Source organism: Microcebus murinus, chromosome 24, assembly GCF_040939455.1.
Source record: "Microcebus murinus isolate Inina chromosome 24, M.murinus_Inina_mat1.0, whole genome shotgun sequence".
Lineage (NCBI taxonomy): Eukaryota > Metazoa > Chordata > Mammalia > Primates > Cheirogaleidae > Microcebus > Microcebus murinus.
This window is the reverse complement of record NC_134127.1, coordinates 3,240,368-3,748,382: the sequence shown is the minus strand read 5'-3', so window position 1 is coordinate 3,748,382 and position 508,015 is coordinate 3,240,368. Positions and strand designations below refer to the sequence as shown.

The window sequence follows — 508,015 nt, the reverse complement described above, 5'->3', positions numbered from 1 at the left end:
GGCTTGTATGTTAGTGAACTTTGTTGCCCTCACTCAAAATGGGCAAAAAATTTTGCCATTTAGTCCTTTTCAAGCTCTTGAAATTCAATTCCTCCCAGATTTGGGTGGTATTTCTATCATTTTCTAAGTTTACAGACATTTAAGGACCCATCAAAACCTTTTTTCTGTAGTCATTCTTTCATTTACTGAATACTGGTGCATCTGCAGAGTGCCTTGCAGAGTTTAACATGAAATGGGAAAAGTTTCTGAGGGATACTTAGGTGAAGAGAAATTGTGTTCACATTTGATTGAAACCACATTTACATGTAAATGGCATACTGATTTAAAACTGTTCTTTCCCAGAAGAAAGCTGTTCTCTGTCTACCTTTCTTAGCCCGGTTGTGAGTTGCAGGTTATTTTATCTAAGTTAGTTACATGCCTGATGATGGGGACACAGTGGTGCATATGATCTATGAGATAAATCTAACCCCAAGACAGGACAAGGTGACATGGAATTGTTAAGTTATGTGGTGCAGAGTAAGTGCTAAACAAGTCTAGGAGAAGGGAAAACAGCAAGGATGTACAGACCGGGAAAGGCCACACCCATATTGGACAATAACACACTCTGGGCTCAGCCAAGGTTCAGATCCCAGCTTCTCAGTTATGTCACCTGCCGGGGCTACCAGATCCTGGGATAACAGTTCCTACTTCATGTGGCGGTTGTGGTGACAACAGCATTAATGTTTGCATAGTTCCTGGCTCTTGGGTCATTAAATACATGATGATGATCACCTAAACCTCAGGTTTAAGAAATTTTCAAATGGTGACTCACCCTGAGAACCAAATGACTTTGTTAGTTTCGTTAGGCATCTCAAAATAACAAAAGCTTTGAAAGTTTTAAGAGTTAGCTAACTTTGTTCTTCTATCTGAGAATGGCAGGAAGTGGAGGAATGGAGAATTAGCTGAACACAAGAGACCTTGAAGTTGGGTGACTGAGCTTTTAGATGGGGAGTGGGCGTCCTGTTTGTGTGTTACAGACCATACCAAGACCCCCCAGACCTATACCAGACACAGAATACCGGGTGTTTCAATGATCTCTATTGTTTCTTTGCCAAAATGTAAAAACAAACCCCGAAGTTTGGTTCCCGTGGGAATATATATTCAAGAACATGCTGAAGATATACCTCAGTTAACAGAAATCCATTTTTTAGCCAATATAAAGGAAAGGGTAATGACATATGAGTACCCCATGTGCCAGATTCCTTTACAAATATGGCACATTGGGCATGTTGGTGAAAAAAAAAATATTTTTAACTGATTTGGGAAAATGAGGCTAAAAGACTTCAGCTAGCTAAGGCGGTGGAGCTGGTATTTGATCCCAGGTTTCTTTGATTTCACCTCAAATGCCATTCTGCAACATGTGGCATACTTTGGAATATTTTATTCAACAATGCAAAGGAGAACTTTTTATTCACTAAGTGAATTTCCTTGCTATTTCTTCATCTCAAGTGAGAATATTTCAGTGGATATCAGAGAAGCCTTTGCATGATCATGTCACCAAAGGTCGATAGTGTGAGAATATGAACCTAGTCAGATGCATAATTAGTTGCAATATTGGAAGGGCATTGTTAAGGGAAAACAAAACTCCAATTCTCCTTCCTTTGGGGCACCCTTGTTTCGTGAGAAGAGCTTTGGCATGAAAGGCTCAGACAAACTAGCTTCCAGTCCTAGGTTTGGCCACTGCAGTGGGCAGTCTCCTAGTGCTCTCATTTGGGCCGAGAGTGGTAGAAGATCCCTTCATGTGATTTTGTGATTTTTACAAGTTTCTCTAAAATGCTACCTATGAGACAAAAGGTCCCCCAGCTTCCCTTTAAAAATCATTGAAATACCTGCTTGACATGTGTTGACAGTAGTGGCCTTGCCACAAGTCGGCGAGTCCACAAAACTTTTCCCATGTCCGCTTTAGCTACAGCCGTCAGAGGTGAAGTAGCAGCCACGTCTCACAAGGGAAAAGGTCTGGGCTCGAACCCCAACCCGGCAGCCAAGTCCACGCTCCCATCGTCTCTGGTGGGCTGCGCCTCCCTAGGCTTCAGTGTCGTCTGCAAGATGGAAGAGTTGGGTTATAGTCTCTAAACCCGCCTCCAAGGCCGAGAGTGTCATTACAGCCCCTGCTCCTAACATTCCTACGTTTCAAGCAGGCTCGTTCTGAACATCCCCCCCATAATATGCCCAGAGACTCAGAAGTTCAGGTGCACGCCTTGGGAAAGTGGCCACCCTGTATTTTCTGCACTTCTGAGAATAAATTGACAAAAAAGTGCTCAGTTCTTAACATGTGCAAACTCATAATCATAAATATTCAACGGTAAGACATCGTATAGACTCAGAAAGACATTTTTCTTCCAGGCATCAAAAGTGACAACACGGCCAGGCGCGGTGGCTCATGCCTGTGATCCTAGCACTCTGGGAGGCCGAGGCGGGCGGATTGCTCGAGGTCAGGAGTTCGAAACCAGCCTGAGCAAGAGTGAGACCCCCGTCTCTACTATAAATAGAAATAAATTAATTGGCCAACTAATATATATAGAAAAAATTAGCCGGGCATGGTGGCGCATGCCTGTAGTCCCAGCTACTGGGGAGGCTGAGGCAGGAGGATCGCTTGAGCCCGGGAGATTGAAGTTGCTGTGAGCTAGGCTGATGCCACGGCACTCACTCTAGCCTGGGCAACAAAGCGAGACTCTATCTCAAAAAAAAAAAAAAAAGAAAAAGCGATGACACAATTAGCTAATTTGGTGCATTCAGGCATAATCACAATATTTTACTAAAATATTAAGAGTCTAAGACAGCCTCTCTTGGTGATGTGCAATAATGAATGTGCCTTTTGTTTCACAGAAAGACTGACACTGTAATTTGTCTCTTTTGTTGTCCTGAATTTTCCAGACACATTTTTTTTCTTTCTCCATTTCCGTTGATTATAACATAAATTTTCAGCAAAAAGAAGTCTAAAATAAGATTTTATGTCCTCCGTCAGCTTCCAGTGCAAATGTGTGTGCATGGCCACTAGAGGTCTCCACTCCCAAAGCTTATAGTCTTTAGGACCCTGTTCTTCTAACTGCGGGTCAAAACCTATTTTAGAGGATTTGAATTAGAAGGAAAAAAACCCAAAAGAGTGAGTGCTTGTTGTACAAGCAAATAATGACAGTCTCTGTGCTGTTTCAGGAAACGCATGTATAGATGTGTACTGGGCCGCACCTTGCAAATGTCTTGGGTTGGAGCCTGAAAAGTTAAAACGTTTTTTGAACAGCTACCAACTTTAGGCCGTGGAGGAGAGAGGATCGTTGGATCAGTCAAGGATTTTATGGGAGTAAAAAGTAAGTAATGATTGCAACATCCATTTTTTAAAAGTAAGCTACAGAGCGAGAACACTTAGTAACTCACAACCACAGTTTATGGTAGCATGAAGAAGAAATCAGAACTTTACAACAGGAACATAAAGCTGCATTCAGAAAACAGCACGTAAAAATTCTTTTGTGATCCTCAGCTGAGAAGGAAAGAAGAAAAGTGGAAGTTAGAAGGGGAGTATATAAAGAATAAAATCCTGTGGACCTAAAAGTGCTCTAAAAAATAAAGTCTATTAAAAAAAAAAAAAAGAATAAAAAGCAAATCTCCTCCTCCTTCCTTCTAACATATTCAACATACCACACTCTTCCTCCTCCAGGCACCAGAGGGCGAACGACTGAGAGTCCCAGTTCTGCTTTGCTAAAACTGCTTTGCCACAAACTAACCTGCCTCACGGCTAAAAAAATTGGAACCTCTTCTGTTAGAAGCAAGAATTCTCCTTGACTACAAGTTCTTAGACTTAATTCTCTTTGCACATTTCAGTTCTAAATTGCAAATGTTCCTATCTGTTGCAAACCAGATCTTTTATTTTTAGGTCTTAACTAGATTTGGGTGACGTTTTTATCCATCAATATCACTCTGCCGTGGAGTAAACCACGAGCAATTAATACTTGCATGTGGAATGAGTAAGTGACTTAGTCACTGGTTCCACATGTGTTCAGAAGTGTGATCAAAATTCAAGGCTGAATCCCAGGGCTTGAGTTAAAGAAATAAGCTTAAGGAGGCACCATGATCACTCACCACAGTGTCACATAGGCATAAATCAAGGGCAGTCAGAGGCCTGCTAAAATAATTGGTCGATTGGGACATTGGTGGAAATAACCACTAGCTTGTGTAAACATTTTAAAATTATTTTGGAATAATTTTAGATTTGCAGAAAAGTTGCAAAGATTCTCTAAACTTTTCTTTTGTGGTTAGCTTTCACCTTCCACCCTTTTTTCTTTTCTTTTTTTAAAAAATGTATAGGTTATATTTGTACATATTTATGGGGTACATGTGAGGCTTTGTTACATGCCTAGAATGTATAATGATTGAGTCAGGGTATTTGGAGTAACCATCGCCTCAAGTATTTATCATTGCCATGTGCTGGGAACATTTCAAGTGCTCTCTTCCAGCTACTTTGAAATGTGCATACATTATTGTTAACTGTATTCCCCCCACACTGCTGTCAAGCCTTAGACTCATTCCTTCTGGCTCACTGTATTTTTGTACCCATTAACCAACCTCTTCACCTGCCCCACCCTGCCCTTCCAGCCCCTGGAAACCACCATTCTACTCTTCACCTCCCTGAGAGCCACTGTTTTTAGCTCCCACATATGAGTGAGAACCTGTGAAATTTGTCTTTACGTGCCTGGTTTACTTCACTTACCATAGTGACCTCCAGTTCCACCCATGTTGCTGAAAATGACAGGATTTCATTTTTTTTAAATGGCCAAATAGTCCATTCAGCATACAATGGTATGAATGCATGGTGCGTATGGACCACATTTTCACTATCCATGCATGCCCTGACGGACGCTTGGGTTGACTCCATATCTCGGTTGCTGTGAACAGCGGGGGCGAGCAGGTATCCCTTTGATATGTTGATTTCTTTTCCTCTGGACACACACCCTCTAGGGGAATTGCTTGATCATATATGGGAGTCCCATTCTTAATTTGTTTGAGAAATCTCCATGCTGTTTTCCTTAGCGGCTGTACTAATCTACATTCCCCCCAAGAGTGTGTAAGCGTTCCCTTTCTCCACATCCTTTCCTCTCCCTCGTCCTGGGCGTGTGGAGTTCCCAGAGCGTTTGACTCTTTCTTGGGCCTGTGCCACGCGCTGAGCTGCGGGCAGGCGCGGGTGGGAGGAAGGATCTCTGTCCAGGTCTTCCCCCAGGTCCCTCTCTGCACCAGCGAAACTGTCCTCGCGTGGTTCCCGGCACCAACGCACAAGGACGGACAAAGAACTCACACCTCATTTCGCAGCGAGCATGACCGAGGTTACAGGAAAGTGGTGGCATCCTGAGCACTCTCTTTTCCAATAAGATATATTTAATAATATTTTATTTTATTTTTTTGAGACAGAGTCTCACTTTGTTGCCCAGGCTAGAGTGAGTGTCGTGGCGTCAGCCTCGCTCACAGCAACCTCAAACTCCTGGGCTCAAGTCATCCTCCTGCCTCAGCCTCCCGAGTAGCTGGGACTACAGGCATGCGCCACCATGCCCGGCTAATTTTTTCTATATATTTTTAGTTGGCCAATTAATTAATTAATTAATTTCTATTTTTAGTAGAGACGGTGTCTCGCTCTTGCCTCAGGCTGGTTTCGAACTCCTGACTTTGAGTGATCCGCCCACCTCGGCCTCCCAGAGTGCTGGGATTGCAGGCGTGAGCCACCGCACCCGGCCCTATTTAATAATATTTTAAAAAGCTATGAAAGGACGATCAACATGTGGTGATTTGCCTTAGATGAAAGAAAGGCTCCTTCCCTTCTCCTCACTGTCTCTTCTGTGCAAAGAGCCTGAGCCAAGGTGACAAGAGAAGAGAGCCAGGTTTGAGACCTGGCTGTCACTTCAATGCCATGGATGTCTTTCCTTACCTAAATAAACACCTATAAATTACCAGAAGTTTGGATTAGCCCTATGACTCCATGTTCTTTTTTTTTTTTTTTTTTTTTGAGACAGAGTCTCACTTTGTTGCCCAGGCTAGAGTGAGTATCGTGGCATCAGCCTAGCTCACAGCAACCTCAATCTCCTGGGCTCAAGTGATCCTCCTGCCTCAGCCTCCCGAGTAGCTGGTACTACAGGCATGCACCACCATGCCCGGCTAATTTTTTCTATATATATTAGTTGGCCAATTCATTTCTTTCTATTCATAGTACAGACGGGCTCTCGCTCTTGCTCAGGCTGGTTTCAAACTCCTGACCTCGAGCAATCCACCCGCCTCGGCCTCCCAGAGTGCTAGGATGTCAGGCGTGAGCCACCGCACCCGGCCCATGTTCTTTTTAAAACTACATGTGTATTACAAAAAAAAAAAAAAACTACATGTGTATGTAGATATTCTGACACTTTAAATTTGTCTTTAGAACCAGAGCTCTTTTCCGATTTTTTCTCAGGTTTCCTTCTTATCCCAGATATATTCTCCTGACACAGCTGTTCTAATTTATTTGGTCGTAGTCCCTGCACTGAGAAAGGCTACTTTTTATGGAATTCCTGTTGGGAAGTCCACCATACGATTTAACAGGTGCCTGAAGTCCCAAATGAAATCAGATCATAGGCACAAAAAAAGAAATGGAATTATGAACCCACAAGCAAAAATATAGCTGTACTTTTGCGTGTATAACTTTAGTACTCAGTGTTCACGGACACAGGAGGGTTCAGCTGGCTGGAAGCGAAAGCTTTTGTTCTGTTTGGGAGCTGATATGACTGTGGGGGAGGGAGGTGTGTAGAGCAGGAGGCAAAGTAGGCAGCATCTGTACATTCCAGTTGGGTCCATTTCAATTCTGTAGGTGGATCAAATTCTGGGCCTGTTTGTGCTTTTGGACGTTGATCTGCCATTTTTCTCATTCTGGAAAATTCCTAATTCTGCTCTATAAAATTGACCAATGCCAATATAATATGGCCCGACATTTTCCTGGCTTGCCTAGAAGAGGCATCTTGTAATGTGATTCTGATTACATTTTCTGATCGGTAGATATTATCTAGATTTATTTATAATTCCATTTTGTTCTTAAAAAGGATTTAAGACAGTTTGCAAGCAAGGCATAAGACCATCAGTGCCGCTGGGCACGGTGGCTCATCACGCCTGTAATCCTAGAACTCTGGGAGGCCAAGGCGGGAGGATTGCTTGAGGTCAGGAGTTCGAAACCAGCCTGAGCAAGAGTGAGACCCCGTCTCTACTATAAATAGAAAGAAATTAATTGGCCAACTAAAAATATACATACAAAAAAATAGCTGGGCATGGTGGCTCATGCCTGTAGTCCCAGCTACTCGGGAGGCTGAGGCAGGAGGATCGCTTGAGCCCAGGAGTTTGAGGTTGCTGTGAGCTAGGCTGATGCCACGGCACTCACTCTAGCCTGGGCAACAAAGTGAGACTGTCTCAAAAAAAAAAAAAAAAAGACCATCAGTGTCACTTAAGGTTGCCAGTTAAGAGTGATAATGAAGTTGAATGTTACTGCCACCCCACCCACATGACAGGCTTGGCCAAGACAGCCATCATCTTGTCATCGCTGCCAGTGGAATCTTTCTGAAATGACTTAGCAAGTCACATTCCTAAAATGTCTCTGTTTTGACTTTATCCATTTGTTACTGAATGCCACAAACATTATTTGAATACCCGTTACTGTGAGAAGGGCTAGATTTATGGTTATATGAGTTCGATCAAAGTCTTGCCTTTGATATACCCACTATCTAATTCAGAGCTCACCAAACTGTGATCTGGGGCCAAATCTGGGCCTGTTTTTATATGGCCCTCCTGCTGAGAATGGCTTTTTTTTTTTTTTCATTTTTAAATGGTTGGAGAGGAAAATCAAAAGAAGAATAATAGTTCATGTCATGTGACAACTGTATTAAATTCGGATTTCAGTGTCTATTGATAAAGTTTGATTGTAACACAGCCAAACTCATTTGTTTACACAAGTCTACAGCTGCTTTCACACGATAGCAGAGCGAGGCCATACGGCCTGTCAGGTCTATAGTATATACTATCTGGTCCTTTAAATTTTTCTTTTTGCTTGTCGCTGTTCTAATTCATTCAATATTCAGCTAATTTCTTGATTGTCTGCTATGTTCTTTGTGCGTGGGTTCTCGGTGCTTGGTTCTAAGTTTCTCAGCACTGGAGTTACAAAGTTCTTTTCTTAATGGACCTTAGACTGTAGGGGGAGAGGGTGTTCAAGGAGGAAGAGAGACATTAACACGACATTAACAAACACACCATGGTGTATGGAGTGCTATACCATAGATAATACCGATGCTCCGGTATTATCCGACACTATGGTATTATCCATAGTGGCATTATCCAATACCGACACTATGGTCTTATCCATAGATAGTACCGACATAGATAATCACCAACACTCCAGCACTTTCTATGTGCCAAGCACTACTCTAAGGATTTTTTTATATGCATTAACCCACTCAATCCTCACAAGGCCCTGATGAAGTGTCATAGGAATTTATAGAAGAGGGTAGAACCATGACATTCATACAGATATACAAAATAAACACATGCCAAAGATTTTTATTAGACTCCCTAATTAATCAGGGAACCCAAAAATGTTATAACTGGTTCAAAGAAGTCAAAAAACCTAGACATCTATAGAGAACAGGGAATTCTGAAATAAATGTGTGAGCAAGTGAAAAATGGGTCTATTCTCAAGGCAATTGTCAATTGCATTCTATCTGACACAGTTGATTTGCATTTCTGTGGACAAGTCATTTTCATTAGTATCACTTTTCCGCAATGGACAGAGTTGAGTAACAGCTGAAAGACAACTAACAGGATAAGTCAACAAATCTGAGCACCCACCATTCCTTGCCTATTTCAAAGTCTTTCACAATTGACAGAAGTCAGTACTAAGGCGTATCCACAAATACATTTCTTTTAGATGGACGATGTCCTTGATGACATCACGACCACACCTGGTTTTATCGCCTTCCCCTTCATCGCACTTTGCAGATAGTGCATTTTTTATAGGTTGAAGGTTTGCTACAGCCCTGCCTCCTGGCCTATCAGTGCCATTTGTTCAGCAACATAAGCTTGCACTGCGTCTCAACCACCAAAATTTCAAACATTTTTGCTATGGTGTTACAGCTCTCCTCGAGTCTTCTGATCTTCTGCCCTGCCTTCCTTGGTCTCCTCCTGCTTTTATACCCTTGGTAGGGCTCAAAAAGCGTCCAATCAACTACAAGCTTTAACATCCAATCAACAACAAGCTTTAACATCCAATCAGCAACAAGCTTTAACATCCAATCAGCAACAGTGGGATTCAAAAATTACCCAATCAGGATCATCTGAGCAGCCCGGCCAGATGACTGCAGGCGGCTGAGCACTGACAGGGGCCAGGAAGCAGGGGCAGCAGGCGGGGGTGTAGGGGTGTGTGGGGGTGTGTGTGGGGGGTGGGGGGTGTTTGAGCACTTGGGGTCCCCCGGTGGTTCGTGGGGCCCCGGCCCCAGCAGCGTGCCCTCCAACCGGGCCCACAGGGATGCGGCATGGCAGGGAGGTGGCAAGCAGCCGTGTCTTGGCGCCTGACATTTTCCGCATCAATGGTTGCATCTGTTATGGCGATCTGTGATCAGTGATCTCCGATGCTCCTGTTGTAATTGTTTTGGGGCCCATGAAGCACACCTGCAAGACAGCAAGCAATCAATAAATGCTGCCTGTGTTCGGACTGCTCAGGGACTGGCCATTTCCCCATCTCTGTCCCTTCTCCTCGGGTCTCCCTAAACCCAGAGAATCAGGGTATTGAAAGTGGCAGCCCTACAATGACCCTTGAGCGCTCAAGGGAAAGAGGAAGTTTGCAACAGCTCTCGCGTGAAAGCCAAAGCTAGAAATGACAAGCTTAGGGAGGAAGCATGTCGAAAGTCCAGACAGGCCGAAGTCTGGGCCTCTTGCGCCAAACAGCCAAGTTGACCCGGGGGAAAAAAAAAGTCTTTGAAGGCAATTAAAGTGTTCCTGGAACACAGGAATAATCAGAAAGCAAAACAGCCTATTGCTGGTGGAGAAAAGTTGAGTGGTGTGGATTGAAGATCAGACCAGCCACAACATTCCCTTAAACCGAAGCCTAATCCAGAGCAAGGCCCCGACTCTCTTCCATGCCATGTCAGCTAACAGACGTGAGGAAGCTGCAAAAGAAAAAGTTTGAAGTCCGCAGAGGCAGGTTCATGAGGTTTAAGGAAAGAAGCCGCCTCTGCAACATAAAAGCATAGGGAGTAACATCTATCGGGTGTTGGGAGGGTGGGAGGGGGGAGGAGAGGACGGGTGTATACAACCACAACGAGTGAGATGTGCAACGTTTGGGGGATGGACACGCTTGAAGCTCTTACTCGAGGGGGGAGGGGGGCATGTGCAATATAAGTAACCTTCACACTCGTACCCCCATAGTATGCTAAAAAAAAAGCATAGGGAGAAGAAACAAGTTATGCAGAAGAAGATGTAGCTAAGATCGTAGATCAAGGGGGCTACACTCAACAGTGGACTTTTAGTGTATTAAAGATGAAGCAGCCTTTTATTGGAAGAAGATGTCATCTAGGACTTTGACAGCTAGAGAGGACATGCCAATGCCTGGCTTCAAAGCTTCAGAGAACAAGCTGACTCCTCCTGTTAGGGGCTAATGCAGCTGGTGATTTAATTAATGTTCATTAACCATTTCAGAATTCCTAGGGCCCTCAAGAATGAAGCTAACTCTACTCTGTGCTCTAGCAATGGAACAGCAAAGCCAGGACGGCAGCACATCTGTTTATAACATGGTTTACTGAATGTTTTAAGCTCACTGTTCAGACCCACTGCTCGGATAAAAAGATTCTTTTTAAAATATTGCTGCTCATTGATAATGCACCTGGTCACCCAAGAGCTCTGGTGGAGATGTACAAAGAGATGAATGTTGTTTTATTTTCATGCCTGCTAACACAACATCCATTCTGCAGCCCACAGATCAAGGAGCAATTTCATCTTTCAAGTCTTACTATTTAAGAAATACATTTCCTAAGGCTGTAGCTGTCATAGATAGTGATTCCTCTCATGGATCTGGGCTAAGTCAATTGAAAACCTTCTGGAAAAGGACTCACCATTCTCGATGCCATTAAGAACAGTAGTAATTCATGGGAGGAGGTCAAAATATCAACGTTAAGGGGAGTTTGGAAGAAGTTGTTTCTAGCCCTCAAGGTTGACTTTGAGGGGTTCAAGACTTCAGTGGAGGAAGTAACTGCAGATGCAGAAATAGCAAGAGAACTAGAATTAGAAGTGGAGCCTAAAGATCTTACTGAATTTCTACATAATAAAACTTATAGATAAGGAAACTAGAGCAAGTTAAATTGCCCAAGGACCTGATGTAGCATAGATTGGCAGAGTCAGCATTAGAATTCAGACAGGCTGGCTCCTGGTGTCTGTGCTCTGTGCATGTCATGAATGATCTTCACCTGCACTGCATACTCCCTTGGCAGAATACCTGAGCTATACACAGTCCTCATAGGCCACCCCCTGCTCTTCCATTTAAAAAGCATTGAGGGCCGGGCATGGGGGCACGCACCTGTAGTTCCAGCTACTTGGGAGACTGAGGCAGGAGGATCATTTGAGCCCAGGAGTCTGAAGTTGCAGTTAGCTGTGATGATGCCACTGCACTTTAGTCCAGATGACAGAATGAGACCTTGTCTCAAAAAAAAAAAAAAAAAGAAAGCATCGAATGAGATGACATTATGTGTGGCTTATTTATCACCTAGGAATCTCCTGGACTCTTAAAGATACAGGTAAGATTTACTTGATTCTCCATCCTATGCTTTGGAAAAGTTCAGTGCCCTCCCTGGATTACTAAATCTAGGGAGACTTACCTTCTTTTGGTGAGCTTTGGATTTGGCTTCTTTCCTCCAGTGAGTTTTTGTTCTTCACTTTGAATCTAATGGCCATTTCTGTATCTCCATACTTGCATGGACTCAAGTGTGGACATTAGCATCTTTTTAAAAACTCTTCACCAAAATAATCATAACAATACAGAAATCCCGTGGATATACAACTACTGCAGAACAAGTGAACATCACAGAAATGCAACAACTTAAATGTGAATATTAGACATACCCAGTAATAATATCTGGACTCATTAAGTGCTTATGATAGGCTTGGCACTAGTCAAATATTTATATTTGCAGTAAATCATTCCATAGGAAATATATGGGGCCCAAATGTTTCAATCCCCAAAAATGCAGAATTGCATTATTATGAGGTTAAAGAAAAGACTGCAGTGAGTTTGCACAGCTGGCTGGCCTGGCGTTCCAGAGAGCCAGCTCTGCTATGCGACTCCATCCTAGGGTTTGGCAGCACCCACCTTGTGGAGATTGACCACTCTGGCTTCCGTACTGATAGGATCAAGGTCTGGTCCTGTGGTTATCTGGACTTCTGCATGATCGCAGCGATTTCGGGCATCTCCTAGTGAGGTAGCACCAGGGAGATGGGCTGGGAGAGCACTTGGGGCTGGAAAACTGCCCTGTCTTCTGAAGTGGTTCACCCTCTCCTCCGCATCCTCTCCTCCCCCAGAGAAAATAAGAACCTTAACCTTAGTCCAGAACAACGAGGTGAATGTGCTTAATGCTACTGAACTGTACACTTAAAAATGGTTGAAATGGTAAATTTTATGTTATGCATATTTTACCACAATTAAAACAAGAAAAACACACCTTAGCCTCCCATGGTTGAGAATGAAATTTAGGTAAAGGATGGGAACTGATTACCAATTCTCTTATATCCAAATTTACTTTTTGCAAAGTACATTACGGTGGGTTTTGTAGATGTGAACTTAGGTGACCTAACTCTGGGGTTCCCATTTTCAGTCACATTGCCTAGACCCCTCCACCATTCCACCTGGAGGTTTTACCTATTTCAAACAACAACAAACAAACGAAAACCACATTTCTTCCTCTTTCTTATGCAGAGCGATTCGACCTTTCCTCTATTTGATCTTTTTCAGGCTGTGTTTTCCAATTCTGTCTTTTAGTATCTAAATGCCCCTTTGAGGTATTTTCCTAAACAAAAAATAATTCCCTCCTTCAGAGAAATTCCTGCAGAGAACTTCAAAAAAAAAAATTTTTTTTTGATACTGAAAGGTAACCTTGAGTCCACTCTAATTTATATTTTCCAAACAATGGCTTTCAAACTTTGGTACCCCAAGTATTAATTGGTAATAAATGATGTGCAACTATACCCCTCCCCCCGCAGTGATCGAGAAGCACTGTTCTAATTTTCTAATTTTGCATACTTGTTAGATTACAGATTGACCTCAAGGGTCAGGAGTACTGTTTCTGTACCTGTTTCCTCACAACCAGAGCACAGGGCAAAGGCTTGTTGCCCATAACAGACTAAAAAGAAACGGGCTCCTGAACCTCCTTTCTGGGGCGTGGTGCTGCAGGACTGCTGGGGGCCGGGCGCCGAGGGTTCCCCCGCTGTCCTCTCCAGCACTGGTCTGTAGCCTCTGCCAGGACATGTCGGCCATGTTGTGATTTGATGGGGCACAAGACCCATGTGGACAGAAAACTCCAAACCCTGAAATATCTGAAAGAAGTTTATTCTGAGCCAAATTGGAGGACCATGACCCAGAGCCACGCCCAAGAAGCCTTGAGCAAGTGGACTCTGTGTGGCTGGGTCACAGTTTGGTTTTATACATTTCAGGGAGACAGGGGTTACAGGTAAAGTCATCAATCAATACGTGAGAGGCATACATTGGTCTGGTCCGAAAAGGTGGGCCATCTCAAAGGGGGGGGGGGCTTACAGGTTATAGGTGGGTTTAAAGATTCTTTAGCTTGTGATTGGTTAAAGACATGAAGCTTTGTCTGAAGGCTTGGAATGTTTCAACATAAGGAGCTTATCAGAGATAAGCCACTGGACATAGATTTGTTGTGTAAGTTGAGGACCTGCAGGTGTGTCTTGCATACCCTTAGGCCTGTTAATGGGTTACAAAGGATGTCCCCAAGAAGGGAAGGGGCCATGATAAGGGGTGTCTGACCTCCTTTTTTCCTGGCAGGCAATTTAGTTCCAGGATATTCCTTTGGCCACAAGGGGGTCCATTTAGTCAGCCGGTAGGGAGGTGAGCCTTAAAATTTTATTTTAGTGCACACCCAGAAAGAGCCATGAGTCAACCCCACAGCTAAATACCTAAAATGGAATGCCTTGTTTCCTAAATTTCCAAAGTTCTCTGGTCAACCTTCTTGCCTCTTTTGTTTTCTTTGCAAAAGTTGAGATCCTGAAGGGCCACAGCTGCTGTGTGACCTCAAGTGACCATCTCAGTTAATTCCTCAAATTAGTGCCTCTGTTTTCAATGGTGCAGAAGGATCCAAGCTCAGAACACCAAGGCAGTGATAAGACTATTACTTAGGTAGTTTTTCCACTCAACCATTTTACCTTTCCTATTTTTTTTTTTTTTTGAGACAGTCTCACCCTGTCACCCTGAGTAGAGTACAGTGGTGTCATCATAGCTCACAGCAACCTCAAACTCCTGGGCTCAAGGGATCCTCTTGCCTTAGCCTCCTGAGTAGCTGGGACTACAGGCATGCGCCACAATGCCTGGCTAATTTTTTTATTTTTAGTAGAGACGGAGTCTCACTCTTGCTCGGGCAGCCCGGTCTTAAACTCCTGAGCTCAAGCAATCCTCCTGCGTCGGCCTCCCAGAGTGCTAGGATTACAGGCGCCTGGCTCCCATTTTACCTTTCTTAATACATGGAAGAAAAAGAAAGGCTATCTCTAAGGCTGTCTCTAAGTTATCTTGGTGAATGTGTTGTAGCCAATGTGAACAGCAACTCTGGAGTTGTGCTGTGACCAGCCCGTGTGGCTGTTGGCGGTAGCTCTGACAAAGGGGCATGTTTTAAAACTGAGAGATGGGCCGGGCGCGGTGGCTCAAGCCTGTCATCCTAGCACTCTGGGAGGCCGAGGCGGGCGGATTGTTCGAGGTCAGGAGCTTGAAACCAGCCTGACCAAGAGCAAGACGCCGTCTCTACTATAAATAGAAAGAAATTAATTGGCCAACTAAAATATATAGAAAATATTAGCCGGGCATGGGGGTGCATGCCTGTAGTCCCAGCTACTTGGGAGGCTGAGGCAGGAGGATCGCTTGAGCCCAGGAGTTGGAGGTTCCTGTGAACAAGGCTGACCCCACGGCACTCACTCTAGCCTGGGCAACAAAGCAAGACTCCGTCTCAAAAAAACCTACAAAAAAACAAAAATAAACAAATAATAAAACTGAGAGATGAAGAGTTTGTGCAAGGAAAACCAAACCAAATGAGACAAAGCTTTCGATAGCAACGATAGGAGCAAAGGCATGAGGCGAGATGACTCCCGTGGGCCTCTGCAAAGAGCAAGGAAGCTCTCGGCTGGAGAAGAGAGCTCAATTTGCCTGCTTTTCTATTTGCGACTACCAGGCTCCTTGAAGTCATATACTGAGAATGTCTCTGTCCCCTTGTCTTAGCCTTGGTGTGAGTCCTTTGCCCTGCCCCCACCCTGCCTGTCTAGGGGGTTCTGACCTCCCTGCTGATGGCCCTGGGGGTCAAAGACAGGGTCCCCACCTACCCGGCTTCACTCTCCATAGTAGGCCTAGTGTTGGCTGCAGCCCAGGGCAGGCAACCTTGACAAGTGGACATTTCAGAAAGTTGGGGAAATATCGTAACGAACAGGAGAATCAGTTTGAATATGAGTGGTTGAGAAATGGGGAAGTCGGTGGGCGAGGGAGCATCCGTCAAGCTGGGGGGTGGGGGGGGGTTCGCCGGGGGAACAGGGTAGGAATCAGTTTGTCTGAACCCTTGACACAAGTTTCCTTAAAATGTGAAAATAATTTTTTTGCGGAGGAATGTTTACGCAGAAACTAATCTAAAGAAAAAAACAACTTACACACCGGAATCTAAATGTCACTTGATTCCCAGAGGGAATGAGCTCAGAAGTCAAAAGGAGAGGGATCCTCTCCAACTATTAACTGTAGTTTTAAAGGCCCTTTTGGGTTCAAATTGGTTCCAGGAAGAAAACAAGCCCTCATCCCAGGGGAGGCATCTCTGCAGATGCTAATAGCGGCTCACTGCTCGGAAGGGGGGTGGCGGCGGTGCAGAGGGCAGGGGAGGTCAACCAGAAATACTCTGTCAATGGTGGTTTCAGCCCATACATCCCGCCGGATTTTGAGATCAAACATTTGGAACTTGAGAGGCTCCCTGTGGGCTTGCTTTTGTGTGCCCACCTTCCTGGCCACTGGAGTCTGCAGAGAGGGGCGTCATGGGGAGAACTTAGAAAGCCGGTCCCAGTTTTCTAAGGCGCAAACTCGGGGATGGAAAACAGCTATTGGAGTTGGTTGGAAAGAGTCTTAGAGAAAGCCTGCGGGTAAGAACTGTGCTGCGCAGCCGGGCCACGCAGGAAGTTGAAAATGCAAGCCCCGCTGCTGCAAGCGGCTAGCTGGTGACTGCAGGAGAAAGGGGAACCCGGTTTCTCGATTCCTAGCCAGTTCTTTTATGATACACGGGATCCTACGGTGTATAAGTCAGCCTTATGTGGATAAAAATAGCTTCAACAATGACGGTGACTTCCACAGAGAGTGCAGAGTGAGAAGCCTCCTCTCCCCAGGCATCAGGCAGCAGCTAGACCTCTGAGCACCTGGTCCCGGCCTGAGGCCATCGCATCAACAACGGGGAAGGAGAGACAGACTCAGCCGCCCAGCCTGGAGGGAAGAGGGAACTCAGGCGGGAGACTCACTCGGAGCTGGCAGGTGGGCAGCTCTTAAAGGCCCTGTAACTTCAGGAGACTCTCACTTCCCTTCTGTGCGAAACCTCCGACTTCCTCCCTCGCCCCGCTCCCCCCACCCCCAGCCAGCCCAGTGCCTAGAGTTCTGGGCAGCAAAGGCCAGGGGAGTTAATTTTATTGCAGGTGACTTAAAGGAGACACTGGTCATTCCACTGACCCCCTCTCCGTCCCCTCCCCTCCTCTTGTCGGGGCAGCGCACACACGCCTTCCCAATGTTCCCCCTGTTGTTTTGTATCAAAAAAGTCTCCAAAGGAGTTACCAATCGGGTGTGTGGTCAGCTACCACTGAGTCTTCAGCAGTTTCCATTTATTCAGCAAACCTCTGCCAGACTCCTGCAATCCAGGCAGCTGCAGACTATTAGGGATTCAGAAAGCCCCGTCCTGGGCCGTCTGCCTGCAGCCTGGTGGGAGGGGGCTGGAGCTTAGACCACCGAGGCCACAACTCTGTGGATAAAAGCTGCACAGCCCAGAGGCAGGGAGAAGGAGAGAGGTGAGCTTCTCTCCTTGAAGTCTGGTAGGGTAGCCCTGTGGGCAGGGCGCAGGTGAGAGGGGACAGGGCACCCTACATCCGGGTGGGCGCACGTGCACGTGCAGAGGAGCAAAGTAGCAGGAGGGGTAGCAGAGCCAGGCAGGCATCAAATCCTAAAGGAAACAATGAGCTGTGGAAGGATTTATTTTTTTTATTTTTTATTTTTTTGAGATAAAGTGCCCAGGCTGGAGTGCCATGGTGTCATCACAGATCACTGTAGCCTCAAACTCCTGGGCTCAAGTGATCCTCCTGCCTCAGCCTCCTGAGTATCTGGGACTACAGGAGCGCATCACCATGCCTGGCTCATTTTTGTATTTTTAGTAGACATGGGGTCTCGCTCTTGTTCAGGCTGGTCTCGAACTGCTGGCCTCAAGCAATCCTCCCGCCTCGGCCTTCCAGAGTGCTAGGATCACAGGCGTGAGCCACCGCGCCCGGCCCTATTTTTGTTTTTTGTTTTTTTAAGAGAGGAAAGCTTCAAGCCTATTCGAAGTCACCCCCACACATGTGACAGACACGGAGCTGTTATAATGATCATTTAATACGAATTTTAAAAATTTTTATTGAATAAATTAATACAAATGTAAAAAAAATTTTTAAGCCTACTGTGTGCACTACACTCAGTGGGGGGAGGGAGGAGAGATGTGAAAAAGGCACAAGGTCGCTGCCTATAGTGGGATTCTGCCATGATCATCCTCATCACCACTATTGTCTTCAAAAAACATCCTTTAATACTCGTGACAGTCACTTACAAGAACCCACGGGGCTTACTGAAGACTAATTTTGCACCCAGCTCTGTCCTGAGGCTCCTGCCCACAGTGATTTACTGTCTAGTTGAGTCAGAGCTAGAGGACAAGAAGCAGTCACAGTCACCCAAGGCAGCACGTAACCGCGGCCACCTCGCCAGGGCCGAATAGGCCTGGGTGGGGTATCCGAGGGTCCTCCAGCTTTGTTCCAGTGGCCTCGTCCAAAGCCCCGGACTTAGCCTTTCTCTTTCTTTAATCCAGGTAGTGGCGATCGCATGCTGCTAGATTCACAGAGCGGTGGCCCTTGCGTCTCCCTACTCTCTTAATCTGGCAGCAATTTCCCAGCCTGTTTTTCAGAGACCCCCCCGAAAAGATTTTTCAGGCCTGCCAGACGCCCACCAGAATGAGGCCAGGATTTCCCAGGAATTGGAGTCACATCCCCCTGGCCCCCGGCTGCCAAGTGTCTCCAGGCAGGAGCCTCTGGCTGCACCTCTCGGGCTGCCGGGGAAGTCCTGGAGCCCGTGGGCTTCCCTGCGTGGTGGGAAGAGAAGTCCTCTGGTCCCGTCTCCAAGAACTCTGACCCTTAGCTCTGGACCCCATCCACCCTCTGTCTCCCGAAGGGGGTGTGTATGGGCGACCGCTGCAGTAACAGGCGACTCTAGGAAGAAAAGGGAAAGGCCTCATCTATAAATAAATGTACCCTTCCTGATGATGCACCGGCCTCTCTCGCTCCCACCCCGGTCACCCTTGTGACTTGTCACAGCAGAGCAGCCCCAAGCCAAGGGATTAGTGCAATCACAAGGTCAACAATAGATACTCCGTCCATAAATACTCCTGGAGGGCTGTAGACACGGACCAGGAGCCAAGAAGGGGGTAGGGCAGGGAGGGAGGCAGAGAGAGAGAGCTGGAAGCCTGCTGGCCAGGCTCGCTGGGAACATCTACAGTTGTTCGTTTGTTTGCTTTAAAAAAAGCTCAACTTCCCTTCAGAGCGTGCAAATCTGTGAAGGGAGGGGACAGGGGCGATCCCCACAGAAGCACTCTTGTTTCCACGGTGGTTAGCCTCATCCTCAGAGCACAGATCTGTCCCCGAATTATTTGTTAAAAGAAACCCAAGAGCTGGTACCACCAGAAATTTCAGGATCTCGGTTATTATAGTCAGAATATTCTATTTATCATATTTTGCATCTCAGATAAACAGGAAGAGAGAGCAGGGCCCCTGCATTGACAAAGCGGGGAAATAGCTTAGCATCTAATTCTTTTAGGTACGGGGACCAGCAAAGCGAAGGGATGGTTTGTTGGGGGGCTCCGCTGTACGGGCTCGGAGGAGCCCGGAGGGTCGTGAGGTCCTCAGCGTCTTTTCGGGCAGGCAGATGGGTGCTGCAGGCAGATGCAAGCAGCAGGGAAATGTGATCGGGAGCTGCAATCTCCGTGTGGGAGCGCGCTGCCTACCAGCGCCGTGTCTAAATAAAGAAGGCCACGGCGAGCTGGTGGCAGTGCCACAGAGCCGACACTCTGCACCCTCACCAGACAGAGGGGAGGACGGGGGGTGGATCAGCGTTACTGTCTCCAGCGGAGACAACTTCCAGAGCAGCTTGGATGAATCATCTGGAACATGCACACTCGAGATTTTTAAATATGGATGATGGGGGCGGGAGAGGCCAACTAACAAAAGCCGACTGTCGGGAACATAATTTTTTGGCCCTGCGGCGTGTCTAATTCTGTCTTCAATTATTGATTCTTTGATCCCTTTTCAGTGAAACTTTAACTGACTTACCTAAAGATGGACCTGCACTAAGCTTGTGTTAGAAGGAGGTAAAAACTGAAGTTATTTAGGGCGCGGTGGCTAATGCAGGCAACTAGTCAAGAGCCGGATTAGCTAATTGGGCGCCCCTGGCAAGCGTTGTTAATATCGGGTGTTGTTAACCACCTTTGTTTCACTTTCTAAAACCAAGGTCTCAAGGTTCCTAACTCTGGGGTGGACTTGTGTTTCCCAGCGGTTATCAGAGCAAAGATTTGGGGCGCTGCCCACCCCTTCCCGTCCTCACCGGTACCCGCACTGGAGGCAGGTCCTGGCGCTGGGTGGACAAGAGATCTGACAGATGGCACCAGTTCTCACCCCCAGGAAAAAAGCTATCGAGCTAAATCCCTTATTTGCCTCTGGGAGACACAGGTCTATCTCTGCCGGAGAGATTAAGGGGGACTGTGACCCAGCACATGGGGCTGCCAGAGACGCTTTTGTCTTGAGAGACTCAGAGGCCAAAAGCCAGCCAGGCGAGGCTGCGGAGGACTCCGCGTGTGCAATTATACCTACGGAAGTTACGGGCTCTACGCCAGGCGATATTTTGTGGCTATTCATTGTCCTGCTGCGATCTGAAAGGCTAAAGCTCAAACATCAGCCAGCAGCCACAGATCTCTGCACAAGTTCGTCGTGCGCAGCTCATTTTGCCCCCACTTTCTTCTGAGCTGCAGCCGCAGAAGTTGCCGGGTGGGCACACAATCCCAAGCCATTTCCCACTGCGTGGCAGGGCCTTGGACATGCAGAGGGAAACTGGCCTGAGCACCTGGCAGAGTCATCTGCCCACTCTCTTTTGTTTTGTCGCTTCGCCTGGGCAGGGCCCAACCCGAGAGGAGCAGACAGGAGCTGGTGGGAGCTGGGTATTGACCTTCAACGTCAAGGTCAAGAGACCTTGAAAAAAGTCTACAGCCTTAGCTTTCCTCGACACACCACACCTCACTTGGTCATCTAGCCCTCCGTCATCTTCTAATTATGCTTTGCATAGCAGGTGCGTCAGTTGACAAATATCAATTAGTGTGTTCCGTGGACATAGCCATTGTCCCTCCCCCCAAATACGGGGAACAAGTTATCTACTTCCTTGATTCCCGCCCTGCCCCCCACTCCACAGTGCTGAGCACTTAGCAGGAAATTAGGAAGTGACAAGTTCGGTCTCTGCCAGTGGTCTCTGTATATATACCACCTGTCACTGGGGGAGGACTGCAGAGCCCGTGTGGCACTGCAGAATAATGCGAGGTGGCTGATGCATAAACAGGGCTTGGAAGCAGCGCAGGTCCCACAGGAATTTTTGGTTTTTTTTTCTGATGCAGAGTCTCGCTTTGTTGCCCAGGCTAGAGTGAGTGCCGAGGCGTCAGCCTAGCTCATAGCAGCCTCACACTCCTGGGGCTCAAGCCATCCTCCTGCCTCAGCCTCCCGAGTAGCTGGGACTACAGGCATGTGCCACCATGCCCGGCTCATTTTTTCTATATATATATATTAGTTGGCCAATTAATTTCTTTCTGTTTATAGTAGAGACGGGGTCTCCCTCTTGCTCAGGCTGGTTTCGAACTCCTGACCTCGAGCGATCCGCCCGCCTCGGCCTCCCAGAGTGCAGCATGACAGGCGTGAGCCACCGCGCCGGCCCCCACAGGGGCTGTGACTTGCTCCAACATCTTCCCAGTTCCACCCTCACTGCTAAGGATCAAGGACCCGGTGCAGCGAGTGGCGGGAGCACCGTCTCCCAGAGATGGGCAGACCTGCTACAAGTCTCACCTGACGGTCTCCTTACAATTCTGAGCTTCAAGCACCGGGGCTGCTGCTCCCCTGGCCGCGCTGTCACGCGTGACCTAAGTACGTGAGCGGGGCAGCGCGCCGGTCACGCAACCCAGTGCCCTGAGCGCCGCCGCCCGGCGGGAGGGAAGGGACGGCAGGACGGCCTGTGGGGCAGGGGAGGGTCGCAGAGCGGCGCCGGGGCAGCGCTGGCGTGGCGCGAGCGAGCCGGGTTTTGCTGGGGCGGGACCGGTGGTTCCGCAGAGGTCAGGAAAGGTCACGCAGGCGCGGTGGCAGCCGACCTTTGTCCCGAGAGGTGTAGGTTTGTGTCTGACGATGGGGAATGCCGTGCCTGCAGAGATGCATTGTGGGTAGTCATGGCGGAGCCCACGCGGCCACCCGGAAGCCGCCTGGCGCGGCCAGAGGGCACTGAGCGGCGGGGAGGAGTGAGCGGAGGCGCGCGCGAGGCCGGAGGCCCGTGGGCCGTCCGCGCCGCGTCTGCACGGGCTTGGGGCCGCTGGAAGCGCTTACACCCGGGGGCCTGGTCCTAGAAAGATCAACCTCGAAGCCATGGCGGGTTGGAGGGCCAGGGGAGGACCCAGGGGCCTGCCATCCTCCCACTTAGAGCCTTCCAAGAGCCTGAAATGAAATCCAAACTTCTCATCGTTGCCCGAGAGAGCCTCCTTCCTCAAGCCATCCTAGACCTCTTCTGTCCCCGGGGGGCGACGCGAGGGTCACCCCGCTGGCTGGCGTCCCAGCCCATGCGTATTTGCCGTAGACCCTGCCTGGAGGGTTTGTCCCCCGGCTGTCGCCATGACTCTTCCTTCTCCGCCGGCTTTCTCAGTCTCGGTCGCCATCTCCCCTTCCTCAAGCGGACGGGCCTTCACATAGCGCCCACGCGTCGCAAACGTGCGGTTCCTGAGTTCGTTTGATTATTGTCTTTTGTCCCCTCAAATAGGCTTCCTGAGGGACAGCGTCATCCCTGACTTAGTCCCCAACATGTCCCTTGCCCCTAAATGAATGAGTGATCCAAACAAGGGATAAGGAGAGCCTGAACCAAGGCCAGGAGGGGGAGGTAGGGAGGAGGGGGGCGTAGGGAGGAGGGTGACCCAGGGAGGAGGGGGCGCAGGGAGGAGGGGGGCACAGGGAGGAGGGGGGCACAGGGAGGAGGGGGGTGTAGGGAGGAGGGGGCACAGGGAGGAGGGGGGCACAGGGAGGAGGGGGGTGTAGGGAGGAGGGTGACCCAGGGAGGAGGGGGCGTAGGGAGGAGGGGGGCACAGGGAGGAGGGGGGCGCAGGGAGGAGGGGGGCGCAGGGAGGAGGGGGGCGCAGGGAGGAGGGGGGCGTAGGGAGGAGGGTGACCCAGGGAGGAGGGGGCGCAGGGAGGAGGGGGGCACAGGAAGGAGGGGGCGTAGGGAGGAGGGGTACGCAGGGAGGAGGGGGGCGTAGGGAGGAGGGGGCGTAGGGAGGAGGGGGCGTAGGGAGGAGGGGTGTAGGGAGGAGGGGGACGTAGGGAGGAGGGATGCTAGGGAGGAGGGATGCGTAGGGAGGAGGGGGGCGTAGGGAGGAGGGGGCGTAGGGAGGAGGGGCGTAGGGAGGAGGGGTGTAGGGAGGAAGGGCGTAGGGAGGAGGGGCGTAGGGAGGAGGGGGGCGTAGGGAGGAGGGGGCGTAGGGAGGAGGGGCGTAGGGAGGAGGGGTGTAGGGAGGAAGGGCGTAGGGAGGAGGGGCGTAGGGAGGAAGGGCGTAGGGAGGAGGGGTGTAGGGAGGAGGGGTGTAGGGAGGAGGGGGCCGTAGGGAGAGGGGCGTAGGGAGGAGAGGGACAAAGGGAAGAGATGTGGCGCGGCGAGAATCGATATGGCTGGGTGACTAATTGGCTGTGGGTGGTGCGAGAGGAGGAGGAATGACAGGTTTCTGCCCGGGCAAGGGGTGGACGGGTCTGTCTTTATCTTGGCAGGGACTGTGGACTATGGGAGAGACAGGCTATGAGACACAGTCCATGCGGTCAGTGTCAGGATATTGAACTTGGGACATTCAGGAGTAGAAGACCAGGGAGCAATCCGGTATGGGAATCCAGAGTTTAGGAGAAAGGTCTGCGCTAAGATACACAGAAGCTGTCGACACATGGGAGAATTGAAGTAAAAGGAGAGACGTCGGTTAGATGAGGAGAGGAGCCCTGCGAGGGGGAGAGACAGGCGACGAGCACCGTTCTTTCCCAGAACGTGTCTCTTCTACGGATGGAAGGGACATTCGGCCGCGGGGACCTGCAGCCTCCCCGGGACTCCGGGCGTGGTTGGTTCCCACCGCTGGTGGACAGGAAGAGCCCGCAGAGGGCCAGAGGAGAGACGCTTCCCCTTGCCTGGCCTCTCTGAGAAAGGGACAAAAAATGTGTCCTTTCCCTGGAGCCAACCAAGGAATGGAGTGCAGAGTAGCTTTTCACCTGCCGCGCCGAACACCTGGCCGGGGATTTTGTCAATGCAGCGTGTGCACTTGGCACCGAGAACCCTGTTCTCAGCCCAGACGATACCGTTTCCTTCCCCAAGTCCCCTCCCCTTGAGAGCCCCGTGACAGCGAGCAGGCCCGCTGGCACCAGCCCGTCTCCGGCTGCCGGGCTAGTCACGTGGCCACGGCAGCAGCAGCTGGATCAGGGGCACTGGGGGCAAATGCTCGTTTTGAATAATGAACTTGAAAAACCCACGACTGTATCAGACCAACAGCAAGATGATGACCTTGCTTCACGTTTCAAACATTCGCCTGCCTGCGGAATTTCGCTACTAGAGATTCATTCTTCCACAGTCTGGACCAAACGTTCAGAAAGTCTTAAACATGGATTTATTTATTTTATTTTATTTTATTTTATTTATTTATTTATTTATTTTTTTAGACAGATCCTCGCTTTGTTGCCCAGGCTAGAGTGAGTGCCGGGGCATCAGCCTAGCTCACAGCAACCTCAAACTCCTGGGCTCAAGTGATCCTCCTGCCTCAGCCTCCCCAGTAGCTGGGACTACAGGGATGCGCCACCATGCCCGGCTAATTTTTTCTATATATATTAGTTGGCCAATTAATTTCTTTCTATTTATAGTAGAGACGGGGTCTCGCTCTTGCTCAGGCTGGTCTTGAACTCCTGACCTCACTCCTGACCTCGAGCAATCTGCGTGCCTCGGCCTCCCAGAGTGCTAGGATTACAGGCGTGAGCCACCGCGCCCGGCCATGAATTTATTTCTTTAAGCAAAAGTATTGGGTTGGCGCAAAAATTGTTGGAAATTGTGTTTCAAATCATGGCTTTTCACTAAGTAGTCCAATAGGTGAGAAAATGTGGGTTTAGAAACATCCAATTAGATTTGGAGCACTAGTCAGCGACAGAAACAACGCAACGTGGCCTGAAGAAAACAGGATATCATGAAAGGCTCGTGGGACCTCGTGCAGGGTTTTCCCATTTTCGGATGTCAGTTGCATAAAGATACAGGCAGCCAGGGCTCAGTAGCACCTAGAACTCTTACTAGTCTGCGTTTTTCCACCCCTCCCACCCCCCAGCCTGGGGGCTTCACTCTCTTAGAGAAAATTTCTCCACCAGCTTCAACACACACAAGAGGATCTGGCTTTTTAAAACCCAGCTCTAATTTGAAATATCTCAGGAGAGTCAAACCAACTGGCCAGGCGTGGGTCCCAGGCTCAAGCGTGGACCAATCGCCTGGGCCATGCGTGGGGGGCGCTGTGACTGGTCTAAATTGGAACAGGTGTCCCCTTGGAGGCCAGGCGACCATAAGTTACGGAAGAGCCCAGAGACACCCCCCTGTGGGACCACAGCTGGGGCGGGAGAGAGAGCGTTTCCCAGGACGGGGGAGGCCTGGTGGCCTGCTCCAGCCATGGGTGCAGGGACCCGGCCGACTAGACACCCTGCAGCCAGCTCTCCAAAACTGGAAATTATACGACTTCTTTCCAAATTCCGCCTCCTCCCACCTCCTCCCTCCTAACTCTCACACCACATGCTCCTGGGCTTTTTCCCCAGTAGTTGCCAGGGACCCTCCTCAAATTCAGTGACTCTGAAATAACGACGGCCACCGTTTTCTGGAAGTCCTGAGCTCTTCGGTGGGCACAGTGTGTGCAGGCGGATGGAACCTTCTCACCAAAGTCACCTGAAGTGAAACGGGCGTGGGTGCTCTTTCTTCATGAATTGTCCCACCTGCAGGTCGCTCGCACACACATTTAACTTCCCCTTTCACACCAGCTGCCTGGCTGGGCCCTCTGCCACCTGCTGCTGTTACTCCTCGTGGGGTCCACACCGACGCCACCCCCATCCAGGGCGGCGCCGGCCCTCCCACGTCCTGTCGTCGTGTCTGCCTGTTGTAGACAGCCACGAATCCCAAATATGAGCCCCGGAAGGGCCGGTAGCAAGCAGCCCATTCCGCCTTTTGTTTTACACGAGGCTAAACAAGCCTATCCGACTCGCTCAAAGTCCCACAGCATGTCAGTGGCAGAGGGAGGCTAAAGTCTTGTTTTCTGCTCCCTACCCCAGTGGTGTCTCCAAGAACTAGACGAAGCCTCCAGTGAGAAACAGAAATGGGGGCAGCACAAAGAACCACTCGCGCAGCTCCTCAGCCCCTTGCGCCAAAGCCCCCACCCCTAGGATTGTCTTTTATTTTTGTTTTATTTATTTATTTATTTTTTGAGACAGAGTCTCGCTTTGTTGCCCAGGCTAGAGTGAGTGCCGTGGCGTCAGCCTAGCTCACAGCAACCTCAAACTCCTGGGCTCAAGCGATCCTCCTGCCTCAGCCTCCCCAGTAGCTGGGACTACAGGCATGCGCCACCACGCCCAGCTAATTTTTTCTATATATATTAGTTGTCCAGCTAATTTCTTTCTATTTTTAGTAGAGACGGGGTCTTGCTCTTGCTCAGGCTGGTTTCGAACTCCTGACCTCGAGCGATCCTCCCGCCTCGGCCTCCCAGAGTGCTAGGATTACGGACGTGAGCCACCGCACCCGGCCTAGGATTGGCTTTTAAACCAACCCATCTCTTCCACGCGTGCGTGTGCACCGCAGGACCCCTCATCACGACAGGCCTCTCTCTGCTTGCTCAGCAGACGGTCACTAAGTCACTGTCATGCTCAGTGGGGAACGTAGCAAACAAACAAACACCGTCCTCATGGGCCTGTCTAGGCTCCTTCTGCCGCTACAGCAAAACGCCTTAGAGTGGGCAATCTATAAGCAATAGAAATGTATTGCTCACGGTCCTGGGGCGGGAAGTCTCAGATCAAGGCACCAGCAGCTCTGGTGTCTGGTGAGGGCTTGTTCTGCTTCATAGATGGTGTCTTCATGCCGCTTCCTCACAAGGCGGAAGGAGGCAGGCAGCTCCCTCGACGCTGATCCCATTAACCAGGGCAGAGCCCTCACAGCCGAATCACTTCCCCAAAGCCTCCCCTTTAATGTTACTAACATCACCTCAGGGATTAAGTTTCAGCATATGGGTTTGGGGGCGGCACCAGCATTCGGAGCACAGCAGGTCCCTACCCGTGGGAAAATGCTCAGCCCATGTGGGAAGGAGGGCCAAACGTACCCGACCGCGATACAAGGGTGTCAGAGAGCAGGGCGCGGTGAGCTCTCCAACAGGTAACGGGGACCAGAGCTTCCCAATGCCGTCCTTGCTCTTTGCATCTTTACTGTCATCACCTGTAAAAGAAAACGCAGGCCAGGCACAATGGCTCATACCTATGCACCCCAGCACTTTGGGAGGACAAGACATTCGAGGCTGCAGTGAGCTCTGATCGCACCACTGCACTCCAGCCTGGGTGACAGAGTGAGACCCTGTGCCTAAAAAAAATTAAAAAAAAACTTTAAAAAATGAATAAAGACATTTTTAAAAAGAAAATATAATAAAATTAATTTTAATATATTAATTAATGCATTAATATAATAATATATTTAACATAATGTGATATCATATAATTTATAATGTTATATGTTATTTAATATATTATAAATGAACATATAATAAATAAAAAATGAAATAAAAATTCCCCCCCAAGTTCCTTAAAGATACTCCTAAATCACCTCTGGTTTACACTAACAGTTGAATAAATGTAATAATTACTGTGGAAGAGTGAGAGTTATCAGGGGCCAGGAGTTCAGAAGACTGAGAGGTAGAGTCTGGGGAGACTCCACAGACTGGGCTCTGATCGCCACCCCACTTTGGGAAAGAGGGACCACGCATTTGACACACAAGGAACTGAGACCCTAGAGCATGAGAGAGAAGCAGCTAGGGCCGGAACTCAGAACGCCTGTTGCGTTGACTTTAAAATTATCATTATGGAAAACGAGAGTTGCACATGGTTAAAAAATCAAATAGTCCTATAAGGCCTGTAACAAAAAAAATAGCTTCAATCTTTGCCTCAATCGCCACCCTCACCCGAGATATAATCTCTTTAAACTTTTAGTTGTTTCTTATGCTTCTACTTTCTTACTTTCATGTCTTGTGCTTCCGTTGCTTGTTCTTGATTTTTCCTTCTATGGATAGCTTACTATGTAATATGAGCTTTTAGCTTCCTTACTACTTTCCAGTTACATAACGATTTTTATCAGATCAATGTTCAATGCTTACATTATTATTTATGCAAACACTGTTCAGAGAAGAGCCACGTAGTACATTATGATTATTTCTTCTTTCCTGTATAGCTTTTTGTATTTCCTGGAATTAATAACTGCCTTGTTACGGCTGTTTAATTGGCTTTCTCTGGCTCTGTCATTGATTCATCTTCCAACGCTCTGATCCAAGATCTATCAAATACTTCTCGATACATTCAAACACATCAGGTGATGTCCCAGTTCCTTATTTTTTTTCTTTGGAAGTCTCTAAGACCCAGCAGTCCTGAATTCCTCTGTCCTCCGGCTCTGGCACGGACTGCTGTTTCCGTAGGCCTGATGTACAGCTATTAGTTAGAAACTTCCATTCACCTCTCCGGTCAGCCCTTCATCTTCCAGAAATCTCCTTAGTTTGCTTCCCCCCCTTGTTTTGGAGATACACAACCTCCAGTAGCTTCTTGGGAATGGGTGAGTAGGAAGTGAATTTTCGAAATGATATTAATATATGTCTGAAAAATACCTTTATCCTTTCTTTATGATTGGTTTCTACTTGGGTTGGGTAGAAAAGTCTAGGCTATAAATCATTTTTCCCTTTGAAGGGCCTTGATCTCTTTGTCCTTCCAGTACCGATACTCAGAAGTCTGATGCCATTCTGTTCCTTGATTTCTCTGACCGTGACCTGTTTCTTTCTCTCTGGAGCTTTGGGGAACTTCTCTTTATCCCTGAAGTTCTGAAATGTCGCAGTGCTGTGTTTGTGAGTCTGTTTCCCCTCACTGTGTTAGGCACTCACTGGGCCTTTTTAATCTGGAAACCGATATATTTCAGTTCTGGGATTCTATCTTGAATTCATTTCTCTGTTTTCCCTTTTTGGAACTCTTATTTAGCTGACATTATAAATCTTATTTATTATTTATCTTACTTAGCTGAACCTCATGGATTTGTTGTTGTTTGTTCTTTGTAAAGATGGGGTCTTGCTGTGGTGCCTAGGCTGATCTCGAACTCTTGGCCTCAAGCAAGGCCACCTAAATTTCCCAAAGTGCTGGGACTGCAGGCTTGAGCCACCATGCCCAGCCTAAACCTCTTGGATTTATCTAATCTTTTTCAGCTTTCTTAGTCTCTAATTTTTTCTTTCTGTTTTACTTTCTAATACATTTCCTCAACTTCATCTTTTAACCCTTCTATTGAATTTTTTCTATCATCATAATTCTAATCTTCATGAGTTCTTCTTCTATGAATTTCCTCCCTCTTTAAAGAACATCCTGATGTATATCTATTTTAAAATTATCATTATTTTAAAGTGTCTTTTTTTCCCCTCAATATGATAGTTTTTTCCCTCTCTGCCTACATTATCTCTGTTTCTTCCAATTTCCTGTTTTTCCCCCAATTTGTTTGTCTCAATCTGTCCTTTTTTTTTTGAGTCAGAGTCTCACTCTGTTCCCCTGGTGTCAGCCTAGCTCACAGCAACCTCAAACTCCTAGGCTCAAGCCATCCTTCTGCCTCAGCCTCCCGAGTAGCTGGGACTACAGGCATGCGCCACCATGCCTGGCTAATCTTTTCTATATATTTTTAGTTGTCCAGCTAATTTCTTTCTATTTATAGTAGAGACGGGGGTCTCGCTCTTGCTCAGGCTGGTTTCAAACTCCTGACCTTGAGCGATCCTCCCGCCTCGGCCTCCCAGAGTGCTGGGATTACAGGTGTGAGCCACCGCGCCCGGCCTCAATCTGTCCTTCATGTCGGAGGAGTCTCTCAAATGTTCCCTGGTCAGTGGGTTCGCATTTAGCCGTGAGGCGTGCTACGAACTTGTTTGGAAGTTACCGAGCACACGTGAGCGTTTGAAGACAGGTGCGCCCCACCAGAGGACACAAATATCTGATTCTGTAGAGTCTTTCTCTGGAGCCGGGCCATTTCCCATGAGATTACTCCTCCACACTCCTGCCTGGAGGTGGGAATTGGGGACTCAGAGCCTATTTCGGCATCATCCTTCTGGCCTCGTTGGGTAAGGGAGGTGGGCGAGGGTGGTGGCATCGCCGTTCAGTACACAGGCTGCCGGTGAGCCACCCCTTGTCGTCAATGCGTGGTCGTATTCCCGTCCTCGGTGGATGTTAGATCCTAAGCTGTGAGCCTTTCTCGTTCAATCTCTCATTCTTCTCCTGCCTTGAGCAAGCTTTCCATCAATCTTCCTGCTTCCAGCAGGTCTAGATTTTTCTGATAGGGTAGGTTAGTTTCCACTTACTTAGCATAGCTTTCTTGTTTCTCAGAATTTGACAGTTCTTGTAAGCCGTTGATGGTCTCGCATTCTCTTTGAGCTTGAGGGTTTATGCACCCCCCCCCCCCACTTATTGTCATCCCAGTGGAGGTTCAGGAGGGAGCAGGCACTCAACGATGTGTTCAGTCAGCTCTGCTGGACTGCGCTTCCCACCTGCTGCTTTTAAGTCCATTCTTTTGGCTCTGCCTTTTCTTCCTGTGAGGGGTCGAGTCATTGCACACCTGCAAGGCCCTGCACCCCCAGTGAAGCCGGAAGCAACATCCAGCTTCTGGAAACTGTTGCTTGCTTGCTTGCGCCAACTTTGCATTGTTCGGACCCCTGTGTAGTGGGGCTGCCAGCCAACCAATCATGTTAAAGGTCAATGCATGATCCACGCGTGATCAGCCACTGCATAGCGCATGCACCATAGGGATAAAAGGCACGCTGCAACCCCGGTCGGGCTCCTTGCCTGCAAGAGTGGCCACTGGGTTGGTGCTCTGGGGCTTGGACCCTGGCTAGCCAGAAAATAAACTCCTCTTGTGTGTTTGCATCCTCGGTGTCTCTGTCTCTCTGTTGGGTAGGGTGGTGAGAGGTAGTCAACTCCCAACATTCCTTCTCCTCTCCCCCCGCTGCTTTCTTTCCCCTTTTCCTCTTCTCCCCTTCCCCTCCCTCTTTATCTTCCTTCCACCTGCCCTGTCCCTGCCTTTCTTTGAGAATGCCATCTGTTCTTCCCTCCTTGAAGGGCATCAGCAAAGATGTTCTCAACTCTTTTAAAATTCTTTGAATATCGGCTGGGCAAGGTGGCTCACGCCTGTAGTCCCAGCACTTTGAGAGGCTGAGGTGGGAGGATCACTTGAGCCCCGGGGGTTTGAGGCTGTGAGCTATGATGACATCACTGCACTCTAGCCTGGGCTAGAGTGAGACACTGTCTCCAAAAAAAATAAATAAATAATTAAATAAATAAAAATACATTTGAATATAAATAGAATGGTGGGCACCAATTGCTTTGGCCCCTGAAGATTTGCTGAAAAATCACTGACATGAGGCAGATGGATTAGTAGGAGAAGAGGCATGCAAATGTATTTAATGTGTGTACACAGGAGCCTTCCGAAGGAAGACCCAGAGATACAGGGGAAATTGTTCATTTTTATGCTCAGGTTCGACAAAGTATGGGCAGCCGTGTAGAAATATGATTGGACAAAAGGGTATGATCTGATGTTAATAGACTGAGTGGGGAAGCCCAGCCAGGCCTGTCTGTCCAGATTCTTCTTGGCCTCTCTGAGCACCATCCTTCCTTCTGGGTGTGGGGCAGGACCCTCTCTGGGATGGGGGGCGTCTTGGGACCTACAGTCAAACAAGGCAGGTCAGATAATTTTTTTAATATTTTTTTGAGACAGAGTCTCACTTTGTTGTCCAGGGTAGAGTGAGTGCCGTGGCGTCAGCCTAGCTCACAGCAACCTCAAACTCCTTGGTTCAAGCAATCCTCCTGCCTCAGCCTCCCGAGTAGCTGGGACTACAGGCATGCGCCACCATGCCCAGCTAATTTTTTCTATATATTTTAGTTGGCCAATTAATTTCTTTCTATTTATGGTAGAGACGGGGTCTCGCTCTTGCTCAGGCTGGTTTCGAACTGACCTGGAGCGATCTGCCTGCCTCGGCCTCCCAGAGTGCTAGGATGACAGGCGTGAGCCACCTCGCCTGGCCCAGATAATTTCTTTATGGCCAGTGTTTACACAGAATAATTTTAGGTTTTATGGCTGGCTTTGGGGAGAAAAGAGGACTTTATGACCCGCCTTGGGGAGGAAGGATTCTAGTTTCTAGTTAGCCTCAGGAGAGATTGGGACCGAGAGGCAAAAGAACAGAAGGAGGTCAGAGAAAAACTTTGGCTTCTGAGGCCTTCATTTGGGGTGCTGTTTTCTGAGCCCCGTCAGCACCCAGGACTCTGGCTTTAATCTGAACGTGTCGCGTTTCTGCGGTAGACTCAGCAATGCCAGCAACCCTCAGGGTCTGTCTCCCCCATCTCCTCCCCGTATGCACTTGCTGAGAAAACCCTTCAGTATTTCTAGGGAGTGGAGTCTTGGCGTTTCATTCGATTCAGGTCTGGTAACCTTCTGTTCAGAGTTTGAGTTCCAGAACCTTGGTCCAGGGAACATAGTGAGAGAGGGCAAAGACCAGCAAGGGAAATGGAGCCCGGGTGAGGGCTGGACCAAGTACCAGTCAACTGATGAATTAACTCAATAAACAGGTATTGAGTGCCTGCCACCTTCCAGGCACTGTCCTAGGCAGAGGGGTTATAAAAATGAGTAAGATGTTCAGAGTCCAGTGGGGAAGAGAAACAGGTGATCAAGTACAAAATGCAATGTGATAAGTGCACTTCATGCTCCATAAACAGTAATTTAGTGTCTACTGTATGTCAGGCACTATCTTAGGCACTTTTATTTATGTCCTGCAATAATGTAGTGTGCTAGGCATCATTACGCCCATTTTGACATAAGGAAACTGCCCCAATAGAGGAATGTACAAGCACTATGAAAACAGAGGCCAGACTTCCTTAGGTGCATCTTTGGTTGGGCACCCCAAAGGGACCCCTTCCTGGGCTTGGGCATCCACAGTCGCTGTGGAACGGCCGTCACAGAAGATCCTGCCTGAGACGGGCTCCTCATCCTCGGACAACACCCCTTTTTATCTCCTTCCTCCTGTCTCCGAAACCTGGGATGAGGCCCTCGTGCAGGAGCAGAGGAAGGAAGCTCCACCCTCAGGTAATCAATAACTTTTGTGGGCCAGGTGAGGTGGCTCACGCCTGTAATCCCAGCACTCTGGGAGGCCGAGGCGGGCAGATTGCTCGAGGTCAGGAGTTCAAGACCAGCCTGAGCAAGAGCCAGACCCCGTCTCTACTGTAAATAGAAACAAATTAATTGGCCAACTAAAATATATAGAAAAAATTAGCCGGGCATGGTGGCGCATGCCTGTAGTCCCAGCTACTCGGGAGGCTGAGGCAGGAGGATCGCTTGAGCCCAGGAGTCTGAGGTTGCTGTGAGCTAGGCTGACGCCAGGGCACTCACTCTAGCCTGGGCAACAAAGTGAGACTCTGTCTCAAAAAAAAAACAAAAACAAAAAAACCCAAAAAAAACACACACACACAACTTTTGTGAGCACTGCCTTCAGCGTGGAAATGACAAGGGGAAAAATAGTCATGAAACCGGGATACTGAAAGGTAGCATATGAATGGCGAAATTGTCACAAACCCTATCTCATGCCATTGTTCGTTGACTGGTGGTTTTTACCAAGGAGCAACTCCTTCCCCCATCAACTATAAGGTACCTTTAAATATGGCCAACTTGTATATTTTGAGGTGTAAAATTAACTCAGCATGATAACTCCCGACAATTATTTCACCCGGCAACTTCAAAACAGTTTCAAACAGTTTCTCGAAAGGCAGGCAGAAATAAGCCATGGATTTTATTGAGACCTAAAGGCATTTTTGAATGCCATTGTTACCAACCGCTAATTGGCTCAGGACCTTTCTGTGCTTTTTATTTAAATCGAGTCATCTTTTCTTTACACTGCTTTTTTCCGTTTCTTAATATTTTTTTTTTAGTTTCATGAAGGCATGCTCAGTGGACTAATGTCCATGCCCACATAATTCTTCTTGTAATATGTTGATTCAGCGTCTTGTAAATGGAGCCGTTTGTTTTTTCAGAGTAATTTTTTATGTACTGTAAGATAGCATCTTGTCAAAGAGAAACCTTTAAGACCTTAAGAAGACAAATAAAACTGTCCCAAACCACAGAAAACTCTTAGATGGTCACTCTCTCTTCTCATTCTCATTTTTGCCCCTTTCCTTTTTCTTGTCAATGACAAACGTGTAACAGTCTCGAGAGGCTGGCTAAGGAATGGCTGTGAAGACAGGGTGGAAGTGCACGGGCGAGGTGGTGCTTAGGTCTGGAGATAGTTTTCAGACAGGAAGGTCAGCTGGCCGCCCCACCCTGACCCCAGAGGGCCCCAGGAACATCACATGGGTGAACTGGGAGAGGCAAACACACACACACACACACACACACACACACACACACACCTCGATAAACTTAATCAGGTTTTTTTTTTTTTTTTTGAGACAGAGTCTCACTTTGTTGCCCAGGCTAGAGTGAGTGCCGTGGCGTCAGCCTAGCTCACAGCAACCTCAAACTCCTGGGCTCAAGCGATCCTCCTGCCTCAGCCTCCCGAGTATCTGGGACGACAGGCATGCACCGCCATGCCCAGCCAATTTTTTCTATATATTTTTAGTTGGCCAATGAATTTCTTTCTATTTATAGTAGAGACGGGGTCTTGCTCTTGCTCAGGCTGGTTTCGAACTCCTGACCTGGAGCAATCCGCCCGCCTCGGCCTCCCAGAGTGCTAGGATTACAGGCGTGAGCCACCGGGCGCCCGGCCCTTACTCAGATTTTAAAACTCTTTTTTTTGAAATAGGAACTACTTGCCTTGGGTCTCCTGCACTGAAGGGCACAGCCCTTGCCTTCCCCTTTTTCACAATCACCTGTCCCTCCAAGCTGTCGCCTGCTGGAGGTGCCTTCCCCTGGCTAGGGATCACCTGCCTCCCTTGTGCAGAGGGTCCTTGTTCTCCAAAACCAGGGGCGGGTAAGTGGAGGGGCTGCAGGCCCACGGGGGGGGGGGGAGTGGGGGGCTCCTTGGGCGGCTCTTGTCACTTTGGTTAGCCTAAGAACTGGGTGGACCAGGTCCTTCGGGGTGGAGGGAATCTGAACTCCCCTCATTTTAAGAAAAGGAGGTGGGGGCGGGGTGCAGACAGAGATGTTGCCAAATTACAGATGGAGCCGACTTGAACCAGAACAATTCCCAAAGGAGGTCCCTCCCACACCCACAGGAAGGCCAAAAAAAGGCTTGAAATTCAAATTATTTTCGGTGCCTGGGAGAGGAGAGGGGAGTGAGAGAGGGCAGCAGTGGATAGGAACGGAAGGAAGGGGGAGGAAAAATGCTCCCATTGGTCGGTGTCTCTCCTGAGGGACACTCAGCAGAGCACCAAATGGCATGAGAAATGTGGTTGGACACGAAGGATTTTGTTGTTGTTGTTATGTGTGTACAGACTGGACTGTAAAGGAGAATATTCACAAATTTCATCTAAATTTAGTTTCTGCTCTGGAAGGAAGCTGCTCCCATCCCATTTTTTAACCTCTCTTCGTGGGATGATGGGCAGAGGGGTTTTGCCCACACTCTCTGCTCCTCTCTGGTTTCCTCCAAAAGCTTCCCTCCTTCCATGCGTGTTGTCATTTTTGTGACTGTTCTGCTTACATTTTTGCTTCGGGTAAGAAGGGTGGGAAAAAATGAGGTGTGGGGAGGGTAGAAATGGGTCTTGAGAGGCGAGAAAGCAACAAATGCATTGGAGAGTGAGGTAGCCAGAGACCATGACCTTGGGCAAGTGCTTCACTCTTTCTAGGTCTCAGTTTTCTCAACTCTTCAGAGGAATGGCTGGATTACACAGCGTTGCCAGGTAGATACCAACACCAGTTAAATTTGAATTTCAGACAAGCAACAAATTAATAAAAATCTGACATGACAATTGCGTGCATTCGAGGCAGTTCTTATATCCCCTCTCCCAGTGGTGCTTAGATGCCAGGGACCCAGAGGGCAAAGGGTCTAAGGCAGTCAGTGTTCCGACCTGCGGAGACAGAGTGAGGCCCATTCCTCCTCACGGGGCCTCTATCTTCCCACCTCTCTTCCCACTGGCCCTCTCTTACTTCTAAAAAAGGGAAGAGGCTGGGTGCGGTGGCCAGATTGCTGGAGGTCAGGAGTTCAAAACCAGCCTGAGCAAGAGTGAGACCTCGTCTCTACTAAAATTAGAAAGAAATTAATTGGCCAACTAATATATATAGAAAAAAAATTAGCCGGGCATGGTGGCCCATGCCTGTAGTCCCAGCTACTCGGGAGGCTGAGGCAGGAGGATTGCTTGGGCCCAGGAGTTTGAGGTTGCTGTGAGCTAGGCTGACGCCAGGGCACTCACTCTAGCCTGGGCAACAGAGTGAGACTCTGTCTCAAAAAAAAAAAAAAATTAAAAAATAAAAAAGGGAAGAAAGGCATTACCCTGGATTGTAAAAACCTCCAGGGCCAAGACGAGGGACAATTAGAAATATCTATGCTTATGCTGAGACACCAAAAGCCTTTTATAACCGAGATAGAAATCATTTCATAAGTTCAGTGGTTTCCAATTTATAGCAGCCCATGAAACTTGGGGGAAAAAAACCTAATCGAGTTGTCCTACCAATAGACTGATCACTAGAATAATTTGTTGCTTTTAAAATAAACTTTATATTTTAGAGCAGTTTTGGGTTCACAGCACAATCGAGTGGGAAATAGAGTCCCTGTATAACCCCTGCCCTCACGCACACAGAGCCTCCCCACAGAAGAATTTTGGAGGAAGATCTGTGAAGAACTGAAGGACGCTGCCAAATACAGCCCTGCTGGAACGCGGGGGTCGGGTCCGTGGAAAGGGGGCCTGGCTGGAGGTCTTCACAGAGGGTGGATGTGCACAGGCAAGTTAGTCATTCTGGGTCCCCTTCTGAAGCCATGGCCTGGGTTATTTATGTTCCAGTTTTCCTTCCCTCTCCTCAGCCCTAGGCACTTCATAACAAAAGTCCTTCCAACCCCATCGCTTACTAATGTGAGCAAGATTTCTCGGAGCGTAAGAACTGCTTCCCCTGAATAAGAAATAAGAAAAAAGTGAAAAAAAAAGAAAAGATTTCTCAGAGCTTATGCCTATAAAAATGAGAGATTAGGGATTATGTTGATGCTAAGCCCGGCTCATTCTTGCAATAAGTAATATTAATTGATGGACACTTAAAACTTATTGTGTATATATATGTATGTAAATATATAAAACATGTATATTTAAAAATCCATCCTCATTAAGAGAATCATTTCCAATGCTGTTTTACCATTTTAAGGATCAGATCAATAAAACATGTATTCTTCTTACTAATAATGTTAATGATCGTAACCATGACTTAATCTCAAAAAAAAAATGTTTTAACACTTTGATCCTTATGGTCAGAGGGTATTTTTTAAAATTATTAAAAATCAATTTACATATGCATTTTTGTTGCAGAAAATAGGGGAATCAACAAAAGATGTTCAAGCATAAAAATATCTGACATTTGAATACAATTCTTTAGGGGAAATAGGATGAAGATATAGTTCCAGGAGGAAGGGAATGATTTAACATTTCTGACTGTCAAAGTACTGCTTGTTCATTTTTAAAAATGAATGCTGGTGTCAAATTACTAGGTATTTAGATTCTATCGGATACGGTTAAAAGGGCGATGTAACAGTCTTATGTTAAAACATCCCATGCTAACAATCTGCAGAATACATCCTGTGTGACCACCTAAACCTCTGTTAAAAGTCGCAGATGTCACCTTAAAATTGTGCGAAGGGATTCATCCTTTTTTCAGCATTTTTTTTAGAGGAGGTATGTAGGTAAGGAAAAATTTGAAGGCTGCTGCCTTCTACCATTCTCTTACTGACATTCCTGCTCATAACACAGTACTTCTATTTCCAGATCCTTGACGACCTTTTGAACAAGAGAAATTGCAGGCATCTCTGTGCCTACAATTCCAGATAATCCCTAGTGCAAAGGTCCTTGTACCTTACCGTGCCACCATCTTCTCCGGACTGGGTGGTAGTTACAGGCTCACAGTGCCAGGGCTTCCGCTGGTGAAAGCAGAAATGAAGAAGCCTCTCGTCCTCATGGCCGAACCAATCTAAGAATATGCAGTTACATTTCAGTGGCCATGATTTGACTCACTGTGTACTCAGAGACACAAAATTACAAGCTGCATTCTAACGGACTTCTCCTGTAACGCTTGCTTGCCACCTTCTGAATGTAGGGGACAGCCACAGCAGAGTCTTATGCTAATTAAAACTATCTAACCGGCCGGGTGCGGTGGCTCACGCCTGTAATCCTAGCACTCTGGGAGGCTGAGGCGGGCGGATTGCTCGAGGTCAGGAGTTCGAAACCCAGCCTGAGCAAGAGCGAGACCCCGTCTCAACTATATAAATAGAAAGAAATTAATTGGCCAACTAATATATAGAGAAAAGATTAGCCGGGCATGGTGGCGCATGCCTGTAGTCCCAGCTACTCGGGAGGCTGAGGCAGGAGGATCGCTTGAGCCCAGGAGTTTGAGGTTGCCGTGAGCTAGGCTGACGCCATGGCACTCACTCTAGCCTGGGCAACAGAGTGAGACTCTGTCTCAAAAAACAAACAAACAAACAAACAAAAAAAAACGATCTAACCAACCCTGATGTGCCCCTTGTCATGGAAGAGTGACTTTCTCAAGTACAAGGTAAGGTTCTGGTGGAGTTTCTCCAAGTATTGAAACTTTCTTTTTAAGTGAGGCAGAGAGGATGGAAGCAACATATGCCCAGATGGAAATGGGCAGAGGAAATGCCAACAGGGCAGCTATGCACCAGGGATCGTGGCAGCTGAGGTGGGAGAGGAATGAAGCACTGCTCTTAATGTGAGAACTAAAAACTAAATGTTAGTTCCCCACAGTTTAAGGATTGCTGGCCACAATGTGTGAAACTGGGCTTAATCAGTCTTTGTAGTTTATAAGTAGTGATGCCTCAGTTATTCCAGGGTCAGGAGGGATATATGTTTCGCCGTAAGTGGTTTTTTAAAAATAGAAAACTTATTTAAGCACAAAACACTCATGGTATTTTCTTTAGCCTTAAAAGTCGGTCTTTATTTAAACTTTTTATTGGAAGGTAAGTGTAGGTTCACACGCAATTGTAAGAAACAATTGAGAGATTCTGTGCAACATTTGCTCAGTTTCCCCCAATGGTAGCATCTTGTGAACCAAGGTAAGATATCAGAGTCAGGATATTGACACTGACACAGCCAAGATACAGAACTTTTCTATCGGCACAAAGATCCCCGCGTGGCCCTTTTATAGCACAGCCCCTTCTTAACCCTTGGCAACTGCTAATCTGTTCACCATTTCTATGATTTTATTATTTCAAAATGTTATATAGATAGAATCACACAGTATGTAGTCTTTTGATTGGCCTTTTTCACTCAGCATAATTCTCTGAAGATTCATGCCGGTGTTGTGCATATCAATAGATCATTCCTTTTCATTGCTGAATAGTATTCCACTACGGATATACCACATTTGGTCTAACTGTTCACCAGTTAAAGGACATCTGGGATGTTTCCAGTTTGGGGCTATTATGAATAAAGCTGCTATAAACATTCATGTATAGACTTTTTTTTTTTTTTTTTTTTTTTTTTGAGACAGAGTCTCGCTTTGTTGCCCAGGCTAGAGTGAGTGCCGTGGCGTCAGCCTAGCTCACAGCAACCTCAAACTCCTGGGCTCGAGTGATCCTTCTGCCTCAGCCTCCCGGGTAGCTGGGACTACAGGCATGCGCCACCATGCCCGGCTAATTTTTTATATATATATCAGTTGGCCAATTAATTTCTTTCTATTTATAGTAGAGACGGGGTTTCGCTCTTGCTCAGGCTGGTTTTGAACTCCTGACCTTGAGCAATCCGCCTGCCTCGGCCTCCCAAGAGCTAGGATTACAGGCGTGAGCCACAGCGCCCGGCCATGTATAGACTTTTGTGGAAAAATCACGAGGCCTCATTTCTCTGGGATAAATGCCCAGGAGTGCAACTGTGGGCTCCTATGATCGTTCCATGCTTAGTCTTTTTAAGAAACTGCCGAACCGTTTTCCCGGAGGGGCTGTACCCCATTTTCCATTCCCACCAACAAGGCACTGTGATCTGATTTCTCTGCATCCTCACCAGCATATGGTATTGTCACTCTTCTTTATTTTGGCCAGACTGATAGGTATATAGCGGTACCTCACTGTGATTTTTCTCACTGCAGTACAATATTTGTAATTTATGCAGTCCTCACGAGCTTTTTATTTGAAAAGTCTTTCTTGTGAACATTAAGTAGAAACATTTTTATTAAGAAAAAGATACAGGTGTTATCATATGATAAAATATTTTAAAAATATAAAAGGCAGGAGTAAATCACAAAGCCTTCCTACTCCAAGGTCATCACCAGGGATGACGAAGGTGGTCTTGAGAGTGCCTCACCTGTGAGAACGATGGTTAACCCTTCTTCTTCCTCCTGGGCTCCTGTCAGCTACTCCGTTTATGGACCTAGGACCAAGCCTCCACACCTTCTCCTCCCATGCCCACTGGCTCTCTGTTTTCCTGAGGTTTCTGCTGAGGGCCAGGAAACCATATCACTGGGCCTTTTGAAATTAGGTGTTCAATCAGAATCCAGCAAGCCTACCAAAAGGCTTGCCAGGACTTTGGATAGCTACGTAGAGGCCGGTGTCTTTCCGCCTTCTGAGTTAGTTCTGGTCCAGAGATGGAAGTTGCCAGAAGGGCCACCATGTTCCTTTATGTGAGTTTTCCACAAGCCAGGACTGTGACAAATTCAGACGCTGAAGGGTGCATTTGGCCATTTACCCAATTAGAACAGCCCCAGCCTCATTATTTAGGTAAAAGGACAAATTTAGTTTGTTGTTGTTTAATTGCTAAACAAAGGAGTTAAGCTGGACGGGGCTTAACTCTCCAGCCTCATGCTACACTTAATTTCAACATAGTTTGATGGACGTGTGGAGTCATTGCAAATTACCTGCCTCCAGCGACTCATACTGAGTTTCACTAGGACTCACAGTTCAAGCTGCTAACCAGGTTTTGTATATCTTTTCTAGTGGCAGGAGTTTTTAATGTGAGTGGAGGCAAAAATTGGCTAAAATTTAAAAAAAAAATGCATCTAGATATTGGCAGGCAAGTATTTTTAAATTGAGGATGAAGTTTGTTCTATGTCACTGCTGTTGTTTTTAACCCTTTGCACTCACTTGCTTTTTTTCTCATCATCTACTCCACACTCGACGTCGGAGTGCAAAGGGTTAAATCACAACGCAGCTATGAGATCTCTGAGGTACTTTCATAGTAAAAACTGCTTACTTTTAAAACATTTTTTTCTCTAATCATAAAATAATACAATGCTTATTAGAGAAAACTTGGAAGACCCAGAAATAGAAAAGATTTTTAAAAATTGTGTATAAAACCACCACTCAGATAATCAGTGTTGACATTTTTAGGTATGTCCTCACAAAACTGAGTGTGGATTATGAAACACACACTTTGATTGTCTCTAGGGAGGACAACAGTGTGTTTCAGGGACATGGGTAGAAGAAATTCTGCTTTTTACTGGTATTCTTTTGTCCCTTTTGAACTTTGTACTGTGTAGCCTATGTTTCCTAATTAACAAAATAATGGAAAGACATAAGTCCATATATCTATTTTTTTTTTTTTTTGAGACAGGGTCTCACTTTGTTGCCTAGGCTAGAGTGAGTGCCGTGGTGTCAGCCTAGCTCACAGCAACCTTAGACTCCTGGGCTCAAGCAATCCTCCTGCCTCAGCCTCCCGAGTAGCTGGGACTACAGGCATGCGCCACCATGCCTGGCTAATTTTTTCTATATTTATTAGTTGGCCAATGAATTTCTTTCTATTTATAGTAGAGATGGGGTCTTGTTCTTGCTCAGGCTGGCTTTGAACTCCTGACCTCGAACAATCCGCCTGCCTCAGCCTCCCAGAGTGCTGGGATTACAGGCGTGAGCCACCTCGCCCGGCCAGTCCATATATCTAAATATCCTTTTCACATGTTTTGTAATAATCAGCTCGTGTTGAGAATCACTGATGTAAAAGTCAACCCACTTCACTCCTGGAATAAACTGGATGGAGCTTGTACCTGCTAATGACTTTGACTATATTTACCCACAAGTGTTAACTAATAGTAGCCCCACATTACGAATGTGGGCTCAGTGCTGAGGTGATGAATTATGTAACTAGTCTAAGCAAAAATAAAGTCAGATATAGTGATAAAACATGGCCGTGAAAAAAAAGAAATGAAAAAAAAAAAACCCAAAAAACAAAAAACATGGCCATGGATCCAAAGCTAAGGTATCTGTTCACTCTCTTGCCCTGAACGGGGAAGGCCCAGTTCTTCCCGAGGAATCACAGGGCATTGCTGAGAATACAGAAGCCTAGTGCCTTGCTGAGCTTGTTCACACTGATGGGAAAACAATGCCATCAGCATGAATCAATAGGAATGGTGCATCTGGCCAAGAGACTGTTATTTCTGGGGACAGGATGCACATTCAGTTTTGCGGTTTATATTAGTGTCAAATTTAGCAGTAGAGCAATGTTTTCCAAACTCTGTTACTAGGAAATAATTTTGGCATGTGTGTGTGCATGTGCGTACATATGTATGTACGAGTGTGAGTGTGTATTTATACATACATCTCCTGTTTATATTCCACAAGTTTGATTTTGTATACAAACTTCCACGTGTTCCACCAAAGTCTTATCTTTTTTTGACTTGACTCTGTGACTGTCCCTTACTGCTGTTTCCCTTATTTTATAAACAGAAATTTCCTAAGTTTCTTCCACTTCTCATTTTTCCTACTCTCAAGGTAGGGATCTACTGAACTAGGATTCAGAACTTACGGATTCAGATAATGACTGGCTCTGACATCCTGAGATGGGATCTCACTCCTTAAAACCTGAATTTTTTCATCTGTAAAATGGGATCCATAATCCTTTGAGAGGGCGGAAAAAAAGAGTCCATGATTTATCATGCAACATTAGCTCTACTTGTAATAAAAGTTTCAAAATAAATACAAAGATTTTAATCTAAAAGTATGATGCTGATTTTTTTTAACCAATTCAATATTTGTTGATACTTAGCAACATATTATGTATTTAGAAACAAGCAAAGCTCAAACTCCATGTTGGCATATGTTACTTTCCACTTGAAATTATTACTTTTGAGATTTAAGAGATCTTTACATTGGTTTATCTCTCGTTAAGAAGGGATACTTAAATTTTTTTTTATTTCCCAGTATTATGGGGGTACAAACACTTTGGTTACGTAAATTGCCTTGGCACCGCCCGACAAGCATAAATTTAGCAGACATCATCAGCATTTATTTACCATGTACCCGAGAAGCATTAACTCACTCAATCCCAACAGCAAGGGTAGGAGAGAGTAATCTGTTATCATCACTGCCTCCCCTGTTTTCTAGAAGCACAGAGAAGTAAAGTAACTGGTCCCTGGCTGCTGAGTTTATCAGTGACACAGTCAGGAGTCAAAACCAGGCAGCTCCGGGCTGGAGTCGTTACCCGGCAGCCCGTAGCTATGAAACTGCTGCCTATTCCCTTCTGATTGTGTCCCTTCCTTGCCCCAAACCTTCAGTGGCTCTTGAAGCCTAAAATAATAAGCACAGACTCCTTAGCTTAGCAAGAAAGACCCTCCAGCTACCTTTCCTTCCTGTTTTGTTCCCCCTGTGAAAATCCTTCTTATATCCTGCGTGCCCCAGCGGGACCGTAGCAGCCGGTCTTCCCTGACCAGATCTAGGCTTTGCTGCCTCTGCACTTTCCCCGTGATAATTTTCTCATCTGGAATCTGCCTACTCTCACCCCTTCTAAATTTTACCTTTCCTCAAGGTCCTTCCGAAGCGCCATCTCCTTTACGCATTTTCTCCTGCACCTCTCGACCCCAGCTGGTTGCTGATCTCCGCAGAGGATTTGATCTCTACTCTCCTGTCTGCGGGTATCAGTTTCTGGCTTTTATGATAGTTATTTCTGTACCTGCCATATCACCCCTCCTCGGTAAAGGATGAGCTCCTCGAGGGCTGCCACATGATTTTTCTTTCTCATAGAACTTTTACATTTTATTAAAACATTAAATCCTTCTTCTTTTTTGATAACTAAATGCATGCATGCTTGTTGCAGGGGGAAAAAAAAAGCTAAACATTACAGAATACATCTCTTAGAAAATGAAATCACCATTATAACCCCTCCTCCCCTGCCCTGAGGGAATTATGATTAATAGTTTGGAATGTATTCTTCTGGGCCTTTTACTTGTAATAAATAGTTACATGTAAAAACATGTGAGAAAACAAAATTTTATTTACAGACATGGGGTCAGGAGAAGGGGGAAGGGGAAGAAAAAAAAAAAGACATGGGGTTATACTATACATATAGTTCTGTGCTTTTTTGCACTTAATACATTTGGTGTTTTCACATAGATATCTCATTCTTTCCTTCACTGTGGCATAGTATAAGACTGTATGGATGTACCAGTATTGATCTGTTTGTTCATTCCCTTCTCGATGAGCATGAGAGTGATTTTCAATTTTCACCATTGTGAGCAAAATGCTGCAGTGAATATATACTCAAATATGTGTGCATATATCTCTCTATATTTGTATATCCAGGTAAATTTCTTTTTTCTTTTCTTTTTTTTTTTATTGAGACAGAGTCTCACTCTGTTGCCCAGGCTAGAGTGAGTGCCGTGGCATCAGCCTAGCTCACAGCAACCTCAAACTCCTGGGCTCAAGCGATCCTCCTGCCGCAGCCTCCCGAGTAGCTGGGACTACTACAGGCATGCGCCACCATGCCCAGCTAACTTTTTTGTATATATATTTTTAGTTGATCAATTAATTTCTTTCTATTTTTAGTAGAGACGGGTTCTCGCTCAGGCTGGTTTCGAACTCCTGACCTCGAGCAATCCGCCTGCCTCGGTCTCCCAGAGTGCTAGGATTACAGGCGTGAGCCACCAAGCCCGGCCTATCCAGGTAACTTTCTGTAGGACATATCCGTGGACATGGAATGGCTAGTGAAATGGAATGGAGATTCTAAATGATGATAAATACTGGAAATGGGGAAGGGAAAGAGGCTTGCTATATCCTTCCCAAGGCCTAACATTGCATCTACCAGGGTAGCTCTCGGAATTCCAGATAAAGTGGGCCTCAGGCTGTCTCGGTTTGTACCCGGGTTTGTAGGGCTTAGCTACCTCATCACCATTAGATGGGGTAGATAATAGTGTCTCACTCCTAGTGTCCTTGGAAGCCTTAAATGAGATAATACATGTAAGGCAGTTAGCATTTGGTAAGTACCTGGAGAATAACTAACTGCAAGATATTTGGGAGGGAAAAATGGTAAATGGTTGAGATAATCGTTTATTGAATGAACAGGACTGCATAGAACAATGGTAGTTTGAGAAATCTTTGTAGAAATGGATGGTGCCTACCCATTCATACTTTGCTACTGAAACAAATAGCAACTATTTATAACATGACCAGCTAACATTAGGGTGCAGTGTGTGGTCTTAGAGCAATCTTTCTCTAAGCAAAATGAACTGGCCTGAACCAGGATCAAACCAACGACCTTGGCCTCCTCTGTCTCACACTTTCCCTAATGGAACTAACTGGCCCCAGCTGCAGCCTTATATAATGAGTATCTATGAGGACAGAGAACAATAAGTTCCCCAAAGGGTACACTGGCTCACCACTGGGGGTTATGAGGTCATCTAGTTACCCAGCCACTAACACTGAAAATGAATAGAAAGTACATAATAAATACATGGCCAGAATATAAGGCTTTCTGTTTAGATTCTTAGGTTCTGAGCCAGAAGTCCCCATTTTTATGGAAAGGTTTCTATACCAATACTAGAAGATTCTAAGGGTAGTGAACCCTGGATTCTAGAACCAACTCTGCCACTAACTAGCTGGGAGACCTTGAGCAAATTGTTGAACCTTGTTTTACCTTGGTATAATGAAGGGACTGAAACAGCTGGTGTGAAGGGGCCTCTTTTGGACATTCCTTTCCCCTCAAATAGAGTCACGTTTTCAGACATCAGTGCTGTTTATTGCACTGAAAAAATTTATCTTTTATTTTATTTATTTATTTTTAATTTTAAAGCCAAATTTAGCAGTGGGGGGCTGAAAAAAATTAATGCATAAAGTCAGGCAATGAATTACTGCACTTTCAAAATGTGTCCATGTTGCTGCATTCCAAGGAAGACAAAAAAAATAACGAAATGAAAAAAACAAAATACATCAAAGAGATGACAAAGTGTAAAAACTAGACACAAAAAGCAACATATGGTGTGGTTCTACTAACATGAAATATCGAAAGTAGGCAAATCCATAAATTAGATGGAAAGCGAGTTAGCGGTTACAGGGGTGGGGAGAAGAGAGGAATGGGATGTGACTGCTTAATAGGTCTGGGGTCCCCTTTCCGTGTGATGAAGATGGCTTGGAACTAGACAGTGGTAATAGTCGTGCATTATGAATCTACTAAATGCCACTGCATATACACTTTAAGATGTTTAAAATGGTGACATTTATGAGTATTGTCACAATAAAAAAAAGTACACAAAAAAAGAGATGGCAAATGAGCTCCATGGTACTCACTGGAGGAGGGGGTTGGGTGGGGGTCCTCTGAGGAAGCACTGGGAAATCCAGGGCTAAGGGAGTGGGAATCCGTGCAGAAATTTTCGACTAACTGGGGCCAAGTCCTGTCCAGGGGGGCGAATGGGGGTCCCAGTGAGCTACGAGCATCCCCTAAAGCACACTGACAACCCCCCCTCTACCCAACATGTTCTTGTCTGCCCCACCCCCCCAGTGGAGTCAAACTGTACCCATCTTCCAAGGGCCATTTTAAAACCCATCCCCCCCCTTTTTTTAGAACCCCCTACCTTGTCCCACACAGAGACACGTCTTGCTCTTCTAAAAGCTGACGACTCACTGGGCCATTGCCACTGCGCTTCCTTCCCGGAAGGGAGAAGGCTGCCTCAACCTTCTTCCAGTGATACCTGTATTCTCCCAACGAGACCCAAGGCCCTCGGCCTACCTTTGCAGCCTCCGAGGTATCCAGTACGGTAGTGCTCGGAGAAAATTTGCTGCTCTGCAATGGAGTGATTCAGGCAGGCCCCACGGGGAGTAGAGTTTTATGGGTTTTAATGTGAACCATACCATGAAATCCGACACTGTTACCTCATTGCTCATGCTGGGAGCCATCCGTTCCAGTTGGATTCCCCTGGAGCTGGATGGGGCAGTGTCCCTTTTCACACTAAGAAGTGACAGTCCAATTTTTATTATTAAACACATTTACGCAGCATTTCCTTCGCCTTCAGACAGCAGTTTACAAATGTGTAAGTCACTGACTCTCCCTAAAGAGGAGGCACTGCGAAACGACAGTCTGCGCTCAGAGATCAAAGCTCCCCAGTGGCAGAGCCAGGGCTCCAATCCGGGCAGTTCGGGTCCAGGGAAGACACTCTTCAACTGGCTCTGCTGCCTGAAACTTAATGAGCGGCAAAAAACCTCCACGAACAGAAAGCTACAAAAAAAAAAAAAATGACGTTGATGTATTCATTTCAAGGGAATTCCGCCCCCCCCATCTCCTTTTTCTTCCCCGTTCAAAGCAAACGGTCTAAAGCAGAGGGTCCGGCACACCGAGAGCAGCGCGGCCGGCCCAGCTCCAGCGACCAAGGGCCCGCCCCGCCCCGCCCGCCCGGTGCGCCCCTCTCCCGCCCGGTGCGCCCCTCTCCCGCCCGGTGCGCCCCTCTCCCGCCCGGTGCGCCCCTCTCCCGCCAGGGCTGCGGCCTCAGGTCCAGGGACTCGTAGCCGTCTGTCCTTCCCCACGGCGCTGGGGTGTGGACCTGCCTTTCCGTTCGCTCCCGCGAATCGGGTCGGCCCTGGGGAGCCTCGAGGACCCCGCGGAGCCTCCCCGGCTCTCACCGCCCCGCCCGCGGCGCCGCCCGGCTCCGGGCACATGCAAACGTCTCGCTCCCACGTGGGAGGCCGGCGTCGGAACCTGCCAGACCTGCCGCTTACCGACCGGGGACCCAGGGCAAATTACTTAACGACTCCGAGTCTCGGTTTCCTCACCCTGCACGGGGCCCAGACGCACCGGCTGCCGCGGGGAGGAGACGAGACGGCGCGCGTGGCCCCCCGAGTCCCCGGCAGGGTCCGCTCGCCTCGGTCCCCAGTCCCCGGCAGGGTCCGCTCGCCCCGGCCCCCCGAGTCCCCGGCAGGGTCCGCTCGCCCCGGCCCCCCGAGTCCCCCCGCAGGGTCCGCTCGCCTCGCCCCCCCAGTCCCCGGCAGGGTCCGCTCGCCCCGCCCCCCCAGTCCCCGGCAGGGTCCGCTCGCACAGGCCCCCCAGTCCCCCCGCAGGGTCCGCTCGCCCCGGCTGGGCGGCTGCCGTTCCGTCCGGGCGCGCTTCTGCTCGGGGCGCAGGGCGTCCTTGCTCCGCGCCCTGAAAGAGTCCCCGTGACCCTGGGCAGAGCGTCATGGCCCGCGGGGCTCCTGGGGCACACGCGCGCCGACCCGGAAGGGTCCTCTCTTCTTCGACCCTAACCCTGACCCCGACTCCCGCGCCCCGGAGAGGAGGGGCTCGGACCCGGCCGAAGGCGCAGGGCGGGGCTCGGGGAGGAAGAAGCGGGTTGAAGAGGGAGCCCGCGCTCGGGCTCGCCTCCCCGCTCCTGGGGTGCCCCGGCCCGGACACCTGCTGCCTGGGCTCGTCCGCCGCCCGCCCCACCTGCGCGGCCCCCGCGGTCCCGCCCCCCGCGGCGCCCGCCCCGCCCCGCCCCTCCGCGCAGCCCGCGGCGCCCGGCCGGCCGCGCCCCCTCCCAGCCCGCGGCGCCCCGGCACCCCTCTCCTCCCCCGGCGGGCTCCGCGGAGCATTGTACTCACATCCGGGGCTGGGTTTTGCTTTAATGCGAAACGTAATTAACCCGGAAAAAAGGCCGAGAGGCAGGAGAGCAGGAGGGCGAAGGGCGGGAGAGGAGCGCGGCGCCCGAGTTGGCGGCGGGACCAGGCGACCCGGGACCACGGGCCCAGCGGCGGGAGGCGGCTCCTCCCGATGTGACCCGCCTGCCCGAGGCCGGCCCCTGCGCGGCGGGGTGAGCGGGGCGCTCGCGGGGGGGCGCGGAGGCGGGGGTGCGGGGGTGCGGGGGGAGCCCCGCGGGGGCCGGGCCGCCGGCAGGGCTGGATCCGCCTGTCCCGCGCGTGGCAGGCGAGGGGAGGTGGCCGCAGCCCCTGGCCGCCCCCCCAGGCCCAGGGGAGAGCCCCCGAGGGCAGCCCCTCCGAGCGCCGGGGTGGCCGAGGTGGCCCCCGCCAGCGGTCGGGCCGAGGGGTGGGGCCGCGCGGGAGGCGGGGGCGGCGTTCCGCTGAGCCGCGTCTTCTCTCGTTGGCGAGGGCGAAACTTCTGTGCGGGCTCCGGCGCTGCGCACCGGCCCGCAGCGACTGCCCGGGCTGCGGGGCGGGAGGACAGCCGGGAGCGTCCCAGGCAAGTCCGTGGGCGCGGACTGGGCCCTTGGAGACTCTTTCTCTTCCCCACGCCCTCATGCTCGGCAGGCCTAGAATGCTCCCCAAGGGAGACCCCCTCCTTCCCTCCGCGGCCAGCCTAGGCCTTCGGGCTCTGCAGCTCCAGGCAGTGGGGGTGACTTGGCAGGAAACTGCCCTAAAATGCAGGTTCGGTGCCAGGTTGGGGTAAGCTGGAGGGGCGTTTTCTCTTTCTCTCCAGCTTCTTCCTCACCTTATACGCTTCCTTTTTTTTCTTTGCTCCAGTCCTGAAGACTGTTTCATCAAAATAATAATAATTTAAAAAAAAGAACTTAAAAAAGAAAAGAAAGGGGGAAAAGAGGCCAGGCCGTGCAGGAAGCAAAAGTGTCCCTGCACGTCCAGAGGGGGCCCCCGGCAGGGCCCATCTCCCCGCCGCCCTGCCCCGCAGGCCTGCGCCTAGAGGTTAGGCTTCCTTCCTTCTTGGTGAGCTGAGGTTCAAGATGTATCTTCCCCTTCTTTCTTCTGCCCGCCCCCCTTCTTCGACTGCGAATGGGGCTTGCACAGGGGAGGGAGGGGAGAGCATTGCACCAGGCGCCCGCTCTGGCGCTGGGGCACCTCCGACCACTGGGTGGTGGTTGCACAGGGGGCTGAAGTCCTAAAATTGTACTGATGCTGTACTTAATCTATCCGAGCAAGTCCCTTTTTACCCCTTCCTCCTTCGTTGTTTTTCCGTGGTGGCAAAGACTTCAGCAACAGTAAAGCAAAAGATCTCTTCTAAAGAATAGAAGTTTTTGTTTTCCATTTCAGTTGCATTCAGTTGCCATTTGCTGGGTAATAAGGACCTGCAAGGCAGTGATGAAAGCGAAAACCGCAGCCCCTGTCTTTGGGGAGCTTGGTTGCAGTCTTGGTGGAGGACACAGGCTGTTCGTAGTATCTGGGACACAAAGTGGGGGATCCCACTTGTTTGGAGAAACCAGAGGAGGCCTTTGAAAAGCACAGCCCTCGTTTCAGATATTAGCCTTCTTCACCATGGGCTGCTTGAAGGCAGATGACTTTTGCCATAGAGAAGGTCCAGCTTGTAGTCTAGACACTGTGGCCAGCCCAGTATGACATCTGCCAGGTGCTAAGTAAATGTGTGTTGCATGAATGAATGAATGAATGAATGAATGAATGAATGCAAGCACATGACGTGTCTGCACTTGCCCAAATGGAAGAGAAAAGAGCAGCATCTTGGGCGGTAGAAAATCGGTTCACCAAGCTGGTTCACAAGGTGTTCGTCTGGATGCTACCTTTACACCTGAGTGCCCTTTGGCCCTATTACAAATTGTCAGTGGCCTTCCTAGTGCAGTTTCAGCTGGCTGATAATGGGAGCTTTGCTCACCTCCCAGGTGGGTAATTACCTTAGTGTTGATTTGGAAACTGCCTGCCCTTTGGTGAAGAGTTTTTGCAAACCTTTTTTTTTTTTTTTCCTTGTCATTGGTGCTTTCTTCTCTCTTCTGTGTAAGGAAGTAGGGCCTGTACCTCTATCCTGTCGTCCTAGGGAGGTGAATTGCTTTCAGCCCGCCGTTTCAGAGAGGTTAAAGTAGATCCTGAAGACACGCAGGTTTTGGTTGGTGCCTGCCTGTGGAGAGACTCTGCAAGAGCTGGAGGGGGGATGGGTCAGCCCTGTCAGTGAAGCCCCAGAGGAGCCTTCCTGCGGGCTTGCCAGGTGTTTGCTGAAAATGCTAGAATGCCAGGAAGACCCAAGCAGCAGGAGCATGGTCTTCAGAGTGTGCACCCATCCAGCTGGCACGCCACTGATTTCCTAGCCTCTCCATGGGGCAGGTGGACAGGTGGGTGATGCCCCTGTTAAAAGGCTGGGTGACTCATATCAGACCTTGCTGTAGACCACAGTGCAGTAAATAGGCCTTCGGATTCACTGAAACTGCTGTGGCTCCACTTATTCCGGTCGAGATAGACCTGGAGCTTGGAAAAGAGGATCTGGGTGCTGAGGCGTTGGGTTGCCTGCCTCCTCGCTCTTCCCACCATGAGCAGTTTGGGTTGCTTTACTTTCAGTTTCCCATCTGCCTTGGTGAGCTGGATGGGACTCCAGCAATCTAATCTGGTAGGCTTTGGAAAAGGAAGGAAGCAGAGCAAATATTATAGCATGACAGCCTACGGGAAGAGAAGAATCCTAGCCCTGCCCAACATAAGCCGGTTCTGGAGACAGGGAGTCAGACAGGCGGGGGAGACAGGGGTGCTGAGAGGCGGGAGGGGTGCAGGCCCCTCCTGCCAGTGGTGGAGGCGGTGGTTGGTGCAGTAGGGCTATACTCTTCCTTCTGAAGGCCCCTTCTCTGCCCTGACGCCCGTTGATTGAAGTGACCTGCTGCGAATTAAAGGCTGAATTAGGGCTCTCTCACGGCAGGGCAAGGGCTCCTTTCACCGCCCAGTGTGGACAAAAGACTTTCAGCTTTGGACTGTGGTGTGTGTTTTGGCCTGTAGATGCCAGCGAGCAGAGATAAAGGGGCCTCCCTCTGATTTTTTTTTTTTTTTTCCTTCCGAGACAGAGTCTTGCTCCATTGCCCTGGGTGGAGTGCAGTGGCATCATTACAGCTCACTGCAAACCTCAAAATTCTGGGTTCAAGCAATCCTCCTGCCTCAGCCTCCCAAGTAGCTGGGATTACTGGTGAGCCATCATGCCTGGCTAATTTTTCTATTTTTAATAGAGATGGGGGTCTCACTCTTGCTCAGGCTGATCTCAAACTCCTGAGCTCAAGTGAATCCTCCTGCCTCAGCCTCCTGGAGTGTTAGGATCACAGGTGTGCGCCATCATGTGCCCAGCCCCCTCTGCTCTGGAGGGGCACTGCAAAGGCTAGCACGCACTGTCCCCACAGCTGGGACTCAAATCCAGCCAGCCACTTGCAAAGCAGCTCTCTGCTGCTGTGATCCCCCCAGGGCTGGAGCAAGAGGCTGCTCCAGGGTCCCCTCCCTGGAGCCTGGTAAGCGCGTCTGGGTTGTGTTAACTTTCTGGGGAGCCTGGCCAAGATGGAGCAAAAGGATATCTTGGAGGTTTTTTTTAACCTCCTGGGAGAATTTTTGGAGATGTGCGTTGTGATGGTTCTCGGAGTAGAGGGAAGAGCAAGGGAGGTCGATGCCTTTCCGTGTGAGAGGGATCCCAGTGTCGCACCCTCCCGTTGACATTTGCCCCCTGATTTTCTGGGGTACAGACGGCCCGTGTGTGGCCTGTTCTGTGTTCAGCATCTTTGCAGTAGTGACAGTAACCGTGTACCACTTGTCAGGCACTTCACACACGCGCGCACACACACACACACACACACACACACACACAGTTTATCAACAACACTATTTGCCCAGTGTCTGCGTGTTACGCACTTTTCACACATTATTTCATTTAATCCTCTCAGCGGCCTTGGAAGGAAGTAAAGTGACAAATCCGGGTCTGTCTGACTCCGAGACCCATGCTCTCTCACTTCACTCCCCACACCGAGGGCAAACTGAAGTCAGCACACCCTTTCTAATGGTCGCCTTCTTGCAAAAGTTCCCTCTGAAATACTCAGACTGGCCGGGCGTGGTGGCTCACGCCTGTAACCCCAGCACTCTGGGAGGCCGAGGTGGGCGGATCGCTCGAGGTCAGGAGTTCGAAACCAGCCTGAGCAAGAGCGAGACCCCGTCTCTACTATAAATAGAAAGAAATTCATTGGCCAACTAAAAATATATAGAAAAAATTAGCCGGGCATGGTGGTGCATGCCTGTAGTCCCAGCTACTCGGGAGGCTGAGGCAGGAGGATCGCTTGAGCCCAGGAGTTTGAGGTTGCTGTGAGCTAGGCTGACGCCACGGCACTCACTCTAGCCTGGGCAACAAAGTGAGACTCTGTCTCAAAAACCAAACCAAACAAAACAAAAATAAAAAAATAGAAATCCTCAGACTGTCACCTGCACATCCTTCTCACCACACCCAGCCCCTCCTCCCTCCCTGAATCGAGACACTCGCGCCTTTAGACAGACACACCTGGGCCGTTTATGCTCCCCCCCCAGGCACTGTGCAAATGGCCAGTAGGTCGGAGAAATTTGTTGGTTTTTAAAAAATTTTTATTTATTTTTACATTCTCTCCCTGCCCATGTTTTAGTGTCCTCTGTTTGACACAGGCAATTTAATTTATTTTATTTTATTTTTTATTTCGGCATATTATGGGGGTACAGATTTTAAGGTTTCAATAAATGCCCATTTCCCCCCTCCCCCCACAAGTCTGAGTCTCCATCATGACCATCCCCCAGATGGTGCACATCTCACTCATTATGTATGTATATACCCGCCCCCCTCCCCCCTGCCCAATACCCTATTACTGTAGTACCTATGCGTCCACTTAGGTGCTGCTCAGTTAATACCAGTTTGCTGGCGAGTATATGTGGTTCTTGTTTTTCCATTCTTGGGATACTTCACTTAGTAGTATGGGTTCCAGCTCTAACCAGGAAAATATAAGATGTGCTATATCACCATTGTTTCTTAGAGCTGAATAGTACTCCATGGTATACATATACCACATTTTATTAATCCATTCTTGGATGGATGGGCCCTTGGGCTGTTTCCACAGCCTTGCAATTATGAATTGTGCTGCTATAAACATTCGAGTGCAGGTGACACAGGCAATTTTAGAATGGAGATTAGAGCTCCAGGACTCACAGTGGTTGTTGGGAAGCCGTGCAGTGAGACTGAAGTCATCGTATCTCCTGGATGAGGGACTTTCATGATTCTGAAAGCTGGAGATCTCAGCTTTTTTGGGCTATTTATAAGCCAGATGCGGCTGCTGGCCTGCCCTGGTGATCTTTCTGGTCTCCTCGGCCCTCAGCCCCAGGCAGGACTTTGTTTGCTACAGGCTCCAACATCCAGGTTTTTTTGAACATAGATGAGGCCGCTGTTAGGGGATGTCAGGAGTGTCTGAAATATTTTGTTGTTTTTGGCATCTTTCTCTCAGTGGTATCAATTTTCAGTTACTCCTGCTTCCCTCCCACCCACCCCCCATTTTTTTTTCTTTAAAAATTCCTTCTTGAGTATCCCTCACCCTCAGCCCCAAAGTCTGGGGGCCAGTGGGGCTGGGGCTGCCTTGGGGGCAAGGCTGCACCCTTTCTGGCCCTCCCTGTTGCTGCAGATGTTTGCATTCCTCGCCCTGCGCTTCCGCTGGGAACAGGCTCTCGGGACATTCCCTTCTCTCTCACATTATTGTCCTGCCTTAGACTGTTTGGAATTTGCTATGCTGACACTTTCGAAATGCAGCAGCGATGTTATAGCAGGAGGAGACGGATACTCCCACGCTTCCTAAGTACTAATCTTTGACCGATTCTCAGGGACCCGAGCCGAAATAGCTGTGCTTGTGTGTCGTGGTGGTGGTTGTTTTCACAGGGCGGGGAGCATTGCTGAGGCTCCATCGGATGCACGGTGCACGCTTATGTACACTTACGTAGTGCAGATCTAAACATACGGGAATTCTCGGTTGACATGGGCCATGCACAGTCCAGCAGTAGGTGAGCGACTGCGCTTAGTCTCTGCACCAGCGTTCCTGTCTGCTGCATGGCATGCGGTCCCCTCTGAGACCTCTGATGTCACTTCCCGATAAACTTTCTCCTGTTGCAAGTCTAGCAGTTTCCCGTCGGTGTCCCTCTCGCTCACCGCCGACGTTGCTGTCTCCAGCTTCTGCCTCGTAGGGGGGACAAGACAGCAAGACAGGAGATGTTCTTGCTGCAGGACCCGCTACATGTCAAGAAGTGACTTCCTGACTATTTTCTGGAGCAAGATCTGAGAAATTCCCTGTCCTGCCGATATAGAATAGTGCGAAAGAAAAATATTTAAATTTTAAAAATGAGTTAATTTTGTTTCATTGTTGAACCGAGGCTGTAGTAGATTATTTTGTAGTGGATTATTCCATTATTAGGGCCAATTCCCTTTAAGGCTTTATCTCTGTTATCACTTTCTCTTATTTTTGTTTACCTTCAAGGTGTTGAAATAGGCAGATGAATCTCCCATATTTCCCTCTATTCTTTCCTCTGCCTCCAAATTATGTTAGCTATCTTAAAAATCAAGAGGGCCGAGGCTGAGCAAGAGCAAGACCCCGTCTCTACAAAAAGTAGAAAAATTAGCCGGGCGTGGTGGCACACACCTGTAGTCCCAGCTACTCGGGTGGCTGAGGCAGGAGGATCACATGAGCCCAGGAGTTTGAGGTGGCAGTGGGCTATGATGATGCCACTGTACTCTAGCCAGGGCAACAGAGTGAGAGCCTATTTCAAAAAATAAATAAATAAAATAAAGTAAAATAATCAAGAGGACTGATAAAACAAAGCACAGCTTTCATGACCTAATAGGTCCACAGCTTTTCTTTTTTTAAAAAAAAAATCTATCCATCTCTTCAGTCATCCATCCAGCCATTTATTTATTTTGTTTTTATTTTTAAAATTTATTTTTTATCTATTTATTTATATTTTAGAGACAGGGTCTTGCTCTTTCACCCAGGCTGGAGTGCAGTGGCATGATCACAGCTCACTGCAGCCTTGAACTCCTGGGCTTAACCAACCCTCCTGCCTCAGCCTCCCAAAGTGCTGGGATTACAGGCATGAGCCACTGCACCCAGCCCCATTCATTTATTTTAAAATGTCGATTCTGGCCAGATGTCGTGGCTCACACCTGTAATCTTAGCACTTTGGGAGGCCAAGGTGGGAGGATGGTTTGAGCCCAGGAGTTCCAGACCAGCCTGGGCAACATAGCGAGGCCCTGTGTCTACCAAAGTTAGCTTACTGTAGTCCCAACTACTCAGGAGGTTGAGGCAGGAGGATCACTTGAACCCAGATGTTCGAGGCCGCAGTGAGCTATGATCAGGCCACTATATTCCAGCAGCCTGGGTGACAGAGCAAGACCCTGTCTCTAGGAAAACAAACAAAGTCAACTCAAGTTTCAAGAAGGAAACTTCCACTGTGGGTTCTTGTTGGGGGTCTCGATTTCCTTTTCCCAGAGCTCTGGCCATGGTGTGGCCCAGGTGTTATAACAGGAGGGCAACGCAAGCATCAACTTGGGCCTGATATTTGGTCGGCTCTGAGGATGTGGGCTCTTCTTATGAAGACCAGAGAGCAAGGACCCAAAGTGGCAGGGGAAAGGCTGAGGCTCTCAGAGCATGTTGCAATAGGAAGTAAGAAACCCAGATAGGCTAGAGGGTGCTAAAGCCCTCTGGGCAGGTAGGTATCTGGCTCTAGGGTAATTGTGATGTGTGAGGTATTTATTAGATTTTTAGGTCTTTGAAACAGCAAAAAAGTATCAAGAGAGCCATAATTTAGGCAAGGTTTTGTTTGTCTGTGGACTCGGGAGAACTGAGAATTTTGTTCTCCGATTCAGAATTTATATATACTAGGGTGGGAGTGTCTATGGAATTAAATATCTTTCTCTCCTGCTAAATAAAGTATTAGTAACACATGCTCCCTGGAGAAGATTTGGAAAAATATATACAAATAAATGAAATTTACCCATAACTCATAGATAATAGCTGTTAATATTTTGGTGACTATCCAGTTTTTTTTTTTAAAAAGCCATAAATAGGAGCATACAAATAATATTTAGATAATTGAGATAATATTATACATTTTATATCTTTAAAAACACTTACCATGATATGGTGAATTTCCCCCTAGTTCATTAAAAATCACTTGAATATCGATTCTCAACCTTTTGTCTAAGATCAAGTGTAAAATCACTTGAACATATAGTTTTCATACAATTGTGGAATATGTCTTATGTGCGTGTCCCATTGTTTATTTAATTATTTTCGAATCATTGTGACATTCAGGGAATTTCCAGCTTTTGTTGTTATAAATTCTATTGCAGTTGCCATCTTTATACTTTAATCTTTATTTGTATCTTTGTTTATTTACTTGGAGCTCTAGAAGTGGAGTTACTGAGTCAAAGGGTATGAACGGTTTTTCTTATTTCAGAGTATTACGAGGGTACAAATATTTTGGTTGCATGGATTGCACTTGTACTGCCTGAGTCAAAATGATAAGTGTGCCTATGGCCCAGAGAGTGTGCGTTGTACGTGTTAGGTGTGATTTCACCCATCCTTGCCTACCTGCCTCCCCAAACATGTTTTTTTTTTTTTTTTTTTTTTTTGAGACAGAGTCTCACTCTGTTGCCTGGGCTAGAGTGCCGTGGCATCAGCCTAGCTCACAACAACCTCTAACTCCTGGGCTCAAGCGATCCTCCTGCCTTAGCCTCCCGGGTAGCCAGGACTACAGATGTGAGTCACCAGGCCTGTCCAGTTTTAATCAGTGATCTTCCCTTCTTGTGCTTCCTTCTCTCATCTGGGAAATGTTCTGTTTTCTTAGGGTCTGGGTCCCAGCTGTCTCTTGTATATTATGAGTCTGAGAGTGGTATCAGTTGCCTCAATTCCTAGGAGCAGTTTTATTCTTGGCTTCAATCTCCGCAGGTGGGAGCTAAGCCATTGAGATGGGCAGCAGGAAAGATAATTGGGACAGAGATACTGCTCAGCGCCTCTTTTTCGTTCTAAGGTAGGCAGCCATTGACTCTCCCTTTTCATGAGCTTCTTCCAGTCAAATGGCAAATGTTGGCCAGGAATCTGTTTAATTGCCATTTAACCCACTTTCTGCCACTGATTAAACTCCATGCAAAGTCACTTTCTTCCTCAAAGTTTCACATTTATCATAAGTTAATTATTAAACGTATTTTCATTTGCAGCACATACTTAGGAACTTATATTCTACTAAAAAAACCTGGATCATGCAAAAACTTCCCTCTTTTTGTTTTACTTTTCATTAAAATATGTTATTTAGTTATTTGCATTATGTGGGGCTATATTCTGGTTTGGTTTTGTTTGGTGCATGCATGCCTCTGTGTGTGTGTGTGTGTGTGTGTGTGTGTGTGTGTGAGAGAGAGAGAGAGATTATGTACACACACACTCTTGCTCTTGGTTTGCTTTTAACAAAGTCCAGGAACGTAAATGAAGTAGGAAACAAATATGAAAAAATGTTCAATCTCAGTAGTCATCATTATATATTTGAAACTAGCAACAATTTGAAATAATGAGAACATTCAATTTAGTGACAAGTAACAATATATTCATGGTTGTAACATAAATAAATTATTTTTAGAAAGCAATTTGTAATAGCTCTCAAGAATTATAAGAGGTCATAGCTTATGATCTCATGTTATTACTCGGAACTTATGTTATTTCTGTGTAAAAGAAGAAACAAAGTATGAAAATATGAATGTTAGCATTATTTATAATAGTGAAAAATTGGATATAGCCTAACCATTTAATTATAGAGACATAGTTAAGAAAATTATAGTAAACCCAGCTCATTAATGTTATAAAACCATTAAAAACAATGATTATAAAGACTATGTAGCAACCTGGGAAATGTTTGTGATGTCATTTTAAGTTTTAAAAAGGCCAATTATGTGGATAGGGACATGAGAAAGCATGCAGAAGTGAAAATTGTTGGCTGGAGTGATTTTAAAAAAAAATTCCAACATTGTTATATTACGATTTTTTGCACTAAACCCAGAAATCACTAGGGAGGCTTGCCGTGCTTGGAAAGACAGGGTACCCAGTGGGCTGCACAGAGAGGCCCTTTCTCTTGCAAATAGTCAGTGCTCCTCGTTAGCCATGTGTTATGAGGGCCATGGAGCCACTCGCTAGATAATTTCACTGTGGCGTTAGATCAAAGGTGAAGGGACTAGCTAGAGAGAGTGGTACTTAGCGCACTAACCCAGCACGAACCTTTTCCGTGTCGTCCCTGGAGATTGGGTGGGGTGGGTTGGAGCAGTCATTGTCAGCAAGCCCACAGCACTTACCTGGGGAACTCCTGGGATAAACCACACTATGCCACCCTCTAATCAATACCTTCATATTGAGGAACTCAGCATGGAAATGAAATTTAAGATAAGTGATTCTGAGAAGTCATAAAACCAATTAAAACTATATAACTGGGGCAGGTGCGCTGCCTCTTGCCTGCAATCGTAGCACTTTTGTGAGGATCACTTGAGGCTAGGAGTTGGAGACCAGCCTGGGCAACATAGCAAGACCCCCGTCTCTATAAAAAATTAGAAATTAGCCGGGCATGGTGGTGTGCACCTGTAGTCTTAGCTACTAGGGACTGTGCACCTGCAGTCTTAGCTACTCATGACTGAAGCGGAGGATCGCTTGAGCCCAGGAGTTCGAGGCTGCAGTGAGCTATGACGACACTACTGCACTCCAGCCTGGGTGATAGAGCAAGACCCTGTCTCTAAAAATAAATAAATAAATAAATAAACAAAAATACAAAACTGTATAACTGGAGGAGTACTACGAGAGTTGAAAAGGACATTTTGAAGCTTTGCCTTGGCCTTGGTAGGGGGTTTTTGGGGTGATGGTTATGGATGTGCATCAAGTGGTCCCCTCCTTAAGTATGTACCGATCGCCAGCAGGGGACTTTCTTTCCTTCGCTGCCCAATCGTTAGGGGATGCTGGGGCTGGCGTGGCAGAGGGAGTTTCCACAGAGGAGGAAACTCTGTGAAGTTTCCTCTGTGAAGAGGAGGGAGAGCTGGGAAAGACTTGGACGATGATGGTGACATGTTTGAAGGGGCGAGGAGAAGGGATTTGGGGGCCTGGGCAGCCGGCTCTGCGGCCCGAATCTTAGCAACTGTCGTGACAAGGAATATACAAAGGAGAGCAGAATGAACTGCCAGAAGATGAGGGCCAGGGACCTCAGGTTTGTGTCTGTGCACCATCTTTTGAGTGTGTAGCTCCTGCGTGGGCCGGCTAGCTGTAACCACATTTCCGTGTGATGCTCTGTTCTCCTGCAGCCCATCCTTTCCCCCTGCCTCCCACAGTCTTGATGAGCTCTGTGACTCAGCGCTGCTTCTCGGGACATCTGAGCAGCTGTTCCCCCCGCCCCCTGCCCCCCCCCCCCCAGACAGATCCACAGTCAGGAGATGCTGTAACCAGAATTCTTCTTCTCTTTCACTCGGGTCCACTCGGGTCCTCTCCTGCTCATCGATCCATGCAAATGGGAAGCCCCTTTGACAAAAGTAGACTTTCAGCAGATTGTAGAAAGAGTGTGACTTCTTCAGCCTGTGCCTTGAGAACAGGGCCAGGCACCGATGAATCCCGCAAGCGCCCCGGGGGAATTCTGAAAGGCAGCCTGAAGCCGGACACCGTGCTTGCCCAGGGAGTCCGGAGACAGTAGCTTTGTTCCCCCCACTGCTGTGTGTGTTTCTTCTTAGAGGTGCCGCAGGAGTGGCAGTGGTCCTGCAACCCCTGGAAACTCTGTCTCTGTGCCTCGGTTGGCATCCAGCGGGTGTGCTTAGTTTCCTGGGGGGCCGGCGACCCCCTCATCCTGACCGGGCAACCCTGTGGCCTTCCTGGAAGGCCGACCCAGCCCTTCTGTGCGGGACCCTGTCCTCCCGTCTCCCTGGGGAAGCTCCCAGGAACGGGCGCCTCCCTGCAACGCCGAGCCCCTCTCCGTGGCCCGCGTGTGCCAGGAGACTTAAAGTCCGTCCTGTGGCGTCCGTGTCTCACTCTTGGCTCGAGCACTCTCTTTCCTTTTCCTAAACCCAACTTGCTCCGTTGGGAAAGTGGAGCCGGGGTGGACGCTGGGCAGGAGAAGGCGCGGAGATGGAGGGGGGGTCTGTGTGCCGGCACAGGTGATGCTGCTTCAGGCAGGGTGTCCCTGCGCCGCCCCGCCCGCGGCGTCCCCCAGCTCTGCCGTACTCCTCCTTCCTCCGCAGCGACTTTCTGGAGCCTCCTCTTTCCAGCTTTTATCCTTTTCTCACCTCCTCCTTCACGGCTGCTCCTCTGACTTTTTTAGCCATGCTGTGTCTTCTCTGCCCTGTTCCCTTTACGCTTTCATCCCCCGTCGTCACCCTGTGTGGCTGCAGGGTCTCCTGATGCATCTCCCTGTGGATTGCGTCTTCTGTCCCCTGTGGGGACTCTGGCCCGACCTTTCCTGAACCAAGGGCTGCACCGGTCACTGGTATCTGGTGTGTGTGTGTGTGTGTGTGTGTGTGTGTGGGTGTTGGGGGGCACTTTTTCCTTGGGGCCATCCCTTGACTCTGCAAGAGAGGGAGAGCCCACTGGGGCGGGAGAGCCAGGCAGGGCTCAGTGGGAGAGCCCACTGGGGCGGGAGAGCCAGGCAGGGCTCAGTGGGAGAGCCCACTGGGGTGGGAGAGCCAGCCAGGGCTCAGTGGGAGAGCCCACTGGGGCGGGAGAGCCAGGCAGGGCTCAGTGGGAGAGCCCACTGGGGCGGGAGAGCCAGCCAGGGCTCAGTGGGAGAGCCCACTGGGGCGGGAGAGCCAGCCAGGGCTCAGTGGGAGAGCCCACTGGGGTGGGAGAGCCAGCCAGGGCTCAGTGGGAGAGCCCACTGGGGCGGGAGAGCCAGGCAGGGCTCAGTGGGAGAGCCCACTGGGGCGGGAGAGCCAGCCAGGGCTCAGTGGGAGAGCCCACTGGGGCGGGAGAGCCAGCCAGGGCTCAGTGGGAGAGCCCACTGGGGTGGGAGAGCCAGCCAGGGCTCAGTGGGAGAGCCCACTGGGGCGGGAGAGCCAGGCAGGGCTCAGTGGGAGAGCCCACTGGGGCGGGAGAGCCAGGCAGGGCTCAGTGGGAGAGCCCACTGGGACGGGAGAGTCAGCCAGGGCTCAATGGCGGGCAGCGTCTGTCCTTGGCGTCTGAGTGCCATGCGGTGCTTTGGGACCCCTGCGGGGCCCTGTCCCACTCTGCATTGGCTGTGCGTCCAGGTTGGGCGTCCCCGCTTGTTGAAAGGTGCTCATCCTCTTGGGAGGAGGACAGAGCTCCTGCTCTTCTCTTGGGCTCTTTGTAGAGGCCCGAGGAAGTCACGGTGAAGGGAGGCTGGCTTGGCAGGGGCGCGTTCCACACTGCCAGGGACTCTGTTCTGGAGTCCCGGAAGGCGCGAGGGGCTGGGACTTGCTTCTGGTTTTCTGTTCTTTCAGTTCGAAGGGGTCTTGGGTAACTGTGTCAGTCTGCTTGTGCTGTCACCACCAAGTACCACAGACTGGGAGCTTAAACAACAGAAGTTAGCTTTTCTCATGGATCTGGAGGCCGGAAGTCTAAGGTCAAGGTGCTGGCAGGGTTGATTACTTCTTTTTTTTTTTTTTTTCAAATTTTCTATTTTTAACTTAATCCCCAGTGTGATATTCCAGGGTTGGTGACTTCTGAGAGCTGTGAGGGAAGGACCTGTGTCCCCTAGGCTTGTCGATGGCTGTCTTCTCTGTGTTCATGTGGTCTTCCCTCTGCATGTGTCTCGTCCACACTTCTCCTTGTAAGGATTTCCGCCAGAATGGACTAGGGCCCCCCCAGTGACTTCATCTTAACATAATCACCTCTTTGAAGACCATACGTCCAAACACAGTCACTTTCTGAGGTACTGGGGGCCAGGACCCCAACATATGAATCTTGAGAGAACACAGTTCAGCCGTGAGGTAACAGCCAAGTGAGGAGAGTGCTGTTGGGCTGGGCACAGGGCCGTGTCCCTGTCACGGGCTGGTCCCTTGCTACCTGCAGGGGCCAGAGTGCCTGCCCTTCCTTCCCAAATTCCTGACAGAGTTTTTACTGAGGTATTTGAATTGAACCTTACCTCCTTTCTGGGGTAGTTTCTTCACATATACAACGGCGTTACGACCCATTTCCCAAGGCCTCTGTGCAGAGCAGTAATGACAGCTGCGGTGTATGAAGTGCTTCCTGTGTGCCTAGCACTTAATTCTCAACCAAGTCTTATGAGGTAGAGACTGTTACTACCCAGTTTTACACACGCAGACACTGAGGTGCAGGAAGGTTAAATAGTTTGTGGTCGCCGCAACTCATCAGTGTCTGGAACCAGATTTTGGACCTGAGTTAGATCTGCGGTCTGGGCGTGCGTCCCCTATGGCTGAGGTGCCTGGCGCCTTGCTGGGCATGGGATGGGGGTGGCTGAATGCAAGTGGGCGGGTTCTGATGACTGCTGAGAGTTGGTCGGGGTCGCCAGGGCCTGGCTGGGGTGGGTCGTTCAGTGCCGAATGGTTCGTTTGCCCTGACGGTGCTTCAGCTTCAGGGAAAGGTTTTCAGGGAAAGCTGAAGAGAGGCTGTCCCAGTGCGGCAGCTTCTCACAGAGGTGCGCGAGCCGAGGAGAGGGTCCCGAGCAGAGGGTCCCGAGCAGAGGGTCCCGAGGAGAGGGTCCCGAGGAGAGGGTCCCGAGCAGAGGGTCCCGAGCAGAGGGTCCCGAGGAGAGGGTCCCCAGGAGAGGGTCCCCAGGAGAGGGTCCGCAGGCAGGGCCGGCTCCCCCCTCCTTCTCACCAGCACCTCCCTCCTGCGCAGGGTGATGTGAGCAGAGCCCAGGAATGCCTTATGTGGACCGGCAGAACCGCATCTGTGGGTTTCTGGACATCGAGGAGAATGAGAGCAGCGGCAAGTTTCTGCGGAGGTACTTTATCCTGGACACCCAGGCCAACTGCCTCCTGTGGTACATGGACAACCCGCAGGTGAGAGGCTGAGGGGGAAGGGGGCGGGGTGGCCAGCTGCCCATCACTGCCGCCTGGGAGGAATGCAGATGGGGTCACCTGCAGAGCTCATCTCATGAGCAACAGGACCTGCTGGCCGGTGAGGAGGGGGAGCCCTGAAACATGCCTATGCGAGCGCACACACGCACACAGAAAACCATCTCAGATCTTAGCCTGGGGAGAAGGAAGCTCTTCAGACCCTGGGGATGGGTGGGGGGATCCGTAGCACTTGCAGAAGTCAGGCAGAGGCTGTTCCCTGTCACCTCTCTTATTCGGGCTGTGGCCTGCTGGCTGGCTGCTCCTGCTTTTCTAGTCTGGGGCCCCTCCCCAGCACAGAATGTGACCTGGTTCCCTGAGCTGGACTCACGTCGGACTTCTTTGGTCTGCTGAATCAGGAAGTGCTAGAATCCTGGCCCAGGTGCCCTTGGAAGCCGCCCGCTTTGCTTCCTCACGCTGCAGACGAGAAGACTGAGTCTCAGGCATTGCAGTTGACTTGGGCGAGGACACAGCCAGAGGCAGGTGACTTGCTTCGCAGTTTGCGGAGGTCAGGCGCAAAGATGAGGACCACTTGTTGAGTTTTATTGCTGTGCCCGGAAGTCCCCGGAGTCATCGCGGTCTGGGAAAAAGTCGCTCTACCCCTGCTTTGGGATCTCTGGGGTGGTTTTTGTTTGTTTGTTTTAATTCTGGTCCTGAGTGCTGTTAACTCTTCCCTGCCCACTGTCCCAGAGCAGTTTGGCGGAATGAGGCTGCTGAACAGCTAGACCGTGGGCCGCGGAGGCGCTGGGCTGTGCGGCTGGGGTTTGGCTCTGGCCCGGAGGCCTGGGAAGGAGCAGGTCTGAGCGTTGGGGACGGATTGGCGCCATCACATGTGACCCACAGACAGAATCGTGCGAGCCTCTGGGTCATCATCCTGCGACCAGTCCTCTAGAGGCCTTTGGCGTTTGTCTTGTGGAGTTGATGGCTGGGAGAGAATGCAACAGATGCAGAATCAGCTGCTGCCCCCGGCCTTCTCCAGGAAAGACTTAACCCGGGCAGAACCGCGCCTTTTGTGTCCCTGATGAGCCTGTCGCTTACGTGCATTTGAAGGGCTGAGGATTCGTGAAGAATCCTACGTCTGGAGCCCCTTGCACCCTCGACGTGGCGGGAGTCCGTGCGAGTCCTCGCGTTCGGTCCTGGCCCGCCTCGGGCCCGGCCGTGTCATCTCCCCGCCTCTGCCCTGCACGGGTGGTGCCCGCGGCTGGTGCGACAGACCCATTGCGAAGGGAAGTAGCAACTAAGGTACCTCTTCCCGCCATTGGAGGAGCTTGGGGTTCAGTCTTTGTCGGCGTTGGACTTGGCTTCGGGCACCCCAGGGATGAGTCCCTGGTGGCTTACGGTCTCTGTGTCTTATCATCACATTTCCATTTTTCCTCCCGAGCGTGTACCTTCTCCCACTCGCTTGCCATGTTAGCTTAACTCACTCGAACGGATCTTTGTCTTGCTTTCCTGCTTTACACCATGCTTCCCGTCAGGCCTGTTCTTTTTTTTTTTTTTTTTATTAGTACTTTTTTTTTTTTATTATTTTGGTCAGGCCTGTTCTTAACCCAGTTGCTATGGGGATGCTGCCTGTGTTTTGCCGAGGCCACCTTCGATCGTACCCAGGGCCACAGCCTGAGCGTCTTAACTGTCGGTGACAAATCGCCCAGGACCACAGTATCACCATCGTGGATACTCAGTGTTGCCAGGTGTCACCCTGACTTGCCCTCTCTGATTGTCACTTGGGCCCAGAACCTGCACTGGCCGTGGGTGCTGTGCCTCGGGCTGCCTTGCCGGGCTCTCTGGGCTCAGCCACGACAGCAGGTCCCAGGGCGGGCTCCTGCTCTTTCCAGCCAGCGGGGCTGTCGGGATGCTCCGTGGTAGAACTTCCTTTAAGTCTGAGTTTCCAAACAGAACCTGTGGCCCGTTGCCAGGAAAGAGAGAGTCTTGCATATGACATGACAACAGTTCAGAACATTCGGCTTCTGAACTGTTAGGTTGTCCTTGGTTGTTGGGTTGGTTAGGTCTTCGCTGTGTGAATGGCCACACATCCGCTTCAGGTTTGAGAATGGGTGCTTTGGTAAGTCATCAGGGGGTGTTAGCGAGCATGTGTTCCTATGTGTCATTGGGTTTCCGTTTCATTCTGACAAGCTTGATTGGTGGATATTATTGTTCTTGTTCTAAAGATGAGAGGTGAGGCCAGGAGGGGAAGACATTTGCCCCTGGTTACATAACAAGAAAGTGGCAGAGCCAGGATTCTGACCCTAGGGGTCTGACTGTGGTGTCCCTGCCATGGCTGGTGACAATGAGACAGGCGTCTTAGGGTTGCTTGGAAGGAAAGAAAGCCTGCAAAGCCGGCCTCTGATTAAGAAAGAGAAGCCGGAGAACTCCTGGGGCTGGGAAACCCTAGAGGGCAGGGAGAGCTTCTGGTTTAGCTTTCCATCTGTGGTGTCCGGCATTTGCTACGCGTGGCTCACTGCGGGAATGAATGAACACGCTAGGAAGTGTGGAGGGTCCAGCACCACTCTCCTGGGATTCGGGGCAGGGCCAGAACTGAATGGAGCTCCACTGAGTGGGCACACTAGGGATTTTGGTCTGAGGATTTGGGTTTCCCCAAGGGAAAACGGGGGTTTGGGTCTGTCTCTGTGAAGAGAGGCATTGGGAACTCTGGTCATTGAACATCTTCCTGAACAGGGAAAAGGAGACCCCTGGTAAGCTCTCTTAGTTATTTTATAGGCACCCATAAGTAGGGGATTTTCAGACCCAGGTCTCCGACCTTTGCCTGTTCACGCCAGCTAGTAGGTGGTGTTTGCTGAACCTGTCCCCACTCCGGTTGCTGCCGCTGCTGCTGCTGTTAATTACCAACCACAGCTTGTACCTACTGAGTGGTGACCCTGCACAGTCCCCTGTGAAATGCTTTACATGTATCAACCCATTACATCCTCTCAATAATCCTGGGACCTCGGGACTATTGTCACTCTTTGTTCGAGGTCACACAAGTAGCTCTTGTGGAACCGGGGTTGCAGCCTTGCTTGTCTGGAGTCTGCACCCCGTACCCCTGTCTGCTTCCCTCCCTCTACTGATTATTTGTGTGCAGACCGGCACAAGGTCCTGTGGACACCACGGAAGGTGAATTCAGCGACGTCTTCCCAGCAGGAAGCCTCAGGTTAGTTGGGGAGATGAGACCAACACGTGCAAAACTACGGTGTTCATAATCTGTCCGGGTACCACACGGGGATGAGATAGCCTATCACCGGCTTGCCAATGCCCAGATGCCGATATTTGGGTCAAAGGGGACAGGGTTGCGGTTTTCCTTTGCTGCTGGCCATAGGGGAAAGACTGGGGCCTGGGAGGTGGAGTCTCATATTGGAAAAATCCTCAGGCCTGGGAGACAAGAGGTCAGGGTGCAATCCTGGCTGTATTGCTGAGTTGATTTGCATCTTAGGTAAGCCGTTTATCCGCTGGAGCACGGGCACTCTAGGTGGTCCCTAACGAGACTTTTAGGTCTTCATTTCCTGAAGGCCTGAGAATAAAGAGAGATCCCGGAGTTCCGCGACATTATTTAACACATATTTACTGAATTTGTCTAATGTGCCAGATATCACTGTAGATGCTGAGGCCACGACAGTGAATAGGATGGTCTTTGCCTTCATGGCGCTTGTGCTGTGGCTGGGGAAATAGATGATTATCAGGCACCAGATTCAGATCTTGAAGGATGGGGGAGATTAATTATTATGACTACTACAGCTTATCCACATTTGTAGAGCATTTTGTGGGTTTCGAAGTGTTTCCTCTTACAAGCTCTCCCTTGACTGTTACGCTCTCCCTGTCCTAAGCAGAGATGAAGAGGAAGAGGAGGATGTTCTAAGTGAGGGGAACAAGTCATTGTGGGGGCAGAGGCAGGACGGTGAGAGGGGTGTTTAAGATCGAGGTCCCCAGAGGAAGACCCTGAAAGGAGTCGGACACCGAGGGAAGGGTTTGATGGCAAGGTCTCAGGCAAGGAAATGTTCCCGAGGGAAGCTGTGGAGAGCTGGGGTAGGACAGGGAAGGGAGGAGGCCAGACCAGGGTGTGAGCCAGCGCAGGAGTCACGAGGGCAGGGTGCAGCCTGGGCCTGCGGGGAGCTCTGGGGTGAGTCGTGCCCCAGGGTTGTCCCAGGGGAGCTAGACTTTCACGTGTCCACACTGGGCAGTCACGGTCTCGGCCCTGCAGATGTGGGCAAAACGGCTTCCAGCAGCTTGAGGACAATCCTCTGAAGCAGAGTTTGGGTGGCAGCCGTGGAAAGCACAGAATGGGGGTCAGAACTCAGTGGGGACCGGCCTCGATTGTCTGGCAGAAGTTAGAACTGATGTAGTCACGGAAGGAATCAGGGATTGTCATACGGGCGGAGGTGACACTAAACCAATACAGGACAAACCCCATTAGCTGAAAAGGACCCTTATAAAAGGCAAGTTTCAATATTATTGATTATGGCCACTGATTTGCCTAATGCATTTAAAAGTCAATATGCCGCAGCATCGAGAAAACAAATAATTCTCTCTTTTTTGTTGCTGTAAGAACACATTTGTAGCGCACAATAGCCTACTATTGACTGTAGGCATGATGTTGTACAGCAAATCTATCTCTGAATTTATTGATCTTGCGTGCAAACAAATAACTCTTGAAACTTAAACATTGGCTGGGTTTTACTTAAAACGTTGCTATAATATGATGACACTAGCACTTGTATTTTAATTTTAATTTAATGTGGTCCCTGTCATGATAGAGGAGGTGAAATTTCTTAATCAGGCACCTACAGTTGCTAAGTTTTAGCTGCACAGCGGTGCGTACGTCTGACCCCTCTAATGGCCACGTGGCTAAGTAATCGCAAGACGGAATTATGTGGCCCTGAACAGGGGGTTAAACAGAAGCATGAGAACAATATTGCACAAGTTTATTGTTCTTGTCAGATATACTTTGTAAAATATGTTTTTTCTCTTTTTCCAAAAACTACTTCGATGCTTTTACTTTCCAAAGGCCACAGTGTGATTCATGAATCATAATATCCAGAAAGATCGTATCTCTTCTGGTAACTCTGGGACTCCGAAGAAAGCTCTTTGCTTTTATTATTTTATTTTTTCTTAATAAGCCGAAAGCAGTTCTTTCCATTGATAGGGAGGGATAATGAGCTTTAGCAGTGTTGGCGCTAAGATGGATATTTGGTTGCATTTTGGTAGAAAGAATACAAAAGTGTGGAAGGAGATTTTATTAACGTATAATGTTTAATGGACAGTACTGTTGTCTTAAAGGCTAGGGAAAAAATGGTGTGTGTGTGTGTGTTTAATTACATTTTCTTGCCATGTAAACGAAATTGAGATAAGGGGGAAAAATTTAAAAATTTCATTTTCTGGTGTCAGAAACCTCCCTAAGTGAAGTTTGGTTGAAACCCAGCAATATTTAAAAGATTTTTGCATCATACACTTAACCTGTCAAAATGCCAAAATGTAAATCACTTTCTTTTAAAAATGGGCAACAGATGCACATGGTGCAAAATTCAAAATGTAGGAAAGTGGACATAGTGACGAGTTTGTCCCTCCCTCTCCTGCACCCACTGCATGGTCCCCTCACAGGGGCCACCAGTGTTGCCAGTTTCTTGAATGTCTGTCCACAGATAGTCTCTGCATATACAAGCATCATCATAACTTTTGCCAATTGTTTGGACAAAGTGATTTTAATTCATGGATTTAGTGTAATTGGCATGTTGACTGTCCATGTAGACACGTGATTTCAAGCATTACGTAGAACTGCTAATGCGCTTTTGTCTATATTTCCGTAGGGGGAAAAAAAGTCTCCTCAAAAATTACGAGCCACAGATCTGCACTTTCACCAAATGCAAATTCCGTGAAGCGTAAAATTATTATTTGAAAGGTTTTAGAATTAAAATTATGTGTGGACTTTTTGAGAGTTAACATAAAATATTAAAGTGCAATTTTGTTTTATGTGTTTTCTATAGTCATCTTATATATTTTTAAAGCAATTCTTGTCTTTATAACAGGATGTACTTTGCCTAAATTAAAATTAAAAACTAAGAAGCACTTTGGGACAAACTTGTTAATAGTTAGCACTGCTCCCAGTATTAAAATTCAAACAGCTGAAGAGATGGAAGCTATGAAACTTAGCAGGGGCCTTACTATTACAAAACCATGAGGGGGTGACTCTTGTAAGTTTTCTTAAAGCTTGTCTCGGTTATGTTGTTGTCATATTTTGCTTTAGATTTTAACCTTCAATATTTGTTTAATGTATCTATTATATGCATCTCCCTAATTATATGTCTGATTATATACACAAGACTGCCTTTTACTGTTGAAATTGTGTCCCTAAGGCAAAACAGGCTATTGTATGGTTAGGAGAGGGACTGCATGTTAGATTGTGTTTCAGAGCCCCTTTTTATGAGTTCTGTCAGCTGACCATAGGACTGCATGATGAATACATTAATTGAAGTAACATCCATTTTTGAGCCTCCCGTCCTTATCTATATAATGTATGGTAATGATAACAATTATCTCAATCTGCTGCAACATCCTCCCCGGAAGATTAAGCAAGGTGATGTATGTGGAAGTGATGAGCTCTAAAGTGCTACAGGTGTTACTTGTTTAGAAAGTTGGTTCCGGCAGTGCCATTGGGATGGATGGGGAGGCGGGGGGAGCTGGAGAGACAGCCGGGGATTTCCCGCAGAGTGTCCTGCTGTCTCCGGGTGGTGGTATGGTGGGGTGGAGAGGAAGGGGCGGGTTTAAAGGCCATATGAAGGAAGAATCATTGGTGGACTGGTTGGGGGGGAGGTGGGGCAGGTGGAAGGGGGACTGATTGGAAGAAATGACATGTGGAGTTCGAGGCATGCGTGGAGGAGGCTGGGTGGGAGAGTGGGGTGAAGGAATTGGCTTGTCGAGCTTAAGGGTTTGGAACCATTCAGGTGGCCAACTGTCAGAGTCTTGGGACCCAGACATATCCAGGAGATTATCTGGAGCCCAGGGCTTTGATCTGGTCGTTAAGTCTGTGTTACCAGAGTTGGAAAAGGGACAGCAAAGGGAGCGGGGAAGGTGGTGGCTGGGAGACTTGCACATCATGAAGCTCTTCCTGCCCAAAGCAGGTGCTGGCACCGGCCAGCATGAAATAATAGACATCTGGGTAACAGAACGAAAGCACGGAACCGGCACAGCCGTTCATGCCGCAGCAGTGACTCTGTGGAGGGAAAGCGTAAATGCCTGCTTTGAACTGAAGAATGGGGACAGTAGCTGTCAGCGCGCCATGTTTCCCCAAGCTGGTGTGAGCACGTGGACCTGCAGGGTAGGAGGGAGGAGATGAGTCTGACACCAGAGCAGCAGGTAGAGCCACTGCCCAGGTCAGCTGATGCCTGGGCACAGCTTGGTGACTTCCCTTTTTGTTAGTCTCTCGTGCGAGGGTGAGGGCTCTGGAATGTGGGGCAGAAGCTGTGTTGCCCGTCTGCTCCAGTCTTCTCGCACCGTTCTCCTTAGGCAGGTTCTTTTCTGTGAGTCTGGACGGCCCTGGCTTTGGGTGGTTTGGGCTGTGGCTTCGGCTCATGGGGCAGCCGTGTCGGCTCATGCCCTGGCTCGGGGACTGCCCGGTACATCCTCCCTCCTCCTCACCTCCTTCTCACGCTAGCTGCTGTTGACCTGACCCTCTGCCAGACACCAGGGGCTGTAGGAGAAGGTGAGAAGGCACCAGCATCTCTCCTTCCTTCTCCCCTCCCACTCTCTGAATCCCTGGTCTCCTGGAGTTTGGCACCCCAGAGCCAGTTGGACTAGTTCCTGCCCTGCCCAGCTTGGGCGAGGACAGCACCCTGCTGGTCCTGCTCTTGTATTTACCTTTGATTGATAATTGACTCTTAGATAATGGCTCCTGGGAGGTGACATGGCCTAGAGGAAAGAGCCTGGGATTGGGGAATTCAGGAAGGGTTGGGTTGGAATACTGGCTGGACTCCTCGGCTGACAGGCTGACACCGGAGGTCGGGCTGACCTCCGGCAAGTTCCTTCACCTGCTTGATCCTTAGTTTCTTGTCTGTGCAATGGGGTTGTTAGGGCGAAGCCACAAAGTGCGAAAGTACCTAGCACCGTGACAGCATGACAGCGGGTTCCTTCCTCCTGGCTCAGGCTGCGCTTTGCCAAAACACCGGATTGATGTCTTCGTTTGGCTCCTTGGGGAAGTCACTTCCCCAGCTGAGCCCTAGAGGACTCGTGTGGTGAGTGCACAGGTATCCGCCGGACCTTGAGTGCTGACCCTCTGTGACCCTGCGCCTCTGCAGTTGGGTCTTCGGTCACTTCTCTGCTCTTCCCTGCTCTTGCTAGAAGAGGGGAGAGGGAGAAGAGGTCACGTGGGTAAAATTCTCCGTTAACAAGAAATACTCCTGTTTCTAGAAAAAGGCTTAATGTGGGAGGTGTGTCACATCTCTGTAGGGCACCTCACCTCCTTCCTCGGTGATGGAGGAGAATAAGCCCTCCACTTTCCCCTCATGGGGAGTCAGCTCCTTTGAGCTCCTCAGTGGCAGGAGAGCTCTTGTGCACCAAGCAGGGCGTCGGCAGTGTCTTCATGAACCCGTCCGTCATGTCTCAGGAGCCTGCCCCGTGCCCCACGTTGTTCCAGGCAACTTAGAAGTCTGAGCAATGTACAGGCCACTCCTGACTCCCAGGTATCTTCACGTGGGAAGGCTGCTGCCAGCCACACAGCGCGGAATCTCCATTCCCTCTTCCTGCTCCCCCCACCCCGTCCTTCCTCCCCTGTGCTCGCTGCTGGGGCAGCAACTGGGGTCGCTCTGTGGGCCGCCGGCCAGCCTGGGCCCTTCTCTCGCCAGCCGCTCTGTCTCCAGGGCAGAGTCAGCAGGACCAGCCGGTGCCTGCCGCGGTGTCCTCCGACCTGGCATCACCCGTGAACTCTGAAAGCGTACTGGGGCGCAGGGTTGCCATCCCACACCAGGTAAAACCCTGGGGATGAAGCATGGTGTGTTTAAAAATCTCCCCGGGTGATGATTCACCTAAGCAGCCTTCCAGAGCTTCCTACGGACCTCTGTCTTGGCTGCAAATCTACTCAGACCCCCTCGTCACAATGCTTTCTGCCACTCTCCCCTCAGCCTGTGTCTCAAACTCTCTGTCCCCAAGGCTTTGTCTCCCTTTTCAGTGTGGCTCAGTCCTTTCCTGCGTATTGCACCCTCTTCTGGTTCTTGTCCCACAGGGGCCCTGCCCAGGCCGTGGGGACTGAGCTGACACCTAAGTTGGGACCTGGGCGATGTCCTGGAGAAACTCCATTTCCCGGTGGTGGACCAAACTGGTACCAGTCTTCCACACTTTGTGAACTCAGCGGGCTTTTTGTTGGACTGGTTGGGAACTTAACCACCAAGCAAATATTGTTTTCATTTAAAACTTAAGACGTCCACTATGCAAAACAGTAAGGTTTGCTCATGCCCTGCCTACGCTTACCATCTAGTAAGAAGAGACCTAAACTCACAGGAAAATCTACTGCCACACAGAGTCCAGGGCCAGGCTTTCTCCTCTAGGCCAGCCACCCTTAAATGTGGGCCTGTTGAGGGATCCGTTGGGAGTGTTTTGAAAATGTGCACGTTCCTGCCACATTCCACTCAATTCTGATTCAGTGTTTGACGTTGTAGAAGGAACTGGCACGTGAATGCAGAGAGAGAGAGGAAGTCGGAACAGGCTGGAGTCGGTGGAGGAGGCTTCCTGGAGCAGGGTCCTGAGTTTGTCCTTTCCCTAGAGGAGCCCGAGCCACGGCCAGGGAGGCCTCGCAAGAGCACCCTGCCTCCCTGCTGTTTCTTGGTGTCCCGACACCTGGCTGCTGCAGAGGCCCTCAGCTCAGGCGTGTTGGCCCATTCTTCCTTGATCAGGAAGCGTCTGCCCGGGGGCTGCTGGTATGCCACCCCGGCAGCCAGCTGTCACCGTTAATCTTCTAGGTCCAGTAATTGGGGTGGACACTGGGCATCACTTTGAATCAAGCTTCAGAGATCCCAGGGCTGTTTTCTCCTGTGTCATCCATTTCCCCCTGGGTGGGGAGGAAGGTGGGGGTGGGGGGTGGGGAAAGCAGCCTTTTCAGACATTTGTCATGTTTTCCTGGCTTCTGGGGTGGAGAGGAGGTGTCCTTGAGCCCAGGAGCAGACCCCTGGGGTAACTGGGCCCACAGAGCTGCTGCTCTCTGTCTTCCTCTCTGAGCTGGGCCAGCTGCCGGGGAGGCTGGGACTGAGGGTGGAGCGGCCCTGGAGGGGCGGGTGGGGGCATGACGTAGTAGTTGCAATCTGATCGGTTCCTATCTGTCATTATGAGTGGTTAGTGTCTGCATGGTCCCCGAATGCCACTTCATCACTCATAATTCAGGATTGGGCTCTGGAGGCCTCCGGGCTGCGGTTTAGGGTGAGGAGTTGTGCAAGGGCAGCTCTGAGACTTGGCATTTGCATCTTGTAATTAGCGCTGAGGGAGGGGGCCAGGAACTGCACCACACGCCAGCCTCGCTCCAGTGTTTCCGCCTAATCCTCCCAACCGCCCTACAAATAGGGCTCACCATCTCCATTTTATAGGTAAAGAAGCTCCCCTGCGGTCACAGCCGGGATTCCAGCAGCTCAGGCTTTTAAACTACAGCGTGCTGCTTCTAGCCCATCGGCCTGGAAGTCGGGGGACTTGAGCTTAGGCTCAGGCTGTGCCACCAATTACGTGGCCTTGGACAGATCCCGTCACTCACAAGTGACTTTGCTCAATTGGGGAACGGGGTGGAGGGGGGTGTGGTGGCAGTTGCTGGGTCCCCAGCGGAGGCCTGTGTCTCCTCCTCGTGTCCCTGGAGCCCTCGCCTCCCATGAGGCCCTGCAGAGGGGGACTCCGGGCAGCCCGAGTCTGAGCAGAGCTGAGTCAGCGCCCAGAGTGGCTCCTGCCCCCCTTCCTGGGCAGCGTTAGTCACTCCCGCCCTCTGGGGGACTCTCCCCTCCCCAGACTCTGATTTTGGGGCTGGAAGGCTTGTTCCCTCCCTAACCCAATAGAGGTTTCTTAAAAAAAAAATTAAAAAAGCAGTTACTTTGCCGTTGAGAAAATTGCATAAATAAAAGTATAAATCAGATCATCCACAGCGCAGATGCTAATCTGGCTACTCGGAGCCGGCTTTTCGGTTTACCGCCCGCAAAGGGAGGCAGGTGAAGTGCGGTCCTTTCTCAGGGTCTCCCACTCCAAAATCCCAGGGTTCTGAGAATCCTTTTTTTGTGGTATGATCCCTGGATCCACTTTCTTGCTTGGATTTGCTTCAAATAATGCATGTTTATTTAGATAACTGGGGCTAGAAGGACTCTTCCCTGTCATCTGAGACATTTCTGAAGGCCATCTCCTGGAATATAACGGGTCACTTCACCGCTAATCTTTGGGTAAATTAAATTCCCTTTGTCCAAGATTCACCTTCTTTTAATCGCCTTGGGATGACTCCAGGTGCTGCTGGGAGCTTCAAAGGTTTTTTCTTTGAGGCTTTTGGCAACAGTTTAGAGGGTCACCAGGAGCTATGAAAAGAGTCCCAGGTTCTTGAGGGAGTGGATTTTCCAAGGTAGACATTGGGAACTCCAGAGCTGTGATTTCTAACCTTGACTCTTCCTTTGGTATGTGACAGTCCCTGTGTCTTCATTGCTTCATTCCTGACAATGGAGAAATTAGAAAGCCAAAGAGCTTATGCCAAGAATATGTTGGAATATGTTGGAATATGTTGCCAGACATGGTGCCTTTTAACAGTACATACTTAGTGTTCGATTGTGTACGGACATTGTACACAATGCTGTGAAGTAGGCTGAACAGATATATTTCTTTTATTTGTATACTGTGTGAGTTTGTACCCTATGTAGTATGAAAAGAATTTTGAAGTGGCTTAAAACAAAATCAGTGAGATCTCAGCGCAGAAAACATATAATAACTAACACTTGTTGAGAGTCTTCTGTGTACCTGGGGCAATTCCAAGTGCTCTTAAATGTATTAGCTCGTCTGTGTTAGGAGGTGAGTACTTTTTATTATCCCTGTTTTTACAGAAAGGAAACCTGAGGCTCAGTGTTATTCCCAGTGGGGCACAGACTTTTAAGCACTGTAGGAGCACACCTCTCCATAGCAAATAAGGCTAGAGGTGATGTTAACGCCACAGGCTTCCAACAGGAGTCCTGAATTACTTTCCGGGAATTATCATCACCGTTTTACAGGTGAGGACTGTGGGCTGGAGAATGGTTAAGGGGCTTGCTCAAGGTTGCCGGCTGGAGAATGGCACAGACAGAGCTGGAATCTGGGCCTTCTGTCTCTCGGCGCTGTTTCCACGGCCTCACGCAGCATCCTTCTTAAGGTGAAACACGTGTGTCTTTCAGAACCTGGCAGTCGGGGCAGGAGCCGTCGGATCTTTGCAGCTGACCTACATCTCGAAGGTAATGTTGGCCTGGAACTCTGGGAATTCACGCTCTCTAAGTAGGCAGTATCTAAACAAGAGGGAGTGTCAAATCCTTTGGGCCTTACTATTTGGGGACAGTGCATGGGCATTAAAGTGCCCCCCGTCCCCCCCCCCCCGCACGTCGCCACCTGCAGAAGCTTTGGGGCCCTGGGTGGCTGTCGGGGTGGCTGTGCAAGCTCTCACAGGGTGGGCCCGCAGCCTCGCGCTCCTTGTACAGTGCTCCCAGCTGCTGTGGAGGAGGTGGGGGTGGTGGCTGAGCTGGAGGTAGGGGTGGCACATGACCTTTTTGGTAATTGGGACAAAAAGGAATACAAAAGCAACCCCAAATCCAGCAGCTGTAAAGGATTCTCTCAGAGTGCTGCGGCTAAACAAGAGACAGCTCAGAAAGTGCCGGGGCTTCGCTGGAATTTTTATAAGTCACCTGGCAGATGACTGCAGATGACTACGGCTGAGAACGTCCGGAGAAGCTGCTCCGATGTGCCAGGAAGACTTTCAGCTGCCGGGTGACAGCTGGGGAGCCGGGCAGGTAGCCGCCAGGCCACGCCCTAGTCCAGTTTGCACAGAGCGGGGAGAGCAGCCCCTCCACCTCTCGCGTGCTGAGAGCCGGGGCTGGGGCCACTGAGCGATGCCCACCTGTAACTGCCGAATTCAGCGTCTTTAAGCAGCCCCTCCCTGGAGCAGGCAGCCAGCTACCTGGTGATGCAAAGGCTGGGGCTTTAGAGCCTCCCCAGAAGGAGGAACTCTTTGTTCGGGGAGGCGAGCCAGGTGGCAGGGAGCCAGCACCGAGCTTTGGGAAGTGCTGCTCTCCCCACACACCCTGGCTTCGGGCCTCCTGGGGGCCTCTGGTGCCTTGACCACCCCCTCCCACCCTTGGGGGCTTGAGCTGAGTGGCCGCTGTCTCCCTCTTGTAACAAACAAGCTTTGGGAGCCCTCCACCTCCGGGGCCAGGAGATGAGCCTGGAGGGGCCCTGGGGCCCCAGGGGGAGAGCCCACCTTTAGCGGGAGCTGCAGGCAGGGTCTGGCAGACCCAGCCCGGGCACAAAGGCAGATGCCAGGCAGGGCAGCATCAGGGCGGATTAGAGAGGGCAGATGATGACCTCAGGGGAGGGGGAAGGGCCTTTCAAAGCCCAGCTTTGCTAGCACAGCTGCGGACAGTTTGTGCATGCCTGTGGTGAGCCGTGTGGCCGCCGGCCCTGCCCAGACCAGCCAGGGGCCTGGGACCTGCCTTCCCTCCCTGTCCCATCCCCATCCTGCTGGGAGCTCATTAGGTCATTTCTCCAGGAGGGTTGGAGAAAGAGAATTGAGAGAGCGGGGGAGCAGAGAACCTCCTGATAATAAATGGAAACTGAAACCCTCTCCGGTTTGAAGGGGTTTGGGAGGACTTCTTTTTTTTTTTTTTCTTTTGGTAGGGGAAGACTGAATACAGTCTCCTGCTGGATCCCGATTTACAAATGCAGCTTGGATGAGGGGTTTTAGAATCCTCCACTTTGGAGGCTGCCTCCTTTAGAAAAGATGACCTGCCTTTTAGCCCTTTCTGAGACAGGCAGGCCTGGATGGGTGTTTTTTGTGTGTGTGTGTGTGTGTGTGTGTGTGTGTGTGTGTGTGTGTGTGTGTGCAAAACCCACAGCTGCCTCGGGGTCAGGTTACAAGAGCTGAGAGCGTTTAACTCCTGCCTGACTCGCCCAGAAAGCAGGGGTTTCCCGGCAGGATGTTTCACCGGCCCTGGTGCTGGTGGCCGCTCCAGCGCTCCGTGTTATTCTCGTTAACCCTCCCGGAGGAAAGCACCTGCCCGCGGGGTCAGGCGGCCTGGCCAGCCTGTGCATGCCTCCCCTGCCCTCTCCGGAGAGCTGGCGTTGGGAGGATGGGGACCAGCGTGGGTCCCTCAGAGAGGTAGAGATGAGCACGCTTGATCTGAAGTCATCCGGGGCGTCCACGGCAGCAGAACCAGTTCTTGGGCAAACTAGGAAATAATTGAAGGGGCCCTTAGGCCCCAGAACCCCCCCCCTCTCCCTGATGATCCTTCTCTTCTGTTCCAGCCATCTCTGCACAGCCAACCCCACTGTCCCACCCCACTGCGTCCCGTTTTGTCGGGCCTTGCCCTCCACTACCTGTGGGGAGGGGTTTCCTAGAACAGTAGTTCTTAACTTTTGTGTGTGTGTGTGTGGGGGGGGTCACGGATCCTTTTGAGTGTCTGATGAAGAGCGTGGACTCGTTTTCCAGGTAAATGTATAGATGTGTGTACATACCCTGACTTTGCCTGTAATTTCAGGGGGCTCAGTGACCCCCTGAAGCTGGCCCAGAGAGCCCACTGCAGAACCCTCTCACTCATGCTGGGGTGGGGCTGCTGTCCCCTGCTCCCGATGCCACCCCCTGGGGCCAGGTCACCCGGACACTGGGCGGAGCTGCACCAGAGCTGCAAGACCGTGCATTGCATTGCGGCTGCTTCTCTGCCAGAAGGGCCCAGCCCCCCTCCCGGGGCCAGGGCAGACAGGGTGGGGCCGGCCTAGCCATGCCCAGCCCCTGAGGAACTTGCTGCTCCTGTGGTCTGTGTTTGATCTGATAAGAGCGAGTTCCTGAGAGTCTGTTGTGCTGCAGAGCAGTCCTGTCTGCGTCACCCTGGGGGGGAGGGGACGGTGCCTACTCCCTGCCCACATCCCCAGCCTCCATTCACTTCTGGGGTGTCCGTGGGACCCTCCGGTCAACGGCTGTGGTGCAGCTACTCAGCTGCGGCCGCCTCGGGGGTGCCAGTGGCTGCACTTTGGTGCCCTCCCTGGCGCCAGGTCGTCAGGTGTCCCCAGCCGTCTGCAGCCTCACATCTCCCTGTGGATCTGCTCTGTTCTGTCACCGTGTTGGAAAGGGGCACGCAGTGGGCGGGAGGGGTAGAGTGGGACCATTCCCTCCAGCGGGCGGGAGTTCCTCCTCCACGGTGACCGGGTGTCAGGGAGAGGAGGCCAACGCCACATTTCCGTGACAAGTTCGATTCTCCCCTCGACCCTTCTCTCTGTAGGGCGCAGCGGCAGGGAGGCATAACTTCGTGTTCCTCTCTCTGCATTCTGTGACTGTGGGGCGGGGACTAGTCTTTCCACTCTGGCTCCACTAACAGGGAGGCTGGCCGGAGACACTGAGGGGCGCACCTGTGGCCCGCAGCCCGCCAGGGCAGAGCTGGGGACCCATCCTGTTAATTCAGCGGCGAGGCGCTTTGCCAGGCCCCCCTTCCGTGGGGAGCCACAGGGCGTGCGGTGGGTGGGCTGCGCGTGGGGCCCTCACACGCACCTCTGGAGGCAGCGGGGGAGGCGCGTGAGCATGCACGCACGCCGGACGGCCTCTTTGAAGGCGCCCTGAGCGCGGGGGACGTTCTCACCACGCAGGCCGGGAAGTGGCGGTCAAGGCGGAGCGTTTGTAATCCCAGCAGTGATCGCTAGCCAGTGATGACCGTGAGTTTTTCAGAGATAGGACAATTCCATGCGTAGCAGGATAAACACTCCGATACTAAGCCAGAGGGCCTTGGAGTGCCCCTCTGCTCAGCGTCGTCTAACGCTGGACACAGAAGGGGAGCGGGGGTGGGTTCGAAGGGCCTGGATGGCCACGGCTGTTGCATGGCGCTCAGGGTTCTACGGCGACCCGAGCAGGAGAAGCAGGAGTGTATGGGCAAGAAGACAGGTGGGAACGTGGACGCTGAGGGACAGACCAAGAAAACGAGCCACTGACGGACCACATGGGCTGCGAGCAGGGCAGAAAGACACACAGGATGGTTCAGGCTGCATTCGGGGGTCAGAAACCCAGGACAACTCGAGAGCAAGGGGGCCCAGCCCATGATGGTACAGACCGCCCGGGTCCTGTGGCCTGTGAGTCTAGACATGACTGAATGTGGGGAATCTACACTCAGGATGTGTGGGTTTCCCTTTGCTTAAATCCTCATTTTTTTCCAGGACTTTTTAAGTTCCTGTGACCGCCACCTCACATCAGGGTGAACACACCAGAATGCAGCCATATTCCTCGTTAAACATAATTGTTTGGCCATAAAATATTTGGAAGGATTTTAATCATTTTACTTTTGGAAGGACTTGGCGATGAGTAACTCATCTAATTTATTTTTGGTTCTAATTTCTGGGCAGTCCTCTTGCAGACGCACAGAGATTCTTGTGAAGGAAGAAAATCTAAGCTGCTAATTATTTGCAAATGTAATGAAGTTTTTTTGCATGCTTCATTGAAAAATTGATGAAGTTGACTTAATGTGATGGCTCATAACACATTTAAAGACTTGTCAGTGAGTTTGATATCATGCTGTTACGCAGACATTGAGTTAAATATTTATTAACTTTTTTGGATATGCCATCTTTGTATATTGGAGGCCAAGCAATTTTTCTGGGTCTCGTACATTTTTTGCAGGCCCCGAGAAGCTCACAGGTCCTCAGTATTTTGCCCATAGTTCCAAGTGACATTATTATCCCTTATTTGATAGAACAGGAAATATTGGAGGTCACATAGCTAGGACACCTGTCATTTGAGACTCTCTGTCTCGAAAGCCCGGGGTGTACTGCCTGTCCTTCTTTTGATCTTTTATAAGGTGCTACCTCAGTTCCCATTGGAGTATTTGGGGTGATATTAATTTTTAAGGAATCTGGGCAGTGGTATAAGAAGAACTTACAGCTAAGAGCGAGAACCTAGACAGACCGGTGGGTCAGTCTCGGTTAGCCCCTAGCAGCTGCGAGCCATGAAGTGACTTTAATTTTGACTCCAGATTTGCTTCAGCTCCTGGCTTCTGAAGTGCCTCCCGTGAAAGCAGCAGGCACTCCCGGAGCCCCGAGTGAGGACAGTAGAAGAATGCCCTTGGCTAGAAAGGGGATGGAGGGAATGATATGTCCAGGAGATGATTTATGACAGTATGTCAAGAGTCCCCAGCCTGGGTCCCCTGGGGAGGTGGCCGCCTCCTTAGAGGCCCCGGGTATAGGGCTGGAGGCTTGCGCTGGGGAGGGTCAGCTACATCAGGATGTCACTTTGCATTTGTGGGCATGTGATGGAATACGAGGGGTTGTCTCTGTCCTCTCAGCGTGTTCGAACTTCAGTGTTGTGGGCTTACATATTCGGACGCTCAGGGACGTACGTGCAAGGGGTAGGATTGCAAAAGCCAGTTGAAATACAGCAACAGGAGTTATAAAAACACTTGCACTTCCTCATGCCCTTCCCTTAAATACACAGGTACGTTCTCTGCATCCATCAGCCCCACTCTGGGCATGTGGAAAGTGCCCATTTTCATGGTTAAGTGGTCAGGGTAGATGTAAAGGCAGTCTGTGTCTAAATGTGGCTTTCTGTGAGCTCAGACTGGAATCGTGTGTTTGTGGCAATACCACCTTCACCTGGGGGAACTGCTTAGAGAGGGGTCGGAGGTTGAAAGAAAAGAGAGGAGTGGAACCCTGAGGGTGTGAATTAGTCCAGGGCAGCTTCACAAAAACTCAAGCGAATCAGCTGGCAAAGATCAAACAACCCCATTAAAAAGTGGGCAAAAGACAGGAACAGAAACTTCTCAAAACAAGATAGACTAATGGCCAAAAAACATATGAAAAAATGCTCAATGTCATTAATCATCACGGAAATGCAAATTAACACATCGACTGCCACGCTAGGGGAAAAAAAAATCCCTTGGGGTCATGAGAGAAATGCAAATCAAAACCACAAAATGAGATGTCACTTAACTCCAGTGAGAATGGTCTTTATCAAAAAAGTCCCCAAACAATACATGTTGGAGTGAATGTGGAGAGGTAGGAACACTCTTGCACTGCTGGTGGGACTGCAAACTAGTACCACCTCTATGGAAAGCAGTATGGAGAAACCTCAGAGAACTACCCGGACTCAGTGGCTTTTAAAAGCGTTTCTTGCAAAGACAAAGGTTAACACAGACATGGAGACAGTGGTTATCTCTGAGGGGTGGGGACTCTGTCAGGGTGGGGCATAGAGATGGCTTCTAAGAAATAGGACTGATAATGGCTGTTTCTTATGAGTTCAGGATTTCACTTGATTATTATCTTTAAATGTACGCATGAGTTTGATATACTCTTTTTTTTGTGTGAAAACTTTCATAATAAGACATTTTCAGTGCTGTTAGAAACATACTTATGTTTCTTTTATTTTTTTATTTGATTTAGGTGAGCATAGCTACCCCAAAGCAGAAACCAAAAACTCCATTTTGCTTTGGTAAGTACTGAGAGCCAGGGGCCGGGTTTTCTTAACACTCGTACAGCAACTTCCTCTTTTGCGTGGAGACAGTCCTGTGATCACATGTCACTGTATCCTGTGCGTATGAGTGACTTCAGTCACAGGGATGTTCCTGGGTTGTCAGGTGACATCACTTTCCTTGGTCTTGCTGCCATGATTGTGAGTAACATCAGGACAGAAATACAGGGACCAGTAACATTTCGGTTTCCTTTTTCTTTTGGATTTAATTTTGTGTTTCTTTAAATGACAATCATCGTGCATTTTCATGGGCTACGGTAAGGTATAGTGTCATTAGCTTGTCCATCATCTCAAATATTTATCTTTTTTTCTGGTTTTCGTTCTGTCTTTCTAAATTGGTAAATAACAATTATACGTGTACATTACAGTTTTCTCGATGCCTCAGGGTGGGTGCAAAATGTCTCCTAGAAGTTTCTGGGAGCCCTCGTGTGAGACCTGAGTAGCTGGTGTGCTCAGAAGGGTGGTGAGACCCAGAGGAGGCCGTGTCAGGAAGGAAGGGGAGACTAGAAAGGAAGGAATAATCTGTGGAGCGTCTCAGTGTTCCCGTTTTGAGGGGTGACGTAGGAAGCAGAGCCACTCGGTGGGTGCCCTACATCAGGGGATCGTCGCCGTGAATTCAATGAACGGGTCATCGAATAGTTATTTGGCTCCTACTGTGTTCTCAGAACTGTCCTAAGCCCTAAGAGCAAATGCTCACAAGTAGTTTCTGTTGCATGTCTAGAGTGGTTCTGCAGGAAACCTTCACGAAGGCAGGGATATTCCCCTGCTTTGTCATGTGGCATCCTCAGCACTTACGCTGGCTCCTGGTGCGTAGTGGGCGCTCTATAAACGTTTGTTGAACGAATGAAAGAACTGGTGAATTCTTTGTCTTAACCCCTCGAAGCCCACCTCCTACAGTTCCGGCTTACGCAAGAATAAAATAGTCTCTTCGACTGCTCTCTCTCCCCGCTTCCGATTGGTTCAGACTTCTTTGGTGCTGTCATTCTCCCATTTCTTTCAAACATCGTGGCTGAGCTCAGAAATGACTCTCAGATTTTGTAGTCATTATATTTATTTAAAAAATATATATTATTATAATAATAAACCTAGAAGTACATTGTTGGCCCGGTGGGGTGCTCGGAGGAAAGAACAGGTTGGCCGTGAGGCCGAAGTCACAAATTCTGTCTCAGGCGAGCTTCGTTCCGTCTCCCAAGCCGGGCCAGTCGCTTCTGTGGGACGGAACCCCGCGTGCCAGCACGCCTGTGACCCTGTCAGCACGCGCCACAGAACCGCGCAGGAAGGCTGCCGCTGGTGTCCAGTGTCATCCTGTGGCCAGTGGGCTGGTCTCGTTTCTGCGGGCGGGAGGGAGAGCCGGCAGGTGTGACCTGCCGCTTCCTAGATGTCCACTCAGCTGACTCAGCACCGCGGGAGATTTCTGCGTCGTGCATCCGTGTGTCTTTTGCTACCTGTGTGTGGACCCTTGTTGAGAGTTGCTTGCATTCTAACCTGAGCATCTCCCCTTCTTCTCCGTGGCTTTTTTTGCAGTTATCAATGCCCTGTCTCAGAGATATTTTCTTCAAGCCAACGACCAGAAAGATCTGAAGGACTGGGTGGAAGCCCTGAACCAAGCCAGCAAGATCACCGTACGTACGGTTCCTGCTCCTTCCTGGGGGTGGCAGACGTGCCCCTTCCCGGCACGTGTCTGGGGTCGGGGGAAAGCTCTGACGGCAGCGCAGACCCGGTGCTCTGGGCCTCTTCCCGAACCTGGGCTGACCGACCACGAGGGGAAACCCGGAGTCTGAGTCTGAGTCGAGTTCAGGGGGGCAGTTTCTGGAGCGTCCCCTTCATGCTTCCTGGCAGGGCGCCGGCATCGTGGCTCGGTGGTTCTGGGATGTGATTCAGAGCGTGGGAGGGTTGGAAAATGGATTGCTGAGTGGAAGGGAAACGTTTATGAGGGGGAGTCAGCACTGTGTCCTGGATACTCTGCTTGCTTTCGGAGGCTGCTTGCGGGGCCAGTCCGAACCGTCTGCCGGCCTGGCTTGAAACTGTTCTGGAAGGACCCTCGTTCTCTTTGACTCGGCTGGTGAAGAACTCCTCTCTTCTTCCTTAGCCTAGACACACAGAAATACAGAAAAAGAACAGGGAAAGGATAAGGAGGGAAGGAGAAGGAAAACTGTATGTTTTAGAATAAGGTCAACCTTCCATCAGTAAGAAAGGCAGACTCTCAGCTTATGGTCCGTGGTTTGTACACCCAAAAGTTTGAGTTTCTATGTTACATAGCCAGAAACGCTCACATTTGAGGGACTTCTGGTAATATCAGCTCTGCACTGGGGTAAATCAGTCTCTCAGGTACCCCAGAGTTCTTGTGAATAAATGAATGGAAGAAACCTCCTCACCTGTCCTGCATTTGTGTGGATATGCCAGTGTACTAACCCACACCAAGTACAACTCAGTCATCTCAGCAGTTTTGTTTGTTAGCTTGTCATTCTGATAAACCTTGATAGGCCTGTGAAAAGAAAGCCTAATGGCAGGCAGGAGGAAGCAAGATGGTTGCTAGCATGCTCACTCATGCCAACCTGTGTGCTTGGGTGCTGGTTTTAATAAAGGTTTTCTTCATTCATGTTGGGTGTCTTCACCCTTTAGCATTCTCTACTGTTCCATTTCTTTTAGTGTCTAATACTTGATTCCCTTTTTTTTTTTTTTTTTTTTTGAGACAGAGTCTCACTCTGTCGCCCTGGCTAGGGTATAGTGGTGTCATCATAGCTCACAGCAACCTCAAACTCCTGGGTTCAAGCGATCCTCCTGCCTCAGCCTCCCGAGTAGCTGGGACTACAGGCATGCGCCACCATGCCCAGCCAGTTTTTCTATTTGTTGTAGCAGTGGGGTGTCACTCTTGCTCAGGCTGGTCTCGAACTCCTGAGCTCAAGTGATTCAGCCTCCCAGAGTGCTAGGATTACAGGTGTGAGCCACTGCACCTGGCCTCTTTTAGTTATTTTAAAGTATCTCTACCTTATTGTTGATCATAGTCATTTTGTTGTGCTGCAAACATTGTTCATTCTATCTAACTATCTAACTATCTTTGCACCCATTAACCATCTCCACTTTATCCCCTCCTCCCCGCCAGCCTCCCCAGCCTCTGGTAACCATCACTCTACTCTCTGTCTTCATGAAATCATTTGTTTTCAATATTTAGCTCCCACATATGCGTGAGAACGTGTGAGGTGGGTCTTTCTTTGCTTGGCTTATTTCACTAACATAATGTCCTCCAGTTCCATCCTTGTTGTTACAGAGGGCAGGATTTCATTCTGTTTGTGGTTGTGGCATATTCCATGGTGTGTATGTACGACACTCCCTTTATCTGCTCATTCGTTGACGGGCACTTGGGTTGATTCCAAATCCCATATAGTTTCTTTGTGCCACTCGCCACCATTTGTAAGTAACCTGATTGTTTGTTTTGCTACACGTACATGGTTTTTGGTCACTCTCCCTGCCTGGCGGGTAAGCACAGTGAGGGCAAGACCCTTGTCTATTTTGTTTGATGTTTTATCTGGTTTCTAACCAGGGAAGGGCTGGCTCATAGTAAGTGCTCAGTAAACTCGTGGAGTCCGTGTATATCTGTGTGTGGGGAGTGGGTTGCCAGCCAAGTTCTTGTGTTTGGATGTGGGTGGATGGGAGGGCTGTGGAGAAGGGAGTCTGACTGTAACTCGGTACATTAGCTGTTCTCATGGCTTTGGCTCTCTGCTTTTCCTAAGCTTTCTGTTCCCTGTTGAGCACGCTGCCATTCTTCCCAGGTACCCAAAGCTGGGAGCCTACCCCTGGCTACAGAAGTTCTCAAAAGCCTAGCGGCTCCTCCAGCCCTGGAGAAGAAGCCACAGGTGGCCTACAGGACGGAGATCATCGGAGGAGTGGTGGTCCACACACCCATCAACCAGGTGTGGGGCCTGGCTGGGGCTGCCGGGGAGCGGGAGGGTATGGGGCTGCCCGTGGTGCGCACAAGGGACTGGGCAGGGAGGAGGCTGGGTGGGAGCGGGGGAGCTAGTGCAGGTGGGCTCATCAGGAGAATACGGGGCAGGGGTGGGGCGGGCTGAGTCACCGCAGTGCAGAAATTGCACCAGATGCAGGAGATGAGCACTTGCAGAACCCAAGTGGGAAATAGACCCAAGCAAGGCCGGAGAGACTGGAAAGAAGCCCAGTGTCCGTCCTCCTGTCTGGGTCCTTCTTTGCATTCTCTGCCCTTGTCCTCCTCCTGGGTCTGCCCGACCTCCCTGAGCCTTGTCTGGGGAAGCACCCCGCAGCGTGCCTGGTGGGAGCACAGAAGGTCGGTTTTCCTGTTTGTTTCTTCTCTGACAGAGTGGGGAAGAGGCAAGAGATTGCGTGGAGGGAGGTGGCAGGGCTGGGGCTGTGTGGAGGGTGGAGGGAGGCGCTCACCTGACGCTGGTTGGTTCCTTGCAGAACGGCGGCGGGGACGGGCAGGAGGGGAGTGAGCCGGGCTCCCACGCCATCCTCCGGAGGTCCCAGAGTTACATCCCCACGTCGGGCAGCCGGGCTTCCGCAGGGCCCCCCCTCATCAAGAGCGGCTACTGTGTGAAGCAAGGGAACGTGGTGAGTGTGCGCGCAGGGGCGGGGGTGGGGTTCTGGGGGGCTCCTGGGAGCCAGTGGGTGTGGCTGGAGCAGAGGGGAGAAGAGCTTGATAGCGGGGAGCCTCCACCTCCAACCCTGAGGTTTTGGGACCAGCCACTGGCCGGCCCTTCCCGTCTGAGGCCCTGCTGCGCTGCTGTGAAGAAGAGCCTTTGCCCCTCCCGCCCGTGGGAGCCTGACTTCCCTGGGGCTGGGTCCCCGGGCGCGGCTTCCCGTTAGAACGCCCTCCACAGGCTGGGGCTCTCCCTGATGACCTGCTCTTTATCTCTCATGGCAGCGGAAGAGCTGGAAACGCCGCTTCTTTGCACTCGATGACTTTACCATCTGCTACTTCAAGTGTGAGCAGGTGCGTAGTCGCTTCAGGGCCCTTCCATGGGGTTGTGGGAGCTGCGAGGCACACGCGTGCACCGCCACAGCAGGGTGCACGGGTAGAGACGTGGGTACACACGGGCTTCAGAGGCACCTCTGTCTTCTCCCTGTTCTTCCCGTGTGCGCATCGTGACAGGGATGTTAAAACGTCCCCACTGCAGTGAGCTGCCGTGTGGTCACAGGCATGGAGCGTTTTCTTCTTAGAATTTCTTTTTTCTCGGCCGGGTGCGGCCGAGAAAAAAGTGGCTCTCGCCCGTAATCCCAGCACTCTGGGAGGCAGAGGCGGGAGGATTGCTCCAGGTCAGGAGTTCGAAACCAGCCTGAGCAAGAGTGAGACCCCGTCTCTACTGTAAATAGAAAGAAATTAATTGGCCAACTAATATATAATAGAAAAAAATTAGCCGGGCGAGGTGGCGCATGCCTGTAGTCCCAGCTACTCGGGAGGCTGAGGCAGAAGGATCGCTTGAGCCCAGGAGATTGAGGTTGCTGTGAGCTAGGCTGACGCCACGGCACTCACTCTAGCCTGGGCGACAAAGCGAGACTCTTTCTCAAAAAAATAAAAATAAAAAATAAAAGAATTTCTTTTTCTCTTGATGATGATTTTGAGACCAGGTTGCTTGTTCATGCTTTGAGCCAACCAGCCATCTCTGGGGCAGGGGCCTTGTTCATCTGGTCTGGGTCATAGTATCATGCAAGCAGCTCACTTACCTGTTTTTCCATTTTCCCACCAGGACCGGGAACCACTGCGTACTATATTTCTCAAGGACGTTCTCAAGACCCACGAATGTCTGGTCAAGTCTGGGTAATTGTCCCTGCTGTTTCTCTTATGATCAGAGCCTCCATTTGTCCTCTTAAATTCCCACTCACAACCCTTCTGGAGCTCCATGCAAGAATCTGCTTCTGAGAGCCAGGGGCAGGAGCCTGACGTCTTATGGCCGACTCGCTGCATCCAGGCTGGCCCAGTGACGAGGTCACACTGGGCAGGCTTACCCTCGTCACATTGCCTTCCTCTACCTCCTCAGGAGAGGAGCCTACATAGTGATTTCTGGTGGAGAAAAAGAAAGAGTATAGAAAGAAAGGAGGGAGTGGAGCTCAGCTGCTTCCCAGGTGTGAGAATTACGTGGCCAGGCTCCAGGAGAACTGGGGCCCGGAGGACGGACTGTGCCTTTGGGTCTCTGACTTCAGTACTTGTGGTCGGGTCACTGCTTGTGCCAGTGCCTCTTCCTGGAACTGTTGAGCCTTTCTCTTCCTTCTGACCCTGATGTCCCGTTAACACGAGGCTGATTCACGCCACCTCCGTTACTCCCAACTGGGCAGGAAGAACAAGGACTTGTAATGAGTTCCTCTTTCCACTAGGAAAGGATTATCTTCCGGGTGCCACGGCGCTCAGGATGAGTTTGGGACTTGGCAAGGGATCTCCCAGATCCAGCACCAAAAACAGATGCCCCTAGAACTAACGTTTAGAGACCCCAAGGGTATTTGGGCATCTAGAAATCCCCTCCTTGGCACCGATCTGCAGTCTTTAGGGACTGTGTGTTTGGGTCCCTCCATCCCATGGATGTGCAAAATCAGGGAAGCTATTAGCAGCAGGCATGGGACTCTCAAGACGGCATGGTGCGATCTTGCATGAAAACAATGTGCTGTAGGACCCAAGGAAATGGGGGCAGAAGCACTCTACGGCATCTTACAAATGGCAGTGGCCAAGCATAGAAGACTGGGGAGGTTTCCAATGACAATTTATAATTCATCAGAGTGGCTATAGATATGGAAGTTCCAGAAGTGTCACTCCAGAGGTAGCAATGGGCAGAGGAAAGATGGGGCATGAAGTAGACCCTTGGGGATCTTTGGTGGTTCCTGACCCTGGAGGGCCCATGCAGAGGTGTGACCACCTGGGCAAGTGGGCACAGCTTAGGAAACCAAGGTGGGGTTTACTCCTAAGAGTGCTTCAAACGTTCCTTAAATCTCTAATTCTGCCAGAGTCTCAGTAAAAGAAGTAAGGGGGTTAAGATCAGCAGGGAAGGAGGTCCTGAGGGCTCTGCAGTTTCTAGGCCCATGAGACTGGCCTCTCCGGAACCCGGTGGGAGGGTCCAGGACGGTCTGGGTGATCAGTGAACATTTGTTCAATTGAGTTGAATTGAACCGAAAGGCACCAGGCAGCCTGAGAAGTAGATGTGAAAGCAGTGGGGCTTTCCTACCTGCTTTGCTTTCACCTCCTCAGTAGCCGATTATGTGGTTTTGCTGGATATGCATGAGTAGTTTGAAAGGTTAAAACATTTTAGCCGGAAAGAAGAGCCTTTTTTATTCAGAAACTCAGGAAGTAACAACAGTTGTTGAAATGTGTTTCAAGTGACTGTTCCCCGTGGTATGCATTACACCGGAGGCCTTAGTTGACGGCCACCCAGCCTGATAAAGGAGTTCCTCTCGTCTCCATTCTGCACTTGGGGTTACCAAAGCTCACAGAGTCTTTAAAACTTTCCCTAAATACCTTTTCCCTAAGCAGAGTCAGGGTTCGGCCCCAGGTCTGTCTGGCCGCCAGCGTCTTGTTCCTCCCAGTGGGGTCATTAGTCTCATGCACCTCCTTAGCCCGGGTCCCGTGGCACTGGCCAAGCTCCTGCCATTTCCTTCCAAATTTCCATTCATGAAGCCAATGATCAGTCCTGCGATCAGTCCCTTTTTTGGAATTATTCTAACGCTTGCCGTAGAACACATGCTCTAACATCCAGTGATATAATGTCGCTTCCTTATGTTCTCTTATTGGGTAGCAATTAGATCTCTTAGTTCTTCTATATTCTCCACGGTGGCTAGATATGTGCAGCAGGTGTTTAACGCTGTAAAATAATTTTGGCTGATTTGAGGTTTGCCACTGAGTACCGGTGACTTCTTGCCTTCTTCCTCGCGGAAGTCAGGATCTCTCTTCTACAGCCCACACCCAGGTGGAAGCACCTTGCTGCTCCCACTTGCCTTTGCCCTCTGTAGCGCCTCCTGTTGCAGGCCTAGCACCATGAAGCAAAGGGCAGGAACCCCGGGGAAGCGATGGGGCTGCTGCTGCTGCTTGGGTGGAGGACGGTTTTGGAAGGGGAGAGCTGGCTCCCTTAGGAGGGGCGTGTGGCAGCGGCCTAAGTAAAAAACCGTAGACTCTGGAGTCAGACCTGGGTTCAAATCTCCCGCACCAAGGACAACTCCTTTAGGCTCGCTGAGCCTGGGTGTCCTTGTCCATAAAATGGGGGGACGTCTCCAGTGCCTCGCTGGGCGGTTGTGAAGACCGGATGAGACAGTGTGCAAAACAGCACTCGGAACACTGCGTCATACAAAAGCACTTCACGTACCTCAGGCTCGAAAGAACGAAGGGAGGAGGGAAAGAAAGCTGTAGGAGGTGGGCGTGGGGGTGAGGGGTGGGCAGTGGAGGATATTAGGCAGGAGGTGTTGGAGGGAAAGGGGCTTTGTCTCGTTGGAACTGCGGAGGAACCCCGTGGAGTGGAGGAGGGATGGCCTGAGACTCCCCCCACCCCCCCAATTGTTTTATGGTGCCGGGCACTGGTGCTTTGACTCAGGACAAATCAGATCTTCAGTGTGTATGCCAGCATGCCCGGTAACTTTCTTTCTCTTTCTCTGTCTAGTGATCTCTTAATGAGGGACAACCTGTTTGAAATCATAACAAGTTCCAGGACCTTCTACGTACAGGTAAAGCACTCACTCAGAGAAGACTTTGGCATTCCCTTTCTGTGAAGGGCGTGCTAACAGGCCTCGCCCTTGCCTTGCCTTTCTCTCTTTTCTTTTGCTCGAAGTTTCCAGGCAGTAAATTTAGCCCCGATAGTCAGTCTGGGTCCCATTTTATTCTAAACAGGATGTTTGCCAAAAACTTCCCAACCATAAAATGGTAAGAGCAGGTGAGCCGCTGTGCTGGGCAATGTGCATTTGTGCCGGCTGCTCTCAGTCGCTGGGCTCCAACTAAGCAGAGAAAAGGAGAACCGGTCAGCGATTTCACTTCTCCTTTGGCGGGTATTTATAAGTCTCCTCTGTGTATGGACATCGCTGTGTGCGGAAGGACAGAAGCGCAGAGGGCCCTGTGCGGGCACCAGGTGCACGGCCCAGCTGCACAGAGAAAGCCATTGTTTGGGCCCTGGTGCTTCCCTTAGCAGGAGCCTCTCCCCCTCCACCCACGGCTTTGGAGTTCTCCCAGCTCCTTCTAAGTCATCGGAGCCAGAGAGGCAGATTTCCAAGCAGGCCCTAGCCTCTCAGGGCTGAGTCCCTCACCCCCACCAGCCTGCGTGGCCGTCCACAGCCAGTGCCTGGACTCACCCGCTGCATTTCTGCGGTGAAACTGATGTTGGTTTGCATGGGAGGCTTCCAAACTGCAGCTTTTCGGGGTTCCCGCCTCCCTTTCTTCTCTGCCCCAACTACGGCTGTAAGCAGCCTCCCTTCCAAACGAGGCTGGCCCCCTTCCCCATGTCTTGGTCAGTGGCCCCAGTTGTGGATCCTTCCCCCTGAGGAGCTGTGGAAAGGGCAGCTGTGGGCGGCTTTAGACCTTCTTACTTACTGCCACCGCTGCCATTCGGGGACGAGGTTTAACCTGTAGGTGCAGCAAGAGTTTCTAGTTCTTGCATTCAGCGGATGTTTATAGGGTATCCTCAGAGTGCTGGGCATTGTGTCTCAGGCTGGGGACACCACGTTAAACAGGATGGATCTTGAACTTGAGAGAGATTGTCAAGGACACCTGCCATTAAGACCGTGGGAGGAGGCGGGGGGGTGGGGGGTGGGTAGATGAAGCACTAGGGGTGTTTGCAGGGCAGCGACTGTTGTGTATGATGATATTGTGCTGGTGGGCGTGTGGCACAGAACTTCACAGCACACAGTCAGCCCTGCTATAAAAAGTGAGAACAGGCCGGGCGCGGTGGCTCGCACCTGTAGTCCTAGCATTCTGGGAGGCCGAGCCTGGCGGATTGCTCAAGGCTCAGGAGTTCAAAACTAGCCTGAGCAAGAGCGAGACCCCGTCTCTACTATAAATAGAAAGAAATTAACTGGCCAACTAATATATATAGAAAAAATTAGCCGGGCGTGGTGGCGCATGCCTGTAGTCCCAGCTACTCGGGAGGCTGAGGCAGGAGGATCGCTTGAGCCCAGGAGTTTGAGGTTGCTGTGAGCCATGCTGACGCCACGGCGCTCATTCTAGCCTGGGCAACAAGGCGAGACTCTGTCTCAAAAGAAAATTGAGAACAAAATTTTGGAGGTTAGGTGACTCCAGTGTGAAATGCAGAATGTGACAGAAGAATCTAAATGTATTGCAAATCCTCCTATAAGGCATTGGGAAAATACAAAACAAAAAACAAAGCAAAACGAAATGCCGTGATAAATGCTGCTAGCATTAGAGTGAGTCCCGGTTGCTGGCGTCCGCAGGGCACCTCACCCAGTCTGAGGGGACCAGGGCAGGTTTCCTGGGCAAAGATACACCTGAGCTGAGTTAGTTGGGAGAAGAGTGGCCCAGAGCACCTTTAAAAGGACAGGCTAGAGATAAAAGGAGTGGAGAGAGTATTTGGGGAAGCTGGACGGCGAGGCCCGTGGGGCCGTGCAGACTTGCAGGCCTTCTGGAAGGAAGAGCTTGGGTTTTGTCCTGAGAGATTGCACCTTAGTGGTTAAATGAGGGTGGTGGCCCGATAGGCTTTGCCTTTAAAAAAATATCACGTGGGCAAGCTATTCAGCTCTCAGAGCCCTGCGTTCCTCTTCCGCAACATGGAGGGGGCTATCTTCTACCCCAGCCCTTTGAACGACGCGCTGTCTGTAGATTGCCGGCCCGGTGCAGCGTGGAGGACAGATGAGAGAAGCCTGACACGGGACGACAGAGACCCGTTGGAGGGCCGTCGTAGTAGTTTAGGTACAAGGTAAAGGAAACCTGAACTAGGGTGGTTGGAGAAAAATGGAAAATTTAAGAGAAATTAAACAGTCAGCCTTTCTGGGACTTGAGAGTTGGTTGGATGAAGGCAGAGAGGAGAAGCAGGGGCAGTGTGCAGATGGCGGTGGGGTGGCTGGCAGGGCCCCCATGTGTGGGGAGCACCGAGGGGGGGGAGCCCCTGGGAGGAAAGACAAGGTTAGCACGGGTGGCTCTGAATTGGCGGTGCCTGGGGGACAGGGAAGGGGGCAAGACCATTGGCTATATATACTCATTGACACGTTGTGATACTAAACAAAAATTTGTCCAGTGAGTGATTATGCTGGTTAAGGATTCAAAGGAAAGAGAGTTTTGGCTTGAAGGTAGTGATTTGGGAAACATAAAACCCAACAAAAAGAATCTTCAAAAGAAGATTTTCTATGAGTATGTGCTCCTTTGCCAGAAGATTCTCATCACCTCAGTCCTCCTCTGTCTCCTGTTCCCCACATTTCCAGATAGTAGAACACTAGCATCACCCTGAATAAATAAATGAGAGAATGGACAAGTCTGTTTATAGCACCTAGCTTGCAAAGAATGGAAAAGTAAGATTAAAAATCATTAAAGATATTTATTAATTCATTTAAAAACAGCAGTGACAAACTCATTATAACTTAAAAAACATATTTTATGAATAATCACTATATTTCTAAAAAATAGCAATAGTTGTATTGTTTTCCAGTTTTTGCAAATCTCTTTAATGGCTGGCTTAATAGGAGACAGCAGGATTCTCATAGCAGCTTCTGTATCCATCTGTGGCCATGTGTTGTTTTGATCAAAGAATGTGGAGAAAGTCTGGCCTCCCATAGAAATGTATTTGGAAAAAAAGAGAATATTTTTAATAGCCTTTTTAGGCAATTGTGGATATTCTTAGATTTTATACCAAAATTTGACAAATAGTAATTTCTTAACATTTCAGTACAATTTAGAATCCGAGACCACATCCATAAACTTTCATACTCGTAACACTAAACTCCAGTGGTCAGTTTTGCACTTTAAATAGATGATTTTATCCGTGGTGATTTTGTAACAGCATCCATTGGTCATGTGGAAAATAGTGGTCTCACTGAGTTATGCAGACTTTCGAAATGTTGACACAGTTTGTTATGTAATATAGAAAAAAAAATCACATTCATTAATAGCATCATGATTGATATTAGCAAATTCTTTAAGTATGGAAAGCTGTTAAGCTCATGGAGGCAGATAAAAGTTTTCTGAAATTCTAATTTTTGCTTTGAAAGCTTAAAATGATGATTTTTCCTTGACCTTACAGGCCCGTATCATTCAGTTTTGCGATAAAGTCTGCCAAATACTTAATCTTAGTGTGTTTGATAGTTTGTGTGTCCGTCATTTGTTCCAAGTAAAAAATCATGTTTCATGCAAAAGCTGAAAGAATATGACTACTTGTACAGTTTGGTGCCAAGATGCCAGCAGCTTTACCCACCGTGCCAAAGTGGTGTTCTGACCTGCTTCCTAAGGTTATGCTCAGTAAATCTGCCAGAGAGAACTGTTCCCTGTCTAGGAACTAGACCTGAGAGCAGGGCAGAGCTAGGTGGAGAAAACAGCTCTTTGGACAGAAGAGAAAGACTTGGACTGGCCTCTAACTACTTAGGTGTTAGTCATTTAACTTCCATGCCACATTTATGTATAATTTGCACCCTGTGATCTCTCACACTATAATAGTCTTTTTGTTAATAAAAATGGACTCTTAGATGTGCCAAGCATAGGGCCAAGCAACTTGTAGGCAGCATATCACTTAATTCTCAGCAGTCTCTGAAGTCATGTCCACTTTACATGCAAGAAAATGAAGTCTCTGGAGGTCAATTATTTGTCCAAGATCATAAAGCCAGTAAATTATGGAGCCAACTGGGAGGTACCAGGTGCTGAAGCAAGACTTGTTCACTTGCATTACTTAAGAACAACTTAGTCCAGAACCCAAAGCTTTAGAGGGTGTGGCCACAGACAACCTGATAAGTCTGCCTCCATCAGGGAAGACCAACTGGGGGTAACTGGGAGTCTTGGCACATGGGTCATGCTGACCAAGATCCAGGATCTGGCAATAATCACATATCTTAGCAAGCAGAAAAGCAACGGGCTTGATGACAGGTAGACAGTTCTCAGTTCTGGGCATGGGTTCAAAATGATATTTCAGGCATGGGCTGCAAGGCAAGCAGGAGTCACCATTTCCCCGTTTTCCAGTCCCAGAGGGTCAGGAGTACTAGGTAGTTTATCAAGGGGAATATTAGCTATTGGAAATGAGAAAGGTAGTGCAAATGGTAGTGCAAATGGTAGCTTTGGTAGCTTTTGGTAGTTTTGGTAGCTTGGCATAAATCCAATTGTCAGACTGGGGTGCCATGTCAGGACAAGAGTAGCGATAAGTGGACTCAGAAGTGAGTTGCAGAGTGTTGGGCTAGAACTCTTTGGATACTTGCCATTTAATTTAGACTACAAGGTGAATGATAACACCTAGAACTGTGCAGTGTACAGTCTGCACAATCAGATATGGCGGGCTGTGTCTAAAGGTGGGATTGGTTCTTAGGCAGAGGGCAGAGGTAATCCTCTGTTGGAAAAGAAGGGAAGGGCCGCGGAGGTTGGGAATAGAATGAAGGAGGAGCTGCCTAAAAATTCTGGGCAGGGGCAGTGGCCGTAGTCAGAGGCAGACCACTGGATGCCTTTTACTGATGGCCTCTAGAATTCATTGTTTCAAATGAATTCATTGCATCTATTATAGTGCTGGGCACATAGCAAATACTCAATAAAATATCATTGAACTGCACAAAGACTGTGGGCTGCAGTGACTCATTTTAATACCTCTTGTCCCTCTCACCTCAACCCCCCCCCCCAAGGACAGAAACTCTACTTTTTTTTCTTTGAGCCAATAACTAGAAATAAGTGCAGACACATGAGCACACTGGTAAGAGATGAAGGTATGAGCTCGTGCTTCCCTTTTTGTTCTACTGAATTTTAAAGCAAGTAATACATCACAGGATGGGTGGACTTTGGTTGTTTTTCACCTCTGGTTCACGAAGCTACCTTGTGATGTAGTTTTAAGATATTTTTGAGATTTTGATGAAAGTGGAGCACAGGCTTTCCATAAAAGGCATATACATACACCACTACTTTGGCATACAGTGTTTGGAGTTTCATTAAATTTCTGTTACCCATGGATTGCAGTCCTTTAAACTACTACCATGTTTCCCCGAAAATAAGACAGGGTCTTATATTTATTTTTCCTCAAGAAGATATCGTAGGGCTTATTTTCAGGGGATGAATTATTTTTTTTAAGTATGGTACAACAATCTACATTTATTCAATGAGTTAAGTTGTCTTCTGGAGTATCATCATAACTCTCCAAACCCCAAATTCCATCCTGAATTTCTTGAGACTCTATTTCCTTTAGACATTGGCCACAATCTCTCATGTTGAGCAGTAGAGCTCTCATGGGGCAGATGAGAAAGGCTGCTCGTCTTCTTTACCATGGTTGTGCAGATACGCTGCGTAGCCATGCTTATTTTGGGGTAGGGCTTATATTGCGCAAATGCTTAGAAATCATGCTAGGGCTTATTTTATGGGTAGATATTCTTCTCGGGGAAACACAGAATAGAGATTATAATTGTTATCTTAATAAAATAATATTCTATTTCTTCCCATATGGAATCAATTGCAATACTTGCTTTTCTATTTATTTTAAAATAGGCCAGGTGTGGTGGCTCACACCTGTAATCCCAGCACTTTGGGAAGTTGAAGTGGGAGGATTGCTTGAGGCCAGGAGTTCAAGACCAACCTGGGCAGCATAGGCAAGACCCTGTCTCTGCAAAAAAATTTAAAAATTAGCCGGGTGTGTCTGTGATCCCAGCTACTCTGGAGGCTGAGGTGGGAGGATAGCTTGAGTGCAGGAGTTGGAGGCTTCAGTGAGCTACGATCATGTCACTGCACTCTAGCCTGAGTGACAGAATGAGACCCTGTTTCTAAAAGTAAATGAATAAATACATTTTTAAAAATAAAATAATGTTTATTAGAAGATAGCATTTATCTTTATGGCTGACTTACTGCTTAGGTTATCTGACTGAAAAATGCCCTTAAGAGGGAATAAGAGATTTAGGGAGAAAACATACTAGTAAACAATTTCCATCTTTATTAATTACTAAATGTTTTACGAAAGTGATTTAATTATTTTGCCTATCTTATTAGCAAAGATTTAAAAAATTATTTAATTCTAGCAATGTAAGAAAAATCTTATGGGTAAATGAAGCCTATATTGTTGGCCACAAATCTCTCTGGCCAGATATAACAAAACCTGTAAAACAGTGTGTACTCTTTAATTTAGTAATTTCTCTGGGAGCTGAGGAATCCTAAATATGAAAAAAGCTTTTGCACAAAGATGTCAGTAGCAGCATTATTTATATAAGAGGAGAACTGGACACAGTTTAAATGTATTTTAGAGGATTGGATGAGTAAACCACAGTATATCTACTTGGATCCTCTTATAATGTTTACAAAGATATCTGATAACATGGAAAAATACTTACTGAACAAATAAAGATATAATGTATCTTTTTATTTAGGAAAACAAAGAAAAATGAATAGCAAAAGGACTGGATTTGCTGTCAGTGGTTATCTTTAGGATTTTGTGAGGGTTTTCAGGTGATTTTAGCTTTTCATTTTCAGTGTTTTCTATATTGTCCTTAATGAGCCCTTATTACTGACAAATGGGAAAAGGGGAAAAAAGTCAGCAAATTGTATCTGGTCGTCAGCCAGGAATAACAGTGTACATTGTGATTCTTGCACTTGAGTCCTGAGATGTTCAACCGGGTGACTCCTAGTTTCCTATGATGCCGTGATTTCTTGCTAAGACACCTAGGCTTATTGTGTGATGGTACCTGGAGGGGATGTGCGTTTGCGGGTGAAGTACCGCCTCAAAGCAAAGCCAGGTAGGTGGCCCTGGCCTGGGGTGGGGGCGTGGGGGGTAGCATTTGACATGGTGGGAGGCATTTTGCCGGAGCAGAGGAAGGAGTCCAGAAATGGTTTTCCACGCCTGGAAACTGGTTATTGGATTGTCATCGTTGGGTGTTCCAGTCTGTTGAATAGAAATGTCAGCTCTCCCACGTGACCCGGGAGACCGTTTCTTCCTCAGCCCGCGTCTCCATCACTCCCTCTCTGTTCTACCATGCCACTCCCAAACCACCGTCTGTTTCCCCAGGAGGGCAACCTCCAATGAATGTTTTTCTCCTAATGGACAGTTACCTCCATCTCATTCAAATTCAAAATAACCTTTTCTCCCCTCCCCTCCAAATATGTGATATTATTTGATCCTGATAATTTGATCCTTGGAGGTAGGAATTATCTGCAGACTGAAGAAGAGGAAACTGGAAAAAAGTCTCAGGGAGAGAGCAATGCGCATGTCTGTGATGGTGGGATCTAAAGCTTCATTCGCTTCCCTCACATGATAAAACCGACAGCAATAATATCTAATGTGTACAGACCCCCTTCTTTGTGTCAGACACTATTTAGACACCTTTAACTAGTTGAGCTCATTTAATTCTCTCAATAGTTATACTTGCAGAACAGGCCAGCCCTGACGTTAGTTAAAGAACCTTCTGGAAGGACCTTGGAGCCCTTACCCTGGTTATGTCTTTTGGACCACAGACGGATGCATTTATCTTTTTCTTGGGAAACCACCAGATTGTTAAATAACTGGGAAAAGTCAAGGGGTGAGAGAGAGAGAGAGAGAGAGAGAGCAAGTAAATGTGCAGGCGCGGCACATGTTAGAGAGGTGTTCGCCTTATGAAACCACTTCCCATGCAAGTGTCTCCTGCCTGTGTCTCTTGCCAAGGAGGGTTTGTTTGGGGGTGACAGGAAGGGAGGGGTACGGATGCAAATTTGAGAAATTTTTTAACTGCTTGTGTTTTAACCTGACAGAATGCAAAGAAAAAAGGAGTCATTTTGGGGGCGGGGAGTGTGAGTGGAAGATGCGGAGAACTTTGGGGGCTGGTGTGTGGTGTCTGCACATAGATCTGCACACGCGTGCATGTTTGTGTATTTGGGTGGGACTATTAGCAGGGGCACAGAGGGGGGTGACAAATGTGTATTAATGGAGGTCTGGGATTCAGCTTTCAAGTCTCGGTCCGGGTCTCTGTGCCTGGCACCTGACGCAGTCGCTGAACTCAACCCCTATGACGAAGAAAGCACGGAAGAGGCTCCACCTGCAGCAGCCGGGCGGCTTGGTTTTTCTTCCCTTTCTTTGCAGAGCTGCTGCTGCCCCCTTCTGGGTTGGTAGGTTGTTTCTGGGGGGAGGGGGGAAATAATACACTTTTAAAACTCCTTAGCTTTGCCCTACATCTTGTTAAGCATGCAGCAACTCCTCAGGCCTGGATGGAGATTGTCAGATAGCTAGTGCTTTGAGAAAAGCTCCGTTTCTGGAGATAATACAAAGGATAATACATATCTTGGAGGATCCGCACACAGATTTGGTTTTCACGGGCTAGAACTGAAAGTGGGAGGATTCTGTTCAGATAGTTGTAGTGGGAAAGACGTGACCACATTGGGAGTTGGGGTGGGTGGGGGGGAATCTCAACCAACCTTGAGCTCCGGCTTTCTGGGCCTCATTTTCCTTTTCTGTATAACTGGGAGCGAGACCAGGTCAGTTGCTTTCTGGAGGGAGTGAGGGGCTTCAGCAGGGGACGGGGCTCTGAGCTCTCCCCTCCCCCACAGAGCAGCTCCACTTGAATGGTTTTGTTTGTTGGGTGTCAAATAAAATACTGCAGGAAAAAAATGTCCTCAAAAGTCCGAAAGCTCCCAGGCTAGATGATTTCTGAGATCCTTTCCACCTCTAGTGGTGTGACTTTTATGAACTTAAAATTGAGTCAGAGACTTGAAAGCTGAAATCATAGTGTCCAAAACATCTCTGTAAGTGCTGTGGATGTTTTGCAGGCGGACAGTCCAGAAGACATGCACAGCTGGATTAAGGAGATTGGGGCAGCTGTTCAGGCCCTCAAGTGCCACCCCAGAGTAAGTCATTTCCTTTCTGTCACACAGTGTCAACTTAGAGACGAATTCTCCTTGAGTAAGCGTGTTTTATTTGGTGATGTAAGCATGCGGCCCAGTCCCTAAACGCAGCTGAAGCCCAGGCTATCTTGTTTTTCTCTTTCTACTAATTTGGGTACAGATTTTTCTTTTTCTTCTTTTGGTTGTTGGAGGAGGTGAGGTAGGGTTGGATAGAGGAATGGAATATGTGATACATCCTGCAAGTCTCCCTGCCGGGCAGACCTCGACAAACCTGGGGTGAATGCCATTGACTGTATTTGATTTTTTTTTTTTTGAGACAGAGTCTCGCTTGTTGCCCAGGCTAGAGTGAGTGCCGTGGCATCAGCCTAGCTCACAGCAACCTCAGACTCCTGGGCTCAAGCGATCCTCCTGCCTCAGCCTCCCGAGTAGCTGGGACTACAGGCATGTGCCACCATGCCCGGCTAATTTTTTCTATATATATTAGTTGGCCAATTAATTTCTTTCTATTTATAGTAGAGACGGGGTGTTGCTCTTGCTCAGGCTGGATTCTAACTCCTGACCTCGAGCAATCCGCCCGCCTCGGCCTCCCAGTGAGCTAGGCGTGAGCCAAGGCGTCCGGCCTCTATTTGATTTTCGTAGACCGGTGTTTCTGGACCTGTGAGGGGGTGGTCTGGGGTGGGTGCTCTTCCGGGGACTTTGGGATAAACGTTGTCAGGAAAAGCCCTAACTCGCCTCCGTCTTCTTCTTCCCCCCTTTGATTTTTTTGTAGGAAATGTCCTTTTCTAGATCCATTTCTTTGACTCGACCTGGAAGCTCCAGTCTCTCGGGCGGGCCCAACTCGTTCTTGTGCAGGGGGCGGCCCCCGGTGGAGGAGAAGAAAGCCCTCTGCAAAGCCCCCTCTGTGGCCTCCTCCTGGCAGCCCTGGACGCCTGTTCCTCAGGCCAGGGAAAAGCTGCTTCCCGCTGAGGAGACTCCAGAGGACACCTTGTTCGCGCCCCGACTCGGGGAGAGCAGCGCCGCCGGGGCCTTGCCGCCTTCCCGGATGAGGCACAGATCGGAGCCCCAGCACCCCAAGGAGAAAGCTTTTGTGTTCAGCCTTGACGACGAAAACATACGGACCTCTGATGTGTGATGGTGCATGTGCCATGGGAGGGAGAGAGAGGACTTGAGAGGAGGAGGCCGTGACTCAGTTTCCCCCCTTGCTGGAGGACAGTCACAGGCCTTTATGTCATTCACACTCCTGTGGATGCTCTGTGGGATGGAGGGGCCCATCCAGCTGGCCTTTTTTTTTTTTTTTTTTTTTTTGGTAATATTAGTGCAGTGTATTTAATTCTGGGAAAGTACTAGGTTAGACCTGTAGGCAGACTCAGCGGAGAGTGTTTACTCTTCACTCCATAAACAAGAGTACGTCGTAAACTCTTGCTTGACTATCCCAAGGTCTTCCTGGCGAGGGGTTATTTCAGCAACTCTTCTCCAGAGGAGGCCGGGAGTCCTGTTTCACCCCTACCAGGATTTATTTCCTTATCCTTGTCTTAGTTTCTTCGTTTTGTTTTTGGTCCAGGCACACATCTTAGCCCACTGATCTGGTTTTATCCTATTCCTGTTTGTTGACTGAGGCTTGTGAAGTGGGAGGGCTGGACTGGGAGACAGAGGTGTCGGGATGCGGGGCCTGGAGGGCAGCCCTCAGTGCCTGCCGGGACAGGAGCGCTGGGGACTGACTCATCGTAGGAGAGCATGCAGGAGCTCTTGTGAGGAACGGGGATAATCCAGCTATACCAACAGCACATCAGTGAGTTTTGGGAATTACTCTCGCTCTCCTCTGGCTGCCTTCGACCCCAGATCCTAGAGACGTGGGCGGCAGACCTGCCCACCCGGTTTCTGTATCAGACCCCAAGGGGTGGGTTTATCAGTGTTAAATGTCATGACCATCGAGTACAGAACAGACATTTCCCTTGATATGGCATTATTTGGGATGCGTGGAGGCTGATCAATGATGATTCACATGTGTGTTAGATCAGTCTCTTTCAAAGGTTTAGGTGAGCTTTAAAGTAGGTGCTGAACATGAGATGGATTCTGGTTCATCCAGCTAAGCTTTTGTGATTCGTGTTTTCCAGACAGGAGAAAAGTTCTGTTTTGGCAAAGAGGAGTATCTCGAATCCTTGCTTCACGGCTCCTTTTGAACGGGCTGGCATTAGGCTGAATTTAAGTGCTGTGTGTTGTATGCCCCTGGCAGACTCACTTTCTTTGTATTCCTTGTGTTGCCCTCTGAGTGAAACTTTGTGTACTTGCATGATCAATCCCTTTAATATGATGAGGTTCCATGTACTTAACAGGGAAGAGATACAAAGACAGTCTTGAGATATTTACGTTTTTAATGAAATAGAAACTGGGCATAGAAACATTGATTTAGAGAAGTTAGGAGTTGCTGGCTAGAGACGTCTTAGAAGGGCATAGAAGATGGGTTTCCCACCCACATTTTGGGGCATACCTTCTTCCATTTGACAAAAAGTGTGCCTGGGAGAATTTGTCCATCCAATTTATGTGGTGAATTGCCACCGAGAGCTTATTAGGTTCCCCTAAAGGAAGAGAGCACTTGGCTCATTTCTGTCTTTAACTTTTATCAGGTAGATCAATTAATTATATTTTAAAAATAAAAATGAGTGACTAGGGGAAGAGACTAAAAGAAGCATTTTGACCTAAGTAAATCCCCACCCCTTCTTATGTCCAAATCTAATGCAGAGGTGAAAACACTTGATGAGAACATCCTTAGTGACTTAAGAGGAATCATGTTTCTTTAAGGCAGTGTAGTTTCCCTGAAGTCTCTGTCACACTGAGAATTTTTTCTCACTGTACTGCATTGCAGCTATCCTTCAGTTTGGCCTATTGGTTCTGGTATAAAAAAAGAAATCTACAACTGGATCTCTCCTCCTTTCTCTCTCTCCTACCCACACCTCTTCTGTAAATTCTGGTGTACTTTTGTCCCCAGAAATCTTTCATTTAAGAATTTTAGGCCAGTCGCGGTGGCTCACGCCTGTAATCTGAGCACTCTGGGAGGCCGAGGTGGTCAGATTGCTCGAGGTCAGGAGTTCGAAACCAGCCTGAGCAAGAGCAAGACCCCGTCTCTACTATTAATAGAAAGAAATTAATTGGCCAACTAATATATATAGAAAAAACTAGCCGGGCATGGTGGCGCATGCCTGTAGTCCCAGCTACTCGCGGGAGGCTGAGGCAGGAGGATCGCTTGAGCCCAGGAGTTTGAGGTTGCTGTGAGCGAGGCTGCCGCCACGGCACTCACTCTAGCCTGGGCAACAAAGCGAGACTCTGTCTCAAAAACAAAACAACAACAAAAAAATTATTATTTATGAGTGATCGGGATTACAGCATACTTTAAGTAGCCTGCTTTCAAGAGGCCATTCCAAATTCTTTTAGCTCCTAACCTCTGGTTTCATCTTCAGATTTTCCTCAAGAAAATTCTTTGGCCAAAGAAAGGGTAAAATATGTGATATAGAACTAATGAAAATCAATTAGGAACCTTTGAGATCTCTTTTGATCTGTAGTGAGACACGGCATCCATTGTGCCACTGGCCTGCACCCTGACATCTCTTTAAACATTTCCAGAGTCACGGAAAAGATGTCATTTTCTGGTGTTTAAATTGTGACAATCTACCCATTTCTTGCTCTCTTTTATAAACTCTCTGCTAGATTACTACTGCTAATTAATTGGCCATTATAATAAGCTGATTATGTTTCTTATTCAGCAAGTACTCTTTTGAGAATGTGTGAAACACACTTATAAAGTAGATTGTATTATCTTGATAAAGGGACAAGGACTCTAATTAGCAAATACTTGTGAATTCCAACTTAGAATGTTCATGTAGTTCCAATATCAGATAAGTCTAAATATCTTCAATGAGAACAAAAAGCATTCTCATTCCCAAATCGAATTTCAGAATTCCTTTTCTGTCCGTATTTCTTACCTTCTAGCCAGTTTCACACCATAATCTTTTAATGTGAACCCAAAATGGTGCATATTTGACCAAAGCATTTACTTTTACATGTATAAAATGGAACCAAATGGACAAAATAGGGTCGGGATGCAGTACAGGTTTGTGGTTAAGTACATAGGCTCTGGAATAAATCTGAGTTTTTAAGAAAAGAAACTGAAAAAGGTACTACATTTTCTCTGTGGAATAAAGACCTTCCCTGAGTTGTGCTCTTTCCACAATAAGGCTTTGGAGTAAGGCTTTCCACTACCTGGAACAGCATGTCAGGTGGAACAGCATGTCAGGTGGTCATCTCTGCAGCTCAACTACTTACCGTCCATTATTCTTGAAAGCTTTGATGGACTTGCTTACTCAACTGTCAGCTCAGGGTTAGTAAAAAGAGTTTGGCCTTTTGTATTGTGAGACCACATAATGACACCGGGGCATACATGGTGGAGATTGAACCCAGGTCAAACTGTTGGAATTACACATCTATTTCTTCATAGAATTCTGACCTACCAAGAAAAAGAAAATAGTGTTAAGGTCCAGCTTTTTCCTCAACTCTGAAGCAGAAGTTTGTTTTTTTATTTCCTTTCTGCCCTGTTAGGGGCTGAAAGGACCCCATAAATAAACAGCCGTTTCAGTAGTTGAGCAGTGGGATTTGATAGATTGGTTTTCAGTGCTCACCAGATAAAAAAGGCATAGGAAGGTAACTCCATTTTGGAAATTGAGTTGCCCAAGCCGGCTTTGTTAATAAGCTCTGAACATGTCAGAAATGGACAGGTTTATTAAATCTTGTCTGCCAACATCCTTTTTTTTTTTTCTGGTTGTTTTTTTGTTTCCCTGAGTCCCTTTTCCTCTCTCTGTTATTGCCTGCACAGTCAGTTGCGGTCATTCCTGCTAGGTAGAGATCAAATAAAGCGAATGTTTGGCAAAAACACCCCGTTCGACCTCTCCCCCCTCTGCTTATTACTGAGCGGCATGATGAGTGTTTTGAAGCCTTGTGTCTCAGCCGTGCAGGGTGCCCGCTGGCAGCGCCGAGCTGAGCGCATGGAAACCGTTACGCTTCTCCTTTCACGTGATCTCCTAATTGGTTTGTAGCGAAAAAATAATTTTCTAAAACTGTTTGGTTGCTTGTTTTGTAATAAAACCATGTGAACTGCTGAAATGCGGCTGCGTTTTCCTGGCGCTGACCTTCCGGCCCCGCGGGCGGGCGAGCCGCCCCGTCGGTGCCCAGTGGCTGGCTGGCTGTGCGCACGAGGGCGTCCCTGCTGCGCCGGCCAGGGCCGGGCGGGAGTGGGGTGTGGGTGTGGGTGTGCGCGGAGGGGTCTGCCAGGCTCTGCCCCTTAAAGCCCGGCCCGGCCGGCACCCTGGCGGGGAGCAAGTGTCGCCCGCCCGGGAGCGCACCATGCCCGGCGCTCCGCTGCGGCCGGCCGCGCTCGGGCCGTTCCTCCTGCTGTGGCTGCTGCTGCCGCCGCCGGTGCCCGCGCCCCGCGCCCCGCCGCCCTGCCCCGCGGCCTGCGAGCCCACGCGCTGCCCGCCGCCGCCGTCCTGCCCCGCGGGGGCGCCGCCGCTGCCCGACCGCTGCGGCTGCTGCCGCGTGTGCCCCGCGGCCGAGGGCGAGGCCTGCGGCGGGGCTCGCGGCCGGCCGTGCGCCCCGGGGCTGCAGTGCGGGGCGCGGGCCGGCCCCCGGCGCCCCGGCGGGGCCCGGCTGGGCACCTGCGGCTGCCCGGCGGCAGCGGGCGCGGCCGTGTGCGGCAGCGACGGGCGCACCTACCCCAGCCTGTGCGCGCTCCGCGCCGAGAACCGCGCCGCGCGCCTCCGGGGCGCGCTCCCGGCCGTGCCCGTGCAGAAGGGCGGCTGCGGCGATCCAGGTGAGCGCGACGGCGGCCGCGCGCGCGCTCAGGACAACTTCTGAGCCTTAAGCGTGCCGTGTTGCCATCGCGCGGCCCCATCGCGCAGGGCCCGCCCGGCTTCGCTCGCCTCTGGGACGCAGCCGTCTGTGTTTCGGAGCCTTTCTGCCCTAGCGGGTGTCTCTCACCGCTGGCAGCCTGGTTTCTCCCCGTTCGCCCTGTGAACAGTCTTCGTTTTAAAATTTTTCCCAGTCGAGGTGACAGGCCTGGTTCCGCAAGGCATGTCCTTAGGGGCGCAGGAAGCGCGCAGGCGGGGAGGCGCAAGGGAGGAAGGAGAGGGCAAGTGCAGACGGAGGGAGGGGAGAGACGGAGCGATGCTAGAGATGACACCCGATACGGGCGGGGAGCCGGGCTCCTGCTGCCCCCCAGCAAGGAGCATTTCTTCGCAGGGACCCCAAGCGCAGGCCTGCTCAGGAGCAAGTTCAACTTCGTCGCTGCGGTGGTGGAGAAGGTGGCGCCGTCTGTGGTCCACTTGCAGCTGTTCCGCAGGTAACGGAGATGGAGGGGACGGTAACTCCCCCAGCCACTGTTTCCAAGCGCCCGCCTGCTCCAGGCCCTGTACAGGCATCATGCAGTGGTAAAAACCGCTTTGAGGAAACTGAGGCTTAAAGAAAGGTGGCATCATCGGTTCGAGGTCATTGAGTCAAAGAGCAGAGGCACAAGGATTCTGACTTCCAAATCTGAGCTTCTCCTGCGATTTGGGTGGCTGGGATTTCTTTCTCTCTCATTTCCCACAGACAAAATTTAAGGTCACATATAAGAGCGAGTAGGCATCTTGGAGGTAATCTTGCCCAGCCCCCTTGTTTGCATGCAGGGATACCCAGACCCAGAGAGTGGGGTTAATTTGTCCTATGCCACAGGCCAGTTGGTAGTGGAGACTAAGACAGAACCAGACCCTACTGATGCCCTCCTGCCTAGGCCCTTGATACTGTGGCACTAGGCGCGCTTTTGCGCATGTCGTAGGAGCAGGTACAGCCTCTTTGCCGCAGAGGCCCCGTGGGCTGCTGCACGGACCAGCTCTGAAGAAGGCAGCAGTGTCCCTGGAAAAGGCAAGACCAGCTCTCAGTGGTGCTCACAAGACTAGGGTTCTGTCTGTGGAAATTCCACTTGTACGGGGAGAAAATGAAAACACAGACGGGGAAAAGCAAAATGTCTGAGAAAACTGTGATGACAGTATGTTTAAGAAATGTGAAGTTCCCACGACTCACAAACTATGGCTGGATCCCCTGATTTTCCTGCCCTCTGCTGTTCTCTTATGGGGACAGGTGGCCTCTCAGCAGCCAGGATATTCCTGCATCCAGTGGCTCTGGGTTCATAGTGTCTGAGGATGGGCTCATTATTACCAACGCTCACGTCATCACTAACCAGCAGCGGATTCAGGTGGAGCTCCAGAATGGGGCCCAGTATGAAGCCACTGTCAAGGACATTGACCATAAATTGGATCTTGCACTGATTAAGATTGAGGCAGATGTGAGTATTTGAGGGCTGAATCACAGTCTGTGTATTTGGGGATTTTCATTTATTTGCTGATATTTTCTTTCCCACACTACATCTTTTCCAATCTGGTTTATGTTTTTTTGTTTTTTGTTTTCCTAGTCTCTTTCAGTTCTTCACACTCTTTTTTTGTTGTTTTTCTTCCATTCCTGTCTGTACATCTCTAACAATTTATATTAACTATTGAGCAGTCTTAATTTTTCCTCCTGCAACTCCTCTTCAACAGATGCTGCTTCTTGGAAAAGTATTTCTCTGCTTAGGATACCAGAAATTATTGCTAGTACACTCAAAGCTGCTGCTAAGGAATACTTTGAAGTCTTTGCTACACAAAGTGTGTTCTGCACCCTAGCAGCATCAACATGGCACCTGAGAGCTTTATAGGAATTAAGAATCTCAGACTCCACCTAGATAGGCATTCTGACTCAGAATCTGCATTTGTGATAAGACCCCCAGGTGATTTGCATGCGAATTGCAGTTTGAAAAGTGCTGCTCTGGGTCATCTTCCTGTTTGTGCCTTATTCACTTTGACTGTTAACCTTTGAACTAAGGAAATTGATAATGTTAGTTTATGTTCATCAGTTACCTTCCTGGCAGTTTGCTAAGAGTAAATTCTGCAAAGCAATCATTTTAGACCTCAGAGATGATCCTAATCATCTTCACAAGCAAGAGCTTGGTGGTAGTTGAACTTTTAGGAAGAAGTAGAAGGCAGTCATAGAATCTGTGTGGGAGGGTGCTTCTTAGATGGGCCAAAATGATATCTACAGTGTCATATCTGTGTTAGACACAAATATTGGTCAATTCTGCTCTTGATTTGTTCTTTACCTTTCTGTCGTCCTTATCCCTCCTTGACCACTGCAGACTGATCTTCCTGTATTACTACTGGGAAGATCGTCTGACCTTCGGGCTGGAGAGTTTGTGATTGCCTTGGGCAGCCCATTTTCCCTGCAAAACACAGTAACAGCAGGAATTGTCAGCACTACACAGAGAGGAAGCAAAGAGCTGGGACTGAAGAATTCAGATATGGACTACATCCAGACTGATGCAATAATTAATGTAAGTCACTTAGGAGGTCTATCCTTAGCCCGTAAGATACTGGCAGCAGTATGGTGAGAATAAAAGGACAGAATGAGTTCTTTTCTTTTTGGCCTTTGGGGATGTCCAGAGTGCAGTTAAATCCCCATGTGAGGGTTGGGAATGCCATGTTGTTCAGTCTGTTTGGTATGATCATTGGCATCCTTGTTATTTGGGGTGGTCTCTCAGGGTTTGTTATGGAGGTCACCCCATGTGGAAAGTGGGGGTCCTTTTACTGTTTGTTACCTGTACTGACTTCAGTATAGGTGAGGATATTTTGCCTGCTATGGAGGAACAGCAGGAGCTCGTTAGAGCAGGCTGCTTTTGGTAAACCTCTTTGGGAGCTATATATAAATGACAAGGAGAAATGTATTCATTGGCTTTACTGACAGCTTTTTCAAATTCTGTCCTTAGCACGGGAATTCTGGGGGGCCTCTGGTGAACTTGGTAAGTGGCCACTTTCCTTGCTACTTCATGTTTCTTTTTTTTAAAATTTTTTTAAATGTTTTTTTACTATATTTAAACCTTTCTTTTTTCTTTCTTTTTTTTTTTTTCTTTTTGGCAGTTTGTATGTTTCCTCTGCAGTATTCATGTTTCTTTTTAACTTTCAAAAACTTTACACGTTCCGAAATGCAGACGTGGGCTCTTGTGTAAAGGGTTATGGAATGATGCTTTTCTATTCTCGGATCATTAGTAAATGGTTAGGAAGAATTCAAGATCTATGATGGATTAATCATCCTGGTGTGTGATGCCATCCCAGTGAGTGCACCAGGGTTCTGGCTCTGGTTTGCCTCACATGTTTTTCTCTCCAACATGCTTTCTGTTTTCATCAGACAGTTACCAAGAGCCCTGGGTATTACACCCAGATTTATGCCTGATGACCACCTGTGGTATGCACTGCAGGTCCTTGGAGACCCCCTGCTGCAGTACATGAACTGCATGAATGAATGAATGAATGAACATATAGATTGGATCAAAGGAGGAAGTGTGGGAGTAGGGAGACCAGGTGAAAAGGAGTCATAGTAATCTAGAGGTGAGGTTAATAAGGCTGATGGAAAGGAGGGAATCGTTGGAAGACAGGCTAGATAATCAGTACTTTTAAAATGGTTTATGCTGGCCGGGCATGGTGGCTCAAGCCTGTAATCCTAGCACTCTGGGAGGCCGAGGCTGGCGGATCGCTCAAGGTCAGGAGTTCGAAACCAGCCTGAGCAAGAGCGAGACCCCCTTCTCTACTATAAATAGAAAGCAATTAATTGGCCAACTAAAAACATACATAGAAAAAATTAGCCAGGCATGGTGGCGCGTGCCTGTAGTCTCAGCTACTCGGGAGGCTGAGGCAGGAGGATCGCTTGAGCTCAGGAGTTTGAGGTTGCTGTGAGCTAGGCTGATGCCATGGCACTCTAGCCTGGGCAACACAGTGAGACTCTGTGTCAAAAAAATAAAAATGCTAATTACGGAATGTGGTCCATCCAGGTTTTTAGTCTTGACCTGCTTATAGATGATAGAAAAGCCACAACCAGCATCTGTTGCTCTGCCATGTATTTTATTCTTAAATTTATTCAGCATTTCTAGTGGAAACGCCAGGGTTTCTAATTACTCAAATACATGTGAAAACATAAGAGAGCACAATGCCATTTGACACTCAGCCTGTGGTCATGCTTTCTGAGTCCCTTTGGGCTGTTTGCTTTTGGTTCCTCTTTAAATATTACATTTGCTTTTAGGGGAATTGTGTGCAAAATGATGGACTGCTTTTTACCATTGCTTGTAATCTTTTGTCTCTGCCTTCTCCCTTAGACGATAAATTTACTAGAGCAAGCATGAAATGCAGAGTTCCAGGCCACATTCCAGACCTACTGAATTACAATCTGTATTTTAATACAACTAGAAATCTCTTTTATATCCTTTCCTTTGTGGCTAAGGGATGATGAAACGCATAAAGTGGAAAAATATATGCTGCTTCATATCTTTAGCTTAGTAGAGCTTTGTTCCGCTGAGGTCAGTTTCCCTAATTCTTGTGAATAGTTTCATTGAAGTGTCTCTGACAATCTGACAGCTTTTTGCCTTTTCCATGTTTATTTTTAGTTTCATTTAAGTAATAAAAGGGCAAATCTTCCTTCTCCTCTTATCTGTGTCACAATTCAAACTGTGGTTCACTTTTTTTTTTTGAGACAGAGTCTCACTTTGTTGCCCAGGCTAGAGTGAGTGCCGTGGCATTAGCCTGGCTCACAGCAACCTCAATCTCCGGGGCTCAAGCGATCCTCCTGCCTCAGCCTCCCGAGTAGCTGGGACTGCAGGCATGCGCCACCATGCCCGGCTAATTTTTTGTATATATATTTTTAGTTGGTCAATTAATTTATTTCTATTTTTGGTAGAGATGGGGTCTCGCTCAGGCTGGTTTCGAACTCCTGACCTTGAGCAATCCGCCCGCCTCGGCCTCCCAAAGTGCTAGGAATACAGGCGTGAGCCACCATGCCCGGCCTGTGGTTCACTTTTAAACTCAATGTAATTTACTAAAGGAAAATAACGAGCTCAAGATTAAAAAAAAAAAATCCTCAGTAGCCTTGAGCCTTTGGCCCTGAAAGGAAAGTACCTCCTGCACATGTGCACCCCCACCTCGCAGTTTGCCACTGCTGTCTATTGAGGTACGTCTCCTCTCGTTCCTCTGTTTTCTGACCGTAGGAACTTGCTTCGCTCCTTCCTCTGCTATTCTGGTTTTGCACCGTTCAGTTTGTAAAATTTCAAGACTGAGTGATGTCTCTTCCCTTGCCAGGATGGAGATGTGATTGGCATAAATACATTGAAGGTGACCGCAGGCATCTCCTTTGCAATTCCCTCAGATCGAATCAGACAGTTCTTGGCAGAATACCACGAGCGGCAGCTGAAAGGTAAAGCAGTTGGGATATTTTCACGCCCTCTTGTGTGTATCAGGAGCACTCACTCTTTCATGGAGACAGCCACTGGAATCCTATAAACCATTGGGACACTGGCATTCAGCTACCACAGTGATGGTTTGGGTGGCAATATTGGAAGACTAGGCACAAAACCAAGCATGAGTTCTACCTAGAAGTATTTGGATTGAACTAGTCTGGAAATGAAACCCAGGGGCTGGCGGTGGGTAGGTTGGTGGGAGGAATGTATGTGCTAATGACAAAAGTTCTCTGTAGGCCGGGCGAGGTGGCTCACGCCTGTAACCCTAGCACTCTGGGAGGCCGAGGCATGCAGATTGCTCAAGGCTCAGGAGTTCGAAACCAGCCTGAGCAAGAGCGAGACCCCATCTCTACTATAAATAGAAATTAATTGGCCAACTAGTATATAGAGAAAAAATGAGCCGGGCATGGTGGCGCATGCCTGTAGTCCCAGCTACTCGGGAGGCTAAGGCAGGAGGATTGCTTGAGCCCAGGAGTTGGAGGCTGCTGTGAGCTAGGCTGACGCCACGGCACTCACTCTAGCCTGGGCAACAGCGTGAGACTCTGTCTCAAAAAAAAAAAAAAAAAAAAAAAGTTCTCTGTAGCATGTATTTCATGGCGGGCAGCCTGAAAGGGCAGGTATAATAGCAAAGAGATTCTGGAACACAGGTGTCTTAAACTCTGTCAAAAGGAAAGAGCTTTTGTTGTTAGTAACACATCATAACTTTCCTTTCCAGGAAGGGCTCTTTCACAGAAGAAATATCTGGGTCTGCGAATGCTGCCCCTCACTATGAAGTAAGCATGTTTTTTTTTTTTAATTTTTAAATTTTATTTATTTATTTAATATATATATATATATATTTTATTTTAGCATATTATGGAGGTACAAGTGTTAAGGTTACATATATTGTCCATGCCCACTCCTCCCTCGAGTAAGAGCTTCAAGCGTGTCCATCCCCCAAACGTTGTACATCTTATTCGTTGTGGTTGTATACACCCATCCCCTCCTCCCCACTCCCACCCTCCCGACACCCGATAAATGTTACTCCTCTATGTCCACTTAGGTGTTGATCTGTTAATACCAATTTGCTGGTGAGTACATGTGGTGCTTGTTTTTCCATTCTTGAGATACTTCACTTAGTAGAATGGGTTCCAGCTGTATCCAGGAATATACAAGAGGTGCCATATCACCATGGTTTCTTACAGCTGAGTAGTACTCCATGGTGTACGTATACCACATTTTATTAATCCCACTCATGAGTTGATGGGCACCTGGGTTGTTTCCTCAGCTTTGCAATTGTGAATTGTGCTGGTAAGCATGTGTTTGAATATGTCCGGGCTGTTTCTCGGAGGCAGAAGCTGTAGCTGGACAATCTTAACAGAAAAGCGAAGCATTTGGACTGCAGGGACTCTGGGGACTGTGGGTCCCGTGTGCCTCTGCCTGCACCGGCACCGCTGTGCACAGTGTCTGTCACTGTGGCTGCATTCTATAATGCGAGTTGGGTCCAGGCTTTGGCATAGAGGAACAGAATACACCCAGGGGAAAATGACTGTGATCAGCTCAGTGACGTTCTCATTGGCCCCTGGGAGCCTCGAGCAGAACAGATGGAGTACCTACTGAGACTTCCAGCCTTTTCCCAGGGCTCAGAAGATTAATTCATCATGTTTCCTAACCCTCTCGCTTCTCTCAGCCTTCTTCAAGAAATGAAAAGGCAAGATCCAGATTTCCCTGATGTGAGTTCTGGGGTTTTTGTATATGAAGTGATTCAAGGAACAGCTGCTGAAAGGTAAGATAAGCGCAGGCCTTTACCCATCCACCTTTGTTCTTTTTAGATGCGTGCCAAGGTAAAAGCATGCAGGATCTCCATTTGCCCTGTCCCACACAGTGGCTACTGTGTACATGCAGTGCATATTGAACACATGAAATGTGGCCAATGTGACCTAAAATTAGTTAAATTTTAGATTTAACTAATTTAAATTTAAAAACTGAGAAGCAGTGTAAAATATTTTTCCATTAAATTATAAAATTATTGTTCCTTAAGGACTGAATTTTATTTTATTTATTTTATTTATTTAATTTTTTGAGACAGAGTCACGCTTTGTTGCCCAGGCTAGAGTGAGTGCCGTGGCGTCAGCCTAGCTCACAGCAACCTCAAACTCCTGGGCTCAAGCGATCCTCCTGCCTCAGCCTCCCGAGTAGCTGGGACTACAGGCATGCGCCACCATGCCCGGCTCATTTTTTCTATATATATTAGTTGGCCAATTAATTTCTTTCTATTTATAGTAGAGACGGGGGTCTCGCTCTTGCTCAGGCTGGTTTTGAACTCCTGACCTCAAGCAATCCACCCGCCTCGGCCTCCCAGAGTGCCCGGATTACAGGCGTGAGCCATCGTGCCCGGCCTGAATTTTATTTTAATCATTGAACTGTATGAGGTATTACCATTCTATAGTAGTATATTGGGGGGGGGGTGTTGTTTTGAGTGGATTTCAAAGACTTACATGTAATAGAGTGTAAAATGTCTATTCAAAATTTTAAAATATTGCATGTTTCAATGATAATATTTTGGATATATTGCATTAAATAAGATATATTATTAAAATTACTTTCATATGTTTAAAACTTTTTTTAAAAAATGTGGCTATTTCTACAGGATAGTGCTAACTTAGACTTGTGTACTTGTAAAGACTTTTTTGGGGGGGAGGGAGGGAGGAAGATGCTTTTCTGTAGTCTAAGAAGTCCAAGAAGAACTCATGAGTTAATAGCATAAGTTTAATTTTTTGCTAGGAATTCCCAAATCTACCCTTTCAATATTACTAGTTATTACTTAACTATTAAGTTACTAAGTCATCGATAGCTATTGATTATTGGTCATAAATATTGGTTATAATGATTACTAAGTTTAATAAATATTAATTATTAGTTATTAAGAATGGGAAGAATCCACAGGATTAAAAGTTTAAATACACATTTTAGGTATTTTTAAATCCTTTCTCTGTTTTGAGCTCTCAATGAAATAAAGCCAAGGTCAGAGCAGCCCCCAAAAGAAGGTTCTCTAGGTGACTTCACTGTTGTTTTGAAACATTTAACAGTAACTACTGAGAAAGAGGTAGCTTGTCCTACAAACATTATTCTCCTGGATTTCTCTCTTGTTATTTCTTTATTGCCTCCCTCTGTTTTTATTTTTCCAGAGCTCAGTAATCTGTTTAGATTATGGCCATACTTTCACTAGGGGGAAAGAAACTATAGGGCAGTGCTCAGCATAGCTAAGTGTTAGGTCTCATGTTACTATTAATAAATTTGGCTTGTCACAGCCTTTTCTAGACTTTCCTGGTTCCCTCCCTGCTCCACCTCCCCACTCCTCCTTATTTTTAACTTCTGGTTCAAGGCCAACGTGTTTTCTTTCGGCTAAGTCCTTGCTACTCAAAAGTAGACCAGTAGCATTAGCAGCAGCTGGAGCGTGTTAGCTAAGAATGCAGACTCACAGGCCCCACCTTTGGCCCCCTGAATCCGAATCTGCATTTTTTTTTAAACGAGATTCCCAGGTGATTCCTATGCACATTAAAATGTGAGAATTACTGCTGGGAGTCCCTGAAAAATAGAAATCCATTATTTCTGGCCTTCACCCACTTATGCCTAATAATAATAGTTACACTAATAATAGCTGGTACTTGATGAAACATTGACTGTATCTGAGGCACTGTTTAAAGTGTTTTATATACTTGTTTGAGCCCCCAAGAGTCTTATGATATAGGTGCTAATATTATTTTACAGAGGAAGCAGCTGTGTGGTACAGAGAGGTTATCTTGCATAGTTGCACAGGAAGTCAGCACAGGGATGTGGCCCCTGGCTTGACCCTTCTATGATCCTGCTTTTGAGGCTGCTTTTTTGTTTGTTTTGAGAGGCAGAATGACTTAGGGGCAAGAAGATGGGTTTTCAAGTCTGAAAGACCCAGGATCAACTCCTACGTTCGCCTCTTACAAGTTACGTGACATGGGAAAGGTCATTTATCCTGTCTGAGCCTTAGTTCTTCATATTTGGTGCGTAGTTGGCGCTCAGTAATAATGTGCAGATTTCTTTCTTTTTCTCTTTTCCTGCTCACAGAACTAGAATTATGAATTCTTTATGCACGCTTGTTCCAAGTCATCCTCCTAAGCTGTCCTTGTTCTAAACGTGTTTCCTGCTTTTAGCTCTGTGCTCAGGCGTCTCTTTGTATCCACTTGCTTTAAATTTCCTAATTCTTTTAAAACTCCACATATATTGATAATCCCACCATATTATCAGTCTTCCTTTGGCTTTTCATTTCCCTTAAATGGGGTCTCCTGGAGTCATTTAATTTGATGTTTTTCCCCCAGCCTGTTTTTACCTTTAAGACAAATCATTAGCATGGCTATGTAGTTACAGAAGTGTTTTGTATTTGGAGCAAGTTTCTTCTTCTAGAATATATATCCAATATGAAGCAGTGATGTAGGACACTGAACATAATCACAGCTTTGGGGGAAGGGAGCCTAGAGCCAGAGTTTTAAATATTTAAAGTCAGGTTGATTTATTGGAAGCAGAACTTCTATAATGCAGCTCAGTATACCTTCCTATGCATGAAGATGGGCAAGTATGTGGGTTGTCAAAATAAAATTGACCAAAATATAACCTTGTCTGGGGAAAAAATGGACTGCTTGGGCTTTTCACTTTTGCTGGTGAGACCGGCAGTGTGCCTGAGGTTAACAGAAATTAGAGATTAGACAGGAGTTGATTTGGAGAAAGGACGGATCTTTCCATCTTGATTGCAAATCCCATTTGTCCTTTTTTTGAATGAGAAATAAATACCGTCCCTGTTGGGCCACAAAAAAAAAAAAAAAAAATTAGAGATTAATAGAAATTAACAGCTGAACTTCCCATGCCAAACCAAATCCAGTAAGTGGGAAGAGTAAACTTCTTATGTGGTACTGATAGGATATTAATTTTATAAAGGTCAACAGGACTGTTGTCCTCCAGGTGGTTTTGCAGCACCAGAAGGTGCTGTGAAAAGAACAGCCCTCAGATTGGGAAGGATCGAGGCTATTTCTGGTTACCCGGTTTGTATGTTTAATGCCAGCAAAACAGTAATGCCATAAAAACAAACAAACAAACAAACAAAAAAAACCCTCTTCTTACAATTTCATGGTCCTTTTTTTCCCCTTTCCCTTTCTAGCTCTGGGTTGAGAGACCATGATGTAATTGTCAGCATAAATGGGCAACCTGTTACGACCACAGCTGATGTTATCGAAGCTGTTAAGGACAGTGATTCCCTTTCCATCACTGTTCATCGGGGAAGACAAGTTTTGTTCCTGACCGTCACACCTGAAATAATCAATTAAGTCTTGCTGTAAAGAGAGATTATTTAACACAACCAAAGTTATAATTACCTGGTTTGTATTGAAGATGTGCCAAAGGTGGCAAGGGGTTTTGGAATCTCTTTCTGATGAGGAAAAAAAAGATGCTTTGAACACACTCACACACACACACTCACACACACACACTCACACACACACACACACACACACACATACACACACACACACACACACACATTCAGGGATCATCAGGTTGGGGCTGCTCTTAAGAAGTGCTGTTAAGAACTGTTGTTACGAAGCCTTACTAAGCCAAATGGAAGAAGGAAATGTTGCCAGGAAGTCTGGGGAACTGATAACATTTTATTTAAAGATAGGAAACAACTAAAAAACAGGCAGTTTCCAATTTAACCTTGACAGAGGGAAGGGACACTTTAGTATAGTAAACCTCTATAGCCACAAACTAGATATAACACACACATACACAAACAGATCTATCTACCAAATATTAAGCAACCACCTGAATCGAGTGTAGAGATAATCAATTTTTTAATAATACTCTTTTGGTCAATGAGTTTTTGAGGTTGTATCACATTTGGCTGGGGTTTATGGATATAGTAGATTGGTATCATTTAGAAATCAAATTGAAACTGACAATTACAGATTGTCACACAGAAATAGTACTCATGATTCTCAAATTATTGCTCTAGCAATGGAAACAACTTTTGTTGTTTCCACTGCTAGAAACAACAGCAGCTTTTCTGACTCTGAGAAGGGTTCCTTCTCCTGTCCAAGTTCTAACTAGGCCTGATCCTGCTTAGCTTCTGAGATCAGACAAGATTGGGCGCATTCAGGGTGGTATGGACATATACAAGAAGGGCTTCTTTTATAAAACAGATTCTTTAATTTACGGACATTTAGCTTTTTTACTCAAGCTCTTCCTCTTGTAACATTAATGATTTCGAGTCTTGGAGCTGCCAAAGTTTTTTTCTTTAAAGGAAACAACTTTTGATGGAGTTTGTGAATATTCTTAGGAGATTATTAAAAAGGTGTGGGATGAAGCAGGACTTGATAAGCTTTAAAGGTTTATTTTGGGTAAGATTGAAGTTAAAAAAACAAAAACATGGGATCCTTGAGCCTTTAAATTCTATGCAGAATTTTACATGTATGTGTATCTTTCTGGGGAGTAAGTCTGGTTTCTTTATGACCCATGACAATTTAAAATATACTGACTTAGGGCACAGAGATTCTGAATTAAAAGTCTACCAATTGTTACTGTTTTAAGCAAGGTTAAGGTCAGTGTGGTACAGAACTTTCAAGACAGAACAGAATAATCTGTTCTAATTTTTTACACCATTGTTACCTTTAATAATATAAGAACAGTGATCATATTAATCAGGGATGATAAAGCAGAAGTTCTTAGGAAAGCTGCTACAAAATGATAAAATATATCCAGGGAAGCTACTTTAACTGTGATTCTTCATCTCTAAGTCAATTATCATGAGATAAATGTTGAGTAGTTCTACCTTGATTGTTTCTGGAATTTGTAAGTTATTTTGAATAGCAGGCTTTCAGTTTGCCTTGGTCACAAATTCCACCTGTTATTTTATGTGTGATAGTTCTTTCGACTTACATTGCAAAAGGATGAGAAGCAATTTTTAAAACTTATAAACTACTTACATTTCTTTTATTCCCAGTGATTTGGGAATGCAAAAGCTTGGCTGTGTGTCTCTTTCTGATTGCTATAGCCCATAGAGAGCCTTTAGTACCATGCTTATTCTGAGTCTGAATGTGTTCAGTTCCTTTGTGTCCCCATAAATCATGTCCTAGTTCCACCCTAGTATCCAATATTCTTTAAGTAGGAGTGTATTTTTCTTTCCAAGGGCACAAGGCTCCTCACTTTATCTTACCTAATCATGAATAATAGTTTTACAGAAACTTGTATGAAATCTTTTTTTTATCAGCCTACAACATGGGCTCCATAAACTGATAAATACTAATATTTAGAAAGGATAATTCTGCCAAGAGGAATAGTTCAGCTCACATACATGTCTGCTACTGTGTTGGTTCTCAAAACATAATTGGCATGAAGAAATTATTACACTGCATGTTCTGTTTCTGGAGCGTAATAATGGTGACACAACAGGGTTTATTAATAGGGTGGTTCATCGCAAATGCCTAGTTTTCGGCAAAAAAAAAAAAAAATAGCATTTTGAGTTTCACTCTCCATACTGAAAATACTTATACAGCACACCAGGTTGGCAAAATTTATTGTGCAATTTAAATTTGGAAAGTCGGAATTTCAGTGTGTATTAAAATGGTCAATGGTCATTTCTACTTCTGCTGAAGATTTTCATTGGCTCAGCTTCAGGTCTCCTCTGCATGAAGACTCGGGGTCACGAAAGGCTCGTGGATAAAAATTTCACTTTACTCATCCTGTTAGGTCCACTTGCTTCCAGGGACTGAAGATACAGCAATGTACACAAATAAAGACTATGGAAACTCCTCCACAGCTTATGAGTTAGTTGCTATCTTTTATGTTTTGTCCACGAGGAAAGGTACAACGCATATTTTGTTTTTCCTAGTCTGCAAAAGGTGAACTCTGGGTCGGGAATCCAAAGTCCAGAGGCGCCTTCTTAACCAAACTGGTCCCCTCCGAAGAAGACTTTTGAGCCTGCAGAGAAGAATTCAGAAGGCAGAGCTTGTACCTGCCTCCCTGGGCCCTGACAGTGGCTCTTTTCAGTAAACAGTGCACCAGTTGCTGCCATCACTTGGCATCAACCCTCCAGTAATGAGCAAAATGAGGTCAACAAACCACCAAATCCCAAGCCCTCCGAGAGTCAACAGCTTCCCTACTGCTGTGCCAGTGTGTCCCAGACAGAAACGGTCCACTCCAAAACATCCCAGGAAGAAGGAGTAGAGCAAAGTGGTTATGAAGTAGTGTCCGGTATACCTAGACAATAGGAATGAAAAGGAAGATGTCTTACTGCATGAACATTAAAACACTTCAGATTAATGGATTTAACACAAGTGAGCAGATGGTACAGCAGTCCCTCCACGGCCTCTCACCCTCTGTTTTGTATTCTTTTATGAGACGGACAGTCAGGTGCAGCCACAAGAGGAGAGGCTCAGGAGAAACAAAAGCTTATTATACTCACAGGTCCTAGAGACAGGAGGTACAGCCTATCACGCAGGGCTTTGTGGGAAAGACACCATGGTGGTAAGAAGGCAGGAGTGAGGGGAAGGTTTAGGTCACTGCCTTTATGGGGTTTCTGTAGGAAAGGGAAGGCAGGGCAGAGCAAATCGTTTGGGATTGGCTAGTTTGAATAATTTCGGCAAGGTCTAAACTACAGGTGTGGTCCCTTTTTACCTGGCACCTGGTCCTGGGATGATTAAGGCAGAGGAATATTGTCTCCTGGCGTGTACAGGTTTGATACCAGAAATATGTCTGGTTTGCCTATCAGACATGATAGTTTGCCTATCAAAGACATGCTCCTGGCTAGGCCTTTTGCTATCTCTAAGAAACAACCTCAGCCTCAGGAGGGGCAGTTTTTCCCCAACCAGAAAGGTTTTTTAATATGTCAAGCATTATAATACATAAAAGAATAAAAAAAACCCTTTTTTTAAATATATCCTCTTAGCTCCTACTTTTCTCCCCTGCCAAAATCTCTAGTTGGTCTAGGGTCTCAATAGAGTACTTGCTAAGATATGGAGAACCTCTAAGAACAAATACTGACTTTTGCAGAGTTGGATTGGACAAGAAATTAGCAAGCACATTTGCATAATAGGCATCTTGGTAGCAATGGAGTCTGGCCTCCCACCCTCCCCTACAGAGGCTCCTTTCCTGAGGCTTGGGTGGCTTTCCCTGAGTGTGGTTCTCTAAGGAAGCACTGTCCTTAAATGAACACTTGATCTCTGCACACCTTTGCTGCTGTTTTGTAGCAACTAAAAGCGAGTACTTCTCCATAAGGCTTTTGTGCTTACACTGATGACACAGCTGCAGTTACTGTAGTATCAGTAAACACAGCCACTGACTCTTACAGTTAGCACTCTGCCTGAGTAAATTCTGTGCCTTCAAGCAGAATTTACAGAAATGACCTTGGTCTTTTAACTTAAAGATAAACTGATTTTCAGAGTAAGGAGTCCACCTCCACTTTTCATAATAAAAGCTTTATTCCTAAAATACCAAGGCAATTTTCATAGGATTTTATACCTTGCATAGGAATTGTGGAGCCAGATCATCTGGCTCAACTCCTTCATTTTGTAGATGAGGGAAAGACTCTGAATGCCCACAGGCACTTAGGGAAAGAGGCATTTTGGACTTAGGACTTCTGATCTCAAGTCCAGTGTCCCCTCTACTATAAACTCACTACCTCTGTCGATGGATTATGCACAATAGTAACCAAATACCCTCTTTAACACTTAAAAAGTCACATCAAAAACTGGCAAGGAAAATGGCTCTACCTCCACCCAATTACCAACTACATCACTGAAAGTAACACTTACTTTATACAAGGTTTATTTTCTCGTAGGAAGGTCCTAGGACTGGCACACTCAATTCCATCCAGTGCCCGGCACTGGACTGAAGTGTGTTCCACATCACTGTAGGCCTGTCCACCGAACTGTGCAATAACCACAAAACCAAAACAAAACAAACTCAACAAAGCAAGTAAGACAAAAGTATATCTTTATATTATTTAATAAAAGCTGTGTGAGGACTACAATCATTCTAACAAGGTTGAGGTAAAGCTGTCCTCAAGAAAAAGGAATTTAGTGACTTATTTCAAGTGATTTTAGATTAGTTTATCCTAAATGTACATTGTTTAAATAAACTCCTGCTTTTTTCTTCATGACTAGCTTCTTCAATAACATAGCAAAAAAAAAAAAAAACCCATAATTTTGTCAAATGCCATTTAGAAGAGATGGACAGAATATTAATACTTTAATTATCCTACATTTATAGGAAAAAGACCACAAATCAGAACATTTGGGAATGAGTATTTAAAAAAGTCAATGTGTATTAGAGATCTGTTTTATATTCATTATAAATTAGCATAATTAGGTAAGAATTCAGGATGTCATTTAGCCCATGAATGTGAGATTATCAGGCATCTGTAGTACACCTATAGTGTAAATTTAAATTGCAGCAAACAAATTTCAGAACTGGGCCTCTTATCCTTTGTTTAACTGAATTCTAGCAGAGAACACACAACCATACATTTTTTATTGCCAGTTTATGTTTTATTAATATTTTCATTGGAGTGTTACTCAAAGGGAAGGGATTAGGAAAAAAACGATGCTGCCTCCTCATACCTCCACACTTCCCCGCTACCAAATCAGGTGCCTGAGTGCTGTTAGTCCTTTAGGACTTCTGGGTGAGGTGAGAGTTTGAGTGTCTTCATAGGATAAACTTAGGTTTTCTTTCTTTTTTTTTTTTTTGAGCAGAGTTTTACTCTGTCGCCCAGCTAGAGTGCAGTGGCAGCCTCATAGCTCACTGCAACCTCAAACTCTGGGCTCTAGCAATCCTCCTGCCTCAGCCTCCCAAGTAGCTGGGACTATAGGTGTGAAGCATGACTGGCTAATTTTTCTATTTTTAGTAGAGACAGAGGTCTTGCTTTTGTTGAGGCTGGTCTCAAACTCCTGAGCTCAAGCGATCCTCCAGCCTTGGCCTCCTAGAGAGCTAGGATTATAGGCGTGAGCCACTGCACCTGGCCAGGATAAATTTAGTTTTTAATTAAAATAGGCAAAAGTGAGTGATCCCTATACAATGCTAACTCCAACTTCTATCAGTTGTTATCCACAGAACAAAATTTCATAATATTTAAAATATTTCTCTACACGATTTCAGTATGACTTGCCTTTTACATCTTATTACTGTCAGATTTATTCCTCTGTGTCTGATTCATTACATCGACATATATTGCACTGTGGTGAAGTCAGGGCCTTCAGTGCATACATCACTGAAGTAACACATCGTACCCACCAAGCAATCTCCTATCATCCAGCCTCCTCCCACCCCGACCACTCCGAGTCTCATCTCTGTGTCTGAATTAGTACAAAAAATATTTTCCTATAATTCTCTTAACACCTAATTTAATCTAGACTTGCATTATGTAACACAATATAAGGGTGACTCCATAGTGGGGAGGAGATTCATAAACTTCCTTGGTTTTTGAGACTGATCAGAAAGTGTGTACCAGCTTTAGGAATATTATTAATGGAACTGAATGGCTTCTTTTCGTTTTAAGAAGCCATTGTTACTAAAGGTTTCCCCTGGAATACTTTAACCTCCTACAAAGACATATACTGATAGACCACATCTATTTCCTAAGGACACGGTGGAACCTGCTTTCCTTCTGAAAAGAAAGGTCATCAGCAAGAGGATCTCTGCCTCAAATGTGTGTGCAACAAATATACTGCCCAATCCATCATCAGTTTTAGAAAGTGCATAGCCATTCTTTTGCTTTCAGGAATGTGCACGCCTTGAAGGAGAGCCGGGGTGAAATTTTAGCTTCACATCTGTCAATCTCAATGGCCATAGGAACCAAAGACAGGTTGGTCACTGTACTTGGGTGGTTTTGGCACAGAGATCGCTCCTTCATGAGGAAACTGAATGTCTTGGTCAGTTACTGACACTGGCCAGGGAGGAAATTTCCAGTAACAGTCATTCTGACAAAATTTTTCAAAAAAGTAACTTTGTACTGCTTATACTTTTCTGTAACAGCATTTAGCCAGTACTATTTCTCAGGGGAAGAGTTTGTTTAAACAATAAAACAAAAGCCCACCTTGAGACAACCATAACCAAGTTCTTGCGATGCGGTTGCATTTCCAACATGATCCACTGGGTCTTCACATTCTATAAATTCTTCAGGTCTGTAATTCAACAGTAAGATCACGATCACATGATCTTTGCAAGTTGCTGTTTACACGCACAAAATTGAAACAGGCAAGAGACATTTCTTCACCAGCTTTTCTGGGGTTCAGTTTCACTCTGCAAGCCCTCTATCAAGCCAAGAGGTTGGCGTCAATTAGACTGAAGCACAGTAGGTCTGACTGACAGCTACCCAAATTAACCTTTTACTAGAGAAAGGGGGAGGTGTTAGTGGTTCTGTTTCTACATGGATTCTACTTCTGCTATGGCTTCATTTCTTCGATAGTCAAACAACCACGAGTCTGGGGGAAGGGCAGAATTTAAGCTAAAGGATTCTCAGTTGTCTTTGCATTTCCCAAACGCCTTTTCTTATTTGATCAAAAAGAGATATGAAAAAAGTGGCTTGGTTCTGCAACGGTAAGAGTGCTGCCTTTAAAAAAGAAGTGCCTTGTAGGCAGAGAAAAGTCATTTACTCCATTTATGCCTCACTCGGCACTGGCGCCTAATTCATATCGACTAACAGCTAACACTCCTCTTTGGCTAAAGGGCGCAGGACGGGGAAGGCACAGACAGCCTCGTGTACCCTTCTTCCAGATGCCACATGATGTCACTCCTCCCCAGTTCTCCTCACTCGGGATCCCAAAGGATCTGCCACCGACACACAAGTCTTTTCCCTGCACAGGTGAGAGGAGTGAGGAACCTGTCACGACATCACCTCCTGCGTGCTGACTACCAGGTCCTCAAGCGGAGAGGGGTCTGGAGAAAAAAGCAGCCTCCCCCCCCGTGACCCCGACACCCACATATCCATGGCCCGATCTCCGTATCTACCCGCCTCGAGCCCCGGTGGCTTACAGGTAAGAGCAGAGGATGACTGGAGAGTGGGGGTCGCCATATTCCCAGCTCGGAGCACCCGCGGAGCCCTCCGGGTGGGCGGTGGAGGCGAGCTCAGGCTCGGCGGTGGCATTTTGCGAGTGGCTCCGGGAGACACAGTGCAGCAGCAGTAGATTCCCCAGCAGCAAAGCCGCCTGGCCGCACAGAAGTAAGTAACTCACCGGGCAACCACCCAGCACCATCTTCCCGGACCCAGCGGCGGACGACCCGCCTCAACCACAAACGCAGGCCGGCACCGCCGACCCGGGCCCAGCCAGGGCGAGCCTCTCCGCGTAGCTCTCTCCCGGCTGCCAAACAGCCAATGGGCGCGCAGCTCCAAGCTCCGCCCACCGTCGCCAGCCAACCAGAAAGGGCTGACCAGAGGGAGGCAGGGCTCCGCTGCGCGGCGCCTCAGCTTCCCAGTTCCTCTTCTGGGTCTCTCACGCTCCTCCTCCTTTTGCGCCGAGTGCTTCCTCCAATTGGTTCCCTCGACTCCCCCCCTCCCCCCGGGAGTAGGAGGGCCTTGGAGCAGAGTGGGCGGGGCGGATAGTGACGGGGCGGGGCGGACTTGGGGCGGACGATTTAGAAATCCCATTCTCCCGCCGGGGACTAGATTTTTTTCCCTACGTCAGCATAGGGAGCGCGGTGTCGGGAGCGAGCTCGGGCCAAGTTGCGTCACCGCCGCGCGCCCGCGCGCGCGCGCGCTCGTCCCCGGGCGCGCGCCTCCCGGCCAGTCCCGGGGCCCCAGCGGGGCAGGGAAATGATGGGAGAGGCGGAGGCCGGGGCGAGCGGCTGTTGAGCGAACCTGCGGAGTCGGCCGAGATGAGGGCGGGCGCGGGCTCGCCCGTGGGGCCTCGCCGTCTGCAGTGGCTGCTGTTGTTCGGCCTGGTGGGCCCGGTGCTCGGTGGGGCGCGGCCAGGTGGGTGTCCGCCCCCCAGGGTCGTCGGGCTGGCGGTTCCCGCGGGCTGGGCGCTCGCGTGAGCCCGTGGTGCCGGGCGTGGCGGCGCCCGGCCTGGGGCCGGACCGGGCCGGACCTGCGGGGGCCGCGCTCAGGGGTCTGGCGCCCCGAGCCCTGTCGGCCGCGGGCGCCCGTGTGCTCCCACTTCCTCCGCCCGCCGCCGCGGCGCGCGGCCGGCCCGGCTCTCGGGGCTCTGCGCCCGGCGCCCGCCTCGGAGCGGGAGAGCGCGGCAGGCTGGGCGCCGGCGTCTCCGCGGCTCAGCGCGGGCGTTAGTTAGCGTCCCTCGGAAAGAGCCTGAGGGGCGCGGCTTTCGCTTCAGGGCTATCCTAATTTGAGATCTCGACGGGTCGTTCTGTCAGCAGAGTGGCCGGTAGACTCACAGAACTGAATTTGGGGAGTGGGGTAAAGGGGTGAGGGGGGGAGGACGGCGCTCGTTTTTCTCGGGCCGTTTTTTTTTTGTTGTAAGAATACTTTTATTTTTTGGAGACCAAGTGCTACACATTTCCATAGCCAAACAGCCTCTTCTGTGTTGGCACAGGGTGCGCAGTGTCTTAAATCCGGACACATAATCCCTGCTCTGTTTAACTCATAGGATTATCGTAAGAATTCAGTCACTTGTGTGAAATCCTTCTTGGGTTGTGAAACTTCCCTCGACTGTGTGGGATATGTGTATTGGAGATGCCCGAACATAGGGGAAACAAATCGTCAACACTCTAGCTTCTTGCTGGAAACAACTTCTTTGTTTGTTTTGGCTTTTGTATTAATTATTGTTTGGATGGTTGCATTTTCCCTGTCGACGATAGAGTATAATGGAGAATGGTTTTTTTTTTTTTGTTTTTTTTTTTACCAGATCAATGCTTTGAGAGCTGTTGAAAGGTGATGATGGAAAATTTCAGTGCAGGACTGCTGACCTTTAGGAAACTAATTACATTTTTTATCTTTGGTTTCTTTTTAAATTAAGGGTATTCGCCCCAGTGCAGAAATTGCATGGGAAATTGCCAAATCCTTTCTTGTTAAAACTACTTTTTTTCTGTGGTATTCTAGATGGTTAACATTCACTAACATATAAGCATATTCGCCCCAGTGCAGAAATTGAATGGGAAATTGCCAAATCTTTTCTTGTTAAAACTACTTTTTTTCTGTGGTATTCTAGATGGTTAACATTCACTAACATATAGAGTGAGGTAGAGTATACATCTGGAGTTTTAGTAATATGTGATTTAAAGATAAATAAGACTACATTTTTAATGTTAATGTATATGTTGACTGTTACATAACCTGTATGTAGATGAATGGAATATCCTTAGGGTCTTTAACTGTGGCTTCAACAGGTTATGGCCATCCCGTCATTTAAGCAGGTATATACTCCTTCAAAATTTAGGCAGCGTTTATGGCAATATTATAAACACCATGCTTAATGCTTGTGGAGGGGCAGAGGGTCACCAGATATGCTAAGTGTATATGAGAGATGCTGGGGAAGGTTTTATAGTGAAAAAAATATTTGAACTGGGCTATGTTGATGAATTTTTCAAATGAAAGGGTAGGAATACATTCTAAGAAGACAGTTTTTATAAAGAGTATGGAGTGTGTGAAATAACATGACTTGCTAGGAAATGATGAGAATGTCAGTACGACTTCAGGCAGTCTATATGAAAGGGAGGGATGGAATGTACAACCCAGGTAGGTTGGTATCAGTTGGGGAGAGCCTTCTGTGCCAAGGTAAGGGGTTTGGACTTTATCATGTAGGAAGTTCTTTGGGCAGTGAAAGTTTTTAAGTAGGAGTGTGACTTAATCTGAAAACTGGCCACTCAATGGAGGTTAGAATCTAGGAGGGAGAGACTGGAGGCTGGGTGATCAGTTAAGAGGCTTTTGTAATAGTGTGCAGTGAATCAACTCATGTTTCCCTAAGGGAATGTTCGTCCAAAATCAGCTGACTTAATTTTTGCAATACAGGATGTTTAAAACATGCACTGAAACCTTTTCCCCTAATGAAAGAGGAATTTGAGGACTCAGTAAGTACCACCCACACATCCGTTACATTAGGAGTTCAGTAGGTTTTAGTAGGATTTTTACTACCGTTTATAACATTGTGTCAAGAAGGAAATGCAGTATAATTTCCAAACAGCTGACTTACAATAAGCTTTTTTTTTAACTAGGGCTGACAAAGGTAAACTTTGTATCATTGTGAAAAATAACAAGGGGAATCAGGTATGAAACCTCTCTTCATTTTCTAAGGTAGTAATTATGCACAGACTTAGAATTTTTTTTACACAGACTGGTATTCTAAAGAAAATGAATTTAAAAGCTTACTCATAGTGAATCACTGTAAAATGAGGTATACAGTAAAAACTTAGATCTATACTAATCTATTTTTAGTTATCACCAAATTATTTGAATTTGATATGTTTGTGTTTGTGCTGTATAGGAGAATGTTGTCTTTTAAATTTAAAGATGGTTTGGTTTTCAAACTAAGTAAAAAGAGAAAGCATTTGTAATTGAAATATGTACAAAACTAGTTGCTGGGTTCCAAGACAGTTTTCAAAAAGCTCTTTAAATTTTACCTTACCAAATTTATATTTGCTATTTGTTAAAAATCCTGGTTTGTAATATAAATTATTATATAATCCCCCAAAGAATGCAAGCTCTAAGTAACTGGAAGATTTTCTCGAAATATCTCCAAGCTCAAACATATGACATAGATAGCCTCATGATATTTTTTTTCTCTTTGATGCCTCCTATATACTGGAGGCTTGTAGTTAAGCCATTCTTTCAGTCACTTATGAGACTGCCTCAAATGAATATAGTCCTCTTAGTATCTCAGGAACGAATCCCTCATTCCCTTTAAATGATACAAGGTGGACCAAACTAAAGTTGAATTGCGCAATGTTGTTGGTCAGATCATTTTTCCAAAGTGATCATATGTGGGACATTCCTTGAATCACATCTTTTAAGAGTGAGTTAGGGAACCTGAGACGTTACCTTCATTTGTTCAGCTTTTAAATATATAGTTGTTTTTAGATTTGTATTTGTTTATATTAACATAAAAATTAGGGTATTACAACTTATTATTAATATAAATAAAGCAAATGTTATCACCACCAAACAAATGGGTGTATAATAGGGCAAACCCCATTCCTGTATATGGGAAATGCCCCTTTCCCTTTGATGCATTTTTCTTTTAATGAGATTTTTATTATATAACTCATTTTAGGATGATTTTCCCCCTTCCCTTTAGTAGCTCCTTAGCACCCTCATGCAAATAGATCCCTGATGAGCTTCCTTCCGATTAGCCTCACTGACACTTTGAAATCCTATTGTGAATTTGATTTAATGAGAATGTCAGTATGACTTCAGGCAGTCTATATGAAAGGGAGGGATAGAAGATAAAACTAAGTAAGGTAGGTTGGTATGACCTGGGGAGAGCCTTCTATGCCAGGCTGTGGGGTTTCGACTTTACTCTGTAGGAAGTTCTTTGGGCAGTGAAGGTTTTTAAGTAGGGCCTGAGCTCCTGTCTCAGCTGCTTGAGAGAAGTGGTGAAGCAGTCTGTGGCATAGCAATACAGTGACGTACGTTATTGCTATTAAAATGATGAAATGTGTGGGCTATGTGGATTTGTAAAAAAGATAAATAAGTCTTTGGTCTTGAGGAACTTAAATTCCTTGCTGGAGGAACTTAAATTCTCGAAGGCATTAAATTTTATAAATGGCTGGTGTTTTCTCAAAGGGACACTTCAAACAAAAGCTGTTTATTTTTAAATGTCAAGATGGATAAATATAAGAAAAAATTATGACACACAACAAATGTCACGTTGTAGGTAGGACATAGCAGTAGATATTATTGTGTTTGAAGGTAGTTATTATTATGTGATATGTGTTTATTTGGGATTGAATTTGTGAATACTAGACTGAAAATATGTAGCTCAAAATAACAGTGCTTTATGGATCTGATTACAAGAATTTCTCTTCAAGAAATACTTCGGACAACAGGATTATCTTACTCATTCAGAATGTGGAGTCCAGGGTTTATTTTCTGCAGTGAAAGTAACTTGAAGGTGGCTATTTGTTTACATAATGGGCAGGAAGGAAAGGAGAAAGGCCCAGGGTTTGGAGTTCACATATGTTTGCTTTGCAATTAGGTAGAATTCTTTTAACTTATTTCCTTCTACTTACAGTTACTGTTATGAAAAATGTACTTAGACTTCCTCTAAAATGCAGTATTGTGCATAGAAAGATTTAAGGAGTTAGAGGAAAAAAGGAGTGCAACTAACACTTTTCTTTTACTAAATTTAGGACACTTTAACTTTCATGTTTCAACTCTTTTTGTTTTGTTTTCAGCTCATGTTTTCTAGTACTGTGATTGTGACAGTATGCTTTTTCTGTCAAATTCTAATATAGTAGTTTGTATTCCTTGCAGAGTAGATTGTATTAAGATTTTTATTTTCATTGTGAATTATATCTTTATACCAGTGGTTTTAACTGGGGGAACTTTGTCCCCAAAATGGGGGAAATAATTTTAGTTGTTGCCTCTGGGGATGCTGTTGGCATCTAGCTGGTAGAGGCCAGGGATGCTGCTAAACATCCTATGATGTACAGGATGGCCCTCTACCACAGAGAGTTTTCTGGCCAAAAATGTCAGTAGTGCTGAGGCTGAAGCTTTATAGGAATAATGTTAATGTACTTCTTTTATATTAAGTAACATGGAAAAATGTTTTTTTGATTTCCACGAGAAGGTGCTACTATTTGTTTTGAACTCCTGACCTTGAGTGATCCTCCCGCCTCAGCCTCCCAGAGTGCTAGGATTACAGGTGTGAGCCACTGTGCCTGGCCTGGATGCTGCTATTTGGAATTAAAAAAAAAAACTAAAAGGAATTTGGGAAATATCCATGTAGGATATGAACAGGAAAAAAGAAGCCAGAAATGGAGAAAAGCAAGGAATTTTGAAAAAAATAATTAGGGAGGAGGGTATTCATACAGTTAGTATGTATTGTTTTTGAATGGCATTCCCCAAATATGTGCATTTGTTATGCTGTTTTGGAACTATGGCATGGCTTTCATTCAGAAAATAGATTCTTGGATTTTAAAAGTTTGATGCTCTACCTATTGAGGTATCCAGGCTCTTGATTCTTGGATTTTAAAAGGAGGAAGTCAGTATCAGAATAACAGCTCTAGCATATGGAAGTTATTTTAGGTTGCTATAATTTTGAAAGCCTTTTTACAATAAACAATTTATTGTGGCATTTGGTTCTCAAAATGAGAATTGTGTTTTAAAATGGGACAGAAGGAGGCCGGGCACGGTGGCTCACGCCTGTAATTCTAGCTCTCTGGGAGGCCAAGGTGGGCGGATTGCTCAAGGTCAGGAGTTCAAAACCAGCCTGAGCAAGAGCGAGACCCCGTCTCTACTATAAATAGAAAGAAATTAATTGGCCAACTAATATATATAGCCGGGCATGGTGGCCCATGCCTGTAGTCCCAGCTACTCAGGAGGCTGAGGCAGGAGGATTGCTTGAGCCCAGGAGTTTGAGATTGCTATGAGGCAGGCTGACGCCACGGCACTCACTCTAGTCTGGGCAACAGAATGAGACTCTGTCTCAAAAAATAAAATAAAATAAAATAAAAAAAAATGGGACAGAAGGAAAGAAAGTTGTATCTTATACTCTTGTATTTGGTTTTTATTCTTCTTCACTGGCAATCTGGGTAAAAGAGTCATAGGAGACCAAAGACTTGCTTTTGAGTCCTGCCCTGAAACTAGGTGTGTGACCTTATAGAGTTACTTAACCTGTTTGAAGATGAGAACTCTTTAAATAGCCAACTGCCCATGAGAACTACAGATGTTTTCTTTTGTGAGGCATTTCTTTTTTTCTGTGATGTTTGCTTTTGAGTCGTGATGGAAAAATTTCAGTTCGGTTATATATTGTTTAGCTTCTAGTGTAGCAGCTGTCTGTGCCTATTAGCATATATATCCTTGTCTGTAATGGTTTACTTAAAGAAACTTTTTATTTTGAAATAATTATAGAGTCACAAGAAGTTACAAAGAAAGGTAGAGCATGATTTACTTTTTGTTTTTCTTTTTGCGACGAGGTCTCACTACATTGCCCTGACTATTATTCACTGCAACCTGAAACTCTTGGGCCCAAGCAATCCTCCTGGCTCAGCCTCCCGAGTAGCTGGGACCATGCCCGACTAATTTTTCTATTTTTTGTAGAGACGGTCTCGCTCTTGCTCAGACTGGTCTTGGACTCCTGACCTCAACCAGTCCTCCTGCCTTGGCCTCCCAGAGTGCTAGGATTACAGGCCTGAGCCACCGCATCTGGCTGATTTACTTTTTATCACACTTAGCTTCTAATCTGTTGTCCACTGAAATCATTTTGTCTATTCTTGCCACTGTTTTTAGAGTGTTCTAGTAGTCGAACAGATTACCATAATTCAGAATGAAATTATTATCATTAAGTATAATATTTAAGCTCATGTTTTTAGAAATTTGAGAAAACTGAAAGTCATCGAAAGGTTTATTTTGGGTAAGGAAATAGTCCCATACCTCATTAGATTTAGGATTAAGGATATTTCTGCCTAATGAACTGAAGCCTGTATCTATCAAGGCCATACATTTCTTTTGACATGGTTTCAAGTTGACAAGTCTAAATATCTGAATGACAGTTGATTCCGGTATGTCATAAATATGCTTTGTATCAGCCTGTAGGTGCCTTCATAAGTATCAGAGCCCATTTCTGGTGTGCTACATAATGGCGTGAAGCCACATTTAAACGGTATTATACCATATTATAGAGGTATAAGAGGTTGATGGGCAAAGAGTTTGAAAACCGTTTGTATGACATGTATTGTATTGGATATAATGTAATTTATGTTTTTCTGTTTGTATCTTTTAGTCTCAAACCAGACAAGGTTATAAATGTTTTTATATACAGTGTTATTTTGGGAAAAGTTAGATGTAAATAATCCATCTTAATCTGTATTTGAGAAATCCGAGGGGTATAAGGAAATAAATTAATGGATGAATGAACATATAGATTGGATCAAAGGAGGAAGTGTGGGAGTAGGGAGACCAGGTGAAAAGGAGTCATAGTAATCTAGACGTAAGGTTAATAAGGCTGATGGAAAGGAGGGAATCCTTGGAAGACAGGCTAGATAATCAGTACTTCTAAAATAGTTTATGCTGGCCGGGCATGGTGGCTCAAGCCTGTAATCCTAGCACTCTGGGAGGCCAAGGTGGGCAGATAGCTCAAGATAAGGAGTTTGAAAACAGCCTGAGCAAGAGGAGACCCCGTCTCTACTAAAAATAGAAAGAAATTAATTGGCCAACTAAAAAATATATATAGAAAAAATTAACCGGGCATGATGGTGCATGTCTGTAGTCTCAGCTACTCGGGAGGCTGAGGCAGGAGGATTGCTTGAGCCCAGGAGTTTGAGGTTGCTGTGAGCTAGGCTGACACCACGGCACTCTAGCCAAGGCAACAGAGTGAGACTCTATTTCAAAAAAAAAAAAAAAGTTTATGCTATTTTTAGCAAGGAAAAAACTCTTTTTTTTGCTTTTTTAATTTGAAAAGTAATTCAGTGGTGGCAAAATACTCATAAAAACAAATTCAAACAATACAGAAATAGAGAAGTATAGGAGGTAAAAAGTCCAAGTCCTTTTCTCATTACTTCCTGGTTCTACTCCATCATAGCAACTACTTTAAACAGTTTAGTATGTTAATTTATGATATTTACATGTTATTACATTTTATAATCTTATATATGTTATATGAAACAGTATTTCATGAATACTATAATACAGGTTTATATAAAGTGACAAGTATAAGTCTCTCTCTCATCCCACTCCCTGTAGGTAACCACTTAAAAATAATTATTTTATTAGAGAAATTTTTAAATATACACAAGAGTAAAGAGAAGAGTAATGAATTTGTGTGTGCTCATTATCCAGTTTTAATCTTATTTCATATGTGTTCCTCCCTCAAATATACACTGAATTATTTTAATGCAAACCATAGACATCATATCATTTTGTCATTGAATATTCAGCATGAATCTCTAAGACATAAGGACACAAAGCCTTACCCACAATATGCTTATTACACTTAAAAAGTAAGTTTTTAAAATAATAATAATTCCTCAAGATCGTCAAATATCTACTCAATGTAAAAATTTCCCTGATTGTTTCGGAATTTTTTCAGTTGATTTATTTGAACTAGAATCCAAACAGGTCCATGCAGGACATTTGGTGGTAAGGCTCTTTTAATTTATGAAAGTCCCTCTTCCCCCTTTTCTTGGCATTTGTTGATGAGTCTGAGTGGCAGATGTGACTCTGCTCTTTGTCAGCTTTCAGTTCGTGTATTGCTGTTGTCAGCTTTCAGTTCGTGTATTGCTGTTCGCAAGCCTCTTCATACTGAATGCGGTGTTAGGAGAGGGGCATATAGAGATGTGGATTTTTCCTCTGGAGTCCTTAGATGGTGATTATCTACTTTAGGTTTACTGAAAGAATTGTGATGCCATTGATAATGATGCTGTAAGAAAAGAGATTGGGTTGGCAATTTTGATTATGATCATTTTTATTCAAGTGAGGACTTTAGAAACCAAGTTCTGCCCAAGAAATAACTAAATAAGATTGGAAGTGGGAGTAAGTCTGCATGACTGTTTTGAGTTCTTAACTGTTAAATTTTGTACAAAGGTTTTTGTTTTTAAGACGGATTAATGGCAGTAATTTCCTCTGAGACAGTTGCTACATTGTTGTGTGTATATTTATTAGAGTTAACCCATCAGATATTAAAAGTAACTTTTCCCACTTACTGTCCTTGTCCATCTAGTAAAGTTTTAGTCCATTTGTGTTACTTTAAAGGAATGCCTGAGGCTGGGTCATTTACAGAGAATACTTGTTTGGCTTGCAGTTCTGTAGGCTGTGCGAGAAGCATGGAGCAGGCACCTGCTTCCTGTGAGCGCTTTGGCTACTTCTACTCATGGCAGAAGGTGAAGGGGAGGCCCGTGCAGAGATCATATGGCAAGAGACAGGAAGCAAGAGAGAGGGGAGGGAAATGCCAGCTCTTTTTTCACAACCAGCTCTGCTGGGAACTAAATAGAGGAGAACTCACTGACCACACCTCCAACCACTTCCAGAAAGGATATTAATCTGTTCATGAAGGATTTGCCCCCATTACCCGAGTACCTCCCACTACGCCCCACCTCCCACCACCACCACACCAGGGATTAAATTTCACTGTGAGATTTGGAGAGGTCAGACATCCAAACTGCAACAGTTAAGTATTTATTAATAGCAGTATCATCTCAGGGGATGTCATCATGATGGGTGAAGGTAGGAAAAGAGGGGTGAGTGAGGGGCGCTAGGTTCTAGGATGCCTTCCCCCATTTTCCCACCAAATCAATCCTCCTTTTTTTGTGTGTGTTTATACCTTAAGATTTCTTTCGAGAAGAATGGTTAGTGTTTATAGCTAAAAAATGTTTGAAAATAATTGCCACTTATATATTGTTTGGATAAAAGCTGGCACCCATTTTTTAGGAAATATTTTTTCCCCCTCATACTTATTTAATACATTGCTATTTTCATGCAAAATTTTATATAATACTATTTGTTTTATATGTATATTTTAATATGGGGATGTCATGATTTTTCTGTGATTTGAACATTCAGCTTTTGATGTTCATTGTGTCTTGGCCCCATATAGTTTTTCAGTTCTGCTTGTTGTATCAATTTGTTATTCCCTCTTCTGTAGGCTTTCAGCAGACCTCTCATCTCTCTTCTTATGAAATTATAACTCCTTGGAGATTAACTAGAGAACGAAGAGAAGCCCCTAGGCCCAATTCAAAACAGGTAAGTTATCTCTTAAGAAATATGCATTATTTAACTTTTCTCCTTTTTATTTTTTTTAACACAAAGGTGTTATTTGCAGCAGTGATTGGTTCAGGGAGTAATTAGTGGCCATTACTTATTATAGCACTGTATGGTACTGATGTTCACTGGACATTGTGCTAGCAAAAGCAACATATTGAGCCTTAGTATTTTTTTTAAAAGACAAAATGATCAACTTGAAGCATAAGGGAATGAAATGGTTAAATAGAATTCTATAACTAAGGTAAGATGCAGACTACATAAATTTCTAACCCTTAACTGACTGCAATGATTGCAGTGGTTTTATTATCATAAGAACTAACTTCAGTCCAGTTTGTGATACAATACTTCATACTGTAAATCTTCACTGACACCAGAGAATGATAATGTGTTATATGCATATATTTCATATTTGGGAATATTTAATTAAAAATGAGTTGTAGTTCCATATTGGAAGAAACCTGTGTTGTTAACAGGGTAACTAATGCACAAAAATTATATTTTTTACTGTTTTCTCTTATTGTAAAGTTTTTTCAGAAATTATGTGTTTGGACTTCAGCTGATTTTGCAAACCCCTCAACTTCATAGAAGTAAAGTTTAATTTTATTGTAATTTAACATAATGAAGGATGGAATTTAGCATATTACCTCTGAATTGCTGATATACTCAGAAAAGTAAGGCAGTTTGCATGTTGTTTAGGAACTGAGCATGGTCAAAGCAACACTAGGAGTGTTTAGAATCAGGAGCTTTTAGTTTTAGTCTTTCTCCTGGGTGCTATCACTAGTTGGGTTGGTTGTTCAACTCCATTTACTTTTCTGTAAGTGAGGAATAAATGCCTTTAATATCTCCATCTAGTAGAAAAATTTAGAATTTTTTTCTTGTGTACGAACTGGACATTTGATTATGTTTTGCCTTAGAATAGAATTATTCCCTGCTTGCTTCATTGTTTTTCTCCTTTGTTCACTAGATGGTGGATTTTTTTTTAGCACAGGGACTGTGTTTTCTATTTTATTGTGTCTCTGAAAGTATCTTCAGTACTGCACACATTGATAGTTGTTGTGATTATAATAAATAACTGTCACATATGCTTTGATAAATATTTGCAGAAGTGGTATGGTCAGCACATTCTGAACTGGATTTTGCTTATTCAACTTATCAGTGTAATTTACACATTCAAAGGTAGTGAGTGACTGCTATAAGCTAAGCACTGTTTAGGCATTGGGGATATGGCAGTGAATAAAACAGACAAAATTTCATGCCCTTATGGAACTTCCATTCTAGTTGAGGGGAGAGAGAGACAATAAACAAGTAAACAATCTGTATTACTTACCATGGTGGTAAGTGCTATGGAGAAAATTAAAGCAGGAAGTAGGATAGGGAGAGCTGGAAGTGGTAAAGTAAGGGGGTTTGCATTTTTCAATAGGATGGCCAGGGAAGGCCTTACTGAGGAGGTGAACCTTGAGTGAAGAGTTCACCTCTTTACTTAAGAAAAGGAGTGGGCAATCCAGACAGATGTTTAGGGGAAGAATATAAGTTTCACAAAACAATTCTCAGTCTCCCAAAATTTCTTCTTGGTAGAGGTGGCAGTGATGTGCTTTACATCATAGGATTGTCCGAGAGCAGCAAGGGTAGAAGGGCACATGCCAAGCTGTGGCGATGTGAGAAGCTTGGCATTTTTGATGTTTCAGTGGAGCCTGAGGTGGGTAACAAAGAGTTCTCAGACTCCCACACAGCACGCGGAAGTGGAAAGGCAGGGTCCAGAAGCTGATCTAATCCTTAGGAGCCAGAGATTGGTGGGCTGTTTTTTGGCAGAATGTTAACTTAGCGTCTGGAAACAGTAGGAAAAGTGAAGTAGACACTTCTGATATTATATTTGTTTGAGTCCCTCCATGAGTTTCTTTTTTATTAAAGAGTTTAGGCAAAGTTGAATCTCCTGATTCTATCGGTGACATTAAGCACTTCTGCTAACCAAATGGTGAGTTTCTGGGGAAGTTGTTTCAAAGTTGTTTGAGGTAGAGAAGAGGATTTCCTGAACTTGAGGATGTGTAAGTGTAAGTTTCCTTATCTTACTTCATTGACTCTAAGATGCCATCAATTTTAAGAAACACTATATTATTTTATGTACCACTAATAAAGAAAGAGATAGAAGTCTGCCAGTTAGACTGCTATGTCTTTGTATGATGTATCTTCATTTTGTTAATGAACCCACGAAGGGAGTTCAGTGGTGCTCGCTGCACAGAAAGCCAGTTACTGAAACAATGAGGATTGTCACAGAAGAAAGGATTTATTTCAGGACATGTGTGAACTGGGAGGTGAGAGGTATGGACTGCCTCAAATCTGCCTCCCCGTCCAACAGGGTTGGGGGTTTTCTGGAGGTGAAGTGAATAATGCATGAGGGGAGTGAGCCTCATTACATGTTTGGCATGGAGTGCAGGGCATAAAAGTACAGTGAGAAATCATGCTAGTACATACTAGTCCATGATCAGAAAATGGCAGATAAATCCCTCTCAGGGTGGAGATTTTAGTAGTATAATGAGCTAGGGGTTAATATTGGTCATTCTTTCAGCTTTTTGCACAGGTGGGATGCAGAGAATGGGCTGCTCAGTGGGTCCTTGGGCAAGATCTGTGGTGGGTGTTGCTTATCTTGTCTTCTCTGGACAAACAGATGGTGTAAAGCTTTGTAGTTATCTCGTGGCTGCAAGGAGGCTTGCCGTTTCTGGGAAAGAAACCCAAAAGGGAATGCATCAATGCACCAGAAAGTTACAGTGTTCTGGTCAGGAAATCTTACTGGTCTGGGAATTTGAAACATAAGAGAACTACAAAAAAACTAAACCAAAACAAAAGAAAACCCAAACTATAAAAAAAGTTTTGCTGCTTATAAAGCTGGTTGTGATTTCAGAGATGTTAATATGAAGGGGAAAAAAGTATGTTTTAGAATTCATGAAATGAAGTAAGCCATGTAAAGATATTTCATGACTTTATAGTCATGAAAAAGTATGAATTTCTTTTCAACTTTTGGATAACTAGAGTTAGGGATAATCTGTTGGAATCGAGATGTTTATTTTATTTAAACAAAAGCAAGAGCCACTTTATACTGTAGGTAGTAGTAGTAGTATATGGATGGATTTGAAAAAAAAATCCCTGCAGAAATAGCTGAATTATAAATGAATTTAAGAAGAGTTTAAACATGTAGACATGCAGGTGATTTCCCATGATTATTTAGTTATTAAAGGAAGGGATAATCAGGATATGTTTTTTATTTAAGAATAGACACAAAGTTCTTCTATGAAACAATTCAGTCAGGGTTGGAGTGGTGGCTCACACCTGTAATCCTAGCATTCTGGGAGGCCAAGGTGGGCAGATTGCTCAAGGTCAAGAGTTCGAAACCAGCCAGAGCAAGAGTGAGACCCCGTCTCTACTAAAAATAGAAAGAAATTAATTGACCAACTAAATAGAAAAAATTAGCCGGGCATGGTGGTGCGTGCCTGTAGTCCCAGCTACCCGGGAGGCTGAGGCAGGAGGATTGCTTGAGCCCAGGAGTTTGAGGTTGCTGTGATCTAGGCTGATGCCAGGGCACTCTAGCAAGGGCAACAGAGTGAGACTGTCTCAAGAAAAAAAAAAAAAAAGGAAAAAAAACCCCAATTCAGTCAGTACCAAATTATTTTAATTCTGGTTGGAATTTCCTGTGTCTGATAAGTCATATGTTGTTCAAAAGTAATTTATACGATGGTGTTTTATTGTTCTTTTCTCCTTTGTGTATTTAGGTGTCTTATGTCATTCAGGCTGAAGGAAAAGAGCATATTATTCACTTGGAAAGGAACAAGTAAGAAATTTAATTTACTTTGGGTTTTCAGTAAAACTTTTTCAATAGTATATCGATTTCTTTTCTAGTTAGATATTGTTTGGTAGATCCTGAACCGTGGTATCAGGAGCATGAGCCATGTGTGTCAGTGCTGGACAGTGGCAGGTGGAGGAGCATAGTAGAATCTGTATTCTGGCTGGGCAGGCGGCGACTTCCACAGAGGAAAGAGGGCCGAGCAAAGCTGGGCATCTCCAGTTTGTTCTTCTCACGTTCACCCCTAGAGGGAGCACAGGGTATGCAGGTGTTGGGGGAGGGGGTTGGATGGGCACCTGCAAGGACTGAGCAAGGTGGGATTATTGGAAGGACTCAAGATTCCACAGGCTACTGCCAAGTCTACTCTTACAGATTTTAATAAAGATAAAGCATACAGAACATCAGGACAAAGAAAGGGCAGGTAGTCATCATGGCATGGTCCCAAGGGTCCTTTCTCATTTACACAGATGGGCTTTGTCTCCAGATACAAACCACTGAGATATGTGTGCTGCATTGTATTTTCAGGGAATCCCAGGCATAAGGGGCTTACCTAAGGGGTTTTTTATGCTATTCTGGTTGTGTGGCTCAGGTCATGCTGTTTAACAGATTAAACCAGATGAAAACCATTAATTTATTTATTTCTAAACAATAGAGACAGGCTGACTTCCAGGAGAGTTTTTAACTTTAAGTGTGGCACATTATAAATTACTAGTTAGTACAGTGCATACCTGACTTGTCCTGCTGTCAGATAACTCTATCCTTACATACATGTTTTGTACTGTTGAGATTCCTTAACATGGAATGAAGTTTTGGGGATCAGGAATAATTGTTTCCTCCAACAACTGATATAGCATTTTGTCTCCATGCTTAGGAGGTTAAGGCTGTGAATGCTTTTTAATTATATAGGATTTTTAGAAAAGAATGTAAAAAATTTACTTTTCTTCTGTAAATATGATATACTATCAATAACCTAATTTATACTGTTCTTGTGAGTTGTATCAGAAAAATTTAAGGACATTACTTATTTTGTCTTTATGACTATTAGAACAAATGTATAGCAGAACAATATGAGTAAGTCATACATACTACTTTAGATTCAAATCTTTATGAACTTTTAGGGTTACAGAAGCATGTTCTTTAAATAATAATTTATCAGGTAAAAGTTTTTATTTTTTCCTTCTCATTTCTTCTAGAAATAATGTATTTAATTGCAGTTAGGTAAAATAAATTTAAATGGTGTTTTTATTCCTCTTCCAGAAACCTTTTGCCTAAAGATTTTGTAGTTTATACCTACAACAAGGAAGGGGCTCTGCTCTCTGACTATCCCAATATACAGGTAAAATATTTTCCTCTTGATCCTATAGCAAAATTTAAAATAAGTGTAATTTTAAAATGAGTTAGTTATATTTAGGCCTCAGAACTATTACATGGCACAGCCCCATGGGGCACCTTTAACGAACTAACGTTATAATATGTGAATTGTCCTGGGAGAAGTGGGTGTGTTTACATACACTGCGCTATACCTCACCGCTCTCCAGGTACTCAGTAGTTAAAGTTTTTTGTTTTTTTTTTAAACGAGTAGGAAAATAATTTTCTGTTTAATTATAATCTTTACTGATTATGATGGAAAAAAGTTTGATAGGTTTTTGATTTTTTTTGGTCAAAAGTTAATATCTGTAAAAGCACATCTTTCTTATTAAAACATTTGATTTATCATTAGCGTTTAGTAAAGAAAAACACTGATTTGCTGTGATACGTTCTAGTGTTCTAATTTTTCACTGAAAACAATTTGTTCCTAAGGAGGTGTGGTGCTCTCTGCATCAGAGAACAGAGTACTCCTGGGAACAGAATTGGCCAGAATACTCAAAATAATTGACATTTATCAAATTTGGCTTTATATGTTTTTTACTTAGAGCATGAACTTTTCTAGCTTTGTTCTGGAAGAGTGTTTTAAAGACCTTTTTGGCAGTTAGGCATTAGACATTTTTTTCTTTTGCAATAGTTTTCATAACCCTTTTTCCTGATTAAATGTGTTATTTTTTTGTGTGATGCTTTTGCTAGGTTGAATTTTTTATGTTAGTTATGTACTTTTGCAACATTTTTCAAGGAGGGAGAAGGCAAGATCTATATTTTAGATTATTATTAGTACTTTAAAAAAATAAGGAAATGCTGATTTAGCACTATTCTTTTCTGGTCCACTATTTGATTCCTTTATCTTAGTGCACTGATTGTCCATTGTCCAGTAGAGAGTATAAGTTTACATTATAGCATAAACCAAATAAAAATAATCTATCCATCCAATCATTCATCCAAAGATACTAAGACAGGAGGCCAAAGAGCACATAATTTGTACCACCTGACAAAAGCAATCTTTTTTTTTTTTTTTTTTTTTTTTAAAGCAGTAATCTTAAAAGACTTTTCTTATAGAAGTTTCTTAGCATACTTTCTTGAGACATACACTGTTTGGGTTTGAATTCTGGCTCTGTCATAATTTGCTGATGAAGTTACTTTAAACTGTACCTTAGCATCCTCACTTTAAAATGGGAATAATAGTCACACTTCGTGGAATTATTGGGAAGCTTAAACAAGTTAATACTTGTAAGGTGCTTAGAACAGTCGGTCTGACAACTTTTAACTCTAAATATTATTATTTGCTACTATTATTGAAAGCATGTGTACTTAAAACTACAAAAAGTAGATTTCAGTTAAACAGAATTTTATATTAACTGTTGAAGTACTGTAGACTTGTTATGCTTTCCTAGGCGTTTTAAAAAATATCAACTATGATGGAGTCTTTCACTTATTTCTTTGTTATTTAATATTGTTCAGGTATATGAAAGTGTGATTATAGCTTTGAATACAAATTAAAACTTTGATACAGGGATTTTTTTTGTTTATGGATAGATTGTCAAATATCATAATTAGATATACTTTTGTCCATAAAATGGAATTAAGTTACACTGAGAAAATTTAAATGCTTTCTTTTGGGATTCTATTGCTTAAGATTAAAGTAATTTATAAAGCAATTATCTGACTTTCATCATCAGTGTCTTTCACAGGCCATTTTTCACAAAGAAACAATGTTTTTGAAAAACTATTAAACCTGAGTTGCTCTGTGAAATAAAACTCCAAATTACTATGTCTTAGAACTTTGGGGTGTCTTGCAAATGCATTAGAAATTCTCTCCACTAATTCCCCTAGTTAATTGATACCCTTCGTTTCCTTTGAAAACATTGACTATCCAGGGCTCACTGGATCTTTGTGGCTACTAGGCTGTTTTCTAGCAGTTCTGTGCACTTCTGTATACACTGGCTGAAATTTTTTGCTTATGGTTTATGTGTTTTCAAAACTTTATTCCAGTGGCAACTTTATTGTGGTCATGCAATTTAATTAGATGTTTTGTAAAAACTTACAAATTATGATTTGTTGTTTTTCTTTTGAGAACTAAATGTAATGCTATGGAAGTATTTCATAAAAGCAAGTTATTAAAAAATTACCAAGTTGGTAGATTAAGTGGTCACCTGCTGGATGTCTGTCAGCTTAGCTGAGAGAGCTTCTCTTATAGTTAAAACTACTAATGTTTTGAGTGTTATAAGTTACACTATTACTATCTTGTAGTTGTTACCTCATCTGTACTTGTGGAAGGTATTTATTTTCCTCTAGTAAGAAGAAGGAAATATCAAAGCTAGACTTTAACTACAAAACAGTAGGAAGAAAAAATTAGTGGTTGTGAATTGCCAAACACTAGAGAAAGTTGTATTTTGGTTTGTGGTGTTTAGTGTATAATTGTTAAAAGAACTTAATTTTTTTCAGAATTTTATACTTATAGAGAAAGTTACATGAATAATACAAAAAATTCATAGAGACCTTTCAACCTAGAGTCTCCAAATGTTAATATTTTACTGTTTGCTTTATCCTTTCTTTCTCCTCTATTTTTTTTCTGAACCGTTAAGAGCATGTTTCCAGACATGGTGTTTTTTTATTTTTTATTCTTAAATACTTCAGTGTAAATTTCCTAAAACAAGGATTTCTCTTATGTAAACATAGTACTCAAAATTAATAAATCAATGTTTAAACAGTACTATTTTATAGATCTTCTTGAGATTTTTTTTCTGGGTCAGTTATCCTAAATGTCTGTTATAGCAAAAGAAAATCTGAATTTATGTGTTGCATTCAGTGGATGTGTCTTTTTAGTCTCATTTAAATCTGGAGTCCTTAGTCGTACCTTGTATTTCATGACACTGACATTTTTGAAGAGTACAGCCCAGCTCTTTGTAGAATGTCCTGCAGTGTGGGTTTGTTCGATGTTTACTCATGATCATATTCAGGGTATGCATGTTTGGTAGGAACACCCTGAAGTGATACTAAATTGTTCTCTGTGTGTCCTATCAGTAAGCATATGCTGTCAATTAGTCCTATTAGTTAGCAGTGTTAACATTGACTATTTGAGTTGTCTGCCAGGTTTCTCCCCTGGAAATGTACTGTTTTCACCTTTTAAATTAATGTTATGGTTAGATACTTTGAGACTATGTAAATATCCTATTACTCCTCTAATTTTTACCCACTAGTTGTAGGACTTAGTGTTTGCGTGAATCAATTGTTATTATGATGGTTGTCAAATGGTAATTTTCTAATTTTATCAGTGCATCTACAGTCATTAGTGCTTTCTACTACAAGGAAGTTTTCTATTTATTTATATCAATATGGACTCATGGATTCTGATTTTATCATGAGTGAGATTGAAAATCTTTTCATATATGTAAGGGCATTTTTATATCTTCTTTTGTGAGTTGTCTTGTTCATGTCTTTTGCTTACTTTTCTATTGAGGTTTTTAATCTTTTCCCCTCAATTTTTAAGAGTTCGTTTTATTTAGGAATATTAACCCTTTACCTATGATGTAAGTTACAAATATTTTCTTCCAGTCTATCAGTTGTGTTTTGACTTTTTTTTTTGGTGTTTCTTTCCATGTAGAAGCTTAGATAATTTTTTTTTTTTTGAGACAGAGTCTTGCTCTATCGCCTGGGCTAGAGTGCTGTGGTGTCAGCCTAGCTCACAGCAACCTCAAACTCCTGGGCTGAGGCGATCCTCCTGCCTCAGCCTCCCGAGTAGCTGGGAGTACAGATATGCACCACCATGCCCAGCTAATTTTTTCTATATATTTTTAGTTGGCCAATTAATTTCTTTCTATTTATAGTAGAGATGGGGTCTCGCTCTTGCTCAGGCTGGTTTCGAACTCCTGACCTTGAGCAATCTGCCCGCCTCGGCCTTCCAGAGTGCTAGGATTACAGGTGTGAGCCACTGTGCCCGGCCAGATAAATTTTTTTTTTTTTTTATTTCTTTTATTTTTCTTTTTGGATCTCTAACATGGGAAATGGTATCTGACAGATAATTTTTTTATATAATATATATATATATAATTATTTTATAAAAATTATCAATCTTTTATTACATCTACATCTTGAATAATCTCTACATTTTGAGTGGTCTTTCTCAACACCCAGGTTAAAGAGGAATTGACCCATCTTTTCTTATGGTTCTTGTATGGTTTTATTTTTTGTGTTTAGATTTTTGATTCATTTGGGGTTTATTCATATCATATAGTGTGAGGTATGAATAGGATTTTATCCTTTTCAAAATGTTTAACCAGTGGACTGAGCAGCATTTGTTAAAAAGTGCAGCCTTTTCTTGTCAGGCAGGTTTATTAATAATAAAAAAAAAGGAAAAAAAAGTACATCTTTGCTTCATTGACTTGAGATGCCACTTTTATCATATAAAGTTCCATATGTACTTTGGTCTGTTGAGAGACTTTCTGTTCTGTTCCACTGGTTGGTCTGTCTCTCTCTTAATGCACTGGTCCCATACTGCTTTAATTATCAAGGCCTTGTGATACGTGATGTGTCTTAATGTTTAGTAAGGCTAATGCTCCCTGCCCCCTGGTTTTTCTGTTTTAGTGCTTTGAAATTGTTTTAAAGATGAGAAAATCTCATTAGGTACTAAAGAGTTTGGTATTACTAAGTGATATTATCCTTGTAGTTCCATTGAATTTCTTGCTCAAAATTAAGGATAAAGGCTCTTAAGTTTTTGAAGATGGCTAAATTGTAACTAATAATAATAATAAAATAAATACACCTGTAGGAAGAAAAGACAATTATCTAATCAAAATCACTTTTTCCCCCTTTGGGCTATCAGACTCTCACAGTGTCCTTTACTATATTTGAAGTCAGTTGGCTGCTGTTGCTCCTTGGATTGACTGTGATTTAAAATGTTAAATATGAGATAATGCTGAAAAGTCATTGAGGTGGAACTGTTTGTGCCTTGTATCCTCTGGAATTCTGCCTAAACATCTGTGTATGTGGAGGGTGTTAGTAGATAGTCTGCAGGTAGTCTGAAGAATGCCATGTGATACTATGACATGCCAATAATATAAATAAAATTTCTTAGTTTACTGGCCTCACATAGTTTTCTTAGCTCTGTAATTTCTATGATGATTTTCAGCAATGTAGCAGTATTCAAAGATAACACAGTGTTTTTCGTTTAGAATCATTGTCATTATCGGGGCTATGTGGAGGGAGTTTATAATTCATCCATTGCTCTTAGCATCTGTTTTGGACTCAGGTAAGAAATTTTCTTTATCTTTTTTTTTTTCCTTTCCCCTGTTTCTTACCCACTTTCCTACTTGTGTCTCCAAATCAAATCATTTTGGGGACTTAGCAAAATTGGATTTTACTTTGATTTTACTGAAGGTCTTTAGAGCTATGTTTCAGATACTCTTGGCATGTTTACTTAGGAAAATACTATAGTTGATGAATTTTAATGTCTAAAGAGATTTCATTTTTTGAGAACACTACATATTTTTTGCAATTTAAAGTATACCTTACATTTTTATAGCACTTTATAAAATTTTCACCTGTATTATTTAAGTCTGATAATGATTGTGAAAAAAGGGCTGATTAGATCTCTATTAGGTGGGCAAACTGAGGCTCAGAGAAAATGTGTCATCATGCATCAAATGAAGTTATAATGGTGTTAAAATTACATTTATTGAGGGCTTGGCAATTATGGCACTGTGTTGGTTGGTTAATTGCATGATTTGCATGATTGGACTAATAAATATTACTTTTAATTCTCAGACTATGTAAGATTCCTATTATTATCTTCATTTAAATAATAACACGTATTGAATAGTTACTTTGTGCCAGGCAATATTCTAAGTATTTTGTGCTTAGTAAATAATTTAGTTTTCAGTAAAATCCTATGCAGAATGTAAACTATGGCAGAAGTTAAATAATTTATTAAGAGTCTTGCAGCTAGTAGAAAACATTTGAGACTCAAACTCTGGTCCTTTGGCTCCCAGTTTTCTCAGCCACTAGTGCCTTCCATTTTACAGTGATCACTCAGAGAGCTTGAGTGACTCACAGGCACTGATGCTGGTAAGTAGCAGTTTTGAGCTTTAAATTTAGGTCCACGTTGTTTCCCTGACTCTAAATCCTCTGTGTTTTCCTCTATACCATGCTACCTTTCTTACACATGTTAAGAATGACAACATGAATTTAGGTTTTCTGATTCTTTTACCTATGTATTTTTTTTTTCCTTTAAAAATGTATATATGTAATGCAACATTTAGAGGATTGCTGCATTTAGAGAATGCAAGCTATGGAATTGAACCCCTGCAAAACAGCTCTCATTTTGAGCATATTGTTTATCGAATGGATAATGTCCACAAAGAGCCTCTGAAATGTGCAGTTTCCAACAAGGATATAGAGAAAGAAACCACAAAGGATGAAGAGAAAGAGCCTCCCAGTATGACTCAGCTACTTCGAGTAAGGAAATAATATAATTCTTCATAGCTCAGACTAACTTTAGAAAAATCATTTATTTATTCATTAAACCAATAGTTATTAGTGTTTTTATTTATTTTTTTACCAGGTACATTCTGGACATTGTGATAGATACTAGGAGATAAAAAGATGAGGAATATAGAGTTTCTGCTTCCAAGTTGAGTACAGTTTAGATTCTGTGGGTTTGGAAACCAGAGCTTAAATCTTGAAAAGTAATAATATTTAGCATTGCTACATAATAGTCCACCACATTGTCTTTCAGAGAGCAATAAGTTTTTATTTTAGATGCCTCTTATTCAAACTGGAATGGTGATTTTTGAGCTCTAGATTGGAGAAATTGAGAGAGAGATTTGGCTTTAAGACTTTAATTACTTTAGGTGTCTTCCAAGGATATACACACATATCCCTGTTTCACAGTTTCTTTAGTGCTCTCATTTACTCTTGACCTGAATCTCTTAGATTGAAATTGATTTAGATTAACTTCAGCTGCAAGGAATATACCTTTCTACATATGAGATGATGTTGCTCCGTTGGAAGAGGCATATTTTTAAGTAGCTCATACTAATTTATGGCATTGTTTTCATTCCCTCTCTTATCTACTCTTTTGACTCTTAGATTGTTCTTTTTAACTACAAACATTGGAAAACATTTAAATTTCTGCTTATTCTACTTTGCATAAATTTCTGTAAAATGACAAAATCAGTCATTTTTTAAAGTGGCAACCTTGTCCCAACTTCTGCTCTGGGATTTTAGTGGATATTCTTTCTTTGTCCATGAACATAGTAAAGGGGTTTCCCATTAAGATGTGTGTGTGTGTGTGTGTGTGTGTGTGTGTGTGTGTGTAGTTTCCATTTTAGAAAGTCAGTGATTCTGCTTTGTAAACTTTACTAACCCATTTTGTCTTTAACTAGAATTTTGCTCAGATCAATGAAGATAGCAGATAAGACTTTAAAAACATTTTTTTTAATTTTAAAAACATTTTTCTCTTTTGACATGGTTTATGATCACATAAAGTTAGTAGTATAGCTGGACAAAGTTTTTATCACTGAATAGATAATACTTTTATAAAACATGTTTTTGACTTTATTGATCTAGGAGATGTTAAGTAAAATAATTTTATGATGTTCTTAACAGACATGAAATAAGTGACTAGAGATCAGGGTGCGATCATTACATATGAGAAATGTATAGCCTTAATAGCCTTATAACTTTTTTTTTGCCTTCATGATGTTTGTGTTTTTGACAGAGGAGAAGAGCTGTCCTGCCACAGACCCGATATGTGGAGCTGTTCATTGTCGTAGACAAGGAAAGGGTAGGATTGGTGACAGTTTTTCTTCTTTTTCATGAAAAGCAGATGAGAAGTGAGCATCCCATGAAGGAAATATAACTATAATATGTTTGTATTGATTTTTCTTGAATGATAATTTAAAAACTCAAGTGCCATAATATACTAATCAAGTACCACCAGAAGCTGAATGTAACAAAAACTTTATTTTTTATTAATGATTTTTTTTTTCTTATTCTTCTGGTGATTTGCTTATGCTGAATTTCTTAAGATTCTTTAGCCAGAATCTTAAGAACTTTTCAGATTACTTGAAAGCCATGGCCCATTATAAAAAGGTATTGCTTTTAATAAAATTGCTTTGTTTTCTAGAATTTCAGCTAATGTATACTTTAAGAGAGAGAAAACTTTGGGGTTCTGGCATGCTTTAGAAGGGAATAGTATTAATTTCAGTGTATAGGATAACATGAGGGTGTTTTCCCTTATTTATATATACTTAAGAAACTTAGCTAAGTGCTTTACTTGACTAGGAGAAGTAATGTGTACATTTCCCCATTTATAGGATTATCAGTTTCAGATATAGTGGATGTATAATTTAAAATATGGATTATTTGAAATGTTTTGTTTGACTTTTACTTCTAACTTTGTGTGGAAGTTATTTGTAGATACTTAATATGATTGGCAGTTCCTTTCTTGTAAGCTGTGGAGATAGTTTTGAGGATTTTTATGGTTTTAAAAAAGGCCCATATTGTATGTAGGTTGGAAAACAAAACAATCCATTATTATTAAGAGAATGACTCAGATTTGTTCATTATAGGTTTATTATTCTCAAGTGGTAGAAAGAAAAAACAGAAAATAAGAGCAAGTGTAAAACTCTGCCCCAAATAATGGGTGAAAAGTTCCTGTAGCATGTTTTGGACAAGTCACAAAAAGAGATTTAAAATGTGTTTCTTTATTTGCTCTCTACAGATTGATTTGTTATATAAAGGTAGAAAATGGTTCAAATAAAAATGATTGCATTTTAGTCAAGCCCTATCAAATGTATTAAATTGTTTTTCTTGTTCAGGAGAATCAAGATGCCTAACTGATAAAGTCTGTTATATTCTGATATTAATACCTTTATCACAGAGCAAAATCATACATTCTTTTTAAGTTTTTCTTTTGGTTAGCAAGTTAGTTGTATAAAATAATGTTAAAATAGACATTTGGATTTAGCTGAAGAAAAGAATCAGTCATATCAAATATTTGGCTTAAGCTTTTATATATTAATACTCTATATTTCTATGTATATATAATTTTCAACTAGTGATTAATTATAATTTTCAACTAGAGATTAACTAATTAATCTCTCATTGTTACTATAGTCAAGGGTTTAGAAATGGTTTATTGGCAATGTCATTGGCCTAAAAGGTGAAAGGGTCAGGAAATTCTTTTAGATTGTCTTTTACTCCTTTATCTATGCATTTTGATCATTTTAAACTCTACCTTTGTGAAATATTTGAAAATATTTTCGCATTAAAATGAATGGAAAGAACATTAAGAAGAAAACTCATTTTAAAGTTACATTAATTTGAAGAAAACAAAGATGTCAGTACTATTTTATTATTATTCATTTCACACTTTTACCCAATCTTCTTTAATTCTGGTTATTACTAAAATGTGTCCTTTGAATTTATTAATTTGAAACTTTGGTAAATGTTTAAATACCTCAATTTTAGTTCAGAGGAAATATTTAGATTCTTATCTTCATTGCAATTAACTACATTTTTTTTCTTAAATTACTTTGATGGTAATGAGTTTCCTTCTTTGCTTTTCCAGTATGACATGATGGGAAGAAATCAGACAGCTGTGAGAGAAGAGATGATTCGTCTGGCAAACTACTTGGATAGCGTGAGTTGTATTTTCTGTCAACTGAGATTATTCTGTCATATTCTTTTACAGTCTCAGAACAGAGTTTAAAAATTGTCTCATTTTGATCTTTGATTATCATAGGGCCAAATGACTCAGTATTTCTGCTTTCTAGTTTATTTTGTTACCTTTTTCAATACTTAAAAGAAAAATACAAGTGTAGAAAGACTTTGAGAAGAGCAAGAGATTTCATATTAGCATCTACTTTATTTTCAGAGTTGCCAGGTTAAGATGCTTTGGTGTTTATGAAAGGATCTTTAAATTTTTATTGAGAGATTCTTATTTTGAATAAGGCTGCCTTCTACCCTGAAACTCTGACATCACAATATTAATTTTGTGTGTGTGTGTTTCTGTGTGTGAGAGAGAGTAGGGTTGAGATTTTGGAGTTCATCCATTAGGAGATATTAAAGAATTAGATACATGTTTCTAGAAGATAATTTTATCTATAACGCATTCCCCTCATAGGAACTTTAAGCATAATAATGATGATGATGTTGATGATGATAGCATTCAATAGAGTATTTGCTAGTATGTGCTAGGAACCAAACTAAGGTCTTTACATTTGTTCTTCACAGTATCTCTATGAAATAGATATGAGTTCCACAGTCCTTTATCTGAAACCTCTGAGGTACCTGTGATTAGAATTTTAGATAAGGGTTTAGAAAGACAGTATGGTTTATTTTGTATTGTATAACACCTCCAGCAGGATCTTGGTAGTACCTTGTGATCAAACTCATTGATATTTCTGCAGTGAAATGTCTGAATATTTACACTAAGTGTAAATATGGACCATGAATGGGCTTGTATTACTTTAGGGCAAACTTTGGAATCAATTTTACCAAAAACTTTTCTTTTCATAGTTTGTCAGATTTTAGAATGGCAGATAAAAAAAAATTGAATCTCTGTTACTTGAGACTCTTGAGAGGTTAAAGGAAAGATTTTGTCGTTTTGGAGGAGGGAATCCTGTTTTTAATTTAAGTAGCTGTGTTATTTCATGTGGTTAAAAGAGTTTTCTCATATTCTTTAATATAGTTTACATACTTTTATTTTGCTTTTCTTCCCAGATGTATATTATGTTAAATATTCGAATTGTGCTAGTTGGACTGGAGATTTGGACAAATGGAAACCTGATCAGCATAGTTGGAGGTGCTGGTGATGTGTTGGGGAACTTTGTGCAGTGGCGGGAAAAGTTTCTTATAACACGTCGGAGACATGACAGTGCACAGCTAGTTCTGTAAGTGATTTTTTTTTTTTTAAGTACTATTAATGAAATGGTCATAACAATAGTTTTTTTTACTTATTTTCTTGCATTAGAATTATATCCTCTTAAGGTTTTGGGATATTCATTTAAATGAGGAAACTTAGTTTGATGTGACATTATGATAGCGAGGCCTTTTGTGTGTTGGATTCCCTGTCACCTTTATCCTGTGTCCTCCTTCTTTCCTGGGTTTACTTCCTTATTTTGGAATAGCATGTTTTCTAGTTGCTTTTTGTGAAAGAACATATGGAAAGAAAAAAATTTTGACCTCTTACATGTCTGAAAATAAGTTTTCACAGTCTCAGAACAGAATTTATTAAATAAAAATCATCTCAATTTGAGCTCTGATTATGCTAGGGCTTCAGTAACTCAGTTTTTCAGAGGGGTGCTTTCTAGTTTGTTTTGTGACTTTTTTGATTATTTGGCTGGGTATAAAATTCTAGGCGTGAAATCTTTTTCCTTCACAATTTTGAAGGCATTGCTCCATTCTCTTTTGACTTCCAGTATTACTATTGAGAAGTCTGAAACCATTCTGATTCCTGATCTTTAGTTTGTGGTCTGTGTATTTTCCCCATCATTGGAGACTTTTAGGATCTTTTCTTGGTTCCCAGGCTTCTGAGTTTTCCTGATATGTTTTGGTGTATGTCTTTTAGCATTTGTACTGTGTGTTCACTGGGTCATTTCAATCTGAAAACTAATGTCTCTCAGTTTTAGAATTTTCTTGAATTATTTTACAGTTTTTAGTTGTTTTATTTATTTATTTATTATTTTAGCGAATTATGGGGGTACAAGTGTTAAGGTTACGTATATTACCCATGCCCCTCATCCCCCCTCGAGTCAGAGCTTCAAGTGTGTCCATCCCCCAAACTGTTGCACATCTTACTTGTTGGGTATGTATATACCTTTCCCTCCTCCCCTTCCTACCTGCCCGACACCCATAAATGTTATTCCTATATGTCCACTTAGGTGTTGATCTGTTAATACCAATTTGCTGGTGAGTACATGTGGTGCTTGTTTTTCCATTCTTGAGCTACTTCACTTAGTAGAATGAGTTCCAGCTGTATCCAGGAATATACAAGAGGTGCTATATCACCATTGTTTCTTACAGCTGAGTAGTACTCCATGGTATACATATACCACATTTTATTAATCCACTCATGAGTTGATGGGCACTTGGGTTGTTTCCACAGCATTGCAATTGTGAATTGTTCTGCTATAAACATTTGAGTGCAGGTGTCCTTTTCATAAAGTGACTTTTGGGTAGATGCCCAGTAGTGGAATTGCTGGATCAAATAGTAGATCTATTTGTATCGTTTTGAGGTATCTCCATATTGCTTTCCAAAGAGGTTGAACTAGTTTGCAGTCCCACCAGCAGTGTAGGAGTGTTCCTATCTCTCCGCATCCATGCCAGCATTTATTATTTGGGAACTTTTTGATAAAGGCCATTCTCACTGGAGTTAAGTGATATCTCTTTGTGGTTTTGATTTGCATTTCTCTGATGATTAGAGATGTTGAGCATTTTTTCATGTTTGTTGGCCATTATTCTGTCTTCTCTGAAAAGTTTCTGTTCATGTCCTTTGTACATTTGTTGATGGGGTTGTTTTATTTTTTCTGGCTGATTTTCATGAGTTCTAAATAGATTCTAGTTTCAGCCATTTATTGGATGTGTAGCTTGCGAAAATTTTCTCCCATTCTGTGGGTTGTCTGTCTGTTATCTTGACAGTTTCTTTGGCTGTGCAGAAGCCTTTTAATTTGATCAGGTCCCATTTGTTTATTTTTGTTGCTGCTGTGATTGCCTTTGGGGTCTTCTTCATAAATTCTTTCCCTAGGCCAATGTCTAGAAGGGTATTTCCAACATTTTCCTCTAGAATTCTAATAGTTTCACACCTAAGGTTCAAGTCTGTTGCCCAGCGTGAGTTGATTTTTGTGAGAGGTGAAAGGTGTGGGTCTTGTTTCAGTCTTCTACATGTGCCTATCCAGTTTTCCCAGCACCATTTATTGAAAAGGGATTGTTTTCCCCAGTGTATGCTTTTGTCTGCTTTGTCGAAGATTAGTTGGCTATATGAGGATGGTTTTATATCTGGGTTCTCTGTTCTGTTCCACCAGTCAATGTCCCTGTTCTTGTGCCAGTCCCAAGCTGTTTTAATGACTATAGCTTTGTAGTATAGTTTGAAGTCTGATAAATTGATACCTTCTATTTTGTTTTTATTGCTTAGGATTGATCTTGATATGCAATGCAGGGTCTTCTCTGGTTCCATACGAAGCATAAAATTATTTTTTCTATATCTATGAAAAATGATGATGGTATTTTGATAGGGATTGCATTGACTCTGTAGGTCACTTTGGGTAGTATAGACATTTTAACAATGTTGATTCTGCTGACCCATGAGCATGGTATATTCTTCCATCTGTTTACGTCCTCTGCTATTTCCTTCTTCAGTGTTTCATAGTTCTCCCTGTAGAGGTCTTTTACCTCCTTAGTTAATATATTTCTAGGTACTTTATTTTCCTTGTTGCTATTTTGAAGGGAATTGAGTCTTTGATTTGGTTCTCACTTTTACTGTTGTTGGCGTATATGAATGCCTCTGATTTCTGTGTATTGATTTTGTATCCTGAGACTTTACCAAATTCATTTATCAATTCAAGGAGTCTCTTGGTTGAATCCTTGGGGTTTTCTAGGTATAATATCATGTCATCAGCGAAGAGTGGGAGTTTGATCTCTTCTGCTCCCATTTGGACACCCTAAATTCTGCTCTCTTTTCTGATTGCTGTAGTGAGGACTTCCAGCACTATGTTGAATAGAAGTGGAGATAGTGGGCAACCTTGTCTTGTTCCAGTTCTAAGTGGGAATGCTTTCAATCTTTCCCCATTCAGTATGATATTGGCTGTGGGTTTGACATATATTCCTTGTATCATTTTTAGGTAAGCCCCATCTATGCCTATTTTGTTGAGCGTTCTTATCATAAAAGGGTGTTGAATTTTGTCAAATGCTTTTTTTGCGTCTGTTGAGAGGATCATGTGGTCATTGTTTTTGCTTCAATTTATATGGTGAATTACATTTATAGATTTGTGTATGTTGAAGCATCCCTGCTTCCCTGGGATGAATCCCACTTGGTTGTGATGGATTGTTTTCTTGACAAGCACCTGGATTCGATTGGCTAGGATTTTGTTGAGAATTTTTGCATCTATATTCATAAGGGATATTGGCCTATAGTTTTCTTTCTTTTTTTTTTTTTTTTGCATCCTTTCCTGGTTTTGGTATCAGGGTTATGTTCGCTTCATAAAATGTGTTGGGGATGAGTCCATCCTTCTTGATGTTGTGGAATAATTTCTGCAGGATAGGTATGAGTTCTTCCTTGTAGGTGTGGTAAAATTCGGATGTGAAACCATGTGGTCCAGGACTTTTCTTTTTAGGAAGGCTTTTATGCTGTTTCAATTTCAGTATTTGATATTTGTCTGTTCAGGAATTCTATTTCTTCCTGGTTGAGCATAGGGAGGCTGTGTGTTTCTAAGAAATTGTCCATTTCCTCCACATTTTCCAGTTTGTGTTCATAGAGGTTTTTGTAGTATTCATGAATTATGTCTTGTATTTCCGTGGCGTCCATTGTAATATCTCCTTTATTGTTCCTGATGGAGCCTATTGGAGATTTTTCTTTTCTGCTTTTCGTAAGTCTAGCCAAAGGTGTTTCAATTTTTTTATTTTTTCAAAGAACCAACTTTTTGTTTTGTTAATCTTCTGCATGGTTACCCTGTTGTCAGTTTCATTTAGGTCTGATTTGATATTAATGATTTCACTTTTTCTGCTGGGTTTAAGGTTAGTCTGTTCTTTTTCTAGCTCTTTGAGAAGATTTATTGGGTTGTCTATTTGTGATCTTTTCGACTTTTGGATATAGGCATTTATAGAAATACACTTTCCTCTCAGGACTGCTTTAGCTGTGTTCCACAGGTTTTGATAACTTGTGTCTCCTATGTCATTTAGTTCAAAGAATCTTTTGATTTCCATCTTGATTTCCTTGTTTATGATGTGGTCATTTAGCAGAAGGTTGTTTGGTTTCCATGACTTTGTGTAGAAATGAGAGTTCCTGTTAGGATTGATTTCTACTTTTATTCCATTGTGATCTGAAAAGATACATGGCATAATTCTATTTTTTTGAAGTGATTGAGACATGCTGTGTGTCTTAGGATATGGTCAATCTTAGAGAATGACCCATGAGCTGATGAGAAGAACATATATTCAGTGGTTTTGTGATAGAATGTCCTGTAAATGTCAGGCTTATTTTTTTTTTTTTTAGAGTTCCACTTGAGTCCATTGTTTCTTGGTTGATTTTTTGTTTGGAGGATCTGTCTTGTGCTGTCATTGGGGTATTAAAGTCTCCAACTGTTATGGTGTTGTTGTTTATCCATTTGTTTAGATCAAGTAGAGTTTGCTTTATGAATCTGGGTGCACCTAGATTGGGTGCATATATATTTAGAATTGTTATGTCTTCTTGAACTGTACACTTCACCATTATATAGTGACCTTCTTTGTCTTTTATTACTTTTGTTGATTTAAAAACTAAGTTATCTGTAATCAGCTCCACCATTCCAGCTTTCCTTTGGCTTCCGTTTGCTTGAAATATTGTTCTCCACCCCTTTACTTTTTGTCTATATGCATCCTTGCAAGTTAGATGTGTTTCCTGAAGGCAGCAGACACTTGGCTTGTATTTTTTTATCCATTCAGCCAGCCTATGTCTCTTGAGTGGGGAGTTCAAGCCATTCACATTTATTGGATAACTGAAAGGTGGGGCAAATTTCTGGTCATTATGTTGGGTTCAACTTTGTTGCTTTTTTTTCTCTCTTGAGCCATTGTGGTTTCTGGGCTTTGATCTTTAGCTTTTGAGTAGATTTACATTCGTGACTGTTTATTGTGCTGGTCCATGGGTAACACTGTTTTGAGTACTTCCTGAAGGGCTGGTGTTGTCTTGGTGAATTCTCTCAGTCTTTGCTTAACTGAGAATGTCTTGGTTTCTCCTTCATATTGAAGGGAATAAGATTCTAGGCTGGGCATTATTCTGTTTCAGAAGAGTGAGAATGGGGCCCCAGTTTCTCCTTGCTTGTAAAGTTTCAGTAGAGAAGTCTGGCGTTATTCAGATTGGCTTTCCTTGGTATGTGACTTGCTTCTTTCACCTTACAGCTTGTAGAAAGGCCTCTTTATTTGATATTTTGGTCAGTCTCATGAGTGCATGTCGTGACATCTTTCTGTTTGCATTGAATCGTCCAGGGGTCCTCTGAGCTTCTTGAACTTGTTTATCGAGATTTTTACCAAGGCCTGGGAAATTTTCCTCTATCATATTTTAGAATAGCTTATCCAACCCTTGAGTGTTTTCTTCTTCTCCTTTGGGTATCTCCATAATGCTCACATTATGTTTCTTCACCTAATCCCACATCTCTTGTAGGCTTCGCTCTTTTTTCTTGTTTTCTGTTCTATCTCTGTGACTGATTTATTTAGTTGGAAGGTGCTATCTTCAGTCTCTGAGATTCTTTCTTCTTTTTGATCTACCATGTTCTTGAGGCTTTCCACTGTGTTTTGTAGTTCCCTGAATTGATTCTTCATTTCCAGGAGTTTGGTTAAACTCTTCTTCATTGTATTGATTTCTTTAGTGAATTTTTGTTCCAGGCTTTTTGTGGTTTCTTTGTGTTGGTTATTGAGTTTTTCTTGCAGGTCGTTGAATTATCTTATGATCCACATTCGAAATTCCTCTTCTGTCATTTTGGTTGCCTGATTTTGGTTGGTGTCTGTTTCTAAGGGGCTGGTGCTCCTCTTTGGGGGGGGGGGTAGTTTCTGTTTGGTTCTTCATATTTCCGGAGTTCCTTCTCTGATTTCTTCTCATGTCGATCAGTTGTTGCTTTTGTCCTTTAGGTTTTTGTTTGGGTATTCACACACCTTGTTTAGTTTCTGAGCCGGTAGGTGGTGTCTGTGAGTGAGATTCGACCACTGCCTGTATGATGAGTCAGTAGGTGCCGTGGAAGGGGTGTGCAGAATGTCCTCCCTGTCAGTAGGTGGCACTTGCTTGGAGGAACTGGCTACACTGTTGTTTTTGTGTCCTGTAACCAGCTCTTGTTCCTCTAGAGAGGCACTCTAGTGCTTCAGGTTGTAGGTGGGGCCCTGGGACTTCCAGGTGTGTCCTTTTCTCCTCCTCAGTGAGGGCTGGCCTGGGAGTGAGTCTTGGTGGAGCTGGGTTGGGTAAGCCTGCCCTCAGGCACCACTAATGCCATTAGCAGGGGTCAGAGTTCTGTTCTCTGCTTCCGGGAAAGCTGTCAGGGAGGGGCTGGAATGGTCCCACTCAGTCAGAAAGTCTGCCTGAGTGGTGGGGCTATCTGAGACCTGCAGTCTGGAGCGGGCCTCGCTCCTTTCCATCCTCCGATCTCTGTGGCTACTCCTGGGCCTTTGCCAGCAGGCCAGACTTCATGCCACCTGGTCTCCCGTAGGTGTGATGTGGGCTGGGAGGTTCCCTGTACGGGAATGCCACATGAGCTGGGCACATGGCCCTGCCTTTTGAGGAGGGTTGCCCTCAAGCACGCTTATCTGCCCTTAAAGGCACACACACATCGGTAGGCTGTTCAGGAATATCCCTTCTGTGCCCTGGGCAGTGTCAGAGCTGTGTGCACGGGATCTGGTTTGCAGGTCTGATCTCTGGGCCCCGGCATTCCATCCCTGACCCCACCAGGGAGAGGAGTGTCAGTCCCAATTCACCCATGGGAGCCCAAGCTGGGTCGATATCTCTTAGCCTCAGTGTCTTCCCTGTTCTCTTGGAGTCACCGGGCCGGCAGCGCCTGGGAGGGCTGGCGGGTAGGGAGTTCACAGTCTGAGTACCCCTCAGTCAGCTGAAGGGCTCCAAAAGGGAAGGTCGTCCCGTTCCCTGGTGATGCCTCTGGCTGGTGGCTATATTGTCTCTCTCAGCAGCCACAGTTAGGGTTGGGGGAGGGGAGAATGGAGCAATGTGGCTCCTGCTGTGCGGTTCAGGTCTGTGCACACGGAGGTGCCCTGAGGGAGTTGGGAGCCTGGTGCTGTGTCCGCTTACCGCTTACCGCTCACCACTCACTGGTGGTAGCCATCTCTGGGCTGGTGTCCGCAGGTCTCTCTACCTGCTGGGGAGCCCACCAGCAGTCCGAGATGCATGGGAGGGGAGAGTTAACAGCTCCACTACCCTTGCCGCTGGTCTCCAGGCTGCTCGGGAGGTCTCTGCTTCCAGTTCTCCTCCGCACCCTCCTCCTGTGGAGTCTCCCATAGTCTCTGGCACCCTTCCTTCCAACCCTCGGCCGATGTGTGCTTGTCTGCCTTCTTCTTTCTTGTAATTCCTTCTAGAAACTGTCTTTTTTGCAGAGACACTCTGTGTGGCAGTGTTTCTTCTCCGCCATCTTGTTCCGCCCTCCCTGTTTTATTTTTATTCTTCATTTCTTCTGGGATTACTTTTACTCAGATACCGGGTTTCTTGTCCTGGTCCTGTTAATTTCTTTTCTCTTTTTTTGTTGTTTGTTTTCTCTTGTTAATGTGAGTTAATTTTAAAGCAATTTACTGAAAACGACTAAATGGGATTTTATGGCCCCATAATCACAATGTCCTCATCCTGACCTTGTTATTAATTTTTAGTAAATGGCACATGCAAATATCCTCATACCAGTAAGAATGCCATCTAGTTTACAAAAGACCAAGGAGCAGGCATTGAGCATACTCAATATGCCTTGCCTAATCCTGTTTTGTTTATAGTTAAGAATGGGGGACTAAAAATCCTTTTGGAAGCTTTTGAGTACATGAGTGCATCTTGGAGATTGTGGGGTTCACTATAGGGTGATTTGGCTAGAATGTTGCCTTGGCAATCCCATTAACGTCAGTACCTCAAGTTGTCTTCTCCTCGCTGGTCAGATGCCCCAGAGAAAGATTATTCATTCATTTAAAATATATTTATTGTGTGTATTCTCTAGTCACTGGGATATAGCAGTGAACAAAACTGACAAAAAATCCTCTCATGGAGTCCATATTCTGGTGAAGGATATTGTCTATAAATGAGATAAATATATGCAGTATGTTAAGTAATGATAAGTGGTTAGGAGGAAGAATAAAACTGGGAGGGCAAACATAAAAATATTGGAGGAAGGAGGGTGAAATTAGAGGTAGCATAGCCAGGGAAAGCTTGGCCAGGGAGATGACTTTTGAGCAAAGACCTGAGGGAGGTGAGCAAATGATTTAGGGGTATATATTAGGGAAGAGAGTTCCAGGCAGAGGGAGTAGGTTCTGAGGTATAGGTGTGTTGGGATGACTGAGGAGGAACACAGAGGTCACTGTGGTTCTTTTGTTCACTGTGCTCACTGCCTTACAATCTCCCATCTAAATCTGATCACTGAGTTTGTTATCTATCTATCCTCACTAAAATTTGTTGAATAAATAAATGTAATGCATTTTAGGAAGAGTTTCATCTAGAAGATAAAAAAAGAATCTTGACTTTGTGTTTAAAAGGCATCTCCACTTGTCTAAAAAAAGTAAAAAGGAGATAAGGCATAACTGTATTCTGATTTTAAAATGTTATTTATCTTTGTCATTTTTCTCCCAGTTTTTGTAGGTTCTCTCAATTCAGTTAAGATTACTTATAGAAATAGGAGCAATGTGTTCCATTTTTCCTCAAGTACATTTTATAACTTGTACTTTTTCATTTAGGAAGAAAGGTTTTGGTGGGACTGCAGGAATGGCATTTGTGGGAACGGTGTGTTCAAGGAGCCACGCAGGCGGGATTAATGTGGTATGTTGTTCTTGATGTTCAATTTTGGATATTCGTATTAGGATACTATCAAGCATATTTTGACTCTACGCTTTCCCCTGGTCCTTAAAACAATATTTTGAGTGTTACGAGGAGCAAAGTGGAAGTGGCAGATGTATTCTATCCCTAGAGACTGGATCACATTTTCTTATATTTATTATATGTTTATTAGCTCTTACTTTTTGTGGATGAGGAAACAGAGGCTCCGTTTGAGAGAATTAAGTTAGAACCATTTATTAGTTGCTAAAGTAATCTATTGCTTAAAGGATCCATCTCCATCATCAGTGTGTGATTCATACCAGTTTCTTTCTTTTTTTTTTTTTTTCCTTAAATAGAAAAAAAGCCTGGACATACCAGTTTCTTACTAGACTGAAATATATAATATGAAGACTGTTGTTAGATGCTTGATTTATAGTATAGGCTGTCAACATTGTAGTGAATAAATTTCCTTTTATGAAAAAATAATCCGAGAAGCAAAATACTTCCTTTTTGTTCAGAAATCTAATTACTACCTTCCTGTGTTTGAACAGTTTGGGCAAATTACTGTGGAGATATTTGCGTCCATTGTTGCCCATGAGTTGGGTCATAATCTTGGAATGAATCATGATGATGGAAGAGATTGTTTATGTGAAGCAAAGAGCTGCATCATGAATTCAGGAGCATCGTGAGTAACTGAGTTCTTTCTTTTTATTCTTCTTAATATGGTATTGTAGACCAGTCTTATTTAACTCTAAGGGATGCTCATGTCTATGTCGAAGAAAACAGGAAACATTATTCCTGGTTCCCCAAAATTAATTACATGATACACCAATGAGAAGTCTATTTTTAATTATTATTATTCATTTTTTGAGACAGAGTCTCACTCTGTTGTTGCCTGGGCTACAGTGCCATGATATCAGCCTGGCTCACAGCAACCTCAAATTCCTGGGCTCAAGCAATCCTCTTGCCTCATCCTCCCTAGTAGCTGGGACTACAGGCATGCGCCACCATGCCTGGCTAATTTTTTCTATTTTTAGTAGTTCCTGGCTAATTATTTCTATTTTTAGTAGAGACAGGGGCTTGCTCTTGCTCTACCTATCCATGAACATGGAATGTCTCTCCATTTATTTAGTTCTTTGATTCTTTCATCAGAGTTTTAAAATTTCTTCGTACAGATCTTGTACCTATTTTGTTAGATTTATACTTAAGTATTTTGTTTTCAGGGGTGCTAATGTACATGGTATTGTGTTTTTCATTTCAGATTTCACTTGTTCATTGTTGGTATATAAGAAAGCAATTTACTTTAATATATTGACTTTAATGTAGTGATACATTAACCTTATATCCTTCAACCTTGCTATAATCGTTTTTTTTTTTTTTTTTTTTTTTTTTTGAGACAGAGTCTCACTTTTTGTTGCCCTGGCTAGAGTGAGTGCCGTGGCGTCAGCCTAGCTCACAGCAACCTCAAACTCCTGGGCTCAAGCGATCCTCCTGCCTCAGCCTCCGAAGTAGCTGGGACTACAGGCATGCGCCACCATGCCCGGCTAATTTTTTTTTTGTATATATATTTTTAGTTGGTCAATTAATTTCTTTCTATTTTTAGTAGAGACGGGGTCTCGCTCAGGATGGTTTCGAACTCCCAACCTCGAGCAATCCGCCCACCTCGGCCTCCTAGAGTGCTAGGATTACAGGCGTGAGCCACCGCGCCCGGCCTGCTATAATCGTTTTTTAGTGCCAGGAACATTTTTCAGTGTTTTTGGGTTTTCTGTGTAGATGATAATTCATCTCTGTACAATTTTCTTTTTTCTTTTTATTCAATATAGATTTTATTTCCTTGTCTCACTGTAGTAGCTAAAACTACCAATAATTTGATATTATTTTAGCTTCCCCACATTATTTTTAGCATTGACATGTATTTTTCCATCCTTTTACTTCGAACTTTTCTGTATTTTTATGTTGAAAATATATACTTCTAAACAACATATATTTAAGTTTTATTTTTCAGTATAGCTTGAAAACATTTTTATAATTGTATTTATTTAATATTTTTATGTGTACTATAATTACTGATATGCTATATTTAATCAAATCAGATGCCATTGATTATAAGATACACCATTTTTATATATCACCAAAAAAGAAATATGGTGCCAATTAAATTAATACTTCAGTTGTAAAATGAATCTAAATTTCGGAATTACTGAATGTGATAAGAATGTGTTTTAGAATCAGTGAAATACAATATTTGGGTTTAGATCTGCTATCCTATGTCATTTTTGTCTTTTTTAATATTCTTCTTAAAAATCTTCTGTCTTCAGTGTTTAAGGTGATGGATATCCCAATTATCCTGATTTGATCTTTACAATTATGTGACTGTAACAGATGATCATATGTATCCTGAAAATATGTACATAGTTCTCTCTCTTACTGACCCGCCCTGTGCAGTCTTATTTGCCTGAGGCAGTTACAGCTTAGAGTCCCCAACTTAGTCAATAGCTCTATAGGGCTGGCCCCGCTTGTTACCAGAGGCAAGACATCTAACTGCCTCCCATAACAGCTCAGTTCGGTTTCCTCGCGTCTTGGAGCCGTCCTAGCATGGGGCTCTGGGGAGTTTCCACTAATGGCTGCACTCTCCAGCACCCTCTTCTCCTGCCGCAATTTTGCACTAATTTCAGACCGGTCCCTGGCTAGGTGGGTGTGGAGGTTGATGCGGGGGAAGCAAGGAGTTCTCCTGTGGGTCTGATCCCACTTTACACCCTGGCCTGGCAGGCCGGTGCCCTCCCATGAGCCCTGTTGTTTGTTTTGCACTTTCCAGAGAACACGATCTTATCTCCCGATCACCTTGTTTTTTCCTTTTTTGAGATTCCCGTGCTGAAGCTCTGCGGATTCTCGATGCTGTCCTTATAGAGGGAGATCCACTCGGGTGTAGGAGACCAAGATCTATGTCTCCTTCTCTGGGAGCAGGAGTCTGGGGGGTTACTTTTACTCTGCATTTTTTCTCTTTCTCACAATATTATTAACTATAGTGTAGCTCTCTAGACTTGTTCATCCTACATGTCTACTACTTTGTGTCAGACCTACATCTCCCCATTTCCTCCCCCTCTACCATCATCACTGTTTTATTTTCTATTTCTGTGTATTTGATTGTGTGTTTTTTTTTTTAGATTCCACATAGAAGTGAGATCATGTAATATTTTTCTTTTTGTGTCTGGCTTCTTCCACTTAGCTTAGTGTCCTCCATGTTCATCCATGTTGTGGCAAATAGCAGAATCTTCTTCAGGCTGAATAATATGGAACAGTTTACCCATTCGTCCATTGATGGGAACTTTGGTTATTTGTGTATCTTGGCTATTGTGAATCATGCTACTTGGGACATTGGAATGCAGATGTCTTTATGAGGTGTTGATTTCATTTCCTTAGGGTGTATACCCAGTAGTAGGAATGCTGAATCATATTGTAATTCTATTTTTACTATTTTGAGGAATTTTCATGCTATTTTCTACAATGTCTGTACTAGCCTATTAATATTAATACATTCCCACCAACAATGTACAGGGGGTCCCTTTTCTCCATGCCCTTACCAGCAGTTATCTCTGGTCTTTGTGATGATAGCCATCCTAACAGGTGTGTCATGATATCTCATTGTGGTTTTTATTTGTCTTTCCCTGATGATTAGTAATATTGAGCACCTTTTCATATTCATCTTGACCATTTTTGTGTCATTTTTGGAGAAATGCCTATTAAAGTCCTTTGCCTATTTTATAAATTGGGTTGTTTTTCTGCTATTGAATATTCTTTATATATTTTAGATAGTAATCTCTGTTAAGATATATGGTTTGCAATTATTTTCTCCCAGTCTGTAGGCTGCCTTTTCATTTTGTTGGTTGTGGGTTTTTTTTTTTTTTTTTTTTTTGAGACAGAGTCTCACTCTGTTGCCTAGGCTAGAGTACCGTGGTGCCAGCCTATCTCACAGCAACCTCAAACTCCTGGGCTCAAGCGATCCTTTTGCCTCAGCCTCCCGAGTAGCTGGGACTTCAGGCATGTGCCACCATGCCTGGCTAATTTTTTTTTCTATATATTTTTAGTTGGCCAATTAATTTCTTTCTATTTTTAGTAGAGACGGAGTCTCACTCTTGCTCAGGCTGGTTTCAAACTCTTGACCTTGAGCAATCCACCCACCTTGGCCTCCCAGAGTACTGGGATCACAGGTATGAGCCACCTCACCTGGCCTTTGTTGGTTGTTTCCTTTGCTGTGCAGAAGGTTTTTCGTTTGATAGCTTATAGTAATCAGAACAATATGAAAATGGTATAAAAACAGACACACAGACCAATGGAGCAGAATGGAGAACCCAGAGTTCAATCCAAACATATATAGTCAATTAATTTTTGACAAGGGCACCAGGAGGACACAATGGGGAAAGGGAAGTCTTTTCAATAAAAGGTGGTGGGAAAATTGGATTTCTATATGCAAAAGAATGAAATTGGACTCTTATACTGTATACAAAAGTCAGCTTTCAATGGATAAAATATCTAAATGTTAAGACTTGAACTCATAAAACTCCTGAAAGTAAGTGTCAGGGAAAAGCTCCTTGACAATTGCCTTAGCAATAATTGTTTGAATATCATATAAAAAGTTTGGGCTACAAAAGCAAAAATAAAATAGGACTACACCTGGCGAAATTTTAATGTGTTGTTGATTTCTCAAAGATTTGTGGTATACATTTTCCTCTAGTTGTCAGAGGTAAAGATAGCCAGTGGAACTATGCGAAAATATTTTGTAGTTACTGAGTAAGATAATAATGAAAAATCCCAGGTCGAACATATTAAAATTGCATTTGTATAAATCTCACATGGACGACTCAAGTTGGACAATTTCTTAAAGCCTGAGCTTCAAACTACTAACTGTGGTTCCCAGGAATTATTTAAAAGGCATTAAAAACTCAAACTGAAGACCTGTCACATATGAGTGGTGGAAATTCTGTGCTGTGCGGTCTGCCGTGCAGTCTGGCTAAAGTGCATCTGTTCTGGAATTGCCTGTTTACATTATTTTTACATGGTTCCCATAAGTGATGGTGGGCATGGGAGGAACATCAGAATGTTATCCTGGAGAATAAAAAAATACTGGAGACTACATGTTGCCACCTTCTAATATTTGAAGAACTTTTGCTATGTTAGATAAATAAAATTTAATTCTGTATTGGACGAGATAATTTTTAAGGTCCCTTCTTAGGCTTTGAATCATGATTTTGTATTTCAGTGTAAGTTATATGTTTTGAAGATATTTTCATGGAGGTGTAATATATTGTAATCAAAATAGCAAACTGCTATGTAGTAACTGAAGTAATATTCTATATTTATTAGGAATAGATATTCTTATTTCTATCTACTTTTGTTAGCTTATTTTCTGCCATTGAAAACATTCACCTTTTTTTTTTGAGACAGAGTCTCGCTTTGTTGCCCAGGCTAGAGTGAGTGCCATGGCGTCAGCCTACCTCATAGCAACCTCAAACTCCTGGGCTCAAGCAATCCTCCTGCCTCAGCCTCCCAAGGAGCTGGGACTATAGGCATGCGCCACCATGCCCGGCTAATTTTTTCTATATATATTAGTTGGCCAATTAATTTCTTTCTATTTATAGTAGAGACGGGGTCTCGCTCTTGCTCAGGCTGGTTTCGAACTCCTGACCTTGAGCAATCCGCCTGCCTCGGCCTCCCAGAGTGCTAGGATGACAGGCGTGAGCCACCGCGCCCGGCCAAAACATTCACTTTTAATTGGTTAAAGATGTGACTTAAAATTTTCAAAATGAGTAATCACTATGACATGAGATCTTTTTCTTAATGTTTATTACAGAGGTTCCAGAAACTTTAGCAGCTGCAGTGCAGAGGACTTTGAGAAGTTAACTTTGAATAAAGGAGGAAACTGCCTTCTTAATATTCCAAAGCCTGATGAAGCCTACAGTGCTCCATTCTGTGGTAATAAACTGGTGGACCCTGGGGAAGAATGTGACTGTGGTACTTCAAAGGTCAGTTTAATTTTTGATTTTTGCTTTGTAAAATTACTGTGAGATTTGCAAGAAATAAAATTGCTTATTTTGGGCAACTCTGGTATAACAGCTGAAGTAAAATTTAGAGTCAAGATGAGGGTTGTTATTTTGCTTGTGTGCCTACGTTCCTGGGCTTGGTCATCTCCTCCCCCTCAGACTGTAAGTAACGGTGGTGTCTATTTTGAAGTCAGGGAAAGCACCATGTTTGTTCTTCTATTTTTTTGCTGTTATGGTTATTGGCTTATTTATGTACTTTAAAGAACTAATCACTTTTGCACTTGGCTCTTTACTTGTAAGCTTCCAGCATTCTGGCCCTGCCATTGCAGAAATATTTATTCAGTTGGACTCATCTTAAAAATGAATTGAAGCTGGCTTGTTCTCCAGAGCCCGTCAGTATCAAAAATCTCGCTACTCAAACTAGCATTCTCCTTTGTTAACCTTCAGTTTACTTACTTATCTCTGGCTTTATCGCACCTGTCACGCACACTTACTGCCACACGCCCTTACCCATCTTCATTATTACTGTTCTGTATCCAAATTCCTCTCAGAAGGGCCTGCGTAAGCGGAACCCAGGTCTTGCATTAAGTTTTATTTATTTACATTACATTTTAAAGACATTTGCTCAGTTGTGTGTAAGTCCTACTGTATTCTGAGCCTTTTCCCCAAGTGCATCATCTTCTTCCTTACCTGACCACACCTTGGCTTTACCAGATAACTTTGCTTTCCAGAGAGGGAGTATGTGTCCCATGCTGAAGCTGCGTTCAGCCTTAATTGCAGTGCTGATGCGTGCCGGGGACTTCTGGTAAATGTTTTACACAGTATAATCCTTGCAGTAACCCTAAGAGATTGGCATTCTTAATATTCTTATTTTCAAATGAGGATAATGAGACCTAAAGAGGTTATGTTTAATTTCTAAATTAAGATACTATTAAGATAACTAAGACCTTCCTTTTGCCAGGCATTCTTAGACCTTTCTCCTAAATATTTTATTAGTCTTGCTTTCTCCCAGCTGCTTGCTTCACTACCAGACTTACTGAAATAATAATCTATATTTGCCTCTTGAGCTTTCTCACTGCACAATTACTCTTAAAAAAATACTCTCTTCCCATCAAATATCACAGGTATTTTTTTTTGTTATAAAAGTTTCAAATAGTAAATAAAAGGAAACTTACACACCTTTATTTCCCCCATGAATCTTTGACTTCTTTTAGAAATTATTACTCTTATTGTTTGGCATATTTCTTTTTAGATTTTATCCTATACATTTATGTATAGTATGTACATTTATAAATACTGGGTTTGTTTTAGTATTTATTTTTAGTTTTATTTTATTGTGGAAAGAACACTTACAATGAGATTGACCCTTTTAAGAGATTTTAAGTATACAATACAGTATTGTTAACTATACGTACTATGTAGTTCATATCTCTAGAACTTTTTCGTCTTATATAACTGAGACTTGATACCCATCGATGAGCAACTCCCTATTTTACCTTCCTTCAGCCCCTGACAGCCACTCATTGCTTTGTGGAGTTTAAATGTTCTAGATAACGAATATAAGTAGAATCCTACAGGATATGTCTTTCATGACTGACTGGCTTTATTTAGCATAGTACTGTAATCTCAAGGCTCATCCATGTTATCACAAATAACAAGAGATTTTTTCATTTTAGTATCCAGCACTATGTTGACTATAAGTGGCAAGAGTGATTTGCTTTGTTCCTGATCTTAAGAGTTGAAAAGCTTTTAATTTTTCACAATTGAGTATGAGGTTAGCTGTGTGATTTTCATATAAGGCCTTTATTATGTTGAAGTAGTTTTCTTTATTTCTAGTTTGTTGAGTTTTTATCATGAAAGAGTGTTGAATTTTATCAAACTTTCTGCATCTATTGAGATGATCATGTGATTTTTATCTTTCATTTTATTAATGTGGTATATCTCAATAATTGATTTTTATATTGAACCATTCTTGCACAAAGGGATAAATCCTACTAGGTCATGGTTTATATAACCTTTAATGTGTTGGTGAATTTGGTTTGCTAGTATTTTTTCTTTTTTTTGTTTATTTTATTTTATTTTTTGAGACAGAGTCTCTATTGCTGGGGCTAGAGTGCTGTGGCATCAGCCTAGCTCACAGCAACCTCAATCTCCTGGGCTCAAGGAATCCTCCTGCCTCAGCCTCCCGAACAGCTGGGACTACAGCTTCCATCTTGATTCCCTCAGTCTTTGCTTATCTGAGAATGTCTTGGTTTCTCCTTCGTATACGAAACTTAGTTTTGCAGGGAATAAGATTCTAGGCTGGGCGTTATTCTGTTTCAGAAGAGTGAGAATGGGGCCCCAGTCTCTTCTTGCTTGTAAAGTTTCAGTAGAGAAGTCTGGCGTTATTCAGATTGGCTTTCCTTGGTATGTGACTTGCTTCTTTCGCCTTACAGCTTGTAGAAGGGCCTCTTTATTTGATATTTTGGTCTTTGTGATGAGTGCATGTCGTGACATCTTCCTGTTTGCATTTAATCTCCCAGGGGTCCTCTGAGCTTCTTGAACTTGTATATCGAGATTTTTTTCCAAGGCTTGGGAAATTTTCTTCTATCATATCTTCGAATAGCATATCCAACCCTTGAGTGTTTTCTTCTTCTTCTTTGGGTAACCCCATAACGCTCACATTTGGTTTCTTTACCTAATCCCACATCTCTTGTAGGCTTTGCTTTTTCTCTTGTTTCTCTGCTGTATCTCTGTGACTGATTTATTTAATTGGAAGGTGTTATCTTCAGTCTCTGAAATTCTTTCTTCTGTTTGATCTACCCTGTTTTGAGGTTTTCCACTGTGTTTTGTCGTTCCCTGGATTGATTCTTCATTTCCAGGAGTTCAGTTAGACTTTTCTTCATTGTTTCAATTTCTCTAGTGAATTTTTGTTCCAGGTCCTGGAGTCTTTTTGTGTTTTCTTTGTTTATCCAGTGTTTTTTGCAACTCGTTGAATTTTCTTACAATCCACGCTCGAAGTTGTTCGTCTGACATTTTAGTAGTCTGATTTTCGTTGGTGGACACTTCTACCAATGGTGGACATTTTTAAGGGGCTGGTGTTCCTCTTCAGAAGTGTGCTTTCTGTTTGAGTTTTCATATTTCCAGAGTTCCTTTGCTGATTTATTCCCATCTGGATTGGTTGTTGCTTCTTTCCTTTAGGTTTTTGTTTGGGTAATGACACACCCTGTTTAGTCTCTGAGCCAGTAAGTGGTGTTTGTGGGTGAGATTCAACCACACCCTGTAAGATGAGTCTGTAGGTGCTGCGAAAAGGGTGTGCAGAATGTCCTCCCTGTCAGTAGGTGGCGCTTGCTTGGAGCAGGCTACACTGTTGTTTTTGGGTCCTGTAACCAGGACCCTGTTGTTCCTCTGGAAAGGCACTGTAGTACCTCAGTTGGTTGTTGAGGCTCTGGGACTTCCAGGTGTGTCCTTATTCTCCCCCTCAGTGAGAGCTGGTCTTGGAGTGAGTCTGGGAGGAGCTGGGTTGGTTTAGCCTGCTCTCAGGCACTGCCAATGCTGTTAGCATGAGTCAAAGTTCTGTTCTCTGCTTCCAGGAAAAGCTGTCAGGTTGGGGCTGGAATGGCCTTGCTCAGTCAGAAAGTCTACATGTGGGGTGGGGCTGTCTGAGACCTGCAGTCTATAGCAGGCCTGGCTCCTTTCCACCTTCCCCAACTCCGCGGCTCCTCCTATGCCTCTGCTAGCAGGCCAGACCTCATGCCACCAGGCCTCCCCTGGGTGTGATGTGGGCCGGGAGGTTTCCTGCGCAGGGTTGCTGCCTTGGCTGGGCACATGGGCTCCCTTTGGGAGGAGGCTTTTCCTCAAGCATGGTGGTCTGCCCCTGAAGGCACACACACCTCAGTAAGCTGGTCACGAATATCCCTTCTGTGCCCTGGGCAATTTCAGAGCTGTGTGCACAGGATCCGGCCTGCAGGTCTGACCTCTACGCCCCCGAATTCAATCCCTGACCCCACCAGGGAGAGGAGTTCCTGTCCCAATTCACCCATGGGTGCCCACGCTGTGTCGATGTCCCTCAGCCTCATGGTATGCCCCGTTCTCCTGGAATCACTGGGCTGGCAGCACCTGGGAGGGCTGGCGGGTAGGGAGCTCACAGTCTGAGTACCCCTCAGTCAGCTGAAGGTCACCAAAAGGGAAGGTCCTGTTTCCTCGTGATGCCTCCGGTTGGTGGCTATATTGTCTCTCTCGGCAGCTATGGATAGGGAGGGGGCAGGGAGAATGGAGCAACATGGTGCCTGCCATGTGGCTCAGGTCTGTGCACACGGAGGTGCCCCTAGAGGTTTGGGAGCCTGGTGCTGCGTCTGCTACAGGCTTACGCCTCACTGGTGGTAGCTATCTCTGGGCTGGTGTCTGCAGGTCTCTCCACCTGCTGAGGAGCCCACCAGCAGTCTGAGATGCAAGGGAGGGGAGAGTTAACTGCTCCACATACCCTTGCCGCTGGTCTCCAAGCTTCTTAGGAGGTCTCTGCTTCCAGTTCTCTACAACCTCCTACCGTGGAGTCTCCCATAGGCTCCGGTACCCCTCCTTCCGACCCTCGGCCGATGTATGCTCCTCTGCCTGCTTCTTTCTTGTAATTCCTTCTAGAAACTGTCTTTTTTGCAGAGACACTCTGTCTGGCAGTGTTTCTTGTCTGCCATCTTGCTCTGCCTATCTAAGGACTCTTTACCTACTCGAAAGTTGCAAAAGTTTTCTCCTGGGAGTTTTGTAGTTTTATGTTTTACATTGAGGTCCATGATTCATTTTGAGTTTTGTTTTTTTTTTGTATATTTTAAGATATGGATTATGGTTCTTTATTTTAAAATTTTTATTGGAAGCTGACAGGAAGTTGCAAAGATGGTGCCAAGTCCCATGTGCTTTTCGAAAACTCAGTTTTCCTCAATGATGACATCTTACAAAGCTGTAGCACAACATAAAAAACAGGACGTTGACATTGCTATGTTAACATAGAGGAGAATGTGTTGCTGTGGGTGGGAGGTTGAAGGTAAGGAGAAGCCATGGTGCCCCAAGGTATAGTGAGAGAAGTCAAGCAAGATAAAAGGAGTGTTCGCCAAGAGTGAAGAGCCACCCACCAGAGAAGTCAGACCCTGAGCTTGCAGAGAAACGCCTTTATGGATGCTTACTTCACTGTGATCGCTAAACACACTGCTATGGACTGAATGTTCATGTGGTCCCTACATTTGTATGTTGAAGCCCTCACCACCAGTGGGGCTGCATTTGGAGATGGGTCCTCTAAGGAAGTAATTAAGGTTACAGGAGGTAATAAGGGTGGGGTTCTGGTCCCATAGGATTAGTGTCCTCATAAGAAGAGATATCAGACATCTTGCTCACCTTTTCTTTATGCATATACATTGAGAAAAGGCCATGTGAGCACACAGCAAGAAGGCAGCTACCTGCAAGCCACAAAGAGAGACTTCCCCAGAAACTGAAGTAGTGGGGACCTTGATCTCAGACTTCTAGCCTCTAGAACTGTGAGAAACTGAATTGTTTAAGTCACCCAGTCTATGATATTTTGTTATGACATTCTGAGCAGACCAAGTAAGGCACATATTCTATGACTTCAGTCCTTGAAATATGTTGAGTCCTAAATATTTGTAGCTAAAGAGACACTGATAAGTCCAGAAGGATAGCAAGCAACTGTTCCTGGAGGTTAACTGTTATAGCCATGTTAAAATGAAGTATACATTAGGTCTAAGATAAGATTTTTATTAATGAGTCACTGTCACTAATTCATTTCTTTATTGACAGTCATTTTATATTCGCAGGAATGTGAATTGGACCCTTGTTGTGAAGGAAGTACTTGTAAGCTTAAATCATTTGCTGAATGTGCATATGGCGATTGTTGTAAAGACTGCTGGGTAAGGAATTCCTCACAGTTAGGGACAAAAATATGGAAAAAGAAAGATCTGTGTATATCAAAATTTGTTTTCTGAAATCTCTAGGGGAGCACTATTTTTATTTTATGATTGTGGGAAAAATTTTATGCCACTTGTTTGCAATTTTAAAGCACATTCTTTTATGATAAATGGTCTACTGAGATTTTTTTTCCCTAAGTGGAAACATTTTCCCCCTGATTTTTAGAGTAATATATGCTTGTTAGAAATAATTCAACAATACCAAAGTATGGAAAGTAGCAAATGAAACACCTGCTATCATTTTATACTCCTCAGGTAGCTATTTTTGATAATTTGTTAACCAGTCACTTTTTTCTAGACAAATGTGGGTGTGTATGTGTGTGTGTAAGTGAACACAGATACACATATTTTTACTACCTACTTTTTTCCAATAAGATACTATAGACTTTTTTTTCATTTATATAGCTCTGTATAGTTAATATTACTTTGTATGGTTATACCATAATTTATGTAGTCAACTAATGAGGGACATTTAGATTGCATCCAGTTATTGCTTATAAGAGAAATCACTGGGGCAGAATGTGCATATTAAAATTTTTGATACACGTTTTATATATCTTCCACAAATGTGCCAATCTGTATTTCTACCAACAGTGTTATCAAATATTTATTTTCTTATGCCAAGATTTGTTACTAGCAAGTGCTATAATTCTAGTTAATTCAATAAATAAATAAATAACTTTTGTGTTTTTATTTAATTTGCATTTCTTTTGGTTATACAGTGAGGTTATGTTTTTTCATTTTCCATATTACACCTTACACAAATTGCCTATAATTGGATTTTGTTCATTTTTCTACTGGGTTATTCAATCTTTTGGTATTGTTAGAATCCTTCATAGAAATAAATACTGTGGTTTCAAATTTGATTAATTTGTGCAAATTGTTCTGCTATTTCTTTTTAATTTGAATCTCGTTTCCCTAGTTCCTTCCAGGAGGTACTTTATGCCGAGGAAAAACCAATGAATGTGATGTTCCAGAGTATTGCAATGGTTCTTCTCAGTTCTGTCAGCCAGATGTTTTTATTCAGAATGGATATCCTTGCCAGAATAACAAAGCCTATTGTTACAATGGCATGTGCCAGTATTATGATGCTCAGTGTCAAGTCATCTTTGGCTCAAGTAAGATATTATTATTTCTAATTGAAAACTTCGGTTTTGATTTAAATTTTTTAAAAAAGGAAGGAAAACATTATTGATAAAGCTGAAGCTGTCGTTTCCCATCATATGTCCCTTTTTCTCCCATCTGCCTTCGTATCCAGAGGCAATGATGGTCATGAACTTAATATGTCCAAATTCAGTTGATGTTTCTTGCTTTTACTCTCTCTGTCTTTATCCTTTGTGTATAAAGTACATATACATATATAGTGACATTTTTTAGTTTTGATAATATGAAGTTGTACACATGGGTCTGCTGTTTGCATTGTTCACTCAGAACATTCTTAAGATCCATCTATATTGATTTGTTATATCATAGTATATTAGAGTATTCCATTAGATAAATGGAGCATGATTTAGTTGTATATTCTCTTACTGATAGCTATTGAGGATGTTTTTAATTTTTTCTGTTTTTTTCTTTATAAAATTTTGATTTTTATAAATGGCAAACATGTAGATTAAAGAGCCAAATTATTATGTAATGTATTATTATTTAATATGAAAAAAGAAGGCCTATTCCTACCCAGTATCCTCATCTGTTAAGGCAACCATTTTTACCTTTTCTACCTGATTTTTTTGTTACTTGCTTCAGGTGTTTACATAATCTCTTGGTAATGCTACTTTTTGACCCTTTTTGATTCTAGGCAGTGTTCACTGTGTATTGTGGAATAGCCATGTTAATGCTATTCACAACTATACTATGTAGTACATTACAATTGCTTTCCTGCCATGTGTTTTCTGTAGAGTTGATAATTCTCTCTCTCTGATTTGGTTAGTTTTCTGTGTACTTACTATTAATTGAACTGCAGATTGTTAGTGAGTGGCCTAATCTTGCCGTGAAATGATTAGAGGCATCAAGATATTCTACTAATTTCAATTTGTTTGAATAAATCTGAATAGGAGACTCCTGTTTCTCTTCACTCTTGACTGGTTCGCCTCTGTATTAGGGTTCTCCAGGGAAACAGAGTCAATAGGGTGTACATATATGTGTGTGTGTGTATATATAGTTAGCACCCCATAATGATGTTTTGGTCAACTCTGGGCTGCTTATCCAATGGTGGTCTCATAAGATTATAATACTGTATTTTTACTGTACTTTTTCTATGTTTAGATAAGTTCAGATACACAAATACTTGCCATTGTGTTACTGTTGCCTGAAGTATTCAAGATTTGTAACCTAGGAATAATAGGCTATATCATATAGTGTAGGTGTATGATAAGCTATACGATTTATACGGTTTGTGTAAGTACATTCTATGATGTTTGCACAATGACAAAATCACCTAACAATGCATTTTTCAGATTGTATCCCTGTCATTAAGTGATGCATGACTATATATAAAGTATGGAGATTTATTATATGAGTCTAATATATAAATGTATCTATATTATATGAATTGGCTCATGTTATTATGGATGCTGTTAAGTACCAGATCTACAGGAAGAGTTGGCAAGCTGGAGACCCAGGAGAGATGATGGTTTAGTTCCAGTCTGAGTTTAAAGGCCCTAAAACCAGTAGAGCTGATGGAGTATTTCCATTGGAAAGGTTTGCAGTTATGTTGTGCTTGAGGTAGGGATTCCTGAGCTCACCCTTTTCTTTCCTTACTTTGTCCATGGCATCAGGAGCAACCAGGCAATCTCATTATACTTGTTAGTTTGACAAAAATGTTTGAAGGCATCATATACTTAGTCACCTAGATCCTTGCTTTTTATAATTGGTTGATGAAGAGTCTCTAGTGGTGATATTTTTGTACCTCTATTCCCAGGTCATGCCATGAACTATCAATAGTCTCTTTAATTCTGGAAATACAGTCATTAGCATCTTTAAAAATCTAACCAGATTGGAGAGCCAATTCCAAAATCCTCAGAACTAATTCGGAAAACTCATCCTCAGAATTCAAAATTCTGTTCCCCTAGAACCATTCTGGGTCCAAAGTCTATATTAGTTAGGCTCCAGAGAAACAGTATTATTGAAACATACTATACATGTTTCATACATGTAATATCTATTATATATAATATTTATATATGCTTATTTATTATAAATACATGTATATATGTATGTAATAAATATGTTTATTTATTATAAGCAGTTGGCTCATGTGATTATGGCAGCTGATAAATCCCAGATCTACGGGGTGAAGTGGCAAGTTGGAGGAGACACAGGAGAGATGATGGTTTACTTCCAGTCTGAGTCTGCAGGGCTGATAACTAGGATTGCCAACCATGTAAATTTCAGTCTGAAGGCTGGTAGGCTCAGGACCCAGCAAGAGGCAGTATCCCAGCCTAAAGACCATCAGGAAGAATTCCCTCTTATTCAAGGTAGCCTCTGCCTTTTTGTTCTGTTCAGATCTTCTGCTGAGTGGATAAGGGCCTCCCACAATAGGGAGGGGAATCTGCATTACTCAGTCTACTAGTTTAAATTTTAATATCATCCAGGAGCATCCTCACAGGAAACAACCTAACATCTTGGCACTCCATGGCCCAGTCAAGTTGAATATAAAATTAATCATCATTTTTACCCTCTATATCTAATCTCAACTTTTATCTTGAGATCTCCTTTTATCATTAGTGCAGGGTAGATCTTTGTCTCCTTTTTGAATCTCCTATTTGCTGTTTCCCACATTACCTGCTTTCTTGGTTTATTTCTTCTTTTATATGGAGCTTTCCTTTGAGTAGTTTCCTTAGATAGGGTGAGTTAGAGATACATTTTTTGAGATCCTGCAAGTGTGAAAATGTTTTTATTTTAACTAAATACTTGACTGGTAGTTTGATGGAGTTGGAAATCATTTTCCTTCATGGTTTTGAAGCCATTGTCTAATTGTCTTCTAGTTTATAGAGTTCTTGAGAAATCTAAAGCCAGACTTATATTCTTGTATACGGCCCCCCGCCCCCGAAAAGCTTGGAGGTCCTTCTTCAAGGTGATACGCCTTGATGTGGGTTTGTTTTTATTTATTGTGCTATACTTGGTGAGTGCATTCAATCTGGAAACTCATTTTTTTAGTTCTGGGGATTTTTTCCCCTTCAAAAATTTTTTTTGAGTGGTTTATTTTCCTGGGTCACATATTATTTGGATATTACATTTCCTGGATTTTCTTATCTTTCCTGTTTTTTCTTTTAAATCATTTTTTTTTTTTCTGACCTACTTTCTGGACAACTCCAAGTTTACCTTCTAATTCTTTTATTGAGTTTTTCATTTCAGGTACCATAGTTTTAATTCTCAGGAACTTTTTTAATGTTCTCTGAGGTTTTTTTCCCACTTCCTTTTAAGAAATAATCTATTGTTGTTCCATGCATGAAACCTCTTCTCTGATGTTTTTTAGTGATAATTTTAAAAAACATTTCTTTTTTCTGCATAATATCTGTTCCAAGTTACCTTTTTTTTTTGTTTGTATTTCTGTCTTTCATTATTAGCCACGTTCCTGAGATGTCTGATAGTCCTTGGTCCCAGGGAGTAGAATAAGGAGCAGCTGGGAAGCTTTGGGGTCATGGGGGAAGCTTATTAACTGGAAGCTTTCCTGTAGGGTGATATGGCTGGATCTTTTAACTGGGGAAATGCCCAAATCCACATTTTTTAGGTCCCCCTCCACCCCCTGTCTTGGGCTTGTTAGATTTCCTTGTGAAGACCTTATCTATCTTCAGCCTGGGGTGTGTGGACAGGGAAGGCCTGGCTGCCAGCATTCTGGGAGGAATGTGGGGGCAGGGGAAAATAGGGCTGGCATCTCAGTATTGGGTAGGAAAATCCTCAGTTCATCCCCTTGTTTAAAGAACAGTTTCTGTGCTTATTACTGTGCCTGGTATCTCTGAGTCCTGAAACCTTGTGTTTTACTCTCTCCAGAAAATGAACCCATTTGTTTTGCCAGGGTAGAGAAGAGACAGTCATCTGATGCACAAAGAGGGGAGGTGATCTGTGGATCTAACTCTTTTTAAATAGATTTGAAACCTTTTCTCTTTGTTCAAGCCACATGCCACTCCTTACTCTTATATCTGGTGGTGTCTGGTACTACCCATTTCCTATCTTTGTGGATTTCTGTGGTATAAAAGGTGTTGATCTCACTTTTCTCCACTGGCAGCTTAAGATTCTGTTTTTTCAGATAAACTAAGTCATTTACCACTTAACCAGCTGCTTTTCAGCTTCCAAAATTCTATGCTGGCTCCTTTCCGAGTTCCACTGTCTAACTGGGAAAAGGTTTAGGAATTAGAAAAAAGTCTATTTTCTTTGCTTATGTGGGATTTTATGAGGGAGAGAAAATACATGCATGTGTTCAAGCCTTTTACCTGAAGTCTGCCTATGGCTTATGCTTTTAAAGATATAGCCAATTAGCTCAGATGTTATAGGTCTAGTTTTCATTTCTGCGAACTTTTGAACTTGTAGGGTATAAAGGTTTAAAAGTTCTTCGTTGGTTTATGCATTCTCAAAATTATTTTTTTAGTAAATGCTAAATAAATATTTATCAAATAAATGAAGAGTTTGAGAGCTAACATATAAGAGATGTTGATATTTATTATCAAATTTGAGCCTTAAAAAAACCTTATAAGGAAGGTAAGTCTCAGAGAGATATATGGTTTGCCCAAGGTCACACAAACAGAAAGCAGCAAAGCTATGTGATCTCAACCACCGTGAACGTGGTGAGCGGATGAAGACTTTTTGCTAGAATTTATGAAAGACATCACTAAAAGACAATAACTTACATTGATTTATTAATACTTTCTTAAATGGAGGTGGAACATATTTTTTTTAAATATTAAATATACAAATAAGCAAAAAGTAGAAAATAAATATTTTTCATATTCTCAATATTCTGGTTAAGTAACCACTGAAAAATTTGATGACTATCTTTCACATGTTTTATGCATATGAGTGCATGTGTAATATACAAAAATGGGATCATATTGATATATGCTTTAAAACTGCCCTTTTCCCAGTATTAACAATAAATCTTGAATATTTTTCCATGTTGTTAAGTATTTTTCTACAGCACCATGCTAACGATGTGCCACACTAGTTTGCAGTCAACAGTATGTAGTAGTGAATATCGGTATAATTTAGTCATTGCCTTTATTTCTTCTTCAGGATAAATTTCCAGAATCAGAATTCCTGTATTAAAGATTATGTTCTTTAAAGACTTTTAAGATATCCACATAATCTTCAGAAATATTATACCACTTTATACCCTCATTAGTTATGTACCTTGAATATGTTCATGTCCTCAAATATTTCTAACACTATGTTTCCATTTTTAAAACTCTGCTAATTTAATAAATGTAAAACATTTTTATTATTTTAAAATATACATTTTAATTAGTAGGAGGTTTCAGTTCTTTTGTATTCATATTGGTTATTTGTATTATTTCTCTTATGTCTTGCTTGTTCCTGTCCTTCATTTTTCTACTAAGGTATTTATTCCTTATTGCTATTTTGCAAGTTGTGAGTTTTTTTAAGATTAAGGATATTAATTATTTTTAATACATTGTGAACATTTTTTCCCATTTTGACCTTTGTCTTTTAGTTTTGCTGGTGTTGATTTTTGACACAATTAAACTTTTTTCTCATTTATCTTTTCTCTTATGGTTTCTGTATTTGGTGTCATGCTTAGAAATTCCTCTTCCTCAGAATATTTACAAATCATGTGGTACTTAATGTCGAGGATACATTCTGAGAAATGGCTAGGTGATTTCATCATTGTGTGAACATCATAGACTGGTGCTTAATGCAAACCTAGATGGCCTAGCCTTTTACACACCTAGGCTATATGGTAGCCTATTTGCTCCTAGGCTACAAACCTGTACAGCATGTTACTGTACTGAATACTGTAGGTAATTATTACACAATGGTAAGTATTTGTGTCTCTAAACATAGAAAAGATACAGTAAACAGTTTTATAATCTTATGGGACCACCATTGTATATATGGTTTGTTTGTTTGTCATTGAAACATTGTTATGTGGCACATGACTGTAATTGCTCTTCCAACACTATAGTTCCCAACCCCTGGGGCCACAAACCTCCGTGGCCTGTTACGAACTGGGCCGCACAGCAAGAGGTGAGCAGTGGGTGAGCAAGCAAAGCTTCATCTGTTTTTATAGCTGCTCTGCATTGCTCGCATCACTGCCTGAGCTTCGCCTGCTGTCAGATAAGCAGTGGTATTAGATTTGCGTAGGAGCACGAGCACTACTGTAAACTGCACATGCGAGGGATCTAGGTTGAGTGCTCTTTACGCCTGGTGATCTGAGGTGGAACTGAGGTGGTAATGCTAGCTCTGAGGAGTGGCTTTATCATTAGCAGAGAGGTTTGTATAATTATTTCATTATATCTTACAATGTAATAATAATAATAGTGCACAATAAACGTAATGCATTTGAATTGTCTTGAAACCACCCCCTCCCCCATTCTGTGGAAAAATTGTCTTCCATGAAACTGGTCTGTGGTGCCAAAAAGGTTGGAGACCACTGTTCTAGCACTGTTATGCTTTAACTTTATATGTTTAAGTCTTTAATTCTTCTGGGATTTATCGACCAATTTAATTTTCCTACTGATTTGAAATAGTACTTTAATCAACATATTAACTAGCATGTATACTTGGGCCTATTTTTGAATTTTCTGTTCTATACCAGTAGTCTGCTGAAAGAACACAACATTCTTATGATTTCTCTTTTGGCAAAATTATTTGATGGGAAGTCCTGACTTTTATAGTTATTCCATAGGCCAGAATATATGCTCTCAGAAGTTCAGTAGAGGTAGAACATGTGCTGTTCCTGAGGGAATGAGAAGAGGAGAGGCCACAGAGTTAGAAGTCAGACTTTTTCAGGAACTTATACTATATCCCTCAAGTTGTTAACCTTAACCTTTAAGGGGCCATGGATTTCAGGCTGAGATTTTTCTGCCCTAGATAATGGGAACCATGGATTTTAAGTGGAAATGACATGACTGGATTTTCTTTTGGGATTTCTCTGGCAACATTGTGGAGCATAGTTTTGAAGAGCGGGGAAAGGATCTAAGTAGCTGCTGTGTGTTCTGGTAAGAAACCGTGGAGAGTTCACACAGAGGCATGGCAGTACCTCTGGTCAGCTTTATGGTGGTTGCACATTGCTGCGTCTTTGTGTTTCCTTTATTGGCTTTGGATGATCATGGCTGCTCCTGGAAGAGGTTGCTTTTTAGCAGTTAGGCAGATTGCTCTCATTGATCATCGGCAGTGATGATTTATACCCAAACCATTCTAGAGTCCTGTTTTCCCATCTTCTTCCCTTTTTGTTTTGAATTAATAGGAACAGCAACAACAACATGTTCACTTTAACAGAATATGTGAGTGCCATATATTTGTTGAGGTTTATCTTTAATTAAGAAGAGAGAACAGAGCTAGTCACAGGAGTTCTTCTGCTTTCTTTCAGAGAGCTACTGGTAAACTATACCCATTACCTGTCAGGCTATGGGACACTTACTATTTAGTGGGAGGGAGGGAGAGAGGGAGGAAGGAAACTCAAATCCTTACTTTGCCTCTTCTGTTTTTATTTTTTTTAAATTTTTGTTACATAGTAATATCAGTCATGCTTACAGTACTGGATTTCTCTGAAGCTACAGTTGTTGATTTTGACCAGACCCCTGCATCTCTAATTTCTTTTGTACCCTTGTCTTATAGCAGGTCAGAGAGGGATTAAGGAGAGAAGACTTTCTCAGAAATACATGGGATAGGATGGTAGAGATCTGTCAACTTCTGATATATTTTGCAGGAATAGGTAGGTTATTCCAGACTAAAAAAAGTAATTATGGATAGGCATTTTAATGAGCTGAATACTATTACTTAGAAAAGATATGACTTTCATAGAGGTTTGTGAAAAGGCCTAGGACTAAGAGAGCTGTGGTTGTTTTTTTCTTTATATATTATCTGGAATTTTAATGGCTATTTCTGTCCTTTATAAGAGCTTGGCTGTGGCTGTTGCCATGTAACATTTATCCTGTGCAGGTTTTCTATATTCATTTTTCATGTTATTTGATATTCTGCCTGTTTTTTTTTTTTTTGCTGTAACTCATTTCACTCCACATCCATTTTTCTTTAAAACTAAACACTAAACAACATAGTATCATATGTGTATGATAGGCACATGAACTTCCTTTATTAAAGAGGAAGTACTGGCATTTTGGCTTAAAACTATTTCTAAATAAAATATTTTTAAGAATGTATAATTAAGTAGAAAAATTGAATTTAAGTGGGATATATATGAAAGCAAGAATAGATTGATCCTTTGTCGTCTGTCATGGGTGTTTGTCAATTTATCTATTTAGTAGGAACACCTAAACTCAGCATCAATATATGGTAAATGAAAAAACAATAAAGTAATAGCTGCAGTGTTTTCTCCAGTCTTTCCTGGCCTGGTCTAACCAGTAGTGCAGTAGTTTTATATGTGAGAACAATGAGAATGAACAGTGCTGCCAATGGTGTCATACTGTGCACAGTTTCAAATTTATTTTCAGTTTCTTGTTTAATGACATTTCTTTTAGGGCCTGAATGTTTAAGTCTAGGCTAACCTTTTGGTACAATCTAAGCTTTATTTTTTACATTTTGTTGTTACATATAAAATGTGGAACAAAAATGTTTTATGTGTAAGGCCTGAAACTTTTTTAGAGGTCAGTTGAGGCAGTAGTACATCCAGGTGTGTAAATTGTCATAGGGAATACTTTTACTGTTTTTGAAGCTAAATTGCCATAACTTTTTTTTTCTTTTTTAAATGTTTAATGTTACAGAAGCTAAGGCTGCCCCCAAAGATTGTTTCATTGAAGTGAATTCTAAAGGTGACAGATTTGGCAATTGTGGTCTCTCTGGCGGTGAATACAAGAAGTGTGCCACTGGGTAAGTGGAGGTGAGGTCATAAAGGAATATGAAAGACATAAGACCAGTCATCTCCAGTACCTTTTATGACTGCTGACTTTCTCCCTCTTAAACAACTAACTTTTAAAATTTACATTTTACAACCCAAGGCTTCACAGAGATTATGGTATTAGGAAGAGAACTGGTAAAATAATTCATCCCTTTAGACATCAACTGTCTAAAACCTCGTGGTTTTTAGAATCTTACTTTGTTTATCCTTGATTTATAATAAGAACCCCAACTAATCACCTTTTTCATTCTCCTTTCAATAAAAGATTATGTTACTAAGTTCCTAGGTAAATGTACCTGGAGAATTAATCCTGAACTTCATTATTTCCTTCTAGCTCTATACAATTTTAAAATGATGAATTAAAACATTTTTTATTTCTATAATTAACATTTGCTTATTTTAAAAAATTAATGTTATAAAATTATAAAAGAGGAAAAAGTTATTTATAATCTCACTCCATATATGTTCACTAAATTCATTATATTTCCTCCCTTTTTGTTTTTGTGTACTACATATGCTCACGCTGACATTTTATGTAATTGTAAATATTCTGTAATACTGTGCCTGGTGTCTACCCACTCTACCTCCTACACCACCAAGTTAGGCTGAGCAACTGCCGTGAAATAATGCTTGCTAAGAAGAAAGAGCAACAGTGACCTCCATGTTACTAAATCCAACAGTTGTTTTTAGATCTTCGTGCTTCTCGACCCCTCAGTAGCGTTCAACTGTGCTGACCATTTTCACTTTGAAGAAACATCTTTTTTTGGCTTTTGTGTAGAATGTCCTTTTTCTCCTCCTCCCCTCCTTTCTCCTCTCTCTCTTCTTTTTTTCTTTTTCTTTTTTTTCCACATGTGATTTCATTTACTTCTGTGGCTTTACTTGCCTCTACGAGATGCTTCGGCCGTGCTGGCCAATGTGTGGCTTTCTGCCACGGGGCTCTGCACACACCATCCCTTCTGCTAGGCGTGCTGTCTTCTCTCTTCGCCCAGTCAAATCTGTTCATCCTCCAGATCTTGGATGAAGTATGGCTTCTTTAAGGAAGACCTCCTCCACTCCATTAACAGGGTCAGCCGTCCCCCTTGCAAGAAGGATAATGCTGTTCTTAATGCTGTGTGCTGCTTTTTCTTAGAAGTGGATATGCTGTGTTTTTATTATCGCTTAGTTCATAGTATTTTCTAATTTACATTGTGATTTTTCTTTTGACTCATTGGGTTCAATAACCCAATCATGGGTTATTGAGAGTGCATATTGCTTAATTTCCAAATGGTTGGAATATTCTGGTTATTTGTTTTTAATTTCTAGTTAATTTGATTGAGAACGTATTCTGTATGATTTCAGGTCTTTGGAACTTATTGAGATGTGTATTATTGCTGAGCATATGGTCTGTTTGGGTGAATTTTCCATGTGCAATTGAAAAAAAAAGTGTATTCTGCAGTTGTTAGATGTGTTATTCTATAAATGGAAGTTGATTGTCTTATTTAAATCTTCCATATCTTTGTGTATATATCTGTATGTGTATTTTATGTTTGTTCTTTCAATATATGAGAAAGATGTGTTAAAATCTGCAGTTATTATTGTGAATTTGGCTACTTTTCTTTATAGTTCTATAAATTTTTGCTATTTATGTTTTGAATTTGTTGTTAGGTACATGAATGTTTAGGATTTATGCCTTCCTGATGAATTCACCCTTTTACTATTACCAAATTTTCTTCATCTCGATAGAATATTCTTTTGTAATATTTGTCACAGTTTCACTTGTTCTTGTGGCTATTTGGTTATCACTCTTCCTCAGTAAACTGTAAGGTCAAGTAATACATTTTATCTTTTGTGTTTATCAGAATGCCTAGAAGAAATATAATAAATGCCTATTAAATATTTGTTGAATTATGAATGAAGGTGCAGGTGACATAGGTAAAGAATGAATGGGCAGAAAATTAGTATCACTGGTTGAATAAACTGAGCTAAAATCTAGAGATAAATGGATTAATGCAGACTTGGAGGGAGCTTTCTTGACATACCATATCCTTGACTTTAACTTTGTCTGGTTTCATATTTTTATGACTACTTTGTTGAAAATATAGAAACTACACTTATCAAACTTAAAAATTTCTGGGTGGCTCATTGGAGAAACATTTTTTAATAGTAATATAAGGGTAATATAGTCATTAAGAATATACATTTGAAGTTAAACTTCTTGTGTTTGAATCTTGGTTCAGCCACTGGACATCTCTGAGACTTTCATTAAGTTACTTCACTTATATACCTCATTTTTCCCTTTTGCAAAATGGGAATAATAATGGTACCTGTTTCCAAGTGGTTTTTTTTTTTTTGTTGTTGTTGTTTTTGAGACAGAGTCTCACTTTCTTGCCTGGGCTAAAGTGCTGTGGCGTCAGCCTAGCTCATAGCAACCTCAAACTCCTGGGCTCAAGCGATCCTCCTGCCTCAGCCTCCCAGGTAGCTGGGACTACAGTCCCATGCCACCATGCCCGGCTAATTTTTTTCTATTTTTAGTTGTTTGGCTAATTTCTTTTTATTTTTAATAGAGACAGAGTCTTGCTCTTGCTCAGGCTGGTCTCCAACTTCTGAGCTCAAGCAGTCCTCCCCCCTTGGCCTCCCAGAGTGCTAGGATTACAGGCGTGAGTCACCGTGCCTGGCCTCAAGTGTTTTGAAGACCGAATGAATTGATGAATGTTAGTACTAAGAAGAGTACCCGGGTCACTGTAGCACTCATCATCATCATCATCATCATCATCATCATCATCATCATCGCTATCTTTAGTATCATCCTCATCATAGAAAATGTATAAAATCTAGAAAAGTCTAAAGAAAGTAATCATCTGTGGTCCTACCATCCAGAGATACTTGCTTAAGTTTTTGTTGTATTTCCTTCTCATATGTGTATACATTCATGAACATAAGCCATGTGTTTTATGTTCTACATGTTCCCTTTCACTGAAAGGGTCATTTTTTTCTTTCAGTACATAGTGTCATCTTTTTAAGCTTTTTTATAAATGAAAATTTCAAATATACAGAGTAGTAGAAAGAATAGTATGATGAATACCAATATATCCTAGATTAAAGCATTGTAATGTTTTATCATATCTACTTTGTGTAAACAGACTTTGCTGAACCATTTTTAAGTAAATTATAGGTGTTATGATATTTTACTCCTAAATTCTTCAGTATTTACCTCCAACAAATAAGGCTACTTACAATACCATATCACAGCTAACAGAAATCAGTGATTTCCTAATACCATCTATTATCTGGTCAATATTATTAATAATATTTCCCTAATTGTTCTCAAACTCTCATTTATAGCTGGCATTTTTCCACATCAAGACTCAAGGATCACACATTGCATTTAGTTGTTATATCACTTAAGTCAGTTTTAATATAAAATACCTCCTTTCACTTTAGTTTTTTCCTTTCAATGACATTGACATGTGGAAGTGGCTGGGCCAGTGAGCCCATGTTCTGTATTTGTTTGATAGTTTTCTCTAATTGTTGCTTAACTTGTGCCTCTATCTACTGAATTTTCTTTAAATTAGAAATTAAGTCTGAAATCTTCATTGAATTCAGGTTAATTATTTTTGGCAAGAATGCTTCATAAGCGTCGCACTCCTATCAAGGAGGCACTTAATGCTGGATTGTCTTATTCTTATTAGTGATACTAACATGACAATGTCCTGAACTTGCTGTGTTGTAAAGTTTTGTTTTTTTCCATTGCAACTATCAGTAAAATGTGGAGTGATTTTACCAGATGAATGTCCAGGTCCCTACCAACATTTCATTTCATGAATGATCCTTGTCTGAAGCAATTATATTATTGAGGGTTGTAATATAATTTTCTTCTATTAATACAACAAGCATCTCTTCTTAGCTTTGTTGGCTGTTTGCATTTCTTATTTTGTGAACTGCCTGTTTGCATCTTTGCTAATTTTTCTGTTGAAGTGATTATCTTTTCTTAATGATTTGTAATAGCTTTTTATATATTAAGAGTATTTTCCTTTTACTCTTTAATATGTCACCAAGACTACATATGAAGTAATAGTGTATCATAGCCATGCGAATTTTAGTAGGCTCCAAAAGATGTTAACTGAGGTCTACTTTATGCTACACTTTGTTTTAGAAGTTTTTGTATCTAATTTCACCAACTATGTGATAGGCATTCTTTATTTCCTTTTCTCAGATGAAGAAACCAAAGCTCAGAAAGTTTAAGCACTTGACTCAGGTCAGGTAGCAAATAAAAGATGATATAAGAATCAATGTAAAGTTGGGACAGAATTATTCTTAAATGCAGGATGGAGGGAAGATGAAGATATAGCAGCACATGTAAAAATTAATTAGCCTTTTAGTGATATTAATATTTAAGGGCATCAGTAATATAAGGTAGTTACCATGAAAGCTACTGTAATCTTGGGCTTAATATAAGTATAGTATCTAGAATAAAAGAGAACTCCATTTTTTCCTTTGCTTGTCAGACTTTCACTGAAATTTCATGCTCTATTCTGAGCACTACACTTCAAGAGTCAGTAAGGCAAACTGGAAGATATTTAGCAGGAGCTTCCTTGTTGCATGAAAAATGATTGTAGGATAGTGCCCTGGTGAAATATTTAGGAGATACATGATGTCCTAAAATAGCTGCCATATGAAAGAAGGAAAAGATATTATCTGTGAGTCTTATGTGGAAGATCTGGGACACATGGGGAAAAGTTATAAGACAGGTTTTTTTTTTTTTTTTTTTTTTTTTTGAGACAGAGTCTTGCTTTCTTGCCTAGGTTAGGGTGAGTGCCATGGCATCAGCCTAGCTCACAGCAACCTCAAACTCCTAGACTCAAGTGATCCTCCTGCCTCAGCCTCCCGAGTAGCTGGGACTACAGGCATGCACCACCATGCCCGGCTGATTTTTATATTATATATATTAGTTGGCCAATTAATTTCTTTCTATTTTTATGGTAGAGACGGGGTCTCGCTCAGGCTGGTTTTGAACTCCTGACCTTGAGCAATCCGCTCGCCTCGGCCTCCCAGAGTGCTAGGATTACAGGCGTGAGCCACCGCGCCCGGCCAGGAGACAGGTTTTTGACCCAGTAAGTAGAAGGATGTTATGATAGCTAGAATGGGAAGTTTTAGGAAGTGATGAGTTGTAGGTATTGGGAAAAAATATCCTGTGATGACTTGGCAGTGATATCACAGAGGGGATTCAAGTATAGGGTACGTGCTTGGGTCAGGTGATAGTCACTTGAATAGAAAATTTGATTATAGCATCATAAGAATTGATGTTAGGGCTCCTTGGTATGTTATGAAAGGATGTACGAAGGGCATTTAACTCACACATCCTTGACGATAAGAATTGTAGTCAAGGAAACCTTCATAGAGTTCAGATATTGAATTAGTGAATTAATGAGTTAATGAATTGATTCTTTAAAATAACTAAGAGTTAGCCAGGAAAAGAGGGGAGGAGTCTTTTTTTTACTATTTTGTATTACAGAATCTAATTTCTTCTTTACCACCTTACCATAACTCTGTAAGAAGACACAATTGAATTTTGGTATTGGTATATTATTTTCTGTATGATAGCGTTTGTAAAATTATATTTATAAACATCTTTATTACTTAGATCGTTTTGAGCCCTCGGCAGACAGTGAAGAAGGATTAGGTGTGGAGAAAAGGAGCATCAACACCACCTGGTACCCTAGTAATTTGCATCTTGGCATCCATTTATCACGTCTTTTCCCCTTCCCTGTGGTATTTAAAGAGAGCTGCTTTGACATCTGTTGCTTTCATATATTTTCTCTGTTGAGATTCCCTTCAGCTAAATAGCAGTAAACTCTTTCTATATACAACTATATAATTTTTCTTTTGTATAAACACTGGATCCATTTTATGTTTGCATTATCTCTCTATAGGAATGCTTTGTGTGGAAAGCTTCAGTGTGAGAATGTACAAGAGATGCCTGTGTTTGGAATTGTGCCTGCTATTATTCAAACACCTAGTCGAGGCACCAAATGTTGGGGTGTGGATTTCCAGCTAGGAACAGATGTTCCAGATCCTGGGATGGTGAATGAAGGCACAAAATGTGATTCTGGAAAGGTAATCAAAATATTTTCTATTTACAAAGTAAAATGAAATTAAAAAAATTATTATACAAAGTAAATGCTTGCTTCTTTCTGATTATAAAAGAAATCCATATTTATTGTAGAAATTTAAAAAAAATACAAAGCCACCACTAAGAAAACGAAGAACAACTATAATTTTACCAGATTTCTTTACTGGGGTCAGGTAACTAATGTTTTCCACTTTGTAATATACTGTGCATACCCCACCCCCCATTGATGTGCTAAAACTTATTAGCCAGTTTTCTGTTACTGGGACACTTATGTAATGTCCGGGATTTTGGATGTGTGTTTGTGTGTGTGTGCACGTGCCTCTGTATTAGAAATGTCACACTGCTTGTCTTGCCCATGCTCCTGGCCACCCCAGCGTCAGCTGTTTGGATCACATATAAGCCCAGAATTAGCCAACCAGTGACATATTACCAGTGATTCCATATGAGAAAATGCTATGGGCCAAATTCATTTTTGGTGAAAACATATACTTAAGAAAGGTAATTAAGAGTAAGGGTAGAAACTAAGAATTTTTTTAGAGATGCCATGAAGTAGGAGGAGCTAGGCTAAAAGGGCTGTGGCAAGCTTAAGCCATATACAAGAGATATGAGGGAGTAGAATTGTTGGGTAAGTTGAAGAAACCAACTCAGGGGAGTATAGAAGAGGAGAGAGAGAGAGAGAGAGAGAAAGACAGACAGACAGACAGAGACACATAGCAATAACAAGAGAACATGATTGACTGATTATGCAGCCCATGAAAAAGACAAATGGGTGGGCCCTCAAGTCACCTCCATTTCTACCAAGTTTTCAGTTCCTCACTTCTTTTTACAAAAAGACCCACATATTTCTATGCCTGTCCTTGGAACTAAATAAACCTGACCATTGTAGCTATTATAAACAATGCTGAGACAAATGGCTTTATAAATAGAAATTTCAGAACATCTCTGATTGTTTTCTGAGGTTAAACTACTACAGTGCACTACAATGGTGTGCTTGCTTTTAAGGTTTTAGGTAGAGTTTTGACAAATTTCTTCTTGGAAAATTTCTATTAGTTTACCTTCCAACCAGTTGTATGTGTTTTAAGTACTGAATACCATAGTCAGAATTAGCAGTTATTATTTTAAAGCTTTTGGTGATTTCCTTTTTATTTTACACTATCTTATTAGTGAAATTGAATTTTTTTTATATAAATTCATTCCTTCTTTTGTGATTTCCCTGTTCTTTGTTCATTTAAAAATTAGATTGCCTTTCTTATTCATTTTAAAGAACTTTAATTAACTTATGTCATATATAATATATATAGAGATAATATTTTTGCCCAATTTATTGCTTGCCTCTTTTTTTGGCTTTAGTATTTTTGTCAGGTCTACATTTTTATATACTCAAATCTGTTATTTCTTTCCTTTATGATTTCCAACTTCACTTACATACTTTGAAAGACCTTTTTCAGTAGAGTATCAGATTATTATTCTTATATTTTCTAGTAGATTTTTAAAATATTTTATTTTAATTTTTTAAATTTCAGAATACTATGGGGGTACAAACATTTTGGTTATATATAGTGCCTTTGCCTCGCCCAGGCCAGGGCTACAAGCTTGCCCTTCTCCCATACAGTGTACACCTCATTCATTAGTTCTGAGTTTACCTACCCCTATAACCTCCTCCCACCTGTCTGGCACCCAGTGAATATTACTTCCAGGTGTGCTCGTTAATGTTGATCCAGTAGTACTAATTTGATGGTGAGTACATGTGGTGCTTGTTTTTCCATTCTTGGGATACTTCACTTCAAAGGATGGGCTCAGGCTCTATCCAGGATAATATAAGAGGTGCTACTTCACCATTGGTTTTTGTAGTTGCTAGTATTCCCCATGGTATACATATACCACATTTTATTAATCCACTCATGTATTGATGGGCACTTGGGTTGTTTTCACATCTTTGAACTTGTGAATTGTGCTGCCATAAACATTTGAGTGCAGATTTTTTTTTTATAGAATGTCTTTTTTTCCTTTGGGTAGATGCCTAGTAGCTGGATCAAATGATATTTCTATTTTTAGCTCTTTGAGATATCTCCAAATTACTTTCCACAAGGGTTGTACTAATTTGTGATCCCACCAGCAGTGTAAGAGTGTTCCTATCTCTCCATATCCATGCCAGCATTTGTTGTTTAGGGACTTTTTGATAAAGACCATTCTCATTGGAGTTAGGTGATATTTCATTGTGGTTTTGATTTGCATTTTCCTAATGATTTCCCTAGAGGTGTTGAGCACTTTTTAATATGTTTGCTGGCCATTATTCTGTCTTCTTTTGAAAAGTTTCTGTTCATGTCCTTTGCCCGCTTATTGATGGGGTTGTTTGATTTTTTTCTTGTTGATTTTTTTGAGTTCTAGATAGTTGTTATCAGCCCCTTAGCAGATGTGTGGAGAGCAAATATTTTCTCCCATTCTGTAGGCTGTCTGTTTGCTCTAATGATAGTTTCCTTGGCTGTGTGGAAGCTTTTTAATTTGATCATGTTGCATTTATTTATTTTTGTTGCTGCTGTGATTGCTTTGGGGGTCTTCTTCATAAATTCTTTGCCTAGGCCGATGTCTGAAAGGGTCTTCCCTACATTTTCTTCTAGGATTCTTAAGGTTTCATACCTTAGGTTTAAGTCTGTTACACATTTTGAGTTGATTTTTGTGAGAGGTGAGAGGTGGGGATCCAGTTTCAATCTTCTGCATGTGGTTGTTTGGTATTCCCAGCACCATTTATTGAATAAGGATTCTTTTCCCCAATGTATGTTTTCCCCTGCTTTGTCAAAGATGAGATGACAATATGAGGATGGTTTTATATCTGGGTTCTCAGTCCCGTTCGAAAGGTCTATATCTCTGTTCTTGTGCCAGTCCCTTGCTGTTTTGGTTACTATAGCCTTGTAGTAAAGCTTAAAGTCTGATAGACTGATGCCTCCTAATTTATTTCTTATTTTAATACTTATCTCTTTAATACAGTAGAATGTTTTGGTGTTTGTAAATAAAATAATGGGGTTGGCATACATTCTCTTTTTTCTTTTATTATTTATTGATTCAGAAATTATAACTTTGATGCAAAGTCCTAATGTTGTTTTTTTGGAATAGTTTATCATTTGCCTTAACAACCTCAATTATAATCTTTAATTTGAAATCGAATTCGAATTATTTATTAAATTTGATGTATACTTGGCCTTGATTTCTGGTTTTCTCCTCATGTTCATTGATCTGTCTGACTACTCATGTGTCAGTACTACCTTATTTTAGTTTGGGTAGTTTTATAATTTTTATATCTGATGTTACAAATGCCCCCTCATCCTTTTTTCTTAGTTTCTTTGGCTATTTTTCTTCATTTATCATTTCAGATTAACTTAAGATTTTTTTGTCAAGGTGCAAAAAATAAAAGGTACTTTGGAATTTTAGTTGGGATGACATTAAATATATATATTTTTTATGGGTGGAAGTGACATCTTTACACTATTGAGTTTTTCATAAGATGATATGGTTTATCTCTCCACTTTGCTCTTTGTTTAAAAATTTTTTATTTTTTTGACATATACATATTTATGAGGTACATAGTGATTTTTTTTTTTTTTTTTTTTTTGAGACAGAGTCTCGCTTTCTTGCCTAGGCTAGAATGAGTGCCGTGGTGTCAGCCTAGCTCACAGCAACCTCAAACTCCTGGGCTCAAGCGATCCTCCTGCCCCAGCCTCCCGAGTAGCTGGGACTACAGGCACGAGCCACCATGCCCGGCTGATTTTTATATTATATATATTAGTTGGCCAATTAATTTCTTTCTATTTTTATGGTAGAGACGGGGTCTCGCTCAGGCTGGTTTTGAACTCCTGACCTTGAGCAGTCTGCCCGCCTCGGCCTCCCAGAGTGCTAGGATTACAGGCGTGAGCCACCGCGCCCGGCCCATAGTGATATTTTGATATGCATAATGTACAGTGATCAGATTAGGATAATTAGCATATCCATTATCTCAAACATATATCATTTATTTGTATTGGGAACATTCAATATTCTCCTTCTAGCTATTTGCAAGTATAAGATATATTATTGTCAACTGTAATCATCTCATAGTAGCATAGAATGCTAGAATTTATTTCTCTTATCTAGTTGTAATTTTGTATCCTTTGACAAATCTCTCTGGGGAGGTCTTTAAAGATTTAGTCGTATAGGTCCTTTCTATTTCTTGATTAGTTTTATTCCTAGGTATTTCTGATATTAACAGGCCCCCTTCTCTTATTTTTCTAATTTGTTATATTTTCTAATTGGTTTTTACTAGCAGGAAAAGCTATTTTGTTTGTATTTTTGACTGGTTATTGATATTCAGAAAAAAATTCATTTGCTTATTTTTACTTACTGTTACATATTTTTGTTCTTGGTTGTGTTGAATTTTCTGTGTAAATAGTCATCATCTGTAGATGATAAAATGTTGATTTCCTTTCTGGTATTTATAATTTGGATTTATTTTTCTTGTGTAATTGCAGTGATAGACCTTTCAGAATAATTTTAAATAATAAAGATGATAGTGTACACCTTTGTCTTGCCCCTGACTTGACTGGGAATGCACATAACCTTCCAGGGTTATGTAGTCCTCTCTTGGTATAGGTGGAGGGTTGGTTCTAGGATGCCCTGCTAATACCAAATCCATGGATGCTCAAGTTCCTGTGTAAAATGATGTATTTGCATATAACCTATGCGCATCCTCCTGTATACTTTAAATTATCTCTAGATTACATATAATACCTAAAACAATGTACATGCTATGTAAGTAGTTGTTATATTGTGTTATCTTTTATTTGTATTATTTTTATTTGTTGTACTGTTATTTTTCATTTATTTATTTTTTGAATATTTTCAATCTGTGGCTGGTGGATTTCATGGATACAGAACACATGGATATGGAAGGCTGGCTATATATGATTTTGGCTATTGGCTTGAAGTAGGTAGTATTTATTATTTAAATGGAGTATATTTTTAGTCCTAATAGGAATGAAAAAAATAAGAATGAGTGTAATGTTTTATAAGTAGTTTTTTGACAGCTATTGAAATAATTATATTATTTTCCTTTCATCTATTGATGTACTGGGTTATATTAAATAATTCCCTAACAATAAACTCAAGTTCCTGGAATGAACACTATTTAGTAACGCTGTATTTTTCTTTTGATATGTTTCTGGATTCTGTCTCCTGGTGAATATACTTAAGTGAAAAGAGAAGTGATAGGGGCCTCATGTAACTCCAGTAGTTTAAAAACTCTCCCCCATGAGCCTGCATTTCAGAATAATATTAACATTATCTACCCTACATAAGAAACAAAAAATGCCATTATGTTTTGGGATCAATTTATACAATAACCATTAATCTATTTTAGAGCATGTAAGCTTCAGCACTATGCAAATCTCAACCTCACTTCTAAAATTAAATGTTAGTGATAAATTAAATGTCAAGTGGTTGCTACTTCTAAACAATGTTAAAATTAAAACCTCTCAGGAAGACCATAGTTTTTTTTATTTTTATTTTTGAGAATAGGGCTTAATTTACTATGTTTTGCTCAATACAAAAAAGACTGAATTTATCTGATAAGGCAGTCTTATTATGGGGATAGCCACCATCTCTCACCGTTAGTTCCCCTTCCTATTTCCCCACCTGCTAAATGCCATAACCCCACCATTTACTTACCAGTAATGTGTTTATTACTATTTGAAGCATCTAAACCTAACTGAGATGATAATTTAGAGAGCTGGACAAAATAAATTAACTTCCGGCACAGTGAACTTAAATGTTTCCTTCAAAAGGAAGAATGTTAAAGTATCTGCTCCACTTTATGAACTTAGTGTTGCTTTTTTTCCTCTTCATTTTTAAATTTCAAGAAAGGTCACATTCCTATAAAACTTGAAATCTAGGAAATGAAAAAGTTCTTATTACAAAAACATCAACAATCCCAGTTTTCTGCCCAATAGATAGGAGACTTGATTCAATTAGGCCTTTTGCGGCTGGAAGAGAGAAGGGGATGAAGTGAAGAATGCCTTTCCATTCTGTGCAAATAGCTACTTTGCTCTTTTGTTGTCAGTGTTCTTGTTGTGAGTGGATTGATATTATTCTTTCCGGGGCAAAATAACCCTCTGGAGCTGGCCTTACATTTTGTTCAAATTGTCTTCGGCTTGGCATAAAAGATCATTAGTTCTAAGGCAGTAGCTCCTGGAGGTACCAGGCAGAAAGCAGAGGTTTCTTTCCTTTATGCCAAGGTCATGGACACGCCAAAGGCGAGGGAAGAAATGATAAATATGTAACACAGAAATATCCCTACCCTTTTCACATGAGGAAATTAAAGCAAAAATAGCATCCAAAGATGACATTTTTACTTTAAAAAAAATACCAATTTCTCAAAAATATATGTTAGGAATTTATATAAGGATGATGAACTAGAAAACATTTTTTCCTTTCATTGGAAAAAAATTTATAGCAAAATTAAATGAACACAGTGGAGATACTCTTGTACAAAGTTTTATATTCAGAAAATATTACCCATTGAAAATGACATCTTTAGTTAAAAGGTAGCTATGTTCAATTCTGCTTAGACAAGCTTTTCGATTTGCTAAAGAGAATTATTCATCTTAATAGCAATGCTTCTTTAGTAGGCTACTGTTTACACTGATGTCATGAAAAAAATACATTGTACTGCCATTATTAAAAAAAGAATAATTTGTACCATCATTTGAATGGGTTACTCATTTTCATAAAGCTTTACATGAACTGGGGATCAGAATCTTTTTCCATTAAAACCTTGTGCTTCATCAAAACTAGAACACAGAACTAGCATTAACAATTGGGATTAATCTGCAAGAAAATATAACTTACAGAATTTTCCTTTAGGCTTTATTTAACAATAGTTTAATAGTTTAAATAGAAGTTTCTGTTTGACATCTTAAGAGGCAGTGCTTTAAGCATTACAAACATAATGCTACCAATTAGGGTGGCTATGATGGCAGATTTTCCATTTCCATTTTTGTATTCAGGGATTTATTAGTTTTATTTCTTAAAAAAAGACTGTTCATGATTGATATAAAAGATATGACCCCAATAAATTAGCTACAAACTGTTAAGTACAGTATACAAACAGGTAAAGTAAGACCATCCCAAAGCAAAGTTCTAGGACTTCAGAAAGCTTTGGTTGAGATCATAGAGACTGAGTCTTAAAAGATTTCATACTGTTAACAGTTAATGGTATTATCTTGTCCTTCAGGTTGCCTCCTCTAGAAATACTTATTATTAAAATTAGAAAAATCAAAAACTTTTCCTTAGCATCTGAGGTATCACAGAGAGCGCTCTTTTGAGCTCTTGCGGCGGATTGCAGGATGTCTTTAGGATGAATTTGACCTGTGTGGAGAGACTTGTATCCGTGACCAGCGTCCGCCTCCACAGATGGCAAGGGACCTGATTGGACCCGCACTGCCGCCTGGCTTCAAGGCCTGCAGGACAGCAGAGGACAGAGGACGAAAAGCGGGACCCCAGCCCAGTCGTAGGACCAGCTTTATTCAGGAGTACTGGGTGGCTAGAGTACAGATCAGAAGTGGAGTTAGCTGTAGAATCTTCTGTACTTTTTGAATTTATAATCATATAAATATATTTTCTATGTAAAAATTAATTGAGACTTATTGGAGGAAACAGTATTTGGATATGTCTTTTACAGTTCTGTTCACACCTATTTTCTTTTTTTAGAATAGTAAAGATATCTTATTGAGATTTCATTATATAATATGTTTGCTTTCTAACTGCTCTTTCTTTCATTAGAGTATTTAAACATTCTGATCTTGTGTAGTTTTTTACCTAATGAAAATTTAAAATAGCACTCAACAATATTAAAAATAAGGTTATTCTTTTTTTCCCCTAACTTATCACAAAAGAGCAGTTTTCACAAAGATGTCAATTTTCCAGAAAACTGAAAAATTTCTCAAGTATTTTCAGCTGATTCCTTTAAGTCTTTAGTTTAATATTTTTCTGATATAATACATTTTAATCTGTCTTCCAATATATAAGACTTACTTCTGTTTCATATCTCATTGTATGAACTAGAATTTCTAGAACTATGTAAGATAGTGATTTATTTACAGTAGTGCTTTTGATGATAGAAGTGTCTGTATTGTTTCATCATTAATCATGATACCGGAAGACAGGTTTTATCTTGTCAGCAAAGTATCTTTTTATTACTTTTGAAAGAATTTTAAAAATTAAAATGAGTTTCAAATTTTTTCAATTGCCCTTTTGATATTTGTTGTAATAAACATTTGTGAGAGGTATAAAATAATAACAGATTTCTATTGCTAAGTCTTCCTTATAGTCCTTGGATCAACTCTGTCTAGTTAATTTTGATTTGAAAAAATCCATTTGTGAATATTTTACTTAGGATTTTCACATCTATATTCATAGAAAGGATAGATTGTAGTTTTCTTTTTGGTTTTGGCTGTTATGTCATCTATGTCTTTTGATTATTAGGTCCATGTCAATTAATTAATTTCATTTATTATTTTATGTTTTCAAAATTATAACATGGGAATTAACCATTCCTTGAAAGTTTGAAAGAATTCTCCAATGAATTAATCTGCATGGAGATTTTTGTTTTCTAGGTACTTCTTTATTAATGTGCTCCAGTTTTCTTTACTTCACTTCATTTTTTTTTCAGATCTGTAGAAACTTCCAATGTGTAGATGCTTCTGTTTTGAATTATGACTGTGATGTTCAGAAAAAGTGTCATGGACATGGGGTAGGTAATACTCTTTTTTGGTTTGTTCATGAAGGTAGTGCTGAATAAAGAGAATTCCCAGGGATGATTAGATGAGAATTCCTAAGATTTTTAGATGTTTAGATTTTTAGATTTAGATTCCTGCTAAATTTTTCATTCTTAAAAAGAGTTTTTGTAAGTTTGTATGAATTTAGACTTTTCTCTTGGTTTCCATTCTTGAGTTGATTATACAGAGCAACATTCACAATTAACAAAAGTGGTATTTTGATTGTTTTGAAGGTATGTAATAGCAATAAGAATTGTCACTGTGAACATGGCTGGGCTCCCCCATATTGTGAGACTAAAGGATACGGAGGAAGTGTGGACAGTGGACCTACATACAATGGCAAGTAATATGAAAGAAAATTAATGTTATCTCCCAGTGACCCAAGTCATAAATTGGGCATCCTTGTACCTCTCCCTTACTTCCCATATCAGTTACACATTTAATTATGTTGATTTAGCCACCTAAATTCCTTGTAAATGTTTCCACTTTTTTTTATTCCATTTATAACTTTCAGTTTCTTGCCTAAAGTTACATAATAGCCTCTTACCTGGGCTCCCTATTTCCCATTTTGTTTCCTGTAATCCATGTTTCCCTGTACATTATAGAGTTTTAGTGTTTTCCTTCAAGTTTTATGTCAGTATCCTGCTTTAAATTCAGTGCATCTGCATTGTTATTAGAATGAAGTCCACAAATCCTTAACGTAGCTTAAATGCCTTGCATGATTTGTCTCTAGATTACCTTTCCAGCCTCATTTTACTATGCTTAAAACATATTGTAACTTATTTGATTTCCTCTAATAGGTTACTCTTTTGCCTCTGGACTTTCATGTCATATTATTTTCACATTGTTGGAACTGGGGTAATTGCTACTTAGGCCTCAGTTTACACCTTGTTTTCTAAAGAAAGTTTTCCCTGGCTGCCTAAATCTGAATTAATTTGCCCCTTCTATTTGCTTTCCTAGTACTGGTAGCATTATCACATACTATAGTAATTACTTATTTACTTCTTTTATTGCCTGGTAGACCATGTGCTCCTTGTTTACCAGTATCTTCCTACTGAGAACATGGGCTTTCTTTCTCTTGGGTAAATACTAGGTGGAATGACTGGCTCTTCTAATATGTATGTGTTTAGCTTTTTAGGAAACTGTCAAACTGTTTCCTAAAGTGGTTATACCATTTTACATTCTCCCTAGCTGTGTATGAGGGTTCTAATTCCACCACATCCTCTCTTAAGACTTGGTATAGTCAGTCTTTTTAATTTTAGCCATTCTGGTAGGTATTTAGTAGTATTTAATTGTGGTTGTAATTTGCATTTCTCTGATTACTAATGATGTTGAGCATCTTTCCATGTGCTTCTTTTTTATCCACATATCTTCTTTGGTGATGTGCCCTTTAAATCTTTTTCCGGTTTTTAATTGGGTTGTTTGTCTTACTGAGTTTTGAAAGTTCTTTATATATTATTGATACAAGTCCTTTATTAAATATGCACTTTGCATATATTTTTTTCCCAGTGTGCTTACTTTGGGTTTCATTTGTTCTTTTTCTAGTTTCCTTAGATGAAAGAGGAGGTCATTGAATTGAGACCTTTTTTCTTTTTTAATATAGGCATTGCAGTGCTATCAATTTTCTTCTAACTGATTGCACAATTTTGATATGTTGTACCTTCATGTTTACTCAGTTCAAAACACGTTCCAATATGTTTTCATTTTTTCTTTGTCTCAGGCTATTCAGAAATGTGTTACTCGTTTTGAACTATCTGGAGATTTTCTAGATATCTTCATGTTATTGATTTAAATATTGTTCTCCTGCAGTCAAAAAACATATTTTGTATAATTTGAGTCCGTTTATATTTTTTGAAACTTGTCCTGTGGCCCAGAATGTGGTTTATCTTAGTAAAAGTTCTGGGTGCATTTGAAAAGAGCATGTATTCTACAATTGTTGGGTGAAGTGTTATATAAATAATTAATTCATGTTAATAGATATTCAGATCTTCCATGTCTTTACTAATTTTATGTCTACCTATTATGTCAATTGAGACAGGAATATTGAATTATCTGGCTATCACTGCTATTTTGTCTATTTCTCCTCACAATTCTATCAATTTTTCTTTATGATTTGTGACACTCTGTTACTAGCTGCATAAACATTTAGAATTGTTCTATATTCTTCATAAATCAACTCCTTTATCATTATGAAATAGCCCTCTTTATCCCTAGAAATATTCTTTGCCCTGTAATTAGATATTAATGTAGCCACTCTTGATTACTTTTAATTAGTCAGCTAGAGAAATCTTTCGCATCCTTTTACTTTTGTTTATGTTGTAGGCAGCATATAGTTGGGTCATGCTTTTTTATCCAGTCTTCCTATCTCTGCCTTTTAATTGAGCTGTTCTAACCATTTATATTTAATTTGATTATTGATTATTAATGTTTAAATGTACTATCTTGATACTTTTCTATCATAGTCTTCCTAGTGATACCATAAGACTTTAGTCAGTATTTCAGTTTCTCTTTTTGGCTTCTTGTGCCATCGTTGTCATGTATTGTATTGCTACATAAGTTATAAACCCTATAAGTCATTGTTATTAATTTTGCTTTGAATAGTTGATTACCTTTTAAAGAGATTTAATAATAGATAGGGTATTCATATTTACCCATATAGTTGTCATTTCTGGTGTTCTTTATTTCTTTGTGTAAATTTAGATTTCCTTCTGGTATCATTTAATTTCTACTTGAAGGATTTATTTTTTACATAGTATATAATACAGATGTGCCAGTGACAAATTTATTTTTGGCTTTTATATGTCTGAAAGAGTCTTTAATTTGCCTGCCTTTTTGAATTTAACTGGGTAAAGAATTCTGGGGTGAAATTCACATTTTTTACTTCTGAGGGTATTCCTACATTGTCTTCTGGCTTACATTGTTTTTCCTAAAAAATATGCTGTCATCCTTTTCTTTGTACTTAATATCTTCTGTATATAAAGTATCCTTTCCCCCTGTAGTTGCTTGTAAGATTTTTCTCTTTATCTCTGCTTTTTAGTAATTTATTATAGTGTGCCTTGGTGTGCTTGGGATTTGTTGAGCTTTTTAGATCTGTGCTTTTATAGTTTTGTTCAAATTTGGAAAATTTTTGTCTGTTATTACATCAGATATTTTTTCTGTTTTCTTTTTTTTTCTTCTCGCCTTCAAGGACTCCAATTTTATGTATATTTGGTCACTTGAAATTCTTTTACATCTCACTGATTGGCTGTTGATGTCTTTATTCTCCATGTTTAATTTTGAGTAATTACTATTTACATAATCTTTCTTTGGTGAGGTCTAATTTGCCATTAGTTTGATCTAGTGTATTTTTTATCATAGACATGATAGTTTTTATTTCTATAAGTTCTGTTGGTTTCATTTCTATATCTTTTACAACTTTACATAACATATTCAGTCTTTATTCTAGTTTTTTTAAACAAATGTAATACAGCTGTAATAACTAATGTCCTTGTCTACTGTTCTGTCATATGTATCATTTCTCAGTCAGTTTCAATTGATTTTTTCCCCCTCTTTTTGGGTCATATTTTTCTGCTTCTTTGTATGCCTTATAATTTTTTACCAGATGCTAGAAATTGTAAATTTTACCTCGTTGGGTATTATATTTTTGGATTTCTATTGATGAGCTTTGTTCTAGTATGCTTAGGTTACTTGGATATAGTTTGATCCTTGAGGGTATTGCTTTTAAGTTTTTAAGGCATGTCCTGAAAAGCATTTTAGTCTAGGGCTGATTTTGCTCCATTACTGAAGCAAAAACCCTTATGTTTATTGTGCTCAATGCCACTTGAATTTGAGGTTTTTCTACTGAATTGTAGGAACAAACATTCTTCCCAGTCCTGTGTGAGGACTGTTCTTACTGATCTTTTTGCATAGTTCTTTTTTCAGCTTTAGGTAATCTCTTTACATGCATACATTGATCAGTATTGAACTGAATATTTGAGGGGAACCCTCTGCAGATCTTTCAGGTTCTCTTTCTCTCTCTGTGTAGCTCTCTTCCCTCTGGTACTTTGCCCAGGAAACTCTAGCTGCCTTGGCCTCTCCAGAATACCAGCTTCATCTCTTTAAACTCAGGAAACCACTGGGTTTTTTTTGGAGTCCACCTCATTATGGTTTGTTAACTTTCTTTCGGCAGTAAGATGGGGCAATTGTGAGGTTCACCTTATTTTTTTTTTTCTGGCTCTCAGGGATCGTTCTGTGTTGCCTTATGTCCAGTGTCTTGAAAACAGCTGTTTCATATATTATGTTTGATCTTCTGGTTATTTTAGCTGACAGAATAAATCTAGTCCCTGTAACTCCATCTTGGCTAGAAGTGAATTGGATTCAATATGGATTTCAATGGATGTGTTTTATTTCATCCAGTGGATGTGTTGGAACTTCACTTAGCTATTTTCTAATTATTTGACATCTAAATTGTTTCTAAGTTTTTGATATGCACCATTATCATTGTAGTGTACATCTTCATGCATATGCATTTTTTCCAGGTGAAGAATAAATTGCCAGTAATGAGATTAGTTTGAAGGATATAATCTTTTTTATGGTTCTTGATAAAAATTCCTAAAGAATTATGCCTTTGTGTATTGTCACTAACCGTGTCAAGGTATCAAATTTCATCATAATCTTGCCAGTGTTGATGCCTTAATTTAAATTTTGTCTACTTATTAGTAAGTATAAAATGATATATCAAGCTTGCTTTACTTTTTTATACAGTTGATCCTTGAATAACATGAAGGTTAGGAGCACTGACCCCTTGTGTGGTCAAAAACCCACATATAACTTTTGACTTTCCAAAAACTTAACTATAAATATCCTACTGTTGACCAGAAGCCTTTTCAATAATATAAACCAGGCGTCCTCAAACTATGGCCCATGGGCCACATGGGGGTGTTTTTGCCCGTTTGTTTTTTTACTTCAAAATAAGATATGTGCAGTGTGCATAGGAATTTGTTCATAGTTTTTTTAAAACTATAGTCCAGCCCTCCAACGGTCTGAGGGACAGTGAACAGGCCCCCTGTTTAAAAAGTTTGAGGACCCCTGACATAAGCAGTTGGTTAACACATATTTTGTATGTTGTATGTGTTACATTCTATATTCTTACAATAAGTAAGCTAGAGAACAGAAAATGTTGTTAAGATAATTATTAAAAAGTCAAAAAATAACATGTTGGTGTGGATGTGGATAAAAGGGAGCACTTATACACTGTTGGTGGGAATGTACATTAGTACAACCTCTGTGGAAAACAGAACTACCATTTGATCCAGCAATCCCAATACTGAGTGTCTACTCAAAGGAAAAGAAATCATTATACCAATCAGATACATATACTTGTATATTTATCACAGCACTATTCACAATAGTAAGGATAGAGAATCAACCTAAGTGTCCCTCAATGGATGACTGAATAAATAAAATGTAGTATATTTACACACTGGAATACTATTTAGCTATAGAAAAGAATAAAATTATATCTTTTGCAGCAACATGGGTGGAACTGGAGGCCATTATCTTAAGTAAAACAACTCAGAAATAAAAAGTCAAATATTGCATGTTCTCACGTATATGGGAGCTAAATAATGTGTACATAGGACATAGAGTGAGGAATGTGTCTTGGAGACACAGGAGTGTGAGATCATGGGTGATGAGAAATTACTTTATGGGTACAATGTACATTATTTGGGTGATGGATGCGCTAAAAGCCCAGACTTCACCACTATGCAATATATCCATGTATCAAAATTGTACTTGTACCCCTTAAATTTATACAAATAATAAATAAAATCAAGAAGAGAAAATATACTTAGTGTATTTGCTATTCAGTAAGTGAGTCATTGTGAAGGTCTTCATTTTGTCATCTTCACGTTGAGTGGGGTGAGGAGGAAGATGAAGAGGAAGGGTTTGGTCTTGCTGTCTCACGGATGACAGAGGTAGAAGAATAGCTATATATAAGTGGACTTGTGTAGTTAAAACCCATGTGATTCAAGGGTCAGCTATATTGATTTTTTTTTTAATTTCAGCATATTATGGGGGTACAAATGTTAAGTTTGCGTATATTGCCCTTCCCTCCCCCTCCCCCTTTGGGTCAAAGCTTCAAGCGTGTCCATCCCCCAGGTGGTGCACATCGTACTCATTATGTATGTATATACCCATATCCTCCTGGCGCCCCCCCCCACACCTGCCCGATGCCCGATAAATGTTAGTCCTATACGTCCACTTAGGTGTTGATCAGTGAAACCAATTTGCTGTTGAGTACATGTGGTACTTACTTTTCCATTCTTGGGATACTTCACTTAGTAGAATGAGTTCCAGCTCTGTATTTTGATTTTGAATTGGGAAAAATGTTTCATATAGTTTTATACAACTTTTAACAGAAATTTCTAATACTTTTACAAATTTAGAATTATGAGGAAAATTTCACAGTTTACCACTTGTGTTCATGTCTACTATATTGTTTCCCTTAAAGCAGCGGTACCCAGCCTTTTTGGCCCGGGGACGATTTTCATAGAAGACATTATTCCACAGACTGGGGAGGAGGATTGTTTGAGATGATTCAAGTGCATTAAATTTATTTTGTACTTTATTTCCATCATTATTACATTGTAATATATAGTGAAATAATTATACAACTCACCATAGGTTGGGGGCCCCTGCTCTAAAGAACAGAGAACAGATAAAATTAATGTTAACTAATGAATTTTTAAAAGTTATAATGAAACTTAAAATCCAGAAGCCCTAAAAAATAAGATCGATAAATTCAACTATATAAAAATAATAAACTTCTGCATGGAAAAAAGCATTGTACTATCAGACAAAATGGGGAAAATACTTTTAACTCTTACTATAGACAAAGCTAATATCTTTAATATTTAAAGAACTTTTAGAGACTGAGAAGAAAAAACTTGAAAGTCCAATAGAAAAATAGTCAAAGGACTGAGCAGAAAAAAGAAATTACAGTGTTTCTGTAAACAAGAAAAGGTGTTAAACTATAGTATAAAAAAATAAATGTAGGTTAAAATTATATAAGATGTAATTTTTCATCTACTAGGATGGCAAAAATCCAAAAGTTTGGCTCTGAAGATGAGGCTCTAGGGAATTCTTACACATTGTTTGTAGGTGTGCGATATTGTCATGGAGAACAATTTAACAATACTTGAAAGAATGATGGATGTATTTGCCTATTGATTCAGCAATTCTGCTTTTGGGAGGTGATTCTGTAGTTATGCCTTGTGCCCATATGATATGACATATGTATAAGGTAATTCATTATAAATTTTTTTTGTAATAGCAAAAGTTTGAAAAAATCAAAGTGTCTATCAGTAGGGTTCTGGTAAACTATAGAACATCTTTACAATGGAGTTTTGTATAGCTATATAGCAAATGAGGAGGCCTTCTGTGTACAGATAGGTAAAAAAAAAAAAAAAAAAGATGTGCCAAATAGTGTTTATAGTATGCTACTTTTTGTGTAAGAAATGGTTGACAATAGTAACATATTTTGTTCTTCCTTATATTTGCATGAAGAAATAGAGGACATAGGAAACTAAAAAGTTGTTTTTGTGAGAGCAGAAATAAGTGGACAGGGATGAAATGTGAGCAAGACTTCTTAGTGTATTCAATTAATTATCAGTTTGATTTTTGAATAATGTAAAAGTGAATGTAAAACATTTATAATCACCTAATATGCTCTGGGTAGTATGAGTTTAATGACCATTAATATAAAATCCTTCTCTCTAGAAAAGAATACTGCATTGAGGGATGGACTTCTGGTGTTCTTCTTCGCAATTGTTCCCCTTAGTCTGCTTGCGGCTTTTGTCTTCATCAAGAGAGATCAGATACGGAAAAGCTACTTCAGAAAGAAGAGATCACAAACATATGAGTACTTAGATTTTTTTCTTTTAAATCTATATCAAATAATTTAAAGTAATTATTAATGACTATAATCATATCATAGAGGTTGGTAATTTGTTAAAATCAGGGTTCTAAGTTATCTTTCTATTCTTTTGACATGATTAGCATGGGTAAACGTAGTGGTGACTAAGCCACTTCTTCTAATGAATGGAGAAGGTAAAGGATTATGGTGACTAGTCTTTATATTGCTGAAAGTGGCCCTTGCTTCTATTGGTTTCTCATAGTGAGATAAGTAGAATTTTGCCTATGACATCGATTTGAGCTTCCTAATTAGAGATTAAAGTATGAGATAAAGATAAAAAATGTAAATGTTGAAACATTTTCTTCTATTTATTTCAAGTATCAGTTCTCATAGAGTAAGAATTTTTCAATTCTCAGTTTTGAAAACAGATTTTGTGAATTATAAGCTTTTAAGAAACAAGTTTTTCACATATACTATTTATTTTCTCTTTTTTAACCAGTAATGTGACCACATAAGAAATATTTTAATAGAAGAAAGTTAAGGTTGTCATAATTCAGACACCTGACATTTCTAGTCTATATGTTGGACTCTTGTATGACTATATCTGAGCTATCACTTCCAATACATTGGCAGTAGAATGTAGCATGCGTTAGCATGGACTTTGTAATCAAATCTGAGTTCAGTTTCTGGGTTTATCATTTGCTAGAATTATGAGCTGAAACTATAAATAAAGCTCTCTGAGCTTCGGTTTACTTTCTCTAAAATGGGAATAATAATATTACCTATCTCATAGGGTTAATGTAAAGATTAAATGAGGAAATACTAACACAAAGCCCATTGCATATTATGGGCACATTATAATTACTTAATAACAATGTTATTGTTTTTTTTTTTTTATTTTTTTTATTTATTTTTTTACTAGGTGTAACTACTTTCTTGCCAAACAATGTTATTGTTATGATAATGATTTCCAAATGTCTATATCTAGCCTTCATTGCTAACCTTTGCTTTGTTGTCCTATTTTTCACTTACTATAGTATTTTCCCAGAGTGTCCTGATATTAGCTTTAATTTTTAATGTATTCTGAGAAAGATTTATCTTCCTATTCTTTCTTTATCATCCTTCTTATCACACTTCCAACTGACCTGTCTATACAGATATTTCCCAGTCTGCATCTTTGGAGTTTTACTTCCATAACCACAGCTATCTCCCATATATCTGTACCTAGCTGACTTGCTGTCACCTTAGCATGTCTAAAACTTAGCTGATACCTTTCTAGCCGATGTGTTTGCTGCCCTTGGACTTCCTAATTTTTAGAGTGACTACTTTAAGTTTTTTATATGCAGTGTAGGAATATGTTTTTACTCTTCTCTGATTTTAGGAAGACTTGAGAAGAAAAGTTAATCCTTAATACTCTAAGGATTAAAAATGTGTGAAAGCTGTTAAAAGTACCATAAAAATTTCAGCTATCTTTCATGATCATCACTACTGCTACTGATATTATTATTCTGTATTTGGGAAAATGCAAAGTATGTGTAATATGTCTTGTAGAAATGTTTTAATCTCAGTTTAGCTCAAAAGTAATTGTATCTTTCAGATCAGATGGTAAAAATCAAGCAAATGTTTCCAGACAGCCAGTGAGTGTTCCTCGACATGTTGCTCCAGTGACGAATTCTAGAGAAGTTGTAAGTTTAAAATGAAAAATTCATTTTCTTCACTATATAAAAGTGTTGCATGCTTAAAGATTAAAAAATAGTTACATGGATATAAACATAGAATCTTTCTGAAAAATTCAGGAGTATTCTAGGTGGTCTCTGAGTTAATTAAAGAAAAACCAGCAGAGTCCCTGGCTTGGAGGACATGGAAAATGACATCTAGAATTAAGAATGCCTTGCCTTGATTGGGAAATGGCATGGGGCCTATGCTATCACAGTTTTTTGCTATGTCTGCAGTCTTTCTGTTTTTAATATCTGGCTTCTTTAGGGTTTGTTACCAGAGATCTGGTGTTTACTCCTGGATAGGCATAATTGTCTCAGCAATAGGACTGATAATCAGTGTTCCTGTAAGTGTTTTAGAGAGAATTAGAATAATGTTATATTTTTACTGATATGAATATATCCCTAAATAATATATAATGTTAGTTTTTATCTGTTTTTAAACTTTTTAGAATGCCTTAGTTGATATATTACAGATACATCTGCAACCTACTTTTCCCCTAACATTACTTTATTGTTTATCCGTATCGATACGTATAGATGTGATTTCATTGATTTTTACTGTTGATACTGCTACATTTTTTAAATTGCACATACTTTTAAAATTAATTTTCTAATCCTAGATTACAGTTTTTTATTACCTTGAACAAGGTTGAGATGAACATTCTGTAAATATCTTCTTGTGCATGTTGTATGTGTCCTGGATCTGAACTAATATAGTAGTTATTGTTCACATGTGGCTATTTAAATTACACTTCAATTACATAAAATTAAGAATCCTATTCCTTAGTCACACTAACACACTCAACAGTGTGGTTGAGTGTGGTTAGTAACATGTGTCTGCTGGCTTATTGTATTGGACAGGACAGATACAGAACATTTCTATCATTGCAGAAAATTCTGATAGCACTGATCCAGGGCATGTACTAATAAAATTTCTGGGGTGGGAGATATGTGAATCTTTATTGAAAATTACCAAATGCTTTTCAAATCATCCAAATACTACACCATTGGATGATTGTATTATCAGTGGTATATGAGCACTCCTGTTGATTTAAATCTTTGCCAACACTTGGTATTATCAGGCTTTCAAATTCTTTCCAATTATGTGGAGATGAAATGATTAGATATCCTTCTTGTTTTAATATATATATATGTATATATACAGAATCTGTCTATTCCACCTTCTTTTCCCTTATAAAAAGGAAACAAAAGTTGTCATGCCCTTTTGCCCCTTAACCATATACCTTAGAGATTTTTCCATATAACCATGTATAGAAGATGGCCACACACTACCTATGCATGCTAGTTAAGAATTACCTGAATACTCTTCTTCATCCTGGCATATTTTTTTCTTATTTTATTGTGGTAAAATATATATAAAATAAAATTTGTCATTTCAAACATTTTTCAAGATTTTTTGTGGTAAAAAACACATTAAATTTACCATCTTAACAATTTTTATATGTACAATCGTGTCAAGTATAATCACATTATTGCACACATAGCTCTTTAAATCTGCAACACTGAAAAAGTCTATTACCACTGATTCCCTCCTCTTCTTACTTCCAGCCCTTGGTAACTACTTTTCTATTTTCTGGTTCCATGATTTTGACTATTTTGGATACTTCACATTAGTGGAATCATACAATATTTGTCCTTTAGTGACTGGCTTATTTCACTTAGCATATGTATTTGAGGTTCAACCATGTTGTAGCATGTGACAGGATTCCCTTCTTTTCTAAGGCTGCACAATTGTATGTGTATACCACACATTCTTTATTCATCTGTTGTGCATGTCATTCATTGGTTGATGGACATTCAGGTTCATCCATCTCTTGGCTATTTTGAATATGTTACAGTGAACATGGATGTGCAAATACATCCTTAAGATCTTGCTTTCAGTTCTTTTGGATATATACCTAGAAGTGGAATTGCAGGATCATATGTAATTCTATTTTTAATTTTTTAAAGAACTTCCACACTATTTTCTGTAATGACTACACCATTTTATATTCCCATCAGTAATGCACAAGGGTTCTGGTTTCTCCATATTCTCACCAACACCTGTTATTTCCTGTTATTTTGATAGTGGCCATTCTAATGGATGTGAGGTGATAGGTTTTTATAGTTTTGATTTGTATTTCCCTAATAATTAGTGATGTTGAGCATTTTTTCATATGCCTGTTTGCCATATGTGTCTATTTGCCTGTTTGTGTCTTCTTTTGAAACATATTTATTCAGGTCCTTTTCCCATTTTCAAATTGGGTAATTTGTATTTTGCTGTTGAGTCGTTTGCATTCCTTATGTATTTTGGATATTAACTTTTTATTGGATATATGGTTTGCAAATATTTTCTTCCATTGCATATATCATCTCTTCACTGTGTTGACTGTTTCATTTGCTGTATAGAAGCTTTTAGTTGTTGAAATCCCATTTGTCTAAATCTTGCTTTTATTGTCTGTGTTTTGGAGGTCATAGCCAAACAATCTTTGCCAAGACCAATGATAAAAAGCTTTTTCCTTATGTCTTCTTTTAGTAGTTTTACAGCTTCAGGTCTTATGTTTAAATATTTAATCCAATTTGAATTCATTTTTGTATATGATATGAGACAATGAGATAATTGATTCTTCTGCATGTGGGCATGCAGTTTTAACCAGCACTATTGAAAAGACTGTCCTCTATCTATTGTGTGTTCTTGAAGTGTTTGTAGATCAACTGAGCATAAATATGTGGATTTGGGGCTTTCTATCCTGTGCCATCAGTCTATATATCTGTTTTTGTGCTAGTACTATACTGTTTCAGTTATTGTAGCCTTTTAGTATATTTTGAAATCTGGTAATGTGATTCCTTTAGCTTTGTTATTTTTGCTGAAGATATCTTTTGCTATTCAGGGTCTTTTATTGTTCCATATAAATTGTAGGATTATTTTTTCTATTTTTATGAAAAATGTCATTAGAATTTTGGTAGGGATTACATTGAATCTGTAGTTTGCTTTGGGTAGTATGGTCATTTTAACAATATTAATTATTCTAATCCATGAGCATGGGATGTCTTTTTATTTATTTGTGTCTTCAGTTTCTTTCATCAGTGTTTTTTTTTTTTTGTTTGTTTTCACTATACTGACATTTCTCCTCCTTGGTTAAACATATTCCTTATTTATTTATTTATGATGTTATTCTAAATGGAATTGTTTTCTAGATTTCCTTTTTAGTTTGTTGTTAGTTAGCAACGTTATTGATTTTTGTATGTTGACTTTGTATCATGCAATTTTACTGAATTTATTTACTCTTAACAGTTTTTTGGTGGAGTTTCTAGTATTTTCTCTATATAAAACCATATTATCTGCAAACATGGAGAGTTTTATGTTTTCTTTTTCAGTTTGGATGCCTTTTATTTCTTTTTCTTGCCTAATTGTTCTGGCTAGAACTTGTAGTACTGTGTTAAGTAGAAGTGGTAAGAATGGGTATCTTTTATTTCTGATCTTAGAGGAGGTTTTCAGTTTTTCATGATTGAGTATGATGTTAGCTGTGGATTTGTGATATATAGCCTTTATTGTTCATGTTCATTCTTTCTATACCTAATTGTTGAGAATTTTTATCATGAACGGATATAGAAATATATCAAATGTTTTTTTTGCATCTATTAAAATGATCATATTTTTTTCTGTTTGTTATTGTGGTATAGCACATTTCTTGATTCGCATATGTTGAAACATACTTGCATGCAGTCTCAATTTAACCATGGTGAAATACACCCTCCTCTCCCCTCCTCTCCATCTCCCCACTTGATTGCCACTGAGTTTTACTTCCTTCTGTGTACACATCTGCTCATTGGTTAGTTCCAGTTTAATGTGAATACATGTGGGATTTGTTTTTCCATTCTTTAGGTACTTCACACAAGATAATGGTCTCCATTTTATCCAGATTGTTGGAAAAGGCATTAATTCATCCATTTTTATGGCCAAGTAGTATTCCATGCTATACATATACCACATTTTATTAATCCACTAGTGAATTGATGGGCACTTGAGTTGATTTCACATCTTTGCATTTTGTGCACATTTCACATCTGTGCATTCATCTTTGCATGAATTGTGCTGCAGTAAACATATGAGTGCAGGTATCTTTTTTGATAAAAAGACTTCTTTTCCTTTAAGTAGATGCCCAGTAGTGGGATTGCTGGATCAAATTGTAGGTCTCCTTTCAGTTCTTTGAAGAATCTCCATACTGTTTTCTTTTACAGTTTGTCATTTATTGTTGGGATTTGACATTTGAAGAACAAGGTACCTCTCCCAGACTTTGCAATCTTGTTTCTCCAAGCTAGAGATTCTGGAGGCCTCAAATCTTTTCTGGGAATATGTCCTCTCTGAGGTTTTTAATGTAATCTCTGAATTATAGAAGTTTGCCAGTTTCTACTCAGGAGCTGCGCCAGGTGCCTGGCCTCTCTGGTATTTTAAACATTTTTAAGAATTCATTAATTACAGTCACAATGTTGTCCTGCACCAATGCTTGTTTCTAATACTTTTTCATTACTCCAAACAGAAATTTTATACCCATGAAGCAATAACTTCCCATTTCCCCTATCTTTACTCCCTGATGACTACCACTCTACTTTCTGTCTTTATGAATTTGTTTATTCTAATTATGTCCTATAAGTGGAATCATACAATATTATCCTTTTGTGCCTGGCTATTTTCAGTTAACATGATTTCTTCAAGGTTTATCAATGTTGCAATACATATAAGAACTTTTGTTAGTTTTTATGGCTGAGTAATATTCCATTTGTTTTAGTCTATTCAAGTACCATAACAAAATACCTTAGGTTGGGTAATTTATGAACAATAGAAATGTTTTACTCACAGTTCTGGGGGCTGGAAAGTATAAGATGAAGGCACTGGCAGATTTGGTGTCTGGTAAGGGCTCACTCTCTGCATCAACAATGGCACCTTCCAGTGATGTCCTAATATGGCAGAAGGGGCAAACAAGCTCCCTCAAGCCTCTTCTGTAAGGACACTAATCCTGTTTATGAGGGCAGAGTCCTTAGATGACCTAATAATTTCCTAAATGCCCCACTTGTTAATATGATTGTGTTGGGGCTTAGATTTCAACATATGAATTTTAGGAGGCCACCAACATTCAGACCATAGCACCATTGCATGTGTATACCACATTTTGTTTATCTGTTCATTTGTTGGTGGACACTTGAGTTGTTTACATCTCTTTGCTATTGTGAATTATGCTGCCATGAATATGTATGTTCATGTATTTGTTTTGGGTACCTGGTTTCTTTTGGGTATATACATAAGAATGGAATTTGCGTGTCACAATAACTTTATGTTTAACTTTTTGAGGAACTGCCAAATTGTCTTTCATAGTGGCTGCACCATGTTACATTCCTACTAGCAATGCATGAGGGTTACACTTTCTTCACATTTTCACCAACACTTTTTTGTATTTTAAAATTTTATTATAAACTTGTTAGTGAATGTTGTTACCCTACTGTGGTTTTGATGTGCAGTTCCCTAGTAACTAATGATGTTAAGCATCTTTTTGTGTGCTTATTGGCTATTTGTTCATCTTTTCTGGAGAAATATCTATTTAAGTCCTTTGCCCATTTTTTAAATTGGGTATTTGTCTTTTTAACTTTGAGGTGTAGGATTTCTATATATATTCTGGATATTAATACCTTATCAGATATAAGATTTGCACATATTTTTCTTCATTCTGTAGGTTGTCTTTTCATTTTCTCAGTAATGTCCTCTGATAGACAAAAGTTGTTAATTTTGATGAAGTCTAGTTTACCATTTTTGCTTTTGTTGTTTGTGCTTTTGGTGACATAGCTAAGAATCCATTGATGAATCCAATATCATGAAGAATTAATCCCATGTTTTCTTATAAGAGGTTATATTTTTAGCTCTTATATTTAGTTCTTTGATCCATTTTGACTTAATTTTTGTATATGATATGAGATAGGGGCCCAACTTTATTCTTTTCTATGTGGAAATATATTTGTCCCAGTGTAATTTATTGAAGAGACTGTTTTGTCTACATTAAATGGACTTCTTAACCTTGTGGAAAATCAGTTGCCATAGGTGTACAGGTTTATTTTCAGACTTTCAGTTCTATCTTGTTGATCTTTATGCCACATTTTGATTATTGCACCATTTCAGTAATTTTTGAAATTGTGAAGTGGGAGTCATCCAACTTTGTTCTTCCTTTTCAAGATTGTTTTGATTATTCCAGACCTCTTATAATTCAATATGAATTTGAGACTCTACTTTGGAGTTTCTACAAAAAAAAAAAAAAAAAAGGCCATTGGAATTTTAATAAAGATTTTGTTTAATCTGCTGTATTAACATCTTGACAATATTAAGTCTTTGAATTCATGAATGCTAGTTGTCTTTACATTTATTTAGGTCTACTTTAATTTGTTTTGGCAAGGTTTTATAATTTTCAGTGTATTAAGTCTTTCCCCTCCTTGATTAAATTTATTTCTAGATATTTTATTCATTTGGATATTACTGTAAATGGAATTGCTTTCTTAATTTTCCTTTTGGATTGTTCATTGCTGGAATATAGAAAAACAACAGTTTTTAACCTGTTCACCTTGTACCATGCAACTCTGCTGAATTCATTTATTAGCTCTAGTAATTTACTTGTGTATTGTTTGGAATTCTGTGTATCTCTCTATCTCCCCCCCCATACACACACACACATCATCATCATCATCATCATCATCTGTAATAGGAGACACTTACTTCTTCCTTTCCAATTTGGGTACTTTCTGTTTCTGTTTCTTGTTTAATTGCTCTGACTAGATTTTCCAGTAGTATATTGCATAACAGTGGGAAAAGCAGGCATTCTTACCTTATTCCTAATCTTAGGGAAAAAGCTTTCAGTTTCAGTTAAAACATATTTAAAAATTTCCCCATATTCTTCCATTTCTCATCTTTCATGTTGATGATTAGGAGTCCTTAAAGTAGTCCCCTATAGCTATTTTTAGATGTTTTTAGATGTTGGCCTTTGTAAATAGAAAATCCTGAATTTTGAATTTTTAAAAAATATTTGTTTTTTATCTGGAGACTTTAATTCTTTTACACTGATTATAATTATTACTATAGTTTTTCTACCATACTGTGTGGTGATTTCATTATTTTCCTGCTTTGTCTATTCCTTCTCCACACCAAATTCCTCTTGTATTCTTTTGGGTTGATTTAGTTCCCCCCTACTACATTTCATTTTTCTCCTATGGTAGTGTTTAGATGTACTGTTAGATAAATTAGATACATAGATAAAATTTTTTTAGAGATTATTCCAAAATTCTTAACATGCCCATTTAATGTAATGGCTAAAATTAATACATTTACATTTTTTCTAAACAGCATAAGGACCTTTATGCTTTAATTCTGATCACCTCCTAGTGATTATTTGCTGTTACTGTCTACTATTAATTTTCTTTGAAATTCTATAATTAGATATTTTCATTGAATCATGAAATGTTTACTTATATTTATAAGGCCATGCACCTTAATTGTTAAGATCATGAACTGTGAGCCAAAGTACCCAGTTTGAATCCTTTGTTACTTTATTAGCTGTTAACTTTAGGCAATTTTCTTAAGCTATCTGTACTTGTTTCCTTATTTATATAAAATGAAGATAACAATAATACTAATCCCAATTGATTTTTGTGAAAATTAGAGGGATTAGTACATATAGAGTGCTTAGAAGTGTGTCTGGCAAATATGAAATGCTCTTTAGCTATGCCTCATTTTCTTTGCTTTCCATACCTTATAGAATCTCAGCTTATCCTTTTAGCATATCTACTTCAAAAGGACATCTTTTATCCACCATAACCATTTCTGAGAATAGAAAAAAGCAAAAGGACATTTTTAAAAGTTCCTTCAGTGAAAATATTTGGTAGTAAACTCTCTCAGTTTTTGTCTGCTTGAAATATTTTTTTGCTGACAGATTCTTTTTTTCTCAGAACTTTAAAGAGACTGCATTTTAGCATCCTGTGTTGCAATTTTGAAGTCATCTGTTTATCCTTGTTGCTGTTCTAGTAATGTCTTTTTCATTTGGGTTTTTCTACTTTAATCCTTACACAAATTGGTCTACATATAGACTTAAAAAACTCCATTGCAGATAAGTAGACTTCTCGAATCTGAGAATTTGTTTTTCAACAATTTGGGAAAATTCTGAGCAATTATTTTTTTAAATATTGCTTCTGTTCCATTATCTTATTAATTCCTTCACAAAGTTCCTGCATGTTTGATTTTTCACTCTTCTCCATGTTTCTTAATCTCTCTTTGATATTTCCAATCTTTTTGTTTGTGTGTTCCTTTCTGATTATATTGGATCTATCTTCCATTCACTAAGTCCTAAACTGTGCTCAGTCTGCTATTTAGCTGATTTGTTGAATATCTTATTTTACTAGTTTTATAGTATATTTCATTTTGTGGTTCTACTTGGTTCAATTTCAAATCTGCCTTGTTATTTGTGATTGTTTCTTATAGTTTTATTACATATCTCAATGCTTTTATTTCATTACACATATAAAAAACACCTACTTTATTTGCTTTATCTGATTATATGTATGGTCTTGGCAGGTTCTCAGGTTTGTTATTTCTGCTGATTCTCTCATGGTCACTTATCTTTTAGTGTACTTTGTTTTATTGACTGTAAACTCATATTTTTTGGAAGTTTATATGTAGAAATTATCTGAGCCCTGCACTGTAGTGGGCTCCTACAGAGAGTGTGTATTTTCCTTGGCCAGATGCTTGGTGGCATGGTCAATCTTTGATGTCTTTAAACTAAAATTTTGATGATGTTTTTTGGGCCACACAGATGTTATGAATTCTGGTTCAAAAATCTTTTTGAGGATGGGTGTGTGGTTAGAATTTCTCCATGGAGGCTCTTTTATTCCTCTTCTACTAGTACTATGGCCCATTGGCCTTTCTGGGGGCAGACGTTTGTTTCTAGTTAACCCAGAGGGGATATCACCCATCACATATCTAGGCTTTCTGTTGGGCCTTCTAGTCAGCATTCCATCCAGGTCAGGCCCCCTGTTTTGCCTCCTTTTTGTCTGTGTGTTACCTGAAAACACATACTATAGCCTACCAAAGATGGGACGATGTTCACATGGACAAATGCTGCATCATAGTCTGGACTCTTCTATACTTTTTTCTTATTTTTGGCCTTTAAGATGTTTCTTGCTTCCTACCAACTCAGCCAACCATTTAAAAGTAACTTTTTAATATTGTAACCTGCATTTTAGATACTCTATACCGGAAAGTTTTCTTTGGACATTTGGTCTAATCTTTGCAAAGAATGTACCTCATTTTTTTTTAATAACCGCATGCTTGCTATTCCATCTTATGGATATACCACAAATTTAAAAGCAGGTTGTTTCCAATCTTGTTGCCACACAGAAAAAGTGGCATCAAGCATCCTTGTACATAGGTCTTTGCATACATGTAAAAGTATACGTCAGATAAAGTCTAAAAACCAGCTTAATATTATTTCTAATTGACAAATCATAATTGTATACATTTATGGGGTACAATGTGGTGTTTTGATTTATGTAAACAATTATAATTTTTAGTTTGTTTTTATTCATTTTAAATTGACAAATTGTGTATATGTTTAGGGTGCAATGTGATGTTTTGATCTATGTATAAATTGTAGTAAGATTCAGTCAAGCAAATTAATATACCACCACCTTACCATATCATTCCAAAAGTGGAATTTAACTATCCCTTTAAAGTGCTGTTTTATGGCCTGTTGGAAAGGGATAGAGACATTTTTTGCATCTCTTTTCCATGTTCATGGTACATGTAAATCATTCTGTGGGGTAAAAATAGCAGGTGATAGACCACCTGTTTCATGGCAGTACCCAGAGAGTGCTCAAGGTCTTCAATACTGTGCATTTTAGGAATTAACAGTAGATAGTAGAGAACATCTTGGTCAAGATCACTTCATCAGTGATTTAGTAATTCCATTTGATTTTCCCTAACTTTTTCTAATGTAATGTATATGTGAAAAATATTTTTACTTTTACTTTCTTATTTGGGGCTGAGTTGTACAGTCTTACTTTGTTGTAAAACTTCATTTCAAACTACCTCATCAAAGAACAATATCATGAATTCCAAAATCAAGGATATGGATCAGTGATATTTACAGTACTAGGTTGGTACTGTATAGGTTGGACAACAAATTGTGGAAGATTTTATTTAAAATATAATGGCTAGGCACAATGGCTGTCACTTGTAATCCCAGCACTTTGGGAGGCTGAGGTGGGAGGATTGCTTGAGCCCAGGAGTTTGAGGCTGCACTACACTCCAGCCTGGGTGATAAAGCAAGACCTTGTCTCAATAAATGAATGAATGAATGCACACAGAGGCAATGTATTACCTTTTAACTAATACAATTGATTTGAACAAAATTTTAAAAATATAACCTTAAAAGAATTAAGTATTCCATATTCTGTGGTAAAAATATGTTGAATAAGCAAAACATTTGCTTATTCAAATGTGTCAGCATTATAAGTAAACACAGATTGAGTATCTAATCTGAAAATTATTTTTGGCCTTTAAGATGTTTCTTGCCTAATCTGAAAATTCAAAATGCTCCAAATTCAAAACTTTCTGTGTACCGACATGGTGTGACAAGTGGAAAATTCCACACCTGACCTCATGTGATGGATTGTAGTCTGAGTGCACTGTGAAAGAAAATGATTGTTTGGTGGTAGCATATAAATTCAGAGTCAGGAATAATGGTGATGCCAAACAGTCTCAGATCATCCACACGCGTGGCTGAGATAGTGACACCTTTGCTTTTTCATGGTTCAGTCTACACAAATTTTGTTTCATGCACAAAATTATTAGGAATATTATACAATGTGTATAAGGTATATATGAAACATAAATGAATTTTGTATTTGGACTAAGGTCCCATTCCCAAGATATCTCATTGTGTATATGCAAACATTCCAAAATCGAAAAAAATCTGAAATCTGAAATACTACTATTCTCAAGCATTTCTGATAAGAGATACTCACTTGTAGTCTGTTCTTTGATTTTATGTATATTAATATAATATGATAATACTTTTATATAGAAAATAAACTATATAGAAAATGTATTTATGACTACAGTGTGGTAACAACCTTTTTATTATTTCTTTCTTTTTAGCCTATATATGCAAATAGATTTCCAGTACCAACCTATGCAGCCAAGCAGCTTCAGCACTTCCCATCAAGGTCTGAAGTGAATTTGTTTAGATTACTTGACCAGAATAATTACTTGACCAAGAGTTAATGTCTAATAATTTCCCTTGTATTTTAATTTAATTTAGGGTGAGGTATTTATTGCCAGCAGTTTAGATAGACTATGATTTGCAGAAAGGCTTTTTAAGAACTTTTATATAAATTTTGCGATATTAGTGCAGTGTCAACATGAAATTTTAAAGAAGCCTGAGCAAGACATATATAATCAGCTGCTGTGTAGCCTTTGGTAAATACAAGATTCAGAAGCAAGGGCTTTTAAGATAACCAGCATTAGGAAGCCAGGTGGGTTGGATCAGCCTTCCCGTTGAGAACAGCTAGAGAAGCTAGACAATATAAGAAAATACGTGTTTGAAGGCACCAAGGAAGTAAGGAATTGTGAGGATAAGGTTCAGGAGCAGAAGGACATCTAGAAATATTCCCAACTTTAGGGGCCACTTTTATGTTCCAGATGTGTTTACCTATTCTAACAGCTGAAAGGCTAGGAGGCTGAGGAGAACTTTCAATGATCTCACAGGGGACAAAAATTGGAGTCCTTCCAAGGAAGAGGTACCCTGCAAATATCCCAGGCTTTGTGTGTTGGGAAGGGTGAACTAGACCCTCACCTGACTTCTGCAATTTTTTATGTTTGGCTCACAGTCAGAAAAGCCAAATGTACAAGAAAAGAAAATGTGAGTAAAATCAAGAAGCAAAGGAACGTAGAAATAGACTCAGAGAGTATCCAGTTAATAGTTGTCAGACATGGACTTTAAAATAACTGATGATTATGTCATGGAATTAATAGTCAAGATTGAGAATTTCAGCACAGAACTAGAAACTTTAAAAAAAGAATTGTTGCAAAGTTTAGGACTGAAAAACACAAGAACTGAAATTAAAGACTCAGTGGAGGGGTTTAAAATCAGCAGGAAAGGAGAAAATTTATTACTACATTTCTCATCACATAAAATATATGTGACCCCTCCCAGCACCCAGAAGTCCTTCAAATTACAATCACATTGCAACACTGAGGAATGTCTTCATACAAAATCTGAATTATGCAATAAGAGCACATTGAAATATAACTGAGGATAAAGAGAAAAATATATAAATTCTGAGAGAGATTCATCAGGTAGTGTTCCATTGTGTTACTGGAATAGAGGTACGCTAGAATTGGATGAAGAAGTTAAGGAAGGGTGTCCACAGGTTAAAGTTTGAGGATTGAGATGGACAGATATAGAAGTAATAACAGGATTAATTCTTAGAGTGGACATCAAGTTGAGGGAGCTAGAATTTCATCTCTGTGTATGTAAAACATAGAACTAGGTTTACACTTAGCAGTAACTTGCTGCCCTTAGATTCTAACAGCACAAGAAAGTGCTTAATTCAATTAGTATCCTTGCTTGTTTTTTTACAATTTGGCTTTACAATTTCATGTGTTATTCTTTTCGAAAACATGTAAACTAGAAACTTTACATAACTTTGTTGATTATGGAGTAGTATTAATTTAAAGTAGTTATTTCTTTTTATACTCTAATTGGAGCCCTTTAACCATTGAATAGCATATTAGTGATAATCTCAGGACCTAAGATACCCTTAACTATTGTCAGGGATGTTGAGGATGGTGTTATGTTGAGCTTGTAATGAATATAGCATTATTTCATTCAGTCCAAACACACTATTAACTATCTCTTTTCCCCTCTCACAGGCCACCTCCACCACAACCGAAAGTATCTCAGGGAAATTTAATTCCTGCTCGTCCTGCTCCTGCACCTCCTTTATATAGTTCCCTCACTTGATTTTTTTAACCTTATTTTTGCAAATGTCTTCAGGGAACTGACCTAATACTTTTTTTTTCTGACGTTTTCTTGAAAAGCCTTTCTTCCTGTTGCAACTATGAATGAAAAGAAAATACCACAAAGAAACTTTACTAACACAGAAAAACAGAAACTGAGTGTGGGAGTTGAAGAAATACAAGGAAATGCAGTCAAGCCAGGGAATTTAGAGTAACATTTCCATTTCCATCATTGAATAAGTCTTATTTGATCATATGTGAGGTTAATGTACTTAACATGGATTATGTTATTTTGAATATGTTACTGCAATGATTCTCAAATTAACTGTAATGGTGTTAAGATTTGCCATTATGTGGTTAAATGTTATTCTGAGTTTTTGACCTTAGTCGTCATTAACGTAGTTTCTGGTTGAATCTGTGATAATCTAGTACCTATGAAAACTGACTAATTAGCTGCCAATAATATCTAATATTTTTCATCTTGCTAGGATTAATAATCATTATACCCTAGAATCTTGTCTGTCATTCACTACATGCATAAGCAAATATTTCTTCAGAAGAATGCACAAGAACCACAATTAAGATGTCATATTATTTTGAAAGTACAGAATATATTAAAAGAGTATGTGTATTCATGTACAGTTATTAGCTTCTATTTTTAGGATCTTTCAACTATGATATTAACTATTAGGAAAATTAATTTAATATTAGAATTTCTATTATGAATCATGTTAAAGCATGGCATCCTTTTATAATACCATGATTTTAAATAAATTATAAGCTTTAAGGTACGAGGTATTTAATAGATCTAATCAGATATGTTGATTCATGGCTATAATAAAACAGGAACAATTATAATATCCTGAATCAATTGAGCTGTTATAAAACCACTTGAGAATTTCATGAGCACTTTAAGTCTAAAATCTGAATTTTCAAAGCTTGCTATTAAATCATTTAGAATGTTTACATTTACTAAGGTTTGCTAGATCATGTCTCTAATGAAACTAATATTTGCATAGAAATTAGGCTGGAGAAAATGACGAAAAAGGTTTTCTTAGATAAGTAGAAAAAAGTTACCATGGCATCTGAGTTAGCTGTGTTAAATAATGAATTTTTACTCTGGAAGAAATGGTATGGACAGTAAAATTTTAAGCACTTAAAATTTTTTCATAACCTTTCATAATGAAGTTTAATAATAGGTTTATTAACTGAATTTCATTAGTTTAAAAACATTTTTTTGGTTTGTGTATATACAAATAGAACATTTACAATAAATAAAATACTTGAAATTCTTTTTTGTGCCTCCTAGTAACTTCCTACTCAACTGTTTATCTTATTAATTAAAAAGTCATAATTTGAGATAAAATCATGCCAAACTTTTACAGATATTATCTTATAAATTTTTCAGACTTTTGCCAAATTGTGCATGATAGCTTTTGCTAAAGAAAAATGGATTACTTTTGAAGAAAGCAGAAATTTCAGTTCTCTGAATATAGCACATTATTTTAACAGCCGGGTACAGTTTAAAAGTTGTGAGCCATCCCAAATGGAACTGTTCTTCATTTCAATTTAAATCTCTGAACGAGTGCATATGAGACTAAAATGTTTGTGCCTTTTACTCATGTCATCTCCATTTTTGAAATTTTAGTGCACATCACTGAAATGTTATGGTTGGTAATATAGTAATGTCACTTAGCTCTTTTCTTGGAATTAGATAATTCCTTGGATCTTTAACTAGTTAGAAGTTTGTCTAAAAGACTATTTGATCTGAACTTCTTTTATTTATATATATGTATATTTCCATATTTTATGTGCTTTGTACATAGGTTTGTCATTGATTTATTCAGAATTGCTATTAAAAATTGTAAAATTCCCTGGTTGTGTATGCCACTTCAAAATTTGAAAATTTTAAAGGACTTTCTTTCTACCTGCTAAAGGAATAATAGTCAAGGATAAATTATATGCAAGTTTGATGTTCCTGTTTAACTATATGCCACAAACTGACCTTGTTCAGGTTAGTGCATTTCCTTTTATCAAGCCTGGGTCTCTGACCATAGGGTTAATAAGCACAATGCAGGCTTTCTAAGCACAAATCATATTTTTTTAAATGTCATAAATATTTACTGAAACCCTACCATTTTGCAGGTTCTGTATTGGTACTGTGATACATAAGTTCTGAATGGAATTTGTTTCCTGCCTTTTAGAAGTACATCATCTGTTGTGGAGAGACGCATACACACAAGTAATAATAATATGAAGTCTGCCTATTAAAGATATAAATAGGAAAGGCTGAGGAGAGAAAGAAAAAAGAAAGATAAGAACTAGAAATTGATTCAGAGTATTAATTGACAAGTGCAAGCATTTACTGTAATTGTTCTAATTGTTATTAGGCAAGGTGAAACCAGCATTGGCTTAACTGCTGCCTATACACAGCCTAACCTTGGCTATCCCCATTTAGATAAGCTGGATGTATTTTTTTGTTGCTTTGTTTTGGCTCCTGCTGTTCTTTGTAGGCTTAGACTGCTATGTTGAAATTGCATGCGTCCATAAAATCACATTTCAACTATCACTTCAAATGTGTTGATTCCTGAAATGAACTTTTCCTGTGTTCCCACAGGGCCTTTTAGTAATTTATGTGTCTGCTTTTCTATTAATTAGTATGAGAGATTAATACATTCTTTAGGATTTGAAAAGAGTTAAAAGATAATGCATCTAGATGGAGAGGCTGGGAGGTAGGAGGCACTGTAGTACAAAGGAATTAAGTAGTGTTTGAGTCGGGCATAGGACAAAATAGGTGTCAGGCCAAGGTCCAAATTTAGAAAAAATTAAACACTGTTCTGAGGCATTGGCCAGAACTTTCTACTGGAACATAGGTACTGCAGTTGTGGACAAGAGTCTTCTCTCCTTCACTCCATGAATGAACAAGTATTTGTTGCACCAAGAGGTTTCTGAGTAAGAGAATGACATCCCGTGAATTTTAGCCAAGGGTCTGTGGAGAACCAGATTGGTGGAAAAAGACACAGCCTGATTACCGAGTCCATTGGGCAGTTAAAGATGGAAAAAAAAAAAAAAACTGTAGCAAGCCCTCCCCCTAAACGAAAATCGACTCACTTTTCCCTTCTTGGAGTCTTTTCACACATCTGGCTAGCTCACTTTTTTTTTTTTAATTTTAGAAACAGGCTTAGTAAATATGAAGATATATGTATATTTGTGCATGTGTAGTTTTTAATTCAGAAAGTATCCCGAATTCGCTGTTACAAGCACGGGGCCGGTGAGACGCAGAAGAGCGCGCGAAGCGCTGCAGTCTCGGCGGTTCCTGGAGGAGGCGGCCGGGCCCAGGCCGGCGGTTGGAGCAACAGACGCGGCAGCCCCGGCCCGCCGCCAACAGCCGCCGCTTGGTGGCTCAGCTCGTTCAGTCGCTGCTTGGAGCCCAGGAGTCACACCATGTTCGGCCTGATGATGCTGCTTGCCGGGCCCTGTGGCCTGCTAGCCTCAAGACCCGGTAAGACCAAGGCCTTGTTACTCTTGCACTCTCATAAGCCCCTCAGAAACTTCGTTGCACTCTGTTAAAACTCAAAATAACCTGATTTCCCCCAGGTGGTATTTGTTTCTTCCCGCCTTACCCTCCGTATGATAATACTTTGTCTTGCAGTACAAAAAAAGTGAAGTGTCTGCTATGCCACAGAGGTACATTGATTGTGGTAGGAAAGGAAGAACAGTAGGAAGAGTTCTCAAAAATTTAAAATATGGTATGTCGTAGGGGAGGTTTACATCCAAGTAAAATGTTTCGACATTTGTTTTGTTTTCCTTTTTGTTTTTACGCTCTGTTCTGAATCTTGTCATCCTGAGTCAGTACAGGGAGTGTCCTTTTCCTCCGTCTCCGTAGTGTTGCGTTGTTTGGAGGTAACCACAATTTAGCCGTTCTCTTATTAATGAACTTTGGGATTGTTTCCAGACGTTGTGCTATTGTGTACTGTATTAGCTCCCATTGCAGTAAAAAAATATCAGAGACTGCATCGCTTAAACAACAGAAATTTATTTCTCACAGTTCTGGAGGCTGGCAGGTGCAGATCAGGGTGTTGTCATGGTTGGATTGCGTGAGGGTTCTCTTCCTGGTTTATAAACTGCTGCCTTCTGCCTGTGCACTCGAAGGACCTCCTCTTTGTGTGCAGGGAGAAAGAGCAGGAGCAAATTCTCCCAGGTCTTTTCTTGTAAGGGCTTTAGTCACATCATGAAGGCCCCCCTCCATGTTACTGACCCCAGTTACCTCCCAAGGGGCATCACAAATACTATCACATTGAGGGTTAGGGATTCAACATGTGAATTTTGTGGGGACACATTCAGTACATCACACATATCATATTTTAATGCAGTGGTTGTCAAACTTTTTGAATTTAGAACTCCCTTACACATTAATAAATTCTCAAAGAGTTTTATGTGCATTTATATCTATCAGTGTTTATCATATTAGATATTAATGTAGAAATTTAAGAATGTGTATTAATTCATTTAAAAATAACAGTAAAATAGACCTGTTACATGTTTTTTTTTTTTTTTTTTCTTTGAGAAAGAGTCTAGATGCCATAGCTAGAGTGTGGTGGTATCAGCCTTCTCAGAGCAACTTCAGACTCCAGGGCTCCAGGGATCTTCCTGCCTCAGCCTCCCAAGTGGCTGGGGCTATAGGCACACACCACCATGCCTGGCAAATTTTTCTGTTTTTAGTAGGGATGGGATCTGGCTTTTGCCTAGGCTGGTCTCAAACTCCTGACCTCAAGTGATCCTTCCGCCTCAGACTCCCAGAGTTCTAGGATTACACGTGTGAGCCACCATGCCTGGCCCCTGTTATAAGTTAACATAAAGTAACACATTTTAAAAAAAAAAATAACTATTTTCCTAAACAAAAAAATTAGAAGAGGGCATTGTTTTACATTTTTGTAAATCTATTATCTGTTTTAATAGAAGACAGATTCTCATATCTACTTATGTATTTAATCTGTTGCTATATGTTTCCTTTGAATTATATGAAGAAAATCTAGCCTATGTAGTTGGAAAAGGGAGGAATATTCTTTTTAGATGATTGAAGGTATTATTTGGGTACTACACCAAAACTTGACAAACAGTAAAGATTAGTTACAATGTAGAATCTAAAACATGCTAATGAACTTTATTTTTAAAAATAATAATTTTATTAATTTATTTTATTAACATTGGTACCAAACTGAACTTTTCTTAATATGCCATATTAAAATCCATTGGTTTATCTTGAACTTTGATATTTTACCCATGTATTTTTAATGGATAATAATAATCCTTGTTTTTTAATTTTAATTGTAAATTGTGGTAAAATACACATAAAATAAAATTTACCAACTAACCATTATTTACAAATTAACAAACTTTATTTTTTGGAGCAGCTTTAGGTTCACAGCAAAATTGAACGGAAAATACAGAATTCCCATGTAATCCCTGTTCCCACATGTGATGTGTGCACCCTCCTCCACTGTCAACGTCTGGCCCCACGGTGGTACAGTTGTTATAATTATGAGCCTACACTGGCACATCATTATCACTCAGTGCCCATAGTTTACATCAGGGTACACTCTCGGTGTTGTGCATTCCATATGGTTTTTAACAAATGTATGGTGACATGTATCCACCGTTGTAGTAGTATACAGAATATTTTCCTTGGCCTAAATATCCTCTGTGCTCTGCCTGTTCATCCCTCCTTCATCCCTAACCCCTGGCAACCACTAATCTTTTTACTGTCTTCACAGTTTTTTGCCTTTTCCAGAATGTTATATGGTTGAAACTATATAGTATGTAGCCTTTTCAGATTGGCTTCTTCCACTTAGTAATAAGTATTTAAGGGTCCTCTATGTCTTTTCACGGCTTGATAGCTCCTTTATCTTTAGTGCTGAATAATAGTACAATCTCTAGATCTACCACGGTTTTTTCCCCTGTTAATCTGCATGTTTATTTTTATTTTTTAATTTTGTATTTCAGAGTACTACGGGGTTACAAATGCTTTTGTTACATAAATTGCCTTTGTACTGCTCAACAGGCATGCCCCTCCCCAAGATAGCACACACCACATCTGTTAGGTATGGATTTACACATCCCCTCCCCCCTGCCACGTGGCAGACACCCTATGAATGTTACTTGTCATATGTGCACATTAGTGTTGATCAGTTAGTACCATTTTAATGGTGAGTACATGTAGTGTTTATTTTTCCATTATTATGATACTTAGAAGAATGGGCTTCAGGTCTATCCAGGATAATACAATAGATAGTTCATCATATTTTATGGCCGAGTAGTACTCCATTATATACATATACCACATTTTGTTAATCCATTCATGTATTCTTGGGCACTTGGGTTGTTTCCACATCTTTGCAAGTGTGAATGGTGCTGCTATAAATGTTCCAGTGCAGATGTATTTTTTATAGAATGTCCTGTTTTCCTCTGGGTAGATACTGAGCAGTGAGATTGCTGGATCAAATGCTAGTTCTACTTTTAATTCTTTGAGGTATCTCCATATTACTTTCCATAGAGGTTGAAGAAGACTCCCAGAGAAATCACAGCATCAAAAATAAATAAATTGGACCAGATCAAATTAAAAAGCTGCTGTACAGCCAAAGATACTGTCACTAGAATGAATAGACAACCTACAGAATGGAAGAAAATATTTGCATGTTACACATCTGATGAAGGGCTAATAACTAGAATCTGTATAGAACTCAGGAAAATAAGGAAGAAAAAAAATCCGATAAAAAGTGAGTAGAGGACGTGAACAGAAACTTTTCAAAAGAATACAGAGTAATGGCCAAAAATAACAAAAAATGCTCAACATCACTAATCATCAGGAAAATGCAAATCAAAACCATAATGAGAAACCACTTAACTCCTGTGAGAATGGCTTTTATCAAACAGTCCCAAAACAACAAATATTGGTGTGGATGCTGAGAGATAGGAACACTTACACACTGCTGGTGGGACTGCAAACTACCACAGTTTATCAGTTTACCTGCTGAAGAACATCTTGGTTGCTTCTTAAGTTTTGACAATTATGAGTTCTATAAACATCCATGTGTTGGATTTTGTGTTGACATGAGTTCCGTTCAATTTTGCTATAAACATCCATGTGTTGGATTTTGTGTTGACATGAGTTTTCAACTCTTGTATAAATTCTAAGGAGTGTCATTGTTTGATTACATGGTTAAGAGTATGTTTAGTTTTATGAGAAAAACCAAACTGCCTTCAAAGCTGGCTGTACCTTGTTGCATTTCCACCGGCATTGAATAAGAGTCCCTGTTGTTTCACATCCTCACTAGCATTTGATGTGTTAGTATTTTGGATTTTGTCCATTGTGATAGGTGTGTAGTGGTATCTCATGTTAATTTGTATTGCCTAAATGACATAGGATGTTGAGCATCTTTTCACATGCTTGCTTGTCCTCTGTATATCTTCTTTGGTGTGATGTCTATTCAAGTCTTGCCCATTTCAAAATTGATTTGTTCACTATTGTTGACTTTTAAGAGATCTTTGTTTGGGATAACAGTCCTTTATCTGATATGCCTTTTTCAAATATTTTCTCTCAGTTTGTGGCTTGTCTTCTCATTCTCTTGACATTGTTTTTTGTAGAGCAGAAGTTTTTAATTTTACTAAAGTTTAGCTTCTCAATTCTTTCTTTGATGGATCATCCTGCCTTTGGTGTATCTAATAAGTCATTGTTATACCTAAGGTCATCTAGGTTTTCTCCTATGTCATCTTTTAGGAGTTATTTATAGTTTTGCATTTTAAATTTAGGTTTGTGATCCATTTGGAGTTCATTTGTGAAGTGTGTAAAGTGTGTGTCTAAATTCTTTTTTTTTTTTTTAAATGTGGGTGTTCAGTTGTTTTAGCACCATTTGTTGAATAAAGTATCTTTGCTCCATTGTCTTTGCTCCTTTGTCAAACATCAGTTGACTGTATTTATGTGGGTCTCATTATGGGCTGTTTTCTGTACCATTGATCTATTTTTCTGTTCTTTCACCAATACCATACTGTCTTGAGTACTGTATGTTTCTAGTTAAGTCTTGAAGTCAGATAGTGTCAGTTTTCCAACTTTCTTCTCCATCAGTCTAATATTGGCTATTCTGGATCTTTTGCTTCTTCATGTAAATTGTAGAATCTATTTGTCAATATCAACAAAATAGCTTGCTGGAAATTTGATTGAAATTGCATTGAATCTATAGATCAAGCTGGGAAGAACTGACATCTTGACAATATTGACATTTTCTATCCATAAGCATGGAATATCTCTCCATTTATTTTGTTATTTTTTGATATATTTCATCAGAGTTTTGTAGTTTTCTTCATATAGATTTCCTACAGTTTCTGTTAGACTTAAACCTAAATACTTCATTTTTTGGTGCTGTTGTAGACAACACTATGTTTTTAATTTCAAATTTCACTTATTGCTGGTATATTGAAAGCAGTTGACTTTTGTATATTAACCCTGCAACATAGGGGTATCTCAACCATTTTTAAGTGTACAGTTTAGAAATGTTAACTACGTTGACATTGTTGTGCAACCTATCGCCAGGTGTCTTTTCATCTTGCAAAACTGAAACTCCATACTCATTAAACATAAATTAAAAATTGTGGTAAAATATACTTAACACACAATTTGCCATTTTAACCATTTTTAAGTTATAGTTAAGTGGCATTAGATATAGTCCCATTGTTGTGCATCCATCAACTCAAGCTGAAACTGAGTACCTATGAAACACAAACTACTGGGGCAAGCTCCAAGATGGCAGACCAGAGACACCACCAGCCATTGTGTCTCAGTAAGAGGGAGAGGTTTTAGATGAAAGACAAAAACAAACTGGAAGAAAAAGGTACTGGTGGAGATCAATCCCAGAAAGGCTTGGAGACCAGTGAGAAGGGTAGGTGGAGTGGTTACTTCCTTCCTCACATCTCAAGACAGTTGGTGGGCTCCTGAGCTGCTGGAGAGACCTTCTGCCCACATGAGCACAGAGACTACTGCTGCCAGCGAGCTGGCAGCTTCTTGTGGACAGGGCACCAGGCTCCCAGCCCTACTGGGGCGTCTCCTGCCCCACAGACCTGAGCCTGAATGCCAGGCACCATATTGCTTTTCTACCCACCATGGGCCTTTGTCCTTTCCAGGGGGCTTAAACTCCTCAGGTTTTCTTTTGCTTGTACCCACACAGACATTTTCCAACTCTGGCCCAGACTGCGGGAGCCACGGGTCCAGTGGGTCCCAGGTGATCTGCATGACTCCAACGACTGGTCATTCTGGGCAGACTGCCTCCTGGAGAGAGGGTTGGAGAAGACCAGAGTGTGGACTTTCCTCCACCCAGACTCTTTTTCTCCCATTTCACTCCCCGACCTGTGGCTGTGGAGAGAGACAGTTGACCCACCATATGGAGGGTTCCACACAGAGTGGGGCTCAGACCTTTCCTTTTGGAGTTCTTCACTGGACTGAGGGGTGCTTGGACTGTGACCTCCCTGCCTGCTGGCTTCCCTGGTGCTGCTTGCCCAGCAGTTCCATCAGAGCAGGACACACCCCAAGGTGAAGGGACATCAAACGAGCTTGGGCACACTGTGGGTGACTCAGAACCAGCATGCTGGCATGGTCAGGGATTGATCCCCAGGGCCCAGGGAACAGGCATGGAGGCCTGATCCTGTAGCCCCAGGTCTTGATCACATTGCCCGGGGGGACAGAGGCGATATTTTTGAATTAGTTTTGGGAGGTGTGGATGCCTGCACGGGAAGATCAAGGGAGAGAGTACAGTCTGGGTCCTACCTGTGGTGTGCTCATGGGGCAACCTTCCTCCCATGGGAGGGCTGGACTCCCATCTCAGGCCAGGCTCCTGGACAGGGAACCTCCCAGCCTACATCACAGTTGAAGGGGACCTCAATTGGCTTGAGGTCCTGCCTGCTGGCAGAGGCCTGGGTGAAACTGCAGAATAGGAGAGAGTGGAAAGGAGAAAGGCCTGCTCCAGACTGCTGGGTTGTGGGTCTTAGACAGCCCTGCCTCTGCACACAGGCTTTCTGGTTGAGTGGGACCACTGCAGCTCCTCTCTGGCAGCTTTACCCAGAGGTGGGGAGTGGACCTTTGCCCCCTGCTGAAGCAGATCTTTTGCCAGCATTTGTGGAGCTTGAGGGCAGGCTCATCCAAGCGAGCCCTGCTCAGCCTCACTTCCCCACCCACCTTTGTTATGGTGGAGAATAGGACTCACCTGGAAGTTTCAGGGCCCCACCCACCACATGTGGCATACTAGTGCTTCTAGTCACAGACCCCAAAACAACATTACAGCTTGTTTTTTCTGGCAAGCACCACCTATTGATAGGGAGGTCAATTTGCACATCTCTTTACAGCATTTACTGACTCAATGATACAGGATATGGTTGATTCTCACCCATAAGCACCACCTACTGCCTCAGAGATTAACCTTGGGGTGTCATATAAATAAAAGAAAATTCAAAGTTAAGAAGAAACAGCTGTTCCAGATGAAAAGGAACCAGTAAAAGAACTACAGAAACATGAAGAATCAGAGTGAAAGAACATCCCAAAAGGGAGCACAAGCTACCTATCAATGGTTATCAACCAAAATCAGAATATTGAAATGAGAGATGAAGAATTTCAAACATGGATTGTAAGTAAGCTCAATGACATACAAGATAAAATAGAAACAACACAAAAAAATCATAGAAACAATGCAGGAAATGAATGTAACATTCACTAAAGAAATTGAAGTATTAAATAAAAATCAAATAGAACTTCTGGAAATGAAAAATTCATTCAAGGAAAACACAATGGAAAGCCTTAAGAATAGGTTAGATCAGGCAGGAGAAGAACCTCAGAGCTTGAAGACAACACCTTTGGATTAAACAAGTCAGTTAAAAAGAGCAGAGAAATAAGAGGAACCAACAAAGCCTATAGGAAGTATGAGAATGTGTAAAGAGGCCTAACATAAGAATCATAGACGTTCCAGAGGGTGAAAGAAAATACACAAGACTTGGAAACCTATTTGAGAGAATAATTGAGGAAATTTTGTCTGGTCTTGCTAGAAATCTAGATATCCAGGTACAAGAAGCTCAAAGTATCTTTGGGAGATTCATGACAAAGAGGCAAACACCATGCCACACAGTCATCAGATTGGCCAAAATAAACATGCAAGAGGCACTCATACAAGCTGTAAGGCAAAAGCATGTGGCACCTCACAAAGGAAAACCCATCAGACTAACTGCAGACTTCGCAACTGAGACCTTATAAGCCAGAAGGGATTGGGGCCCCATTCTTAGTCTGAAAGAGAATAATGGCCATTCTAGAATTTTGCATCCTGCAAAACTAAGTGTCTTATCTGAGTGGGAAATAAAGACATTCTCAGACAAGCAAACACTGAGGGAATTTGTCACGACAAGATCTGCCTTGCAGGAAGTAGTCAGAACTGCATTAAACACAGATCAGCAAAATAGACACCCACCAGTGTAAAATTATCCAAAAGCTAAAGATCAAATCCCGGATACCACAGTGGCTTAAGAGATAAAGTAACAAAGTTCTACTCAACAGGATGAACACAGCCTCCCCCCTCCCCCATTTATCAATTCTTCCAAGAGCTGTGAATGGTTTGAACTGCCTACTGAAGGCTGGCTGAATGAATAATAATAAAAAAAACAGAAGCCAAGAATCTGCTGTCTCCAGGAAATACGTCTAACCCACAAGGCTCCTTCAGACTCAAGGTTGAAGGGATGGAAAACAATATTCTGTGCAAATGGAAACAAAAAGAAAGTTGGTGTAGCATTTTTCATATCAGATAACATAGACTTCAAATTAACAAAAGTAAAGCAAAACAAAGATGGTCATTATATAATGGCAAAGGGAACAATTCAACAAGATGACATAATAATACTAAATATGTATGCACCTAACAGGTGTGCCCAAATTCATAAAGCAAATCCTACTTGGTCTAAACAAAATGATAAACAGCAGCACTGTAATAGCTGGGGACTTCACCCCTCTGACAGAACAGGACAGATCCTCCAAAGAGAAAACAATGGGACAATGGATGTAAACAGAACTCTAGAACAAATGAGCTTAACAGACATTTGCAGAACATTCTACCCACAAACCACTGAATATATTCTTCTCATCACCTCATGGAATATTCTCTAAGATTGATCACATCCTAAGCGCAAAGCATGTCTCAACAAATTAAAAAAACATAGAAATTATACCATGCATCTTCTCAGACCACAGTGGAATAAAATTAGAAATCAACTCCAACAGAAACTCTCATCTCTACACAAAGTCATGGAAACTAAACAACCCACTGATGAATTATAGTTGAGTCAAGGAGGAAATTAAGATGGAGATCAAAGGATTCTTTGAACTAAATAATAAAGGAGACACAAGTTATCAGAATCTGGGGGATACAGCTAAAGCAGTCCTGAGAGGAAAATTCATAGCCATAAATGCCTACATTCAGAAGACAGATCACATCAACAATCTAATGAATCATCTCAAGAAACTGGGAAAGGATGAGCAAACCAATACCAAACACTGCAGAAGAAAAGAAATAACCAAGATCAGAGGAGAAGTAACTGAAATCCATAGCAAGAGAACTATATAGAAGATTAATGAAACAAAAAGTTGGTTCTTTGAAAAGATAAACAAAATTGACAGATTTCTCAGTAGATTAACCAGAAGTAGAAAAGAAAGGATTCTAATAAGCTCAATCAGCAATGAAAAAGGAGAAATTACAACTGTTACCAAGGAAATGGAAAATATCATCTCTGAATACTATAAAAGTCTCTTTGCATTTAAACTTGAAAACATGGAGGAATAAGACAAATTCTTAGAAACACTCAGCTTCCCTAGGCTCAATCAAGAAGAATAAGAATTCCTGAATAGACCAATATCAAGTAATGAAATTGAGGGAGCAATAAAAACCTTCCAACAACAACAACAAAAAGCACAAGACCAAATGGTTTCACATGTGAATTTTACCTGACCTACAAAGAAGAACTGGTACCTGTCCTGCAGAGATTATTCCATAACATAGAGAAGGAAGGACTCCTTTCCAACACATATTTTGAAGTCAACATCAACTTGGTACCTAAGCCAGGAAAGGACTCAACAAAAAAGAAAACTACAGGTGAATATCCCATATGAATATAGATGTAAAAATTCTTAATAAAATCCTAGCAAACCGAATTCAGATGCTCATGAAAAAAATAATCTATCATGCCCAAATGGGCTTCATCCTAGTGATGCAAGTTTGGTTCAACATACACAAGTCTATAAATGTAATTCATCACATAAATAAAAGTAAAAAAAAAAGACCATATCCTCTCAACAGATTCAGAAAAAGCATTTGACAAATTTCAGCTCTCTCTTTTGATAGGATTGCTTAACAAAGTAGAGATAGATGGGACTTACCTCAAAATGATAAAATCCATGCTTGACAAACCCACAGCCAACATCATACTGAATGGGGAAAATTGAAAGCATTCTTCTTTAGAACTGGAACCAGACAAGGTTGCCCTATATCAACATTTCAACAGACTGCTGCTGGAAGTATTAGTCAGAGCAATCAGATAAGAGAAGGAAATCAAGGGTATCCAAATGGTGGCAGAAGAAGTCAAACTATCACTCTTTGCTGATGGATATCATGTCATATCTAGAAAACCCCACAGATTCTGCCAAGAGACTCCTTGAACTGATAAACAAATTCAGCAAAGTCTCTGGTTACAAAATCAATGTACACAAATCAGTAGCATTCATAAACACCAACAATAGTCAAGCTGATAACCAAAGACTAAATGCCCATCACAATAGCAACAAAGTAAATAAATTAACTAGGAATACATTTAACTAAGGAAGTGAAAGACCTCTACAGGGAGAACTACAAAACACTGAAGAAGGAAATGGGAGAGGATGTAAATAGATGGAAAAACATATCATGCTCATGGATTGGCAGAATTAACATTGTTAAAATGTCTGTTACCCAGAGTGATCTTCTGATTCAATGAAATCCCCATTAAAATACCAATGTCATTTTAATATCTCCCTTTTGCCCATATATTAGAATGTCACTTTTGCTGGATATAAATTTATAGTGTCTTCACTTTGTTTCCATGAAGTTTTTTTAGGCATTGTTCTTTGGTATTTTAACATTGAATACCATTGTAAAAATTCTAAAGCCAGGCTGCTTTTCTCCCATTACATCCATCATGTTTTTTGTTTTTCTTTTCATCTCATATTCCCGTGGGATTCTTTATCTGAGAATCCCAATAACTTTAGTAGAGTAAGTCTCCATTTTAATAGTAATTATCAGTTGTTCCTGAAATACAGTGTACTAGCTAGTCTATTGTTTTTTTTTTTTTTTTTTTTTCCATTCATTTTCTCAGAAGGAAGGCATTAAGGAATGGTTCCGCAGTCTGACTCGGGCACTATTATTTTAAATCTCGTATATCAGGAAAATTTTTCTTGAAGTATGTCTTTGATATTTTTGGTATGGATTTTCTGTTTTCTTTAGGAATAGCACATTTTGTATAAGTTGAATACCTCTTTCCCACTCATTTTATTGTCTTTCATAACTATCTTGTATGTTTTTCAAAGTAAGTGTTTTCAAGGCTTTTACAGTACACAGTGATGAGCCACCCATATATGCATAGGTAAACCTTATGAAAGGAACTGAACAGATTGAGTCCAATTTAAGTTAGGGTTAATAACTTTTTTATTTTTTCAGGTTCTCAAAATACATTTATACAAATTGTAGTTCCAGAGAAAATCCAAACAAATATAAACGACACTTCAGAAAGAGATAACGTAAGAGACATTTTTTTCATAATCTAAATGTTTATATGAAATTTCTTATTTTTATTACATACCTATGAAATATGTCAACCACATTTTAGTATGAATAAAAGTAGTATTTCTACTGATAAGGAATTTAAGGTTTTTATGGCAAAAGCAAATATATAAGTCAGAATGTTCTGTTTTAACATTTCTCATTTACTTATGGTGAATTATTTTTGAAAGTTCACTTATAGAAAATAATGTAGAAGAATTAAGTAGCTTATTTCAGTGATATCTAGGAGATCAACATGAAGAGAATAATTTTATTCAGAATGCCTAAGAAAATATTTTTCCCCTAAATCCTCCTTTCTGAGTATCTACCCTGCACCTACTACCTCTCAGACAAGAATTATCCACTCAAAACATTCATCTATTTTAAACTTCAGTTGTTTATTTCTTTATTTTTGAGTTCTATGAATTCATTATACATTCTGGATACAAATTTTTTTTTATCAGATATATGATTTATAATTTGATCATATGTGATTGTAGTATGATCTTCTAATTTCTGGTTTGCCTTTTCATGTTCTCAATGGTGATTTTTTTTTTTGTTTTTTGTTTTTTTTTTTTGAGACAGAGTCTCATTTCATTGTCCGGGCTAGTGTGCCATGGCTTCAGCTTAGCTCACAGCAACCTCATACTCCTGGGCTCAAGCAATCCTCCTGCCTCAGCCTCCTGAGTAGCTGGGATTACAGGCATGTACCACCATGCCCGGCTAACTTTTTCTATATATTTTTAGCTGTCCAAGTGATTTCTTTCTATTTTTTTTTTAGTAGAGACAGGGTCTCACTCTTGCTTCTTTAGTAGAGGCAGGGTGTCACTCAAACTCCTGATCTAAAAAGATCTGCCTGCCTCGGCCTCCCAGAGTGCTAGGATTACAGGCGTGAGCCACCGCGCCTGGCCATCAGTGGTGATTTTTAAATCACAAATATTTTCAATTTTGATGGCTTGCAGTTTATCAGATTTTCTTTTTATGAATCTTGCTTTTTGGTTTTGATTCTAAGAGCTCTGTTATACACTGAATTGTGTTCCCTCAAAATTCATGTGCTGAAGCCCTAACCCTTAATGTGGCTGTATGTGGAGATAGGGCCTTAAGGAGGTAATTGGGATTACATGAGCTCATAAGGGTGGGGTCCTAATCTATTAGGACTGGTGTACTTGAAAGAGGAAGAAGAGATACTAGGGGTGTATGTACAGAGAGAAAAGGTTATATGAGGATACAGCAAGAAGGCAGCTATCTACAAGCCAGAAAGAGAGACCTCACCAGAAATCAACCCTGCTGCATCCTGATCTTGGATTTCTATCTTCCAGACCTGTGAGAAAATGATGTTTTTTGTTTGTTTGTTTAAGCCACCTGGTTTGTGGTATTTTGTTTAGGCAGCCTGAGCAGACTAATACAGATTTTGGTACCATGAAGTGGGGTGCTTCTCTAACAAACAGCTTTGGAACTGAGTTGAGGAGAGGTAGTGGCTAGAAGAGTTTTGAGGTATCTGTTAGAGAAAAGCCTAGATGGCCTCGAGGGGGCTGTTGCTAGAAATATGAATGCTAAAGGCAATTCTTTTAGGGTTTCAGAAAGAAAAGAGAAGAATTATAGGAAAGCTTCTATAGTATTAGAGAATATGCATATCATTATGAACAGAATGTTGGTAGAAATATGAACATTAAAGGTGTTTCTAGTGAAGTCAAGGATGGAAATGAGAAACATGTTATTGGACACTGGAAGGAAGGAGATCTTTGGTATAAAGTGGCAAAGAACTTGGCTGAATGGCATTTGAGTGTTTTGTGGAAGGTAGAACTTCTGAGGGGCAACCTTGGGTATTTAGCAGAGGGTATTTCTAAGCAAAGTGTTGAAGGTGTGGCCTGTTTTCTCATGACTGCTTATAATAAAATCCAAGAAGAGAGAGATGAGTTGAAGGAAGTGTTAAGCAAAAAGGAATAAGAACTTGAAGATTTGGGAAATTTTCAGCCTACCCATATTTCAAAAAATGAGAAAGCATGTTCTATAGAGAGCACCAAAGGTGTAGCTGGATAATCACAGCATAAAGAGAATACTCGTGATTTAATCAGCCATCTCAGTTGATGCCAGGAATAGGGTTGGGATTATACTAGCAGAAACGCTGCCAGCTGGACTAAAGGGAACAGAGAAAATGGGACAGAATGAAGGAAGGCTGTTGGTCTTCTGGGATTCTACAGAACAGCACAGTAGAACTATCTGGCTTCAAATATGCATTATCCTTCAGGAGACGGGAATGGCCCTGAAGGCGATTCAGAGATCATCATGGCTGCCAGCCCGCCACAGGCCCAGGGGCCTAAGCTGCTTTCTCCCTGGTTTCAGAGAGTGGAGCCACCTGCTTGGTCTGAGTGGGCTAGGCTGCCACTGTCCAGTACCTCAGGGCCCAGGACTATGGGGGAAGGGCTACTCCACAGAGCCGAGGGAGATCTGGATTATCTGGACATTTTGTAGAGCATATCATGTTGGATGACCGTAACAATTGCATGAAGTTAATTAGACTGTATGAAAAATGGCAAGCATTCCGGATACCCTCGTAAAATGCGTGGCCCCAGAGGGTGTGAGAGAAACTCTATAAATATTCAGGGACCAATCAGGCATCAATGCATAAGATTTCAGGGTCTAGTAGTCAGTGGCATGCTGCCACATCCCTTCAAAAATAAAGGACAAATAGTCGCACCTTCTGCCTTCTGTCACTAAGGAAGAGCCACAACACTTGCTGGGCCTCTTGGTTTGGAGGCAGCACAATTTGCATTTTGAAATACTACTCTGATCCATTTATTGGATGATTGAGAAGTCTGCTACCCTCAAAGGGAGTCTGGAATAAGAAAGCTCTACATGAGGTCCAGGTTGCAGTACTAGCATCCCTGCTGCTCGGGCTATTCGAAGACCCCTTGATATTAGAGGTACCTGTGGTGCAGCAGGTGCTGTGTGCAGTCTCAGGCCAGCCTCAGTGGGACAGTTGAGTGCAGAACCCTGGGCTCCTGGAGCAGGGCCCTGTTGTCCTCAGTCGAGAACCATATGCCATTCAGAAAGTGGCTTTGGGTGTGTTAACGGTTTTAACAGAGACTGAGAATCTGATCGTGATACATTGGATAATGACTTTGTGACCAAAGCTTCCCATCACGAGTAAGTGCTGTTAGATTCACCAGGTCATACAGTTGTTGTGCCAGCAGCAATGCATCTGATGCTGAGACTGTGTAGGTCCAGAGGGCACAAATAAATTGAGTGAATAGATCTCCACCTCACCCTCTATTGTATTCATTAATGCCTCTCTTTTAGCTCCCACCTGTGGACTCATGGGAGGTCTCTATAAGGATGTAATAAAAGAAGGAAACTTAAATTAAGCTTGGTTCGTTAATGGGTTGACTTGGTACATTGTTGCAAAGCAAAACTGGATTGTTGCTTCACTATAACCCAACTCTTAAAGACAGTGGTTAGGGGAAATCCTCCCAGTGGGAAGGCTTCAGGTGGTACAACTGGTTATCCACTTTGTGGTGAGAAGGAAGTAGCCCAAGATAAAAATATACACGGACTTGCGGGCTGCGGTGAATGGTTTGGCTGTTTTGTCAGGCCCTGGAAAGGGCAATATTGGAAGATTAGTTTGAGGAAGAAGTGCATGAATGGACCTGTGATAGTGGGTACAAATTGTGGAGATCTTGCTTTCATGTCAGTGCACACCAGGGAGCATCCCCTGGGGAAGAGTCAGGAAATAAGCAAGTGGATGGAATGAGGCAGTCAGCCGATGAATGTCAGCCTCTGTTCTCGGCTGCCCCGTACTTGTACAAATGTTACAGGAATGAAAGAGCCACCACGGTGGTAAAGAATGAGGCTATGCGTAGGTCCAACAGCACAGACTCTCTCTCCCCAAGGCTATAGTTACTGCCACTTCTGCATCTCTGATCTATTAGTGATAGAGATTGATGCTAGACACTAGATATCATACCATCACTTGAGGAGGTCCACCGTCTCTAATATCTGTTAGTATGTTGAGTACATCAGACCCTTTTTATCCTGGAAGGAGCAAAGATTTGTCCTCACTGTTCTTGACACACATTTCTGGGTATGCATTTGCACCTCCTGCCCTCAGTAGCTTGGCTGGCATCACTCTCTGCAGTGCACTGGCCGGCCCTGCTATCCAGGGTCTTATCAGGGCTTGATTTGTGGGCATGGGATCAGGTCAAGGATACACTTTATGGCAAATAAAGTGGGCACGTAACCATGGCACCTCCTGACCGTCTCACACATGGCACCGTCCAGAAGCATCGGCGTGCTAGAGTAATGAATTGGCTGCTTAAAGATGCAGTTAAACTCCAGCTGGGAAATAGCCTTTTGCACAGATGGGATATTATACTTTAGAGTTAGTGCATACATTAAACAAATGGCCATTGCCCAAGGATTGCAAAGTGGTTGTAGAAATGCCCCTGCTTGTCGCCACTTGTTCTGAACAAGTGGGGTTATTTGATTCTGTTGCCTACAGCCTTATGCTGTGAGGGTTGAAGGTTCTGGATCCCAGTGAAAGGGCTTCTACCAGGGAACACAGTAAACCTCCTGCTAAAGTTAAAGCTACAACTACCTTAAGGTAGTGTTTGGTTCTTCAAGACAATAAGGAAGGGAGGGAGGGAGGAAGGAAGGAAGGGAGGGAGGGAGGGAAGGAAGGAAGGAAGGAAGGAAGGAAGGAAGGAAGGAAGGAAGGAAGGAAGGAAGGAAGGAAGGAAGGAAGGAAGGAAGGAGGGAGGGAGGGAGGGAGGGAGGGAGGGAGGGAGGAAGGAAGGAAGGAAGGAAGGAAGGAAGGAAGGAAGGAAGGAAGGAAGGAATTGACAAACAGAGACCCGTGTTTGGCATGTAAATGATCCACCAGGACTTTTAAAAAGTTCTCATGCCTAGTTCTAACTGTAAATGGGAACATACAGCAAGGATTGTCTGATGATCGTGACTGGAGGCTGAGGACCCTCTGGGAGGTGCGTCTGGATCACCTCATGCACCCCATCAGGCAGGCCACTTAGAAAAGCAGAAATGATGGCTGAGGGTGAGGGGTGAAGACAATCTAGAATAGACAGCAGAGCAGGGAGGTGATAAGTACCAGGGGTGTCAGGATCAGGGCTCTTAGGGCAGAGATGTAGGAGGAGGTGTTGGTGTGTCCCCGTCCCCCAGTCCCTTGCCAGAATCACTTTACCAGTTTGGTTTGGGTCGTCCACCCCCTGGCTCATGGAGTACAGCAGCAAGAGTTAGCAATCTTCTCTGGGGAATTACCTCTGGGTTATTGAGTTACTTCCCTTGGAGTTTCCTGGGAGTTACTTCCTGAGTGCATACCCCAGGGAAGCCCTTCAGCCAAAGAGTAATTGGTAAGGGGATATAAAACCACAGCTCCCTTGCCTCAAGGTGGGAAAAAAAAAAAGTTTTTCTGGGTCACAAAACTGCGGAGCTCCCTCCCCCAGGGGATCAGCCGGAGGCTAGAATAGACTTGAAATCATACCTACTTTAGCTTCATGTCTCTCCCTATCCTGCTTCTCTCACTCCCTTAAAAGATTATCCTGAGAGGGCTCCTGCAATAAAGCACTTGTAAACGGATCCATGTTTCAGACTCTACTTCTAGGGAGTCCAACCTAAGACACCATCCAACAGGTCCATGTCTTTTGTGAAACAGAAAGGTGAATTTTCAATGTAGGTTGCTGTAAATTCAGGTAAATCTACTTTGTTCAATTCCCCAAATGCCTAAAGGTCATAGGGGTTCCAGACCTTTACTGAAATATGTTTTGAGAAGGTGGGTGATTCGGGTAATATATGAGGAGGTGACCAGGTAGAGAGTTTTCTGAGTGTTTTGAGGTTATTCCAGTACTTTGCAAATAACATTCTGGTACACTTAGTTGAACAATCACATGGGGGAAGTCTCAGAAAAGATGGACTTTTTTTTCTCTTTTTAGTTGACACGTAATAATTGTGCATATTTATGGGATACAGAGTGATATTTCAATACACATATGACGTGTAAAGAACAAATTAGGGTAATTAGCATATCTTACCTCATTTACCACTTCTTTGCATTATGCACATGAAAATCCTCTCTTCTAGCTTTTTGAAAATATCCCATAAATTACAGTTAACCATATACACACTACAGTGCTGTAGAACACCAGAACTTACTCTTCTATCTAGCTGTAATTTGTTTCCGTTAACCTCTCCCCATCCTCCTCTCCCCCAGACCTTCCTAGCCTCCAGTACTCACAACTCTACTCTCTGTTTCCATGGTCTCAAAATTTATTTTAGCTCTCACATATTAGTGAAACATACAGTATTTGGGGTTTTTTTGTGCTTGATTTATTTTGCTTAACATAATATCCTCTGGGCTTATCCATGTTGCAGCGGATTACAGGATTTCACCCTTTTTTATGGTTGAATAGTATTTAATTGTGTATATATGTCACACTTTCTTATCTGTTGATGGACACTTAGTTTGAATCCATGTATTAGATATTGTGAATAGTGCTGCAGTAAACATGCGAGTGCAGGTATCCCTTTGATATACTGATTTCTGTTCCCTTAGATCAATACCCACTAGTGGGATTGCTGAATTATATGATAGTTCTGTAGTTCTGTTTTTAGTTTTTTGAGAAATCTCTGTACCGTTTTCTATAATACTAATTGACATTCCCAACAACAGTTTTTCCTTTTCCTACCAGTAAGAGTTCCCTTTTCTGCGCATGCTCACCAGAAAAATAACAAATGTTATTTTTTTCCCTTTTTATGATAGCCATTCTAACTGGGGTAGTATGAAATTTCATTGTGGTTTTGATCTGCATTTCCCATCAGGGAAGTGGGATATTGAGCATTTTTCATATACCTGTTGGCCATTTGTACATTTGTATGCCTTCCTTTGAGAATGGGATTTTTTTTCCTTTGTTTTGGGTTTTTTTTTTGTTTGTTTTGTTTTTTTTTTTGCTGTTGAGTTTTTTTGAGATCCTTGTATATTCTGGATATATTCATTCTGTTGGATGAATAATTTGTAAATATTTTCTGTCATTGTACAGGTTGTCTTTTTACTTGATTGTTTCCTTTGCTGTGCAGAAGCTTTTCAGTCTAATACAGTCCCATTTGTCTATTTTTGGTTTTGCTGTCTGTGCTTTTAAAGTCTTATCTGTAAAGTCTTTGCCAGACAAATGTCTGGAAGCATTTCTCTTGTGTTATTTTTCCTAGTCATTATATAGCTTTGAGATTTACAATTATGTTTTTAACTCATTTTGAGTTGATTTTTGTATATTGTGAGAGAGAGGGGGCTCTAGTTTCATTCATCAGCATGTGGATATCCAATTTTCCCAGCACCATTTAGTAACGTGGGTATCTTTTCCCCAGTGTATGTTCTTGATGCCTTTGTTGAAAATGAGTTGGCTGTAAATATGTGGATTTACTTATTTTGAAGTCAGGTGGTGAGATGCCCCTCTCTCTGTTCTTTTTGCTCAGGATTGCTTTAGTTATTCGGGATTGTCCTTTTTATTCTGTGAAGAATGTCATTGGTATTTTAATAGAGATTGCATTGAATTTTTAGTTTGCTTTGAGCTGTATGGTCATTTTAACAATATTAATTCTTCCAATTCATGAGCATGAGGTGCCTTTCCATTTTACTTTGTCCTCTTCAATTTCTTTCATCAATGTTTTTTAGTTTTTTTGTAGGGATATTTCACCACCTTGGTTAAATTTATTTTTATGTAATTTATATTTTTGTAGCTATTGTAAATGAGATTATTTTCTTGATTTCCTTTTGAGGTGGGTTGTTATTGGTGTATAGAAATGCTATATCGATTTTTGCATATTTTTGTGTTTTGCAACTTTACTGAATTCATATTTCAGTTCTTTTAGGTTTTTTGGTGGAGTCTTTAGTTTTTTCTGTAAACCTGATAACAGAGGAAAATTTTACTCCCTCTTTTCTGATTTGGATATCTTTTATTTCTTTCTGTTACCTAATTTCCCTGGCTGGGACTTCTAGTTCTATGTCGAGTAAGAGTGGTGAGAGTGGGCATCCTTGTTCCAGTTCTTCCAGTAAAGGGTTTCAGCTTTTCTCCATCCAGTGTGACGTTAGCTGTGGGTTTGTCATATATGGGCTTTATTATGTTGAGGTATGTTACTTCTGTGCCTAGTTTGTTGAGAGTTTTTAATGATGAAGGGATGTTGAATTTTATCAAATGCTTTTTCTGCACTTATTGAGATAATCATATGGTTTTTGTGCTTCATTTTGTTGCTGTGCTATATCACACTTATTCATTTGCATACATAGAATTATCCTTGCATCCCTGTTGATCGTGGTATATTCTCTTTTTGATGTGTTCTTAGATTCAGTTTGCCAGTGGAGCAATTAAAAGTGGTGAATTTTTGCGTCTGTGTTTATCAGGGATATTGGGCTATAGTTTTCTCTTACACCCTTGTCTGCTTTTCTTATCAGAGTGATACTGGCCCTGTAGAATGAGTTAGGAAGGGTTCCCTCCTCTTTAATTTTTTGTAATAGTTTGAGAAACATTGGTGTTAGTGTTTCTTTAAAAGTTTGGTGGAATTCAACAATAATGCCATCTGGTCCTAAGCTTTTATTACTGATTCAATCTCATTCTTTTTATTGGTCTATTCAGGTTTTCTATTTCTTTCTGGTTCTGTCTGGGGAGATAGTGTGTGTACAGGAATTTATCCATTTCCTTTAGGTTTTCCAGGTTTTTAGCACACAGCTGTTCATAATAGTCTCTATGATCCTATTTATTTCTTTGGTATTACTTGTAATGTCTCCTTTTTCATTTCTGATTTTGTTTATTTGGATGTTTTCTTTTTTCTTGGTTATTCCAGCAATTGTTTTATTAATTTTGCTTGAACTTTTCAAAAAGCCAACTTTTTGTTTTGTTGATACTTGTATTTCTTTTTAGTCTCTATTTCATTTAGTTCTGCTCTGATTTTTTGTTTTTGAGACAGAGTCTTACTCCATCACCCCAGCTAGAGTGCAGTGGCATCATCATAGCTCACTGCGACCTCAAACTCCTGGGCTTAAGCAATTCTCCTGCCTCAGCCTCCCAAATAGCTTGGATTACAGGCGTGCAAGACCATGCCCAGCTATTTTTTTTTTTTGTTTTCATTTTTAGTAGAGACAAGGTCTCATTCTTACTCAGGGTGGTCTCGAACTCCTGAGCTCAAGCGATCCTCCTGTCTTGGCCTCCCAGAGTGCAGGATTATAGGTGTGAGACACTTGCCTGGCAAGTTCTGCTCTGATCTTTATTATTTCTCTTCTTTTAATAATTTTGGGTTTGGTTGGTTCTTGCCTTTCTTGTTCCTTGAGGTGCATTGTTAGGTTATTTATCTGAAATTTTTCTCTTTTTTTTTTACTCTGTAAAGTTTATTTGTGAAACTGTGCTTAAATACTATTCTCTTAGCTTGTACCCAGAATATGAATAGTTTTTAAATATCTGTGAAACTTGCATGTGGAATATTGTGCATCATTTATCCTTTCATACAAAAGCTTTGATGGTATATTCCTGATGCCACTCAGGGATAGAAAAAAGTTTATTTTTTTTCCTGAGAAACTGATATATGTGCTAGCACTAGGGTAATATGAGTCAGGTAACCCTTTATGTTTTCTTTTTTTTAAATTTTTTATAATTCTGTTTTATTTACTTATTTATTTTTTAAAGTTCATAATATTAAGGGGATACAAATGTTTCTGGTTGCGTGGATCGGTTTTGTAATGCTGGAGTCATAGCTCTGTGTCCCTATCACCCAAATAGTGTTCATTGATGAAGTAATGCCTTTTACAACAATTTGGATGGAAGTGGGGACAATTATCCTAAGTGAAATATCTAAAGAATGGAAAAATAAATACACATGTACTCGTTATTAAATTAGAACTAACTGATGAGCACACATGTGCACAGAGGGAAATAAAATCTGGAAATCAAACAGGAGGAGGGGAGAGGAGTAGAAGGGGAAAAACCTACATAAAAGGTACAATATCTGAGATCTTTCTACTTTTTTGATGCAGGTGTTTATTGCTATGAAGTTCCCTCATAGCACTTTTTTGCTCAATCCATAGGCTTTGGTAAGTTGTGTTTCCATTTTCATTTGTTTCAAGAATTTTTATTATTTTTTTTTCTTAGTTTGTTCCTCGATCTAATGGTCATTTGGGATCATGTTTAATTTCCATGTGTTTGTACAGTTTCCAAATTTTCTTTTGTTATTGATTTGTAGTTTTATTTCATTGTTGTCTGTGAAAACACTTGATATGATTTCAATTTTTTGAGATTTATTTTGTGACTTGCTTGGTGTATGGTCTATACTGGAGAATGTTCCATGTGCTGACGAGAAGAATGTATTCTGCAGTAGTTTTATGAAATGTTCTGTAAGTGTCGGTAAGGTCCATTTGGTCTAAAGTATACTTTAAATTTAACATTTCTTTATTGATTTTCTGTCTTAATGATCTGTCCAGTGCTGACAGTGGGGTTTTGAAGTCCCCAAATATTATTATATTGGGTTCTATCTCTCTCTTGAACTCTAATACTATTTGCTGTATATATCTGGGTGGTTCAGTGTTTGGCTTATGTGTATTATAATTCTTATATCTTCTTGTTGAAATGATCCCTTATCATTATATAATGACCTTATTTTTTTCTTTTTCTTGTTTTTGCCTTAATGTCTGTTTTATTTTATATAAATACAGCTACTCCTGCTCACTTTGGTTACTATTTGTGTAGAATATCTTTTTCCATCCCTTCACTTTCAATCTATATCTTTATTTACAGGTGAGTTTCTTGTAGGCTGAATATAGTGGGGTCATTTTTTAAAATTCAGCCAGTCTATATTTTTTAAATGGGTAATTTAATCCATTTACATTTAGATTATTATTAATAAATATGAATTTATTCCTGTCATTTTGTTAATTGTTTTCTGATTATCTGTATATTCTTTGTTTTTGTCCCTCTTATTATTTATTGCTGTGATTTAGTCTTTTTCTGTAGTTGTATCATTTGACTTCTTTCTCTTCTCATTTGTGTGTCTGCTCTATCAGTGAGTTTTATACTTTTGTGTGTTTTCTTTATGGTAGATATTGTCCTTTCACTTCTAGATGTGGATCTCCTTTAAGGATTTCTTGTAGCACTAGTCTAGTGGTGATTAATTCCTTCAATTTTTATGTGTCTGGAAAAGACTTTATTTCATTTTTGAAGGATATCTTTGTTGGGTATAGTATTCTTGGCCCAGAGTTGTTTTGTTTCAGCACTTTGAATATATCATCACATTCTCTCATGGCTTGTAAGGTTTCTACTGAGAAATACACTGTTACTCTGATGGGGATTCCCTTATATGTGACTCGATTCTTTTTCTGTTCATAGAATTCTCTTTTTGTTTTTGACTTTTGTCATTTTGACTACAATGTGCCTTAGAGAAGAACTTTTTGGATTGAGCCTACTAGGTGATTTTAGTTTTCTGTATCAGATGTGTATATCTTTTGTATGATTTGTGAGGTTTTCAGCTATTATTTCATTAGATAGGTATTGAATAGGTTTTCTGTTTTCTATGTCTTTGCCCATTTCTTCTCCTGAAATCCTCCAAATTTGAGTATTTGTTGGTTTTATGATGTCCAATATATCATCTATACTTTCTTCATTCTTTTTTTTTTAATCTACTGGGTATTTCAAAAATTTGTCTGCAAATTAAGTAATTCTTTCTTCTGCTTGATCTAGCCTTATTGAAGCTCTTAATTGTATTTTTTATTAACTTTATTGAATTATTTAGTTCCAGGATTTTTTTGGTGTTTTTTAATGATATATATCTCTGTTGAATTTCTCATTCAGATCATGAATTATTTTCCTGATTTCTTTGTTTTGTTTATCTGTGTTCTTTTTTATCTCCCTGAGTTTCCTTAATTTTATTGTTTTGCATTCTTTTTCAGGCTTTTAATAGATTTTATTTTGTTTGAGATCTGTTACTAGAGAATTATGTTCCTTTCACGTTGTCCGGTTTCTTGCTTTTTAAATGTTTCTTGTGTACTTAGATTGATATCCATGCATCTGCTGTAACAGTCACTTCTTCTATAGATTGGCCTTCATATGAAAGAGTTTTTTTCTATAGGTGTATCTCTAGTGTTGATTCATTGGGTGCTTTCGCTTTTATTCTGGGTGGATGTAGTAGTGTATGATTTCTGTATGATTTCTTCAGTTGTAATCAATATCAATGGTGTCTGTGAGTTTCCCAGTGAATTAGGATCTCTGAGTTACTGGAGGCTGTAGCAAGGCTTTGTTGGGGATAAGGTCACTAGGTAGGCATGTTCACAGGGGTGGCAGATGCAGGCTGGGTGGATGGGTCCTCAGGCCCCTGGGCAGTGTGCATGACACCAGCAGTGGTAGTAGCAGTGGTGGGTCAGACCTTATGACCCCGGGTGGTTCATGTGAACACCAGTGGTAGTGGCAGTGGGCTGGGTTGGCCAGTCCCCAGGCCTCTGTTTGGCACACATGAGTAGGTGGGTGGTGGCAGGCCAGGTGGGCTGGTCTGTGGGCCCCCAGGAGGCAAACAAGGGTACCAGTGGTATTGTGGGTGGGGTGGGACACATATCAGACCCCAGTGCTACATGTGGGCACCAGTGGTGCTGGGAAGGTTGAGCTTGCCCTCAGATCCCAGGAAGTTGTTGAGTGGGCCTCCCAGGCTAACTGAAGGCACGTGTGAGTATGTGGCGGCCCTGTTGCTTGGAATGCATCACGTTGGTGTCAGTGGCAGCAGCCCCAGGCAGGCTACTCTTAGGCCTTGGAAAGCATGTGCTTCAGTTCTCTTTGTTCCAGGGGCACCTTCCTCTGTGCTTCACTGCCTGTTCCTTAGAATGTAGGACATTGTATGGGCTAGGATGCTGGGGACTCAGCCACACCACCTGTTCCAGCTGGTGTTGCAGTGCTGTAGCCCCCAGGGTGGACACTGGAGGATGTCAAGTGGGCTTCAGGGATGTACAGATGCAGGGGCTGTTGGGCTCCATGACACGGTGCTGGCCACGGGGGCAGGCTCTCAAGATGGTATCATGTTGCCTCTGTCTGGGTCTCGGTGCAAGTGGGATCCAGTGTGAATTCCGTCTCTGGAACAGTTAAGTTGTGTGGAGTCCAGGCAGCTCCCTGTCGTAGGCTCAAGGCCTGTGTGGCTTGAGGGGCTCTCTTGTGGTTAGTACTGCAGGCATCTCTGCTGGGAAAGTGGACCGTTGGGCATCTCTCACTTACCTTTTCCCTGCAGTGGGGAATTCCTTCTGGCTCTAAGCCAGTCCCAGCTAGACTGGCTGCTTCTTTACTTCCCTCTGTTGTGCATTAGAGATTCCCTGTCATTTCCTTGCAGAATCCCAGTTTTCCCTCATAGATGTTCTACTTGATATGTGGTTATCTGCTGACTGTTTTAGTACTTCTTTGTAGAGTTGAATGGCCTCTACTCTGCCATCTTGATGATGTCTCAGGGATGAAACTTCTTAATCATCAAAAGTGGTTCATTTGCCTGTTATACAAATTAAAACAAGAATTTCCTATATTTTTTCAATACCATTATCCACCCTCTACACTCTTTAGAGATCTACCCCAGTTTTTCTATATAGCCTAAAAACAAAAGGCATTTCATGATAACTCCCTTAGTTAGAAGTATAGTTAAAGGAAGTATTCCTTCATACTAACATCTACTAACATCTTAATTAATTACTATAAGAGGTTTTTGTTTTGAGAAAACAAAATATTCATCCAAGGACTGCATAGGGTCAAGTTCACAGATCAAGTTCACTTTAAAAAAATGATAAAGATGTTCCAGGATCTGTGTTTAGTTATCACATTCAGGTCATACTCAGTAAGGAACTATTTTCTCACCAATGCAAATTTTAAAAGTAGGATACTTTCCTGCTTCAGTATAAGGATCTTCTTTTTGGTATTTCTGCCTTATATCTGACACCTGCCTGCTTTGCTTCTTTCCTCAATGTATTTTTGATTTTTCTTCTTTTGAAAATAATCTTTAACAATTTTGGAATAATTTTAGACTTACAGAAAAATTGCAAAGATATTATCTGAGAGTTCCTTTGTACTGTTTACTTACTTTCCCCTAATGTTAAATCCTATATAGCCATGTTGATACCTTACATTTATTAAATATAAGAAATTAACATTGGCACTTAACTAGTCAGCAGACTACTTTATTGGATTATACCAATTTTTCCTCTAATGTGCTTTTTCTGCTCCAGGATCCCACCTAAGAAACTACATTGCATGAATCCCAGTGCCCTTTACTCTGTTTCTCATTCTTTTCTTGTTTTTCATGACCTTGACAATTTTGAAGAGTATTGGTCAGGTATATTGTAGAATACCCATCAATTTGGGTTGGTCTGATATTTTCTCATGATTAGTGAGTTTTAGGGAAGATTACCATAGAGGTGAAGTACTCATCTCATTACATTATATTGGTAGGGGTTGGGGCGGGGGTGGAAGAGGAAGGGAGTGATTATAGCAACTTGATTTATCACTATTGATGTTAATCTTCTGGTTTCATTTTTGACCTGGTAACTACCTGCCTCATTCTTCTTTGATTTGTACAGTATCTTGGTTGCTTCTTATTTTCAGAGATCCTTGAGTGCTTATCTTTTTCTGTACTTTTTCTTTGTTTTGATATTTATGTCCTTTTCATTTTTATATGCTTTAACTAATTTTTCTTTTCACTGATGCTCTATCTAGTGCATTTCACTTGCTCCCTCTTGTTGGATAGAATGTCATCACTCAGGTTCACTGAACTACAGATTTTCCAGCCTGTTGTCATCCGTGTTCTAACTTGAAATTAGTAGTGATAGAATAAAAGATAATATAAAATTTTATTGAATAATCTACTTATGAATATAGGGAACAGGCAATATATCCTAGGAGGACTTTTAAGGAAATGATTAAATAATCTTTGTGCCTGATAGAGTAATCTTCACTGATTTATTGTCCCACTGATGCCACCTAAATAAGCATTATAGCATAGCACATGGTCTATTCTTTCATCAGAATTAACAGTTTAGTTACAGGTAGATTTCTAATCCTATGTAAATCCTCAGGTTGGGTTTATTTTTGTGGAAATACTAAGAATGGATTATAAAGTAAATCTTAATTTTTTTGGGGTAATTTGTTGCAGATTTAATCAAATGTAACAATTAAGATATTTTAAGCATTGTTTGGAGGGATTAATTGATATAAATTGTTATTTAGCTTCTTAATATTAACATTGTCTTCACTCTCAGTTGTTCTGGATTCTCTAGGAACAGATATCCTATATTATTCCAATAGATGAGAGACCATATACTGTACACCTTAAGCAAAGGTAATTTTTTAGTTTTTAGTTTTGGGTTTCATTTTATTTCTATGAAGTTGTTTATAATAAAAAAAGGAGTATGGAGAAAAATAAATGAATTTGTTATTTAAATTTTTAGTTTTCTCAGGTAAACAAATGCTCTCCTGTGACTTAATTAAACTTTTGTTTCTAATGGCTGAAGTAGTCTTTTGTAAATGGGAGTTAGGAACAGAAGAAATAGGCACTCATCTCCTGAATACTGGTCTATATGATATTAAGTTGGCAGGACCAGCACGAGCTTTATACTCGGGGAAGGATGTCACAAAAAGAAGTAAATCTGTGACTGATATCATCAGTGAGGGTTTTACCAGAGAGGTGGGACCACCATGAGGGATGGGGGTAGGGATTTAATATAGAGATCAGATCTTACACTGTTGGAGAGCTGGTGAATATTTTATGGAGAATAGTACCTAGCTGTGTGCCACTTTTTAGAGAATTAAGAAAATCATTGAAGTAGTTTTCTGTAGGATTTAATTCTCTGATGGAAACCCAGCTGAGAAAGGCTGGCTTGGAAGTCATTTGTGCCATTCAAGAGCTTCAGTTAAATTTGGGGAATAGAACTAGACTGCATGCTATTTGGGCGAGGTGGATTATGCAAAACTGGAGGTAGCAAGTAAAAATAACTTCTTCAAGAACATTGGGCAGAGAAAAAAGAGGCTTAGTTGAGTATTTCTTAAGAGAGAAAAAAAACAGGAAGTGTTTTTGTGGCTGAGGGGAAGTTTCTTAAAGTGAGAAAAAGAGATGAAAGGTGTAAATAAGTAATTCATTGTGTAAGATACTAAGGAATTCTCCCAAAGAAAGGGTTGACTCACTTATTTAGACAGAAGAGAAGAAGAATATGATGTATGGTAGCACAAAGAACTTTTGAAGAGTATAAGAGGGAAAGTGAGAAAGCTCTCATTGCATTTGAACATCTTATTAAGACTATACACATTGTTAAGAGTTGTAGGGACTGGAGCTTGGGAGGTGGATAGTGCAAATGTATATTGTTTTGGGAAATTGCCTGCATAGTTATTATGACAGCCTAATGACAATTAGGAAGTTATCGCAAATAGCTTTATATAAGAAATAATGGGAAGCAGAACTATGACTATATAGAGATAGGGAATTTTTGTTTGTGAGAAATGCTGATGTGGCAGAATAAAAGATTTATTAATAGATTAAACCTAGTGGTAGTAAGGATTTGGTAGGGTAGAGGGAGGGGTAGAATATCTGAGTCTAGGGAAATATGGGCTCATTCTTAAAGATGCTGGTTATGATGTGTTTGTGGGACATCCCAGGGAAAATGTCCAGTAGGCAGTTAATTTAGTTTAGAACATGGGAAAAAAGTATGGTTTCAGCATTCTTTCATTATAAAAACTCTCAACAAATGAGATATAGGAGGAATGTACAACCCAGTAAAGTCATATATGACAGCACCACAGCTAACATCATACTCAGTGATGAAGAGTTGAAGCTTTTCACCTAATATCAGGAACAAGAGAAAGATGCCCACTCTCACCACTTATATTTAAGGTAGTATTGGAAGTTCTAGCCAGAGCAATTAGGCAAGAAAAAGAAATGAAAGTCATCCTAATAGGAAGGAAAGATGTTAAATTTTTCCTGTTTGCAGATGACATGATCTTTTATATATGAATATACATATATATGAAATATATAAAATCCCTGAAAACTCTACCAAAATACTGTTAGACCAATAAATGAGTTTAGTAAAGTTGTAGGATATAAAATCAACATCCACAAATCAGTAGCATTTCTATACATTAATAATAAACTATCCAAAAAAGAAATCAAGAAAACAATCCCATTTATAATAGCTACAAAAATAAAATACTTAGGAATAAATTTAACCAAGAATGTGAAAGAACTGTGCACTGAAAACTACAGAACATTAATGAAAGGAATTCAGGAAGACATCAGTGGAAAGATATCTCATGTTCATGATTGAAAGAATTAATATGGTTAAAATGCACATACTGTCCAAAGTAATCTACAGATTCAATACAAACTCCATCAAAATTCCAGTGACATTTTTCACAGAAATAGAAAAATAATCCTAAAATTCCTATGGAATTACCAAAGACCATGAATAGCCAAAGTAATCTTGGCCAAAAAATACAAAGCTGGAGGCCTCACACTATCTGACGTCAAAATAAACCACAGAGCTATAGTAATTCAGGCCATCTTCTTATATAGGTAGTGAATGAAGCCACAGAAATGAACAATATAAATCTATAGAGGTGGGGTGATTGTTAAAGGTGAGAAGGAACAACAGCCTAGTATTGAATGCCACGGAAACATTTTAGGGATGCAGGAAGGATCCCAGTAAAGGGACTTCATAAAGTTAGAAGGAAACACATAAAGGAAACCAGGAGGAAGTGGTATCATTTACACTGAGGAAGAGATGGTTTAAAGAAAGGGATGTGGCTTGAAGTGCTTCAGAGTATTTTTACTTGGCTTCAAACTGCCCTTTGGAGTTGACAGCTGGGAGGTCAATAGTAGCCTTTGTGAGATCAGTTTTCATGGCAGCTTCCCAACAGAAGCTAGTCTGGGGCATTGAGTTAAGTTATCTTGGGTTGAAGAGTGAGCATGAAGTGAGGCAGCATAACTAAAATAACATAATAAGTATAGGGATGATATAGCAAAGTTGAACTTAAGACTTGAAGTGTCAGTACATATGCTCAGATGAATATGACTTTTACATAATAATCTTCCACTTCATTATAATATATGCATGTAATATATATGTATGGTAGGAAAACTTAGAAAGAATGTAAGAAAAGTCTCATAATCATACATCCAGTTCATATCTTTTAAAATTTTAAAATGCTTTGCCCTCTTCTTACAGTACCTTCTTATTTTCTTTAAAGGGGTCTATTCAGTTAGGAAAACTATTTTGAGTAAATGTGTATTGGTTTCTGTAAAAATTAAATTTTTGTATAAAGAAAATACTACCTTTATGGCAGAGGTTGAGAAACTTCTTTAAAGGTCCAGATAGTAAATATTTTAGGCTTTGAGGGCCATATGGTTTTTGTCAAAACCACTCAACCTCTCTGCTCTTGTAGCAAGAAAACAGTCATGATAATATGTAAGTGGATGAGTATGGCTGTGTTCCAATAAAATTTTATTTACAAAACATAGGGTGGGTGAGATGTGCACCATCTGGGGGATGGTCATGCTGGAAACTCAGACTTCTGGGGGGAGGGGGTGAAAGGGCATTTATTGAAATCTTAAAATCTGTACTCCCATAATATGCCGAAATAAAAAAAAAAAAAAAGAAGAAAAACATAGGGTGGGTCAGAGTTTAGCTTAAAGTGTCAATTTACTGACTGTTGCTTTATATGTTTCAAAAAGAATCATTTAAAACATTTTCTCACTCTTTTTTATATTCAGATATTTTGTAGCAGATAATTTTATGGTTTATTTGTATAATCAAGGATCTGTGAATTCTCATTCTTCAAATATTGAGGTAAGATTTAAGTTCTATGTTTTAAAGATTTTTTAAAAACACTTTTTACATTAAATAAGTACTTTCATTTTATGTTTTTATTTATTTTTTTAAATTTAAGAATATTATAGGGTACATATGTTTTGGTTACATAAATTGCTTTTGTACTTTTTGAGTCAAAGTTATAAGTGTGCCCATCACCTAGATAGTGTGTATTGTATCCATTAGTTGTGAATTTACTCATCCCCTCATCCCCCTCCCACCTGCTTGATTTCCAATGAATGTTATTTTCATATGTGCACGTAAGTGTTGATTGATTAGTTCTAATTTAGTATTGAGTACATGTGGTATTTGTTTTTCTATTCTTGTGATACTTCACTTGAATAACTGTCTCCAGTTCCAGCCAAGTTAATACAAGAGGTATTCAACCATTTTTACGGACTCCATGGTACATATATACCACATTTTTATTAATCCTCTCATGTATTGATGGGCATTTCGGTTGTTTCCACATCTCTTAGATTGTTAATGGTGCTGCTGTAAGCATTCGAGTGCAGGGGTCTTTTTTATAGAATGTCCTTTTTTCCTTTGGATAAATACCCAGTAGTGGGATTGCTGGATCAAATGGTAGTTCTACTTTTAGTTCTTTGAGGTATCTCCATACTACTTTCCATAGAGGTTATATTAGTTTGCAGTCCCACCAGCAGTGTATGAGGTTTCCTGTCTCTCTGCATCCGCACCAACATTTGTTGTTTGTGACTTTTTGATAAAAGGCATTCTCACTGGAGTTAGGTGGTTTTGATTTGCATTTCCCTGATGTTTAGAGATGTTGAGCATTTTTTACTGTGTTTGTTGCCCATTAGTCTATATTCTTTTGAAAAGTTTCTGTTCAAGTCTTTCGCTCACTTTTTAATGGGTTGTTTGACTTTGTCTTGCCAATTTGCTTGAGTTCTTTATAGATTCTAGTTATCAGCCCTTTATCAGATTTATAGCATGCACATATTTTCTCCTATTTTGTAGGTCGTCTGTTCACTCTAATGATAGTTTCCTTGGGTGTGCAGAAGGTTTTTAATTTGATCGGGTCCTATTTATTTTTGTTGTTGTTGTGATTGCTTTTGGGGTCTTCTTCATAAATTCTTTGCCTAGGCTGAGGTCTGTAAGAGTTTTTCCAATGTTTTCTTATAGAATTCTTATGGTTGTGTTCCTTAGGTTTAATTATGTCTGTTATCCATCATCAGTTGATTTTTGTGAGAGGTGAGAGGTGCAGATCCTGTTCCAGTCTTCTGCATGTGGCTATCCTATTTTCTCAGCACCATTTACTAAATACGGGTTCTATTCCCTGTATATTGTTGTTTGCTTTCTCAAAAATCAGATGGCTATATGAGGATGGTTTCATATCTGGGTTTCTTAATACAGAAGGCTATCAGGATTCACAGGGGATATATTTAAGGTATTCATTGATTAATGACTAGGCTTTCCTGAATTCTTGGTAAATTAAAGACAAATTAAATTGACCTAACACCTTTAACACTGCCTGGAACATAGGCACTATTTATTTCCTTATTTTTTATATTTCGTTGAATGAATGAATCTAAATTAAAGAATAAGAAAAGTAGATACAAATGTTATTGGACACAAATTACAGATCAGAAATCTTTTTTTACTCTCCCATCCCATCCATCAATGGTCAGTCAATGAATCCGATTGACCCTGCCCTTCAAACTGTGTATCCAGAATTTAGCCTCTTCCTCTGCCTCCATCCACTGATCCTGTCCATTCCCAAGGAAACCCCATATCCAGTGTGGATTATCACCACAGCTTCCACACCTTGTCCATCCCCTTGGTCAGTTCTCAACATGGAAACCAGTTTGATCCTGTTAAATCTAGTCAGATCACGTTCTGCTCAGAACCCTCCATGGGATGTCCTCCCCTCACTAGAAAGTGGCGGCCAAATGTTCTCCTCTCACCAGAAAGTGGCGATTCCAGTGTCTTTCAGGCTTCGCACAGTCCGGCTCCCTTTACCTCTCTGAGCTCTTCCTGTTGCTCTCTCCCTCACTCACTTGGTTCCAGCCACACTGGTGTCTGTCCTTGCGGTTCTTTAAACATATCAGCATGTTCTCCTTCCAAAGTCTTCATGCTTTCTATTTCATGGGATCCAAATGCTTGTTCTTTCTCAAGAGACCCACATGTCTTTTTCCCTCATATTCTTCAGTTCTGTCCTCAAAATCACTCTATCAGTCCTTGACTAGCCCCTATTTTAAATTGCTCTCTTACCCTAATACTCTCTATATTTCCTTTACCTGTTATGCTTTTCCCATGGCAGTTATCAGTATATGATCTACCATACATTTTATCTATTTATTTTCTGTCTCTCCAGTGCACTATAATCTTCCTGTGGGCTTTTGTGCTGTGTTATTCATTGCTGTAAAACTAGTTTCTAGAAAAGTGCCTAGCACTCAGCATATATTAAAATTTTATAGAAATACTAAATTGGGCACCATGTTGCTTTACTTAAATTGGATAGGACTATCATTTCCCTTTATTGGCCCTTCTTCTTGCCCTTAGTTCCATCATAAAGCAGTGTGTTTTTCTAACAAATCTTATATTTATTTATACCAAATTTATAACACTGTTGAATTGTAGACATTATATAATTTTTATTTCTGAGACGTTTGCTACTCTCTATATCTCTAGCTTGATTGAACAGTGGTCAGAGACCAAACTGTACAGTTTCAGTCTGTTGAAACATGTTGAGTCCCACTTTATGGCCCAGAATATGATTTCATTTTTGTAAATATTCTATGTATCTTTAGAAAGTGTATTTTAAAGATTTTACGTATAGTGTTCTACATGTATTAAATAGGTCATTTACTAACCATGTTGTTCCAACCTTCTGTAGATTTTGAATCCTTGATTTTATCAGTTACTGAGAAAAATTAGGTTTAAAAATCTCTTTTATAATTATATATTTTCTACTTTTACTATTCTTTTAATTTTTGCTTTATATATTTTGAAGCTGTGTTATTAATTTAATATCAGTTTGGAATATTTGTATCTTCCTGATGAATTGAAAAACCCATATCATGAAATTTCCATCTTTATCTCTAGTAGTGCTTCTTGCCTCAAAGTCCACATTTCCTGAATTAATATAGCTTCAGAATCATCCTTTTGTTTGTGTTGGCATCCTTCCCTTCAATATTCTGTGTAGTTATATTTTTATATGTTTCTTTTTAGCGGCATATTAGATTTTTAAAAAAATACAGATCTAAAATCTGTATTTTAGATCTTTGTCTTTTAGTCAGTGAACTAAATTTATATAATGGAAAATAATTTTATGTAACATGAGGTAATGCTTTGGATGCAGAGTATAAAATAGTAATCCCAAGTCATAATCTAAAAAGAGTAGTTAATATAGTGAAAGTGGCAGATACGGGGAGACTTTCTGCATGTCACTTTACTCATGCTGATATAGACTACAACGTAGCCTGTCAAAAACATTCAGGAGGTTTCTGTCAAGCATAGAAGTAGGAAATCATTATAACATTTTGTTAATTCCTAAGTAACCATACATTTTTTCTTTCCTAGACTCAATGCTACTATCAAGGAAATATCGAAGGATATCTGAATTCTGTTGTCACACTCAGCACGTGTTCTGGACTGAGGTTTTTTATTTTCCACCATTGATTACGAAACACCATAGTTATGCTATTTGGCTGCTGTGAATTTGTTCTGTTCATATTAAGTGTGGAGCTGGAGGAGGATTCCTATGTGTAGATTATTCAATGATATCTTCCTCTGAACATGTTTCTAATTCTCTTGTATTTCCTCACTTTCTTCACTGACAGAGACATTTCTAATTCTCTCAAAGGTTTAGATTTCCTGTCTTCTTTGCTCTGTTATTTTTTCATAACCACAGAAATGAGAATTAAACTTGATTTACTACAAGAGTGTGGGAGGAGCTATGTTTAAGATAGTTAAGTCACTGACTTGAAAAACAGAGGAATTATTAATACTTGATCACTGTAATAGCATATGCTTGTACATTTAGCAATTGATAAGGTAATTTCTAGCTTTTGTAACTATAAAAGAAATAGAAAGTTGGTTTTGTGGATTAGGGTAATATTTTGTCTCTTCAGAATCCTCTCTAAGACAGAGGTTGGATCAAAATACTGGACTCGAAATGTTTTATATCTTTGTCATTTCTTTTTCTGGATTTTGTCAGAGTTTCATAATATAGATTTGATTAAAAGCACTTAAAATCTTTTTGTTAATTTTTTTTTTTTATAAACTGTCATCATTGTGGCTTTTTGTTAATTTTACAGAGGAATACTGCAATTTGAAAATGTTTCTTATGGAATTGAGCCTCTGGAATATGCAGTTGAATTTCAGCATCTTCTTTATAAATTAGGGAAGGAAAACAGTGAATTTTCAATTTTTAACAACCGTAAGAAAAACACAGAAAAATACCCAATGGATTATAACATTTTTATAAGTAAACAAGTAAGTTGTATATATTTTATTACTACTTTTAAAGCAATTATTGCTCCTATTATTTTAAAAATGAATTTATTATCCTATTGTATAGCTCTAGCAAATATATTTTCCTGTGAATATCCTCATCTTTTTGTTTTGTTTTTATTATTTCAGCATATTATGGGGATACAAATGTTTAGGTTACGCATATTGCCCTTTCCCCGCCTTCCCCTCCCTGCCGCACCTTCCCCCCACCCCCCAAGTCAGAGCTTCAAGCCTATCCATTCCCCAGACGGTGCGCATCACACTCATTACGTATGTATATACCCATCCCATCCTTCCCACTCCCATCTGGCCGACACCTGATAAGTGTTATTCCTGTATGTGCACTAAGTTGTTGATCTGTGAAACCAATTTGCTGCTGAGTATATGTGGTGCTTCTTTTACATTCTTGGGATACTTCACTTAGTAAAATGTGTTCCAGCTCTATTATATCACCATTATTTCTTATAGCTGAATAGTGCTCGACGATATACATATACCACATTTTATTAATCCACTCATGTATTGATGGACAGTTGGGTTCTTTCCACATCTTTGCAGTTGTGAGTTGTGCTGCTATAAACATTCGAGTGCATATGTCTTTTTTATAGAATGTCTTTTGTTTTTTTGGGTAGATGTCCAATAATGGGATTGTTGGATCAAATGGTAGATCTACTTGTATCGCTTTAGGGTATCTCCATGATTGCTTTCCACAGAGGTTGTACTAGTTTGCACTCCCCCAAGCAGTGTATGAGTGTTCCTATCTCTCTGCATCCACACCAACATTTATTGTTTGGGGACTTTTTGATAAAGGTCATTCTCACTGGAAATAAGTGATATCTCATTGTGCTTTTGATTTGCATTTCCCTGATGATTAGAGATGTTGAGCATGTTGTCATATGTTTCATGGCCATTATTCTGTGTTCTTTAGAAAAATTTCTGTTCATGTCCTTTGCCCACTTTTTGATAGGGTTGTTTGGTTTTTTTCTTGCTGATTTTCCTGAGTTCTAAATAGATTCTAGTTATCAGCTGTTTATTGGATGTGTAGCATGTGAATATTTTTTCCCAATCTATATGTTGTCTGTTTGTTCTCACGTTAGTTTGTTTGGCTGAGCAAAAGCTTTTTAATTTGATCAGGTCCCATTTATTAATTTTTGTTGATGATGTTTTTGCCTTTGGGATCTTTTTCATAAATTCCTTGCCTAGAAGAGTATTTCCTAGAAGAGTATTTCCTAGAGTATTTCCTAGAAGAGTATTTCCAACGTTTTCCTTTAGGATTCTAATAGTTGCAAACCTTAGGTTTAAGTTTGTTACCCAGCATGAGTTGATTTTTCTGAGGGATGAAATGTGTGGATCCTGTTTTCGTCTTCTAGATGTGGTTATCCAGTTATCCCAGCACAATTTATTGAATAAGGATTCTTTTCCCCAGTGTATGATTTTGTCTGCTTTGTCAAAGATTAGATGGCTATATGAGGATGGTTTTATATCTGGGTTGTCAGTTCTGTTCCATAGGTCTATGTCTCTGTTCTTTGGCTAATACAATACTTTTTAAAATACTATAGCCTTGTAGTATAGTTTGAAGTCTGGTAAATTGATGCCTCCCATTTTATTCTTTTTGCCTAGGATTGCTTTTGCTATACATGGTCTTCTCTGGTTCCATATGAAATGTAAAATTATTTTTTCTGTATCTGTGAAAAATGATGTTGGTATTTTAATAGGGATTGAATTGAATCCATAGATCACTTTGGGTAGTATAGATATTTTAACAATGTTGATTCTGCTGACCCATGAGCATGGTATGGTTTTCCATATGTTTATATCCTCTGCTATTTCCTTCCTCAGTGTTTTATTGTTTTCACTGTATAAGTCTGTCACCTCCTTAGTTAAATATATTCCTAGATACTTTATTTTCTTTGTTGCTATTTTGAAGGGTATTGAGTCTTTCATTTGGTTCTCAGTTTGACTATTATTGGCGTATGTGAATACCTCTGATTTCTGCATATTGATTTTGTATCTTGAGACTTTACTGAATTCATTTATTAATTCTAGGAGTCTGTTGGTTGAATCCTTATGGTTTTCTAGATATTATATCATATCATCAGCAAAGAGTGAGAGTTTCATCTTTTCTACCCCCATGTGGACACCATTAATTCCATTCTCTTGTCTAATTGCTCTAACAAGGTCTTCCAGCAGTATGTTGAATAGAAGTGGACATAGTGGACAACGTTGTCTGGTTCCCGTTCTACGGGGGAATGCTTTCAATTTTTCCCCATTCAGTATGATGTTGGCTGTGCACTTGTCATATATGGCTTGTATCATTTTTAGGTATGTCCCTTCTATCCCTGTTTTGTTAAGTGTTCTCATCATAAAAGGGTGTTGAATTTTGTCAAATGCTTTTTCTGTGTCTATTGAGAGGATCATATGATCTTTGTTTTTATTTCTATTTATGTGGTGAATTACATTTGTAGATTTTGTGTGTTGAACCTTCCTTGCATCTCTGGGATGAAGCACACTTGGTTGTGATGGATTATTTTCTTGATACGCACCTGGATTCAGTTGGTAGGATTTTGTTGAGAATTTTTGAATCTACATTCATAAGGGATATTTGTCTGTAGTTTTATTTATTTATTTTTTTTATTTTTATTTATTTATTTTTTTTTTTGAGACAGAGTCTCACTTTGTTGCCCAGGCTAGAGTGAGTGCCGTGGCATCAGCCTAGCTCACAGCAACCTCAAACTCCTGGGCTCAAGCAATCCTACTGCCTCAGCCTTCCGAGTAGCTGGGACTACAGGCATGTGCCACCATGCCCGGCTAATTTTTTCTATATGTATTAGTTGGCCAATTAATTTCTTTTGTATTTATAGTAGAGACGGGGTCTCGCTCTTGCTCAGGCTGGTTTCGAACTCCTGACCTTGAGCAATCCACCCGCCTCGGCCTCCCAGAGAGCTAGGATTACAGGCGTGAGCCACCGCGCCCGGCCTGTAGTTTTATTTTTTTGTTGCATCCTTTCTTGGTTTTGGTATCAGGGTTATGTTGGCTTCATAAAATATGTTGGGGAGGATTCCATTCTTCTCAATGTTGTGGAATAATTTCTGCAGGGTAGGCACCAATTCTTCTTTGTAGGTGTGGTAAAATTTGTGTGTGAAACCATCTGGTCTGGGACTATTCTTTTTAGGAAGGTATTTTATTGCTGTTTCAATATCAGTACTTGATATTGGTCTGTTCAGGAATTCTATTTCTTCTTGGTTGAGGCTAGGCAGGTTGTGTGTTTCCAAAAATTTGTCTATTTCCTCCATGTTATCCAGTTCAAGTGTATAAAGGATTTTGTCATATTCATAGATGATACCTTATATGTGTGGCATCAGCTGTAATTTCTCCTTTTTCATTCTTCATGGAGCTTATTAGTGTTTTATCTTTTCTCCTTTTCGTTAGTCTAGCCAAGGACATGTCAGTTGTGTTTATGTTTTCAAAAAACCAACTTTTTGTTTCATTTATCTTCCACATAGTGTTTTATTGTCACTTTTATTAATTTCTGACTTGGTCTCATTAATTTCACTTCTCTGCTGGATTTGTGTTCAGTCTGTTCATCTTTTTCCAGCTCTTTAAGATGATTCATTAGGTTGTATATTTGTGATGTTTCTGTCTTTTGGATATAGGCATGTATGGAGATAAACTTTCTTCTCAGGACTTCTTTAGCTGTGTCCCACAGATTTTCATAACTTGTGTCTCCTTGTCATTTATTTCAAAGAATTGTTTGATTTCCTCATTTATGAAATAATTGTTCAGCAGAAGGTTGTTTAGTTTCCATGACTTTGTGTAGAAATGAGAGTTCCTGTTAGGGTTGATTTCTAATTTTATTCCACTGTGATCTGAGAAGATGCATGGTATAATTTCTATTTTTTAAAATTTTTTGAGAGATGCTTTGTGACCTAGGATATGGTCAATCTTAAAGAATGTCCCATAAACTGATGAGAAGAATATATATTCAGTGGGTTTTGGGTAGAATATTCTGTAAATGTCAGTCAGGCCCACTTGTTGTAGAGTTCTGCTTAAGTTCATTATTTCTTTGTTAATTTTCTGTTTCAAGGATCTGTCCTGTGCTGTCAGAGGTATGTTGACGTCTCCAGCTATTATGGTGTTTCTTGTTATCAATTTGTTTAGATCAAGTAGAGAGTTTGCTTTATGAATCTGTGTGCACTTAAGTTGGTTGCATTCATATTTAGAATTCTTATGTTTTCTTGTTGAATTGTACCCTTTACCATTATGTACTCACCCTCTTTCTCTTTCATTACTTTTGTTGATTTAAAGACTAATTCATCTGACATCAAAATCATCACACCAGCCTTCTTTGGCTTCCGTTTGCTTGAAATATTGTTTTTTTACCCCTTTACCTCGAGTCTGAATGTATCCTTGCATGTTAGATGTGTTTCCTGAAGACAAAAGATACTTGGCTCGTGTGAATTTATCCATTCTGCCAGCCTATGTCTCTTTAGTGGGCAATTCAAGCCATTCACATTTATTGAGATAACTGATAGGTGGGGCAAATTTCTGTTCATCCTGTTGTGTTGAACTTTGTTGCTTTGTGTTTTCTCTTGAGCCATTGTGGTATCTGGCCTTAGATCTTTAGCTTTTGAGTGTTTTTACATTCGTGAGTGTATATTGTGCTGATTTGTGGATAACACTGTTTTGAGTACTTCTTGGAGCACTGATCTTGTCTTGTTGAATTCCCTCAGTCTTTGCTTATCTCAGAATGTCTTTATTTCCCCTTCATATACAAAACTAAATTTTTCAGGGTGCAAGATTATAGGCTGGGAATTATTCTGTTTCAGAAGAATGAGAATGGGGCTCCAGTCTCTCCTTGCTTGTAAGATTTCAGTTGAGATGTCCGGCATTATTTGGATGGGCTTTCCTTTGTATGTTACTTGTTTCTTTCACCTTATGGCTTGTAGAAGGGCCACTTTAGTGGATATATTGGTCCACTGAGAGTCGATGTCGTGGTGTCTTCCTGTTTATAATGAATCTCCGAGGAGTCCTTTGAGCTTCTTGTACCTGGATATGTAGATTTTTAGCAAGGCATGGGACATTTTCCTCTATTATATATTCTAATAGCTTATCCAACTCTTGTATATTTTCTTCTTCACCCTCAGAGCTTCCCATAACTCTCACTTTAGGCTTGTTCACATAATCCCTTATTTCTTGTAGGTTTTGCTGTTTTCTCTTATTTCTCTGCTCTGTCTCTGTGACTGACTTATTTAATTGGAAGGTGTTATCTTCAATCCCGGAGATTCTTCTGGTTGATGTATCCTGTTCTTGAGGCTCTCCACTGTGTTTTGTAGTTCCTTGACTAAGTTATTCATTTCTAAGAGTTCAGTTTGATATTTCTTTAATATTCCAATTTCTTTAGTGAATTTTTCTTCCACGTCCTGGATTTTGTGTGTGTGTGTGTGTTTTGTGTGTTGGTTATCCATTTTTTCTTGCATATCATTGAGTTTTCTAACAATCCATGTTTGAAATTACTCTTCTGTTATTTTAGTCTTCTGAATTTGGTTAATATGCATTGGTAGAGACCTGGTGTTCCTCTTTGGGGGTGTGCTTTCTAGTTGATTCTTCATACTTCCAGAGTTATTTCGCTGAGTCTTTCCTTCCCATCTGGATCAGCCATTATGTCTCACATTTCTGTTTTATTTTGGAAAGTAGTATACCATGTTTAGACTCTGTTTCAGGAGATGCTGTTATGAGCAAAGCAGATCATAGCTGCTGCCTAACAGCCTGGATGTGTGTGGGTCTGTGGTTGCTTGACCTGCCACCAGGGGGAGCTGATAATATATGTTGGTTAGTGTTCTTCCACAGTTGGGAGGCTGCTCCTGATAGGCGGGGTTCCTTGGGGAGCCTGTTGTGGCCTCTTGCTAGGATTTTTGTTCCCTGACCACAGACCCCATTATTGGCAACCCACCAGATGTGGAAATGCAGCCCCAGAGTTATTATCCTACTGGATGACATAAACCAGTCTGATGAGCAAAGTCACTGGGCTGTCAATTATTGATCTGTTCCAGGGCTCCGCCCATTCACCTTAGTCACAGAGTGAAAGTGGATATTCTTGCCTCTCCCTACCTCCAGGGTTGGAGCCTACCACTTTCCACATGAAAGTTGCTGGCTAGGGGAAAGGATGGTGCCCCAGTCCTCCCAGAACCCCAGCGTCTGTAAGTCCTGCAGATGTTAGCCTCCTACGAATGGGAAAGTATTCGGAATTCACCCATCAAAATGGGCCTGGCTAGTTGACCATGGTTGTGTAAGGGGAAAGCTTATCACGAGAGTTCCTTGGCTGGGGGAAGGGAGCTGCCCGACACCGTAGCACACCGCAGTGTCTGGTTTGTGGGCCCCGAAAATGGTACCCACCCATCTGCCGAGCACCAGCACTGGGAGCAACTGTTCAGGAGTTGGCAGGTGCTGGAATGGGAGCTGAGTCATCAGGTTGCCTTGTTGTCTCTTTCATGTTGCTCTCCCACAATCTCAGGCCTATACAGCAGGAGCTCTCACTCTTTTGACCCACCATTAGCAGGCCTATTCACCTACAATGGTTTCCAGGTTAGACTCCCCTACTTAGTATTCATTCACCTCCATTGTTCTGGACCCGTTGACTGCCAGAGGCAAATTACCTATCTCCTAACTCCCTCCAGTAGCTGCTCAGACCAGTCCCTCCCCCACCCAGTGCATTCCAGGAACAGAGCTCTGGGGAGTTCAAGATGCTTCCCACTATCGTTTTCTCCACAAAGCCCCATGTCTCCTGCCACGATTTTGCACGGACTTCAGGCAGCCCCCTGTCTGAGTGGGAGTGGAGGTCAGTGGGGAAGCAGGACGTTCTCCTGTGGGTCTCATCCCACTGTACTCGCTGGCCAGGCAGGTGTAGCTGTCCCACGCTCTATTTTCTATTGTTTGTTTCACACTTCCCAGATTTCATGATCCTATCTCCCATTCAACTTTTTTTCACGTTTTGTGTGTCCGACGCTGATTGCTGATTCACATCACTGTTCTTTCAGGGGAGTGATCCACTCAGTGTAGTATACCATGATCTTATGCCTCTTTCTCTGGGGGCAGGAATCCAGAAGGTCACCTTTACCACGCCATTTTTGTCTCCCTCCCTCATCTTTTCTTAACAATTTCTTTGAAACCATGCATTACGTTTTCTTCTTGTACTAATCTATTGTTTACTTTTTATGACTCGCTTTATATTAGTTTTTTTTTATTTGAGAATTTTCCTGGGCTACATACCTTTGATTACATAATTTGTTTTTGTACAGTTTGAGTCAAAGTTATAAGTGTGCCCTTCACCCAGTTAGTGTGCATTGTATCTGTTAGGTGTGACTTTTTCCTATACCCTCCCTCTCCTTGTCACCTACTTGATTTCCTGTGAGTTTTGCTTCCATATGTGCACATAAGTGTTCATTGATTAATTCCAATTTAGTATTGAGTACATGTGGTTCCATTCCTGCGATACGTCACTAAGAAGAATGTTCTCCATTTCCGTCCAGGTTGTACAAAAGATAATAGATCACCATTTTTTTATGGCTCTGTGGTATACATATACCACATTTTATTAATCTACTCATGTCTTAATTGGCACTTGAGTTGTTTCCACATCTTTTAGATTGTAAATTCAAATTAAACAGAGCTGCTATAAACATTTGAGTGCAAGTGTCTTTTTTTCACATTTCAGAATATTATGGGAGTACCAAATACTTTGGTTACACAAATTGCCTTTATACTGCCCAAGTCAGAGCTACAAGAGTACCCATCCCTCAGAGAGTGCACATCACACCTGTTAGGTGTGAATTTACCCATCCCTTGCCTCCCCTCTCCCACCTACCTGACACCTGATGAATGTTACTTCCCATATGACCACATTAGTGTTGATCAATTATTACCAGTATAATGGTGAGTACAAGTGGTGTTTGTTTTTCCATTCTTGTAATACTTCACTTAGAAGAATGGGCTCTAGCTCCATCCATGATAATATAAGAGGTAGTCTGTCATTTTTTCTTATGGTCGAGTAGTATTCTATAGTATGTATGTGTATGTGTGTGTGTGTGTGTGTGTATATATGTATATATATATTATATATATCATATTTTATTAATTTTATTAATTCCCTCATGTATTGATGGGCATTTAGGTTGTTTCCATATCTTTGTAATTATGAATTGTGCTGCTATAAGCATTCAAATGCCGGTGTCTTTTTTATAGAATATCTTTTTTCCCTTTGAGTAAATATCCAGTAGTGGGATTGCTGGATCAAATGATAGTTCTACTTTTAGTTCTTGGAGGTATCTCCATATTACTTTCCATAGAGGTTATACTAGTTTACAGTCCCATCAACAGTGTGTAAGTGTGCCTTTTTCTCTGCATCCTTGCTAGCATCTGTTGTTTTGTTACTTTTTTTTTTTTTGAGACAGAGTCTCGCTTTGTTGCCCAGGCTAGAGTGAGTGCCGTGGCGTCAGCCTAGCTCACAGCAACCTCAAACTCCTGGGCTCGAGTGATCCTTCTGCCTCAGCCTCCCGGGTAGCTGGGACTACAGGCATGCGCCACCATGCCCGGCTAATTTTTTATATATATATCAGTTGGCCAATTAATTTCTTTCTATTTATAGTAGAGACGGGGTCTCGCTCTTGCTCAGGCTGGTTTTGAACTCCTGACCTTGAGCAATCCGCCCGCCTCGGCCTCCCAAGAGCTAGGATTACAGGCGTGAGCCACAGCGCCCGGCCTGTTTTGTTACTTTTTGATAAAAGCCATTCTCACTGGAGTTAGGTGATATCTCATTGTGGTTTTGATTTGCTTGTCCTTGATGATTAAAGATGTTGAACATTTTTTAATGTGTTTGTTGGCCATTAGTCTATCTTCTTTTGAAAACTTTCTATTCACTTTTTAATGGGTTTTTTGGTTTTCTCTTGCTGATTTGCTTGAGTTCTTTGTAGATGCTGGGTATCAGCCTTCATCAGATATACAGCATGCAAATATTTTCTCTCGAGCTATAGGTTGTTTATTTGCTCTATTGATTGTATCCTCAGCTATGCATCAGTTTTTAAATTTGATCTGGTCCTATTTATTTATTTTTCATGTTGTTGTGATTGCCTTCTCGGTCTTCATAAATTCTTTGCCTAGGCCGACATCTATAAAAGTTTGTGCAACATTTTCTTCTAGAATTCATATAGTTTCATGCCTTAGGGTTTAAGTCTATTATCCATTGTGAATTAATTTTTGTGAGTGGTGAGAGGTGCAGATTCTGTTTCAGTCTTCTTGATGTGGCTATCCAATTTTCCCAGCACCATTTTTTGAATAGAGATTCTTTTCCCAGTGTGTTTTTGTGTGCTTTGTCAAAGATTAGATGGCAAAAGAAGGATGGATTCATATCTGGGTTCTGTGTTCTGATCCATAGATCTATGTCTCTGTTGTTGTGCCTGTACCATACTGCTTTAAACTGAAAACTGAAGAAGTGACTGAATGTATTTTTTTAAAAAACATCTAGAAATTCTGAAAATAAATAACCAATAGAACTCAGAAAATATGTTTTACAGCTGCTTAGACACAGTCACAGAGAGAATTAGTGAACTGTAAGACGTCTTATAAAAACTATAAAAGTATCCAGAATGTCGTACGAGAAAAATACAGAAAATATATGTAAGAGCATAAAAGAAAAAGAAGATATAATGAAAAGCAATTAGAATCTCAGGAGAGGAGACAAGGAAAATGGGTCAAAGGCAATTTTGATAAGAATTTGATTGAGAATTGTCCAGAGTTGATGAGAGATACACATCTTCAGATTGAAGAAATGTGATAAATCCCAAGTAAGATTAATTAAAAGAATTACACTATTATGTTTCATAGTGAAACTGCAGGAAATCAAGGCACAGTGAAAAATATTGGAAACTAACAAAGAAAATGGTTAATATTCAAAAGGAGACTTTTGAAGATTAAGAGCCTAAGACTAAGAGCCTACTTTTTAACAAGAGGAAGAAAGTTGAAAGAGAGGATAAATGTCATTTCAATATGCTGAAGGTAAAAATCACCAACTTGGAGTTTAATATACCAATAAAGCATTCTTCACAAATAAAAGCAAAATGAATTATATTTTCAACTAACAAAAAATGAGAGACTTTGCTAGCAACAGACTTTCACTAAAATTTTTTTGAAGGATATTTTTTATGCTGGAGGAAAATAACCCTTGAAGGATGGTCTAAATATCGGAAGGGATAATAAGCAGCAAAATGAGTGGTAGATATGTATCAATGTAAAGGAACATTGATTATGTAGAAAAACAGTAATTTTTATGGTTAAAAATATAGAGAATTAAAATACCCGGTAACAAATGCATATACATTTTAAGGATATAGACAGAGTTAAAGTGATCTGTGTTTCTTGCATTATCCAGGAAAAGGGTAAAGATGTTGATAAACATAAAGTGCATGGTTTTCTCAGAAGAACATCCATTAACACTCCTTGTGCAGGTCTGCTTATATTGTTTTGTTTGAGTTATTGTTTGTATGAAAAAGCATTTATTCTTCATGATTGAAGTATGTTCTTGCTGGGTAGTGAATCTGGGAAGACAGTGTTTTTCTTGAACACTTTCAAGTTGTCACTTCATTGCTTGCATGGTTTCTGAAGAGAATTCTGTAATTCTTTTCTTTGTTACTTTGCATGTAATTTCTCCTTTGCTCTGGCCGCCTTCAAGATTTCTCTTTATCTTTGGTTTTCACCAGTTTGAATGTGAAGTACCCATATTTGTTTTATTTGTTTTCGGTAGTTACTATTCTCTCTCTCTCTCTGTCTTACTCTCTCTCAATGCCTTCCTCCTTCCCTCTCCCCACTTCTCCTTTTTAGATTACAAGTATATTATTAGTAGAGCACTTGACAATATCCCACAGCTCATGGATGCTCTGTTCTCCACCCTCTACTTCTTTCTCTTTGTATATCAGTTCACGTAATTTCTACTGACATATCTTCAGGTTCACAGATTCTTTCCTCAGCTATGTCATGTCTACTCCTGAGCCCTTTGAAAAAGCATCTTTTACCTCTGCTTCTTTTTTTTTTAATTTGTAGCATTCTAATATGATTGTTCCTTACAGTTTTTATTTCTGCTGCAATTCCTATCTTTTCATGAGGGATGTCAACATTTTTTCCTAGAAAATTTAACATATTAATAACATATTAATGTTATTTTAAATTAGCTGATAATTATAGTTTCTGGATTATATTTCAATCTTGTTCTGTTGATTATTTTGTTTCTTGAGAGTGAATACCTCTTCTCTTATATTTTCCTTTTGCCTTACGATTTTTTTGTGCAAAGCCAAACATTACATCTAGGGCAGCACAGACTAAGGTAGGTAGTATTTATTACTGGAAATGGGCACACCTCTTCTGCTAGGCCTTTCCTGTGGGACATTGAGTCAGTCTGGTTAAGAGCTCAGAGGGTTTGGGTTTTGCTGTTGTCTTGGTTTCTTTTAGTTCAATACTGGCTTAAAACTTCTATGGTATTACATTTTGTTTGGGGTGGAAATTTTATTGCTGGCAGGTTTTTATTTTTAATGTCCCTAATTTTCTGTTAGTATTAGGCTTTTTTTTGTGTGAGCTTGCACCTCAGAGAGGACCTCTCCATGAACCTGCCCCTCCTGCTGCTTGCTTGTTATTAGGTGATTGCTAGCCTGGTTGTGGACAGTGGGAGAATATTTTCTGTTGTCTGGGTCCTGAGTTATTTAGGCAAGGTCTATGTGCTTGAGTCTTGAGGATGAGGCTTTCTCACTTACCCCACCTCTCCTCCATCAGTAGGAGGCCTGTGATGCAGAGGTCCCCAACATTTTTGGCACCAGAGACTGTCTTTATGGAAGACAGTATTTCCATGGGGGGCGTGGTTTGGGGATGATTCAAGCACATTACATTTATTGTGCAGTGAAACCTCTCTGCTAATGATAATCTGTATTTGCAGCTACTTCCCAGCACTAGCATCACCACCTCAGCTCCACCTGAGGCCATCAGGCATTGGATTCTCACGGGGGTACGTAACCTAGGTCCCTCGCATGTGCAGTGTACAGTAGGGTTCCCACTCCTGTGAGAATCTAATGCTACGGCTGATCTGACAGGAGGCGGAACTTATACAGTGATGCCAGCAATGGGGAATGGCTGTTAATACAGAGGAGGCTTCACTTCCTCACCCACTGCTCACCTCCTGCTGTGGCCTGGTGCGTAACAGGCCATGGACTGGTACCAGTCTGTGGTCTGAGGATGGGGACTGCTGCTCTGATGCACCGGGCCCAGATAGTTTTCTCACCCCCTCCCAAGAGTTTTTTTTTCTTTTTGTTTCTTCCCAGCCATAGAACGTCTTCACCTATGTTTTGAGGACAACAGGGTTTTCTGTCTTTCCACCAGCAGCTTAGGACTTCTGTTACATCGAGAGAGCTATCTAGGCAGGGCTTTTTGTCCTTCTTGTGTTGGTAGCTACTTCCCTCTAGGCCTGTACTATGAGACAGGCTTTCTCGGGTCTCTGGTCCTTCCCCAGAAATTCTCAGGAATACCCAATGAGGTCGTATAGAAAAGAGCCTTTGAGAAGTTGTTTACTGGATAGGCAAATATTTAGCTTGTGCCTTTTGCTTCCAGGAGTTTAATACACATGAGCTTACAGTGGGTTTTATCAATTTGTTGAAAGGTATTACTGAAATGTTAACTGCTTAGGTGATCCCCGGAACGTCTCCCATGTTTTCCCATGGGCTTGTGTGCCGTCTGTCTGTGGAGGCATTTTTACTATCTTGGTTTTGACCTTGTTAATTTATCTGAACTTCTAGTATCAGATGGGTTGAAGAAAAGTTATGATTTTGTAGATTAGTTGGCTTTTTCTTATTGTTAACCTGGAGATGACACTCTTTCCAGCTTTCCATATCTTAAGCGATATGCCTTAGTATTTTAAATTCACATGGAGCATGTATGAAAAATAAAATGTAAATTGAGTTATAAAGATAGTCTCAGAAAAGTTTCCAGAGAATGAAATCTTATTTTTTTCTGATTCTAATACAATTTTTTATGCATCAATAATAAAAAAAACAGTAACAGAAATTCAAATTTTTGTATCTTTGGAAATAAAAATAATACTTGTGAATAACCCATGGCTCACAGGAGAAATCATACTGGAAATTTGAAAATAGTTTTATCTAGATGATAAAGATACTATTAAGCTTGTGGGATGAAACTAATATGATAGTTAAGAGGGAAATTTATGGCCTTAAATGTATATATTGCAAAAGAAGAAAAACTAGAAATAAGCAAAGCCTCCGCCTTAAGAAGTTAAAATGGAAAAGAAAAACAGAAACAAAGAAAGGAAGGGTGGAACTGAAAAAAGATAAGAGCGAAAATCAATCAGTATAAAACCAAGTGTCTGATAGAAATGATGAAGGGAGCTTGCAAATGACCAATAAAGTGGAAAACTCCTTCAGATAATGGTCAAAAAAGGAAAGGTATGAATTTCAGGAATAAAATGTGTACTATCACTACAGATCATTCAGTTAATGAAAAGAAGAGTACATCACGAACAACTTTAGCTGAAGACAACTCAAAATCCAATGAAATGGACAAAATCCTGGGGGGAAATCTTACCTGTTTATTAATGTATAATGTCTTTCATTATCTCAAAAAATTTTGGAATTAAAGTCTATTTTTGTCTGATATTAGTATAGCCACCCCAGTTTTCTTTTATTTATGATGTACATGGAATTTTTTCATCCTTTTCACTTCAGCCTATATGTATCTTTGTACCTAAAGTACTTGTAAATATTATACTGTTGGATCATGTTTTTTAGATAGATTCTATCAATTTCTTTTAATTAGACAGTTTAACATTTACATTTAAAATAATTAATGATAAAAACTTTTCACATTTTGCTAATTGTTTTCTAAATGTCTTAGATCCTTTTTGTTTCTCAATTCCTCTATCACTACCTTCTTTTGTTTAGTTGTTTTTTTTTTTTCTAGTGTATCATTTTGATTCTCTTCTCATTTATTTTTCTGTATATATTTTAGTTATTTTCTTAGTGGTTATCCTAAATATTACGATTAACTTATAACAATTCTAGTTTGAATTAACACCAGCTTAGCTTCCACAGTATGTAAAAACTCTGCTTCTATATGGATTCACCTTCTTTACGTTGTTGTTATCACAAATTATATTTTTATGAATTACATTTCCTTAACATAGATTTATAATTGCTATTTTATGTATTTTCTTTTAAATCATCTAGGAATAAGAGAGGGATTACAAAGCAAAAAAGTAATAATACTGGAATCTATATTTACCAGTGTATTTACCTTTGCAATGTTCTTGACTTCTTTTATTGCTTCTGGTTACTGTCTAGTGTGCTTTCACTTTGGACTAAAGGACTGCCGTTGGAATTTCTTGTAGGGCAGAGTATTAGTTTACAAGGGCTGCCATAACGACAAGAATTTATTTTTTCACAGTTCTGGAGGCTAGAAGTTTGAGATCAAGGTGTTACCAAAGTTGGACATAGAATTCTTTGTTTACAGTCTTTTTCTTTCAGCAGTTTAAATGTCATCCCACTGCCTCCGTCCTCCATGTTCTCTAATGAGAAATTAGATATTATTATCGAAGATCCCTTGTTTGTGATGAACTGCTCTCTCTTGCTGTTTTCAAGGTACTCTCTTTATAATTGGCTTTTAACAATTTATAATGTATTTGGTGTGGATTCCTTCGAGTTTATTCTAGTTGGAGTTCATTGAGCTTCTTGGATGTTTAGATTCACGACTTTCATCAAATTTGGGAAGTTTTTCCCATTGTTTCCTCAAATTTTCTTTCTTCCCTTTTTCTGTCTTTTTGGGCACTCCCATCATGCATATGTTTTTATGTTTGATTGCATCCACAGGTCTCTTAGATCTGTTAATTTTTCTTCATTTGCTTTTTCTTCAGTCCGATAATCTTGATTGATGGGAAGTTTGCTGATCTTTCTTCTGCCTGCTCAACTCTGTTGCTGAATCCCTCTCGTGTATTTTCATTTGTTATTGTACTTTTCAGCTCCACAGTTTCCTTTTTATAATTTCCATATTCCTATTGACATTTTCTATGTGTTGTGGTATCATTCTTCTGGTTTCTTTTAGTTATTTGTCCATGGTTTTATTTAGCTGTTTGAGTACATTTAAAACAGTTAATTTATAGTCTTTGTCTACTAAGTCCAATGTATGGGCTCCTCTAGGGGCAGTTTCTATCTCTTTTTTCCCTGGGAATGGGTCATACTTTCTTGTTTCATTTTATGTCTCATAATTTCTTTCTGTGGAAAACTGAACATTTGCGGTATTTTGATGTGATAATGCTGGAAATTAGATTTGCTCTCACTCCTCACTAGGGTCTTTTTTTTTTTTTTTTGCTGCTTGTTGTGATTTGTTTGTTTACTGACTTTTCTAAGGTAAAGAAATATTTTGTTAACAATATTGCTAGGTAAGTTGTTACCTCGTGATTTGACAGAGATTTCCTTAAATGACTGAGCAAAAAACCCCTAAAAAACAAAAATCCTTTTTCGGTTCTCACAGATGGACTCTGGGCACACCTGCAACACTTTCATTCTAGGTGTTTACAGCCCTGCCTTGGCCCTCCCTCCTGCTTGCACAGTGCCTACAGATCAGCCAGGAGAAAGTTAGTGTCTTCTCCAGTGTTTTCTTGAGAAAACACTTGTCCTGGGACTGTGGGTTGCCTTGTGTGTTTCCCAGTATGCGCCAAGTGTTTTCAGAGCCTTCGTTTTCTCACCTGTGTCCTTCCCCAGCCTCTTCCTTCCTGGGCTTTTCAGCATGATTGCTGCTTGTCCCATCCCTTTTCCTTTGCTATAGGTGGCTGCAGCCAGGGTATTTGCCTTTAAATACTTTTCACAAACACCACCGGAGTCCTCTCCAGCCCTGTGAAAGTTTCAAGGTGGAGGACAAAGGAAAGCCCTTGAGCAAATCCTTTAGGAAGCCTCTGCACAGCTCGAAATGCACGGCCATAACTCTTTGAGAGCAAGTGTGGTACCTGTTCCCCTGGCACCAGCAAACCCCACAGGAACATGGACGCCACTGAGCTGGATGTCGGGGATGGGGTGGGAGATGGGTACATTCAAGCACCACAGTATCTCTTACAGGAATTCAGCAGCTTCTTTTTTCTTTAAGCGTTGTCCTGTTTTGTTATTTTTTTTGGGGGGGGAGGGGGCAATGGGGGTGATAGCCCACTTGTTTCTTACAATCTGACAAACTGGCCAGATGTGTACAAGCAGGGGTTCCAAGACCAGGGGGTTGGTATGAAAGGTGACTTAGGATTGGCACAGAGCACTTCCACTGCATTTATTGGCTCAAGCAAGTTACAGGGCCAGCCTAGGTTGAGATGGGAAATAGAGTTATCTCCTGATGGGAGGCACTGCAAAGTCATATTGCAAAGGATGTGGATACAGAAAAGAGTGGAAAACTGTAACCATTTAAAAAAATCCTTAACATCTGTGTAATTTATAAAGCATAGTTTTATTTCTGATATTGAAATGAAACAGATGGTTAGAAATGCTAGGTGTTTTGTTCTTAGTTCACAAACTGGAAGCTGTAAATCTATTGAGATATATGTTATAACTTTATGACCAGTGTTCTTATTACTTGCATATATTGCCGTAAAACTCAAAGCACTTTATGTTGATATTAACCAATTGTATGAAGCAAACACCTTGCAATATCCTATAAGTGGCGTGTTAATAGTAAAGAGTTCATGATAAACAAATTATGATTAAGATTTATATGCTGCTATTTTTTTTTCTAGTTGGAATCAGATGTTACAGATTTATTTCCTCTTTATCTAGAAGTACATATTGTGATGGACAAAGCTTTGGTATGTATTTTGCTTTTTATTTGGTTTTAAATATTTGATGCAAATGTATTGATTATCCCAGTCCTCTTACTTAATGTCATAGAAATAGTAGTGGGAAAATATACAAACTGAAAAACTAAATAGTCAAAAGTATATTAGTTTTGTCAGAAATTTTTTTTATTTCAGCATTTTATGGTCAAAGTGAAATTCTTTAAACTTTTAATTCCTATTTTAGGAAGTCTTGAAGAGCAGTGTTTAATATAAGTAATGTTTTAACTTGTGAAATATTTATTGGGGAAAAAGTGGTAATAGTATAAATATATATATGAGAAGTACTTACATTATCATGTGTCAAGCTTTTTAAAGCAGTTTTTCGTAGTGTACCTGTTCCTGTCCATTATTTTCCTGATATAGAAGACACCTCTAGATCCTTAATTCCCATAAACAGTTTGAGGGCTTTTGAACTTTGGAAGCTTGGGGTGATAACTTAGTTTGCAGTCAACCACATTATGGTTTTATTTCTTTTGAAAGATTTCAGAAAATAGGGGAAATACACTTTTCAGGTTTTATTCTGATGATAGCATTCATGTGTCACAACTGTGGAACACTACAGAGAATATGAGTAATATTCATTACCAATTCTGTTCTTAGGCATGAGCTTGTCAGGAAGACAGAATTGAGATTAGAGACAGAAGGAATTTGGAGAAGGATATGAAAATACTTGATTTATTAAGATACAGGGAAAAGGACAAAAGGAACATTAAGAGAAAATTGAGACATTTAGGAGCAAATTAAGCTGTTTCTACTAAATATGACTAAGTTTCTTGGAAATAGTATAAGTTATGAAAATTCTTTTGTTTTAGAATTATGTTAAAAAGTTTGAGAGTTGTTTTAAGAACTTTATGTCCAAATTTCCAGGCATGTGAGCCACATAATGCTGATTAAATATTTCTTCTCTGTATATGCATTTTATATATTCTTCAACAAAACAAACATTGAGCCAGCTATAAAATCTATGTTACTATATGTTGAGCATATAAAGAAGAAGAATACTGAGATTTTATTCAGTGATTTTACAAATTATATATCCACAACTGTAGCCAAGTGAATTTAGTGCCATGATTGAGGGAAGCATATGGTGTACTGTAAAAACACAGTTTAATAATGGAAACAGACATGGAAACAAACAACTGTAACTTGGTATATTATTAATATAAGAGCATGCAAGTGGCTGTTTTAAAATGCTCGTTTTATTATTCAGATATAGTCAGGCCAACAGATCAGGAGATAATTGCTATCGAAAATATAGCATGTTACTTTGCAGTTTCCGGTAGTAGGGAGCACTCCACATCATGCAGGGAGCACTGCACATCATGCAGGGAGGACTCCACATCATGCAGGGAGGACTCCACATCATGTAGGAAGCACACCACATCATGCCAGGGCCATGGGGGAAGCACCAGGGCCATCTAGGAGACAGAGGACTCAAAGGGGACTTGTGGTCAAGAGCTGCTATTGTGGTTTCAGTGAGAAAAAACAGGCAAAGCTGGGTAAGTAGGTTTAGGATGGCTAGTTCGAATAATTTCAGTGGGCCCTGGGGGTATACACTGTCCCTAGTCTCCTGATTCTTGGCCCTGGGGTAATTAGGGAAAGGGAATACTGGCTCTGAGTGTGAGGGCCTGGTGAAGTAGGCTCTGGCTTGAGTAGCTTGTATATGGAAGTTACACTCCAAAGCCAGTCATTTATTATCTCTAGGAATTGGCTGCCTCTGAGAGGGGTGGTCTTTCCAGGGTGAGCAAGGCCTCAAGATGTCAAAGCTTCAGCAATACAGAAGATAAGAAGGCATGATTAATACAGTAAGTCACATAATGAAGATAAGAAATGAGCGATGGGTGGAGGGTGGGGCCCAGGAAAATTTTGTGCAAAACCTTCTTTTGCAAGAGCACATAAATGTGAGAGAAGATTCCTTTCAGGAAGCTACAAGAAATTTAGTCTCATTAATATGTAGAGCTAAAAGAGATGTGAAAATAGATGAATTAAAGAATCGATAGTGTATTTACATTTTTATCCTAAATGTTATGGAGATTCATTGCCATATTTTAAGTGGGTGAGTGACATGTTTATATTTTAATCTTCGAGTCATCATTTTGGTAATAGTGTAGTGGCTGATTTGCTGGTGGGGAAATTGGAGAAGGAGGAACCATTTAAGAGACTATTCTAGTGATCAAGGTGAAAACTTATCAATTAGTGGTATTAGAAATGAAAATAAAGCCATAACTTTAAAAGTGACTGATGAGGTTGAATTAGAAGGACTTGTAAATGATTTGATTTATTCATTTACTTAACAAATGTATTGAACATCATCTAGATAGAAGCTCTCATCTAGATAGAAGTTGCTGTTCTCGTTATTGGAGATATGGCAGTGAATAAAAGAGAAAAATTTCTGCTCACAGGGAGCAAGTAGTATAATAAATGTGGGATGCGGTAGACGATACCATTCACTAAAGTAATGAAATATAAGTAGGAACAGATTTTTGAGGGAAAGTGATAAGTTTATTTTTGAATATGTTTACTTTAGATATGAGTTTAGTTTGTGATAATTTGAGTGTCCTGTGGAACATCCAAGGCATGATATACTATAGAGCAGGGGTCCCCAACCTATGGTGAGTTGTATTATTATTTCATCATATGTTATAATGTCAGAATAATGGAAATAAAGTACATAATAAATGTAATATTCTTGAATCATCCTGGAGCCATCCCCTGTCTGTGGAAAAATTGTGTTTCATGAAAATGGTCTCTGGTGCCAAAAAGGTTGGGGACCCCTGCTGTAGAGAGTCAGTCTCTCTGTCTCTCTGTCTCTCTCTCTCTCTCTTTCTCTCTCCACACACACACACAGTTTGACATTGTTGTAATCCAGAGTTTATTCAGATTTCAACAAATATATGTATATATAAACATACACTTATTTGTGTGTGCATTTGTGTATGTAAATTCATGCAATAGTATCACACAAGTAGCTTTGTGTTACCACTGCCATAATTAAGATAGTCAACAGTCCCATCACTGCAAGACTCTCTTATGCCAACCCTGTAGAGTCACACCCATCCTCTCTCCTGCTTCTTAGCCCCTGGCAACCACTAAGCTGTTCTCCTTTATGATTTTCCAAATATTGCTTAAAGTTATCATTCAATATGTATCCTTTTAAGGTTGTTTTTTTACACTTAGCATAATTTTCTTCAGGTTTGGCCCAGCTGTTCCATGTATCAGCAGTCAGTTCCTTTTTATTACTGAGTCCTAGTCCATAGTAGGTACTACTGTTTGTTTAATCATTTAATTGTTGAGTTGTTTCCAGTTTTTGGCCATTATGAATAAAGCTGTTAAGGACATCCATGTATAGGTTTTTGTGTGGGCGTCAGTTTTTATTTCTTTGAAATAAATGCCCAGGAGTGAAATTGCTGGACCATTTAGTAAGTTCATTCTTTGTTTTGAAAGAAGTTTCCAAACTATTTTCCAGAGTGGCTATACCATTTTACATTCTTGCTAGCAATGTATGAAAGATCCAGTTTATAATCATGTTTTATTAATTAATGTTTTATTTTGAACTGTGGAACCCCAAAGCAACCTCAAATCTGTGACAGTAGATGGAGAATAAATCTAAAAATATTATATAACAAATTGTGTTTAAATATAAAATTAATTATGTTTTTCAGTATGATTACTTGGGCTCTGATAGCATGATAGTAACAAATAAAGTCATCGAAATTGTTGGACTTGTGAATTCAGTAAGTATTTTTCTCATCATATAAAATAATTCTTTGTTTTGAAATTATAATTTACATGAACTTGATGTGATATTTTTGTATAATTAAGTGATTGATATAAACTGAGTGTGGAATTGTGAAAACATTGAATTAATATCTAGGTTATTGTCAAATAGCATAAAGAATAATTTTGCATGTATTTATCTCTTCTGTTTTTAGATGTTCACCCAATTTAAAGTTACTGTTGTGCTGTCATCATTGGAGTTGTGGTCAGATAAAAATAAGATTTCTACAGCTGGTGAGGCAGATGAATTATTGCATAGATTTTTAGAATGGAAACTGTCTTATCTCACCCTAAGGCCTCATGATATTGCATATTTATTCATGTAAGAATAATGTTTAAGTATTCCTAGAAAGAAAACAATGTGGTAATGATGTAACTTAATTTAGGGAATTGTTATTCATTTCTGACAATACATACTTTAATTATTCATTGTGTGTATTATTTAGGCCTTTTGCTCACTTTCTGATTGTCAGGCAATAAAAAAGATTACTAACATTTATTTCTACACTTATCAACCTTTGAAAAATGAAGATACTTAGAGTTTTAAGAGGTTGAGCCATCTCAGGCCTGAACTCCAGAGCCAATACTCTGAACCACTACACAAAGAGATGGGATTTATCTTGTGAGGTTTATATTTTTATTATGAGCTTTGAACAAAGGATTGGTAAAGTAGGTTACAAATATTTTATCCTAATGAATTTTTTGAATTATTTAAATAAGTTTCTAAAGATAAATTATAGCTGTATATTTATAATATTATTCACATTAAATTTATTGGCAATAATCAGAAGATATCTTTCAATAAATCTGTATTTTAAAGTTGGCATGTCAGTATTTCCTTTTGTACATGTGGGATGAATCTTTCCCTCACATTTATACCAGCAATAAATGTGATTGCTTTTTTACTTTTTTGCCAGCCTGATGGATATAAATTGATTAATGTCATTGACATCTTAATTTGCTTTCTTCCAATGTCTACTGGATTTGAGTATTTCCTTGTAATTTTTTAATTTTTCTTGTGATTTAGAAGGGTTTTTTGAATGTTTAGATCAGGTATCCTCAAACTACGGCCGTGGGACACATGTTGCCCACCAAGGACATTTATCCTGCCTGCCGGGTGTTTTTGCTGCCGCTGCCTGTCCTGCTTAGCTGCCGACTTGTCCCAGGCCCACAGTGCGCATTCTCTGACGGTCTCAGGGACAGTGGACTGGCCCCCTGTTTAAAAAGTTTGAGGACCCCCGGATTAGATATTAACCTTTTGTTTATCTGCATGACAAATACTTTTTCCATATCTATAATTTTTCTGTAACCTTTTTGCTACATGAAAACTTCCACATTTCATATGGCTAAATTTCTTAATCATTTCTGTTTTAATTTTGGGTTTCCTATCTAGTGAAGAGGGTCTCTCACAGATCTAGATTTTAGTCTGCTTGATTTATTTTGTAGCATTATTATTATGCTTAATAAGTAAGTCTTCAATACAATTCAGCTAATTTTTACATAGTATAAAAGAGAGGTACAGTTTTATTTTTTGCCACATGGATAGTCAGTTTTGCCATGAATTTAGCACTTTCGTCACATATTTTGTCAAGTCCCATAAACAATCTGTTGGGATTTTTATAGTGATTAAAAGAATTCTATATATCAATTTGGGAAGAACTGACATGTTTACAATGTTGAATCTTTCAATCCATGCATTAGATAGTGTTAAATATTACAATCAATGATTATAGTACATCTTTCTGTTTTTTAAAATTTCAAAATATTAAGGGGCTGGAGATATAAATTTTTTAGGTTACATGGATCATTTTTGTAATGTTTGAGTGCTCGCTATAGGTGTGCCCATCACCCAAATAGTACCTTTTAGGTTGATTTATTCCCCTCCCCCAGTTGTTTTCCACTGAGTTTTACTTCCCTCTGTGTACTTGTGTGTTCATCAGTTACTTCCAATTTAATAATGAGTACATGTGGTGTTTGTTTTTTCCATTTTTATGATACTTAAGAGAATGGTCTCCAGTTCCATTCAGATTGTTGCAAAAGGTATTAATTCATCTTTTCTATGGCTGAGCAGTACTCTATGGTGTACATATACCACTCATGAATTGATGGGCACTTGGGTTGATTCCACAGCTTTACAGTTGTGAACTGTGCTGCAATAAACATTCAAGTGCAGGTATTTTTTGATATAATGACTTCTTTTCCTTTGAGTCAATACCCGGTAGTGGAATTGCTACATTGAATGGTAGGTCTAATTTCAGTTCTTTGAGGAATTTCTATACTGTTTTCCATAGAGGTTGTACTAATTTCCAGTCCCACCAATAGTGTATAAACATTCCTATGTCTCTGAATCCATGCCAGCATCTATTGTTTTGGGACTTTTAAACAAAAGCTGTTCTAACTGGGGTAAGCTGATATGTCACTGCAGTTTTAATTTGCAGTTCCCTAATAATTAGTGATGTTTAGCATTTTTTCACATGTTTTTGTCTTTTTTTACTGTTGTTGATTTAAAGTCTACTTTATCTGATGTGAGAATGGCTACACCTCTCTTCCTTGCTTTCTGTTTGCATGGAATATTTTTTTCCTATCCCTTCACCTTGAATCTGTATGAATCTTTGTTGTTTAGATGTGTTTCCTGGAGACAGCAGATACTCAGATATTTGGGTTGTGTTTCTTTATCCATTCAGCCAGTCTATGTCTTTGGAGTGATATATTCAGGCCATTTATTTTGAGTGTTAGTATTTACATGTGAGATACTGTTCTGTTGATCACGTTGGGTGGTACCTTATTGCTTTGTTTCTCTCTTGTGCTATTGTATTATAAGACCTGTGAGCTTTAGCTTTTGGGTGATTTTACACTGGTGGGTATCTGTTGTGCTGATCTATGCCTAATGCAGTTCTGAGTATTTCCTGTTGGGCAGGACTAGTAGTGACAAATCCCTTTAGCATTTGCTTGTCTGGAAAAGTGTATTTCTCCATCATTTATGAAACTTTCTTTTGTAGTATATAAGATTCTTGGCTGGAAGTTGTTCTGTTTAAGAAGACTGAAGATGGGGCCTTAATTCCTTCTGGCTTATAAGGTGTCTGCTGTGAATTTTCTATTTATCCTCATGGATTTTCCTTTGTAGGTTATTTGTTGCTTTCATCTTGCTGCTTGTAGAATTTTCTCCTTCATTTTGACTTTGGCCAAGTTGATGAATATGTGTCTCGGTAATGTCCTGATTTGTTAGGATTCTTCTTGGTGTTTGATGATCATCTTTTATGTGGATGTCTGTACCTCTGGTGATACCAGGGAAGTTTTCCTCAATAAGTCCCTTGAATAGATATTCCATGCTTTTTATTCTTTCTTCTTCTCCCTCAGGGATACCTATAATTTTCATATTATTTTGCTTCACATAGTTTCATATTTTTCTGAGTGACTGTTCAGTTCTTTACTCTCTTTTCTGCATGACTAGGTTAGCTCAAGAGCCTTGTCTTTTAGCTCTGAGATTCTTTCTTCTCCTTGGTTTGCCTCTTGTTGAAGTTTCCTGCTGTATTTTGAAATTCTCTAAAGGACTCTTATATTTCTTTTAGTTCTATTGTAATATAGCCTTTCTTATGTTGTTTAGCTGTTTAGTGACATTTTAATTTTTTCCATTGTTATCCTGAAATATTTTTTAGGCTTCTTTTTGTTGGTATTTAACTTTTTGTTCAATTCCTGTCATTTTATTTGCCATCAGTATTCTGAATTCCATTTCTGACATTTTCACATTTTTCTTTTTTTTGGGATTCATTGTGGTGGATCTATTATGATCCTCTGAGAGTGTCAAACTGGCTTGTTTTTTCATGTTTCCAGTAGTTTTATGCTTGTTTCTTCTCATCTGAAACCTCTTCTTTCAGATCAGAGTTGATAGGTTTGCAGTTCACTTGTTCTCCTTTGCTGGGAACTCTCCTACTTTGTGAGAAGGAGGAGAGGTCCTTAGATAATGCTTTTTTTGTCCTATCCCAGATTATTGTCCCAGTGGGAGGGAAGTGGATACACTGAGAGCCTGTAACATGGTTGTTCTCCTGTGTTGTCTCAATCCCCTGTGGTTGTCACAATCCAATCAGACACTGAGGGATATTCATTTGGATTGGTGTATTGGTCTTTAGGCCACTGTCAGAAGCTTGGGCAGAGGACTGGGTGAGTCCCTCTCCACTAAGGTGGGTATTGCGGGAGATTTCTCTTCTTGAGTCTCCCAATGGTGGTGAAATTGGCTGTTTGATGAGGCTATCCATGTGATGGCCACAGGCATCAACAGGGTTGTATGCATTTGCTCCATCCAGGTCAAGGTGTAATAGCAATACACAGTGGTGAGCAGCTTGTGGTTAGTGGGTCTATGGTCGGGTGCAGCTGTTGCATCCCACAGTGCTATGGAGGCATGGCCCCCTAGCCAGCATGCGGGGCCAGGGACCCTGTTACGCTGGTTGGTGCTCAGGGTTGCAGGAGTGTGGCCGGCTGGCTGGCTGTCATACAGAACAAAGTGGCATGGCCTGCCTTACTGTGAGGCCCCTTGAGGGGACTACGAGACTTCAGGGGTGTCGCCTGCCCACTGGTGCACCAGACTGGGGGTCATGGCCCAACGTTCAGAACTCAGGTACATGGGAGCATGGACCTCCACATGGTGTGCAGGATCTGGGGGCTTGTTTCCCCATTTGGTGTGCAGGACTGTGGAGGCATGGACCTTGATGTGCCAGTGCATGGGCTGGGAGGCTTGGAGCACTGGTTGTGGTCCAGGCCTGTAGGGACTTGACCGCTGGATACCTGGGGCACTCTCTGTAAACAGGTCCCGCCAAGGCTGCTACCATTGGACTTCTCAAGCTCCACTCGGGTTCTCTGGTAGGGAGGGCATCCAGCACCCAGTCACAGGTGTGCAAGTGTATTTGCTCTACCTGAACGATGTTAGAGCAGCTACAACAGAGCCAATTCCTGTGTGGACCAGGAGTCCAGATCTGAGGACTCAGAGTGGCATCAGCTGCAGCAACCTGTGAACCAAGACCGGCAGGTCCCTGCTGAGCCTTATGTCCCATGCAACTTCACTATACAATATCCAAACAGTTACCTGAATAGCACAGAGGCCTGTGATGGTGACATGGAGGGACCCCCCAGAACTGGAGTCAGAGTGTCCACACAGGGAGCATGGGGCCCTGGGGCTCTCTTCTTTATCCCTTCTCTGTGTGTAGGGGTCTCCCCCAGGTACCTTCTGATTTGGCGAGTAATACTCCCTGTCCCTGTCTTCTTCACTCTGCGTTTCTCCCTTCATTTCTCCTATGATCTACAATGCTCTCTCCAAGAGGGTCCATCTGTAGGTGAGCATCCACGCGCGGTTTTCTATCATCTCCCAGATGGCGGCACGTGCAAGCTGTTTCTAGTCCACCATCTTGGCCCTCCTCCTTAATGGTTGAGAGTATTCGCTCTGGATTCAGACTACCCAAATTGAAGTCCTTCAGTAGCATTTATTAATCATGCTACCTTGACAGAATTACTTATACTTTTTATCTGATGTTTGATTTGTTTACTGGGGATAAAAATAATATCTACTTCACTGGTTTGTTTTGAGAAGTAAAGCTCTGAGAGAATGATGCTGTTATTAATGACAGTTTATATGGGCCATTACTTTAATGCTGAAACAATAATGTTTGGTTGTGAAGCAATACAGTCATTCCTTTGACAAACTGCTCAATTTTTCTACATGGGAGTGACAGATTTTAATCCATAAAGTTAAAACTGTTTGTCACTGTAACTCAGCAAATTGTTTTTGATCAAAATGTTGGATGAAAGCCTTTGCTAACCTTAACCAAATGTGGTGAGAACAGTATAGGCATCAAAAACATGCATGCATTGGATATGTTTCAGAAATAAAAAATATTTAACTGGTTAATACTAATATTTAATATTAGTTAAAACATCTTCCATATTTGGAACAGTTAAGGCCTTATGTAAGGATTATACCCTAATTTGATTAAGACTAGGATTTTATTAGCTATCAACTTTAATTATTAGCAGAAATTTTCACTTTTAAGTTATTCATTAAAATTAATTATAAATGTATACTTATTTATTTAGATATAGGGATTATCCATATTATGTGGGAGCAACATTTCCTGGGAAAATGTGTGTTACCCGTTATTCTGCAGGAATTGTATTGGTATGTAATTATTTAATCTTATTTAAAAAAATTTACACATTTAAAATTTATCGAACTTGATGGTATGTATTTTATTGTTTACACTTATGTTTACATTTAGAGATTGCATTTGTTTTCCATTACTGTTTACATTTTTAAGGGCAGAAAAGGAAGCATATTTTGTAGAACAAGTATCTTGTTGCAGTTCACTATGTTTGGGAGTTAATGGGGGAATAAAAATTTCATAAAAACACACGCAGTGCTCAATATATAGAATAGTGTATCATGAAAAATTATTTGTAATGAAATTCCTATACACAAATAGCTTTTTGCTTATAAACATAAAACTGAGGAAATATTCTTACGGATAAAATAGCTTAAAAAACAAAACAAACAACAACTATAATAAAAAATAATTTAAAATGTTTCAAGAGGTTTGAAATCTGAAAATATTTAAAAGAAACTTTTTGTGTATTTTAACTACTTATATTATTTATAAATGTTTTATATATCAAAAATCATTAGTAAAATTAAATGCATCATTGAAAAGTGATGTAGCTCTTTGAGATATATTTCTATCCTAAATTTTTAAAAAAAAATAATTTTAAGCACTTTAAAAAATTGACAAATTAATTTATGTTAATCGTATCAAATTTGTTAAGTATATATAGGAACATATAAGAAAATTCATATAATCTTGCATCTTACCACCCAGGTGAAGATATCACTATTAACAGTTTGATTGATATATAGCTTATTTTTGTAAAGACTTTTACAATATTTTAATCTCTTATCTCATAAAGTGACCCCCTTCTTTGCCTGTGTGTTCAATGCCATAAAGAACCTAAAATGGGTTACCCTTTGCAGATGGTTTCATCTCTGGAATCTCAGTCCTATTTCAAATATCGATGCTTCTGTTCTTGTGCCAGTGCCAGGCTGATTTAACTATTATTGCTTTATAGTACAGCTTGAAGTCAGAAAGACTGATGCCTCCCAGTTTGTTCTCTTTACTTAATATGCCTGGCTATATGAGGTTTTCTCTGATGCTATACAAAGTGAAGAATTATTTTTTCTAGCTCTGTAAAGAATGATGGTGGTACTTTAATGGTGATTGCGTTAATTCTGTAGATCACTTTAGATAATATTGACATTTTAACCATATTCATTCTACCAATCCAGGAACAAGGTAGATTTTTCCATCTTTTTACATCTTCTACAATTTCTTTTTTTAGCGTTTCATAGTTCTCCTTGTATAAGTCTTTTGTATGTTTCATTAAATATACTCCTAGATATTTAATTTTCTTTGGGGTTGTAGTAAAAAGTATTGTGTTTTTGATTTGATTTTCGGCTTGACAGTTCTTGGTATATATGAGTGACTCTGATTTGTGTATATTGATTTTATAACTGGAAACTTTACTGAATTCATTTATCAAATCTATGAGCCTCTTGGACGAATCCATGGGGTTTTCTAAGTATAATATCATATCATAGGCAAAGACCAAGAGCAGACAAAAATATACAATGGGGAAAAGAATCTCTCCTCAATAAATGGTGGGAAAACTGGATAGCCACTTGCAGAAGAATGAATCAGGATCCCTACCTCTCACCTCTCACAAAAATCCACTCAAGATGGATAACAGATTTAAACCTAAGGTATGAAACCTTAAGAATCCTAGGAGAAGATGTTGGGAAAACCCTTTCAGACATTGGCCTAGGCAAAGAATTCTTGAAGAAGACCCTCAAAGCAATCACAGCAGCAACAAAGATAAAGAAATGGGATCTGATCAAATTAAAAAGCTTCTGCACAGCCAAAGAAACTATCATTAGAACAAATAGACAACCTACAGAATGGGAGAAAAATATTTGCTCTCTACACTTCCGATAAAGGTCTAATAACAAGAATCTATCTAGAACTCAAAAGAATTAACAAGAAAAAAATCAAACCACCCCATCCAGAAATGGGCAACAGAAATGAACAGAAACTTTCCCAAAGAAGACAGAATAATGGCCTGGAAACATAAAAATAATGCTCAACATCTCTAATCATTAGAGAAATGCAAATCAAAACCACAATGAGATACCACCTAACCCCAGTGAAAATGGCCTGCATCAAGAAATCCCAAAACAACAAATGCTGGCGAGGATGTGGAGAGATAGGGACACTCTTACACTGCTGGTGGGACTGCAAATTAGTGAAACCTTTGTGGAAAAGAAGTTGGAGATACCTCAAACAGCTAAAAATAGAAATATCATTCAATCCAGCAATAGCACTATTAGGCATCTACCCAAAAGAGCATAAGACATTGTATTATAAAGAAATATGCACCTAAATGTTTATGGCAGCACAATTCACTATTGGAAGGACATGGAAACAACCCAAGTGCCGTCAATTCATGAGTGGATCATTAAAATTTGGTATATGTTCATAATGGACTATTACTCATTTCTAAGAAATGACAGTGAGCTAGCACGGCCTATACTATCCTGGATAAAGCTTGAGCCCGTTATCCAAAGTGAGGTGATACAAGATGAGAAAAATGGGCTCCACATGTACCTGCCATCAAATTGGTACTGACTGATTAACACTGATTAACTGATGGTGCTCAAATGGTGGTGGTGTTCACCAGGGATTTGGCTTAGGGGGTGTAGACCCACATCTCAGGGATGTAGTGAGCATTGTGGAAGGGAAGGGCATATCTCTAACCCTTCCTAGGTAGAGACAAAGATATATGAAATGTAACCAAAATGTCAAAAAGAAAACCAAACATTTATTGCATGTTGGGTGGGTGGGAGGTGGGGAGGGGATGGGTGTATAGTTACATAATGAGTGTGATGTGCACCACCTGGAGGATGGACACGCTTGAAGCTCTGACTCTTGGGGGAAGGGGAGGCAAGGCAATATATGTAACCTTAACAACATTTGTACCCCCATAATATGATATAATTAAAAAAAAAAAAGAACCTAAAATGGGAGCTTCTAATTTAATGGTGCCATGATTATGTTCTCTGGTAAAAGTTTTCTTCTCATAGATACTAGTATGCAAATGTACTGAACTTAGGGTCCTCCAATATATAAAATAAAAATTTATTCAGTAGGTTAGTTATTTGGTTTTATAGTGAGAGGAGCCACTTCCATCATCACCCCATTCTACTCTCAAACTCATGCCTAATGGCTATGGGGGAAATGGCATCAAGTTTAGGCTACTCCTTTAGGGTATTTTTATTAATAAAGTCATTACACTGCTTCACTTGACCAGAAAAAAAGATAAAACCATTAATGGCGTTCTTCTCATCTCTCAGGATATTGTCACTTACCTGGGCCACAGCTGAGTCTTTAGCCAGTCATTTTACCTTCCCATTAAGCCAGCTGCTTCTTGGTTATGGACATGTGATAAGTAAATCTTGTAGTAATGAACCAATTTCCATAAATACTGTGCCACAAAATGTGACCCTGGTCAGAAGTGATGCTGTGTGGTGATGTGGGAGCCATTCTGTAAGCACATGATTGTGGTGCTGGCAGAAACACTGAAGACGGGCGAAGAAAACCTGCACCTGGAATATGTGGGGACAGGTCTTCACCCTTGAACGGATGAGTGGCCGATTGCAGTAACCCTATCTCCAGTTGACTGGCTAATCCAGCGGGGCGTTGTGCCGTGGTGGGGGCTCATGATTGGCAGGTCGGACGTTGGTGGCAGACAGCGTGCTTAGTTGTGTAGAACGCCGTGTCGGTTTCAGTAAGAGGAGTTTGCTGAGCTCATGTAAAGCTGCCCTCTGCAGCCATGGCGACTTTAATTCATTGGTCATTTGAGTAAGCACTGAGGTGACCAGGGAGGAATGAATGTAATGTTTGAGGCTCTACAGTGGATATTGTATGAGAGGAGAGGTTTATATACTTATATACTTATCTTTTCCTTAGACTTCCTTGTAACCAACAAACCTTATTCTTTCCCAGTTTCTGACCAGCCAGCCAACCCATTATCAACTGCCCATGAGTCAGCACCTCAGGCCATCTCCTTTAGGAAAGCGGACAACCAGAGGTGCTGCCTGGACTTATGCCCACTTGGTCTATTCAATAAGGCGGTGGTACCGCTTCTGGATGCTGCTGTCATGTCTTGCCAGTACAATCATAGACAAAGTCCATGCTTTTTCCTCCTCTTTTAACAACGGGTGTCCATTCAGTGTCACAAAGAGCAGTTGAGTTGTGGGAGAGGCAGCAAAAGGAACACGTTGGTACCATGGGAGTCTGAGATACCTGCTTGTGCAGTTGTGCTTTCTAGACCTGTTCAATGTGGTGTTACTGTGAATATCCAGCTTTATGGTTTGTGGATAAAAGAACATCTACTGTATCATGAGACATTTGGGTCATGGCCACTTTGTGCTAATGGTCAGGGTTTCAAACTTTACTGGGGCAAGTATCAAGCCAGGAGCTGCTAATGCAATAAATGGCAAATGATTCAAGGCTGCACATCCAAACATGGCATATGTTGCAATGATATCCAAATAAGGCCATCAAAGATAGTTCCTCTTTTGTTGTAGTGGGCTATGTAAAGTACATAAACTTCTCTAATTTTAGAAGAGATGCCCTGGTATGTCGTACCCTAGGAACTTAGCCACTGTGGTAGGCTACTGAACTGTTGCAGAATTTACCTCCTGCTCTCCAGCATGCAGTTATTTTACTAAAACATTTATGATATGTGCTACTTCCTGCACATCAAGCCTAGTAAGCATATTGTCAGCAAGATAATGGAGCAGGTGTGATGTTTTGTGGGCTGAACGATAAAGGTCTCTCTGGTCTGTTTTGTCACAGAGAGCAGGAGAGGACAGTTGACATAGCCGTGAGTCAGGGTAACTGATCCCATACCACTACCCCCTTGTTGTAGGCAAACTCTTCTTGATTGTTTTTGCTGCTGATGGATAAAAGGGGAGGGATTTCTAGGTCATTTGCTCCATATCAGTTGCAAGAGGCTGTGGTGATTTGTTTCAATAAAAATACCACATTGAGAATCCCGTGTCTTTGCCATCACCACAAGGTAAGTTTGCAATGATTTAGTCTTTCTCCACCTTTCATTTGGCCTTCATGCCAGGAAAACAAGCTAAACGATGATGTGATATGCACGCACCATTACTCCTACAACTTCAAACTTTGATGGTGGCACTGATCTATGCAATTCCCCCAGGGATGCCATATGACTTACGATTTATCATCTTGGGAGTGGTTCCAGGACCTTCCCCTTGGCCTTCTGTATCATAGTAGCTCTTGCCGCATTGTCGGGGAGCAGTGTGTGTTAGCATTTCTATTCCAGCCATAATTCTGGTATTTGGAAAATAATATAGGATGTATCTGCTGTTCTTTTGTATTCACTGTTAGATGAACTTGAAACAAGACCCTACTGACCACCTTACTTCCATAAGCCTCCACTTTGACCAGTGGACTGAGGTGATACTCAGTTTTCCAGGGTACCTTCACTTCTGTCTGAGAATACAGTAAGCCCCCAAATTCCTAGATACTTTCTTTTCTTGTGTGCACAGTCATTCTTTTCAATGGCCATAGGTTCCTCTGGGGAAGGCTTGGGGGAATAGGCATAGTTTCACCTACAACTGCATGGCAGGCTTCTTCCTCAAAGGTGCTCTCTTCAGTTGAGAATCTCTGAGGTTGTGAACTGGTTTAGGGCTGGAAATCTGTGTCACAGCAACTCATGTTAAGTTGTTGCCACAAGACCTAGAATGTCAAGAACACCTTCAGTATCATACCAGTATCATGCTTATATATTTTTTTTATTTTTAGGGTCTCTGAAATAATTACCACCATCCCTGTGGGCCAGTATACTTTGATCATGTCTAAGTCCCTCTAGCTTATTGTGGTGATTGCACCTACCATGTCTTGGTTAAGCCCTGCCACATTGCCTATACCACTCCTGGTCCCATTATTCCCATTGATTTCAGAGAACCACGTTCCATTGCACTATCTTCCACCATCATCTCTCTAAAAATGCAACTGAGAGATTTTGGGTGTGCCTTTCACTGAAATGTTTCTTAATGTCTTTGTGAAGGAGGTATCCTTCTAACCCTCCCTGGAGCTTTATTTAAAGGTAGTTACCCAACTGGTAGCATGGAGTAGAGTCACTTAATATTGCTGTATTCCTGAAACTCAGCACTTCTTAACCATACAGTATGCCAGGGAAGTTCTAGTGTTTTGACCTCACTGACAGTAGGCTATTGTTACGTCCAACTTCAGTTAGCCTTCCTGGTAGAATACTAACATGACTTTTGCTTTGACTCAACACATTAAATACAAAATCCTAGATGAGTCACCCATTTCAATAAATTTGTTCTAGTCCAGCCTTCGATTTTTCTACTCTTTGATCAATCTCTTTCAAAGTATAAATTAGCCCCTCTCAGAGCAGGACATTTATATTTCTCCTTCAAGACCATGTTGGGATTTAATTCTTAATATGGATCTGGAGGCAGTGAGGGGTAGTGAGACAAATGTCCCAGGTATTGTTGTCAAAACTTTGTTTTTCTGATGCACAGGCTTTCTTGTTGTTAGGAGAGGGCTTCTTCTGCTGGCAGGGGAAGCACGGAGATATTTGTCCATGTTGCTCTAACTGTTCCGATTCCAAGTTTCAGATTCCAGTGCTTTCCCTACCTAACCTGGGGGATTTGGGCTTGGTCCTCAGTCATGTCAATCCACAATGACAGGAGATCAGGAGTTACTTTAGTGCTGCTGCAGAAGTTTCTGATCACCTATTGGCATTTTCAGTTGCTCATTCACAGCTTTCCCTTTCTACTGTTCATTATGTGCATCCTTTAGGGCTGTCATAAGAAAACAATTAACACCAAAATCTTTTTTATTGCTATTGTCACCTTAGCAATTAAGTGCCTTGATATTCCTGACAACTTAGCCCTTATCTTATGCCAACTTTGGTGGTAATTTGAGAAATCATGATGTCATTGCATACTAGGAATTACCAGCATCCCATTTCTCCTTGGCAAGGGAGTTATCTGTACACTTGTTAAATGCACAAGCAGCCTAATCCAGGAATGTTATCTCTAGGATCTGCTTTCTGTGGTTTCTCTTGACACCAGTCACTATGTCAGTGACAGTCCCAGCAGGCAGTGGGCAGCACAACTTAAATTGGGTAACTTGGTTATGTGGCCACTTCATGAGCCGGGAGGAGATCGCATGGACTGTTTGAAATGAATGTCAGAGCTGTTGTAAGAAATTGGGTGAATTGAAGATTATGGTCCATATAGCTAAAAGTCTAATGTACATTTTCTTCATCAAAAGCAGCCCTTTTATATAGTTATGGTAGCTACCTAAGAATTATGTTAGGTGTTCGATTGTTAAATTATGGCATTGCTTGGCATAGACTCATTATGTTTGCAGTTCTGTGAAACTTAATAAGAAGAGCTTCAGCTGCTCATGGAACCCTATCTCCCTATTCTTAAGAATTTGACAAAATAATCAAAATATTCACCATTAGAAAAATATTTTTTTACTGCCTTTCAATGAATTGTCTTTCCTCTGAATTTTCTTTGTTGTTGTTGCAGTATCCCAAGGAGATAACTCTGGAGGCCTTTTCCATTATTGTGACCCAGCTGTTGGCACTCAGTATGGGAATATCATATGATGACCCAAAGAAATGTCAATGTTCAGAATCCACCTGTATAATGAATCCAGATGCTATGTAAGTTTTTTAAACAAGCTTATTTATTGGTTATGTTTATTTTGTTTTAAATGTTTGAAGTGAAATATTTTAGTATTTATAGCACAAAGTAGCTATAAATGGACCAAGTTCACTACAAAATGTGACTTTAAATGTAAGAGTCATATGGAGGAAGGCGTACCATTAAAGACAGTCAAGGATAACAAATCCAATCTGCAATATAGGTTACAAAAGAATTTTCCTTAGTATGTGTATTTGATGAATGCACTTAGTAAGGATCTTTAAAAACGTGTCAGCAGTCCATAATAAGTGGCATTTGTTTTAGACAAAAGTTTTGACTTTGCTTTTAGAATAGTTTGATGTTGTGAAAAAACTATCTCCCAAAAGAATAAGAAGTCCTAGTTGGAGACCAACATTAAACATATCATATTTGTGTGACTGGAGAAATAACTTAACTTTGCTTAGATTTACTTTTCTCATCTTTAAGTGGGAATAATTATGCCTATTCTCTTATTTCACAGGGTGATGTAAGAATAAAATGAGAAGGTAAAATGGGAAATGTCTTCTAAACTGTAAAATTCTGCAAATATGTGATGGATAATTTCTAATTACAGTAATTTCTAAATTTACCAGTGTTCCTAAAATAGTATATCAGACAAGAGCTATGGCAGGTGTCATTAGTATTTTACAATTTTTATGTTTGTGAAAAATAGCTTATGATAGGTATAACCTATTTATTACTGAAGACCAATCAAAAGTTAAAAGTGAGAATAAGGCATTACTTTTTGAAAACATTGTTTTCATGGTTACTCCTAAGCACCTCCTAAAAGTTAACTCTTATATTCTAAAACTAGCTCAAATTCACACACACACACACACACACACACAATTATATTACAAATTAGCTCTAAAAGGAATGATATGTATACCCACATATCCATATATTTACATATATCCATATATGGATATATAATGGGTATATATATATACATATAGATAGATAAATGGAATATATATACATATATATCATAACAATATGAGAATAAGTAGCCTGGGCTTATTGTTCGGCCAACAATTTTGAAGTATGCTATGACAAGATGTTTTGTGTGGGTCACTCAAAGCTTAACATATTGATGGTAATAAGGTTAACAAATATTACATTGTACTTACAATGTGCTAGAGACCATTCCAAGCACTTTACATATATTAACTCATTTGATTATCACAACATCTCTGTAGGGCAGGTCCTACTATTCCCATTCTTACAGATGAGAACTGAGCTATAGAAAGATAATTACTCTTACTCAGGTAGCTAGTTGTGGCAGGCCTGGGTTTTGAATCTGTGTTAATAAACCTTTAGGTTCATATGGTACTTTATAAAAAAATTATGTTTAAAGTTATTTTAAATATGACCTCCAACTTCTTACAATAATTTTTATAAAATTTAACAATGCCACATATGTATAACTCTTTTGCATTTCCATAGTACATCTTGCACATTATTTTATGTTCATTCTCAAAGAAGGGATGTAAATAAGATAAATGTTACTATTTTCATTTGATGTGTTTATAAAAATATCCCTGGAGTATACATAATCTAAGTGACTCTACGTTGGATACATACTTAATTAGTGGCCAAACTTGAGCAGATATTATCAGTACTACTTTATTTATTGGCCACTTATTATAAGCCAGAGAATTGAATTAGGCACTTCACTTGTTTAATCATATTTAATCCTCAGAATAACACTATGGGGTAGATGGATATTATTCCTATTATGTAGATGAGAAAACGTACAGAATTTAATCACTTTACTCTACATCATAGGGTTAGTATTAGGCAACAGGTTTATCTAATTCTAAATTTCTGTTCTCCACTCCACACTTCATATGGAAGACAGGTTAATACATTGGCATTAGCTTAAACCACATAGCAAGAGAACATTAGTATGTATTTGTACAGACTTCATTCTTATAGTTTTTTTTTTCCTTCTAATATATCATTTTTGGGTAATACTGTATATCTGTATTTATTTTTATTGAAAAAATATTTTTATGCATACCTAATAATTGTACACATTTATGGGGTATATGTGGTGATATTTTGATGCATGCATAGAATGTGTAATGATCAAAGCTGGGTATTTAGAACATCCATCAACTCAAACATTTATCATTTCTTTGTGTTGGGTCCATATCAGATCTTCTGTTCTAGCTATTTTGAAATGTACAGTAATTATTGTTAACTCTAGTAACCCTTCTTTGCTATTGAACACTAGAACTTATTCTTTCTATGTATCTACTCAATAACCAACCTCTTTTCATCCACTTCCCCACCCTTCCTGGCCTCTGGAAGCCATCTTTCTACTCTCTACCTCTATGAAATCAACTTTTTAAACTCCCACATCTGAGCGAGAACATGTGATTAGTATTTACCTTAGTTATTTCACTTAACATAATGATGTCCAGTTCCATATACATTGCTGCAAATGATGGGATTTCATTCTTTTTTTATGGATGAATAGCAATTCAAGGGGATATATACCACATTCTCTTTATCCATTCTTCTGCTGAGGGACATTTAGGTAGATTCCATATCTTGCCTATTTTGAATAGTGCTACAATAAACATGGGGGTGCAGGTATCTTTTTGTTATACTGGTTTCCTTTCCTTTGAATAAATATCCAGTAATAGGATTGCTGTATTATATGGTAGTACTATTTTTAGTTTTTTGAGAAACCTCCAAACTGTTTTCACAGTGGCTATACTAATTTACATCTCCACTAACAGTATGTAACAGTTCCCTTTTTTTCTACATCATCACTGGTATTTGGTTTTTTTGTTTTGTTTTGTTTTGTTTTGTTTTTGTCTTTTTGATGATAGCTATTCTAACTGGGGTGAGATGATATCTCATTATGGTTTTGATTAGAATTTTTCTAATGCTTAGCGAGGTTGAACATTTTTTCATATACCTCTTAGCCATTTGCATGTCTTCTTTTGAGAAATGTCTATTCATTTCCTTTGTCCATTTTTGCATGGGATTGTTTGTTTCTTTGTGTTGAGTTTTTTGAGATCCTTGTATACTGGATAATATTCCCCTGTTAGGTGAATAGTTTGCAAATATTTTCTCTTGTTCTGTAGGTTGTGTCTTCAGTATGTTGATTGTTTCCTTTGCTGTGCAGAAGCTTTTTAGTTTAATATAGCCCCATTTATCTATTTTTATCTTTGTTGTGTGTGCTTTCAAAGTGTTAGCCATAAAGTCTTTTCCTAGAACAATGTCCTGAAATATTTCCCCCATGTTTTCTTCTAGTAGTTTTATAGTTTGGGGCCTTATATTTAATTCCTTAATCCGTTTTTAGTGGATTTTTGTATATAGTGAGACATGGGGTTCCAGTTTCATTCTTTTGCATATGGGATATTCAGTTAATTCCAGCACTAATGTATGTATGTACTTATTCTTCCTGTTTTACTGTAACTTTATACCCCAGAACTTATTCTTTCTATTTAATTATAATTTTGTGCCCATTGACCAACCCTATTCCAGTCTTTTCTTCTTCTTTTTTGTTCTCAGCATCTGGTAATCAACATTCTACTCTCTGCTTTGATAAAATTAACTTCTGTAGATTCCACATATGAATGAGGTCATGTGGTGTTTGTCTCTGTGCCTGGGTTATTTCACTTAACACATAGTACCCATAGTTTCATCCATGTTGCTGGAAATGACAGGATTTTTGTCTGTTTCATGGTGGAATAGTGTACTATTGTGTGTGTGTGTCACTTTTTCTTTATCCATTCATCTGTAGATGGGCATATAGGTTGATTCTGTTATCTTGGCTATTGTGAACAGTGCTATAATGAACCTGGGGGTCCAGTTGTCTCTTCAACATTCTGATTCCATTTCCTTTGGTTATATAACTAGCAGTGGATTGCTGAATCATATGGTAGCTCTATTGTTAGTTTTTTGGAGGAAACTTCATACAGTTTTCCATAATGATTTTATCATTTATAGTCCAACCAAGAATGCATGATTTTGACTTTAGTCTATCCTTGACAACATTTGTTATTTGTTGTGTTTTTCATAAGCTGTTATTTGATCACAAAGAAAAGAATGAGAGAAACAAAACCTAAAAAATCTCTATACTTTATTCCCATCATTTTGATTTTTTGTCTTTGAATTTACATATTTTTATATTGTCTTTATCTTAAAAAGTGTTATAGTTGTTATTTTTAATACTTTTGGGAAGTCTACTGCCAGACGTATCAGAGCTCCTTCTTACGCTATTTGCTTTTTTTCTCTTTTGGCTTTAGGATTCTCTCTGTTCTTGACTTTTGAGAATTTGATTATTTATATGTCTTGAGGTAGTCTTATGTGGGTTGAATATGCTTGGTGTTTTTGTAAGTGGATATTTATATTTTAGGTTTAGAAAGTTTTCCATTTTTTTTTTAAACCTTTCTACACCTTTCTTTTCCTATACTTCCTTTGAAGGCCAACAATTCTTACATTTTAATTTTGTTGCTTTCTCATAGACCTCATGAGTGTTCTTTGTTCCTTTTTCTTTTTTATTCTGTGTATTTTTAAATATTCTGTGTTTGAACTCACCAATTCTTTTTTTGTTTGATCATTTCTGCTTTGAGACCCTCTAAAACGTTTTTCAATTTGTTTATTGTATTATTCAGCTTTAGTATTTCTGTTTTTGTTTTTTAAAATTATTTTAACCTCTTTGTTATTTGAGCTTTCTCAAAACAGCTATTTTGAAATCTCTTTGTGAGTTTAGTCATCTCTATCTCCCCAGGTTTGGTCACTTGTCCTTATTTATTCCATTTGGTGAGATCATATTTCTGTGTTCCACAAGTTGTTAATACATCCACAAGATGTATAACAAGAAATACATCAATGTATGGGCATTGAAGAATTAGGTATTTATTCTAGTCTTCACAGTCTGGTCTTGTTTGTACCCATCTTTCTTCAGAGGAGTTTCCAGAGTCTAATTATATGTTAGATTTCACATATAATTGCAATCATACAGTATTTTTCTTTCTGTGTCTGACTTATTTTGCTGAACATAATATTCCCTAGTTTCATTCATGTTGATGCAAATGATAGGCTATCCTTCTTTTAAAAGACTGAATAGTATTCTGCTGTATATATACCACATTTTCTTTACCCATTTATACATTGAGGGACACTTAGGTTGATTTCCTATCTCAGGTATTGTGAATTTCTACAGCATAGTGATAATAGTAAACAATAATGTACTGATATTTGAAATTTTCTAAAAGAGTAAATATTAAATGTTGTTGGAACAGAGAAAAAGATATGTTAATTAGCTTCATTGAATCATTCCACACCATGTATACGTATGTCAGAGCATCATGTTGTACCCCATAAATATATACAATTAAAGGAATAACTGTGAATGCTCATCCTAGCAATTTGCAGCCTATCTGAATTTTGAGCATTTTGGCTCCTCTGAACTCTAATTTATATAAAATAATAGGAATACCAACCTCTCTGGTTTGTGGTGAGGATTAAATAATCATATATATATATATACATATATATATATATGGTATATAATAGGCATGCAATAAATGTCAGTTTACTTTTTACTTTACAGATTATTACTATATACTGAAACTGATTTCTCCTATGGAAATATTCTTTGAAGTTATCTTTGTTAGTGGTATATGGACATAATTACATAAAATCTTGATGAATATACAGTTTTCCTGTGATCTTTGAGGAAGCTCAGGAATAAGCACAGTATTATTTGTTTAATAAAATTTGTTGTTAATTGGGTGTTAATTTTTATTTGGAGCAATGTCTGTTCAAGTGCTTAGCTTATTTTTGAATTGCATTATTTGGGTTTTTGAGTTGTGCTTAATTTTGTTTTATAAGGACATGTATTCCAGTGAATATAATCATATGACCCCCTTAAGAATGATTTTGGCCTCTGAGCATTTATTATAAACATTTTATCATTGCCTGTTAAATTTAACCTTTTGAGGCTGAGTGCCATGTCTCATGCTTATAATCCCAGCATTTTGGAAGGCCAAGGCAAGAGAATCACTTGAGGCCAGGAGTTCCAGACCAGCCTGGTCAACATAGTGAGATGCTGTCTCTACAAAAAGTAAAATAAATAAATAAATAAATGAATAAAGCAGTTGGTTGTGGCGGCACATGCCTGTAGTCCCAGATATTTGGGTGTCTGAGACAGGAGGATTGCTTGAGGCGGGAGCTGGAGGCTGCAGTGAGCCATGATCACACCACTGCACACTCCAGCCTGGGTGAAAGAGTGAGACTGTTTAAAAAAAAAAAAACCTTAACATTTTAAACTTAATTTGTATAAGATAGAATTGTGTTTGCAGATATACACTGCCAATGACATTGTATGGATTCATCTTTAGGCAATTCAGTGGCATGAAGACTTTCAGCAGTTGCAGTTTTAGTGACTTTAAGCATTTTGTTTCAAATGTGGGTGCCAGATGTCTTCAGAATAAGCCACAAATGCAAATTCGTGCAAGAGCAGTCTGTGGCAATGCTGTAGTGGAAGGAAATGAAGTCTGTGATTGTGGTAATGCAGATGTAAGTGATAACCAGGAAATTGATTAATACATTTGTTGTAGCTTATCTTTTTCATAAATGTTATATTTCAAATATGACTGAGTACCATGCAGAATATTGACAGTAAGTGAAATCATGTTGAAATACGTACAAGAAAATTCTGTCTAGGTTTTATGGGTGGAAATGTTTAAATTTTTTCATTGTTTACTTGACAAATAATAATTATACATATTCATGGAATACATAGTGATGTTTCTATACGTATAATGTATAGTGATCAGATTAGGGTAATTGGCACGTCCGTCATCTCAAACATTTATCATTTCATTGTGTTAGGAACATTCTATATTCTCCATCTAGTTATTTGAAGCTATAAAATACATTATTACTAACTAGTGTTATCTTACAGTGGTATAGACACTGAGATCTCTTCCTCCTATCTAGCTGTAATTTTGTTTCATTTAACAAATCTCTCCCAATCTTTCCTTCCCCTTACTCTTCCCAGCCTCTAATATCCTATCTTCAACTTTTTACTTTTATAAGATCAACTTTTTTAGCTTCCACATATGAGGGAGCACGTGTGCTTCTTACCTTTCTTTTCCTGGTTTATTTTATTTAACATAGTGTCTTCCAGTTTGATCCATGTTACTGTGAATGACAATTTTATTCTTTTTCTATGGCTAAACAGTAATCCATTGTGTATATATACCATGTGTACTCAATACTAAATTTTATAATAATACATAATACTATATTTTAAAATAATATATTTTCTTCATGCATTCATCTGTTGTCAGACATGTAGGTTGATTCCATGTCTTGGCTACTGTGAATAGTGCTGAGATGAATGTGGGGATGCAGATGTCTCTTTGATATAATGATCTCCTCCTCTTTGGATAAATGCTCAGTAGTGGGACTGTTGGATCCTATGGTAGTTCTGTGTATAGTTTTGTGAGGAATCTCCATATTGTTCTCCATAAAGACTGTCCTAGTTTACATTATCACCAGTAGTTTATAAGAATTCCATTTTCACAATGGAATACTACTCAATTCTTAGAAATGACAGTGAGCTAGCACCGTTTATCCTATCCTGCATTAAGCTTAAGCCCATTATCCAAAGTGAGGTGATACAAGATCAAGAAAACGGGCTCCACATCTACTCGCCATCAAATTGGTACTGACTGATTAAAACTATGGTGCCCAAATGGTGGTAGTGCCCACCAGGGTTTGGGGGAGGGGGTGATACACATCTTAGGGTTGTGGTGAGCATTGTGTGTGGGTGGAGGGAATACCTCTAACCCTTCCTAGGGAAAGGCAAAGATATACAATGTAACCCAAAGGTCAAAAAAAGAAAAAACAAACAAACTTTTATTGGGTGGTGGACAGATAGGAGGGGGAAGGAGGGGAAGAATTTACACTTACAAAATAGGTGCGATGCGCACCACCTGGGGGAAGGCACCCTTGATGTTTTGGTAAGGCAGGGGGTGGGGGGAGGAACGGCATGGGCAATATATATAACCCTAACAATATTTGTACCCCCATAATATGATAAAATAAAATAAAACTAATAATGAAAAAAAAGAATTCCATTTTCTTCATATCCTTGACAGCATATATTATGTTTTGTCTTTGTGACAATAGCTATCCTAACTGGGGTGAGATGATATCTCATTATGGTTTTGATTTGCATTTCCTTGGTGATTAGTGTTTTGAGCATTTCTTCACATAGGCCTTCGCCATTTATATGTCTTCAGTTGAGAAATAATCTATTTAGATTATTTGCCCATATTTAGTTTTATTTATTTATTTTTAGGATTTTATGTGAGTACACATGTTTTGGTTACATATTTGCTTTTGTATAGATCGAATACAGTCTCTACAAAAGCATGCCCTTTACCTAGTCCGTGTGCAATTTACCTGTCAGGTATGAATTTACCCATTGCCTACTTGATTTCCCTTGAGTTTTGCTTCCATGTGTGCATGTAAGTGTTGATTGATTAGTTCCAATTTAGTATTGAGTACATGTGGTGTTTGTTTTTCCATTCTTGTGATACTGCACTCAGAAGAATGGCCTCTGGTTCCATTCAGGTTGATACAAAAAATACTAGATCACCATTTTCTCATAGCTGAGTAGTACTCCATTGTATATATACACCACATTTTATTAATCCACTCATGTATTGATGGACAGTTGAGTTGATTCCACATCTTTGCAATTGCAAATTGTGCTGCTATAAGCACTGAAATGCAAGTGTCTTTAATAAAATGTCTTTTTTTCCTTTCAGTAAATACCTAGTAGTGGTATTGCTGAATCAGATGGTAGATTTACTTTTAGATCTTTGTGGTGTCTCCGTACTACTTTCCATAGAGGTTGTACTAGTTTGCAGTCTCACCAACAGTGTATGAGTGTACCTTTCTCTCTGCATCCTCGCCAGCATCTGTTGTTTTGGGACTTTTTGATAAAATCTATTCTCACTGGAGTTAGGTGATGTCTCATTGTGGTTTTGATTTGCATTTGCTTGATGATTAGAGAAGTAGAGCATTTTTTCATGCGTGTGTTAGTCATTAGTCTATCTTCTTTTGTCTTTTCATGTCTCTAGCCCATTTTTTAATGGGGTTGTTTGATTTTTTCTTGCTGATTTGCTAGAGTTCTTTGTAGATTTTGGTTATGAGCCCTTTATCAGATGTATAACATGCAAATATTTTCACCCTTTCTGTAGGTTGTCTATTTGCTCTATTGATTGTGTCCTTGGCTGTACAGAAGCTTTTAATTAAGTTATTAAGTATGGAATGTCCAATTTCCTTAAGTACTAAGTTTGGAATTGATATCCCTGACATTTTACTTTCACACTTCTTGTTTTTCTTTTGTTGTTGTTGTGCAGGTATGTCCTCATTCTTTCAAATGCATGTTTTGACTTGTGATTATGTTTCAAATTTTTTAGAGCAACTTTTGTGAAACCAGGGATAAGTAAAGGATTCATGTTATTTTTGAGTATGAGTTCCATCATGGAACCAGTGCAGCTCAGATAGCTTGAAATACCAAGGAAGTATTTGGGAAGGATATGGCTAATGAATGCACTACATCAATGACTTGAGAAGTTCCATTCTTGTGATTTTAATTGTGAAAATGAGCCATGTGGGTGACCTGAAACCAAGGTGGATAATGAGCTGAGAGCTGTAGTGTAAGCTAATCTATCTCAACTTTTGCGTGAATTAGCAAGTTTTCACATTATTCCAACAATATTGAACCATTTGAAACAAATGGGCAAGGTAAAAAAGTTGAACAGATTGGTACCACATGAATTAAATGAGCATCAGAAGAGAAATTGTCTCAAAGCTCGCCTTTCTTTGCAGTCACAACATAAAGGCGAACCATTTCTATACCATATTGTTATGTGTGATGAGAAATTGATCCTTTTTGAGAATCACAAGCATTTGGCACAATGGTTATATAAAGATGAAGTGCTGAAACATAGCCCCAAACCAAATATTCATCAAAAAAAGCCAGAGGTGTCTGTTTGGTGGTCCAGCACTGGTTTTATCCTCTATAGGTTCATGAAACCTGGTCAGTTGATTACAGCAGATTTTCTACTGCAACCAGTTGGATGAAATGATGAGTATGTTTGCAATTAAGCAGCCAAGATTGGTGAATAGAGATAGGTCAATCCTCTTGCAATACCATATGTTGCAAAAAAACAACTCTATTCAAACTACAGAAACTGTACTTGGAAATTCTCTGTCATCCACCATATTCACCAGACCTTGTACCAATAGACTACCAACTTCTTCCAGGCTTTGGACCACTTCTTGTGAGGGAAAAGTATCCCATGTTGTTTTTGGTTTTTGTAGCTATTGTAAATGGGACTGCTGCTTCGTGTTTTTTTTTTGTTTTTTTTTTTTAGTTCACTGTCAATATACATGCACACACAAAACATACAAAATTATTAATATATGTATATCATGTATTCAAATATTTTGCATGTTTATTGTGTATTCTGTAACTCTATTGACATTGTTTATCAATTATAATAGTATTTTGGTGGAGACATTAGGTTTTTCTTAGTAAAATACCATGGCATCTGCAAACAAGGATAATTTGATGTCTTCTTTTACAATTAGATAAACTTTATTTGTTTCTCTTGCCTAATTGCTCTGGCTAGAACTTCCACTATGGTGAATAAGAGTAATGAGAGTGGGCATCCTTGTATTGTTCCATATCTTAGATGAAAGGCTTTTAGTTTTTTTTCCCTTTTTTGTAAGTTAGCTGTGGTATGTCATATATGGTCTTTATTGTTTTGAGGTACATTTCTTCTATACTTAGTTTTTTGAGAGTTTTTTTTTTTTTATCCTAAATGGGTATTGAACTATGTGTGATCCTTTTCCAGCATCTATTTAAATTATTATATGCTTTTTGTTCTTGAGTCTCTTAATGTGATGTATCACATTTATTGTTTTGTCTATACTGAACCATTCTTATGACATTTGGGTCAAGCACACTTGATCATGGGAAATGATCTTTTTAACAGATAGTATTTGATTTGGTAGAATTGGGTTGAGGATTTTTGCATCCGTGTTTATCAGGGATATTGGCTATTACTCTTTCTTTTTTATTATGTTCTTGTCTCATGTTCGTATCAGGGTAATGTTAGCCCATAGATTGAGTTTGGAAGTATTCCTTCCTCTTCAATTTTTCGGAATAGTTTTAGCAAAATTGTAATTACTTCTTTAATATTTGGTAGAATTTGGTAGTGATGATATCAGGTCATGAACTTTTCTTTTATGGGAGACTTTTTTTTTTTTTTCTTTTTCTTTGTGGCTGGGTTACAGTTTATATGGGAGACTTTTTATTACTGCTTTGGTCTCATTACTCATTATTTGTCTATACAAGTTTTCTACTCATGATATAATCTTTATAGTTTGTATGTCTCCAGTAATGTATCAATTTCTTCTATGTATTTTAGCTTTTTGGTTTATCATAGCCTCTAATAATACTTTGTATTTCTGTGGTATCAGTTGTTACGTCTTCCCTTTTGTTTTTGCTTTTATTTATTTTGCTCTTTTTCACAGTTACTCTAGCTAAAGCTTTGTTGATTTTTTAAAGAAACTTTTCATTTTGTTGATCTTTTGTATTATTTTTAGTCTCAATTTTTTTTTTATTTCTACTCTAATCTATATTATTTCTTTCCTTTTCCTAATTTCATGTTTGGGTTGTTCTTTCTTTTCTCATTCTTTGAGACATCATTAGGTTGCTTGTTTGAAATTTTTCTACTTTTTTGATGTTGAAATTTATTGCTATAAAGTTTACTCTTAGTGCTGCGTTTGCTGCATGAAATAGGTTTTGGTATTTTTTTCTATTTGCATTTGTTTTAAGAAATCTTAAAATTTCCTTCTTAATTTCTTTATCAGCCCATTGAAAATTCAGATGCATATTGTTCAAGATCCATATATTTGTGTAGCTTCCAAAATTCTTTTTGTTACTGATTTCTAATTTTATTTCATGTGGACAAAAAGGATACTTGATATAGTTGAGAACTGTTTTGTGACCTAACATATGGTCTCTCCTGGAGAGTGTTCCATATGATGATGAAAAGCATGTGTATTCTGTGGCTGTTGTGTGAAATGTTCTGTAAAAATTAATTTCATTTGTTATAGAGTATAATTTAACTCTGATGAATTTTCTTGATTTTTTTTCTGGGTCATATGTCCATTACTAAGATTGGCACGATAGAGTATCCTACTATTATTGTAATGCAGTTTGGTCTCTCTCTTTATATATATGATATTTGCTTTGTATATTTGAATTCATGGATGTGAGGTGTCTATGCACTTAGAAGATCTAGCACTTCTTGTATTATGCTGGGTATAACTGGAGCCCATTCTACTAAGTGAAGTATCACAAGAATGTAAAAACAAGCACCACATATGCTCACTGTCAAATTGGTACTAATTCATCAACATTTTTGTGAACATATGGAAGTAACATTCATTGGGGATTGGGCAGGTGGGAGAGAGGAGGAAGGGATGGGTAAATTCACACCTAATGGGTGCCGTGTGCACTGTCTGGGATGGGCATGCCTGTAGCTCTGTCTCAGGCAATGAAAATGCAATATATGTAACCTAAATGTTTGTAACCCTATAAAAACTTTAAAGTAAAAAAAACAACAAAACTAAAACAAAGAGTGAGGTATGGGCTATGGACTGATGTCAAAACTGAAAAACAAGACAAAAATAAAATAACTCATGGAGAGGAAAGGCATTAAGCAAAAACAATGAGGCAATAAGAGATGCAAATAAGCCGAAGCCATGAGGTAGAAGGAGAGAAGATTTAATTAATCAGAGGTATTAGAAGTAACAAAAACAATGAAAGACTCCTGAGTCCACATAATGATAGCATGTAAGACTTGGTGTTAGTGAAAACTTACAGATTCTTACAATAAACTTCCGTTAGCCAAAATAAAAGGGATTATTATATTTTCTTCTGAATTAAACCCTGTATCATTAAATAGAGACCATCTTTGTCTTTTTTTACAGGCTTTGACTTGAAGTCTATTTAATCTAGATGTAGTTGTACCTACTATTTTCTGTTTCCATATGCATGTAATATATTTTTCCATTCATTCACTATCAGCCTTTATAGGTGAAGTGAGTTTTTGTAGGCAGCATATAGTTGGTCTTATTTTTTATCCATTCTACTAGTCTGACTTTTAATTATAGAATTTAGTCCTTTTGCATTCAATATTATTGTTAATATATAAGGACTTACTACTGTCAGTTTTTGAACTTGTTTTGTGGATTTCTTATATCTTCTCTCTTTGTTTCATCCTTCTTTTGTTTTTAAGTAATTTTCTCTGGTAGTTTATTTTAATTCATTAAAAATTTTTTTTTTCATGTATCTGTTACAGGTTTTTGCCTTGTGGTAATGATGCAGCATACATAAAACTTCTCATAGATGTAACAAGTTATTTTAAACAGATGACAATTTAACTTTAGTCACATAAATGAAAGAATCAAAGGGAAAACCAATAATTCTACATTTTTAACTTGATCCCCCTACATTTTGACTTTTTGTGTATATCTTTGTATGTTGCATATTGTTGTATCTTTAATCTTAACAGGTTTCTGTAGTTTTATTTTTCTATCTATTTATTTTATTTCAGCATATTATGGGGGTACAAATGTTTAGGTTACGTATGTTGCCTGCCTCCCTTGCCCCCCAGAGTCAGAGCGTCAAGCGTGACCATCTCCCAGGTGAAGTGCATTGCATTCATTATGTATGTATATACCCATGCCTTCCTCCCCCCTCCTATCTGCCCAATGCCCAATAAATATTATTCCTATATGTGCACTTAGGTGTTAATCAGTGAAACCAATTTGCTGGTGAGTACATGTGGTGCTTATTTTTACATTTTTGGGGTACTTCACTTAGTAGAATGTGTTCTAACTCTATCCAGGAAAAAGCAAGAGGTGCAATACCACCATTGTTTCTTATAGCTGAGTAGTACTCCATGGTAGACATATACCACATTTTATTAATCCACTCCTGTACTGATGGGCACTTGGGTTGTTTCCACATCTTTGCAATTGTGAATTGTGCTGCTATAAACATTCGAGTGCAGATGTCATTTTTATAGAATGTCTTTTGTTCTTTTGGGTAGATGCCCAGTAATGGGATTGCTGGATCAAATGGTAGATCTACTTGTATCACCTTAAGATATCTCCATATTGCTTTCCACTGAGGTTGCACTAGTTTTCAGTCCCACCAGCAGTGTAGGAGTGTTCCTATCTCTTCGCATCTATACTAACATTTATTGTTTGGGGACTTTTTGATAAAGGCCATTCTCACTGGAGATAAGTGATATATTATTGTAGTTTTGATTTGCATTTCCCTGATGACTAGAGATGTTGAGCATTTTTTCATATGTTTGTTGGCCATTATTCTGTCTTCTTTCAAAAAGTTTCTGGTCATGTCCTTAGCCCACTTTTTGATAGGGCTGCTTGATTTTTTCTTGCTGATTTTCCTGAGTTCTAAATAGATTCTAATTATCAGCCCTTTATTGGATGTGTAGCTTGCGAAAATTTTCTTCCATTCCGTAGGTTGTCTGTTTGCTCTAGTGACAGTTTCTTTGGCTGTGCAGAAGCTTTTTAGTTTGATCAGATCAGAGCTTTTTAGTTTGATCAGAGGCAGAGCCTCTAAGGTGTTCACCACCCTTGTTTTGGTCCTGGTAGCTTCCTGAAGTGAAATATGCCTGCCACCAAGCAGGCTTCTCCTGTGGAACTGGGAAGTGTCTGCTCAGTCCAGACCCTCCCCTCTCCTAAGCTGACTCAGCGGAGCACACAGGAGACTTCAAAATGTTTCCCACTTCTATCTCTACTCTACACAGCCTGTCAGCCCACGCTCCCACTTTGTACTGACTTCAGGCTCCTCCCTGCCTACGTGGATGTGGAGGTCGGTCGAGGAAGAGTCATCCCCCTCTGGGCGAGATGGCACTGCCCTGTCGGCTGGCTGGCTGATGGGCATGGCAGTCCCACGCTCCAGTCCCTATTGTATATTTTGGAAACTCTGGGCTTTGCAGTAGATTCTCCGATTCACCTTTTTTACCCAGCACTGCTTGTCCCTCACTGCTTCTCTGCAGGCTCACGAAGTTGATCCTGTGGTAGTTCAATTCACTCACATGTTTGTCCACATTCTTTACCTCTTACTCTGAGAGTAGACAGCCGAGAAGTCACCCCTAATATGCCATTTTCTGCATCAATCTCAGTTTGACTGTTACAGGCATTTATGAATGCCTCTGATTTGTGTGTATTGATTTTGTATCCTAAGACTTTACTGAATTCATTTATCAATTCAAGGAGTCTCTTGGTTGAATCTTTGGGGTTTTCTAGGTATAATATCATGTGATCAGGAAAGAGTGAGAGATTGTCTCTTCTGCTTCCATTTGGACGCCCTTAATTCCGCTATCTTGTCTGATTGCTATAGCAAGGACTTCCAGCACTATGTTGAGTAGAAGTGGAGACAGTGGGCAACATTGCTTTGTTCTAGTTCTAAGGGGGAATGCTTTCAGTTTTTCTACATTCAGTATGATGTTGGCTGTGGGTTTGTCACATATGCCTTGTATCATTTTTAGGTAAGCCCTGTCTACACCTATTTTGTTAAGCATTCTTATCATAACAGGGTGTTGAATTTAGTTAAATGCTGTTTCTGCATCTATTAAGAGGATCATATGGTCTTTGTTTTTGCTACTATTTGGTGAATTACATTTATAGATTTTTGTATGTTGAATAATCTGTGCATCTGTGGGATGAACCCCACTTAGTTGTGATGGATTATTTTCTTGATAAGCACCTGGATTCAGTTGGTAGGATTTTTTGAGAATTTTTGAATCTATATTCCTAAGGGATATTTGTCTGTAGTTTTCTTTTTTATTGCATCTCTTTCTGGTTTTGGTATCAGGGTTATTTTGGCTTCATAAAATGTGTTGGGGAGGATTCATCCTTCTCTATGTTGTGGAATAATTTCTGCAGGATAGGCACCAATTCTTCTTTGTAGGTGTAGTAAAATTCGGATGTCAAACCATTTGGTCCGGGACTTTTTAGGACGGTTTTTTATTGCAGTTTTAATTTCAGTACTTGATACTGGTCTGTTCAGGGATTCTATTTCTTCCTGGTTGAACTTAGGGAGGCTATGTGTTTCTAAGAAATTGTCCATTCCCTCCACATTTTCCAGTTTGTGTACATAAAGATTTTTGTAGTATTCATAAATTGTATCTTGTATCTCTGTGGCATCAGTTGTAATTTCTCCTTTATTGTTCCTGATGGAGCTTATTAGAGATTTTTCTTTTCTGGTTTTCATTAGTCTAGGCAAAGCTCTGTCAATTTTGTATATATTTTTCAAAGAACCAACTTTTTTTTTTTTTTTTTTTTTTGAGACAGAGTCTCGCTTAGTTGCCCAGGCTAGAGTGAGTGCTATGGCATCAGCCTAGCTCACAGCAATCTCAAACTCCTGGGCTTAAGCAATCCTACTGCCTCAACCTCCCAAGTAGATGAGACTACAGGCATGCGCCACCATGCCTGGCTAATTTTGTCTATATATATTAGTTGACCAATCAATTTCTTTCTATTTATAGTAGAGATGGGGTCTCGCTCTTGCTCAGGTTGGTTTCGAACTCCTGACCCGAAAAATCCGCCCACCTTGGCCTCCCAGAGTGCTAGGATTACAGGTGTGAGCCACAATGCCCAGCCTCAACTTTTTGTTTTATTGCTCTTCTGTAAAGTTTCCTGTTGTCAATTTCATTTAGTTCTGTTTTTATCCTATTAATTTTTCTTCTGCTGCTGGTTTTGGTGTCAGTCTGTTCTTCTTTATATAGCTTTTTGAGTAAATTCATTAGGTTGTCTATTTGTGATCTTTCTGACTTTTGGATATAGGCATTTATGGAAATAAACTTTCTTCTCAGGACCGCTTTTGCTGTGTCCCACGGAGTTTGATAACTTGTGTCTCCTTTGTCATTTAGTTCACATAATCATTTGATATCCGTCTTGATTTCCTCATTTATGCAGTAATCATTAAGCATAAGGTTGTTTAGTTTTCACAACTTTGTGTAGAAATGGGTTTCTGTTAGGGTTGATTTCTACTTTTATTCCAATGTGAACTGAGAAGATACATGGTATAACTTCTATTACTTTAAATTTTTTGAGACATGCTTTGTCTCCTAGGACATGGTCAATTTCAAAGAACATCCCATGAGCTGATGAGAAGAGCATATATTTAGTGGTTTTTGGATAGAATGTCCTGTAAATGTCAGTCAAGACCATTTGTTCTAGAGTTCTGTTTAAGTCCATTATTTTTTTGTTAAATTTCTGTTTGGAGGATCTTTCCTGTGCTGTCAGTGGGGTGTTGAAGTCTTTGGCTATTATGGTGTTGCTGTCTATCAATTTGTTTAGATCAAGTAGAGTTTGCTTTATGAATCTGGGTGCACCTAAGTTGGGTGCATACATATTCAAAATTGTTATGTCTTCTTGTTGAACAGTACTCTTCACTATTATATAGTGACCTTCTTTGTCTATTGATGATTTAAAAACTAAGTTATCTGAAATCAAAACCACCATACCAGCCCTTTTGTGGCTTCTGTTTGCTGGAAATATTGTTCTTTACCCCTTTACCTTTAAACTAAATACATCCTTGCAGGTTAGATGTGTTTCCTGAAGGTGGCAGATACTTGGCTTGTATTTTTTTTATCCATTTAGGCAGCAGCCTATGTCTCTTGAGTAGGGAGTTCAAGCCATTCACATTTATCCAGAGAACTGATAAGTGGGCCAGATTTCTGTTCATTCTGTTGGGTTGAACTTTGTTGCTTTGTTTTCTCTCTTGAGCCATTGTGGTATCTGGCCTTTGATATTTAGCTTTTTTTTTTTTTTTTTTTTTTTGAGACAGAGTCTCGCTTTGTTGTCCAGGCTAGAGTGAGTGCCGTGGCATCAGCCTAGCTCACAGCAACCTCAAACTCCTGGGCTCGAGTGATCCTTCTGCCTCAGCCTCCCGAGTAGCTGGGACTACAGGCATGCGCCACCATGCCCAGCTAATTTTTTTTATATGTATATCAGTTGGCCAATTAATTTCTTTCTATAGTAGAGACGGGGTCTCGCTCTTGCTCAGGCTGGTTTTGAACTCCTGACCTTGAGCAATCCGCCCGCCTCGGCCTCCCAGAGAGCTAGGATTACAGGCGTGAGCCACCGCGCCCGGCCTGATATTTAGCTTTTGAGTAGATTTACATTCATGAGTGTTTATTGTACTGATCTGTAGGTAACACTGTTTTGAGTACTTCTTGGAGGGCTGGTCTTGTCTTGGTGAATTCCCTCAGTCTTTGCTTATCTGAGAATGTCTTTATTTCTCCTTCGTATATAAAACTTAGTTTTGCATGGTTCAAGATTCTAGGCTGGGCATTATTCTGTTTCAGAAGAGTGAAAATGGGGTCCCTGTCTCTCCTGGCTTGTAAGGTTTCAGTAGACAAGTCTGGCGTTATTTGGATTGGCTTTCCTTTGTATGTGACTTGCTTCTTTTGCCTTACAACTCATAGAAGGGCCTCTTTAGTTGATATTTTTGTCAGTCTGATGACTGCATGTTGTGGTGTCTTCCTGTTTGCATTGAATCTCCCAGGAGTCCTTTGAGCTTCTTGTACTTGGATATCTAGATTTTTACCAAGGCCTGAGAAATTTTCCTCTATTATATCTTCAAATAGCTTATCCAAACCTTGTGTTTTTCCTTCTTCCCCTTCTGGAATCCTTATAACCCTCACATTAGGTTTCTTCACATAATCCCACATTTATTATAGGCTTTGGTCTTTTCTCTTGTTTCTCTGCTCTATCTCTGTGACTGACTTATTTAATTGGAAGGTGTTATCTTCCATTTCTGAGATTCTTTCTTCTGTTTGACCTACCTTGTTTATTGCTTTCCATGTGTTTTTTAATTCCTGAATAGATTCTTCATTTCTAGGAGTTTAGTGTGATTTTTCTTTATTATTTTAATTTTTTTTAGTGAATTTTTCTTCCAGGTCCTGTAATTTTTTTGTGGCTTCTTTTTGTTGTTTATGCATTTTTTCTTGCATATCAATTAGTTTTCTTACAATCCATGTTCGAAATTCTTCTTCTGTCATTTTAGTGTTCTGATTTTTGTTGATGTCCATTTCTAAGTGCTGGTGTTCCTCTTGGGGGTGTGCTTTCTGTTTGAGTCTTCATACTTCCAGAGTTCTTTTGCTGATTTCTTCCCATCTGGATCAGTTGTTGCTTCTTACCTTTAGATTTTTGTTTGGATAATGCCACGCCCTGTTTAATCTCTGAGCCAGTAGGTGGTGTTTGTGGGTGAGATTCATCCACACCTTTTATGATGAGTCAGTAGATGACCTAAAAGTATGTGCAGAATGACCTCACTGTCAGTAGGTGGCGCTTGCTGGGTAGAGCAGGCTACAGTATTGTTTTTGCGTCCTGTAACCAGCTCTTGTTCCTCTGGAGAGACACTGTAGTGCCTCACGTGGTGAGTGGTGCCCTGGATCTTCCAGGTGTGTCCTTATTCTTCACCTCAGTGAGGGCATGTCTAGGAATGAGTCTGGGTGGGGCTGGGTTGGGGAAGCCTGCTGTCAAGCACCTCAAATGCTGTTAGCAGGGGTCAAAGGTCTTTTCTCTGCTTCTGGGAAAAGCTGTCAGGGAGGGGCTGGAATGGCCCCACTCAGCCGGAAAGTCTGTGTGTCGTGGTGGGACTGTCTGAGACCTGCAGTCTGGAGCAGGCCTCGCTCCTTTCCACCCTCCCCAACTCCATGGCTTCACTCTGCCCCCTGCCAGCAGGTTCCCCTGGCTGTGATGCGGGCCGTGAGGTTTCCTGTGCAGGGTTGCTGCCTGGGCTGGGCACTCGGCCCTCCCTGGGAGGAGGGTTGCCCTCAAGCACGCTGATCTGTACCTGAAGGCACACACACCTTAGTAGGCTAATTCACAAATATCCCTTCTGTGCCCTGGGGCAATGAGAAACCTGGGCACATGGGAATTGGTCTGCAGGTCTGACCTCTGGGCCCCGGAATTTAATCCCTGACCCCACCAGGGAGAGGAGTGCCAGTCCTAATTCACCCATGCATTGCCCAAGCTGGGTCAATGTCTCTCAGCCTCAGGATCTGCCCCGTTTTCCTAGAGTCACATTGCAAGCCGCACCTGGGTGGCCTGACGGGTAGAGAGCTCACTGTCTTAGTACCCTTGTGTCCTCTGTGGGGCCCCAAAAAGGAAGGTCCTGTTCCCTGGAGATGTCTCCGGGTGGTGGCTATATTGTCTCTCTTGGCAGCCGTGGAAAGGGAAGGGTGAGGGGAGAATGAAGCAATATGGCGCCTGCCGAGCGGCTCAGGTCTCTGCACAGGGAGGTGCTTGGAGGGAGTGGGGAGGCTGGTGCCATGTCCATAATAGGCTTACCACTCACTTGTAGTGGCCGTCTCTGGGCTGGTATCTGCAGGTCTCTCCAAGTGCTGGGGAGCCCACCAGCAGTCCTAGATGCATGGGAGGGGAAATTTAACCGCTTTCTCTTCCCTTGTCACTGGGGTGTCCCTTGTCTCCAAGCTTCTCGGGAGCTCTCTTCTTCCACTTCTCCTCTGCAGCCTCCTCCCGTGGAGTCTCCTGTAGTCTCAGGTACCCCTCCTTCTGACCCTTGTCTGATGTATGCTTGTCTGCTTGCTTATTTCTTCCACTTTCTTTTCATATCTGTCTTTTTTTGCAGAGACACTCTGGCTGGTGGTTTTTCTTGTCCGCCATCTTCCTTCCCTCAACACCTGGGCTTTTCTTTACATCCATAGGCACACAATTTTTGGACTGAGGTCTGAACACCATTTTCCCCTGATCTGACTCCATCTATATCTTTTAACTCAATGAGAACATCATTCTCTGCCTGAAAAAATACCTCTAGGAAGAAAACTGGTAACTTAGGGCTTACCTTATTGTTTCTATTCTCTAAGGCAGACATCCTCAAACTACGGCCTGTGGGCCACATGCTGCCTGCCTAGGATATTTATCCCGCCCACTGGGTGTTTTTGCTGCCATTGCCTGTTTTGCTTAGCACCCGACTTGTCCTGGGCCCACAGTGTGCACTCTCCAACGGTCTGAGAGACAATGAACTGGCCCCCTATTTAAAAAGTTTGAGGACCCCTTCTCTAAGGGATCATAGTTCTGCTTTGCCTGTTATATAATTTCTGGAAGAAGTAGATTCATCTGTGTTTCCATATTTTGTAGTTGGATAGGAAGGTAGGTTTCCTTCCAGTTACTCTATCATGACCTGAAGTAAAGGACCTACATTAGTATTTTAAATATTAATATTTAGAGATGCTAAAAGCTATAACTGTCAGCAGCATTTGTATTCTTTTCTAAGTGTCAAAAATTAAGTCCATCAATAATATAGCTTCTGGTACAGTTTTTATTATTGTCAGGATGTAGTTTTACTTGTACATTTTGTTCATTTATAGCAATGTGGACCGAATAACTGTTGTGATCCTGCAACTTGTAACCTGAAAGATGGAGCACAATGTCATCGAGGAGCATGTTGCAGGGACTGTCAAGTAAGATTTTTGTTTATTAACATATTTCAGATACATAGCGAATCATACACCGGACACTTTAGAACATTTAGACCTATAGCTGTAAGTTACAATATGGTTTTCCCCCATAAGCTAAAAGGCAATAAATTCAGAATGAAATTTCTGATTTTGTGAACTTTTCCTGGGTGTTCAGGCCTCCTTCTAATGTCAATATTCTCACTAATTTGATTCTGCTGTTTTGTAAACCTTGATTGAAAACTATTATAGAATTCTTAAATTCATATGTCCATTGAAAAGGTATTGTTATTCATTTACTGCATCTAATATATTAGTATAAATAAAAATGCTATTACTAGGTTAAGTATTTATATGTATGTAGTTGAAAGGTGTAACAGTTTTCCATAAATGTATAAGGAATGAAACTCACTAGAAGTAACATTTTCTAAATGGTACATGTAGCACAAAATTTAAACTTGGAACTTATTATTCAAAGATGGTTACAAGAAAACCCAGACCAAGTCCAATGGCTCATGCCTGTTATCCCATCACTTTGAGAGGCACAGGTGGGAGGATTGCTTCAGTCCAGCAGTTTGAGACCAGTCTGAGCAATATAGCAAGACCTCATCTTTACAAAAAAGTAGAAAAATTAGCTGAGCATGGTGGCTCATGCCGGTAGTCCCAGGTACTTGAGAGGCTGAGGCAGGAGGATAGCTTGAGCCCAGGAGTCTGAGGTTGCAGTAAGCTATGATAACACCACTGCCCTCTAGCCCAGGCAACAGAATGAGACTCGGTCTCAAGAAAAAAAAAAAAAAGAAAGAAAAAAGATGGTTTGACTGAAAGATAGTGAAGATGTTGACTTCTCTGTTTTCCTTTTCAGGTCTTCCTATATATTTGTAAAAGTTTATCATATAAGAAGACCTCTGTTGAACTCTCTGTCATGCATTCTATCTTCTTAACTGTCCTCGACCCACACAGTTTTATGTTGTTTTCTAAAATCTTATCCTGTAGTTACATTTTTACCTCTGTAATCTTTTTAGTATCAACTATAAGTCATCAATTAAGAAATACGAGATAGGTGTCCCTTTAATATTCTTTATATAACTTTTCAGAATTCTATTTATGGATGAATTAATTAACTATAATGTAATTCAGGAGAAAGATTACAATTGGGTTCCTTTCTCTCCTAAGGCTCCTGTAGTTGAACTGCATCTTTAATTACCTTTCTGAATCTCTCTGCAGTTATTTATGTTTCATATTTGTCATAGAATTTAAAAGTATTCCACACTTATAAACTATGATTTAAATAAGTATATTTTATTTGAAATTGAATAAATTACAATATTTTTACTGAAAAGAAATATATATTTTTTCCATTTTTTAAAAATTTCAGAATATTATGAGGGTACAAATGTTTTGGTTACCTGGATTGCTTTTGTAGTGCTTGAGTCAAAGCTATAAGTGTGCCTATCACCCAGAAAGTGTACACTGTATCCATTAGGTATGATTTCACCCATCCCTGAAAGAAGTAATTTTTCTAAGCCAAAAGTTTTCTTTTCTCCCTTACACTTGAAATACAAATAAATCTTTGGCTTTCACATTAGTGTTTTGATATACTTTTTCTCATACATATGTGTTATTACCTGTTTTAGTTGATAACATTCAATTTATACTTTAATAGTATTAGCATAATAATTTATACAAAAAACTAATTGACATTAATGAATAACTAGATTTTGAAGTGAATAACTACAATTTTGAAGTAAATATTGATGAAAACAATAATTGTATATGTAATGATTTATTTTTTATGATCTAATTTCTATTAGATTCAAGCTGCGGGTTTTGAATGTAGGCCTTCAAGGCATCCTGATTGTGACCTCAGTGAGTTTTGTAATGGAACTTCATCAGAATGTGCTCCTGATGTAACTATACAAAATGGGAATAGATGCAAAAATCGTAGGTTTCTGTGTTATGCTGGAGCCTGTGCTGATCCTGATGCACTTTGTGAATCCATATTTGGAGCAGGTAATGTCTTTTTTGTTACATCTAAATAATTGGCCCTCCGATATTTTATATATATACAAATATGTACATATTACATATATAATCTTTCTTATTTAATATCAATATTAACATTTTCCCATCTTTATTGAAGAATAATTGACAAATAAAAATTGTATGCTTTTATTTTAATTTTTTATTTCAAAATATTAAGGGGGGTTACAAGTGTTTTTGTTACATGGCTGACTTGTATAATCTTGAATTCTTGGCTTTTAGTGTTCCTGTCAACAGAGTAGTACACAATTTACCTACTCAGTAGTTTTTATTCTCCCCCCCCTACCTCCCCAGTTCTTAGTTTCCAATGTCCTTTGCAACACTATATGACCATATATACCCATCATTTATTTCCCACTGAATAGTGAGAAAATGTGGTGTTTTTCCATTCCTGAGAGATACTTCACTTAGGATAATGTTATCCAGTTTCATCCAAGATGCTGCAAAAAGACATCGTTACATTCCTTTTTATGGCTGACTAGTACTCCATGATGTATGTAGGGGTGTGTGTATCTATATATAGATGTACCCCAAAATTTCTCTATATATAGAAATATATATATCCCAAAATTTCTCTATCCATTCATCAATTGATGGGCACTTAGGTTGATTCCACATCTTTGCAATTGTGAACTGTGCTATTATATACATAGGAGTGCAGTTATCTTTTTGATATATTGATTCTCTTTCTTATGGTGGGTACCCAGTAGTGGGATTGCTGGATTGAATGATAGTTTTAGTTTTTTGAGTAATCTTCACACTGTTTCCCATAGAGGTTGCTCTAATTTAAGTTCCATCAACAGTGTATATAAGCATTCCTTTTTCACTACATGCACACCAAAATCTGTTGTTTTTTGATTTTTTAATAATGATCATTCTGATAGAGATAAGGTGGTATCTTTCTGTGACTTTGATTTTTGTTGCCTCGATGATTAGTGATATTGAGAAATTTTTCATGTGTTTATTGACCATTTGTCTATCTTTTGAAAAGAATTCTGTTCATGTCTTTTGTCCATTTTTAATGGGTTCATTAATTTTTTTATTGTTAATTTCTTTATAGATTCTGGATATTAGTCCTTTGTTGGATGTATACTTTGTGGATATTTTCTCCCATTGTATAGGTTGATTATTTACTCTGGTGATTGTTTCCATTGCTGAATAGAAACTTTTTAAATTAAGCCTCATTTACTTATTTTTGTTGTTATTGTATTTGCCTTTGGGGAATTCATCATAAATTCTTTGCATAGGTTGATGTCTGGAATAGTTTTTCCTCATTTTGTTTTAGAATATTTATGATTTAAAATCTTACATTTAAGTCTAAAATTTGTCTTGAGTTAATTTTTGTATATAGTAAGAGATAAATTTCCTGCTTCTTTCTACACATGGTCATCCAATTTTCCAGGACAATTTATTGAATAGGGCATCATTTCTCCAATGTATGTTTTTGTACACTTTGTCAAAAATCAGTTGATCATACTCATATGGTTTTATTTCTGGGTTCTCTATTCTGTTCCATTGGTCTATGTCTCTAATTTTTACCAGTATCATGTTGTGTTTGATTACTATAATTTTGCAGTGTGTTATAATTTGGTGTCTGGTATTGTGATGCCTCCAGATTTGTTCTATTTGCTTAAGATTGCTTTGGATATTTGGGCTCTTTATGGTTCCTAATAAAGCATAGGATTAATTTTTAGATTGGTGAAATATGACATTGATATTTTGATAGGGATTACATTGAATCTACAAATCACTTTGGGCAGCATGGACATTTAACAATGTTGTTTCTACCAATCCATGAGCATGAGATGTTTTTCTATCTGTTGTGTCATCTGAAATTTCTTTCATCAATATTTCATAGTTTTGCTTATAGGCATCTTTCACCTCCTTGGTTAAATATATTCCTAAGTAGTTTATTATTTTATAGTTATTGTGAATGGTACTGAGTCTTTGATTTGACTCTAAGCTTGATTGTTATTGACATACAGAAATGCCACTGATTTGTATACATTGTTTTTATAACCTGAAACTTTGCTGAAACTATTTATCAATTCCAGGAGTCTCTTCATATGGAGTATTTGGTATTTTCTAGATACAAGATCACATCATCAGCAAAAAGTGATACTTTTACTTCTTTTTATACAATTTGGATATCCTTTATTTCTTTTTCTTGCCTGGTTGCTCTAGCTAGGACTTCCAGTACTATGATGAATAGAAGTGGTGACAGCAGGCACACTTATCTTGTTCCAGTTCTTGGGGGGAATGCTTTCAACTATTCCCCATTCAGTATGTTGTTGGCTGTGAGTTTGTCAATATACAGATTTTATAATTTTTGGATATGTTCCTTCTATGACTTAGTTTGTTGAGAGTTTTTTTCATGAAAGTGTGCTGGACTTTGTTGAATACCATGTCTGCATCTATTGAGATGATCATATGGTCTTTGTTTTTGCTTCTGTTTATGTGGTGAATCATATTTATTGATTTACCTATGTTTAATCATCCTTGCATCCCTGGGATCAAGCCCTCTTGATCATGGTTAATTATTTTTTTATGTTCTCTTGAATTTGGTTTGTTAGTATTTTCTTGAGCATTTTTATATCTACATTCACAAGGAATATCGGTCTTTAGTTTTTTGTTTTTTTGTAGTGTACTTTCCTGCCTTTGGTATCAAGGGTAATACAGGCTTCATATGGCCTTTATGGTATGACTTAGAGAGAGTTCCCTACTTCTCCATGTTATGGAATAATTTCTATTGGATTGGTACCAGTCATTCTTTGTAGATCTGATAGAATTTGGCTTTGAATCCATATGTTCCGGGGCTTTTTTTGGTTGAGGGATATTTTATTACTGCTTTATTCTCACTGCTTGTTATTAGTCTGTCCAGGATTTCTCTTTCTTCCTGATTGAGTCTTGGGAGCTTCTGTGTTTCCAAGAACTTGTCCATCTCCTCTACACTTTACAATTTATGGGCATAAAGATTTTCATTATATTCACAGATGATAGTTTGTATTTCTGTGGTATTAGTTGTAATATTTCCCTTTTCATTTATGATTGATTTTGTTTGGGTTCTTTCTTTTCTGTTTCCAGTTAATCTGGCAAGAGTTCTATTGATTTTGTTTATCTTTATAAAGAACCAACTTTTTCATTGATTTTTGTTGTTTTTTCCCCCATTTTTTAGTTCTGCTCTGAGCTTTGTTCTTTCTTTTCTTATTCTGGCCTTGGGTTTGTTTTGCTCTTCTTTTTCTGGTTGTTTGATAAATGATGTTAGGTTGTTAATTTGTGATCTTTCTGTGTTTTTGATATAGGCATTTAAGGCTATGAATTTTCCCCTCAGGACTGCTTTCACTATATCCTATAGATTTGATAGCTTCTGTCCTTATTGACATTATGTTCGAGGAATCTTTTAATTTACATTTTAACTTCATCAGTGATCCAAGCATCTTTCAGAAGCAGGTTGTTTAATTTCTATGACTTTGCATATGTTTGAGTGTTTCTCTTGAAATTGTTTTGAGTTTTATTCCACCATTGTCTGAGAATATACATGGTATGATTTTGATTTGTTTGCATTTGTGGAGACTGTTTTGTGGCCTAGGTTGTGATAAATGTTGGAGAATGTCCATGTATTGATGAAAAGAATGTAAATTCATTAGTTTGGGGGTAGAATGTTCTGTAAATGTCTGTCCATTCCATTGGTTCTAGAGTCCCATTTAAGTCCAGTATTTATTGATTTTCTGCTTTGATCTGTCCATCACTGTCAGTTCAGTGTTAAAGTCACCAGCAGTTTATGATGCTAGTGTTCATATCTTTTCTAATATCTAGCAGGATTTGCTTTATGAATCTGGAGTCGCCTGTGTTAGGTGCATATATATTTAGGATTGTTATGACTTCTTATGTAATTACTCTCTTTACCATTATATAGTGACCATCTTTGTCTTTGTTTACCATTGTTGATTTAAAGTCTATTTTATCTGATATGAGAATGGCCATGGCTGCTCTTTTTTGGTCTCCATTTGGTGGTATATTTTTTCCATCCCTTGACATTGAGTCTGTGTGAGTCCTTGTTTCTTCATCCATTACAGAAATATTTTTGATAGTATGATTTCTTTTCCTCTAGGAAGATACTCAGAAGTGGGATTGCAGGATCAAATGGTAGATCTACTTTTAGTTCTTTGAGAAATATCTATACAGCTCTCCAAGGAAGTTGTACTAATTTACTTTACCACCAGCAGTTTTAAACATTTCCTTTTGACCACATCAGTGCTAACATGTACAGTTTTTGACTTTTTAATAATGGTAATTTTAGCTGGTATAAGATGGCACATTATTGTGGTTACAATTTCCATTTCCCTGGTGTTTAGTGAAGTTGAGTATTTTTTATACATTTTATGACAATTTCTGTATCTCCTTTTGAAAAACGACTTTTAATGTCATTTGGCCATGTTTTAAGAGGGTGGTTTGTTTTCATCCTGCTGCGATTTTTAAGTTCCTTGTAGATTTTTGGATATTAGATTTTTGTTTGAAAAATAGCTTGTGAATATTTTCTCCCATTCTGTAAAATGTCTTTTTGCTCTTTTATTTCCTTTGCTGTTCAGAATCTTTTTAGTTTAATTGAGTTCCATTTGTCTATTTTCATTTTTATTGAATTTGTTTTTGAAGTCTTAGTCATAAATTCCTTGCCTATGCCAGTATCCAGAAGAGGTTTTCCTAGGATTTTTATTGATTCAGGTCTTATATTTAAGTCTTTAATCCATCTCAATTTAATTTTTGTACATGATGAGAGACAGAGATCTGTTTCATTCTTCTCCATGTGACTATCCAATTTTTTCATCACCATTCATTGAAAAGGTTTATTTTTTTCCCAGTGTATGTTCTTTTCAAATTAGTCAAAGATCAGTTTGCTGTAGGTGTGTGGCTTTGTTTCTGGGTTCCTTCTTCTGCTCCATTGATCTGTGCCTATTTTCCATATCAGTACTGCACTCTTCTATTTACTATTATCTTGTAGTATAATTTCAAGTCAGGCAACATGATAAACTATGGTTTTGTTCTATTTGTTTAGGATTGCTTTGGATATATGGGCTCTATTTTGGTTCCATGTGAATTTTATAATTATTGAGAAAAATTATGTTGGTATTTTGATAGGAATTGCATTGAATCTATGCTTTGGGCAGTATGGTCATTTTCACACTATTGTTCCTTCAAGTCCATGAACATGCAATATTATTTCATTAGTTTGTGTCATCTATTGTTTCTTCTTATTTCAGAATATTATGGGGGGTACAAATACTTCAGTTACATATATTGACTTTGTAACACCTGAGTCGGAGCTACAAGCATGCCCATCCCTCAGAAAGTGCACCTGGCCCACATTACATGTGAATTTACCCATCCCCTAATCCCCCCTTGCTCCTGGGCAATACCTGATGAATGTTACTTCCATATGTGCACCTAGGTGCAATTTAATGGTGAGTACATGTGGTGCTTGTTTTTCTATTCTTGTGATAATTTCACTTCAAAGAATGGGCTCTACTTCCACCCAGAATAATACAAGAGGTATTACTTCACCATTTTTTATGGCTGAGTTGTACTCCATGCTTTGCATATACCACATTTTATTAATCTGCTCGTGTATTGATGGACACTTGGATCATTTCCACATCATTGCAATTGTGAATTGTGCTTTTATAAACATTCCAATGCAGGTGTCTTTTTTTCTTTGGATAAATACCCAGTAGTGGGATTGCTGGATTAAATGGTAGTTCTACTTTTGGATCTTTGAGGTGTCTCCATACTACTTTCCATGAGTTTATACTAATTTTCAGTCCCACCAGCGGTGTATGAGTGTTCCTATTGTCTCCACAACCATGCCAACATTTGTTGTTTTGGGACTTTTTGATAAAAGCCATTCTCACTGGAGTTAGGTGATATTTCATTGTGGTTTTGATTTGCATTTCCCTTGTTATTATAGATGTTGAGCTATTTTTCATATGTTTGTTCACCATTAGTCTTATTTTGAAAAGTTTCTGTTCACATTCTTTGCCCAGTTTTTAATGGGATTGTTTGATTTTTTTCTTGTTAATTTTCCTGAGTTCTATACAGATTGTAGTTATCAGCCCTTTATTGGATGTGTAATATGCAAATGTTTTCTCCCATTCTGTAGGTTGTCTGTTCACTCTAATGATTTTTTCCTTGGCTGTGAAGAAACCTTTTCATTTATTTATTTATTTTTGTTGTTGCTGTGATTGCTTTGGGGGTCTTCATAAATTCTTTGTCTAGGCTTATGTCTATAAGAGTTTTTCCAACATTTTCTTCTAGAATCTTATGGTTTTATGCCTTAGATTTATGTCTGTTATCCATCGTGAATTGATTCTTGTGAGAGGTGAGAGTTGTGCATCCTGATATATTCTTCTACATATGGCTATCCAATTTTTCCAGTACCATTTATTTAGTAGTGATTCTTTCCCTCACTGTATGCTTTTGTCTGCTTTGTCAAAGATCAGATGCCCATGTGAGGATGATTTTTAGATGTGGGTTCTCAGTCCTGTTCCACTGGTTTATGCCTCTTGTTTTTGTACCAGTATCATGCTGTTTGATTACTACAGTCTTGTAATATAACTTGAAGTCTGGTAAATTTATGCCTACCAATTTGTTCTTTTTGTTTAAGTTTGCTTTAGTTATACAGGGTCTTCTTTGGTTAGATACAAGGTGTAGAATCATTTTTAAAGATATATGACGAATGATTTGGGTATTTTAGTAGGGATTGCATTGAAAATGTAGATCACTTTGGGTAGCATAGACATTTTAACAATGTTGATTCTGCCAATCCATGAGCATGGTATGGTTTTCAACCTGTTTATGTCCTCTACTGTTTCCTTCCTCAGTGTTTCTAAGTCCTCCCTGTAGAGGTCTTTCACCCCCTTGGTTAAATATAGTCAAAGGCATTTTATTTTCCTGCTTGCTTTTGTGAAAGTTATGTAGTGTTTAATTTGGTTCTCAGCTTGATTGTTGGCGAATATGAATGCTACTGATTTCTGTACATTAATTCAGTAACTGAGAGTTTGCTGAATTTATTTATCAATTCTAGTAATCTTTTGGCAGCATTGTTTGATTTTCCAAGTATAAGAATATATTTTCAGCAAGGAGTGATAGTTTGACCTTTACTTCACCTATTTGTATACCCTTGTTTTCCTTCTCTTGTTTGACTGCTCTGTCTATGATTTCCAGCACTATGTTGAATAGAAGTTGTGATGGAGGGTAGCCTTGTCTGGTTCCAGTCTAAGTGGGAATGCTTTCAGTTTTTACCCTGTTCAGTATGATGTGTGTGGATTTGTTATATATGGTTTTTATCACTTTGAGGGAAGTTCCATCTATGCTATTTTGTTAAGTTTTCTTATCATGAAAGCATGCTGAATTTCGTCAAATGCTTTATTGTGTGTCTATTGAGATGATCAAATGGTCTTTGTTTTTACTTCTCTGTATGTGTTGAGTTACATTTATAGATGTGCATATGTTGAAGCATTTTTGCATCTCTAAAATGAAGCCCACTGGTAATGATGAATTATTATTTTGATGACAGGCTGAATTCCATTTGCTAGGATTTTACTGAGAATTTTGCATCTATATTCATAAGGGATATTTGTTGCTAGGTTTCTTTCTTTGTTAAGTCTGTTCCTGGCTCTGGTATCAAGGTGATGTTGGCTTTGCAAAATATATTGGTAAAGATTTCTTCCTTCTCTGTATAGTGGAATAATTTCTGCAAGATATGCCCCAATCTTTGTAGGTCTGATAAAATTCTGGTATAAAACCATCTGGTCTGAGACTTTTTGTTGGAAGGCTTTTTATTACTGCTTCCATTTCATTTCTTGATATTGATCTGTTCAGGAATTATATTTCTTCCTGGTTGAGCCTATGGAGGCTGTGTGTGTCTAAGAATTTGTTCATTGCCTTCACATTTTCAATTTTGTGTGCACAGAGATTTCTATAGTATTCAGTGATGATATTTTGTATTTCACTGAAATCAGTTGTGATTTCTCTTTTTTCATTCCTGGGTGACCTTATAGAGTCCTTTCTTTTCTGCTTTTGGTTAACCTAGTGAGAGGCTTGTAAATTTTGTTGATATTATCAAAGAGCCAACTTTTTGTTTCATTAATATTTGATACAGTTCTTTTGTTATTGATTTCATGTAGTTCTGCATAAATCTTTGGTATTTCTTTTCTTCTGCTGGGTTTTGAATTGGTTTGTTCATTCTTTTCCAGTTCTTTGAGACAATTCATTGGGTTGTCGATTTGTAGTCTTTCTGTCATTTGGATGTATGCATTTATGGCTATGACCTTTATTCTCAGGACTGCTGTACCTGTATCCCATAGATTTTGATAACTTACATCATCTTTATCATTTAGCTCAAAGTATCTTTTGATTTCCATCTGAATTTCCTCCTTGATTTGACTATCATTGAGCAGTATAGGCTGTTTAGTTTTCATGACTCTGTGTAGAGATGTGTGTTTCTGTTGGAGTTGATTTCTAATTTTATTCCACTGTGTCCTGAGAAGATGCTTGGTGTAATTTCTGTTTTTTTAAAATTTGTTGAGACATGTTTTGGCCCCATTCAACCAGAATATCTGCATGTGGAAGCAGGGCTGTCTGAGACCTCGGCAGCCTAGAGCAGGCCATGCTCCTTTCCACCCTTGCTCATTCCTCAATTTTCCATGGGTGTCTGTTGGCAGACAGGCTCTCCATCCAGTCGAGCTCTCCTACTTCTGTGATGTAGACTGGCAGGTTCCCTGCTTGGGAATCTGGCCTCATCTGGGAGCGTGGCCTTCCTATGGGAGGACGGATGCCCCATGTGCACACTGCATCTGGGACCCACACTGCACTCCCCCCTGATCTGCTCCTGCAGGGACCTGCACCTCTGAAGACTAATTTGCAAATATCCCCTCTGTGTCTCCAGGCAAGGCGATCAAGACCTGGGGGCATGGGATTTGCTTGTAGGCTCATCCAAGGGTCGTAGAGATAAATCTCTGACAATTCCAGAGAGATTCGTGCTGGTCACCAGACAAACACAGGTTGCCCAGGCTGGTTCAATTGTCCTTCTGTCTCAGGGTATGTCCTACTCTGGTGGGGCTACTGGGCAAACAGCACCAGAGGGGCCAGCGGTCTGGGAGCTCACAGTTTTGAGTACCTCTCCATTTGCTGCAAGATCCCAAAACATTGTGACTACCCAGAACTAACATTGCCTGTACTGATAGAATCCATACAGTCTTGTTTGATGGATGGACCAATGTCTAGAAATGGTCGAAAGTACGAGGATTTCTGGAAGGTAAAGAATTTGAAAAGAATAGTGGAAAGAAAAAAATGTAAAGCATAGAATGGGCAGGTAAACAGGAGAAACCCTCTTGATTGGAAATGAGAATGGAGAGGGATTAGATGGGCATTAACAACAGTGGCTAAATAAACATAAGAATGATTAATTATCATAACAGTTAATGGAGGTAAGACATTAATGGAAGTAGGCTTTTACAGATCAGACAGTTAGGCTTAGAGAGGTTCACTTTGGAGAAGGTAACTGTACTAGGCAGAATCCTAAGATGACCTCTAAATTTCTTCTGATGCATATACATTGTGGATGGTTCCCCGATTTGGGTTGAAGCAGAACCAGGGAATATATGATGGAATATCATTCCTGTGATTAGGTTATATAGTGAATTCAAAGGAATTCTGAGGATATAATTAAGGCCCATAATTAGTCAACTTTGATATGATAAAGTGTGGGGCTAAACTAATCATGTGAGCCCATAAAAGATGGGAGATGTCAGAATGATGATTCTTCTTGTTTGGAAGAAGGAAGCTATTGTGTTGTGGGACAGTTATAAGACCAGGACCTGAGGGTACTTCTTAAGAGACGAACAATCCCTGGCAGATAGCTAGCAAGAAAATGGGGGCCTCAGTCCTGCACTTGCAAAAAACTGAATCCTACCAAGAGCCAGTGAACTCTGAAGGAGACTCCAACTCCAGATCACACTACAGCCCCTACCAAGACCTTGACTTCAGCATAGTGAGACCCTGAGCAGAGAACCCACCATGCCTTACTGAACTTCTGACCTGCAGAAACTGGGACTTAATACATGGGTGTAGTTTTAAACTTCTAAGTCTTGGCAATATTTTACAGAGTTTTTTTTAAAAAAATAGCAATGAAGGAAAAAACAGATAAATACATAGTTGTTAATTTTGGTCTATTTAGTTTAGGCTACCTGAAGATATGATAAAGTATCTTCTCCTTTCATACAACACACAGATGAGATCAAACTCTCACTCTTTGCAGATGATACGATATTATACCTATAAAACCCCATGAATTCGTCCAAGAGACTCCTAGATGAATGAATTCGGTAAAGTCTCAGGTTACAAAATCAATATACACAAATCAGAGGCATTCATATATACCAAGAACCATCAAGCAGAAACTCAAATAAAAAATGCAATACCTTTTACTATAGCCTCAAAGAAAAATATCTAGGAGTATATTTAATGAAAGATATGAAAGACTTATACAAGGAGAACTATGAAATGCTAAAAAAGGAAATTGTAGAAGATGTAAACAGATGCAAAAATCTACCTTGTTCATGGATTGGTAGAATCAATATTGTAAAATGTCAATATTACCCAAAGTCATCTACAGAATTAGTGCAATCCCCATCAAAATACCACCATCATTCTTTACACATCTAGAAAAAATAATTCTTTGCTTTGTATGGAAACAGAAAAAAATACATATAGCCAAAGCAATCTTAAGTAAAAAGAACAAACTGGGAGGCATCAGTCATTCTGACTTCAAGCTATACTATAAAGCAATAATAGTTAAATAAGCCTGGTACTGGCACAAGAACAGAAGCATTGATGTTAGGACTCAGATTCCAGAAATGAAACCATCTACATACGGTAACCTAATCTTTGATAAAACACACAAAAATATACATTGGGGAAAAGAATCTCTTCAATAAACAGTGCTGGGAAAACTGGATAACTACATGCAGAAGAATGAATCAGGATCCCTACCTCTCACCTCTCACAAAAATCCACTCAAGATGGATAACAGACTTAAAAAACCCAAGGCATGAAACCTTAAGAATCCTAGAAGAAGATGTTGGGAAAACCCTTTCAAACATTGGCCTAGGTGAAGAATTCTTGAAGAAGACCCCCAAAGCAATCACCACAGCATCAAAAATAAACAAATGGGATCTGATCAAATTAAAAAGCTTCTGTACAGCCAAGGAAACTATCATTAGAGCGAATAGACAACCTTCAGAATGGGAGATAGTATTTGCTCTCTACGCTTCCGAAAAGGTCTGATAACAAGAATCTATCTAGAATTCAAATGAATTAAGAAGAAAAAATCAACCCCATCAAGAAATGGGCAACGGAAATGAATAGAAACGTTTATAAACAAGACAGAATAATGGCCTCCAAACATAAAAAAATGCTCAACATCTCTAATCATTAGAGAAATGCAAATCAAAACCACAATGAGATACCACCTAACCCCAGTGAGAATGGCCTTTATCAAGAAATCCCCAAACAACAAATGCTGGCGAGGATGTGGAGAGACAGGAACACTCTTACACTGCTGGTGGGACTGCAAATTAGTATAACCTTTGTGGAAAATAATTTGGAGATAACTCAAACAACTAAAAATAGAAATACCATTTAACCCAGAAATAGCATTATTTGGCAGCTCAATTCACTATTGCAAGGATGTGGAAACAACCCAAGTGCCTGTCATTTCATGACTGGATTATTAAAATTTGGCATATGTTTACAATGGAATGTTACTCAATTCTAAGAAATGACAGCAAGCTAGCACTGCTTATATTGTCCTGGATTGAGCTTAAGCCCATTATCCAAAGTGAGGTGACACAAGATCAGAAAAATGGGCTCCACATGTACTTGCCATCAAATTGGCACTGAATGATTATCACTATGATGCTCAAAGGGTGGTAATGTCCACCAGGGATTCTGGGGTTTGGGGCGGTAGATCCACATCTGAGGGATGTGGTGAACAGTGTGGAGGGGAAGGCCATACCTCTAACCATTGCTAGGGAAAGGCAAAGATATAAAATATAACTAAAATGTTAAAAAAAATTGTTGAGTGTTGGGCAGGTGGGAGGGAGGGAGGAGGGAACGTGTGTGTGTGTGTGTGTGTGTGTGTGTGTATATATAAAATAATATATATATGTGATGTGAACTGTCTGGGGGCTGGACACGCTTGAAGCTCTAAATCCAGGGGGAAGGAAGGCAAGAGCAATGTACGTAACCTTAACGTTTGTACCCCCATATTATGCTGAAATAAAATAAACAAATAAAAAAGCACCTTCTCATTGAGGAAATCTCATTGATTTTGTTATACATCTGGCTTTTTATAAATTCCCACTCACCGTCTAGAAAAACAGTATAGTATTATCTCTCTATTGCCTTCTTCCACAGAATCCTCTTTTAATTTACATGTCTATAACTCTCCCCTCCCCATATTATCTTTTGTGATGAAAATGAATGAAAATGAAGCAAAAGAAGGAATAACCATGACCATTGCCTTTCACCTTACATTTTTCTCTTTCCTTACAATCTCGCTAGGAAAACCTTTGAATTAGATAATAGTGGAGAAATAGGCAGGGAGAGCATATAACATACTAAGAAATGGAGGAAGGTGAAAAACCAACATATGCTTAATCCCAATATATTTATTTCTAACTTTGACAGGTTCCCACAATGCTCCAACTTTCTGCTATGAAGAAATTCAAATTCACACAGATAGATTTGGGAACTGCGGTAAGAATAGCGCAAACAAATATATATTCTGTGGATGGAGGTATGTTATACAAATATAAACGATACTCCTTTTCTATTTTTTTTTTTTCAATTTTTCTCTCCCTTTAGTATATGTCATTCATTCCAGTGTTTTAAAGTATTACATTTGCATGGAAGTGAATCTCAGACCCAAATCTCTAGCCCTGATATCTTTCTTGTGCTATAGGTTAAAATTTCATCTTATTTTTAAATATTTACATATGAATCATCATTAGATTCCTAAATCCAATGCAAAATGGTAAACTTCTCATAATCATTATACCATTTCTCTCCAAATCTGTTCACTTCTTTTAAAATTGTATTCCCATCGACTTTGATAACTTGTTCCATATAAAGAGTGTCCAGTATCTGCAAAATAAAGTTGAATTTCCATTACATCTGAAGAGCTAGATTTTTGATTAATTTATTTTAAAACAGCATTTATTAGGAAGATACTATGTGCCAGATACTGGGCTAAATACTAGATACCAAATCATACTCCTACCCTCATGGAATTTACAGACTCAAAAACACAGTATGTAGTTTTATGCTTTCTTGATTTGATTATGCTGTTAGTTTTGTTTAGAAATACCTCACTCTTTCTTTTAAAAGCTTACTAAATTTGTGAGGTTTATCTCAGGTGGCATATTCTCTATGAAGTCTTCTCTAACTGTTAAATTAGAATGTGTCCACATCTTAAATTTCTGTGAGGTTTTGTTAATTTCACTTGTATCAGTTTTTAGTAGAATTTCAGTTGTATTTGTATCATAAGCCATAGTAAGAGTATTAGACTATCTTATTTTTGAGAATAGAGCTTACAACTTTTTCATCTTTCTTTCCTTTTGTAAGGGGATATAAAATGTTGGAGTGAACTGATTATTTGACTGTAAATATATAATTTTCACAGTGAATAAAAGACCATTAATACCATTGAAAGATAAGCTTGTATCAATGTATTTATCCTTTTTTTTTTTACTTTTTAATTTAAATGTTAGTATTTAAAGCATTACATTTTCCTCAGGTACATTGCCATAAATGAAGAAATGAAGAACCAGCCTACCTTCCTTCCTTCCTTTCTTCCTTCTTTCCTTCCTTTCTTTTTCCTCTTCTTCCTCCCTCTACCTCTCCTCCTCCTAGTCTTTTTTATCATCTTTCTCTCTCTCTAGTCAAAGAAAGCAAATCGAAAGCACTCCAATAAATGGCTAATACATAATAATATAATTTTATTATGTTTGCAGGAATATTTTATGTGGAAGAGTAGTTTGTACCTTTCCTCATCAAACTCCTTTCCAGCAAGATAATGGTGATGTGATTTATGCTTATGTACGAAATCATTTATGTATAAGTCTAGACCCCAGATTGCATCCCGGCATGGAAGATCCACTGACTATTCAAATTGGCAGTGCTTGTGATTTTGGAAGGGTAAATAATTTTAAATCTAATTTTAAAAAATATAGTTTTATTCATTGCTTCACTAAATGTTTTCACTTAAATATTAAATTTTAATTTCTAGTATTATATAACTTTAAAATGTTTACAGGAGAAGATTAATAAGCTTAAATTGGTCTCCAAATAGTAAGAGAAAAATGTGATTGGTTTCATTCCCTTCAGAATTTCAATGTTATGAGCAAGAAGGCTCCAAGTGTTTGGGGTCTAGAGTGAGAAGGGAAGAGACCTTGGAAATATATTGTGGTGAGGTACTCCATAGCATGGAAACTTGCTTTACTTCTCAGGAGAACAAGAAGGAAGAAATTCCACTTATGAATATATGTCTCTTTGTGGCTTCATCAATAAGAGCACAATTTAAAAAAAACTTTTATATTTCAGCATATTATGGGGTTACAAATGTTTAGGTTAAGTATATTGCTTGTGCCCCACCCAAGTCAGAGCTTTAAGCATGTTCATCCCCCAGATGGTGTGCATTGCACCAATTAGGTTTGAATATACACATACCCTCCTTGCCCCCCCCCACCTGCCTGACACCCAGTGAATGTTACTTCTATATGTGCACTTAAGTGTTGGTCAGTTAAATTAGTTAATACCAACTTGATGGTGAGTACATATGGTGCTTATTTTTCCATTCTTGTGATACGTTACTTAGTAGAAAGGGTTCCAGCTCTATTCAGGATAATAGAAGAGGTGCTTTTGTGGCTTAGTAGAACTCCAGGGTATACATATACTACATTTTATTAATCAACTCATGTATTGATGGGCACTTGGGTTGTTTCCACAGCTTTGCAATTGTGAATTGTGCTGCTATAAACATTCTAGTACAGATGTCTTTTTTATAGAATATCTTCTGTTCTTTTTGGTAGATGCCCAGTAATGGGATTACTGGGTCAAATGATAGTTCTACTTGTATCCCTTTGAGGTATCTCCATATTACTTTCCACAGAGGTTGTACTAATTTGCAGTCCCACTAGTAGTGTATGTGTGTTCTTATCTCTCCACATTCATGCCAAGATATATTGTTTTGGAACTTTTTGATAAAGGCCATTCTCACTGGATATGAGTGATATATCATTTGGTTTTTATTTGCATTCCCTGGTGATTAGATATGTTGAACATTTTTTCATATGTTTGTTGGCCATTAGTCTATATTCTTTTGGAAAGTTTCTGTTCATGTCCTTTGCCTGCTTTTTGATAGGATTGTTTGATTTTTTTCTTGCTGATTTTCCTGAGTCCTAAATAAATTCTAATTATCAACCCTTTATCAGATGTGTAACATGTGAATATTTCCTCTGATTTTTTAGGTTGTCTCTTTGCTCTCGTGATAGTTTCATTGGCTGTGCAGAAGCATTCTAATTTGATCAGGTCTCATTTATTTATTTTTGTTGTTGCCGTGGTTGCCTTTGGGTCTTCTACATAAATTTTTTGCCTAGCCAGAAGTCTATAAGAGTTTTTCCAACATTTTCTTCCAGAATTCTTATAGTTTCATGCCTTAGGTTTAAGTCTGTTATCCATCATGTATTGATTTTGTGAAAAGTGTGGATCCTGTTTCAGTCTTCTACATGTGGTTATCCACTCTTACCACCACCATTTATTGAATAAGGATTCTTTCCCCAGTGTATGTTTTTGTTGGCTTTGTTAAATATTAGATGGTTGGTTATATGAGGATGGTTTTATATCTGGGTTCTCAGTTCTGTTCCATTGGTCTGTGTTTCTGTTTTGCCAATACAATGCTGTTTTAGTTACAATAGCCTTGTAGTATAGCTTGCAGTCTGGTATACTGATGCCTCCCAATTTCTTCTTTTTGTTTAAGATTGCTTTTGCTATATGGAGTCTTCTATGGTTCCACACAAAGCATAGAATTATTTTGGAATTTTAAATTATTTTGGAATTTTAATAGGGATTTTATTGAATCTGTAGATCACTTTGGGTAGTATAGACCTTTAACAATGTTGATTATACCAAGTCATGAGCATGGTATGGTTTTTCACCTGTTTAATTCCTCTCGTATGTCATTCCTCAGTGAAAGAATTGATAAGTGGGCAGATGTCTGTTCATCTTATTGAGTTCAACTTTGTTGCTTTGTTTTCTCTCTTGAACCATTTTTATACCTAGCCTTTGACCTTTAGCTTTTGGATGACTTTTCACTGGTGTGTGTTTATTGTATTCATCCATGTGTAACACTGTTTTGAGTACTTCCTAGAGGGCAAGTTTTGTATTGATGAATTCCCTCAGTATTTGCTTGTTTGTAAAAGTCTTTATTTCTCCTTTGTATGGGAAACTTAATTTTGCAGGGCACAAGATTCCAGGCTGGGCATTATTCTGTTTGAGAAGAGTGAGAACAGGGCCCCAGTCTCTTCTTGCTTGTAAGGTCTCAGTTGAGAAGTCTGCTGTTATTCTGATGGGTTTTTCTTTGTAGATTTTCTGCTTCCTTCACCTTAAAACTTATAGGAGGACCTCTTTGGTGTTTATTTTTGTCATTCTTATGACTCAGTGTCATGGTGTCTTCCTGTTTGTGATCAATCTTCCAGGAGTCCTTGGAGCTTCTTGTAACTGAATATGTAGAAATTTATCAAGGCATGGGAAATTTTCCTCTATCATAGCCTCAAATAGCTTATCCAACCCTTGTGTATTTTCTTCTTCACCCACAGGGATTTATATAATTCTCATGTTAGGCCTCTTCACATAATCCCACATGTTTTGTAGGCTTTGCTCTTTTCTCATATTTTTCTGCTCTGTCTTTGTGACTGTCTTATTTAATTGAAGGGGTTATCTTCCATCTCTGAGATTCTTTCTTCTATTTGATATACCCTGTTCTTGAGGCTTTCCACTGTGTTTTATAATTCCTTGAATAAATTCTTCATTTCCAGAAGAATGATTTCTCATTAATAGTTTGATTTCTCATTAATACTTCAATTTCTTTAGTGAATTTTTCTTCTAGGTCCTGGATTTTTTTGTGTGTGTGGTTTCTTTGTGTTGGTTATCCATTTTTTCTTGCATATCATTGAGTTTTTTTTATAATCCTTGTTCAGAACTCTTCTGTTACTTTAGTGTTGTGAATTTGGTTGATATCCATTGCTAGAGTGCTGGTGTTCCCCTTTGGGGGTGTGCTGTTGATTTGGTTATTCATACTTCCAGAGTTTTTTTCTGATTCCTTTCTATCTGGTTTGGCTATTGGTTGTAACCTTTAGGTTTTCATTTACATAATGACATGCCCTGTTTAGTCTCTCAGCCAGTAGGTGGTGTTTTGGGGTGACATTTTGACCACACCTTGTATGATGAGTCAGTAGATGCAGTAAAAGGGTGTGCTGAATGAGCTTCTTGCCAGTAGGTGGCACTTTCTGGGAGGAACAGGCTGCAGTGTTGTTTTTGGGTCCTGTAACCAGCCTTTGATCCTTGAAGTGGCACTCTAGTGCCTCAGGTGGTGGGTCAGGCTCTGGGACTTCCAGGTGTGTAAGGCTGGGTGCAGCTGGGTTGTGTCAGCCTTCAAGCTCCACAGATTCTGTTAGCAGGGGTCAAAGGTCCATTCTCTGCTTCTGGGCCAAGCTGCCAGTGAGGTCCTGAAATGGCTCTACTCAGCCAAAAAATCTGTATGTGTGGCTGGGGTTTTCTGAGACCTGCAATCTGGAGCAGACCTCGCTCCTTTTACCCTCCCCTATTCTGTGATTTCCCCCGGGCCTTTGCCAGCTATCAGGACTGCAAGCCAGCAGATCTCCCCTGGCTGTGATGAGGGCCAGGAGGTTTTCTGCCAAGGATTGCAGCCTGAGCTAGGAACATTGCCCTCCCATGGGAGGAGGCTTTCCCCTCAACACAGTGATCTGTCCCTGAATGCACACACACCTCGGTAGGCTTATTCACAATGATCCCCTCTGTGCACCTGGGCAATGCAATGGATACCTGAGTGTATGGGATCTTGTCTGCAGGCCTGTCCCCTGGGTCCCAGAGAGCAATCCATGACTGTGCCACGGAGAGGAGTGTAAGTCTCAAGCCACCCATGGGGTGCCGAAGGTGGATCAATGTCTCTCTGCCTCGGAATTTGCCCTGATCTCTGGAGTCACCAGGCTCGCAGCACCTGGGAGGGCTGGCAGGTAGGGAGCTCATAGGGTGAGTGTCCCTTAGTGAACTGTAGTGCCCCAAAAGGAAATGTCCCATTCCCTTCAGATGCCTCTGCTGGTGACTGAATTGTCTTTCTCAGAAGCTGCAGGTATGGAAGGGGGAAGGGAGAATGAAGCAGTATGGCACCTGATAATCAGCTTGGGTCTGTGGGCCAGGAGTTGCCTCAGGGAGCTGGAAGCCTGGTGTCCTCCCTGCAGAGGGTCACCACCGCTCATTGGCAGCAGCCATCTGGGCTTGTGTTCGCAGGTTGCTTTAACCATTGATGAGGCCACCAGCGGCCTGAGTTAGAAGAGGGGAAATTTAACTGCTCTACCTACCCTTGACACTTTTCTACAAGTCTCTTGGTGGCCTTTTTTCTTCCAGTTCTCCTCTGCAGCTTCTTCCAGTGGAGTCTCCTATAGTTTCAGGCATCCTTCCTTCTGACCCTCATCCAATCTATGTTTGTCTGCATGTTTATTTATTTTTTCACTTTCTTCTAAAATCTATCTTTCTTGCAGAAACACTCTGGTTGGTGGTTTTTCTTCTCTGTCATCTAAGAGCATAACTTAGATGAGGCTATTTAGAATCAAATCTTTACTTCTTAGTGTTTCACATTTTGCAGATTACCTAGCCAATCTGAGATACATCAGCAATATATAAAGTGGAGTAAATAGCATTTACTCTATAGGGACTTTTGGTTGTGGAAATTTAAGGCTATGAATTTTCCCATTAGGAATGCTTTTGCTGAATCTCATAAATTTTGATAGCTTGTGTCCCCTTTGCCATTAAGTTTAAGGAATCCTTTGATTTCCTTCTTAATTTCATCATTGAGCCACTAATTGTTCAGCAGCAGGTTGTTTAATTTCCATGATCCTGTGTATAATTGAATTATATTCTTGCAATTTATTTCTAGTTTTATTTTACTGTGGTCTGGGAGGATACATGGTGTGATATGATTTTTTAGAGTTTGTTGAGGCATGCCTTTGGCCTAAGATATGAGCCATCTTGGAGAAAGTTCCATGTGCTGATGAAAAGAATGTGTATTCATTAATTTTCTTTAGTAGAATTTTCTATAAATGTCTGTTAAGTCCATTTGTTATAAGGTCCCATTTAAGTCCAGTGTTTGTTTATTTTGTGCTTGGAGAATTTGTTGAGCTCTGACAGTGGGTATTGAAGTCCCTAGCAATTATGATGCTAGTATTTATTTTATTGCTTAGTTGTTCTAGAATTTGTTTTATGTATCTGGGAGTTTCTGTGTTAGGTGCATATATATTTCAGATTGTTATGTCTTCTTGTTGAATTGCTCCCTTTACCATTATATAATGACTAATGACTGTCTTTTTCTTTACCCTTGTTGATTTAAAGTCAGTTTTGTCTGATGTGAGAATAGCCTTTGGTTTTCAATTGTGTGGAATACTTTTTCCATCCTTTCAGATCGAGCCTGTTTGCATCCTTGTGGTTTAGATGTGTTTCTGGAGACAGAAAATATTTGGGTTGTATATTTTAATCCATTCAGCCAGCCTGTGTCTTTTGAGTGGCTCATTTAAACCATTAAATTAAGGAATATAATTGATATGTGGGATATTGTCTGTTCATTATTTTGGGTAGTACCATATTGCTTAGTTTTCCCTTTTGTGCTATTGTTTTATAGGAGTTGTGAGCTTTTGCTTTTTTGAGTGATATTACACTGGTGGGCATCTATTATGCTGATTCATTATAATACAGTTTTTCTGCAGTTCAGATGTGGTCTTGACAAATTCCCTCAGTGTTTGCTTTTCTAGAATTTAATTAATTTCTCCATCAATTGTGAAACTTAGTTTTGAAATATACAAAATTCTAGGCTGGCAGTTGTTCTATTAAGAAGATTGGATATAGGACTCCATATCCTTCTGGCTTGTAAAGTTTCTGCTGAGAAGCCTGCTGTTAGCCTGATGGGCTTTCTTTTGTAGGTCAGTTGTTGCTTTCATGTAATTGACTGTAGTATTTTCCCCTTCATTTTGACTTTGGACAGGTTGATTTCTATTTCTATTATAGATGTCCTATTTGCTATGAATCCTTCCCAGTGTTTGATGACTATCCTGTATTTGGATGTCTGGATCTCCAATGATACCAGGGAAGTTTTTCTCAATAATTCCCTCAAAGCGATTCTGCATGGTTTTAGTCTTTTCTTCTTCTTCCTCAGGGATACCTACAATTGTTATGTTAGTTCACTTCACATAGGTCCATATCTTTATAGGTGATTGCTTTGCCCTTTTTATTCTCTTCTCTGCATCTTTAAATGACTGGGTTAGCTTTAGAGCCTTGTTTTCAAGCTCTGAGATTCTTTTTTCTCCTTGGTTTAATCTTTTGCTGTAGCTATCTGCTGTATTTTGAAATTCCCTAAATGACTATTTAATTTGTTCAAGTTTTATTATATCCTTCCTTATGCTATCCAGTTCTTTAGCCAGCAGTATTTATTGAATAGGGCTATACCCAGTCCATATTGTTGTCTGCTTTGTTGAAGATCAGTTCATTGTTGGGAGATGGTTTTATACCTGGGTTCTCTGTTTTGTTTCATTGGTCTATGTCTCTATTTTTGTAGCAATGCCATACTGTTTTTGGTTCCTCTATAGACTTAAAGTATTATACCTTAAAGTTAAAAAATTATATCTGGATTTTTGATACATTCCATGATAGAATGCTAGACAACTCTAGCATATTTTAATGAAAATTTTCATTACCTTTATTAAATACCTATGGAACTCTGATAATGGCTCCTATTTTATGAAAACTGTTTTGATATGTGCAATTAATATATGGTATGATTTTAACTATGTGCTCAGGAATAGTTTTGTTATATTTCATGTTATGGTAATGAAAAATGGTTCTTTGTTTATACGGTTTTTTTATGAATAGCAAAGTTTATTTCATTGATATTCCCTACTCCCCTGCCTGAATCATTTAAAAAATTATTGATTTTTAAAAATAGACTTTATGTTTTAGTGCAGTTTTAGGTTCACAGAAAAATTGAGTGGAAGATACAGTGTTCCTATTTGCACCTCATCCCCTATTGCCTCCCCACATACAACCTCTCCCACTATGCAGAACCCTCACTGATATGGTACTTTTGTTATAATTGATGAGCTTACATTGGCACATCATTATCACCCAAAGGTCATAGTTCACATTAGGGTTACCTGAAAAATTTCCAAATTATTGTAAATTAAATAACAAATTTCTAAATAACACATGGGTCAAGGAAAAATTTTCAAGAGAAATTTTTAAATATGTGAATTACATGAAAATGAAAATACACCTTATCAAATTTCTGGAATGCAGCAAAAGCAGTACTTAGAGTGAAATTTATAACATTGAATTGTTATGATTTTATGTTATAGAATTACTAATTGTAATGTAATTGCTGGAGCTACTTGTTTAGAAACATTTTTCTCTGTGTTTTTCTTAGGTTTGTAGTTCGAAGCGTGTATGTGAGAATACAGAGTTGCTTACTAATCCTGCAGATGAATGTACAGAAAAATGCAATGGACGTGGAGTAAGTAAGCACATGTTTCCCTGAATCATATTTATGTTGGACACGTTTTAGCATCACTCCTTAATTTATCAATATTTATTTGATTGTTGGTATATGCCAGATCTTGTTGCATTTATTTTCAATTTAGAGCTGAATTAAGTTTTTAAATTCAGCAGCCATAATTAGTTTTAGAGAACACTTTGAGTAGAATTAAATTACTGATGACCTAAAAAATTTATTGTTATAGTTGGATACTTTACAGAATGTGTTTACATTTTCCAGTAAATACATTGACCTGTTCACAAAGGGCAGATAATTAAGCCACAACTTCTGTATCTGTGGATACATGAAGTCATGGAAAACAACTGGTTTTCTCTCTCTTTTAAAAAGTAGACTTTATTTTTTAGAGAAGCTTTAGGTTCACAGAAGTTTTAGTGTAAAATGCAGAGATTTTCCGTATAACCATTCATCCCATATCCACACAAGCTTCCTCAATTTTAACATCATACACCACAGTGGTACATTTGTTACAATTGATGATCCATGTGGACACATCATAATCACCCAAAGTCCATAGTTTACATCATGGTTTACTCTTACATTTTATGGGGTCCTTACAAATTAAAATGATGTATATTTATCATTATACTACCACATAGAGTATTTTCACTACCCTAAAAATCTTCTGTGCTCCATCAATTCATTCTTCCCTCTCCCCTAACTCCTAGCATCCACTGATGGTTTTTGCTCACTACATAGTTTTTCCTTTTGTAGAATGTCATTTTATTGGAATCATATAGTATGTAGGATTTTCAGATTGGCTTGTTTGGGTTACTGATATGCAATTAAGCTTCTTCCATCACCTACCACAGTGATATATTTGTTACAATGGATAAACCTACATGGATACATCATTAATTCCCAAAGTCCATAGTTAACCTTAGGGTTCACTCTTGGTGTTGTACATTCCATGGGTTTTAGAAAATATAAAATGACATGTATTTATCATTATAATATGATACAGAGTATTTTAACTGCTCTAGAAATTCTCTGCATTCTGCCTTTTTATCCTGTTCTTTTCACCCCAATCCCTGACAACCAGTAATAATTTTACTATTTCCATAGTGTTTCCTTTTCCAGATTGTCATATTATTGGAATTGTACAGTATATAGCCTTTTCAGATTGCTTTCTTTCACTCATTCATATACATTTAAAGTTTCCCCATGTCTTTTCATTGCTTGATAACTCATTTATATTTGGTCTTAAATAATATTCCATTGTCTGGATGTACAGTTTTTTAATCCATTCACCTACTGAAGAATCTTGGTTGCTTCCACATTTGGTACTATGAATAAAGCTGCTATAAACATCCTTATGCAGGTTTCTGTGTGGACATAAATTTTCAACTCTTATGGGTAAATACCAAGGGTTGCCATTGCTGGATCACATGCTAAGAGTATGCTTAGTTTTGTAAGAAACTGCCAAAATATCTTCCAAAGTGGCAGTACTATTTTGCATTCCCATGAGCAATGAATGAGGGTCCCTTTTGCTCCAAATCCAAGCGAACATCTAATGTCAGTGTTTTGGGTTTTGGCCATTCTAATAGGTATGTTGTGGTATCTCATTATTGTTTTAATTTGCAATTTCATGATGAAATATAATGTGGAGCATCTGTTCATATACGTGTTTACCATCTCTATATATTTTTTGATGAGGGTGTATTTTGCCCATTTTTAAATGAGTCTGTTTATTTTCTTATTGTTGAGCTTTCAGTGTTATTTGTATATTTTGGATAACAGTCCTGTATCTGATGTGTCTGTTGCAAATATTTTCTCCAAGTCTGTGACTTATCTTTTCATTCTCTTGACAGTGTTTTTCACACAGGAGAAAATTTTAATTTAATGAGATCAGCTTCTTAATTCTTTCTTTCATGGACTGTGCCTCTGGTATTGTATTTAAAAAGTCTATGCCATACCTGAAGTCATCTAGGTTATTTCCTAAGTTATCTTCTAGGAGTTTTCATCTAGTTTTACAATTTATACTTATGTCTAGGATCCATTTTGGGTTAATATTTTGAAGGTTGTAGGGTATGTGTCTAGATTATTTTTTTCTATGTGAATGTCCAGTTATTCCAGCACCACTTGTTGAAAAGGCTTTCTGTTCTCTACCATATTGCTTTTTTGCCTTCCTCTAAGACCAGATGACTGGATTTACATATATTTATTTGTGGACCCTCTATCCTGTTTCATTTACCTTTTAGATTATTCTTTCTTCCATAATATACTAACTTGAATGCATAGATTTATAGTATGTTGAGGCGAACTCTTCTGACTTTGTTCTTTTCCTTTCAATATTGAGTTGGCTACTTTGAGTCTTTTGTGTCTTCAAATAAACTTTACATTCAATTTGTTGATTTATGCAAAATAACCTGCAGGGATTATGGGTGGAATTGCATTCAATCTATAGATGAAGTTAGGAAGAATTGATATCTGACAATAATAAGTCTTCCTATCCATTAACATGTAATATCTCCTCATGTATTTAGTTCTTTTTCTAAATAATTCTTTCATCAGTGTTTTGTAGTTTTTCTCATGTTGATCATATACATATTTTGTTAGATTTATAGCTAATACTTCATTTGGGGGGTGATAATATAAAGGATAGTATGTTTTAAATTTAAAATTTCATTTGTTCATTGTTGATCCAGTAAGGAAATGATTGGCTTTTGTACATTTAACATTGTATCTTGCAAACTTGCCATAATCACGTAGTTCCAAGTTTCTTTTCCTTCAGTTCTTTTTAGATTTTCTACATAGATGATTATGCATGCAAACAATGACAGTTTTACTCTTTCCTCCCATTTATTATATCTTTATTTCCTTTTCTGGTCTTACTGTATTAGCTAGAACTTCCAGTTTGATGCTGCAGTAGGAGTGGTGAGAGGGAATATCCTTGTATTGTTTCTCATCTCAGTGGGAAAGTATCTAATTTCTCACGATTAAATATTATGTTAGCTATAGGTTTTTTGTTAGATATTCTTTATCTCCTTGAAAAAGTTTTCCTGTATTCCTAGTTTGCTGATAGTTTTATTTAAGTCATGAATGCAACTTGGATTTTATTTCTTGAATACTTTTTCTGTATCTATTGATATTATAAATGTGATTTTTTTTTCTTTAATCTGCTGGTGTGTGATGAATTACATCAACTGATTTTATAATGGTGAACCATTCTTGCATACCTGGGATAAATCTCATTTAGTTGTGGTGTTTAATTCCTTTTATATGTTGTTGAATTCTATTTGCTAATATTTTGGGGGGAGTTGCATCTATGTTCATGAGAGATATAGTCTGAAGTATCCATTTCTTTTAATATCTTTCTCTGATTTTGGTATTATAGAAAGTTGGTATAATTTCTTCCTTAAATACTTGGTAGAATTCAGTACTAAAACCATCTGAACAAACTATTATCTTTTAGATCAATTAGGAATTAAAAACAGTTTTTAGTTTAAGTTAATTCTTTCTCTAAGGTTTTGCTTTTCTTTCTTTATATAAATCAGATTTTTCTGACCTGTATAGTTTTCCTTTTCTCTGAAAAACTCCTTTAGCATATATTTGAAAGGCAGGTCTATTGGTTGATAAATGCTCTAATTTTTTTTTTTTCCTGAGGAAGTCTTTGTTTTTTTCTCATTATTGAAAGATAACTCTAGATTGGTGATTTTTTTTGTCAACCCAGAAAAAAATATCATATCAGCAATTCCTGCTATCATGCCATATCTATGTATCTGATGCTCTCTTGAAATACAAAATCTTTTGCTTGAGAATCAAACTGTAAATTAAAAATAAAATCCTAAGCTCCCACAAATGACTGAACAGACCCGCTCTTGTCTAAGGGGACCCCAGAGAAATCTTAAAACTGAGAACCTTGCCATGACAGGACAAGAGGTGAGGAACACCTTATTGTACCCCCTCCATTTTACAGTATAGAAACAACAACTGACCAGCATAAATGTTAAAATAGAGATCATAAAATTGACAGAGCAGACTCTTTGTGGCAGTAAGATACCAAATTATAAACAAGATCTAAGGCCATGCCAGGTAATGGTTAAGTCACATCTGTAGACCATCAATTTTGCTAAACAGGTCACTTTGACCCAGTATATTGTGGCTTGCTCCCATAATCTGGCTCTGACATAGTATCACATGATGATTACCAGATTTCCTAATGTTAACTGAAACATTCTTTTCTGCTAACTTCAATTTTTTAGACAAATCCTTACTTCTTTCACCAATTGTAAATTGAACAATCTCTGCATCCACCTATGACCTGCTTCAAGATATCCCATCTTTTTAGGCCAAATCAGTGTGTAACCTCCAGGTATTGATTTATGCCTTTGCATGTAACTTCTGCTTCCCTGAAATGTATAAAGCAGGGTTACATTCTAACAGCCTTACGGTCACTTACTAAAATCTTTTGGGTCTGTGTTTCCATCAGGGCATGGCCACTCACATTGGCGGAGATAAACCTCTTTGAAATGTTTTACTGTTTGGGTTTTCCATGGACAAAACAAAAGCAAACGAAACAAAACCCATCCTGGTAAAGGCATTATTAAGCTGGTAAATGTTTAGCAGCTTGCCTGGGGAGGGTAAAAGCCTCGTTAGTAGGGCACATACTTCAAGTTACCAACATGAAGTCACTGAAGGGGGAGGTGGAAAGAGATGAACACGATCAGCTCTGGGAGCTGGTACTAGATGGCTCCAGAACACTGGTGTAAGGGTCACATTTTCATTAGAATTTAAGTATGCATTTTTGAAATTGTACATTATATTTGCAGGTAAACATTTGAAGGTGTTAAATTTTCTTGATGCAAATATCATGAGCCTTACTTTATAGCTCTTTTTGTTCTTGCTGTTTTGAGGGTATATTTTAATCTAAGAAACCAAGCATTTTATACTTGGGGTTATCTCTCTCAAATAAACAAAATTATACCAGAATACTATACAAAAGTAAGCTTGATGATCCATCTCATAATTTTACTTTCTTTGAGAAGGTATTTTAAAGTAATCGTTTTTTTTCTTTTTTTTTAAATGACCCTAGGTGTGCAACTCCTTGGGGGAATGCAATTGTACTGGTGGCTACTTGCCTCCAACTTGTGAGTCACTTCGTGGGGCAACTCGTTCTATGCCTCCTGTGGGAAAGGGTAAGTATCTATCTGTTTAGAAATTCATTTAATAAAATTCTCTAATTGTTTATCGTAACTTAAAAAGTTAGATTTTCCCACTTCAAAGGAGACCAATATTTGTAATGAAAAGGTAATCAGACTTCTCTCAAAAATGGAAACCAAATATGCCTTCTTAACTTTGCTCTTTTCTAACGTTAAAATATCATGATTTAAATGGAATATTTAAACAAATTTCTCTTTACTAGTACCATTGACATTTTCTTTTAGAATAGTTTTCAACCTCTCCCCACTTTTATGATTGATCCTGTGATTTCATGTCTAAACAAACAACATTTACTCTCTGCCTAGTACTGTTACTCTGTTTCTGTTTTGGAAGGAAAGAAAGAGACGACAAGCTTTTACTCTGAAAGAGTTTATAGGTTAAATGAGAAAAATCTATAAATTGCTACTTAAGCCATGACAGAAGGGATGCTGGCACAATTTTCTGTTTCTTTACCATGGCTTTAGTTTCTGTCATTCATTCATTTTATTAGTAAATATTTATTTCACTCTTAATATATGCCAGGTGGTGATCTAGCCACTGGGATGAGGAGTGAGAAAAGAAAATGTTCTCATGGAGATTAGAAAATACGTTTTAAGTCTATATACCCAGTGCTAACAAGTGGCAGAAGCAGGATTAGGAATCCAGTCTCCTGATTTTTATGCTTGTGTCCTTTATTAGCACTGTAATGATAAACATAGATCTCTAATGTCAAATACAAGAGTCTACTAAAGAAAAATAAGATATTCACAAATACACTGAAATCCTTTGATAATGCACTTTGTGACAATACAAATTTGGACAACCTTGCAATTACACAATCCCACATTATGTATCATTGAACTCTTTTGTCCCCACTTATAGTGTTCTAGTGATATTTTTCTATTTACTGTAAAATGCAGAATACTTTTGAACTTTCTAAAACTTTTTTTTCCAAGCTTTTAGAATGAAAGCTTGTAGAGATAGTCCAAGGATTATGATTCCATAATTCTTTTTCCATGTTCCTTGAATAATAATAAAGATATGGAAAATTTTAATGATTTTGTTGCAACTTGAAAGTAAAAGTAGAGTTTAATTTTTTGATTTTTTAAATGTATTTTTATTTTTAGGTTTAATAACAGAAAAACATTCTGGGAAGAGTAAAAAGAGATGGCTTCTAGGTTTCTACATTTTTCTTCCTATAATCATTGTACCAACCATTGTAGCTCTGGCATGGAATCGTTTGAAAAAGAGGTTCACCAAGGAAGAGGAATCTCTAAGTAGCAGGTAAATTGAATTTGTGTTCTGAAGTTAAACTTAGTACCATTTGAATCTAGTCACATGTAAGCTATATCATGACCAGCCATAATACTTTACATTTTGCAGGAGTTTGAGTATTACATCAACATGTCAGTTAATTTTGTGAGATAGTTGTGAATATTCCCATTTTAAATATACAAAGATTTGGAAGTGTAGTTTCAAGAATCTTTCAAAGTCATTATACTGTTAATGGAGAGAGGAAGGACTCAAGTATATCCATGTCTGTTGCTTTCAAATACCCTGGAGATTATCAAAGGGTGATCTCTGTCACCCACAAAAGAAGTACTAGAGGTATTTATTAAAAATGCAGATTTATGTGCCCTACCATAGATGAAATATTTCAATTCACATTGCTACCTCATATAAGTAACAAATTAAAAGATATTCTCTGGGTAAAATTTTCAAAAGGCAAATTTATAATATATCCTACAACATTTTTATTTTTAAAGAAATAATTCAAATACTAAGAGAGAAGGCAACAGAAATCTACATGCCTGCTAGTGGAAATACACAAATGTTACTAGTTTTCTTGTTCATTTTATGAAATAAACCATTGCTTTTTCAGCTGCAGTTCCTTCTAGCATGATACTTCTTCCTCCGTGCAGAGAATGTCTATAACAAAAGTTTGGTGTATCCTACGTATATGCTACATATAGCAAGCAGCATCCATGTGCCATATCTAGTATTGATTTTTTTTTTTTTTTTGCGGGGACACAACTGTGTTCTTAAATTTCTTTTTTTTTAAATTTCAGCATATTATGGGGTACAAATGTTTAGGTTACGTATATTGCCTTGTCCCCGCCTCCCCCGAGTCAGAGCTTCAAGTAAGTCCACTCCCCCAGATGATGCACATCGCACTAATTATGTTTCTATATACCCATCCCCCCCATCTGCCCAATACCCAATAAATGTTACTCCTCTATGTCCACTTAGATGTTGATCGGTTAATACCACTTTGCTGGTGAGTACATGTGGTGCTTATTTTTCCATTCTTGGCATATTTAACTTAGTGGATCAGGTTTCAGCTCTGTCCAGGATAATATAAGAGATGCTATATCACCATTGTTTCTTGTAGCCGAATAATACTCCTTGGTATACATATACCACATTTTATTAATCCACTCATGGATTGATGGGCACTTGGGTTGTTTCCACATCTTTGCAATTGTAAATTATGCTGCTATAAACATTCGAGTGCAGATGTCTTTTTTTTTTATCTTGTTTTATTTTAGCGTATTATGGGGGTACAAGTGTTAAGGTTATGTATATTGCCCATGGCCCCCCTCCCCCCTTGGGTCAGAGCCTAAGCATGACCATCCCCCAAACATTGCACATTTCACTCTTGTGTTTGTGTACACCCACCCCCTCCTTCCCCTTCCCACTTGCCCGACATCCAATAAATGTTATTCCTATATGTCCACTGAGGTATTGTTCCAGTGTGGGGCGGGTGGGAGGGGGGAGGAGGGAATGGTATATACAAACACAATGAGTGAGATGTGCAACGTTTGGGGGATGGTGACGCTTGAAGCTCTGACTAAACATTTGTACCTTTTGACCAATATCTCTCCATTTTCCCCATATCCAAGCCTGGTGACCACTTTTGTGTTCTCTTGTTTCTAGGAGTTTGATATTTTTGGATTCCAGATATAAATTAGATCATGGCATGTTTGTCTTTCTGTGTCTGCCTTATTTCACTTAGCATAATATTCTCCAGGTTCATCACTGTTGCCACAAATGCAGGATTTCCTTCTTTTTTTAAGACTGAATAATACTCTGTCATGATATATATGTATCCATCCATTAATGTGTTGATGGACATTCATGCTACTTCCATATCTTAGCTATTGTGAATAAGGCTTCAATAAACATCAGAATGCAGGTATGTCTTTGAGATTCTGATTTCAATTTCTTTGGATATATACCTTAAAGTGGGATTGCTAGATAGTTATGTTTTTAATTTTCTGAGGAACCTCCCTACTGTTTTCCGTAACATCTGTACCAATCTGTGCTTTCACTAACAGCATACAGATGTTCCATGTTCTCTACATTCTTGCCAACAGTAGTTCTCGGTTCTCTCTCTCTCTCTTTCCCTCTGTTCATAGCCATCCTAATAGGTTTGAGACAATGACTCATGAGAGGATAACTCATGTGCTTTTGATTTGCATTTCCATGATGATTAGTGATGTTGAGCACCTTTACACATACCTGTTGTCCATTTGTATATCTTCCTTGGAGAAATGTGTATTTAGGTTCTTTGCCCATTTTTTAATCAGGTTATTTAGTTTTTTGCTGTTAAGTTGCATGAGTTTCTTATATATCTCTTGATTATTACCTCTTATTGGATAAATGGTTTCTGAATATTTTCTCCCATTCTGTAGGTTGCCCTTTTGATTTATTGATTGTTTCCTTTGCTGTGCAGAAATGTTTTATTTGATATAGTTTACTTTCACTTTTGTTACCATGCTTTTGGTGTCATATCCAAACAAATCATTGCCAAGACCAATGTCAAGGGACTATTAATATGCATATTTCTAGGATTTTTATGGTTTTAAGCTTTATGTTTTAAGTCTTTATTTGAGCTTATTTTTGTGTATATTATAAGGGTCCAATTTTATTATATTTCGACAGTGGCCACCCAGTTTTTTCAACACCATTTATTTAAGAGACTGTGTTCCATTGCATATCTGGGCACCTTTATCTCATATTAGTGGACTGTACAACTGTGGATTTATTTCTATTCCGTGAGGACTTTTTAACCTGTTTCATTGGTTTATATATCTGTTTTTATGCCAGTACCATATGTTCCATAACATAATTTGAATTCAAGAAGGTGATGCCTCCAGCTTTGTTCTTTTTTCTTAATATTGCATTAGTGATTGAGAGTCTTTTGTGGTTCCATACTAATTTTGGTATTGCTTTTTCTATTTCTATGAAAAATGTCATTGGGGTTTTGATAGAGATTGCATTGAATATGTAGATACCTTTAGGTAGTATGGACATTTTTGCAATATTAATTTTTTCAATCTACAAGTACAGGATATAGTTCTATTTATTTGTGTCTTCTTCAATTTCTTTCATCAATTTTTTAATAGTTTCAGTGTTCTTATCCATTCTGTCTTTTTTCTCCTTATGGAATCCCTACATTTTAGGGTATCCATTCTGGCCTCCATGTTGGTGATGGTGGTGGTGGTTCTTTTCTTTCTCTATCTTCTCTTCCTTTCCTCCCTTTTTTTTCTTTTGAGACTGGAATAGGACTTTTTAAAACTGAGATATAACTTATGTACAGTGAATGTCATCATTTTTAGTGTGCAATTTTATGAGTTTAACAAATATGTACATATACCACTCACTAGCACAATAAAATACAGAATAGATTTATCATCCAAAAACTTTTCTATACAACACTACTTTGAGTTACCTGTTTCACTCAGAACTGTGAGATTTTTTAACTTAGGTAGTGGGACCTCAAGCTATTCCTGTCCCTGTGTGAGTGTAAGAGATTACCAGCTTTGTTGAGATTACCACCTGTCCTCTCTGGTGTTCTGCCCTGTGTACTCCAGCTGTCTTGGCCTCCCTGGACTGACAACTCTGTCACCTCCACAGCAGGGGACCTGCTGGGCTTTGCCCCCTTGTTGCTCTATGGCCTGTAAACTCTCTCCAGGCATAAGAAGATTCAGCCCTAGGGCTCACCTTATTTAACTCAGTTCACTACTCCATCTTGGCCAGAATTGGAAGTATGCCTTTATCACTTGTATTATATTTTCACATTTTATTATTATTATTATTATTATTCTTGAGACACAGTCTCGCTGTGTTGCCTAGGCTAAAGTGAGTGCCATGGCATCAGACTAGCTCACAGCAACCTCAAACTCCTGGGCTCAAGCGATCCTCCTGCCTCAGCCTCCCGAGTAGCTGGGACTACAGGCATGCGCCACCATGCCCGGCTAATTTTTTCTATATATATTAGTTGGCCAATTAATTTCTTTCTATTTATAGTAGAGACAGGGTCTCGCTCTTGCTCAGGCTGGTTTCGAACTCCTGACCTCGAGCAATCCGCGTGCCTTGGCCTCCCAGAGAGCTAGGATTACAGGCGTGAGCCACCGCGCCCGGCCTCACATATTATTTTTAATCTCTGCATAATGTAAGCATTCTGTTTTATTTTCCCAGATCTTTCTTCCATTTCTCCAATTCTTTCTTCATTTCTGTCCTTTTCTAGACTTATGGATTCTATTCCTGAAAAGATATTTATGGGGATTCTTAATATTCTTATGTTAAAGTGTCTTTAAACAAATCATTTGTAGTTCTTGGTGTGTGAATTCATTGTTTTACTCTGGCGTTGACTTTAACACTTAGTGGTTTGTAATCTTAGTCTCTTTTATCTTTAGTCTGTATGATTTTCCCATGAGCATTCTGCGTGTGCTATGTTGTAGAGACAGACATGTAGGTTGTTTGGTTTTTTATTCTATTAAAGCAAAAATATTTTAAATAATTGCAGAGTGTGGCATTCAAGAATTGTGGTAATTATAAACTGGGTCCTAAAACCACTTTTTGGAGGCTTGGGATTCTTTCTTTTCATGGTAATGCATATTTCCACCTATATATGCCCATTTCCCTGCTGCATTCTAAAGGCCACAATGGTCAGAATTTTTAGTATTCTTGTTTCATTGTTGATATAGCCCCTTCTGGCTCCCAGGTTTAGTTAAGCATTCACTTACAGTTTTTTCACATCCAAAGGCCTGGAACCTCACCTCTTTCTAAGACAGGGCTATTAACTCTCTAGCCTCAAAGATGCATAAATGGTTTAGATACTCTGCAGTCATTCAGTCATAGCTTCTGTTTTCCCTGTGAGCTCTCAGTTTTATCATTTTTATTGTACCAGAAGTATTTCCTTGTTGTTAGCCTCAGTTGTGCACTAAATATTTGCATCATTTTCTTTTCAGCACTCCTCTATGTGAGGAATAAAAAGGGGAAACTTCTTTGCCAAGACCACTCTTCCATACTGTCTACAAATCATAGATTTTAATTTACAAAATGTGATATTTCTTTAACAATGAATAAAAAGCTAAAAGTTGGGGTCTGAAGATCAGAATCAGACATTCAGGGTCAAACCTATACTCTGTGTTTAGAAGGGATAAAAGGAAAAAGCAAATCTGCACATTTTTGATGTTCTCTTCACTGCAGGAGTTTATTTTTGGACTTTTTGTGAATCATGTATATAGGCAAATAAGAATGTTACTTATTTGAATCTTTGGCCAATGACCTTTAGAAAGAAATTATTTTATTTATTGGTAACCAGTCTTGTAAAAGAGATAATACTACTTATAAAATGTCCTGATTTTTATTTATGTAGTTGACAAGCTTTCTTAGTACTTACTTGAGACATTATTTTCAATTTTTTTTAGATCCAGATCAGAAGAAAGCACTCACACGTATGCCAGCACGTAAGTGGGTTAGATATGTTTTTAAGATACATGTAGAAAATTAAGAATTAATTGATAAATCACAATTCATACATAAATATTTTTCTTAATATGAATTGGTAAAGCAATGCACTGAAAATTAGACTACTAATATATACTAATTGAGTTTCTAATTATTCCTTTTTTCATTTAATAAATGTTTATTAGGCATCTACTGCTAAGGAAACAAGAAGTAAAATAGCTGAGTCTAATGAGAGAGAGGATATGTATAATTAGTGAGAAAAAACATATATAGTACCTGGAAGTTACCCAACGTGGGTTATATAGTCATGCGCTGCATAATAACGTTTCATTCAGTGACAGACCATATATGTGATGGTGGTCCCACAAGAGAGTAATGTAACTGAAAAATTGACTAATGATGTAGCCATCATAACATCATAGAGAAATGCATTTGAGTAAACTGAAAAGCTTCTGCACAGCTAAGAAACAATCAACAGAGCAAACAGACAACCTACAGAATGGGAGAAAATATTTGCAAGCTACACATCCAAAATTTACAAAGAATTCAAACAAATCAACAAGGAAACAAACAAACAAACAACCGTATTGAAAAGTAGGCAAAAGACATGAACAGAAGCTTTTCAAAAGAAGAAAGACAAATGTCCAATAAATATATGAAAAAACAAGATGTGGAGGTTGAAGGCAGTGACATTTTACTATCTTCACCCTGTGTATGCCTAGGCTAATCTGTGTTTTTGTGTCTTAGTTTTTATTTTTAATAAAAAACGTTTAAAGGAAAAACATAAAAGATTTGAGGCAAAGATATAAAATGTAACCAAAATGTAAAAAACAAAACCAAAAACAAACAAACAAACAAAACCGATTTATCAAGTGTGGGGCGGGTGGGAGGGGGAGGAGGGCATGGGTGTATACTTACATAATGAGTGCCATGGCACCACCAGGAGGATGGACCCGCTAGAAGCTCTGACTTGGCGTGGGGGTGGGGGTGGGGGTGGGAGGAGCAGGGGCAATATATGTAACCTTAACAACATTTGTACCCCCATAATATGATGAAATAAAAAAACTTTAGACACTAAAATTGTTTTCTAATTCTAATGTTTGCTATAATTTGAACAGTGATTTGGAGATATTGCAAAATGATTGGAATTTTGATTTTAGTTGGTTAGGAACCTCTCTAACACCAAGTAAATAATGTGTATGAAGTATCATATGTCAGGTAAATTTCAGTGAATGTTAACCTTCTTTCTCTTTCTCCACTTCAGTATAAAGTAGAAAAATAAATTATTCATTGTTCAAAAAAATTTTTAAAAGAGGAAAAAACCTCTAAGGATATAAAGATAGAAAATATTTTTGTACAGCTGTATGACTTTATGTTTTAAGCTAAGTGTTATTAAAAAATAGTCAAAAAGTTAAAAAATTAAATGTATTAAAGTAAAAACTTTACAGTTGGCTAAAGTTAATTTTTTTATTGAAGAAAGCAAAATATTTTTAAATTTAGTGCAGGTTTAGTGTATACTATTTACAAATTCTACAGTAGTGTATAGTGATTTCATAGGTCTTCACATTCACTTGCCACTCACTCACTGACTCACCCAGAACAATTTCCAGTCCTGCAAGCTCCATTCATGGAAAGTGCCCTAATATAGGTGTGCCATTTTTTTTTTATCTTTTATACTGTGATTTTTTCCTATACCTTTTCTATATTTAGATATACAAATACCTACCATTGTGTTACACTTCTCTACAGTATTCAATACAGTAACATTCTGTACCTGTTTGTAGCCTAGGAGCAATAGGCTACACCATATAGCCTAGGTGTGTAGTAGGCTATACCATCCAGGTTTAAGTATATTCTGTGATGTTTGCACAATGACCAAATCACCTAACAATGCATTCATTCACCTAATAATGTATCCCAATCATGAAGCAACTCATGACTGTAATAGAACACTTCTTGGATAAATAAGCAAATGTATGACATTTTATAGATTAGGACAGAGCTCGTGAATCTAGATGTATACATTTATATAATAATTATGGGTTGGGGAGAGCTAATTACATTGACCTATTTGTTCCTTTATTTTTGTCATCAGTAAGAAGCATCGTGTCACTATTGATGTTTCTTAACTGTGAACTTAGTTCTCACTGTCTCAACATACTGTGAAGTGGACTCAGTATTCTCTTTCAGTGTGAAAACCCTGCCTTTTTTCAATTTTCGAAATGTCCTGTCTCTTCAAATATTGACTCTCCCCCATTCGAAATCTTCTGTTTCTCAATTCCTTCATGTTTATTTCCTAACTTGTCTTTTATATGTCATTATTCTGTTTATCTAGTATTTTGGGTAGTTTCCCTAAACAATTTAAAAATAAGCAAATCTTTTTTTCAGCTTGGTTATTTATTCTTTAATGAATTCTGTTCCTTTTTTACCCTCTATGAAAATTCTAGGATTATTTTCAAAAGTTTTTCTATTATCTCTATATTTTTTAGATTGCTTTGGCTGTTGACATCTCCTCTTATTGGCTTTTTTCTTTGTAAGGTTATGTTAAGTGGCAATGATTGTCTCATGGGAATTCTGCATATCCTGCTTTGCAGAAGCCTCCTTGTGGAGGTTATGTTTTGCCCTCCTATGTGATAAATTTTACAATTGTTAACACTTGGAGATACAGGTTTCAAGGGAATCATGAATTGATGTTCTGATCCTGTACTGGGTAAAAGGCTTAAGGCTTATACTTGTTTATGTGATGTTTCTTCCATCTGAATCTCTAAGCCAATTTAAGTGCCTAGGGTTCCTGTTTCTTTAGGTGTTCGTTTGCCGTCTATACTTCTTAAGAAGCAAATTCCCTGATACGTCTCAATGTCTAGTGGAAACAAGTTTTACTGTCCCCCTCTCATAGATGGCGTGGCCTTTCATGGCCCCCAGGCTTACGGGAGGAGGTCAGCTCTAGCTTTCCAAGAGGTCCCAGCTCCTTGTAAGCTAATGTGTGTACCCGATTCATGTACGTCTGGGGCCATTCAGCTTCAGTTTCTACTTGCCTTTTGCATGTTCAATTTTTTTTTTTTTAACTGTTACTGGAAATGTCCCTTTCTTAAAATTTTAGTTAGTATTTTGGGTTATTTTTTTCGCCATTTCTCCATGTGTGGGATAGGAGGAGAAATTATCCCATCAACCCAATGGGATTGCTTGATTATTGGATATTAGTGTGGGTTTTATTTTATTTTATTTTACTTTTGGGGAATTGCATTTTTATTTATTACTATTTCTGTAGATTTAGGGTGTAGAAGTGGTTTTATGTTACATGGATGCATGGTAAAGTGCTGAAGTCATGAATTTTAGTGTACCCTTACTCAAATAATAAGATTGTACCCAATAGGTAATTGTTGACCCCTCAGCACCCTTCTGAGTCTCCAAGTCCATTATACCACTCTGTATGATCATGTGTACCCATTGTTTAGCTCCCAGTTATAAGTCAGTCGATGCAATCTTTGTTTTTCCATTCCTGAGATATTTCACTTAGGATTATGGCTCCGTTTCATCCAAGTTGCTGTGAAAAGCATTATCACATCCCTTTTTATGGCTGAGTAGTACTCCACGATGTATATATATCACATTTTATTTATACATTCATTAGTCGGTGAGCAGTTAGGTTGATTCTATATCTTTGCAATTGTAAATTGTGCTGTGATAAACATATGAGTGCAGGTGTCTTTTTTATATAATGACTTATTTTCCTCTGGGTAGATACCCAGTAGTGGAATTGCTGGATTGAATGGTAGGTCTACTTTTAGTTCTTTGAGGTATCTCCATACTCTTTTCCATAAACATTGTACTAATTTACATTCCCACTAACACTATATCAGCAATCCTTTTTTTTTTTTTTTTACCACATCTATGCCAATATCTATTGTTTTTTGACTTTTTAAAAATAGCCATTCTGATGGGTAAGGTGATACCTCATTGTGGTTTTAATTTGTATTTCCCTGATGATTAGTGTTGTTGAGCATTTTTTCATGTTTGTTGGCCATTTGTATATCTTCTTTTGAAAAATGTCTGTTCATGTCTATTGCCCACTTTTTAATGGGGTTATTTGCTTGTTTCTGGCCTGATATGTTTGAGTTCCTTGGTGATTCTAGATATCACTCCTTTGTGAGATAAATAGTTTGTGAATATTTTCCCATTCCGTAGGTTGTCTATTTACTCTGTTGGTTATTTATTTTGCAGTGCAGAAACTTTTTAGTCTAATTAAGTTCCATTTATTTATCTTTATATTTGTTGTTTTTGCTTTTGGAGTTTTAGTCATAAGTTCTTTGCATAGGCCAATGTTCTGAAGAGTTTTTTGTAAGTTTTCTTATGGAACTTTTATGGTATCAGGTCTTATATTTAAGTCTTTAATCCCTCTTGAGTTAATTTTTGTGTATTGTAAGAGACAGTGATCCAGTTTCATTCTTCTATGTGTGGCTCTCCAGTTTTCCCAGTACCATTTATTAAATAGGGTAATCATTTCCCCAGTGTATTTTTTGTCTGCTTTGTCAACAGTCAGTCGGTTGTTGGTGTTTGGTTTTATTTCTGGATTCTCTAGTCTATTCAGTTGTATCTGTATGTCTATACTGGTACCATGCTATCTTGGTTGCTCTCACCTTTCACTATGATTTGAAGTTTGGTAATGTGATGCCTCCAGATTTGTTATTTTTGCTTAGGATTGCTTTGTCTATTCAGGCTCTTTTTTGATTCCATATGAATTTTAGGATTTTTTTTTCTAATTCTGTGAAAAATGACGTTGGTATTTTGATGGGAATTGCACTGAATCTGTAAATCACTTTGGGCAATATAGATATTTTAACAATATTGGTTCTTCCAAGACATGAGCATGGAATATTTTTCTATTTGTTTGTATCATCTGTGATTTCTGTCATTAGTGTTTTGCAGTTCTCCTTGTAGAGATCCTTCATGTCCTTTGTTAAGTATATTCCTAGATGTTTCATTTATTTATTTTTCGCAGTTATTGTAAATGGTATTGTGTTGATTTGATTACCAGTTATCTGCTATTAGTGTATAGAAATGCTACTGATTTGTGTACATTAATTTTGTAACCTAGGATTTTACTGAATTTATTTATCAATTCTTGGAGTCTTTTGGAGGACTCTTTCAGGTTTTCTAGATATAAGATCATATATAATCAGCAAACAGGGATAGTTTGACCTTCTTTTTTCCAATTTGGATGTTCTTTATTTCTTTCTCTTGCCTTACTGCTTTGGCTAGGACTTTTATACTATGTTTAGTAGAAGTGGGGAAAGTAGAGATCCTTGTCTTGTTACACTGCTTAGGGGTAATGCTTTCAACCTTACCCCATTTGGTATGATGTTGGTGGTGGATTTGTCATATATGACTTTGGTTATTTTGAGGTATGTTCCTTCTATGCCTAGTATGTAAGGGTTTTTATCATGAAGGGGTACTGGATTTTATCAAATGCTTTTTCTGCATTTATTGAGATGATAATGTTTTTTGTTTTTAATTCTTTTTATGTGGTGGATCACATTGGTTTTTTGTGTATGTTCAACCATTCATTGCAGGCCTGCATGACTCCCACTTGATTGTGATGAATTATTTTTTTATGTGCTGTTGGATTTTTTTTTTGCTTATAATTTGTTGAGGATGTTTGCATCTTTGTTTATGAGGGATATTGGTCTGTAGTTTTCTTTTTTTGTTGTGTCTAGTGTGGGTTTTGAATCACAATCTGTAGTGATTTATTTATCAATTGGGGAAACATTAGGTTGGAACATGAAGGCCAGAATCGGCATTTAAAATCAAGCAGATATTTTGTGCTGGAAAATGAAAGGGGGCAAATAAATCTCTGTTTTCTAGTTTGTCTCCCTAGTTGAAGATTTGAAATTTAGACTCTTTATGGCCGTGGTATATGAGTAATTAAGACTTTCAGTTGTTTGCATACACTAATTTAGCAATATTTTGTAATTATTCATTAATGTTGGTATAAAAGAATGAATGCAGGTTATAAAATGATATGATATTCATTCATTTGTTTAGAGGCACTTTTTTTAGCATATTTTTTTACTCTCATTTAGAACCAGATCAGAAAGTGGCACCCAAGCAGATACTAGCAGGTAAGTAAATTAGCAAATATTTCTTATAATAAGTGTGTGTTAAAAATCAAGATGAACAAATCAATAATTGACAATTCATTGCTATGATTGAGAAGTCACAATTGGTAAAGTATGGCACCTGAAAACAACCTGTTAGTATCTGTAACTAGTGAGTATTTGTCTAATAAGTCAATCTCTTCTTTCCTTTCCTACTTTGGAGTCAGGAGTTAGTATCAGCAAACTAAAAAGAGTTGATTTCTGTTATCATATTCTCTTTTGTTATTGTGACCAAGGGAGTTATCATAAAGTGCTCAAACACAGCAAGTCTCAGTTCCTTTTTCCTCACCTTGGGACATATGTCTAATTATACTCTGTCATCTCAGATGATGATAAAGGCCATGTTTATCTTGCTCAACATTGTATAGCCAGCATGTAGCAGAATGCATCGCTTAGAATAAGTGATAAATGAATATTTGTTGAATGAATAAATAATTATCTTTGATCTTCATGTACACACAGTCAAACAAAAACACAGATGTAAAGGTACATAGACAAATCTGAACATGTGTGAGTGCATGCATGCATACACACGCATCTGTGTATCTGAAGTTGTAACTTCCCCTACTTCTTCCTCTTTCATCATATCATCCCTCATCCTGAAACCCTGTTAACATAATTAATATCTCTCCTAGGATTTTCTTTACCTACATTGTGTGAAGGATGACAGCATCACCCATAGGAAAATGAATGTACATTTCAATTGGAATAGTTGAATTTGGAATGTTATTCTCTTGGTCTAGCCTCTGGCTTAGTGTGCACCATAGAAACATTTTTAGAATAATTATTCCTTTAAATTTTAACAATATGACTTGATATTGTTGCTGTGCTTTAGGATCTAACATCCACAGTAGTTTTGGGGTCATCTCTCTTTGGAGTAGTTTTTAACTGGTGGAAAGTCAGTGGGAAATGCTGTTGAAGCCAAAAGCAGGCAGAGAGGCAGAATGAATCCCAGCATGGGTTATATTAGTACTGCTTTAGTATAATTAATTTAAAATGTCTAAATGCTATCAATATTTCCAGTCTTTTCCTAAACAAGGATCTTAGGCCACTTAATAGCAAATTCTAAATACTAATCTCCTATATTATTGTCATTTGGCTTTTAGCTTCTTCCAGGTTTTTACTGACAAGACCATACCTTTCATTAGTCACTGTATTATTATCATTTTTTCATTAAAAGAATACTCACTAGTATTCAAAAACATTTACATGATTGCTTTGCTCACTCTTCATTCTTGAATCCATTTATTTTTCATTATGGGTTCGATATCCTTTTTTCTGATGTACAGCCCTTCTAGTTTCAGTTAGTGTCCATGTGTTAAAAGCCTGAGCATGCTTTTTTCCACACCCACTTTTGAATAATAGATTAAATGGTTATAGACTCCTAGTTGAGAGTCACTTTTCTGAAACTCTTTTAAAATATTCTGTTGTTGTAATGTCAATTTACTATCATTGATGAGACCTCAGTTGTCAGTCTTATTAACCTATTTATTGTCTCCCGATTAATGTGTGTTTTTTTCTAAGTGGCTTCTAAAGTTTCTTTTTTGTCCTGAATATTTTATTTTCCTATTATATGTTCCAATATAATTTGTTTTTATTTACCCAGCTCTAGATTTAATGTAGCTTGTGATATGAGGACTCAGGTCATTAATTCTTAAAAAAACGTTCAGTCATTATCTCTTCAATTATTGACTCTTCCAATTCTTTCTCTTCTCTCTATTGGAAATGTCTATATTTAGGAGAGTCTTCACATTTTAGCCTCAATATTTCTTAACTGGGCTGTTCATATACTATGGTTTTTCACCTCTCTGGCATTATTTGATTTCCTCCTATCAGTTTCCAAATTATCCATCCACTTAACAGCTGTCATTTTCTTGCCTTATTCCTGCCTTGATCTCTGTGGAGATCCCAGACATTTCTATTTTAAAGGCTTTTATATTATCTGTTGATCTTGATGTGTGTATTTTTTAAAATTTTACTGTGGCTGTAGACATTAACATACAGTAGTTTGTAATTTTAGATTTGCAAGCTCATCCTCAGAGGCAATGGTTGTTCTCATGAGAATGCTGCCTGCCCTGAGTTGTAGAGGCGCATACTGGGGGGAGGAGGGTGTTTCAGGTTTGTCTCCCCTGGAATATTAATGTTGTAATATTTTCTATACTCGCTGGCGTTCAGACTTGCGGGTAGTGGACTTGAGCAGTTGAGGCCCTGCCATGCGACACGGTACAGGCCTGGGGCTCCTGCACCTCTAGGGGATCCTTTTCCGTTCCCCATGGCTGAGACAATTTGCCTGTTGCATTTTCAAGTCCGGTGATTATACCTTTTATTATCTCCACTCATGACTACCAGACTTACAGAAGCAGCTTCATTCCAGCTTTCCAACACATAGAGATCCATGCCCTCAACTCCTTCCAAGTTAGGGTTATGAAAACCGCATCTTTTAGGGCATGAGTAATTCAGCTTTAGCTCCTACTTTCCCTCTAAACTTCTAATTTACTTATTCATTTATTTTTTTTACTGATAGAAGAAAAAGCCTTTTCTGGCTGTCGATCTCAGTTATCTATTACATTTTTGTGCTATTCGGCATTTTTGTCTTTGTGGAATAGAAAGGGGAAGCTGTAATTTACAAAATGTGGTAATTTATGTATCAACAAATAAAAACTTAACTTGGAGCCTGAATGACAGATTTAGAAATTTAGGGTCAAATTTATATTCAGTGATTAAAAATCAGGAGAAAAAATTCTCTGTTATCTTGATTCCCCATTGGAGAATTTAAATTTTGTACTATATGTTGCACTTGGTGTTTGGGTAAATAAGAATGCTATTTATTTGCATGCCCTAAGTGTTTAAAGAGTTAGTTTTCATATAAAATTGTCTGCTTTTAATTCTCAAAGTACGCAAGTTTCTTAATATTAGCTTTCAGACATTATTTTTATTTCTCTTAGATCCAAGTCAGAAGGTAGTGCCCAAGGAAATACCAACAGGTAAACAATTTATGAAGTATTATCCATAAATAAATATTCATTAATTCTTAAAAAAACGTTCAGTCATTATCTCTTCAATTATTGACTCTTCCAATTCTTTCTCTTTTCTCTATTGGAAATGTCTATATTTAGGAGAGTCTTCACAAGACTCTCCTAAATAAGAATGAAAAATAAGAATGAAAAAGTTGATAATTCACAGCTAATTGCTCAGTAGTTTTTGAGCAGCCACACCTGATAAAGTCTGCACCAAAACTAATATATTAATATTCCCTATTCCAGGAATAAGTGTTAAACTCAATCTTTTTTTTTTCTTTCAGTTGACTAATTTTTTTTTGATTGCATACTCTTGTGGTACATAGGAAAAAAACTAGTGAAATTTAATAAGAAACAAGATACTTATAATCAGTTTGTAAAACTAATTCATAAGCTGAGCATTTTTGCATCCTTTATGCTGGGATACATAAAGAGAAATATCACTTCTTTCTTTGGATTTTATTTACACCCCAAAATTCAATATGAACAACTGAGTGTATTCAGGAGGAGTTTATTTAAGAGGCAGTATCATAAATACACTAAAATCCTACAGTTCTGATAGGCCTTCAACATCCCACAATTGTGTCAACCAGGGTTCTCTGAATTTTTTTTAAGTTTTTAGTTTCCCGTGCTTCACAGCTGTGGCTTTGTGACTCTTATGAAACTATCAAATATTTACTCGTCTGTTCATCGTTCTTTCTCCCTTGTAGAGTTTTCATTTTCTTCTGCCGTCTAGTATTTTTCCTTAAAGTGACCTCTTTTAGTTACGTTCAACCCACTGCTATTGCAGAGTATCCTTTATACCTACAAGTAAAGTTTTGTAGGCTACACCACAACACCACAACATTGCATAGTTTTTGTCTTCCCTGATGAAGTCACTCCTTTCATTAGGAAAGCTATAATATTTCTGTATCTAGTATTCTCTCTTCTGGATGTCTCCTAACATAGTCACTCTTTTGGAGACATTAGTTACTTTCTCTAAGCTAAGTATGAGGGGAAAAAAGCTGATTTTCTTTGTTGTCCCCACTCTGTCACTGTCACCAAGGGAGTTGAGATAGAGTGCTAAACACTGCAGTTCTCCCAACCCTTTGCCCGCCTAGAAGCATTACCCTCCCTTTGTACTCTGAAATCACTTGAGGGTAATGAACATGTTTATCTTGCTGACCTATATATAGTCAGCACCTAGCAGAGTAAATATTCAATAAATACTCATTTAACAAATGAGTGATTACTCTTGAACTTCACATATGCACAGCTAATTAGTATTGTAACGACTCCAGTTGTCCCCTCACATTGTCTCTCCTCAAAGAATATGCCACTCACATAAGCATCCTCTTCTAGAAGTGGTGTTCAGCTAGATTGAAGGATAGACAGGGCATCACCCAGAGGACAGTGTACATTGCATTTGAAGACTATAATTTTCAGTGTTAAGCCCTAAGTCTAGCCTTGTGTTTGGCGTACACCAGAAAGGCATTCTTTGATTATTCTTTCATTTAAATTTAATAGGCTAAGCAGACATACTTTATGTGCCTTACTATTATAACACTTAGTATATTTTCTTGTACTTCTGTTCTTTTTACATTATTATTGTCATTGTTATTTTTCTATTGGAAAGCCAGTGGAGGATCTTGGTAGAGCCAACTCCTTGGGTAAACAGAACAAGAATTTTTTTTTTAAATGCCAAAAATCTTATGTGTATATATATGTCAGTAGACTCACTAGTCCATATATATAAATCCCTTTATTGGCTTTGAGGAGAATGAACTGTATTTAAATAGGAATTGTTCATGGCCAGAATAATAGGAAAAATCAACTATAAGTTTTGAAGGTATAAAATAGAAGAGGTAGGGAAAGGATGGGGGGTGTAAAATGATGCCACTGTTATCACTGAGTTCTCTCACTAATCTTACTAACTATAGTATCTTATCTGTGAATTAATCCTGATTAATTTGTCTTCAATTCATTCTTTTCTCTCCCATTCTTTTAGTTGGGGGATAAGGAATCTGTGGCTATAGAGAACACAAAAGATGCCCAAGAATTTTGATTTTGAATTTGGTAAAAATTAGTATAAAAATAGAAATTTGGCAAATATTTCTAACACAACTTTGAAAGGAAAGTGGAAAAAAATTCTGTAAAAATAAACATGACATAACTTTGAAAGATTGAATCATATCAACCTAAAAACGTTATTTCCTTATATATTTAGATCCAAATCACAGGAAAGCAAATAGCAGTGCCCAAACACATAGCAGTAGGTAAGTATATCAGGAGGTGTTTCTTAAAATAAATATATGTTTGAAATTAAATGAAATTGATAATCTACAGTTAATTCCTAAGTATTTATTGGGTAAATGAATTGGTAAAATACTACACCAGTTAATAACCTACCAATCTTTATAACCTTATTATTAATGAATATTTAAATTACTTAATCTATTTTTTCTTCAGTTTAGTAAAGTTCCCTTAAATTTGTTGAGAACTTACTACTGTTGATAGAATGGAATGAAAGAGTTACAGCCAATAAGATATAATATCTGTAAATTAGTTTATTAAACAAATTCATAATCAGGGCCATTTTATCCATTAGGCACAATGCTTGAATGCTATGAGTTTTTAAGAGCCCCACAAAACGGTTTATAGCATGAAAAACCAAAAATAATTGGCTGCAATGTATGGAAAAAAGTAAAATTAATATGGTGTTCAATTTCTAAGAAATAGTAAAAATATTAATTGTTATATTCATAAACATTTCATTAAATTTGAAAAATGTTAAATTTTCTCATTTGCAAGTACTTCTGATTAAATATTTTGGTTCCTTAGAAATCGCAGAGAATCATGAAGTATATAAGTTACTCATGGCCAAATAATTTCATAAGCAAACTTTACCATTCTTTCAAGAATTCTTTTTTCTGCCAAATGAATTTTACACATGGCAGTACCCCAACTATCTGTATGCATTGCAGTGGAAGAGAATTTGCTACCAGACCTTGAGCGTGTGTGCTTTTGTTTTCTTCCGCAGTAACTAGTAATACCCTCGGAAGGCAATGGGCACTGAGAAATGAAAGTTCTGCTTTTGCTCCTGTGGTCACAGCTGAAGGAAACAATAAACCAAGTGAAGACCAGTTTATGTGCCTGTGTGTCTGTTTTTATCTCTCCCTCCTCTCCCTCGGAATGCAGCCCCTAGGGCTGCGGTTCTGCCACTTCAAGGCCCTTAACAGAAAGCATCCAAACTCAGGAATCTCCATCCCCACTTGATTCCCTGAGCTCTTCCCACTCTTGCTTTGCCCCTAACAACACCCCCTTTTGGTTGACTGCTTGGGGCCCCAGATGCATCAGGTCCTTGCTCAGCCTCATTTAGGACCAGCTGTGGCCAGTGGGCCATGTTCCTCCTCCTGCTCCTGCTCAACAGGCTTGGCTGGCTGCTATTGCTTTTCTCTGTTGCATTAGTTTTCTCTATTCCACTGGTTGCACTTTTTATTAATTTGCTCTTTTCCTAGCATCTTGACATGAAAATTTAGATCACTGATTTTACATTTTCTTTTCTAAAGCACCTGACAGGGCTCTAATGAACTCAATCAGGAATGAAAAAGGAGGAATTACAGCTGACATAATGGAAATATAAAATCTCATCTCTGTATACTATAAAAATCTCTAGGCACATAAACTTGAAAACATGGAGGAAATGGACAAATTCTTAAAATTACACAGTTCCCTTGGCTCAATTAGGAAGAAGTAGAATTCCTGAAGAGACCAATATCAAGTACTGACATTGAGGCAGAAATAAAACCTTTCTAAAAAAAATGTCCTGGACAAGATGGTTTCACAACCAAATTTATCAGACCTACAAAGAACTGGTACCTATCCCTGCAGAAATTATTCCACAACATCGAGAAGGAAGATTCCTATCCAACACATTTTATGAAGCCAACATCACCCTGATACCAAAGCCATGAAATGACTCAACAGAAAAAGAAAGCTACAGATCAATATCCCTTATGAATATATATGCAAAAATTTTCAATAAAATCCTAGTATATTTAATTGAGCTTCTCATAAAAAAAACAAATTATCCATCATGACCAAGTGGGCTTCATCCCAGAGATGGAGTGATGGTTCAACATATGCAAATCCATGAATGTAACTCACCACATAAACAGAAGTAAAAACAAAGACCGTATGAACCTTTCAATAGATGCATAAAAAGCATCTGACAAAATTCAATGCCCTTTTATGATAAGAACTCTTAATAAAATAGGCTTAGAAGGGAATTATCTCAAAATGATAAAAGCCATATATGACAAACCTACAGCTAACATCATACTGAATGGGGAAAAATTGAAAGCATTCCTTCTTAGAACTGGAACCAAAGTTGCCCACTATCAACACTTCTATTCAACGTAGTGCTAGAAGTCCTAGCCAGAGCAATCAGACGAAAGAAATCAAGGATATACAAATGGTGGCAGAAGAGGTCAAACTGTCATTCTTTGCTTGCGATATGATCTCATATCTAGAAAACCCCAAAGATTTTGCCAAGAGACTACTGGAAATAAGTAAGTTCAGGAAAGTCTCAGGTTACAAAGCCAATGTACACAATTCAGTAGCATTCATATATGCCGACAACAGTCAAACTGAGTACCAAATTAAAGACTCAATACTTTTCACAATAGCAACAAAGAAAATAAAATACCTAGGACTATATTTAACTAAAGATGTGAAAGACCTCTATAGGGAGAACTATGAAACACTGAGGGAGGAAATAGCACCAGATATAAACAGTTGAAAACCATACCATGCTTGTGGATGGGCAGAATCAACATTGACAAAATGTCTATACTACCCAAAGTGATGTACAGATTCAATGCAATCACTATTAAAATCATCATTTTTCAACCATCTAGAAAAAATAATTCTATGTTCTGTATGGAACCAGAGAATACCCCATAAAGCTACAGCAACCTTATGCAAAAAGAATAAATGGGAGGGATAAATTTACCAGACTTCAAGCTACACTACAAGGCTATCATAAACAAAACAGCATGGTACGTGGCACAAGAATAGAGATATAGACAAATGAAAAAGAGCAGAGAACCCAGATATGAAACCATCCTCATATAGCCATCTGATCTTTGAAAAAACATATAAACATACACTGGGGAAAAGAATCCCTATGTAATAAATGGTTCTGGGACAATTGAATAGTCACATTTAGAAGACTGAAACAGGGTACACACTCTCACCTCTCATAAAAATCAACTCTAGTGGGATTTACAAAAACACATAATGTACTGTGGCAGACTGCCTCTAAAATGGCTTTGTATTTCTAGTTACAGAAAATGTCAAGGAAACACATTCTGTTTTACTCATTCTCCTAGTCATAAAAAGTCTGGGGAGAATATATTTCAACTATCAGAAGGCTCTGAAAGGTGAAGAAAGGAAAGTAGAGACTTTCTTCTTCTTGGTTAGAGACTATGGGATTGAGCGAAAAATAAGTTCCCTGTGGCTTTTTGCCTTCTTCCTATATATCTTGGTTTGAGCAATTAAAAAACTGACAACTTGGAAATACCAATGGGCACATACTAAAAATAGCTCCAACAAAAGCTTGCTCTTTCTATACAAAGGACAAAGAAAGTAGCAGCCCAGCAGGTCATAAATGTTGTAACCATGACTGTCTTTTTAAAAGATAAATACCACATGGCAAAAGAAGCACATCTCCACCATACCAAGTATTGCAGCACTAGACCCAGGGGGTGAGATCTTATTTCAACTCTCGTGATAGTCAAGGAAATGCCCCTCCTTTTACAGAGCCTGTGCGTGAAACTCTGATTTCTATCTCCATGTTTCTCCAGTAACAAGGCGATCCCTTTGTTAAGTCCATGGGTGAAACACTAGCCTCCGTACAAAGGCTCTGATAATGAACTGAACCTCTTAGCTTTTACAGTTAATGCTGCAAAGATGGTGGACAGGAGACCTGCCATTTAAGTAGCACATGAATGGAGCAGTTATGGCTAACAGTTTTTATAAACTAAATTGACGTTTGACCGCAGCCAACAAAAGTGAGCCAGGACATATCATCCAAATATAAACATGTTAACTACTTGCTAAAACAAAAGGTAAAAATAGGAACCAGAGTCTTAAAACACAGATTCAAGATGTCCAAAACATGGTCCAAAATTATGTTATACCAAGATCCAGGAAAATTCCAACTTGAATGAGAAAAAGACAATCAACATTAAATCTGAAAAGACAATAGCTATTGAAATTTTCAGAAAAGGATATTTAGCAACTATTATAAAAATTCTTCAGCAAGTGATTAAAAACACTCTTGAAACACACAAATACAAGAATAGGGGACAAGATGACTGACTAGAGACACTGGTTGCCAGATTGTCTCAGAAAGAAGAAAAAGTTTTAGATGAAAAAAAAAAAAACATAGCTCAGATGTAATTCTCAGGGAAAAGTGCCAGAACCCACCAGAGATTCCATGGGAAGAAGTTGCAAAGCAAAACGAGAAGAAGCAAGATATTGGCAGAGATCAACCCCTGAGAAACTTGTGTTGCAGTGGAAAGGGTAGGTGGGCCTTTTGTTGCTCCTTCCCTCACACCTCTGGCAGTCAGCAGGCTCCTGAGCTGCTTGAGAGCTTTTCTACCCTCACAAGCCCCAAAGCTGCTGCTACTGGTGAACTGGGAGTTTCCTGCAAACAAAGCCCTGGGCTGTCAGCCTTCTCAGGGTTGCTCCTCATCACCACAGGCGAGCCGAAATGGCAGGTGCCATACTGCTTCTCCTCCAACTGTGTGCCTTTGTCCCCACCCAGGGAGCTTCAGCCCTTCACTTTTCATATCACTGGTCCCCACACAAACATTTTCCAACTCCTTCCCAAACTGCAGTGGCCACAAGGGGGCTGTGGTGGGGGAAAGGGTGGTGGAAGGGGAACTGTGTGACCCCAGAGCTTGGACATTCCAGGTGGGCTGACTTCTGGGGAGAGGGACAAAGGAGACCATAGTTCCAGTTCTCCTCCATTCAGACTCTTTTCCTGCCCTTCCCCTCCCACTCCCACTACTGCTGCTGAGTAACATGAATGCCCCAAGGGACAACTGAGCCAAGACTCTGAGGAGTGGCTGCTTCCCCTGTGTTGGCATGTCCACTACACCAAGGCTCCCACAGAGAGTGGGGTCTCCTATCTCTCAAAGACCTGCAGCAGACCAAGGAGTGCTCAGACTGTAAGTTCCCTGTCTGCTTGCCCTCCCTGATGCTGCTTGCTTGGCTTACCTGCCCAGCAGAGCAGGGCATACTCCAAAGTGAAGGGACATTAAGTCTGCTTGAGTGTGCCTTAGGCATCTCAGTACCACCATGCTTCTCCCTGGCATGATCAGGGATTAAACTTGGGGGATCAGGGGACAGGCCTCCGGGCTGGATCCTTTACCTCTAGGACTCAATTGTGTTGCTCAGTAGCACAAAGAGAAAGCTTGTGAACTAATCTTGGGCGGAACTGAGAGAAGAGGGCAGTGTGTGTCTGAGTGGCAGGGCACTCACAAAGCACCCCTTTGCCCACAGGAAAGCCATGCTTTTAGTCTGAGGCAGGATCTTGGCCAGAGAAGCTCCTACCCTGTGGTGCCATTGCTAGTGAGCTCAGCTAGTTTGGGTTGTTGCTTGCAGCAAGACATCAGAAGGAGATCCTCTCAGCAAGGGGAGAGGGAGAAGAGTAAAACTCACTCCCAACAGCCAGACTGTGAATCCCATACTTCCCTTCCTACATGAGTAGACTTTCTGTCTTTGTGGAGCTTCAGCCCCTCCCTGGTGGCTTTCCCCGGTGGCCTAGGAGCTGATTCTTGACCCCTGCCAAGACAGCTCTCGAGCCTACCTTTGTGGAAACTGAAGGCAGGCTCACCCAACCCAGCCCCACCCAGTCTTACTCCTCTTATTCCTCACTTGCATCTGCTGTGGTGGAGAGTAAGGACTCCCTAGGGAGCTCAGGGGCCCTGCCTACCACCTGGGCCATTCAAACACTTCTCCTGAGGGTCTAGAGCCCATCACAGGTTCCCAAAAACACCACTGCAGCTGGTTCTTTCCTGCAAGCTCCACCTACTGGCAGGGAGGACAGCTTGTACAGTCCATTACAGCATTTACTGATTCAGTCATATAGGGTGTGGTTGACTCTTACCTGTAAGCATCACCTATTGACACTGAGATTAAATTGAGTATCCCATATAATTTGTAGTGTTAAGAAGACCACAGGGCTGGGAAAAGAGAATTTTTTTTAAAGCCCTCCATTTCCCCTTGTCAAAAAGAGACAGGAATTCTGCCCCACCCCCACCCCACCCCACAGTACACTACCTCTACAGCTTACAAATCACTAGCAGTTAAGAATACCAGCACACTAAGGATATCTGTAAAAAAAGGCATCAATCCAGAACCTAGATACCCATCAAAGTACCCATAAGCAAAGCCAAAGTCTTTACCCAACATATGCTACAGGTACATCCTTAAGGGGGTGGGGGGGAAAGTACCATCTAGACAAAAGAAAATCCCAAAACAAGAAGTGACAGTGCTCTAGATCAGCACAAGAACTCTGGAAGTATGAAAAATCAGAGTGAAAGGACTCTTCCAAAGGAGCACACAAGCTCTTTAGCATTGGATCCCAACTAAAATGAAAATACTGAAATGACAGATAAAGAGTTCCAAATAGGAATCATAAGGAAGCTCAATGAGATCCAAGAGTAAAAGGAAAATTTATTTAATGAAACCAGAAAAATATTTCAGGAAATAAACATAACATTTACTAAACAGATAGATATATTAAAGAAAAATCAAATAGTTTCCAATACCTTGTTTCTCATTTTTGTCTGAGACCTCATCAAACTAGTCTTCACTATCAATATTTCTTTTTTTATTTTTTATTTGTATAAATTTATGGGGTACAAGTGTAATTTTGTTACATCCATAGATTGTGCACTGGTGAAGTCAAAACTGTTAGAGTATCTGTTACCTGAATACCATACATTGTACCCATTAAGCAATTTCATCCAACCCTCTACCACCCTCTTCTGAATTTCCATTGTTCATCATTCCACATTGTATGTCCATGCACGCAGATTATTTAGCCCCTACTTATAAGTAAGGACATGTGATATTTGTCTTTCAGTGCCTAGGTTGTTTCATTTAAGATAATGACCTCCAGTTCCATCCATATTACTGCAAAAGAAATGGGGGATTTCATTCTTTTTATGGCTGAGTATAGTATTTCATTATGTATCCATACCACATTTTCTTTAATCATCTGTCAATGGACAGTTAGGTTGATTCCATATCTTTGCCACTGTGAATAGTGCTGTGATAAACATAGGAGTGCAGATAACTTTTTGATGTGATGACTTCTTTTACCCTGGATAGATTACCCAGTGGTGATATTTCTGAATCAAATGGTAATTCTATTTTTAGTATTTTGAGAAATATCCATACTCTTTTTCATAGGACTATGGTCCGCAACTCCATACAGATAGGTAGGGGTCTGTGGCCTATTAGAAACTGGGCCACACGGCGGGAGGTGAACAGTGGGCAAGGGAGTGGAAACTTCAGCTGTATTTATAGCTACTTCCCATCACTAGCATCACTGCACAAGCTCTGCTTCCTGTCAGATTATCAGCAGCATTGGATTCTCACAGGAGCGCAAACCCTACTGTAAACTGTGCATGTGAGGAATCTAGGTTGCACGTTCCTTATGAGAATCTTTTTTTTTTTTTATTTCAGCATATTATGGGGGTACAAATGTTAAGGTTTCATATATTGCCCATGCCTCCCCCTCCCACCTTGAGTCAGAGCTTCAAGCGTGACCATCCCCCAGATGGTGCACATCTCACTCATTATGCATGTATATACCCATCCCTTCCTCCTTCCTCCCACCTGCCTGACACCCGATAAATGTTATTTCTATATGTCCCTTAGGTGTTGATCAGTTAATACCAATTTGCTGGTGAGTACATGTGGTGCTTATTTTTCCATTCTTGGGATACTTCACTGAATAGAATGGGTTCCAGCTCTATCCAGGAAAATACAAGAGGTGCTATATCACCATTGTTTCTTATAGCTGAATAGTACTCCATGATATACATATACCACATTTTATTAATCCACTCATGTATCGATGGACACTTGAGTTGTTTCCACAACCTTGCAATTGTAAATTGTGCTGCTATAAACATTCGAGTGCAGGTGTCTTTTTTGTAGAGTGTCATTGGATCTTTTGGGTAGATGCCCAGGAATGGGATTGTTGGATCAAATGGTAGATCTACTCGTATTGCTTTAAGGTATCTCGATATTGCTTTCCACAGATGTTGAACTAGTTTGCAGTCCCACCAGTAGTGTAGGAGTGTTCCTATCTCTCTGCATCCATGCCAACATTTATTGTTTGGGGATTTTTGGATAAAGACCATTCTTACTGGAGATAAGTGATATCTCATTGCAGTTTTGATTTGCATTTCCTTGCTGATTGGAGATGTTGAGTATTTTTTCATATGTTTGTTGGCCATTATTCTGTCTTCTTTTGAAAAGTTTCTGTTCATGTCCTTTGCCCACTTTTTGATAGGGTTTTGTGATTTTTTTTTCCTTGCTAATTTCCCTGAGTTCTAAATAGATTCTAGTTATCAGCCTTTTATTAGATGTATAGCTTGCGAAAGTTTTCTCCCATTCTGTGGGTTGTTTGCTCTCTTGACAGTTTATTTGGCTGTGCAGAAGATTTCTTTTTTAATTTAATCATTTTTATTTCAATTATATTTTAAAATCATGAATGGGGTTTTGTAATCCAAAGTTGAAACATTTACTCTTCATAGGTTCAGAATTTGACAAGCAATTCCAAATCTAGTCTTCTTTGCTTTTTCATACTTCTGAAATCTAATATTTGAACTACTCCATCTAAATGTACAATTTTAGATAACTATTGTACACATGCTCATAAGAGAGTTTTCTGAAAAGTCTATCAAAATATAAAGAATAGTTTTCTACCCAAGGATCAGCAGTGTGGGAAGAAATATTAAACACATATCAAGAAATCATTTATTCATTTTAAAAATAACAGAACCAGTACTGTGCTGTTCTCTGTCATAAAAGAGAACATATAAAATTAATTTAAATTATTTTTATATACTTTGGTAGTCTTTTATTCCCTACACAGGCCTCAATCCTACTTAAAGATCTTTTATGCAAAGTAACCATCGGGATTTACTGAGTAAAAATCCCAGGTATTAACATGGCCCTGAAAGTGCTATTCCAAAGAGGAACAGGTAACTTTTGAGGAAAAGACCTGCCTTGGCAACTTCCCTCAAATACTTATATTAAATAAAAATAGCTAATGGAAATATTTTTTAAACCAACTTTGGGTATGATATAGCATACTGCCCACCAAACAAAAAAGGAAATCAAAACATTCTTTCCTTTCGTAAGAAATTTTCCAGCTTTACTTTTAACCTTACAACTTATTCACCCTTTTTTTTTACTATCCAATATTTAAATTTCTAAAATTCTGCATTTCAATGTAGTAATTCTTTTTGAAATGATCTTCACAACCCAGAACACTGACACCAGAGCAATACTCTCAATTATTTGACTATAATGAAGAGATGAAAATGGACGGATATCTGAAGACAGGTACTCCCTCTGCTCCGAAAGTGAGCAAGCTCTTAACATATGACCAACGCAGAACTCCATTCTTCTGGAGCTCCCTCAAACTCAGAATGCTTCCATTTAATAACTCAATACATTGTTCTTAAAAATTAAAATTTGGTTACTAGGAAGCACTGAACTAAAATCATTCCCCTGCCCCAACAACCAGAACAGCTCTAATCAGCCCTCCTCCCCACAAAAACAGGGAGGCAGTTGGGACCGAAGACTCCAAACCTGAAATGTTCGCCCCTAAAATAATGCCATTTGCTCAAGGTTGTAGGTCTTTATATTTCCTTCTCCAACACTTCCCCCACTAATATGTTTATTCACATGCACACACACAAGCACACACTCACTCCCAAGCAAGGCACTTTTTTGTGTTTGTCGATAAATTATGAGGATTATGAACGAGGTGTATACAGGGCTTCATAGATGCTTTGTAAACATCAGAGTCACTTGAGTCCTTTTCTCGAAAAGCCTAAATCGAATTACATCACCAAGGATCACTACCTTCCCGCAGGCTGCATGCCGGCGAAGGGCAGAGAAAAAGTCCTCATAACTGAAATGTTTAGGTGGGAAGGCAAAGAGATCATCTCAGTCGCTCCGATGTGCCAGGGAAGAAAGCCTAACACGTGCTGTCCACAGGACCAAGCTTCAGTGCTAAATTTTTTAATTCGATCAGGTCCCGTCTGTTTATTTTTGTTGCTGCTGTGATTGCCTTTGGGGTCTTCTTCATAAAATTCTTTGCCTAGGCCAGTGTCTAGAAGGGTATTTCCAACGTTTTCCTCTAGCATTCTAACAGCTTCACACCTAAGCTTCAAGTCTGTTACCCAGCGTGAGTCGATTTTGGTGAGAGGCGAAAGGTGTGTGGGCCTTGCTTCAGTATTTCTAGGGGCATTCCATTCATGACCACTAAAGTAACCTCTAAGAACAGACTTTCTATACTACTTTTCTCTTCTGAACCCTCACCAGAATTGTCTGTAATGCTCCATTTACGACAACATAGGCCTCTTCTAGCATTCACTTCAAAACTGTTCCAGCTTCTGCCCATTACCCAGTTCCAAAGCGGCCTTCACATTTTTAGGTACTTGTTCTAGCAACACCCCATTTCTGTGGAACCGATTTCCGTTTTAGTCCACTAGTGCCTACATAAGAAAATATCTAAGAATGGGTAATTTAGAAAGAACAGAAATTTATTTTCTCACGGTTCTGGAGGCTGGAAAGTCCAAGATCAAGATTCTGGCATGTTTGGTTATCTGGTGAATGCTGCTCTCTGTTTCTAAAATGGCACCTTGATCCTGCATCTTCTGATGGGGAGGAATGCCGTGTCCTCACATGGCATAAGGTATGGAAGGGGTGATAAAAGGACCAAACTCCCTCTGTCATAACCCTTTTTACAGTGGCACCAATGCATTCCTGAGGGCAGAATCCTCATGACATAAACAGCTCTAAAAGGCCCCACCTTTCAACACTGTTGTATCGAGGATTGAGTTTTCAACATATACATTTTGGGGGTGCATTCAGACCATAGGACCATTAAAAAGAAACAAAAACAGGATACAAGCAGATCTGATATGATGCATCTTTAGAAACCATTTCCGATGTACTTAAGTATTAAGTTGTATTGTTATTCTTCGTTGGGGATTTAGATACCAGTAAGGTGATATTTTTTGTGTTTAAAGATGTTGAAATGGTTTCCTATTTATTGGAAAAATAAGTAAGAATTGACATATAGATAATGTATAAACTTCCTATTAAACTGTGGGAAGCGAATTAAATTTTGGGAAGTGAATTATTGAGAATTGCTCAAAGCTCCTCACCTATGCAAACATTTATAAAATATGTAAAATGTTAATAGTACCTCAAATCTACCTATTTCATGTTTTTGAGAACTTTTGTCTTGTTTCCCTTACTTAAATTACTCCAGAACAGAATAGAAATAAACTTTTATATTTCATTAACAAAATAAAAACATTCATGGTCTGGTAATTTTGTCTTGATCCCCCAAATCATTGTTTTATTATCTATTATTAGATGATCATTACTGAATATTCAGCAAATGGCAATGCCACAAAAAATTTATATTAATAATAAATGTATTTTAATCTATTTCATAGGAATATTTTGTGACTAGAATGTTTCTTTTTTGAAAGTGCTAATTGTAACAGGATGCAATTATTTTCAACATATGGTCTTCGATTTTGTTTTAAAATGAAACCACTATCCAGTAAATATACTAATTGGTTTTTAATAAAGATAAGAAAATAATTGTCAATTCATCTTCCTTAATTTTAGTGAAGAAGAGTTTATGTAGGCAGATGTGTAGTATTCATTCTCAGGAGGACTGTGTTCTTTGCAATTGATAAAGACTCCCATGAGTAACTTCTTAGACATGTGATACATATTCTGAGGGTGTTTGCTTATGGTTTACATAACTCTAGAGATCTGGTGAGCTTCATAATTTCATAATATCCAATATTTTTTCTTCTTTTCATAAGTTCAAAAAAATGGCCAAGAGCCTCACATTCTTTTTAAGTGTTTTTGGATGCTCATTGGCAGGCTGTAGAGCTGATCAGAATCCTTTCTGTCCAGTTCTATGCTGGTCTATCTAGTCCCAAAAATGCTTTCTGCAAGAATCTGTTCAATCCTATCTTTAAATTATGAAAATCTAAGATAAACTTTTCACATATTGGTCTGTTATGTTTCCATCAGTTTTACAAATTATTTCTCTCTATAATTTAAGGGTGACAGAAGATTCTGCTTATGGGATCTGAGTATTTAACTAACATATTATAGAAGTAGCTTCTTCACAATCCTTAATAGAGTCAGTATATTTGGTTTAAATTTTAACTTGTTTGGAGAAATCCTGAAAGATTCAAGTAGAATTTTGGATAGATTTTTCTATTTCTGCAAAAAAAAAACAACAAACCGCCTTTGAGATTTTGACTCTCAGGGACTGCAGTGAACCTGTAGATAGCTTTTGGTAGTACTGTCATTTAAAAATATTAAATCTTCCAATCTGTTAACATGATATGTTTCTATTTATTTATGCTTCCTTTGTTTTCTTACACATTCTTCTCTGTGGACACATATGAAGAGTTATTTCACATAGAACACCGTATGCAGCTAGTGCATGTCTATAATACAATGCATTTCAGCTAGTAAGAACACTATTTGAAGTAGGTCAGCTCCAGGAGGAATTGGACAGAGGAGTTGTGGTTTTTCCAGTCACTACATTTCCACGTCTCCCTCTCCAGTTTATTGTCTTATGTAATAGAATGCATGTGCACTTTCTGAATCCAGCTGAACTGCCTAGCCCCTTGGTCCAGCTCTGCTAACCTCATCTATGAATATGCCCTCTTCAAAGACAGCAGGGGCAAAAATGTGTTTTCTGAGCAAGTACTACAGCATCACAGATAATGTAGCTACCGAAAGAAGAGTTTGCCATCTGCATAAACCGAGTGAGAATTAGCTGAAGTGAGGATAGGGAGTGGCCCATTGCAATCTGCCAGTAACAGGAAGGGTCAGTAGGGTGCCTGGGGCAAGAGCTAATTTGTAGCTAACTTCATACTTACGAGCTACTGAAAGGTATTCTCCTGCTGTCATAGGAATCCCCCTGGCCTGGACCCACACACAGGCAATATCCTTTTCTTCATGTCCATTTTATTCACTCCCTCACTTAATTGCTTTCAGGGTTTGATGTGTCGGAGAGTCTGTAGGCTTTGTCTTCACATCAACAGCATGGTTTGGTGTCAATGTACACTAGGAGTTTGGTGAACATTGACATGGAAAGTTAGTGTTTCAATTCAGTCTGAAATGAAAAACTTGAACGTATAGGAACTTGAACATATAGGAAACTTGAACATATAGGAACTTGCTAAATTCTATGCTGGTCACATTTCTCCAACCATTAGAATGCCAGACAAGTTCACTAAACTATTAGGTGCAGACAAGTAATAGAACTCTGGAAGGAACATCTTGATGGAACTATGGGGTCCGGATGAATTTGATGAGTATTGTCTTCAATTCCGCTTACTTGACATGGGCTCCTTCACCCTTCACTTCGAGCCTACACTAAGAGGCTGTTTTATGTGGTTGACTTCTTAGTCGTTTGGAGGTGAGGGTGGTGGAGCCATCCCTTAATCATGTAGCAGCTCTAAGGACAGAGAAGAGTGCCTCATAGGTGAAGTTTCAGGATGTTAGCTATTTCTTGTGTGGAGAGATGAACCTTGCTCATCATTTCAACGGCGCTCTCATCTCCTCATATAACTTTTCAGGTTGAACATGATCCAATTCAGCTTAGGCATCTTGGGTTGAGGAAGGACTCAGTGAACTTTGTAAGCCATTCTGTTTTGACAGAAGTAGAATGAACACCTAGCAACAGAAGGTTAAAGTGAGTATACGCTATGGCAGAATCAGGGAGACTGTACTTTGATACTCTCTCAAAGACCTGCTAAAACATCATACCACCTCATTCTCAAAGAATGACACCTGAAGGATCATGTCCAAATCTCTTTGATCAGGACCCAGAGGACTTGGGGACATTCCTCTAGGCAGAATTCTAAAGATATCTTTCCAAGATTCCTATTCTGTAATTATTCAATGAAAAACCAAAGTAGGTATTTCTGTGAGGGAACCATGCAAATGTAATTAAGGTTAATAGCAGACATAGAGATAGGGAGATTATCCTGAGCAGATGCTAAAATTCTAAGGTGACCACTAAAAGAAAAATTTTAAAACTACATAGCTGTCATATAAAGAATGATTAATCAAAAGAAGGCAAGAATGTAGAGAAAAACATAAAAAGGTAGAGCAAATAGAAAGTCAGATGTCAGTAAGATGATATATTACAGCCCAAATATATCAATAATGCCTTAATTTTAAATTGAATAATGGTCCAATTAGTATGAAGTGATTATCAATATAACTGGAAACAAATATAAACTCAACTATGTGCTTATTCTTTAGAATTGGTTGAAATATTTTTAAGACCAAGGATATGATCATTTTGTAAATGTTCCTTGGGTGGTTGGGAAGAATGTGTGTTCTTTATAGTTGATTTAGGATTGTACAAATGTCTAATAGATCAGGCTTCTTTGCCATCCAATTCACACATATATATTTCATTAAATTTTGTCTGCTTGACTTATCAATATAATTATTAACATAAGAGATGTGCTTTAATCTCCAACTCTGATGATACTTTTGTCAATTTTCCCCTATATTCCTATCAATTTTTGGTGATATATTTTATAGCTATTTAGATATATAAATAGATGTTAAAATATTTCAAACTGAGATTATTACTTGGCATCTCCCCTTTCCATCCCTCCCATTATAGTAATATTGTTTAAAAATATTATTCTGGGTATTAGAAATATATGCTCTTATTATTTGATTTGGTATTTTTTTCTTACATGTAAACTTTTAAAGATAGTTTATTATTATTACTTCTGATGCCACTTAATAGCATCTCCTGTTTCCCTGCGTGGTTACTTCTATGAAATGCCTTTCCAATATGGATCTTTATGGCAAACCTTTCAAACTTACATACTGGAGAACATTTTTTAAATTGTGTCTTAACACTTGAAAAATGTTCCTAAGTTCTGTTCACAGTCAACATTTTAATAATAAGAACCCACTGATTTTATGCCTCCAGTATGACTATTAATGTTGATCTGATCTGTTCCTTGGTAGGTGATCTGTTCTTTTCCTCTGGAAGATTTTAGAATTTTCTCCTTGCTGTCATTTTAAATTTCAGGTGTGTTTTATTTTATATTTTTCTTTTCCATGCCCAATTCTTAGTCTCTGGGTCCTTTCCAATCTAAGGTTATTCTCTTACAGATAATTTACAATTCTGTAAATTTTTAAATTTACAGAAACTTTTTCCATTATCCCTTTACATATTTTCTTCTATTTTGATTTTTCTCTTCTTTTAGAAATGCTATTCTCTGGATATTAGCAGTTCTACTTCTGTTTTCCATATCATTTTATTTTTGTATTTCTATTTTTTTGTTATCTTTCCCTGTTCCTTTCTGGGACAGTTGTCAATCTGATATTCCAAATTAGTAATTAATTAAGCAAACATATCCATTCTACTATTTGTTTAATCTATTGTCACTTTATTTCTTGGTCACTTGGTTCTATTTAAAGATTATTTGTTATGTTATTCTGTTAATAACTTCCCTTAGTTTTGTGTAACAGACAAGTAATTTCAAAGCAAATTTATAAATATACTTTCAGCATTTTTACTGTAAAATTATAGTTAATGTGGGGATGTGGCTGAACTGTAGTGTATCAAGCATGATGTGGGCTAGGACCTGAAAGAATCCCCATGGACTCCCTAAAATCAAACTGTTTCTGCTTCTAACAGAGGTAGAATTTTAAAAGGGCTAATTAAAGGAGTAAAAACCTAGGGACTGCAGGATTACACTAAGTATAGCAATAACAGCTTGGGATAGTAGAGAAGGTATGCTGGAAGTCTCCATATCAGCAGGGATTGTATGAGACGGTCTGTATTAAACAGCTGTTCTGTAATGGTGTGGCCAACCATTTGATTTAGAAAGTCACAGCAGGCCGTAATCCTAGCACTCTGGGAGGCCGAAGTGGGCGGATTGCTCGAGGTCAGGAGTTCGAAACCAGCCTGAACAAGAAGGAGACCCCCGTCCCTACTAATTAATCGGCCAATTAATATATATAGAAAAAATTAGCCGGGCATGGTGGCACATGCCTGTAGTCCCAGCTACTTGGGAGGCTGAGGCAGGAGGATTGCTTGAGCCCAGGAGTTTGAGGTTGCTGTGAGCTAGGCTGACGCCACGGCACTCACTCTAGCCTGGGCAACAAAGCGAGACTCTGTCTCAAAAAAGAAAGCCACAGCGTTTGCAACATTTTTTGCAAACGCACAGTGCCCAACTCTAGGTCCACTGTTCTGGACAGTGCATTAATGCAACAGGAGGGAAACTTTTGCCATCGGCAACCTGAGCATTTTCATATTTATTTCTTTTCCTCGCTGTAACCGGAGATCAAATTTAAAAAGCCACGGCCAGGTGAAAGAGATGGACGAAAGCCTCTCCGGGCAACAAACACCCTAACCTGAGAAGTGAAAACCAGGCAGCCCTTGCCAACGTTCACCTGACCCCGCGGCAACGCCCAGGGCTTCTCTGGAGCGCAGGGCCGCCCGCGCCGGGCTGCTCCCGCGGGGAGCGGGGGCCCCGCGTGCCCGTCTCCCGTGCGCCCTGGCGCGCGGCCTGGAGCGCGCAGCTGCCCGGCGCGCCTCGGCCGCCAACCGCTTTTACTGGGCGGTGCGGGCCAGCGGCACCCACGGCGAGCCATGTTCCTCCTGCTGGTGCTGCTCGCCGGGCCCGGCTGGCTGCACGCAGGCGCGGGTAAGGCCGGGCACTTGCTCCCTCTTCCACTGCGCGCTTCCCCGTAGGCGGCTGGCTGTCCTCCCCGCCGGGGCCCAGGCCCCGGTTGTACCCGGGTCCGTGCTCTCCCCGCCCACCTTCTCCTGGCCCCTTGCTGCAAGGTCTGGGGCCAAAAAGGCAGGCTGGCAGCCTCGGGCAGAAAATCTCTTCGCTTCTTTGACATGGTCTCCTTATCTGTAAAATGAGCAAAAACAAAACGTGTTTGTTTGTTTTTTTTTTTCCCCCACGTAACAAAATTCTACTACTGTAGGAATCATTGCAAGCACCAATAAAGAAGCTGCTAATGATTTCCTAATTTGGCAGCTACTATCCCCTATCTGCTCCATTGCAAACCGCAGATCCACCTGGCATCCGATATTGCATGTTCTTTGTACAGATGATTTCACTTTATCCATGCATCTGTGTTTTCCCATTTCAAACCCGCTTCACAGCACTGTAACTTGGTAGTCTGTGTTCGCCTTTTCCCGGAGGAGGAGGAGGAGAGAGAGGCGGGGAGCTGTCAGAAACGCGTAGCCTGGGAAGACTGTAGGAAGGGCAAGATGTGTAGATTATTTTCAAAATGACTGATAATGTCGAGAAACAAATGCAGGATCAGACTTAGAAATGAATAATGTAAGATCGCAAGGATCAAAATAACTGCTTATTTTTATTTTCATTTTAGATCCTCACAAGACCTTTCTGCACACCACAGTTCCTGAGAAGATTTCATCATTGGGTGCGAACAAAGGTCCCGAAAAGAATGTAATTGGCAAATAATATTTTTTTTAATCTTAAATTTTGTTAAGTTGCCTTTTAAAGTCAAGACTGAAGACCAAAGGTGCTGAATACAGGCAGGACACACTGCTCGGAGGGAGAGCAGACAGCTCAGCAGACAGCAAAATGCTCCCCACAGGAGCATTTTGATGTGAATGCACACGTGAGACTCTGTGTATGTTTCTGTTGACGAGGAAAGATTTTAGGGACAAGATCCTTTAGGGCCAAATTTTGGGGACAGGATCCTCCAAGTTCAAATTTTAGTGGGTAGCCAAAAACTGGAATTTCCCCGGGACCAGAATTAAGGTGAGGCAAGAGGTCAATCATGAAACTACTGGGACAAATTCTGTCTTTCTGTAAAATGTTGATACTTTTTTTTCATGGTTTTCATGTATTTTTTAGGTATTTTAAAAATGTTGTATTGAAATATTATTTATCTTGATTACTGAGTTTTCTGATACCCTAGTCGTAGCCCCAGTGATTCCACCAGCTGTTTGTGTCAGCTTTTTGTTGAGTCAACAAGGATTTTGCATGGTGATGAGCCTCAGTTTACCTGGTAATTAGTACACGGATTTCACAGTCTTAGCTGGGTATCAGTGGCTGTTCATTCTCCAGTAATTCCCTAGGAAAATCTACTTCTCACGTGGTTTTTTTCTAACAGGATGGAACCATGCTAGTCATAATTATAGGTCTCCAAATTTATTTTATTTCCTTTTAGAGGTTTTGAAAGCCTTTCCTCCCTGTTTGATGTAAGGAAATACTGTTTGTATCAGGGTTACCTTTTCCCATGTACCCTTTGTTCACCTTTTCTTCCTTTAGTAGCTGGGTTTTATTTACCAACATGCATGCCATGTAGCTTTGAACACCCATCTCTGTTGCCTCCTGAGTGAATTACTAGCTAGGTTGTGGTGTATTAGCCCTATTCCAGCTTCCTTTTCTGATTCATTTCACCTTTGTAAATTCCCTTTTTTCCTGAGGGAAATACCGCACTCTATTATTTATGAATAATACCGCCCACTCTATTATTTATGAACAGTCTTTCAGTTTCCCATTTGTACAATCTCTAGTATTTTTAAAAGGGCATTTAATAATGTAGAAATTCAGTGTGTTTCTTTTAACTATACCAACTTAAAAAGCTACGTTTTAATATTTTTTAACAACAGAAAATAATTGTTAATGTGGGATATAATTGTGTTTGAATGTGTTTGGTGTAATATGAATTAGGACCTGCAAAGGAAAGAGTGCCTAAGGACCTGAAAAGCTCCACAATTTAGCAAGTAAAAACACAGTTACACCCAGTTAAATTTGAATTATTTCTAATTGCCTATTTCTAATTGCATGTATATATAAACATAAAAGAGAAATATTGCATGAGCTTACTTATACTAAAATTATCTGTTGCTCATCTGAAATAAATTGTAAGTATCTAAATTAGGTACTTCTCTCTTCATTTGTATTTTCCTGATGATCTGACTTCTCTTAACAGTTCCCTGTTTTGCAGAATTTGCTTATAAAACCCCTTGCAGTTACACTCTATGTTCCATTTATATTGTAACATAATTTCTACAGTGCTCACATCTAATTTACTTCGTTCTTTTTTTAAAATTGAACATTTCTTAGCAAGAAAACATGCTGGGCATTAGCGTTGTCAGGATGGTATACTGAACATGTACTGACATGAAGTTAACATTACCCTTCTTAAATTGCTTTTCCATTCTGCAGGAGTATGTTGCATCTCTGAACTCTTTAAAATGTCCACTGACAGAAAAAGACATTGTAGTCAATTTTTATTGCCTTCATCTCTGTTACTACACATGATGATTCCACTTCTTCCCATGATAGAAAGATATTAAGTAACTAACATGCATGTAAAAAATTGAATTCTTCAAAGTATTAAATCTGTTTCAAAAGCTAGTCATGGCAAGTGCCTTAATACTTACCATTTCAAGTTGGAAACTTTCTGTTCATGAGTAATATTGTTCCTTTTAAGAACAAATTTGACACCGAAAGAGATACCTTTCTTTTGTCAATTATTTTCTTCAACACGATTAATTTTTAATAGACTTTATTTTTAAGGGCAGTTTTAGGCTTAAAGCAAAATTGATCAGAAGGTAAAGATATCTCTCATGTTACTTAATCCTCCAAACATGAGCAGTACCCCCCTCTTATCAATATCCCCCACCAGAGTGGTCATTTGTTATATTGACGAACTTACGTTGGCATATCATTAATTACCCATAGTCCAAGAGTTCACTTTTGGTGTCGTGTATTATATGGATTTTGACAAATGTTTAAGGACATGTGCCCACCATTGTAGTATCATATGGAGTAGTTTCGCTGCCCCTTCAAAACCTCTCTCTCTGCCTGTTCATCCCTCCCTTCTCACAACCTGTATCAACCACTGATCTTTTTACTGTCTTCATAGTTTTGCATTTTCCAGATTGTTGTATAGTTGGAATCACAGTATGTAGCTTTTTCATATTGGCTTCTTTCCCTTAATAATATGCATTTAAGTTTCCTCCGTATCTTTTCATGGCTAGATAGCACATTCCTTTTTAGTGCTGTATAATGTTCCATTTCTGGATGTACCACAGTTTATACATTCACATACTGAAGGACGTCTTGGTTGCTTCTAAATGTGGGCAGTTATGAATAAAGCTCTATAAACAACCATGTACTTGATTTTATGTGGACATGTTTTCATCCTCTGGGTAAATACCAAGGAGTGTGATCACTGGATCATATGGCAAGTGTATGTTTAGTTTTGTTAAGAAACTGCCGAACTGTCTTCCAAAGTGGCTGTACCATTTTGCATTCCTGCTCATTTTCTCGTTCAGCAATGAATGAGAGTTTTTGTTGCTCTGCATCCTTGCCAGCATTTGGTGTAAGTGAATATTCTGGATTTTAACCATTCTTACAGATGTATAGTAGTATATCTTCGTTTAAATTTTCATTTCACTGATGACATGTGATGAGGAACATCTTTTTATATGCTTATTTGACGTCTGTATGTCTTCTTTGGTGAAGGTGTCAAGGCCTTTAGCCCATTTTTAGGTCAAGTCAGTTGTTTTCTTATTGTTGAGTTTTAAGAGTTCGAAGTATATTTTGGATCACAGTCCTTTATTGGATATGTATTTTGCAAGTAGTTTCTTAAAGTCTGTGGCTTACCTTCTTATTAATTTGATAGTGTCTTTTGCAGAGCAGAAATTTTTAATTTTAGTGAAGTGTAGCTTCTACATTCTTTCTTTCACGAATAGTGCCTTTGGTCTCGTATCTAGGAAGTAATCACCAAGTACATAATCTAGATTTTCTTCCATGTTATCGCGTAGGAGTTTCATAGTTTTACATTTGACATTTAGGTATGTGATCCATTTTCAGTGGGTATGTTCTAGCACCACTTATTGCATTTGCTTCTTTGTCAAAGATTAGTCGACTGTACCTGTGTGGATATATTTCCGGTCTCTTTATTCTGTTCCATTGATCTATTTGTTTATTCTTTTGAAAATACCATACTGTTCTGATTGCTGTAGATTATAGTAAGTCTTACAGTTGAGTAGTGTCATTCATATAACTTTATTCTACTTCAATACTGTGTTGGCTATTCTGGGTCTTCTGCCTGTCCGTATAAAGTTTAGAATCAATTTCTTTATATCCACGAAATAACCTTGCCGGTATTTTTATTGGGATTGCCCTGACCTATAGATGAAGTTGGGATGAACTTACATTTTTATAATATTGAGTCTTCCTATCCATAAACATGGGATATCTCTCTATTTTAATTCTTTTTGATTTCTTGCTACTATAGTTTTGTAGTTTTCCTCATGTGTACACATTTTGTTAGATTTATACCTAAGTATTTCATTTTTGGGGGTGCTAATATAAATAGTATTTTTTAAAATTTTAAATTCTACCTGTTCATTGTTGCTATAGAGGAAAGCAGTTGACTTTAGTGTATTAAACATGTATTGTGAAACCTTTCTATAATTGCTTGTATGTGCCAGAAGGTTTTTTGGTGATTCTTTCAGATTTTCTCCATAGATGATCATGTAATCTGTGAACAAAGGCACTTTGATTTCTTCTTTTCCAATCTGTATCAATTTTATTTACTTTTATTGTATTATTGCATTAGCTAGGGTTTTCAGTGTGATATGGAAAAGTTGTGGTGATAGCAAACATACTTGCCTTGTTCCTGATTTAGTGATAGAGCTTCAAGTTACTCACAATTAAGTATGGCATTAGCCATGGAGTACTAATACAAATGTAGTCACATTCTGAGGTACTGGGTGTTAGTACTTTAACTTGTGAATTTTGGAGGGGAAGTCACAGCGCGTCTCGTATCAGATATTGATACGAGACACCATCGTCTCGTTGGATATTGTGTATGAATACTTGGAGAGACTCTGGACAATGTTGTACCTTTTGAGAGTTTTTTTCCTTCTGTTGGTTTTGTACAATTTTAAATTTTATTCTAGTTTTTTTTTGTTGTTGTAGCTTTGTTGTAAGATATATGTATTTTAAATATTATTGTTGCTTTCATATTCCCCTTTAATTTTCATCTTATTTGTTTAATAACGGGGCTTTTTAGAGGGCACAATTTTAAATGTTCCCTTCAAATTCGACTTACACTCCTTTCCAGAATGCCATTCAAGGGATTATTCCCAGAACATTTGCCCGGTGCAAAGAACCTTTCTATGCTCTAATACACTCAAGGAATCGAAACTTTTAAGTGGCTATTTCTCTTGCTAGAATAATTTTTAAGAATTGACCGAATACACAATTTAATGGCCACTGCATTTCATGTTATCTTCTAGGAGGTTCCCTAGGCATGTCTTTGTTGTCCTATTCTCTCCTACATTTTACTCTGGAGAGGTCTGGTTGCTCACACAGATAAACAAAATGCAGTGGCACCTTTTTATGTTGCTGGAGGTGTATTACATTTCTTGTAGTTCTATCTTTGGGGAGTGTCTCTTCCAATGAGCAGGGCAATTTGTGTTCTAAGAGGGCCGAGGGAAAGCAAGCATAGGTCCTCTCAAGTGAGGTGAGCATCCTTGGTGGTAGGTTCCATTTGAACCAAAAGATGACAGTTATCAGGCAAGCTTCTCCCTTGGAAATGTAAGTAATAGTGCACAGCAGGCATGTGAGTGCTTTGCCACCCAGTTCTCAATCCAGAATTCTGACGCTTTAAAGGTTTTCATAGAAAGGAAAGCCAATATAATGATTATATATTATTATTATTAATTTTGTCAATATTTTAAGGCATAATTTAGAGAAAACACATTATTTAGCATGCATTATTTACAAGTGTTATTATTAATTTTTTTTTGTATACTTTCGTTATAGGTTGCTTACATCATTACAATAGAGGGAAAACCATATTTTATCCACCTCAAAAAGCAGTAAGTAGTCATTTTGTCTTTTCAAATTTTACTGCTTTAGTTTCTTGATTTTTAAAAGTAGTTATAAATAGAATTATTTCAATTCAAATGTATTGCCACCTGTTGTTTACTGGGTATTGGGCAAAGTCATAGGCATACAAAAGAAAATAAATCATGTTACACAGTTAAAGGATTCATAATACAGGAAGACACACTTAGGTAGATTAATAGAAATACAGTGAATTTTGTTATAATATGGTATTTTAATAAAAACGTAAATATTATTCCTTAGAAATGAGGGAAGACTCTTTGGGAAGAGGAAAGAGATGACTTGCATCTTGAGGGGAGATATATAGTTAGCTATGTAAAGAAGAGCAGTGGGGCAAGGGGACATTCTATTTAAAGAGGAAATTATGTTTAAAACAATGGAGGCATGAGAGAGTGGCTTCTCTTTGCAAAAAAAGTCAATGTGGATTACTAAAGGACATATTTTCTGAAGGATAGAGATAAGAGATTCTGGAAAGATAGGCAGGACTGAGGTGGTAGAAGATCTATAATGCCATGGTAAAGATATTGGGAACCAAAAATGATTTTAAGCACGTACTTATTACATAATCACATCGAGTCTTGTGTGCTGTTTTTGAGGGAAAAGTAGAGGTAGGGTGACTGATTTATGACTATATAATAGTTAAGGTGAAGGATGACAGTGGTTTGAATAATGTCATCAGTCATAGCACTAGAAATAAAAATTCAGTGGAACTCAAGACAGATCTGGCAGATTGGGAAACAGCAAAGGATCCCAGATAATGTAACTGTTGCTTAAGAAAATGTATAAGTTAGAGGATAATTAACCAAGGAATATGAACAAGGGAGATACTTGTGTGAGGAAGAGGTACGCTTGATTTTCAGTGCCTGTAAGATATCTAAGTGGGCTTTTCCCATGGATAGATGAATGTAGGAATTTGAATCTCTGATGATATTCAGTTGGAATATAGGGATATAGATTTAACAATGGGGATATAGATTTATAGTAAGCAGAAGCTTGGCTATAATTTTTATTTCAAAAATGAGCACTCACACATATGGGGTGCTTATAAGAAGATTAGTGGCTAAAAATCGAACCTCGAGAAAGAGTAATATTTCTGGGATAGTGAGAACAAAAAGAATACCCAACATGGAAGACTAAGCTGGAGGGGTCGGAGAGGCAGTAAAAGAAGGAGAAAAATGAAGTTGTTATAGACCAAGTGATTGGACTGCATGGTTACTGTTTTTAAGCAGCAGCTAGAAGTCCAGTGCAGAAATGATTTTTAAAATGCCTTTTGGATTTGACCTTCTGATTGTTGTGGATGTCTTCCAGAGAAATTTCAGGGTGAGTAAGAATTGAGAACATGGAGGAAGTATGTGTAGATAACTCTTTAAATAAAATCTTTTGAGAATTGGAAAAATGCAGAGAATAGCAATGGTGTAGGACACAGGGTCAAAGGAGAAGTTATTTAGGATGGTAATCAATCGCTTGATAATAACCTTTCAGGTAGCATTGGGATAAAAAGCCAATAGTTTGAGACTGTAAGAGAGGAAAAAAAAGTATGTATCTTCAGCATGTGGTACAAGATGCTGTAGCACCACCAGTATAAAGTTTGCTCTAAATAAAAGAAGGCATCCTCTGGAAATAAAGATAAGTAGTGAGAATGGTAATGGGTAGCCTGAGAGTGAAGGAACATGGGGTTATGTGTGAGTGGTGTCAAGTTTTTGAGTAGTTACTGAGGGAAATAAAATAGGATTCTAATCAAGGTTATTGGGAAGAACTTGGCATTTAGCGAAGCTTAGTGAATATGAATTTGTAGTGAGTCCATGCATATGTTTTGTCCTAACCTTACATTTTAATTTTGAGACTGAGGTATAAAATCTGAAATCAATAAGTGATAAAGACAAAGATCTGAAAGTTCTGCACTGGAAGTTGGGACCTATGTTATTTCACTTTGATATCTCTAGCAGTTTGGGTTGTTCACTAACCCACATTTTAGTATTGCATGTTACTTTAATTAAAATGCCTCCCATGGTACCTAATATAGTATAAGTGATGGAAACATTTGGAAAATAGGATATATCAAGATGATTGGCACTACTTTAAATTCCTCAGTAAAAAGAAAATTTGTATTTAAAGAGTAATTTTTTCTACATTTTCTATTTCATAACTTGAGCATGTTTTTTTATTTTTACCTAGATCATTTTTACCTTCAACTTTTGTTATTTATTCTTATGACAAGGATGACGTCCAACATTCTAAACCTTTGTTAGTTCAGGTAAGATATGTCATTTTATAATTACAGACTTGTTACTCTAGATTTATTTAAAAAGACAAATATTCTGTAATTACTAGAATATTATTTTACACATTCACTGAAATTGAATAACCTGGGCTGGTGCTTATTTCTACCTGATATAAATTCATTGCTAATCATATTAAAGTACAAAGGAAGCTAAAGTAATAACTATAAATGATGCATCTGTTGTGTTAATTTAAAAATAGTACCCATTTGTTTTTCATTGTTTTTTTATTTTTTCAGATGGATTGCAATTATAATGGATATGTTGCGGGTTTTCCAAATTCTCTTGTGACACTCAACACTTGTTCAGGACTCAGGTTGTAGGCTATTTGAAGATATTCAGTTTGCCAATATTATATCCTACTATTCTGTGAATTAATTCCCCACATATCTTTTCTAATTCTGTCATCATCTTTGGTTACTTCAATTCCCTAAGACTGAACCAGAACTACTAATAAAAGAGGGTTGATCACCCTGGCAGCATCTGTCCCTAATGGGAGGCTACTTATTGGTACTGACAGCATCTGTTGCTTGAGTATATAAACAATCTTAAGTGTAGGGCAAGTTGATTGGTCTCTCCATACTTCTTTCATTAGCTCAAATTCTGTTTCTGTCTGATTTCTTAATTTCCTGGAATGATTCACAATTGTAGAATGCCTGAAATTGATAGACACTGCACTCAGACTGCACTCAGTCACTTTTAGGCATGTAGTACCTTCAATTCAGCTCACACAAACAAATGATTTAGGACATTAACACATTAACTGCCATGCGAGTTGTATTTAACTCATGCTAGTTTTGAGCCTGGGGCCTCGTGAAGCATCTGTAACTCACACATCTCTTCACCCTGGAAGCCACGTGAACTATTTTTCAAGTTGTGTATAACTCACACACAGAAAACAATAAAAAATAACTAATTTTTCATTAAATTAGAAAGGATCATTTTGTTTTCAAAGTTTTTATTCTATTTTCGTAATAAAACACCATGGTCCTCTGGGAAAAAAATTTTTTTGTAGCGTGGCAGTCAATGTATTAAATAGGTTAAGAGCCCTAACCATTGTACAGATTTTCTAAGTCAGCCTGTAGAATCTGTAGGCACTCTTTTCCTCAGTCTTAGATCCCTTCTCTTTGGTACCCTTAACTCTCCTCTGGCCCTTAACACATTGACTGCCACACTAGAGAAAAAATTTTTTTTTCCATGGGACCACAGTGTTTTATTACAAAAATAGAATAAAAATGTCAGAAACTAAACAATGCTTTCTAATTTAATGAAAAACTAGTTATTTTTTATTGTTTTCTGTGCATGATTTATATGTAGTTAAATTGTTAGTATTCATTGTAACAACAAGAACATCAACAAGTAAGATTTTCACAAACTAAATGCAATTATATATGCTTCACAAGGCCCCGGGCTCAAAACTAACTGAGGTAAGTTAAATACAACACACATGGCAGTTAATGTGTTCAGCACACAGATCCATTCTACTACCATGCTTTCTTTAAGATAATAATAAAAATAAAAGATTTGTCATATAAGACAATATGCATACTGTGCTATAGTGGTCTAGTTCTGGGGTAAGAGACCTCAAGGAACAAAGAGAGAAAGTATAAAACTTGGGTGACTTTAAATCTTAAAAAAAAAATTCTAGCCAAATTTTTCCTTATAATATTAGCTTATAGTTTTGGTAGAATCATTTCAGACTTGTTTTGGTTATTTTACATTCAGGGGAATAGTGCAGTTTAAAAACACCTCATATGGAATCGAACCATTGGAAGCTCTATCAGGATTTGTGCACATGATTTATGAAGAAACAAGTGATAACACTAATATTCCTCTCTTAGGAGACAATGACACTTTTGCTTGGTTTAATGATTTACCGTATCAAGCCAGAAAAGGTTCACAGGTAAGTGTTCACTTTTAGTTTAACTTATTCAGTATAATTTTGTGAAATAAATATTTTTTGCAAATAAGATTTGCGAGTTTCATTTGACTTGCAAATCTTAAAATTATTTTACTTTTTCATGAAGGCCCTGCATGACTTTTAAAATGGCTAGAGAATGAATTTATGGTAATTGTTGTGCTTGCTGTTAGATGAAAGTTTAGCAAAAACTTAATCTTGCCAATAGGGAGATGTGAATATAGGACTAAAAGAAACTAAAACATTAATTTTCACATGTGGGCAATTAGATAATTAATGGAAAATATTCATTTTAGTCAGATAATTTAGGTGAAAAATTCTGTAATCTAGATTTCTCAGTTTTTATTTCATGAAGAGTTAAAAAATGGATAATATCAGTGGCTGACATAGGTACATGTAAAACAAAGAGATGAATTTTTCTTCCACAAAGACCTATAAACTACCATAGATAACACACCTGTCTCTAGTGTACTGCCATTGATTGTAAACTTCAGTAGTATTTTTATAAACTATGTTGTTTGCCATAATTAAGTTCCTAATAATATGCCTGCATGAAAAATTAATATAAAATTATCACAAGGTGAAGAAAAACAAAACTTCATGTTATAACTGAAAATTTCTAGTTTCAATTACTACAAAAATAAAAGATATCTGTGTTCTTATCTATCTTGGGACGTTTAATTGAAAATTCTTACTAACCAGGACATTTTTCTGAACTGGAATCTTCTGACTAGTATTTAAATTTTGTATTTGAAAACAACCTCATTATGTAATCAGTACCAACATAGTTTATCTCTGAATATAATTTCAGTAGAAGATAAATTTTTATAAATTCCTCAGGATTCATGTTGTGTTGTTTTTCAGAGAACTGAATTTACCAAGTTATTCCCACGATATCTTGAAATGGCTATTGTTGTGGATAAAGATCTGGTAGGTGCCGTTTATGCATTATTTTAAAATTATTTAACATTTGTCTTTAGATTTCATGATGCAATGAAAATGTTCAACTATTTTATTTTGAATTTACAATTAGCATATTCTTATAAGTTGTGAATAAACTAAGTTTTTGTTGATTTATTTTGTATATAGGATTGAGTCAAGCCGAAGCATCTTAATTTCTTAAAGCTTGTTGACTGTTTTTCTTTTTTCAAAATAACTTTATCCTTGGTGAAAGGATAGATTACAACTCTCTCAAACTCTGCACTCCCACATACAATAATAGTATTTAATTGCCTCAGCCTAATTGGAAGAGTAGTATGCAAAACAAATATACCACTTCTTTTAAGTAAAGTAAACAATTATCACCTGTTTTCTTCTCAGATCTAGGTGAATGAAACAAAAAGAAAAACAAATGAACAACATTCTTATACTGAGAATTCATGGCTATAGTTATCAGGATAACTGGAGTATTCATCACCCCAAGGATTTATCATTTCTTTGTGTTAACAACATTCCAATTCTATTCTTCAGTTATTTTAAAATATACAACAGGCTAGGCACAGTGGCTCGCACCTGTAATTCCAACACTTTGGGAGGCCAACATGGACTTAGGCTTTGCATTACATATGTGGTTAGGATCCTGATCTGTGAGGCTACATTTATCTGACTTTGGTAAGAATTGAGGGCATCTGGTAAAGTAAATAGTATGTATCTCTGGAGGAATGCAACTTCAAGCAGGATATCTCAAGATCATACAGATTAATATCAGCCACACATATACGAACTCACAGTCCAAAAGGAGATAAGCCACCATGAATGATGGTTAGCAAAACAAAAAATAATAGTTTTAGATCAACAAAACCTTCAGATATAAAATTTTATAATATATATTACAATCAGTAGCATGATAGAGTGACTATCATTAACGGTAATTTGTTGTATATTTTATTTTAATTTTACCTTTTGTGAGAGATTCTCGCTCTGTTGCCCAGGCTAGAGAGCAGTGGCATCATCATAGTCCAATTCAACCTCGACCTTCTGGGCTCAAGCGATCCTTTTTCCTTAGGCTCCTAAGCAATTGGGATTACAGGCATGTGCCACCATGCCTGGATAACTTTTCAATTTTTTTTTATAGAGACAAGGTCTTGCTATGTTGCTCAGGCTGGTCTCGAACTCCTGGTCTCAAGCCATTCTCCTGCCTTGGCCTACCAAAGTGTAGGAATTACAGGTGCGAGCCACTGTGCCTAGCCTGTTGTATATTTTAAAGTAACTGAAGAGTGGAATTGGATCATTCCTAACACAAAGAAATGATAAATCCTTGGGGTGATGAATACCTCAGTTATCCTGATTTCATCTTAACATATGGTATGCCTGTACCAAACATCACATATATCCCATAAATATATATAAGTATTATGTACCCATAATAATTAGAAATAAAACATTTTTAAAAAATAAAAATATTTTCCCCTGAAGGAATCTGTTGGTTTCAGAAGAGGTGAATATGAGGCAGGAGAGCTGAGCTAAATGGTGGGAGAAATAATAAAAATTGAAGTTCTTGTCACACTAAAGAGTTGGCGGTATTTTAATATAGCTAAGTTTACCAAGTAGAAAGCTAGCACATACCCAGAAATCATAATTCTATAAAATATCAAAATCAATTAGGAGACTTTACAAAATTCATTTATCAATTCCAGGATCTCTTAGTTGAATCCTTGGGATTTTCTAAATATAATATCATATCATCAGGAAACAGTGAAAATTTGATCTCTTCTGTCCAAATTTGGATACCTTTAATTCCACTTTCATGTCTGATTGCTATAGCGAGGACTTCCAGAACTATGTTGAATAGAAGTAGAGATAGTGGGAAACCTTGCTTGGTTCCAGTTCTAAGTGGGAATGCTTTCAATTTTTCCCCATTCAGTATGATGTTGGCTGTGGGTCTGCCATATATGGCTTATATCATTTTTAGGTATATCCCTTCTATGCCTATTTTATTAAGTGTTCATATCATGAAAGGGTGTTAAATTTTGTCAAAAGCTTTTTCTGCATCTATTGGAAGAATCATATGGTCTTTGTTTTTGCTTCTGTTTATGTGGTAAATTAAATTTACAAATTTGCATATGTTGAACCATCCCTGCATCCCTGGGTTGAAGTCAACTTGGTTGTGATGGATTATTTTCTTGATAAGCATCTGGATTGGGTTAGCTAGGATTTTGTTGAAAAATTTTGCATCTATATTCATAAGGGATGTTGATCTATAGTTTTCTTTTTTTGTTGCATCCTTTCCTGGTTTTGGTATCAGGGTTATGTTTGCCTCATAAAAGGTGTTGGGGAGGATTCCATTCTTCTTGATGTTGTGGAATAATTTCTGCAAGATAGGCATCAGTTCTTCTTTGTAAGTGTGGTGAAATTCGGGTGTGAAACAAACCATCTGAACTGGGACTTTTCTTTTTAGGGAGATTTTTAATTGCTGTTTCTATTTCAGCTCTTGATATTGGTCTGTTCAGGAATTCTGTTTATTCCTGGTTGAGCTTAGGGAGGCTATTTCTAGAAATTTGTCCATTTCCTCCTCATTTTCCAGTTTGTGTACATAAAGATTTTTGTAGTATTTGTATATTATATCTTGTATCTCCTTGGGATTGGTTCTGATATCTCCTTTTTTGTTCCTGGTGGAGCTTATTAGAGATTTCTCTTTTCTGTTTTTCATTAGCCTAGCCAAAGGTGTGTCAATTTTGTTTATTTTTTCAAAGAAGCAACTTTTTGTTTTATTAATCTTCTGTATAGTTTTCCTGTTGTCAATTATATTTAGTTCTGATTTGATTGTGTTAATTTCACTTCTGCTGGGTTTGGGGTTGGTTTGTTCTTCTTCTTTTTTTTTTTTTTTTTTTGAGACAGAGTCTCGCTTTGTTGCCTAGGCTAGAGTGAGTGCCGTGGCGTCAGCCTAGCTCACAGCAACCTCAAACTCCTGGGCTCAAGCGATCCTTCTGTCTCAGCCTCCCAAGTAGCTGGGACTACAGGCATGAGCCACCATGCCCGGCTAATTTTTTCTATATATATTAGTTGGCCAATTAGTTTCTTTCTATTCATAGTAGAGACGGGGTCTCGCTCTTGCTCAGGCTGGTTTCGAACTCCCGACCTCGAGCAATCCGCCCGCCTCGGCCTCCCAGAGAGCTAGGATTACAGGCGTGAGCCACCGCGCCCGGCCCTGGTCTGTTCTTCTTTTCCCAGCTCTTTGAGTCAATTCATTAGATTTTCTATTTGTGATCTTTTTGACTTTTGGTTATAGGCGTTTATAGAAATACTTTCCTCTCAGTACTGCTTTAGCTGTGTCCCAGAGGATTTGATAACTTGTTTCTCCATTGTCATTAAGTTCAAAGAATTTTTTGATTTCCATCTTGATTTCCTCATTTGTGAATAATCATTTAGTAGAAAGTTGTTTAATTTCTACATTTTTGTGTAGAAATGTGGGTTTCTGTTAGGGTTGATTTCTACTTTTATTTCACTGTGATATGAGAAGATACATGGTATGATTTCTATTTTTTAAAATCTTTTGACACTTGCTTAGTGTTCTAGGATATGGTTAAGCTTAGAGAATGTCCCATGAGCTGATGAGAAGAATGTATATTCAGTGGATTTTGGGTAGAATATCCTGTAAATGTCAGTCAGGCCCAATTGTTCTAGAGTTTTGTTTAAGTCCATTATTTCTTCATTAATTTTCTGTTTGGAGGATCTGTCCCATGTAGTCAGTGGGGTGTTGAAATCTCTGGTTATTATCGGGTTGCTGTTAATCAATTTTTTTAGATCCAGTAAGGTTTGCTTTACAAATCTGGGTGCACATAAGTTGGGTGCATATATATTTAAAATTGTTATGTCTTCTTGTTGAACTGTACCCTTCACCATTATATAATGACCGTCTTTGTCTTTCATGCTTTTTAGGTTTAAAAATTAGATTATCTGAAATCAGAACTACCATGCCAGACTTCTTTTGGCTTCCGTTTGCTTGAAATACTGATCTCCACCCCTTTACTTTTAGTCTATATGCATCCTTGCAGGTTAGGTATGTTTCCTGAAGACAGCAGATACTTGATTTGTATTTTTATATCCATTCAGCCAGCCTGTGTCTCTTGAGTGGGGGGATTAAGCCATTCACATTTATTGAGAGAACTGATAGGTGTGGCAAAATCAATAAACAGAAATCAGAGGCACTCATATATGCCAACAACAATCAAATTGAGAACCAAATCAAAGACTCAATACCCTTTACAATAACAACAAAGAAAATAATGGACCTAGGAATCTACTTACTAAAGAGGTAAAAGACCTCTACAGGGAGAACTATGAAATGCTGAGGAAGGAAATAGCAGAGGATGTAAACAGATGGAAATCCATACCATGCTCGTGGGTCGGCAGATTCAACATCATTAAAATGTCTATACTACCCAAATTGATCTACAGATTCAATGCAATCCCTATTAAAATCCCAACATCATTTTTCACATATATAGAAAAAATAATTTCACACTTCGTTTGGATTCAGAGAAGACCCAGCCTATCAAAAGCAATTCTAGGCAATAAAAACAAAATGGGAGGTATCCATATGTCAGATTTCAAACTATACTACAAAGTTGTAGTAATTAAATTGATTTGGTATTGGTACAAAAATAGGAATACTGACCAATGGAACAGAACTGAGAACCCTGATATAAAACCATCCTCATATAGCCATCTAATCTTTGACAATGCAGACAAAAACATCCACTGGGTAAACCTATTCAATAAATCCACCTATTCAATAAATGGTGCTGGGAAAACTGGATAGCCACTTGTAGAAGGCTGAAGCAGGATCCACACCTTTCACTTCTCACAAAAATCAACTGACGCTGAGTAACAGACTTAAAGCTAAGGTATGAAACTATTAGAATTTTAGAGGAAAATGTTGGAAACACTCTCCTAGACATTGGCCTAGGAAAGGAATTTATGAAGAAGACCTCAAAGGCTATCACAGCAGCAACAAAAATAAATAAATGGGACTTGATCAAACTAAAAACTTCTGCACAGCCAAAGAAACAGTCATGAAAGCAAACAGACAACCTACAGAAGGGGAGAAAATTTGTGCATCCTACACATCTGATAAGGGACTGATAACTAGAATCTACTTAGAACTTATGAAAATCAGGAAGAAAAAATCAAACAACCCTATCAAAAAGTGGGCAAAGGACATGAACAGAAACTTTTCTAAAGAAGACAGAATAATGGCTAATGAACATATGAAAAAATGCTCAACATCTCTAATCATCAGGGAAATGCAAATCAAAACCACAATGAGATATCACTTATCTCCAGTAAGAATGGCCTTTATCAAAATGTCCCAAAACAATAAATGTTGGCATGGATGCGGAGAGATAGGAACACTCCTACACTGCTGGTGGTACTGCAAACTAGTTCAACCTCTGTGGAAAGTAATATGGAGATACCTTAAAGCAACACAAGTAGATGTACCATTTGATCCAGTAATCCCACTACTGGGCATCCACCCCAAAGAACAAAGGACAATCTACAAAGAAGACACCTGCACTCGAATGTTTATAGCAGCACAATTCACAATTGCAAATCTGTGGAAACAACCCAATACATGAGTGGATTAAAAAACTGTGGTATATGTATACCATGGAGTACTATTCAGCTATATGAAACAATGATGATATGCCACATCTTGTACTTTCCTGGATAGAGTTGGAACCCATACTACTAAGTGAAGTATCCCAAGAATGGAAAAAGAAGCATTACATATACTCACCAGCAAATTGGTATTAACTGATTAGCACTTAGGTGGACACATAGGAACTACATTTATTGGGTATTGGGTAGGTGGGACGGGGGAGAAGGGGGCTGGAATATGCATACATAATGAGGGAGATGGGCACTGTCTAGGGGATGGTCACACTTGAAGCTCAGACTTTTGGTGGGAGGGGTGCAAGGGCATTATTTGAAATCTTAAAATTTGTACCCCCATAATATGCTGAAATAAAAAAAATCAATTAGGAGAAAAATGCAGAATTTTAAGCCTAATTAATGAAAAAGAAAATCATTATACATTTAACATTTGTCTCATAAATGTGGGACAAATTTAAAAGCTAAGGTTAAGATAAAAGGTTTAAGCTTAAATATATATGTAATTATATTAGATGTAGGGGGACTAAGTCCTGCAATTAAAAACTAAAGGTATAGATGAATTAAAAGCAATAGCAAAGATCAACATACACACACACACTTTGCTTATAATTGACATCTAAAATATGGTACATAAATAATGAAAGTAAAAAAATAGAAAACAGAAATTTTTAAAAACTGGTATAGTTAGATTAATATCAAAGTTATCTTTGTAGACTTGAAGATAAGTATAAGTTACCTATTGTTGAATAGCAAACCACTCCAGAATTTAGTGGTTTAAAACAATAACCATTTATTTATATGGTTGGAAGCCCAGAGACCTTTTTGCATTTTTACCAATTCCAAACCCTTTTAGTCTAAGTTGGTGGTTTTTATTGAAATAAGTATTTTAAAATTTGGTGGGCTTTATTTTTCTTTTCTTTTTTTTTTGAATTTAACATTATATTTAATAATTGTACATATTTCTGGGGTACATAGTTATGTTTTGATATATATAATGTATAGTGATATGATCAGGGTAGTTAGCATATCCATCATCTCAAATATTTATCATTTCTTTGTGTTGGGAACATTCAATATCCTCCTTTTACCTATCTGAAACTATATATTGTTTTTAACTATAGTCATCCTACGGTGATATATAACACACTAGAAATTACTCCTCTTGTCTAGCTGTAATTTTATATCCTTCAACAAATCTCTCCCCCTTCCCCCTACCCTTCCCAGCCTCTGTTGTCCTCTGTTCTTCTTACTTCCACGAGATCAACTGTTTTTAGCATCTACATGTGAGTGAGAACATTTGGTATTTAACTTTCTGCTACTGGCTTATTTCACTTAACATAATGTTCTCCAGTTCCATCCATGCTGTCACAAGGGACAGGATTTCATTCCTTTTTATGGCTGTATAGTATTCCATTGTGTATAATATACCACACTTTCTTTCTTCATTCATCTGTTGTTGGACGCCTAGGTTGATTCCGTATCTTGGCTATTGTGAATAGTGCTGCAAGAAACACGGGGGTGCGGAGATCTCTTTGATACACTGGTTTCATTTCCTTTGGATAAATGCCCATTAGTGTGATTGCTGGATCATATGACAGTTCTGTTTGTAGTTTTTTTTTTTTTTTTTTTTCAGGCCCACCATGCCATAAAGTTTATTTGTAAAAAAAAAAAAAAAAAAAAAAAGGTTTTTAAAAATTTCTTTTAACCATTTTTTCCTCACAGAGAAATTTTTTTTTCCTTTTTTTAAATTTCAGCATATTATAGGGGTACACATGTTTATATGTTTACATATATTGCCCTTGTCTCCCCCATCCCCCCAAATCAGAGCTTCAGGTGTGTCCATGCCCCAGACGGTGTACCTCACACTCATTATGTATGTATATACCCATCCCCTCCTCCCCACCTCCATCTGCCCGATGCCCAATAAATGTTATTCCTATGTGTCCACTTAGGTGTTGATCCGTGAAACCAATGTAATGAAAATTTTTACTATTTCAAAGGCATAGGGATACACTTAACGAGATATCACCTATTTCGTTAAAACAAAATATACATTGCTATGAGGTTACCAGTGGCAGGTATGAAAGTTGACTGTGACATTGGTGCAGTCCAGTGAAAAGAGCTTGCTAGGGAGGGTCCTTTAGTTCCCTTTCCAGAAATAACCCTCTAGTAAGAAATTACCCATTTCCCTGTTTTCCAGTGAAGGAATGCAGAGTTTTTTGTGTCTAATAAAGAATTAGATTGTAGCAATTAAAATTGCATGGTTCTAAGTCAGAGAGATCTGGGATTGGATGCCAGTTTTGCTCATTAGAACTATTTAATGATTTTCATTGTGTATGTACTTTTATTGTGTAAAAAACATATGACATTAAATTCACCATCCTAATCATTTTTAAGTGTGCAGCCCAGTAGTGTTAAGTATATACACATTGTTGTGCAACGAAGCTCTAGTTTTTTTCATCTTGAAAATTGGTACTGTTTTCATTAAGCACTAATTCCCTCTCCCCTCTCCCTCTTAGTTCTTGGCAGCCACCTTTCTACTTTCTGTTTCTATGATTTTGACTACTTTAGATACTTCCTAGGAATGGAATCAAACAGTATTTGTCTTTTTCTAGTTGGCTTATTTAGCCAGCATAATGTCCTTGAAGTTCATTCATGTTGTAGCATGTGAAGGTATTTCCTTCTCTTTTCAGGCTACGTAATACTCTACTGTATGTATATATCACATTTCTTTATCTATTGATGGACATTTGGGTTGCTTCCACTTCTTGACTGTTATTAATTATGCTGCTGTGAACATGGTGTGCAAGCATCTTTTTGAGAGCCTGCTTTGAATTCTTTGGGTTATGTACCCAGCAGCGGAATTGCTGGATCATATGGTCATTCTATTTTTAATTTTTAGAGGAACAGCCATATTGTTTTTCATAATGGTTGCACCATTTTGCATTTCTACTGGTAGTGCACAGAGGTTCCAATTTCTCCACTTCCTGTCTACCACTTGCTATTTTCTGTTATTTTGATAGCAGCTATATTAATAGGGTGAAGAGATATTTCACTGTGGTTTTCATCTGCATTTCTTTAATCTTGCATTTTTTAAAGATTAGTGATATGTTCATATGCTTCTTGGCTATTTGTATATATTCTTTGAAGAATCTACCACTCAAATCCTTTGCATATTTTTTCATTGGCTTATTTGTCTTCTTTTGAGTTGTAGAAACTCCTTATATATTCTATTTTAACCCCTTATCAGATATATGATTTGCAAATATTTTTTCCATTCTATAGGTTGCTTTTCTTATTCTGTTCATTGTGTCCTTTGATGCCCTAAGTTTTTAAGTTTGTGATAGTCCCATCTGTCTATTTTTGCTTTTGTTGCCCGTGCTTTTGGTATCATATACAAGAAATAATTGTCAAATAGAAGTCCCGAAGATTTTCCCCTAACTTTTTTCTAAGGAAGTTTCTTCTAACAGTTTCATAGTTTTAGGTCTGATGTTTAGGCCTTTAATCCATTTTGAGTTAATTTTTATACATGGTGTAAGTTCAATCTAACTTCATTCTTTGCATGTGGATTTCCAGTTTTCTTAGCACCATTTGTTGAAAAAACTTTCCTTTTTTGTGTACTGTTAGCACCCTTGTTGAAGATCATTTGGTCATATGGGCAAGGATTTATTTCTAGGCTCTGTATTCTGATTCCATTGATATACATATTTGTCTTTATGTCAGTACTATGCTGTCTTGATTACTGTTGCTTTTTAGTATGTTTTGAAAGCAGAAAGTGTGATCCCACTTTGTTCTTTTCAAGGTGATTTTGGCTATTTTAGGTCCCATGAGATTCCGTATGCATTTTAGGATGGATTTTTTTTTTTTTCCACAAAATGCTATTGGTATTTTCATATGGATTTCACTAAATTGTTAGATTTCTTTGAGTAGTATGGACATTTTAACAGTATTAAATAAGTCTTCCAATTCACAATCATGGAATATCTTTCCATTTATTTGTATCCTTTTGATTTATTTTAACAATGTTTGTAGTTTTCAGTGTACAAGCCTTTCACCTTATCAGTTAACTTTATTCCTAAGTATTTTACCTTTTTGATACTTCTCTTTTTCTTCTCTTTTTTGAGACTACCATACTGTGTCTGTTGTTTTGATTGATGGTTTCCCCTAAGTCCCTTATGCTTTCTTCACTTTTCTTCATTCTTCGTTGTTTTTATTGCTTTGCCTCTATACTTTTTAACATCTTGATTTTTTTCCACTGATAGTTTTATCTGCCTCTTCAAGTATGCTGTTAAATTCCTCTAGTGACTTTTAAAATTTAGTATTGTATCTTTCAGCTCTAGAATTGCTGTTTTATTCTTCTTCATCATTTCTGTCTCTCTTTTGATATTCTCATTTTTTTTATACATTATCTCCCAGATTTTGTTCAGTTGTTTATCTGTGTTTTATTTGAATTATTTGACTATCCTTACAACAACTATTTTGAATATTTGTATGGTAATTGACATAACTCCTTTTCTTAGGGTTGGTTTCTGGAGAATTAATTTGTATTTGTTACTTTGATTCAGGCATGTTTCCTTTTTTGTTTGGCATACCTTATTACTTATTAACTTATGTTGGGACTTATGCATCTGAAAACTCAACCACCTCTCCTGGTCTTTTCAGTCTGGTTTTGTACAGGGAGGCTTCTACTAATCAGTACTGTTAGAGATCCTGAAGACTTCTCAAGGCTTTTCTAAGGATGTGTCCTCTCTGGATTTGTGCATGTAATCTCCTAATTGTGTTGTTTGTTGTTATTGTTTTAATTGTGTTTTAGGATTACTTCACATATTCTGGATATTAATCTCTATCTGATATTAGATTCACAAATATTCCCTCCCATTCTATAGGTTGCCTTTTTACTCTTTGTTAATGGTGTCCTTTGATGCACAAAAGTTTCAAATTTTATGTGGGCTCTCTGTGTGTCAAATTATAGTTCCTTCCATTTATCAAAAGCCACACTCATAAATTCTTTTAAAAACAGACATCTTTACTTTGGGAGGCCTGCCAAGTTACGGTGTGACAACTCCCTAAAATTCTTAGAAATCTTTTTGTATAATGAGAGTATCTACTAAGCACAACCTTAAATCTTTCAAAGGTCTTAACAGTGTATTATAGCTACACCCTTGATATGAGAGTACTTTTTACTTTGAGCTTGAATGATTGGAAATGAGAATTCTTGCAAGTTCAGTGTTCTTTTCCTTTATCTTATGTTTTTCTTTCTTTACCTTATCATAAGCAGCTAATATAAGCTAATTGAAATATTCAACACTCTGATTTTAAATTATCTTTTGCCAATGTTTACAAATTGATTAGGTACATTTTTAAAAAAATCTCACAAGATTTTCAATTGTTTTGTTACTACATTTTAATAGATCATTACTTTTTCAAGGATAATAGTAGTTTCCTTATTGTTCTTGTAGCCTATGATGACAAGTTTGCCACCTTTTTTCCAGCCTTTGCTAAGGAAGAGCTCCTTTGATGCATCTAGAATCATGGATTGCTTTCTTAGACCAGGTTCTTAAAAGATGACTTAGCAAATTTCAAAAAGATAGAAATTGTGCATAGTGTGTTCTTTTACCACAGTGGATGTATGCTAGAAACCACTTAGAAAAAGATAACTTTTCTGTCTCACCTCACATGTAGTGCTGATGGAACCAATGTCCAACAATATGGACACCTGAGGGAGGAAGAGATTAAAGGATCCTGGGGGAAAAAAAAGACTGGACACCTGAGGCAGCTAGAAAAAAAGCCCAGAATCTCTTGCTGGGATTATTGGGTTAAGGTATTTACCAGTCAAAGCCAGTCCATAAAGACTGGAAGAGGGGAGGCTGTTTCTTCAAATGTGTGGACACTAATGTAAAGTTACAAGGCTTATGAAGAATTCAGGAAAATCCAACATAATCAAAAGAACTAAATAAATATTTCATAACTGACCTAAAGACACCAAGATTTATAAAAAATGCCTGACAAAGAATTAAAAATAATTGTCTTAAGGAAGCTCAGTGAATTATAGAGAACTCGGACAATTAAGGCAAATCAGTAAAACAATACATGAACAAAACAAGAATATTAACAAAGAGAAACAATAAAGAACCGAATGCAAATTATAAAGCTGAATAAGACAATAACTGAACTAAAAAATTTACTAGAGGAATTCAATAGCAGACTTGCTCAAGGAGAAAAGGAACCAGTGAAACTACATGACAGGACATTTGAAATTATCCAGTAAGAGGAGAAGAAGAAAAATAAAACACAAAAAAGAGTAAAGAAAGTTTAAGGACTTATGGGATAGCATTAAGTAAACTAATATATGCATTATGAAAATTTAATGTAACAAGAGATACAGAAAGGAGTAGAAAGCCTATTTAAGGAAATAATGGATGAAAATTTTCTAAATCTAGGGAAGAATATGCATATACAGATTCATTAAGCTTAAAGAACATCTAAAGGGATTAATCATTAGAAGTTTACATTAAGACACATGATCAAATTGTCAGATATTAAGTACCATGGGAGAAGTTTTAGAAAATTAATTTTAGTTATTTTAATACAAAATGAATTCCCTTACCTGTATATATTGTATAGTGATGAGTCTGGGCTTTTGGTGTATCCATCACCTGAGTAGTGTACCTTGTACCCCATAGGTAACTTTTCATCCCTCACCCCTTCCAACCCCCCCCCCCGGTGAGTTTCCAGTGTCTATTATACCATTCTCTGTGCCCTTGTGTAGCCATAGTTTAGCTCCCACTTATAACTGGGAACATGTGGCATTTATTTTTCTGTTCTTGAGTTATTTCACTAAAGTTAATGTTCACCAGTTCCAACCAAATTGCTGCAAAAGACATTCATTAATTCTTAGCACTGAGTAGTACTCCATACATAATGAATAATGAAAGTACATTTTCTTTATTCACTTATTGGTTAATTGGCACTCCTTTTCATATTGATTTCTAGCTTTATTCCACTGTGGTCTGAGAAGATAACTTGATATGATCTTGATTTTTAAAAATTTGTTAAGATTTGTTTTGTAGCTTAAAATATGGTCTATCTTGGAGATGTTACATTTGCTGATGAAAAGAATGTATATTCTGTAGTTGTTGGGTGATATGTTTTGTAAATGTCTGTTAAGTTCATTTGGTTTAAAGCTCAATTTAAATTTCATTTTTTTCTTTTTGTTCATTTTGTGTCTTGATGATCCTTTCTAGGGTTGTGAGTGGAGGGTTGAAGGTTCCCACTATTGTTTGGCTATCTATCTCTATCTTTAGGTCTAGTAATATTTGTTATTTGAATCTGGGTGCTCTGCTATTGGGTGCATGTGCATATATATTTAGGATCACTATATCCTCTTACTGAATTGATCCTTTTATCATTATATAATGACCTTATTTGTCTTTTTTTTTTTTTTTTGAGACAGAGTCTCACTTTGTTGCCCAGGCTAGAGTGAGTGCCGTGGCGTCAGCCTGGCTCACAGCAACCTCAATCTCCGGGGCTCAGCGATCCTACTGCCTCAGCCTCCTGAGTAGCTGGGACTACAGGCATGCGCCACCATGCCAGGCTAATTTTTTTTTTTGTATATATATTTTTAGTTGGTCAATTAATTTATTTCTATTTTTGGTAGAGACGGGGTCTCGCTCAGGCTGGTTTCGAACTCCTGACCTTGAGCAATCCGCCCGCCTCGGCCTCCCAAAGTGCTAGGATTACAGGTGTGAGCCACCGCGCCCGGCCCTATTTGTCTTTTTAAATTTAAATTTTGTTTTATCAGATATAAGTAGAGCTATTCCTGCTTGCTTTTGGTTTACATTTATGTGGAATATCTTTTTCCATCCTTTTACTTTCAGTCTATATGGATCTTTAGGGGTAAGGTGAATTTCTTGTAAGTAGCATATAGTTGGAACATGGTTTTTTAAATCCATTCTGCCAATTTATATCTTTTATGTGAAGAATTTAATCCATTTACATTCAAAGTTAACATTGATATGTGCACTTTTGTTCTTGTCATATTGTTAGTTGATATCTAGTTGTTTTATAATTTATCTGTTGCTTTTCTCTCTTTTTGTCTCTGTGGTTTGCTGAACTTCTGTCATGTTGCCATTTATTCCATTCTCTTCCTTTTCATTTGATTGTTTTGTAAGACCTGTAAATTTTATATTTTTGTGTATTTTCATGATGGTGTATATTGACCTTTTGTTTCTATATTTAAGATCCCTTTGAGCATTTTCTGTAGGACCACTCTACTGGTGATGAATTCTAACAGTGTTTGTCTGAGAAAGACTTTCTCCTTCATTTTTGTAGCTTATTATGGCAGGATATAAAATTCTTGGCTGACAATTTTTTGTTTTTCAGCCCTTTGAAAATGCCATCCTATTCTTTTCTGGCGTGGAAAGTTCCTACTGAGAGGTCTACTAAAGTTCCTGCCTGATAGGGTTTACTTTATAAGTAACTTTTATCTTGCTAATTTTAAAATTCTCTCTTTCACCTTGACTTTAGTCATTCTGATTATAATATACTGTGGTAAAGTCCTTTTTGGAATGTATTTGCCTGGGGATCTTTGGGCCTCCTGTATCTGAATATCTAATTATTTTGCTAGTCCTGGGAAGTTTTCATTATTTCCTTAAATAGTGTTTTTAAACTTTTCAATCTCTCTTTTCCCTTAGGAATTACTGATAATTTATTGGCTCAGATATCTCAAAGGCTTTATTTTTTCTTTTTTCCTTACTTTTGTCTGACTGGATTATTTCAAAATAACTGAGATTCTTTTGTCTTCTTGGTCTAGTGAAGCTTTCAAATGTGTTTTGTATTTTTCAGTGACTTTTTTAGCTTCAGGATTTCTGTTGGTTCCCCCTCCCCCCCAGTATCTCTCTCCTTGGTAATTTCTCTTTTATACCCTGAAGTGATTTTCTGATTTCTTTGTATTGGTTTTTGTATTTCTCTTGCATCTTGTTGAGCTTCTATAGAATCTATATTTGGAATTCTTTATCTGGCATTATGAGGAATCCTTTTTGGTTGAGATCCATTGCTGGACAATTGTTGTGGTCCTTTGGTGGTATTATATTTCCTGTGTTCTTCCATTGATATCTTCATGTCTGATTTAACAGTCTTTTGTTCCAATGTTTTGAAATTGCTTTTGAAGGGGAGAATTTTTTGGTGAAGATTATATATATATATATATAAATATATATATATATTTATGTATATACACACACACACATAGATACACACACACACACACACACACATATATATATATATATATGTAGTTGGTTGAGTGAGACACTTTGGTTTTGATTTGTGGAGCATGCAGTATTGTCTTTGTATGCTTTCTTATTCATTACACAGTTTCAGTGGTATCTGTTCCCCCTTTGTGGGTAGGGAACAGTTAATAGTTGAGATTGTGGTGCAGTTTTGGTGGGGACTTGAATGTCCAGCCAAGTCAGTCTTTGGGCTCCAGTGATGGAAGCAGTGGGCTGAGTACACTGATTTTAGACCCCAGAGCAGCTTACATGGGCATCACTGTGCCCAGCTATTGTTATTTTCTGTCTTTGTTGTGTTTCTTTGTTAGTGTATTCTTGGGAGCCAATTCTTGGGCCAAAATAATTATATTTGAAGTGAATTTTTTATAGAATCATATAATTGGATTATTATTTTTAAAATCCACCCTTTGTCTTTGAATTAGTATATTCATACAATTTACATCTAGGGCAATTATGGATATATTAGGGCTTAATGTTGTCATTTTATTTTTGTTTCTATTTGTCTTCTGTTTTTTTTCTTTTTCTTTTTCTCTTTTTTAAGAGATGGAGTCTCACTGTGTTGCTCATACTGGAGTAGAGTGGCTATATAGTCCCATGAGCCCTCTAGTGATCAACATGGGAGTTTTTACCTGCTCAGTTTCTGACCTGGGCTGCTTTATGCTTCCTTAGGAAACCTGGTGGTCTCTGTACAGGAGGTCACCATATTGATGCCAAATTTAGTGCAAACACCTGATCAGCATAGTGCACTATAGCCCAGAACTCCGGGGCTCAAGAGATCGTCCTACCTCAGCCTCCCTAGTAGCTGGTACTACAGGCACATACCATCATGCCCAGCTCTTGTTATTTTCTTTGTTTTATTTGTGGGTTACTTGAACAGTTTTAAATATTTTTATTTTTATTTATTTATAGTGGTCTTGAGCATATATCCTTGTGTAGAACTTAATATAATTGTTACTCTAGAAATTATGTATTTGTATATATATTAATATATACACATACCTTACCTCAGTCTGCTGGTATTGACATTTTAGCAGTAGAAACCAAACCTCTATTTGTGTTCTTTTTTTTTTTTTTTTTTTTTTTTTGAGACAGAGTCTCACTTTGTTGCCCAGGCTAGAGTGAGTGCCGTGGCGTCAGCCTGGCTCACAGCAACCTCAATCTCCGGGGCTCAGCAATCCTACTGCCTCAGCCTCCCAAGTAGCTGGGACTACAGGCATGCGCCACCATGCCCGGCTAATTTTTTGTATATATATTTTTAGTTGGTCAATTAATTTATTTCTATTTTTGGTAGAGACGGGGTCTCGCTCAGGCTGGTTTCGAACTCCTGACCTTGAGCAATCCGCCCGCCTCGGCCTCCCAAAGTGCTAGGATTACAGGCGTGAGCCACCACGCCCGGCCTTATTTGTGTTCTTTTATATCCCCCAATATTATAATTGTCTTAAATATTTCCTCTACATATATTGAAAACCACATCAAACAGTGCTATAATTTTTCTTTCAACTGTCAAACATAGTTTTTATAATGTGAGAATAGGAGGAAAGTTTATTGTGTTTATTTTTGCTCTTTTCTTTGTTCTTTCTTAGTTTCCAGTATTTTAAGATTTCTTCTTTTATAATTTCCATTCTGTTTAGAGAACTTTATTTAGCCATTCTCATAGGTAGGTATCCTGTTGGCAGATTGTTTTCCTTCAGATATTTATTTTCCCTTCATTTCTGAAGGATAATGTTACTGGATATAGGATTTGGCATTGATAGTTCTTTTCTTTCAGCACATGAAAATGTGTCACCTTTTTTTGGTTTTTATGGTTTCTGATGAGACATCTGCTTCCCATTTGTATTATTTTTCCTCTGTAAGAAGGTATTTGTTCTCTCTTGCTGCTTTCAAGTTTTTTGGTCTATATTTTGATTATGAATTTGATTCAAAGTTTGATTATGATGTGCCTTAGTGTAGATTTCCTTGGATTTATCCTGTTTGGGGCTTGCTCAATTTCTTTAATTTGTAGGTATATATGTCTTTTCCCAAATTTTTAATTTTGTCAGCCATTATTTTTTCAAATACTTTTGCAGGCCTATCTTCTTTCTCTTCTCCCTCTAGGAGCACACTGACAAGAATATTAAATCCCACAGTTTTGAGGTCTTCTTTATATTTTCAGCCTAATCCTCTCATTCCAATTGTGTAATTTCTTTTGTTCTATTGTCAAATTCACTGCCTTTTCTTCTGCCTTATTTGTTCTACTGTTGAGCCAATCCAATGAGTTTTTTAAAAATTTCTGTTACTGTATTTTAAATTTTAAAACTTTCATTGATTTTTGTCTTCCGCTTTGCTGATATAAAATAAAACCACATACTTACAACTAACTGATCTTCAACAAAGCAGACAACAATGTATACTGGCTAAAGGAAGCTCTGTTCTATAAATGGCACTGGGAAAACTGGAGAGCCACACGCAGAAGAATGAAACAGAACCCCTATTTCTTGCCATATACAGACATTAATTCAAGATGGATAAAAGACTTAAATGTACAGCATGAAACCATAAAAATTCTAGAGGAAAACATTGGAAAAATTCTTTTGGACATAAGCCTAAGCAAGGAATTTATGAGTAAGACTCCAAAGGCAAGTACAGAAATAACAAAAATAAATAAAGGAGGCTTAAATTAAGAAGCTTCTGCATAGCAAAAGAAATAGTCAACAGAGTAAATGGACAACCTACACAATGGGAGAAAATATTTGCAAAGCATACATCTGATGAGGGACTGATATCCAGAATCTACAAAGAGCTTAAACAAATCAGCAAGGAAAAAACAAACAGCCCCATTAAAAAGTGGGCAAAGGCATAAACAGAAGTTTTTCACAAGAAAATAGACAAATGGCCAGTAAACACATGAAAAAATGTTCATCATCACTAATCATCGGGGAAATGCAAATTAAAACCACAATGAGATGCCATCTTTTTTAACATTAAAAACTTCTGTTATTAATTTTGATAGTATATTAATAGAATTTACCACTTTAATACTAAGTAATATATTGATGAAATGCGTTGCATTAATAGGTCAAAAGATAAGAATCTTTATCATTTTTGTATGTTTCAAAAAGTCATTTGATAAAAATTCCAACTGCATTTTAATAAAAGCTTTAGTAAATAGGAAGGCTTATAAATAGGTGTTTTTCATCATGATCTAGAATACTTATCTTAAACTGAATATCACTTAATGATGAAATATTTGAGAATTTCCAGTGAAAAATCAGCAGTAAGGTTCACGTACCTAATATTACCATTGCTATTTAATATTGTGCTGGTATTTTAAAGCAATTAGATGTAAGAGGAGCTTATTGGGGGAAAAAAGAAGAACCTGTGTTACATTGTGACATCAAAGGAAGTTTCTAAACACAATATCCAGTATCACTTTGATGGTGATCCTGTCATTTAATATTTTCCCTCTTTCTGCATATATTTTATGGTTTGGGATTATATTTATAATTTTAGAAATAAGTATTTTGAAACATCGCATTTTAACATTGAGGATTCAATTTTCATAAACAATAAGTTGTGCTTCAAATTGAGTGCATTAAGTGTTTAAAATCATGTTATTAAAGATTTTTATTAAATCATTATTTATATGTAATTATTGATTTCCTGGATTTCAGTTGGAATGTAGTTATATGGCTACTTTAGAATATAGCGTGTTATACAAGTAAAGGGACATGATATGTTAATCACATCTACTAGTTTTTAAAAATCCTTTTATCATTTTCAGTTTGATTACATGGGCTCTGACATAAAGACTGTAACACAGAAGGTGATTCAGATAATTGGCCTTGTTAACACTGTAAGTTTTTGAAACTATTTCCTTTATATATTTTGGAAAAATATAGACAATACGAATTGATGTGTATGGTATTTTGCTCTGCTATCAAAGAGTTTCCACAACCAAAATACTGTCCTCAATGTGTTAAACATATTTTTATAAGTTTAATATAATGTTCAAATTTATTTAAAATTATTTATCTATATTTTCCTTTTAGATGCTTACCCAGTTAAAACTGACTGTTATGATATCTTCCATTGAAATCTGGTCAAATAAAAATAAAATTTCTACTACAGGGCATCCTAATAATCTATTATTAAGATTTTCAGACTGGAATGACAGGCATCTCAAGCCAAAACATCACATTACGTACTTATTTGTGTAAGTGTAGTATTCTGCATTTTAAACATTAAAAGAATAACCAGAAATGGCTTAATATGTTAATTATAAAAAATAACCATTTACTTTATATATTGTGTTCTACAAATTTGATAGATACCACGGGATATAAAAAAATGTAGCTAGCCTCCTTGTCCAAAAGGACCTATTGTAGGCAAAATTTATAATGTTTTATCAAACAACATAAAGTTAGTGATAAAAATACAATTCCATAAAAATCTTGAAATAATTAAAAGAGTTTACTTATGAATGACACAATGTCTTTGATATCCCTTGGTTTACAAGCTTTTATTATAAGTTATCATATTCCTATGTTTTTATCTCATCTAATTCTTATATTTTTATATTCTAATAAAATGCATATATTGAATTGTCTTACTCTGAATCTAATGTGCAGAAAAATCTGTTCATCTTTAGTGAATAAATGAATAAGGATGTCACAGAAAATTTAATTTTTAGAGCTATAAAGGTAGAGGGAACCAGTATAAAAATTACAATCATTAGTGTAATGGCCTTTTGAAGAAATTATTAGGTCTTGTACTTATTTCTGGATGTTTATTAAATTCAAAATTAAAAATGTATATTGAAATATTATTTAATATTGTAGCTTTGAGAAAAACATATTCAAATAGTATAATTCAGAGTAGCATGGTGCTTAGGATATTGTAATTGTTCAATAATGTTTGCTGCTATGAAAATTATTAATGATACTTTAAAATGAACTTCTGAGGAAAGTTATTTTTTAGCTTCAGGAAACATCCTACCTTTATAGGAACCACATTTCCAGGACGAATATGTGATAATAATTATGCTGTTGGAGTTGCTCTGGTATGTAATTATCTGGTTTGCTCTCACTATTTTCATATTTCAAAGTCTCCTAAATATTTTGAAGCATGCATAAATATATTATTTAGTTTACTCATCCTTTTGTATCTTTTACATTACTAATTTGGAGCATAAAAATAAAACGATGTCATTGTTTTTAATATAAATAGAAAATTTAAAAGTTGAACTGATCACAGTGTCATATTTTGTTTTCAAAAAACATATTTGGCTTCTGTAAGTCAAATTTTAATTTTTTTGAACAGTGGTATACTATGTATCAACATTTGTGTATTCAATGCAATATTTATGTTAATTAAACATATTGTCAATTTTTCTCTCTAATTGAATAATTGGTATACATTATGTGTTTTTTTTGTTAAATAATATCCATTATCTAATTTTTCCATTTTAAGGTAATTTTTTATTGCATTAAATTCTTTATTACATGTGTGGGAAGAGCAGACTGCTGTAAGAAAAAAACAGCCATCAAATATTTATAATCTTATGTATTCTGGGGAAAGGGAGAATGAGTTCTTACTATAGAGTCACATTTCATGTACAACCAAGTTGTATAAAATTAGAAAGGAAAACAAACTTAGAGTGCTTCAGAAAAAAGGTGTCTGCATTGATTTTTATGCTGACCTATTTGTACAGTTGGTTGACTTTTAGTATCACATACAAAGAAGCAAATCGTCATTGATAGATTACGCGTGTTTAAAACCAGTTCTGGTGTGTATGTCATTCCCATTACTTTAAAAGTCACATTTATTGATTAGATAAGTCTAAAGCCTGTTCTGGGATTATTTGTACCATGACTAAAGAACAGTCTGACACTTCTTAGGGACTTTATTCTCAGTCCCTGTCTTTGGACTTCCCTTAGCCAAGGCTTGAGGAAAGAGCATCAGCCGTTGTCTGCGTCCTCATTGCTATTGTTAATTATCCTTGAAAATAATGTTTCTTTGCTGAGGTGTGATTTTTAGATTGTGTGTGTGTGCTGGGGTGTGGGTGTGTGTAAAGCAAATAAAGCAAATGGTAAGAATCATTGAATATAAGTTGTTAGTATATGTGTTTTCCTGGTGCTATTCTTTAGATCTTAATTTTAATTGGATAGTTTTATAATAAAAATTTATAAATAAAAATAGTTAATATATGAGTTAAGCAAATATGCTATAAAATAGCAATATAAATTTAATTATAAATAAAAAAATTAATTATATTTTTATATCAGCAACAAATGGTTTTAAAATTAAATTTTATGAAGATAAATACCTATCACAATATAATAAAATTATTTTTACAAGTTAAGAATCACTTCCTTGAATATGGTAGCTTATTAAATTTTTTGATATAAGGTAGTTTAAGTCCTCTGTGTTCTGTGTCAATACTATTTGGTCTATATATACATTTGAACTTTTATATAAATTTTAGAATCGGCTTCTCTAGTTACTTGAAGACAGACCATACTGGATTAAGATTGTGATAGTGTTTAATTTGGGGAGAATTGACATCCATTCCACTAATGTGATTTATATCTCCATTTTTTTAGGTCTTTTTAAAAGACATTGTTTTATAGTTTTTAATGTTGAGTTTCATACATCATTAATTTTACTGTTATGTATTTTATGAGTTCTGATGCTACTGCAACTGGTATTGATTGTTTAATTTCACTTTCTAATTTTTTTATTCCTGGTATATAGAAATATGCTTTATTTTTATATATTTTATATATATCCTATATCCTGAATTTACATATGAGATACACTAATTGTTTTTGTACAGTCATTTAGAATTTCAAATATACATTATCATGTTGTCTGTGAACAAATACAGTTTTACTACTTCTTTTTCTTTCCTTATTTAACTCACTTGGACATCCAGGGCAATGTTTAATAAAAGTGATGAGAAAGGACGTCCTTGCTTTTTCCCCGAACTTAGGAAGAAAATGTTCAATAATTGAACCATTCAGTATGAATGTATTTATGGGGTATGTGTGCATTTGTGGGTTTCCTTTTTATCAGGTAGTGAAAATTTGCTTCTCTTCTTAGTCTTCTAAGAGTTAATATCATGAATTACCTGAATATTTGTCAAATAAATTTTCTTCCTTGATTGAGGTGATCATATCTTTCTTCTCTTCTGTTCAGTTAATATAATGATTACATAAACTGTTAAATTAGCCCAATTTTTCATTCTTAAGATTAAGGTTACATATATTGCCCATGCCTTCCACCCCCCTAGAGTCAGAGCTTCAAGCATGACCATCCCCACAAATGGTGCAAATCTCACTCATTATGTATGTATACACCTGCCCCCCCACCCCTCCCACCTGCCCAATACCCTATTACTGTAGTTCCTATGTGTCCACTTAGGTGCTGCTCAGTTAATACCAGTTTGCTAGTGAGTATATGTGGTGCTTGTTTTTCCATTCTTGGGATACTTCACTTAGTAGTATGTGTTCCAGCTCTAACTAGGAAAATACAAGATGTGCTATATCGTCATTGTTTCTTAGAGCTGAATTGTACTCCATGGTATACATATACCACATTTTATTAATCCACTCTTGGATTGATGGGCACTTGGGCTGCTTCCACAGCCTTGCAATTATGAATTGTGCTGTTATAAACATTCGAGTGCAGGTGTCTTCTTTGTAGATTGTCCTTTGTTCTTTTGGATAGATGCCCAGTAGTGGGATTGCTGGATCAAATGGTAGATCCGCTTGTATCACTTAAAGGTTTCTCCATATTGCTTTCCAAAGAGGTTGAACTAGTTTGCAGTTCCACCAGCAATGTAGGAGTGTTCCTCTCTCTCTGCATCCATGCCAGCATTTATTGTTCGGGGACTTTTTGATAAAGGCCATTCTCACTGGAGTTAAGTGATATCTCATTGTGGTTTTGATTTGCATTTCCCTGATGATTAGAGATGTTGAGCATTTTTTCATATGTTCGTTGGCCATTCTTCTGTCTTCTTTAGAAAAGTGTTTGTTCAAGTCCTTTTCCCACTTCTTGATAGGGCTGCTTGATTTTTTCTTACTGATTTTCATGAGTTCTAAGTAGATTCTAGTTATCAGCCCCTTATCAGATGTGTAGGATGAAAAAATTTCTCCCATTCTGTAGGTTGTCTGTTTACTTTCATGACTATTTCTTTGGCTGTGCAGAAGCTTTTGAGTTTGATCATGTCCCGTTTATTTATTTTTATTGCTGCTGTGATTGCCTTTGGGGACTTCTTCATAAACTCTTTGCCTAAGCCAATGTGTAGGAGAGTGTTTCCAACATTTTCCTCTAGAATTCTAATAGTTTCATACCTTAGATTTAAGTCTGTTATCCAGCGTGAGTTGATTTTTGTGAGAGATGAAAGGTGTAGATCCTGCTTCAGCCTTCTACAAGTGGCTATCCAGTTTTCCCAGCACTTGAAAAGGAATTCTTTTCCCCAGTGTATGTTTTTGTCTTATTTATCAAAGATTAGATGGCTATATGAGGATGGTTTTATATCAGGATTCTCAGATCTGTTCCACTGGTCAGTATTTCTATTTTTGTGCCAATACCAGATTGATTTAATTACTACAGCTTTGTAGTGTAGTTTGATATCTGGCATATTAATACCTCCAATTTTGTTTTTATTGCCTAGAATTCCTTTTGATATGCGGTGTCTTCTCTGGTTCCAAATGAAGCATAAAAGTATTTTTTCTATATCTGTGAAGAATGATTATGGGATTTTAATAGATATTGCATTGAATCTGTAGATCAGTTTGGGTAGACATTTTAATGATGTTGAGTCTGCTGACCCACGAGCATAGTATGAATTTCCATCTGTTTACATCCTCTTCTATTTCCTTCCTCAGTGTTTCATAGTTCTCCCTGTAGAGGTCTTTTACTTCTTGGTTAAGTATATTCCTAGGTACTTTAATTTCTTCGTTGCTATTGTGAAGGGAATTGAGCCTTTGATTTGGTTCTCAATTTGATTGTTGTTGGCGTATATGAATGCCTCTGATTTCTATGTATTGATTTTGTATCCCGAGACTTTACTAAATTCATTTGTCAGTTCCAGGAGTTTCTTGGTTGAATCTTTGGGGTTTTCTAAATATAATATCATATCATCAGTAAAGAGCAAAAGCTTGATCTCTTCTGCCCCTATTTGGATACCTTTAATTCCACTTTCCTATCTGATTGCTATAGCCAGGACTTCCAGCATTATGTTGAATAGAAGTGGAGATAGTGGGAAGCCTTGCCTGGTTCCAGTTCTAAGTGGGAATGCTTTCAACTTTTCCCCATTCAGTATGATGTTGGCAATGGGTCTGCCATATATGGTTTATGTCATTTTTAGGTATGTCCCTTCTATGCCTATTAAGTGTTCTTACATGAAAGGGTGTTGACTTTTGTCAAAAGCTTTTCCTGCATCTATTGAAAGAATCATGTGGTCTTTGTTTTTGCTTCTGTTTATGTGGTGAATTGCATTTATAGATTTATGTATGCTGAACCATCCATGCATCCGTGGGATATAGTCCACTTGTTCGTGATGGATTATTTTTTTGATAAGCGTCTGAATTGGGTTAGCTAGGATTTTGTTGAAAATTTTTGCATGTATATTCATTAGGGCTATTGGTCTGTAGTTTTCTTTTTTTGTTGCATCCTTTCCTGGTTTTGGTATCAGAGTAATATTCGCTTCATAAAAGATGTCGGGGAGGTTTCCATTCTTCTCAATGTTGTGGAATAATTTCTGCAAGATAGGCATCAGTTCTTCTTTGTAAGTGTGGTGAAATTTGGGTGTGAAACCATCTTGACTGGGACTTTTCTTTTTAGGGAGATTTTTAATTGCTGTTTCTATTTCAGCTCTTGATATTGGTCTGTTCAGGAATTCTATTTCTTCCTGGTTGAACCTCGGGATGTTGTTTCTAGAAATTTGTCCATTTCCTCCACATTTTCCAGTTTGTGTACATAAAGTTTTTTGTAGTATTCATAAGTTATATCTTGTATCTCCTTAGGATCAGTTGTGATATCTCCTTTTTTGTTCCTGATGGAACTTATTAGAGATTTCTCTTTTCTATTTTTCGTTAGCCTAGCTAATGGCATGTCAATTTTGTTTATTTTTTCAAAGAACCAACTTTTTGTTTTATTAATCTCCTGAATAGCTTCCCTGTTTTCAATTTCATTTAGTTCTGATTTGATCTTGTTGATTTCACTTCTGCTGGGTTTGGGGTTGGTCTGTTCTTCTTTTCCCAGCTCTTTGAGTCATTTCATTAGATTTTCTATTTGTGATATTTTTGACTTTTGGTTATAGGCTTTTATGGAAATAAAGTTTCCTCTCAGTACTGCTTTAGCTGTGTCCCAGAGGATTTGATAACTTGTCTCTCCATTGTCATTTTGTTCAAATAATTTTTTTATTTCCATCTTGATTTCTTCATTTATGAAGTAATCATTTAGTAGGAGGTTGTTTCATTTCCACATTTTTATGTAGAAATCTTAATTTCTGTTAGGGTTGATTTCTACTTTTATTACACTGTGATCTGAGAAGGTATATGGCATGATTTCTATTTTTTAAAATTTCTCAAGGCTTATTTAGTGTCGTAGGATATGGTCAGTCTTAGAGAATGTCCCATGAGCTGATGAGAAGAATGTATATTCAGTGGATTTTGGGTAGAATGTCCTGTAAATGTCAGTCAGGCCCAATTGTTCTAGAGTTTTGTTTAAGTCCATTATTATTTTTTTCTTTTTTTTCTTATTTTGGAGACAGAGTATTGCTTTGTTGCTCAGGCTAGAGTGAGTGCCATGGGTTCAGCCTAGCTCACAGCACCATGCCTGGCTAATTTTGTCTGTATATATTAGTTGGCCAATTAATTTCTTTCTATTTATAGTAGAGACAGGGTATCGCTCTTGCTCAGGCCAGTTTCGAACTCCTGACCTCAAGCAATCCGCCCACTTTGGCCTCCCAGAGTGCTAGGATTACAGGTGTGAGCCACCGCACCCGGCCAAGTCCATTATTTCTTTATTAATTTTCTGTTTGGAAGATCTGTGCCATGCAGTGGGGTGTTGAAATCTCCAGTGATTATGAAGTTGCTGTTAATCAATTTGCTTAGATCCAGTAAGGTTTGCTTTATGAATCTGGGTGCACCTGAGTTGAGTGCATATATATTTAAAATTGTTATTTCTTCTTGTTGAACTGTGCCCTTCACCATTATATAATGACCATCTTTGTCTTTCATTACTTTTGTTGGTTTAAAAACAAAATCATCTGAGATTAGAACTGCCACGCCAGCCTTCTTTTGGCTTCCACTTGCTTGGAATACTGATCTCCACTTCTTTACTTTTAGTCTATATGCATCCTTGCAGGATAGATGTGTTTCCTGAAGACAGCAGATACTTAGCCTATATTTTCTTATCCATTCACCAGCCTATGTCTCTGGAGTGGAGAGTTTAAGCCATTCACATTTATTGAGAGAACTGATAGGTGAGGTAGTTTACTGTTCATTCTGTTGGGTTGGATGTTGTTGCTTTGATTTTTCTCTTGAGCCATTGTATTATCTGGCCTTTAATCTTTGGGTTTTGGTTGTTTTTATATTCGTGAGTTTTTATTATGGTGTTCCGTGTGTAACACTGTTTTGAGGTCTTCTTGTAGGGCTAGTCTTGTCTTGGTAAATTACCTGAGACTTGGTAAATTATCTGAGAATGTCTTAATTTCTCCTTCATATATAAAGCTTAGTTTTGCAGGGTACAAGATTCTAGGCTGGGCATTATTTTGTTTCAAAAGAGTGAGAATGAGTCTCCAGTCTCTCCTTGCTGGTATTATTTCAGTTGAGAAATCTGGTGTTATTCGGATCGGTTTTCCTTTGTATGTAACTTGCTTCTTTTGCCTTACAGCTTGTAGCAGAGTCTCTTTTGTTTGTATTTTGCTCAGTCTGATGACTACATGTTGTGGTGTTTTCCTGTTTGCATTGTATCTCCTAGGAGTCCTTTTGGCCTCTTGTATTTCTAATTCTAGGTTACTGGTTAGACCTGGGAAGTTTTCCTCAATTATTTCTTCAAATAGCTTATCCAACCCTTGGATTTTTTCTTCCTCCTTATCTGGAATCCAGTGGACCTGCAGGTTATTTTTCTTCGTATAATCCCACAATTCTTGTAAGCTTTGCTCGTGTCTCGTATTTTTCTGCTCTAACTCTGTGATTAACTTATTTGATTTGAATGTGTTGTCTTCAACTTCTGAGATTCTTTCTTCTGTTTGGTCCACCCTATTTTTGTGGCTTTCCATTGTGTTTTGAATTTCCCTGAATAAATTCTTAATTTCCAGGATATCAGATTGATTCTTCTTCAAGATCTTGATCTTCTCAGTGAATATTTGTTCCAAATTCTGTATCTTCTTTTTAGTTTCTTTGTGTTGGTTATCCATTTTTTTTCTTGCATATCATTGAGTTTTCTTACAATCCAAATTTGGAATTCTTCTTCTGTCATTTTAGTGTTTTGGGTTTGTTCAGTCTCTGTTTCTTGAGAGCTGGTGTATCTCCGAGGGGGAGTATTTTCGGTTTGATTTTTTGAATTACACTGGGCCCTCCCCATCTGGGATCAATTGCTGGAGCTCAGGCGTCCTATTTTTGTATTTTCTGATGAGCCACTAGGGGGAGCTCTTCCACCACGCTTGGAAGGTTCCCCTGATTGGGGGGGGGTAGTTTCAGCGGGTTCTCCCTAAATTTGGGGGAGAGTGGGTTTTCTTGTCTGGCCTTGCCTCTAAGGGTGGAGCCTACCACGTTCAGCAAGAGAGATGCGGGCTGAGGGGAAGAGGTATCTCCGCAGTCTGCCCTGCACCCCGGCACCCCAGTGGCTGTGACTCCCCTGGGCTGTTAGACTTCTCAGTAGCTTGTTGATGGAGCCAGACCTGGTGAGCCGATCACAGATTGTGTAGGGGCGGGATTTGCCAGGAGAGACTCTAGGCTGGGCGGGGGCAGGGGGCTTCCTCGCCACACCGTATGAGGGCTGGGCTGTGGACCCCCTCAATGGCGACCGCTTGCCCAATCGCAGGGCACCAGTACTGGGGGCGACTGTTTAGGGTGCGGCAGGTGCTGGGTTGGGAGCCTGGGTCAACAGGACGCCCCGTAGTCTCTTCTGTGCCGCCTGCCTGATCGCCAGTTCAGCCATAGCCCTCGCTTTTACTGACCCGCCCTGTGCTGTCTTATTCGACTGGTGCAGTTCCAGCTTAAAGCCCCCGGCTTAGTCCTGCTGGTTGGCAGAGGCAAGACATGTAACAGCCCCTGTCAGCTCAGCTCAGTTTCCTCCGGTCTTGGAGCTGTCCTGGCACAGGGGAGCTAGCTCAGGGGAGCTCACGTCATTTTCCACCATTGACCGCACTCTCCAGCACCCTCTTCTCCTGCCATCATTTCATGCCAGTTTCAGACAGGTCCCTGGCCGGGTGGGTGTGGAGATCGATGGGGAACCAAGGACTTCTCCTGTGGGTCTGATCCCACTTCACCCCCTGGCCCGGCGAGCCGGTGCCCTCCGACGCGCCCTATTGTTTGCTTTGCACTCTCCAGAGAACACGATCTTATCTCCCGATCACCTTGTTTTTCCTTTTATGAGAGTCCCGCACTGAACCTCTGCGGATTCTCGATGCTGTCCTTGTAGTGGGGAGATCCACTCGCGTGTAGGAGGCCAAGATCTGTGTCTCCTTCCCTGGGAGCAGGAGTCCGGGGGGAGACCTTCACTCCACCATTTTCCGAACCTCGGTCCTTTTTATTTCTGATGTGTATGTTGATATCTCTACCTTCATTTCTGATTTTACATATTTGATTCTCCTCTTATTTGTCTTAAGATGTCAAAGAGTTTGTGGATTTTGTTTATTTTTTTTTCAATAAAACTCAGTTTTAATGATTTTTTTTATGGTTTTTCTATTTATTTTAAATTTACTTTTGTTCTGATCTTTGTTATTTCATTTTTTCTGCTAACTTTGGGTTTAGATTTTTCTTTTCTTAGTTCCTCAAGGCTACTGATGTTAGGCTATTTGGGATATTACTTCTTTTGAATGCATGTATTTATTGCAGTACAGCTCCCTCTTAAAACTGCTTTTGTTTCATTTCATAGGTTTTGGTTTGTTGTGTTTCCATAGTTGTTTGTCTTAAGATCTTTAAAAATTTCCCTTTTAGTTTCTTCTTTGACCCATTGGTTGTTCAGGAGCATGCTATTTATTTTCCACATATTTTTCAATTTTCTAAAATTCCTGTTCCTGATTTCTAGTTTCATGCTATTGTGGTTGGAAACAGTAAAATTCTGAGAAAATTTTGATCATCTCAACTTTGTTAGGACTTGTTTTGTGGCTAGCTGTGGTCTATCCTGGAGAATGTTCCTGTATACTAGAGAAAAATATACATTCTGCTCCTGTTGGATGGAAAGTACTATATAAACCTGTTAAATCCAGCTGTCAAAAATTTAGTTTAATTCCTGTGCTCTGGAGGTTTAAGCCCAGGGAGCAGGGTACATCTCCAATTCAGAAAGCTGATGCAGCAGGGCTAAGTGGCAATCCATTCCTCAGGGGATGAGGCACCATGTAATTCTTCTGGACCTTGAGATAGTAGGACATAGCAGTATCCCATACTCTCTGAGGCCAGGTGCAGCAGCAGCAAGGACCCTGGAATGGCACAGCAAAGCTGATTTTCGGGTTCTGGGGCACAGGGAGCAGCACAGCAATGACTCTACTCTCTAGGAAGGGGGCCGTGTATCAGCAGCTCAGACTCTAGGGGATACTCCGGTTCCTGGGAAGCAGGCTACTATATTTGTTCAGTATGCAGTTTGGGATGTCCCAGCTTAGTCAATGCTCTGTTTCACTGGGACATGTGGTAGCACATCAGCTCAGCCCTGGGTTGTGCAGTTGCTCAGATTCACCATGGCACTGATTCTTCCAGAGGTGAGGCACCACTTCAGTTCAGGCTGGGGTGGCATGGGGGCATGACTGCTCTGAGCACCTAAGGCAGTGATTCCTAGGATGCAGGGTGCAACTTCAGCTCAGGCACTATGGAGTGTGACTGCTCTGGGAAGCCAAGGCACTGTTGCCTAGGAAGGCAGGGCATCACTTTAGTTCAGGCATGGCGGTGCCTGACTGTTGGGGGATGATTCTGGTGTTATGCCTTATACTAATCATTCACTACAGCCTGTAATGTACATGTGCTGCCTGATGCAGCGGTAGTCAGCATTTTCTTCAGACACAGTTGCTGCCTTGTGACATGATAAGAGGCCTGAGTTTCTCCACAGAAGCAAATGTTGCCCAGCTCCTACACGGAGGGCCCCCATGATGTGTGTGTGAGGGGCTGGGTTAGTCCAAATATTTCCAATTTCTAATGCAAAATTATTTAAAATTGAGAATGATAGCTATTTTCCTTCACCTATATGATAACACTCTTTGTCTTCTGAGCCAGACATTTAAAAGAAAATATAAATGTTAGAAATGATATAGAGGAGAACAAAATAATACCTACTGAGGATGTATCAGTTATCTATTGCTATGTAACAGGTCACATCAAAACTTACTAGATAAAGTACAATTCTATAGGTCAGGAATCTAGGAGCAGTTTAATGGGTAGTTCAGACTCTGGGTTTCCTTTTTTTTTGCTTTAGTTATTTATTCATTTATTTTTATTTTTTCAAAATTTTTATAGGAGTACAAACATTTAGGTTACATATAATGCATTTACACCACCTGAGTTGGAGCTACAAGCGTGCCCATCCCAGACAGTGTTGGGCTTCTACCCAGGCTCTGGGTTTCTTACAAAGGCTGACCTCAAGGTGTCAGCAATGGCTGTAGTTATCTCACAGTTTGACTGGGATAGGGTTTTTGGTGAAGCTCAGGCAGGTGGCTGCTGGCAAACTTGAGAAAATCTGTTTCCAGGCTCACTCGTGTGGGCTGCTGTACAGGTCTACCTTACCATATATGGCACCTGGCTTCTCTCAGAGTCAGCCAGAAAGAGCAAGATAGAGAATTTAAGAAGTCCATCTTTTTATTACCTATCTTGGAAATGATGCCCCATCACTTTTGCTATGTTCAATTAGAAGCAAGTCGATAAATGTGGCTTACACTCAATGGAGTGGGATTACACAAGACATGAATACCAGGAGATAGGGGTCATTGGGGCCTATTTTAGAGGCTTCCCACTATAGAAAGAATATAGAATTGATTACTTTTATTTAAAAAAAGGCATTTAAAAAATAATTCAAAGAGGCAATGAAATATGGTGTTCAAGAATGTTAGATTTGCTAGGACAACTGGTGTCATTTTAAGTTAATAGTATTTTGAAATTAAATATAAACTATTATGTGGACTCATCTGTGTGTAGTAAAGTCTATCATCAAAAATTGTATATAACTCTATTATAATTACATTACGTAGGTATTGTGAATGCATTAATAAATTTAAAAAATGAGTTTAGTATGCTAATTTTTGATTATAGTAAATAATGTTTTATAACTATAATTCTTAGTTAACTCTTGTCTTTTCTTTACATTTAGTATACAGATGGTTTATCCTTGGAGTCATTTACTGCCATTATTGTGCAGTTGCTTGGCCTTAATCTGGGATTAACTTATGACAATACTGACATCTGCTATTGTTCAGGAGATGTTTGTACAATGACACCAAAAGCAGTGTAAGAAATTTTCTTTATTGAATATGCATATTTACTCTTAATTTATTTCTTTTCTAGTTACAAACATGTGTATTTCTTAATTAAAAAAAAATCTAATTACAGATAAGTAAGAGGTGTACATATTTATGATGTGAATGTGATATTTTGATCCAAGCATACAATGTGTACTGATCAAACCAGGATAATTGGGATATCCATTATCATAAGCTTTTTGTCATTTCTTTGTGTTAAGAAAATTCCCATTCCACTTTTTTAGTTATTTTGAAATATACAACAGGTTATTATTAATTATAGTCACCCTATTGTCGCACTGAACAGTAGATAGTATTCCTTCTATCTAACTGTATTTTTGTGCCCATTAACCATTCCCTGTTCACCTTCCCTCCCCTTTACCCATCCCAGCCTCTGGTAGCTATCATTCTACTCTCTCTCTCTCTCCATGAATTAAATTTGTATTTTTAAGCTCCCACATATGAGTGAGAACATGTGGTATTTGTCTTTCTGTGCCTAGCTTATTTCGCTCAACATGATATCCTCCAGTTCCATCCATGTTGTTGCAAATGACAGGGTTTCATTCTTCTTTATGGCTGAATAATATTCCATTGTGTATATGGACCACACATTTTTTTTATTGACTCATCCACTGACGTACACTTGGGTTGATTCCAAATCTTGGCTGTTGTTAATAGTGCTGCAACAAACATGGAAGTGCAGGTATCTCTTTGATATACTGATTTCCTTTCTTTTGAATATACCCAGCAGTGGGAATGCTGGATCATGTGGTAGTCCTAGTTTTACTTTTCTGAAAATCCTCCATGCTGTTCTCCACAGTGACTGTTCTAACTTACATTCCCTTTAATAGTGTTGATGGTCTCCTTTATCCAAATCCTTAACAGCCTATCTTTTATATAAAATCTATTTTAATTGGGGTGAGATATCTCATTGAAGTTTTAATTTGCATTTCTCTGATGACTAATGATGTTGAGCATTTTATTGTATACCTGTTGGCCATTTGTGTGCCTCCTTTTGAGAAATGTCTATTAAAATTTGCCCATTTTTTAATCAGATTATTTGACTTTTTTGTCTTATTGAGTTGAGTACCTTTTATATTCTGTTTTTTTTTTTCTAGATTATATTGTACTTTAATATTTTTTTATTTCAGAATGTTACGGGGGTACAAATGTTTTGGTTACATAAATGGTTTTTGTACTGTTTGAATAAAAGTTGTAAGTGTGCCCATCACCCAGATAGTGTGCACTGTACTCATTAGGTATGAATTTACCCATCCTCTCCTCCCCCCTACCACCTGCTTGATTTCCGATGAGTGTTGTTTCCATATGTGCACATAAGTGCTGATTGATTACTTCCAATTTAATGATGAGTGTTTGTTTTTCCATTCTTGTGATACATCACTTAGAAGAATGGTCTCCAGCTCCATTCAGGTTAATATAAGAAGTATTAGTTCACCATTTTCCATGGCTGAATAGAACTCTATGGTATACATACACCACATTTTATTAAGCCACTCATGCATTGATGGGCACTTGAGTTGTTTCCACATCTTTGCAGTTGTGAATTGTGGTGCTATGAATATTTGAGTTCAGGTTTCTTTTTTTGTAGAATGTCTTTTTTGCCTATAGTTAGATACCTAGTAGTGGGATCGCTGGATCAAATAGTAGTTCTTCTTTTTCTTCCTTGAGGTATCTCCATACTCCTTTCCATAGAGGTTGTAACTAGTTTGCAGTCCCACCAGCAGTGTGTGAGTGTCCCTATCTCTCTGCATCCATGCCAGCATTTATTGTCTTGGGACTGTTTGATAAAAGCTATTCTCACTGGAGTTACGTGATATCTCATTGTGGTTTTGATTTGCATTTCCCTCATGATTAGAGATGTTGAGCATTTTTTTCGTATGTTTGTTGGCCATTGATCTATCTTCTTTTGAAAAGTTCTGTTCCTGTCTTTTGCCCTTTTATCTTCTGGTTATTAATCTGTTGTCAGATGGGCAGTTTTCAAATATTTTCTATCATTCCTTGGGTTGTCTCTTCCTTTTGTTGATTGTTTCCTTTGTTGTGCAGAACCTTTTTAGACTTATGTGATCCCATTTGTCTATTAATATTTTTGCCTTGGTTGCCTGTGCTTTTGAGATATTACTCAAGAAATCTTTGTTCAGATCAATGTCCTGGAAGATTTCCCAGTGTTTTCTTTTAGTAGTTTCACAGTTTCAGGTCTTAGATTCAATTCTTTAATTTATTTTCATTTGGTTTTTGTATATGGTGAGAGATAGGGGTATATTTTCATTCTCCTGCATATGCATATCTAATTTTCTCAAAACCATTTATTGTCAAGGCTGTCATTTCCCAATATATGTTCTTGGCACCTTGGTTGAAGTTAACAGTAAATGTGTGGATTTATTTTTGGGTTCTCTCTTCTCTTCTGTTTGTCAATTTGTCTGTTTTTATGTTAATACCATGTTGTTTTGGTTACTACAGCTTTGTAGTATAATTTAAAGTCAGTTAATGTGACTACTCCAGCTGTGTTTGTTTTTTTCAGGATGATTTTGGCCACTCTGGGTCTTTTGTAGTTCCATATACATTTTAGGGTTATTTTTTCTATTTTTATGAAGAATGTCATTGGTATTTTGACAGAGCTTACGTTAAATCTGTAGATTGCTTTGGGTAGGGTTAGGGTAGGGTATGAACATTTTAACAGTATTGATTCTTAGAATCCATAAACATAGGATATCTATTTTGTATGTTATTTTCATTCTTTTAATCAATATTTTATACTTTTCATTGTAGAAATATGAGAAGATTCTTTTCCTCCTCACTACTTTCCAGTGTCTGTGTTATAGTTGGCCAGCTCAAGGGCACCCTCTAGGAACAAGCAATATGTATTGTGTAATTTTAGTGATTCTGAAAGATCTGTGTACTAAAAATATAAAATATTGATAAAAGAAGAGACAGATCAATGGAAAGATATTTCATCTTTACTGATGGAAGAATATATCTTATTAAAATATACTGTTTCAAGTGATCTATAGATTCAATGGACTTCCTATTAAAATTCCATTGTCATTTTTTACAAAGATAGGAAAAAATTAAAATTTTCATGGAATCACAAAAGACTCTGCATAACCAAAGCAATATTTAGCAAAAAGAACAAAAGAACTGCCTGGTTTCAAACTCTTCTACAAACATGTAGTAATCACAACAGCATGAAACTGGCCTAAAACAGACAAAGGGACCAATGCAACATGATATATATCTGAGGAATAAACCCAGACATTTAAAGTCAGTTGATTTTTAACAAAGATGCCAACGATACACTGGGGAAAGAAGCATCTCTTCAATAAGTGGTGTCGAGAAAACTAGATATGCACATGCAGAACCATGAAGCTGGACCTTTGTCTCATACCATATACAAAATCAATTCAAATAATTAAAGACATAAACATGAGACCTAAAACTCTAAAAATACTAGAAGAAAACATAGGGTAAAACCTTGACATTGGTCTGGGCAATAATTTTTTGGATATGATCCCAAAAGCACTGACAACAAAAGCAAAAATAGACAAACGGGATCACATCAAACTAAAAGGCTTCTGTACAGCAAAAGAAACAATTAACAGAGTGAAGAGAAGACCCACAGATTGGGAGAATATATTTGCGAACTGTACATGTGTTAATGGGCTATAACTATATAAGGAACTCAAATATTTCAACAGCAGGAAAACACATAAGCCTGAGATAGGGCCTGATACCTATTAAAACGGCTAGTATCAAAAAGACAGAAGATAAGTGTTGGCTAGGAGGAGGAGAAAGGGAAACTCTTATACACTGTTGGTGGGGTTGGGAATTACAGACTCATTACAGAAACAGTATGGGAATTCCTCAAAATACTAAAACTAGAATACCATATAAGGCAACAAAATGACTTGTCCGTCCATATCTTTATCCATATTCCGATCATGACCACTTAAGTAATCTTCTAGAAGTCCCAGGCTTTCTCTACACTTCTCTTCTTCTGAGTTCTCATGAGAATCTCCTCTAATGCTCCATTTTACATGGTTTTTCTAGCCGCTCCTCCAAATTTCTGTAGCCTCTACCCATTACTCAGTTCCAAAGCCACTTCTACATTTTCAGGTATTTCTCACACCAACAGTCCCACTACTTGGCATCAATTTTCTGGCTTGCTCTGTTTTGTACTGCTCTAATAGAACACCTAAGACTAGGTAATTCACGAAGAACAGAGGTTTATTTCATTTATGATTCTGGAGGCTGAGAGGTTCAAGGTCAGAGGGTCCTGCATCTCGTGAGGGCCTTCTTGCGGTCTCAACCCAGGGGGAAAGCCAGAAGGGGAAAAAGGCACGCACACAGCAAGAGGGGTCGCACCCAATTCCGTAGCCACCCCACCCCCCACGATAATGGCATTGGCCCACTCACGAGGGCAGAGGTCTGATGATCGAGTCACCTCATGGGTGTCCCACCTCCCACCTCTCACCTCTGTTGCACTGCACAGTAAGTTCTCCACACAGGAACACTAGGGGACGAACTCAAACCATAGCAGTGGTATTTACACACGGTTCAGCCTTTGGAAAGAAGGACTTTTTGTAATTTGTGACAATGTGGATGGATGAACCTGGTGGAGATGATGCTGAGTGAAATTAGCCAGGCACAGAAAACCAAATGCTGCATTATATCTTGTTCCTGTGTAGAGTCCGAAAACAGTAAGACTTATTGAAGTAGGGAGGGGAATGGTGATTGCCAGAGGCTTGGGGGTGGGTGGTGAATGGGGAGATATTGATAAAAATGTGCAGTGTTTCAGTTATATGGGAGAAACAAGTTTTAGAGATCTGTTGCACAGCCTGGCGACTATAGTTAATGTATTATGTATTTCAAAATTGCTTAAAGATTACATTTTAAACATTCTCACCAGAAAAAACAAGTGTGTAAGGTGATGGATATGTTAATTAGTTCAGTTTAATTATTCCACAATGTATGCATATGTCAAAACATCACATCATACTCCGTAAATATATACAATGATTATGTGCCAATTGGCAATAAAATTTTAAAATGTTATAATTCTTTGATACTTGCATTTAAAACTAGCATTGTACAATGCAAAAGTAAATGGTAAAATTCATGCTAATAATTTAAAATTTAAGTTTTATTTAGATTGACATTAAATAGCAAATGAATAACAGCATGACAAGTTCAGAGGGAGGAAGAGAGCAAGAGAGACTGCTGAAGAAAGGAAAGAGATTTTTATTTTAATATCATTAACAGTACTTTTCCCCTGCTTTATAAACAAGTGGCCCCAAATATCCATTTTGAATTGGTTCCTGAAAATTGTGTAGTTTGTCCTGGTTGTTCCACATCAGTGTCAGGACTTGGTAAGCTCAGGGTGTTCAATCTGAGTAATTTTGTTCAGTGTGTAGTATTATCTCATATTGGTTTTATCTGCTCCTTTCTGGAAACTAACAATGTTGAACATATTTTCATGCTTCATATCAGCAAATACCTTATTTGGTGAAGTGACTATTGAGATATTTTTTCAACTTTTTAAAATAAACATTTAGATTTTCATGCTCTTAATGAGTTGTAAGATTAGTTTATATATTCTGGCTATAGTTTCTTTAGTATGTACATTATTTTCGATTATTTTCTCTTGGTCTGTGGTTTATATTTTCATTTTATTTACAGTCTCTTTTTTGAGAATTAAAAAAATTGATTTGAAGTCTGGTTTATCAATTTCTTTCTTTTATGAATCATGGTTTTATAGCATTCATATTTAGTTTTATGATATATTTAGAGTTAATTGTAAATGTGTCTAAGTTAGTTTTTATTTTGGCATATGAATTTACAATTAGTCTAACACTATTTGTTGCAAAACCTAGTCTTTTCCCCACTTAATTGCATAGGCAACTTTGTCAAAAATCAATTGACTATAAATGTGTAGATCATTGGAATCTGTATTCTATTTCATTCTAAATTTTCTATCTTTATAGAAAAGCACACTGTCTTTATTAATGTAGCTTTACATGAAAATCCCCCTAAGATTTTTTCCTATTTTCCAAAATTGTTTTGGCTAGTCTAGGTCTTTACATTTTCATATACATTTTATTATCAGCTTTCCAATTTCTACAGAAATTCCTCCTGTGATTTTTGTAAGTATTGTACTGTTCAGTAGCATGGTTTGATTTCAGGAGGATTACCCTCTTAACAAAGTTGAATCTTTTGATCTTTGAATATGATATATGTCCTCATTCATTTAGGTCCTCTTTAATTTCTTTCAGCAATGTGTTATATTTTGCATTTAACAGGGCTTACATTTCTTTTGTTAAATTTATCCTTAAGTATTTTATTCTTTTTTTATGCTATTATGGATAGAATTGTTTTCTTCGCTTCATTTTTTAGATGATTCTTTGCCAGTACATAGAAATATAATTGATTTTTTGTTATTGACCTTGAGTGCTGCAAACTTGCTTAATTTTTTTTTTTTTTTTAGAAGTTCTGGGATATTTTGTTTGTTGATTCCTCAAGAGTTTCTATGAACAAGATCTTGTCACCTGTGAATAAAAGCAGTTTTACTTTCTTTTTCCTTTTTGTCTACTTGCATGTCATTCCTCCTTATTGCCTACCTGCACCTGAGAAGACACCAGTCCAACGTGGACGGAGGTGGTGAGGGTGAGAGTGAAAATCCTTGTTTTTTTCCCAATCTTAAGGGAAAATCATTCAGGTTTTTACAGTGCTATGGGTCATAAAACTACAGCATGATCTTACCTATAGGTTTTTGTTTTTAAAATAAATATCTTCACTTTTAACATTGCGTCCTTTATTTCCTCGTACATTGTGCTGTTTACTTTTCTGTGTCATTTCATCCTCACCGTGAGGTGTCATGGGTCACTGCTGTGCTCTCCGAGGGGGCAGAAGACATTTCCCCGTAGTCCTAGTTGCCTCATTTCTTTCAATGGGGCAAGGATAGTCCAGGCTTACAGAGACAAAGCCTTCTCTGGCCGCACCTTTTTTATTGCAGGTGCTTTCCTGCCTGTGGGAAGACAGGGAATGATTTGCTTTTTATTTTCCTTCCAGTGTTTGATAGTTATTTTAATAATATCCTATACAGTAATAGAAAAATAATTTTTACAGATCTAATCCAGATCACACATTGCATCTAATTGACATATATGTTTTTATTTCCCTTCAATCTGAAACAGTGCCTCAGTTTTTCTTAGTCCCTTATGACCTTGACAGTTTTGAAAAGTATAGGCCAATTATTTTGTAGGATATCCAGTTCAGGTTTATCTAATGTTTCCTCTTGATTAGATTCAGATTTTTTTTTTTTTTATCTTTGGCAGAATTACCGGGGAAGTGATGTCATGTCTTTTGCACTGCACCATACCAGCAGGTACCTGTGTCAGCTTGTTCTGTTGTTGGTGATGCTATGCTGGCTCACTTGGATAGCATCTTCCAGCCTTCTCTACTATAAAGCTTTTATTTTCTGCTTTGTAATTTTCCCTTGGTAGTTTCTATTTTGTAGAGAGATACTTTGAGGCCATGTAAATATCCTTTCCTTTATTAAATTTTCACTCATAAATTTTAGCATCCATTGATAATTCTTGGTTAATTTATTACTATGATACTTGTCAAATAGTGAATGTCGTTCATAAGTTAGCATTCAATTATAGGAAGCTGTTTTCTTTCTCCTCCGTTTATTTATTGATATATTTGTTTACATTAGCAGGAACTTGAATTATTGTTTTAATTACTAGTATTATAATCTGTTAATGTCATTATTTATTTGACATGCATATTCTCCAAGATTAACTTGGCTGTGCATTTGTAGTATCAGGATTCCTCTTGCCGGTATGGTCCTGCCAGTTGGTGACTCTCAGTGGCTGAGGGGAGTCTGAGGCCTACCATGTCAGGAGAGCACTTCCCTTGGTCAATTACTCTTAGCGGAGATTCAGAGTGATCTCCCTTGCTGGTGGTGCCATGTTCACCTCCTGTGTTCAGCAGGACTCCCATTAGATCTTGGGGAGGAGTGAATCTACTCAGGTTGTCTTTTGTCATCAGGTTCAAAGCATTAAGCCTGGGCCATTGTGTTTTGCTGGGTGGAGAGATATAAGATGGTGAGCTACTTTGTTGTTCTTCTAGTCCTGGGAACTCAAACCTGTTTAAGTCTCTCTTTTGACTTTTCAGAATTCTCCTTAAGTTGCTTCATGCGCTGATTTCAGATTTTATACTTGTACTTAGTGTGGAGAAGCAGGGTAAAGTAAGCCTATGTCATCTTGTCTGAATAGGAAATATATAACTGATTTTTATTTGAAAGATGTTTAATTTTGGAGAGCATAAACTCTAAAATATGCTATTAAAGTTAATACTAACATGTTTATATAGGCATTTGCGGAAACAGTACAGAAATGAAATTAAATAGATGAAAATATATTAAATGCTGATAAAAAATTTTAAATTCAATTTTTTTGGCACTGGGAAGAGGATAATAACACAATTCCTATGTTTAAAGACTTAACAAAGGTCATAGGGATAGGTTCAGGGGCTTTCAAAAAGTTCATGGAAAATGTATATTGAGAAAAACTATGCATAGATTTCAAATTTTTTTTTTGCACCCAAACAAACATATATTAACTTGCTATAGCACATCTGAAGAAGATCTAGTTTGAGGCACTAAGAAGAATAAAACATCAGTTTGACAAAGCCCCTATCAGAGCAATTATGAATTGTGCTAACATTGAAGCAAGAACAAACATCAAATTTATGGTGAAGTGTGGGTGGAAGAATGTGAAATCATTGTTCTATGAAAAGCTTATGGGGACAATGTCCTAAAGCAATCAGCAGTTCACAAATGGATCACACATTCTAAGAAGGGATGAGGATGAGATAGTGTCGAAGGTGAAGCTTGCAGTGACAGACCATCCATATCAATTTGTGAAGAAATAATTCATCTTGTTTGTGTGCTAATTAAACAGGACTGATGATTAACAGCACAGTATCCCATGCCATCCACGTCTCAGTTGGTTCAACTTACACAGTTCTGACTGAAAAACTAAAGCTGAGCACACTTTCTACTACATGGATGCAAAAACTCAGATCAGCTGCAGACAAGAGCATAGTGTTCACGGAAATTAAAAAAAAACAAAAACAAAGGGGGAAGTCAAGATCCTGAACACTTTTTTGAAGAATTGTAACAGGAGATGAAACACGGCTTTACCAGTATGACCCCGAAGGCAAAGCACAATCAAAGCAATGGATTCTAAGAGATGGGAGTCAAAGCAAAAGCAGACCGCTGGAGAGCAAAGGTCATGGCAACAGATTTTTGGGATGCTCAAGGCCTTTTGCTTGTTGGCTTTCTGGAGAGCCAAAGACTGATACCATCTGTTTCTTGTGAGAATGCTTTGAGAAAGTCAGCCGAAGCGTTAGCAGAAAACACCTGGGGAAACTTCATCAGCGAGTTCTTCTCTACCATGACAATGTTCCTGATTATGTCTCTCACCAAACGGGGCAATTTTATCATAGTTTTGAGGAGAAATCATGAGGCATCCACCTTACAGTCCTGATTTGGGTCCTTCTGACGTATTTTTGTTTCCCAATCTTAAAAAATGAAGGGGCCCCACTTTTCTTCAGTGAATAATAATGTAAAAAAGACTGAATTGACATGGTTTAATTCCCAGGACACTCAGTTCTTTAGGGATGGCCTCAATGGCTGGCATCATCACTTACAAAAGTGTCTTGGTGTTGATGGAGCTTATATTGAAAAATAAGTTTATATTTTTTTATTTTTATCTTTTAAATCCATTTTTTCCCTGAACTTTTTGAAATTCCCTCTTATATACTAGGTCTTATATAAAACAAGATGAATGACTGAAAAAGAATTTTGGAATATATTATTTTTCTCATTTTTTTTTCTTGGTGGAGTTAAAAAAGTATGTTAAACATAGTGGCAATACAATAAATGTTTTTTTAAAGGTTTGCTTATTGTTCTCCATGAAGAATAATGTTTTTTAAATCTCTGTTCAAAATACTATATTAGGGGAACTATAGAGATAAGTAGCAATAATTTTTGTTATACTCATATTTTTATATTTTAGGCACTCTAGGGGTATAAAGGATTTTAGCACCTGTAGCTTGGATGACTTTAAATATTTGGCTTCACAAAATGAACTTCACTGTCTTCAGAACAACATTATTGATATCCCGGTTTACAAACAAAAAAGAGGCATGTGTGGCAATGGAGTGTTAGAAGATATTGAACAATGTGATTGTGGCACTAGAAGCGTTAGTAAAAATGTTTTCAATTATTTCTTAATTTTTTTATATATGTGTTTAATAGATATACAAGAAGATAAATACCTTATCTGTTAGTAAAATAGATTTGAAAAATGCAGTCTTCGTTGGGGAAGATGGAAGCTTTTAAGTCTCCTAATTTTATTATTTTTTTTAAAGTGGGGAGCAAAGGTCCTTAGATAATGTTTGTCTTCAAATATTGCCTTCTGATACTACTCAGTATGTGGATCAGTTTCAGACTTAAAGTTAGTGACTGCAAAGAGTGTCTAAGGAGTTGAAAAAATATATCCCCAACAACAAGCAATAACAGAAAAAGATAAGAACAGCTAGAGACAGTAGACTATAACCAATGGGATAGCAAAATGTATTGTTTGCTAATACAGGGAGAAAAATTGTTCTATTCAAAGGTGATGCCATTAAAATATTTTAAAATGAAATCTATTAATTATAGAAAATATAGAACTAAGATCAAACCGAATCAAACATGAAAGATGATAAAGGGACATCAACAAGATAGACAGGTGCCTAATGCTGGTCTCGCACCACAAAAAAGGACCAAAACAATAATAAATAACTGCATTTGACAAGAGTGATAAAAGGAGAGTGCTAGAGTATAACAAGGGTAAAACCCTGCACTTTGTGTGTGGAACACAGAAACTCAGAATGGCTACATAAATAAGAAAAGGAAACACCTTGCCTCTGCCACCCCATCCCCCAGTTGGGATCATCTTGGAATCAGGAGAGACTTCTTCCTAAGGGGGAAAAGTAAGAAGAAGGTTCGCAGAAGCCCCCATTACCCACAAGAACACTTATAGTTTCTACTATTGGTGAATCCTGCAGTCCTCACAGGCCCGACTTCAGTTCAGAGGGCTGCCTGGAGTTCACAGGGACATACTACTTCAGAGGAGGAGTCCACGCTGTGCCATGTGCCCCATGGCCCAAGCTGTCACTATACTGTACCTTTTTGAAACCAGAGCTACTGCTGGAGTGTGTCCTTCTCTAGGGGCCAGTGGCTACTGCATTCCTTTATCCCTAAGGCTCTATCATCATTGCATCAGGCTCAGACACATGGAAATGTGCCATTCCCCAGCTGAGCTGCTACAACTTCCCTATCCCCTGGGGAAGAGCCACGTACCAGGAAGGCTATTTTCTCCATCCAAGTTGCTGCTGTGCCCCACCTCCAGCTACTCAGAGCCTAGGTCCAGCAGAGATGTACCTCCAGGTGCCTGAACCAACCCAGAGCTCCCAACCAACCCCACCTGGATTTGGAGTTTCAATCCAGGGAAACACCTGTGACCCCCACTCCTGGGCCCATGTAATGCCCTACTTGGGACTGGTCTTGCAGGTCTGGTGAAGCAATCACACCCAAGCCCATGGAACAGCCACAACTCCTCAGTGCCTGAACCAACCTAATGCCCCACTTCCCCCAAATCACAACTTTTGCCCAGAGGAGTGGCCACAACCTCAGCACTTGAAGCCACATGCTACCCAGCCACCCAGACCAGGAGTGCTGGCTTAGTGGAGAAACCCTGCATAGCAGACATAGTACCCCAGCCCCAAAAGACAAGGAACCCTGGCCCAGTGGAGCAGACACACATCCCAGCACTTGAGCCAAAGTGGTGCGACAACCCCCAGGAATCTGGATAACCAGGTCCTAGCTCAGCAGAGGCTAGCACTTGAGCTGATGTGGTACCCTGTTTTCCAGAAAAACAGAACTTTGGATGAGCTGTGCCACCACATCCTCTGGGCTGACTAGTTGTAGTGCCTCACCTCCCTGCATCTAGACTAGCCCTCCAGAGTCTGAGCTGCTGAGGTGCCCTACCTGCTTGGGGACTGAAGCCATCACTGTATTGGTCTCCACTCCCTGGAATCCAAGAAACTGCGCCACCCTGACATTCCAGGGTCCTTCCTCCTACTACAACCAACCTGTCAGAGCCTGGGGCACTGCTGTTTCCCACTACTTCAGGATTCAGAGTGACCACTATGTAGTAGTACCCTATCACCTAGTGCTCAAGTTTCTACTGTGCCCTATTGGCTCTGGGCCCCAAATTGCAGCTGTATCTTGCTCACTGGGGCCTGAACCTCTGGAATATTTCTTCTTCCTTAGAGCCATGCCAGTGCTGTGCTCTCATGGCCTGGGTCAGAGTCACAGTCACAGCCATGCCCTCTGGGCCCAGGGTACTGCTGAGTGCCTCAGAGTCAATCCTCAATTTGGTGAAAGAGCTGAAGTCACCCTTACCTTATAGAGTGAACATGCACTCATGTCACAGGTGCCACAATAGTTCAGTAAGACAAACAGCCCAGGACCCTAGATTCACAGCCACTGAGAGTACTAGTATCCTGAAACAGAGTGCTATGGTGGCTGCCTGTGGGCCATGTAGGACGCCCTTGGTTATTCTTCCCACTGTAGGGGAAATGAGAACAGGAGGACCATTAAAGTTCATTTCAGCAAATAATCCCCTAACAATCTACCCTGCCACCATTGCTGCCACAAATTCCTAGAATAGACCACCGAGGCATCTGTAGTCATTGCTGACATCAGCCACAGCTGAAAAAGCTCCACACAGACTACACTACTGTGCCCACCCAGAGCTAGATACCCTACCCAACCAACAGCATAGGACTCATCTGCAGGTGAAAATCTTCCCTATGAAAGCCACTGTATAAATTTGAAACCGGTGACTGTACCACCTGATATGCATTCATCAATGAAAGATCCCAAGAAACATGAAAAAAACCAAAGAAACATGACACTATCAAAGGAACACAATAATTCTCCAGTAACTGAACCCAAAGAAATAGAAATTTACAAATTGCCTGTAAAGGAATTCAAAATGATCTTAAGAGACCTCCATAAACTATAAGAGAATACAGATAGACAATTCAAAACAATCAAAATGATCTTAAGAGACCTCCATAAAATACAAGAGAATACAGACAGATAGACAATTCAAAACAATCAGAAAAACAATTCATTATCTGAATGAAAAATTCAAGAAAGAGAGATATTATTTAAAAAAATAACCAAGGAGAAGTCTTGGAGGTGAAGAAGTCACTGAATGAAATAAAAATACAAAAGACCTTCAAAAGACTAGATCAAGAATGAAAAAAATCTGTGAACTTGAAGGTACATCTTTTGAAATTAATCACTCAGAGGGAAAAAGAAAGAAAAATAAATGAAAATAGTGAGGCCAGCCTAAGGGATTAAAGGGCCACCATTAAATGAAAAACATACACATTATGGGATTTTCAGAAGAAGAGACAAAGATGGGGACAAAAAGCTTATTCAATGAAATAATTGCTAAAAAGTTCCCAACTGTTAGAAGATATCCAGATCTATGAAGCTCAAACCTCCCCAAATAGATTCTACCTGAATAGGTCCTCTCTGAGGCACATTATAATTAAACTGTCAAATGCCAAAGACAAAGAGAATTATAAAAGCTACATGAGAAACTATCAAGTGACATATAAGGGAATCTCCTTAGACTCTATGTAAATTTCTCAGCAGAAACCTTGCAGGCCAGGAGAGAATGAGATGATATATTCAAAGTGCTGAAAGAAAAAAAAAACCCTTGCCAGTCAAGAATACTATAAGTCTATCCTGCATATATAAAGAAGAAATAAACTATTTCCCAGATAAGCAAATGTTGAGGGAATTCATCCCTACAAAACCTGCCTTTCAAAAATAGCTCAAGGGAGTTACTCAACTGAACAAAAAGATGACAATATCATGAAAACTTATGAAAGTATAAAACTCACTGGTAGAGGTAAATTTATAGTCAAATTCAAAATACTCAATTACTATAATGGTGATGAGTGAATCTTTCAGATGTCTAGTGTAAAGGTTAAAAGTCTTAATGGTCAAAATTACCTAGGGCTATAATAATTTATTAAGAAATACAATATAAAAATATGCAAATTGTGACAATAAAAATATAAATTGTGGAAGGAAGGGTAAAAGTCTAGCATATTTGTGTATGACCAAAGTTAAGTTGTTTTCAGCTTAAAATAGTCTATTATAAGTATAAGATGTTTTATGTAAGCCCCATGGCAACCACATAGCAAAACCTACAGCAGATACACAAATGAGAAAGAGAAAGGAACTAAAACTTGGCATTACAGAAAACTATCAAATCACAAAACTAGATAAGACAGAAAGAACAAACCATCTACAAACTACCAGAAAACAATAAACAAAATGGGAGGAGCAAATCCTTACCAATCAATAATAACCTTAAATGTGAATAGATTAAACTCACCAATGAAAAGACACAGAGTGGTTGAATTATTAAAAAAGCAAGATCCAACTTAAATAAGAAGAGAAAAATCTGATTAACCTTATATTTAGTGAGGAAATTAAATTTATAATTAAAATATTTTCACAACCTCCAGAGGCAGTGTCTAGAAATTTCACTTGCTTCACTAGTGAATTTAACCACACATATAAAAAAGAAATAATTCCAATTTTATTGGAATCTTCTCAGATAGCAGATGAGAGGGATACCTTGCAACTCATTTCATGAGGTGAGTATAGGACTGAGGCCAAACCTGGGACAAGGCAATTAAAAGAAAAAAAAATCCACACCAATATTCCTCATGAACAATACATTAAAAGGGTTAATAAATCTTGATAAGGTGGGGTTTATCCCAGGAATACAAAATTATTTTAACATATGAAAGTCATTCAATGTAATTCATCATATTAACAAAATAGATGAAAAAACGTTTGAGAAAATTTAACACAAATTCGTGGTAAACTTTCTCAGTATTCTAGAAATAGACGAGAATCTCCTCTAATAAAGTACATCTATGAAAACCTACAAACAACATCATATTTATGATTAAAAGACTCGATAGTTTTCCCTACTATCTGGGGCAAGGAAAAGATTCTCACCATTTTCTTTCAACATTATAGTAGCTTCTAGAGCCATTGCAGTAAGCCAGGATAAAGAAACACAAAATGAATGAAAAGGAAGAAGTAAAACTATCATTAATCAAATTCACGTTGGCCACATAAATAGGGAATTCTAAGCAATCTTCAAAAATTCTACTTAAACTAGTGAATTTTGAAAGTTGCTGGATACATGGTAAGTATACAAAAATCAATTGGGTATATATATATATATATATGAAATAGACAATGAAATAAAAGGTACAATATTCCCCAAAACATGAAATATATACATATAACTTTAACAAAATATGTGCAAGATATGTACAATAAAAACGAATCTTACTCAGAGAAATGAAGATTGAAACAAATAAAGACCTAGCTCACTTTATTGGATTGGAAGACATAATATTAAGATGTTAGCTCTATGCAGATTGATTCATACATTCAACACAATCCTAATCAAAACTCCACCCATCTTTTTTTGTAGAAATTGACAAGGTAATACTACAATTTATATGGAAATGTCAATTACCTAGAATAGATAAAGCCATTAAAAGAAAAAAAAAACGTAGAGAACATACACTAATTTTCTGTAAATTTCAAAATGTTCTGTAAAGTTATAATAAGACAATGTAGTATTGGCCAAAGGATAAATATGTATAATAAGTGAACAGAGTAGAGAATCCAGATATAAAATGGTATTTATATGTAATATATTAAGACTACTCAATGGGTGAAGAAAATTTTTTAAATATTTTCAGTCTTTCCAAATGAATAACAAAGACAGTGAAGACTTTCAGCTTCTGGCCAGGCATTTAAGAAGCTTGGAAGTCACCACTCTGCTCTAACAATGCAAATCACTCTCCCCAAATTGGAGAGATCAACAGATGAATACAGAGAATCTCAACTTACTAGAGCAGGAACATACAAGCTGAAGCCTCCACAGCACCAGTGCTAAGATAGAAAACCTGAACTAAAGTTGACAAGTTACCATAGGCTTAGTGTCTAAAAATATGAGAGTTAAAAACTCCAGCGGGACCCAGTAATTGGAGGTGTCTGCAATCTTTTTTGAGTTTTGTCTCCAGGAGTTTGACCTGGTTCTCACAATGGACATCAGAGAAAAATTCCCTTGTGCTTCGAGCAAGAGGAGGAGGGACAGAACCATTTTGAAATAAGCCAGAGTATTCAGTCCTTCTTAACAAGGTCATACCTCAGGAGAAAATATCTGACCGGAGCCTGATCTGCTTGTGTTTTATCAGAGCCTAAATGACTGGGGAGAAAGGAAATACATAACGGTAGCCCACTTTAGGCATACTGTCCTGCCTAGGGAGGTCGGAAACAAAACAAAACTGAGAAGCATATGTGAAGTTCATAGTCCAGTGGCATATTCTCACTAAAACGACTGATACTTAATCATAATCATAGAACTATCAGACACGTCTCTTCTTGCCACACCTTATCATCACATTACTAAAGGTTTATTTTCACAAGTTCCTTTTATTTAGTATATTATGTCCAGCTATCAAGAATAATATACAAGGCATTTTAAAAGGCAAAACACACAGCTTGAAGAGACAGAACAAGCAACAAAATGAGCATCAGAACCAGACCCAGATATGAGAGGGATTATCAGACTTGGACTTTAAAACAACTATGATTATTATGCTAATGGATATACCAGATAAAGTAGACAGCATATAAGAACAGACGGACAATACAACCAGAGAGATGAAAATTCTAAGAACAAAAAAGAAATGCTAGAGATTACTGTAATAGAAAAGAAGAATGCCTTTGATGAGCTTATTAGTGTGCTGGCCGTGGCTAAGGAAAAGATCTCTGAAATTGGGTATATCTCAATAGAAACCTCTAAAGCTGAAAAGGGAAGAGAACAAAGGCCGAAGAAAACTGAATAGAATATCCAAGAACTGTTGGACAACTACAAAGGGTGTAACATACATGTAATGGGGATAACAAAAGAAGAAAAAGAGAGAAAGGAAAAGAAGAAATATTTGAAATAATAATGACTGAGAATTTCCCCAAATTAATGTCAGATATCAAACCACAGATCCAGGAAGCTCTGAGAACCCAAAGCAATATAAATGCCAAAACCACCCCAGACAAAAAAAAAAAAAAAAAAAAAAAGACTACATCTAGGCACATTATTTTCAAATTTCAGAAAATCAAAGATAAAGAAGAAAACTTAAATAAAATACTTATGAATATACTTAACCAAGGAGGTGAAAGATCTCTACAAGGAGAACTATTAAACTCTGAGTAAAGAAATCACAAAAAATACAAATAGACAAACATATCATGCTCATGGGTAGGTACAATCAACATTGTTCAAATAGCCATACTACCCAAATAATTTACAAATTCAATGCTCCATAAAATTAGCAATGTCATACTTCACAGATCTAGAAAAAATAATTCTATGCTTTGTTTGGAAATAAAAAATAGCCCGAATAGCCAAAGCAATCTTAACCAAAAAGAACAAATCTAGAGGCACTGAGTTACCAGACTTCAGACTATACTACAAGGCTGTAGTAACCAAAACAATATTGTATTGGTACAAAAATAGAGACACAGACCAATGGAACAGAACAGACAACCCAGATATAAAACCATCTACCTACAACCAACTGATCTTTGACAAAGCAGACAACATGTACACCAGGGAATAGAAGCCCTATTCAATAAACAGTGCTGGAAAAATTGGATAGCCACATGTGGAAGAATGAAACAGGACCCATTCCTCTCACCGCTCAGAAAAATTATTTCAAGATGGATAAATGACTTACATGGAAGGCATGATACCATAAGAATCTTAGAAGAAAACATAGGAAAAACTTTTCGATATTAGCCTACACAAAGAATTTATGGGAAAAAAAACATTGGCAATCATGTGACAATAAAAATAAATAAGTGGGACTTTATTAAATTAAAAAGCTTCTGCAGAGCCAAGGAAACAATCAACAGAGCAAATAGACAACTTAAACAATGGGAGAAAATATTCACAAGCTATGAATCCAATAAAGGGCTGATATCCAGAATTTAAAAAGACTCAAGCCAGTGAACAAGAAAAAAACAGACAATCCTACTAAAAAGTGGGCAAAAACATGAACAGAAGCTTCTCAAAAGAAGAAAGGCAAATGGCCAATAAATATGTGAAAAAATACTCAACGTCATTAATCCTCAGGGAAATGCAAATTAACACATTGCCACACTCGAAAAAATATGTCATTTGGGTTACAATGTTTTATTATGAATATAGAATAAAAACTTTGAAAACAAAATGGTCCTTTTTTATTTAATGAAAAATTTGTAATTTTTAATTGTTTTCTGTGCATGAGTTATATGCAACTTGAAAAATAGTTCACATGGCTCCCAAAGTGAAGAGACGTGAGTTACATATGCTTCAGGAGAGTCCAGGCTCAAAACTAGCAGGAATTAAATTCAACTCACATGGCAGTTAATGTGTTAAAACCACAATGAGATAACACCTTATCGTGGTTAGAATGCCTTTTATTAAAAAGTCCAAAAACAGTAGCTGCTGTCATGGATACAGAGGAGAAAGGAATGCTTATATACTGTTGGTGAGACTGCAAATTAACAAAATCCTTATAGAAAACAGTATAGAGATTCCACAAAGAACTGAAAGTAGACCTATCATTTGAGCCAGCAATCACACTACTGAGTATCTACCCAAAGGAAAAGAAGGCTTTTCATAAAAAAACAAAAACAAACAAACAAAAACCCACATGCACTTGAATGTTTATTGCAGCCCAGTTCACAATTGCAAAGATGTGGCTTGAACTCAAGTGTTCATCAGTTCATAAGTAGATTAATAAAATGTGGTATATGTGTAACATGGAGTATTATTCATCCATAAAAAGATGAATTAATATCTTTTTCAACAATCTGGATGGAACTGGAGACCATTCTCCTAATTGAAGTATCTCAAACATTACATGTACTTGCTATTAAATTGGAACTAACAAATGAGCACCTATGTGTACAGAGGGAACTAAAACTCAGTGGAAATCAGCTAGAGTGTGGGGGGGCTGGGGCTAGGTGCAAAAACCTAGCTAATGAGTACAATGAACACTATTTGGGTGATGGGCATACCTATAATCAGGACTCAAGCATTATAAAAGTGACCCATGTAAACTAAAACATTTGTACCCCCTTTATATTTTGAAATAAAAAATGAAAAAGAAAATAAAGAGAAAAAAACTGTGCCTATAGAAGGACGAAAATATGAATTACATCTGAGCTTTCTTAAGAAAACACAGAGGCAAGAAGAGAATAAAGTGAAATATTTAAAGCGTTCACAGGAAAAAAAATCTTCAACCTAGAATTATGTACTGTTTGAAGTTATTCTCAGAAAGTGAAGGAGAAAGACTTTCTCAGACAAACAAAAATTGAGGGACTTTGTTTTCAGTAGATTTACCTTGTAAGAAATGTTAAACGAAGTTCTGTGGAGAGAAGGAAAATAATATAGGCCAGAAACTCCAATTTACATAAAGAAAGAAATAAAGGAAGAGCACCAGAGAAAGAAATGAAAGTAAAATGAAAAATTTTATTTTTCTTATTAATCTAACAGATAACTTCAAAAAAACCGCAAAACACATTTGATTATATATTTATGTGTATAAATACGCATATGTATTCTTATGTATAAGTGACACAAATGCAAATTAAGACATCAAGGAGATACCACTGCACACCTTTTAGAATGGTCAAAATCCAGAACACTGACAACGCGAAATGCTGACAAGGCTGTTGAGCAGTCATTCATTGCTGTATGAACAAAATAAGTGGGAATGCAAAATAGTTCAGCCACTTTGGAAAACAGGTTGGTGGTTTTTTTGTTTTTTTGTTTTATAAAACTAGTTATACTCTTACTATATGTTCCAGCAGTCATGCCTCTTGTTATTTATCCAAAGGAGTTAAAGACTTATGCCCACACAAAAACATGTACACGGATGTCTATCACAGCTTTATTTATAATTGCTAATCTTGGATGCAACAAAGATGTCCTTCAATAGGTGAATGGAGGACTGGGAATGGTGGCTCTCACCTGTAATCCCAGCACTTTGGGAGGGTGAGACAGGAGGATCACTTGAGGCTAGGAGTTTGAGACCAGCCTGGGCAACATGGTGAGACCCCCTTCTCTATAAAAATAACAAAATAAATAAAGGAAAAAATAGGCGAATGGATAAATGAGCTGTGGTACATCCAGACAATGAAACATCATTCAGTGCTAAAAAGAAATGAGCCATTCAGCCATGAAAAGACATGGAGGAATCTAAGATGTGTATTACCAAGTGAAAGAAGCCAATGTGGAAAAGCTAATATTGTATGATTATAGCCACATTACATTCTGGAAAAGACAAAACTATGGAGACAGTAAAAAGATCAGCAGTTGCCAGGGGGATTAGAAGAGAGGCAGGGAAGAATAGGTAGAGCACAGAGGAGTCTTACGGCAGTGAAACTACCTGTATGATACTATGATGGTGAATGCATGCCATTATAAATTTTTCCAAACCCATAGCAAATACAACACCTAGAGTAAACCCTAACTAATGTTAACTTTCACTCTAAGTGATAATGATATGTTGATGTAAAATCATTAGTTGCAACAAATGTACCACTCTGGGATGTTGATAAGTGAGGCTGTGCATATGTTTCGGGATTGCGGTGTGGGGCATGGGGAGGTGGCAAGAGGTAGATGGAAAATCTCTATACCTTCAACTCAGTTTTGCTATGATCCTAACAAAGCTTTAAAACTAATGTCTATTAAATAAAATCTAAAAAAAAACCCAACAGAAGTATTTATTGACTGTATATATTACAATTCAATAAAAAGGAAACAAATGACCTAATCAAAATGTGCAAAATAATTTGGAAAATTCATGGTAGAATAAATGTAAATAACGTAAAATGAAATGATGCTTAACATCTTCAGTCATCAGGGAAAAACCAATTAAAACCACATTATATACACAGCACACATATTAGGATGACCAAAATAATAAGACAACTCCCCAGCTAAAAATACTAAGTTTTGTTGAGAATGTAAAGGAAGTGGAATTTGTAGAAATTGCTAGTGGATGCAAAAATATCTGAAAACATTTTGGCAATGTCTTACACTGCCAGTTAGATATATACTATTTGACGTAGATTTCCATTCCTGGGTATTTCTCTGAAAGAAATGAAAACATATGTTCACAAAATATTTAGAGCTGTTTTATTCATGGTAGCTAAATCCTACAAATGATCTAAATGTTTATCATCATGTGAACAGATAAACAAACTGGTATTTTTAATCATTGGGAAACTACTCAGCAATAAAAAGTAAATGAAATGCTGATTGATGCAGCATCATGGGTGAATCACAAAACGATTATGCTGATTGAAAGAAAACATTTACAAAACTATGTAACATGATTCTGTTTATGTGAAATTCTAAAAAATGGAAACTAATCTTTAAATGTTGAGGAAGTGGTTGACTTCAACAAGTTGGAGGAACCTTTGGCTGGCAATGAAAGTGTTCTATAATTTGATTGTGGTGGTGATTACATGAGTAAATGCATTTGGCAAAACTTACCAAACCAAATATTTTAAATGGGTGCAGTTTATAGTAGTTAAGTTAGTCAAAGTTACTTTCAGATGTCTAAGATGAGTAAGTCATAGAGTGCCTAGAATTACCAATACTAAATTGTATAGTTCAGAATTTTCTGAGAGGGAAGATAGAACGTTAAATGTTCTAATCACAAAAATAAAGATAAATAGAGCAAAAGGGAACCAACCTACCTTCCTTCCTTCCTTCCTTCCTTCCTTCCTTCCTTCCTTCCTTCCTTCCTTCCTTCCTTCCTTCCTTCCTTCCTTCCTTCCTTCCTTCCCCCTCTCTCTCTCTCTCTCTCTGTCTTTCTCTCTTTCTCTCCCCCTCCCTCCCTGCCCCCCTCCCCCCCCCCTTTCTTTCTTTTTGAGACAGTGTCTTGATGTATCTTCCAGGCTGTAGTACAGAGGCATAATCATAGCTCACTGCAGCCTCGAATATCTGGGCTCAAGTGATCCTCCTTCTGTGGCCTCCCAAAGTGCTAGGATTACAGGTGTAAGCCCCTGTGCCTAGCCAAAACTTTTGGAGTTTATGGATATGTTTATGGTATGGATAGTGGCGATGGTTTCACAGATGTATAGTTATCTATAAGCTCATCAAGTTTTATATATTAAATATGGACAGCTTTTTGTATGTCAATAAAATGATTTTTTAAAAAAGGAAATGCAAGGTAGTGGTCCAAATATAAGGAGCTTGCTTGAATAACTTCCTAATGGCCAAAAATGTTTCAAGCATCAAAAATAGATAATGGATTATAAACATACTGAATAAAACCACTAAACTAGTAATAAAACATTGTATATAATTTCCAACTTAATAAAGAAGATTGTGGGGGGGAGGGCACTTATTGAAACCTTAAAATCTGTTCCCCCATAATATGCTGAAATAAAAAAAAATAAAGAAGAAAAAATGTCATAATAAAAATACAGAATCAATACAAAATGAAACAAGAAACAGAACAAAAGGAAAAACACATATACAAATGAGACCAATAGGCAGAGAATAGAAGCATGGTTGATTAGAATCCAAGTCTTGGCAATTACATTAAATGTAGTGGACAAGAGGATTGTCAGATCAGATTTAATAAAAAATAAAGTCAATTATTTGCTGCTTATAACATACATACTTTGTAATAGGGACTTAGTTGAAGGTAAAAGTAAGGGAAACGATAAATTATACAAACACAAATCAAAATGAAGCAGTTGTAGCTATACTAATATGAAGGAAACAATAAAACATATGTTCAGACAGCAGATAAAGGAAACAAGATATATTCTAGAGATGAAGAGGGACATTTCATAAAGTAGTGGTATTTTGGAAAATGTTTAACAGCTGGGTCTCCAAATAAAAAAGGTATGCCCATGTATAGGTATATAAATTCATTAAATGTTACTCATACAAAGGATGGGTAGACAACTTGTGAATGATCATAAAATATACAATATCCTCTACTATAAATCCAAATAGCTAGCTGAGTCTTTCAGAATGCTTTTGTTGATTTTGTAGTTAACCCAATGTCTGGTTATGATTCAACCATGATTTGACAAATGGAGTTCTATCCCAATTTGCTAAATTTTTTCAAGGAAATTTATTTTCATTACATCTGCTATATTATCTACTGGTGAATTATTTCGTACCCTGGTACAAATATATCATTAACTTAAAATATTTTCAGCATTCAGACCAAGACAATAAACAAAACCTGATCTAGGCCCTGATTTGTAGCATTTACCAAATTCCTTATAATGGCTTTGTTAGCAACTAGCTCACAAAATTCCTGAAAATTTAACAATTGGCTCTTGCAAGCCAAAATAGGCTGGGCCAAGCATACCAGGACATATAATAATTCCAAATTTAAGACCATCCAAACATAGTTTCAAAATATTTTAGAGCCAAATTTCACTAAGATGAGATACAGGCAAATTCACAATCATACTAGGATATTTTAACACATCTCTGGCAGTAAACAATAGAGAAAGCAAATAAAGAGCATTGAAGACATACAGTGTTTGAATAGCAAATTTAAAATGACCTAATTAAAATATGTAGAATATTTGCCTACAAGCTGCTGAGAACACATTATTTTAAACCATGAAATCCAAGAAAATTAGCTAGTCTTGACAAATTTCCAAGGATTAAAATTATGCAACAATAGATTAGGTGTATATTGTTATTATCTTCTTGAAAGTATTTTGTCAATATATATATTAAATGTTTCAGTATTTTCCCTAATCATTGCCACTTAGTCCTAGGTCCTTGGCCAAGTCAAACCTAGGCCTAGAATTTATGAGATAACTGGGCTAAAATTTATTATATTTTAAAAGCAGCTGTATATTTTTAACTATACAAGTGATACATGAATATATGATAATTATAAAAAAATCAAACATTATGGATAAAACTAAAATTCCCCAGTTGGGACCATCACTCCCATCTCTGAGATTCCCACTGTTATCAGTTTTGTGTATGTCTTTCCAGACTTTTAATTCTATATTTACAGATATATGTGTCTATAGAAATATGTGCTATAATTCTGTGTGGAGGTTTTGGACATAAATGATATAATATTCTGTGTTTTTCTACAACTTGCTTTTATTACTCATCAATATGCATCAAATGTTTTCTTTTGTATCTGTACATAAAAGCTGCATAGTGTTCCAGTAGAAAAAATAAAGATGTGCAACAGCATGTTTACCTAGTACATTGAAATAAAGCTATTAATCAATACTATTAAAATAGCTAGAATGTACCCAATATTTGAAAAGTAAAAAAAAATCTACACTTCTAAATTACCTGTGGGTAAATAAGTTATAATGAAAATTAGACATATCAAGACTCATCAGTCTAACTATACCCATACTTCAAAGAAAATTTATAGACTTAAATGTGTATATTAAAAAAGGAAAAAGGCAGAAAAACCAATGAGCTAGTGTTAATTTTAAGATTTTAGAAAAGATAAAATTAAATCTGTTGAAAATAGAAGAACAGAAATAATATTGATAAGAGCAAGAATTAGTAAAATAAGCAATCATTATGTAATTGATAGCTTGAAAGGAAGTTGTGGTTCCTTGGAAGAACTAAAAAAGAAAAAAAATTCAAATAACACTAATAAAACCAAATAAGAAAAAGCATAAACAATAAATATCAGGACTGAAAAAGAACATAATAATTCAGAACCTACAGTGTTAAGGAGATAAGATAAAAAATTCATAAATATGAATATTTAATAAATATAACAAATTACTAGAATGGCAAACTTATAAATACAGACTCAATAAGAAAAACCAAATCAGAGTGGTCTTATAACTAGTAAAATAGTTATATCCATATTTTAAAAATGTCTCCCAAAGACCACCAGACCAGCTGGCTTCTCTGATAAATTCTAACTAGTATTGAAGGAAGTAATAATCCAATTATTTTCACAAATGATTCCCCACTCATTTTTATAAAACTAGTGTAAACTTGACATGAAAACCCAAAAAATCCTCCAGAGAAGCTCATTATAAGAAATGAAAAGGAGAAGCCAGACTCTATAATGAAACTCAATGCAGAAATCCTAAACATATATTAACAGAATAAATCTGGGTTTTTTTTTCAGGAATATAATCTTGATTTAATATTTGATGATAAATCCGTCTTATTCACCATGGTAAAAGAAATAAAGACAAAGTTATATGATATATCCAATATATAAATAAAAACCACTTGGTAAAATTAAACATCAATTCACAAGTTTTATACTGCTGTGTTCTTCAACAGAACTTTCTATAATGACAGAAATGTTCTGTGCTGTGTCCACTAGCCATTATGTGACTCCTGTAATTGAAGAATTGCTAATTAGATTTAATTTTAGTTAAATTTAAATAGCTACACATGTCTACTGGTTACCATATTGGACAGTGTAGCTCTAGAATCTCTAGTTTTTTATTTCTTCCAAAGAAGTGAGTTACAAGCATTGTGAACTGGAGCAGGTGCAGAAAACATTTGTGATTTTATGAACAATTTTTGAGGGTATGTAACTTTGGGGCCTGTACATGAATAGATCTGGTTAATAAAATTTATTGCAAAAGCAATAATATTAGAAAATGTTTAATGGGAATGGTAGTTAAAACATTGACTGCCACATTAGAAAACACATTTTCCCTAGGGCCACAGTGTCTTATTACAAAAATAGAGTAAAAAATAATCCATCACAACCAAGTGGGCTTCATCCCAGAGATGCAGGGATGGTTCAACATATGCAAATCTATAAATGTAATTCACCACATAAACAGAAGTAAAAACAAAGACCATAAGATCCTCTCAATAGATGCAGAAAATGCATTCAATAAAATTCAGCACCCTTTTGTGATAAGAACACTTAACAAAAGAGCCATACATGGGACTTACTTCAAAATGATACAAGCCATATATGACAAACTCATAGCCAACATCATACTGAACAGGGAAAAATTGAAAACAGTTTTGCATAAAACTGGAACCAGACAACGCTGCCCTCTATCACCACTTCTATTAACCACTTCGGGACTGCGCTTACCGGCCATGAAAACTTGCCCACAGTGGGCATTCATAGTCTGCACAATAGCTTGTGCTGTGCATTGATGACGAATCTGTTTTGCTCTTGTGTGATGAGGAAAGCTTTAAAGCACTGAAAGCTTGTTTTACTTTACAGGCAGCTTTACTTGTAATGTAAATATCAGAATAGGTAACATATACAGATATGTTTTCATTACGTTATTTTTAAATGTTCACAATTTTATTTTGATAAATGAAAAATTAGAAAAGTCATATCACAGCTGTCCGCTAAAGTCGACGTTCGGCTGTGCGCCTTCATATCATGGCTGTTGGCTAAAGTCACTGCACGCGTTCATCTGTGGCTATTGACTATAGTCGACACTGGGCTGTATGTGTTCATTTGTGGCTATCGACTATAGTCGACGCTGGTCCTAAAGTGGTTAAACATAGTGCTGGAAGTCATAGCCAGAGCAATCAGACAAGACAAGGAAATCAAGGGCATCCAAATTGGGGCAGAAGAGGTCAAACTATCACTCTTTGCTGAGGATATGATCTCATATCTAGAAAACCCCAAACATTCTGCCAAGAAACTACTGAAATTGACAAGTAAGTTCAGCAAAATGAGGTTACAAAATCAATGTACACAAATAAGTAGCATTATATGTGCCAACAACAGTCAAACTGAGAACCAAATCAAAGACTCACTACCTTTCACAATAGCAACAAAGAAAATAAAATGTCTAGGAATATATTTAACTACAGAAGAGGTCAAAGACCTCTACAGGGAGAACTTTGAAACACTAAGGAATGAAATAGCAGAGGATGTAAACATATGGAAAACCATACCATGTTCAAGGATCAGCAGAATCAACATGGTTAAAATGTCTAGACTACCCAAAGGGATCTACAGATTCAATGCAATCACTATTAAAATACCAGCATCATGTTTTGAAGATCTAGAAAACCTTTTAAGCAAAAAGAATAAATTGAGAGGCATCAATTTACTCGACTTCAAGATGTACTACAAGGTTATAGTAACCAAAACAGCATGAAACTGGCACTAGAACAGAGACATTGACCAATGGAACAGGATGGAGATCCCAGAAATAAAACCATCATCATATAGCCATCTCATCTTTGACAAAGCAGACAAAAACATACACTGGGAAAAAGAATTCTTATTCAATAAATGGTGCTGTAAAAATTGGATGGCCAGATCTAGAAGACTGAAACAGGATCTGCACCTCTCACCTCTCACAAAAATCACCACACAATGAATCACAGACTTAAACCCAAGGTATTAAACCATAAGAATTCTAGAGTAAAATGATGGAAAACCTTTTATAGACACCGGCCTAGGCAAAGAATCTATGAAGAAGTCCCCAAAGCAATCACAGTAATAATAAAAATAAACAAATGGAAGCTGATTGCATTAAAAAGCTTCTGCACAGCCAAACTATCATGAAAGCAAACAGACAACTTACAGAATCAGAGAAAATATTTGCATGTTACACATGTAATAAAGGACTGATAACTGGAATCTATATAGAACTCAGGAAAATCAGCAAGGAAAAATCAGGCAAAGGACATGAACAGAAACTTCAAAAGAAGATAGACTAATGGCCAAGAGAGATATGAAAAAATTGTCAACATCTCTAATCATCATGGAAATGCAAATCAAAACCACAATGAGATATTACCTAACTCCAGTGAGAACAGCTTTTATCAAAATATCCCAAAACAACAAATGTTGGCATGGATGTGGAGAGATAGGAACACTCATACACTGCTGGTGGGACTGCAAACTAGTACAACCTCTATGGAAAAGAGTATGGAGATACTTCAGAGAATTCAAAGTAGAACTATAATTTGATCCAGCAATCCCATTACTGGATATATACACAAAGGGGGAAAAAAAGATATTCCATGAAAAAGACACCTGCACTCAAATGTTTATGGCAGCACAGATCACAATTGCAAAGATGTGGAAACAACCCAAGTGCCCAGAAATACATGAGTGGATTAACAAAATGTGCAACCATAAGAAAAAATGACAAACTCCCTGTTGTATTATCCTGGATGGAGCTGGAGCCCATTCTTCTAAGTGAAGTATCAGAAGAATGGAAAAACAAACACCACATGTACTCACCATTAAATTGACAATAACTGATCAACACTAACGTGGTCATATGGGAAGAAACATTCATTGGGTGTCAGGCAGGTCAGAGGGGTAAGGAGGGGATGGGTAAATCCACACCTAACAGATGTAGTGCATGCTGTATGGGGGATGGGTAAACTTGTCAGATGGAGCAAAGGCAATTTATGTATCCAAAGTATTTGTGCCCCTGTAATACTCTGAAATAAAATAATATATATATTGAGAAAAAGAAAAGTTTGAAAACAGAATAATTGTTTCTAGTTTAATGAAAAAATTTCTTATTTTTTCTTGTTTTTTTTTTTTTGTGTGAGTTATATGCAATGCAACCCACATTTTTGGAATTAAATTGTCAATGTTAATTATAACAATAAGAATCTCAACAAATAAGATTTTCACGAACCAACTGCAATGTTTTGCTTCACGAGGCCCCAGGCTCAAAACTACAACTCACATGGCAGTTAATGTGTTAATAAGATATCTAATAACTATTTCCAATAGGCTTTGCCTCCACAGGAATATCATTCAAATTATATGGCATGTAGTGAGATAGTATATTTCTTTCACAAACTACTGAATAAGATGTTGGTTTCTATAAATCTCATATAAAGAATGGGATTACTAGAACTGTGAATTTAAGAAAAGCTTTATATCTATTGAGGTTGTGTGTTGTGGTTTTATTTGGTGGTACCTAATCATATGCTATTGTTAAATAACATTTTATTATTAAATAACACTTTGCATTTGTTTACAGAATTGTACACATAAAAAATGCTGTGATCCCATGTTATGCACATTGAAAGGCAAAGCAGCCTGTGGTTCCGGAGAGTGCTGCACACAAGATTGCAAGGTCAGAGGCAAACTGCATTTGATAATAGCTCCACATTAAATTTCTTGAAGTGCTTGTTTCAAGGAGATGAAAAGTGTTTCAATAACATATTCAGTCCTTTCCATTATATTATATCCAAGCACCATTGGACCCACTGTCACACTCCAGTCCATCCAGTCATCTACTGAGTACATTATGTGTACTCTCATATACATAATGCCTGATGCTTCTCTCCTGACTTGATTTCCCAATTCAATGTATCATTACAATTTTTCTGTGTACCCTCTGATATTTCTCTATGATCAACATATGCCTACTGCAACTCTTTTACAGTCTACCTCATTTAGGTTCAGAAAGTTAGATTAGTTCTTTTCATTGGCTGTATTCACTTGACGGTCTTCTGGTAAAGTCCTCTCTTCCTTTGCAATTCAGTTATTGTTACCATCAGTCAGTCTCTTTTATTGACATCATTTAATGAATTCCTGACAGACAAGGGATGAAGCAAAATGGTGAAGCAGGGCTTTCTTTTTTTAAATTTTATTTTATTTGTTAATTAATTTACTTTTATTTCGGCATATTATGGTGGTACAGATTTTAAGGTTTCAATAAATGCCCACTTCCCCCCTCCCCCCCACAAGTCTGAGTCTCCATCATGATCATCCCCCAGATGGTGCACATCTCACTCATTATGTATGTATATACTCGCCCCCATCCCCCCTCCCACCTGCCCAATACCCTATTACTGTAGTACCTATGTGACCACTTAGGTGCTGTTCAGTTAATACCAATTTGCTGGTGAGTATATGTGGTGCTTGTTTTTACATTCTTGGGAAAATTCACTTAATACTATGAGTTCCAGCTCTAACCAGGAAAATATAAGATGTGCTATGTCACCATTGTTTCTTAGAGCTGAATAGTACTCCATGGTATACATATACCACATTTTATTAATCCATTCTTGGATTGATGGGCACTTGGGCTGTTTCCACAGCCTTGCAATTATGAATTGTGCTGCTATAAACATTCGAGTGCAGGTGTCTTTTTTGTAGAGTGTCATTGAATCTTTTGGGTAGATGCCCAGCAATGGGATTGCTGGATCAAATGGTAGATTCACTAGTATCGCTTTAAGGTATCTCCATATTGCTTTCCACAGAGGTTGAACTAGTTTGCAGTCCCACCAGCAGTGTAGGAGTGTTCCTCTCTCTCTGCATCCATGCCAGCATTTATTGTTTGGAGACTTTTTGATAAAGGCCATTCTCACTGGAGTTAAGTGATATCTCATTGTGGTTTTGATTTGCATTTCCCTGATGATTAGAGATGTTGAGCATTTTTTCATATGTTTGTTGGCCATTCTTCTGTCTTCTTTAGAAAAGTTTCTGTTCAAGTCCTTTGCCCACTTTTTAATGGGGTTATTTGATTTTTTCTTCCTGATTTTCGTGAGTTCTAAGTATATTCTAGTTATCAGTCCCTTATCGGATGCATAGGATGCAAAAATTTTCTCCCATTCTGTAGGTTGTCTGTTTACTTTCATGACTATTTCTTTGGCTGTGCAGAAGCTTTGTAGTTTGATCATGTCCCATTTATTTATTTTTGTTGCTGCTGTGATTGCCTTTGGGGACTTCTTCATAAACCCTTTGCCCAGGCCGATGTCTAGGAGAGTGTTTCCAACTTTTTCCTCTAGAGTTCGAATAGTTTCATACCTTAGGTTTAAGTCTGTTATCCAGCATGAGTTGGTTTTTGTGAGAGGTGAAAGGTGTGGGTCCTTTTTAGCCTTCTACAGGTGGCTATCCAGTTTTCCCAGCACCATTTATTGAAAAGGGATTCTTTTCCCCAGCATATGTTTTTGTCTGCTTTGTCAAAGATTAGATGGCTATAAGAGGATGGTTTTATATCAGGATTCTCAGATCTGTTCCACTGGTCAATATTCCTATTTTTGTGCCAATACCATATTGATTTAATTACTACAGCTTTGTAGTATAGTTTGATATCTGGCATATTAATGTCTCCCATTTTGTTTTTGTTGCCTAGAATTGCTCTTGATATTCGGGGTCTTCTTTGGTTCCATACAAAGTGTAAAATTATTTTTTCTATATCTGTGAAGAATGCTGATGGAATTTTAATAGGTATTGCATTGAATCTGTAGATCAGTTTGGGTAATATAGACATTTTGATGATGTTGAGTCTGCCGATCCACGAGCATGGAATGGATTTCCATCTGTTTACATCCTCTGCTATTTCCTTCCTCAGTGTTTCATAGTTCTCCCTGTAGAGGTCTTTTACCTCCTTGGTTAGGTATATTCCTAGGTACTTTAATTTCTTTGTTGCTATTGTGAAGGGAATTGAGTCGTTGATTTGGTTCTTAATTAGATTGTTGTTGGCGTATATGAATGTCCCTGTGCAGGAACGCCACCTGGGCTGGGCGCACAGCCTCCCTTTGGGGGGAGGGTTGCCCTCTAGGATGCTGATCTGCCCCTGAAGGCACACACACCTCAGCAGGCTCTTCACAAATATCCCTTCTGTGCCCGGGGCAATGGTAGACCTCCGTGCACGGGATCTGGTCTGCAGGTCCGACATCTGGGTCCCAGAGTTCAAACTGTATCCCCACCAGGGAGAGGAGTTCCGGTCCCAATTCACCCACAGGGAGCCCAAGCTGTATCTGTGTCTCTCAGCCTCTGAGTCGGCACCGTTCTCCTGGGGACACCGTGCCAGCAGCACCTGGGAGTTCTGGCGGGTAGGGAGCTCAAAGTCTGAGTTCCCCTTAGTCAGCTGTAGGGTCCCAAAAGGGAAGGTCCCGTTCCCTGGAGGTGCCTCTGGCAGGTGGCTGTATTGTCTCTCTGGGCAGCCGCAGGTAGGGTGGGCGGAGGGGAGGAGGAGGCAATATGGCGCCTGCCGCGCGGCTCGGGAATGTGGACACGGAGGTGCCCCGAGGGATTTGGGAGTCTGGTGCCGTGTCTGCTACAGGCTCACCGCTAGCTGGCGGCAGCCGTCTCTGGGCTGGTGTCTGCAGATCTCTCCACCTGCTGGGGAGCCCACCAGCAGTCCCAAATGCAGGGGAGGGGAAAGGTGATTTATCTAACTACCCCTCCCGCTGGTCTCCGGGCTGCTCCAGTGGTCTCAGCTTCCAGTTCTCCTCCGCAGCCTCCTCCCGTGGAGTCTCCCGGGGTCTCGGGTACCCCTCCTTCTGGCCCTCATCTGCTGTATGCTCGCCTTCTTTCTTCTTTTTTTCTAATTTCTGCTAGAATCTGTCTTTTCTGCAGAGACACTCTTTCTGGCGGTGTTTCTCGTCCGCCATCTTGATCCTTCTCCCCCTAACAATATTTGTACCTCCATAATATGATGAAATAAAAGAAAATAAGTAAATAAATAAAAAGATATTAGAATAAAATTAAGATTTCCATTTATACAAATTTGTAAAAGGAAGCAAATTCTGAAGGAACAAGTATTAATACTTTGTCATTATATGTATATGTATTTTCCTTTAGAAACAATTTTGATCATTTGTTTTGAGTTACATGTTAACTCCATAAGCTTGAGTGATACAAGTAAATACTGTGTTTTGTCTTATCATCTAACACTTAGAGAATTTGTGTGAGATTTGCTACAGGTAGCAGATACTTGTTGACACTTGGAGAAAAAGTATGAAGGAAACCTATTCTAGGAGATAAATGTTATATAAGCTGGCCTCCAGGACCTTTGAAAGCTAGAAAAATTTTAATTTACTTTGCAAAGCGTAATGGCGATAGCCATGAGGAATTGGGGCATACGCTGATGAAAGGAGAGTTTGCAGAGTTGATGGTTAGGGTTCCTTGGCAAAGATAGGTATATAGCAAGGGAACCGTGGAAGCTATCAGCTCAAGAGTAAGTGCTAAAGAGATCAGAGATATGTAATTATGAAAGTTATTTTTTAAGTTGTTTGCAATGTGATACATGAAATAAACTTTCTCCTAGATGTCTTTAAAATATCTTCTTTTAAAATCCACAATATTTTCTAAATGTATATGATGTGGATTTATTGTTTTATAAATGGGTGCTGATTTCTGCTTTAAAGTTGGTATATGAAGAAACCAGAAGCTACACAAGTGAGCATAGCCATAATGGGTTACAAATAATTTTTATAGTCATTCCTTAGCCCCACTTTCTGTCTTCCTATTATGGTAGTCTGCTTATTTTTGAGTGTTCTAGCTTTTCTCACAAGCATTATCCATTTTTCTACACAATAAATTTAATCATATAAATCTCTATATGATGCTTAAGTAATTAATAAGGAAACTTAATTTCCTTATTGCTCTTAGTAACTTAGGAAAAAAATAAATGAAAATTTAGAGGCTAAAGAGAAAGAAAACTTAAGTAGCACTGATATGTAATCTTTCCTTATGTTCTTTCCTCGTAGCTAAGAAAAGCTAATGACATTTGTAGGAAAACAGTTGATGATGAATGTGATTTCACTGAATATTGCAATGGAACTTACCCCCACTGTATGCCTGACACTTTCGTACGCAATGGACACAGTTGTGATTTGGGTTCAGGCTTTTGTTTTGATGGAATATGTAAATCTTTTGATAGACAGTGTGAAAATTTAATCGGAAAAGGTAATGATCATAATTTTCTTCTTTATGTTGGGTGGACCTAACACTATTATGGACCTAACACAAATACTATGGACCTAACACAAATTATTGTGTTCCCCCAAATAGTTGGCTTCTGGCCAAAATATGCTTATGAAGTTGTCAATTGAGAGACAGGCTTATTTGCCAAACAGTAGCATTTAGAGTAGAGAAATATATGGATGTATGGAAAAGGACCTCAAGTTTAAGTATTGCCCTTTTTTATTAGATCAGTAAAAGAAAGACACCTCAATGGGGACATGTACCATTTTTGTCTAAGTTCCTTATCAAACTTTGTTTTTGTAAAGTCTACCCCCTACAGTGTACTCTGCAATGTTATTTCTGCAGATGCAGAAACTTCCTATTGTTGGTATAATATGAAATTATGTTATTAGTTTTTGTGTCATTTGGTTTGTGGTGATGTTTGCCCTTAATAAATTTTAAAGTCTCATTAGTTGTAGAGTCACATACTTTATTAGAGGGATTTACCACCAGACTGATTTGTGCATCACCTAAACAAATGTAAATGCTAATATAACAGTTCTATCAAGGTTTCCCAAGCTCAGCACTATTGAAATTTTAGTCCAGAATTCTTTGCTGTGAGGAATGGGGTTAGGAGGCTGTCATGTGCATTGTAGGATGTTTAGCAGCATCCATGTCCTCTGCCTAGAAGCTTTTTTGGTTCTGCCAACTGGAATGCGGTTGGTACTGGCTTCTAGTGGATAAAGGTCAGGAATGCTGCTATATATCCTACAATACACAGGACAACCTCTACAGCAAAGAATTATGCCGTAGTACTGAGGCTGAGATATCCTCGTCTAGAAAGGGCCATAGATTGGGCTACTTGAGCAAATTCAGATTCTGGAAATTGACTGTATTCCACACTGAAGTCTGAATAGTTATTATAAAACCAACCTGGTATTGCCCCTTTTCAGTTTTAAGATACACCCTATCAAAAACAATATTGGATCTGAATTTTTATGGAAGTGTCACAAAGATTGACCCTGGGCAAAGATATTTTTCAAACTATAGAAGCATACTCATCAGGAAAGTGTAAAAGATTTGCTGGGTTATTAAATAGTTGTATGAGATGAGAAATCAATATTTCATAATCATAATAAGTTAACAAAATATGTTAAGGATTTTCAGTTAGCAATAAGGCTTATACAGCATATAGTACTAGAAATATAAATGTAATTCATGTACAAGATCTAAGGATGCTTCAACTAATTTAGCTAAAGATACAATTGCTCTGGATTTAAGAAACACTCTACAAGCAGGTGAAGGATCTTTGATGACCTCTGGGAAGTTGGGTAAATACCCCTAGAATATGACTTGAACTTTAATGAACATAAAGAAATAATGTTTATGTTAATCTGGAAATCATAGTAAAAGTGGTTATTGAAGGCTACTTTGAGGTATTGACAGCATCTTTGGTTTTTAGGTTGAGTGGAAGCTATGATGAAATGTTTGAATTAGTAATATATATACAGAGCTCACTACTACATAAAATTGGGAACCAATTGTTTACATCACCATTTAATCCTCAGAATCCTTATAGCTGTCTTTTACAAAGTGCTTTGGGATGATTTTGAATAGTCACCAATCTTTCCCCAGAATATATTCTTCCCTTGGCTGACAAATCTTGGCTGGATAATCAGATACGGTAATAGGATATGGAAGCTTTTTTTTTTTTTTAGAAAGATTAGACTCTTTTTCAGCTAGTGCAGTAGACAAATATGTACAGACAGATTGATAACTTCAAATACAGCACAGTAGATCACTACTTTGGATTAGGGTAGATTTGGAAGGAAACTTTTTATTTTTGAGATGCTGATTTAAATTTTGAGAGAAGCCTCAATGTATTCTTTTCCAAGTATATTGTAAGTTTGCTCAGTTGAAAGCAATTAAATAGTATATAGTGACACTAAAGAAGTGTGGGTTAGATACTATTGGAAATCAAGGTGTAATCACTTTTAAATAATATCCTTTGTTTGGCCTTTTTACATTGCTGGTTCAAAAATAACCTACTCCCTTTTCTATTACGTAACAATTTGTCTGAGTTTTTTGTGCTCTGTGTTTAGCTTTAAGAGAATGCTGAGAAATCTGAGGTAAAAGTTTAAAAGAATCAAGTGGAAAAATTTGGAACTGTTAGAAATTCTCACTATCCATGTGGTTTAAATACCCCAACATACCTGTTGTTTTACAGTAGTAGGATTTATGATAGAAATAACAGCACACTATGTACAAAAAAATTACTGACAGTCTGTCATTAAAGGTGAGTCCCTTTAGGAATTCAATGGAAAGACAAGGCATTGACAGCTGCAGCATCATTTGATAAGTTTGGGGCCATTGCTCCTTTCTTTTCTGGTAATATGGGGCATTGGCTATTTCAAAAATGTTTTTACTTGCACCATCTGTAAGCAAATATAGAAACATAGCAAGCAATATAGCCTTAAAACATCCTTAATTCTTTTATTTTTTAATAATTTTTCCTTTTATTTCCTCATATTATGGGGGTACAAATATTGTTAGGATTACATATATTGCCCCTGCCACCCCTCCCCCACCCTGCATTGCCAGAGCTTCAAGCGTGTCCAACCCCTAGATGGTGCGCACTGCACCCATTATGTTAGTATCCACTCTTCCCCTCCTCCCCCCTCCCCCCTGCCCACCTCCCAATGGAAATGAACAGAAACTTCTCCAAAGAAGATAGAATAATGACCTGCAAATGTATAAAAAATGCTCAGCATCTTTAATCATTAGAGAAATGTAAATCAAAACCACAATGAGATGCCACCTAACCCCAGTGAGAACAGCCTGTATCAAGACATCCCAAAACAACAAATGCTGGCGAGGATACGGAGAGACAGGAACACTCTTATACTGCTGGTGGGACTGAAAATTAGGGCAACCTTTGTAGAAAAGAATTTGGAGATACCTCAAACAGCTAGAAATAGAAATACCATTCGACCCAGCAATAGCATTGTTGGGCATCTACCCAAAAGAGCATAAGACATTCTATTACAAAGACATCTGCACCCAAATGTTTATGGCAGCACAATTCACTATTGCACAGTCATGGAAACAACCCAAGTGCCTGTCAATTCATGAATGGATAACTAAAATTTGGTATATGCTCACAATGGAATATTACTCAATTCTAAGAAACGACAGTGAGCTAGCACCATTTATGCTATCCTGGATTAAGCTTAAGCCCGTTATGTAAAACATACTTAATTCTTAGAGGATGGGAGTTCTTCAATCCAGTTGCTATATTGGGGGCTAGTTGTTATCAAAGGAGACCTAAGTTGGTATTCCTTGCTTGATAATTTTCTGAGTCTCTTTGAAAATGCTCAGGTATATATTGCAGTCTCTGAGATTTGCAGTCTCATTCCCCACTGTTTTTTCTTATGTCTCCTATTTGGGATTTCATGCAAAAGGAAGAGGACAGGGATCCTTTCATTTTCGGTTTTTACCCCTCAGCCTTCAATAATCTTTCTTCATCTCAGGAGCCAATAGATTAGGTCTACTGTCCTGAGTAGTAGGTGAATAATAAAATAATAAAACATGAAATTCTATAGCAAAGTTTTTATGTATCCTTATGGTTTTGGAATATATATTTCATGACTCTTGCCTTAAATTCAATTTCCAATGAGCACCATCTGTACTAACAATATGAAGTAGGCATTAAATCATTAAATTGGTAGTTTCCTTATGGAGACTATGAGGAAAGAGTAATTTGTATAGGAATGTGGAGAAGCGAGGTGAGGGAAAAGAAGACAATAGGTGGCAATGTCAAAGCAGGATGAAGAATGTTAGAGGCACAGAAGGGTAAGTTTCAGAGTGGTTTCTTCAGATTTTGCCAGAGTGTCTCTGAGGAATGCAAATTTGGGATCACAATTTTGGGATCACAATCTTGCTGAAGATTTGGGATCCCACAAATTTGGGATCACAATCTTGCTGAGGATTTTAGACTTCTGTTCTAAACACTGACCCATGAAAGTTTGGTAGTTTTCTTCCCTTTGTATTCTCTTTTTATATACACCACCTTGATATTTCAAAAGTTCCCTATGATGGTAATTGCCACTGTAATCATCCTGGTGAAATTGTGCTGGTTAATGAGGTAAACTAAGAATTAGGATTAAAGTGAGAATCTATTTAACAGAAATTCTTGCAGATGTTGTGCTTTAGATGCAAAGAGACCAATTTTAAAACAAAGAGTCACAATAAACACAGTCTGTAAATGTGAAATGGCAACTCCATCTTTTGATTATTTCCCTCAATACTACATAGTTAATAGGCTAGATACAATCTCAGATTATAGAAACGTGGTAGGGAGATTTTCTATGTTAAAGTGATAGTGATTTTAAAGAAAAAAGACAAAGACTCCTTTGCTGAGGATTTTTTTTGTGGCACTCAAGGCAAAGTTTTTTGCTTCAGTGCACGAACCCAGTCTGATGGGACCCTCTTATATATTTTTCTTCAAGGCTAGGCTAGACATTGTCTTGTAGGATCTATACACTGCCTGAGCCCCTTGAAGTTTCTTTTAAAACATACAAGGTAGGGTCAACACATCATAACAGAAAGGACAAATAATTCGATAACTTGATTAATAAAAGAAAAAGTAACAACATATAAAGCCCACCCCCACACACTTGTTTTATTTCCTCAGTTTGGAGATGCTCACCCTGATGGGGCTTGGACACAAAGGGCTCAGGGAATGCATGGTACAGTTCTAGAATACCAAGTTCTAATAAACAAAATGAATGAGAGTCCTCAAGGCATTTTCAGTTGAAGGCCTCCAGGAAATCATCATTCACTGTGACTTGAAAAACAAAAAGCTGAATTCATTTGGCATTCTTGCTCAGACAAGGGAAAAAGAGCACCAAGAAAGCCAACTTCTCAAAGAAAAAATAACAAACAGTGCCATGCTGAGTCATTTCAGCCTATACAAAAGTAAAAATGTGAACTGCTTTATTCATTTATTAAAACATCTTCTCACATTTTGAGCTAAGTGGAAAAAGTTAATGATAGTTAATAAATAACAAAAACACATGATCATATAGAAAGCTGCATGCTTAATAGAAAGCCTACATCTTTGCTTAAAACAATGAGAGGATGTAACTTTAAAAGTACATTTGATGAATGTAAAGCATTAGTATAATAATAAAATATATTTATATTTTTATTTCAGAATATTATGGGAGTACAAACATTTCGGTTACAAGTAATGACTTTGCCTCACCCAATCCAGGGTTAGAGGCACACCCTTTCCCCATCCAGTCTTCATTGGTTGTAAGTTTACCCATTTCCATTTCCCACCCAATGAATATTACTACCATGTGAGCACCTTAGTGTTGATCACTTTGTAGCAATTTGATGGCGAGCAGATGTGGTGCTTATTTTTCCATTCTTGTGATACCTCACTTTGAAGGATGGGCTCAAGCTCTATCCAGGATAATTTTAGAGGTGCTAGATCACCATTGTTTTTTGTAGTTGAGTAGTATTCCATAGTATACATATACCACATTTTATTAATCCACTTATGTATTGAGGGTCACCTGGATTGTTTCCACATCTTTGCAGTTGTGAATTGTGCTGCCATGAACATTCAAGTGCAGATGTCTTTATTATAGAATATCTATTTTTTCCCTTTGGGTAGATGCCCAGTAGTGGGATTGCTGGATAAAATGGTATTTCTATTTTTAGCTCTTTGAGGTATCTCCAAATTATTTTCCACAGTTCCACCAGCAGTGTAAGAGTGTTCCTATTCTCCACATCCAAGCCAGCATTAGTTGTTTGGGGACTTTTTGATAAAGGCCATTCTCACTGGAGTTAGGTGATATCTCATTGTGGCTTTGATTTGCATTTCTCTAATGATTGGAGATGTTGGGCATTTTTTTATGTTTGCTGGCCATTATTCTGTCTTCTTTTGAAAAGTTTATGTTCATGTCCTTTGCCCATTCATTGATGACGTTATCTGATTTTTCTTGTTGATTTTCTTAAGTTCTATATACATTCTTTTTTATCAGCCTTTTATTGGATGTGTGGAAAGCAAATATTTACTCCCATTCTGTACGTTGTTTATTTGTTCTACTGATAGTTTCTTTGGCTGTGCAGAATCTTTTAAATTTGATCAGGTCTCATTTGTTTATTTTTGTTGTTGCTGTGATTGCTTTAGGGGGGTGTCTTCTTCATAAAATCTTTGTCTAGGCCAATATCTATAAGAGTTTTCCCAACATTTTCTTCAAGAATTCTTAAGGTTTCATGCCTTAGATTTAAGTCTGTTATCCATTTTGAGTTGATTTTTGTGTGAGGTGAGAGGTTAGATCCAGTTTCAAACTTCTGCATGTGGTTATCCAGTTTTCCCAGCACCATTTATTGAATAGAGATTCTTTTCCCCAATGTATATTTTTGTCTACTTTGTTGAAGATTAGATAACAATATGTGTATAGCTTTATATCTGGGTTCTCAGTCCTATTCCAAAGGTCTATGTCTATGTCTATGTTTTTGTGCCAGAACTATGCTGTTTTGGTTAATATAGCCTTCCAGTAAAACTTGAAATCTGGTAGGGTGATACCTCCCAATTTGTTCTTTTTGCTTAACGTTGCTTTGGCCATACAAGGTATTTTCTAGTTCCAGATGAAGCATAGAATTATTTTTTTCTAGATCTGTAAAGAATGATGATGGTACTTTGATAGGGATAGCATTAATTCTACAGTTCACTTTACATAGTATGGACATTTTGACAACACTGATTCTGCCACTCCATGAACATGGTAGATTTTTCTATCTGTTTACATCTTCTACAATTTATTTTCTTAGTGTTTCATAGTTTTCCCTATATATGTCTCTCACCTTCTTCGTTAAATATATTCCTGGATATTTAATTTTCTTTGAAGCTATTGTGAAAGGTGTTGCATCTTTGATTTTCAGCTTGACTGTTATTGGTATATATGAATGCCTCTGATTTGTGTGCATTGATTTTGTATCCTGAGACTCTACTGAATTCATTCATAATTCCAGGAATCTCTTGGTTGAATCCTTAGCATTTTCTAGATATAAGCAAAGAGTGAGAGTGTGATCTCTTCTGCCCCCATTTTAACTCCCTTAATTCCCCTCTCTTGTCTGATTGCTCTGGCAAGGATGTCCAGCACTATGTTGAATAGAAGTGGAGATAGTGGACATCCTTGTCTGTTTCCAGTTCTAAGTGTGAATGTTTTCAAATTTTCCCCATTCATTATGATATTGACTGTGGGTTTATTGTATATGGCCTTAATAATTTCAAGGTGTATCCCATCTATGCCTATTTTGTTAAGAGTTTTTATCATAAAGCTGTGCTGGATTTTGTCAAATGCTTTTTCTGCATCTATTGATCTTTGGTCTTTGTTTTTGCTTTTATTTATGTGGTGAATTGCATTTATAGATTTGCATATGTTGAACCAGCCTTGCATCTCTTAGATAAAGCACACTTGGTCATAATGAATTATTATTTTTTTTTTTGGTGTACTATTGGATTTGATTTTCTAAGATTTTGTTGAGGATTTTTTCATCTATATTCATGAGGAATATTGGTCTGTAGTTTTCTATTTTTGTTGTGTACTTTCCTGGCTTTGGTGTCCACATGATATTGGCTTTGTAGAATGAGTTGGGAAAAATGCAATTTTTCTCAATGTTGTGGAATAATTTTTGCAGTATAGGTACGAGTTTTTTGTAGGTTTGGTAAAATTCAGGCATGAATCCATGTGGTCTGGGACTTTTCCTTTTTGAAAGGTTTCTAATTCCTGCTCCAACTTCTGTGCTTGATATTGATCTGTTCAGGAATTCTATTTCCTTCTGATTGAATTTAGGGAGGTTATGTGTTTCCAAGAATTTGTACATTTCCTCCACAGTTTATAGTTTTTGGGCATATAGATTTTTATAGTGTTCAAAGGTAATGTTTTATATTTTTGTGATGTCTGTGGTGTCCTCTCCTTTGTCATTTTAATTGAGTTTATTAGAGTCCTTTCCTTTCTAGTTCTTGTCAATCTAGCAAGAGGGCTGTCAATTTTGTTTAAAATTTTTCAAAAAATAAACTTTTGGTTTTATTGATCTTCTATATAGTTCTTTTGTTCTCAATTTCATTTATTTCTGCTTTGATCTTAGTTATTTCTTTCATTCTGCTAGGTTTAGAATTAATTTGCTCTTCCTTTTTCAGTTCCTTGAGATGGTTTATTAGTTTGCTGAGTTTTGAACTTTCTGTTTTTGGATGTGAATATTTAATGCCATTAGTTTTCCTGTCAGGAATACTTTTGCTGTAACCCACAGATTTTGATAACTTGCGTCCCCACTATCATTTAGTTCAAAGAATCTTTTGATTTCCATCTGGATCTCCTACTTGACCCAATAGTCAGTCAGTAATAAATTGTTTAATTTTCATGACTTTGTGAAATGGTGAGTGTTTCTGTGGGAATTGAACTCTAATTTTGTATCACTGTGGCCTGAGAAGGTACATGGTATAATTTCTATTTTTTAAAATTTGTTGAGGTCTGATTTGTGGCATAGGATGTGATCAACTTTGGAGAAAGTTCCATGAGCTGAGAAGAATGTATATTTGGCTTTATTTGGGTGGAATGTATATTCAGCTTTATTTGGGTAGATGTCTGTTAGACTCTTTTGTTCTACAACTCTGTTTAAGTCCATTATTTCTTTGCTTATTTTCTGTTTGGAGGATCTGTCTAGTTCAGTCAGTGGAGTGTTGAACTCCCCAGCTATTAGGTATTACTATTTATCATGCTGTTTAGATCAAACAGAGTTTGCTTTATGTATCTGGGTGCTCCTGTGTTCAGTGCATAAATATTAAGAATTGTTAAGTCTTCTTGTTGGATTTTTCCTTGCATCATTATATAGTGACCATCTTTGCCCTTCCTTCCTTTTGATATTTTAACATTTATGTTATGTGATTTAAGAATCACTACCCCTGCTTTCCTTTGGCTTCCATTTGCCTGGAAGTTTGTTTTCCAACCCTTGACTTTGAGTCTGAAAGCATCTTTACAGGTTAGATGCATTGCTTGTAGACAGCAGATACTTGGCTCATGAATTTTTTTCCATTCAGAAAGTCTATGTCTTTTCAGAGGACAATTCAAGCCATTCACATTTATTGAGAGGATTGATATTTGGGCTAGATTTCTGTTCATATTGCTGGATAAATTCTTATTGTTTTGTTTCACCTCTAGAGACACTGTGTAATCCAGGTTCTGTACTTTAACTCTCAAGTGATTTTACTTTGATGGGTATCTATTGCTCTGATCAGTGTATAATGTAGGTCTTAGTACTTAGTACTTAGTACTTAGTAGAGCAGGTCTGGTCTTCACAAATTCCATCAGTGATTGCTTGTCTGGGAAAGTCTTTATCTCTTCCTCATAGATGAAGCTTAGTTTTTCCAGGCAGAGAATTCTAGGTTGGCCATTATTCTGTTTTAGAGGATTAAGGATAGGTGCCTAGTCCCTTCTGGCTTGCAAAGTTTCAGTTGAGAAGTGTGCATTTAGTCTGATATGTTTTCCTTTGTAGGTTATCTACTGTTTTTGCCTTACTGCTCAAAGGATTGCCTCTTTTGTGTTTACTTTGGTCAGCATAATAACTACATAATGTGGTGACTGCTTTTTCACATTGAGTCTCCCAGGAATTCTGTGTACTTCTTGTATCTGGATATATAGATTTCTGGGCAGGCCAACCATATTTTCCTCCAGTATTCCAAGAAAAATATTTTCCAGCATTTGTGTATTTTTTCTTCTTTCTCTGGGATGTCTATAATTTTTACATAATCTCACATTTCTTGTATGTTTCGTTCTTATCTCTTGCTTCTGTGTTATTTTTCTTCATCTGATTTGTTTAGCACATAGGCATTATCTTCAAGCTCTGAGGTTCTTTACTCTGTGTCATCCATTCTATTCTTAAGGGTTTCCACTGTGGTTTGTAGTTCCTTAAATGATTCTTTCATTTCCAGAATTTCCATTTTTTTCTTTTATAATATTTCTATTTCTTTAGAGAATTTTTCGGTAATTTTTCTGTGTTGTTCTTGTGGCTTCTTTGTGTTGGGTTTCTATTTTCTCTTCAATTCCATTGAGTTTTGTTACAATCCTTATTCAGAATTCTTCCTCTGTAATTTTAATCATTTCATTTAAATTGGTATTTGTTGTTGAAGATCTAATGATTTCTTTTGTGGGTGACTTTTCTCTCTGATATTTCATGTCTTCCCATGTTCTTTCACTTTCTCATCAGGCTACTTGGTTGAGAACTCTGGTGCTAAGACTGGTTTATCTCCAAGTCCTCAAGGGATGTTCCTTGACAGTGCTGGGAGAGGCATGCTGGTCCTGTATTGCCTTAGAGGTGTTTTAGCAGGTTGTGTTACCTATGCCCTGTTGTTTTCACCTCTGGCCAATGGAGATTAGTGAGTTTGGTACCCCAGCTTCAGCTCCCTCATGGTGAATCACACTTCTGCGTATGACTCCACTTCTAATAGCTTGAGATGGAAGGCACTGTGTTTAGCTATGGAGTTACCCTCTCTGTTGTTGATTGTGGTTTGCATGGAGGAGCCAGTTATCAAGGTAATCTGATGACTCTGTGTTGGTCCCTGGTCCCCCACATGGGATATACAAATGCCTCAATCTTTGGGAAGCATCTTGCTGCTCCCAAGGGTTACTTGAACCATGTTCCACCTTTAGGTGGGGTAAGGTAAAGATAGATCACAACTGGTGCCCGCAAACCTGAATGTGTATGCTTCTATGGTTGCTTGATCTGCTGTTAGGGGGAGACACTAATATGTTATTCAGGGCTCTTTCACCACACTTGGAAGGGTACTCCTTAAAGAGACAGTCAATGGTACAGTTGCTGAAGACTCTGGCCAGGATTTTCCTTTCTAGTTCACCACCCCCAAAGCTGTAGCCACCCAGACGCGAAGAGTGAGCCTTAGAGTTATGTTCTTATCAGATGATCTAAGCTGGTCCAGCAGACCAAATCAACAGGCTGCCCTCTATTGCTGTGTACCAAGGCCCCACAGATACACCCAAGTAACACAGAGAAAACGGCTTTTCTTGCTTCTCCTCACCTCCAAGGGTGGAGCCCATCACACTGGCACAAAAGTCACTGGGCTGGGGGATGGGTATTGCCTGAGACTGCCACATGCCCCAACATCTGGGGATCCCACAGATGGTGGCCTACCCCCCCAAAGCACCAGTGTTGGGGGGATATGCTCAAGCTTTGCCCACCAACACCAGCCCAACTAGATGAATACACAGTTTGTGGACTGCTTTTTAGTAACAAAGTCCCATGGATTCATGCCAGCCTTACAGAAAAGGTGGCTCTTCTTAATTCTCCCTACCTCCTAGGGTGGAGTCCATTGCACCCAGAGTGAAAAGTCCCCAGGCAGGAGGGGGGGTGCTGCCTGAAACCACAGGGTGCCACAGCATCTCCAGGCTGTGGACCCCTAAAGTGTCGACCGCCCACCCATGGAAAGCTGGCAATGGGGGCGACCACTTGGGTGTCAGCAGATGCCCATTTGGCAGGCTGAATCAACGAGCTGCCAGCTGTCCCCACTGTGTCCATGTCCTGTTGTCTTATGCCTGCCCAGTAGAGGGTCCTGCTCTCTCTGTTCCACCCTGAGCTGGCCGAATTTTTGGTGGTTTCCAGAGACAGAGCCCTCCTTTTCAGCATTCACCTCCTTTGTTCTGGTCTCTCTAAGTAATAGAGGTGAGGTGCCTGTCTCCAAAGTCCCTCGTCCAGTGGCAGAAAGTGTCCACTCAGACCAGTCCCTCCCCCACCCAGTGGGGGCCTAGCACAGAGCACCAGGGAGTTCAAAATTTTTCTTGCTATTGTCTCCTCTCCACAGAGCCTGTCATCCCCTGCCACAACTTTGCACCAACTTCAGGTACTTCCCTGCCTGAGTGGGTGTGGAGGTCAGTGGAGGAACCAGGCATTCTCCTTTGGGTCAGATCATGCTGCCCTGGCTAGCTGGGCAGGTGCTGCCATCCCACACTCTATTCCCTATCATATATCTCACACTCTCCAGTCTTTGTGATTGTATCCCCAATTCACCTCCTTTTTTTTCCTGCATTGCTTGTCCCATGCTTCTCTGCGGATTCACAATGCTGTTCTTTGTGGGGAGCGATCCACTCGTATGTAGCCGTCTGAGTTCTTCACCTCCTACTCTGGGAGCAGAGACCCAGGAGATCACCACTGATCTGCCATTTTGATGTCTTTCTATAAAATATTCTTAAATGAGAGTAACATTAGAATCTGGTGACTTAACTTCTCTTTACTAAGAAAGGGAGGTCCAGAGAGGTTACACAAGTTGCCGTACATCACACTGCCTAGCAGAGAGATGGATCTGAACAGATTTAACCCTGGTTAGTGATCCACTTGCTTATACTATTGCACCTTGCATCCTCTAGCCTGCAGTCAATGCTATGTAGGATTTATTCTACCTTGGCATGACTAAAAGCCACAGGAGACCTGGTCCAAGGGCCATTGATGATATCAAGCCAGCAATGTTTTCAGAAGTTCATATTGTCTGAGGTTCAATTAATTTCAGCTCACCTGAGTCAATTCCAAATGTGAAAATTACATATATTTTTTTCTCTCCTTATTAATATGCTACCCGGTCTTGTAGAAATTGTCCAGCATCTCTACCAGCGTCATGGCGCAATGAAGAATGCTCTAGACCACAATCTCGGGCTGAAGGGGAAGGAGAGACACTTTTCCTTTCAAAGAGCTCCCATACCTCTCCAAATCTCTGTATTTATTGCGGAGAAAGGCATTCAAGGTCAAAGAAAAGAACACACAGAGAGAATGTTTGAAAAGAACATATAGTTAAAATCTCTGGTGCCAGTAAGCACATTATCCTAAAGAATCTACGTAGTGATATGCAACATATCCATATTTATCTTGGGATTCCTTGTGACTCCTTAAGGCTATAAAGAAAGGAGCAGGGACCCAATATCAGTCACACTCCCCTGTATTCCAAAGCCTGCTGTATGTAGCTGGCTGATAAGCATTCATGTCCCAAGTCCTGTTTGCAGGGCTTGTTCCACCTTTCTCACAGTCTCTTTACCCAGGCCTTTATGCCTTTTATTTTAATATGTAAAATTTTATTCACATATCTGCCAATGGTTATTTATCATATGTGTAAATTTAGTTTTTAAAGTATATTTTTTATTAATTTTATTTTATCATATTATGGGGGTACAAATATTGTTAGGGTTACATATATTGCCCCTGCCGTTCCTCCCCCCCACCCCTCACCTTACCAAAACATCAAGCGTGTCCTACCCACTGGTGGTGCGCATCGCACCTATTTTGTAAGTATAAATTCTTCCCCTCGTCCCCCCTCTCATCTGCCCACCGCCCGATAAAAGTTTGTTTTTTTCTTTTTTGACCTTTGGGTTACATTGTATATCTTTGCCTTTCCCTAGGAAAGGTTAGAGGTATTCCCTCCCCCACCCCCCACAATGCTCGCCACAACCCTAAGATGTGTATCTCCCCCTCCCCCAAACCCTGGTGGGCACTACCACCATTTGAGCACCATAGTTTTAATCAGTCGGTACCAATTTGATGGCGAGTAGATGTGGGGCCCGTTTTCTTGATCTTGTGTCACCTCACTTTGGATAACGGGCTTAAGCTTAATCCAGGATAGGATAAATGGTGCTTGCTCTTTATGCCTTTTCTAGCATCCTCTACAGGTCTCATAACTTCAGCCTGGGCAATCCAAGTGTAGGTCCACAGTGGCTGCAATCTCTTCCTGTTTTATTCAAGAGGGTGTGTGTACCAGACTCTCCGCCCCAAGCCAGGGGCTGTTTTATTATATTTTGATATACTTGAGTTCCACTGGACATTCTAGTGATGAATGAGGACTGGAGCATTTTTAAATGGAAATATTTTAAGGAACTATCTCCGCTCACCTTTATCCTCTCCCTGCTCCAGACTAGAATGATGCTTTCGTTTAATTGTATTTCCTTTAAACCTCAATTTTGAGGCCCCTAAGAGATCAAATTTATAAGTAGCAATTTGTAGTAGCCTTGAGAACTGGACTTAACGTCCCCAAGTCTAGACACTGGGTTTCCTCATCCATGAACAGAAGCACAAATACCGACCTATCTTCATCGTAAGCCTGCTCTGGGAATCAAATGCGGTGGGAAAGCACTGTAAGTTATAAAATAGAAGGTATTAACAGCTAAGGCGAACAATTACATAAAAGTCCATAAGGTAAATGCCTTTGTCCAATGATTTTTGCAGCTGCATAAGGGGGGAAAAAGAAATAAAGGTAAAGAGAAGAAAAACAAACAAACAAACAAACAAAAAAATCAGTCACTGACTTTTATGTGGACTTACTGGAGGGAAAATGAAAAAAAAACACATGCTCTCTTTTAGAATCTCCTCCAAGAGCATTTCCAGCAGTTCCTAATGTGATCAACTCTTGACACTGCCTCTTCTAGGACTGACTGTGCAACCCTAGGGTCCAGGAGGCACAGAGACTTCAGACACTGCTGTGAGAATCAAGGGTCTGTCCTAAAATGCCCCAAACTTAATTTCCAATCACTGCCTTTCTTAAATTGTGCTTTTAGATTTTGTGGAGACCTCAGTTCAAAGCCCACAAAATGGAGCAGGGATAGGAAAGCTGCTACTGAATATGCCTAAATCTCCCAGGGCCCCTGGGGAATTAGGTGAGGGAATAGGGGACAGCCATCATCATCCTGGGGGGAGGAAGACAATCCCGGCCAGGAGGGGTTTGGCCAAGGCCAAGGGGCCTCAACAGTCAAGAAAGCAATGCAGAAAGTCCTGCCATCCCAAGCCTTAAAACAGCTGAGCTGAAAAAGAACACCAGAGAGGATGTTTGATTGTTAAAAGCTGTAGGAGATCCGGGGAGAATAACCTGCACTTAGGGTGCTTCCCCTTCTGGGCTGGGGAGCCTCACTGGCTTGAGCAGGTTGCAGATGAACCTTCCTGAGCCTCACCAGGGAACTGGTGGCTGAATGGAAAAGGCTGTGCCCTTGTGCAGTAAGCACAGACAGAAAACAATGACCTGTCCCTATATGAAATTGTGGTATTTTGCTCAAATTTGTTCATCATGGATTTTTCCTGCATTAATTTTGGTTTTCAAAAACTGTTGCATTAAGATGTTATTTATTTTGATTTTTGAGTTTATGAACCCCCCTCCCCTCCCCCGCCTTTTAAATTTTGAGCTATCCTAACCCTGGCCCTATATATACTATATACAGTTTGGGGAACTGGGAAATTTAAATCACATTTCATCAAATAAGTATTTTGTTTGGAGGAAAAAAAACAAAAACCACTTACTTATTGGGTGAGTTCAAAAGTAGATCTTTTCAAAAAAGAATTGTTGCTGGTGGTGGATTCCACACATCAATCTATCTATCTGACCTGTTTTGTAGCATATTTTATAATATATGTATGGAGTGTGTCCTTCAGGAGAGAGAGAGGGTTACAGACCATGTTTTCCAAGTATGAGTATCCTTAAAATTATTGAAGAGAGTTCCCTGGTCGATTAATAGTGGTAACAACAATAACAACAAAATCTCTGTTTTCGCAGCTTTGCAATTGTGAATTGCGCTGCTCTAAACATTTGAGTGCAGGTGTCTTTTTTGTAAATTGTCCTTTGTTCTTTTGGGTAGATGCCCAGTAGTGGGATTGTTGGATCAAATGGTAGATCTACTTGTATCGCTTTAAGGTATCTCCATGCTGCTTTCCACAGAGGTTGAACTAGTTTGCAGTCCCACCAGCAGTGTAGGAGTGTTCCTATCTCTCCGCATCCACGCCAACATCTCTTGTTTGGGGACTTTTTGATAAAGGCCATTCTTACTGGAGATAAGTGATATCTCATTATGGTTATGCTTTGCTTTTCCCTGATGATTAGAGATGTTGAGCATTTTTCCATATGTTTGTTAGCCATTATTCTGTCTTCTTTTGAAAAGTTTCTGTTCATGTCCCTACCCACTTTTTGATAGGGTTGATTTTTTCCTGCTGATTTTTGTGAGTTCTAAGTAGATTCTAGTTATCAGCCCCTTATCAGATGTGTAGGATGCGAAAATTTTCTCCCATTCTGTAGGTTGTCTGCTTACTTTCATGACTGTTTCTTTGGCTGTGCAGAAGCTTTGTAGTTTGATCATGTCCCATTTATTTATTTTTGTTGCAGCTGTGATTGCCTTTGGGGTCTTCTTCATAAATTCTTTCCCTAGGCCAATGTCTAGAAGGGTATTTCCAACGTTTTCCTCTAGAAATCTAATAGTTTCATACCTTAGGTTTAAGTCTGTTACCTAGCGTGAGTTGATTTTTGTGAGAGGTGAAAGGTGTGGATCCTGCTTCAGCCTTCAAAAAAAAAAAAAAAAAATCTCTGTTTTTATTACATGTGATTACCATGATCAATGTAACCCATTCCTAAAGCACTAAGTCCAAGTGATAGAGCAGCTATTATAAACACTTGAATTTTTCATAATTTTTAAATTAGACATAACTATATCAAAGGCCTGAAGTAGATAGCATTGACATGCTTTCTAATTTTAAATTTCAATAATTTTTATTTAGTGATTATTAAGATACTAGGGAACAGACATGAGGACTCTAGCATGGCACAAGGAGACTTTAATTAAATGCTTTGTTGGTTTATTACCAGCGTTTGCACTGTAGATACTATCTCTACTGTTTTGTTTGGGATAAGACTAAACTAAATTTTCACATTAAGTAGGGAACTAAGGCAGAAAGTAAACAATTATAAGAAATAGAGAAGGCCACAGCTCCTTATTTTTCTAACATTAACTGAAAAATTCTAATACGGATGTTTGCTGTCTCTTTGATATACAACACAGTCTGCTAGGCTTTTAATTCTAGCTCTACTGCCAGCAACCTTTTAGTGATGGATAATTATAAACTTCCCTACGGATTACATTACAATTTCCAGGTTGAGTCTATCATTTTTATAATGTAATTTAAATTCGGTATTGTCATTTACTTAAGTTTGTTCTTTTTAGGTTCTAAAGGTGGTTCATTTCCATGTTTTGAAGAAATTAATTCCAGATCAGATAGATTTGGAAACTGTGGAAGGGGATTCTGTCAATTTCAGTATGTATTTAGAAAATTATAATTTTGTTTGGATTATAGGTTATTTACTGCTAAAATCCTGGAAAATATTCTGTACACAGTAAAATGGCCTTTTTTGTGAGTTTTCTTTGTTACATAAATTAGGCTGAACAATATTATTCACTGACTATCATAACATGTGTTCAGTGCCTATAATGTTAAACAATGATTATAAAAATGGCCTCTGTTAATTGTTCTGATGATTTGGACATTGTGTTAGGCAGTTTATACATATTATATATTTATACTATAGGATATACATATATATCTATATACATCAAATATATATGGCAAGACTCATTTATTCCATTTTACTAATGAAAAAATTGAAGACCAGTGACCCATTTGCTCAGATTTTAGCAGCTAGTATAGGAAAAATCCAGGCTGTCAGATTGTAAAAATCATTAATTTTTCACTTGCCAAATTGACTTATAAAACAGAAGAGCCATATCATAAGTGCGCTCAAAAAAATTTGCTGAGACAAAATTGTTGAAATCTGGATTCAAATTAGTAAACATTTATTTGATTTAGCTATATTAGCAACCTATGTTATTTCAATAAATAATAAAATAAAATTTTCTCTGTCTTATGCTTCCAGTAATATGCTATGTGGAAAATTAGTTTGTACATGGCCACACAAAACATTAATAAACCAGAAAAATTTATCTGTGATTTATGCACATGTGAGAGGCGACACATGTGTATCTACATTTCTACCCAGAATGAAACCTGCTGGTGAACCAGACAGGAGTGAGGATACCTACGTAAAAGATGGCTCCATGTGCGGTCCAGATATGGTAATTAGAACAACAAAAACTCAAGCGTTTTAAAATTATTTTTATGGTTATACACATTTTAACAATAAACTAACGATTGCATTTTTTTCTCAATGTTTTATTGTGGTAAAATACACATAACATAAAAATTATCATCTTAACCATTTGGAAGTGCACAGTTCACTGGTATATGCATTTATAATGCTGTACAACCATCACCACTAGTAAGCTTCATAATTCTTTTCATCTTGTAAAACTGAAATTCTGTACCCATTAAACAATAACTCCCCATTCCCTCCTCCCCCCCAGCCCCTGAAAAGCACCATTCTACTTTCTGTCTCTATGAATTTGACTATTATAGGTACCTGACATAAGTGCAATCATACAGTATTTTTTTTTGTGTGTGTGTGTGTGTGCAATGGCTTGTTTCATTTAGCATAAAGTTCTCAAGTTTCATCTATATTGAAACTTAAGTTAATTTCCTTCCTTTTTAAGGCTGAATAATATTCCATTGTATGTATATACCACATTTGGGTCATGGATTCCTCCGTGGATGGACATTTGGATTTCTTCCATGTTTTAGCTATTGTAAATAATGCCACTATGATTATGGAAGTGTAAACATCTCTTCAAAACCCTGCTGTCATTTCTTTTGGATATATACCTGGAAGTGGATGTGCTAGATTATATGGTAGTTCTATTTTTTTTTTTTCTTTTTAGGATAGAAAGAAGAAAAAGTTTATTTTACTTTTTTCCAGACAGAAAAAGGGCCAACATGAAAGAGGAAGACTGAGAGTGTGCTGGCATAGAAGACCAGTTACTCAGACTTTTTACTTAGGAGTTGTGAAGGGGTGAAGAAGATTTATGGCTGTAGCCAAATTAACAGGGTACTGTGAACTGCTGCACCTGCTGCTTCTCTTTTCTTAATAGCAGGCAGATAATAGAAGTGTCTGCAGTTTCCTTGCAGATAAGCTTATGGCTGGAAATTGTGATCTTGTCTGAGATTTTTGCCCTTGAGATATGGTCCTGGACAGGAACTGAAGCTTGAAGTTTGAACACAGCTCCACCCCTCCCACTGTCCATTCAGGAACTCTTCAAGGCTGTAAAAAGCAAATTCTAAAAGGCATTTTCTGGTGCATGTAAAGAGAAAGATTTACATTTCCTTTCTGTCTGCTCTTTTTAGACGTTGTGAAAACAGAACTCCAAAGAATGCCTGTCAATGGCAGGGGAGAGCAGGGCATGGAGAGAGAAAGCTCGTATGATTGATTTCTTTCGTATAAGTTTATAAAGTACAAGTGTAATTTTGTTCTATCTATAGATTGTGTAGTGGTGAAATGAGGGCTTTTAGGATATCCATCACCTGAACAATGAACCTTGTACCCAATAGATAATTTCTTATCATCCACCTCCCTCCCACCTCCTCACCCTTCCAAGTCTCCTTTGCATATCATCCTACACTCCATGTCCATGTGTGAACATTATTTAGCTACCACTTGTAAGTGAGAACAGAACATATGGTATTTGTCCTAGGTATATATATTTTTTTCATAGCATTTGTAAATGGAATTGCTTTCATGATTTGGTTCTCAGCTAGATTTTTATTGGAGTATAGAAATGCTACTGATTTGTGTGCATTGATTTTGTATACTAAAACTTCACTGAATTAATTTATCAAATATAAGAGCTTTTTTTGTTGTTTTGGTGAATTCTTTAGGTTTCATGTATCTTAGTTATCATATATCTAGAGAATGGTATGATAATATCATACTATCAGCAAACAGGAATAACTTGATTTCCTCTTTTTCCAACTTGGATGCCTTTTATTTCTTTCTCTTGCCTGATTGCTCTGTCTAGGACTTACAAGTACTATGTTGAATAGGAGAGGTGACAGTGAGCATCTTTGTCTTTTTCTAGTTCATAGAGGCTTTCAAGTTTTGCTTGTTCAGTATGCTGTTGGCTATGGGTTTCTCATATATAGGCTTTATTATTTTGAGGTGTGTTCCTTTTATGCCTGACGTGCTGAGGGTTTTTATCATGAAGGGATGATGTATTTTTTCAAATGAATTTTCTCTGTCTATTGAGATGATTATATGGTTTTTGTCCTTGTTTCTATTTATATGATGTGTCATGTTTATTGATTTACATGATGTGTCACATTTATTCATTATTGATGTTGAACCATCCTTTTATCCCTGGTATAAAACTCACTTGATCATGGTGTATTATCTTTTTGATGAGCTGTTGGACTTTTTTTGGCTAGTATTTTGTTGAAGATTTTTTCATCTGTGTTCAATATCAGGCATACTGGTCTATACCCTAGTGCAGAGGTGCTGACTTGACACTGAGGTGGGCATGAAGCCTGGGGTTGTGGCCTAATATTGCTCTGAGCTTGTCTGGAACCTGGGGTAGGTCTGGACCCTGGGGCTGCAGGGCCTGGCATGGTGCTGGGTGGTTCTAGAGCTTGTATCCACAGATACTGGTGTGGAGGTTGGGTGTGCAGGTGCCGGCCTGATGGCTAGGACTCTGTGGTCAGTCCAGTGCTTGGACATCCCTGAAGCCTGGGGCCTTGGGGGCCATCCTGGTGCTAGGGGTCATCTGGAGGCCAGGGCCATTGAAGTTGGGCTGCCAGTGGGATAAGTCTGAGCCCAGAGACTGAGTCCACCAGGTAGGTCTGGAACCTGAGCTTCAGGGTCTAGCCTGACACTGGGGCATGCCTGGAGCTTCAATCTACAGGGCCCAGCCTGGAGACTAATGCTGTGTGTACCCCTGGTGGTTTTACTTGGGCATGCCCAGCATTGGTATCTGAGGCAAAGTCCAATGGTCATTTTCCTCTCCTTTCCCCCAAGGAGAGAGTACCTGTCTTCATGCTATGTTGTCTGGGGTCTGGGGAGAGATGACATGGGTAGTGTAAGATTGTCCTTCCTACCCTCTTCAATACATCTGTTCTTATTTCTGTGCTACTCCCAGGTACTTTAATCTCTCACACAGTTTCCTTAGCTCTTGTGAAGGTATTCTTACATGTGGATAGTTGTTCAAAGTGATGTTTTTTAAAGGGGGATAATCACTGAAAAATTGTATTCCACCATCTTGCTGACATTTGATTTACTGTATTATTGTTCACTAACTTCATCCCATTTTTCTTAGGAAAAATACTTTTTAATGATATCTGTCTTTTTAAATTTCTTGAGACTTTCATTTGTGGGACCAACATATGGTCTATCCTCAAAAATGTTCTATGTGCCCTGAAAAGAATGCATGTGCTATTGTTGCTGTTCTGTATATGTCAATCAGATCTAGTTGGTTTACTACATCATTTAAGTTCTCCAATTCCTTATCTTCTTATCTTCTTTCTGGTGGTTTTATCTATTATTGAGAATGGGTTATTGAAGTCTCCAACTATCATTCTAGAATTGTTTATTTCTCCCTACAGTTCTGTCAGTTTTGTTCTTCATGTATTCTGATGGTCTATCTGTAACTGTTTATAATTATATATTCTTGATGTTTTGAAGCTTTTATTAATATATCATGTTCTTCTTTGTCTTTGGTAACCTTTTTTGATGTAAAGTTTGCTTTCTCTGATAATGGTACAACTACTCCTACTCTCTTTTGGTTATTATTTTCATGAAATAAATTTTGTCATCCTTTTGCTTTTAATCCATTTTTGTATTTGGACCTAAAGTGAGTCACTTGTAGACAACATATAGTTGAATCATGTTGTTTTTATTAATCAATTCTTCAGTTGCTGTCTTTTGGTTGAATAGTTTAATTCATTTATAATTAAGATAATTATTGATAATAAGGGACTTATTTATGTCATTTTGCTATCTTTTTTCCATATGCAGTATGGATTTTTCCCTAATTACCTGCAATACTTTCTTCTTATGTGTTTACTTGATATTTTTCAGTGAAATATTTAATTTTATTTCTCATTTCTTTTTGTATATATTCTATTGCTATTTCTTTATGGTTGCCATGTGGGTTACATTTAATATCCTAATATTATAACCCTCTAATTCAAATATATACCAACTTATCTTCAATAACATTCAAAAGCTGTTCTTTTAACACTTGAATCTCTACCTCTTTTAGTTCTTGATGTCACAGAATAATATCTTTATAAATTGTTGTCCAGAATCATATATTTATAATTTATTGAAATGCATTGGTTCTTAAATTATGTAGAAAACAAAATGTGATTTACAAAAAGAGTTGAAACAATGCTAGATTTTAGACTAATAATTTTTTATATTAGTTTCTTAGATGATATAGAAAACAAAAAGTGCAGGTGTAGGTCATTATTACAATAATACCAGCTTTCATAATTGATCATGTATTTATCTTTAATTAGACCTCTTTTTCTTCATTTATCTTCAAGTTTACCATCTGTTGTCCTTTCATCTCACCGTGCAAGACTCCCTTGAGTATTTCTTGCAGGAAAGGTCTAGTGATAAAAAAAACTCCCTCAGCTTTTTTTTTTTTTTTTATTCTTGCAATACTTTAATTTCTCCTTCACTTTTGAAGAACAGACATGTCAGATATAAGATTCATGGTTGATATTTTTTTCTTTTACCACTTTGAATATATCAACCCACTGCCTCCTGGTTTCCAAAGTTTCTAACAAGAAATATTCTAGATATTATCTCATCCCTTGTGTACGATGAGTTGCTTTTCTCTTACTAAATTCAATATTTTTTGCCTTTGTCTTTTGTAAGTGTGATTACAATGTGTCTTGGTGTGTGTCTCTTTGAATTCATCTTACTTAAAGTTTTCTAAATTACTTGAATGTTTATATTCATGGTTTTCATCAAATTTTGGTATACCTCAGCCTTTATTTCTTTGAATAGTTTCTCTACCTCTTTATCTCTCCTTTCTCCTTCTGGGACTCCTAAAATTCATATGTTGGCCCATTTTATGGTATCCTTAAGTACCTTTCACTCATCTACTTTATTTCAATTTTTAAATTTCTTTCCCTCTTTCCCTTGGACTGAATAATTTCCATTGTTCTATCTTCAAGTTTACTGATTCTTTCCCCTGCTTACTCAAATCTGGCTTTAATCTTTCTAGTGAAGTTTTCATTTCAATTATTGTACTTTTCATCTCTAGAATTTCTTTTTGTTTCCTTTTAGTTTTTCCAGAAAAACCTTTTCATACTTTTTATATTTTGTTCATACATTTTTTTTTACTTTCTTCCTTTAATTTTTTTGAGCATATTTCATTATTTCTTTGAACATCTTTAAGATAAATTGTTTTAAAGTCCTCATCTCTTATATCTGTCATCAGGTCTGTTTCAGAGATAATTTGTTGATTTATTTTTTTTTTTTTACTTTGACAATATTATTGTCAAAGTAGAGTTTAGAGTTTATTATTATTTTTTTATTTATTTTTTTATTATTATTTTTTTATTTGTCTACTGCTGTTGAAAACTGGACTTTTTAATCCAGTAATATAATAATTCTGGAAATCAGATTTTTTTCCTTTCCCAGAGTTTGCTGTTTTTATTTTTTGCTTGTTTTGTTATAGTTTTTATTTATTTTTCTTGATTGCTTCAGGCTGTTTATATGCTATGTTCAACCTGAGGTGTGCTTCAGGCTGTTTATATGCTATGTTCAACCTCAGGATACTTAAGGTATCCTGAGGTCTTTTCTAAGCTTGTGACTTTCCCTGGATATGAGTGGTCATGTTCTAATTTTCTCCATATATAGAGTTGTTTTTGAATGTTCTACTCTTTAATGTCTTGCTCCAAAAGGGAGAAAAAGAGAACATTGAAGTAGGGAAAAAAGAACAGCAGCCCTTTAAATCCTCTGGAAGTCACTTTAGCAGGAGACAAAGAGGCTTGCAACAATGGGAGAAGGTACAAAAATAATGACTGCCTGCCTCTTTTATCTCTGTGATCAGAGATATCAGTTATCATAGCATAGATCTCCAATATTTGGAGGACAAGGTCCTCTGTGCCAACTCCTGCAAGCTGTGTGCATGTTGCTCCAGGAACACATGCCAAAGCTGCCTGCCATGGGACTGGGGAGTGGGAGATAGGTAGCTGTTACTCTACTATGAGCTAAAATTTAATGAAATTAACCAAAATTTACCTTCTAAATCTTCCTCTGGAGGTTGTAAGTCTTCAACAGACTCCAGAGTTCCAGAGTTCTAAAATAGTTACATCAGATAGATTCTGCAGTGCAATTGTTCTCTAGATTGGGAGACAGATTCCTATTGCTTCCTACTCTATCATCTTCCTAGAATCTTCTCATTATTAAACAGCCTCACTGAGGTATCATTTATCAGAATTTATCTAATACAGGTGTACAACTCATTGGTTTTAGTTAATTTATAGAATTGTACAAAAATCCCTACATCCAGTTTAATACATTACCCTTAAAATTTCCCTCTTGCCCATTTACTCATACTCATTCCCAAGCAATACACGAAGTTCTATGGATATTTACATTATACTCTAGGTTATAACCCAGTACTAATCATATAAAATGGCCAAAAACAGAGAAACACAGTGCAACAAAGAAAACTATAGATCAATCTCTCTCATGAATTCATTTGCAAATATTATTCATTATTCATTCAAAACATTAGCAAGCTAAACGCAACAACATACAAAAACAAGACCAAGTGACATTTATACCAGGTATGTAATGCTGGTTCTACATTAAAAAATCTATCAAAGTAATCTAACATATCAACAAACTAAAGACGAAAAACATATGACAACATCAATTGACACACAACAAATATTTAATAAAATTCAAAACAAAATTGTGATAAAACCTCTCATAAAGTTAGCAGTAGAAGACAATTAACTCAACTTGATAAAAGGCATATGCAAAAAACCTACAGCTTACATCATATGTAATGATAAAAGACCTAATACACATGCCTTTTAGATTAGGAACAGGCAAAGATGTTCCCTCTCACCACTCCATATGTTTTGATAATTTTTATCATCATTTTGTATTCTCCAAAAAACCAATCTTGTATATGACTTGTTAAGTATGCACATCTATTTTTCATTTTTTGAAGCAAGTACAAATGATATTGTGTTCTTAAATTTTGGTTTTTGCTTGTTCATTGTTAGTATATATAATAAAAATGCAATTGATTTTTGTGTGTTGATCTTATATCCTGCAACTTTGCTGGACTAACTTATTATAGGAGTTTTATGGTCGATTCCTTGGGATTTTCTTATGTAGATAATCATGTCATTTGGAAATACAGAATATTTTATTTTTTCCTTTTCAGTTTGTGTATCTTTTATTTATTTTTCTGGCTTTACTGCAGTGGCAAGAACTTGCTGTATGATGTTGAATCAGAGTGGTGAGAGGGAACATCTTTGCCTGTTGCTAATAATGAATAATATTTGCAACTGAATTCATGAGAGAGATTGATCTATAGTTTTCTTTGTTGCACTGTGTTTCTATGTTTTTGGCCATTTTATATGATTTTATCATAGTTTTCTACGAATTAGTACATTTTGAGGTTTTTGAATTCATACATGTAAAGTTATTCATAGTATCCCCTTATCATCTATCTAATGGCTGTAGGATCTAGAGTGACAACCTCTATTTCATTTCTAGTATCGATGATTTGTGTCTTCTCTTTTTTCTTACTTCCAGCCTTGCTAGAAATGTATCAATTTTATAAAAATTTTCAAGAATACTAGCTTTTTGTTTCATTTGCTTTTTATTATTTTTCTATTTTCAAATGCATTGATTTCTGCTCTTAAAATTGTTTCCTTTCATTTGCTTTGCATTTAATTTCTTCTTTTTCTCTAGTTTCTTGAGGTAGGAACTTAAATTATTTGAGGCCTTTCCTCATTTGTAGCATCTAGTCTGACAAAATTCTCTTGTCAGAATTGCTTTAGCTACATCCTAGATATTTTTCTAGTACAGTTTCATTTTCTTTCAGTTCCATGTATATTCTTATTTTCCTTGAAGTTTCTTCTTTGTTACATGATTTATTAGTATATTGTTCAATTTCAGCAGATTTATAGATTTACCTGTTGTCTTTCTTTTATTGATTTCAAGTTTGATTTTATTATTATCAGAGAACACAATCTCCAGAACTTTAATTAAAAATTGTTGAGGTTTGTTTATGATAAAGAATATAATAAATTTTGCTTCATGGTACATGGCACTTGCAGAAATGTGTATTCTGCTGTTATTGGGTGGAAGGATCTGTATATGCCAATTAAATCATGTCGTGTTGTTCAGATCATCAATATCTGCTGGTTTTCTGTAGAGTTTCTGTGAATTGCTTAGAAAAGAATGGCAAAATCCTAATTATAGTTGTGGATTTGTCTGTTTCTCCTTTCAACTCTATCCGTTTTTGCCTCATGTGTTTTGAGGCGCTGTTGTTTGGAGTATACACATTTAAGATCATTGTATTATTGTTGAAATGATTCTTATATCATGACATAATGTCCTTCTTTGTCATTAGTAATTTTCTTTGTTCTGAAATCTACTTTATCAGGTGTGTGTGTGTGTGTGTGTGTGTGTGTGTGTGTGTGTGTGTGTGTAGCCACTTCAGCTTTTTTGGGCGAAAGTTTGAATGGTATTATTTTTTCTGCCCTTTTTCTTTAATTCTACCTATGCCATTGAATTTGAAATGAGTTTTTGTAAGTATCATATAATCGAGTCATGCTTTTAATACACTGTGCCAATCTCTGTTTTTTAAATGGTATATTTAGATCATTTAAATTTAAGATTATTGATAATATTATTGCTTATATCTGCCATTCCATTAGTTTTTTTCCTCTGGTTCTTATTCTTATTTTTCTTTTTTCTTGCCTTCCAGTGGGTGACTTAACCATATTTTTGGATGCTATCTTGACATTTTTATATTGTTTCTAAGACTGTCATAGCTATGTGTTTTTTTCATAGTGGGTGCTCTGGGATTTACAATATATGTATATGTCTTAAACAGTCTACTAGTATCAACATTTTGCCACTTTGAGTGAAATATGGAAACCTCAATTTCATTTAAATTCTTTTTACCTGCCCTACTTTTTAAGTATCATTGATGATGTCATAATTTTCATTTCAATCATTAAATATGATCTTAAAAACTCATGAAGAAAAGGATAGTCTGTTTACCAATATTGCTGCACTTTACATTGTTTCGTCTTTCTTTGTGATGTTCCAATATTTTTGATAAAAACTTCTTTGCAAGTTCTATTCTCTATTATCTACAATCTACTACTGAGCCCAGTTACTAAGTTTTTTTTTTAATTAGATTGTTGTACTTTTTCATTCTGTAATTCTCATTTTGTTCTTTCTTATGCCTTCTATTTCTTTGCTTAGATTTTTTATTTTTTCATTTGTTTCAACAGAATTTGTAATTGATCATTGGAGCATTTTTATGATGGTTGCTTTAAAATTCTTGTCCAACATCTGAATCACCTTGGTGATGATATCAGTTAATTGTCTTTCATCATCCAAGTTATGATTTTCTTAACTCTTGGAATGACTTTAGTTGTATCCAGGAATTATATTTATTATGTTACAAGACTCTGGGTCATATATAAAGCTATTATTTTAGCTGGAAGTTTTCTAGTTTAAGTCTTGGCCTTCTTTTGAGGGCTGTGATTTCAAAGGCAGTTTGATTTTCAGAGTCTTTGCAGTGCCATTTTGGTTTGCTTGGTTTATCTGTTTCCACTGGGGCTCCCAGTGATTGTTGCTGGTGCTGCCTTGAAGGACAGAAGTGTCCCTAAGCCAGGCAGCAGCATGTCTCTCTGGGGGAAGGGTGTCATGGTAGCCCCATGTGGTTCCCCCAGTGATTGTTGCTGGTGCTGCCTTGAAGGACAGAAGAAGTGTCCCTAAGCCAGGCAGCAGCATGTCTCTCTGGGGGAGGGGTGTCATGGTAGCCCCATGTGGTTCCCCCAGCTGGTTCCCCCATCTCCCTCACTCTCACAGTTGCCCTGTTCTTTGGGTAGGGAAAGGGGTTTCAGACTTGCAAGTTCAAACAGGCCTCCTCCTCTGATGGTTCCTTTGTTATGTCTGCATCTCTCTTTCTGGTTCCATCCATTTAACCCTGTCCTATCTTTACATGGTATGAGTTTTCCCTGTCTAGCCACTTACTGTGGTTGGGCTCCTCTTTCAGTACCACTTGTCTATCTTGACTCCTCCTCAGAGAGAAAAAAGAGTCTCTGGACTCTTAGGCCTGTAGGGTTGTAGGGTAAAAGGAGCGTCCCAATCACGTTGCTTGCTATAGCTGGGTCCCTTTTGCTGGTTCTGCCCACCTGTTCCTTTGTTGGGTGGGAGGAAAGTCTTAGGTCCTGAGTGGAAGGAGAAGGGTTACCCTGGCCATCTACTAAAGTCCATGACCTATCAAGAAGAGACTTTTTTCACTAAATGTGAGCTAGGAACCTCTAAACCTAGCATAGGTATCAGAGAGCAAAAATGTATCTCTATGATATTTTCATTTCCTATATTGTAGTTTTTATTCTAGAAGTTCTGTTGTTTCATTTTTTATATCTTCTAATACTCCTCTCATTATACCCTTATATCGTTGAGTCTATGGAGTATATTTCTAACACCTGTTTTAACATTCTTGTCTGTTAATTCAATCAACTTCAAGATTAGTAAGTATGATTCTGTTGGATGATTTTTTAAACCTGTTTATGGGCAACCTTTTCTTTCTTCCTTTCTTTCTTTTCTTTCTTCCTTCTTCCTTTTCTTTCTTCCTCACACTTAGCAACTTTTATTTTGTGTTAAACTTTATGAATTTGTTGTTGTTGAATAATTTTTTGCTTTAAAGATAATTGGACTTTATTCTAGCAGGCAGTTAAGTTACTTGTAGATTATTCTGATCGTTTTGAGACTTGTTGGAAAAAAAGCTTAGAAGACGTCAAGCTCTTTTTAGGATATACACTAAATTTTTTTCTAAGTTATATTTGCTCCACGTGTAAATTGTGACCCTTCTGGGGTCTCTACTGAATGTCCCATGCATTTAGCAAAGTCTGTATATTAGTTCTGGTAGGACTTTGAATGAGTCCCAGCCCTGTGTGATGAAGGAATTGTCCTTCTTACAGAATCATGGTAATTTTTCTTTCTCTAGAAATTCTTCTTGCTCAGTGCCATGGATGTTTGCCCTGTGCAAATGCAGATTGTCTTCAGTCAAAAGCACAAAGCAGCCCCATATAGATTTATGGAACATCTTCTTTATGTAGTTCCCTTCCGCAGAATAGTCTTCACAGAAAATTCTAGCTTGCACAGCTTCCCAGCCTTCACAGATGCTGATCTCTGTCTTCTTTACTCAGCCACAAGACTAGGATGTTTAGATTACTCATCTGTATACTGTAAAACTGCCTTCCAGCAGACACCCCGGATGCTAGGAGGGCTCACCTCATTTATTTCTTTTCTCCTCAGAGATCATAGTTTTGTACTGACTGTTACCCAATGTCTAAAAATCGTTGTATTCTATACTTTGCTCAGTTTTCTAGTTTTTTTATGGTAAGAGGTGTAATTCTGGACCCTGTTAATGTACCCTGACTAGAAGCAGAAGTCCTCAAAACATTCTCTCTGAGCCTATATAAATAACTGCTTTGCCATGAAAAATTCCAGAGAAATAGAGGATAAGCCACTTTAAATTTTTGGTGCCACTTTGGGAATCACCTCTACAAGCCTAGAAAAGACACTTCTACACTTAAAGAGACCAGGGGAAAAAATCGTTGGGCAGAGAAGTTTGTTCAACTTTGGGCAGGTGACTCCACTTCGGCATTTTAATCAGGCCTTGAAAATTCTTAGAAATGCAAAAAACATGACCACTATATCAACATAAATTGATTCATTAATGAGGGAACCAGCTTGTAAGCATTTGAAGAACTATATATTTAGTGGCATTTAGAAAAAGAATGCTGTGATACAACTGCTATGCTCAATGCAAAACCTGCTAATGTCCTATAGAGCAATAAAACCATAATTTTGAGGTTATCCTTTCAATTGGACAAAAAGCACGTACATAACTGTCAGACAAAATGTATGGAGTAACACGTAGCTTCCCAAAATCTAGTTCTTATCAGTAGTAACTAGCAAGTTAAACAAAATTATATTTCTTCAGATAATTAAATACTCTTTAGGTGGGTCTTTAGGGGGCCTCTTAAAGAATGTTCAAATGTGACATTGAAAAGATTTTTTCTCTATTTATTTAAAAGTTGTGAACAATGTATCAGCAGTATTTGTTATCAATGATCTCCATACTTCTTTTAAACAACAATGTTACTTTAAAATAATTTTTATACTTAGCATTTTTGATATTCTGACATATGTAATCACGTGATTTTTGCATAGACAAGATCTAAAGATCTCAGATGAATGATAGTACGATGTAATCCAACATTTTTTAATATAACTTGTTTTTGAATAATTTTTTTGAGTGATATTCACTGTTTCAGTAGAAAGGCCAAGATATACTGATTTTTTGCTTTTATAACGGACTCTGATTTTTTTCTTATTGGTATATGAATACTTTAATTAAATTGAATATTATTATTATAATATTATATTCTGTTGTATTATAATGCCTATTTTGGTTATCATATATTTAATATTATATAAGAGAATAAGAAACAGTATTAATAATTCATATGGAATAATGTAATTATACAGTATTATTAGAAATTTCTAATATTCTATAAATGTATATATTTAATAGCATTTTAATACTCTAGTTGGTTTAAGTCAAATAGATACTGTGTAAAGTTAAATTAACATTTTATTTTTTATTTCGGGGGTACAGATTTTAAGGTTTCAATAAATGCCCTTTTCCCCTCTCCCCCAACAAATCTGAGTTTCCAGCATGACCATCCCTCAAATGATACACATGTCACTCATTATGTATGTATATACCAGCCCCCCTCTCCCCTCCCCCCTTCCCAATACCCTATTACTGTAGTACCTATGTGTCCACTTAGGTGCTACTCAGTTAATACCAGTTTGCTGGTGACTATATGTGGTGCTTGTTTTTCCATTCTTGGGATACTTCACTTAGTAGTATGGGTTCCAGCTCTAACCAGGAAAATATAAGATGTGCTATATCTTTCTTATCACCATTGTTTCTTAGAGCTGAATAGTACTCCATGGTATACATATACCGCATTTTATTAATCCATTCTTGGATTGATGGGCACTTGGGCTGTTTCCACAGCCTTGCAATTATAAATTGTGCTGCTATAAACATTCAAGTGCAGGTGTCTTTTTTGTAGAGTGTCATTGGATGTTTTGGGTAGATGCGCAGCAATGGGATTGCTGGATCAAATGGTAGATTCACTTGTATCGCTTTAAGGTATCTCCATATTGCTTTCCACAGAGGTTGAACTAGTTTGCAGTCCCACCAGCAGTGTAGGAGTGTTCCTCTCTCTCCACATCCACGCCAGCATTTGTTATTTGGAGACTTTTTGATAAAGGCCATTCTCACTGGAGTTAAGTAATATCTCATTGTAGTTTTGATTTGCATTTCCCTGATGATTAGAGATGTTGAGCATTTTTTCATATGTTTGTTGGCCATTCTTCTGTCTTCTTTAGAAAAGTTTCTGTTCAAGTCCTTTGCCCACTTTTTAATGGGGTTATTTGATTTTTTCTTCCTGATTTTCGTGAGTTCTAAGTATATTCTAGTTATCAGCCCTTTATCGGATACGTAGGATGCAAAAATTTTCTCCCATTCTGTAGGTTGTCTGTTTACTTTCATGACTGTTTCTTTGGCTGTGCAGAAGCTTTGTAGTTTGATCATGTCCCATTTATTTATTTTTGTTGCTGCTGTGATTGCCTTTGGGGACTTCTTCATAAACTCTTTGCCTAGGCCAATGTCTAGGAGAGTGTTTCCAACATTTTACTCTAGAATTCTAATAGTTTCATACCTTAGGTTTAAGTCTGTTATCCAGCGTGAGTTAATTTTTGTGAGAGGTGAAAGGTGTGGGTCCTGTTTTAGCCTTCCACAAGTGGCTATCCAGTTTTCCCAGCACCATTTATTGAAAAGGGATTCTTTTCCCCAGCGTATGTTTTTGTCTGCTTTGTCAAAGATTAGATGGCTATATGAGGATGGTTTTATATCAGGATTCTCAGATCTGTTCCACTGGTCAATATTCATATTTTTGTGCCAATACCAGATTGTTTTAATTACTACAGCTTTGTAGTATAGTTTGATATCTGGCATATTAATACCTCCCATTTTCTTTTTGTTGCCTAGAAATTGTTCTTGATATTCGGGGTCTTTTTGGGTTCCATACAAAGCATAAATTATTTTTTCTATATCTATGAAGAATGCTGATGGGATTTTAATAGGTATTGCATTGAATCTGTAGATCAGTTTGGGTAGTATAGACATTTTAATGATGTTGAGTCTGCCAATCCATGAGCATGGAATGGATTTCCATCTGTTTACATCCTCTGCTATTTCCTTCCTCAGTGTTTCATAGTTCTCCCTGTAGAGGTCTTTGAGAGAAATTTTCTGGGTATGCTTGCTAAATACAACTTTATTTCTATATACTAACATTTTGATAATATCATATAAGAAAAAAGATTATCTGTGACTTCTTGCTCATTTTAAAACATATATCGAGAAGGATGGATTCCTGCCCAACATGTTTTATGAAGCGAACATAACCCTGATACCAAAACCAGGAAAGGATACAACAAAAAAAGAAAACTATAGACCAATATCCCTTATGAATATAGATGCAAAAATTCTCAACAAAATACTAGCAATCGAATCTAGGTGCTTGTCAAGAAAATAGTCCATCACAACCAAGTGGACTTCATCCCAGGGATGCAGGGATGCTTCAACATATGCAAATCTATAAATGTAATTCACCATATAAACAAAAGCAAAAACAAAGACCATATGATCCTCTCAATACACTCAGAAAAAACATTTGACAAAATTCAACACCCTTTTATGATAAGAACACTCAACAAAATAGGCATAGACAGGGCTTACCTAAAAATGATACAAGCCATATATGACAAACCCACAGCCAATATCATACTGAATGGGGAAAAATTGAAAGCATTCCCACTTAGAACTGTAACTAGACAAGGTTGCCCACTATCTCCACTTCTATTCAACATAGTGCTGGAAGTCCTCGCTATAGCAATCAGACAAGAGAGCAGAATTAAGGGTGTTGAAATGGGAGCAGAAGAGATCAAACTCTCATTCTTTGCTGATGATATGATATTATACCAAGAAAACCCCAAGGATTCAACCAAGAGACTCCTTGAACTGATAAATGAATTTGGTAAAGTCTCAGGATACAAAATCAATACACAGAAATCAGAGGCATTCATATATGCCAACAACAGTAAAAGTGAAAACCAAATCAAAGACTCAATTCCCTTCAAAATAGCAACAAAGAAAATAAAGTACCTTGAAATATATTTAACTAAGGAGGTAAAAGACCTCAACAGGGAGAACTATGAAACACTGAAGAAAGAAATAGCAGAGGACATAAAGAGATAGAAGAATATACGATGCTCGTGGGTCAGCAGAATCAACATTGTTAAAATATCTATACTACCCAAAGTGACCTACAGAGTCAATGTAGTTCCTATCAAAATACCATCATCATTTTTCAAAGATACAGAAAAAATAATTTTACGCTTTGTATGGAACTAGAGAAGACCCCATATAGCAAAATCAATCCTAGGCAATAAAAACAAAATAGTAGGTATAAATTTACCAGACTTCAAACTATACTACAAGACTATAGTCATTAAAACAGCTTCGGACTGGCATAAGAACAGGGACATTGACCAGTGTAACAGAACAGAGAACCCAGATATAAAACCATCCTCATATAGCCAACTAATCTTCAACAAAGCAGACAAAAACGTACACTGGGGAAAAGAATCCTTATTCAATAAATGGTGCTGGGAAGACTGGATAGGCACATGTAGAAGACTAAAACAAGACCCAAGCCTTTCACCTCTCACAAAAATCAACTCATGCTGGGTAACAGACTTGAACCTTAGGTGTGAAACTATTAGAATTCTAGAGGAAAATGTTGGAATACTCTTCTAGACATTGGCCTAGGCAAAGAATTTATGAAGAAGACACCAAAGGCAATCACAACAGCAACAAAAATAAACAAATGGGACCTGATCAAATTAAAAAGCTTCTGCACAGCCAAAGAAACTCTCAAGAGAGCAAACAGACAACTCACAGAATGGGAGAAAATTTTCACAAGCTACACATCTGATAAATGGCTAATAACTAGAATATATTTAGAACTCATGAAAATCAGCCAGAAAAAAATCTAACAACCCCATCAAAAAATGGGCAAAGGACATGAACAGAAACTTTTCAAAAGAATACAGAGTAATGGCTAACAAACATATGAAAAAATGCTCAACATCTCTAATCATCAGGGAAATGCAAATCAAAACCTCAATGAGATATCACTTAACTCCAGTGAGAATGGCCTTTATCAGCATAGATGCGGAGAGAGACGAACACTCCTACGCTGCTGGAGGGACTGCAAACTAGTTCAACCTCTGTGGAAAGAAATATAGAGATACCTCAAAGTGATACAAGTAGATCTACCATTTGATACAGCAATTCCACTACTGGGCATCTACCCAAAAGATCAAAAAGTCACTTTATAAAAAAGACACCTGCACTTGAATGTTTATAGCAGCACAATTCACAATTGCAAAGCTGTGGAAACAACCCAAGTGCCCATCAATTCATGAGTGGATTAATAAAATGTGGTATATGTATACCATGGAGTACTACTCAGCTTTAAGAAACAAAAGTGATATAGCACCTGTTGTATATTCCTGGATAGAGCTGGAGCCCATTCTACTAAGTGAAGTATCTCAAGAACGGAAACACAAGCACCACATATAGTCACCAGCAAATTGGTATTAACAGATCAACAACAACTAAGTGGGCATACAAGAATAACGTTTATCAGGTGTCGGGCGGGTGGGAGGGGGGAGGTGGGGATGGGCATATACAACCACAACGAGTAAGATGTGCAACATTTGGGGGATGGACAAGCTTGAAGCTCTTACTCGAGGGGGGAGGGGGCCATGGGAAATATAGGTAACCTTAACATTTGTACCCCCATAATACGCTAAAATAAAAATAAACAAATAAATAAAAATAAAACATACAGAACACAAGTATGATCTGAAGTTTTCCTTCCCCTTGAGATCTAAAGGGTATTAGCTCAAATCTTCATTCCAGAATCTTGACTCTTCCAATTCTGAATACAGTCATTATTATACCCAAAGACAAAATTATCCAAAACATAAAATGTTTCCACAAAATGTTAAATTTACTGAGATTTTGCGGATAATTAGAAAGGGTCACATAAACTTATGCCATACATTGGAACAATGTAAATTCACACGTTAAACATTCCTTTCTTAGAAGGCATTTAGCTATCACAACACTGAGAGTTTCTCTTTGTCCCAATACCTCCTCTCCTATAATTATATGTTATCCTTTCTTCTCCCTTTCTCCTCATTTTGTCACAAGAAACAGTAAAATGTCTTCCTTTGCTGCTCATAGTCGTAATGTTAAGACCTCACCCCTTTACTCAACAGTTTTCATAATCATTGGCCTGGGCCCTGCCACCAGGGATTTCATCAGAATGTTCTCAGTGGATTCCAGTCATGGGCATTTTTAAAATGTTCCTCAGACAATTCTTAAACTCAATGGACTAATAAAATTATTTTTTTGCAGCTATTTTCCAGCTATTTTCTAGCTATTTATATATATATTTTTTTTCCAGCTATTTTCTAAGGAGACTTCTGATATTAGGTGGTAAGAAAATAACACTTCCAGCTCCTTACATGTGATTACATCTTACAACCTGACTATACATAGTTTATTTCACAATTTTTCATGTAGTCACAATTATTATTCTTTTCATTGTATACCCATGGATTTTTCTGCCAATTTTGGGTAATAGGAATTCTGGGATATTCTTGAATTTTTCTAATGGACACATTTTGACTGACTTTATTTTTCACTTCTTTTTGTTTTGTTTTCAGTATTGTTTGAACCATCAGTGTCTGGAAGTTCGATTCATAATGAATGCTGCATTGTGTGACAGGTACACCACTTGTAGTGACCATGGAGTAAGTAACTGCCATGCTTATTTTAAGCAGCATGCTTTTAACAATTCAGTAAACAATTTGGGGTTTTAAACAACGATTTTTTTGGTATTTTCATGATATTTGGCATTAACAGTCTGTAACTTATAACTTTGATCTTGACTTCTTAAAAAAACTTGCCAAACTATACTAGAGAAGTATATCTTCTCTTTACTAGAGAAGATAAAGAGAAAACACTTAAGATGATTCTGGATGTATAAAATGTTTAGTAAATGTGTGAGGTGGAGGTGCTACAGCTGGAGGTGCCAGAACTGCTTATGTCACCATTTAACCAAAATAATCTTATTTTTACATAGAGAAGGCAGAAACTGGTAAATAAAGGTAATTAGCATTTTCTTGCTAGTTAATTTAGAGTCTGGGCTGTTCTGTGAAGCTAGAAAGTAGATGATAATTAGTCGCATGTTACTGGTAATTGCAAGTTATTTGGGTCTGGCTGTGGGGGGAGTTGAAAAAAATTTTTTTAAAAGAAATTTATCTGGCAACAGAAACTAGATGTATTTATTTTCCAAAATATGGACATTTGCAAGGGAAAATTTGATGAATTTGTCTGTTTAAGATAAATTATCTAGAATGAGACACCCTGTTGAATAACTGTAGATTACTCATTAATCTCCACTGAAATCTCTACTCTCTTACTGTATTATTTACTTATTTACGTCTTTGTACAAAAATTATTTCATTTTTTGATTATTCTAGGTTTGCAACAATTTTAACCATTGCCATTGTAAGAAGGGGTTTGTTCCTCCTGAATGCCAGCCACAGAAAGACGCATTTGGAAGTATTGATGATGGACACACGATTAAGACTCGTTAGTATCTTTAAAATTTTATTAATTAACTACAATATGAAAGAGAATAAATTATAGGCTTCGAACTAGACTACAAAGCAACTTATGTCAGCAAACATGCCTTTATTTTACTTGTAAGAGTTAAAAGAAAATCTGACAATGTAAGTTTCTACTGTTCTTTCTACATCAGCATTGATGTTGTTTACTGAGAAAAAATGTACCCAATGTTAGACGACTTTTTAAGTAGAGATTTCAGCGCATATAACTTGACCAGTCAACTTAAATTGACTCTTTGGATTGCCTCGTATATTCTAGTTTATAACAGTGTCAATATTCATTGTTATAGTAATGTCTTTGAAATCTTTCAGGCTGTCTTTTTTTCCTATTTATTTCATAATTAGTTGTCTTCCTCCTGCATTGTAAGGACTCCACGCGAATATTTTGGAATATACTCTTTCTAACCTTACCCTGGTGGTTCCTGAGTAGTATTTTGAGATCAAGCAGGCCTGGATGAGACAGGGAACAACTGGAGGGGGGTGCATCCCCTGGTTCTAGAAGGTATAGAGCCTACACCAAATAACTGGGAGCATAGGCAGCCTGTCCACCCTATAACCTCTTTTTTGTGACTTTGCAAGAAAGTTGTGGAACTCCTGGGCAGACTTATCTGTAGCTTAGCTGCTACATGGGAGGTATACCTAGGATGACCAAAGTTTTAGAGAGACAACACACAGCCATATCAAAGTATGTATCAGAACAAAAAAAGTATAACAATTTAATATATAACATATACCTATACACATATATTATTATTTTCACATGAAAAATATGTTTATTTGAAGTATGTATTATTCTGTATTATTTACTTTTTGGTTGCTTAAATGCTATTATTTAAACCAAACAAGAATAGGACCTGTTAACAGCGTCAATTAATAATAGTTTATAGTATAATTAAAGAAATGTTATATTTGAGAAAAATACAACAATATTTTATAACAAGAAACAGAAAGTCGTTATACAGCAATTTATTTTAACTCTTTTTAAAAACTCTTTAGAGGATAAATTTTGAAATAAATATTTATTGTATATTCTTAAGGTACATAAATATAAGACTTTAAAAGAAGAACATAAATATAATAGAGATAATTAAAGAGATATTTCCTATATTTAATAAAAAGTGACATGTTTCTTTCTGATCAGAAATTTTATACTCTTTCTATTTTGTTTCCCAATTATACTTTTCTGAACTACCTGCAGCCTTTCAGACATTCTGTTATGTAGCAGCAACACTGAATAAAGTCAAGTGTAAATTCATCTTGACTTGCAGCTCTACTCACTATCAAGCCCACATGGTATAGAATGTGTCTGTCCAGTGTGATGGCATCAAACGAAATAACTTCTCAACAAAAACATTTCAGCTTGGATATTTGGGATTTTACTTACTCAAAACAGCAGATTTTTAGATTTTTCGGAATTATTTTGCAGTTGTCCCCAAATGTTCCCCCCCCCCCCTTGTATCTACATGCTTGTTCTGGTAGACCAGCTGTTTGTCATTCATCCTCTTTGCATCTATAACTACATCTAGAATATCCACGTCTAAAATAATCAATATTTGTAAACACTTCAAAGTGCATTGTATGCCATCATAAGTTAAATCTCTCTCAAGGAATGTGGTATTTAAACACAGAGGTAATTTGAATTTGTGAAATCTAAGTTGAATTCCAAATACATTACAGTTTTAATAAAGAAACTGAGAAAGTACTATTCAACCTGCTTATCCTTTTACTGGTGGCAGTTTTTGAGTTCTAAAGCAGTGATATTCCCAAATATGTGAGTCATTCTCATTGCCTGAGCTGTTATATCCTACAGATGACACTGAATTACACAGGGGCAGTAAGTTCATCCTTTTCTAGGGTCCTTACGGCCTCCTTGCAGATCAACAAACTGTTTCGGAGAAACAACATATACATTTCTGTTTTACTGTAAGTCTATTTTCTATCCTCAATGCACCTCAAAATTAGAAAGGAGCACTCTTCTTGACTCACATGTTAAAAATAAGATTTTATGGCAGGCCAATACTTAAAAATATTTTCTGTGGCTGAGAGCAATAATAGCCACCTTGTACATGTACGTGATGTACATTTCCATTTTATAAAGTAAAATAAGCCTCATTAAGTGCTTCTATATATTTTGAATAAACTAAAAATGACCAAAAGCTTTCATTGTGAAAGCCTCTATATCACAGGCAAGCATAACATACCCTCTTTTAGTGTAGGGTACAAGATCAGCAGAAGATGTAGCAGGTGACATCTTTTACTTTTCTTTGGTAAGATGTTTACATGGTGAGTGGAAGTTGCAAAAATTTACATTTCCACTATTTGCTAAATATGCATATAAATGAGCAAAGTTTATTTTGCATTTGCTCAAGACAGCAAAAATAGTTTATGTTTTCTGCACTTTTAATTAAAAGCTTCATAGTAATTAAAAAAGTTTTTCAAAACTCCATTTTGAGCCCAAATTATCTAAAAGCTAGGAGGAATATTTTGCTGCTGTTCTCACGTGATAAGATCTAAGAGAAATCATTGCTACACTGTGAAGGGCAATACAGCTGTTACCAAATTTCTACTTTCTTCTCCTATAGGACATTTTAGTTGCAATCTGTGAATCAGGAAATGCAACTTCACTCAGTTTCATATAGCAATCAAGGGAATGAATGATACGGTAGTACATGTTTGTTTCTGATGTGTATTCAAGCTAACTCAGCAGTAGCTATTTTGTCTTTTGTCTTCAGTAGCTATTGGTGTCTTTTGGGGAGAAAAAAAAGTTGTTTATTTTATTTTATTTTATTTTATTTTTTTTCATTTGGGAGACCAACACAATGTGATTGAGTTAGAAGTTCTTGCCTGTTTCGTTCCAGACACTTGAGATTCACTTTCTATGTGTGCTTTCATGGCCCCTTCTCCACCATGCCCAATTCTAAATGATGTTTTTGGCATATTGTTCAATTTACCCTCCATCTGTTATCAAAATAGTGCATTCATTTTAGCCTTCTTGTTCAGTGATGTCTGGGTTATGCTCGTGTTAGTATTGTAATTGTTCTCATTTTCATTATCCAAGCTCTCAAAAAACACAGTTATGATATCTCTAATCTGAGATATTAAGCTAGCACCATCTTGATACAAAGCACAACAGTTATTCCACAGCATAAGCCAAGGATGGACTGTTAACACTCATGATTTCAACACCCTTTAAGTGTGCATTTAAGTCACATCACTCAGAGCGAACTGCAGATCATCAGCAGTGATAGGGAAAAGAAACCCCCAAAACAAATAGCAACAGCAACTACAGAAGGTGGACGATCCATGCCTTATTCATTTGACGCTAAAACGATGTTGCGGTTTTAGTCTCTCTTTTTTTCATGTTCATATGGATTTTTCCCCCCAAACTTCCATGCCAGTTGCCGAGAACCGGCAATTGTGCCATCCCAGTGAGGGATTGAGCACTGGGTGAGACTTTCAGTGCTGCAAGCAGGACAAGTCCCTCCTCAGAGCTGCACAGCTGCTGCAGGTGCCCTGTGGCTCTCGGCTGTCAGAATGGTGCCCAGCCCAAGCTGCCCTAGGCTCGCGTGCCTGTGGGTTCTCAATCTTACCATCAAATTGATACTAACTGGTCAACACTGAGGTGCTCACTTGGTAGTGATAATACCCACTGGGTGCTGGTCAGGTAGGGGGAGGTGAGGGGTGGGGGGTAAACCCACAGCTAATGGAAACGGGGCACACTGTGTGGGGGAAGGGCACACTTGTACCCTGGCTCGGGCGAGGCAAATGCATTTCATGTAACCAAATATTTGTACCCCCACCATATCTTGAATTGAAAAAGAAATCTTTGATAAGCTAATAGGAAAAAAAAAAAGATATCACACTTGCATTTCTTTGATTTCATGGGGCTTCCCGTTTATCTTATGGTTGTAGTGAATTTATAATTCTTCTATTAATTGCCCTTTATCACCTTTGTCAATCTATTCTACTGGTTTGTTTGACCTTTTATGTCTCTCACACACATACTCTCATATACACTTGATTGTGGTAAAATGCCCATAAAAATGTAACAGTTTTTAAGTGTGCAATTCAGTGGTCTTTAAGTACATTGTTGCTGTACACTGTTGTGCAGCCATCATTCCACTGCAGAACTCTTCACATTGCAAAACTGAAACTCTATACGAAGTAAATAATAAGTCCTCATTCTTCCTCTCCCCAGAACCTGCACACCAGCATTCTGCTTTCTGTCTCTATGCATCAGGCAACTCCAGGAACCCAGGTGGAACCCTACAGTGTCCGTCTTTTTGTGACTGGCTTATTTCACTTAGCCTAAGGTCCTTAAGGCTCATCCATATTGTGTCTTGTGTCAGAATTCCATTCCTTTTCAAGGCTGATTAACCACTTTGGTACCAGCGTCAACTATAGTCAGTAGCCATGGATGAACGCGCCCAGCCCAGCGTGGACTATAGTCCACGGCCACAGATAAATGCACACAGTGACTTTAGCCGACAGCTGTGATGTGACCTTTCTAATTTTTCACGTATCCAAATAAAATGGTGAACATTTAAAAATAACGTCATGAAAACATATATGTATATGTATATGTTACCTGTTCTGATTTCCATTACAAGTAAAGCTGCCTGTAAAGTAAAACCAGCTTTCAGTGCTTTAAAGCTTTCCTCATCACACGAGAGCAAAACAGACCCGCCGTCAATGCCCAGCACAGACTATCGTTGGGACCGTGAGTGTTGGCCGTGGGCGAGGTTTCCCGGCCAGTGAGCGCCGTACCGGAGTGGTTAACGGTTCAGTGCATGCATAGACTGTATTTTGTTTGTCCCTTCACAGGCCAATGGACACACTTGGGTTTCTTCCACATTTTGGCTATTATGAATAATGTTGCTATGACCACCAGTTTACAAACATCTCTTCGAGTCCCTGTTTTCAAATTTGGGGGTATATGTCCATACGTGACATTGCTATTTCAGCTGGCAATTATATTTCTCATTGTTATGAGGAACCACCAAACTATTTCCCAGCGGTTGCTTCATTTTACATTCCTACTGGCAGTGCACAGGGCTTCCACTCTCCCCACATCCTTGTTCAACACTTGTTATGTTCTGTTTTTCTTTCTGTTTCTTCTGTAGTAGCCACATACTGTGGGTGTGAGGCGATATCTCTTGTGGTTTTGATCACAAGAGATAACTGGATCCGACAGATCAGAAATTACCTTTATCATTTTTAAGAATGTTATGGTTTTGTTCAAAATTGTTATTGGGAGAAGATCTTTTCTGTTAATATGTTACTTTTAACATGTTACTTCTTACACATAGGAGGCCTATTGATTTTTGCGTAAAAGTTTTATAAATGGACTATCAACTATTTTCAAAAGTCTTTTCGTTTATTTTCTGAGGGATTAACATTTTTTTAAAAGATGTAAACTGCAATTAATAATAACTTTGCCACACCTTTTTAATAATAATAATGATTTCTATCTCTTTCTTATTTTTCAGTTAACCTCCGTCTCTGTCTCTAATCTCATAATTGCATTGGGGAATCTATTTAGAATAAAGGAAATAATCATGAAAATGGTGCTCATTACTTTAATCTTAAGAAAACCTTTAATATTTTATTATGAAAAGCCTGTGCTTCCTTTGATTTTATATGTTCATCTTGCTGAGAAAATATTTATCTCTTCTAATTTTTTAAATCAGGAATATCTTTTAGATTTTATTAAATGTTGTTATGGCATTGAAATGATCATATTGTTTCTTAGACTGCCTTTGAAGATATTCTAATACTAACCTATCTTCTCTACTAGCCTGACTCTGGTGCTATTATTAGGAAGTGAATGTTGATGAGAAGGAAATATTTAACAGGAGTTCCACTCCCTTCAAGGGATGCCTTGGGGAGTATATGATCGCATTCATTTTTTCTTGAAAACACACTGTATTAGTCTGTTGGGGCTGCCATAATAAAAAAACACAGGTTGGGTGTCTTAAACAACATAAATTTATTTTCTTATAGTTCTGGAAGTCAGAAGTCCATGGTCAAGGTTCTGGAAAATTGGACTTCTGGTGAGGGCTCTCTTCCTGGTTTGTGGGTGGCTGCCTTCTCACTGAGCCTCCTCACATGGCCTTTCCTTTGTCAGTGGGGGACAGGAGGAGGAGGAGGAGGAGGAGAGAGAAATAGTTCAGGTCTCTCTATTTCCTTTTATAAGAACACAAATCCCATTGTATTAGGGCCCCACTCTTATGACCTCATTTAACACTCATTATCTCCCACAGGCTGCATGTCCAAATACCATCACATTGGGGTTGAGCCTTCAACATATCAATTTAGAGGAGCACAATTCAGTCCATAAAATTCCAACCTATGATGCCCTCTCACACATTCATGTTCTTTTCACATACAAAATACAAAATCCATTCCATCTTAACAGTCCCAAAAGTCTTAACCAATTCCAGCATTAGCTCCAAGTCCAAAGTCTCATCTGAATGTCATCTAAGTCAGGTATAAGTAACAGTTGAGAAATGATTCATCGTGAGGCAAAATTACTCTCCAGATGTGAACCTCTGAAACCAGACAAAATATGTGTTTCCAAAATATAATGGTGAGATAAGCTGAGGATAGACATTCCCATACCAAAAGGGGGAAATTGGAGAGGAAGAAGAGGTGACAGGTCTCAAGTAAGCCTGCATCTTAGCAGTCCAAATTCCACTGGATCTTATGGTTTGAGAATGATCCTATTTGACTTGATGTTCTTCCTTCTAGGCCCACTGGAGTGGTAGTGTCACCTCCCCAGTCTTAGGTGGCAGCCCCAGCCCTGGCTCTGATGGCCCTCCTGCTTATGCCATTTTACAGTGGCCCCACCCATAAGGCAATGGGCTGGGTCAACCTGGGCCACTGAAATTGAAAAGGGTAGCCCACCCTCTGAAATCAAGAAAGCCATCTTGTCCCCTTAGTTTGTGGTGGCAGTAGCAGCCATGATCATCTTGGAATCACCTTAGGGATTGTTATTTTTTTCTTGAAAGATAAAACATGATCATAGCCAAACAGCTCTGTTGTCCCTTCCTATTCTGTTTGGATCAAACTGGCAGTGTCTCTGCCAGTGTAATTTTAGTTATGCTAGTATAATCCCATATTATCCCATATCCTAGTATAATGCCAGCATAATCCCACATGCCAGTATAATCCCCTGGTTTCTGCTAAAATGGCAGATTAAATCCACGATTCACGTCACCATAATCTCTTTATCAAATGATTTTCTAGCCACACCCTTAGTGTTCTCTCCAGAACACGTTTTCTCATTTTTAAAAATACAGATAGGCTCAGAATTTTCACTTAAAAAGTACTTCTTTAATCCATCTCTCACTTCTTCCATTTTACCACAAGCAGGTGGGAGGATGCAGAACACACCTTCAACATTTTGCTTAGAAATCTCCTCAGCGAATTATCCACCTACTGGGCTTGTGAATTCTATCTTCCACAGAATATTAGAATACAATTTAGCCAAGTCTTTGCTACTTTATAACAGGAATCATCTTTTCTTCATTGTCTAATAAAATGTTTCTTATTTCTGTCTGAGACATCACCAGAAGCACCTTTAATGTCCACATTTCTACCAACATTTTATGTATTCTCTAAGAAGGCGAAAGCTTTCTCTATTCTCTTTTTGAGCCCTCACCAGAGTCACCTTTAACATCTGTATTTCTATAAACATTCCCTTAATCATAATCCAGGCATTTTCTGGCATGTGCCTTAAAATTATTCCAGCTTCTTCCCACTACCCGGCTCTAAAGTCTCTTCCACATATTTAGGTATTTGTTGGAGAAGAACCTCACTTGTTGGTACCAAAATCTGTATTAGTCATGGTCCTCCGAGAATCAGAATAATAGGAGATTATATAATCTCCTATTATTCTGATTCTCGGAGGACCATATAATGTGGTAGAAGGTTAAGAACTAAAAAAAAAACCCAATAAAGCACTAGTAACAACCCCTTTTTTGGCTTTTATTATATTCATTATATGTCTACATAATTTATAAAGGAAATGTCTAGTGTTTGAGAATAATGTTGGTAATGGTATCCTTTCCACCTTTTCCTTTGCTTATGAAAATCTCGGACATAATTTGAAACTGATATTTTCCATTCTAGCTAAAAGTTCTTTGGAGAGAAGACAAGGCGCTCATCAGAAATCCAAGTTTCAACTCATTTTCTACATTTCTGTACCTGTGCTGATTATTACTACTGCTGCTTTAATAAAACAGAAAAGAGTAAGAGAGCTCTGCAACAGGGAGGAAAGTGAAAGTGAGAGGTATGTATTATATATACACAAATATACACATATATACGCACATACATATATTTACTTTCTTTACATTAAGTAAGACAAGAAAAAACTGTCCCTGTTTTATTGGGAATAACCTAAGACAATAGGTAAGGCAATGTAAGGAGGAGCCCCCCAGGACACATTTTGTACCATTTAACATCCCTTTGTTTCTTGTTTGGATGTTTTTTCTAGTTTTACTCCTTACTAAAACCACTCCGTTTACCACCCGTGTCATGGTAGGAGGAGACATCGCTGCCAGTAGTATTTTTGAGGTTTATTTAGCTTCTTAGTTCACTGACTCTGCCAAAATAGTCATATTGTTAACAAGCTTCATGAAAATTAGATGACACTGCATTTCAAGGGAACTTTCAAAAAATAAATTTATTAGATACAGATTCTTAGGTCAGTTGCAAGCACCTTTATTAGAACACCTTTCTCAAATAAAGATAATATCTATGAAACTGCTTCCACAATATTTATTCTAAATATTGATATTGGCGATCTGTAAAGTTATTATTTAACTACAAATTACATGTATTAATAATGCTAGATTAAAGGGACAGGAGATAGCATTGTGTAGTAGGAAGAAAATCATATTTAGCTTTCAAAAACCTGGGTTTAATTTATAAATCTTACATGTAAAACTGTGATATCTTGAGCAAGTGATTTAATTTCTATGTACCAAAAACGATTCTATGTAGTTCTATAGATAGAATGAGAGATTATACTAGCTTTCCAATGTAGGAGACCTTTTGTGTACATCAATTTAATGAGTGAGACCACCATATTATCTGTAGTAAGTTATATAAATATTTAAACATCATATTGAGCCTCTTATTTATAATTTGCAACATTTCACTACAGAAGTATTGGAATAGAGTTTTTACCTTTCAAGAATTGATGAGAAGAGAAAATGTGTATGTTTTTTGAGAAGGAGAAAGAAACATAAATAATTATATGGAAAACTGAATTTTTTGAGTGCTACTTTATGATTTGGCTTAATTTGATCTGAGGAATTAGGGATATCATAGAATAAGGAGGACCACCTGCCCAAATGTGGGCTTACAACATCAATACTTTGTTAAAATGAAGATAAGAAGAGTCACTTAGCAAAGCAAAGTAGCTGATGGCATTTGTTCTAATATAGAGATAGTTCCTCTTTTGTGGTGTTTTATGTTTTCAAAAAGAGACATTTATTTATTTGAATCATAATATTTCCTTGAAGAACATTTTTCATTCAGTCATTTAATTGTTCAAGATTTTAAATTTTCTTTAATTTAAAACAAACTTTATCAATTTTATAGATCTGTGTCAGAAGAAAGCAACAGTAGCAGCAACTTATCCACCATTGAAAGGTGAGTGTAGAATAGTGTGTTTAATCATTTTGTGTTGTATGTTTTCATCATTGTTTAGGAGCACTTTAAAATGGTTAACTTAAAACCAAAACATTTGTTTATATTATATTTTATGACTCTCACTGTAGGTTATTTTATAGTAATAAACAATAAAACTTGGTTTTATATCTCAGCCTCTCTTCCTTGACCTATGTTAAAGGAAGGATTTTTGTGCATTCACAGTAGCAGCTATGTGCACATAAATGTGGATTTGAGATTTTTTGAGTATTGGGCAAGAACATTTATATTTTGATGTATTTTACTGGAATATAAAAAGATAACTGATGCTCTAAGGGATGTAACATGTGCTTATGGTTATGCTGTTATCTTGAAAAGAAAATACTATTGGTGTAAGATAGAGCCTTGGAGTTGTGATTCAATTCACTGTCTTAATTCATCTGAGAAAGTAAGTATAGAGATCATATTATGGAAGCATCAAACACAACATTTTATAAAATTACATATTCTTTTAAAATTATCAGTATATATAAATTTTCCTTACCAAATGATAGAATATAAAAGGAGAAAAATATGGCATCCAAGATTATTTTTCACATTCTCTCTTCATCCTTGAAATATAAAGTTACATACTGGTTAGGATAATTTATATAGCAAATACTGAGTGAGATAAATTTCTGAATTGAGCAAAGTACTAATTTTAAGAGGAACATTATTAAATATGGACAGTCAACATCCTAATTTCATTGTCAAGGCAGCTGTTTTAGGTTCTACAAAAATTAGGCTTATTTTTGCTTTCTAGGCAAGACTATACTTTGATTCTTTAAATCACAATGTGATGCATATTCCAGAACAAAGAAGAGCCCGTGATATCTGGGCTCTGAACTTTAGCTTTTGGGTGATTTTATACTGGTCAGTGTCTGTTGTGCTGAGCAAAGTATAACGTAGATCTGAGTACTTCCTGCAAGGAAGGTCTGGTCTTTGCAAATTCCCTCAGTAATTGCTTTCTGAGAAAGTCTTAATTTCTCCCTCATACAACAGATTTAGTTTTTCAGGACACAAAATTCTAGGCTGGCCATTATTCTGTTTTAGAAGACTGATCCGTTCTGGCCTGTAAGGATTCAGTTGAGAAGTCTGTAGCTAGTCTGATAGGTTTTCCTAAGTAAGTGATCTGTTGTTTTCACCTTATTGCTTATTGGAGAGCCTTTTTCAAGTTACTTTGGCCAGTCTAATGACTATGTTTCGTGGTAATTGCTTCTTTATGATGACTCTCCCTGGAGTCCTGTGTGCTTCTTACATATGGATATCTAGATTTTTAGCAAGGCCAGGGAAATTTTCCTCAATTATTCCCTCAAATAAATTATCCCACCCTTGTGTATTTTCTTCTATGATTCTTATATTTGGGTTTTTATATAATCCCACATTTCTTGTAGGCTTTGTCATTCCTCTTATTTCTCTGTTCTTTCTCTTTTACTATTTTGTTTAGCTTATGGGTGTTACCTTCAAGCTCTGAGATTCTTTCTTCTGCCTGGTCTAGCCTAATTTTAAAGTTTTCCATTGTGATTTGTAATTCCTTGAATGAATTTTTCATTTTCAGAATTTCTGTTTGTTTTTTCTTTAATAATTTGATTTCTTTAGATAATTTTTCATTCATTTCCCACATTGTTTTTTTGGCTTCTCGGTGTTAGGTTTCTATTTTCTCTTGTGTTTCTTTGAGCTCTCTTATAATCCACATTTGAAATTCTTCATCTGTCATTTTAACTATTTTGTATAGGTTGGTATCCATTGATAAGGAGTTATTGATTTCTTTTAGAGGTCTGCTTTTGTGCTGATTTTTCATGTTTCTGGAAATATTTCATTGATTCCTTCTCATCCAGCCTCTTAATGTAGAGCTGGGGGTGCTAGGGCTGGCTTATTGCATTGTCTCCAAGTCCCCAAAACTCAATCCCTGGCAGTGCCAGGGAGAAGAGTGCTAGTCATGAGTTGCCTTTGGGGTGTTTTAGCAGGTTTGATGAACCTCTTGGGTTACCTCTAACCTTTTGTTTTCACCTCTTCCCAAGGGAGTGTAGTGAGTTTGGTCCCCTAGCTTAACCTCTGAGCTGGTAGACTATACTTGTGGGTATGATCCTCTGCTCCCAAATTGCTTAAGCTGGAGGGCACTATGTTTAGCTATGGGGCTGTTCCCCAACATTGATTATAGTTTGCCTGGAGGAGCCAGCTGCCCAGGTAATTATTTGTTCCTGTGGTAGGCTCTGGTTCCCCAGGTGGGGCACATGAGTACCCCAAGCTTTGGAAGGGACCCTATAGCTCCCAAGGGGTTGCTTGGTCCCTTCTTCCCCTGAGATGGAGGAAGGAGCAAGACAGATCATCATGGCTGGAATGAGAGAGCCTGAGGGGCATTGCTAAGCCTCACTGGGGCTCAGAGTTTGCTTATCTGGCTGCTGGGGGGGAGCCACTAATAGGGAGTTCAGAACAATCTCTCCAAGCCAGGAGGGTTATCTCTGGGGGAGAAGCCTAATTTGTGTGATTGCCAAGGCCCCAGGCCAGGTTCTTTCCTGTCCACTGGACAGTTTCTCTGCTAGGGGTCGAGTGAGGCCCTCCCTATTTTCTCCCTGTAACTCCACTGCCTTGTCGCCTCCGAGCAGTCTGAGTGCATGGGTTTCCAGCCACCTAAAAGGAGCTCTTGAACTACCCCACCATCTGTGTCTGGACTCAGTGGCAGGCACATGTGGGCACACGCCTCCACTGTAGAGAAAGAAGCCCCTCAGCACAGAGCACTCTCTTAGTTGCTGGGGTGGGGGAGGGGCCAGAGTTTTCCTGCACCACTCTTGTGTCTAGGGGCCACAGTCTTGCCCAAGCCATCAGCAGGCAATTCTGGGAGACACCGGCAGGGAGATAAATAGGCCTCTCCGTGAGGAGCATTTGTGTAGTCACTGTGGGGGAGGATCCATGGTTTCCTTGCTCCACTCTTATGACAGGGGTGCTGGTCTGGCCTGCCTGTCCAAGACCCCGCAGGTGATCCTGCATGCTATGCTGCTGGGGTGGAGAGAAACTGGGTTCCAGCACCCAGTACTCTCGCAGTTGCTGTGGGTGGGAAGGGCCAGGGTTACAAGCCTGCCAGCACCAAAATTGCTTTCTGTAGTGCCAGGAATAGAGCAGATGCAGAGGAGGAAGTTTCCAGGTGTAAGAAATGTAGTTCTCTGGTCCCTGGTGGCACTTTTCTGTGGGGTGAGAGCTTCTGTGTCCCAGTGCTCGTGAAGGCATCCAAGTATTGGAGGGGAACCCACCCTGCCCCTTTCACTTGGCTCTGGGTTTCTCTGGGTTTGGTTCACACTGCTGCTGTCTTCTTTCTTCCTTTTTGTCATCTTTGCAGCCCTTGTGAGCTATTTCTATAATGAATATGGCAATAGAAGTAGAAAATACATGATATGCACGGATAGAATTAGAAGGATTTTAAGAATTCCTTTAGTATGAGGTATGCTTAGTATATTTTGACTTTCTCCTATCTCTCACTCCACTAACTATTTTGTGATATAAATTGAGATTTTAGAGTTAACCTACTGTTAATAAATCTTGCCTTTTAAACATGTTTTTATCTGGATACTAAATATATTTTGTCATTTTCGGTTTTGCACTTAAATTTATAAAAACATTTTGAATTCATTTATACTTAACTGGTTCATAGTTCTAAAGGATGATTTTAGCTCTTACTGGTGTTAAGATCCTTTTCCAGCCAGAGATTTTGAAATGTCCAAATCTTGCCTTTGTCACTACTCTCTTCTATTAATTTATTCAATACATTTTGTGTGTGTATATGTGTGTCAGTCATTCTTCTTACTATAGTAGTAATATGTAATAATCATTTATTTAAAAATATAGGTATGCAAAATAATGAAATAATTATCATTATTAGTCTTGGCACCTAGAGATGATCATTGTTAAAAAATTTCAGTACATAGGTATATACATCTGCGTGTGCGTGCGTGTGTGCATGTGTGTTTGTGTGTGTGTGTGTTTGTGTATGCACATGTTCATGTTGGTTCTTTATCTAATGTAAAATGTAATTGTAGTTAGAATTACCATTTTTCTTCTTTTTTAGTGTAAGGTAAAATCATTTCATATACTTAGTATGGAATTCCCAAAGAACCTTGTTTATTGCCCTATACAGGTACCAAACATGGATAAATAAACACTTAGGGTATTTTACCACTGCTATTACAAAACTAAGAGTATTTGCAGTTGAGGTAACAGGTAACTTTTTTACTGGACTTAATTTTTATTTCCTTAATCTTTTCCTTTCAATTGCCTATGCTTTTTAAATTACTTGAGTTAGAAATATATTAACTATAAAAAAGAAAAATGAGTGACATTGGCATTTTACTTGTGTTTTGTTTTCTCCTACAGCAACAGTTTCTAACAACACTGAGTGCTAATACCTAGAGAGAGCATAGTACCAAATACATCATCATAAACTGGTCTGATCCAAGAAGGATAAAACAATATCTGCCTTACTGCTGTTGTCACAGCTGAGGGCTTTAAACTATGAAATAATAAACCATCTGTGCCCGAATCTCTCAACTTATGTCTGGTGTCTCCTTTAAATTTCTAGTCCCAAGTCCTACCTTATCTACCCCAACTTGCATCCATAAGATGCTCTGAGTCAGATGAAGGCAGCCCAAGACCCTCATTTCATGAAGCCAAGAGGGTCTGCCAGTGCAGCCCCATGAAGAGAGTGTCTGTTTTCCCTTCTGCTCCTGAGGGTGTCCTGAATCTCCTTCCCTCAGTCTAACCTATCCCCTTTCCTTCAGAGTTTTTAGCATACAGCTAGTCTGTGATTTGTGGTAGCAGCATTCATCCAAATCTGAATCCGGTTCCTCTCTTGTTCCCACTTCTCATTTTTGAAAGCTGTATATCCACTTTAGTGTGTTGAGAAACTCATTTTTCAAAAGTAGATTTATCATGAAGCCAAGGAAGTAAAATCTTCAGGACCACTTACTTGCCCAGACCCTCTTCATAGTCATGAACCTAATTCTGTATTCTTAGATTTCATCAAATGTTCTGTGATTCAGGCCCAACTGAACCTGGATCACCTCTATGGTTTACCAATTCCCTTGGTAGTGGTGTGCTTGAGCAAGTTCATACCAGCTTCTCAGACCTGATCATTAAAATTTCAGAACTTTTTGAAGTCAGTTGTTAATAGTCATTATTAAAAACATTACTTAAATTTAAATAAATTAAAAACCAATACTCAAAACATATCATTTCTTAATTATTTAAGTAAATTTTATTTTTGCTTTTGAGGTTATGGCTATTGTGTCTTTATTATGTAATTACCTTATTATGGTGTGTGACTTGCATCTCTTCCCAATTCTCCTAGATATATCAAGTGGTAGCTTGAAATTAGCCTCCATTGAAACTGATAAACCTATAAATCTGGGCTTCCTCAGCTCCTCCACCACCACCACAGAGACATCTATATAACATTTCTAGCACACAACTGCCCTTGTATCTATCTCAACTTCCTTCTGTTTTTCTTTTCAGTGGCTTGTTGAAGGTACTTTTCTATCATGGCTCAAATCTACCCCCAATTCTTCCTGGACCAGAATACTTGGTCTCAACAAATTGGGTCAGAAAGAACAGACCTCAACACAATGAAGACCCTATATGACAAACTCACAGCTAACATCATATGGAATGGGGAAAAGTTGAA

At 39.2% G+C, this 508,015-nt stretch overlaps 6 protein-coding genes and 1 non-coding gene across 13 annotated transcripts; 5 read left to right on the top strand and 2 right to left on the bottom strand.

Moving 5' to 3' along the window:
• The first annotated feature begins 48,979 nt into the window (after window positions 1-48,979).
• PLEKHA2 (pleckstrin homology domain containing A2) lies at window positions 48,980-105,887 on the top strand. 3 transcript variants are annotated; one of them, XM_012763005.3, is made up of 13 exons: window positions 48,980-49,231; window positions 58,073-58,154; window positions 63,950-64,113; window positions 76,515-76,571; window positions 82,738-82,786; window positions 84,350-84,447; window positions 86,596-86,736; window positions 87,257-87,406; window positions 87,720-87,788; window positions 88,543-88,613; window positions 91,429-91,492; window positions 100,662-100,739; window positions 101,506-105,887. In XM_012763005.3, exons 3-13 carry the CDS (start codon window positions 63,973-63,975, stop codon window positions 101,866-101,868), a joined length of 1,281 nt encoding a protein of 426 aa, XP_012618459.1. In that variant the 5' UTR covers window positions 48,980-49,231; window positions 58,073-58,154; window positions 63,950-63,972; the 3' UTR covers window positions 101,869-105,887. The 3 variants fall into 3 exon arrangements, with proteins under 3 accessions (XP_012618459.1, XP_012618458.1, XP_075853315.1); XM_012763004.3 differs by lacking the exon at window positions 58,073-58,154; XM_075997200.1 differs by lacking the exon at window positions 48,980-49,231 and having other exon boundaries at window positions 57,842-58,154.
• A 240-nt stretch (window positions 105,888-106,127) lies between these two features.
• On the top strand, window positions 106,128-118,908 carry HTRA4 (HtrA serine peptidase 4). The gene is made up of 9 exons (XM_020282816.2): window positions 106,128-106,593; window positions 107,022-107,121; window positions 107,898-108,102; window positions 108,985-109,179; window positions 109,612-109,644; window positions 111,968-112,082; window positions 112,841-112,898; window positions 113,795-113,890; window positions 117,290-118,908. The coding sequence occupies exons 1-9, from the start codon at window positions 106,128-106,130 to the stop codon at window positions 117,453-117,455; spliced, it is 1,434 nt and encodes a 477-aa protein (XP_020138405.2). The 3' UTR covers window positions 117,456-118,908.
• Window positions 118,909-119,681: 773 nt separating this feature from the next.
• Window positions 119,682-125,477, bottom strand: TM2D2 (TM2 domain containing 2). The gene is made up of 4 exons (XM_012763009.3): window positions 125,152-125,477; window positions 124,214-124,301; window positions 121,935-122,050; window positions 119,682-120,381 (listed from the first exon to the last, which is right to left on the bottom strand). Exons 1-4 carry the CDS (start codon window positions 125,370-125,372, stop codon window positions 120,168-120,170), a joined length of 639 nt encoding a protein of 212 aa, XP_012618463.1. The 5' UTR covers window positions 125,373-125,477; the 3' UTR covers window positions 119,682-120,167.
• Window positions 125,478-125,873: 396 nt separating this feature from the next.
• ADAM9 (ADAM metallopeptidase domain 9) lies at window positions 125,874-221,755 on the top strand. The gene is made up of 22 exons (XM_020282470.2): window positions 125,874-126,088; window positions 135,867-135,964; window positions 139,747-139,805; window positions 141,075-141,153; window positions 146,357-146,433; window positions 147,443-147,638; window positions 148,903-148,968; window positions 150,757-150,828; window positions 151,911-152,080; window positions 160,797-160,878; window positions 161,427-161,560; window positions 166,724-166,895; window positions 172,709-172,801; window positions 173,781-173,976; window positions 182,752-182,857; window positions 188,795-188,978; window positions 197,690-197,770; window positions 198,029-198,134; window positions 205,557-205,698; window positions 207,290-207,377; window positions 218,599-218,666; window positions 220,375-221,755. The coding sequence occupies exons 1-22, from the start codon at window positions 125,992-125,994 to the stop codon at window positions 220,463-220,465; spliced, it is 2,457 nt and encodes an 818-aa protein (XP_020138059.2). The 5' UTR covers window positions 125,874-125,991; the 3' UTR covers window positions 220,466-221,755.
• Window positions 221,756-221,897: 142 nt separating this feature from the next.
• Window positions 221,898-362,966, top strand: LOC105866637 (disintegrin and metalloproteinase domain-containing protein 32-like). 4 transcript variants are annotated; one of them, XM_075997369.1, is made up of 24 exons: window positions 221,898-223,963; window positions 235,227-235,306; window positions 250,603-250,664; window positions 254,088-254,163; window positions 257,728-257,804; window positions 258,465-258,642; window positions 275,471-275,539; window positions 279,232-279,303; window positions 279,502-279,668; window positions 285,428-285,509; window positions 293,040-293,176; window positions 299,642-299,741; window positions 314,699-314,791; window positions 316,597-316,795; window positions 329,570-329,678; window positions 330,895-331,078; window positions 338,646-338,732; window positions 343,807-343,909; window positions 345,041-345,197; window positions 350,633-350,671; window positions 356,753-356,791; window positions 359,773-359,811; window positions 362,051-362,099; window positions 362,864-362,966. In XM_075997369.1, the coding sequence occupies exons 1-23, from the start codon at window positions 223,906-223,908 to the stop codon at window positions 362,073-362,075; spliced, it is 2,232 nt and encodes a 743-aa protein (XP_075853484.1). In that variant the 5' UTR covers window positions 221,898-223,905; the 3' UTR covers window positions 362,076-362,099; window positions 362,864-362,966. The 4 variants fall into 4 exon arrangements, with proteins under 4 accessions (XP_075853484.1, XP_075853483.1, XP_075853485.1 ...); XM_075997368.1 differs by having other exon boundaries at window positions 299,564-299,741; XM_075997370.1 differs by lacking the exon at window positions 221,898-223,963 and adding an exon at window positions 245,353-245,409 and having other exon boundaries at window positions 235,226-235,306; window positions 299,564-299,741.
• Window positions 234,875-234,960, bottom strand: LOC142864296 (small nucleolar RNA U83B). The gene has a single exon (XR_012914821.1). It is a non-coding gene; the product is annotated as a small nucleolar RNA U83B (small nucleolar RNA).
• Window positions 362,967-378,720: 15,754 nt separating the features above from the next.
• Window positions 378,721-506,875, top strand: LOC105866638 (disintegrin and metalloproteinase domain-containing protein 5-like). 2 transcript variants are annotated; one of them, XM_012756090.3, is made up of 22 exons: window positions 378,721-378,881; window positions 379,582-379,661; window positions 385,014-385,069; window positions 387,273-387,351; window positions 387,616-387,692; window positions 389,102-389,279; window positions 390,159-390,224; window positions 408,960-409,031; window positions 409,228-409,391; window positions 410,156-410,237; window positions 421,706-421,842; window positions 431,954-432,140; window positions 451,093-451,188; window positions 455,558-455,756; window positions 472,793-472,883; window positions 473,500-473,698; window positions 491,680-491,766; window positions 492,499-492,610; window positions 500,779-500,938; window positions 502,258-502,308; window positions 506,474-506,556; window positions 506,710-506,875. In XM_012756090.3, exons 1-22 carry the CDS (start codon window positions 378,827-378,829, stop codon window positions 506,736-506,738), a joined length of 2,340 nt encoding a protein of 779 aa, XP_012611544.1. In that variant the 5' UTR covers window positions 378,721-378,826; the 3' UTR covers window positions 506,739-506,875. The 2 variants fall into 2 exon arrangements, with proteins under 2 accessions (XP_012611544.1, XP_012611545.1); XM_012756091.2 differs by lacking the exon at window positions 506,474-506,556 and having other exon boundaries at window positions 378,722-378,881.
• The last annotated feature ends 1,140 nt before the right edge of the window (window positions 506,876-508,015 follow it).

Bases quoted from the DNA above. Each gene is read 5' to 3' on its own strand.
- PLEKHA2 (XM_012763004.3), top strand. From the start codon at position 63,973: ATGCCTTATGTGGACCGGCAGAACCGCATCTGTGGGTTTCTGGACATC. The intron at 82,787-84,349 runs GTAAGTACTGAG...CTTTTTTTGCAG, and splicing joins AAAAACTCCATTTTGCTTTG to TTATCAATGCCCTGTCTCAG. The intron at 86,737-87,256 runs GTGTGGGGCCTG...GGTTCCTTGCAG, and splicing joins TCCACACACCCATCAACCAG to AACGGCGGCGGGGACGGGCA.
- HTRA4 (XM_020282816.2), top strand. From the start codon at position 106,128: ATGCCCGGCGCTCCGCTGCGGCCGGCCGCGCTCGGGCCGTTCCTCCTG. The intron at 109,645-111,967 runs GTAAGTGGCCAC...TTCCCTTGCCAG, and splicing joins GGGGGCCTCTGGTGAACTTG to GATGGAGATGTGATTGGCAT. The intron at 113,891-117,289 runs GTAAGATAAGCG...TTCCCTTTCTAG, and splicing joins CAAGGAACAGCTGCTGAAAG to CTCTGGGTTGAGAGACCATG.
- TM2D2 (XM_012763009.3), bottom strand. From the start codon at position 125,372: ATGGTGCTGGGTGGTTGCCCGGTGAGTTACTTACTTCTGTGCGGCCAG. The intron at 124,302-125,151 runs GTAAGCCACCGG...GTTGAATTACAG, and splicing joins GTCATCCTCTGCTCTTACCT to ACCTGAAGAATTTATAGAAT. The intron at 120,382-121,934 runs GTAAGTGTTACT...CCTATTGTCTAG, and splicing joins GAAAATAAACCTTGTATAAA to GTATACCGGACACTACTTCA.
- ADAM9 (XM_020282470.2), top strand. From the start codon at position 125,992: ATGAGGGCGGGCGCGGGCTCGCCCGTGGGGCCTCGCCGTCTGCAGTGG. The intron at 205,699-207,289 runs GTACTTAGATTT...TGTATCTTTCAG, and splicing joins AAGAGATCACAAACATATGA to ATCAGATGGTAAAAATCAAG. The intron at 207,378-218,598 runs GTAAGTTTAAAA...CTTTCTTTTTAG, and splicing joins TGACGAATTCTAGAGAAGTT to CCTATATATGCAAATAGATT.
- LOC105866637 (XM_075997368.1), top strand. From the start codon at position 223,906: ATGTTCGGCCTGATGATGCTGCTTGCCGGGCCCTGTGGCCTGCTAGCC. The intron at 314,792-316,596 runs GTAAGATTTTTG...AATTTCTATTAG, and splicing joins CATGTTGCAGGGACTGTCAA to ATTCAAGCTGCGGGTTTTGA. The intron at 316,796-329,569 runs GTAATGTCTTTT...TAACTTTGACAG, and splicing joins TGAATCCATATTTGGAGCAG to GTTCCCACAATGCTCCAACT.
- LOC105866638 (XM_012756090.3), top strand. From the start codon at position 378,827: ATGTTCCTCCTGCTGGTGCTGCTCGCCGGGCCCGGCTGGCTGCACGCA. The intron at 379,662-385,013 runs GTAATTGGCAAA...CTTTCGTTATAG, and splicing joins ACAAAGGTCCCGAAAAGAAT to GTTGCTTACATCATTACAAT. The intron at 473,699-491,679 runs GTAATTAGAACA...TTTTGTTTTCAG, and splicing joins CCATGTGCGGTCCAGATATG to TATTGTTTGAACCATCAGTG.